Source organism: Cataglyphis hispanica, chromosome 25, assembly GCF_021464435.1.
Source record: "Cataglyphis hispanica isolate Lineage 1 chromosome 25, ULB_Chis1_1.0, whole genome shotgun sequence".
NCBI lineage: Eukaryota > Metazoa > Arthropoda > Insecta > Hymenoptera > Formicidae > Cataglyphis > Cataglyphis hispanica.
Genome location: NC_065978.1, coordinates 1,918,585 through 2,353,851, shown reverse-complemented (window position 1 = coordinate 2,353,851; position 435,267 = coordinate 1,918,585). Strand labels below are relative to the sequence as shown.

At 39.2% G+C, this 435,267-nt stretch overlaps 13 protein-coding genes and 2 long non-coding RNA genes across 29 annotated transcripts; 7 read left to right on the top strand and 8 right to left on the bottom strand.

Annotated features, from left to right (window-relative positions):
• Window positions 1-26,338: 26,338 nt before the first annotated feature.
• LOC126858450 (POU domain protein CF1A) lies at window positions 26,339-69,884 on the top strand. The gene is made up of 3 exons (XM_050608790.1): window positions 26,339-30,484; window positions 66,633-66,864; window positions 69,698-69,884. The coding sequence occupies exon 1, from the start codon at window positions 27,614-27,616 to the stop codon at window positions 28,970-28,972; it is 1,359 nt and encodes a 452-aa protein (XP_050464747.1). The 5' UTR covers window positions 26,339-27,613; the 3' UTR covers window positions 28,973-30,484; window positions 66,633-66,864; window positions 69,698-69,884.
• A 109,145-nt stretch (window positions 69,885-179,029) lies between these two features.
• Window positions 179,030-361,502, bottom strand: LOC126858483 (uncharacterized). Its single transcript, XR_007688678.1, has 5 exons — window positions 361,301-361,502; window positions 360,856-360,989; window positions 358,802-359,133; window positions 303,740-303,896; window positions 179,030-181,646 (listed from the first exon to the last, which is right to left on the bottom strand). It is a non-coding gene; the product is annotated as an uncharacterized LOC126858483 (long non-coding RNA).
• Window positions 210,141-351,989, top strand: LOC126858484 (uncharacterized). 2 transcript variants are annotated; one of them, XR_007688680.1, is made up of 5 exons: window positions 210,141-210,521; window positions 277,987-278,459; window positions 279,692-280,837; window positions 281,019-281,502; window positions 351,250-351,989. It is a non-coding gene; the product is annotated as an uncharacterized LOC126858484 (long non-coding RNA). The 2 variants fall into 2 exon arrangements; XR_007688679.1 differs by having other exon boundaries at window positions 279,692-281,502.
• Window positions 361,503-366,091: 4,589 nt separating the features above from the next.
• LOC126858425 (ubiquitin carboxyl-terminal hydrolase 10-A) lies at window positions 366,092-371,557 on the top strand. Its single transcript, XM_050608738.1, has 9 exons — window positions 366,092-366,471; window positions 367,414-367,603; window positions 367,926-369,305; window positions 369,407-369,605; window positions 369,735-369,987; window positions 370,073-370,159; window positions 370,248-370,412; window positions 370,493-370,733; window positions 370,826-371,557. Exons 1-9 carry the CDS (start codon window positions 366,454-366,456, stop codon window positions 371,107-371,109), a joined length of 2,817 nt encoding a protein of 938 aa, XP_050464695.1. The 5' UTR covers window positions 366,092-366,453; the 3' UTR covers window positions 371,110-371,557.
• A 1,100-nt stretch (window positions 371,558-372,657) lies between these two features.
• LOC126858476 (uncharacterized protein C16orf52 homolog A) lies at window positions 372,658-374,765 on the bottom strand. Its single transcript, XM_050608840.1, has 3 exons — window positions 374,350-374,765; window positions 373,630-373,842; window positions 372,658-373,359 (listed from the first exon to the last, which is right to left on the bottom strand). The coding sequence occupies exons 1-3, from the start codon at window positions 374,450-374,452 to the stop codon at window positions 373,172-373,174; spliced, it is 504 nt and encodes a 167-aa protein (XP_050464797.1). The 5' UTR covers window positions 374,453-374,765; the 3' UTR covers window positions 372,658-373,171.
• Window positions 374,766-375,112: 347 nt separating this feature from the next.
• On the bottom strand, window positions 375,113-377,732 carry LOC126858446 (lariat debranching enzyme). Its single transcript, XM_050608784.1, has 5 exons — window positions 377,298-377,732; window positions 376,912-377,203; window positions 376,651-376,751; window positions 375,651-376,501; window positions 375,113-375,554 (listed from the first exon to the last, which is right to left on the bottom strand). The coding sequence occupies exons 1-5, from the start codon at window positions 377,492-377,494 to the stop codon at window positions 375,472-375,474; spliced, it is 1,524 nt and encodes a 507-aa protein (XP_050464741.1). The 5' UTR covers window positions 377,495-377,732; the 3' UTR covers window positions 375,113-375,471.
• A 771-nt stretch (window positions 377,733-378,503) lies between these two features.
• Window positions 378,504-379,978, bottom strand: LOC126858481 (barrier-to-autointegration factor). The gene is made up of 3 exons (XM_050608847.1): window positions 379,811-379,978; window positions 379,320-379,451; window positions 378,504-379,081 (listed from the first exon to the last, which is right to left on the bottom strand). The coding sequence occupies exons 2-3, from the start codon at window positions 379,443-379,445 to the stop codon at window positions 378,935-378,937; spliced, it is 273 nt and encodes a 90-aa protein (XP_050464804.1). The 5' UTR covers window positions 379,446-379,451; window positions 379,811-379,978; the 3' UTR covers window positions 378,504-378,934.
• A 143-nt stretch (window positions 379,979-380,121) lies between these two features.
• Window positions 380,122-382,628, bottom strand: LOC126858461 (NADH dehydrogenase (ubiquinone) complex I, assembly factor 6). Of its 2 annotated transcripts, XM_050608812.1 has the most exons (5): window positions 382,182-382,628; window positions 381,530-381,752; window positions 381,048-381,443; window positions 380,718-380,912; window positions 380,122-380,410 (listed from the first exon to the last, which is right to left on the bottom strand). In XM_050608812.1, exons 1-4 carry the CDS (start codon window positions 382,295-382,297, stop codon window positions 380,733-380,735), a joined length of 915 nt encoding a protein of 304 aa, XP_050464769.1. In that variant the 5' UTR covers window positions 382,298-382,628; the 3' UTR covers window positions 380,122-380,410; window positions 380,718-380,732. The 2 variants fall into 2 exon arrangements, with proteins under 2 accessions (XP_050464769.1, XP_050464770.1); XM_050608813.1 differs by lacking the exon at window positions 380,122-380,410 and having other exon boundaries at window positions 380,724-380,908.
• Window positions 382,629-382,774: 146 nt separating this feature from the next.
• Window positions 382,775-385,894, top strand: LOC126858478 (probable NADH dehydrogenase [ubiquinone] 1 alpha subcomplex subunit 12). 2 transcript variants are annotated; one of them, XM_050608844.1, is made up of 4 exons: window positions 382,775-382,940; window positions 383,188-383,270; window positions 383,428-383,704; window positions 385,790-385,894. In XM_050608844.1, the coding sequence occupies exons 1-3, from the start codon at window positions 382,846-382,848 to the stop codon at window positions 383,667-383,669; spliced, it is 420 nt and encodes a 139-aa protein (XP_050464801.1). In that variant the 5' UTR covers window positions 382,775-382,845; the 3' UTR covers window positions 383,670-383,704; window positions 385,790-385,894. The 2 variants fall into 2 exon arrangements, with proteins under 2 accessions (XP_050464801.1, XP_050464799.1); XM_050608842.1 differs by lacking the exon at window positions 385,790-385,894 and having other exon boundaries at window positions 382,776-382,940; window positions 383,428-383,814.
• Window positions 383,882-386,786, bottom strand: LOC126858440 (FAST kinase domain-containing protein 4). Its single transcript, XM_050608777.1, has 10 exons — window positions 386,642-386,786; window positions 386,304-386,448; window positions 385,776-386,177; window positions 385,565-385,714; window positions 385,241-385,486; window positions 385,022-385,163; window positions 384,853-384,936; window positions 384,616-384,780; window positions 384,427-384,505; window positions 383,882-384,205 (listed from the first exon to the last, which is right to left on the bottom strand). The coding sequence occupies exons 2-10, from the start codon at window positions 386,442-386,444 to the stop codon at window positions 383,992-383,994; spliced, it is 1,623 nt and encodes a 540-aa protein (XP_050464734.1). The 5' UTR covers window positions 386,445-386,448; window positions 386,642-386,786; the 3' UTR covers window positions 383,882-383,991.
• Window positions 386,787-387,307: 521 nt separating this feature from the next.
• LOC126858462 (pyridoxal kinase) lies at window positions 387,308-389,020 on the top strand. Its single transcript, XM_050608814.1, has 6 exons — window positions 387,308-387,526; window positions 387,662-387,761; window positions 387,839-388,103; window positions 388,220-388,359; window positions 388,473-388,652; window positions 388,715-389,020. The coding sequence occupies exons 1-6, from the start codon at window positions 387,434-387,436 to the stop codon at window positions 388,822-388,824; spliced, it is 888 nt and encodes a 295-aa protein (XP_050464771.1). The 5' UTR covers window positions 387,308-387,433; the 3' UTR covers window positions 388,825-389,020.
• A 19-nt stretch (window positions 389,021-389,039) lies between these two features.
• Window positions 389,040-393,904, bottom strand: LOC126858421 (DNA-directed RNA polymerase III subunit RPC2). The gene is made up of 9 exons (XM_050608725.1): window positions 393,600-393,904; window positions 393,137-393,291; window positions 392,883-393,059; window positions 391,322-392,799; window positions 390,650-391,242; window positions 390,317-390,569; window positions 390,073-390,237; window positions 389,877-390,007; window positions 389,040-389,595 (listed from the first exon to the last, which is right to left on the bottom strand). The coding sequence occupies exons 1-9, from the start codon at window positions 393,621-393,623 to the stop codon at window positions 389,212-389,214; spliced, it is 3,360 nt and encodes a 1,119-aa protein (XP_050464682.1). The 5' UTR covers window positions 393,624-393,904; the 3' UTR covers window positions 389,040-389,211.
• A 794-nt stretch (window positions 393,905-394,698) lies between these two features.
• On the top strand, window positions 394,699-398,453 carry LOC126858452 (isovaleryl-CoA dehydrogenase, mitochondrial). Its single transcript, XM_050608791.1, has 8 exons — window positions 394,699-395,123; window positions 395,759-395,848; window positions 395,995-396,216; window positions 396,621-396,948; window positions 397,057-397,150; window positions 397,531-397,621; window positions 397,703-397,871; window positions 398,054-398,453. Exons 1-8 carry the CDS (start codon window positions 394,983-394,985, stop codon window positions 398,185-398,187), a joined length of 1,269 nt encoding a protein of 422 aa, XP_050464748.1. The 5' UTR covers window positions 394,699-394,982; the 3' UTR covers window positions 398,188-398,453.
• Window positions 398,454-398,606: 153 nt separating this feature from the next.
• LOC126858456 (PDZ and LIM domain protein 3) lies at window positions 398,607-416,891 on the top strand. 6 transcript variants are annotated; one of them, XM_050608800.1, is made up of 10 exons: window positions 400,336-400,771; window positions 402,189-402,436; window positions 403,117-403,288; window positions 410,917-411,072; window positions 411,246-411,296; window positions 412,428-412,516; window positions 414,885-415,023; window positions 415,207-415,239; window positions 415,968-416,044; window positions 416,315-416,891. In XM_050608800.1, exons 1-9 carry the CDS (start codon window positions 400,658-400,660, stop codon window positions 416,025-416,027), a joined length of 1,062 nt encoding a protein of 353 aa, XP_050464757.1. In that variant the 5' UTR covers window positions 400,336-400,657; the 3' UTR covers window positions 416,028-416,044; window positions 416,315-416,891. The 6 variants fall into 6 exon arrangements, with proteins under 6 accessions (XP_050464759.1, XP_050464758.1, XP_050464757.1 ...); XM_050608799.1 differs by lacking the exon at window positions 415,968-416,044 and having other exon boundaries at window positions 400,389-400,528; window positions 400,626-400,771; XM_050608802.1 differs by lacking the exons at window positions 400,336-400,771; window positions 415,968-416,044 and adding an exon at window positions 398,607-398,972.
• Window positions 416,892-417,188: 297 nt separating this feature from the next.
• Window positions 417,189-433,115, bottom strand: LOC126858422 (2-oxoglutarate dehydrogenase complex component E1). 7 transcript variants are annotated; one of them, XM_050608726.1, is made up of 16 exons: window positions 433,018-433,115; window positions 429,082-429,336; window positions 428,790-428,999; window positions 427,215-427,335; window positions 423,303-423,558; window positions 422,816-423,050; window positions 422,523-422,702; window positions 421,970-422,150; window positions 421,614-421,894; window positions 421,314-421,542; window positions 420,871-421,149; window positions 420,608-420,786; window positions 420,090-420,524; window positions 419,825-419,979; window positions 419,309-419,440; window positions 417,189-418,938 (listed from the first exon to the last, which is right to left on the bottom strand). In XM_050608726.1, the coding sequence occupies exons 2-16, from the start codon at window positions 429,328-429,330 to the stop codon at window positions 418,839-418,841; spliced, it is 3,222 nt and encodes a 1,073-aa protein (XP_050464683.1). In that variant the 5' UTR covers window positions 429,331-429,336; window positions 433,018-433,115; the 3' UTR covers window positions 417,189-418,838. The 7 variants fall into 7 exon arrangements, with proteins under 7 accessions (XP_050464683.1, XP_050464686.1, XP_050464684.1 ...); XM_050608729.1 differs by lacking the exon at window positions 427,215-427,335 and adding an exon at window positions 425,541-425,643; XM_050608727.1 differs by lacking the exon at window positions 433,018-433,115 and adding an exon at window positions 431,473-431,624.
• Between the last annotated feature and the right edge of the window lie 2,152 nt (window positions 433,116-435,267).

Below are 435,267 nucleotides of genomic sequence, written 5' to 3'. Positions count from 1 at the left end.
TAAAGAAAAAAGATAATATTTTGCATTGAAGGTGAAGAGAAGCGGAAGACTCGACTCGTGACTGTGCAGGGTCGTACCGAAATAGACTAGGTAGATAATGTCCGACAGATAACGGTCGCTAGATAAAGCCGTGACTGACGTACAATGTACGTGCGCTTAGCGAAAAATTGATAGTCGAAAAGTGAGCTTAAACATTTTCCGTCGCTCGACTGCGCCCGAGCGTAGTTATATATGCGGCTAGTTCGCGGTTAAATTTAATGCGTTTCTCCAAGTCGATACATAATAATTTATATATATGAGTATTGTCGACGTGTATCTGTTTCAATAAAAAATATTTTTTTACTGAAAAATCTCCGTAATTGATAATTATTTTCAACGTGGAGATAACATATTTGAGTGATTTATTTCATTTTAAATGATAATTGCTCTTTCAAAGGCAATCCTTTAATGCGTATTGCGCAACAGGAGGCTAATAATCTTTACGAGAGATTACATTGTTATAGGATGTTGTGCATTGTTCGAGGATGTTCCCAGACTCGTGGAAAACGTGAAATGGTAACAGATAATGCCTAGGAAATACATTGAATTTTGTAACAGACACGAAGCAGTTCGCTTTGCATAGGTGATCTCGTGGAATTCGACGAATGTCAGATTCCGTTAGGCTTCATTTCGCTCATGGATCTCATTCCCTCGTGGTCGCCACCGTCGCCATTTCTCACGATCTTTTCCCCCCGTGATCGACCTGACCCACGAAGAAGATTAGATACCTTTGTCGTGTCTCCGAATCCTGCAGCACGCAACGGACAATCCACTTTTGTCATTGCCGATTGCACCTTTAGCAACAGCGCTACTAGAGAATCTAGGTTTCCTCGATCGTATCGTATCGGTGTTGTTAGTTGATTATCGTGGCAGAATAAAACGTGCTTGCGTTGAGCAGCCTCATGGCGAAATGCACTTAATCGCCAGACATCTTCTTCTCCAGATATTTTATTTTATTTTGTTAACGAAGATATAAAAGCGCAGGACTGACATGAGTGTTTTAAGCTTTCTGACATGCGGTGTCAGATTGCTTTCTGACGCATATCGTTCAACCATTGCCCGTCTTCTTTCTTTCTGGAAATTTTTTTTGTTAAAGATTGCTATGTTTTATAAAATTTTAACACATTTTTTTAAATTTTTGTAATTTTTTTAAACTGACATCGTTGCATTCATTACGAAAAATTATAAAATAAATGCCTCTTGATGCAGTAATTTATTAAAACGTAATAATATTTTAGATGATAAATGTAAAGTTATAGAAAATTGTTAGAAAGTTATTAGAAAAGCAAATGTTATCTTTTATCAAGCAAAGTGTGTTATTTTATAAAAATTTTTACTCTTAAGATTTTTATTAATAAAATTAAAAAGTACATATTTTAAACTAGAGTAGATATAAATAAGCTAAATTATCAATTAAAAGTTTGCCGCTATTTAATCACAAAAATATGTAACGGATAATATAATTTCCCATAATTAGATCCAGTGGCAAAGATAATTTTGATTTATACTGGAACTGTGATGAAAAGACAATCTCGATCACGTACATTCTATCTCGAGTGGGTTGGATTCGCTAATGGGACGAAGAAGGGCGTTTATCATTAGCCTTATCACATCTTTGACGGGCGCGCTTGTCGTCTCTATGGTAGGTGCGATTTCCGACGCGCGGCGTCGCACCTGTACGATCGTTTTTCTCTCTGCAGGGTGCAACAGCGTGGGCTGAACTTTTCCGGTTTTACGCATCATGCCGTGACGTTGCTTTATCCGTGAAGAAAAACACGGATAACATGTGCCGGTGATGCTGATGCGCGATGTCGCACCCTCGGAGCGTTAAAATTGTCAGACAGGTATATCGTCATAGAGCGTGTTATTAAAATTAATCGAATCTCATCGCTCTCTTTTTCTTTTTCCGATAGATTATTAAAATATTAAGCGATCGCGAGATGCTTAACATAACACGCATTCAAGTGTCTCGATTATTATTCATTTTTATAACTTTGATAAATCATCTCTGTGTTTCATATACGTCGCTTTATGATATATTTATGTTCATAAATGTTTTACTGGCCGTATTAATTAGATTAAATTAATTACTCAATTTTTTGTTGAGTTTACGATAAAAAAATTAGTATGATTTATTCTTAAATAATACAACGCGCGAGATTTCTCTCTCGAATTTTCGCAATATATACAAAATATTATCGACAAGGAAAAAAAATCTTAACAATAACGGGTGTCTTTGTTTGCACCACAAGCAATTAACATGGGAGCGATTCTTGTAGAACAACGGATCGCGTGCGAGCGGAACATTCATTATATCTGTCGCTAGCTTGCAACTTGTACGTGACACGACGTACGGGGCACAATCTCGGCAAGATGGTAGCCGTGGTCCCGAGGGATGTGCAAGAGGCTCACTCTCTCCTTCCCGAGACTAACAATAAGTAAGTATCCTCGATCGGCGCGAGATAACCAGCAGCGGCGCGTAGATTATGTACCACGATCGCGATGGTGGCCGGATAGGGTCACTCGCGTTTTGTTCTTTCGGCGATGAGAGCAAGGATCAGATAATCCTGTCGGGGATGGCGAACACACAGGGAAAGCCGGGGAAAGAGGAAAAAAAAAAAGTAGAAACACATCTCGAGACTGCGCTCTGCACCCGATGATTCCGGAAAGCGAGATCGGCACATTCGCTGTCAACCTGACCGCTTTTGTCTTTCGTCTGTTCACCGTCAAAGAATCAGGTAGGACGCACACATCCTGCCACGATCTCTTGTCCTCTTGATGAAAAATGGATATTCGCCACCATCGAGACGGCCGAAACGTGCCGTAAATAGTTAGGAACAGTTTTTATCTCTCGTTGATTTATAGCTGCAAAATGTGTGGACGTAATAATTTTTAATTCCACCTTATTTATTTATTACGTGAACTACATTCTTTTCATCGAAATCAAATTTTCACGTTTCTTTAAACCTGATTCTGTCTCATGAGATTCTTTCTGTATTCTTCTTTTTAATCGATATTTCAAGTACAGAGCTTGCATTGCAAATGATGTTTGAGCGAATCTTTATCGAAGTAACTTCTTCGTGTGATTCACGGGCGGTACATTGAATTTTTCTGGAGATCAATCGCTCAAATCGATTTGTTCTCTCTTGGATATTCGTGTGACGGATACACAATGTAGATTCGTATCGATCGGTTATACAGTGCTGTAAAACGAGTGAATACATCTTGAGCGATCGATGTCGCAGTTTTTCGACATGGTTTGTAAACATGATCGTCTGACGCAATGCCAACGGAAAAAAAAGACGAGTTGCAAAATGAAGAAAGATAACAATGTGAGAGAGAGAGAGAGAGAGAGAGAGAGAGAGGAAGCAAAGATCGGTTCTCATATCCATTTATTAACATCTGCATATCAAGAATCTGAAAATTTTATAATTAATTTTTATTTTAGATAATTTTAAATAATTTTTAATTTTATGTTTAAAAAATTATGTATTTTTTAGTTTTTAATAATTAATTGTGATTAGCATTTTTTATCTATAGTTTTAATTAATTAAAAATTCTGGCTTATTTTAAAATTATATTTCTACTTTACATACGATATAAGAAGAGAAAAAAAATTCGGTTTTAATCGCGATTAATACAAACTTACGTTTGCAGAATCGATTTATAACGCCACTGCGACTGGTTGCATGTTTTATAACTTGAAGTGGTCCTAGGTGAGATGTACTCCTGCAGAGGCAGAGACGAGCATCTCGATCGTGATCGCGCGAGATACATAAATGCATTTACGACTTTTTTCCTCGTCTTCTTTTTCTCTTCTTCTTTCATACATTTTTTTCTCTCCCATCTGTTTTTCCTCCTTTACTTTTAGCCATCCGATTTTGCCGCCTCCGATTTTTTTCTATTCCGCGGCTTATCTTTGCGCTGGCCCGGGACATCAGATCCGATTCTGTCGCTTCTTATCGCTATATGTATCCCGCATCGATGGCGAACGGTCGCTACATAGATAACAACGAGCTACATACATTATTCACGCGGATACGCCGCGTTCGCGCATATTACGTATCGCAGCGACAATGCATGACCCACCTCGCCTTATCGGCGTCACCGTATCGTTGCCCGGTACCTTTACGTAAGGGTCTTGTCGACGACTGTTATCGCGACTTGTTGTTGAGCGCTTGTCGCGCTCTCGCGAACTTGGACTGGGAAAACGAGATTCGGCAGCGATCGCGATGATATGCGTACGCGCGATTTGTTTTTGCGCAGTAGTTTAACACTTGTGAGTCGGCGGTTGCTCAAAATAACAAGTCTGTCAATTTATACATGAAAGAAAATTAAAATATAATTATGGATATTTTTTTTCCAATTTTTCTAATCTGCATTATTATATTATATTATAAAGCAATCTTCTTAATAAGACATACAATATTTATATACCAATTTTCTTTCTAGAAAAATTCAGAAAGAATGTAAGGGAAGTTCTTATAATATATATGAAAGAAATTTAAATAAAATAAAATTTAAATAAAATAAAATTTAATATATAAAAAAATAAAATAAAACTTTGACAAAAGTCGATATATTGATTCGCACATATATCGACTTTTGTCAAAGTTTTATTTTATTTTTTTATATATTAAATTTTATTTTATTTAAATTTTATTTTATTTAAATTTCTTTCATATATATTATAAGAACTTCCCTTATCTTCTTTCTGAATTTTTCTAGAAAGAAAATTGGTATATAAATATTGTACGTCTTATTAAAAAGATTCGTAAAACTAACATTTATTTTTTAGATTTGACTTTGACAACATTTGTCAATTTTAAAATGTCAGTTAACTCATATTTAATGGTTGCAACAATATTAATTTCTTTTGCTTAGTAATATATACTAAATCGCAATGCGCTCGTTTGACGTGAACGGCTTTTATAATTATAATTTACTTATTATAAGTATAATTTTTATAATTAATAAAGAGTTCGCATTTAGGAAACACGGGCAAAACATTTTCTTTCGGCAAATAAAGTACTCTGCATCACATGCTTCGTTTTTCACCCAAACCATCATAATGTCATTAATCGATTAATTATCAGTGCAATGATATAAAGATATATATGATGCAGCGTCTAACGTGGCTGATCCGACATAGCTTTCATGCCACCGAGTCGACATAATCTTCGTCGCAATCTCCACAGCTTTTTGTTTTATTCTCCGACACAAAGGATCTTTGTTCGTTAGCTCTAGTCTATCTATCGACCATCTAAAGTGTCCATCTAAAGTGCATTTTTCCTTTTTCTCTTTTAGAAAAGGCAGGGGAACGAACGAGAGAAAGAAAAGATATATGTATCATGTACTTTTTACCACAGAAACAACGATCTTCCTTGCCTTGTGTTTATCGTATTGCGAGAATCGATGTGTAACTAACATCAAAAACGGAAAAACAACGTACATTGATAATTTATGAGATTTTTTTTGTGAGAGTGAATAAATGAAAAAGTTCTTTAAATTGTTTAAACTTATTAAATTAAATTGAAAGATGTAGAATAGAAACTGTTTTTTTTTTTTTCTATCGATAACTCTCGTCTGTAATCATTGTAATGTTATGTTATCAGTATTTAAGACATATGTGTTTAAGCAAGATTCGATGATACATATCAAAATGCGTAGTAGCATGTAATTGCGCAACAGACATTTGCATGTCCAAGGAAATATATTTATTCACGCTTTGTCCGCGCGCTTTGTGCCGCTCGAGAATCCATATTGTCATCGCTATCACTATAGATACCACCTTTGTAAAGACTCCATGACATGAAGAATAAACGAGAGAGAAAGAAAAAGAAAGAGAGAAAACAGGAGAGCCCCGAACCCTCGATCGCGCCGTCTGGAAAGTGTGTCCAAATGATAAAAGAATATCTGCCGTTATAAAGGGAATGTGTCAAATTTCGTTGCATTCGAGGGGGAGTCCGGGGATGTGTGCCCCTCATCGATGAAAGAGGATAGAAGGGGGTAGAAGAGGGAGAGGCAGAGAGGGCAAGAGAGAAAGTTTCACGTTCGTAGAGAGAATTCAAAGGCGTGGGATTTCACCTGCATAGACCCGCGTCGCTCTTGGCGAAAAAAAAAAGGGAGAAAGGGAGGAGTGGAGGATCCTGCCACCGTCCGGGGTGATGTCCCTCCTCCCTAGGTGGCAGACCCATAAATAGTCCGGTTTTAGGTATTTAAGCTATAGATCATGTTTTAAACAAAAGTCGCGCTGATCCGCGCTGCAGGATGCATCAGAGGGGGCTGCAGGAGGGGAGGCGCGAACGAGGAGAGTGGCATCGGGAGGAAAGAGATGGCACGAGGGAACGGGGGGACTGCGGAGGGGCACGCCCTCGCTTTTACGTCGACCCGGTACACCGGACCGATCCCATAAATCCTTCATCCAGCACCGACCGCTTGTATCCACGCGGCTGTTTTCTAATATTTTGATTTATGCCGCTTTCGCTGGGTTAATTTGGCGGCTTTTATCCTTTATTTGCGCGTTTAGGGGTGAAATTTGTCCCTGTAACATGCTGCTGCGTGGGTTACAGTACGGGAGGAGAAGCGGGAGGGAGTTGTTCCCAGAGCGCAGCTACAATGCCGAAGAAATCGAGGATCGTTTTCCGACGCGCCATTGTGTTTACGCGGCGTGCGTTTTTGTTGCCGACCACGCATCGCGAAGGAGAGAGATGGAGGAGGGAGTTGCGAAACCACTACCAACGTCAATGGGATACCAAAATATTTTCCAACCACAGGCCTCGCTCCTTCGAGATAGGCTTCTCGAGAGGCAGGGATGGACGCATCGAGCGTCTCGATCATGCTTCACGCTCCAACGCAGTCTCTGAATGCACTCTATTTCGGTTAGCACCGAGCGGGATGATCGCGCACATAGAATTTCGAATCGAGCGCGAGGATGCTGAATACGAGAATGCTGAATAGAATTAGAAGCTGCAAAGCGTGGTCATCGAAGTCAAAAAGCGCGGAGAAAAGCGAATCTTCTTCTTTAATCACAATTTACCGAGTAAAAGTAGCATTTACACATTATTATGTAGGAAATGTTAGCCGCCTATAATTTTAAGGATAGATAATGGAAATTGATCTAACTTTAGATATTTGTTTCTCAAAATTTTTTCGCCACGGAATCTATTGGAATTATGTGGTAGTTCATAGGTCTTCACTTAGTTAAAAAAGCTATATTTCTGGTTTTTTGATTTTTTTTTTTAATAAATCAATAATAATGTTTGAAAGATGTATATTTCTCCATCGGCTATGTATAAAGGCGGGAATGTATCCGGCGCGAGGGTAGAAACCGGAGTATCAGGACGGAATAACAAATCGTAAATTATTCCCGGTAACATCGTGGATCCGCTTTCGTTCCGGAGTCGCGGGTACTTAGATTTAGACATCACGTATACGCGTTGCAGGAGAAAAAAAAAAAGGAGAGCGGAGGGGAGCTGCATCTTTCTCCGTCCAGCGCGCGCTTCGCAATCTCCGCCGCGTTAAACTTCCTGGGGTCCACGTGACCGTACCATTGTGTCGCGACGGCACTAATGATTCGTTCTGATCCGGTGTGGTCCCCTTCAGGGGCCGCTTCCGCAACATCGCCAGCGGAGTCCCGCGACGTTTCGTTAGGATGGATCGCGCACTAGTGTCCTGGGGTGACTTTCCGGCGGGGTGACAAGCGATTTTTAGAGTACTGCTTGTAGAAATAATCTCTATACTTTTGATTGACAATAAAGATATATTGGGAAAATAAATTTGCGTTAAAAGTTATGCAAATTAAATTCTGCATAAATAAGTATAATCTATAATTTTTTTTTTTTTAAATAAAATATGTACATAGAATAATTTTATATATTTGTTTTTAATGGTCCTTTAAAATTTAATTTATGATTTAAAAAAATTCCAAACTCGACAAAAATATTTTTTCTTAAGAGAAAAGGTATTCTAAATTTGTTTAAACGCGAATTTATTTCTATAAAAGAATACGAAAACTATTTTGTTATTAATTACTATTTACAATTATTGATAAATGTTAGTGACATAAAATTAGCAATGAGTTGAGCACGTTCACTTTCGTGTGATTTTCTAGCTTCTTTAGCAAATCGGGGTGGATGACTGGATGCTGCGGAGTAATGGCTCGGTAATATAACGGGGGAGAGATGCGCGTCGACCGGAAACGATTCAATCCAGGAATAGGGTCTCCTTTCACTGTTACTGTTAATTTATCGTTCGATAAATGACGCAGCTTATACTGTAACGAATAGGAGTATTAAGTCGTACCAAGGATATACATATATGTATTGCTAATCTCCGACAAACTATCCGTTATTCTTATCAATAGCAATCGTGCAATGAATTTCTTCTTTCGTTATATTTATATATTTAAAAACTGAAAAGTATATGTAAAAAGCATATTTAGACTTTAATTTTAAATACTATATTAATTATAATTATGAAATTTTATTGTAACATTTACATATTATGAATCTGAAAAAAATAATAATTCTGACTAATAATTCTTAAATTTTATGTACTGCAGTAGTTGCATATTGCTTTCATAAATATATCTTTTGTCATTGTGAGAGTTCGTTCTATAAAATCTTCGTTTGCGGCTGCTTTTTACAGACTAGCGAACAGACGACATCTGTCCAAAGATCCTTTTTGTTACGTCATTTTATGTCGCATTGCTTCGAGCGATGTTCCTAAGCCGGAAGATTACGCATCGAAGATTGGCATGACAAAAATGAGGCAATACATGTCTGTCGCATCTGCCTGTCGAAATTGACGAAAGGCTTCGTGAATGATGTAAACGCAAAAGGTTAAGAACATTGGTTGAGATTCGTCATCGTTAGTTGATAATATTCTTATAAAGGCTTAATTAAATCGAGATGCCGTGAAAAATTGCGCGAAGAAAAAAGCTTTGTTTAAAAAACAAAATAACAAATATAAGAGTAATAATTTAGCGTCAATAAAGTTTCTGCTATTAAATTGACTTCTTCGCCACAGTGTACTTGATATATCTGAACAATTTTTTATGCCGGTTTTGCGGGACATATCGATTTTAGAAGTGGTTGAAGAGCGCGCGTCGTCCGAGAAGGATTGATTCCACGGGCCGATGATCTTTTATCCTTTAAACGCGATACCGGCCCGCCACGACGAGAAAATCCTATTTGGATTCGTGGAGAGCCCGATTCTGGGCCCGTCATGGCCCGTAGAAGAATGAGCCGTCGTTTATCAGTTGGGCGTGGACCGCGCGGGCGTTCGTAATAAATTATTTAATTAGTACGGTATTTAATCAACGCTCTTCTCGCGAGCCCTCCGTGAATGTCGGACAGACTTCTCGTGGATTACACAAGAGTGTGGTAAAGGTTAACGATTGCTCGATGCAGTCGGGTCCAGTTGAGAAAGGTGATAGGTTCGATATAGCGAAGTATTAGTAAATACGAAATATGTCTGCTATACAGCTTTTATCTAACGGAGTTTTCTGTGCATATGTTAATACAGTTGATTAAGATGAATTAATTTACTGCTTTAAACAGAAGAAGATAATCGCTCCGAAAAGAATTTAACTATTTCTTTGTTGTATTTTCTTGTTTTTTGCTTCTTTTTTATCGTAATATTTGAGTATATGTTTACTTTTTTTTTCACCATGATATTTGAGCAAATTTTTATTAATTAATTCGCGAATTAAAAATGCGACGAGTGAGAATGATGATCAAAACGCCGTTTATCCTGCGAACACTTTCTTCGACGAGTTCCTCGATCAAAGGCAGAAGAGAGCAGGCAGGGGAGTCGCGGAGAAAGAGGGTGTGGGCGCCGCCGCGCGAGTCCCGAATCCGGCAGGCTGAGGCAGGAATATCGGTATATAATACATTGGGGCCCAGACAGGCCTTGTTTATAATGGGTTGAACAAGGGTGCTAGAAGCCAGTGGGGGCTCCGGCCCCCCTAAGGCGCGGGTCTTATGGGCCCCCATAGGGATCGGCGGTGTTAACCGGCGGGCAGTCTCACTGCGGTCGCTGTTTGCTCATGAGCCGCGCGTGGTATTTAGGGATAACAAGAGGGCCACTTCATCATCCGCAGGAACGACGACCCCGCGATCCTTCGCTCCTTTTCTCTCTTTCTCCTTTTTCTTTCTTTTTTCCTTTTTTCTTCCCCTCGCGCTCTTATTCGTCTCGCTCACTATCGTCTCGTTTGTCTTGCTCACTATCGTCCTTGTATCCTTCGAATCGTTTCGTCTATTTCTTCACATCGCTTTTGTCTTTTGAAGCAATGGTAATCTGAATCAATAGTAATCGCTAAATTTTAGGTAAGGAGTGAAAAGCGAAATATAAAATAGAAGAATCTAATAATTTACTAAATTCTAATTAAATTAACAATTTTGTTAGATATCTTTTTAATAATCATGGAAGATAAACTCAACAAGTACCAATCATATTAATTTTTATGATAACATTCTAAACAGAATCATTCGTGTAATTTCGAGGAACAAATTACACATTGCTAATTTAACCATCTACTAAGCTTCATCATTCACATAGGCTGGAAAGTCAACTCGAGAGCACAGTTTGACCGGTCTGGCTTGGCCGAAAAAAATGGATCGCTCCGGGGATAGGGCCCTCTTATGGTAATCCCGTGTTTATGCGTTGACAGTCGTTCGAGCTTCCGAAGCGCGGGGAAAGTATGCAAATCCGGCGTAGTCAAAGATTGAATTTCATTTCGTGCCTACCGCGAGCGCGCGGCGAGGAAGAGACCGTGAGGGGAACTCGGCCGGCACAACCTCGGCGTTTGACACATCCGCGTCCGCCGCGCGGGAGATAACCTTTCGTCACCCGGCGAAATGCCGGCTGACCTTTCGGCGTCGTCCGCTTCCTGTTTCCATATGCATTAAGCACGGACGACGGACTGGACGATCGGCTTTTTGATATCGAGGCAAGTATCGCGCCGATTAAAAACGGCGACAAATCTGCTCTCCACGCATGTTGAAATATATCGTATGCTCGATGCTGAATATTTCTCCCAACAACATCCCATTTGTCCTCCTTAAAGGTGACGAATCAGGTTTTTTATCATGATTTTACTTATTTTTACTTGCCACCTTATGTTGTATTCTGTACAATAGTTGGTAGTATCTTTTTTTACACATTTAATAAGAATTATATATTGCAAACATTCTTCACAAATTTGATTTTTTACAAAAAAAAAAAAAATAAAATTCTTATAAAAGACTAGTTTACAAAAATTCGGTGCTTTATAAAAAAAAGATTAATTTTACAGAAAGCATGCAATATATATATATATATATATATATATATATATATATATATATATATATATAATACAATCATCAGAATTTGCTAATAGCGAATAATAAAAAATCTCTTGATACACAATAATGTGTGAGAATTGTACGTAATGTGCTTTTATAACTCGAATAAAACCATGATCTACTTTATCGATTGATCATCTTCGATGCATAAATGTAAGAATAGATCTATTTGACATACAGCTAGTTGTCTTATCAGCAGTGGTATCAAGGTTTCCGGTATGTATTGTCTAAAATTTGCGAAGGACCGTTTATACCCTCTGATATTTTAGAACTTTGCTCACCGAATGTTATAACATTGGACCCGTTCTTCTAATTTACGATAATTTCGATAAGATAAAATCGCATGTTTGCATATATAGTATTATTTGACAGATCACCTTTAAACATGGTACTAGATAAAAAATGTGTATATTGTCTCTTTGAAAATCTTTTGCGAGAATTCTTAAATCATGTAGATAAAATATTGCATTTGATGTATTTAACTTATAACTCGTAGATTATACAACTTATCGCGAAATTACAAATTATGAGAGTTTGACAAAGATTTAAATTGAGCATGCATTTTAAATCACATTAAAAATTATAAAAATAATAGTGTTGTAATTGACACGTTACTCTTATTAGGCACGCCGGCTATTTAATTTCGTTACATTGCGCCGAAAATAAAGTGCAGCGTGCAACCTATATTTATCCCGGATGGGATCGGGCCGAGAATTACACCGGTATTACGTAAATTTCCGTGTGCGCGGACTAATGTACGGTGCGATACGACGCGGCGACACTCGCATGCCTCGATCGAACGATCGAGATCTTCGCGGTGGTTCATGAATTTCAAGAGTTCGTGCACGGGTGAAGGGACGGTCGGGAGGAAAGGAAGGAGGAGATAAAAAGAACCATTTCCACGGGCATAATTTTTCCATTTAGCCGTTGCATGAGTTCGATCGTGAGATTCTCGATTTCTGTCCGTGCCGACATACGTATGTAAACAAACATGTACTAATGCGAACTAATGTGCCACCGGTTGTAAACTAATGACCCGCTTAAAACATCACAACTGCCTCGGGGGATACGTGCCCTCCTGGTAGCTGTCGTTTCTTCGTCGATCCTTCCATCGTCACCGATCTCGAAAGGTAGAGCGGCTCTCTCCTTTTGCATTCCTCTTGTAGATCACATCAACGATCTGTCATTCAACGTTCTTACAGCTCTAGATATCGGCGATATCGTTCACGGTGTGTTTCATCTCGATCGCGAGCCGTGTTCCATCTACAGAAGGACCGACTTGTTAATGTCTTCAAATCGATGAATCTCCCTCATGTTGCGCGCGAAGCTTGCTAGATCACTTTAAAATGCACATGATATGTTATCTGTGGGTGAAGGAATAGCCATCGTGATGCGCTTTGGGAAAGTATTTTTTCACGTTCCCCACAGTAGGATGGAATTATGAAAATTGATGGAGCCAATTCTCACACACACATACATAATATGTATCTGAAAAATGTACGCCGTTATTTCAGTTGTTTGTTTCTGTACGATTCGATAAGAACAAAAGAAAGATACATTAACTTGAAATTATATAAATTTATTTTCTCTTATTTTATTATTTAATAAATTTAAAAAATTATTATTTTTCTGCATTAATACACTTGGTGTCTCAGTTTTCGTTGTTGAAAAAAAAAAAAAAAAATCGCGCGAAGCTCTTGTATTTAAATTAAATTAGTATGAATTCATGCGAAACGCGAGAATCTCTCTTATCTTAAGTTCTCTCAAGAATCAAGAGTGCGATATCGTCGATATCGTTCTTTCCAATCGACACGTTTTGCCAACACGTGTATTGTTTGAGGAACCGAGTCGTTCGCAACGATAACATCGATATGGACGAGAGAAGATCTATCTCGCCGGCATACCTGTCGACGATTCACCGATCGTACGATTCGGTATTGGGACGTTTGACGATCCTACCAACCCTTCGAACGACATCGCGATACCTTCGATCGCTACCCGTCGGAAAAATGTCAGTGAGACCGATTTCAGATATTGCGCGGGCTATTTCTCACCGTTTTTATTAATACCCTGAACGCGTTGCCGGGCCCCCGGAAAGAACGCTACCCCGGCAAATTAGGGGCGAAGCGCCGCTCCACCCGTGAATCTCTTCGACCCTTCGTGAAAGAGGAGATGACTATCGTTTTGTCCTTGAAACACTACCGTTGCTACCGGCGTGTCTTGCCGAGGAAAACTCATGAATTTGCCGCTAATTTATCGTCGAGAGAGCACTTTTCCACTTTTCCTCCAGTCGCCTAAATAAGCACGTCCCTGCATCCGGGATGATTATTTTTCTCCATCTCAAAGTCGAGGTTTGTCTAGGCCGGATGTATTTCTAAAGCAACGTTACAATAATTTTATGAGTAATCTATCACGTGAAAGATCATGCTCGATGCGTTATTACATTTCTCAAAAATATCCGACGTTAATTCTATGATCCGTTCAAGAAACTGTCTTTCGCAGCGAATCTTAAATGGCAGATGATTCTCGCGGAGGCACCAAAGAAAGGAGAGAAGGAGAGAAAACGAAGAGATGAAAAAGAAGAAGAAGCGATGCGGCGCTCCGTGACGCGCTCGTGATTCCCTTTAGGCTCGAACTATAGAGCATCCGCGATCCGGCGCAGCATCACAGGTACACACAGACGCGCACATACACACGGAGGGGGAATAATAACCAATTATTTTCGAGTATATAATTAGAAAATTACGGAGTCAGCTCTCCGACACAACGCAAGGGACCCGGTCGAGCCTTGCTCCGTCGCTTCTCCTCTTCACCCTCGGCCACCTCTTTCCTTTCCCTTTTCTTAGCTTCCTTCTCGGCTCCTTCGTCCTGTCTCTTTGTCCTATGTCTGCCACCTTCATACGTTACGCCGTCAGAATTGAGATACAGATACCACGGCGCAAAGTATAGACCGTGTAAGCTCGAGTCGCATGTGGACGATCCCATCGTTTCTCTTTCCTTCTCTTTCTTCCTCGTTAGTTTTGTTGCCTCCTTGTCCGCTTCTTCGTCTTTGCTACTACTCGTTGCTCTTCCTTCTCCTCCTTCAACTCCTGCGCGTGTACGTGAGGGAGTAGAGGAGGGCCGACCTTATGGCCCTGGGCTACCGGGCTTCCTACCTATGCTGGTGCTCCTATATGGGGTGTCGAAAAATATCAGAGTGCATGCACAGATATTTTTTAGATCCTTAATTATCATGATAATTGCAACATCTCGTAGATACCCAATTACTGAAAAGCGTTAATAACTACATTAATTTCGCGCATGTAAAATTATTGATCCAAAATTAATTTGAGATCACAATTAAGAGTGTGTGGCATAACGTTGTATTTTATTTTTATTATAAATGCTTGTGATAATTCGTTATTTTATTCGATTTTGTATTACGAATTAAAATGATTAATGCGAGATAATTTCAATGAGATAGATCTTATTATAGCTAATTCAAACGATTATATACATTTTTAAGCGAAAGTTATTAAAATAGTGACGATTTTCTAACGTTTTGCATATCTACAATTATCTCAGTCACTCGTTACGCATTAAATTATTAATTTTAATAGCCTAATTATATTAATCTTACATTCTTAGCGTCCTAATTAACGTGATTCGAGTGATTCGTTTTAAAATCAGTTCCTATGCACTTGTAATTTAGAATCGACTTGTCGTCAGTGGTCTCAGCACGATCGTTCGTGAATGACCAAACGGGTTATTAGGCGCGTTTCGTAATGAAGAATCGCATCGCCACGATGCGATTAGGGAAGAAGAGTGGCTTGTTAGCCAGGAGGTAATCGACCGATATTCTCCAAATCGATTATCTTATCGCCTTATTCCCGATTTCTTGGGCGCAAATTGTGTCGACTCTTTGTAACTCACAATTTGTTTGAAATCGATCGCGCAATGATCGTTCATTGAAAGCCAACTTCTCCAACGCAGTCGACGATCCGTCGCGAAATCTCGCCGATAGAACTTAAGCCGATTTTACGGGATTACTTAAATCCTCGGGAAACTCGGAGAATCGAAATGAATTTGACTATACGTTTGCCAAAGAAATAAAATTTGCGTATGTTTTTTTCTCTTTTTCTTTTACGAATTATATATATATATATATATATATATATATATATATATATATATATATATTTTCGATAATTTATGATATTCAACATTTTTCAATACTTTTTAATGTGTGTTCTTTATGAATAATTTAAATTAATAATTTAAATAATTTAAATCAGTCTGAGTTTTGATGAAATTCTCGATATTTTTACATCTTACGAATATTCACGATGAGTTATATACACCCGGTACAAAACCTCCGCGACCCACCCACTCGGCCTGGCGAATCGTGATACCCCGCGGACTAATGCCGATAATTACATTTTGCAATTCGGAAATTTTTTTCTTTCCTCACCGCGTTTTTCACCGCGACCACGTTCAGATTCTTAGCATGTGCAGTAATTTTGAGAAAAGAAAACTCGCTATCGATTGCTATCAATCAGCTTTACGCTTCTGTCTAATCAACAAATGACAAAACTTTTACATACCTCCTAATTATTTAAGTATATCCATTTTGTTTGCTGAGAACTGTACTTTATTAAATTATTTAACACTCTCTTGCGAGTGAGAATTAAATTTAACTTTCACAGTTGCTCTGTCAATGCAGTTTGAAAATTATGATCAGTTTATATCCATCACGCTTCGGTTAGTCTGTTTCTTTTGATAATTCCTATGCTCGCATGCCTTTTACAATTGCATAATTTCCATATCAAAGGTAGTGATCTCGGTTAATCCCCAATGACTTACTTTATTCTACGTGAACGCGGAGGGCACATACCCACGATCATATTCCCTGCCGCCAACTAACGAGTCGTTCCAACGACATTATTAATCCCTTTCACAGAAAATACTATAAATTGTATACGAACGAGTAAGACGCTTCGAAGGAGCGGCGATTCTACGCTAACGAGCTACGTCGATGATGCGACCATCTAGATTAAAATCTCATGATTCTCGAGGTTCCGCTTCAATCATCGAGATGTACTTTAATCTGTGACTGTACGCGCTATGAGAATGTACATTGCACTCGCGTGAATAATTACTTCTTTCCTGCGTATCGCAGTTATGAAATATCGTCTTCTAAAACTAACTGTCTTCATTTTTCCCTAATCTATCCATAACATATTTAAAAAAATGCAAATGTTCTATATAAGATAATATATTGCTGTATTTCAATGACAGACTCTCCGATCTGATCTTTATTTAACAAGAATTTTCGAGGAGCATTAGTCTATAAGCTCGCTGGAAGCTACGAGACTTAAATGTATTGCTTGAGAAATGTATAACTAACTACTAGAATTTTATCAATTCTTATCAAGCGATCAACTTTGCGCTCATCAGACTATAAAACAAATTGAATCGTCGTCGTTGCCGCAAGCGCATTGAACATTAAGAAGGATCGACGTCTTTGAGTGTTGTCGAGAAATCTGACTTGTAATAACCTGCTTTCGTCCGTTTGAATTTATCGGAGGGACCCGTTCATCGATTAATTACCGCATTCGAAGGAGCATTTTATCGACGCATTACCGATAAGGAATAATCGCTAATAACGATAATAGGCGATAAGGCTGATATTTTGAATCGAAGGAATAAGATATATATATATATATATATATATAATTTGCAATTAAATTCAAGAGCGAACAGTTATCCTTGAAACCATATAATTAATAAAATGCAGGATTTTGCAAGAGAACCGACAATTGCTTTGATAATACATATGTTCTAATTAACTTATTATCTTTAAAATTATTAAAAAGATTTATTACATAGGCATTTTTTTACTTACGATAATCGTTATTACTTCTTGAGTTATTGATTTTTTTTTCCGAGTCACTTTAAAATTGAGAAGAATATTTAAACAAAATTATTATTTTTATGAGACGCTTTATCGGGAGTTTTAAGTTTCATTATTTTTTATAAACTCAATCTTGACTGACATGAGTCCGGTAGTTGTGGGAGTAGGGTAAAATAGAGGACGAATAGAAAGGAGGGGAATAGAGAGAAAGAAAGAGAGTACATTTCTTCGTGTACGTGCGTGACGTCAATATGTCGAGGGTAATAAGATGGCCGGCGATAAAGTGGTGGGTGTAGATACAAGATAACAATCAGCTGCAGTAGCTCCTGGCAATCTCGTGATTACAGGCTTAGCCTCCAATCTCTCCTTCTTCTTCGCTCTCTTTATCTCTCTCTCTCTCTCGTTTCGTCTCGAAGCTGCTACCTTCCTGACCATGCCTTCTCGAACGACGTCCCACCTTTCTTTTTCCCCATCTCCCTCACGAAGCTTTACGATATATTTCATAAGCGGTATAGATCTGCCCACGAGGGGTACACCGATCTTCTCCTCCCCCTTCAACTTGGCGATCCTCGAGTTCTAGTCGTCCTTCTTTCCTCTTATAATTTCTCTGCCTCTTCATCCTCCTTCATCTCTCTCTCCCGACTTTCCGATTTTCGCACATCGAATATTATAGGCTGATGGTGCAAAGGAGCAGAAGCCGCCAGGTTTCGGCGTCGACGATGGTGCAGGGGTACCGAGGGGCCCCAAGTACCCGGACTCCATTCCTCGGGCTCTCTCTCGGCCACAGGTACCTCTTAATAATAATTTCGATCGGTAAATTGGCGTGGTGCATATTTCAGACTTCGATCGTTATCTCTCGCGAGACTGTTGGTTGCCCGTGCTTTCGCCGTGGTTCCCCGTTTTCGTGGGGGATGCAAGAACGACGCAGCCTCGGGGCTGCACACGGACGAAGGACGAATCGTTCTCGCAACTCCTACCGCGGCTAGAACCAGGGATCGAAATCGTTGTTATGTTTTGATGAATGTAATTTTCGACGCGAATACATCTTACGTCAATTTTACATTTTCACTTTGCTTTCCACGTGAGATGTTCAATTCTGAATTTAATTCGTCTTCAACTTTTTTTATAATACATCTTGTTACAATTTTTTATTAAATTCCCAGTGTTTTTTTTCTATTTTTTTTTTCATCATCTCTCTCAATGTAGAGAAAATACAATAATATCTTTATTATATAAATATCTTTTACTAATCTTTGTACTCTCACTATTATTTTTTGAAATTGTTTGATGTAGTTTGTCAATTTAAATATGTCAAGATTTTATCACTCATATTTCATCCTCAATTTTTTTCATTAAATTCGTAAAATTAAGCATACAAGATAATCGCAACAAATTATTTCAGTATCATTGTTACATCGTTTAATGAAGAAAGCAGCAGCGGTGAGCAAATGCGCGCTAACTTTTCAGCGGTAACGTCGCGCTGCTGGCTCGCCGCATTAGGCAAGAGCTTGAGCGCGGCGCTTATCGTCTTCTTAATCAACTCTATACCCAGAGCGTCAAAGTTTCCGCCGCAGTTAGCGGGTCCTTAGAGTGCAAGGATCAAATAGTCTGTGCCTGAGAGAGCGGGTCGGGTTCGAGCGACGAAAACCCACCCTCTCATTCTCGATTTCAAACGCAAATTCGCGTAAGGTTTACCAGACCGGCGAGTCCCGTGCGAGTTTCGCTCGCTCCTGCCAAGGATACGCGGTCGACGAAGTTAGTCTCGAGACCGATTTGATCCGCCGGCGATTATAATCGAATCCAAGATGCCTAATCTATTCCAACGGCTGCTCCTCTTTGACCCCTCGTGACGCTTTAACCAACAGCTCCGCACCTTCCTGCTGCCCATCGGGAATTTCCGTACGTTTGACTGGACACTGGCGAAGTAGTTGAGCATTATAGCGGTCATCCGCGAATTACCCGAATTAATTCATAGAGTGAGCAGCTTGCTGTCGCGAATGTTTGACGCATATATATACCAAAAAATTAATTTATTATACAGAATGCTGGAGATTAATTAAGATTTATGTAACAAATCATTTATAAAAATCTGATAAATGTTTATTTAGGAATTTCTGCGCGTGAGATAAAGTTCATCGATTTTTTAATCGTCAAATTCTTTTGATAAGTGGATCTTTTTGATTTGAGTATGAGAAATGCTTCATTAAATCAAATTAAACGTTTGACATGCGAAGCACGAGATTATGTGAATTGATTTTTCCGTTGGAAATTCTGTACTGCGAATATTCACGAATATTAATAGCCGAAGCACTTTCCGCCATCTCATCCCCATCCCAAACTACTATCTACCCTATTTCGCTTTTATACAGGGTGTCATTGATCTGGAGTAAACGTGGATGCCTGTGTGTCACATTGCGTGTCAGATCCATGCGATGACGTCACCGCGGGAATGAATCGCGCTTGGATACGGCGGCCGCGATCATAAAAATTCAGATCACGGACCGGCGGCAGTAAATAAAACCATCGTCCTCCCCTTCCTCTCGTGCGCTAACATATTTCTTCACGCTCCTTACATCCTTCCACGCGCGAGCTATCGATTCTCCTTCCGAGCGGCCTAACGGTTGCGCTGTGTGGCAGATCGAACTTTTTAAAGTGGAAATTCACGAGAGACGAGGGAGGAAGCTCGTGGCTCTTCGCCATCACAAAGATCTTGACGTGCGGCTTGAAAAATCGTTTTAATCACGCAGTGATGAGCTTCTAAGAGAATAAAAGAAAAAGTAGGAACAGATGAGATACATATACAATATGAGATAGAGATGTTATTATTTTGACCTTTTTTTTTTTCAGAAAATACTGAAATTGCAAAATGATAATATTTCTTTCATCTTTCTTCGTCTTCTTCCTTTCTTTTGTCTCTTTTTTTTTTCCCCCTCTATATATAAAATTTATATCATTGACTTAATCACTGAAAAAGTGTAATAGAAATAAATAATTTTATTCTAATTCTGATTAATAATTTCTTGGATCACATTCCTTCAAATGACATAATGAATCTTCATTATTTTTTTTTTATAATCTATTTTATTACATGTTCATGTTAAAAAGGATTGATTTGTTAGATGCATTTGCGAATGCAAATCGCAATTAAAATTATCAATAAAAGCATACACATTTCGTATTATCCTCGAAGCTCTCTTCTTTCCTATTAAACTCTCGGGTCGTTCAATAGGTGTCACCGTCTTTATCACCGCGTCCCTTCTTCGAGCAACCCTTCGAAGGGGGTGTTCCACAGAGTTTCCCTCTCTTTACGATGACATAGCCGCGTGATGCTGCCATCTCGTTTTAGTTTTGCTTACTATGCCACAGATTCCCCTCACTTCCCCCGAAGAACCCACGGCACTCCCCCTCTTTTGTCCCCTTCGAGTTCTGTCCCCACTATTCGTATCGCTGCCCCCCTTCTCACTCTGAGCGTCGAATCTCGCTGTCCCCTCTCTATGTTGCCCTTTTTCCCCTCTCCTTACTTCCACGGGAGCAGATACCCACAATAGGGAAAAGCTCTATAGCGCATCATAAAATCTCTCATAGCGTATATATATTTCGTATTAAAATATTAAAATATTCATTTCGGGCATAAAGGCGACCAAATTACGTCGGTTAACGTCCTCCATTCACGTACGGGTGACGTGGCGTTCCTTTCCGGCTTTTTTTTTTTTCTTTTTTTATGACTGCCGCGACCTACGACACGTTCTAAATATTCGTTTTTATAGGCTGCTCGGCGAGCAGTATGCACTGATTCGCAGATCGTTGCGGGTTTTATTTTGGCGATTGTTAAAATGTGGATATTGTATATATATATATATATATATATATATTTATGTACTATATATGTGTATGCATGTGATCGAATTCACAACGACAGTCCACATTGTCGCGTTGCACTCTGTTTTAACAAATGATGAAATCCGTGCGAATTTCGCGTGTGCTTTCATGCAACATTTTCGCATATTTTGCAAAATGGATGCAACGAAATTTTGACAAGCTTTCGGACCATCGGTAGAAACCAAAAAAAAATTTACGCATCATGCTCTATGCTTTCGATGACCGATGAAACGTGTTTGCTAACGAATGAATATCCCGTGTATGATGAAATGCTAGCTTGTACATTTTTGTATCCGTATAGGTGGTCCGAATAGGCCCTTCTTTTATGATCACCAGAATCTACGATACGCCTCAAATATTCGGATTAAACGCTTTTGGATAAGCAGCTAGTCTTGAAAGATCGTTAAAATGTCTACATCTTTTCAAGAATTTTATTATTCGGACAATCATCGTCATCACACGACGCGAGTCCCGATGACACGTTAAGAAGATCTACGATTGTATTTTCAAATATATCTAAAAAAGATGGCCCAGCTAGATCTCGTATGTGCGTATCCTATTATCGTGACCTTCCAACGTGGGCGAGAATTGTGAGTGTGTTGTGTATCCAGGAGTGCATTCGATCCGTATTTCTTTCTTCGTGCCTACAAACGGATTTCGTATGTAAATACGTTTTCTTAGCAACCGTTGCGAGCATTGTCGCGCATCTCGTCGGTTGACTGGGTGATTATTTGGAATTCGAGTAATTTTTTTCAAAGTGTCGCGGCTAATTTCGATGTTTAGCTTGATGTGACGTTAATGAGAAATGTATTTATATTAAAATAAAGAGAAGTTATGGTTGCGTAGCATGCATAAATTTTTGTTTAGTTTACGTCTCACACACACGTTTTTGCTACTAAAATATATTTATTTTAAGTTTAATAAATTAATGGACCTACTACACATACGTGTGCTATAAAATTTCTATCAATTAGTTTAAGATAATTATTATATTAGTGAAATTAAGATGGGCTGCGTAAATGCAATTATTATTATTATAAGAGACCTTAGATTATAAAGTCGGTAAGCGAGGAAAAAGGAAAAGGCGGACAAGGAAAATTGGTCGTTTAACGTCCAAACGGAATCGATGCTTTGCATAAATGTTTTCGCACTTTTTGGTGGTTTTCTGATCTGCAAGATGCATCTGGACCGTAAATCCTTCGAGGGTTGAGTCTCGAATGCTGCGCCTAAATTATGCAAGTAGCATTCAGGTAAAGCGTTTTCGCGCAGTTAGGACTAGACCCCGTTGTTGATTGTTTCCAATGTTTTCTCGCACCTATCCTTTCTCTTTCTCCTCCTTTCTCCCCCCTCCACAAGTTTGTCTCGTGTACGCGACGTGGAAACTAGCTACCTACCTACCTGTCGGATCCTAAGCAAATATTTCACGGCAGCATTCAATCCAATTTGACACAATGAGGGTACACGAAATCGAATTAAGGGTGCATTATGACGGCGCGACCCACTCGATCGATCGATCGGCACGATTCAACGATGAAACTTCGCGAGACCTGGCTGTCTTACATGGCGAAGATAACGATCAAAGAGATGGGAGGGAACAATATCGTGATCAATTAAATAGCTAAAGCGATTATAAAAGAAAAATTGCCTTTTTTGCTTCGTGTTTCCTATTAATTTTTAACCAATTATAAAGAATTATTTTATATATGACATTATTTAGGAAAGTCATACATTTCTTTTTTCTACCAAAACAAAAAATTAAAAAGATATTAAATTTTTGTCATTTTTTCAACTTGCTCATAATCGTTGATAATTTTACTTTCGAGCGAACTAGCGCTCGCGTTCTTTCCTAGCCCTTCCTTTCTCTCTTTTCGATGTTTTTTTCTCTCCCTCTTATCCAATATTGTATATTTAGCCAAAGACGCGCGTCGCATTAAAACCATATGCGCGTCATATCACCTCGCTCGAATGAGCCCTTGACGAGATCCGTCTTCGGCATTTTAAACAGCGCCATTCATAATCTGTCAGTTCACAGCGATACATATGTAAAGACGATTCTATTATTGCCCCCTGTTCCTCTGTCTCCGTCCTGTTTACAGTGTCTCACGACAAGCAGTGGCAGTTATGGCAACGAGCCACCGTTTCGCTTCGTATAACGAACGTGAATTTATGCGCTTCGTGCGAGCATTCTATCGACCGCTCGTAGATCATGGCTAGTGTCGGCGTAGTCGCGAAAAGTTGACGTATAGCGAAAGATAAAAAGCGCGAAAAGGAATAGAAAAAACGGATGGCCGATCTTACGTTACGCCTCGCCTCGCCAGCGAAGCTGTTTAATGTGCGGCACTTGTACATAAATAATATATAAAACGGCAAAAGTAATTTTATAGGGCGCCATGAGAAAAATGACACCTTAATTAATATCTATTCAATACAATTGATAATATACGCTTTGACGCTTATTTGAATAATATAGTATATGTTATCGGGATCTCAAGCGTTCTGTCTAAGATAAACTTGAATCTTTGCTTATTCGTGTATACTTGCAGCAACGGAACGGAGAAAGGGGACGTGCGGCGAGTGAAATTCCAAAGACCGTTCGCGGGCAACGTACGCCCGCGTACACGCGGAATGCATAATTTTTCTCTCATCGCTCTCAGAGCTTTGCAACCGCGCGAGCGTGCCGCGATGGCGATAAGAAAGACGCAATAAAAATCGTCCAAGTGAAATATCGACGATTCTGCGACGACATCGATCGTCGTTGATCGAAACATCGCGATATTTTCAGCATAATTCACGGTTTTTCCGGCGCGGAAAAGAAAGTTTCATTGTCACTTTCGTCGGGCCGATTTAGAAACGTCCTAGCTAACTGTTGTAGAAAATTATTTGCAAAATGTTTCGTAGGAATTTTACCGAGAGCCTCAGTGCGCTTGTTTAGAAAATAGTGACTTTTGAATGCAAGTAATATTGATCTCTTTTACAATCAATTTGCAAAGATCTCTGCTTTTCGTAATAATATTGCTATGAATATGAAATGAAAAAAAAAAAGTACATTCTATTATACATATTGAGGTCTCAATAAATTCATACACATTTATACATTTATTATCTATTACTTTTTTAAAAATATATTAGGTCAATTCCTAATAAAAATTTCATTCTTTATATTTCATATTTTTTTTTCTTCACATAATGCATTCGAGTTCACAAGGTGAGAAAACCGAGAGACTTATAAGTCTCGTTGCTTCCCTTTATTACTTTTTATCGTAATGCTCGAAGAATTCGCATACGTCTCGTATAAGCGATAATTAGCCGCGCTTCCTCGCACGCGCGGGCAATAATAGAAAAAAAAAAAAAAAAAGAGAATAAGGAAGTTAGCGGCAACAATAACGCAAGCGAGCGGGGCCACAGGTGCGAAGGCGCGCAAAGCCAGTTGGGTAGTTGAAACAGACTACGACACAAGAGGATCCCGCGGCACACGATGATCTAACTCACCCCTTCTGAGGGGTGGCTGGCACGTACTGCATAATGCTGCTACCTGTGGCTCTCATTTAAATGTACTAAACCTCGCTCACTCGCGCATTCGTCCCCGACCCCCCTACCACCCTCCTTTCCTCTTCTCAATGCACTTATTCGCTTTTGCTCATTCGCTCATTTTTTCGTGCGTTTGATTCTTATTAATATATAATTAATCATCTTGAATTAGATGTGTGCGTTCTCGCGTAATCGGCGATCGATTAAACTTCGATTAGATTAGATCAGATTTATTCTGAAAATTCTATATCCATGAATTTTACATGGCCGATAATAGCGTTTTTTGAAAATACTTGAATAATTAAACCTTATATTTGTGTATAATGTATTTTGCAGTACGCTTGTCAAAACGTCATACGACTTTTTTTTACTTTCTTGATGACGTAATCGTCGTCAATTCTTTTGCGAAAAAATTTTGCTGTTCAAAAATTAAATCGAGGTTTTGCACTACGATGGATTAAACTTTTCGGCTTATTCCTCTTTTCCTCTTGCTACGCGAGACGGTTACGGTGCGAGGTGCGGAATATCGATAACGAAGGGGCGCGTAATCAGCGGACGAGTCGAGACCAACGATTACCCGTACACCTGTTGCATCGCAAGCTATGCGAAAAGGAAATGAAACTGTCGACGAGCAGGATTGTACCGCGACGGTGCCTGAAAAATTGATCTTTCGTTCATGTACGTGACGAGTATGCCAGCGTGGTTCTCGCAGAACAATCGTGACGCAGGAATAAAATCGCGCATACAGACGATTATTCTAAATTCGAAAATGAAAAAAGATGAAGATTTTTGCGACTGTTAATTTTACGTAGGAGGGATGGTTGCTCGTGTGAAGTTTGTAAAGAATTATTTTATATATTTTATCATTACTTTAATTAATAATGCCTTTCACGCGATTCCCGCATTATGAGTCTTATCGGATATCCTCACAAGATATATACTTCATTTCACGAGGACAGGAATATCCGAGCTATCGCGCGATGTCTACCGTGCCTCATCGCGCGTATAATTATCCGTAGAAATTAGTACCTGTTGCATGCGGGTCACGAAAGATCACGACAATGTTCACGACCGTGATCGTGATCGTGATAATTTTCTATCGTTTAAAAAACGACATATTTGGTAGAACGTAAACGTAGAGGAGATGAACTGTGCGCACATCCGAGAAGAAGTTGCGAGGAGCTGAGATCATGACAGACGTGGACCGGAGTCCTGTGGCACAAGGCGTAGAGTCGACAGCTCCGAGTCGCGCTTCCTCGAATCGCCACGAGAGTAACGGAACGTTGCGGTTGCGGCGCGGCGCGGCGCGGCGCGATGCGGTGCGGTCCGTTGCGGTGCGGTGCGGTGCGGTGCGGTGCGGCGCGACGCAGCTCGGCGCAGCACGGTAGAGCAGCAACGTCGACGGCATCAGCGAACGAGCATCGTTAGCCTGGCGAGAGCGTAGTCGAGCGACAACAAGAGGGGGTCGAGAAGGACTGGCGCCTGGGGTGCCTCGCCTGCCTTTGTAGGCAGGTCTTGTTCAGGTTCCGCCTGATGCTGACGTACATCGACGGCCACCTTGCGAGGTCGACCAATCACGAACGCAATACCCAACTTTGGTAGGGATGAAGATGACGGTGGCGCGCATGACGTACCTCCACCACAAGCGGCACCGGGAGCCTCGGGAACCTCGAGCGAGCTGCGAGGCGAGGCAGTCAGTCGCTCTCAGCTACGACATGCATAACGCATGAAAGCCCGAGCGAGATCTTTCTAACCCGTCTCTCCTCCGTCGCCATACACACATACACATACACATACACATTCACATTCACTCTCTTGCTCTCTCTCTCTCTCTCTCTCACACACATATATACATTATCTCTCTCCCCGTATTCTCTCACCCACACTCACGCATACACGTATACCGTATGTATACGCACACTCACGTACACTCACGTAAAGAGAGGGACATCCGCCGCCAGAAGGAACATACACGCACGACATCATATACTTACTCTACTCCCGCCGAGTCGAGTCTCTTCCGTTCCGCGATTACCGTCGTACGTCCCTTTACGCCGAGCCGGTCGGTCGCTTGCTCGTTGCTCGGTCCGCGGTGACAACCCCCGAGTGTAGTCGCGCCGTGCGTCGTCGTCATCGGTTCGCGTTTACCACGTCGGGGCCACGGACACAACACCAGTGTGGAGTAATCCTCGCATCGATCTAGACATCGTCGTCGTTTTCAAGAGATAGTGATTATTCGACAAGTTCGAATCCCCTCCAGGAATGTGTGATCTCGGCTAAATCGATATCCTTGGTCGCGAGTGACTTCTCGGAAGGGTCGGAACCAGAGAGCGATCTTTTGCTTGTGATTCTCGTGCTACAAGAAGAAAGGAAGAACCGGAGTGCCGCGACAAAGCGGTGCTCCGATTCACGCTTTTTTTTCCGCGGGGATCCACCCCGTCGGAGAAGACCCAAGAAGACGGTACACGAACGCCTCATCCTTCGTGGACTCGTCGATGTTTCTATATCGTCGCGTGCATGATTATTTTGAGAAACTATGGACGAAAGTTCGTCAAGAGCGATGACCAGCTTTGTCTGGTACTCAGTGTGTCATCGCGAACTGTGGATTGTGCCACGAGTGAATAGTGATTAAAAAAACTCGAGTATCGTACGATCGTACGTCATTGTAAAGTGACTAAGCGTACAACTGATAGCACGAGGTCTTGCGAGGAGACTCCATCGCGACAATCAATATTATCGTGGAGATTTCTCATCGAAATATAAAAATCTTCGTTTTTAATCTATCGAGGAAAATCAAGGGTTTGGAAATTTTGTTGTGTGAAAGGGGTGCGCTCTGCAGAATCCGCACGTACCCCGTGGACGTTCCACGCCGTGGAACTACACCGAAGGGGTTTTGCGAAACCTCTCGACGAGCGGAAAGTAGATGGCCGCTACCACGTACATGCCGATTAGTAGCGCAGTGTCTACCGACCTGGATGGTGGTTCGGGTACAACGATCGGAATGAACATCGCCGTAGGTGGCTATTCTTCGGGCTCGCCCCGCAGCGCCGCCGACGCCGGGGAGATGAAGTATATGCCGGCGCCGCAGCATCATCATCATCATCACCATCACCATCAGGTGACATCCTCGCCGTCGCCGAACGGACTTTCTCATCCGGCGGCGAGTCTCTCCTCGGCGAATCCTTGGGTGAGCCTACAACCTGGCAGTGATCCCTGGGCGGCTTCGATGGGCATGCACCATACCACTCATCATCCTCATCATCATCCCCATCAAGCTAATGCGAGTCTTGATGTGAAACCACTAACCGCGGCAGCCGCGGCAACCGCAACGGACCAAGGCATGCACCATCGGGGCCCGCATCAATCCCCAGGCATGGCCTCGCCTCACTCTTGGCATGCACCGGTCGTTCCGTCGGCGCATTACAACCCCAGCGGTGGCGCGGCCTCGCCCACTACCCTGCAACAGTACCACGCGGCGATGAATGGCATGCTGCATCAGCATCCGCACCAGCATCCGCATCAGCTGCACAATCATCAGACCGGATTACCTCACCATTTGAGGGACGCGCACAATCACAGTCCACCGTCGGGACATCCGCTGCACGCGGGGCATCCTCTCGACAGGGATCACAGCGCCGGCGAGGAAGACACGCCGACGTCGGACGATCTCGAGGCCTTCGCCAAGCAGTTTAAACAGCGACGCATCAAGCTCGGCTTCACTCAGGCGGACGTCGGTCTCGCACTCGGTACTCTCTACGGCAACGTTTTTTCTCAGACGACAATTTGCAGGTTTGAAGCTTTACAATTGAGCTTCAAGAATATGTGTAAGTTGAAACCATTGCTGCAGAAGTGGCTGGAGGAAGCGGATTCGACGACCGGCTCGCCGACGAGCATTGACAAGATCGCCGCTCAGGGTAGGAAGCGGAAGAAGAGAACGTCCATCGAAGTATCGGTTAAGGGCGCGCTCGAGCAACACTTTCACAAACAGCCTAAACCCTCGGCTCAAGAGATCACCTCGCTAGCGGACTCGCTGCAACTCGAAAAGGAAGTCGTGAGGGTGTGGTTCTGTAATCGACGACAGAAGGAGAAGAGGATGACGCCGCCGAATACGCTCGGTGACGGTATGATGGAGGGCATGCCACCGGGCCACCAGGGACAAGGCGGCCTTCATCAGGGTTATCATCCGCAGGATCACCTGCACGGCTCGCCCATGGGCCACAGCCACAGTCCGCCGATGCTCAGCCCGCAGGCCCTTACGGCTCACTCGCTTGCGGCTCACTAGCGTTCGCCGGGGCCTCCCCCATTGGGCCTCGCAGTAACCTCGCAGAACTCGACCAACGTGTCGTCGGCGGAAACGACAACTCTGCCGCCGTTTTATCATCACTACCTTCAGGCACGCACCGGCAGTTACACGACTTCGTAGCTGATGGATTCACGGCGCCCTTTCTACCTGCCGGATGGCGGCGCTCGTTATCGAAACGAGGGTACGAAATGGTGGCTCGTTCAACGAGATTCAACGGGGTTCAACGAGGCCCAAACCGGTCCACCGGGGAGGCTGACGAGCTGACGCGTTCGGCTCGCGATCTTTTGTCGACCTTGACCGCCGCGCTCTGATCCGAAAAGAGGATGAAAGCTCTGAACGAAACAGATGGAATGAGAGAAAGACGGGATAAGGAAGGACAAGTCACGGCCATTCGCGAACATTCTTCATCCGAGTTCTTCGGAATATTTTCGTCGTCGTCATCATCTCATCGTTGCTCGCACTGTTGCGGTTATTTCCTTCATCGACAATGTCCCGGTGATAAGTGATACCTTCTCATCGTGTTTTTCCCATCCCAAGAAGAGCGAGTGTGTCGTTCTCTCGAAGGGTACAGCCGTAGTGATGACGTTCCTCTTTCGTGCGGTCAGGTCGCGGCCCGTTCGTCTGTTCGCGGAGTCCGAGCTGGACCACGGACTTTGTTGCCTGTTTGCTGTTATTGTTGTTGTTCTTTCGTCGTCATTGGTGAACGGAAGTGAATTTACTCGATGGTCTCTGACAGAAACCTGAAGAGAGATTGTTAATAACAGGATGCGAGACGGACTTGGAAGCAAGGAAGCGGCTAAAAAGAACGGAGATGTGTTTTTATTCCTTTCTCTCATCCGCGAAGAAAGCGGGGATCGAATGTCGGACACGAAAATATGCGTCGCAAGGATGTCCTTTCCGTGAGCGATTTTCTCGCTTATCGTCTGTGAAGAGAGTTTGAAATTTGCGGGACAATTACGGACGGACGAACGGGCGACAAAAAGAGAACGTATGTTAGGAGCGAGTGTTGTGTTCGCGCGGGATTTGCTCGGAGCAAACTCGGCGGATGATGTAACATAAGTATAAATATGGACTGTAAATAATGTACTAGATAAAGCTAGTAAGTTAAGTGAGAGAGAACATGAGTCGTCGTCATTGTCATCGTCGTCGTCGTCATCGTTGTCGGCGAGCGAGAAAAGCAGACGCAGAAGCTGGAATAGACGGAGGAGAAAAAGATAAAGAGAGAAGGCAGGGAGAGAAACAAAGAATATGCGGCACGACAAAGTAGAAAAAAAAGAGGGACTTTTTATATATATACATACCTAAATATATATATATATATATATATATATATATATATATATGTATATATATATATATGTATATATGAAAGGGACAGGAACGTCCACATATACATCGGAGAGGGAACACGTGTCGGGAAAGCGCGTGCGAAATCCTAGCGAGATGGCAAGACAGATCCCCCTCGCGCGAAAAACCTCTTCTGTATAAAGAGTAAGTATACATAAATCTATATGTGTACATATACACACACGCGAAAAAAGATCTATATATATATATATATATATATATATATATGTATGTATGTAGATGAAGATATATTATATATAAAAATAGAGAAAAAAGGATATATATGTATATGAGAAAACGCGAAATGTGTAGCGATACATTCGAAAGCTCTATGTCTATGTATAAATCGGAAGATTTTTAGCTATGTTCTTATATCATTATTGTGTATTATTATTATTATTATTATTATTATTATTATTATTATTATGTTTATTATTACATTACTATTATATTATATATATTATCACATTATTATTATTATATTGTGACGTTCATTGTCTGGTCTCGATAAAATGTTGTAAATGTGGCAAATCCGGCGTTAACGCGATGATCTTACATTATTATTACTATTATAATATTCGCCACCATTAATATTGTCACTTATTATTATTATTATTATTGCGATTATTATAATTTAATTATTATTATTGTCATTGTCAATATTATCGATACCCGGATACTTGCTCGGGAGTTGAGCGCGGCGTCGAGAATCTCGTCGCCTTCCATCGCTGCCGGGCACGGTATCGAAGATTCTTCCTCTCGCTCTCTCAATCTGTGTTTTCCCTTGCCTCACCTCGCTTCTCGTTTCATTCGTTTTCTCTTCTGTCTGGATTGTTTTTTTTTTGTTTTTTTTTTTTAAAGAGCTTAGGCAGATGCGAAGCTGACGCACGCAGTTCACGCGCAATAGCAAATACTGAAAGTGTTTTACGTCACGAAGTGTGTAATATTAGACGATGATAAACTATGTGATTTACATGGAAATGTTATTAATTGTCCAGATTATCGTATAATGTTTGTATTGTAAAGAATAGTACAAGCCCTCGCTCATATTTATGCTCTCTTGTCAGATCTTATAATGTATTTTAAATTTTATGACAGAAGGCGATGAAAGCCAGAATATAAAATTTAAAGTGCTGTGAAAAAAGAGTATTTCTCGCATAAATGATATATGAAATTTTAGATTGTTCTTATGTAGAGCAGATGCGCTTTTACCTAATCTTTTTTTATTTGTTTGCCGATCGTCTCTTCATACGTATCATCTCGCACAAAATTTTGGTTTCTTTTATTCGTTGCTTCTGTGAATCTCGGCGCGCATAACTAATTCACGTGTGATATGAAACATACAGAGACACTGATTAAAGATACCGAAGCTGTCATTCTCGCCGTCGGTAAAATTAAGTTGTTAAATGTAGTTTTTAAATTTTAAATGATCAGAGAAAATGTAATAATAAGAATAGATACACGAGAAATTTTCTTTACATATTTTATAATATTTGATAATTTCAAATAATGATCAAAAACTACACGCATCATCATACATTGTTATAATTAAAAGAATCTTATCCTTAGTCAATATTTTAGACAATTGCAAAATTTTATTTTCCCCGCGTGACATTTACTATTTGGCATAGAAATATCTGCTTAATTCAGTTAAAATCTTCAGCGATGTTTTATTCTGTATATAGATGTGTAGAACGATAGGTTTTTCTACGAGAAACAAACATGACCTTACACGCTCTATGAAATTTAAATTACGTCTCAAAAAGCCACGCGTTCGAAATCGAGACAAGATCAAGCGTATGTTTGTTTTTTCTTTTTCTAGTGCTTCGTCAAGGTTTCACTTTTTTTGATGTTGTTTTTAAATCGTTCGGCACGGAGGTGGTCACGTGTCTCGTGCAGCACCCCCATCCTGAATATTCACGCGCTTTTTTGTGCGTCTTGCTCTCTCTCTCTCTCTCTCTCTCTCTCTCTCTCTCTCTCTCGCTTCGATAATCGCGTAGAGTACCAATGTTTTCCAATCTGCTCTATAATATTTTGCCGTATAATTCTAGGCGTTAGCAATTAACGATCTCGGGACAGTGTTTTGAATACGCACGTAAAAACGTCACGCGATGCATTCGCAAAAAGATCTCTTTCCATTATCGCGAGTCCCCTCGATCACCTTTTGGGGTTGCTTTGTTCAGCCGTTTTTTTTTTAACTATTGAACCCTTTCGATCGACTCTCCGCCTTTTTTACGGCTCTTTCTCGGCGTCGTGAAATGCGTAGGTGGTCGCAAACTTCATAGCGCCGACGCGCACCTTTGCTCTCTCTCTCTCTCTCTTTCTCTCTCCGGCGATTTATTTTCCACTTCGATCGTTGTGTGGTACCTTGGTTAGTTGCGACGATGTACCAACAATGTGCCTACGCGAAACGCGGCGTCACCTCTTTTTCTTTTTCATCGGTAGGCTCGTTACACAGCGTGTCGTGCGAATTTATCCGTCTGGCGTCATCGTTTGTCGATGTGCTGGTATGTCTGACAGTTGTTGTCCTTCGATTGTTTCAATTTGCCAGCTTTGCGACTTTCCCGTCGCATGACTATTTAATCTTTTATTAAATTTAATATTAATGTAAAGAAGATATTATTTTCTAGACATTGACTTGATTGTCAGGAAATTTTTCATACAATTTTTCTATTTTTTTTTTAAATTTTATTATTAACATTAATTGCACGATTTATATTTTTACTTTACACATTTCTTTGGTCATTGTAATTAGAATGCTTAAAACAACAGAATGATGATAATGGCATTGGCGACTCATTACCACTCGGATCATCGTAAAAAGCGCATTCCTGATGGGCACGTTCTTACTTGAATAAGGTAGTTCAACAAACCCGTTTGTCATAGTCTATTAATGCCCGAAACATCGCGTTGACATTGCATGTATTTACCGAAATACCGACGGTAATTTATATGCTTCCGCGGTGTCGTACTTGCGTCTGACAGTTGAGGCTGCGTAACGATGCGCTAGATATGTATAAACTGCTCGGTACGCGTTAATAACGGCATATACTTGGCGAGTTAAAAGAGTCGTTTAGGGGCGAAAACGCGCGGCGAAGCCGCAGCTTGTAATTCATGGTCCAATTTAGGAAGAGAGAGATATTTTTATAGGGATGCATGACGATCGTGCTATGGAGCGCGCGTCGGGGAACCTTAATAAGGAGGGCCCACCTCGTAAGGCACCTCGCCGAGGCCTACCGCACCGGAGATGACTCTCTGGACGAAGCGGCCACCGCGCGACCCGCTAATCACCGTAATTCTTGATCGTTATAATGCGCTTAACGCATCGCGGGCCATTCATTTCCGTAATTCTTCGACGTTCCGATAATGGCACAGTATCCTGAGTGCGACCCAACCTTTTGGCCCTGTCAGACCCTACTTAAGAGTATTCAGCCGTTGCGCGTCTATGATACGTGATACTATTTGATTTCGAATATTTTTATAAAATGAATCTAGTCTTTGGCGCTATTATTTATAAAGACAATACTTGTTGTCTTTCTGCCAATATAATATGTGAATATCTTTATAAAATATTTCTACATAGAATTTGAATTAATAGAAATGAAATTAACAAATATAGAGTGTTGTAAAAAATTCCTTTGAATTTAATTTCAGGAATTACACATACATTTATTCGTCTGATAATTTGTCTTCTCACGAATTTGAAAGTTCAGCTTCTTTATTACGATCGATAGTTTTTTTGCACACTATGAATTAACATCTTCTATAATCAGTTAATGCATATTCGCTCTTTGTACTATCGTCCGAGCATTAAGGTCTTATCTATGACTATCACAGTGGCTCACGCTCGCGATGGAGGTATATTTGCCTACCGGGACGAGCTTTGCAATTTTACGAGATCCGATATTAGACCGTCCATCCTCGTGCGAAGATAGAGCCATTGAGTCCTTCCTGCATTAGCGACGCTCGTTAGCCTCCTCATTCATTGGAATACAGTCGTCCTTCTTTGACATAATCGCCGCGCCATCATCGCGTCAAATCCTTGTTAGATCCATTTACTGATGCCGGCGAGATGTGTAATGGAAACGTTTCCATTTTCCCGTAAGTTTGCTCCAAGAAATTTCAGACATTATGTCGCCCGACGTCATTAAGATCGCGCTAATGTCAGTCTCATGCATTACAGTGTCTTTCCCTGATTATCCTCTTTTTATTCACATACGTAATTATTGTCTGTAATAATGACGGTGTAGAAACGTTTATATTTTGTAAATTCATAGTCGATTTGGAACCATCAGCTATGGGAGTGTTTCTGAAATATTATGCGGCTTTGCTTGTTGACTGGATCGACTTTTGACTTGCTACTGATATTTACTTCATATTAAATGATTCACAGTACAAAATCTGTTTTTACAAAGGAGGAAAATTCGAATCAATTTCACGAAATATGGCGAAAATCTCATAGCAGTTTCGTGAACATTCAAATTCTACTCGAAAAGATTACAAACTTGCGTTAAATCTCGGAAATTCGCTTAAACATGTTGTGCGAAAATATTTGCAAATGCGATGTTAATAGAACCTTCTTTTTTTATCAGGAAACAAAAAAGCTCATCTCTTATACTTATTGTTAGTGTGACGTATTATTCTCTCTGCTCAAAATATAGCGGTTTTACTGTATATTACATTACGATAATGACATCCGCGATTATGTATATTATTATCAGTCATAGCTTCTGTGATTATTTGCTCAATTGGCCGTTGTTGCTTATCACCGGGGATCTTTCCACATTTCTTCGAGATAGCGCAATATGTCGAATATATTTTCGACTCCGTTGGCTTTATTTTCGCGCCTCCCAAGGATCGTATTTGCCAAGAAATAGTGATCACTTACGAGAAATTCCACTTTTTTTTTTAAGAGATCACATTGCAAGCTTTGATAAAGATTTTGTTAATGAAATTTTCATACATTTTATTGATTAAATCCAGTGCTGGCAAAAACATAATCGGTGAAATATATGTCGATGCTTTTAATTGTAAATCCGTTTTTAATTTCAATGGCAAGTGCAATCTCAATAATTGTAATCATGTAAGTGATTACACAATGCCGCAACGTTCAATTTAAAAGTGCTGTAAATTTATTTTTAAAACGCAAATATATCGCATTCATGAATGACATAGGAATTGACGTATGACGTTCATTATTAAAATGATTTAAAAGATTTCACTTGCGCCATTTGCATATACATGTGTATATTTTTTATACACGCTGTTCCCGAATAATTCAATTGACGCTCGTGAATTATAAATTCCGCGTTGCGGAGATTGCCCTGCACATTGATTTTATGATGCGATCCTTTTTACTGCCGTATAAAAAGTTGTTAGCGAATTAAATATTGATAGGAAAATTTTCCTTCGAGAAGCGCATTGCCTACAAATATTTTGCATTAATTAATTAATCACATATTATTATAATAATAATATTTGCGTCACATTAACAAGTTGCATATGAGATATGTTAAAAGAATGTTGTATGGTGATATGGATGTTTGAATTTTCATCAACGTTTGTTATTGCATACTAGTTACTACCTTTTTTTTTTTTTTTAAAAATGTCAAAGAAGAGAAAAAGAGGATGAAAGGCAAGGAAGATAGAAAAAATTGATTCATAAAGATGCATATAGATTTGATGCACATTTTCTTATCGTATTATCATCATGTAAAATATTAATATTAATTAATTAAATATAATATTAGATGTAATATTATATTGTGTAAAAAAATAAATATATGTAATAAATGTATGTATTATATATTATATATATTAGTAAATATACATACATATACATACATATATATATATATATATATATATATATATATATATATATATATATATTAATATTAATTTATGTGAAATTATGCAATGATATGATATGATACGAGGATACGTAACAAGTCTATATTTATCTTAATGTAAAGATTTGTTGAACTAACAAAATCATCTGCCATCGCGGTTAAATTTGTTGTGAGAAACGAAACGAGAGAAAGCAATACAACTTTTCCCCATAAAATTTTGATCGTTTAGATGTATAATTTGATTGATTGAGAGAGAGAGAGAGAGAGAGAGAGAGAGAGAGAGAGAGAGAGAGAGAGAGAGAGAGGAAAGGAAAGGAAAAACGAGTACATGGCCGTGATTTTGTTATGTCGACAAACGATTTTACTCATCGGCATTGTAGCGAAGCGCACGATTATGAGAATCTTTGCAAGATTGACGAATGCTTATAATTTAGCTCTCGCGCAAAAAGAATGGGCGTCCCCGGCATCGAAATTAACAGTGATCGATCGCATTGGGTGATTTTATTGGCTGAATAATCGGAATCGTTCGTTTTTTAGAGCGAAACACGAGCAAGAGAGAAAAAGAGAGAAAGAGTGAATGAGAGAGAGCAAGAGAAAGAGAGAGAGAGAGAGAGAGAGAGAGAGAAATTAATGCAAAATTGAGAAATGAATGAGTTGTTCGCGCAAAATTCAACGTTTTTTTTGAACATATAAAAAAAGGGGGCAAAAAGAAGTGTGAAAAGCGAGTGACATAAAAGTGTACGCGTGCGATTGACGAAAGATCAATGTCGATTATTGCGATCGTAGCGAACAACATGTTCGGACGTATGAAAATCGAGGAGCTCAGTTGTTCGTTAAGGAAATTGTATTCTGGGCGCATTGCCATGAGCAAACAAATTGAAATTTGACAATTGATAATTGGATCATTCTCCGAGGCTAAACTAATTTTTTCCTTCTTTCTTATTTGACAGAATCAATAATAATGATTTCACAAAACAACCGCGCTCTTCGATTCGATCCCGTGCAGAGAATGAAATCGGTATAATTTCAATTATTTGTTATATATATGTTTGTTAAAAAAAAAAAAAATATATATATATAGCTTGATTGATATTTCAAATAAAGTTGACAGAAATATTTAAATATAAAATACCATCTTTAATATCTCACGTATGTTTTGTATTAAATTTTTATTTTAAACTTGAAACGTATTTTTCTGAGAATTTTTCTGACAATTTTACAATTTATATTTTGTATTTTATATTTAAATAATTTTTTTCATTTATAAATCACATAATTATAATATGCGTATCTGTAAAAACGTCGAAATGTAAACTCATAAAAATTACACTGATTTCGATGGATTTTAATTTCCGATCGTTTTCTTAAAATATTAACGCGTACGGCTGCTGTAAATTGCGAGCGATGTGCACATAAGAGAGAGGCGACAAAGAGACATGTAAAGATACGTAACTTAGAGATACACGTATACACGAAATCGTTAAACAATACGCATTTGTAAACAATTCTTTTCCCTGCCCTTTTTATCTCTATGCTGTATATTATTAATATAATTAAATCTTAATTATTATTAACACGTAAAAATAAAAATCTGGCGAATGATGGTGAACATACGTTTTGTTAGAATGGCGGAAGTTAAATTACTACTGAATTTCGATTAATAAATGACATGAAAGTAATACAACATACATCTGGTGTTTTGCTTTATTTGCCGAATCATCATCATCATCATTTGTGGTCGGAAAATTCTCATCTCTCTCTATCCTTTCGATATTCTATATCAATACCATGAGAATAATCTTATCTCCTATGGATTCTCTATATAAATTATTTGCTGTCTCATAATGCATGTTTGTATGTGTGCGTGAGTGTATGTGTTGATTCAATAAATACAAAAATTTCTCTAAAAGTTTCGATTTTTGCCAACAATCTACATTTCTCGTTAATAACTGATAAGCGCTTCTTGCACGAGATAAGATCATACATTCAGCAGGCATTTAAGATTAAAGAACTCTACGAATTTCCATCTGAATTTTACGGAAATGAGTATTGACGCGTCACTAATCAATCAGTTATTCAGTTCTTTCGTAGTGGTTCAAATTTTTTTGCGAATTTTTTTCTTCTTTCGTCGAATCATCGTGGGCGAGCACTTTTACTCTCGCGTCTCATTTCCATCTATGATGTATCCATGAATAATTACATATAAATCTTCATTTGCGTGACTTAACCGTGGCTTGATATTGAAGTCTTTCATTGTATTAATTAAGAGCTTAATAAGCAGCGTGAGCGACGTGAAAAAACGGGGAAAAATGTGTATTCGCGCATATATAATTGATCGAATCTGAATAACTCTTCATCTCTCCGAGACCTTTCCCTCGCAATTGTCTTTCGTATTTCCACGAACAAAGTACAGCTCTGCTTATCAATCGATAAGCGAGAGCGGTACCTCGGCCGATCTCTCGATTATTCCATCTCGTATACCACATCGTGTGTAATTATCACACGATATGATGAAATTGCCACGACAGCCAAGTGACAAGCGGAATAATCGCGTGTCGCAGAAAGAAACATGCCTGAGATAGCAAAATTGATTAAGCGTCGTTTATGATATTGTGGGAAATGAGTATGCCTCAATATGTATTATATATAATATTATTATGATTGAATTGAAAAAGTATTGTTCACAATTATTATTTGCTTTAAAATAATCGATAAAAAACTCGAACGCACGGTGGAAAATCGAAATTATATTACATCGCGTTCTAAAATTAATTAATAGTCAATTAGCGTCACATGTGATTAGACATATGCACATATTGAGCGGCGAGCGATATTTTAATAATTATTTCGAATAATTAATAGAATTTTTTTTTAACATTTTTCATTATAATACTTTAATATATTTTTTAGACGCATTATTTATGTTTCACAATTTGTTTTATCATCATTTAGTAATCCATTACGCAAAGAAGGTTGGAAAATATTACTCTAACGTTCGTGAGCTCCTAGAGATAGCCTGCTGTGTTGTTTGCTCATCATCGAACGCATCATACTGATTCCGAAGGTGCTCCTCGCTACGCCTACGGTTACGCATCGAAGGCTCGTGTCGTTATTGCTTATCGCGAAATCGAATATCTTAGCACGTTTTACCTTGAAGAAGCAAGTCGCCTCCTTCCATCGAATTTTATTACTTACGTCAAGTGACGTAATCCGAAACAAAAAAGGCTTTACAACATCGACTTTATCCGGTAACAATTAACGCATATCTTTGTTTTTTTTTTTAATTATATTGATTTAGATTTGCGCTTCATTATCGTTCACCGTTTAGAATCTGGTCGCTTCCGTTGCTCAACTATTTAAAAAATTTCTGATTGGATAATCCCAAACGATATATTTATTATGACGCTTATTTTCTGGGCATTCTTTTTTTTTATTTATCTCGTAAACATTACGTCAATAGCTGGATTACTTGATAAACCAGAATCGCGATGTAAATCATATAAAAAAATTGGATTGCAAAAAATAATAACATTAGACGGAAGGATAAAAGAAATATGTTTAGAAGAATCTATAACATAATTCAGATTTAAAAAGAGGGAAAAAGATTAAAAAAGGTAATGGTTTCTCAGTAATTAAAAATTCACGTGGAAAATATTGATTTCCATTATTTTTGTTTGTGTGTGTGTATGTGAGACGCTATTTCAAAAAATTTTTCACACATTCACGCTGCAGTTTTTTCGATCGATATTCAGATTTCTTTATTGGATTTTGCTCGATATTGCAGGACCATTTCGAAAACTTGATGAAACTAATCGAAGAGCACGTAGTAAATTATTATCGTAGCCGAAATCATTCTCGATTTGACGTAACAAGATTTCTGCTATCGCAACCAGTATGTCGATGTTCATTATATCACGCATGATTTGACGCTTTTCGCTGAAATTATTGGTTATCGTGTCACATTGAATTTGGGTCATGAAATATTTAGATTGTTGCTGGATTTTGATGGTTTGTCCACGTTTATATCTACATTACTATTCTACACATATGTGATTTAATTGGAAGCATTGTTTGATCTAATTTTTCCACGTGGGATTGAAGGAGAGAGGAGGTCTTTTCCGATGCGATAAAAATATTACAGCGTTACATAAAAATCTTTTTATACAACAAGAATATGTCATAATCTTACACGGAAATATATTACGAGAAAAAGCTCTACATATACTCTACATATTCCAATATATTGATTTAATAATTAAACGCTATGCGCAGTTGACTTGATCGCATGGAAGTATATATATCAAATTATGGAATGCGAATTTTCTTTCTTAAATAAGTGATCTTGTTTATGCGAATCCGAGTTGATTTTGTAATAATTAAAAAGTTTAAATTTGAGAAATAATATATAAAATATTGAAAGCGAGATTCTTAAGATTTTTGGATCAAAATTTAGAATGTAGATTGCTTTTTAATAAGCAATTCATATAAATGTTTTGATTTTATTAGATAGATAGATTCTTAACATTTTCCTTTCGATATATTTATTGTTTTTCTGTTTTGCTCCGTTCGATCGTCCGTCTGTCTTGCGGCGATTTCGCTGCCGTAAAATTAGCAGGTGCAAAAGGTGCTCGATAAAGGCGTTCGTCTTTATTGTATCGGGTAGGACAACGACGTAACGGCTCGTTTCTTCCACTCGAACTCCATGTCCCAATTGTGTAACGGGCTTAAAGCACTTTAAACCACCTCTCGTGCCACGCCAAACGACGCGTAGGATACGACTGACCGTTATATTCCGAACGCGTTCGTTTGTCTCGTAAATCTCGAGCGGGTAAAGCCGTGGCGTCTCGCCTCTTTTACAACCCGCCGAATCTATTCGAGAGAATAATACTCCTCTGCCGGCGTTTGTCGCGGCGATGAAAAATACTCCGCTGCTTCTCGCGCGTCTTCTCGCGTGCGTGTACGCTCGTGCGAGAGTATTTTTACAGCCGGTTTTTACACGCATTGTGTTCGCGCATTTATGTCGCGCTTATTTTTACGGCCGTTAAAGGCGAAAGGATGTGATCGCGTGGCCGGGAAACAGCCCGTTGATTTCATTGCCTGCCTTCGTTTCCTGCTGTGGCTTTCCCGTGCGCAAATTAATCCTCTGATGCATTAGTCAGCCGATTCAATTTCTTCGTCCGAGAATCGCACGCAATTTCGTTCAAAATAATAATTAAATTAAGAATCGAAATTTATTTTTTTCATAATACAATGTGATTGAGGAATTAAAATCCCGTGTTCAATTTTAACAGCTGGTTCTTCGGTTTTTTAGTTTGACAAGAGTATCTATTTAAAGTCTTGACGTAAAGTTTTATAGACCCGTCAGTAAACGCACTTATAATTTCCGAATTAATTTCGTATAACGTTTGCGGGAAGCCTGCGACAATAATACACGCGGCAAGACGACGTAAAAATCGCTGAGACATTAATATGCAAATTCCGGCACGTTGATGGCGAAGATCGCGGCTTCCTCACGCTGATCTTTGCCAATCGAGGCGAATGGGCGTCACGACCAAGATATCGCCTTACGATCTACTCCTCTTCGGAAGCGCGCAAAACGTGCTCCAGGTAATCTCGGCCGAGAAAGTAAAAGACGATGACCATAATCGTGGTTATCGATAGCGCCGCGCTAGACCACGCGACCCGTTTCGGTAAAACTTGTAAAACTCCTAGACGTGCCGATTATCATCGCATCCATCTCAACAAATTTTTTTTTTTTTTTTTTTCTTTGATGAATTTGCAATCAATTTTTTCGCAGCGACAATATCAATGTATCAATGTTTTTTTTTTTAAGTATTATAGGATAGTTACAGGAAAATATATATAATTGGATCTTCTCGAACTAAGCATTATGAGTAGACAAAATATTTATTGATATAAATAAGAGATGAATATCACAAATATCCAAGGAGAAATCTGTTCTAAATTAAAGAGCGTGCTATATTAAAGATCGATGCGGTGATATGAATGACCCTGTTTTTGTATGCCGACGCACGAGGATCGCGCGGTGCGCAACGGAGGTGACGATCAGGTGGGGCTGACACGTGCTTCCGGTTCCTCGTGCCGACGAAAGAACGGTTCCCCGGTGCGCAACGTTTAAGTGGCCGGCGTGCCATCCGGGCGTATCCACGCGAGGCAGATTATTATGTTAATGTGCGAATCGGCTTTAATTATGTGTGGAAATGTGCATCCGATTAAGATTCATCGCACGCGAAGGATCGAGAAAGCGAGATAGGCCGCGGAACTTTAAGCACTTTTCACTCACTGCATCATTGCGTTTCTGCGAAGAGTGCGCAGCGAAGCGCGGCGCATTCCGTGATTAAGCTGTTAACACGCGCGCTCTTTAGATATATTTCTCCGAGCAGAGGTTCGAGACAATCATTTTTCTAGGCATGCTAAAATCATCATTGACGTATTAATATTAACACATTTGTATTAATCGATCGCCACAAAAGTATGCATTTTTTTATTTACGTATTTATAGGATTGTTAAATATATTAAACTTGGAATTATGAGACCTGTTAATTATCTTGCAAGATATTATAATGTTGCCTTTCATGTTGATGTCGCACTTATTTAATACATATAATACTTATTTAATAAAATAAGTTGCATTGCAACTTTGATAAATTAACACTGTCAAATAATTACATAATGTACGTTTTATAAAATTATAAATAGAGAGTCTATTATTTTTTTATTCTGGTATCAATGTTATATTAATATTGTAATTACATCAAGCGTTAGAAGCTGACAATTGATTGATACTTTATAACTTGCATCAGATTGACGATGATACATCTTTGCGTGAAACTGTTAAGTCGTCTGAAACTCATTTAAATCCTATCTTAAGATATAACAGCCTTTAAACATCGTTATTATACTCTCTCTCTCCCGTTCTACCGATTTCATCCCCAGCAGCGCTACTCGCCCCCGGTTTCGAATCACAAATGTACTAATTTGACGCTACACCTGTCACACCCTCGTTAGCTCCGCTCTTCCGTCATTGACAGTGACATCGGTCACTTCGGAAGTCGTTCTCCCCTTCCGTCGTCGCGTTACGATTCACCGATCGTGTGTACCCCGGTCATCGGTAACCACGGCTTCTGCGGTGAAAGCAGACCAAGAGGAAGAGAGACAGAGAGGTAAAAAGCAGCGCGCGAAACCAGATGCCAGCCAGGAAATCGTCGGATGGTTTCACCTCGGCGATGCGTGACACGCGCGAACAATGAGCGGCGTATCGAAGAGGGATGAAACTGACCGACAAGCGAGAGAAGGAAGAAAGGAAAGCGGAGACAGAGAAAAAAAGATGCTTCATGAGGGAGATATGTAAAATCCGAGTATTCCGAGGAGGAAGAGAGGGAAAGTCATGGGAAGAGAAAGGGAAACGAGCGACGAAGAAACGAAAAGAAAGCCGAGAGACGACGGGAAAAACGAGAGATGAAGGGGAGGAAGCGACAGGGAGAGAGAGAGAGAGAAAACGGGAGACGAGAGGGGATGATAGCGGAGTGGGGTGGCTGATAAGAGAGAGGCGAGTTCCTCGAGGAGGGAGAAAACGGAGGGATGAAACGGAGGGCGCAGGCGCTACTCAACCCCTATCAACCCCTATTATGTAGCCCTCCGATTCTAGCGGGCATGCGCTCTGCGACTCGTGTATTCCTAGTTTGCTTCCCGCAGTCCTTTCTCATCCCTTCGCCTTCTCAATCCCTTCCCTCGGTGATTTCGTTCACACCTACCGAAATTATTTTTTATAGGCGTAACGCGACGGTCTGCGTGGATTCGCCGCGCGTGCACGCTGCAATTTGTGCCGCGACGTTTCGTTCTCAGGATCCTCGCCACTTTCTTCAACACGATCAATTTGACGAATATTGGTCTTCTCAAAGTTTCTAAAATTTTAACATCGACTCTTTCAATACTTTATTTGAAAATATTCTACCGTTTTTTTTTTAAATACATTGCAGCAACTTCATATTTCATCTTACCCGCGTAACATTTTCATAAAAATGTGCCATTTATTATACATAATTCATTCATATAGAATAACATACACGTATTCATAGATTTTAAAAAAGATTCTTTGCGTGTGAGAGAAAAATATTTCTTTTTGTAAGAAGGCAGAGTGAATTCGCCAACTCTCTTTAGTCTGATCTCCATTTGAATGCGAAAAGATCAGGAGATGCGAAAGGGTAGTTATTCAATGGAGTCGCCATATGGATTCCGGTTCTCTCTCTCTCTCAAGAGAGAGAGAGAGATCTCGTTATCACGGCGCCAATCCCAATCGCCTTCCCGACATTCCTCGGGGATCGCGTATTAGTGAGCCGTGCTGCGATCGGTCTGCAGTGTATTGATTTAATAGCTGATTGATAAAGGTGGCCGCACGCACAAGAGGCCAGTAGCCGTACAAAGTCGGCTCTACATGTTACCCGACCTTATCTGCAATACCATAATTATAGCTAGCGACACCTCTCGCGCGACTCTGCTGGATCTTCATCTTGGAGTGCTACCTTTGTTCATCAGCATTCCGTGCGTATGTCTGCAAGTGTAGACATTTTGCTGCTTTGTACAGGCTGTTTCAGGCAAAATAGTCAATATTTAAAAACAAAAGAATTTTCTTTTTGTTATATATTTTTAAATATTTACAATTTCTTTTTATATCTCTCTTTTTTTTAAATTAATTATAAATTAATTTAATTTATTTAAACTACATATTTTATATATTTTCTAAATTACTTGGAATTTTTTTTTTTTTTTTTATAAAAAAAACTGCGTAACGATGAGAAACGAGTGAAAGATAACGTGTACGCTTGACAAGATAACGCCGGCCTTAATTATGGGATATGCACGCGCGTAGAACCTCTCGTTCGCTTGTCGAGCGTGTCGCTCGAGCCTCGCAAATTGTCGTTACTTCTGTTAATTAGTTATTGACGAACATTTCGCCGCTCCCTTAATGCCTGCTTCTCTCGAGGGATCCGGAGCGTAACGAACGCGTAGACGCAGTCGTTCTCGCTCGCGCATACGTTTAGATGACGCGACGAGGAAATGGAAATGCGAGAATAATACGCCAAACCGCAAAGAATTCTATCTAAGTATCGGTTAAATAAGCGTTTTCCCCGAGTGCGGTCTTGCAAACTTACTCATTCTTCCTTAATCATTCCTCGTCCACAAATAACTTGAGCGATTGAGAAAATAGTTCAAAACATATCTGTGATATTTTTTTCTACATTTATCGTAATAGATAAAGTAATTAACATAGGACTTTTACTTCATGCTAAATTGTCCAATTTATGGCAGTCAAATTGGCTTTAAAATAGTTTTTTATTGGATAAATTCAATACAGATATTTATATAGAATTTAATTTTTTACAAATAAACGCACAATCAGTTTCCAACTATCATTCTCAAAATATTTCACGAGTTACTTTGACATTTCTACGCCTTATTCAGCGCGTATGTCTTAAAATTTTCGCTCGTAGAAGGAACACGAGAGGAAATATTTTATCCCTTCTGACTCTGCGGAGTTTCTTCAATACTGCAACAACAGCCTCTTCTCAAGGTAATCGTCTCGTTGACATTCCACGGGCGTATTAGCGAGGCGTGAACAGATCCTGACACCAGCGCATTGATTTAATAGCCGATGCCCACACTAGGATCTTCGGCGCATTTCTCGTCGTCTTCTATATACGAGCGGACGTAGGTACCTACATACCTACGTACGTGCATACGCGACACGCGTGTGCGGAGGAAACAATTGAACGCCATCCTTCCCTCTCCCCGTTTTTCACTCTAAACCTCTTTCTCTCCCTCTGGTCGCCGCGCTCATTCTGTCTCATTCTCTTTTTGCCTGCATCTCTCTCTCTCTCTCTCTCTCTCTCTCTGTCTTTCTCTTGCTTTTTCTCCTTCTCTCGCGCTCTGAAGCTTAATAAGCACCGCTACCTACATTCCATTTCCGGTGACGCTGACGTCACTCAACAATCCGGCTACGGACAGCGAGTGCAAGCCGCGTACGCGAGACTTCATCTATCGTTTACGTATCTCCGTTTCTTTCATTTATCGCGACTTCTTGGCTTTTCATTATGACTTGGTTTTAAGGGATAATGCAACTTCACAGTCAAAATCGACAAAATACAATAATCTTGGACGAATTTGAGCGACAACAAAGATTTTTATCTTTTTTTCCTAGCATTCATGCATTATTTCTAAAATAAATGCGAAAAAAGAGAAAACGATTAGATTCATAAACAAACAATAAGAACTGATAAGCAAGCCTAGGCCCCAGAATCTTAACCTGCATCATGCTTCGTTGTTTTCGAATTTCTCGCAAGCAGTCAATTTTGCAAATTTTCCAACAACATTCTTCACACTTGGCATGATCGAAAATACATCGGCGCATATCGACCTCATCATCTAACATTCGTTCTTGGTCCCACTCAACACCATCAAGTCGCGCGAACTCGTCGATGTTAAGTACCACGGGTCCACTTCGTGGGGAGATTCCTCACAGACACCTCGTCCTTACTTTATTCGCTTCTCGTCCGTCATTTTTTTCGCCGTTATTTTCTGGCCGTTTCTTTTTCTCGTGAAATTGCGTATGGTCTCGGCGAAAGGGATAGAGAGAGGGAGCACAGAGAGAAACGGAAAGAGGAGAGGAGAAAGAAAGAAATAGGGAGAGAGATCGAAGTGACAATGGAGACAAACGGAGATCGAGAGACGGACGTGGCGTAAGAAAGAAAAGAGAGAACCGATCTCTCATGCGCGTGTCCGACAGCAACACAACCAGGTAGGCCTTGAACAACTCGGGGACCCACGCGCGTACGGCACTCTAGGAGTGTTGGCTCGTATATAGAGGCATTCTCGGCTGGCGCTGCCGGGTAAAAGACAGATAAATAACTCAGGTATGGCATTGGCTAAGTAAACGAGCCTACGCATGCGCTCGTGAAACGTACACCTGTACGTCCACGTGTCGCGTTACATACGTGCGTATATACCCGCGTAACGTGTGTGTAACGCACGTCATATACGAACGCGGCACTCATATACGCCTCTTGTACGGTACACGCTCGCGTGGGCGGACTCGGACTTATCCATGTGAATACGCGTCGCGATTTTTTTCCATCTTTTTCTCATTTCGTGTGCACGGTATACGTATATTATGCACGTGTGTATGTACGGCGAACTTGGTCCGCCGGTGTGCGCTGCAGCACGATAAAGATTGAACGCGTTTCTCTCCCGAGAGCACCGTGCTTTTTTAGGTAGCCGAGATCCTGTCAGTATCCGCCGAGACATTCGCTTGACTTATGCACTGCCCGCGGAAACGCGCTCGGTTGCGAACGAATGACGGAACTAGCGCTTGCCTGAACCGTAAAAGCGTAGGAGATGACCTTCTCGCAATGCCAGCAACTTGATTGGAAATATTATCTCGCTAAGAATTTCCACAAGATGTTCATGTTATTTTGGAAAATTTTATCTCGCGTCACAGCAAATTTGTATATATATTTAATTTAAAATTAATTTTTAACTCTTTTCCAAGATTTGTGTGTGTGTGTGTGTGTGTTAGATGTATCATTAGACATTTTTAAAAGAGTGATCTTGCAAATTCATGACAATTAATTTTGTATGAATTAGTAGTATATATAAATAATAATAAATTTTTCTGTCATGGATAAGTTCATTCATCACAAAATATTAATTATTATATAAAATATATAAAATTTATTTTTATATATATTTTAATGTTTGACAATATGTATCTATTTCTAAATACATGTGTATTTTAATAATATCATATTACATAATAATATATATATAATATCACACCTTGGAAAGAAGTACACCTACAAACTTGCCTTCCGCAAGCATGTGATGCAAACGGAAGCCAGCCATTTCATTTAAATGCGTGCATTCTGCAAGTTCCTCTATTCTTTTGTGGTTCCATTACACGTCAATAAAAGTGCCCAACACCCGGTAGTGAGATTTGACACTTGTAGAATGGACATCCCATGCAATCGAGATACGGACGAACTGACGGATGATCGGGCGTACGCCTCCTTACTCATTTATAAAGTTAATTGAGGGCAAACGTCCACCACGATCTACTGACTAACCCGAAAACATTTGTCGGAAAAGAACCAGTGAAATTCGTTGACAGCACTGAAATTTATTTTTATCAAATTAAAAAAAAAAAAGAAAGAAAAATCCTCATTCCGTAAAATATATCTTTTCGATGAAAAAAATATCGTGGTGTAAAATGTTATCTTTATGCTCGTCGGGAATAATTTTTTTTTCATTTACTTGCGAAGCTCACGTACAATCGACCTGCCTTCGACCAGACGCGTTCGCATGTGCTGACAAAATCATTTTTTACTCGCTTAAGAGTAAAGTATCGCACTTGTGAGCGTCATGTATTACAAATGCGTCTCGACTTCGCGAAATGCACTCCGTATGCGAAACGTATAATATAATGACAAGTTGACACGCCGTGACATAAACGCGACCCATATTCGTCAGGCACGAGACAGAATTACCGGGATGTGTGTGTGACGTGTAAAAATAATAAAGAAGCTTTTATGATAAATCGCGACGCAGATTGACACGTAGACACGAGAGTTAGAAGTTATGGAGTCACAAGCGACAAACTCCAACACGAACAATCGCGCATGACGCGACAGATCTATCAATTCTTCTTATACGATACTTTATCTGTGTTTCCCGCTCATGCAAATTAGACAACGTTGAAGAAAAGAAGCCTTTATTGTTGTACTCGGTAAATTTATTAACTGTAGTCATTCTATGTTTGTGTCGAGGCTTATCTTTTAACTTGGAATACACGTCGTTCCGTCGTCATTGTTGATCTTCGCGATCAATGCCACTGTCGAGAATCCACGTTTGCGCATAAAAGTTATTACTTTCGCAAAGTTAAGATCGAAATGCAGATATGTTGTTTTGCCTACATTTTTCTCGCACACGAGTAAGATCTATTCCGAGTTATTTATGAGAAATAGTATTGTTATGAAAAAAACAATGTTAGGCAAATTTATAGTAGGTGGTTTACGCTTAAGAAAGTCAGATGTAAAAACTTGATTAAGTGATTTATTTCTTACATATTTATAATTCGAAAGACCTCTTGATATTTTTGTTAAATTTCTTAAAATTAAAATCTCTTATTTGACATATATAGTCATCACAGTTTTAAATAAATTCATTAAAGTGACGAAATGTGAATGTGTGTGTATGCGTGACTTTTTTTCGATATCGCTCAGTTAGATGATAGCGACAATTAGTCATACATCTTGCAGATCGCTTTTTGACGTTTGAGAAATTAATTTGCACGTCACGTTTTTGTGACCATTCGAAACCCATTCGTATCATGTACTCGCGCAATCGTATGACGTACAACATTCGCATATTTCAAATACAGGGACCATCTGGTTACGTCGAAAAGGTGTGTTGCATTTCGCCGGGATACACACGAAAGATGACACGTGCTAATTTCACAGCAGCCGCGGATTAAATATTAATCATGCATTTTTCAGCCGCCGAATGAGATCGGACAAATCGCCGCGATAGACGCGCGGTCGCTATGATGAATTATAGTAACGGCGTGACAAGCTACAAATATTGAATCTAATTATGATAATGTGCTCTCCAGCAATCTATTTGCATTGCTGAATAATGAAGACACACAGGTGGCACACGGAAAGATCCCACCCTGATCGTTGCGCGAATAGTCCAGAGGGAGCGGGACGAATCCGGCGGAGAGGCACAGAGACTGAAATACAGAGAGATAGAGACACATAAATAGGATGATTACCGGATCAGCCGCAAGTGAGATAGAGAGGAGGCGAGAGTCTCTCTTTACTTTGGATATACGAGCTCTCGTTGCTGCGGTACCAGCGATCGCAGAGATAATATATCTCTATATTGCATCGGTGAATTTATAAGCAAAGATCTCGCGATTCAATATATATCTCATGTATACGATCGAAATGTAAACACGGATAATCGTAACGTAGTTTTCTTCGACGATATATTTCGTGTCCGTAAATTATTTGTTATCATTTTTGGAACACTCAAGCCGATATACGGAAGCAACGGGAATAAAGAAAATATTAGAAAGAACGACTTGCGAAAAATTTGCAAATTATTATATATTATTATACATCGTGTCGTACTCTTGTTTTTCCATTTTTTTTATCACCCTGCGATCGTTGCGTGATTGATTGCGTGTACTTTTAGAACTCTTTCGCTTCTTTTCTCTCTGAAACACTATTTACAGTTGTCATGCGAATCATTAATTAAATTGTATCACACGGACTCGTGTCGTCACGCTTGAAGCTGCGGACGAAATCGCCACGGACTGACCCTTTTCCACATTTTGTGAAACACACACGAAGCGTTCCTTTAATAGTACGACACGTGCACGCACTCGCGTGCCGCAGGAACGCGAAAGTTTTGCGTGCGTTTCCGTATACGACGCGACCCGCGGGACCGATAAAGCGCATTCAGATTAAAGCTCTTTGCTAGGGAACTTTTCGTAAATCTCGCCGGACTTCTTTTCGTCTCTAATCGAAAATCTGCCGTAAAGTTTTTGCCTTCGGGAGGTGCCGTTCGCCGCCGGGGCGATGATAAAGTGTCTCCGAGTGACCAATTCCGAATACAATATCGTACAACTCCTCTATGGTCTTGTAGAGCGGATTCGCCCGTTTCGTATCTCTGGGGAGCCATCATTTTGATTTATGTATTTTTAATACGTCGAATGAGGAAAACTTAGAAAAATAAGGGTCTTACGTACATAATACATTTAATATAATTTAAAGTTAAAGGAAAAGAAGAAAGAAAATTTCACACATGATGTATGTAAATCGCATGTATACAATTTTATCGCAGCATCGCGTAGGTTATTATGGAGAAGCTTATTCGCTAAAGAGAGATAATATATGCGAAGAAAACAATTCTCATCAATCTTTCGGAGAAAGGTCCGCTCCGAAGATCGCCATCGGAGGAATCGCCCCCGGAAGGAATTCCGCTCGCTCGGACGGACATTTAAACGAGGCGAAGGAGGGGCGCGTGTCTTCTGCCGCCGTGCCGCGTGTGGAACGCGTGTCTCATGCCGGCGTTGCATTCCGCATGCCCGCGGGAGGGCGATAAAACGTATGCAGATTAAAACATTTTATTTGAATGATAATATAACACTTGTTGATGCAAGCGCGTTGGCCTAGGTTAGCATAATAAACATTATGTAGATCTCTCCGCATCGCCGCCGCCACCGCCACCGCTATACGTTCCGGCTTCGTCCCGACATTACACAACGTTAAACTCCGCCGTACGTATGAGAACGTGTACGCGTACACGTACGTATGTGCGTGCACATACACTCGTCTTTTCCCCCTCTTCGCGCCTCCCGCCGTTCTTCGCGTACCCCGCCTCACCCCGCGCCTGTCCCCTCACGGTGCCCCTTATTCCCCCCCCCCATCCCCCCTGCCGTTACTATATTCACGAGACGTTCATTCATTAAAAGCGGCAGACTGCGTGCATTCTCAATTTTATCGATGCTCCAATCGACTTTACTGCCGCGTTCCCCCCTTTCACTCCGTTCGACTCGCCAACGTGGACAGCCGTTTTTCTCGCCGATTTCTAACCGTAACTAGGTCCCGATTTTTTTTTTTCCTCGCAAAACTGCTGGTATTTTGATAGCTCTGTTCGATGACTTTATATCGAGGCTTCCTGGCACAGTCACGCGTTGCATATACAAGATCGTCCGCAAACATCCATGGCCTCTTATGTAGCGGATTTGCCTTTATGGTATTATATTTGGTGCATCAGCCACGTTTTATAACCGTCCTATTGCTCGTAGCTATATTCCTTCGGTAAGAGGAGGGGAGATGGATGAGAACGGGGATATATATGAAGTGGAAAAATATTTTACTATGACTACAGGTCTGTCAATATATTATACAATGTCTCGGATTCCATCTGCGATCGAGGCTGATTTTGCAAAGATCCGCGTCATGTATGATCCGATCTCAAACATTCGCTTACAAAGCTTATTGCCATCTTCTTATCGCTTGCAAATCTTATTCATGGTAACGAGAAATTGCAAAATTGATTAAATAAGTTCATCTCGTAAGTTGTAGAATTTCGTTCAAGTGCAAATTGCATTAAATATTATATCTTATTGAAAAAAAAAAAAAAACACTCGTGTTTCGGTGAAAAACTTAAAATTCGGATAGAGCAGCGTGATAAAATAGCGGGAAGAGAGGTTTGAAATGGATCGAGCCGTGCTCTATTGTAATCTCTTTCTCTCTCTCTCTCGTAGTACCGATTTCAGTAGCGGGCAGACTAGTATCGTCATTCCCCGGCACCAAGTGGCCGCGATAATAGGACCTATGACACGCGTATACGTGCATGCGCGCGCGCGCGCCTAAGTTAAGTGGCCGGTGCTCGCTGAAAATAATGTCCAATTCCGACGTAACTGCACCTATGACCCTGACCCCGCGGTTTTACCTTGAGTGCTCATTCGGATATCCCAGGGAATGCTTTTGTCTGTATGCGTGTTGCATTTGGATCGTGCTTAATCTTAGAAATGCACATCAGTATCTAACAGACAGTTTCCTTTCCTTCTTCTAAAAATATGTATGATACAAACTTGCCATATATATTTCCATCAATATCGCGTTATTTTTATCACGAAAAAAAATCTTTCAATTCTTTAATTATTTCAATTATTTTTGATCTCTCAAAAGATTTTTTTGATTTACTTGATATTTAATCCGAGATGAGTTAGCGTTATATATTGCGTGATTGCGCAGATTCACAAGAAGTGAATAATCTTTATTATGTGTAAAGAACGTCCTCGACAACGTCCTGCAAACCTTGTAACGTGCACGCGCGAAAAAAAAACTTGCGAAAGATGCAGACACGTGTAAAAGCCTAAATGAATTTATCGATATCGTTACGGCGACTAGAGATCTCATGGAATCTTGTGACAGAAAAATTACGGCCACCTGTCAGCACCTGTCAATTTTGCCCACGAAAAACAGCGTTCAGACGACGCGACGGCGATCTTTTTTCTTATCTTATGTAAATATCTTCTTCTTCTTCTTATGAATAATAGATACAATACATATTTACATATTTTTTTCTTAGCCTCGTGCCATCGATTACCCGTCTCAATGTCGATACACGTTGCATCCTAAAAAGGATATTTTATATCTCGCTTTTTATGAAAAATCATGATAAATAGAATTAATTCATAAAGCATACGAATTTTACATTAACTATTCGCACGCGCACACTCGACTCTTGCTTTATTTTTTTCAACATGAGGAAGATATATTTTACCGTACGCCATCGTCCAAAACGATTCGTGCATAAACATCCGTCGGATAAAAATCGAGATCGTTTACCGAGCAAACGATCCTTTTCCTAGTCGAGCAACGAGACACGGCTCTCCTCGTTCCCTCTTTAACTTCTGTTCGTCTCGTAAACAGCACTTAGCCGGGCGCGAAACGCAGCTCGTTGGACGAAAGGAAGAAGTCGCTGAAACGTTGCCGGTGCACGCGTCGGAGTTAAGTGGCAAAATAATGTCTAATTCCGACGTATAAGTGCACCTACGCGACCCTCCGTCGTGGCGAAGGGGAGAGGGGGAGATTGGTCAACCCCCTCGGTCTCCCCTTCGCCTGTCCTTTTTCCATCCCCGGGTATACCGCCACGATCACGACCGTGCTCGCCGCTTTCAGCCTGCGTTGCGCCGCAATCGGATGTAAATGCCATGCAAATTTCCAACCGGGGGAGAGATAGAGATAGAGAGGAGCCTCCGAGCACTCGGATGCAGGTACACTATCGGCATACACCGGGCTACCGAATGTACCGGGTGGCGGCGATAAACGGGCCCGACTCGCCGCGCGGGAGGTGGCCGACAGAGCCCCCTCCTATCCCGGGGGGAGATCAAGCACGAATTCCGGGCGCGCGGAACCTGCTGACAAATTTAATGGCCGTCCATTAAATCGTCTAAACCGCGATAGCGACGAAATATTTACCTGTGGAAAAAAAGACGACTTCTCCTCCTCTACTAACCCTTTTTCGATCTTCATTCCGCTTTCCTCTTTACAGACGATTTGGCTCGAGCACGATTAATCTTGCTGACTAGCAATTTAACGAGGCTGTTTTTTTTTTTCTTTCTTTTCATTAACAACTTAATATTGTATATTATTGAGACGAATGAGATGCCTAGTAAAGATCACAATATTGAAGTGCACATTTAACTTTTTTCTATAACTTTTTCTTTATGTGTGTCGCAAGATGTGTGTAACATCTTGGTCTATTTTTCAAAAATGCCTTAATCTTTTTCATACAAGGCTCTCTGTGTATAACGAGAAACGGTCGACCTTGCGTTACAGGAAAACTACAGGGAGTACTCAAGTTTCTTTTGCAGGAACTCAATTTCTTACACTTGCCAACCTCTTCCTCTCTCTCTCTCTCTCTCTCTCTCTCTCTCTCTCTCTCTTTCTTTCCCTTTCCTTGCTCTCTCGCATCTATCCTCGAGAGAGTTTGCCGTAGGATTTGCATTTCCATCGCATCGATAGGAGCTCTTGTGAATGCATCGCCCTTCCATGATCGTTCCGCAACTTTCTGGACGTCTTCTTTTCGCTGCCTTTGCACATTTATTTTTCATCAACGGTATTATTTCCCAATGATGTAAAAATCATTTCTACCTTAAAATGAACATACATTAATATCGTTCACAAAGAGATGTGATCTCTATAAATTAGAAGGCTATTTTTCAAAGTAACTTTTTTAAATTATATCTCACGAAAAAATTAAATAAATGTCGCAAACATTTGTAATATCACAGTTGCTTGACAAAAATTTTTCCTCCGTATTTTTTACATATTCAAGCCGTGCCTTGTGAAACGCGAGACTCGGAAGCGCGCCGAGCAGATGGAAAGATTTGCTCGGAAAAAAAATCTAACAGCGGCTTTTCCCGAAATCCAATTCCAGATTCGGACGTCGGAACAGTCAGACCTCGTGCGAGGTATAGGGTGAGGAAGTTGATGTATCGGAACAGGAGGGGCGAGAGAAAACGTGAGGAATTAGCGGTCGGACGCGTGCGATGCGGACGCGGTCGCATTGTTGTCCGGTGGCATTAGAGGCGGTAACGGTATATGTAGTAGGTGAGAGAAGCTCTATCTCGACTAGCGCAAAACACGGAGAGAAAGGGAGTGCATCTCCCCGCGCATCGGCTCTTTGTCACCTTTGTTTGCGTTATAAATAGGGGGAGGCAGAATGTGTGTGTGTGGGGCTCGCGCGTCCATTTACACCGCCACCGAGAATTTTTCCAAGTGCATACTTCACTATCAAAGAGATAAAAATGATGAAAGAATAAATTTTTAGATATAATAAAAGCTCTCATTTATTTATTATATTTTTAGCAATAGACATTTCTAATTTTTTTTTTTATTTAACTAGTAGAATTGTAATTTTACGATCGACGATCGCTGGCATCGATACATTCTCGTACACGAGCGAAACTTGGGATATTTTTTTTGGAAATTTCTCGCGGTTTTTCAGGCGATCTTCCGTGACCAAGGATCGTACACTCAGATTCATTGCAGATTCGTGACTCGTGCAATAGCCAGCGACGAAGATCGTCGTGAGTCACAACACCGGCGATAAAGTTGCAAGCAAGAAGGAATCGCGTCCTTAGATTAATTGACTGTGGTCTGACGCGGTAATTTCACGTCGGTGATTTTCCGCGTCGATCGTTGCTTTGCGATTTATATTATCGAGGCTGCTTCTCGCAGCTGTTGTTTCATCATTTGCGTTGCGGAAAAAAATGCACAACTTGTTAATTTTACTTTATAATACTTTATAATTAATTTTATCTTCATCTAATAATTAATGATTATGGAATACAGAAGATCTTGATTAATTTGCAGAAAATATAATGTATTTCTCATTATTAGAGCAATATGCAACTAATATAAGAAATATAACATTTGCACAAAAAATTGATTGACATATTCATATATTTACATAGGCTCACAAGAGATACAAACATAAAAATAAATTAAGGCTGCTTTATCATCGTCGTTTTCGAATTATGTATGATTATGTATTTCGTGAAATGTTATCGCGATAACATAGACACGATTTCTTTCTCTAAACATTCTAGACTTTCCTGATTACGCGCCAGCATGTTTCACGCGTTTTGTTTATTCTCGCAAATTATTTTTTTCCCACGTCTCTCTGGACATACGCATCGTTCTTGTTCCACGAAAGAACGCATTTTTATCGGCATATAAATAAATGGAAATTAATTTAGGTTCACGATAACGCTTAATATTCTAGGCATTAACCTCTATAATTTTTAGAAAGAGCTTACTCTATAGCTATATTACCGTCATCACAATTAATTTATCACGTTAACGCACTCATTATTTAACCATTAACCATTAATCCTTCTTTGTTCTCAATTGGCAATATTTTATTACTATGTGATACGAGCTTCAATCCCGATTACGCGATGCGGAATTAAAAAATGAAAACCGGCTGAACTTTTTTTTTTACATTTCCTTAATTAAAAAAAAAAAAAAACATATCTGTTATATAAATGTAATGGTTAGGAAGAGGAGAGAGCCGGTGTGTGTCATTGAGCGCGACTACCGGGTGTCCCCTTACTACGCCGCCCCGACATGAGATGATGGAGCACGCGCGTTTCGCCGGCTTTCTGAGCCGATTTTTGGCACGATGCCGCGCTGGCTGGTCCCGCTTCGATCGACGCCTTTTGTGGATACCACCCGTCACAATGTGGCCATTGTGCACGATCCATAGTTTTTGTCCGCGCGCATTGCTGCACTCTCGATGACAACACATCGTCGTAGTTTCAGCCACGCTGCGCGCACGCTGTGGGGATTGTCGTCTATGGGGGTTCATGACGCAGCTGTCCACGCCTAGTGTTCCACGGATGGAAAACCGTCTAAGCTTCGAAAGGTGCCGCTTTTCCTTAACACGACTTTGAACGACCGCGAAAGGATGTTTTAATTGAAACGTGGAAGATACAAATTATCTCTGATGTTCGATTTTTCGATGAAGACTTTACGAAGACGTAGAATATTAGTTACTGGCTGATTAGACATTTAGGGCTCTGTGTAAATTATATGCTCTCAAGATCTGATGTCAGGAAAAGAAATATTTATTTCTTATAATTTAAATTATATTTTTGTAGTAATCATGTAGTAAATCATTGAATCGAATAGTTTAGAAATATCATATATTTTAATTGTAATATCTCAACTGATACATGAATCTAATTTTAGGCCCAATTTTTATACAAACAATCATTATAAAAATTTGCGATATAAAACGCGTCATTCGATTATCGCGGTAGTCGATCACGTGGCTTCGATGATTCATTCCTTTTTCCGTATTACGCGAAAGAGCATAAATTTGCTTGTATCCGTGGGCACGATTTCAATCTCGGTCTTTCCACAAAAGAAGAACCCGCGCCCGTAAAGCGTGCAATAATTCTCTCTATTCTACATGGTGTTCATTAATTACGGATGGTACGTGCAAGAGGGAAAAGAGAAAGAGGAATTATGGATCCAGCTTTATCCATGCATCGCGCCAGTCCAAGGCAAAAGGGATGTATGCGCTCGCGATATATTCTTTTTTTTTTTTTTATCTTTTTTTGCTGGTACATGTCGTGATAAAGCTTGCACCGAAGGATATTTATTGCCAAAAAAATTCTTATGGCCGTTCATAACATGCGTCTTGGCACGCGAGAGCCAGCCGTTTGCAAAATGCTGCTCAAACGATAGCTGATATTGCTCACACACATACATTTTGAAATATTAGTAGTTATAAGATTACAAAAATATTTTTATTTATATAAAACACATCGTTATACGAGATTTGACATTTTCATTAAAAATGTATATAATATCGACAAGTTATGTTTCAATCTTTCTTCTATCTATCAAACTTTATCCGTCTACATGAGAACCTATTTTTGCGTACATTTCTAATTTAAAACTCGAAGAAATATTTTAATTATCGAGCGCACGGAAGATTTTCTTTCCCGTTGCCGTCTTCATCGGCGGCGTTGCAACTGGCGTTTCATCGGATTTGTGGAATAAAAACGAAGGTCTTGCTCGCACAGCAGGGGTCACGTTTGCGCGAGAGAAGCAGACAAAGTAGCGAGCAAAACACTAATGCCAAATAAAAAACAGTTTATAATCCGTAGAAGTTAAGATCGCACGACAATGGGGCCCGCGGAGCGTACTAAGGGGCTCTTACAGGATTACATGGCTGGAAGGTAAACGCATTTGGTGCATTTACCGACCAGGATTCCTTTATAAGAGATGGAATAAAGAAAACGCTGGGTAATCATATCGCTTTTGTGAACAAAAAATAGTTTGTCAGCTAAAATTATATCTTTTCTAAGAAAAATCGACTTTATTTTGTCAAATTCAAGAAAATTAAGAAATAATTCTTAATAATTCGTCGTATGAGCTCTAATAATTCTGCCGTAGCAAATTTGTTATAATAATAAATTAAGCATATATTATTGTGCATATCTGTATGTGTACACACAGATCTTCTATCAAACAAGCGATTGTCTTGGCAATCACAATTTCGATTAAAAACTTTAGCGCCCATAGATATAAATCTCAGTGGCTCTCGAATATTGATTTTAATATCGTCTATGTAACCGTAACAATAACCGTAACGAGAGTCGCGGATACGAGCGACCATTACGAGAAAATCCGTGGAAAATATAATAGCATTGGAAAAAGACTACATGGACACGACATAACACGAGATGCATTGAATGCGATCGATCAATTGGGCTTCTCTCGCGATTAGTGGGCGAATGGCGTTTACCCGTTAAATACGACGTTTGGATAGGATGTAATAGTGGTAATTACCGTGTCAGCAGCTATACTCGATATTGATGGTCTCTTCCTACCTTTCGCCGCTTAATTATACCTCGTTAAGTTGTCGGGAACACAAAAAAAAGAAAAAAAAAATTCATCTCGTGAACGATTATTCTTTTCGGTGGGAAAATTAAAAATTTTCTCCTGATTATAATAAAAAGTGTTTCTCTTACAATTTTTTTGACGTATAATAGAAATGTTTTTCTTACAAGTGTTTCCTTTAACACTTGATTCTTTAGTTATGCTTCTGTTTTCGTTATGTTTAAAGATTATCGTTCTTTGCACATTCTTATACATCGCTACCGGGACACGATGAGCTCTATCTAGGCTTCGGACGTTGTCCGAAACAAGGTGAATTTGAATAATAATGGACATTACAATAGCGCGTTAAAGAGCTGCTGGTCACTCTCGTTTAATTGACAGCTTCTCCTAGAACTGTCTCTGAGAACCTCTGGTTGGCGTGAGCAGGCGCACGACGGCAGAACTTCAGGAAGGTTCAAAGGAAGCGACCGCTCTCGGCCCGGGGCCTTTGCCGAGTCTCATTGCTCGCCGTTTTATTCCGAGAGAGAAAGAGAGAGAGAGAGAGAGAGAGAGAGAGAGAGAGAGAGAGAGAGAGAGAGAGAGAGAGAGAGAGAGAGAGGAAAAGAGAGAAAAGGCACGAGAGCTTCTACCGAGGAGCAAGGGGTATCTCTCGCCACGCCGGCGAGCGTTTGTGTAAAAGTTTCATGTACGTGCCGATGGCGTGGTCGTGGTCGAGGTCGAAGGAAAGAAGCGCGACCCGGTGAGACGAGGTGAAGGGATCGGGGAGCAGGAGGACGAAGGGGACGCGTAATCCTACGAGTATGCCGGTTCGGCACGATCCTTTTCGGATGCTGCGCTGCGAGAACTCGAGCGTGCCAGCGAGGTGTCTATCGTTGGGATCCGACGAATTGTCTAGAAGAGAGCTGAGGACGTAGGTTCCCCTCCCCCCGCGGCTTCCGGTGTTCCGCTCTTGGCTCCGTCGAACGGCAGTTTGACCAGGTATGGGACCCACCGTATGAAAAGTTTTGTGTTTTCGCATTTTTTAAAGAAGTACGTGCTTTTTCGTCAATTTCCACCAACCTGTCCCTGCAATTCAGTCATGGAACATAAATCTACGTCACAATACGAGTAAGGTGAGGAGAATTTCAGACTGATGTATGCTATTTGGAGAAATTTTCCTTCGATATTTTCCAAAGGAATGCAGAAAGATTTATAAAATCGGAAAGGATGCGATAACAATTGGAAATCGCGCTAATAACCAGGATCGCATATTGCACGCGTTTATTCGTGATAATAACAATGCACGATAATATCTGGCAGAGAAATCGTTACTATAAACTACACGTGTAACAACAACGTGTCGACGGTGATCAGAGAGAGTTCATTGCGCTCTTGTCTTTTCTTTTATTGTAAAACTGCTTGTACGCGTATCAGCGATTCTTGCGGAAAAGGAACAATCCGGTGTAAGGTTTCCGGATGCGAGTCTGCGAAAGTGAGATACAACGATCGGCTGATTAAAGAATAAAAAGAATCGAGAGACGCGGATAACCGGTGCGGATAACTTTGCGAACTTAACAGCTCATCGCTTCGTTTTGCGCTTCATCGTTACCTATCGATGTCTTTATTACCCTTCGCTAAGCTATTTCGATTTTCACGTTTCTCGATTCTACATACGATCATCTCTCGCTTGTTTTCGAGAACTCAGCCTCGCCAAGGAAGTTTCCGAGATATGGAGCCCACGTTTCTCGCCCGTATCCTCGTTCGCTTCTAATTTACGCGAACTTGAGTTAATATCGTACAGACTTCGTAGGAATGTATTGAGCGTGCAAATAGCCAACTACCTACGCACGAGCTTTAGAATCGCGCGCGTGCAATATTCTATACCGTGTTCGCGATACTCATCCCTGTCTTCACATCTCTGCGTATGTGATATCATTACGAAGAGATCCGGTCCAATTAGAACTTTCTAAATAAATAATTGAAGCATTGACAGCCGCTATCATATGAAAAATTGCGCGAAATCTGCTCTCTCTCTCTCTCTCCGATAGTTTCGCAGACTCTCCCACTTTGGAATCTAATGGTGACAGATTGATCGTAGGATCGATGGCGACGATGCCCTCGGAGGGTCACGCGGCTCGTCCTTACACACCGGCGGCCCTTTTGTCGTATCTTTGGTAGTACCTTGGGAAGGAAAGAGAGCGAGGCAGAACGGAGCTGTCGTCCTCTGCATAGTTCAAGGGGTGATTCGTCACGGGCGTGAGCTAACGTGGATGTCGATGACGACGTTCCATCGTAATCACGTCATCAATATCCACGACGCTTCTTTCTCTATATCGAGATATTATCTCGCGACGTTCTTACTAGCATAGCCGTTGCGTCGTCGTTCACGGGAGTCTCCGATCGGTAGTGGACTTGTTCGCTACCGGATCGATTATGCTGACGAAAGATACGTGAAATTTTTCAAAATCGGGAAATCTAAGTTTCATCGAAGGTTTTTATTTTATAAATAATGAGCGCAATATGCATGATGATATAAAAGTGATTAAAATTAACGCAGATATTTGTGCTATGGAAAGTAATTTTATTAGTTCATCGTGGAGATTTGTGAAAAAAGCGCAACTTAGACGCTACATGACGCGAGCAAAAAATATATCGTGCAAGCGACAACAGAGTGAAAAGAAGAGTCAGTTCGAGTCACATCCGTCATACCGTTGGTATTTTAAAATCCCACAGATCTACAAAGATCTTTCTTTTTCCGTAAATGTTTTTTTTTTTTCTATTAAGTAAGAATATTGCTTTATACGACAGCGAGGGGAATCCACTTTGTTCCTTCGATCGCGACGGATAGAAACGACGACAAGACGACGACGAAATTGTGGCGAAATTTGCTGCGGCGCGCCGTGCGAATAATTGCACGAAATATCGATTTTCGACAGTCGATGGGGCGTGTTCGAGTCCTTCTCCGCCTTGTCCACAACGCTTTTACAGGCGCTGAAGAGACGCGGTCGAGTGTTTGAGGGAACGAGGTGGTCGTTCGGAGAAGGCAGGAAAAAGAGAGAGAAACGAGAAGAAGGAAGATCAGGTAGAGGATAGTCGGCAGCCCGAACTGACCAGCGGGTGCTCCGGATCCGACTGGACCGGTTTTGCTTGGATTCCCTAGGAGTCCTAGCCTTCGGGACTCTGCAAGACTGGCTCTCGCTCTCTGGGATTCTCTCTGATGCTGACCGGTCAGCACCGGTTACCGGTCACTACGACGCAGAGCAGCTCGGGACGAGCTCTCGCCGCTTGTCTCAGACCTCTCTCTCTCTCTTGTCCCTCGACTTTTTTCTTCTTTCTTTCTCCCCCTCCTCTTCCATTCTGGTCCAGGGAGGAAGTTTCACGCCGCATCGTCGGCGCGCGGTTCCAGCCTTGCTACCACAGCTAGATTTCAACGTATCATTTATCATCAACCGCCTCTTGCACGCGCTTCTGCAGCTCTGATGACTTGATACCGAAGGCGTCGGTCTCGCGACACTCATACGTCCGACTTTCATCTCGCCCATGAATCCTGCTGTGATTAGAATTTATCAGCAATTCGCGCTCTGACGTTTTCCGATTGCGCGATCATTAGTTAATAGCGAACTATTCGGTCAATATCATGAATCGATAACTCTCGGGTTTCTCAGCCGAACAAAAATTACGTCGCGATCTTGCTGTCAGTTAGAGAGGGTCGCGCTTTTTATCTTCGTTTCGAGATGTTTCTTCAAGGTGTTGTTAAAATCCAGTTTAGAAATCGAGTTCAGCCTTGTGTGAAACGGTTCTGAATGACCGTTATAGATGAGGATGGCGGAGACTTTCGTTATGGAAAGGTGGACTGGCCAGCAGTCAGTTGCATCGCGATTTTGTCTACTTGGCAATATGCGTGAAAAGAGGCGGTAGTAGAGAAAAAAAAAAGGAGTTGCGCGCAAGCCTTGCTCGGCAAGAGTGGCAGCAGCTCTTCTACTTTATTGTGGGAACGTCCCGATGATGGATTCGGTCATTAATTAAGCCAGCTAAGTGGGTACCTCCTGGCTCATTTTTTAGCCGCGTTCGAGCAACGAACTACTTGATACACAAGACGTCCATCTCTCTATATCACATTCTGTCGTTTATTTATTATTCAACTGCCCGAGAGAAATTAAATTCAGAGCTTCTCTAGCTGCTTGTTTATTCTCTTAAGTATTAATATACCGGATTAATTAACGCGTTTAACACACCACATGAATTAGCGTTGATCGGCAATAATATAAGAGAATTATGCATACCTAATTTTTTCTCGCGCGCGAGCCACGCGGCAAGTCGCAAAATTTATGCGCCATTGAACGCGTTAAATTGTATAATTATTTCTACGTAATAAATCCTTCATACATGTAATATTTTATACCCGCTGCTTGATTCATATTAAGTTTGAGGGGCTATAACCCAGCTCGCTGCTTCGTGCGTTAAGAACTTTATTATGAGACCTCGTAATCTACACGAGATCTCTCGTATATGAAATCAAAGTGCAGAAAATGCGAGAAGAGAGAGACGGAGAGAAGTCAGAGATTGACTTGTTTAAAACTCGATAAAATTTAAATTTAAATTTTAGATCGGCATCTTTGTCGAAAAATTGTATTATATTTGTTAGAAGAAAAGCATAAAAAGGTAAAAACGAGAAGAAGATATATTAACATTTCATTGCTCAAGTACATTCGCGCCGTCTGCAAAATATTCTTATTCAGAAGAGCTTATCAGACACGAAGAGCTCGGCGCACGTTCCTAAAGAAAGATCGACACGTAGGTCAAACCTCACCGAGTCATCGGGAATTATGCTACCTGCATGCTAACACATTTTTTGCGCTTGCGTGCGCGACAGGTGATACACGCGTGACGCTCGTATGAGATTTCGGGAAATCATGCGCGTGGAAGGGCGGCCGTGAAGTGGAACGTCGGGATTATCGTCACTGTCCGACGCTTTTAAAGGTCCCATTAGCCACGGCACGTCATGCCGGTGGTAAAAGAGCGCAGCTGATGAATAGCGCTATGATCGTGGTGTTCGAAGGGTAAAGTCTATCCGTCCGCGCCATCATTCATTATGCCTCTCTCTCTCTCTCTCTCTCTCTCTCTTTTTTTTTTTCGAAATAAACCGGAGGCACGCACGACGCTTCCGTAATGGCATTTACGTAATCGCCGTCGCGGCTGTGTTTCGGAAAAATAGTCCGATCATGCCTCATCCTGTCCTGGCCTCTTTTTAAATCGATACACTCGAATTGTCGAGATTTCCACGATTCTAACACTTGTTCTAAGAATTTTGAAATTTTCTAATAAGAGATTCGTAGAGTATGAAATTGATATGATTTACATTGAAAATAATATACTTTGCACGCGATGAGATTAGATCACTTGAAAGTGGCCTCACGAACTTCAAATCAAATATGTGCATCCATTTTTATTAATGTGACACTAATCACAAACGATATATCGACCATGATATGTCATTAAACTTGCGGCTATTACAATATGACGAGCAAACGTATGAAAGCGCTGAATTAGAAATCAATATGAAACGATGCGCGATGCTTACAGTATACGGTGATTAATAGTAAATGCGTCGGTTTTTTTCTCATCTAATTTATTCGCCCGTGAGATGACATTTTTCCGGCGTGCACGCCTCAATAACTGTTTAATGTTGTGCTAATGACGGCAATTTGCCGAGACTAATGATTTGGATCGTCCAGCGCTAACGACAGCGTCATCGACATTCAACAGTAACAGGGCTGCAACCGCACACGTCGATTACGATGAAGATGAAGATTTATGTAAAAATATTCTACCGCTAAATCGCGTTAATAATACGAACCTACTATTTTATTACAAAAACAACAACGATTCTTTCAGGCCAATTTCTAATTCATCCATTCATCGTATGATTATACTTGATAATAATATAATTAATATAATCTTGATGAGAGATTATGTGCTACTTAAACGATTAGATAATATATATAATCTGTTACGGAGCACTGCCGGCATATTAGTAGCATCAGGCTGTCATTAAAGCAAACGTGTAGCAATAGCGCCTATTACGCAGTATTTAACATCACATTTGTACATGTCATTTTGGCGAGATAATCTCTATTTTTCTGCGTTTGCGTTCGCGATTTTTGTAAACGCGAAGGAAGAAAAAAAAATACCGCAATTTATTTGAGATTTATAATAAAGAATAAATGGTGTGGATTTTACATATTTATAATTTTTTAGTTGGATTCATGATTTTAAAATAATTTCTTTTCACGTGTGAGAACGATTATTTCAATTTTTATTCAGATTGTATTTTACCGGGCCTCTCTTAACGCACGTGAAATTTGCGTATCGATATGCATGATTTGCGTGTCAGGCAACACACGCGGCGAGGTGATCGCGGACAATGGGCCTCGTTTCCTCAAAATGCAAAAATTAGCATTGCCTATGGGCAGAGAAAGAGAGTAAAAGTTCGCGGTGAAGAAGAAAAGATACCGTTTGATGCAGGCGATGCATCCGTGTAACAATGATAATTGCAACTTGTTTCCTTCCGTGGCACCATCGCGCGATTATCCGAAAATAAGCGTTTGTAATCTTGTAATCTTTCTTCCCCTTGCCAGTCGTTCGGTCTTTTTTCGTTGCAATCGCTTCTTCCGCCTCTCGTCATTTGGGCAGACGGCTATCTTGACCGTCGTGCAAAAATCGCTGCATATTTTGATGTAGCATGATCCATGAATGCCCCATTTTTGTTTATTTATATTCTATAGGTATGACAATTGTTAAGATTATTCAATGATCGAAATATGGATTTTGGTTCTTACATTTTTAATATCGTATTTATTGTACGGCACATTTTACTCTATTTGTAATAAAATTCAAATTTAATTTATCGTAATATAGACGTAGAATAGACATAATAGAAATTTATTAAAAAAAAAAATGATCACTTTCGATAACTTAATAGACTATATTTTCTTCAATAAAGATTTCAAATCGGTTTTATATAAACTATGCAGAATTACGAAAGGGTTTTGGATCTGCCTGTATATCCGCGGATTCCATCTCGTGGGCCCTACGGTGTAACAAGCGAACGCGCATAATGATATTAATCAGGGCGGTGTGTTCGGCTTCCTTAAAATTGCCGGCAGGCTCAATTTCTCACTTAAAATCTAATTAGAGCTTGCCGGAGCTCGAGCTGCCGTAGGCCGACCAGAGAACATATGAGAAGAGAAGTGGGAGAGGTGAGGAGGGGAGGGAGGGGGGAAGAAACAAGATCGCGAGAGATAAAGAGAAAGAGAGAAAGAGATGGAGCCCCTCTCTCTCTCTCTCTCTCTCTCTCTTTTCCTTTCTCGACACAAGCGAGCCGCGAGTTTGACCTCGGAATAAAGACGGATCCCAACCTAAGGCCCTACTTTACGAAATTGCAGTTTCCTGCCCTTGGATTGCCGATCGTCCCCCGGACCCATTTTCGGACCCACCGAACTCGACGAGACCCGATCAACCCGGCCGCCGCTCCTCCGAGAGGAGGCCCTGTCACGGGAACAAGCATCCAGCCGTCAAGGATCGGTCGTCGAGGCTCTTCGGGCATCCGGGACGCGTCATCCGTCGATCGTGCGCAGTCAGGACACTCGGATGGACTCAACTATCGTCGGATTTGAGGTGAGATATTTTTTTTATCGTTGCGAGCAAATCCTATCCTTGCCATTTAAAGTTTAAGGTCTTCAAAGCTTGAAAAAAAAAAAAAATCACGATATACGAGGTTTTTAATATGGAAAATGAGAAAAGAAAATGAGAAATCTTCGATTTTTATAGCCGGAGAAATTATCTCATCATGTTGCTTTCAAATCTTCATCTCGGCTGTATATTTCTGAATTTTTGCTGAAAAAAATTATTACTTTCTGGAAATGTCCCGACAACTCACTGATACATTGCGCAAACATGACAGTTTCGCGTTTCGAGTTTAGCTCGCGGATTTCAGTATTGATAACGATAAAATACGGTTCGGTTTCTCCGCGATCGATAGGCTGCTGTCACTCGTTTTCAGAATACCTCGATGTTCGACGCATAATTACACGCATCCAAGCGTTAAATCACGAAAGTCGCGCATGTCGAGAGATGCGTAGAGAGTATGCACGGAGGACGACAAAAAAAACGAGCAAGAGAGGAGAGGGTGACAGGAGCAAAAAGGACGGCCAATCGTTAGCAAGGTACAAATTTCGCCATTTGCCGCAATAAACCTTCGAAACCGCTTGTAACTTCTTCTTATGGGAGGCATGAGTAATCACCTTGTTAGCCCTTATGGCCTATAGCCCTCGTGCTCACTCCCTCATCATTGGGAGGGACAACAACAGCAACAACAACAGCGAACGGATGCACGTATCGATATAAAAAAAGCAATAAAAAGCGAAAGAGAGAGAGAGAGAGAGAGAGAGAGAGAGAGAGAGAGAGAGAGAGAGAGAGAGAGAGAGAGAGAGAGAGAGAGAGAGATAAAGAAATAGAGGAGGAGAGGTAGAGAAACGATAGAAGTACCAAACACATGCGATATATGTATCCCATCGATACCGGGTGTAACGAGTGAAGTAAAGGAACTAAAAGTCACTAAAAGAAAGAGCAAGCTGATGGAGAGAAGGAACGAGGGAGAAGATTGTAGCAGAGAACAGGAAAAAATCAATGGGGAGGACAGATAGAGAAAGAGACTATGAGGGGCGGAAAGATACAAGCAGATAAGAGAACGACGGATCCCAGATATTCTGACGCTTTTTTTCCACGTGCTATTCGTCCATTTTCTACCTTAAAATCTAACCGTGTATATTGTCGCTCGCTTCTCCGGTATTTTGCGTGTCTCATGTCACTCGTTTTCGCGGTGCGTTCCTTAATTAACAGCACACTTTAATAAAGGAATAATTTAGATAGATAAGGACGAGAAATCGTCGACAAATGCGAGTCTGAAATGCTTGCACGCGATATAGAAGATACATGTTGTGTTTTGTAATATCGAAATCTTGATAAGAGATAAAGAATGCCTTTTTACAAAGCACTTGTTCATTCCCTTAGTGGGCCTTTTTTTATGTCTTGATTTCAGTTGCTCCTTAAAAACATAGCAAACATAATCATAGTAAAAACATAGCAGAATTAATCAATTCTGTAGCATTATACAATTTAATTTGACACTCACTAAATTAGCAGAATTAAATTTCAACTTTGTTATTCATATTTTTATATTATAAATATAATTTTTACTACTATACTTATAATATAAAAATTGGAAATAAATTATATGTAAATGTAATCTTGGCGAATGGCACGAGACATGAACCGTAGTGAGCGATTGTGTTTTGACGTAGAGAAATAAAAACAGTGGAAACGAGCGAGTAAAAAGGGACGCTGAACTTTACTTTCGGCTATGTACTTTTTATTCTTCTATTTTGTCGCTATCTGAAAACAGTATGAAGCGTTTATCGCCACAATACTGATCGTATTTGAATTACAGTTTTTACGCCGGCTCGTGTCAGCTGATTTTTATAATTAGTGGTTTAATAATGTTAATATATGTGCATGTAAATCTAAAATATTCAGATTAACTTCATAATTATCATTGATATTTCTTGCGATTGGCGGCAATCGCGTATTACGTCCATTAAGATTCGAATTTTATGACGTATTATGATGTCAAAAAATAATATTTTAATAGGAAAGATTTTTATAATATCGGTAAGAAGAAATAAACTGTATCCAATCGTATTAAATATAATCATTTAATTATCTAATTGAGTTGTAAATTTGTATATAGATACTCGATTCCCGACGTGCGATCAATATTTTTTTCTCGACAGACGTTGGAGGATCTCGAGCATCTCGTGTTTCTCGCAACGCGAAGAATTTCTCTTGAAACGGGCTTGTCGGTCCGGGCTTGCACGACGCCTTCGGAATTCCTTTTTCCTCGTAATTCTCACCGGACCTCCAACTTCGCGATACACGTACAGACGTATGCGCGCCGCACACGTGCGCGAGGAAGTCGCGTGGCCCCATATCTTAAGAGGAAACCAGGGGGGGTCCCGACCGAAGGACAGCGAATGGGGACTAACACTGTTTTATCGTGTAGCCAATTAATAACGTTTCTCCAGGGTTCCTCCAGCTCCTCTCTCGGTTCGCCGCCGTCCAGCAGCCTTCTCTCCACGAAGAAGAGATCTCGCTTTAGATATCCCCCTGCTCTCTCTCTCTCTCTCTCTCTCTCTCTCTCTCTTTTCTCTCTCGTAGACTCCCCAAAGACGACATCTCGCCGGGCCCCGTGACTGCTCGATCTCGCGCGCTTTTATTTGCAATGTCCACTCCGCGGGATCGTGCCGCGGGACAGTAATGAGTTAAAGCGTCACCGACGCAAACGAAATATTAACGATTTCGTATCGCGACAACGCGAAGAGATGCGAGAATAATCGTGCGCCGGACATTTCGAGAATCTCCAATGAGAATAAGAATTGTCTTTGTGTTTTAGCTTACAGAGTTGTGTCTCGCATCGTCCTCCTGCAAGCAATTGTTCTCCAGAATCCAGTCGCAGCCAGGCAGTGTGTCTCAGTGTGGAAATACATAATTATATAGAATTACGGTATAAGTTGTGTTAAATCAATGTTAATCGCTGTAGCGAAGTGGGGTATTATAATAAATACATTATTTTATGTATATTTGCGTGTCTGCCACTGTCATTTTCTTCGAGAAAGCCGCTCCCCTTCTTCCAAAAACTTTGAAAAATTCCAAATTAGAAATAAGTTCCGATGATCGAACGAAACCATACGTCCATTATGGGATAAAATCTGGCTGGATGCCGGTTAATTGGATCGCGTAATCAACGAAATCCACGAATAGCGTAGGAAAAATGTTCAAGTCGTGACAAGACTACCTCGCCGCTACGGAGCCGAAATCTCATTCGAGCACGCGGCTCGTCGTTTAATTACAGTCTTCCAAAGTCGTTTGGAATTTGGCGACGGACTCTACGTCCCACTGAATTTGTCGAACGCGTCTAATTTCTGTTCTTCTTTTTCGCGCGGTAAACGGATCGTGTTACGATTACGAGGCACGGTCGTAATCGCTTTTAAAGACACTTTCCGAGCTTACGGCACGAAAGAACTTTTCTCCGGGACACAAAGAAACTCAGCTTTTCTCCACCATCGTTCGCCGTGTTTGTGTGAACCGGGGGAAGGAGTGGATCGTAAAGAGCGCCTGCAACGGCCCGGCATCTGCGATGCGCAATTAACGAAAGGGTTTTCGCCTCTCCTCCCCGGACACGCCACCACCTTCCCTCGTCCTTTCCATCCGCGGCAGCTTAAAGGCCGGCCGCCACACCCGCTGACAAGGCGTTTGATTTATAACGAGCTTTTACCTTTTAATTCCGACGCAAGTGTCACCATTTTTTTTTTTTTTTTTTTTTTCTTCATCTCGAGCTACCAGGAAACACTCGTTGCGTCGCGAACACGTTACGAGGCAGCCTATAATTTATGCACAGTCTTATTTAGCTTCTCGAGTTTGCGCAATAAAGTTTGACGCCAGCGTTGAGAGATTAATCATGGATATAAGAATCTCAATTGCGCTATCTGTCGAATCGGAAAATTAATGCGTCATTATCTATAAAGGATATGTCAATATTTTGAAGGAATAATATTTTGTCATTATATATTTTATATATTTTAACAATAATATAAATTCCTATAGCAATAGATATATAGCTTAATATTAAAAATCGTACTATATCTAGTCTTTTATTAAATTCTTAACCATGTTTCAATTAAAAAAAAATTTAAATTTTGTGACATATTAATAATACGGAAATATATTTATTTACCGTTAAGATTAAGAGAGTTTATTAAGGCATCATAGCTCACCGCAAGAAATAATCGACCGCGCCGCTTCTCGCCCAACTTTTCAACGAGTATCGCTCCTGTAGCTTTAATTGTCGAAAGATAACGCCGTGGAAGGCAAGAAGCGGAACGAGGGAGAGGAAAGAGGCCAGAGATCGTGTCGTGAAAGTTTGAAGCTCTCGGTGGGTTCGTGCTTAACTCGGGATTTGGGACTCGAGGGGTACTTAACCCTCGGGATGGGTTATGAAATGACTTTATGGCAGATCAGAGGCTTGCTTTAGATTGCATAAGGGGGTCCGCAGGAGTAACGCGAGCAGGGGTACGCGCCTCGGTCTTCATACGATGTCATGTCCGAGCTGGGAGAACGATTTCTATGACGATGACAACGAGGAGTCAGGCCCGAGAGAATTGCGCAAATGGAATCCTGATTACGAGTAACGTCGTCCTTGCGAAATCTCGTCAAACTCGTCATTTATGGATCAGCAGCACATCAATATCGGTAAGTAAAATCTTTCATTTTATTAAACCTGTGTAATTTAACCTGTGTATTAGTAGGAGTAGTTTCTTATATGAATGAATAGAGGAAGATATGTCATAATTACGGTAAGCTATTATAGTTTGCGCGCAGATATAACGCACATCGTTCGCTCTAAAGCAAGAGTTATTCGGTTTGAGCACCTTTTTTATGATTTTAAGCGAGCCGAACGGAGCTGGCGTAGTCGAGTTCGTAATCGTGCTACGTAACATCAAACGCCTGACTTTGCGCGATTAAACGCGACTTGCGCAATCTAATTTCTCTCAAAAGGAGTAAAAGAATTATTATTTTAATACGCAGCTTTTTATATCCCAAGAAAGTTACATGAGTATTTTACTACATGCCTTCATTATGCCTCACATTTATGCGTAAACTGCCACGAAATAGACGGGCGTTGCTATATAATTCTGTATTTAACGAGAAGCTGACGTTAAAGCTGACGTAATGAGGCAGATGCTTCTAGCGTGCACAACAACAATATCTGATCCAGTACTTTGATCGCAGCTCTCAAATATTGTTTCTTTTAATTATAATTAATTATTAGATCGCGTGATTGCGTCTTTCTAGAAAGATTTGCAGATAGCAATTATAAAAATTGTCTCTCTTTTCTATAATAATAATTCTACACTTTTATATTAAACGCGTCACTTTAATAATTTCAGTCAATAAATATGATTCCGTACATTTTATCGTGTATTGAATCTCGATCAATTACATCGGATTACGTGGAACGTCGATCGTTTCTCCACGAAACACACGTTGCGCTCGAAATTTTCGTGACGATCCGTCGCGATCCGTCTCTATTCGCGTGACGGTAGATACGCGAGATAGCTCAGGTTTGAGCACCTCTTTGTGTAATTTTACGTTGCCGTGGGGTGGCTAAAGCTAACGCAGTGGGGTAGATGGTCGGTGGTATGCCCAGTAGCCAATTCCCGGCTTTGGGCTCGACTCGGCGGGTCCATTCATCGCCGTGCATTACGTGACCGGTTTACCAATCCAGCCCTTCCTGCACCATCACCCCCGCTGTTGCCGCCGCCGCCACCATCACCACCACCGACGTCCCATCTATATACCTCTTTTCCGCTGCCAGGGCCGCCGGCTACGTACCTGTGTGTACGTGTATCTGCCAAACAACCCCCGGAGTCATATCGACCGGCTCGAATGGCCCCAACTCCCTTCGCGATTCCGAAATTCTCTCGTAAACGATTTTCCAAGGTTTGATTCCGCTACCCGTTTTAATCCCGCTAAAAAAACTTGTCACACAGCGGTCTTTCGTTTTCTCGGGTCCATTATTTTTTTGTCGCGCGTGAAAAATCAATTATAAGGTATTTGTAACGTGAAAATTTTACAATCATGAACCATTTCAGTCAGCGATAATAATTATATCTTTAATAGAGATATGCAATATCGGACTTTGAGAGAGATCCGAGACATTACTCGCGTTTATGAAAGTTTGGAATAGACTGGCCGCAGACAAATCGACCAGTCGTCGCAAAAAGAACAGCGTGGACGAGTATACACGCACACTTATACATGCACGCACGCATGCACACAGACAAGTTTGTAAGGTAATTATTCCGTCTATAAAACGGCCCGGCACGAATTTCCGTGACGAATTGTTCGCGATATTCAGTGCAGACGAGCAAACGAAACGCCCACGAAGAAGAGGCCGTACCGGCTGTATCCTCGCGCGAGAGGAGACTTTTTGAGAGGCAAGTCTTTACAGGAAGGCGTCACGTCCTGCGTCTGATGACGACGGCACGTTTAACTTTGAGTCTTGAACGAAGCGACTTGGAAAGGAGGGGGAGGGGAAAAGGAAGGTTCACCTCGATCAGCTCGGTTTCTACACCATGATGACATGTTAATGTATGGATGCGTAGTACATAAGCGTGTCTGGAAGGAGGTACCGAAGAAGAATACGCCGATGTTAAGCACGAGCCAAAGCAGGCAGTCCTCTCCTTCTCTTATGTCCTCCGCTGGGCCTCTCCGCGACACCCCTTACGTGGCGGATGGGTTTTCTTTCGGTTCAAGACGAACGGGCCTCGACGTCGTCCCGAGTCATTGTCGCCCTGCCTTCTTCATCTGCATACAATGCTGGAGACATCCGCGCGGCACACCGAACCGTCCTCCTCCTCGCTCTTCCCCTCCCGTTAAACTATCTCTCCTCTCCCTTTTCCCTCCGCCTCGACGTATCATCGGGATATCGTTAATACGACCGTCCGTTGAAATTATCGAAGGAGAAACTAAAATGAGCACGCCGAGTATATGGGTAGAGAGGCCGGGTTTTGGATTAAAGATGACGTCTAAATTAATCGAGCGGGCTTTCAAGGCGTTGAATGTCGCAACAACTAGTCGAAGAATTCGTACTGTTAGAGGAGCGGCTTATTAAATAGGGTGTGTCTGTAAGCTTGCTCTTAGCTTCCTCTTTTATAATTCTCTAAGTAATATGAAATATAACGCTGCGATGAACGTGAACGCGTCGAACATTATCGAAAGTCAACCGTGGACGTCAATTTCAGTTAGGGGGTATGGGAGGGAAAAACTCGATTAAGAATCTGACGTCGGGATAATAACTATTAGTCGCGCTCCCTTTTGAACCAAATAGAGAGGCAACAGTTGCGGTTTATGAAATTAAATCGCCGCTGACTTCTGGAACCAAAGTCAGCCTGACGCAGACCATAATATTCTAGCACATTTTTACATTCACACAGAGAGAATCTCTATTATTTTCTTTTTTATAACTTTCATATATAATATAACATTTTTTAAAAATAATATATACGTGTTTTATTTTCGCAAAAGCATTATTCTTAAAGATAAAATCGGTTTGTTTGCGATTAAGTTGCGTTGAAAAAAAAATAGACATTGTAAAACTTTGTAGAATTTGTGTATTATTCTTTTCACTGAAACTCTCGTTTTAATAAGAATTTAAGTAACACGTAAAGATTGTTCTCGTATCTGCATCGCACCGCTCCAATGTTTTATTCTGAATAAAATAATGGTAAAAAAGTTTTTAACGGCGGCGAGAGAAGGGGAGGAAGCACTGGCCGCATTTGTCAGAAAGGCAGGATTTATTTTTGGAGGGTTCTGTAGAGCGACACTCGGCCACGGTGTATAATATCCAGCACGAGTGCAGCCACCTTTATCTCTTCTATTAACCTCCGCGAAGTAATTAAATTAAATGATCCACGGTCCCTCGATCATCCGGCTCGTAAGTGCCTATTTATTCCGGCACCCTTCGACGAAAATGAAAGCTTCTGCGGACGCGTGCTACACATCAATCCAGATTCAAAGAAATGCATTCCTTGTAGTTGCACTGTACGTAATTGTATAATTGTTTCTTTTTTTCAAATGTTTTTATTCTTTTTTATGACGATAATTAATTTTGCAAATTTTTTGTGACAATCGTGTGAGATATATAATATATATAACGTATCTCCTTAAAGAAATTAGAAAATGTTTTTTATATAAATTGCACGAGAGTCAATTCGCAAAACAATGCTTCGAGATTTAAGTCATAATCGCAAAATCCAAGCGGATAATCCAGGCAGTCGTTTCGCATGCCACTGCGTTATCTGATTCGCCACAGAAATTTCGAAGGATGAAAGAATTTCGAAACATCTGGGTCGAGCGTCGTAGTAGCTCGTTCCTTCGCTCCTTTGCTCGAGGAATACATAGAAAACGCGTTCGTAAGGTACGGAGGGCCCCTTCTGCCCCGAGATCGACCTTCCGACGAGCGCAAGCCACGAGAAAGAAAACGGGGGGGGGGGGGGCACTGAGGGGGCCCCCCGGCACGCCACGGTTGCGCACGTGTTAGATAGAGGGTCGACCGGGCTGAGAAGCTCCCGAGGGAGCTACGTACCATTTTGCATAAATCGCGAGACACCCCGTCGTACCAGAACCTCGGGGAGATTCTGGAATAGGTTGAATCCACCGGCGCCGCGCGATCAGAAGGGATGAAAGTGCCAGAGGTACCGAAGGCACTCGATATTTTACTCTCTTTTTTTTTTCTTTTTTCCCTTTTCTACCGCGCGCGACGAAAAATACGCATGAAAATGTTGAGATGGAATTCCATCTTTCCGTTTCCGTGGAGGCGGTGCTGAATCTAAATAATGATTATCGTTAGAGTTGTTAACGCTTCATCTCACTAGAGTTTATCACATATATGTTCGCGATGGTCGATAGGAAAAAAGCAAAGTGCAATGTAACAATATAATCAACTTGCAAATTATACGAAATTTTAAAAAGAAGTAAAGAAATTTTTTGCACTTTGCACAAAATAATCAAATTAAGAGAAATTTGATGAGCTATATCCAAAAAAAAAAGAGATTTTTCGATTGTACAGTGGCTGAGTTGGATGACCGGGAAAAATCATATTCATACAACGAGATTTACCCTTCCTCGTGACGCAGCTTAATTCAACAATAACGGCAATATGTTCTCTCTCTCGCTGTAACGGAGCAGTATTGTTTTATAGCCAACACGATAACTTTGAACGGACGCCTAGTATGGGGATACATGTTCCCCGCGTATGTTTGATGGGGGGTGTGGGTGCTCACGGCGGCCCGAAATGAAACGCAACAATAGCTCAGGGTGTAGTTAATGTTCGTCCTTTCGCGGGGATCGTTAGACCACAAATTATGTGTCTCTCGAAACTTCTGTTTTTCGGAGGATTGCAGTATTTTTTTTTTTTTTAGAATCTATACACGATTTTTATTTAATCCCCTTCAAGTTTATTCTGTTTAAAATACATATGTGCGATCAGCTGACAGTGAACTTGTTGGCATACAAGCAACGGCTTGTATCTCTTCTTATCTCGTGTTTGCTTCGAGAATAATGGCGTTTATTCGTCGATGTCTATTTACGGAAATTCGTCTCTTTTTGCCATTAGCATTGGTACTACTTCCAACGTGTTCTCCTTTCACAAATGTTTGTGCTGGCCATTCTCGGAGACGGAATCATTTACGAGCGCAGTCCAACGATCGACAGACTACGATCAGTGATTGAATGCCCGATAAGGTGACTCCCGTAAAACCGGTAAATCGACATCCCGAGTTGTACTTTAGGTGCTGCATCTCGTTGTTGCATCACTTTCGCGGCGGACTTGTGTTATGCTTAAACTTTGATAATTTTCTCGATCGATCAGCAGATACGAGGATGCTTGATTCAATTCCTTAACAAGAATAAATCATTCCCGAGTATCTAATCATATTAATTATTCATATATAATTAATTAGAAATTAAAAAATTATATTCTGTCTTTTTTAGAAGTTGTGTATATATATATGTGTATGTATAGTAATAGAAAGTATTTAGATTTTTTTTTTATAAATAATATTTAGTCATTTTTTATAAATAATATTTTTTTTTATAAAATAATTTTTAGTCTTATAATTATCTTTGGATCAAGTAGTTTCGTTTATTGAATAGCTAGCAAAATTTCAAGTAAAAGCCAGACCCACTAAATATTTCGTGAAAGTTGCTCGTACGCCGAGAATTAATTTGCTTATCTTGACATTGGCGGCAAGGCCATTTGTCGTGGTTATCGGTTATTGCTCGGACACTTCAGAGATTCGTGCCACTTTGCTAGGTTCAGGTGCAATACAAAATTTCAGGAAAGGTGTCGAGATATGTGGTTCCGGCAGATGAGCGGGCATCGTTGCAGGCAGGTAGTCGGTCGGTCGGGCACAGGCTTACGCAAGCCTCACACCCATAAGTTAAGATTAACCTTGCTTAGCGGCGTCCGGGGAAGCGGGCCAAGGGGGAAATCTCGAGACCGAGTAACGAATGAGGACATTTGACGGGATTAATTTATGTCCAGTTTGGTAACCGAACGCGACGATACGCCCAGCTCAGTATCGGACGAGGAGAGACGCAGCGAGATAGACGAGAGAGATAGATGCAGAGAGATGAGAAAAGGGGGAGCGGAGGGGGACGAAAGCAGAATATATACGAGTATCATCGTATGCTTGCGCGTTCGACCGGAGACTTCGGTTTTAGGGAATAACAAGTTTTGTACCCCTCACCCCGCCTCGCCCCCCTCCCTCCCTCCCTCCCTCCCTCCCTCCCTCCCCCCGTTCTCCGCCTCTTTCTTCTCCTCGCCTTGCTAGATTCCGGTGTGATGTTCGAACTCCCTAACCCGCAAACCTATGGGGTTAACGGTGAATGGACCATCGGCGTTGCCAAACCGGACACAACTCTGTGAAACTCGTTTTTACGTGGAACTCGAGAACTTCTTCTTCTTCTTCTCTTTTTTTTCTTTTCCTTCAACAGCTGCCGGAAAGAGGGGGAAAGATTGGCTTTTTTTTTCGCAGTGTCATTGATTCTAGATCTGCGCGATATGATTCGTTTCGCAGAGAATCTCAAGATGAATCCTCTCTCCGGATGTTTCTGTATAAAACGAGCGCATCGAGATAGAATCAATAGGATAGTTATTGAAAAATCTGATCTCACGAGATAACTGCATTTCTCGAGCATGATACGTCTTTTATATTAAAAGAACAACATTATCGAGTTGGTTTTGTGAAAACGTTTTACGATGATTAGAAACTTTCACATTTCCAAATTATTTCTTTCATTAAAATTGTGTTAAATATTTATAATAATATTATTCAATATTATTCTTTAATATTATTCTTTTTAGCGTAATAATTAATTAATATAAAATATTAAATTATTAAAGAAAAAGGAAGAAAGAGAGAGAGAGAGAGAGAGAGAGAGAGAGAGAGAGAGAGAGATTTTTGGATTCTTAAACGAAATGAGTTTTACTTGCTGGTTGTTTTCAACAAAGCATTTTACCTAACTTTATCGTTGCCATTTGTCAAATCTCAGGATAAATCTATGAGTGAAACGGATGCTGCGAAATTCCATAAGTCGCGAAACTCCGTTGGGAGGAGAGACGCGCCCGTTCCTGCCGTAAATTAAGCGGTTGGCACAGTTTTGCAGACCGCTCTGTCCACAGGTACGGGTCTATAGCTTTAATATACCAGCTTGTACTTTTCTGGCAACCACGTTCCGGTTCGTTTTTTATTCATTGGCAGGAGAGGGTACGGCCGATCGGGGTCTCCGTATAGGGGGAACGGACGAAGGCACCAGGCCAGATGCCTCGAGCACGTCGCGGGCACGAAGACGCGTCCTCGATAAGCGGGAGTAAGGGTTGCGAATTCCCTGGTCGCGCGAAAAAGAATAGGCGAGGGGGCTCGGAGCCCGGTGCCCCCGCATCGCATCGCGATGCAACACGGTGGTTAAAACCGCGAGTTTATGCGCATTCCGACAGCGCTCGTCGTTTCGTCGGGATATCTTCCTACCTTCGCGCGCCTCTTTTCGCTTCCTACCAGCAACGACACCTTCCCCCCCCTCCCCTCCCCTCCCCTCCGCCCCGGATATCGAGTTTTGGATATCTCTCGGATCCGATTCCAGATGCCGAAGTGGGTTACCGGCATCCGATGCCGCGTGCACGTCCACGTTTCGTACGGCGCGCCTGTAAACTCGACGATATATAATGGCCCCCATCGGAATATTCGATTCAATACTCGTTCCCCGTGGCCGATTCGGAATGCGCCCTTTATCGCGGCGAATTTTTATCTCTGGATAAAGTGTCGGAGGAGTTGCCGGGAACTGTCGTAAGGTACTCGGAAGGACACGTTTTATTTTGCTTCTTAGACATGACGCGGCTTTTTATGGGAGGGCGATACGTATCGATTTTACAGCATACAACATAAAGACAAGGTGTTCGCAGGTGTTAATGCAGTTACGCGTACGTTGAACGCTAAATTCGCGTTGAAGTTATAAATCTCCCTCAATCCTCGATATTGATAAGTAACGAAGCTTGAAACAAATAGACTGAGAGAAAGAAGAAGAAAGAGAGAGAGAGAGAGAGAGAGAGAGAGAGAGAGAGAGAGAAAAGATCAGTCCATAAGAATAATCTGTCACATTAATAATCGTATACGATCCTTTTTTTTTTATGTGTTTTCACAGGTTTTACAATAAATCAATTTTTAGATAATCTCGAGTCTGAGTTTTAAAAATGGGTTAGTGTCTTCCGGTCAGATGTTTATAACGCCACGTGGTGAAACTGTCAATTCAATCGATTTATTCAATCGATTTATCCTTCACACTTTTATGTTACCTGCCCATTCAATCTGCCGGAAATTATTAGTCTTAATAAAGATTTAATTTTTCACTGTTCACTTTTTTCTATTATAGGATCGATAAATTATTGTCACGTATTAATAAGATGTTTATTTGCGGAAAATGCTCGCACATATTGTATACGGTTTGACACCTAGCAATAAAAATCTTGTATTTAACGGTAAAAATTGTGCTACTTGCGATTGTCAATCGCGGTGTGTCACGAGTTTTTATATTTAAATATTTTATAAAATATTAATTATTATGATAGCATCAATGCATATAACAATAATAAAGATGGAACAATAATAAAGATTGAAATGATCCAAGATCATTGCGTATGACGCAATGCGTGTTCTAAGGACTGTGAAGAGCGGATTAACGATTGTCGCGAAAGATTGTGGTTGAGAGCTCTTTGCGTTCTCCAAACATTGCACACGTCTAATAGAAACCTTTACGCTCACATTTATTATAATAATCATTGAGAAGTACATCTCTCTATTATCACATAAAAAGTGTTCCGGATTTTTTTTTTTTAATTTATTATAAAATATAATTTTTTCTTTATAGAAAAAAAATTTGAGGATTTAGAGCCTTAAAGGTTAAATTAATAAATTTATTCAATTTTTATAGGGATATTTTGCAACAATATCGGACAAGCAATAGAAACTTATTTAAGAATGTAACGGAGCTCGATAAAGTTTCTTACAAAGAATATAATTAACGAAATTATAATGCGGCTCGCTGTTATGATTTCCGCATTCTCGCGTTCGGAGTGATATTAGAGGAAAACATCCTACAGGGATCTCGCTTGAATATGTAACATGTATTTTTCGCATGTTGCTCGCTCGTTAGAGCAGCATTTACGTATTACGTCGCTAATCGATACGCAGTTAATTAAACGTCGTTACGTACGCCGCGAAAAAAAAAAAATATCTTTTATGTACGAGACAAGTCTGGTCGGGAACGATCTGTGCCTGGCACTCCATCATCACCATGAAGAATCTCTTTTAAATCGTCCGTCTAATTGCGATTTGACGAGCTCGCGCTTGCTTGACCATAGCTGTTCGCAGCGGGAACGAGATGTATCTTGTCATTCATTGCCTCTACCATCGGTCATTAGAAAGCATGATCGATGATCTAAACAAGCGCAGGGCGTTACAGAAGTCCTCAGATTTTACGGTAAAGCTCGTATGCGGTGTAGGTCCAATATAAATTTTTTTTTTTTTATTTTTAACATGTTTTTATTAAATTAAATTGAATATATAAACATCTATTTTTCACTCTCTTTTATATAGCAAAAAATAAATATTTCGACGCGTCTGTCTCCGGATTCCTGCACAACGCATTTAACACTTATACATACTTTCGTTTGTTCTCGCAACAAACTATTTCGTACGTAGCATTGATCCTTAAAACCGATCGGTCGATTTATTTATCGCGAGCGAAGACCGCTTAAAAGAGATTGGTCCGAGCATCCGGTGTCCGGATCCTGAATGATTGATAGTGATTTGGCGGATAGTGATCTAGAGACGCAAGGAAATGTGCTCCTGATCGAAAGGAAGAAAGAGAAAACAGAAAGAGAGAGAGAGAGGAGAGAGAGAGAGAGAGAGAGAGAGAGAGAGAGAGAAGAGAGAAGCTCGGTGCAAAGAGGAAAGAAGGTCGAGAAGATAGCAGGGCGTTAGGTTCTCCTTGTTCGATCAGCGAGAGCATAGGCTAAGACAGTCCAAGAGGCAGAGAGGTGACTTCTGCGGGTCGTACAGGAAACCTATTATCCTATGGCGGGCAACGGCTATCGGCCAGCCTCATCTTTCCGTGTGGGTGTCCGTGTCCGGACGCCCTTAAGACCCCATAAGTCGAGAGCCACCCCGTCGAGAAAACCGCCCCCGCGGAGTAACGCACACCACTAGACACCTCCTTAGACACCCTTTCAATTTCCTATATACCCGATAATCATCTGTCCGCCCGGATCTCGCCGCGGGAAGGATATCGCCGTGTATTCGGCGTTTCTTTCTCTTCTCCTGATATATATATATATATATATATATATATATATATATATATATATATACCTTTTCGGTCCATTTGCAGCTTCCCTTCGAGGGACCTCGATTGGGCCAGATAAATCCTTTATCGGTGATGAGCTTTTGGTAGAAAATCTCTGCTGATTACTTATTATTGCCCATCAATTGCTACGAGAATGATATTGTGGAATAAATTATACAGTTATTGGAGAGCAGATAGAGTTACGATTCGAATAAAAATCCATTCTGCTGTTCGTTAATTTAAAAAAAAAAAAGAAAATTAATTTTGTTCTGTCCCTCCTCTCCCCATATAATAGTGCATTATGCCATTAATAATTATCTACTGTTGTGAAACTCGCATGCAATTCGTAATTATTGAAAAATTTCATTTGGTATGAGCGAAAAGAAAAAATGAAAAGTTATTCGGCTATCAAATGATACGGGCGCTCGCGGTGAAAAAGTGCCTGTATAATTATATATGCAAATATCAATGTCGTTCGTTCGAGTCTTCGACGGAAGAAGCCACCGGGAGTCTTCTGCCTGTATCGGCCGTAACGGCTGTCCCGTGTGCGAAAAAGATCGAAAACGAGCCACGGACATATTGTTTCCCTCGCGGGGTGTAATCTATAGCGCTTAAATTTTCTAAAGTACTCAATCACCCGGCGTATTTTCATGCAAACGCCGTCTCACGGGGATAGCCCTCCCCTTGCCTCCCTGTCGTACCTCTGCAGAGCCACGGAGAACGGACGTACAATAAAGCCGTGACGTATGAATCCAGCGGCGAAATAAACTTCGCGCGCATATTATTAGCCGTTATTCCCGGAGACTTATGCCGGCCCCTTAACCACGGCCCTTAAGGCCCCTGAGGTCGATACATCCGCGCGTATCGCAAACGTATGCTTCCTATCTGTAGGATCTATATTTCATTCGTCGTTTCGTGATTTTAATTTCGATATACGAGCGTAAAATGACATACGGGGAAAGCCTCGGTTTTGATAAAATATTGACAGATGCATAAAACTGACTATATACCTGTTTGATTATACTGTCGGTCAGATATCATCGTAAAATATACGGATTTTATATACATACTCTATATGCGACTCCAAAACATTTTCAATTTTTTTATACATGTACACATACATGTATATATTAAAATATAAAAAAAAAATAATTATTTAATTTGTTGGTAAAATGCGTCATCTTTGGAAGGAAGGCAAGATTGTTCCATAGTATTCGGCGTTAATATGTCTTCGTGCATACTGCGCGATGCTTAAAAAGGCGCAGCGTGTAAACTGTCCTAAATAAGTAAGGCCCTGAACATGGGGCCTCACTTGTAGATCTCCTCTCCTTGTACTTTGCGCATACATACTGTTACCTGCGTTTATAACGTATGGCGCGCGCGCGTACGTAGGCGCGGGAGGAAGGAGGGACGAAAGAAGAGGACGGGGAGATCCGGGCCCGGCGCTATAAAGAATATCCCAGAGACAAGAATAAAATCCGGTTGACTTATTTGAACCGCCAGCGAGGAGCGAGCAGGTAGCGGGAGGAGGAGACGCGGAGCGGAGATTTGCGAGATTGGAGAAGGGGCCCTACGTGCGGACCCCGTGTACGAGCGTTCTCGCGGGGGCCTGCAAGAAAACGGCGGGCAGGGTCCACAGAAGCGGTGGCCGAATACTGCTACATTGCGCGACCTTTGTGATCCGAGCACATGTGCCCACACACGTAGTACCGGAGGACCTCGTATGGGCATTCCGTCATATGTAGTAAAGACGTTACGCGAAATGTTTCACTCGCGGAATCTTTATGTATGTTTCTATAAATGTTCGGCTCCGCCGAATATTTCTTTTGATCGAGTATTATATACGGAGCGGGCACGCGTTAATTAATTTTCAACTCTGTCCTTTGTCGAACGAGCAAGTAACTATTTGAAGCGCGGTCTTTGTAAAAGGCTGGTATCCTTGATACATTGACCATGTCCCGATAAACGTCTAGGTTTTCCAGAGAAAGGTATTCTCGCGGTAAATCTCACGTTTGTTGCAACAAGTATGCTATTTTCGTATCGCGCTTATCAAACGTTAAACGATCTGAAAAGATTGCGAGCCATATGACACGTGTACTCCCGTTAATGAACTTTAAATTTCTTCGTATATGTGTTATTTCTGCATCTCACGATCGTAAATATTAATGATTTATAAAACACTGAGATAAAATCGAGAAATAGTAATATAATTATACAGCAAGATTTACACACACACACACACACACAATCAGGGAATATACTTTAATTTATTAATTATTTCACCGCAACTCGCGCTGTCATGTTCATCGATAATCTCGACAGCAATATAGTCATGTTTCCTGACTTTATCCCATAAGTACCATCATCGAGAATGAAAACGCGAGTCGTTTAACAACTGTTGTCCGCAGATTTGATGGGTATCTCACGTGGAGCTGATCTGTGATTGGCGACGCGTTGAGTGTGTCGGGTACACGTGGACAGATCCTAAGAGTGGATGAAAGGCGCTGCGGCACTAAGTGACGGTAATTATCGTAAAAACAGTGATTTTTCGCAGTATTTTCTAACCGGCTATTTTTAGAGACCGAGTCACGTCGAGTCCGGTCTCCTACAAGGTTCTCGCTTCTCGTGCGTGCACGCACGACCGACGCGTCTAGGCGACATTCTCGCGTGCGCGCGTGTGCACGCACCTTCACACATGCAGTGTGTCTTATATGTGTGTGTACATATGTACGACTACGCCAGACTTCCTAGTTTCGAGAAATCGGTCGTCTGCCGAGTACGCTTTCGCGCCCAATCGTTCTCTTCCTCTTGTCGCTGTCTATCCTAAACATTCCGCTCGCATCAGTTTTTCCCGGGATACGGAGATACTCGAATACGCTCCTGATTGCTGTACGAAGCATAGTACTCGGATAATTACGGTTGTGTAAGATTTGTTTTGACCAAGCCAATCGGATCAATCTAATCGACTTGATGTGACATGCGGTCAGTTTTTTTTTTTTTACGAACGAGTGAGTAAATGCATATACGTGATGTTTGCACGAATCGTTTTTATAACTGGTTAATCAATCGATGTCAGTAAGGAATGATAATGCGATATAATTTTCCCTGAAACGCAATTTTATTCGAGGAAACAGATCGATTAAATCTGCATCCAGCACGGTGAAAATAAGTCGTTATCCAGCTCGGGATCTCGGGATTCACGTGAGCGATTGCACGTGAAAGAAGGCTACGTCCGTCTTTCCTCAGCAGGCTAACGCCAAAAGCGTAAATCCACGGGTTGATACGGTGCGCGAAGCGTGAAAGGGAAGGGACGAAGGAAGGTGGACGAGGTCGAAGATGAGCAGAGAGACTGAGTAGAGAGAGAGGAGAGACAAGCGGATCCTTTCAGAGGCGGGAATGTTTATCGACGCAATATTTGCTCGTCCACACCGCCGGGTCGTCTGTACGCGATGGCGGAATTTGTTTAATTTGTTAAGTGTTAATCTTATTTAATTTTTTCCGCAAACCTCGCGCGTTCGCGGTACTCCCGGGACCGTACTCTAAATATCTGCGCAAACATCGGGAGCAGGCGACGTATTACTGGCTCCTTACCATTGCGCAATTTCATCATTCGCTTCTTGCGTCTCGAGGAAGAAAACCGAGATCTCGCATCAGGGATTTTATGCGTTTGCCCCTTGAGATACACGGACTTATTTGTCTCGCGATACGCTATTAGCGGGAATAATTACCATCTCTCGAACAATTGCATCGATAATGCAATGCAAACACCCGGTTGGTTTATGAAGAATGTCGTGTGAACATTAACCCCATTTACTTGACATTCATGCATTCCTTTTCATCCAACAATCGCAAGGCAAAAGATTTAGACACGAGTTTGTTTTGGATTTTTGTCACAAAAATATTAAAGTAACATATCAAAGTCTCTTCTCTCTATTTCTCTCTACTTATGCATGCTTATTAAAATAAAAATGTTTGTTACATCTTTATCTCAAGGCCCCTCTCTCTCTCTATTAATGTGAAATATTTCATATTTCTACTTTCTCTTTCAACATAAGTCACTCAAACGTTCAATATAAATCGGTAGACTTACGAAATACATGGCGCGCTGGATTTTTATAAAGTCTCATTTATCAATATCGATCGCACTAATTAAAATCCTTGAAGCGACGCGCTTCGCGTTGACGACGTTAAAACCGGTCGAAAGCCGTTATTAAGCGTATTCCACGCAACTCGTTCTACTCAGCATGTTCGATCTTACGCATATTGGTACAGCAGACTACCGGAATGTCATTTCCACTTTCGTTATCTAAGCACGTTTTACGGTCCGTTAGGTACGAGAACGATGATGCCCAAACGTCGTTCTGTCACCGCATGAAAACCAACTGACCGAAGATATCGAGGATGCGCGAACGCGAAGAGAACGATGACTGGTTGAGACGCGAATCATGTCTCTCCAAGTACAAGTCTCTCTGTACTTTAGTGAAAGCTGTAGATAAGCTGAAAGGCATCAGAATAATAATCTAAAAATCGCTAAGTTAATAAATTATATATTTTGAAATAAACAAATTTTACTCTTGGGATAACATAAAACTTGAAACTTTTTTCTTTTCTAATTTCTCGTATTAATTGTAAAAATAATAACCAACTAACCAGCTTAAGAGATTAAAGAGACTACTACGATCGTCTGATCGCAGGCTTAATAAAAGCCGGATGTTTTGATTACGACGCAGTTTTCGCGCACGCCGTATTTCGCTTTCATTAAATTTCCGATATGGATATTATCAGAGATCTTCCTTTTCTCGATACCTGTTTCGCTACGCGAGATAACTGTACATTGCCGTGTAGTATCACATACACTGATGTTTATTAAAGTCGCCCGTTGCCAATTAATTTTACCGATTACCTAGCCGATAGTAACCGACGACGATTCGCGTCGTGTCTCCATTCGCAGCGTGTAACAAAAACCAGTTATCATCCGATAATTTAATTAGATTCAATCAGGGGATTAAATCTCCCCGTTACTTTTATTCTTATGCTTAGATATTCTTATGTGTGTGCACGCAACAAATATAACGACGTTGCGTACAAACACTTTGCATTTTTTTTAACCGTTTGTCCATTCAGAGTTTTATTAATGTCCGCATATGCAGTAGTAGTAGTACATTAACATACATATGTAATGTGCCTTATGATTTACTTATCGATAATAAAACATTAAGATTTAATAATAATAGTCGTATGTCTCGTATTTGATTTATTCGAACACTGCTACTTTAAGTGCACCGGAAATAACTTTGTGAATATGAACGCGGTGATGCTGTCGCTCTCGAGGACAACGAATGCAATGATTGCATCGATTTAATTTTTTAATAACAAGTGTCTTTACAGAAGCGCATGAAAAACATCGGCGCAATACCGGCGCTTATTAAAACTGCAACTGCTATTGCGTTTCAATTAAAATTTCGCCACTCATGTCGAATGCTGTATTCGTGGCGAACGAAATGTATAATACGCCCGTACGTGATCGAATATTGGCGAACGTATAACGTGCGATGACATTATACATTAATAGGCTCGTGCACACACATAAAATTGTCAGCGATTGCACAATTACGTTTTATGCCTTTTATTATTACGTTGTCGTAATTGCCATTGTTCGCAGCCTATAAGTTACTAAAGAGTACCATGTGTTTATTTATACGTTAGCTCATAAACACTGCATCTGCATTATTTTACACCATATTTAGTTTGCATTTCGTCTCATCACAAATATTTCTTCTCGCTGTCGCGTCGCCTCGCTCAATCGCCGCTGCTTTTTGACGTTTCCTCGAATTAAGCGAGCTTACGAGAATATGCTAAGACAAGATCTACATCTCGCAGACAAACCGTGGCGGATGTTCTCTGTTTTTCGGTACCGAGTAGAGCCAGCATCCTCCCGGCAAAGGACGGCTGTGTCTCAGCATTTTGAGCCCCGCGGCCTTTCAAACGACGATCCACATCATCTGACCCACACATGTGAGAGTATTCTGCCTAGTTGACTGACTCGACACGCGCACGCAGACATGTAGAGGCCGGCGCGCCCACTTGTAAGTATCCGCGGGTCGTCTGGTTTCGGCGGACATAACGGGCCGCGGATAAGGCGGTGAGAACCGCCTTGGCGAGGCTGATTTCGCGCTAATTTATTGCAGATATCCCAAAGATTTTTTTATGACGATTATATATATATTCGACGTAGAAAGTTGCGAGCGCGGTTTCTACTCAGAAACGCGAGACGTTTCGCAATAAATTGTACTCGTGCGAATAATGCAACACAAAATGCACCCTATCTCAAGATGCAAAGTGCGAAATGACACGTGAAAAAATCTTCATTGATACGGTATTTTATGCGATGAATGAAACATGTGCGTTTAAAATCGGGAGTTGTTTAGAATTTCGGTTTGATCTTAACAACGAAGGCAATTAGCAATGCGGCAGATTAAATCGATTCTGGAAACTGGTTACGTTTCCAATTCCACGTGTAAGTTGTATGTATTACGAAACAAGACAACGTTCGTCCAAGAGTTTCTTATATCCATCTGCAACTTTTATATCAATGGGCACGGAATAAATTTTAATTAGTGAATTTGAAGGGCGAGTGTGTTTCGCGCCAAGAACACGATCATTCAATAACATCGCTTTCGCTCACATTTTATTACAATCATAATTTTCTTAATGCGTACATAAGCGTTTCGTTTATGCGGTTTTGCAAGTTCAGTAAGATGTCAAGTTACATTCTTCTATAAAAGCGCGCGAGCGTCCCGTTTTGTCACGCTTAATAAAGTTAACAGCCTCCTTGAATAACAGTGTGTAACGGGCTTTCATATTCAGCGGTCAGTTCGCATTAGCATTACACATTCACCGATCTGGTAGTAGCCGCGCCGCCCATAGAGCCGTCCCACATTAATCCTTACCTCGTTATCATTAATCACCGCTTTATAATTTTCGTATCATTTTAATATAATATTTCACGAGAGACGAGTGTAGATCATATCAATTCGCAGATTTATTCTACAACGATTAAAAATGCAATCACATTCCATTATCAATTTCTGCATATAATATCTCGAACCTATCGCAAGTTTTTCTTTTTTTTTTTTGCCTACAGACAACAGATCATCGCGGAAGTTGTCAGTCGCGCTGCACGTTCAAGATGAGAATGAAACGTTTACCGAAAACTGAAAAGAAGTCAGCCTCCCCTTCAAGTCTCTTGCGCGGGAATGCATCGCACGTGCATATGCACACACGAACGATGCATACGCGGCATACATTAGCATAGCTTTGCTCGGCACGGGTTGTTTCATAGGTGGTTAGGTGGCACGCGACCGTGAGAGATTCGGCATGGACGAGAGTATGCTTGAAGGCCGCAAGGGGAAAGGAAAGGAACACGCAGATGAAGAGACAAGGGTAGAGATTTTTGGAGCACGCAATGTTTTTTGTCGGCGTCTAAACAAAACCCCCGTACGCCAATTGGCGCCGTAGCCTCGTCTAACTCGCGTGCGAGAAAAGTATGTCGAAGACCCCGAAGAAAACCACGAAGCAACACACGAGGGAGGTGGAAAGGGGAGGGAAGGGAGAAGAGCGTTTCGCCCGGTCGGTCTTAAAGGTTTTAATGTTATGCGGGATTCCCTTACCCCGTGAATGAAACGGAGAGCGAGAGAGGAAAAGACAGAGAGAGAGAGAGAGAGAGAGAGAAACTCAGTGAGAGAAGAGAGAGAAGAGGTCTGGGCCCCGAGTCTCCGGCGCTCGTAGGAAGCCGTTAGCCCACTTGTTCGTCGTATACTAATGAGAATGAAAATGAGATGACTGCGTTTATTTTAATTTCATCAGGTGCAAAGGACGTCGGCCGCGCGGCGCAGGCTACACCTGCTAAATGATGCCGGTGACCAGACGCATTTGTATCCAGACGCGTTGTTGACTCGCGCACTTCCTGTCACGTTTCACTTTTCCGCCGTTATTCAGGCGGAATGACGTACCCGATCAGCTTCCGGCTTGCCGTGACACAAATGTCAACACTTATTCACCGAACAAGTAACCGTGCTTGTTTATTTAATAAATGTATATATTTGTGGAATAATTTTAAAGTCCATATTAAAGAAACATTTTTAAGATTTTTAAGATAGATAATCAAATGTAACAAGGCTAATTCGCGTAGCAAATTCGCGTTTGCTTTCGAAGGATCCATCATTTTAGGCGAATCTATTGCTTTTGATCAAAAGAGTCGTAAAGTGATTCTACAATTTTTTACACACTGTATAATAGCTATCGCGATTATCGATGATTCTCAACTTTCACTAACGGTTAACTGTCACTCGTATTATACCCACATATATTTCAAATCGCTCGAAATACACCTATCGCAGAAAGAAGTAAATCACACAACGAATTCCGTGCCAAACAAAACCGTATCCGTTAAAACTCGAGAAGATGCGCAACCGATGACGAGCGAATGACACGGAAGCGAGGAAAAAACGGTTGAGGAAAGAGCTCTCTTGACATATCGGCGTACGCACGGCGGTTACTTATTTGCCTAACAAAAGGACTCTAATGCTTTCCTGCTCTCGCCATCTCGCTCTAGTCTCGTTCTACCTCTCGTTCCGTCACGTTGATCCTGGAACGCGCGCGGGGCTAAGGCCGGTATGAGAATATTCCACGGCGTGTAGACGGACGAATGCTATTTACGTATGCACAATTGTCTCCTGGAGGGAGAGAAGGAAGGAAGGAAGGAAGCGAAAAGGTAGGAAGGACGATGGAAAGCAATGAGGAGGCTGAACGGAGGGAGGGGAGAGAAGAAAGAGCGAAAGTGCACCATGTGGCAAGTGAATGAGAGAGAGAGAGAGAGAGAGATGTTTAGGTAAAGGGTTTCGACGTTTCCTCACGGTTCGGCGATACCGCATTAGAACCATCTATCTCAGGGGTGTGATCTTCCTATTCCCCCCTCCCCCCTCCCCCTTTCATCCTTCCTCTTCCTTTTCCTACACGCGAGAACGGACGGCGGGGGTCACAATGGTTTGCATACACTTTCCCATAGGGATGACACCGTGCTCTCGCGAATCTTTATACCTGGACCTTTAAACGCGCGGCAGAGGCAACGTGAAGAAAAAAAAGAAAAAAAGAAAACAGGGAAGAGAGAAAAGGAGGATACATAACATATGGAGATCTATGCAAAATCGTGGCCTGAGAGGTACCTGAGAGAGGAAGGATATATCCCGCGCGCGGAACCTAACCGAGGGGGTCACCCTTCTTCTCCACGGTGTTTATTGTTCCAGATCGAAGGACGAGAAGAAGGGTTGAGCGCGAGCACGGGGCGCTAGCCCAACACCGCCGCTTCTACCCCCCTTAGCAGCATGCTCACCCTCTCGCTCACCCTTTTTACCACCTTCTGGCAGTCACCCTTGAATTTTAAATTATGCAACGACCGGGGCCAGTGCCACGCCAGACCAGGTATATTCAAATGGGCATATTACCTGGGCTCTTCCTATTCAAACATCCGACTACCTCGTAACCTTCTCTATCCTCTCCTCTGCCCCTCCCCTCCCCCCACCCCGCCACGGTCTTCCGATCATCGGAGATTTATAATGAAAGTGTCACGGTGCGCCACCAGCGAAGACCGCTGCCGAAAATTCTCACGGTATCTGTGGCTGCTGCTTTGCCTATCAGAACAGTGCGGAGGGAAGGAGAGCTTGATGCGACACGCATCTTGAGATCTACGTGATGTTTGCGCGATGTTGCGCCGATCCGTTTAAAGGGTTCGATTTATCGTCCCGAGCACTCTCCCACAGAAAACCGTTGCGCGGATTCGTTATTGGCTTCTAACCAATCTTTCAACGGATTCTGCCGATCAGCTGACAGATGCAAATTGCTTTTAAATGTCGACGTCATCATGATAGTTGAGTTCTGCGGACGGTTCAAAACGGTTTCCGCAGTCATTTTATAATAAGAAAAAAATATTAGTATTATAAAGTTAAAATCGTGAATTTTCGCATTTTCTCGAATAATTTTGAATATGATTTTCATACGTATGGATATATTAATCTTTATGCACATTTTAAAATGTCTAATTGTTTAGTTCGCGCTATTAGAAGGAGGAGCCACTTCCACGTGCCAATGTTTTCCTTCGGCGCGATAATGAGACACGTCTGGTCCTACGGTGGGTTAAGGTCATCTCCCTTGTCGCGAAATCGAGAATTAATGCAACACATCGCGAGGATTGGTCACCTAAAGCCCGGCGTAATATGCAAATGTCGAGGCTGGCTCGCGTCTCGACGAAACGAGAAAGAGAGAGGAGCTTTCCCCACCCTTTCTCTCTGCCTTTCTTGCTTTTTTATCTCTCTCTCTCTCTCTCTTGTTTTCTATCTTTCGCGGAGTGGACCCAGTATCCAGCTGGAAAAAGACGAAGGCACTTAACAGCCTTTATAATGCTCTCTGGTACGTGTTTCTTCTTCTTCTTCTTCTTCTTCTTCACCGACTCGAGTTCTTCCTTCTGCTTCCCTTTTTTTTTATTCTCCATCCTTCTCATATACTCGGCCGTTCCGACAAATAAATAATTCATCGAGGTTGCATGCTTTATGACGATTATGCTAATCCACGTTGAACCTGTTACCGCCGCTCGCGCTCGCACGCGCGCATGCACGGCTTGAATGGACAGCCGCAGGACGAAGGAATTGTAGGCGATCCTGGCACACGCATTGCCGACGACGTCACAAATGCACCTTGCGATTGCACCTCGGTTCTTCGCCTCCGACAGATTTTTTTTGACAGATTTGGAAAAAATGCGAAGAGGGAGAAAGGGTCGGCGGCAGGTACCGATGCCATTCAAGAGGCTTTCTCGAGAAATGTGGGAAACCAATGACCCACTCTCTCTCTCTTTCGGCATGCCACAGGCCCTTTCGCCCTTGACACAATGACCTTTCTTACTCTCTCTCTCTCTCTCTCTCTCTCTATCTCTCTTCTCCTCTCTCCCAAAGTTACTCCTCATTCCATTAAGATTGCGCCACGTGGAAGAAGCTGTCGTGGAGGATATCGGGAAACGCGTGGTAATAAATAAATGTCAGGATAAAATGCGAGCCCGGTAAGCCAGTTTCTTCTTCGTCTTGTAATTTCTTAACTTCACGCGCGACCGCTGTTGCTGGTCGAGCGGCGTCCTTCGTGTTCGATGAAACCGACTGTTTTGCTCACACGCTTACTCTCTTTCAAGGCTACAGTTATTTTACATACTTGAAATTTTAATAATCTTCTATGTATTTATAATCTTTAAGTATAAGAAATATTTTCGTACGCATTAGAAAAACGCGCATTCATTTACATTAAAAAGCGCGATTGATATTTTTTATTTACAACACCCGGCTACCAGCTCATAAACAACAAGATAACTTGCCATGAACTCGGGGTGGTGGCAACCTACCGTTCAGATCGTCCGAACGTAACACTTACGGGTATCTTATCTCGGCCGAACGGATAACTTATTAACTGTCGCCAGCATACTCTGCCCAAAGACCGCTATTCGGTGTCGCTGTAATAATATAGAAATGTTACACGTGGTATATCCAACGTCGCGGTGAAACGTAAGTATCCACGCGAATAGTGGGAAACGATGGTGTTTCGTTTTACAGACCAACGTCGTTCGATTCCCAGCTGGATTAGAGACTCATCGTCGTAAAGCAGCTACAAAGACGACGACGATGACGACGACAACATTGACAACCGCGACGTTGACGACGTTGGCGATTTCTTCTCTCTCGCTAAGAACCGAGAACCTCTTTCCGTCGCTCCCACGAAGGGCAAACGATCCCAAGCGTGGGAGGATCGTCGTCCTCGTGTGCTGCTAGCTAGAGAGAATTGTGTGTGTAGCGAGTGTACTTTTTAAGCACCTCAGCCGACGTGTGGTACGAAGACCCGGAAATTGTTGGAGATTTCGTCGTTTTCTCTTATCGCATTCCACCTTCCTCGAACGATGAGCATTATTAGCATTGACAGTTATCCGGGACTATCTAATAAATTGTTCGCGAAAGATCGTGAATGTGTGTGTATGTGTATGTGTGTACGTTTATGTTTAGAACATATCTCGTCTTGTCGGTCTCTGCGAAATGTTTACGTGTCTCCCGCGCATTTATTGTTAGTCATAATTTGTACTGATTACGAAGGGTTTTGCAATTTCATTGTTCGACTTTGTTAATAAAGTTTGAAAAAGATTTATTGCTTTTTGCAAGCAAAAGTAATATGATATATATTTAAACGATTAAAAATATAAATCTCTCTGTCTCTCTATTTGAGAATAAAAAAATATATTTTTATTTTGACGCAAACGCTGACGCAATTTGCGCCGAAATTATAAAAAAAAAACACGATGATCATATGACGCTTCTCGTTCTCTGTCAATTTTTTTCACGAAGAAATTGTGCCACTATTTCAACGACTTTTTTCTCCTTCAAGGTGGAGCTTCGTATTCGTGGTTACCTGCTTAAACGAAATATCCGTACATCAGACAACGCTCGTCTCAATAGAAGACACTCGAATCTTTAAAAGACGAAGACATCCGATCATTTTTATCCCCGATAGCGCGTAGACCAGATGCCCACACCCCTCGCTCGAATTGCGAGTTTAGCCCCCTGGAGGGCGGTGCCCCGATATAGCAGGTAGAGCAGGTAGCGCAGCAGGCTTCTATACGACGGGGGCCCTTTCCACCCCGGCTGCACCCTGCGTTTCCTGAAGACCGAGGGTCGCGTCACCGACGACGTCGAGCAACGAGGAAACGACGCCGAGGATATCAGGACACGGCGGAGGAGAGCGTCAGTCAACCAATCAGCCGCGGCTCGAGTTAATGCGTTTCTTTTATTATGCGCCCGACGCAATTCGATCCCGCCAGCGGCAGCTTATAGTGCAGGCCGCAGTTGCGGCAGGCCGAAACCGTTTAGGTAAATTTCCTGCTACTGTTATTCAAACGAGGGTCGCGCGTCGAAAAACTACCGTCCCGGTACTCCGCGGCTGCCCCTCTTTACTGCGACGAGGTAAACGTATGCATATCGATCATTCTTCGATAGGATGAATGCCGCGAACCGACGACGACGACGTTAACAGTCCGACCCTACCTCTCCTTACTCGCCTCGAAGGCGCCAACGGTTTTTTTTCCCTTGCGACGGCGTTTCGCCAGTGAAATTTGCCGTACCATGATCGCATGCGATACGGAATATTACTACAATTATGCTTATGAGAAATATATATTTTTTGTTGTTGTTAGTTATTTCATGAAATATTTCATTAAAAATAATATCTACAAGCATTTGTGTGAGAGTCTTTGGATAGAAATAAATGTGCAGGTTTCAAGGTGCCGGCTTTTGAAACACTGCTATCTAAAATGTGCACGTTTCAACGGACCGCGACTTGACGTGCGTGCGTTTTTAATCAGCCGCGCTTAGACGGAGGTTGAATGCGGGCTCTCTTGCGAGATTCTCCAGTGCAAACCACAAGTATTCCAGAGAACTCTCTCTCTCTCTCTCTCTTCCTCGGCCAACGGACGACTAGACCACGTATACGGTGAAAAGGCAGTCAGACGTGGCGAGCGACATTGTCTTCCAGCAGCCTAAACTTATTAGCCTCGGTTTCCGGTGGCGTTAAACGAGGGCTATTCATCGGGTGTTCGTTCAGGGTTTCGTCGTCGCGTGCAAACACTGGGAGATGAAACGTAGAATTGCCGACCAGAAGGGTTCCGGAGCGAGTTGTGGTCGGTTCACGAATTCTCTTCTCGATACACACCGTCGTCGCAGATGCGTGCGCGCACTCCTCCCCGTCGCGGAAGGGGAAAAGGCGGAATCCGGAGACGCGGAGGAGCTGGTGTTTGTGTTTGAGAAGTAAATTACAATAATTGAATAGACCACTAATTCCCCCTCGACTCTCTACCGTACGTTCTCTCCCGCTCTTTCCCGCCGTTTTCACCGTCTCGCTCTGTCTTATTCTCACTTTTTCTCTGCCTCTCTCTCTCTCTCTCTCGCGTGGAGCCAGCACGAGCTAGGACTTGCGAAGGTTAACCACCAGCCGCAGCCACTGTCTCTACAGCAGGCACGAGGCGCGTATCCACGCGTGTTGCACCGGTGCTGGTACACCGCTGGCAAAAGGGGCGCGTGTCGCGCGATTAATTTCATTTGCCGGTCGCTTTTTCTCTCTCTCTCTCTCTCTCCCCTTCTTTCTGGCGTGGGTGTAGAACATTAAATTTTCTCCTTCTTTTTTGTTCTCGGTCGCGCGCCGTTTGGCGTTTTTATTGTTATGCATTGTTTCTCGCTGCCGAGACGGCGGTACGAGATCTCGCTGACCTTTTTGATGCTCGACGAATCGAAACTGTCACCTGTCTGCGATTGAGACGTCACACAATATATATCAGTTTTTTTTTTCCTTCGCCAGGCAAATTTGATTCTTGACATTTCTATGCGTCATAAAATTTAACGAGAAACGTTAGCTCTTTTGTTTTTATAATCTATCTCGCTCGTCATATCCATTAAAATAGATATTACGTGAGAAGCATACTTTTTTTTTTTTTGTTAAATATATTATGACAAATAAAATTCTTAAGTCATTGCTATCATTGCTTAGTTTATTATATCAATTTATTATTGATCAATTTACGTGGCAAAATCCTGCGTCACATATAAATCACGACGCTTTTCATTTTACTCTTAATCCGCAAAAGCCGTAAATGTTATTGGGTTAAATTATATTTAGATATTCTCTGGAATCAAGGGAATTTGCTGAAGCAAGGCGATTGCTGCTGTTACAACCGGATGTAAAGGCACGAGATAGCAGATATACGAGATAACGTCGTGAAAAGAAAAAAGAAAAGAAAAAAAAAAAGAAACTAGAATCAGGAATGTCACCTGTTTGTGCAAGTGTTAACATTATCCCGCAACCGCGATTGCGGATAGAGCACACTTGGAAAGCAAAACAGGATATTACCGCTGTAGTAAAAAATTTCGTCTTGGGAAACGGCTTTTATCACTTTGATTTATGGCCACGTTCCGCAACTTTGCGCGACGGACATACGCGTGTGTAACCCCATTTTTCAACAAGCGCGCACGTAGGAAGTGATCGGAATCGATGCCTTTCCAGATAAATAGATTGCGCGATTAAACCGTCGCGTATTAGCGGCAATTATGCCGCTGCCAACGATAACGCCAAGGATTCGCGCAACGTACATATTATTGCCGAGTGTTAATAGTGTCGCGAACGGAATGTTTTCCTCCTCGCATCTTCACATAAACGCGCAACATTTCAAGCCGTTTTAAGCTATCGCTATCGCTTGCTATTCAGTTCCTGTAACGATCTTGAGATATAACTATCGGTAAAAAAATAAATCTCTCGAGCTCGAGGAGTATTTATCGAAAAAGACAATCAAATCATTTTATTAAATATTTCAGAAGGAGAGTCAATTCTTTTTCGAATACACTTTGACGTGAGAGACGTGACTAGAGACATCCACAATACAAACTCTTTTGAAAAAGTAATACAATAAGAATGCGTGCTCTTCGAGTGATGTCAGTCATCACTCACGCTCCTGCTCCACCTCGACATTCCTGCGAGAGTGCCGGCTTATATTCGCGCATAGTTTTAAAACGCTCTCGTGTATTGTACACATCTCGCAGCCTTCCACGTGGAGGCAAAGTAGAGACATATTTGTAGAGTGTAGGAGCAAAGTGAGGCCAAGATAGATACAAAAAGAGAAAGATAGAGGGAGAGAGAGGGAGAGACGAAAGACCTGTGCGGAGGTGCAGAGACAGGTGGAGAGAACGAGAAACAAAGAGGGAGAGGAGGGTCGATGAGAGGCTGGGGTTCTCCAACGCGCGATACTCGGCACACAGAACGGCCGCCATTACCTACTGCATATACGATTCGTTCCAACTTCCAAGTATTCGTTATTTGTTTGCTTGTGACCGGACAGAGGCCCGCTCGTCTATTTTAGCGGACGTTGTTACGAGTCGGCTCGCTCCACGGTCCATCCCGGTCCGAATACCAGGAATTTCGACGTTACGATAGACGATCCGTGGGCGCGGATGAAAAGGATCGCCGGTAGTCTCCGAAGAGCGGATTAGCGTCTACGTGTTTTGCAGGCGCGATCAAGGCCGACATTCGATAAATTCGATAATACCGATTTCGCGCGCGTTAGAAAGAAAGCCGTGACATTAAAAGACAGTCTAGAATATGTATTCTTATTCTGAATTCTTCTCCGTACCATTCGTTCTTTCCTTCATCCTTTTATTTCGACTCCGTGCATCGAAGTTAATAGCAATCAGTGAAGCGCGTTCCATTTTCTTTTTTGTCATCTTAGATCATCTCTTCTTTCTTAGATAAGATTGCGTCCGCGACGCGACACGTTGTCCTCGTAAAATCGGCGACACCGAGTGGAATTGTTGTCGCACGACGTGATCAGCGCGTTTAGCGCTCTTACATCGTTCTCGTATATTGATGTCGCGTGAGATCCTCGTTTATGCCCGTTTACGGCTTATCGCCGTCAACTTGGAGCTACGAGAATCGCGACGAAATATAAAAAAAGAAAACGCAAGGCTCGTGCCGTGCGACATCGCGCGCGATAATCATGCGTCCTTCTCCCACACGATTTTCAAGGAGTCAGTCGGAAACCAGTCTGAAACTACGTCGGGATCGGGTTTAGCAGGATTTTGGCGCTAACGTGCACGTTGGCCAAGCCGAAATAGCACTCGGGAATGCTCGCGGCTAGAGGCGAGCAGAAAGAGAGAGGGAGAGCGAGGAAAAAAAAGAGAGAGAGAGAGAGAGAGAGAAAAGAGGAGAGAAGAGGCGAGGAGCCGGGCTTTCGGGACCCGGTCCCCGGAGTACTGGCGACTGGCGATTATAAAGAACAGTAAAAAAGAAACGAGAGGAGACACGGAGAGAGCAGGAACAGGCGAGGCGGACACGCCGCGGAGGGAACGAGACGGATAGGAGCGGTGTATAGGCATCGTCGTTGGCTGCGTTTAAAAAACCAGTTGTGCGAGCCGAGCCGACAGCGACGGCACTCGTTGGGGCACCGAAGAAAACCGGCGAGAAGGAGCGCGTGGGCCGCACCGGATCCTACACGGGGCCCGCGCGCTTTCGGGCCCTTCGCTCTCCGCGGAGATGCTCGCTCGGTCGTCTGGACTCGGCCGACTCCGACTCGGCCCTCGCGATCGTATTACGAATCTTTATCGAAGAGAGCAGCAGTAAAATTAGAAATAGAAATAGAAACGGCAAATGGTGAATATTTGCCCAATTTTTTTAAACGTGTCACAACCTAGATTATAGATAGATTTTTTTATTTTCTTTTTGATATGGCGATATCACGATAACACTGATATCACTCGTACGTCGCTATCGATATTTTATATTCAATAAAATGTATGCAAATCGCAGAAGCTGCACTGCTCGAGGATCTCTTGCCAAGGGTGGATCAGATGGATAGCCACGTGTATAATGAATATAAATGAAAGGCGCGCATACTTTCTCTCTCTCTCACACACACACACGATCGGATGTGACTCTGCAAATTTTACGCGCGGTCAGGTGATTTCGGTGACGTCACCGTCATCGGCCGAGAGATTACGAGGCGCAAGATGCAACCAAAATTATGCAAACGCAATGCAAATCCCAGAGCGCCGTGACGTTAATCCGCGTCACAATATTGGAGGTAATTGGCCGGCAATGCTGTCGCGGTATCTCTCTAGGCTTTCTTCTCTTTCTCCGCAGCCTGTAAAACTTACGGTAATTCGAATGCCCGGAAATTCATCTTGGAGGTCACCGAAGGAAGCCGGACGCTTCGCAGCAATACCGTTCTTCAATATACGCATATTTATGTAGAAGAAACAGGTTCGCGCAATTTTTCATTAATTTCTCATAATTTTTCATAAACTTCCTGTTTCTCAAAAACAAATTTACACTTAATCTAAAAAGATCTAAAAAAAAAACAATAATAAAATTATAAATTTGACTCTCCAGCAGAATCGGGAAATATATAAATCGATAAATTTATAGACTTGTAGAATTTGCAATTTTTTTTTAAATACAAATGTAACCAAGGGAAAGTGTAATTTTTCGTTTTTAATAAAGCAGGTGACCGTTACAGCTTAAATATTAATTTTTCAAAATTTAGATTTCAAGATCATCAAAATCTTCAATGCCAATCTGTTATATTATCCAATCTCATACTCAATATATACATATAAGCTGTATGTTAACAAATTGCAAGTCACAGCTGGAGCTTCAAGAGTCCTCGTAGAACTAATCGCGACAGATCATCCCGCGTGCCTATCTAGCTCTTATCGATCCTTGTCCACCTTGTTCCACATGCACATGAAGGTACATGAAGAGGTTTACACGGTATCCGGGAGGAAAGGCGGGCGGTTTCATTCATGCCGGTACCCCGCAGAAGAAGAATTATCTCGGTCGCTCCGTTATCTGCGGCGACGTACGTGCGTGTGCATCGAGGCTAAAAGTAGTCACGAATCTCGAAGGAGATACCGCCGCGGTCTCTCCGTGAAAACCGAGCGAGAAAGAAGGAGAATGAGAGGAAGGCAAAAGGCAGAAACGAGGCACGCTCTGGAGCGGCAAAGACAGAGGAAGAGGGAGGCGATCTTCGCGTCGCGGCGTCATCGTGGGGGTTGATGAATGACGGGCGGTCAGCCACGACCACGCTAAAGTTATCTGGGTAATCTAAGGAGAAGAGAAAAGGTCCCCACTGTCTTACGGCGGCTTTTATTATGGCGCTCTCCTACTCGCGGCAAGAGCGAGGTCAGCGAGGCGACGGCGGATATGCGTTCGCTTATGCCGAGGCCTGAAAACGAGACTGGGTCAGGCTCGCGGTTGCATCAGAGATAGAGAAGGTAGTCTCGGCCACCCTACGCCGATGGACGACGGCGACGACGATAACGAGCGAATGTACAAGAGCCAAGTGGAAATTTCTACCGTCTACCAAGATCTCGAGTCCTTGACCCACTATCAGTCCTCGAGTATCGCCGTATGGAGACATTTACACGCGTGTTACACGCGTGTCTATGGCGACATCTTGCTCCTCGATGGGCCCTTAAATTATTTCGTGAGATCGGTAACCCCGTACGAGGGGGTAAAAAAATGTTACGCGACGATGAAAGGTGATCGCATCCCTGCGGATTCTTTTACCTCCCCGTCGGTAATACAAGGGGAGCATCGCTCAAAACGAATCTTACACGGGCCTTGGAAGTGATCCCCATCTTTTTTTTTTTTTTACCGACTGCCTTGATTTGCGCGAATCAATAATGTTACTATAATAATAATAATAATAATTTTAAAGTAACACTGTAAATAAGGCTACATAATTTTTTCTATTAAGAAAATCTACTTTATTAAAAAAAAAGGGAGCTGCTAAAATTATTGAAGTTTCTTTTCTCATATTTACAACAAATTATTAACATAAATTTAAAATTATACAAAAATCACACACCGAGAAAAGCGAATGGACAAGATTGCCGGCAATCTCGCGTGTTGATCGGAATTATCGAGAAGTCACGGAGTGTTGGTCGACTTTTGGAAAGGTCAGACAGGTTTTCGCTACCCGTTAGCCCGGCGCCCGAGTAGAAGGTACACGCATACTCCGACTCTAAATTTTAAGGGGATTATAAAGCCGCGTTTGACCCGCGGCCCCGACCGGTTCATTAGAAAGATCAGTTTCTCTCTCTCTCTCTCTCTCTCTCTTTCTCTTTGATATACACTTACATATACACGGATACAAGCTTGTGCCAGGAAGGAACGAAGAACAATGTCGATCTTGGCCTTTAGTTTAGAGGCACCGTTCTTCTTCACGGTGGCGCGGCGCGTGCCCGATCACGCGACGATAGAGGACGATTAACGAGGAGATCCATTCGAACAAAAAGCGGGTCCCGTCGCGGTTAACCAGGAGCATTAGTTCCCCAAAATGATGATATTTCGCCGCGGATAATTACATGTCATTAAAATTTCGTCTCACGAAACGATTCGGGCTGCGCGCCGCGCCGACGAGAATCCAACCGGTCAACCCGATTCGTCCCGTAATTGCTGTTGGAGCGAGTTTCGATTGGGGGACTCGGGGCGAGAGGGGGGCGGGGGGAGGGGAGGGGGATTTCGAGACAAGAAAATGTGAGAGCCGACAATGAAGACAAGTGTTGTAATTATAGACAATTATAAATAGAACGCTGTTTACGTAATGTTAATACGATCGCTTGCAGATGCGACAATTAAAAAGAGTGCGCTTCCACGCGATGTACCTGTCGCGAATCGTTGTGAACAGTTGACAGGTTGCGACAATTTCAAAATAAACTCAATGATAAATTGTTCAGTACTTTATATGTATATAAGCTAGTATTCTATCATTTAGATGTAACGATTCGCCGAAAACGTGCATCATATCCTATCCCGTCTAGCGGTCGCCTAAATTTTATCCGGCGAGATTTATATAAGCTTATTAAAAAAAAAAAATTGACGCGATTAAACGGATAGCCAAACACCTTCATTGTTCGATCGCAGCCGATTCACTTTTTGCACGCAGAACGACCTTGTTGGCGATGACGTCAACGAAGACACAGGTCTGTCGGGCATCCTGTGGCGGATTCGCTCGATGTTGAGCAAAAAAGGCACTGCGTAACAAGCAGCGTTACAGCGATACGTGCACCTACTTACAAGGAGGTCGCGCGCGAAGAAAAAAAAAAAATATAAGTCATGACAGAAGGAAAATCCCAGGAGACATCCGAGCAGTTTGCGTCACGCTTTTCTTCGGCTTTTCACTTCGACAATTTTTCGCGGACGATCCTGCAGGATCCTTTCTCCCAGGAGGCAATTCATTTTTTTTTTAATCGCGATATTCCGTTAGAGTCTTCCTAATTTAGAATATTATTAGATCAATTATTCTCTTATTGATTTATAATTTATCGATTTCTAAAATAAATTCAAATTATATTACTTGTGTTAATCAATGATATGTATTCGTTTATGTATTCATCGAGCTACACGAGAATAAGTGTTCAGTAAATTACAAAAAAAAAAAAAAAAATAGAAAATTATCGTTCATTTCATTCATACCTACTAATCGAAGATATAAGCTATCATAACGATCAGCATGCGCGATCGATCGACTATTAGTGGCACGCTCGAATCACGGCAATTTTCGTAGCGGCGGCAGTAAAAATATCCTTGAAGGTGCGCAGGTGAGTAAAACTGCATGTTTAACTTTAAATGCTTCGTACGCAATCGCGCGACGTTTCTTTATCCTTTTCTCGAAACACCTTCACGTACGCGCGCCGTGAGTCACATCACTCGGAGGCTGAGAATAACGCGGAAATACGCGCGCATGTATCGACGAATCAATTTTAGAATAATGATCGCGATGGCGAACAATGTTTCTATTCGCTTTTCCGATAAGCAATTATGAATTGCCCTACGCTATTATCTCCGATATCGAGAAAGGGGACAGACAAGCCCGTATCGAGATCAACAATCGGCGATGCGGAAAATCCGTGATGCATGCTTTAACAGCCTTTACAGCATGCAGTAACAGCCTTTCTTTCAAAGACCTTTGCTCACTTATACCTGACTTAAAACTACTTTGAATGCAAATAAAACGTTAATCTGTTAAATTAACATCTGATCAAGACGGGAAAGAAATTGATGACGTGAGAACTGTGTGCAATGTCACACTGTATACGCTTATACTATACGCTCCTCGACACCGCCATTCACCGGATCCCTATGAATGAACAGGGACGAACGCACGACGGCAACTTTATACGCGGCGCGTTGCAACGCAAGCAAGTAAGCGGGCCAAGAGAGCGAAAGACGAGGAGAAAGAGGAGGAGAACGCGACGGAGGAAGGTAAGCGAGAAAAGAGACAAGATAAAGAGCAGTACGGGAGGGAAGGGGGCGAGATGTGTGCAAGTAGAACGGTATGCATGCGCACACGCGAGCGTGGCCGAGCGGTTTCACATTGTGTTATTATTCAATAGCGATAGAGTAATTGATCTTGCGTTGCATCTGCATGCGATACACGGATACACACACGCACACACACATATATACATATATTCGCGGCTCCGGCTGCTGCGGCGCAAAGTTTCGCGCCGGACGGGAGCGACAGAGAGGAAAAATATCGTTTAATGACTTTGATATGGGAGGTAGGCGCGTCCCTTCGCGCGTGTAATCTTCATTATTCACGCGATGTGTCGGCGCCCGTGAAGCTCCGCCGATTGGCCGATCGCGCAGTTGGATCAATAGAAGAGATAGCCATCTCCCTGAATCGATATCTTGATCGATAAATATTACCCTTTTGCTTTAGGATAAATTTAATTTTTCTTAGCAAGGATCAGTTATTCGCATCGAATTGCTTTATTCGGTCATAGCGTCTCTCGGATGCAATAAACATGGAAATAACACGTTGATATGGACAACATATGGGTCGTCAGAAATTTATACTAAATATATTCCATCTTTCCTTAGCATATACACATACTTCCGTTCCTAATTTTACGTAGAAGAATTTGATTGATGATATGTTGATCCGTCAATTTTTATTTTAGTAAAACTAGATAATGTCAAAGCGAAATAACATTTTCGTCAAAGAAGCAAATATATATATATATATATATATATATATATATATATATATATATATAATATTATTTGATATTTGTCAGTGTGCATCTATCTAGCGTCTCTTTCGTACTGAATTTTTGATTCTCCTCTGTCTCCTTCGCTGTCTCTCCCATCGCATTAAACACAACGCATTTCCGTAAGTGCTCGCGTGCTGTTTATATGCATATGTAAATGCACAGGTATTGTGTTTGCCGATGCTACAGCGCTATAGGAGAGACTGCACAATATTCCGATTCAAGGTGCCGTGAGGCGAAGTATTAGACTTCGCATTCATCGCCTAATCGCGTTCAGTTAACATCACCAAGATCAATTATACGAAAAAATATAAAATAATAAATTGTTTCTGCGAATGTGCAAAGAGACGGGGAGAGACCAGTTCATTCAATCACTTAGAACGATCTCTTTTTAGGACAAGCTGGAGCAGGAAACTACCTAGAGAAACATACGAAGAGAGAAGAGAATTCGCTGCACGTCGCGTGCGGGACCACGAGAGAAGTGGTCCGATGGGCGCCGATGTCAAAATACATCCGGAGCGAGAAAAACCGGCGATCGCTTACCGAATATTCTGTTACCCGTGTAAACTGATGCAAATGTCCCGATAGATCGAATTCCCTCCAGCGAGACGATATCGCGCTCTCGCCGCGCCGCAAGACCGACTCATCGGCTCTTGTGAAGCGGGCTTAACACCAGCCACGTTGCCAGCTGAAACCATCCCGGGGACAGGAATGCCGTGTGTTAAAATGTCTTCGTGTCTGTGTGCTCAAATTGTGTGTGCGCGCCTCGTGAGAGACGGATGTGTGTGCGTGCGCGACGTAGGATGCGTAAAACGTGCGTCTGTGTTCTCTCTCTCTCTCTCTCTCTCTCTCTCTTTCTTTCTCGCTTCCTCTGTCTCCCTTGCTGCGTGTGTGCCTCGAGCCCAGCATCACCTGTCTTCCCTCTCCCATCTCTCCCCATCCTTCCCTCGCGCCGCTCATCCCGTCTTTCCTCTGCGCTTCTGGGAGACTTCGTTCTTTCTCTCTCCCCTACCTTCTCGTATCTTTCATTCTCGACTTCTTTTCCCGGTGTATCCCGACCACAGAAAAAAAGAAAGGAGGATCGAAAATATATCCTTGTGCGCGCCACGAATCTCCTAGAGGACTAGCCTTTAAATCCCGAGAGTCTCTCGAGAGTGAAGGGACCTCCTGATACTCGCGCGCGATGCCTATCCTCTAGCTCTTTCGAATCTCCTTTCGATCTCTTTCGATCGAGCAACTTTTGAGCGCAGACCACTCTTGCAACGATCTGTTAAGAAATGCGGATCATCGTACAGATATTACGCTCTACTTGCTGCTACATATTATTTCTTTATCGCAAACAAAATCATTCGGTTCCCCTATTTTTACGCGCAATTTGCAAAAGAATATTTAATAGCGCTGTTCTCGTCAATCGGCGATTACGCGTCGCGGGGATTTTCGCAGATGAATACAAAGCGGATTGCTACTCGCGCGAGCGGCCTCGGACGAGAGATTTCCACGTGGCAGTGGCGGTCGCGTGCTTGCGTTTACGGCCGTTGCGGTTTTGCGGTTTTGCACGCCGGGGCTGATCGTTTCTCTGGTTGCGTTCCTGCCTACCGTGCGCGTCGCGCCGCAACATACCTCTTGCGTTACGCGGGAAAGCGAGACGCACGCATGTTATAGACGGACGGCGGCGCACCTGCGAGCGAAGATCGTTAGCGGCCGGCGCGCCGTTGGAAAGCACGGAAACAATTTGGAATAAGGACGATGTTTGCGGTCGCGGCTCGTGTGTATCCACCTACTCTCGCAGATACGAATCTGCGACTCGAGATCGCTTCAAAGTAGTTCGCGAGTTAGTAATGTTATATGCTCGGAATTACGGGCTTTCAAGCTATCGTTGCAGCTCGAATAGCGGCCCAGATTCTACAATGTGTTCTCTTTATTACGTCATTTGGAAATTTTGTTTTTATATTTTATTTAAGCACACAACAAAATATCTCGTTTATATATCTGCCTCTCTAATTAGCTCGCAGCGCGCGCCTTCCATGTCCATTACCAATACACTTTATTCTTAATAAATATATGTACAATCAAGAGTAATTAAAATATCAAATTTCTCATTTCAGATTTTTTAAGATAATTATTTTTCAACTATGCTAGTCAAAAAATAAATTTAAACTAAAAAAATATACTTTAAACAATTTAAGGTAATATGTAATAATAATAATAATAATATAAATGGTAAATTCTTCTATATTAAATTCAAGAATAGAGAGAGAGAGATTTTTAAACACTTTTTATTACTTATCATTTAATTATTAAAAATGTTTTATTTAAAAAAAGTGTTAGAGCAAAAGCAAAGAAAATATTTAATCAAAAAACAAACAAAATAACCATTTATTTTTTGGATTTATCATATTCCGATACCGTATACCGGTCAATGTCGTTAAAATAAAATACTTATGCATTAAAGATTCAATTAATTTTGTTCAAATTTTCGTTATATTCCTTATTTTTTCGTATAATATTTTGCAAAAATTTGACAATATATACCTATTATCAAGATTATGTTGACAGGAAAGAATTAATTAATACTAATAATTAAAATTTTATTTTAAATTTTTTTTTTAATGTCCTAACAGTCCCTATAATCCTAACAATCTTCCTTGCTGGCTGAACCAGCAAAAATTCGAGATTTAAAAAAAGTATCTCTGATCATGTACCTAACCGAGTGCCCTAACCGCGTTCTATAATCGCGCGCCTTATTCGGGTGCCCTAACCGCGTACCTTAATCATACCCTATGTATCTCTCGCTACGCATTTTGGTCAGTATTGGCTATTTATTTTGCGTAGCTTATATGCATTCTTCAGGCCAGTTGGACTTACCTTTGCTCCTGGCCACTTCCTGGATCGATCTCTAATCAGAGATTGGAAAAGGAAATACACATTCCTTTTATCGCCGGTTATTTATTGTCGCCGGTGAACAAGCGCAAGATTTTTCTTGTTCATAAGAAAATATGAACAGATGAGCGTGAATATTTCACGCTCGATGACGATCGTGCGATATTACGATCGTTTGTTAAATGTTCATTTTAATATAACTTTATTTTAACTGAGACAAAGCCAAGTTATCAATCGAAATTTTGATTAAAAAATTGTGCTGAATTATAATATATAAATTTGATTAAAATTTATATATTAATATAATTTATTTAATAATATAATAATGGATATATATAATAATATATAATATTAATTTATATAATAAGATATAATAATATATGATTTGTAATAAAATAAGATTAATTTACAAAATATTTATGCCATTTGTTATCGTATTATAATTAATTTAATTGATTGATCATTTGGTCTCTTATATCAGTTAAAACAAAATTTAAGAACAAAGTCTACAAACAAAATTCTACAATATGGATGAGCGCATCGGATATAAATCCGTAAGAAATGAGAATAAAATCATCTTAAAAGAATGAATTACCATGACACATATAATTGATAAAATTACTTAATAATTGATGAAAATCATTCTTTATTCAATAAATCAGATAAATCTACGAATTGGAAAAAAATGTTTTCTATAATTTTTTTTCTTTAATTCAGACTAATTTATTTTTGCAATAGATGCAATGCATATTAAAAAAAAAAAAATTTATTAAAAGTTATTCAACTTAATCTGTTTAAGCTCATCCACTTAAAAGTAACGGATTTATTACAATCTATAATCTATAATCTACATCTACAATCTCTACGAATCCGTTACTTTAAAATTAAATAAAAGTTCGTCACTCACCGGCACTGATGCGCAACAGCGGAGATTTGGTCTTGAGGCTACGTTGTCTGCAACACACAAATATAAAATCCAAATTATAGCAACGCTTAAAATAATTAATATTTCAAGAAATTATTATTGTACGCACCGAATTTTATATCCGATGCGTATAATAATAAAAAGGTATATAAATATGGAATAACTTTATAAATTAAAAAAAAAATTTTTTTTTTTAAATAAAAACTTTTATAATATGAGTCTCTCTTTTTTAAACTATTCAAATAATGATCGAATCAAATTAATGCATGTACGGGATTTATAATAATTAATATACAAATAATAATGCTCACCCTTGGGTTGCTCCGCCGGTGCAGGATGCCTCTCCTAGGCCTCCTCCTCCTCTCAGGATGTCAGAGTCGCTAAGTTGATCTGTAACATATAAATAGAAGATGCAAATTGTAGTAATGTTCAAAATAATTAATATTTATTATACGCAAAATTTTATTATACATATTGAATTTTATATTCGATGCATATAATAATAAAGATTAATAAAATGATTTTATAAATTTTGAAAAAAAAAAACACTATTAAAAAACTCTAATAGTTCCATATAAAAAGTTGTAATCTAAAAGTAAAAGTTTTTACAAAATTGAAATTTTTATATAAAAATCTGTTTCTCTAAGTCTTTCTTGTTTAAATCATATAAATAAAAAAATCAAATTACGCGATTAATTGCTTAATTGAAATTGCACGTATGCAATTAATAAGTAATTAATATACAAATAACAATTTACTTACCATAAAGTTGTTCCACCGGTGCCCGATGCCTTTCCTCGGCCTCCTCCTCCTCTCAGATTGGTTCATACGCGCGATACTTTAAACGGCACTCCCGCACTTTTAATAAAAGGTACTTTCGCACTTGTACGCGACAACTTTCAATGACACTCCCGCACTTTCGAATTTTGCGACGCGAAAACGATGACGGGACCAACGCCGCGATAAGCCGTCCGCGGCACGATGACAGCAACGACGGCGTACTCAATTCGAATCATATTTAAATTGACGAAAAATCGAACGATAAAATATCGGATGAAATATAATTAAACATCAAGTATTTTTAAAGAAATAATTATTGTTTATAAAGAGAGAAAGAAAGAGAAAGATTGCGATAAAACAATAATTTATAATTTTGATTCTAATCATTTCAATTCTTGATTATAATGTCACGCAAAATACGCGCTTCGAAATTTATCCATTATGATATAATTACGTATTATTCAAAATTTAAAGTATGTGAAAGATAATTAATTATTTATTATATTAAATTACTTCCCGATACTTGTCGCAATCGCGTTAAGTAGAAAAATTTGATGGAATGTCTCGCGTTCTACTTCCTTACTATTCGAGTGTCGCCGTGAGACTAATAAAACCGTAAGCCATAACATGTTAACAAGAGCGCGCTAATGTTTACATCGTCAAGGCCGCATACCATGTTATGTTTTGATAATTCGTAGCCGAAATATTTTCCGTACTATGACGTATATACAAACGGAATATTAAATTATACATGTATTTTAAATTATAAATCAATTATTAAATTAACAATTAATATATTACGAAGTTTATCTTTAATTACTCGGACCCGCGATTCGATTATTTTATTGCGCGATCCGAATCATATTTAAATTGCCGAAAAATCGAACGATAAAATATCAGATGAAATATAATTAAACATCAAGTATTTAAAAAAAAATAATTATTGTTTATAAAGAGAGAAAGAAAGAGAAAGATTGCGATAAAACAATAATTTATAATTTTGATTCTAATCATTTCAATTCTTGATTATAATGTCACGCAAAATACGCGCTTCGAAATTTATCCATTATGATATAATTACGTATTATTCAAAATTTAAAGTATGTGAAAGATAATTAATTTATTATATTATATTAAATTATTATATTGTTATATTATTATATTATTTATTATATTAAATTACTTCCCGATACTTGTCGCAATCGCGTTAAGTAGAAAAATTTGATGGAATGTCTCGCTTTCTACTTCCTTACTATTCGAGTGTCGCCGTGAGACTAATAAAACCATAAGCCATAACATGTTAACAAGAGCGCGCTAATGTTTACATCGTCAAGGCCGCATACCATGTTATGTTTTGATAATTCGTTGCCGAAATATTTTCCATACTATGACGTATATACAAACGGAATATTAAATTATACATGTATTTTAAATTATAAATCAATTATTAAATTAACAATTAATATATCAGGAGTTTATCGTTAATTACTTGGACCCGCGATTCAATTATTTTATTGCGCGATCCGAATCATATTTAAACTGTCGAAAAGTCGAACGATAAAGCATTGGATAAAATATATTTAATTTTAAATATTTTTAAAGAAATAATTGTTACTTAGAGAAAAAGACAGAGGAGGGGAGGAGGAGGGGGAAGAAGGTAAGGAGATAGAGAGAGAGAATTAATTATATCAAATTATTTTTCGATCCTTGTCACGATCGCGTTTAATGATCTAGATAGCACGATATAAAAGAAACGTTTAACATTTTTATGCTCAAACCAATATTGCAAAAGATATCGCGATTTTTTTATTATTTTTGTCTATCATTATTTATAAAAACTAAATTTTATAACATTTTATATAACACACACATACACACGCGCGTATAATATTCTAATAATAATGTGCTGTGCCGCTCTCATTAAAATATATACTTTTAAAAAGGCATATTAATTCGATACTGGCAATATTGTTACCTCTTTTTCGCGATGCTGATTGGTTATCTTGACGATGCACTGAACATTACTTTATATTACAATAAAAGCTTGTTATAACTGAGCGACACATTTTACAGTTTAAATGTTAAGTGAGTGTAATTTTTATTTAATTTATTTTGAAAAAGTAGAAAACTAGAAAAACTTACGTAAGTAATTATATATACATACACATAAAATAAATGGCGAGCGCGTTTATTAGTGTTCTAGTACTATGTAAGAAACGTGTCGAGATTAGTAAGATTCGAGTATTATTTCATAGAAAATCAATGAGTGTACACGGTGATTATATCGGCGTATGTCTTGCAACGTTCGGTGGCAAGAAGTCGACGCGTCGTCATTATGCAATGTACTTAATTGCGCTATAATTACATTCGACACAACGTCGAGTGAATCATATTGAATTGTATCGTCGCGCGAGTTGCTTTTTAGCCTCAACGTAACATGCACTTTTCACGACGGAGCAATTATGATGCTGAAGGGGATACTTTCGGCATCGCGAATCATCGTGAAATATCGCCGAACGTTCGGCTCGCTCAATTCACCTTTATTCCGACTGCACACGTCGCGCTCATCCCCTTATCCGACGTTTCGTGCTCACCTCTTCGGGGCTCTCCAAGTGAGCTACGAGCTAAACGTGCCCCGGGGGTCTTGGACGGGCCCCAGTGGTCCCCACTTTTACCCTTCACCAATTTCTCTTCGAACGCATCTTCTTAGACAGTGTCGAAACTAGCGTTCTTCGCACCCCATGTATATATATCGACGTTAGATAAGATCCCAATGAATATCCCAATGTGTTTCATACGACAAGATGGAATATTTTGGAAACGTGCATTTTAAAATATAAAATAAAATATATAATTTACTCAAACTATAATATAAATAATGTACACATTCTTGTAAACTTAATTCAAATTCAGGATGCAAAAAATGTAGAAAAATTTGAAATGTATATAATATATTATATCATATATATTATATAATATAAAATAATTAATTATATATATTCTTCATCATCATATTTTCTATTTTGCGTATTCTAATCCGTATATTTCGGCATGTAAAAAAAAAAGAAGAGGTATTCACGCTTGTGCACTCTTTTTCGTGAGGAACACGACTTGTTCGACCGGCTCGAAAGTTTCGACTTTAGCGTCAACATCCCATAACTTTCTGTTCCGAACAGATCCACGATGCGACGGCGCGTTTCCATACTTATGCCCGTATAGCAGGGAAGTGAGAGAGAAAGAAAGAAAGAGAGAGAGAGAGAGAGGCCCTCGACCTCGGAACACTGTTACGTGTCAGGTACCATAGCTATACGCGTGAATAAGTTATGGTCGGTCTGCCATATCCACGAGGCAGCAACAGCACGCGAGCATCAGCTTCGGTGCCACGAAAGCTGTCCTTTTTCTTTTGCCCGAGATAAGTCGTGCGGTTTCTACGATCCGAGAAACTTGAGATCTGTTTTATCGTGACTTCATCGTAACGTATGATTATTATTATTATTATTTTTTTTTATTTTTACGTTAATAATTTCGTCAAGAATGAGACAATCAATCGCTAAAAAACTGAATATTTAATGAATTCGAGTGAGAAATAATAAATGGTAAGAAAATCTTTTTATCTGATAATAAGAAGATAATAGAAAATTTCTAAAAATTACATAGATGAAATTTTAATTTTTTCCTGTCGCATTTTTTCTACAAAATAAAAGAGAGAGAAAAACAGAGAGTAATACTAATATTAATGCGTATGGAATGCTAATATTCAATGAGATATATATTTTTCTTGAAAAATGCAAAACGCGCAATGATTGTTAGCGAAACGATAAAATTGTGAAGCAAGAAAGAATGGAGGAAAGTGACACGAGGGTGTTTCAAGGACTACCGACTCGCGAACGGTGGCGCGAGTCACCCTTTCGAACGTAATTCACGTTTCCTACTCGTTTGGAGGCCCCATTCTCGCTCACTCGCTCGCATTGTCCTCCAAGAGGGCCCGCTCCTCTTCCTCTTGTGGCGAGCCTTTGAGTAGCTCCCGCATTCTGCGTAGCGTCACTTTATAATATTTACAGCCCTCCGCCAAATTCTTTCCGCGCCGTTTTATTTCGCTGACTGAAAGAGAAGGCGCTCGCTTGCCTCCCTCACCCATCCCCCGGCCCGGATGGTTCCATCGGGGCCCAGCAACCGTCTTTGCTCGATTTTCTCATCTCTGGTCTGAGTCCGTGGCTCGAGGGAAAGAAGGAAATAGACGTGCCAAGCAAAAGGATTGAGAGGAAGAGGGAGAGAATGAAAGAAGAAGAGAGAGGTAGATGACGTGGGAAGGGAGGGACGAAGGGCGCGTGTGCATCTTCTATTTGTTGGGCCCCTCGGCGATCCCCTGACCACGGTCTCTCTTATAAGCGCCCGATGGGGGCCCCCAATCGGACACATGAAAGCCAAAAAGCCGAAAGTTGTCGTTGATCTAGTGCTCCAACGGCCGCTTAACTAGGGCTGATACCTTCGGATAAGGCAGGAGCCCGCGTCCAGGAGGACCCATCGATGTTTCGATGCTCGGAGAGAGAGACCGCCGTCCCCGTCATCTATTATATCCGCCATCCACTCTTTATCGAGATTCTCAGAGCGCGAGGCTATCTCTTTCCACGATTCCACCGGCTTTCGTTCGTCCGCGCGAGGGTGGATGCGTTCTTCGTCGCCGAAGATCAATGGGGATCGTCCCTCGATCGGGATCAATGATACAGAAATCTGAAATTTTTTGCTACCTCGTACGGTTTCGCAAACGGCAAAATTTCACAGCGCTTTAAATTGTTATGCAGATAGTGTAATTTATAAAATAATTTAGTCCGGCGTTACTTGAAATTAAATCAATTTTCCAATTGAATAATATTCTATTAGATTGATAAAATTGATTGTTAATTTTTTTTTTTTATAATAATAAACCATTTTGTATTAAAAAAAAATTTTATTGGCAAATTTTTTTTCCGGATGAAGAAATAATCCAGACGACATTTTTACAAACAAATACTAACGCAGGCAGATAAAAAATGTATGTATATATATATATATATATATAAAGTGTGTGCATATGTATTTTGCAGATAGATCGGTGTGCATTGAACGAGCGCATGCATACATATGCACATACATACGTGAATACGTACGTGTGTGCCGTTTAAAAGTTGGCAGTCAGCCAAGATTCAAAGGATCGTGTTGCAATGCTCTTCTCCAAGGTTTTTCGTGCCGCGTGAGCGCACCATAGAGGCGTCCCGTAGGCGTCGAGCGTTAAACGCATTCCACCTTAGAGGTTACGCGTTGCGAAACCGCAATGCGTGAGCGTTGCGTCTCGTTAGCCGCGATTCGCACGTCCTTGCCTCAAGTTTACATCGGTCACGACGCGCTGTCACTGATAAGAAAAAGAAGAAGAAGAAAAAGATTCTTCCTGAGAATTCACGCTTACGATACGGCGATACAAGATTACGATCATGGCAAACGATTGATGGAAGACTCAACTCTTTCATATATCAAAATTTATTAAGAAAATGATCGGGACGATTTATCGGTTTTTTTTGCACGCGCCGTAATTTTTTCAGCAACTACATCGATTTAAATCCATTTCTATCCATAACGTTTTTGAATTCCGACACTTCTATGAGTTATCTCTCGATAAATTTCAAAACTTTTGAACATCCTCGTGTAGTTCCTTTTTGTAGAATATTGCATATATTGTATACATGTATAAAAAAAAATATATATATATATATATTGTACGCAACGCTTCACGGCCCAGACGGGCAATAAATATTAGCAGGCAGGACATTCGCGGAATTTTAACGCTTGCATCAAGGCTGAACTTAGAGATCGTGGAACGCTCGAAATGTCATCCGCCACGCTAAAAACAAAGGTACGCTGACGATAATCGTGCTCTAGGTGCCTCGAGACACGCGTGTTGCGCTACCTCGACGCCTCTGCTTCGTCGTCCCGGGAATGAAGAGGCGCTGCCTCGACGGGGCATGGTGTTCGAACGAGGTCGGGCGAAAGTTCAATTTATGGCTGGGTTTAGGATGGAGAACGGCCTGTTTCTAAATTCAAGCGAGTCGCGATAATCGTTATTAACATGAATGAAAGGCAGAAGGAGAGAATCCACTTGTCACGATTTTATCCTATATTCCTCCCGCGACTCTCTCGTAATCAAAAATTCGCGCAATTTTCTTTCCCGTTTTCGTTTAATCAACTTGCATATAATTCCCGCCTCATCTCTCCTCTTTACATGTAAACGACCATCTAAAATTATAAATAATTTTTTATAATCTAAAAGCTTCTCGCAGAGTGTCATATTGTTAGTGTGGAAATAGCCTTTAAACTCGAGAAATATATATATATATATATATATATATATATATATATATATATATATGGAAAAAAGAATTAACGCGCCTCTACAAGTATAATATTGCATCTATTCGCAGGTTTGCTAAACTCCGCGTGGAAATGTTCGACCAGCGGCCAGAGCCAACCAAACGACTTCTACTTATTGCGTAATTCCTCGACGACGAAGGCGAGCAGGATCGCAGGTCTAGTAGACCATTTCTATATATATGTATATTCTATATGTATGTATATATTCTCTAACCTGATTTGAAACACCCTGTATATATATATATATACATTTTATATATTGATATATGTATATTTATATAATAAATTGATATTATGACGGCATTGAAGATGCAGCAAAGGAATCTGGGATATTTACCTATGACACTGAAAATGGATAATTAACGTAAGCCACTATTTATTGAAAGGCATGAAAAAGTCTCAACTCACCAAGATTATACCGGTTCTAAAGCTGGCAAAATACATAATATGATTGTAACGTATACCCACACACATCCGCGAACGCAATCGCCCTTTTCCTTTTTTCTCACTGTATACGAGTGGCTGTTTTCCTTTCGCGATTTACCTAATCGTTTCGTATCGAAGTTCTCTCGATCGACAAGTTTCTCGCGGATCGATAACGAGATATTTTATGTGTCTGAAAATTTCCTACGAGACTCGTCATGCAGGGTGTTGAAAAAATGTGTAGTATAAGTAACGGTCGAGAGCGCTTTCGTATAAAGAATGGCTTCCAGACTTTGCAGTTATAACAGGAGTGCAATTTAGAGATTTATTTATTCTGACGCAGAGGCAGGTATCATTTATACGAATTATGATGATTTTAAATGCAATAAATTATTAATTTTCTACTAAATGAGCCGGTAGATATTCAAATGCTATTTCTGTATGATCGTCTATATATTTAATAAAGGAAATAAAAATGTTTCGCAATAAGAATGAGTTCCTGATTCTGTTAAAATGAAACTTGCTTACTATCGACACGCGTTAAAAGTATTATTTTGCAAGTTTACCGCAACGACATGACAGTATCATTGCGACGATTTGAGGCGAATGCGAGTAAATTCTCGTCGATCTGAAGGCTCGCATGGATGAGAGTAGGCAGTAGCCGGGCGATCGAGGCTCGATCGAGATAACGGAGCTTTTAAACGTACCTAAGGCGTTTCGTCTAACACGACGCACTTAAAGTGGAGCTCAAGGACGGCTGTCTATATAAGGGTTCGCTCTCTACCACGTCGGATTCCGATACCAGTGTCGATTAGATGCCTTCTTTAGCGGTCAGCTCGCATGAACGTTAGCCCGTCGAGAGATTAAAGTCATTTTTTAACGGGAAAAGATGGTAATCCGATTGATCGGACAGTCGTGGAACGATACGATAATTGCACGATACATTTGCGGCCGTCCGTCTGCATTATCTCGTTAAGCCCCGCGATCTCGTTAATCCTTGATCCGTTAGGTTGACTGAGAAAATTACAACATGTGTTAGGTTGCGTGTCCAGTTTGCATTTTATAAAGCGTGTCTTTCAAATAGGCGCAAAGAATGCTTTCCGCCGCCTACGCAGAAATTGATTTCTCTTTTTTTCTCGAGTATAATGATAGTATCGGCGAAATGAATTTCGGATATAAGTCAGATCGCGATTGTTCGTTTGCTATAAACGGAAGCCAGACGTGGCCAGATCGTGGTCGACCTTTTAGTCGGAGAACTTAAGAGTTGGGAGCGGCTCTGTGATGAAACTGGTCGTAGAGACCACTTGTTCCGCCGTCTTTTGGAACCTTTCTGACGTCGTTGAATGACCTAGTATCAGTCTTATATGAGAAACTCAATCAAACAGTTGATATAATGTTTTTCTTACTGTGCAAAAAAAAATTTATATATATATAAAAGTTTTTAATTTAATTCACAGCTAGAATTTATTGTAATATTTTTGTATTCTAAAAAAAAAGAATAAAATATAAAATTATAAATTTTCTACGGAAATAATTATGTATACAAAAAATGATACATGTAAAGATTTCATTTTCGCTCTTTTGTTTTATTCGTGACTTATATCACGTTAATTATGCGGAAGAAAAATAAAAAGAAAAGGTAGATTTTAATTTCCATTCGAGAAGAGAGAAAAAAGAATTGATATTGATAGAGATTATCTCGCGATGGATATTTGGCGCGAAATTTTCAGCTCAATATACGAATGATATTTGTGGCCCCGGTCTTTAAATGAACTTGTCCGATCGGGAGGGTGGCGGAGGTATTTATGTGCGGCGGTTGCTTGCCGCACGAAAGCCGCAAGGTCGGGCCGCATTAATAAAACAAACACAATGTACGACGCAATTCTGCATACAAGTAGGTTGTCCGTCCCCGAGGCGACGGTTTCCACGTACGATCGACAGGTACTATCTCGGAGTCCAATGGACATCGAGCACAAGTCGCTTTGGTATCTCTATCTCTCTCCCCGGCTTCCTCGACTCCCCCTTCCCCCTCCCCACCCCCTGCTCTTCGGACGCGTCGTCGTTTCACAATGGATTTTCGTGCAGTCCAATCTCTCCGAGATCGTTTCGCGATAGGTTGGATAGTAGCGCGGATTTTAACGCCGTTCCAGATAGCGACACTTTCATCTCGATATGTGCTCCGAAATGGAATCGCGACGAACGATTGAGAAAAATGTTGATTGAAAAATCGCGAGGCATTGCACGTAGTATAAAGCTAATATTTTTAGTACTAATAAATAGATCAAACAGATACAAAGAATAATCCGATAAACTTACAGAATAAGTTCGAATAAAAGTATTTTTAAAAATATTAAAAAAAAAAAATATACAAATCACACATACACTTTCATTGTTCATTAGAATGACGTAGAGTTCTTGTTAGATATATTTCTTTTCTTTACAAAACTGTACAAGAAAAATGCTATGATCAGATTAAGTTTCTCAAATTTCTACTTCTTTTCGAAAAAAAATTGCTTCTGCTCTTTTGCCTAATATGTATATATTATGAAAAGTAATCTTCTTTGATTTACATTGATTTAAAATATTGTTACGACATGACGGACATACAGGAAGCAGCAGCAGCATCTTCATATCCGCGCGCGCGTGTCGTCGAGGTGGTTGCGATTAGCCCAATGTCTTCAAGATCCTCTTATGACTCGTGTGTGCCACACCGCGTTATTATCCAATGCATTCGTAATGGGCACGCTCTCGCTCTTTGCTCTCGCCAGCGAGTCTCTAATGAATGGCTCGGCGAGGGCACGAGACATTCATGAGACGCGTAGAAACGCATAAGGCCTCTCTATCTATCCCTTCCAGCCTCCTCTATCGCTATGTCTCTGTCCGCTTCGCTCACTAGCGTATTAAACATGTATTATACGCGAGCGTTAAGGATACGCAATCTTTTGTCATATTATGTGATTAACTTTATAAAAAAAAAACGATGTTGGAATGAAACGAATGCTAAATTAAGAGATTAATTGTTACGTCAATCCATGGTATAAAAGTAAGAAAATTTATTTATATATAATTATTTTAAATTTTAGTAAATTTTTTTCAATGTCCCCTTCTGGAAAAATTTTACGATAACGAGTAAATAATTTTATCATAAATTTATGATACCTTATATGATATAAAAATATAAGTTACGTATTTTAATTATAAACTTTATAACTTTATATCTACGTATGTAAATAAGATATATTAAATAGATATATTATAGATGCATTAAAATTATTAGTATTATATTAATTATTACTAATATAAATATTAAAATAATTTATTCGCTAGAAGAAATGAAACAGGCTTACAAAGGAGAGCAATGATGAAATAAAAATTAAAAAAACAAATATATTCGCGAATTATGTTTCTGATTTACCTAAATTCATTAACAATAAGATTTAGTGAAACAAAACTTTATCGAAAGATTATTATTGTAAATTGGCCTTTTTTTAAAAAGTCATAATGCGGAAAATATTTAGCCTGATAATATTCTCTTTGACATTATTCGCTTTCTCGCTTACTCTTCACTATCATCTATAATGGGCTTTCTTCTTTTCTTTTTTTCGTAATCAAGAATATTCGATATGCCAAATGTATCTACAACAAGCTTTGTATACATGTCATTACTGACAGTCTTGACTTATAGGCTCCGGCGTGAGAGCATAATAACTGACAAATAATAAAGTGGGATCTTTTAATGGATGGTAAATCCAGTGTATGTATAATATTATAAATATATTTTATTAAATATATTATATATTTTATTAAATATATATTTTATTATATAAATTTTCTCTAAATATTAATTTTTTTTTAACGCCACATTGGCGTTTAGTCTTTTGTATCAGAAGAGTTGAAATTATATGAAATTCAGGCTGCAAGAGGGATTCTTATTTTCGGAAAAAACGAGAATGAAAGAGACTTTACGAAATTGCATGGATAGAACGATGTAGCATTGATTCGCCTAATAATTTTCTCCAGTATCTACGGCGATCTGGTTCTGTCGATGATGTAACGACAGCTCGAAATGTCGTCGGCCTTCCAGGCATTCATTCCATCATCCAGTCTCTCACGGAATCCGAAGATCGAGTCTTTCCCTTCGCTTCTACGTCCCTGGCAACGTTTCCTCATCAACGTTTCGTAAGTTCGATCTGTGCCATGTCCTCTTCTTCGCGTTTCTCAAAATCTCAAAATTACCATCCTGACACGGATAGCTGGTCAATGCTTTAAGAACCACAGTTATCTTTATCGAGAATTTCTATCAAAATTATCAGAGTAATTTAATCTTCAATATATTAAATAGCTATAATTAAATCTTACATATACATATAAAAATTCATGTATTAAAGATTTTTCGGAATTAGTTCTAGTTTTAAAGAGTCGCTTCATTTTAACTCTCGAATGTCAAAGAAACAAATAATCATAATTTTGAAATTTTAGTGCAATACGACACATAGTGTCCCCAAGTGTGCACAGGCACACGAGATTTTGACTTACGCGACGATCGTTTGGCGAGTGTATCCGAGTGGACGCTCGTTAAGATTTCTCGTGGACACCGATGACGTCGTTCGATGAACATTGCGACACGTAACTGGCCGCGCTACAGCTTGCACCGCGCGGTAGACATCCTTGAGTGGCCGTTTACACTGTGGCAAAACTTGCGTCGTTTAAAACGCTGCGTATATATCTGTCCATGCCGCGGCAACCGTTTTTATTGCTTATCACCAGCTTTTATAGCGCGGCCAGAAAACCACCGGTTCGCGAGAGATCGCGACACTTTGCTTGCGCGGCGATGTCCGATCTCGAAGCTATAACTCCTCGCGCAGATGCTGTTTCTTAAATAAATATCACTTGTCTATATTTAAATCCGCCGCACATTCATACATGCAATGGCAAAATTTCCTTAATTGCGAATTAACAGAGTTAATTAATATGATCGATTCTTCGGATTTTATCTCAATTAATAATTTCATTTGACAAGAAAAGAAGATTAATTAACTTAGATGCGGCTGCAACTGGCCCTGAATACGAGACCTTTTTGAGGTTTGACGCGCGTACCGATGACGCAGTCGGATGGAAGTTGCGACACAAAACGAACAGGCTCACACGGACGGCGACCATCCTTGAATAGTGCTCGTGGCTCATTTCAACCGCGGTAAAACGGTCACCATGTACGATGAGAAACTTCCGATGCCGCGCGACACAAACGGTTCGCTTGACTTTATTGCATCGCCGCGACCGGATCGTCCGGCTGCCAACGTCGAATAAGTCATTTGTCCGATAGAAAAAAGAAGCGTAATCATCGTTTTCTCGGTTAGTATTTCAAGACTGTTAACTGTTAATCTCCATCCACTATGGCAAAATTTCGCGACGACGATTCCATTGAGCGCCATTCAAATTTGGAGCGAAAATAACTCGCGAAAGTGGAGTGCCAGACGACGATTCACATTCTAAAGAGCTGTTTTAATTCCTTTCTATGATTGGGATTCTTCACGGGGTCTCCGGAGGTCACCCCATTCAGATTCCCCGTTTCCCGGCCATCCTCGGAACGAGCTAAACTTTTCGACCAACGGGAGCGTAAAATTAGCGGAATCTTACCGGAGGCTGTAAATCTTGCACGAAAGCCGATCTTGTTGACCCTGATTGGACCAATGACAGAGACGGAGGATAGTGAGAATCCTTGCTTGCTTAATTCTCTAAAAGCGTGTAACGGCGGTAAAAATTATTGGCTGGTTATCTTTAAATATCCAAAACTCACGGATCGCGTAACGTTATCTCGTGAACGATCATTTAAGATTATCGAGCTACGAAATAAATCTCCATTTCACCTCACCATAAAAAAATATCATGTATAACGGCAAACGACCAGATAAAACATTATATCAATAAAACATTTAGAATCAGTTAGGATATTGAATGTTGCGATACCGGAATAATGTGACACTGCAATATATTTCTTTTAAAATTCATACCGTTTTTCAACCTTTTCATAATAAATTGTTAAAAATGCAGTTGTTGCGCCTAACAACTTCATAATAATCATTACATTCATATTACAATTAGATCATTGTTTTATAAGATATTCCAATGTGATGCTTATCTTCATGCCACAAACATCCCGATTGAATCTACTTAGGTGTCATAGCGATCCTCAATTTACTATTCAAATACCGATTCTCGACGCCTCGCCTCGGAAATAGCTGGCACTCGTCTCGGTGTAAACAAGAGAATAACGACGAGGTGAGTCAGACACGAGGATTCTTTGAAGAAAAAAATTTCTCGCAGGTAACTATGGTCCCGGTCGTCTTTTCTAAGCGATCCAAGCGTATCGACTGTCATGACACGTCTCAGGGCACTATCTTTCTCTTTCTCTCTCTTCTTCTCGGGACGACGTCAGTGAATTGGTTCGCGCTAAATGGACCAAACCGATGCGTCTCTCAAGAAACGACGTGCAGATTGCAACGAAGTCGAGGACAAAGACATAACTCTGTTCTTTCTCGATTAGAACCGGCGCCGCGAACACACCAAAGTCTCGCGGTGACAAAGTAAGCGTTGGGTGCGCCGCAATCCGTAAAACGCACACGCACGCATTCATATGCGGTTGGTCCACCCACGTGTTCTATCAGTGTAATTCGCGTATCAACGCACGCACACACTGCCATCACCGTCTAACCGCTCACTTTGGAACGCTTCTTCATTTCTTCTCATATCTCGGTAGCCTCATGTGGCTTTTGAGAGCAACCCGTACTCAGCGCGTGTAAACATTGCCGATAGATCGTGTCAATATCAAAGAAAACTGCAGAAGCAAAATCATTCGCGATATTAGATAATGATAATCCCAGCAAAAATTAAAAAAAAAAAAATTTATAAAATTTTTATAAAAAATTTACATTTAAATTTACCTTTTTAAATTCTTATAAAAAAGATGATTGAAGAAATTTTGAAGAATGAATACAATTATTAAAATTATAATTTTTTTCTACATTATAAATTTATCATTATTTTTATTATCTTTATTTTTATAAATAAAAATAAAAATAAAATATAAATTTATTTTAATAAAATTAATTAAACTTTCAGAAATTAAAAATATTTTTTTGTTTTCGACTTTTTAAATCGATGAGATAATTTGCTATTTTTTGTCAATTTTCCAAGTATCCATTATGATGAATACGATAGGCACGACTGTGCTTACTTTCATATTATGTCAACGATTTGGCCTTGGCATACGCAGGAAAAGGTTGAGAAATATTGCCATGCGCGACGAACATGCGTGCAGCAACATTTAACCGCAGATATCCGTAAAGTCATATCGACGTTATTATTAGTGTTATTCTAGCAATATCTATCTACGATCTCAAGGCTCAAGTGTTTAAATATAATTGATATTTTAAAAGAAATAGGGTTTAAAGAAATATCAATTACCGCGCAATAGAGCGTTTCATAAATAATTCGATTTAATCACCATCTATAATCTGCAATCATCACAAAGTATTATCACATCAGCTGTAATAAATGAGATCTGCATCTATTAATGAATTGGAGCATCACGCGATTCAGTAGCGCAAATTTTCCAGATCGGTCAGCGATCGTAATTTCATCGACATTTTATGAAATATATTATGAGAGAAAAGTATTATTATAAAAAAACTTTTTTTGGCAATTCTTCTCGTCGGCCACGATGCATTATTTACGAATCGCGGAAAGTAGTCATCGGCGAGATATGCAGATCGTATGGTAATCGTGTCGTAAGATAGGCACGTGTCGCGTTGCATCTTGAGGAGGAGGAGGAGGAAGAGGAGGCAGATCAAGCAACGGAAAGAATCAATGACGAAAAGTTTTTTTAGTCAGTCTCCGTGATCTGATGTCGAGACTTAAATACACGAAAAGGCCACAAAGACAATTATCCGATTAAAAAAATATATACATATTTTCATAAATTTCGATCGACCTTAATTTATATCTCTCGCCTCCGTAATCTTACCGTAACCGAGATATAAATCATCTCACTTGGCGTATCATAATGTGCTCATGCGTGATTCGACTAAGCCGTTCAACTTATAAAGGACAGAGAAATCTATAGTAATAATAAATACATTTTATGCGCCATTATTGTGATTGTAGCTAAAGCGAAAGTCGTCTTTGAACTTGCAAAAATGATTTGTAGCTAAAGAGTGAATCGTTGGCTTCAACAAGTTCTACACAGCACAAAATAATGATTAAATTTAATTTTCTCGAGACTTTAATGTATCTCCTTCGATTATTCTCAGAACTGTCTCACGTTATTAACATGATATATGAAAATCTATTTAATCATAATTGAAATTGGCATCAACGTTACATGACATATATTGTATAAAATTGCTCGAATTACAGATATATCTTATTTTATGTTGCATTAAAATAATGATGACTATTAGATATTTATTCAACGAAAACGTATCGTTAATAAAAAAAGTGATAAGTTAAAATACAATAATTCGAAGACGTGCCGAATAGAACGCGAGTCTTCGTCTCCTTTACGAGTCTGCGGATTTCGCTACTTAATAACATTTACTAGGCCATTATTACGCGGTCGGGACCCACGTTATACCGACGAAACACGGCACATCACCTACGTAAAGTCGACGTACATTACTCGTCGTCAAACTGGTTTATTTTTAGGTCGAGGTTTTGAGCGCGCTGCTCGTCGAAACAGAGGAAAGGAGATAACAGGAAAGGGGCATTTCGCGAAACGGGAAGGCATGTACCTACGCATACCGGATTTTCCGGTATATCTAGACGTAACTACGAGCCTCGACCGACAAGTACATGTACCAAAATATACATAGCGCTGTTGATTTTTACGCCAGTATTCTAGATTAAGCGGCTCTTGTTAGAGCGAAGCGCGCAATTTCGCGCCGTTCTAGCGAAGGGCAAGTGTCAACGGACACGAAACAACCGCGGCCTCGACTTCTACGAGTTTGATGTTTCTCAAGATACGGCCGGATAAGGCCGTGTGCAACAACACCGCGGTAATCACATCTCGAATAGCTCGCGAAACAAAGTACCAATTTCCCGTACAAAGGATGTTAGGTCGCGGGGGGAGGGAGCGACGATGCGGATGGCGATTCCCAGGGACCTAAATTTCGCGGGTCAGTTGCGGTTTCCGCTCGGACGATGCCTCATGCTTTCTTCCTTTTCAGGTCAGGCCGACTAGACCCCTCGTTCGCACAGCCCAAATCACGGGCTCACCTATTTGCTATTTCCTCGTGCAATTAGCGCACCGTTGCACCCGCGAAAATAATAACCGAGTGCGAGAGGTATCGTCCACGTTCTACTTACGGTTCGCGAGCGAGCGAACGCGGAAGAAGAAGCGATGCGAGATCATCGGAGATCCGCCTGGGCGGGCGAGATCTCGTCGATCCGTTGACAATGCTATTTCTCGGGAGCGTGACAGCACGCGGTGCTGTCAGACTTTCATTTCGCAAAATACATGCTCGATCGGCCTCTCTTTACCGCCGCTACTCATGGCCGCGTCTAATCATGGCCGGACACGGCCGTTGGTCAGAGCGGCTTAATCGGCGGATTAATTATTTATGAGGCGTGTTTCATTCATTCATTAAAGTTGCCCGTGGCCCTCGCGAGATCATTATGACGTGATAATGTCTTAATTAACGGCGGTTAATGTATCCCTATCGTAGGATCATTTTGCTTTACAATGCGGGCGCCCTACCGCGGGCCTCTAAACGGCAAATTAACCCGCGGTTAATAAACGCGAAGAAGCGCGTGCTCTCGACGTGTAGCAGCGTGTGGTGCACCGATCGTGCAATCTGTCCATTCGCCGTGGTTGGCCATTTTTGCAAACCCAGCCACGAGTCGAGGATGACGCCAATTAACCCGCGCATAGAGGAGACATTTGACGTGCGATAATCGCGAGAATTCTCGCGAGCTTAAGTAAGTCCGATAAGATAGGCGTGGTATGCGGTTAGGTCGGTCACTAACTCATTCCTAATTAATTTGAGAAAACTCGGCCGCGATCATAAATTCTCCACGCGACAAGTCGAATCTCGATAGAGGCGAAAAAGAAGACTATATATGTATAGGCTATTTTCGGCTTTAAATTCTTTTGTATTTCGCCGTAAAACTACATCTGCGTTTCTCATTTTTTTACGTATTATTTTATATCATTAATAATTTTATGTATTATTTTACATCTTAAATAATTTTAAATTTAATTTTTTAATTTTTAATTTTTAATTTAATAAATGAGATTTTTAATCATCTTTACTTATTTCTATTCTTAGTTAGTAGTTATTATAAATTATTTCTTATACGATTTTATATTCCATTATTTCATGTGATATTATATATTTTTTTTTATTATTTACTTAGTTTCGAAGACTCGTGTTTATCATAGATCGTAAACATATCAATGCGTGATATAGATAAATATAGAAATGCGTTATGCAGAACTAGTCACACCCGTTTCACTGAAACAGTATCATCGTCGTCGGGCACTTGGTCGTCTATTCGAGTTTCTTCGTATGCAACTTGTATTAATTATTTTGACACGCCGGGCTCATGTTTGTAGGTACTTCGGATTGCCAGCAAAGATAATTAATAGTAGCGTCAGACGCGAATGAAATTATCGTAACGCGCCGTGACCGATTGCGTTAAAGTTACCGTGCATCAAGTCTTCCCAGTTAAGGCGCCACGACTGTAGGAATGCAAGATTAATACTACCTGCTCACGAGTCTCGCCGTGTTACACGACATTATCGTATTCACAGCTCTAATATGCCAAACGCGCTAATTATACCGACAGAAAACTGCGTCCAGGATAAACTAATCGTTGGAAAATTGATCCTCTCCGCAGAACAAATTTAGTTTATATCTGTAGCAATAGTTATAAAAATTATATACTGAGAGATCCTAAGTGGCTTATATAGATAGATAATAAAATAGAAAACATATGTTATATGTGTTTGTGAATCATAAAGTTATTATATTTTAAAATTAGATTAATTTACTTTTCTTAATTACGTTTATTGTATTAGTTATATTTGGAATTGTCACACACACACACACACACACACACACACACACACACACACACACACACACACACACACACACACACACACACACACACACACACACACACACACAGTGGATTTTATATAGCACATCGCGCAAAATTTTTGTATTTTCTCCCAAGGAGAATTAGAATAAGAAAAGTTTAGATACTTTAAATTTTTATTTTGTTTGAACTCACGTTTACTTGTAAGATACATCGACAACCTAACGCATGCAGCTCATGAACAAAAAGTATTAGGACATTAATTTCAGTTCGATACGGGGATAAGGCAGTAAATCCGATTTTGCACGAGGGGTGGGGGTGGGGAGGACATTCTCCGAGCACGAGCCGAGGCTCTCGCTCTCTTTCTTTCTTCTTTCACCGATAATTCTATTATGTACGGTTTAATGTACAATTAACCGATCACTTAGAGGCTGACATTGCGCCGAGTCACGATGTCTTATTAAGTCTCTACCGAGCACCGGTCAGTGGAGAAACGCGGCTGTGGAAGGTGCGAGCGGCAGATGCGGTCTTAAATCGGGGCAAGTCTCTCGATTGGACCAGGCACCGCCGACGATTTAACGACCGCTGATTTGCTATTTCGTATATCCGTGACCGCGAGAATTATCGCGAGTCGTTAAATCGTTGATTTACTGTAATGAGAAAAGAGTATCGATACGTCATTCCTTTGCCCGTCGCACATCGGCGATCTCGTATTTACGGCGAGTATGGTAATTATGGGCGCATCGCGCGCGAGGTGTTCCAGCGTTAAGTACAAATCGCGATAAGGACGATGAATTCTCTCCGTGAAACCACCGCGCCGTTTTATTCTTGCATGTCAGCCGCTCACAAAGTAGCCACTGATTCAAAAAAAAAAAGGAGGAAAAAATAAAGATAAATAAATGTTGCAGCTGCGCGTCGCAGAGATGACGCGCGCCCGAGGCGCTCGTTTCGCCGAGCAATTATCTTGTAATTATTGCAAATGGTAAAGAGAGAAAAACACGTGACGCACATACGCGCACTAGCGCGCTTTTCACTCTCTTGCTTTAATCCTCGTCTTTCGCTGAAAAAAAAAATTGCGCTATTTATGCGATGGTCACTATTCACCCACACATAATCAATAGAACTTTATATGTATATCATTAAAAATAAATTACTTTTTAAATTATATAAAATAGATTTATGTTGCGGCAAAAAAAAAACTATCACATATACCGATACTTTGCTATTAAAACAACTGCTATTCCTTCGTATCCACCCTCGATTATTTATCGTTGAAAGGAAATCCGGTGATTTTATATAGGGCGGTCTGTATAAATGTATTACTTCCGCCGCGGAAATTCGAGTTTCGAATCGACTCGCGGCGATCGGCTAATTTAAGAGTTACATAAAGTTGGCCAGTCCTTTGCTCCCTTGTCTGAGAATCCGATTCTCCTCTCCCTGCAACAGCGACGGCAACGAAACCCCACCTGAGACACATCGTGTACCATCGTCCCTAACGGCCCCCACACCGATGATATTTCAGTGTTAATTGCGCCCAGTATCTACCGCTCTCGAGTCCCGGGCTGACTTCTAATCTCGAGTTCATTAGGGACTCCTCTACCCGGGACCAACCAAACTATTTTCAGATCGGGATACACGTATGGTAGCTCGCGTGCTCGTGAGAGGAATGAACAGAAGGGAAGAAGAAACAGGACGAGAGGAAAGGAGGAGGAAGAATCGAAGGATGGTACATAGAGTGCGAACGGAGACAAGAAGATGCACACTTTGTATGGTGTGTGTGTGTGTGTGTGTGTGTGTGTGTGTGTGTATGTGTAAATATATATAAATGTGTGTGAGTTGAATTCGGTATAAGGAAGAAGGACGAAGTGTACGACTAAAACGAGGGGTGAATACAGGGGAGAAGAAAGATAGAGAAAGACGCAGAGAAAGAGAGAGAGAGAGAGAGAGAGAGAGAGAGAAAGAAAAAGAGAAAGAGAGACGTGGCGAAGCAACGGCCATCCCCGATTTCCATTTTAATTGAACTCAACGCAACATCATACTTAATGCCAGAAACGCGTCAGAAACTCCAATTAAACGGCAACGCCATTTCACTTTATCTCCCTGTACATTCGTCCTGATTGCCGGACCGATCGTCGCCCAAGTAGCCATCGATTATTTCTCCCCCAGAATTTCTCGAAGAAGTGTCCCGCATGTGCAGAATCGTCGCCGCGGAGGATTTATTTATCTTTTGCCGCGCGCGAATCGCGTGTCCAGAGCCAACTCTGTCCTTCACGCATTTAACGAGTCGAATGTCGCGAAATTATCGAATGTCCGTCGATGCGACAACTCGCGCCTAGTTAAGTTACAGAGTTAAGTGGTAGAGAATATAAAGATACGAATGGAAGCTCCCTCCTCAAAAATAAGATTTGCAATTTAATCTCGATGGTTTATAGCACTTGTGATATAATTATTGCCAGGCGTATTTCGCTATTAATGAAAAGAAAATTTTAATTTTAATCCGAAAATTTATACATTTTTCAAAGAAAAATATCTTTTCAAATGGCTAAATCAATCGCATGTAAAATATAGAGTTTTGATTTCAAAATAAATTAAACCTCATCTAACTTTAACTACCATTCATGATAAAATAGTATGACTTAGAAGACACACATGCCTTATAAAAAAATATTATTCTCAACAATATAAAGAGTAGAATAATCGCTCCCGTTTGATATTTGCTTTCTACGTTCCTTACACGAGCTTTTTACGCGAGCCAACGAGCAAACAGAATCGGCGGATAGTGCAGGTAAACAGTTTTTCTGAACTATCGAACGCTCATAGCGGCGGAACGCGTTTTCACATAACATCCATGACAAGGTTTTTCTCGTCGGTCGAAATAAATAAGGAAAGAGCTTACATAGCGGCGACGATGATGAGGAAGAAGACGATGTCATCGATAGGCGCGAACGGCGACGGCGGCGATGGTGGCGGTGACAGAAATGCCGAGGCCGGTCCGTGGACCGGCTTGATTTATTGACAGGAAAATCTAGTCGTAGTCGCTCGTAGTTGTCGAAGTCGTCGCTGTCATCATCGTCTTCGTCGTTGTCGAGTCGTGCTCGGTTTAGCTTACCTCATTGCCTCCTATGCGTCCCTGACTGGTGTCCTTCAGTCGAAGCAAAAAAAAAGATACGTGCAAGGAGAGTAAGAGAGGGAACAAACACCAGTAGCTGTTTCGTGTTCGCCAAGAATCCTTGAAGAAGATTTCGCCAAGGTAGTCGCGATACCGAAGAAGATGGCTAAGCTTGGTCGATCTATTACAATAGAAAGCTAAAGCTGTTCGTTTGACTTGAAATTTGTCGGATTTGTGTGAATAATTATTCTGAAAAATTTAAGATTTTTACGCAATTTATTTTTTTCCAAAAAGTACGATAATTTTGATAACGATCAAAATAAATTCTGGATGTGTAATATATACTAGTATTATTAAAATATATCATAATCTAGAAAATAAGACGTCAAATTTTGTGGGTCAATGATATATATATATATTCGATTTCATATTCCTGCATATTTGTCTTTCAATTTATGCAAAAGGTTGAAAGTGTAAAGGAGAGCTACGCGAGTCGGAACATAAGAGACAATCATTCTAAACTTTAATCGCTTTCAGATGCAGATTTATGTTTGCGCGGCTGGTTTTTCGAGAATTTCGCATACGATCTCTAGATCGCCGTTATATGTCCTGTTACGATGTTGATTGCTATTAACGATGCATAAGAACCGCGTGCGATTTTGACAGAGATTTAATCGGCACTTTCGTCATTCACATATTCTTCAGACTCGTTGGCATTGGTGTCATCGCAAATCGCGAATGTGTGATTCTAGCATACACATTTACAAAAAAAATTTTTGAAAAAACCATCTCGAATTTGGCGAATAAGTCAGAGGTAAAATTGAGGACCATTAATATAACGATGCAAAAAATTATCGAATCTGTGAAAGAGAAGTATAACTGCCATAAACTTCATATAAACGGCGCATCGCCACACCTTCCGTTTATGGAAATGTCGAATTTATTATACGACAAGAGAGAAAGAAAGAGAAAAAGGAAAAGAGATTGAGATTGCCAGTTAACTTTACGATATATCAACTTGCTTCCCTTGCTTTCATTACAATGTCTCTCGTGCAAAGTGTTCTTTAGAAATCTCTTCGAAATGTCGGTCGAGCGTTCATTAACATCGTATACTTGTTACAACTTGCTTCTGATAAGCGAATATATATATATATATATATATATATATATATATATATATATATTATATGAATCATGTATATATATTTTGTGCCATGCTTTTGTTAGAGACCGTCTCTCGTTCGATTTATTTGTTCCTTTGAGATAGAAAGACTCCGGACAAGGTTTCAGAGATTCCGATCGGACACCACATCGTAGATTTACTCCCAAGTTGAAGACAGTCTCGTCAAATCGTCTATCATTTGAGGGGATGAAAAAGCGTCGAAAAGTACGCAAATATATATGTATAATAATTACGATAAACCGTACCTTATTAGGCGACCGTTTCGAAATTAAAAAAAAATAAAATAATCGCATTAAAATGGAGATTTGTCGTGCACATTTATAATCTAATTAGATCTTCCATAAAAGAGAAATTTCCCGTGTTGAATTTTGTAATCTGGCTCACAAAATTGCTTTGAGATTAAAAACGAGAGTAAAAGAAATTATTTGCATAAATGGCTGTCAAATCGAAAACCGTATGCGTTCTCATTTTTCCTCTTTCATAAGAATTTTAATATGATTTCTATATGGGATATTGTATCACGCTTCGTCAAGGTTTACTCGCCAATTTACTAGCAGATACTTTTTTGAGCCGCAGTAGACCGTGTTTAAAACACGGTTATTGCGACACGGCGCGTCGTGGCGCGGCCGATTAGGCGAAAATATCGCCGCGAGCTACCGGTCTTGGTGCAACGCAGGACCGGCCCTCCCGTCTCGCCACCGCGTCCTACGCTGCCGTCCATCGATATCTCCGAGGCGATGCGAGGTGGCTGCGAAGGCGCGTATATGAGGCCCGAAAATCGGCTCCTCTCGTCTCGCGCGGCTAAGGACGAGGGCATTGAGATGCAGAGAGCGTCGGTGCTACCGTGCGATGGTCCCGATACCGCCTAATGGACCGTCCCCGCCCTCTTTTCCCTTCGCCCTCGTCGTCGTCGATTCTTCTTCTCCGCCCTCCAGCACCTTTTACACTCTCTCGTTCTTCTTCACCGTCTCGCCGCCGATATTCTACCGCCACTTTCAACCTCCTCCTTCTTCTCGTTCTCTCCTTCATCTTCTTGATTTTCCCCCCCTCGTATCTTCCTTCCTTTCTATGGTACCTTTTCTTTTGCCCACCTCCTTCGTACCACCGGAACTTCCACGAAGCGCAGAAGAAGCAGAGCACGATCAGCGAATCCTTCTGTGCTCCGCGTGCTAAGCGCTTCCTTTACGGCGAACCTGCCTCACGGTCTGACATTTCTATGACATATCCATCATGGATAAATAATTATGATTATGATAATAATTTTTTTCTAGATGGAGATCTTTTCTCTGCAATGTATTCTCTTCCTCTTTATAATATTTCTTAAGATGTACAAGCTGAGTAAAACAATAGGAAAATTCTGCGAAAAGAGTAGGAAGTCGTCAAGAATTTCTTTGATCCTCGAAGCTGCTTCAGGTACGCGGTAGAAACCGCGTTATCCGCGACTCGCCACATCGTAGGCAGCGCGTATCCGTTATTGCTCACTTGAAAACAAAACCTATCGTGGCTGGATGAACCAACCGCGTGTCGGCGGCGACATAAGCAGGAAATAAGACGCGCCGAGGCCAAGCGAGAGGGCCGAGAAAGAAAAGAAGCTCTTGTCTACGCATTGTGCGTTTTATGCTCTTGCATCTGTGTACAGATGCGAGAGAAAGAGAGGGAGAAAAAGAGAGAGAGAGAGAGAGAGAGAGAGAGAGAGCTTGCACACACGGTAGCACGGCTATAACTGCGTCGCGGCATCATTTATATTTACGAGACACTGCGAAGAGCCATGTCCAGGCCGCATTGTTACTGCTCAAGGGCCTTATAGCCGCCGTCTGGGCCTTATAGGGCCGCTGCGATATCTCGCTCCTCTCTTTCATTCCTCCCGATAGACCGGACGGGACCGGACCTGAATTCCCGCCCGACCGGACGAAGGAGAGATCGCGCCGCTGGGCCTGGGGCCCTGTATCGATCCCGATTGATCGGATTTAGTGCGCGCGAACGTGCCCTTTCGTGAACGTCGATCCTCAAGAAAGTCGCGTAATTGGGTCGATATACTCGAGCAACATAAAAGAAAAGAAGCATTGTGAGACCACAAGTGTGATAAATATGATGCGTTCGTAGCATTTCAAAATAATCTAAAAAATTGGAAAAAAATAATATAGAAATATAAATTACATTATAAACTCACGCAATCGCGGCACGTACTAATTTTTACATCAGGTTTTAATTATCGGAAAGCGACGAATCATCGTTTACGTGCACCTTCTTGCTCTCCGCAGCAGATTTTCGTCCGAAGTGTACAACAATAAATTTCTTTATGATGACTTCTCTGAGAAAAAAATCACCAGAGATATTTGTAGATAGTCGGGTCATTTTAGAACGAAGACAACGCGATCGGAAGAGGGAAGAAAGATTTACCGCGATGCATCGGTTCGCGCCAATCAGACACGACGCGGCGCGTCGCCGGCGTAGATATTTCACAGTTATGGCCAGATAAACCACGACCTTAGCACCGTTTGGGGAATAGAGCGTATCAATGATGCAATATTCGGCCGTGCGGCATCGAACGCGCGTTTTTCTTCCTTAACGGGAGTTTATAGTCGCGCCTATCGCGTATACAGTTCCGCTTATATATTATCTTTCTTGTACGCCCAATGTCTTATTACCTATCTCGAAATTTAAGAGAATCTTACGAGCGTCTTGTTGTAGTATAAAAAGTAAAGAATAATTGTAGCAAGATTTGTCTCTGTTGCAAGATCACAAAATAAATAAATTACAAACACTCATAAGATGAAAGTAATAATAGCCAAAAAAATATGAGGCAATTTGGATTATCGAGTATGTTGTAATTTTATGCGTTCGATGACTAATATCAGAAATTCGGGCGACTTTCTCCCTCGTTCTACGGAAAGAGTAGCTATCGACTGTAAAGACAGTGGCTCGAGGGTGACTCTCTCGAGTGCAAGTGAAGCCAAGGGCTGCGCTTTTCTGCTGATCAGCCTGCTGAATCGTGCGTTCCTCACGGGATCGTCATCAGCGGATCGGGAAATAGAGAGAGAGAGAGAGAGAGGGGGGCAGAAAGAGAGAAAAAAAATCGTGTATGGGAGAGAGTTTTAAACCGCAACTCGATATCTGCTCGTTTCCGCTCCGTATACCAACCCCTGCTCGTACAAGTCCCTCCAGGGATTTCGATAGAAGCCGGAGGGATACCCGACAGGACGCGTACGAGCCGTACAAAAATGGGAAAACCAGAGCGGCGTTGACATTTTCAAAGTCGTTTCTGATCGCACGGGTTAGCCGTGGTAGAAAAATGGCCTCGCCACCCCCGATTCGGTTAGGGTTGCCCGAACGCGTTGTTATCACGGTGCGACGAGTGATAATTAAAACGTTCAATTTAACTGTCGTAAAATCGAATCACCCTAAAATAATAGGGAATCATTTAAAACTAATTAAAAAAAAATTGTATTTTAAGAATGACATGTATTAAAGTATATATTAAAATGTTTTGCGCGTATAATAATAACCATAATAATGACAAAACGCTTATGCTGTGATCGATAATTTCTTTTGCAATAAGGTAAGTAGGTGCGTATTTCCGTACAAAGGTACGGCTCGAGGAAGTTAGGCGGATGCCGAGAAAAGGAGAGAGAAGAAATGGCGCGGGACCCCCGCGTCCGCCGATAAGTTCAAAACCGTGTCGATGCTCGACGCTATAAATCGCTCGGCCGAGGATCGCTATTCGCGAACGAAGCGAGTCGAATCGAAAACGTGACCGAGCGCGGAAACGGGGACAAGGAATCGCACAGGCGGCAAAAGGAAATATAAAATTCCATCAATTCGCGAATCGGACGCTTGCCGATACAATTTCTCTCTCGTTGTAGCTCTCGCTCGAGGGGTACATCGAGGGGTGCATTAGCCCACCGTCGAGGTATGCCCGATGTGTAGAAAAAAAAAAAAGAACGCGCGGTATGGAATGACGAGCCGTGCCTTATGTGTTTGGGGTTTCAGGTCTTATTAATGATTGATCGAGGGATATCGACGTCACCCCTCTGATGCGACTGATATATATATGATATATATATATATATATATATATATATATATGGTAGGAGAAGGAGGGAGTTTGTATCTATGCCTTCGCACGTGACACAATAAAACGGCACGGTCGTATCGATGGCTTATTGCGAGACTCTTTATCGATCCCGATAACTCCCTGCTTGTTGTTGCGCGATGCCGATGCGGAATTTTATATAAATCGCGCTGCTGTAGGGAATCGACTTTGTTTTGCCAGCCGATTAGCCGGAAGCGTCCTCAAGTACCTATCTTGAAGAATATCGATGGATCGCTCGTATCAATTCAGCGACAGCGAAGAATAATAATATTGATTTATTTATGTAAAAATACTGCAATGAAACTATAGATTAAAATCTATTTTCAATTAAAACCAAACACAAAATCGAGATGGCCTTTGCATTTCTGTGATTGAATTTAATCTATTTTTAATTGAATTTAATCTAGTTATATTAAATTGTGGCACGCGCACGTACTTTCACACTTTTTTTCTTATTAAGAGAATTCTTTTATTTAAAAAGAGATACTGTTACGCATTTCTGCACTTTTGCATTTTTAATGTAAATTAAGCGCAACTCTTTTATCAGGTGCAATTAGTGTCAGGCAAATAAGCGATAAGTCGCACGAACCTATTTCGAACAAACGCCGACTAATCTTCGTAAAAGGTGAGCGAGGTCTTAAAAGTATAAGGCATAAAACTGCTCGTGCAAACACGAGGCTAAAGCGAGATGGATATGGCGAAGGTGGGAAAGCCACGTGGATCCCCGAGGGTGGCATTAATCCGCCCTCGCTCTCCCCGATGCTTACCCATCTAGACAACGGAGACGAAGCAATCATATTTTCCGCCCCAAAGGCACGATACGTGTCAATGCGAATCAGGCTTAGTGATCTAATGTGGATTCCGATAGTGTCTGATTTACTCTCGACGCTTCTCTTCCGGCCGAGATATAACCCCCTCTATTTCGCATCTGTGGGGATTGCATCCGTCTGTTTGAGATTTAAGAAATCAGATTGATATTTCTCCACTGATCTAGCAATACCTCTGTCAATCGCAATATTGCATTTTAATTGCACGTCGACATAAATTTTTATATCTAAATACAACATGAATAAGAAATATAAAATTCGTATAATTTATATTAAAATTTTGTCGAGGAACGTAAGTATAACGAGAATAAAAAAAGGTGCAAAGATAAAATTATATTGATTATTAAAAAGAGAGGAGGGGGGGGGGGGAGAAACTGTTATCAGTTCCACTTTTCGTAGAGAATCGCGTAAACGTTACTATCATACTTTCGAACACAGCCCTTTAGAAAGAGGAAACGACATAAGGATTTCGAAAGTTGGAAAATCCCTCGCGAGTAATCCGGCGTTTCGCCATCAGGCACGATCGTCGTCCGCGATGGACGGAAATTCGCGACCGGCTTTTTTCCCTCGCTTTCCGCCGCCCTACCTGCGTCCTTTCTCATCTCGTTTCTACTCCCGTCACGTATGTAGCGAGAAAAATTGCAGCCGAGCGCTTTGCCCGGTACTCGGTTCTGCACGCCCGGCTCCCTCGCCTCGTCTCTCTCTCTTCGCTTCCTGTGCTTGGATACGCTCCTGGAACCCGCGTGATGAATCTTATTGTTAGATAGAGGCGCCCTTTTCCTTCGGCCAAGTATACGTTTATTGTTAGTTGCGCCAATATAACTTCGTCGAATCGCTAAATTCATTTTTTCCCATCAATACATACGCCTTACAATTTACAAGATCTTTTTTTAAAGTTTTCCACTTTTATAATATTATTGAAAAATGAGATTCGTAAAATCTGTGTACCTGTCATGCTACATTAAATTCTTTCTTGACTTTACACGCAATCTTCAATACTCGACTGTGTTCGAAAACACACATTCGCGAACACGAGAAAAAATATAGTTTACATCAATATGTTTTAAATGCTTGCGAATTCATCTAAAATAGATTGCATTCATATCTTTATATTACAATAATTAATATATAATTAATCGTGACCAAAAAAAAATTATAAAAATTATGCTGTGGTAGCAGTTTATAAATTTAGGTGTATTAACAAAATGAATTGGGTGAATTGTCATAATTCTACGACGAAGACGTGATAATATGCATCTTATAGCAATATTTTTGCAACGACCAAGCGCTCTAATTCTGCTGTTTATATTTCTAAGCACCGGAACGCGTAATCGTGTCTAACGACTTCGCATAATGACATCAGAAGGGCAACGAGGATCATCAGTAGTTATGTAAAGGCGGGCAATTACCTCTCGGACGATCTGGATGCTACGCGTATAATATGCAGCGGTTTTCCTCCAAGACACACCATGCTACGCTAATTTCCCGCGATAATGCAATTATGACACTGCATCTCGACTGCAGGACAAGTTTAGATCGTATCACCGATTCGTCATTCATCATCGGTCTAATTAATGTTGAATTAATAAATTATATAACTACTGCTGACATATTACTTTTGATGGAATTTGAATATGATATCGATTACGATAAGTGATACAAAAAAAGGCAGATGATATAATTATTTCATCAATGAATGCCAAAATTATATTACACAGGTCTGCATAATTTTATATTTTTTCTAAAAAAAAAAAAAGTTTGGGAAAAAACGAATAGTTTCCTATAGTTTTTTGTGCGCTGAATCCAGATCCGCAAGGCAAAATGAGCTATTATTACATAAGGTTTTCGAGAAAAACGGGGTTAAAGTTCCTAAAAAACGCGTTTTTTATCATTTATTAAGTTTGACAAAAAATGTGTGACTTATTACAAAATACTTATTTAACAAAGAAAGATCGTAACACTTGATCAGGAAATTATTTCCGCGATTTCCTTGAAGTGATAAATAAGCGTCAGTTATAATCGCGCTGATCGCTTGTTAGAAAATACTGTAATTAACGTTAGAAGGTCGTATCCGTCCACATAAAAATTAACTTCTATCAACTTGAGTTTTCCTTACATACATCATACGCGCAAGAAGACGAGTGATTTTGAAATTCTTGGAAATATTTATAATCTTTCAGAAATACGTTAACTGAGTGAAAAAATTTGTGCGATATTATTAGTAGCCCAATAGTATTATAAAAATAAAGTAAAATATTTATATCTATAGATAACTTGTTAATAAAAAAACATGTGTATTTTTGAAATCAAAATTTTTAGTCTCAAAATTTGAACTCTCTCTCTAAACGTTTGTTCGTAATCGAGGAAACGACATTTTTTTTTTATCCGCGATTCATATCTCCGGCTGGATCCTTACAATCTCAGGCACATCCCGGCGGAAGTAGTCGCCCGCACTTTTATGTAACCGACGCTACGTGTTTTTTTCCCGAACGATTTCTATCAAGACGAACAGGCTGTTAAGGGAAGACACGCGCATCCTGGGTAAGCCGTGACGACACGCGTGTCTGCCTCGACTTCCCTCCGACTTCAAGCTCCGAAGTATCTCCGTCTCCTTCACTTTCGTCACTACGTGAGTCTGATCCTTCGTCGATATCCATAAAAGTAAGTTGCGCGTAACTCACACATGTCAAGTTGTATATAAAATCGTTTGTATTATTAGCACACGATAAATTAGACACTTTACTAAATACGAAAGCAGTCTGCAATTGTATATTTCAATTTCAAGACGCTAAAAAATCGAATAAATTTCGTACTTGAATTACAGAGGTCGAAACTAAGATTAGGAGAGATACCTCATCATATTAAATTTGTCGATCTAGCTGAGCTGATCGATCTTTGATCGCGGAATGCGATAATTCTCGCGACTGCGAAATCTCGCAATGAACGGAAATGAAAGTAAACCGCATCGATGATGCATCATCGATGCTTCATCGGTCCACCGTTGACCGAGAGGTCGTTTGCAAGAAGCAATAATTGTTTCTTATACTTCTCATGCCGGTCCAGCGTTCGCCGCTCGTTCTCATGCGATCGTCGATGGATCGGCGCATACACCATCCGTCGGTTTATCAAGTATGCAAATGACGAAGCCGCCTGTCCGTCACTTTAAGACCGGTAAGCGTTACCGGTGACGGCTCTCATACAGCCGTCTCTCGCGACCGTTAGCGCGTGTAAAACACGAACTTCTCGTCGGCGAACTCACGTTCGTGATGCGCGCCACGTGACCGCGGATCGCGGATAATGATTGACGTTGTCCGTTGTGTCGCACTCCGTGCGTGTAAAGTATTTTCTTACCGTTGAGATAACGCGTCGGAGATTCGCTGCACGGTGATTGTCCGGACGATCGGATAATATCCCAAAAGCCCTGTCTGATTTCGCAAAGCTGACGGTTATCTCCAGTCTGGAAAATCGTAAGTATAGACGAATACGAAAGTTGACTTGATGATGACATACATGTCATCAAACGAACATCGACGCCTTTCATTGATAAAAGCAGCTCGTTCAGCACGAGCAAACTTTTTATATTAATGAATCTCAGGACATATAATAATTAAGGAAAACATGTATGTAAGTAAAAACTATGAAGAAAAAACTTTTCATCTTAGGATAAGATGTAACTAATGAATATTAAATAATAAATTATATAAAAAAATTATATGATAAAAACTTAAATAAAAATTATATGATAAATATGGGCCTTTTTAATATTTTATATAATATTTTTCCAAATTTTTCGCAGCTCACTAATCTATTTATATTATCGAGAATTTGCCATTTTGTTTCTTTACTCTATTTTTCAATCACTCAGTCTATTGAGTCGAAATTATTCATCAAGCAATCTCATTAGTGTCATAGTTGATGATGTGTTGTACGCCAATGACTTCCGTGAAATATTTCTGACATAATCACACACTTATCATACATGATTATTTTCCTGCCTGAGTTACCTCTCGTTACGATCATCGCGAACGATGACACTCATCATTACTACGCAAAATAACAACGATAGCTTGTCTCGATTTTCGACCGACGCGCACTGATCAAACATACTGATTAGCATCCCCAGAGTTCCGCAGACAACCCCCCCCCCTCCCCCCTCATGAAAATGCGCACAAGGTCGGCATACCTAGGTATCAGCCGGCATGGCAAGCGCAGAGGGGGTTAGTTTCTACCGCCCCCGAGATGGGTGTTGCGTGTAGAACGCGGCATAAATATGTAAGAGCTACTCCCTCCCCTCCCCCAACTGCTCGGGCCCCCCTTGGTACCCCGTCCTCCGTGGCATTCGTTGCCCCTCTCCTTATCACCCAGACCTTGCGCAACCCCCGTGCATGTACACAAGAGAGACGGAAAAGCGTCGTGACGTCAGAGAACGTCCACGTCACCGGCTGACTGCGTGTAACGTCAGTGATCGAAATCAGCTGAACCGATCGTGGTGTGTGAATGAAAACTTTCGAACATACGTACTCGATACTCGTAAATACTCATCAATTGGCATATATTTACGAAGAACGCTTTAGTTTTTCGAAAGAGACCAAAAGAGGATCGTGAGCATCGACTCAAGAATGTTAAATTCCGTTTATTAATTCGTTAAAACGTTAAATAATCGCGATATTCGATAAGAACACCCTGAGATTAAATGGCATAGCGATTGTTTTGTCGAAGGACTGATTCTCGCAGTCGGCTTACATTTTCGCCGACGATCGAAAGGGTTTCGAGCCATCCACTTGAATGAGACGGGAGGCGGAAAGGAGCAGGACGAGCAGCAAGGCAAGGTGCTCATTGTGATGAAGCATGAGTCTGACCTAGTGGGGTAGTGGGGCAGGTCGCAGCGGATGATACATACATATTTATGTCGCGCACCGCGTACCACCACCACCACCGGCAGCCAGAGTACCACCGTGTCGGCGGCGCTTCCACCATTCTACCATCAGACCAACCCCTTCCCCGGCCGCTCTCTCTTTCTATCTTGCCGTCTCGCTCCCTTGCCACTGGTCCCTCTCTGTCTCTTTTGCACGGCACGCTACCCCTTACGCTCCTCGCGGAAGACCAGGCAGGCAGGCAGGCAGGCAGGGTGCCATTGGCCTTCGCTCGGTCTGGGTTGCTAATCAGGCCGCGAAGGTGCGCATCCCGAGCACGCGCCGTTTCCACGTTGCCGTTGAAAAGCGCCACGAGGATGCCACGTGAGACGAAAGCGTGAGGATTTTGCCCCCCGTGTGGAAAGTGGAACGCTTCCGGACGAATGCTGCTGGTGCCGCGCATCACCAACTGCCGACACGAACATTTCCCGGTTACCAAACTTTCGCCACGTGGCCAACGAAAGTCTCTTTCCCACCTCTCATACTTTCAAACAATGCGTCTCCAACTATCCGCGATTTATCGAAGATGTGATTTCCGATTTGATCTCTTCGTCATCTCTTCTCATATTACTTCGATTTTACCATCGCGATTTTTCTATTGAAAGAAAATCCATTGATCTATAAACTAAATCAATGCACTCTAATATTGTGATAAAAATTTTTTGAATATATAATTTAACATATGTTTACTTCAATATTGATTTTTTTTTTTCATAGCAATTATTGTGCTTTCGGTCAATTAATTTTCTTTTCATCGATGATATGCAAAATGGTAAAAAAATATACCGTTAACTGTTCTGGCGTTATTCATGAAATATCATACCCGTTTAATTTATCAACTCACACACATGATTCGCCAATATATGTCAGATGTTGAAAATATAGAAACCGTCGAACGATAACAAGTTTTGCTCGTTGAAGCCACGCGTGGAGTTCTTACTGCTGTCAACGTGAGTTATTAATCAGTGGATTCCTTGCGTCACGTGGACGGTCGCCGGGGACCTGTTCGTCCTATTAATCGTCCCCGCTAATGACATCCGGCTACTGGCATAACACCATCATCGTCGTTAGCGTCGCCCCGTAACGGTCACGCGATCCAGATCGCGTTTCAGGCCGCGCGACGTGCAATTATAACGAGAATGCGCCGCGAGCACGCACCGTCACGCGGGACAAGCGTGCGCTCCGTGGCCCCGACAACGATTTCATCTTCCCCCTGTCTCGTGAAAAGGAATCGATTTCGCCTACGACATCGTCCTCCACACGACATTGAAGGCGTTCGTCGTCTGCGCTGCTCGCATTTGAATGCACTTTGGCGAAGAGCTGCAACGCGATAATGACGCTGGCTCGTGCGGTCGCGCACGCACGCATTTACGCGTGTACGGTATAACGTATTGCGTTTAAGACGAATCTTTAAAATATTACATTCACATTCGATTGATATGCACTCCTTCAGGATCTCGAGATCCTTTCTCGTCCAGGTGTCGTTTTCCCCGTGTCGTTCTTCCCGCTATTACGTGTTCCGGTTACCCGGTTGTTGGATTTTACGCGTCGACTCAATTATGTTATCCTTGTGATAAATCTGATTACAATTGCGTACGCGCGAGCGTAGCAAACCCGTTTAAAAGATACTACGCGATATTTATGATTGGCATGAATATCTTTCTGGCGCAACTGATACAAATTCCTCTCGATCGTTAATGAGAAAAAGAGAGAGAAAGAAAGAGAAGAGAGACGCTCGAAATTACATATATTGCGATTCCGATTGCCGGACGATTGGCCAGCGGATTTAGAAATTAAAGACGCAGCTTATCGCTCGAGCGTGTCCTCGAGGCCGCGCCTCGCGAGCACGTAGAATAAATGATGTCCCAAGGAGCAAGGTCAACAACTTGTTTCACTTACAAATATCTCTCTCTCGAATTATTCAAATTTGTGTGTGTTATCTATCTTATAAAAATATCTTTTCCTACGGCATCTCTGCTATATATCTCTTATATATGTATATATATATATTTTTTTTTTTTCAAATCAAGATTATATCTTGGTATCTCAAATTTCTGCCTTATCTCATGTTCCTGCCGTTTACCGTTGAACTAAATCATTTGGCGGCAGTTTGTTCGCCGTTGCGCTTGAACGCGAGGCTACCGGGATACGAAGATGCTCGCGAAGAACGACGTTAGCGACGTTATCAGGAACGCAAGTCCCAAGAGAAACAAGGTGCTAATTTTGTATACGAAGAGGTTGCTGGCTATGTATAAATGTAGACAAACGTCACGTGGCTTTACCTCGCACGCACGACGTGTAATGATCGACGATCAGGTTCGACCTGCCAGATAACGCGAGATAGAAGAGAACGGTGCGCGTTGTAGAGGCTTCGATTTATCGAACGATAATATCCTTACGTAAAGTGTTTATGTCGCGGACGTACCATTAATAAAACCGTTTACCATGCCTTTTCCATGGGCCTCTGCCTCGTCCACGATAACTGCCTCGGTGAATAGCTCGCCTCTATCTCTTCTTCGATATCGCTCCTAATTTTTTTCCCTTCTTCTCTTTTTCTCCTGTATTCTATATCCTGTCCGCGAGCAACGCTGTTAGTCACTGACATTTTTTGGCTGGTCCTGATATTGGAGTAGCGTGCGAATTTGCTGAAAATTTTTACGTTATCGCCGCGATCGTAGGTGATAATCAACAGTCTATAATAATCTGTGACAGCGATTTTTATTCAACAAAACGCGTTTTATGTTTTGTTTCGATATATGTATTCCTTCGCGCGAGAGTAAAAGTGCAAGGGAAGTCAGTTTGAAGCGTGATTGCGGAGGAATCCAATATTCCAGAATCACGGAATCCTGGCTAATGATAAGTAATAAAACCGGTTTGCATAAAACCGATGAAACGCTAATCTCTCGCTTTAATCCATGACAGAACAGTCTCATTAGTCGAAACATCGAATTACTTCATAATCTATGCGGGGCATATTATTCTCCCTTTTTAATAAGAATTTAATATAGATTAGACACAAATTCTTATGAAAAAAGTTACTACCGAGGCTGTTTAATGAAACAATAAATTGTCACTTTTTCATTTTTTAAATTAATTTTTTGATTCCTATCAATTATAACGCGTCGTGATATGAAACAGGAAGTACAAGCGAAATGGAAGGCCGATTACTGGCTTATCCCTGCCTGTCTATTCAACCTCGTAGAGGAGTGTTTTTATGCTGGGAACAGACAAGTACGGCTGACGACGATCGCGGGAACGAAGGATACGAGCTGCGGGTTAACGCAAAACGGGTTTCATCGAGACGCGCGGTCTCATCTACACGTTCAAGTTAACTCCCACGCGTTCGCCTAAATGCGCACAGCGCGTCGCGATCGTTCGGCAATGCTTCGTAATCCGTGGGTTATCATCTTGACACCGCGATATCATTCCACAGGAAGTTATTGACCATCGCGGAACATTCGCCTTTGGTCGCTCGCTCGCTCGCAGCTGTTCCCGTCCAGTCAATGACACTTAGCTTCTCGCCGGGAATAATCCCGGGCTCGGTAATCCCCTCATGCCGCCAGTACCTCGCCTCCTACTCAACCTCACCCTCTTCGTGTGCAGATCTGATTTCTTAAGCTCGACTTTTCTTATATAATAGTTAAGAACCAGAGTCATACATTGTGATAACGCAAAAGTGATCGAAGAAAATAATAAAAACAAATTTTTTTTTTTTTTGGATGACAAAGTACGCTGATAATTGTGTAATTAATTATTTTTAATTTTTCAATAATGTAATATATCGATAAAAAATCGAACGCAATCTTCTTTTTGCGTTAAATTAGCCTAAGTATAGAGTCATAATCATATTACACACGAGATCTCCAGCATTTGCATATCTATACGTAAGTTTCGCTTGTTTAGATGTGGTATTTAGATAAGAGGCATCTCTCGAATCCACAAAACCTGCTTTTCAATAAAGTTCCCATGACCAAATTTTATTACGCAAAAACAAGCGTGTGCATGTGTCACCTTGACTTTCCGACGATCCGACGTTTCTCGTTTCTCTCTCCTATCCCGGCGAGTGACATCAGCGCGGAAAGTAACGAGGGATCATCGTCAGCCGATTACGAGTGCCTCCTCAACCGATGTTAGCCGAGTGGAATGTCGAAGCGACGGCGGTCACCGCCTCATCGATAATAGCAATTAATGCTATTAAATTTATTGATCTTTAACCATTAATAGTTCCGTGATAGGGAAACAATTATAATCGATGATTTATTATGAATAATAATGTATAATGAGCGCAAGGCGCGTGCGTGCGCGCCTTCCTCGTTGTTTCCGTGCGCGGTTTGGTTTTTGCGTCTCGCCTTACGTATCCGCGCTCGAGCGACGCGATTACGTGGACGAGGACACATCTTGGCACTTTGCGATCGGCACTCGGCGAAGTCAGGACTCGACGGCGCGACTAGGTGTCCTTGAGCTTTAAATAAATGCGAAAACAGTGCCTGCATCGCGCAATGCGCGTCGCCGATATCCACTGCGTTTCTCTTACGTTTACTTTGAGAGGCGAGTTTCTTACGCCTACGCCTACAAGAGCGATCAATGTCTCTCTCTCTCTCTCTCTTTTCTTTTCTCTCCCTCTGGAATCCGTTTCCCTTTCTCTGTCTCTCGATGCGATCTAGAATTTTATTGCAAGTTTCTTTGTGCAAGAACACGAGGCAATAACAATAATCATAACATTCTGTCCTACTTTTAAAATGATTGTGCAAAAACTATTTATATCAAAGCAAATAAGCAATTAAAAATGCTAATTATTAAAAAAAAAAATCTACCGCACAATTTCGATGTGTGAATATTAAATATTGTAGGAATGGCAAAACCGCTTATTCGTTATCAAGCTAATAAATTGGTCCAATCACAGCGATTGATTAACGATAAAACAGGAATAATTCGTAAATTTTCGATTGCCAGGTCTAATGGTTTTCGTTAATCGACGCATCGCATTCTTCGCGCGTTTGTTCGATTGTTATTATCCAGGCATTTTATATCATGTCAAATTCTTCGTTGCAGATTAAATTTTGATAATTGCTACCTGCGAACGTACCTCTCTGCACGCATCACAATATACGACATAGATGATGCGACGGCAAAAAAGAAACTGTAACGGAAAAGAACGAGCGAGACGAAAAAAAAAAAAAAAAAAAAAAAAAGAAATGGAAAGACGGTTTCCCGAAGCAAGGCGCGAGGCCCAGGGCTAAGCGATCGCTCCTTTCCTACCGCACCCCAATTTTAATCAGGACCCGAAGTATGCAAGTAGGATGGATGCCTGCGAGCTCTCCCGGCGGTACTGCCGAGCGTTACGATGCATGTAATTTATTTTTATTGCTACCAATTTTTTTCCACCCCTCGATCAGCTCCTACTAATTCCGAAGGAGAAGAGGCGTCGCGCGAGAGAGGACCAGCCCGGGGTTACGTCCGCGCTTGAAATATCTCGCAGCGTAAAAATCCTCATCGACCATTCGTTAATGGCGTGTAAACATGCATGAGATTTTTTTGTTTCGAGGAGTTAAGACATTATTGCAAACGCGAGGAGGATTATTGAATAATTATTCACTGCAAAAAGAGAACTTGGATAAAAAAGGTAATTGAATCGACGCACGCGAGCGACTGTTCCGGGAATCGTCGCGAACACCGTGGAATAAGAAACCTCGCCGAGGTTTACTCTGGAATTGCCTTTCGGATTCTATTTGCGCAAATCTTTTCGGAAGCGGCAGCTTCTCCCGTCGATACAGATACGCAATCCACCACCCGCGGCTTTCCACCTTTCGTCGAATCGCGCCGAACGGAAGAGCCACCACCAGGCCACCCGAGGCTCACACTCTTTCCGCGCCGAGGCCTTCCGCGCGCCGCTCTTGTCCGATTTAGAGGTACGTGAGATTTATAGCGAGTCAGGAGCGTGTAAGAGAGGTGGAACGGCAACAACCGGTGATGTAGGATCCCACAGGAGGGTTGGAAATGAAGGGCGGAATCGGCGGTGGCGGGGGCGGGGAGAGGGTAAGAGAGATACATAGAGTGAACGGCGGGTTTTGGAGTCTGAGCCGCGGGGGTTATTGCAGTAAGCCTTCTCTTGGGGGTTCAAGAATATTACTATCCGCGCGCGAGGCCTACCCTACGCTTTCCTCTAAACCACCCCCTTCTCTCCCGCTTCTTTCCCTTCGGCCCGAAGCGAGCGCCGGGACGAGGAAAGCTCGGGAACGGAGGGAAAACGAAGAACGATTCCCTCGAAACCCAAGCGATCATACGTGCCTAGGCGATCTTTTTAAACGCGCCCCACTTAAAAGAACACGGTTTACGTTTATGGCCACTCATTCAACGGGGGGGAACATAGGAGTAAGAGAGAAATAGACAGAGAGAGAGAGAGGGAGAGGATAAGAAAGCGAGCGACACAATTCCAGCAATTTCGGGCGAAGGGCGAAAAAAACGTTTGTACCGGTGGGGGGTTCGCGAGCTGATAAGCAATAACGGTTGAGTAAGAGGCGTGTAGGAATATCATACGATTTCTTCGAGAACGTTTCGTAATCGTAAATAATTTCGCGAATTTTTCTCGGTTGAACTTTTTGCATGCAAAGGCGCGCGCGAGAGTAAGAAATCGGGTTAATTATACAGCGAACGCTGTTTTAATGTGATATTAAATATGTACATGCATTATTGCGCTACAATATCGATGAAACGGGTCGCGCGTTCCCACATTTGCTATTCAGAATTTACTGGAACTGATGCTGTTTAGTCTCGCGATGGATTTGTACTGAAACGAATACACGTAGCGATAACCATTGATACTTACTGGAATATTTCACAGAGCAAAACGAACACGGTCGACGCGATAATCGTGCGAGAAAATATGATGTAATAATATAATATAACTGGAAAGAATTTTTTTTTTTTTTTTAAATCAAAAACATGATAATAATTAATTACTCGTTAATTGCAATGACTCTTTTTGATGGATATTGCGAAATCATTGTAACGATCACACTAATTGTATTTCGTTGTCGCGAAAAAAAAAAAAGTTTTTACCCTCAAACGGAAAAATTAACATAAGTCTCGCCAGGAAGACGAAAATTCATTTTTATTTTGACGAAAATGCTCCAGAGTAATGCGCAACAATTTCGCTTGTTCGGAAGTTACGAGGCTCTTTCACCCCTCGTTTCACTTTCTTCGCAGGCAGCTCCTCTCCTCTCCTCTCCCCGAGATGAATCGCCGTTCCCCGTAAGACAGGACACGGTCGAGTTAGTTAGAAAAAATGAATTAAAAGTGTAATCCGCGCGCTGATTGTGAGAGGAGGACTTCCGCGAGATGGAGAACGGTCTCGCCTCGTGATTCTTTCCGCTCTCTTGAGGACCGACACGGCGGAGGCGAGGAAGCCGTCTAATTAAAGACAGGGATCGATTCGGACGGGCATGAGAACGAGCCACTTTCTGACAGAAAAAGAATTCCTCCTCCTCCTCCTCCGTCCAAGGAGAGACGAGGGAAAAAGAAAGACTGCGTCGCGCACCTTCCCCCTCGCCCTCCCCCGCGACTCGCAGCAGTCGTTCGAATGGCGGCATTAACGTCCGTTGGAAATTCCCAACGGCGCTTTATTGACCGGTCGATATAACCCGGTTCGTAAAAATGGTTCCGCCTCGCGCTAATTCGCAATTCGGGATCGGCTCGGGGAAGGAACGATTCGCTTCGTTAAAGTGGAGAGTCGAGAGACGAACGACGATAGAGAGTGCGACGGAGCCTTTCTCCCGATCTTCTTCTCCGGAACATCGCCCGGGAGATTATTTCTAGGATCAACGGGCGCGGCTCAATTTACCGCAATTTACCGCGGACTTTCCCCGATTCCGAATGCTCCCAGGGAACTCCTTACGTCTTCGGACCAAATCTACCATTCGTACGCGGCGAAAGGGGGAGAGGGGGTGGCACGACCGAAGGAGGGTCGCCCTCGCCCTTCGGTAAGTGCCACGTGGTCGCGTTCCTTTACGAAACGTTTACGTTCGTAAACCGCGCGCGCGCGCTGATCTCGGGGCCTCTCCGGCTTAGCCCAGTTTTATTTAACGCGTGTTTAAAACTAATAAAAGCCGCTCTTTTACCTTCCCCTCCCACCCCCTCCCCCCTTTCCCTCTTCCGCCGGAACTTCTCTCATCCTGGTAGATTCGCAATCAGAGCTACGAGTCTTAACAGCGGACAACCGCATTATCCATCCCCGGGCGCTTACTAAGCTTTCTCCTGCTTTTCCTTCTTTATCTGCGGGATCCTATTCCGAGTCGGAGAAGAATAGACGAAGAAGATGGCTAATGGCTAAGCAGTCTTCTAAGTTTTGGCGCGACGTTAATTGCTCAGCCAGCCTGAACAATTATCGTTTAAACTCTTGCCGATTTACGAATCACTTCCTTCTTCGTCTAAATTTGTCTACTCTAGTTACTTGGATAGAAATAAGAAGAGAATATCGATAAGATATCTATTTTCGAACTTTTATCAGGTTAATTGTGAAATTCTTTATGTTAATTATGAAGCATAGATCTCTCCATCTTTTATCACGTGAAACATATCGTAGCGAAGGTATAGTAACGTCTTGTGCATGCAATCTTTTGCCTGCGACGCAAACAGCTGCGACGAATAAAATAGCGTAGGAAAACAACGGGATCGCTTAATCCGGGCGCGACGCGATCCATGCAGATTGATAAAAGAGCCATGATTGAATTTCGCTTCCGATGTTGGCAGCTAGAATTTTGTCAACCGGCTGCGAGCGCAAATACAGAGACTCGCCAGTTTCGAGTTACGACGAGCAAAAACAGCCGCAGTTCCGGCGACTTTTGGATTGTCCAGTTTGTTTTCCGTTTATAACCGTTTGCCGGCGTTTCGCGTTCCGGTATCGAAAAAAAAAAAAAAATTCGTCGCAGCTTCCTGCGAATTATCCGACATTGCAGGTACATCCCGAGAGTTTATCCCGCCCGCGCGGGATTTTAAACGAAACGCCTGCACCGACGAGCATTGTCCTGCGAGCCGATCTGTTCGGCTGGTCGACTTGTGTGTTGGTCATTTCGACTGACGGCCGTATTTACACGGGATCCCGGGTTAAACGTTTATATAGCGTCACCCGTTTACAACGAATTACGCGCGCAGGCGCTCGTCCGCTTCTGTCATCGTTACCGTTGCTGACGAAGCTGCTGACAATGTGCCTCTACAGCCACGCCATTATGGATATTACCGTAATCGCTTTAATTCGTGTAAATGAATCAGCCACCTTTATTTCTTCCGTCCTTTCTACCTTTTCTCTCTTTTTTTTTTTTTTTTTAATAGCTAATAACAATAAGACGTCAATATAAAGTTTAAATCTATTTAAAGATTATGTAACTAAAATCTGCTCTCGTTAAAACATTACTTTTATTTATAATTGAAACGTTCGCTATCCGCAAATTAAAGCGAAAATATCTATTTATTAAGTTTTTTCATAATTCCTGATTACAGAATGATTAGACTTTATAAAATTGATAGTATACGTAGATCTAAATATATTTCTTTCGATTTCTGCTATATTTTCTATTAAATTAAAAATATAAATCTAATTTTACTTCTTTCGTATGTACGTAATTATAGTAGCGTAAATGTTGATATTGCGTCTAAAAAATTCTTTCTATATAGATTAAAAAAAATATTGCGTTTAAGTTGGAAAACGTTCGGAAGAAAATTCCTACAGAAACCTACCTGCAGAAACTGTCGTGTCATAGTCAAGAAAACAATTTAAAGCTTCTTATAGAGGTACTACTATCTTTCTTTCACTTTTTTCCCCGAAGAATTTTAATGGTTGCTGCAAGGTACAATTTAATACGAAACATATGTTGGAAACCTTTTTGTTTTGCGATATATAAGAGCTATTATACAGCTAAAATCCTATTTTGTCTACAAATAACATTAAATAGACACTAAAACCTTTTCCTATTTTCTAACAAAACACCTGCGGAAAGGCCGCAAATCCGGATGTATACCAGATGTTGCAAATTGACAATACAAATGCTCGTAAGACAATAGATGCTTTGTACTATAGAAAATTCCGAAATTTATTATTGTTCTTTTCTATCCTCCATTTTTCTTACTTATAAAAATAACTACCTAATCTACTTCTCTTAGCAAGCTCTTGTCTTTCAGCAAGTGTACAATCAATATTACATGGCTAGTTATTTTTAATCGATATTATAGTTCAGATAAGTATTTTTATATCTAAAACTATAACTTTTTTTTATTACAGATAATAATAATCCATGACACATAAAATGTATAAGATTTTAAAATTTATAAATATAAAATAATAAACAAGTGTTTATACGACCAAACTGGCAATTTATTGTTTGATTATTATATCACGACGTTTCGACCATATGGTTTTGGTCCTTATCAAGTGAAACTAAAATTACAATACAATAAATAATGATAGTCATGTTACAAAGAAAAAAATAGGATTAAGCAACTTACGTTATAATTAAAAAGTAGAAAGAGAAAAATTGAAATGTCAAACTGACCTTGTGTCAACCACTATGTTTGGAATACTGAGATCAACTAAACACCTTTATTAATTTATCGTATATGTTGTTTAAATTCTCTGTATCTTTTTGGGAATTAATAGTGTTGTCAAATTTTTTAATAAAAAACATTTCAGCTATTTCTCTCTTTCTTACATATTTTTCGTTATGTAGAATATCAGGCGCTGACCAATCGAAGTCATGATCATGACTCAGTATTCCAAACATAGTGGTTGACACAATGTCAGTTTGACATTTCGATTTTTCTCTTTCTACTTTTTAATTATAACGTAAGTTGCTTAATCCTATTTTTTTTTCTTTGTAACATGACTATCATTATTTATTGTATTGTAATTTTAGTTTCACTTGATAAGGACCAAAACCATATGGTCGAAACGTCGTGATATAATAATCAAACAATAAATTGCCAGTTTGGTCGTATAAACACTTGTTTATTAATTTATTTACTGGCGACATTTTTAAAATTAAACATAATAAAATAATAAACTTATTAATTATTAAATTAATTCCACATTATGACAAGAGAGTTTATGATAATTTTTTATCATAAGCTTTACAAGTTGGATGCGTATATACACGAGTCTAAATGATTATAACGCGAATGAAGATCTCAGTTTAGAGCTTGCTGAGCACGAGCTTCGGACAAATAACTGTCTGAAAAAGCAATCACCTATCAATTTCAGTATTTCGCGATTTATTTGAAATTCTATGCTTACATATTATATAATCATTAATATTGTAAATAAATCAATATAAAAGCTCAAAAGAGAATTATACAGCACTTTCTTTATCTTCATAAAGAATATTAATCTGTCTCCATTACGATATCATAGTGAGAATTATGTAGAAAATACTGTTGCTGTTAAATCGTGGCCGAGTACGAATTAAACAGCACACTCCACTGTAGCTATAATTAACATTTTCTCTAATTACAACGAATAACTCGGCACGCTGGTTAATCTCTTTTGTTATTTCTTCAAAGGAGACGCAAAGGACGCGAGGAGAAATAAGAACCTTTCTCGAGGAAAAAGAAGGAAATAAATTGTGTCTCCGCTTCGCGGGGAAGACGAGAGAGACGCGGGAAGAAATCGAGACCGACTAGTACCAAGAGGTGTTCTTCCTTAAAAGCAATCGGCTGTACGACTATTTTGAACATTTCGTCGCGGGTAGCCCTTGAGATATAACCGCCTTGCGATGAAATTACTCCGCACAGGGCCTTTAACGTATGGGACGTACCAGCCGTTAAATTATGTAACACCTCGCGTAAATCTCTCATGGCTACGCTTATACAAGGTGTTCTTGTGTACAGATGCTAAATCGCGATTCAACCTTTATCCTTTTCGATTTTCTGTCTTGAATTTGCGCCATCGTACTTCTCGCTCTTTCCTATGAGCAATTTACTTGCATGATTCGCATATTCAAATAATACAAAAGAAATATTGTTTATATGATGAGGATCGAATCAAAGTAAATCGTTAAGTCATCTTTAATTTTTCGTTAGTCGCAATATTTTTCATCCAAAATATTAGGATAGAAAAAGAAACTAAAATGTTAGTAATACGACTTAAAATAAATGGGGTGACAAAAATAATTTCTATTTGTAAAAAATTTTGACACTCAATTTGTTATCACAACAAAATATTTAACGCACTACGAAATAGATTTATCACATTTCTTAATTGTTTATAAATCAATTGATATATCATCGCTGACATATGTGATGCTGACTGTTTTTTACTTTAATCGATTCAGCGATTCGTATATTAATACTAAGCGTAAATACTTAGCAATTTAAATTTAAATGAAAAAATTCAAAGTCCTAAACAAGAGCGTTATACCTGAGAGAGATATGCCTTTGCCGACACTCGCACGTATATAGGCATGACTCAACCTTCCATCTTCAATCTCAAGTCGGGCGATCCGTTTTCCAGATAGCGGAGAACCATTTTTTCGAGTACAATTGCTTTTTAAAGAGATAACCGTGGAGAGCGCGAACGGGGACACGGTGCGACAGCATCTCTGTCCCCTTCTCTCTTTTCTCGTCCCCCGGGCAGGTTCTTGTTACGCGGCGATGTAAGAGCGAGAGAAGAAAAATGAAAAGAATCTCTTGGAGAGTGAATGAAAGAAAGGATTGAGCAGTCCCGGAGCTCGCGCAGTCTGGATATAACTAACAAAGGGTGTGTCGAGAAGGGCAACGATGGCCCCCACAATGCCGTTCTGATAAACGAGGCGACATTGTCCGTCCGCATCTCTCTTTTCCCTCCTTCTAGTCTTCCCCTTGCCATTCTTCACGCGCGAGAGGACGAGAGGTCCCTGTCAGTCACGCTACGACGCGGTTCCTCCACTTTTTTACAAAGCGAAAATTGGGTCCATAAGTAGGTCGTAGAATCCGAGGACCGTTGCTCGCTAAATAAAGAGTATCGTCTTGTGTAATATAAATTATAGAATAATTCGGAAAAATATTTAACAATAATATATAATTTATTATATAAATCTTGTAATTTAAATATATATTTAAAAGTAAAATATAACAATGTATCTGATATTATAAACGCGGTCTTCAATTTTCTCAACCAATGCTTGAGTTGAACAGGAACGATGGCTAATTTACGGTAAATACTACCCAATACCTTTCTTCTTAATCAATTCATCTAATCTGGAGCGTTTGCATTTTCACTTCTAGGAACAAACATATTCTTTTTAGAGGATTTGATCGCTTTTTGATCGAGAGACACGCGTGTTAATAACCGAATCGTTTCATTTCGATGGCGGCGTCGCACATAAAAGAAACGATCGTTTCGCGGCGTTCGAAATTGCGAGACGGTCAACTAGCCGATTGCGGATTTAAGGCGAGAAAGCGAGGCTGCACGCACAAGCAAATGCCCAAAGACACGCCACAAGAGAGACGGTTCAAAGCGACAATTTATGCTTAACCGCCCTGACACTTCGTTAACGAGGCCCTGCTACGATCTTTATAAGCGTGTATCTACGATCGGTTAGCTCTCGAATTGGGTGGACACGTTCCCGCGGCTTTCTTCTCCTTTTTTTGCCTTCATATTTTCACCCGTTTAATATGCCCGCTGGCGCATAAATAAATCCCTAATTGGGCCAAAGTCCTATTTGTTTCTCTTCTACGTGGCGCAGCCGCACCGGTTTCCCGCCTCCGTTCGCGATCCATCGAAGATAAAAACCTAATTTTGGGAATTAGCGTGAATTTCCTAATTCTTTCGCTCCAGATGCCGCGGATTGGAATTCTCGATCAAAATCGTTAAATGTTGAATTAATAGAAATTAAGATTGTGTGATAGAAGAAAGAAAATAAAAAATAAACAGAAAATTATTCAAAATTATTATATAAAAGTGAGAAAAAATATACACATGAGACATGCACATTGTACAAAAATAAAAATTGAGTATTTTCAGCTATTATCAAAAAGTGCGATTAATCTGAAAGATAGAAGAATGAAAAAAAAAAGATTTAATCAAAGTTTTGATAGATACACAAATATTACCGTAAAAATGTTAATATGCTGTAGAATCTTGTAGGCCCTAGATGTTTTATTATTAGCTAAAACGAGGTTAAATGAGCTCTCCGGGTGTAGAGATTTTGAAATTTCGCATCGACACACAGGACGCATAAAACACGAATGTCACGGTCGATTAAAAAATTAGCCAGACTCGATTCTCAGACGCGACGACTTTTTTCTTCCTTCAATAAATCAGTCGCCACGGGTAATCGCATGCAGTCATAAAATTCGGGCGTTCATATATTAAAACAAATATTTTCGATTTTTCTTGACAGAGGCGAAAAATCGCGTGGACGAATCTATCGCGAACATCGGTGTGATTAATGGCATATATCGCATTTCAACTGGTCGAGACGAAAGTCGAAAATTATTAATTTTCTGAGGTACGATGACCTCGCGTGCCCAATGATGTTTATTTCTCGATGTCGCGCGGGTCAATGCATTATTCATGCGCGAATCTTCTCGTCATTCTTTTGCGTGACACGGATATGGAAGTTTATGTCGTAAAATCGTCGGCAACTTTCAGCAAAGTATCCGTGATTAGCGACATTACGGTCGCTTCCCCATTTAATCAGTCAGATCGTTGTCAATCAGCAGGAATAACGTAATAAAGTTTATTACGACGTTTATGCTAACTATGATAAAACCACGGAAAATATAAATTTCACCGCTGCTATTTTCGCGCAGACATCAATGTATCGATCGTTTTAATGACCAGGCGTGTATTATATGCGTGTAAAAATAATTTGAGCAAAATATAGAGACGTTTGCTGGCGTTGGTTACCGCAAGCTTTGCAGAAAGCATACGAAGTTTTGGCTACACCGTTTGCTCGTAATCTCTATGGCTTGCAAGTCAAGCGGTAGACAAGGTGTTACCGCTTGTTTTTGCCACTAAGCATTGTCGTCGGAATTCTCGTAAAATAATTAAGGGAGCCCGGTAGAACTACAGCGACGATGGTATTTTAAAGGATCGTAAAAAGGACGTTAAAACTGTCGCGCTGTCTTTCCACGGGAAGTGATCCACCATCTGGAGGAAGATCGCGAGTTTCATCACAAGATGTGACAAATATTCTTCTGGATCTCCGCTATTATTCTAGAACATAAATCGTGAAAGGCTGTGTAATATTAGTAGAAAGGATTGTCGCTGTAAATAATAGTAACTGATACAATATGTCGATTACCAAACAAAATGCTTCTTTTATCACGATGATACGTGATTTAAATAAAATAAATTTGAAGTCTCCCGTATATATAATTTTTGCATACTATAAATTAATAAAACAAATATATAAATATTTCGATAAATACCTCGATGAATATCTCGATAAAAATTTTGATAAATATCGAAACATTTTGTGAAATGATTTAATCATGATTACACGATGAATAATATCTTTAATATAGGAATTTTAATTATATGCATATATGTATATATATATATATATATATATATATATATATATATATATTAAATGTATATTATATTTATTAAAGATATTTTAAGATATTAAAGATTATTCATCATGTAAGAATTTTTATTTACGATATTAAGACGGATATTTAAAGAAGCAGAGATGAATTATAACAAAGTCAATAAATTTTTTTTTGTACTAGAATACTATAAACGCGCGCTACGCGTGCACCATTTATTTTGTGTATGTGTATATAATTATTTACATATTAATTCTAGTTTTCCATTTTTCCAAAATAAATTAAATAAAAATTACACACCCACTTAATATTTAAACTATCAAATGTGTCGCTCAGTTATAAGCTTTTATTGAGATAAAGTAATGTTCAGTGCATCGTTGAGATAATCAATTAGCATCGCGAAAAAGAGGTAACAATATTGCCAGTATCGATTTAATAAACTCCGTAATATATTAATTGATAATTTAATAATTGATTTATAATTTAAAATAATTATGTGTGATAGATAATTATTTATTATATTAAATTATTTCCCGATACTTGTCGCAATCGCGTTAAGTAAGAAAATTTGATGGAGTGTCTCGCGTTTTACTTCCTTACTGTTCGAGTGTCGCCGTGAGACTAATAAAACCATAAGCCATAACATGTTAACAAGAGCGCGCTAATGTTTACATCGTCAATGCCGCATATCATGTTATGTTTTGATTATTCGTTGCCGAAATATTTTCCGTACTATGACGTACATACAAATTATTAAAAAATTATCATAAATTATAAATTATAAATTATTGCAAGCTTTCTTTCTTTCTCTCTTTATAAACAATAATTATTTCTTTAAAAATACTTGATGTTTAATTATATTTCATCCGATATTTTATCGTTCGATTTTTCGACAATTTAAAAATGATTCGGATCGCGCAATAAAATAATTGAATCGCGGGTCCAAGTAATTAACAATAAACTCCGTAATATATTAATTGTTAATTTAATAATTGATTTATAATTTAAAATACATGTATAATTTAATATTCCGTTTGTATATACGTCATAGTACGGAAAATATTTCGGCAACGAATTATCAAAACATAACATGGTATGCGGCCTTGACGATGTAAACATTAGCGCGCTCTTGTTAACATGTTATGGCTTATGGTTTTATTAGTCTCACGGCGACACTCGAATAGTAAGGAAGTAGAAAGCGAGACATTCCATCAAATTTTTCTACTTAACGCGATTGCGACAAGTATCGGGAAGTAATTTAATATAATAAATAATATAATAATATAATAATTTAATATAATATAATAAATTAATTATCTTTCACATACTTTAAATTTTGAATAATACGTAATTATATCATAATGGATAAATTTCGAAGCGCGTATTTTGCGTGACATTATAATCACGAATTGAAATGATTAGAATCAAAATTATAAATTATTGTTTTATCGCAATCTTTCTCTTTCTTTCTCTCTTTATAAACAATAATTATTTTTTTAAAAATACTTGATGTTTAATTATATTTCATCTGATATTTTATCGTTCGATTTTTCGGCAATTTAAATATGATTCGGATCGCGCAATAAAATAATCGAATCGCGGGTCCGAGTAATTAAAGATAAACTCTGTAATATATTAATTGTTAATTTAATAATTGATTTATAATTTAAAATACATGTATAATTTAATATTCCGTTTGTATATACGTCATAGTACGGAAAATATTTCGGCTACGAATTATCAAAACATAACATGGTATGCGGCCTTGACGATGTAAACATTAGCGCGCTCTTGTTAACACGTTATGGCTTACGGTTTTATTAGTCTCACGGCGACACTCGAATAGTAAGGAAGTAGAACGCGAGATAATTTGATATCATAATTAATTATCTTTCACACACTTTAAATTTTGAATAATACGTAATTATATAATAATGGATCAATTTCGAAACGCGTATTTTGCGTGACGTTTTAATCAAGAATCGAAATGATTAGAAGCAAAATTGTAAATTATTGTTTTATCGCGATTTCTCTCTCTCTCTCTCTTTTTCTTTATAAACAATAATTATTTCTTTAAAAATACTTGATTTTTAATTATATTTCATATTTTATCGTTATTCAATTTTTTGATAATTTAAATATGATTCGGCTTGAGAACGCGTAATAAAATAGTCAAATCGCAGATTCGAAAAATGATTTATATAATAATAATCGTTTATTAAATAATTAATTTATATTTTAAAATACTTGTATTATTTAAGATTCGACACCGTATATACGTCATAGTACGCAACATACTTTCGGCCGCGGAAACAATAACATTGTATTTGGCCTTGGTGATGTAAACATTAGCGTGCTATTGTTAACGTCTTATAGCCTTGTAATCATTCGTACAGTAACGCTCGAGCAATAAAGTCGTACTTGTCGATTCGCAGTACGATTTTCGTGTTAAACGGGGTTCGATTATGCCGAAAGTGCGGGAGTGTCGTTCAAAGTATCGCGCGTATAAGTGCGGAAATATTTTTTCATAAAAGTGCGGGAGTGCCGTGTGTGTGAATCAACCTGAGAGGAGGAGGAGGCCTAGGAGAGGCATCCTGCACCAGCGGAGCAACCCAAGGGTGAGTATTATTATTTTTATATTAATTATTATAAATCCCACACACGCATTAATTCGATTCGATCATTATTTGAATAGTTTAAACAAGAGAGACTCATACTATAAAAGTTTTTATTTGAAATAGTTTTCTTTTTTAGAATTTATAATATTATTTCATATTTATATACCTTCTTATTATTATACGCATCGGATATAAAATTCGATGCGCACAATAATAATTTTTTAAAATATTAATAATTATTTTAAACGTTGCTATAATTTGGATTTTATATTTGTGTGTTGCAGACAACGTAGCCTCAAGACCAAATCTCCGCTGTTGCGCATCAGTGCCGGTGAGTGATAAATTTTATTTTATTTTGAGGTGACGGATCTGTAGATATTGTAGATGCAAATATAGATTGTAGAATGTAAATAAATCCGTTGCCTCAAAATGGATGGGCTAAAATAAATGCAATCAAATAACTTTTAATAGATTTTTTAAATATATATTAAAACACATTAGAAATATAATTTAAAATATAAATTGAAACAAAAAATTGAAAAAAATATAAAATATTTTTCTCAATAGAAATTTTATTTAATTTATTTAATGTTAAAGCAGATGCTAATAACTTTATTTCTTACATGAAATATTGATAATTATTGTGATGTTGCGCCAATTTTCTCATAATTTTCCATAGCCCATCCATCTTTATTAGCATAGCAATGAAAGCTTAGATAGTTTAAAATAGTTTGTCATGCATCGTTTTAATATAATTTTACTTTAGTCAATCTAATGCCATGTTATCAATCAAATTTAATCATTGATTGAAGTAATAATATTTAATCTTATAATAATATTTATAATAATATGTAATTTATATTAAAATAAAATTAATAAAACATTTATGTGTCATATAATTTGAGTAATTTGACTTTCAGTAAAATTATTCATATGTCAAATTTTACATATATAAAAATATATAAAATTATATTATATTATATTATATTATTTATTAATTTTATTTTATATATTTTTATAATTTTATTTAATTTTATTTTATTACGATTAAATATTACTACTTCGCAATCAATTATTAAATTTAATTGATAATTTGACTTTCAGTCAAATTACTCAAATTATATGACACATAAATGTTTTATTAATTTATTTTAATATAAATTACATATTATTATAAATATTATTATAAGATTAAATATTATTACTTCCATCAATGATTAAATTTTATTGATAACTTGGCATTAGATTGACTAAAGTAAAATTATATTAAAACGATGCGTGACAAACTGTCATATCATAAACGAGCAAAAATTATGCTTATGTACCGGCGACAATAATTAGCTGGCAACGAAAGGAATTTTTTTCCTTCATCGACCTCTGATAGAGAGTCGAAGCTATACATCTTTGGCTAGACGTAGCCAGAATATGGCCAAGATCAACGAAAGGTAAGTCCAATTGGCCCAACGGAAGCAGCCTACGGTGCTTATATTAGGACATTCTATTAGGGCACGCGGTTAGGGCACGCATTTATTACAAAATACATATAACTATTATAAAATTAATTATATATAATATAATAATATGTATAATTAATATGTATTAACTGTTTTTTCAAAATCAATTAAATCAAAATTATATATATATATAATTTTTATATAATATTTGAATTGTCAAATACGCAGCCATGAGAAATTTTTATTAATATGAAATAATATTGAAATAACCAATCAACATCGAGGAAAAGAAGCAACAATACTTGCGAGTATTGATTTAACATGTCTTTTTTAAGAGTGGGTGTCACTGATGATTTTCCTGAGAGAGAAACAAAAAAAGATTGTAAATACCGATCGACACGTTTCGGTTATCGCGCTAAATACTCGATGACAAAAGTGGGGAGAGCAAAAGAGAGATAAACAAGAGCAATTAATTATGTATACACGATTAAAAGGAAGACTCGCGTGTTTTCGTATCCATAAAGGAACCGGACGGATGAGAGAAGGAAGAGAGGCAGGGATAGGTAGGTGTTGCGTTTATGCATCGCACATTTGTGGATGCACTAATTATCTCGAGAATCATATTGCGTTACCACTTGTGCATTAAATATAAGTGGAATCAAAGAAGCTGAGGATCGCGCAAATGTATCTCGTAAACGCCATTAACATACGGAATCTCCGTCACAAACGTGTTTACCTACTGACTTAATCGGTCTTATATAAATGCTCCATTACTGTCGATTATAATTGACAGTTCGGTACGAAGTAACTATATCTCATTGAGACAAATATAAATCGTGATAATGATATCACCAGAAATATATATCGCGCCTTCGTGAAACACACGTGATGTTAGCGCGAAACTGAGACATCGCTCAAGGAATAACAAATATTAGCATAATTAGTCGTATAATATTGTTTACAAATTTATAAGCGTTTCAAGCTCGTTGCGAGCTCGTTCATTTTCGGTTTATACAATATATAATACAGATATTACCTCGTGTTGTCAAGCAGATTTACATAATTTGATCGGAGACCATCTAGAAGAGGGTAGTAAACGCGTCGCGTATTTTAATGAGACCCACGGAAGGCCGGGCGCGAGTGGCTTAACGATTGCATAACAACGAATAAAATTCGCATTTTATCGGTCGATATTACGTAAGAAATTTTAGAATGTCCCAGAAATCAGAGATCGTTGCCTTGTATTAGGATACTCGCGTGGTCGCCGCGACACGACGGCAAAGGCGAGTCGTAAAGTGGGCTGGGCAGATCGTATAGTCTTTGAGTCGGTGGAACGAGTTTGGTGACATCGAAGGGGCCTTGTCACAGGCCCACCTTGCCGCTTTCCGAGTTCGGCGTCCTAAGTATCGGCTTTTCGAGAAAGGCACGGCCTAGAGAAAGTGCGCGCGTATATCTCTCTAAGCGCCTACTTCTTCTTCTCATCGACCGAAAAAAAAAAATATCCGAGGCCTTCGTCCCGAATGGAGTTACCTTGCGACGTGTGCTCTCTGCCTTCGGAATGTCTCTTGCCTACCTCGTTGCGCGATGTAAGACTTTCGAAAAGAGAACGCCTCGTAACTTCGACGTTAACGAAGTAAAAGACGACCGGTGCGCGATCTTGCCGTATATCCGACGTATTTTATCGTCGATCGATAGCCAGTTGCTGACTAAATTTATAAGTGAAACGACAGCTCACACATATATATACTATCGATATATATTGCTAGCCATTAATTTGTAGAGATTCCCAGAAAATAAAATTTTGGATAAAAAAAAAATGTCGGCATCAGAGATGATATTTCATGTAGAATATAAATTTTCTTTTTTTTTATATACAATAAATAACAGTTTTTATATCATAAATAATAAAGTTTTTGCATAAAAAGATTATTTTATATGCGAAGAATCGTTAGAGGAAATTTTTCAAATTTATTTACAAAATAATGATCAACGATTCTCTGAATTCTTTCGGTATATTTTTTAAACTTTCGATCAAATCAATGTGATTATTGGTATCAAGTTCTCCAAAAGCACATCGTTTAATTTTTATAATGAGCGAGATATAGTAACGTGCACATTGTACTTGTTTGCGCACATCTTGCCATCTATCTTTTCGGGCCCCGTAAAAACAGCATTTCATGGTATTATATCGCAGAAATAAGTGTCTGTACACGAGGCGAGAACGGGTAGTATCCCGAGAAGTAGATCTTGGATCTGATCGCTTGCACTTACAATATACGTACCGCGAACGTAACTCCAGCTACGTACCTTTCCGAGGACCTCATCCGCGAGTCTCTTAAGGTTTCGCCCTTATCTAACATCGAGCATTGTCGCTGGCTGACAGCGTCGTAGGACTACCGGGGAAGGTACGAAGAAGGTATATAAGAAGCGAGAACGCAAAGCGGACTGTGTGCATTATATGTGGGAGAGAAGATCCGCCTGGAGATCGAGAGATCCGAAATAGGAAACGACGACGACGACGATGACGATGAGAGGACATCGTCGAACGTAGGACAAGATCGTCTCTCGAGCACGAACAGGGCATGTGTGCTCGAGATTGGTCCTCGATGGCGAGGGCGATCGTGGACCAGGATCGGCGTCCGTCACTTGTCTTCTCACGGACAAGTTGCGTCCGGCAGATTCTACAATTACTCGAGCGCCTTTTGCGAACTTACTCCGCGTGCTTTTAGTCTCGAGAATACGCGATTTCGTATTTCTTTCGATGTCGTAACGAGGCGATAACGATTCTAGATATATACATTTCGTATTAGCGTAGATTTCGAAAAAAAAGCTATAAAAAAGACATAAAATATTACCTTGCGATCAATGAAACTTATTTTTTTTTTTTTTCATCTAGCTGCGAGAGACGAAATATCGAAAGCGAGTCTTTAGTGCATCAAAGGACAAGACTTTTTTTTCTTTAAAACGTCAAAATAACCGGTTCGGCTGTTAGTGTTAAAATACAGCTGACATTACGGTCCGTGCCGGCTGCTCGTTTCCACGGGCGTTGATGACAAAATCGCGACGACTGCAGCTGTGCGATAAATAATTTATTCCCGATTTCGGTGAACATGTTCTCCCAGCTGTAAATAACGCCGGTAACCTCGAAGCGCTTATACACTTCGTCAGAATAGGCTCGCTTTTTTTAACCTTTGCACGAGCACACTGAAAGGAGACTGCGAGTCTGTCCAAAGGAAGGCACAGGGACTGCGGAGAACGTTCAGTCCATGATTTCCGGTTTGTCGGTCGTCGCATAAATTCTCGTGCTAAGTGAACATTGGTCCGCATGTGGATGGACGTTTGCCATTTGCGATATGATCGCGTATTCCTCAACCCCGAAGAGATCGACAACCTCTCGAGACCGTTACGAAAGGCTACGCTGTCCAATATTGAATAACACACTAACCGAGTATCTCACACCGCAAACTTGTCGAAAATGTGTTGCTAATACACACGAGGATACCAAGAATACAAGCGTGTGTAACTTGAACTACGATCGTTGATACCTGAATAATTAACGACATGTGTAGCAAATTAATAACTTCTTTCTAATGATTTCGTATCTTGTTATAGACAAAAATTTTATCAGAATTTATTATTCTTAATATTTAATTTTAATTATGCAGATTTAACGTTGCAAACAATAAATGATTTTTGTATCTTATAATTAAAGTAGATTTTCCTTTCGAATCGCAGCATCGTGCGGAGCATTAAAGTTGCGAATGTCGCGAAGATTTACAGCAAATCGATCTTCACACGATTATAGAAAAAACTCATCCAATCTCGAAGATCGATTCGCGCATAGGGAAACGGATTTATCAGAAAGTGCGAGGGAGAGGGGAAGGGGAAAGAATCCCGACGAAGAGACAGCTGAATTTCTCAAAGTCGACGGGGACCGATCGTCTCGGACTTATTTTGACAATCGTGCATACGTATACGTAGATATCTGCACACACATATATACGTATATACCACAGCAGCGCGTCTCTCGGCTCCTTTAAAACGAATGCCTCGGCCAATATCTTCCTCGTTTTCTCGGACGACGCGCGCGTCTGAGTTTCGATCGTATCGTTACCGAGGGAAAGGTACCTACCCGCGACGTTGCGAAAGCTGGTTCGTTTTGGTTTCCCTGGATCGTATATTGCGAATTTAGTGAGAAGCCGGGACCGTCGGAACGATCGCTTCGATCTTGGGGCTGGATTCCCACCGATGTTTCCCATCCCGTTCCATCACGCACGCGCGCTCACCTTTTCCTTTTTTTTTTCTATTTATATCGACGTACGTATTCCGTGCCGCTTGTTTTTATCGGCACAAATGGGACTTTATGACGTCCCGTCACACACCGTCGTGCCGAATGCTTCGCGAACTCTCTTCCTCCTATACGACCGTCCTGCCTATCCTTGGTTCTCCGATTTCTGCCCCGGTCGGATTTTATATCGGGAGGACCATGGACGAGAATGCCACCTCGAACTACTCAATCTCCCTCTAAGACTTTTTCGACCGCGAAACTACTCGCCTGAATTCTAACTTCTGCTGATTTTCGCAGATACAAATTCCCTCTGGAAATGCGTGTCCCGCTTGTGTTTTGATTTTATTCGTTCGTTCGTCTCTATATCCGAATTCTCGTCTTTTCGATAGAAAAGTCATTGAATTAAAATTACGCGATTACGATCACATTATTTAAGTTTCTTTGCGATGCACATTGATAAGTTTCTTCGATTTTATCATTGTAATTATGTAATAATGCACATACACACATTCATTAGTGTCATAATTATGTATTAAAAAATATTTTTATCAAAAAATCAAGGAAATTCTTTTTTAAAGATCTCTCTTTCCTTCTCTTTTTCTGTCTCTTTCTTTACATAAAAGCTCATTAAATTATTATTTTTTTCTTCAGAGTTAAAAATTTATTCCTACGCAATCGTATCGCAAATTTTCGTCGGGCAGAGAAATTCACGCACATCGATCGAAGATAATTGGATCAATCGCGATGATGGTCGAATTTTTCTATCAGGCACACAGTAGATATTCATGAGGCATATCGTTTATTAAATCTCGCGACTTCCACGTCACATATCGATGCGCGAAGGATTTTAATAATCGCAAAATATATATTAACAAGCAGTAAACAAAGTGCCCGATAATCATCGGGATTTATATTTTTTTGGCGCCGCGTGATCTATTTCCCTTGCACAAGCATACCTTTTAATTTTTACTACAAGAGTATAGATTTGTCAAGATTACTGAGACTGAGACAAAACTTTGATTTTTAAGACTTTATAAAATATGTACTACTTTTTATAATAAAAAAAAATAAATAAATAATAAAATTATCCCATCGCAGAATTAATCTTGTTTATTGTCATAGTCATAGTTAATGTTTAATTAAAGCTTGTGTTTAATTATTCATCAAAACGCTGGTTTAACATATATTTTTTTGTCGTCTTCGATTTCTTTGAAATCAATAACATATTGCAGTTATTTTAATATCATTAATAAAAATGCTTATTCTAGAGATATGTGCACCGGAACTAGCTATTAATGCTATAACATAGATATTATTATTGATACTATGGAAAAAAACGCGAGAGCGCATAGACCATATTATATAATTGTATCACATACACATACACACATGTTATAATTGTCCCGCTATCAAAATCAACTAGAGAAACTGCTTGAATTATAATATCTCCTGTAAAAATAGTAACGTACAATTACGGACAATTACGCTGCGTCAAAACAACGATGTCGTTAATTTCTGGTCTCTATTCTCAGAAAATGTCGAATCACTTATCCATAATCCATTCGACTTTTTGCGACGCATTTACCAGAACTTAATATTCCGTCTATAACCTGTCATGCGGCCTTAATCGCGAAAAGTTTAACTTAGATTTAGCGCTCTTGACATTTACTATTTTATTGTGGGACACATATAAACACGTTTCTGTTTCCCCCACCTACCAATCAGCATGTAACATTATGCGATGCTATTTATTCGCGCAGCAACATGAAATGATTACTAGAAAAAATACAGACATGATCGATCGATCGGTTATCTTTCATAAAATAAATTCACAGCGTGCAATTAACTTAGAGGAAAATATATACGACAAACACAAATACACAAAAATAACACATTATATATATTTTTTTCGCGAAATGAAATCATGCGAAATTCTCAACCCGATTCGATATTTAAAGTAATCGAAACTAGAAAATAATTCTAAAACGGAGGAAAGTTTCTTTGCCCAATCTCAAATCGCGATTCTGTTCGTAAACATAAATTCAATTGATCGTCATCGTCTTTTCGCGACTACTTCTCGCCTCCAGTCGCTATTCGGGATTTTCTAATCCTGTCAAGCAACAACATACGTTCAGGATTTTTTTTTTTCAGGCGAGCGTTTGCGCGCTAATCGGTAACGGAGAACACTTGGGAATTTTCCGCGGATTCCGACCGCACCTACATGAGAGAGAACGCGAGAACTATATTTTTCTCCATAATATATCGCGACGAGGAAAACGCGACGACGGTGACATCGATCAGCGATTGTCATTATTAGCCTCCACGTGATTTCGCGCACTCGTGATAATAAAATGCCCACGGGATGACCTATCGAGATCCGATATTACGATCTACGAATCGCTGCGGGCTGAGGTAAGGTGGAATTATCGCGATGTCCTTTGATGGATGCGATTGTCGTTAGACGTTGCTAGAGAACCGGTACTCAACAACGAGTAGCGATCGACGCGAGTGTGCAACGTGTTTGTTCAAATATAATTTCATTGTCATTACTATATATCTTTTTACATTATCTCATCTTTAATCATTAATTTTAATTTCTACGATAAGTGTAGAAAATTTTTCTTACTTAATTCTGAAAAAATTATAAAGCATGCAACTTTTAACATTCTTAAAAAATAACAGTTATCCCCTTCAATCGAGAGTCTCTTAAATGATATCATTATTTCTTAGAGTGCAATTGTTTCTGTTCACATGAATGAATTTCATACGCCTATAAAAGACAAATGATCAAGATTTTTCGAGCGTTCATCAGGCGGACTTTGAACTGATCGCGCGCGTTGCCGTTCATATCCTTCGCTGCTTATAATTCCAGTCGCCTCGATTGCGTAATCGATCGATCGGCTAGTAAACAGGTATAGTAGGCAGTATCGTTGATATACTCGGTTGTATACTCGCAGCTTATACTGGAATCAAAACGATTATAAACGATTCAGGTTACGCCGCGAGCGGATTTCAGCTCTGCGCGGTGCGGAAAAAACTCGGTATAGCAGCTTCTCGTTGCGCGATGAGGGTAGAGGCGAGCGGTGATCAGGAATCACGTCGCCGGGACGAAATGGCACTCGGGTGGATCTGCTCCCGCGGATAATCGATAACAGTGATTAACGGAGCAACGACGGGAACGGCGAACCAACTAGAATACTAAAAGTACGCGCGCAGAGGAAACTGATTGTACCGAAGAAAACAGTAAGGGACGCCGTAAGCGATGTAAATCGTAATAAGTACACCATAAATCAAAATTATATTAATTATCAATATATCGATTTTCCAATAGATGACATATAAGAGTTATGAAAAAGTTTCCTATTATTTTAATAATAGTATTGAATGTGTGAGTGTGTGATAGAAATTTTGTAAAAGACAATAAGAATTATTTTAATAATAGAAATAATTAAATCATTTTTTTTTATAATAAATAATATATATTAGAATTTTTTAATTAAATTTTTTTAAATTCGTTATTGTATGGTAGAATTATATGTTTCTCTGCGCTAGAAGGCAGGGAAACTAATGTACGTAGCTTGAGCGATTGGCGGTGAAAATCTAATCGGAATGATTCGATCGATCGCACGATCAGCTGGCGATCGAACATCCACGATAATCGCCATAGCGACGAATCTGCGACAAAGTGTGCGACGATTAGTTTTCGCCGCACGAATTGACCTAAAATCGAACACTGCCCCTCCGTACCTCTCGCTGTCCCTGGTCGACTTGCCGCCGTTTCTTTTACCTCTTTGATCCACCTTCTCCGCACTCTCTATCTCTCTCTCTCCTCTCCGAGCACTGCTTCTACGCGTTTGCGATCCTAGTAATGCCGGTTTCTTCGGGGCGTTGGGAAAAACGTTGATTTCACTCGGCTGGAATGGTGACACGATGCGCACGCCGGATTTACACGCGCGATTCCTTCGTCCCTGACGCGATACATTGTGGCTTTAATATAATTTGCGGCCGCATTCTAAATGTCGAGACTCTACCAAGAACTTTGTAGTTGCGCGAGATAAATTTCCTATAATTAATCTTCCCATTCGTCTTTAATTTTCGATTTCAACCTAAACGCGAACAGAATAAAATAAGTGCATCTAGCAATATCTTGATTAATTCGATTAATTCAGCAAAATTATATTTCAAAGTTTCTAATTTCAAAATGTGACAAGCCTCTGATCAGCGTAAAATTTACAATCTTGGTAATTTGCAAGATGATTCCTCCCATCTACTTATATTTTTAGACTCCTTTCCGATCCGCCGAGGAAATAAATTCTCAGCTATATCACTCTTGATAACTTATTAAAAGGACTGGTAGTCACGAACGCGCATCCGCGCAACCTTCGTTTGCACGTTATAAATACTCTTCCGGGGACATCGCCTTAAGCATTATCGACGCGGCACGTTTTGCAATTTATTATGTCGCACCACAACACGTGCGTTCATTCAGCCGGCAGATGTTGCATCCGCAGCATTCCGTTGCAACATTGAGAGCATGTGAATAATACGATGCACCAAGAGAGCAGCTTCCCGCCCACGTCCTATCCTCTTCCTAACTACTTTGTAGTAGTCCATTGTCTATAGTAAGCTCATAGTTGCATTTTCGTAAGCAAAAAGTGATATTAGAATCTCACACATTTTTTTGTCACAAACAGTTGATGCCTGCCTATTCAAAAATATTTTCAATTTAATAAAAATCTGTTTTTGCAACTCATAAGTATTAACAATATTTTATTAAATGAAATAGAGTGATAAAACATTTTGTTCGAGCAATATTTCTTGCTTTTGTTTTTGGCAAATTCTAGCAGAAATATTAAACTCTGAAAACATCAAAAAATACAAGGCATCGTAATATATATATATATATATATATATATATATATATATATATATATATATTTCCTTAATTTAACACTAACATGAAACATTATTATTGTCTACGGTATTTAATTTCACAATCTCTTGCGTTATTATATACCTTTCAATTTCACACCGGTTATATCTTTTAAAAAGCAAGCCGAGAATCGTTTAATGATTGCCTCGCAACCATGCAAATCATTGAGATTTTACTAGCTTTGCGATTCACGCGCGAGAGAAGCAAAGTGATCAGATGGGAGTAAAGCCGGCTAAGTGTGGCGGAAGAGATAAAGAAATATCGGCGCGGTTGGTACCAACGGCAGCCGCATCGCAGGTATCTATGCGGCTGTGTACGTGAAAAGGGTTGGTCTTGTCGAGGCACGAGAATGCGGTTATGATAATGCACCGGCCACCGTGCTACGCGAAGAAACTCCGAAGGTGGACGCAGCGGCGATCAGTGGGGGAGAGACTTCGCCTCGCATCGTCGCGAGATGCATCTTCTCTCCCTCCACTCTCTCTCTCTCTCTCTCTCTCTCTCTCTCTCTCTCTCTTTCTCCCTCTCTCTTTATCTACCGGCAACACTTTACTCCATAACGTACCTGCGCGCTCCATGAACATTTATCCATGCCGATAACCGATTTTGGCAAAGGGACACGCCGTGGTTTCGCTTTCTTCCTCGCGATCTCACCGTCTTCGTGCGAAACCCGTGTCGCGCAGATGCCATCGTGGCCACGCACTGTGAAAACTTGCTCGAATCTCCCATTGTTCTCTGCCGCATGGTCGCATCGAAGCTGCCGCGAATCGAGCCGCTCTCGGCTCTCGGATTTTATTGTCGCGAGACTCTTTCGCCGCGCTTGTAGGAAATTTAGCGAGCAATTGTCGGCGTTATTTTATGGCTATCGCCAGCTCCTCGTACCGTTGTTTTCTAATTAAATTTGGACAAAATATAATATGATAAAATTATTTATTGAAATAAAATAAAGCAATATTTTTACTGATGGTAAATATGTTAAAATAATTAATCAGCATCACACACACACACACACACACACACACACACACATAAACGATATGAAAATTAAAAAGGCAAAATCATTCGTATATGTCATTGAGATATATTTTCCATCATACATTACCGATAAAACAGCAAAGATAGGAGAGAGAGAGATCTTGGACGATGTGACATTACGAAAACTTTTGAGCACGACTCGATAACGACGACCCAAAATTCCGCTCACATAACATCAAATAGCGCTCTCTCGCACGACGACAAGTAGCGCACATTCAGTTTCGCGCGCGGGCGCAACCTAAACGAATAAATTGTTTCCAGACCATTAACCATTAACCGTATCGGAGATTCGGATTCGAGGTTTTCTCCGAGATACCGTGAAAAGACCCGCGACGAGAAAAAATCGAATCGAAGGGCGTTAATATATAAGACACGAAGCCGCGAAGGTGAAAAAAGAGAGCAGATGAGAGCAAGATTCTCTTTCGTCAAAAGATAAGGAAGAGAGATAGCAATGGTAGAAGGGAAAAAGAAGAGAGAGAAAGAGAGCAAACGAGTGGATATCACCGGTCCACCCGATAGCAGCTACCACCATCGGCTCTGCCCAGCCACTCGGGGTGGCGGTGCAGAGGGGATAGGGGTGGTTTTTAAATAATTCCACTATTTCCATGCATATTGCAGGAAACAATTACAACTGTAATTGCTAATAGAAGATTCCAGACGAGGCCAGGTTTATCTCGGGGTTCAAACCCGCTCCTTACCCGCCCATTTTGCTACCCATCTTATACCCTTCCTCTCTCCCCCCCCCCCCCCCGCCCTCACCCACCCCTCGTCCTCCTTGCCGTTACTTGTCCCTTTACTCGGTGTAGTTCTTCTTATACTTGCAATCTTCTCAAATGTCCGCGATTCACCACGACCGATAGCATTTCTTTTATTCTTTCTCTCTTTCTTTCTTTCTTTCTTTCACTATCGGAATTGTACACGATGCTCGTGTAACTAGGTGGACGGTTTCGCGATTGTTCGACACACCGTCTCCGGCCGATTGTTCGCAAATGTATGTTATTGCGGCGCAAACTGTTGTTTATTACGAGCAATCGTTTGTAATCTCGTATATTTGCGATCGGCGTTTTTACAACCTACTACTTTAGCGTCGGACTGCGATTTCGCTTGCGAGTTCGCTAAAATTTCACCTGCAAAGCTCCTGTAATCGTCCAGAGACCGAACTACGACGGTAAACGTCAAGCATCGCACTCTCTCTCTCTCTCTCTCTCTCTCTCTCTCTCTCTCTCTCTCTCTCTCTCTCTCTCTCTCTTTCTCCTCGCTCTCGATGTAGCAGTATTCGTACACTATTACGGAATCAAAATCCATTGAACCGATGTAATCGCGATGAATATAATTTTCTATACTACAGACAATCCGAAAATCTACAACTAAAAAAAATTATAAGGCCTTCACACAGATGTTTCGTTGAAAGAGATAGACAGGAAGTTCGAAGCAAAAAAAAAAAAAATACGAAGGAAGGGCGAATGGGCTGGCCATGGGAGATTGGTGGGTGGAAAGAAAAGAGCGCGGGGAAGGGAGCGAGGGGAAAAGGGGAGAAGGAGATAGACATAGAGAGCGAGAAGAAATGGAAGGAAAAAAAAATCAAGCAAATTGGTATGCAGCACACAACAACCGGCGGGTGGAACGAAGGGGGAGTGAAGTTAGGCCAGCTAGGGGTTCCTACGTCTGGAGAGAGGGTGGGATCAATACTCTCTCTTTCTCTTCTCGTCTTCTTTTACACGTACGTCGACGCGCACACGAGAGCGAGCGCGTAGACACGCGAGCGCGTACATGCACGCGCTCTTCCACCGCCGTTGTCCTCCTGCTTTTCTTATTTTTCTTCCTTCCTATTCTTCTTCATCGGTCCCCGGGTCCTCGCGCAGCAGCCTGTGGCAAATGCCGAAACATCCGTTTCGAAACAGAGCGAGAGACATGAAAGAAAAAGAGAGCGAGAAAGAGAAGGCAAATTCGTTGCCGATGCGACGTGCCGATAGATCGCTAGAGTTGGGATTCTCCCAGTCGCGGAGTTACTGAACTGTGGTATCAGGATAATTATATTCGATCGGAAGGATGCGAGGTACAATAACCCGGTATCCTGTTATTTATACCATTATGTGTGTAGAGGTGAAATTGTTTCGGGCGATGCACGGTTCCTGGATTCGCAGGAACACGATCATTTGCCGCGAAAGTATCGCTCATGCCACTATTATACAGAGTACACAATATAACAAATGACACATGATTGAATAATTTAACGCAACAATAGATCGATAATGTAAATTAAAATTTTTCCCAGTTCAAAATTTATCTCTGATTTTATTTTCTGAAAAAAAAAATGTATATTTTCGCAGATATTGAATTTTGAAAATAGATGGGAGAGACAAATATGAAAAATAAATAGATGTATCCAAAAAATTGTACCTTTGCAAGCATAACGCTCGCTCTTCTCCCTTATGAAAATAGCGTACGACGAAAGCAGAGCGGCAAATTAGCACGACCGGGGGAAAAAGCGAGAAATCGAGGCTGCGGACTACTCTTCCGCGCGGAATTTCGCGAGAAAATTTCGACGCGTCCGTGCTAATATAATTACGATATTCCGCTAGGGCGAATATACCGTGGGATTAACAAGGCGTATCCTCGTGGAACACTGAGCGCACACAGACAACGAAACTACCCTAATTCGAAAGCGGATTGCCATCTCGTTCAGTCTCCTTTGCATGTCCGAAATGATAAAAAATTCATATAGATGGAAAGCTGGCCTAATCATTTTATTAACGAGGTCTTCTCCTTTATAATTAGGCTCCTTGGCAATGCAAGTTTGCTTGACCTCAACTTTGACATTACAGATGCAAACATTTTTTCATCAAGGAAATTAGTTGTCAAATGTTTGAAATAATCAATTTACACGAGACGCGTGTGCTTTATAAACAATGGCTCAAATCGCACTATTTGAAGCGTGGATTTTTCTCAAGAATGTAAGTTTCTGATAACGCGGATGAATAAGCGAAATGGATAATAAGGAAAGGTAGGCGAAAAGCAGGATCGAATGGGCGGACGGTCACGTCTTGGGTTAATGCCGCATGCAGAAAATCACTAGGTTTATTAAACCGTGGAAGAGGAAGAATGGAAAGAGGAGTTGGTGACTAACTTTGAGGTCGCGTATCGAATTAATGCGTTAAAGCGATAACGCTTTCTTACCAATAATTTGTTCCAACAGCAATTAATTTCGCAAAATTTGATTAATTTACAACGGCAAAGTTTTTCCAAAAAATCAAAAATTCACATCATTATCGTGTACTTACCATTCAATGTTTATGTGACTCCGTTTATGTGACTGAGTTTTTATTTTTCGAATAATATATATATGAGCTCTTTATGTCTGCTAATCACTCACCTACTAATCATGATTTATTTATCCAAAAAATTAATAAAACACGTAAATATAAAGTGTTTCTTGGCACACAATTGTATCACGCTACTTTCCTTGTGAAATTCATGTGAATAATATTAAATTATTCCGAATACATTTGATAACGGTAATTTTAAGATTAGTTTCCTGCGTAAGAGACGGTAGCGATTTATTTTATTTTAGAAATACAGCAATCATAACATTTTGCATACAATCTAGTTATTCGCGATTAATACAAATCCACAACGATTATCTTAGTTTATAACAACTATCTCGATTTAAGACACGCGAGTTAAAGTTTCGCTGAAAGCTATATTCACTTTAATATTTGTTTTTATCATTCATCTGAGTCTATTATTTTAATATTTTTTTTTTAGTCTTATAGAATTAGCACGATAAATATACTTCAATTTCTTAATGTTAAAAAAATTAAATAATTCTCACACACATATCTGTAAATATTCTATAAATATTGCTATAAAAATTATCATGGAATATAAATTAAGCGCAAAAAAAAAAAAAAAAAATTATAAAATAATAATTAAATAAAAGTTGGAAAGATAGATTTTAATCTAATTACATTTTACAAATTTTTTTTTTAAAACCAAAATAATTTATAATTTTATGAAATAAATATATAGTTTTCTAAATTATAATATATCTATCTTATCTTTAAATAAGACTGATATTAACGAATTTAATATCTGCAAAATTATTTATAAAGATTTAAAAATCTAAACAACTTATAACAAATAATCGATATAAACAAATGTAACTTAAAAAAGTATATATGACCCTTGTAAAATTCCATTTTAAGTGCGATTAACATAACGAAGAATCATTGGTTATTGGATAACGGTTTCCTGTCGTATGACCCCGACAACGGAAATCGGCTGATGGAAAAATCGACGGTATAGAATAATTTACGCGCGAACGAACAATGCGCACGAAGACTTCGATGGCATTGCACGTTTAAAAGTTCATGGCTGTCATTTGGGTTAAGGGTTAGAATTTCCGATGCTATTTATTTGACGTCAAGGTTGATCCTTTAGCCTGACCTTATTTCGGAGTATTTAAATCAAAGAACTGCTTATCATCATGCTCCGATTCTTACAAGGAAAAATATTTTAAAACATCTTTTCGATCGCGTTTTAAAAACATTTTTTTAGTATGATTACATATATATATATATATATTAATGTAAATAACAGAATAATGTAATTATTTTATCGCATCATGCTGATATGTAAATAAAAAAGTCCTAAAATTGTATTGCACTTTTCACGCGCGTTTGTAAAAAAATATAATTTTTAATAGATTTTTTTTTTAATTGTTATCCTTTGCCGTAATGAATTTGCTTAATGATCGCATATGGTTCTTGTGTCGGCACTGATTTTATCCAACCAAAACATCTGTGAGCTTAGTGACAGGTAGTATCGCGACAGTTGGTAACCGCCCATGGCGAATGAAGGGCAGGCAGCGAGGACTTAAAGGGACGAGGAAAGTCAGTGGTTATGGTCAAATAGTGTAATAAATAAAAATAATTGCCGCTACGTGTTTGCACAATGCAGCTAGTCGCTTAGGCTGCCACATCGTTACAAAAAGACGGCTCAAAGTATAGACCGTAGCTACGACTGCAGTTACGCTCACGCGTTGGAGAAAAGAGATGATTTTTTTTCTATGGGGAGATGAAACGATCTGACTCTCCCTCTGCTGAGGTGCTTGAAAAAGAGTTCCATGTTAAAAAAAAAAAAAAATTCTACCGAAATATGATACAAAAAAAAAAAAATTTCGAAAAGTGATATTGTGTAAATATCTAAAATCAATGCAACATTAAAAATATATTATTTAATTTCATATCGCAAAATTTTCGATATAAATTGTCAAGTAAAAACATTTATAATGCGGAATATTTTTAATGCAAATGAAGCTTGACGCGAAAGCATTGCGATATACACAGTGACCGTCCCTTTTGGGAATTAATTAAAGAACCTTGCGGCGCGTTCCTGGAAGAACGGCGACTATGACGGTCGCCGCCGGCCATCACAGGATCGCATGTTTCGGTTTAAATTCTTCGTGGTCGTAAGAAAGCGTCAATTTGGCGTTCGGATGCACGAAAGTCCGACGACGTCGTTACGAAAATGCTGGAGCAGTTTTCCGGAGGGCTCGCCGGAAACTCAAGTCGGAGAGACGAAGAGAGAGGGATGAAGGGAGAATATCGGTCACAAAGGGACCGCAGGCGGATATGAATTCTTATTTCACCGATGAGGTAAAATATTAAAGAGTCACTCGCGCATCCGCCGGTCGGAGTGGGTCCACCGGCGCGTCCATAAATAAGATTTCATTGTGCAATACGTAATATCGCGTGCGCCCTATCCATTGTGTATTTTTATCTTTATTCATTTTGCATAATTTGGCCGGTGGGTCCGTGCTTTCGGTCTTAAAATGTCGAGCAATTTCTCGTCGCATACACAAGAAAAATTGATCGATAGTACCAATGTTATGTTTTCTTCGCGTGATGTTTAAGCTTGAAGTTTGTAGTTAAAACAGTGCAAAAGATCCTTATTTAAAATTAACATCTTTTCGGCCCAGGTCCTAAAAAGTGTTAATTTTCAAAACATTCGATAAATCTTTATTCGTAGTTTATAAACTACGAAAAAGTGCTGGCATTGAATGCTACGATGTATTTTTTCCCTATCTATCGCATTAAAAAAATATATAAAAATATACAAAATATACAAAAAATATACGCGCAATTGCATATAAGATTCCCTCGAGAAACGCCGGTTAAAGAAGGGAATTAAGGGTGACTGAAGGGCGCTTATGGTTTTTTTTATCATTCTTCATTTTTGATTCGAAGGAGCACGTGAGCCCTGGAACTCTCGGACAAAGGTGATGTCGCATTCTACATAAGCATACTTAAATAATCTAGGAAATTGAAATACAATGGTTGTACAAAAATAAATCTTCCAAAAAAAGAAAAAAACATGAAAAACGTAAGAAGCTAGCGAAACTTAAACGAATGCATATAGTATTAATATAATAAATATTAAAATAATTTATTAATGTGTTATAAAACTTTCTGTCGTATATATTAATTTAATTAAAAGACTTGGAGAAAAATCTGCATAGATTTCTCGGTAAAACTTTTTATCGTTTCGCAAAATATCATTCTCCTCGAAATATCATTTGCAAAAGTCGCTATTCCAAATCTCGAGACTGGGATAAGTAATCCGATCGGAAAGCGCGGCGAGCGGATCTTTTTGGCTATTTACTTGAACGAGAATCGAACTCTTATCGCTTCGATATACTCTTGCGCGAGATTGCGCGATTTCCTCGGGGAAGAGTTCAGCGCGCTAGGGATCGATTTGGCAGAGAAAAACCCCCCCGGTTCTAATGTTTACCATTTATCACGGTGCGCCCGATTGTCTTCCGGATGACAAAGAATCATACATATATATATATATATATATATATATATATATATATATATATATAAAGCATGCGTATCTTCTCTCCTTCTCGCTCTTCTCTCTTCTGACGCCCCTTTTATTTTGTGGAAACGCGTGCGTGCCGGCGCATAACTCTCAGATGTCGTGTAGGCTTTATCGCGCGGACACCTGTCCTACTTACTAGGCTCGTTATTATCGGAGCCCCTTATCTCGCGACACTGCCAATCTTTTCAAAGTGAAGGATTGCCACGCTACTTGGTCAACCTGTTTCCGTGACAAAATTAATAAGAGAAAGAAGGACAGTTTGCAGCTATACACATTAGCGCAACTCTCTTATGCAGTTCCTTTCACTTTCATACAGATCCAGATTATCATATGTTTATTGATATTTTATAAAGAATGCACATACGTACTTTACATAGCTAATTACTTTGATACAATTTACCTACCTTTTTCGTTGTAGCCTTTTTCGAAGAGTAGTCTTCGAATCGTGATAAAACGATTTTTATTTATTTATTATCTCATAGTATTATTTAAATAATCGATTTTCACATTAGAAAACGTATTAATCTCGACTAGATAGTATTGCGTCTTGCAAGCTAAACGCGTATCGAGCAGATACACGTTAAAAACATGATTAAACATATAGAATTAATTAAATGATGAGGCTGTAGAAACTCCTTGCGTAATCGAGAACCGATGCATCGCGGCATGCACGACTCGCGTACGCACGTACGAAATAGCATTTAGTTAGGCCCAGTTATGGGATTCTGCTAGATTAGGGGTTATTAGGTGTCGGTGTCCCTGTGTTTCGAGCATGGCCCCTCATAGAGTGCTGTTTAGCCCGGGTGTGTGGTGCTGTGTTTTCGGTTTCGACGTTTTTGGGCCCCGCGGTACCTGGCAGCCGTGTAACGTATTATTACGTGTCTGGCGGTCTGCGGGCGGAAAAGGGAGGAAGAGGGTACATGAAAAAAAAAAAAAAAGAAGGACCAGGAGAGAGAAAAAGGAGCGAGAGAGGGAACGATGCGTGGCTTCACCTCGATCGCAGCAACAACCCCCTGAGCCAACTAAATCGGGGGCCCGTCGTGCCTCGCGGGCGCAATGCCAGTGTCTCTCAATAAAGATTATCAAAATTGCTTAAGGACTCTCGGAAACGATCGTGGTATAGCCTGCGTCAAACACGTTGTCGATAAAAGGACGATTACATCGACGAAAGTAGGATAATTGTACATAATATTTTATTAATTCGCATACATAAATCAATTATACAAGAAAAGAAAGATATTAGATTTTATTATTATTAACTGTTTATGTAAATAAAATGACATTAATGTTTTATGCTGAATATTACATGTCAATACGACTTGACGTTTCTAATGTAGCTGTTATTTACACATATACAACGTCGAAAAAAAAAAAATATTGAACTGGTCGAAGAAAAATATTTCTGACGGATACGCGATTAAAGGAAGCTCGATCGTCCTTTCGTGGCTGTAATGAATTTCGTCATTGGGCTAAAACAAGGCGAAAGCGCAGCGATGCTCTGGGCGAATCTTTATTATGCGAGGATAGGGTTGCAGGTCGTTATATTATTCAATAGCTTCAGAAGAAGCGTTTCTTCCAAGAAGCCGATGTAGTTTCAGATAATGGACCGGCGAATTGGGATATAACGTGTCTTAAATTGTCTAATGTGTGTCCGAAGGGTACTACGGATCCAAGGTTATCCTATTTTTTTTCAAGGAAAGGACTATTATATCTTAGAAGTGCACCGAGATAAACTATTTGAGAAATTAAATTTTGATAAATCGCGCCATAAATGGTCTGTGCGATTTCGCAATTTTTATTTTTTACATATTATAAAAACATCATATTTCTGAAAAAAAAAAAAAAATGTTATATTATATTAAAGAGCGACATAAATTTCAGACAATCAGTTTATTATTCATTTTAATACAGCTTATCTCTATTTTTACTCCACAAATAAATTCTCTTTTCCTTAAAAAATTAAATTATTGATAGAAAATATTTTTCTTTTCGCGCAATGAAAATTTTTCCTAGTTATTCCTGATATTTTTTGACGATTCTTTCGCGAGAGATAAGTACCGCGCCTTGTTCGTCAAGAAGAAGGGAAGTAACGGCGCGAGGGATTCGATCGATTTTTAAAGCAACCGCAATATTTGACAGCTACAGCCCACGGCCGTGGTTTCGGCGCCACCTGTTTCACGACCCTCCGGCCTCTCCACACACACACACACACACACACACATACACATCGAAATAAACACATCCGCGTTCCACTCGCATCGACACACGTATAATATACACACGCATACGCACGGGAGAAAGAGGGAAGTAGAATCCATCGGCGCGCGTCTGCGGTCCACGGGTAACTGCACCATGCCGGCAGACATGCCGCCAATAAGTGAACATCAGTTGTGTTCAACACCCCCGCTTTGTTTCACCCTCGTCGTACGCGCGCTCACGAACCATTCTGAAATCCTTCGGCCCACGACACGCCGCAACGATCCCTTTAAAGCTGTCAAAACTACGCGATTCGATGCTTTCAGCTTGTATTTTTAAAATAAAATCATGCTCGAAGAAGCAATCTCCGATTGCGTGTCGAAAATATTTTTTTTAACAATCGATATATTTTTATTCAGTCGATATACTTCTCATCCTCGTTTTCGAATGATAGTACATATTTCTCTCGTTATAAATATTGGGAAAAAAAATCACCTCTGTGTATTTGCGAACAAATTGACTACTGAATTCATTTGATTGCGATGTATAAAGTGGATGAAAATCGAGTATGCGTGAAAAAGAAAGTTAAATATGCGAGGAAGAGAATTGAGTTGACAACGTCTGTGATGTATGCCGGAATGACCCCGAAGTCTGTGGGCGCGACCCTCCTGCGAATATATCGAGGCCTTTGGACGACATTACGGTGTTATATGCGCGGTGTGCCACGGAGAGACATTGATTTATACGAGCCAAGAGTCAACGGGCCCACCATGGAACACCTCGACCTTCCCGGAATATCCTTCGGCGGCAGATCTGCCGCGAGCTTTCCCGGTTCAGAGTTATCCTTCAGAAAAACCCCTGCTTTTTTCACAAGGATGACTCTGCGAGTTAACTCGGCTACACGATGCACGTTTCTGACAAGAAAGTCTTATTTCTCAACATTCCCAAAAAAAAAAGAAGACATTTTTTTCTCTCAGTCGTAAATACACAGTGAATTAATTTTTACTTGAATGTCAGATTTGAGGTAAAATTGATGTTTGAACGACGTTTATTCTATATCGGAAGCAATTAATTATATTTTACCTACGGCTAACATCTATTACGTCGAGAAGGCAGTATCGTATTCGCAGGATCAGAGACACAGAAAGATGTAGATAAGCGTCGGAGTGAATTTAGAGGGGAATTCACGTATCGACTCGATTTTGACGGAACGCGGACATTATTTATTTTAACCCCAGCAGCTTGGCCGATCGGGTAGGACGGTGGGTGCATTCTTCCAGGGAGTCACGTATACCGGAGGTGGTCGGAGGGTGACGATGGAAGCCGATATATTGGCATACCTAAACGAAAAAGAATTTCCAACGACGCGTACGTATCTTTGTTGTCGTGGATTCATCCTTTTCGCCCTTCTCGCCTTCTTGAGGCGCACGTCTTACCGTCTGTCTATCTTTACTCGTCGTTGGTCAGACCTCTTCGCCGATGCAACACGCTCAATTGCGAATGTCGAGGGTGTGATAGATGTCCTTCCGGCATAGGAATGTGAGACGAGACTGACGGAATGACGAGTGACACGTGGCGGAGATGCTCTCTCGATCCCGTTGATTCAGGAAATTTACAGCACGCATTTTTCTCCGAATTATTCCTGCAAAAATAACAGAATTTTCCATGCTTTTAACAAACAATATTAATTGTGTTTAAAATTTTGATCAAGTTAATACGAGTGATAATTTGAATAATAAAGTTTGAACAAGGAAACAAAATTGACATGAGAGATAGAAAAAAGATTAATCACACTTTCATCTACGCGAAGGAAATGCTGGATGTCATTTTTTTTTTGTCGCGTGGAAGTGTCGCTTATCGCGTATTCGTCACGACGAGTGTCTCGCGGATAAAACACGAGCCGGACGTAGACCCTAGTATCCAGGGTGGCATATAAAGCGACGTTCATCACGCACAATAGACAGCCATGAAGCAAAACGCCGAGCCGCGGCCGTAAACTGGAAATATGTCAAAGATAATAAAACAATTAGCCATAAAACATAACGACCCCCGTATGTACCGTATACCCGATGCCGATGCTGCGCGGCCGGTGAAGAGAAACGGCGAATGCGAACAGCGGGAATGATGGAGGAAAGGAGGGATTGGGGGGAAGGGACGCAGGCATGGAACGATGGCAATTGTAAGTGGAAAAAAGTTGCGTCCGCGAAACAATGAAGTGAAGGGAGAGGATCCGAGACATCGACGTGTATCTCGGGGAAGGGATTTACATATGTTTCCGCGGTAATAAGTGTTTCGTGCAACCCCGCCCGCGTATATATTTCGCGTAATCGTCCCCGAGATAAATATCGTCGGAACGTGCCAAGTAAATCGACCATCTCACAAGCTTTATAAATACATCGCGCGACGATATATATGTTGCGGTTTCCAATTTGATGATGCGCTTACTCGAATCGAGAGGATTTTATTGCAAAAGTTGTCAAATCATTTCTGCATAAATCGAAAGCGTACTACTATTTTCACGATGTTGAAACTAGCGGAGAATTTTTGAGAACGAGCGTGAGTGGGATTTAAAAAATCGTGTCACGAACTCAAGGTCGTCCGAATTTCAGTCGAGAGAATAGGCAGGCAACAAGAGAGAGAGAGGAGGAAGACGGGGAGCCTAAGGGAGAGACCTTGGCTGAGGTGCGACTAGCGCGGTCGGAATGATAAATCGCTCCCGACGAGAGAGTCGCGACAGAGTATTTAAACGAGACGATTCTCCTCGGGCGTAGCGAAGAGATTAAAGCCACCGAGTAATGTAGCTCTTAATAACAATCACGTTCTACAATCCGGATCGTAATCGCCAACGGACGATATCAACGAAGTGCATCAATAATTGCAATGAGTATTATCTTCTACATGGTACAATCTTTAACAGTCCTTCCTTTCTTATTTTCTTTGAGATAATTGATATTCTTGTTTACGAATCGACTTCTTGAAGAGAATGAAAGACGATAAATATTTTATTCCTCATAAGATCAATTCTTCTCATTTATATCGCAAGTAAAACTTGTAATTTGTAAAAAAAGTTAAACTATATATTTTAATGCGCAATATTTGCTAATTACGTCAATATCGCGTTGACAATTATCGGCGAGGAAAAAAGAAAAAAATGACTTTGGGTACATTTATTTGGACAGCTTGTCAGTCCCTAATACAAAGTGAATTCCTCGAGAAAAGGAAGCGCGTTCCACGGGAGCGACGAGACCATCGAACAAACCGAGGGATTCGTTCGTCCGGGATCCTTTTCCGGCATCGCATACATACACACGATGCACGGTCGCGCTGCATCAGCTAGGCAGTAATGAATTCGGAGATAAATGGCCGTAGATACCAGCCAATATGTAGAACTGTCGCTCCTTTGTTCGTTCCACGGACGCTTTATCGCGCGGGAGAGAAAAGAAAGGAGCAGAAACTGTCTCTAGCAACTATCCGTCGCCGCGACATAACATCTCCTTCCACGGATTCGTGTCTTTAACATATGAAAACACGTTGTCAGATAGCAGCCGCCGCGAGATGTACGTACGTAGCATACGGGATCATCCCGAGGAAATTTATTAGACCGAGATACGATTTAGAGTTAAGCTCATGGACACACACTCTGTGTTCTGTTTCAGCAAAACTGATTTTCCGATCGATACGCGCTATAAATACATATACCGACATATTTATTAGTGATCTAGAATCGCACGCATTTCGTAACATTTCGCGCACATTTAGCTCTTTTGCCATCAACAAATTAGCTTAAATCTATTGCCTCAGCAGTTATTTTTATTGGAATTTCAGGTAAATAAATTTTATATGTTCGAATTAGGATAAAGTATTGTGAGATGACTCCACTCCAATTTTCCTTGGTAATAAAGAAAGAAAAAGCGTATATAATAAAACAAAAAACGAGAAGACTCTCGCGATTCTTTTATAAGACGCGGTATCGACAGGCCGACGTAATAGTATCGTCCGACACAATACAATGGTACGCCGTAACGGTTTTCGAGAGAGAGAGAGAGAGAGAGAGAGAGAGAGAGAAAGAAAAAGAGAAAAAACAAGGAAGCGAACGAGAAGCCTCGCCTTTTGCCACTTGGTTCGTTTCCGGGATCGCGTCTCGAAATAGAAGTTGCAAACCACGACGCATCATTCCTGTTTTAGCGGAGTTTTACGGCCTACCTACGAGCTATCGGTTCGTTTGACGGCCATGAATCTCGCCGTCGCCATCAATGTGGGTTTTTGACCACCAGCTGACAAGCAACCTCGCGCTCGCGCTCGCGCGACTTGCCTACTTCGAAACCAGGAAAACGTCGTCGTAAAATTTATACAGCCAAACGGTATACGTTACTCGAAATGTGTATAAAGGTCAAATGCGTTTAAGGAAATATAATGCCAAGTATTCCGATGAATCTATTGAGATTCACTTATCGCGCTCATAATACCAATTACAATCAAAAGTCCAACGAAACTTTCGAGAGCGGAATAATTCTCTCTCATATAATCAGATTATTGTTTTAATTTTTCAAATAAATGCGAATATCGATACTGGACTGGATTTCTCATTTTAAGACAACGTCACTGCGCTCAACATTATCAGGGATGTAAAAGAAAGTTACGAGCGATTAATCTCAGATTTCCTTGTCAAAACTTTAAGAAACCGTAACTCGACTGTGACACACTAGCTCGTGACAAATCTTAGCCAGGATGCTTAAATGCATAAAGCTTTATTTCTCTCTTTCCCTCTCTCTCTCTTGTTCCGAAAGGCAGCAAGTAATCTTTTTCGCGAAGGGTATAACAAGGCAGCTATATTTTCTATTCCATTCCTTTTACCCATTTCCTTTCCCTCCTACATAACATAAGCGACTTCACAGTCATAATACCTGTACAATACAGAGATGATGGAAACACAAGCGCAGTTCAGTAAAATGATTCTATTTAATTTTTCCATCGGGAGCGGCACTCGTGCATGCCGCCCCTGTTTCTCATGCGTCGTCTTCCAGATCCCTTCCCGTTGTCGTTCTATTACGACATCGTGTTCCAGATCGCGCTTATGTTACGATTACAAACATGCTATGATATGTCTCGGAAGAATATCGCTAAGAAGAAAATCACCGCTTCTGTATATTATTCTGACTATCGCAAATCGAATATAGTCTCTTATAAATATGTACTTTGTTTAGTATTATATCAATTACGTTTCCATTACAGAGAGCTTAAGGATAAGAGTACTTGAAACGAATCGAAGCAGAGAGAATCTCCCGTTAGTCTGATACTTGAATTTTCTCGTACGAATTATACGATTATTGCGCGATCACTATAATAACACTTGAAACCCGCAGCCGACTACCAGTACTACCTTGATCTCGAGTTATTTGCGTTTCCCTCTGCAACGGGAGAGATACGAACCGAAGCCTATAGACTAAGATATATACCGAAGAAAAAGGCAAAGTATACGAGACGGAATGAACCTAAACTAAACACCGAGGGCCGGGCGGAGGGTGAGGGCGAGACGGAGGGGGACCGAGAGGCGCCACCGTGACCTCCTTCGACCCCGAACCATCCGTCACTCCATAGAATCAATGTGCCAGGAACGAAAAGGGCCAGGTCACGAGTCCGATCTCGCGCCGCCCGAGGAACTCTTGTCCCTTGCCTCTCTCCCAGCCGTTCTTCCCTTTTGTCCACGCGAAGATTGTGCCCCCGCTCTCATCTTCCGACACCATTAGATCCGCTGAATTATAAGGAGCAACGTCCCGCCGCTTTTATTGGAATACGAAATGGATCTCGCTCGTCATCGGCGACCATTGATAACCCGGAGCGAGACACGCGTCCGTTACGCGTAAAGTGACTCGGCTTGGAATTCGGAGTGTGATTTCGGTCGTGACATCTCGATTGCTGGAAATGATATATCTTTATATTTTTTTGCTCGATAACTACTGCGTGTTCTCTTCGCTCATCATCGGTGAGAATCTCGCGACGACGCGATCAAATATCGGGAGAAATAATTTTCTTTTAATAATTGTTTTAATCTTGGCGAAATGCGCGATTTGTTTCGTCGCTATTCATTATAATTTGTCTTCTTTAATCGAGGTATCGCGATTTCCACACATTGTGCCGCGCAACATGTGCCGGCACTACCTGCTTATACCTGCGTGTGCCACGCAGCCAAAGTTATTAGAGTTCCCCCCCTTTTCCCCCGTGCGTTTCATTGTTTAACGACAAAGAGAGGAGGGAACACAAAAGAGGTCCTGTAGCTTTTTCTGCGCGTGGGCGCGAGGAGAGCCGATGTGTCCACGTGAGGTTAGGCAAGTCTAAAGTCACCGCCCTAACACATAAGTAAATCTCGCTCGTAAGGTCGCATCTCGAGACACCGCAGAGGAGAGAAGAGAGACGATGTCAGATGGAGAAACGAAAAGGGAGACGACTCGTATACTCTCGAAAAGGGGCTACGTTTAATTCAACGCAATAAAGAAACAATGTCCGAATACATCTTTCCATCATATTTCTTTTTTTTTTTTCTTCTTATCGACATGTCTGTGATCATTTAATAATTAATCGATGACAAAACATAACAAAATATATAATGTTATTAATTTTGTAAGTCGGCATTATTAATAATTATTTATTGCTAAAATATATTTGTTCATTATAAAAATTCGAAGAAAACATATAAATAAATTATGTTGGTGAAAGTCACATCGCGACAGAGCCAGAAGAGATGCCTCACAGACGCCTGACAACAGCACATCCGGTTTATTTTCTTCACCGACCAGACTTCTTCGCGGCGGAGGTGTGGCGAAGCGCATCCTTGAATGAATGAACCGTGTCTGAGCCCACCTCTGTGTTTTCCCTGGCCCTCCGCCCCGACTACAACGACGACCTCGTCGCTCATCAGTATCGATAAGAACGAAGCGTGCGACGATGCGTCGTCCTACACGTCCGTTGCTCGCGCGACTGGCTCGATCTGACCTCCGAGACGACCCCGCATAGTCGCGTCGTGGTCCACCGCAGCTTGTCTCCTCTGTCTTCGTGTCCGCGCGCGCCTCTACCTCCTTCTCATAATCACAATCCCTCACGAATTCACGGCGTCATCGTGTTCGCAACCGGTGCGTACGAAGGAAAGGCCGACATGAATGGAAAGAGTGAATGGATGAACCAGGGTGAATGCATTCGAGTTATGACGGTGACGGGTTTCTTCATGGTCTGAGAGAAAAAGGGAGGGAGGGGAAGAGAGACGCAGAGCGAGAGGGGGAGAGAGAAAGAGAGGCACAGAGTCGAGCGACGGGTTCAGAGAGACAGGTCAACCGCGGTACACCCGGCATGGCGTGTTTACAAATTGTCTAATCTCGTCGACAAATCGGTACCGGGCGTGTTTTTCGTGCCCTCGGGGTACCCTCTCCCCCCTTCCTCTCTTTCTCTCTCTCTCTCTTCTCCTTACGCGAGAATACTGATGTATACACGTCGCTCGGATCTGTCGCGGAACGACAGCTCTCGAATACAATCGAGTGAGGTTTACGAAATCTCTGTGGCTTGCAAAGTTCTAATCTCTAAATGAACAAGACGTATGTCTCATAGCTTTGCGGAGCATAACATGAAAGTAGACAAAAAAGTGATATCGTGAATAAAAATTCGAAGGATTTATTTTTTAATATTGTATTCTAACTCTGGCTTCCTCAATTACAGTTAAATGCCATTTAATGCCATCAGAATCTATACTATGACTCTATAATGTAATGCTCGTCTTAAATGAAGGGCCGGTTATACGATTTTAAATTTAAGTATCCTTGGGCAGAATGTGCGATCGGTTGTCGGGAGGATTAGGAACGACCGGTGGCAAAGCAAACGAGCAACCTCATCACCGTTCGGCTCCTCGCGTATGGGCGGACGAACGCGACGAAACCGCAAATTAAATTAGCGAGTCGCAGAACGACTCAAGGCGGGCAAGAAAGCGTTGGCTGCCCGCTGTTTAACCCGGCTTAATTACCAATTAGCCAATAAAAAGCCGCTGTACCCGGTCGCGCATTATGGCTGCCCTTAAGAACCCGCGGCGCGTATCATACGGATGCGGTGTACCCGCATGATCGTTCACGCGAAAAACGAGCCTGTATAATTATAACTGGCAAAAGAGCAGACATGTTGCTAAGAGAGTTCCTCTCCAGACTTGAACTTTTCTTACGGCGACTCGATATACTAAAAGAGATGCAAGTGAATCTCCGAAAGTACGGAGCGATCGACGATTGCATTTGCCGTTGCGTTCATCGACGTTAATGTCCAACGGATTTATTAAATGAATAAATAATTTGTAGTAATTTAATTTAATTTTTAATTTCGCAGAATATGATTTAATTTATTTCGCAAAATAAAGCAAATTACTAGAGAATTCAAAATCAATTTTCTAAACTGTTTTCAATTGAATACGATAACGCACTCGTGCTTATACAAGAGACAACACATCTAGTGCGACATAAGAAATTCCACGCAGAGAAGGAAGAGGAGGAGACAAAAGAACTTCGGAGATTCTTTTGTCGCTCCTCAGGGGTTCTGATAATTGCCGTGCTCTCCAACTGTTATTATTAAGCCGATATTTTACCGAGGGGACACACGTTCGCGCATATAATTTGCGAAAGCCTCTAATTATGGGTTAGTGGGTACACACGCGGCCAGACGAAGCGGGGGAAGCGCGAGTTGAAAGAATGGCGTTAGACGGTGCCGAGAGAGGAAAGGGCGAGGCCACATCGTGGGCCCTGCACTCTCGATTCGCCTACGCGTTGCACCAGCCCAGGACTTTCCTTCTGTACCTTATTATTAGTCACACATCGTCACACCGGTTCCTCTTAATCGAGAGAAGAAAGAGATACCTTTCCACGAATTCCAGATGCATGTCAGATGAACACATCCATTTCTCAAATCCAACAAGATCGATTCGAAGACTATTGTCAGTTTGCTTGACTTATTATAAAGATATCTAAAGAGATATTAGAAATAAATTTCCAGGAAAAAGAGTTAGCTAAAGAAAACTTTTTTTTCAATGATATCAAGACTCTTCGATCAGCATCAATAAAAGACGATTATATAAAAACGTAGGCGAGACGAAGCACAAAGATCGAGATCGATCGCGTCGGAAAAGAAAACGAGATAAGGCTTTACATCGTTCATTCGACGCAGGAAACACTATGACGCCGCTCATTGATCACTCATTGTAGGTACGTACGATCGACCGCAAAACTGCGGGAGCATCTCTTCGTCAACCACCTTTATCGATCGCGGTTTTTGTTCAGGGACACGTTGCACGAATTATTATGCGCGATTATAAATGATTGTTCGAAGAGCGGGTGGGCAATCTAATGATGAGAGAAAGAGACAGCAAGGATGGAAGGCGAAAAAGAAGAGGAAAAAGACGAAGAAGAAAAGCCGACCAAGACGGCGGTGGTGGTGGTGGTGGCGGCGGCGGCGGCGGCGGCGGCGGTTACCTCGCGGCTCGTGTTTCTCATAACTTGGGACCCCGGCAGGGCAGAAGAAGAAGAGGAGCTTTTGAGTGACGTGAGTATAATGACGCGCCTCTGCGCCGAGGCACGTATATAGTATACCCGGCTCGAAAAACGTCGACGGGGTGCGAGGGTCGAGGGGGAGAGGGACGAGAGGAAGTCTTCGTACACGCCTCGGGGCTCTTCCCGCCCAGGGAGCAGGGTGGAAACCGTAAGGCGAGATAAGGAATCTGCGATTTAATCGCTCCTTACCGATCCCACCATCAGACAACGACGTACGAACGGCCGAGCGAGATCTAAACATTTCGCCGATCGAGATATCGATTGATGATCGAACATACGGGCAGATCGATGGAGAATGTCACGCGCAAGATTTTTCCATTCGTATCCGTACGCCATTCGTATCTCGGCTCAACTAATGCGTTTTCTCACGATCTGATGAAACGGATGGAAAGAGGCTGTCGGCTGATTGTGCCGATACCGGCTCACTTCTTGCGAATGATCCATTGAATAGAACAAAGTTGGTAATGACCGTCGCGTTAATCTCTCAGCCGTCGCTGCGAATGTGTGCCAACCGCGCTGCGAGAAGTGAGAGTAAATCATTGCCGTGCACGTCCGCCGACATCGTTGAATTTAACATTCTCGTCCTCGATGCTTATCAAATTGCCGAATACTCGTCGCATCTCTTTAACAAACCGCGCGTGTCGAGTCAACGACCGTGAAAGCCAAGTACAACCGTACTTGAAATACTTAATACATTTTAATTTATAACCACGGAAGAGTAATTTATTCGATGGCCTACGGTATACTTGATAAAATACATAGGTATAATGGTGCATAGAAACTCGACGGCTCGCCACCATCATCGACGCCAGGAAAGAAACGGCGTGACGGAGACGCGGCTGGCGATACATCGATGTTTGTTTTCTTGTGGGCGGGCCGAGGAGAGTCGAGCCAGCGAACGGCTGGCTCGTGGGTTAAGGCACGGGTTGCAAGTCACGAGCCAACAATAGTACAAATAATAACAAGCCCGTTGCGCGGAGGTCTCCACCGCAGTGAAATCGTTTCAGCTACTACGCTACCCCCGTAAGGCTCCTCTCACATCGCTAATACTTACATGAACGCGATTCTTATCGTGTCGGTGTAAACGCCGAATACTTTGTGCTATGGCTACGGGAGATTCGAAAATTTCGCGATAAACGCGTCGAGATAAACGGATTTCCGTCCGTGTCCAGACTGAAGGCGAGGAAAGAGAGAGTACGGACGGGCGTGGATCTTAAAAAAATGCGTAACCGACAGATTTTGGTGTGCGTGCGTCTTTATCGAGCCTATCGCATTCCCATAAGAGCCAACGAAGCCACCAGCTCCACGAGACCGTGAAACCGAGGAGCGATGCTGCCCCTGGCTCTTCTCGATGTTGTTGCCGCGGTTACTGCTATCGTTCCTCTCTCGGTTGAGAGAGGCCCACCCACAACGCACGATCTCAGTCTGCACTCGCTACCGGTATTGAATCCGGCGCATTGTTTTTCTTCGGTCATGAGAGGAGGAAGATTATTTGCATCGCGGAGTCATCGAGTTGAGAGAAGAGCGCTCTAGACCCTCCCCGTGCTCTCAAATATATCCGTTAACCGTCTGACTATTTTCCGAGATGAAAATTATTTAGTCCTAACGGTTAAAGTAAAAGATAAAAATTTATTTAGACAGCACACACACACACACACACACACACACACATATATATATATATATATATATATATATATATATATATATATATATATTCTTTAGTGAAAATAGTCGTGAGCGTGGAATAAGAAATCTCGATATATCGTAAACATTTTCTAAATCAACAAGAGAAAGCAAATCGAGGAGGCGTATATAAGAAAAAAAAAATTTGATAATACAGGAGGAGGAAAAGGAAGAGGGCGGGCCTCCCGCGTTGCACGTAATGGCATCTAATATGATCGCGTAGCATAGAGAGAGGGCTCTTCCCCAGAGAAAGAGAGAGAGAGAGAAAAGAAGGTATAGTTTATAGTGATTACATGGGGTCAGGTCCCGGCAATAAACCATCTCATGGTGGCAATGGTTATAAGATCGGGTCTACGGTTGCGACCGTTCTTTCTCTCGTCTCGGTCTCGATGCTCGAGCGGGTGAGTCGCGCCTACGCGCGGGCGGAGCAGGAGCAAAGCGACATGGAAAAAGCAAAACGATCGGTCGACGAGAAGCGACCGGTATACGAGAGCAAAAAGCGCGTGGCTGCTGCGCGGCCATACGACAAGATGAGAGGAAAAGGACGGGGGAGAAGAGGGGCAGCAGGCGCGAGAGGGAGGCTGGAGAGCCGCGACGAAAAGAAACGGAGCGAGGGAGAGGGGAGGAGGGGGGGGGAGAGAGGAAACGGTACGATGGGGAGTGAAATGGGGAGGGAGACGCGAAGAGGAGGGAGCCGCAACACCGGGAGCCATCCTACTGGAATTTAAATAATAATTATAGTGTTTAATATCATACGCGCGGGACCCCGGCCTCACCGGTATCCCCCCCTCGCCGCCGCCGCCGCCGCGGTCCCCCTTCGTAACTCGTCTCGCGTCTCGAGACTACTCTTCTTGCGGTACACGAGGACCAGAAGCCCGCCGGCTGCCGTTGGTTGGTCGGTGGATATATACCCGGTAAGGTTCTTCTTCTCTTTCCTCGTAACGTAGACACGTGCAGCCGTATGGCATCCACAAGCCTGACCGGCCCAGTCTGTAATAAGGCATCCGCCAGATTGGAAACCGATCATGGTTCCCTCGGGATCCTGCCGGTATAGACGTGGCCGTGCGGACGGGCCCAAAATTTAATATTTAAATGGTATCTCGTTATACGGAGATTATCGGGGCCGCGCGCTCTCTGTTCGTTATTTCTAGAAGAATATATGGCCAGCGATTATGTGTATCACGGAGAGTATTCGTAAAGGTCTGTGATTTAACCAATATAACGTATTTTCCAAATGGACTTTAGCAACATTTGCATTAATAGCCCGAATTAACGCTCATAGAGACTGATAAAATGAATATTTAAATATTACAAAATTAATGACTGTTTCTACTTTCCAATTTTAAGACATTCTATCGCATTCTTACGTGACAGCAAATAGATTTGCGTTTTTTTAAATTGTAACTCCACCCATGATAACTAAAGAAAATTTGATCAAAGTTATTCCTACTTTAAAGCGACATTAACGATAATCAGCCCTTAAACTCGACTTGAAAGCAAAAGTAGGAGCGCGACATAACTCAATTATAACGAAGACGCAAGAATAGAAATCTCGCGCGCCGGGCTTTCTTCGCGGGTACAAAGTACCGATGTGTGTCTGTGGTAGTTGCCGCTTCTGTCACTTGGGTATTGCAAATGCGTTAGTCGTGTTCCCGCTGGCCACCAGGATCCCGGAAGGCGGAGCGGTTTACCAGTCGCCGCAAAACGCTACCATTATCGCTACTTGCGGACTTTACAGTCGAGAGAGAGACGTCGCGCGAGTTCTCTGTCTCTGTCTCTCTCTCTCTCCCTCCCTCCCTCTCTTTCTCTCCCTCTCCCGGTGAGTCCGTTCGCGCACAATGCCGCCTGTCGTTATTGCCCTGCCACGAATGTATTAATAAAATTTATTGGTCGGCCTCCTGAGCGCGCAGCAAACGTTAATGGATTTCGAGCCACCGGTGGCCTCGCCGTCGGCAGCAAACGACAGCAACGACAGCAAATGAGCCACTCGAGATGGCTCCGGATGGTAACTCCTTCCACGCTTTAACGCGTTAAAACTTGACGGGAATGATATTACGGTACGGAACGATGTACGCGGCGAGCGTCGACCACCTTGTGCGCGTTCCTTTAAAGAAACGACTTTAGGAAGTCAATCGTGATGCACGAGCGATTCAACGATTTGCGCGAGATAGAAAAATATAACTTCTAATAACTTCTAATTTTCGCTTAAAATTGCTCGATTACAAAAATTGCCCGTCTAAAAAAAAAAAAATTATTATTTCGCACAAATTATTACACTGTTTAATTACATCTACGAAATTGTAAACGTTTTCGAATTAAATTTGAAGAGTAAAATCTTTGAGGCTTCTGTAATCTATAATCTAATTGCATTAGAAAGTAAATATCTTTTTATAGAAATTAATTTTTACTTCAGTACTTCGAGTGACAGCTAAGAGGAGCTGCGTTTAAAAATAATTTTCAAGTATGTTCCGCGTAGTTTTTGAGATGAGCGGAGAGAGATTTGATATGGGCGAGCGGGCGAATAGCAAAAACATCGATCGTCTTGCGAGACACGATCGTTAAAGGTTCGACTCTCGTACAAATAACTTACATGACGCGAGTTATTCGAGTGCAGGATGGAAGGGAGAGAACACAGGCGATCGCGGGCCGAGTGAGAAGGAAAGGAAAAACAAGAAGTCGACGAACGCCAGTACGTCAGTTTATCTTGTGGCATACGTCGACTATTAATCAACAGACCCTCCTAATCGCTTGACGAACCAATCGATAAATCAATAACTTTCATCCATCGTGCGGACGTTGAATAACCCAATGCTATACTCCGCGTGTCTAGAAGCTAAAAAGCTGCCCCGTCGATATTTTGCTCCGACGACATGCGCCTCAGACAAGATCTAATCTTCACTTAAGCGCTAACGTCAAAATTATACTTTTGTTTCTGCATTTGTAATGTAAGACTTATGTGTTTTAACCTAAACTCTCTCCATTCTCTTGTAACGAATTGTATCTTCTTCGAAAAAGAAAAGAAATCTTATATATTGGAGCGAGGGCGACGAAGCCTCGGAAGGGCAGCGACGAACGAAGGACTCGTTATCCTTATTGGAGGCGAGAGAGGAGGATAACGGAAGAAACACAAGAGGAGAGATAATCCGGCTATTAGAGGTGTCCCCAGGAGATTCCGGGGGTCATAGCATCTCGATAGATCGGGTCGGGGTCGCCGATGGACCCGCGAACCGAGGTCACTCGAGGATACGTTGGGTTTGTCACGGTGGCAGGTCTCAATTTGTCGTAACAGGCAACCAACACGTTTTTTTCGAGCTCCTTATCCTAAGACCCTACCTACCAACCGTCGCGTCTCTTCCGAGTGTCGTACAGTTCAGGTCTCTCCCTAACTGGACAAACTGAATCACATTGATTGACCGTCTGTTGGGCGAAAAACTGTCGCGAAGAGAATTTCTCTTGAGAATGCGCTTTTTGTCGCTCGCAAACAGAAAAACTAGGAACTCTAATGGAAAAATGTTGAATTAAAATGTTCAAATATCTCTTTAATCTCTTGTGTGCACTTTGTGTATTTATCGCGTAAAAATTTTGTCACTTTTTTATGGCTCGTAAATAGAAAAACTAGATCCTAATAGAAACATTAAATAAAAATTTGAATAGTTTTAATCTTTCGTGTGCGCAATTTATGCATTCATCGAAATTTATGTAATCATTTAAGAGATATCAAGATGAGATTGAATAAAATAAATAATATTAAAAATGCAATATGTTTGCGACACGATTGAAATCGAGGAATGACGCAATAACGAGAGAAATATTTAAAGATCGAAGGTGAGAAACGCTCGTAATATCAAAGTATGCAGCGTAATCGAACCGATAAAGGCGGATGCCGTAACGACATCGTAAGTTTCGTAACCGAGCAGGCGGATGGCGATGGGCGGTGGGCGAATGCGGTAAAGTTTTGCAAGTCGATCAACGGTACATCTTCCAACGCTTATCGATTCGCGGGATCTTGAATAAATTAATTATCCGACGGATTAATCGAATTAGTTATCGGCCAATCATAACTCGATGCTTTATTAAGCGCTTCCCGCTCGCAGTCCGGATTAAAGCCAATGCTAACCCATGAAGAGAACGATACAAAATATCTCACGGCTCGCAAACCAATCAGTCAGCATCAAATAATTAAGTAATTTCGCCATGCTTCATTGATCATCAATATGACACGTGATTGTTGAAACATTGCAAACAGACACGACACGCTACTAACAACGCATCTGATAACGTCATTGCATTGAATAGAATTGACATCGTCGCGAGGCTTTTTCGACTCTACGTTGCTAAGATTAAGAAAAATTCGAAAATCAGATAACCGTTCGGATAAAAATTTTTCATCGGAAGATCTTTGAATTTTTAACGAAAATGTTTCTAGATTCGAAGATACGCGATAAAAATCGAGATTTTCGGGCCCGATTTCAATCACGATGTATCCAATAAGGCACATCAAACTTTCTTCTTTTCCAAAGTCGTGACTGTGGGATTTTTCGCAGTCGGACATGTCTTCGAGGGGAGAATAACAGGAGGCGGCGGCGGCGGCGGCGGAGGGGGATAGAGAGAAGGGAAAAAAAGGTATCGCAAAGAGAAAAACGGGAGCACGTACACCCCGGTGAGTTCGATTCCACGAGTTTAGTTGCAGGACGGGACAGGGCTGCCGCACGGTCACCGGTGATTAATGATCCAGCCAATCAGATATAGTCGCTCGGCGAGGTGGAACCGAGACGGAACGCGATCGAACGGAGACGACGAGCGAACGGCGAGGGGGCGGCCAGGAAGGTACATGTGCAAGAGGGGCGAAAGGGAGATTGCGTCCCGTGGAAAGAGAGATGCCCGATATATAAAAGTAGGAACGAGATAGAACGGAGGAAAAGAGAGCGGAGACGCGCGCAGACCGGAGGCTGAGAGCACAACCGCGGTTGATATGTTGCGCTGTCACTGCGCTGTACCTGCGCCGGTGACATGTTGCTATTGCCCGGATTGTAATATTGTATTGTACTGTTTGTTGCCCCGGTGTGTTTCACCGACCGTCTGCGCGGTCGACAGGCTGTCCAAATAGCCGCCACCGGCTTCGAACGTAGAAACGTTGGACAGACGGGATGGACTGTTGGCGCTGCCGCGATATGTAATCCGGCCAAGTTCCACGTTCACCGGTGTTACACCCGCTGCGGGGAATCGCCTTCCACTTACATGCTGCATATGTTACGTTTCAGCGAAGAGCAGCAATGTGTTCCTCGACAATGCTCTCGTGTCGCGGAGACGCAATACTTTCGCTTTCGTTGTCTCGTTGACGCTTGAACGGTATTAGCTATTGAATTTCTCAATTTCAATTATGTTTCGATAAAAAAAAAAAAACTTGACATATGTTTTGCCAAAAAATTCCATTTCTAATACTCTCGGTCATTTTTCACGCGACAATGAAAACAAAACGATAGCAGAAAGATCAAGGCAGCCGCGTATCTCATCTTCGCGACTTAGTAAATGGCATTCCGAAGAAATTAGCGAATGGTTGGTCGGCCGTTTAGCTCGAACGAGTAAGCGATATTAAATGGAAGAGACTCTGTTGCATCGCGCACGTCTTTGCCTTTTTCTTCCTCCGCTACCTTCGTTTTCAACGTCTCTCGCAGCGACGTTGCGGTCGGCAGCAACCGACGCCGAGCCTCAGCATCAGCATCAACAGCGTATAATCTCGGTAGTTATTAATGGCGATGCTTTGGGAAACTGCTACCGGGCAGCCCGTTCACTTCCCCCTTATGGCCGCGCGCGCTATCTCTTCTCCATGCGCGGCCCAGATCTCTTCTTCTTCTTCTTCTCTGTCTCGCTTTCATTCTCCATCCATTTCGCTCCTCTTCCGACTCTTCTCTTCTCCCCCGTCACTTCGCCTTGCTACAAAACTGCATTCCGAGCATCGTTAGACCTCGCCCCGAACCTACCGAAAGTTTGCGAGACGCGAGTCTCTAAGCGTGAGTCACTTTAATTGCCTGTCTATGTCGGACGATGCCTCCCCGACGCGCGATCTCTACTGAACGTTCGCGAGAAAAAGTATCGCTTCTTTAGGAAGTGGATCCGACCTCGACTAATTACCGACTCTCATTCGCTTGTTTCAGGCTGCCCTGAAAAGCTCGTTCGTCGCGAAAACACCCTTTACAGGCGGGATTATGTTCCCGCGTGCGCTCGCTTTGTAGCTTAACGGAATATTTCTCGTGCGACTCATGTACAATAAAAAGTGAATTAATTAACGATAGGTAAAAGTCGAGTAAGAAGAACATCTCTCTCGGAATCTCTCCCTATCTCTCCCCAAGATATTCATGCTGCACGATATAATACGTGGTATTATATGCCTCGTATTTCCATATTTTTATAAAACGCACTGGGATATAAGACACTTTGCGATATTTCTCTAAGTGGATCCGCTTATATAATAACCTTATAATTACAATGAATGTTAATTGTTCCCAGAAAAAAAACGGAAGATTTTTTCTCCGCACATTTATGTTTCTAGTAAAGAAAAATTCTGACATAAATGTTTAATTTTATAAATCATGTTTGCTATATTTATAACTTTATAATATTTTATATGCATATTAGTGTAATTTTATATGTATATAAGCACACAAACTGCATGAATTAGATATATATTATATATTTCAAATTTATATTTAAAAAAATCTTACATTTAAATATTTCCATTTTTTTTCCGACATACATATCCAGTTTTGTATCTTGCAATTAGAATCACAGATAAGATTGCTTAACGCGATCGTAACGAAAATACCGCACGCGCTCGACTCACGGATCTGCTTCTACTCGGAGCGAAATCCACGAGCCGCTCGTAAATCGGCTTCGGCAAAGGAAAGAAAGAGAGCGCAAGTCGACAAGTCAACCTGAACGATATAAAAGAGCACGGGAAGTTCATTTAACAGGCCATAAAAAGGAGTGAGAAAAAGGGAATAAAGACGCGTTCTCTCCAAATCGGCCCTTTCGCCGTCGGCAGCAAACAGTTTTGCCGAGAGAGGGTGCCAGAGGATTTGGAATTGGGTGCTAGCTAGTTGCCGGAGTACGTTAGGGCCGCGGGCTATCGGTGATCAACCTCAGGGGTGGAATCCAAAGGCTTATCTAGCTGAGAGGAAGGCTTACCAAAAGGTAGGGCGAGCCGCGGCGAGAGTCGCTCGTGCATAGGTCCATTCGCGGGATCGACCGCAGGATCGTTCGATCTTAATCTGCCCGGACCTACGCCCACCTTCGAGATATCCTCTGATAGATGGAAGTTGACTGGTATTAACCGTTTCCGTTTATGGGCCACAATTCACGTGGTGATCTAGTAAAGATGGGCCGCTGATTGAGTTCTTAAGAAATAAACATGTGAGGGTTGATGCGAGAAGGTAAATCTAATAATAGTTATCTACTAACCGTGATATCATTATGAAGAAATATTCTTTGTTGCCATTAAAAGAGAAGCATATACTATGTTCTTCTTTTATTACGATATTTATAAAAAATATCAAACTTACATGAAATACATTTTACGATACATATGTGTGATATAATATAACGCAGTATCTCACGATATATTTATTTTTGCGGGACAGAGATTGCGGTCGCGTAAGAGAAGTTTCTCTTAGAAGTTATTGTCGAGTCGCGTTCGTTAGCCGAGTGTTCGGAAAGCGTGTGACGATTTTTGCGGCGTGCGTGATCTATACAGTTGTAGTACATACTCGGCGACTCGCGGCTAACGCTTTCCTCCACGCACAAGAAAAGATACGCGCGTTGCAAACCGAATGACTTTCCGCTAGGCATTGTCGGTGGTCATGCGCGACTCATAAACGCGCCACCGCCGAGGTTTCTAATATCACGAACCACTAGTAGTAGCGATCGCTAGTAGCTTTCTCTCGCTTAGCTGTACAATAGACAAATATCAAAAATATCAACACCATTGACGCACATGTTGTTTACTCTTCAATTCGACATTATTACTCTATAATAATTATAAAGAATATTACAGAATCTTAATTATATTCTTAGATATTTAATTAATTATATTTTTTAATGCATTATATAATTCTATATTTTTACCAAGCTTTGACAAGACCCTCAGAACCTTAATTAAAACAAAAAAACAGTCTTTATTTATCTTGTTTAAAAAGTCTTTAATACTAGATGTAGAAAATAAAACCGTGAGTAAGAATTGCCAAATTTGCAATAGAATGCACACGATTAAATATTGTAACACTTTAAAACATATTTCTAAAATAGCTACTACGTCTTCCGCATTGGGCTACTTCGCGGTGCGAAGTGGCTTTTGTGCTGCGAAGATCGTAAAAAGCGGCGAGCGCCTCGGCTTCGAAAGTGGCATTCCGCGTTACGCTCATAGGTCACGAGGCATCCGCGCGTCGTTTCTGGCCCAGGTGCATACACGATCGACCGAATGGATGCGGGAAACGCCCGCGTTTTGACTCGCGGCACCGATCATTTTCTGGTACGTACACGCGCTGATTGTCCGACGCCAACTGATTTTCCGGCCTGCCAGTTGCGCGGATCGTCATCGATCGAGCTGTTGCAAGGGCTTCGCGTGATTTCGCTTTGCCCGACTTTTTTTTTCGCCATCTTTCGTTGATGATGATTTTGCGCGAAATGTATTTTATAATGCAATGAAATGCCTATGGCGATCTTGAGAGCATCGAGAGATGACTGATCTCATACGATCCTAAATGCGTGACAAAAGATTTTTCAGAATTCTCAATTTATAGTAATAAATGGAAAACGCACACAAGACTTTGATGATTATCATCATTAGAAAATATTAAAACCGTATTTAAATAATTGAAATAATTTTTTATTCATTTAATATATAGATATTTAGATTTTTAAAATATGGAAACAAATTCTTTCATGATTTAATTAATTATCAATTAACGCCATATTATTGTTGTTAATATGAATTGACAGATAAGTGAACATTTCAATCTTCGTTTAATATCGCGCAATTTTTAGCGACATTACGTCTGCGCAGAATCAATTCCGCGAAGAGTGCGACACGGCAAAAGTGGTGGATGTCGACGTCAAACATGTTGGTGGAACGTCGGCGACAGTATTTTTGCGAAAAAAAAACGTCAATGTGGTGATCCAGGTGCGACGGTGTTTGCGTTAGCAAACCGTTTCCCGGACGGACGGACAGGCTTCGTTGTGGCCGGGCGACACTGATTGCCAATCAATATGCCCATCTCGCTGGAGTCTAATTCGGCAACAATGTTGATCAATCAGTGCGCACACGGGCTGACCGGCCGGCCGGGAAGCTCCCGTTCCATTTCGCTCGCGTTCCGCTCGCAATCGCGCACATCCACAACGAACGAACGAACAACGAAACGTTTCGCGGCAAAGGGCCGAAGTGGGGAAAGGGAGGAAACGCGCTACCTCCACTACTCTTCCTATCTCTCTCTCCCGCTCTGATCATTTCCGTTTCCGGTCGTATATACCGTGCAAGCACCCGAGCACGTATTTCCTTGCCGTCGTCGAAGGAAATACGAAAAATTACGCGATTGTTAAAAAGTGGAATGTCACAGATCTTTAGAATCTTTCAGAGATAAGTGCTCAAGCACACCAATTACTTGGCATCGTTCAAGGAAACGCGAAAAAATTATGCCATTGTTAAAAAAAAAGTGGAATGCCAAGGATCTTTAGAATCTTTCAAAGAACAATTTTATCCTATTTTATATTTATATATTTGCGCTCTCTTGAATATATTAATTATAAAATCTCAAAATTAAATTATTAATTTATAAATTTATCGATTTATAAATTATTAATTCATAAACTATTATTTTATTAAATTATATATAGAGAGAATTTATCAATTTATAATCTTTTTATTACAATAATTACAAAATCTCTTCATAATTTGATTAAAATCTTTCGGCTCTCCACAAACATCGAATATTTCATCAAGCTGAACAACACAGTTACAAAAATACGTTATTTTTTCTTATACGTTATTGATAAACTTGTAAATAAGCCTGTTACGTAGTTAATTCATTATTCTCGCAGCACGACGACACGGTAAGGAATCAAGGATCAATTCAAAGGCAATCGTTACAACGAATGCCAGAGTATGTTGATGCACGGTTGTTCCCTCGACAATGGACATGTCAACGACACGCAACAAAACATATTGATACGCATGGGACCGCGTTCGCGCACTTGATGCAGTCGCGCCGTTGATTGCATTTCTGTTTGTACGTTTCGCGCGTTTCCGGCGAGCAAACAGCGTTACTACGGGATATGGACACGAAAATTCCAACGATTATACTTGTGTCACATCGCTGCCAAGTCGATTAAGCTACTGAGAATAAACATATAGCGGGAATAATGCGTCGATCTCTCCTCGAATTGAAACAAGCGACGCGAAGGAGTAAGCTATTACATATTTGTTCACGCGTGTCAAAGCACTTATGCTCTTGTAATATTCGTTATTATTCGACTGTCAATTACCAGTAGAAAACGCAAGTAATTAACCGCCATACTTACATCTCTTTATCTGACGTGACACTTTAATTGCGACACGACACGCGGATTTTTTAACAGGCCGCGATAAAATCAATCAACGTTCATCGATATTATACTCGGCGCTGCCACGAGAAAGAGAGAGACGATTGATCAATTTTAATTAATTGACCTTCCGAATAGCCTGTCGATCGACTTGCTCGCTTCCTTTGCTGACACAAATCAGCTGATCGACGCGTCCCGAAACCGTCAGCTATCTTTCTCGCGATACGTTACGATCGATCGGTCGAAAGAAAGTGGCCCTTAGGACGTAGACAAATGCTGCTCTTCCGCCGTTACCGCGAAGGGTCAGCGAGCTAACCCGATATAAGCGAACGCGTATCCGCGGACCGGCCGCGGAGAAGATGTATGCGGACCGGAAGGCACCGTACCCGGAAACCATTACTGCCCCTCTAATTTCTTTACGATCACGATGCCATTGGTCACGATCCTTCTACGCTGTGGTTTACAGCTAAACCGCGCGGGGGAGATCTATCGTAAATTTTTTTTCTTCTTCAACCCCCCCGCCTGCAAATTGAGACTTCCCCCGAATATTTCAGTCATTGTAAAATCGCCTCGACGCCCATCATTTTCTTGTCGTTTTCTTTCGAAAAATAGCCGGACCGTAACCATCCAATAGCATCATTTTTGCGACAGATTCCATCGGCCGTAACGTCTATGAATTACATCGCGGGTTACGTAAAAAAAACAAAACGTTCAGAGATAACAATAGCGTAACGGAAAATCACGATGTTCAACAAAAGTCGAAACGGCAAGGCCCATCGATGAAAGAGAAGACAAAAGACCCTGAGGAGAGACGGAGACGAGGTAGGTACCCTCTATGCCATCTTTAATCGCCTGAGTCCGCTCAGTCAAATAAAAGTGTATCTAACGCAAGACACTCTGAGAAAAGTTTAAGCTCGTCAACTTCTCGATTAGCAGGAGATGATCCACTCTATCAAAAGCCTTCGCAAAAGGAGAGAAAGATAGGGAGAGAAAGAGAGAGAGATGCGACTAGAGACAACGAACTAGTGTGGAGAGATAGCTGTTGCGGTTAGTCGGTAGTGCTGGCAGATAGCACCGAGTAGCTCGGGGCACAATGAGCCTATCAGATTATATTTCTATTTTCGACACGCGGTCTATCGCGCAATCCCATCTCTCCGAGGCGGCTACCGCGACGCTGTGCCGCCATGTACATATCTACATACGTCGATACAATACGTACGAGAACGCATACGCGCGAGATCGGGGAACACGAAGAGTGTGTACGTCGCACGACACGCCGCTTCGTAAGCTCGCTCCATCTCACGTTGCCCGCGGGGCCCGCGCTGATGCTGACTCCGACACGCTGCTGCCGTACGCCGCTTCTATCGAGAGTATACTTACGTACGTGTACGCGTATCGTGTCGATTAAAAGTCGAAATTTAAAGCGATGAGTTCGTTGTTCGATATATCTGATCTCGCGCGATTGATAGACGAAGCACTTAAGTCAGCATCGATTGTTACTTCTATCGTCAAAGAAAAAAAAAAAAAAAAAATTAAAAAAGAACTTGAGATCTCTAAATCCCAGAATCTATCTCGTACCGAAGCCAGCATGCGATAATTATCTAATTCGTGATCGAGTCATTATCGATCATCCTACTCATTCCAGATGTCTGTCGGCCGAGTGGAATAAAGAAACGCGGCAGCTCGACGTTTAATGAATTGTAAGCGTAATCCCCGCTCTGTCGGATAGTTAATAAAGAGCGAGAACGTTTCGATAAAAGTAGTAATCACCGATGACGCCCGGTTTTGCGTTCATTCGTTCGTTGAGAGGGAACGCGTGCCCCGCAGCCACGCGAGATATTCCCCTTGGTATGCGGCCGGTCCTGAAACCTCTGATTCGAAGGAAGAAGGCGCTGGTCGTGCCGATCACGCCGGTTTCTCGAGCTCCGCTGGTAGCCCCTCCCGGCTACTATGACGGGCTATGCGCGGACTCTCCCCGGGTCTTCCGAAGCCGGGGATGTTCCGAGAGAGAGCCCTGCGATATACCCAGGGCCCGTGCCACGCTTTTAAAACTTAGAGACGAGAGCTCCCTTCGTTCTTCGCGCTCGTCGTCCGTGCGAATCGCTACATCCCGAATCGCGAGGATAATGACCACACGCCGTTCGTCATACACGCGTGTGTGCGTGATATAGGTATGGCGTCGAGACAGAGACGGGAAATGACGCGTAGAGTTTGGGAAGAACGAAGACGGAGAGTACTCGAACCGCTTTCTTTCCTTCGGGCGGTGCAGCTTCTCCCGCAACGTGTACTACTACGCCTCTCTCATCTCTCGTCTCCCTCTCTATATCCCCTGCAATGTTCTTACCTCTTCTTCTCTTCGTTCTTCTTCTTCTCCTGCGGCTGCGGCTTGCCGCCGTCGTTGCTGCTGTTGCTTCTGCCTCTTGCCGTGCTCTCGCGCGAGTAACGTGTTTTCGAAGAGATCGCATACTTTGCGACCGCGACATTGGCAATGACATATATCGATTATCGAATTAAATAAATCTTTCCGACTGAAGTGAATAGTTCACTTTATTGATTAAATTCACGTGAGAAGCAAAGATTGGAACGATTAATATTATCGTGATTAAGTTTTATATCTGGATATTTTACGAATTATATAAAATATTTATTTCTTTTATAAGCATACGTAAAATATATCTTATATAACAGATCCAATAAAAATATAATTGTGTATTTTTATTTAAAAAAAAAAGAAATATTTTGCTTGATTTGGTTATGCAAATGAAAAAATTTTCTGCAACATGATAAAATAAGTTTCGTGATTTCCGATACGCATATAACTTTTGCACGATTGCATTTAAAGGGCACGACGTAACGATTTTCCAGGAACGATTAATCTCGGGAATGAGGCGAATTTTGCGTTTGGCAATTTCGAAACTGCGTTGAGTCTCCCATCGAGACGCGAAGATGATTCTCGGAAGATGATCGCGGAGAGAAAATGTCAAGACAAGACGTTGGCTGGAACACCTCGAGGTGTTCCTGGTCGACGTGATGGAAAGGACGTGCGACTTGGCAGATGGCTCCTGTGCGCGGCGTAGCGGGGAAAGGGGGCTGTCGTGCACTGCGGCATGACAACCGAAAAGCAAAAGAACTCGCGCTACTCCGGACGAGAGGAAAGAGACAGAAAAGCACCGGGCAGTTATCACGATAACTTCGCGCCACGGATGCGGCCGATATGGCCGCGCGCGGCCGACGCGTGTGTGTACGCACGACACTGTAAAATTACCGCGTCAAAAACAATTACGTTACAGCCCAACAGTTCGCGTAACCCGACCACGGGACAATGAAGATAACCACAAACCATCACCAAGCCAACCAGCCAGCCGTCGTCGTCGTCGTCGTCGTCACCGGCGAAATGCGCGCGCGTGCGTTCTTCCATCAGATCCGATTTCCGCGTGACAGGTCGAGGTCGAGAAATTAACTTGCATATAATCGTGCCTCTGCGCACCTTCTTCCTTTATAATATTCCTACTTTATTTCTCTTTTTTGCGTCTCATTCGACTAATCTCGAAAATTACTAGTCCGCATACCGGCCCGAAGAAGCCCCGAAGCAACGACGACGATTCCGATTTTAACCACCGTGAACGATTCGTGGATAATGAAACGTTACCGCAAAATGATCGCTTGCTGATTACTTCCTTAGACATTAGCGTTCTGAGATCTTTGTTTTATTTTGATGAAGAGACTATCTCTATTCGATATTATAATCTCGCTTTGTTTTACCGATATATTTATGCAAGATATATATCTGACAAAATGTTAGAGCGTAAATTCTAAATGATGGAGTATGAGAAGAGATTTTTATAGCAATTTTCTTTTAAAACCTTGCTACGCCTCGTCAAATTATTGCGCAAATTATTAATTTCTATTCGTCATCGATGTTCGCGAACACCAGTCGACCGCTTGATATTATCAACGACGTCGGCTCAACTCATGGGGTGGAATTGAGGGGGCGGGGGTCGAGCCGCGGTGGCGCGGCATTGTCGAGTGGAAAGGGGTCCAATCAATCAGCCGCAAATCAGTATGCACGGCACGTTCGCCTAATGCCGCCACTCTTTCATCATATTCATTTGATCGCGACCCCCTCAGCCTGTGCACGCAATCGTTAATGGCGCTGTTTAAAGATCGCAACCGATCGATGTGGAGACTTTGTGCGCCGTGAAAAAAGGATATGTTTAAATTCGAATAAAAATTAGGCTTTTCTCTTCACATAATAAATAATCTTAGCGTCATCAATGAGTCGTTGCATCACCAAAGCATGATGAATAAACTCGCAGAACTTTTTGTAAACTCAAGCACTGATTTATTTTATTCTTGATGAATGGAGTTTCTATAAATAAATAATTATTTTACCTTAGCTATTTCTCTTATATAGTCATTCTCTTTCTCTTTATGCAATAATACAATGTGTGCTGGTAACTATAAAATATTGTAAATGTAACTTATAATCTCTTTGAAATGTCATTTTTGGAAATATTACGACGATTTCATCGAAATGTCTGGGAATAAATCACTCATCGAATTGAAGATCCGTTCGCGATTCGAGTAACAGTAAACCGTGCACGTTCGAGAGAATCTCGTAATTGACGAAGGAGGAATCGCGTTTTCCCGGGAACGTTTGTATCCGCGGTTACACATCGATAATGATATATGGGCTCTTGCTGTCCGTGTTTTCGTGGCTTCGCAAAACAACCAGCTGCCATTCGTAAAGCGTTAAACAGATTACGGACAGCGGACGGTGCGATGCCACGAGGCAAATACGTCTTTGGCTCTCCAACTGGCGTGAGATCGAGATGGCAGGAGGCAGAGAACCGGGCAAATACGTAATCCGGATTATCGTGGGATCCGCTTACCTTACCGGACACTTGCGCGCGGTAGAACGATACGGCGCCGATACCGGTGCCGAGTCTTCATCCCCCCCTTCCTACTCCCTTAGTCGCCTGTCCCTCGTGAAACACCCTCATCCCCCTCCTCGTTTCCTCTGACCGCACTTCTACGTCCCGTAACACTTTTAAGAGGATTGCCCTGTAAGCCGTAATATTTTTAACGAGGCCCGAGTTTCCTCGACGTGTCCGACCTGGCGTGTGCGTGACAAAAACGTAATCTGTCGAAAGTTGATTGACATTCGATAAGAAAACAAAAAAGTCTTTTCTAAGAAAATAGTCCTTTTATATTTGGAAATTAATTTTCTGCACTCATTGCCTTCATTTTTTTATTCGTAATTTTCATTCTAAAAATACATTCCGATCATCGATTCACGAAATATAGCAGCTTCCTGTATCATGTCGATTCATCGAGGCGTAAGTCGCAGGAAGCAGATATAAAATAAGCAAAGATAGACAGCGGATGAAAGAGAAAAGGAGAGGGAGGGAGGGAGGGAGGGAGGGAGGGAGGAGGATATCCAATTTAAGCCGAGCCCACAGCGCAAAAATGCTTCCGAAGGCTCCGGTTTGGTTCATTAAATGAAACCCAATAGCGGTTGTTTGCGTTGCCAGACAGCGAATCCGTCGCAAATTGAATGCCATATTGTATAGGATCCGCCCATGCGTTTTTCTACATAGCGTACGCGGCGTAGTTTTACGAAATTGACGCGAATGGCGGCTAACGTTTACATTGTTGTTTATCGTTCATTTACAAACTCTGGCGCAAAAACGATACCGTAATGAAATAAAATTGATAATCTATCATTCTCTATTATTTTACGCAGTGAGTTTATCAGAGGATAAAATTTTGTCAGATAAAAGAGAATACATTTTTGCGCGCTCGTTATTTACTGATGGAGCAACAACCCTGCATCATCAAAGAATATTTTGCGACGTTTTGGAACGAATGGACGACAGCTATCGCGACGATATGAAGCGTAGTTAAAACACAATTACCGCGTCGCCCCTCCACGTCGGCCCTACAACAGACCGCGGGCGTACCGCGCTGTCAAAATAGATAACGTTCGGAGTAAGTCACCCCGAAGTTAAAACCCATCGCTGCAACACGGGCGGTGTAGGACCATTCACTTTGGGTTAACATCGACAAAGGGTGGTGTGCAGGAGGATAGGAAGAGAGCGCAGGAAAACGGGGAAAGAAGGGAAGAGAGAGAGAGAGAGAGGATTGCGTTACGGCGGGACCGTGATACGCTCCGCGTGCGCGTTTTGTTGCTTGCGACGAAGTTAGGGGTTGATATTGCGCGTTGTTGGGGTTGCCAGTGTGTGACGTCACGCGGCTGATTAACATAAACGGACGGCGTTCGTTGACAGAAGCGTTATCTTTTACTGCCCGTAACTGCTTTCCTGCATAAACTGACATCAATTAAGCGATAATATATCAGCTGGCGAAGTTTGAAATTTTCTTTCGTTATTGATTTGATTGTTCAGAATAAACGACGATTGTTTAGCGAGAAGCCGCGTTCTGTGTCATCGATCCATCGATAGCTTATGAGGAATTTTGATCGAAGGGAGTTTAGTCTCCGTGCGCACGAGGGATAACGCGTACACATCAACCCTTTTATTACGGGACCGGATGACTGTAACTATCTAACGTGACATTAACGGAACCTCGCTTGGCTCCGAAATTATTGTTATTATTCCATAAATGGATATCGCAAAGGGAGATTTAGATTATGGAACGTTGCCCGCATATCTATTAGGATAGTGTACGTCTGATTTTATTCACTGGCATAGATCTTACGTATTTGTTATTATACTTGAAACTTATATATGTGCAATCAGGGTTTACAATTTTTCTACAATTATGTACTCTCGGATGAATACTTAATTTCCAAAGTTTTCATAAAAATACTTAGTAAGAATTTTTAACAATTATCCGTATTATTCGTCGCTGATGTTGGATTTCGACGTTATTACTTCCTTATGGACCTTTAACGTCACTCAAAAATAACAATCGAACTTTACAACTGCGTTTTATTATCTCATTTACGAGTGAGAGAATTCTCAATCTCGATTTACAGTTTAAGACTACGCAAAAGATGTATTATTTTAAGTCTCACCTAAAGAAATTATTTATGAAAAGCTAGAAAGAAAGAGAGAGATTATTTAAAGCAAAAAGTATATAAAATAAAGTTACAATCGATTTTCTACCTAGTCGTGATGTATATATAATCAGCTTTCAGAGATAGATAATATAGAATAGAGATGTAAGGAAAGAGAGGACGAAGGAGAGCAAGGAGTATAACCGCGCTGGTGGGAGGAAAGACGATCGTCGGGGAAACTTTATCTCATTCATACTTTTGCATTTGAAAGCGGTAATTTATGCACGCGGCGAAGTGAGACGGAATGCACCGTGGAGATGCAAGCGAGAGGGGATGGCAACGGCGAGTGCAACGGCGACGGAGCGTGCGAGCCGGCGTGCGCGAGAAAGAGGCACGAACGTCGCCATTATAATAGATATGTTAGCATGCAAACGCTGTCTTTTATACGTTTGCCAGTCTGCGGTAGTGGTGGCGATCTTACAGGACCGTGCGCCTTCTCTTGCCGTACCCTAATCCAGCTTTTTCTACTTATGAACTTTGACAACGCGCGCGCCACACGACACGTCTTATCCATTTCCTTCTTGTAAATATTGTCGAATTAAAAATGACAGGAATGCGTGCTATAAATACAATGTAAAGATCATATACTATATGCCTAACTCAAGAGCTGCGAATTGAGAGATAAAATCACGTCTTTCATTAGAGAGTGCAAAATAGTTGAGATATAATTTGACATTTGTCAAAAGTCGAAAGTAGTATGTAGTAGTTTCTGATTTGAAGCTCTCATGTATCCATGTTGACATATCATCTTCTACATTCCCTTCAAACATATGTCGACTCAATCGTTGAAGATGCAAGGTGGCTGTCGTCTCGAGGTATCGAGGTTGCCTAGTAGGCCCATATAAAAAAAAGTGGCATTCCAATAAACCGATAGTTGATACATCCCTGGGGCCTCGCGAGTAAAAGCGTAGTGGCGGCACGAGAGGGGCGGCAAAGCACAGTTCGCCGGATAAGGGGAGAGGATGGTGAGAGGACAACGCGGTAGCGACTGACAGGCGAGCAGAGGCAACAGGGCCGGACCAGCAGCAGGGACAACACGGATCCGAGGACAGGAGGAGAGACAGCAGTGGCAGAGTGTCTCCCAGAGGATCCCGAGTCGACGCGCAATAGTAGTCGCTGTCAAGGCAAGCATCTCTCACAGCAAAGAGCAAGACGAGAGAGATCCATCAAGAACGAAAGCAAATGACGAGTCAGACTAGAAAATCACGTGTTCGCATTCCCTTTTTCATGAAAAACGGAAAAAAGAAGCAGCAAAAAAGCAGAAATTCAAGGAAGAGGAGATATCGCAAATCGAACCGATGGAGATAGAATGATCGAACGTAACGAAAGTGATCGGATGCATCGCGTGTGATAGCATATCGTTGCGTGTTTCGTGCGGTTCCGGTCACATGGATCACGAGGTAATCGCTGCCCCTTCCTCTCCTGACCGCAGAGATTCCTGCGACGGGTGGGGATGTCAACCATGATTGGGAGAGATGTAGAAAAGAGGAAGTGGTAGACAATTCCTAGGAGGTGAAAGCGGACAATGAGGATGAGGAGGAAAAGCAGGAGGAAGAAAACATTATCTCAACATCGATGATAATCACGTAAGGTGAGTATATACGTAATATTATGTATGAATATTTTTTTCTGCAATAGTTCTTATCAAATAAAACTATTCTATTGCAAAAAAAAAATGATTATTAAATGCATTGCGCAATGATAAAACGTATTATATTATTGCTTCGTACTATCTATGAAAGAAAATATTATTTATGCAGAAACTTTAAAAGATTATTAATCCATTCTACAGATTTATAAATAGTCTTACTAAAAAAAAAAAATAAATAAAAAATAGAATTGTGAGAGACAATTCTTTATTACAGGATAGATTAATGATACCGTAGATTATATTCCACGACAGACAATACGCGGCGCGTCCTCTTCTTTGCCGCGAGACTTAAATCGTCGTTTGGCAATGCCTTCGAGGCTCCACCAACCCACTTTAAATCGTATACTTGGCACATGAGCTAATTGGTCGTATCTCGCGTTAGTCGGCGTGTTTTATCGCGCCATTCGTAACCGGTCGAAAAGCATTTGCCGACGTTCGCCCATTTCAACGAGCAATTTAACGAAACGCGAAATGGGTAACGCGCTCGCCGATGCTCGATTTTTCACTCGCTGTTCCCACGTGGCGGGCGACCACGTGTTGACTTAGCACGCATCTTATCGATCACGAGAATCCTCGCTCGTTTTCTCCTAGACAAACAGTCTAATCATGAATCATTGCAGAAAAAAGAATATGCCAGAAAATTATACAATTAAAAAATAAATTCATTGAAGACCTGTAATAAAAATTTAGAACTGGAAATTTAGATTTTGATAATATTTCGCAAAATTTGTATACAGAAATAATTTTATAATCTAGATTTTTGTTTCAAAATATTTTACAAGAAAAGTGTTACTTGAGTTTTGAAAATATTTTTATTTTTCGACTCTTAGTTCTTTTCATTGACGCTTATTGTCAGATGCGATGAACGCAAGTATCTCACAGACTCTCGTAAGCCTCCGCTTCTATTTCTGTCCTATAGCCGGACACGAAATTGAATTCGTACCGTGAATAACGACTAACAAACCGCAGTTATATCGTAAAAAGCAATGCAGCGAGATGTGAATTAATTCTGGCTCCGCACCCCACAGAATATCCCAGAGCCCTTTGCCGCTCTCCGTCTCTCCTCGCGCGTGCACGCGGCGTTTCTCGTTTCCTCTGTCGCGGTACTTCTCTCCTCCAACTTGAAACCCAAAATTCAATAAAGGCGAACGAGTACGAGGTCTTTCCCTTGACCCCCTCGCAACTTTCCGTATGGGGTGGTGGTGGCTATGGGGTTAGGAGTGCCGGAGTCATCGCGAGGACCCGGAGGGAGAGATGAAGGCTCGGTGCATACATTAGCGGGGGCAACGTGCGCAGATATTGTCTGAACAAAGGGATCGGCTCGTATCTATCGAAAAGGCGATTAAGCGAGGATAAAGTTAACTTCGCCTTGGGCATCCTTGTTGAAAATACTCTTGGAAAAGATCTTTCTATATTGTGATTCCTGACGATATCGCGACTTGGTGTTGCAAAATCCGGTTATTCGATTAAAAAAATTGTAACAAAATTATAATAATTTATGAAATCGGAAATTGTGATAATCGATAGTTTCGGAAGATTCTACGTGATAATCGAAATGCAAAAGATATTTGTCGGCCATACAAGTCGAATTCTTTGAAAGTTATTCACTTCTTTTAAACATGCCGTTGAAGTTTCGAAAGTATTCCAATAAAGCCAGTCATTACAGCCTATGGGTTTGCAGCTGCATTTAAAACGACAAAAAGATTACGCCGACGTTATTCGCGACGCGTAATGCGATCCCGCAAACCTGACATAGCCAAGACAATGAAGGTAGAAACGGGCCGCACGAGATAGAGAAGAATAGAACGATAGCGAGGACAGCGAGGCTGACAGGACACAATATTGCAATAACTTCAATTACGGCGACACGACGGATTGCCGTGGGGCAGATTCGACCGTCCCCCGTCCGCCCGTAGCCAGCCAGTCAGCCACCCCCGCCTGTTCCATCCATTTATATATCCGAGTGACACAAACGTCGTGGTCAAATTGGCTGTCGGATCTGAAAGGGGCTGCCTTTAAACAAGTGCTTCTTAATAAACCATTGACGCGCAAAACCACCCTCGAAAATTTGCCCCTCAGCGCCGTGTCGCCACCCTTCCTCAACTAAGTCTAACGCCATGAGACTCCAGACCGTCGAGGGACTTTTAGCTTTCGTTACTTCGTTAAATTCAGAAAGGCAAAGCGCATCCCGCGCTTCAAAGTAACGAAGCGTTCTGACATTTTCATTTCAAAAATTTTTTGGCACGTATCAAGTTTATAAATCGATCTGATTGATATGGATTCACTATCGTATCTCAGAAGTTTACGGCGCTCTATTACAAAGTTTGATATAAATATTTGTGCAGCAAATAGAATGAAAAATATTATATAAATCATACTATATATATATTCGTTATAATTTACAATTGAATTTGCAAATTAAATTTATTTATATATAAGAAAAATATTTCTTCCAATAATTTACAAAAATATATAACATACAAAATAAAAATTATGGAAGCGGATAAAAAGCTATATATCGATTTAATGAATAAGTCCAGTAACCAAGATTAGCAAGAAATTTTTTCACAGGAAGAATCAAGAAAAATAATGTTATCAAAAAATATAAAATCATATAGAATCCATTGTTTTGCAGTAACGTAAACAAAATTCGTCAAATAGTTTTCGAAACAAGGCCGAGGAGTTACATAGCGGTGACTTATCGACCGCTCGGTTGCAGGGAGAGCGAACTCTGAAAAAATTGTGCAGAGCCTTTTGCCCCGCGGGCTAAGGGTATTTCACTAGGGGTGGGCACGCACCCTTCTTCGCTCACGTCCCACTCGAAATTTCGCTCGGCTAGCGCTTTTTTTAACATTTATTTGACAGCTGTCGTCCGCAATGCGTGCGCGTTTACCTACCTACCTACCTACCGCGCAGGGTCTTGTCTTCGTGTCATTGTTCAAATTGTTCAAAAGCAGAAACGACGAGCCTGAACGATACCCTTGGAACAGATAAGGGTAGTGCAAACTTAAGATGCTGATGTGACTGACCGATATTTCCTTATACAGCAAAGAATTATAAACGTTTCGACATAATTACACGCGACTCTCTTAAAATATTAAACTTCTTATATTTCGAATTAAATTGACGAATATTAAACATCATTTTTTGTGGAAATATCTATCTATAATACTTTTAGGATTTATTCGAAATAGAAAACTAAAGAGTAAAGAATATTACATCATAATTGAAATTTATTTGGTAGTAAATTTTTCTTCTCTCATAAATAGCTTTAAACCAGCTACTACTTATCTACCAATTATCATCTTATTGAAATTCAACTATTATCTAATTGAAATATCAATTGTATATTCATATTACGTTAATTATACTTTAGCGTAGAACACTTTATAATTCAATAAAAACATGTTATATGTTAATGTTATATGTTAATTAAATATGTTAATAAAATATGTTAATAATATCTCTTCACGATTATAATGTGGTGTAATTATTTTTTTATTAATAAGATGATTGTAGCTGCAAAAATACATATCACACTTATCAATACTGGAAAAGAGCAGACGATTTCTCGAAGGAACTGAATTTTCGAAATATCAACGAATAATTTTGCATTCTTCTTTAATAGGGCACATTTGTTATGCACCAATTACTTATACCCCCATAGGTGCACGATCGCTAATTGCGGAACCACGTTTTGTAAAAAATCGCCGAGGAAATAACTAATAATCACGTAATGAGTCGCCGCGAGAGTCTGTCACGCGATGCAAACGAATCAACGATATCGTTGAGCTAGGTTAATTACCCCGTGACCCGCGCGTCAGAATGCGTGGCCGCGACACCCCACTTTCTCTACAGTTGTATTCGTGCATGGACTTTCCAAAGTGTTGGTACACGCGAAAATTGAATGCCACGCGCCACACAACACTTTAATATAGTCGTATTCGTCGCACCAACTCTAATTTCAATTAACACAGTTTTTTTTTTTTTTTTTTTTTTCATTCGCGATAGAGCATCGTATCAATTGAGAGATTATTTATGAAATAGAGATATAAGCCATTATTTTTAATAAATCATGATCCGTTTTAGTTTTTACCGAATTATTACATCATTATTCCGCTTACAAACGTCAGATTAATTTAACGCCGAAGATCAAGACAAATCGCAACTCTTGTCACCAGGGTTTCTTAAATCGATACTCGTTGCCGCGCACCAAGGAGCCTTCCTTTCCTTATCGAGCATGTCCGGGAGAATGATAAAACGATTTAACGGCAGATATTCGTAGGAACCTCGATAAATCTAACGAGGTCTCATTTCGCGTCGACCCTTTCTCCGATCGCCGATTTAAGCTCGCCGTTTCTGGATACAACCCTCAGAGCAGAATCCCGATTACGAAACGGGAACTCACGCGTTCTTTTTTCCTCGCCGCTCCACGGTAAAATAAAAAGAGCGAAAATAAACGACTGTCGCGGTATTGCAGGGATTGCAGAGTATCCGAGCCTGAGAACTTTGTCAATTAGACGGCAACAATTAGTCGTAGCCGCCAGACACAGTAGTTGCAGTGACAGCCACTGTAGTGATAGGTAATAAATAATAACGGATCATTGATCGCGGTAACTTGTCTCTCCTTGACGTGCGCTTTATGTTTCGCCATGGACTCGTATAACATCGCGTTTAACAACACGACGCCCGTTGCGTTCTCGTCGAGAAATGCGGATCGCCACACGATATTACGCAATTTTCCATTTTCCCAGATGTTTCCTTAAGTGTTATCGAGATTGTTCAAGAAATTTATCTCGCCTTGATTAAGAGGAACATAAATCTTGCGCGAAATATTTCATTTCGAAAGTTATGTAAGTATTCGATAAAAAAAAAATTGTTAATTATAAGAAAATGTTTTATTAATAAATTTTAATGACATATATTATATGTTATCAAATAATATATGGATTTTCATTATAATATACTATGCTAATTTTGTTTAATATTTTACATATATTAAATTAAAAAAAAAAAATAAGATATCTATGCAAATGATTAAAGTGTCGTTATGTAATTTTGCAAAATTTCTATTATTAATACATCATCATGTAACGTTGTAATGATACCGGTCAAATGCCAAAGCAAAAAATTGCAATATTACGATTGCATCTACCCAAGAATATAGCTCTACTTGTAGAAACGCGCAGTGACGCGATATGGCTTAATAAATCCGCAGTTAGCGTTGCTGCATTATCGCTTAAATCGCGCGAGATTTTACCATCATTTTCTGATGCGAGACAAAAAGAGATAGAGAGGTTCGCGGATAAAAATCAGTTAGAATGTCACGTTGATATGCGACGCGCCTACTTTCCCGTCATCGTGTTCACTGTTCCTCGTTTCCACGGAGAATATCATCGTCGTCGTGCTCCTAGCTCGCGCTCGCCTTTGGCGAAGGATTCCTTGGATCAATCAAGGGGCGCCGGACACCGGACTGCCAGCCGGAGAAAAACTTGGTTGGTTGGCCAAGCTTGCTCTCGTGTACGTGAGTTACGTGACGCCGGATCGGCTGTCGATTTATCACGCGAACGCGTACGACGACGTCGCGTCCAACCGGATGTGAGATCGTTTCTTAGCGATCCACGCGGATCTCGCACGAACGTGACGTCCTCCCTGGACGGATATTACTTGCCGTCGTTAACGTTTAAATAAATATCGATCTTTTCATCAGCAATAAAAAAAAATACGTTAGCATAAAAAAATTTAGATTATTTCTTTAACAAAAACATTTTTTTATATAAATAGAAATATGCTCATAATTATCGATGTTACGTCACTTTTACCGACAATGATCGCAGATGGTTGGAGAACGAGAGAAAGCTTTTTTAGAATGTTTGCGTTCTCTAAAATCGAACCGCGGAAAGGAGAGGCATGCCGGCAATTTTCGGGATGGTCGCAAAATAATGATGATCTTTATCCCTAATGAAATTAGTCCTGCTGCTCTGGAGCGCGCGGGAATAGACATCGTACCGTGAAATTACTATAATAGGCAGCGGCGGCGGCGGCGGCGGCGGCGGGGCGGTAGAAGATCCCCTCCTATTACACGCACAGGCGTTACTCACGTGTAGAGACGCATCGAGAGAAGAGACGTTTCACGTGTATATTACGTACGTGAATTCGCGGGCACAGGAGAACGCGAGATTGGATCGGTTCGACTCGGTCCTCACGAGCCGATGTGGAGCCATCTTCCCCGGCCTATTTAAAGAGAACGCCTAAATATAGTTCGCTTTATTTTTTTTCCGCCGGAATTTAAAATTACGGTCGTAAAGAAGCCGAGGGCAAATTAGCCGGGGATTCGACCCTCCTAAGGGGGCTGTCTCTAGCCTCTTCGAAAGTCGTGCACGAGTGGATCCACCACCGCGAGGAAAGAAGGTATTTCGCTCCTTTTTGCAATCAAGTAGATATATATATATATATATATATATATATATATATATATATATATATATATATCAGGTCAGATTAGAGAAACTTCAGGATCTTATAGGAAATTGAATTAGGAACAAAAAAGTTTCTATAAACATAGGTCTAGAAACGCTTCGCTTAAAAAGTTATAACTAATAAACAGCATTAGCTTATTTGTCGTGAACTAAACTGATTCTGAATGTTCGTGTTAGAAATGTAAACAAAAGTGCCTATGTGATCTGACGAACGGTACAAATGTATGTAGTGTTTACATAAAGACGTTCGAAAGTTTGTTTTCATAGTTTCTGTTCTTTTCGTTGTTTTGAGTTTATTTTCTTTCGAACGCCTTATCAGAATTACATAAATGAAAATAATATAATTTAGTTTGTTATTTAATTATATTAAAAATCATGAAATAAACATGACGTTTATTAGTTAATTAGGTATAACTTTTTAACAAAGCGTTTCCGGACCTATGTTTACAGGAACTTTTTTGTTCCAAATTCAATTTCCTATAAGATCCTAAAGATCTTATATATATTCTAAGAAAAAAAAAAAAAAAACTAAGAAAGAGTACTTCGATGTCTGAAATTCGAAAATTATCAGATAAGAATGTCTCTAAATTATGTCTCGCATAATTTTTTGCTTAATGCGCATTTATTAACGATTATGAATCAAAATGAAATCGGATTAAAGCGCGAGTCGGCGAGAGGATTTCGTCACACCTGCACGAATATTCGATTGTATTAATCGATTCGCCGCCATGCCAATAGCACACTCCTTGATGTCCCGTGGCCTTGTCCGGCTCTTCAGGACGATAGTGCCGGGGCCCGCAGCCCCATGGACTCGCTCTGGTGGAAACAATTGTTGCCGCCGGGCATCATTTACATCATAAGCAATCATAATGATCGAATTTTCGGCGAACGACGATGATCCAACGAGTGGAACGAGGGGAGCCAATCCAGAAGTGGGTACCCACTTACCGGCTGTACGAACTATGCGCTCGCGAGTGAGGGACTCTGACCCTCCTCCACCTCTTTCGACCCTATAGCTCCAGGCTACCTGCGCCCGTTTATATGAACTGGCACCCATTTCCCCTTCCCCGCTTCCCTTCCCTCAGAGATCGCGCTCTTTCTCTCTCTTTTTTTTTAAACGTCCAGAAGGGCACTTCGAAAAAAGTAATCGACCAAAAAATTCTGAACACGATGAAAGCTGGCGTCCTGTCAACCATCTACTTGCGACGTATGCGTCTGGCTGCCTTCGCGACACGCGATACGTTGAAGCAAATAATGTGGCGCGGTCAGGAAATCGTCGAAACGACCCATCAACCGTCCACCGACGACTCTTAATGCACGTCGTCGTGTACGAACGAGCGCGCATCCACCTAAAACGGCATACGAGTATTTTCACGTACCGTTAATGGGAAGTTACTGCGAACAGCGCGAGCACGAAAACGCGGGTTCAATTTCCTGGACGCGCACGAGCAGAACGACGTTCTCAGAGGACGTTTACTTCAAATCCTCAACGATAATATAAGTAGTCCGCGTATTGCCAGGCTATTTGCGCTTAAACGGCCGGGAAATTCGCGATTCGTGTATAGCCGATTAAAAAAAAATCGTTCTCGCGAACGCAAATGATTCCGTTTTATCGTATCCGGCGTGCTTCGATTTTCGAATTTCGCAAGGGTCCGTTCCTTCGATGCTCCCCTTCCCTCTCACCTGTTCATGAGGGTGTAACGGCAACGTTGCCGGTATTTTCCACAGCCCGGGTTTACCAAAGACAGCGGAGAGCTCTGTGTTTTGGGCTTTGCCCGCGCTCGCTCTCTCTCTGTATATACGACTGGACCTATCAGTATGCGGACCACGGAACGTGGTCGGGGTCTCCCTTCCCCCCTTCCCTCTTCTCGCCGTCCTAGTCCCTCTCGGCCTCCTTCGTCCCTCGGAACCACCATCTCTCCGTATCTCTCTTTGACAAACATCGTGTCCCTCCGCTCCTCTCCTTCCCTTCCGCCCGCTATTTGTCTCTCCTCTTCTTGTTGCCCTTCCACCCTCCCCCCCCCTCCCCCGCTTTCTTCCTCGCACGCCTTCTCCGTCAACGCGCGAGGCGAAACGTAGGCTGTTTCGGAGAGAGTGTTTCCGCCGTAATGCCGAAACAGTATTGATTGCAGCCCACCTAGCTTAGCTACGCCGTCTATTGCATCTAGCTCACGCTCCCACCTAAACTAGCGCGTATTTTCGCACGACTGCCTCCGAAGACAAACGAAATTAACTATGCATATTAACTAACTGTCATCGGGCAGCGGCGCAAATATCGAGCAATTTCCTCCTGTCGGCCGGATGTTATCGGCTTATCGCGTTAGCTTTTACTGCAGAGTTTTCGACGACCTATATCTTACGGAATGTTTAACTCGTCGCGTCCACGGCGCAGATAGAATCGAAAGTGCGCCCGAATCGCCAAAGAATATACGTCATCCGATGCGCGTCTATTAATATCGACAGGTTACGATAGCATGATTCATAAAGCGGTTCGCTCGCAAATCTGTTCTCGGTCAACCATGACGACCAGGCGGAAATCGCGCCCATCGTCCTGGACCGAAATTGGTCGGAGGACCGTACTAAAGGGTAGTAACGACGTAACAATGACCTCGGCAAAGGATAGTAGTCGGCATTGCTGACTCGGAGGACGATGGGAACGGCAATTCCATCTTCAGCAGGAGAATAGGGTCGCCCTATCGTGACTCGGCAGATAATTAGACGGGTAATCGAGATGATCGGAGTTTCAAAGTATTACAGTAGTCTGCAGTTTAATATAGGCTGGCAGTCTTGTAACTTCCTGACTCGTCCTTAATCGATGCCAATAATCCATCCGAGATGTTATCATCGTATCGCAGATATTATCTCATTTGAGATCGAGATTTAAAAAATTGACAATTATTAAATATAATGTTTTGTTCAAAAATACAAAGTATCGATTTATCCATAATATATTCATTAATAACTGACGACTCATAAAATTTTGAAATGTTGCATTTTAAAAGTCATCAAAACGATTAAACTAATTGCCATAGAAATATTCGATAAATTATCACCTTGGAGCTTTTGACACGACCTTTGACACTCGTTTTAGAATGATCACCACATCTGATTCGCGTTTTTCCCATAAAAATGAGGCGTACGAAGTTCAGCGGGTCTCGTGTGACTCTGCGAGGTTTTTCGAGGGTTTGGTGACATAATGAGGCAGATCGATTGCCGGGTGCATTACCATTACAATAGTAGTCACCCCCGGAGACGCCTTTGCCTAACACAATTGATAGACGGCAGGAATTTTGGAAGAAAACGGGAAAAAGCGGGGAACTATCGCTTCGATGAGAAAAGAAAGGGAGAAAAAAAGAAGGGAGAAGGAGAGAGAGAAAGATGGAAAAAGAGAGCGCGGTCACACCAACGGGCTTATTAGTCAGCAATGTGATCTATTTGCCCTGTACTCGCATAAAGAACCTACATTATTGTGCCACTATGTTACGAAGAAGGGCGTTATTGCCCAACAGGGACCTCCAGTTAGGCTCCTGTATCACCAACCCGTGTAGCGACGTATGGCGTACGGTTATAGGCACCGTTCTTTCTCTCTTGTCCCGTTCTACGTTCTCCTCCATCATCGACCACCCGCGGGGTCTCGCTAATATGCCGGTAATATTTCCTCCATTCCGGATATCGCTTTATTATTTCCTGCCGGCATGCCACGGTTATCGACAATGAATTCTACATACAAGAAAAACAGCGTGAGAAATTTCCAAAGCGAAATGTATATCACCGATATTTGCATTAAATGCTACGTCAGCTTCTTCTTCTTCTTCTTCTTATAAAACGGAAATATTACGCCGCGAATATATTGCGTGACATTTTCTTGTATTATATATTATTTTATACTTATTATATATCATATATTATATACTATATACTATATATTATATACTATATATTATATATTATATACTATATACTATATATTATATGTTATATTATATGTTATATTTATATTAAATTAAATCACATACTATAAAATTGCTATAAAATATTTGTAAAAAATTAATGTTCTGTGTATTAAAACGCGGTCTTCATTAATAAATGTTCGTTGTTTTACAAGATCAGCAGTCAAATATAATGAAAAATAATTTAGCATTATTAAAGACACACGGTAGATAAATGCCGTTAGTAACAGAATGGTCTCCATCCTCGACACTCCGTTCCATTTTCGGTCGCTTAAGCCGATAGACATTGTTTAGCATCCCGCGGATTCAGACTCGTCGTCTGACTCATGCGATTGGCTTTCTGCTCTCCATTCCTATAACCGAATCGAATCGTTCGTCCGTTCGTCGGCTCACTCGTTTTGGTTCTCGCGCCTTCGTTCTTGTACGAGTGACAATGACATCATGTCACATAAGGAACAAGGAATTTCCATTGTTCTCGACGATGACAAAGTCGCATGATCGAGACGCACGTACAAATAGTGGATGTTATAAAAAAAGAAAAAAATATAAGATTTCATCTTTTATTTGAACCGACCCAGAAATTCGTAATTTACTGGCGAGTTTTGGTCGACAGTCGGTGGTGATACTTTCGACGTTATTTTTGTGGAAGGCAAGTTTGGCTTATCGTGAAAAGTTTGGCGGAGGCATGCCTGGAAAGGGGCGAGGTTCGCGAAGCAGCGAAACGCTTTCGGAAAATCCATAGCATCAAGGAATATACAGGGTTCCACCGTGGCGGAATACAATGGCGTTGTAGAAAGGTCGGGTGATAAGAGGAGCAAGTGAGAGCGAGCAATCGGACAGGAGAAAGATAGAGAAAGAGAGATAGAGAGAGAGAGAGAGAGAGAGAGAGGGAAACGGAGACGCGGAGAGAGCTTGCGGCGTCGGTCTTTGCCCCGAGTACGTGCTTCGAGTGACAAAGCTTTCAGCATGAGACCGACCGACCGACCGACCGTACAAACGCCAGAACGATACGACGCATCAAGGTCCTCGACGATCGATAGGCAGGCTCGACTCAACCTGGAACTATCCTCGTGCGCGCCGCGCTTTTGCCTCTGTTTAATATTTCGGACGGGTATTTACACACGCGATCGTTTTATCTGTGTCGCGGCCAAATTTCTCTCGTGCATTTCACAATTCCACGCCGAAAGATAAAAAAGATATGTAACTTCGAAATTAATTTAGCATATCGCACATTTAGTATCTCTAGTAATTGACACGTTTTAATCTTAACGTTTAAGAGTCACAGATTTCTTTCTATTTTTTTTTTTTTTTTTTACACGGATTATATTTTGTCAATGCAATTTTACTCTGCAACTTACGGCAACTTTCTCTTTTAAAGTGTTATATCTCGATTAAGCGGACTTTACGATAATGGCGGATTACGTCGAGGGACCGCTAGTAGGTGTCGGCAGATCCGTATCTGGCTCCATCGAGCTGGTCGCGCCCGCTCTCAGAAGCGTGAAATGAAATTTGACAGATCAGATCGAGACTCTCTCGCTTTCGTCTCTTTCTCCCTCTGCCGCCTCTATCTCGTTCTTTTCGTCGCCCGATCGCAACCTCGAGAGCTGCAAAATGGCGTTGGCGCTCGTCCCCCGGGTTTCCGCACCTTCGGGGTGCCCCACGGGCATCGGCGGGCACCTCCCGTCCCTCGCGCACGTTGACTGCCTCCCTCCCCCTTTCTCCCCCCCTTCTCTCCCCCCGTGGCGCACCCCATTTTATACGATTCTCTTTTATCTGTTACCTCCCTGCCGCCGCCGCCGCCACCGCCGCTGCCGGTTATGCTCCCTCGGGGCATCCGCTGGAGCGGGTCTCCTTAGTTCCAACCCGACACCTTTTTACAAATACATCACACGGCCTTCTGGTCCTTTGCCGCCTCTCATCCTGGAACCCCCTTCTCCCTTCGTATCGCTGTCCCATCGTAAGCTGTGTTTCATTATACCGAAGGTGGTACGTAGTGGGCGCCCCATTTGCTTAAGCATATCAAATGCTTCAGCCATTCGATTCTCGTTCACATCGCTCGGCAGGTACTTATTTATAATTGCGTGAGCTTTATGCTACAAGATCGTACACAGGACCGAGAAAATCGTAATTGATAGTAACATGCTATTTTAATATAAATTCATATCGATATTTCTTTATGATAGTCAATCGATTGCAAAATTAATATAAAAAAACATTAAATATTTTGTAGCATAAAAATTTTTTCTCTTCTGGCTTCGATGATAAATACGCTGCGCAGCGGGGATATCGTGATGTGATTTCGCTGAAACCTAACGAACTTTTTTTTTCTCGCATCGACACCCCTGTGTCCGTCGACATAAGTAACATAATCTACGATCAAAGTGCAGGAACGAATCATCCGCGTTGACGATCACCCCGCCTCCTTTCTCGCGTCCAAACATCCGATCGTGTGACAGCTGTCCCCGCATCGGAAACGAAATTATATGCTCAAAGGATCACGCTGATCTCTATTTAGATTCTTATCTTTCGCGCTGTGACGCAACGCCCCGGAGATGTCATCGGAGATGTCTGGTGACCATGATCGTCATTGGCACCTCGTACCGGGATAACGTGGCGCTCAATAACGGAACGTGTGAACGCGAAACGGGCGTTGGATTTCCAGGACGGTTTAATTGTGTTTCTTTGAAAGCATCGATAACATTTAATGGGGACACATTGTATAATACTGACACATGTGGGTAGATCGCGTAAACGGCCGACTGCGAACTGGCTTGGGATTTCGCCCGCTGCGGTAAAAATCGCGAGAATCTTTCTAATTGAAGGAAACGGAATAATAATTTAGCAAATCCTTATTTATTTTGTGTATATACTGTCCAAATTCTTCATCATTTTATAAGATCGTATGTTTCTCATTTCTTCTTCGAGAAATCTTTTCGGTCACGACCCTAAGTGGCGAAACGAGGAAGGAACGAAATGCTGAGACATAAAATTGAAAAGTTTGACGTACGGCGGTTTATGGGACTTTTAGAACGTAGTAAACTCGCGCGTTATTCCTCCTTCCGCGGATCGTTATATTTTTCTTCTCGTGGTCCGTGTGCTTTCCGAGTGGATTTTTGTTGCCAAGATCGTTGTGTGCGCCGAGATGTTTGTCGTTCAAACGAAACCGTTCTCCTCTCTTTCTCAACCTTCTCTCCGTTTTTACTCTCTTCAACGTGAATTACCGCTTCGCCACTTGCAAGGTGATTTATTGCCAGCTACCGCCTTCGTTTCTGAATTAAAATTTACTTTATTTTCCAATTTTTTAATTTAATCTTTCATTCGTTTATTATTAAAAAAATTCGCAAAAAAAATTATATAATTACTTTTTTTCATTTACATAATTACAATATTATCATTGTGCTGCAACTTTAATAACAATTTCATAATATTGATTTAATAATTTAATAATGATATAATAATATTTTAAGTATAACAATAAATTTTTTTAATAACGATTTCAAGCACAACTTCATAAAAATAAAAATAACAGAACAAAAACGTGTAAAAATATATACAATTTTCATATTTTACATTTGTCATTTTTAATCTAGGATAAATTTTATTCGACGATAATTAGTACAGATCAGAGAAATTGCATCGACAAAGAGATCCCCCTCGAACCTTCTCGCGAATAAAGAAGTTGTTGGGCATTCCAAGCTCATTGAACGCTCGCATACCCGAGATCCCCGTGGAACGGTTAATTATCCGAGGATTTTTCGGCAAATGTCGGTCGTACCGCCCGCCCTCCCAACATCGGAGCAGGCAGTGCGCGGGTCTAAGGGGTTAGCGATGAACTTCGACTCGGTAATGAAGCGCGCTCCCTCTCTTTGCCTAAACGAGTCGTCGCCTCTGCTTCGGATATATTTTATTGCGCGGCCGGTCTGGTTTATTATCGCCACGGTTGCGCGAACTCCGTCTCGTTTCAATCCGCAACGTCTTTGTCGTCCTCACCCTCCGTGCTATAACTCTACCCGTTCGAACACAATGAGAGAGAAAGAGCATTAGACGCATTTCCGTCTAGAGCAACCCTTCCTCACGCCCGGCAACGACGATTCCAACCCTCGGAAAAACAGTGGCGCTCAACGAGCCGTGCTATCGCGCACGAGTTCGCACGAAATAAAAGGGTTATGACCGTACATCTTACTTATTGTAAGAAGCACGTTTCCAATTCGCTTGGACACCTTGTTAAAGTTCTACCCCGTTTAATTATCGTGGTACATTTTATTATGATATTTTATAAGCAAAAGATTTTATATTTTAGTTGAACACACACAGATCTTAAAAATAAGTAAGCATTTTATTTGATACGAGATTTGATGAGAGATAAGTCCTTCGTTTATACCTCTCGCGTTTGTCGTAAGTTAACGGAGCATCCGATTTCGCATCGTTAACTTTTTAAATGCGTACGCGCGGTAACTTTCCAAACGAGCTTACATCAAATGAATTATTTGTGGAATATGAGAACCGGCGGCTTTTAACGGTACGAGCTTAAAACTATAATGCGTCCTAATCCGGCAATATCTCATGCTGTCTTGTGGGATTCGTCGCTCACGCACAGCCGTCCCTATTTAGTGGATCATATATATTATACCACTCTCATCGCCGGATCAACCCCTCGTCGAATGACATTTTATCTTTTGCGATTGCACGCAAAATAATTCTCGGATAGATGGTCACGGTTCTTTATAGTAAAGAGCGCGTTGGAATATTAAGTAAATTTTCGTTAAAGATAAGACTTATTTAATACGGCTTCTTTTTTCATCTAATATCATCGTTAGCCTCGTACTTCAGGGTACTCGAAGTAATCAAAATCCGGCGTTTGTCGAGTGTGAATAGTCACAAAGAGGAGGAGGTGGTGGTGGAGAGTGAGAATGTCGTCTTAGCACCGCATCGGCATCTGTTCACGAAGGAATTACGACGTAACTTTGTCTCCCAAGATAGCACGACGGTTTCTCTGGAGCTGAGTGCTATCCAGGATAGAGTGTAGGAGGCGATGGAACCGTTGGGTTATGGGAGAGGATGGGAATCCGGGAGACGAAGGAGATGGAGTAAAACCGAGAAAGAGCGAGATAGAGACGACGTGAAAGAGAAAGAGAAGATGTGCGGGAGAGAAAGAGAGAGAGAGAGAGAGAGATCGAGAGTACGAGCGACCGGTAAGCACGGGAGTGTGCATGATGGGTGAGGCTCCTCCGAGGCTTGAGTTTCCATTGGGGTTGGTTCTTGCGATATAAGCTCTCGCAGCCACAGCACCGCCACCCATCCTCCCCCCGAAACACCGACATAGCCCCCGCCATCTCTCGCCTCCACCACCGCTCTCCGCCACGCAGTTCGCCCGCAGACCCCTGCGAGACATACAGCATACCCACTATCACCCACAGATAGTGGTGGTTCGGGTCGTCTCTCGGTGTGCTACGGGGTGTCGCGAGCCTCATACATATTCAGCGGATGCATCACCCTCCTCCCACGTTCACCCTTCGCACCCCTCCCTCTCCCTTTACCCCCGCGCTCTCGACCTCCGCCCGAACCGCACCGGTCATCTATTGCCCCGACGTCCCTGAGGGCCCGCGTCGCGCTGCACGCGGACGAAACTTTCCCCGCCCGTACGCTAAATTCGAATTATGGAGCAGTTTTCGAAACCGATTGATGTTTAGGCGTTTTATCAAAACCGAAAAGCGCCGCGGGAGCCGAGAGAGCCGTTACGCTTTGTCGTTCGACCGATAGGCTTCCGAACCTCATATCTGCTCATCCGCCTCAATCCCGATCTCGCATTCCAAACTTTTCTTTCGCAAAAGATCCGCAGATCGACTCTAAATAACAATGCTTACGTTTTATATTTTTATGTTTATAAACAATCTTGTTATATATTCCTAGTTTCTCTGTATATGTGTTGTGTTATTTTGCTCAATTATTATTATCATTCTCATCATCATTTTTATTTATTATTTTCATTTTTATCTCACATCTGCTGCTGCATATTATTATTATTAACGTCTACTGCTAGGTACTAAAAATAAAGTACACCATTTATTTCTTCCCGTGGTGGCAGGAAGAAAAAAAACACACGCATATTTTTTTTTCTTCTTTTTTTAACGTCTCGTTATCAGTATACCGATGCGAGATATCTTTTTTCCGATAAAGAAAAAAAAAGTGCTGCGTGCTTGTCCCGTCGCGAACGAAGTGTTTAACGGCGGCCGCATAAATATTTACACTCGCCGGGGTGTTTTTAGCCCGCGCGCGGAATCGAGATTACATCCGAATACATATGTAACAGTTCGCAACGATATTAGCAGTATTGCAGTATTTATGAAGCGAAGTTACGCCGAGTGATTTCCATCGCGCGGTAACAAATTCCTGGCCCGCCTCGCATTAAACGCCTGGCGCGATGACGTATTTTCGAATTTCCCACTCGCCGAATTTCCTCCGCGCTAATCTTTCAATAACTGCATGCCACAAACTCGAACGAATCATTATCCTGATACGCTCGCGGTCTGTACTTGGTACAAAATCTGTCCACGCTAAACATACATTTAAACCACTCGTGAAATTTCCACCTCGCCGTCCCTTTGACAACAATTATACGTGCCGAAATGAAGCAAACTAATCCCGATACTGCGATACCAATGCGTTCCGATTTATGTAACCAGATTATGCGAATTATCTTCGTGCGATCCTCGATCAATACGCGGACAAAATTGGACAATCGACGACGAACAAGCATCGACGGCGCTTGCTTACAACACACGTTTGACGATGCCGAGGTGCGCAAACGCGATCGCTGACATCCGCGACGCGACAGAACAGCCATTTACATAATAATCCGAGCCGCGGGAACGACACGTAATTGATATAAATACGCCGGGCGATGACGGTACCGACAGACGTACGGCAGACCGTGGCCGCTGGCCAACCTATGGTATCCATGGACTGGCTTCGCATAACTTAGCATAAATAATAAATAATATTGTGAACGCGCGTGCCCCAGTGTTAACGCATGTGCGTCATTAATAGGCACATTCTATCTCTCTCTCTCTCTCTCTCTCTCTCTCTCTCTCTCTCTCTCTCTCTTTGCCCGCACCCCGTTGCTTTCTCCTCTCGCTCTCTCTCAATTCACTCCACATATAGTATTATATTATATACTATATATACTTATGTGTGCATGTGTACCTGCCAACTCGCGTCTGTCTACCTTTGCCATCGACGCACCGTCTCGCCGAGTTCATCGCCACGAGCACATATTATACAATTCGAGACGATTTATGCACCTTCGATGTATGTCCGATGTATCAAATACAACACAATCGCCACGACGTCCGTATTAATAGAGGCTATTAAACTTTGGAAACATATTTATATTTAAATTAATGTAAGATAGGCTTGATATTGATATCTTGCAGAATAACGTTGTTCAAATAACATGTTCATCGTGTAAAAAAAGTGAGAAATTTTGCCTGCCAAATTAGAGAAATTAGTTTCAAATCCCGAAAGCGAACACCATGAATTCAAAACTGTATCATAATTAGATAATTCTCCGCAAGTATAATAACAACCGCATCGATCGATTTTCTATGCTAACCGAAAATAAATATAGCTTGAAACGAATTAATAATTAGTTTAGTTTCGAATAAAAAAAAAAAATCGTAAAATCGGCAATAATTTAATAAAGGAAAAACATACACATTATATTTGGAGAAATTTATAATTACGAATATTGTTATACAAGTGGTTTATCTATAAATAAAGTAAATTATTTTTAGATTGCATTGTGACACGTACATATATTCGTACAACGTTCCAAATGTCGGAGAACTAATCAATGTTCACCTTCTCGAAAAAATTTAAATAGCTCTTGTTTAACGAGAGAATTCGAGAACCGATCGCATCAAACATTTAATTTTTTAACGACAAATAATTGCGTAGCTATATAATTTAGTAGTCTTATCAGAGATTTCAATAAATTATGCTAAATAGAGAAAGAGAGAGAAAAATAGTGTATGCGTGTGTGTGTGTGTGTGTGTGTGTGTTCCACATATTCGGAGCGATACGCATCTTTACGGCGGCGGACCACTAATAAGATTCGCTATACTTTGTCATTAAGGCGATTACGTCTAGTTCGTCGGAGAGCTTGTACACTCGTATTTTCTCGCTACTCGAGAGAAACGAGTTCTCCGCGCCGCGAGTCTCGCCGATAGGCGATTTCGTAATACATTAGTGAGTCCCGGAGCTGTTAAATCGCCGCTGTACGCAAACCGCCACGTCGTTGCCTCGAACTCGATCGCTCGATCCCAGGTAGCCTCTTCGTGATGGCAATAATTGAGGAGAGAAGCGCACGGTAGCCGTGAGTAGCCGGGTGTCTCTTTCGCGTGTAACCGAATAGCGATACTAATCTTGTCGCGGTCCGTGGATACACGGAACGAGAGAGGCCTGCGTGTCCCCCGCCCATCGAGGCTTGAGTTGCAGTTGCAGGGCCGGCGGCGGCGACATCGCTCTCTACCCGGGTGTTCGCTTCCAGTCCTAATACCCTTTATCGCGAATTAAGATGTTGTCGGGGTGTGGTGTAGCCATCCGTTTCCCCTTTCTCCAAATCGACAAAGTTGATTCGCCCAAAGTACCCTGCAGGTACTAATACACACATGCATATAAACAGCGAATAACGAAGCCACACTTAAGCGTTACGAAGAAGAAGAAGAAGAAGAAGAAGCAATGAGAGCGCGGCGCCAGACGGATAGTTGGGTGAAGATAAGTGAAGGTACAGATACACGTAACGCTACGCATTTACTGCGCTCGTCAGAGCGGAATATCGACTTCAGAATAGAAAATGTAAGGGATTAGACAACCCAGTCAGCTTCCCATCTTTTCGAAGGATATATATATATATATATATATATATATATATATATATATATATATATACATTTACTAGTAGATATAAATATAAATATAGCGTAATATATAGATACATTATTAAGCGTCTGCTATATTTATATAATAAATAATCTACCAGCGAGATTCACTCTCGCATCTCTTACGCTCTTATAATAAGTCCGTTTCCGTGGATCGTATCGATTTATAACAAGCGATACGCGAGTGCAGCGATAGAAGGCGCATTGCATCATCGCTATCGTCCTCCCCTCGCGATGTCGTGCAATCGGGAAACTCAACGCCAACCCTCCCGCGAAAGATACGGTGCTACGTATCTCGCCCCCCTTGCCTGGCGAAGCAAGCGCCGGAGGGGGCGGTTGATGCACGGAGCCCCATTACTTCCCGTCACGCCGTAAATAACCGAAACGGCATTGCGTGCCGCGTAGTAAACATTCAATAAACGGCCGAGATCCGTTTACAGGAATGCATAATGTGTCGACGACGTGGCGAGGCAGTTTTCCGCTCGGCATCGCCGTCCGTTTCCAGAGGAAGAACCCCTTGAGTAAGAGCCGGCGCGGGTTTCAAGCCAAATATACCACGAAAAGACCGAACGGGAGGACGGAGGGACTAAATGCGGCTACTTACTCGCGAAAGAGTCTGGCGCGGAAGAACGAATAAGGAGTATCAACGGGGTCGATGCCGCCAAGTTTCTATATATATATATGTACGCGTCGGTCCGTAACTTAGGATAATGGCACTCCGGGTCGTGTCTGCATATCAGTTATCGGTCTCGCCGCGGATCAGACTCTGCCCGTCCTCCTCGCTCTTACGAAGATGGCACCCAATTTGCGAATGCCTGAAATCGCAAACATCAATAGTCGAGTTCTTAAAGTAATATTCATGGTGACGAAAGAAAAAGAAAAACTGTGTATTAGTGGAGACATTTATTTCGCTAACAAAAACTAAAAAAAAAAAATATATAAAAAAGCGTTTTAAAAAAATATTTTATTTTATTTCATAAACAAGACATTTGATTAAAATTAGAGAGTGAAATTTATCCATCTCGATAAACATTGAACGTCATTAAAAATTAATTATTGATCTTTAATTATTGATATTGCTGGAACCGCATAATTTTTACGTCGAAAAACGTAATTCCCGAAGATCGCGCGTTGATTCACGTACGTATCGATTAAAGCAGAATGCAGTTAACTCAAAGTCAGATTCTGCGATTTCTCAAGACCCGTCTGCAATCTCGACAAGTCGGTTTCTTTTCACCTCGGTCGAATGTATCTGCGATAGACGATCGTCCGCTAAGAAGATTGCAGGAGCGGAGCAATTTATCGGCGATCGCCCCGAAGGAACCGATGATCCATGAGCGGCCCGGAGATACGAGTAATCCGGTCAGTAATCAAGACCCGCGACGCGTCGCCGATCGAAGAACCGCACCGCGCGCGGACAGGTTTATCAATGCATATTGAAAACAAGCCGAGCCGTGAAAGAGGAACGGTCTGGGACAAGGCAGAAAAAGAAGACGGTAGATTCGGTCGACAACATTCGATCTTTTCCACTTTCTCCCTTTGGGAAGATCGGTTCATTCTCCGCGCTCATTCTCTTTCTCTCTCTATCTGCACGGCGTGCACAAACGCGCGCAGATACGTTGCTTGAAATATGCCGCGCGTTGTGAGTTAGTTTAATATGCAAATAGCGAGTGAGATAACGGGCCGATCTGCGAAGAGTGGAGAAGGCTAAGTCGTGATTCCGGTAGCCGTGTCTTCCCCAGCTCTGTGTGTGTCGCGCTCCTCCTTGCTCGCTCCGCGGCCTCCCCGGTCTTACCGAGCGATTGTAGAAGATGAAGAGAGGACGAGAATAGGGACGAGACGAACGAAAAGAGGAGAAAAGAATGAATCTCGTTCGCTCCCGAGTGAATTGAGTGAAGTGAGAGATAACGGGCCCACGTTTAGTCTCGCATGAACCTAACCCAGGAATCCTTCCGTAGAGTAGACTACTTAAAAATTTGAGAAGACTTGTTTTGATTAGTATCCTGTTGGAACATTTAATCTCTAGAAAACTAATCGCGATATTAAATATCTTGTTCAATTGTGAAGAGTAATAACGTTTAATATTTTTTGAATCTACAGAATGGGCAATATAATAAAATTAAATTATACTGCTTTTAATCTTTACACGCGAAATTCTAAAATTAACAAGCCTATACATATTGATTAAAAGTCGTCCTGTGCGATGACAAAAATTCTCTAAGTGTGGGTCTACATTTCTGACCTGACTTCTTTCAATTCTGTAATGGTTCATCGAAGATGTGAGAGTATCATACGGAAATGTATATATTTTTTATCCGCTCTGCGTCGTCCTGGCATACCTGAATTGACTGCAAAGCGCGAGTATTGCTCCGAAGGTAGTGAGAAACGAGAGAGAGAGAGAGTTACGATCGTTGTCGTTGATCTCGTTGTCATCGTTTTCTTCTTTTTCTTCAATGCTCGTTTCACAGCAAGAAAGAAGAAGAACCGTGACGTTGTGGCTCGGCATCGATGTTCACCGTGACCTCGGTTAGGTATTCGTCAGTGTATGTCGGCGTGTGTAGGAGGCACGAAGGAGCCGAAGGGAGTTGGTAGCTAAGGTAGATAGGTAAGCGCTTCATTAGGCCGCGAGAGCTCCCTAATTACACACGGCCTCATTAGCGGCTTCCACTCTCCCTTGCCCGCGCACCGTCCCTCTACGCGCTATCTCTGTACCACCTATATATGTGTATCCTCTGAAACCTCTTTGCCCTCTGTGTCCTCTCTGTCTCTCACTCTTTGCAGATATAGAAATGAGAGAGAGAGAGAAAGAGAGAGAAAGAGAGAGAGAAGGAGAACGTGGAATATAAGAGCAAGAGAGAGAACGAGAGAGACGAGTCGAGGGAGATACGTTGATGGAGCGGGAGGGAACCGAGAGGAGGGACCAGCGAGCTCGAGGGAGCCACAACGCCATGTTCGTCGCCGCAATGAGGTTCCCGACAACCGACCACGTCTCTCTGTATCTGCCTAAACGAGCCAGCAAACCGCCAAATGCCACCTGATCGCTCCACCGAACACGGAGAAATTACTCGTTACTCGACGCAGCTGACGAGAGTCCAAACTGAATGCAAATTTTTCAATCTTGCTGTAATAGAGATTTGTGACATATTTGTGAAATAGAAGAAAGAATAATTTAGAAAATTTGTGATCCAGGTTATATTATAAAATCGGTTTTAAAAATAGCTCTCTCTCTCTCTCTCTCTCTCTCACTGTACAGTGCGTGTTAACAAGCGGCGGCTTTTACGAGTGCCGCGCCAGCCACTTTTACACCTGCATCAAATGAAAGTTAACGTGGAATGCCATCGCGTGACCCGGGACTCGAGACAAGCGAAACGTGGGAGTGAAATCTCCACCGAGCTAGGACGTCGAGACGGTAATTCGTATTAATTAACTCGCATCCTGCCTCGCTTTCTCTACGCATCTAGGACCTTGGCGGAAAAATTAAAAGCCGTTCTGCCACCCCGCGCGCATGTGTAACTTCAGGTCCAATATTGCTGGACATTCCGGTAACAGGCTTCTCATTATTTATGCATTTAAAAGAGTCCACCCTAATCGGCGCGCGCAACCCTTTCCCTGTCGAAGGATCAAAAATAGCTTCGGGACCGCCACCCTCTCTGCGAAATCGGCTCAAAGGGGTTCGTCGCAGGCAGCTTACCACTGCGACACCCCCGCGACCCCATGTAGGCAAATTTAAATGTCACTTAACGCGTCATTAAGATCTTCGTCCAAAACGCTAATTTAAATACACGAATGCATCGGTATTTCGGTATATTTTTTTTAATGATACGACAAATAATAAATTAGCGAAGCAATGAAACCAATACAGATGAATAAAACATTGTTATGATATTTCACATACTTCTTTTTAAAATGCGCGTGTATATTAAATATTTCTCGCAAAGTTTCAAAAAACTTAATATAACTGATATAATAAATATAACAAATATAATATAATATAATATAATGTAATTGATATAATTACAATAATATAACTATATTTTCTGAATAATTAAAAAAAATATTCGAATCGATATATACGATCGAAAATAAATTAGAGAAATCACTTTCCCAAACGGCGAGGAGCGCGAGTCTCGCGGCGAAATTTTTTCGCCATTGTCGCTGACGCGCGTGCACGAGGAATCAACGACGCGAAGAGCCGAATAACACCGGGGGCAGGTACACCTGGTCGTTCCGTTTCCCGCTGATTGATGCGTGTCGTCTGCCGGTCGGTCGGTTGCGCAGCCAGTCGCTTCTCCCAGTCCCGCCGGGGTTGAATGCAGTCGCGCGGGCCTTCGCCTCGGCGCGCCGCCGCGCCGGAAACGGTCCATCACACGACCACGTGACCACGTGACGGTCTGGCCTTTGTTCCACGCGATCATTAGTCTGTCAATATGCCCAAACGACGCTCGCCCTATACGTCCTCCTCCGCCTATCTCCTCCTCTCGTCATCATTCCCTCTTGTCCTCTCCCTCTCCCTCTCTCTCTCTCTCTCTCTCTTTCTCTCTCTTTCTCGTATATACGTATATATATATATATATATATACGTTATCTACCTGCACAATGCACCCATTGTCTTCTACACGCGTGTATTATATATCCCCATTATGCACGTGGACGCGTGCGTACTGCGCTTACCTGGACACGCACCTATATACGCATGCATATATGCGAAGTGGCTCCCCGAAGCGTGCTCCGATATGAATTTTACGCGAGATGAATGATGCGATTCTTATCATGATACCGATAATAGACATTAAAATCTCAATATATATATCTTGAGAATAATAAACCGTCAGATAAACGGTAGACGATAATTTTTATCTGTTAAATGCAATTATATGTGATAATAACGCAAGACATGAAAATATATGATATATAGTTGTTTAGAAAGATCAGTCTGAAAATGCAACATGGCGCGACATATATACGATTGCTCTGTCGGCGCGCGATTTTATGCCAGCCCTCCAACCCGCTGAAAGATCCGTAAATCACATTCCGGTTCATTGGATAATCCGGCGGTGTTAATGTTCCCCGCGTATCCCGTTGACACGTATCCGCCTTCCCTTCCTTTTTCTTTTACCCCCCTCGCGTCTTCCATTTGAGCTCCCCGTTTTCTCCCTGTCTTCGCCGTACACGCTGACGTTCTCCGATGATCCCGAAGGCGTCCCTACGCGTCTCCATCCTCGACGCATCGCGCCAAAGCGGGGAGGAGAGACGGGAAGCCGGCGCTAAATCCAGATATATGATGCGCGGCCGTGACATGCAAATCTGGTCAAAGCCCGGTGCCATTACGTTTTCAAATCTTTAAAGTGTGTTTAGACAGCCGACAAGCGGTGACGCGCTCTCTCGAAGATTGTCGCTAGTGCGATCTCAAAGGATCGAACCGTTGTCTCGGTCGTCGGATGTCGATCGCGAAAGATAATGCACCGTTAATATACGCAGAAAAGTTCAATAACAACATATTTTAACAAATTTGATGAATATCACTCTTTTATATATCTATTAATCCTACTTAGCAAGAGATTACATGTATGCTATTTTCATGAAAAAAAGTAAATCGAAAATAAATTTCATAAATATATTTTACGATAGCCATAAAATATATTTCTAAAAAATACGATTTAAATTTATATTACTAAACATCCTCAAAATTTTAACGTTGTTTTTATGATTTGTGTGAGCAGTTTTTCACTTTGCAGCGTAAATACATGCGATTCAAATTCCTGACAGTTATGTATCGTGAAAAGAAGTCGTATCATAAAATATTAAAGATCAAGGATGAAAAATGACAAATGGCGTTAAAAGTCAGAGGTGAGAGTGGCGAAAATAGGAGCATCGTTTGGATCATATTGCCGCGCAGGGCAGCATGCAATCCTTCCTGGAAGCCATCAAGGACAAAAACGCGCGCGAGGCCAAACTGATGATCCTCGTCGACGGCCGTCCGCGAATGGAATCGATACAGCAGCTCGGTCGTCAGAGACAACGAGTTTTTGCCTCGAATCGGGATACAGGATCGAGACGCAGTTTATTTCGTTCGGCTGGCGATTCGTGAGCCTGCGCGAGCAGGGCGGTTCGCGGGAACGAACTTCGTGTGTACGAAGCGCGCGTTGTTTATACTTTATAGCGAGTCCAATTAATGCCGCGTAAAAACTTGTCGGATTCGAGGGTGGTCGACACTCATCGTAAATCGTCCATCGTTCTTTCCGATCGTCCTTCATGCGATGTCAGCAACGAGGCGGGCAACGCAAAATGGGGGTTAAATCCGTCAAAGATCGTCGGACGAACTTCGATCCTCGTCGACGAAAATCTTTGTTGTTTGAATCACACTCCTCCAGACATCGCTCAAAATACTCAGCCTGATAAGAAAACGCCGCGGTCTGGCCCGGTTTGTTTTTGCTTGTCCTCGAATCTCATGAATCGACCGTTCGATCCCGTTCGAATCATCGCTCCTGCCCGATGGATCCTATCGATCGAAGGCAAAGAGACAAGACGATCGTTTCGCGGTATTTCGCTTCTTGTCCTCGATTTCGTTTGGTCTCATGGACCTTCAGTCGAACGACGAGTAGAGTCTTTAAAATCGATACATCATTGTCTTTGTCAGATAAAAAAAAAAATTGGTCATTGTGAAAAGGGCACGAGTTAATTTTTTTTTTTAAACTTGAATACAAAAAATTAAATTATATATTATTCCTTATAGTAGAAAGAAAAAGGCATAAACATATATGAAATAGTGAAAAAAATAATATTATTTTTTTTAAGCTATCTAAGGAATATGCGAGTTTCTCTAATAATTCCATACACATTAAACAGAAGTTACGATAAAACATAACTCGCGGCTCGTGCACAAAGAGAAATACCTACGTCCGATCAGGGTACGACCGCGCATACGCTCTCTCTGCCTCTCTTGCCCGCTCGCGCGACCAGCATGAAATAATAATAAATACACAGCTGACCGAGAGTGGTATTGCGTCTTAAACTGATTCGTAAGCGTAGAAGCCGCGAAACAATGGGCGCGGACTCCGCGCCCGATGGCGAGTATGGCAAGGGAGGGCGAGACGGTAGGTAGAACCTGAGAACGACCGCCGACACAATGGAGACCAAGTTGGCGGTCTGACCTCCGACCTCCCGGCTGCGCACCACCGACGTCCGCATTCGCATTCGATTCCGTTGCTTCGATTGTGTGCTAATGCCTCGTGCGGTGACCACTACCGCGGCCTTAAGACACACGGTACCGGCTCCCGACCCCCTTCTGTCCGTCTTACTATCATGCCCCCCCCCCCTTTCTCCTCTTCCGATTGTCAATACCGTCGCACCTCGCCCGACACATATATGTTTCGAAACTTAATCAACGTGAATTCCTGAGATTCAATTTTTCTACAATATAAAAATATACTAATGCAATGTAAATGTATTAAAATAAAAATTATCTCTTTTATTAATGTATATTATATTTTAATTAATACCGTAATTTACAAATTACAATAACTTTAATTGTTATTCGTCTCTAATTTCGTCATGAAAAAACATGTTTTTCAATCAGTAAAGCTATGTTTTGTTACACTATATTTATATTGGCGCCATCCTCTTTTTATCTCGAGCGGCACGCAAGGGAGTGGATCGAAATCATTTACTGTCGCGATCACATAGCGATGACCGAGACGTTGGCCGGGTCGAATGGATTCGATTAGCGACGGCTCACCGCGGTACCGTCGACCATCACCGTAATCGCTCCCGGCAGGCTCGTAAGTCTTACTGCACGGCTAACGAACATCACTTCGGAATACGGATCGATACGAATCTTCGCTACACATCGCGTCGTGAATTTATCATGATCACTACTGATAAAAACGAAGATGTTAACAGTAGCATTCATTGCCAAAAGCAATTATCGAATATGTCTCCACAATTAAGCTTTAGATTACATTTATGTTAACGTAAAATTTATTTAATATAATCTTACGTAATTATTTAATATAATCTTCAAGTATGTTAATTAACTTTAATAGATGTTATATTGCCTACTTTATTTTTATCTAAATCTTCTAGAATTTTGTTATTGAATAACTATGAATGCATAACTCTTTTAATATGCTCGAAAGAACATGACAGCATTATCTGACAGCAAGTACTGTGTGCACAAATGCAAAAGATCTCGCTATCAAAACATCCCTGTCGCGCGTCAATTTCCGATAAATATGATAAGCAGCAATTGGCGGCGTTTAATGTCAAGCGTAGAGTGTGAACCGGATGCGCAGCGTGCGGTGTATGTCTGCTGTCAGAGAAAAAAAAAGGAGAGAAAGAAAATGAAAAAGGCGCGCAACAATGACGCGAATCTTTCCGCCTGTAACGTAGCAGAGGGTGAACCCGGTTTCCGGTGGCCTTGCACCCGAATTTGAAACTTTCCCCGTTACGTCGACGGCGGAGCCGCGCGCGCGATGCGCGCCAGCGGGGGCGATGAGGGGGGCGACGGGGAGGAGGACCGGGACGAAGGTCAGTGTCTGCATAAAACCACCCGAGGCTACAGACTGTCGGTTCTAGACTGCCGAGGCATTTGCTATGCGGGCTGCGCAAGCCGCGGCTACGTGCCCTGCCTGACGAGCTGCGACTCAAATTCAACTCAAACTCTGCTTTCTGCATCTGCTATTCCGCTTTCCTTCGCTGCGCACTCTGTACTGTCACTGCCTCTTTACAAGGTGTCCGGCCCCCAATCATACACTGCTTGCTTAAAACAGCAATCGCGAGTGAAACGTCACAGTATTATTGAAATTATTGCAAAATTTAATTAGCAATTAAGATCTTAGAAAAGAGAATTTTCGAGTGAAAATTTTGTATTTAAAAACTTTTATCAAAGATATCTAAAGAGAGAGAGAGAGAGAGAGAGAGAGAAAAGAGTATTCTCTGAAAATGAAGAGCCATGTTACATAAATGTTATATTGCAAAATATTATTCACTTTTGTCGTAAATATTTTCTAGCGAGAAAAAAATTACAAAAAATATAATGTAAAAATAAAAAAAACACCAGAGAATAAATAAAAACAAAATTTAAATTATATTCTTGAGAATACGAAAAGGAATTTTTATTGTTCGCGATGGACATCGCTGTCTTCTTCGACCACTACTTATCCAATTAACATTCACGTCGCGTAAGCGTGATCGCGTCGTAAATATAATACCGTAATAGTCCACGACTTGCTCGGCCGAGCTGTACGTTACATGTACACTCACGTGGGACAGGAGAGACTTCAATTGCGGGACAAATAAACGGGGGAAACAAAATGACAGGAGGCAGCCATTTACCTGGCGTTACGATAATTAAATCGAAACAAAAATCTATCCGCCGCGGTCGTCAATCCTCGCAGCCGACATTTTACGTTGCCAATCGACCCTCTCCTCGCTACAACACATTTCCACTTCCGTTCCCCTCCGTGCTCATTGTCCTCCTCACCCCTTCCCCCCCCTCCCCTCCCTCCCCGAGATCGTGTTTTTTCGTTTTCCGATGTCGACATGTTCCACGTACTAATAACCCGTGCTCGGAAATATATTCGCTTTTCAACCCTTTTTTCTCCCGCGATAATGACTTCGACATGAAAATCGAGCGTTCGCTTGGGCTTTACTACTATCGCTATATAAGCATCACGATAAAATTGCATGCCAATGTTTAAATATAAAAAGAAGTGGTAGCCTCGAGCGCCAAGTGCATAATAAATAAATTTTTTCGTATTATAAGATACAGATCTTTTCTCCAATATTGTAACTGCGATAAGATAATGTAAAGAAATATTTAAAATATATTCATATGTAGTAAAAAAATATCCATTACGCACACTTAACTTTTTATCAAAAAGAAAGAGAAATTTTTTTATTAAATTTAAATTAAAAGTTATAATTTATTAAATTTTGTAGAAAAAAATTTTTTTCCTATAAAGATTTATCAACAACCTTGAAATTTTTAATTTTCAATTTTAAATGAGAATTCCAATCGACAAGTATCGTCTTCCAATAACGTCAACGACTGCGCCACCGAAAACATTATCGCGTACAGCCCCTTAGACGCCATTTTCGACGATGCGACGCTCGCGGGGGTTAATCCCACATGCGCGTCGCGTTGCGTCGTGGAAACTACGCGACGTATAGTTACAACTCAACGAAAGTAAGACCCGCGCGCGACGTTGACGCCTAACCTCGGCCCTCCTGCACGTTAGCGGCACGGAATCAGCTGACTAGCAAAACTGACCTAATTATTATGCATTTATTCGCGCGTATTCAAATGCGCCGGCGGTGGCCGTTGTCTCGCTTGCTCGTGCTCACGTTCTATCGTTCCCCTTCGTTCTAACCGCGCACTCGGTTGTCTCACGAGCCCTTAATGCGCGATCGAAGATCCACATCGAGGATCTTCTACAGGATTATCGAACAATTATTTTCAAATCGCTCTCTTCCTTTAATTTATCGTTTATATTTCGTCACGTTTATTTATCACGAGGCATTGATCCTTCCGTCTCTAATTTCCCTCATTAATATGAAAATTATGGAAATATCAGACAAGAGTATCGTAATATCTATCTTTAAAAAAGTCAAGAATTAAATAGTATTATACAAGCGTAGGATTTTAACCATACAATTATCTCATTCTTGAAGTTAATGGTTCAATATGTGAATGTTGATAGTAATAAGTCTAATAGGCACATTCTGATATGTAATTATCTCGAATATAATTTTTAACTCGATTATCACATAGTACATAGTACAATAGATTATGCTTTTTTTCTAATGTTGATGCAAAAATTTCTACTTGTATAAACAAATAGACAAGATCTATCGTACATTAAAAAAGAATAAAGAAAAATCTAAAGAAATTATAATGTTAAGTACAGTATATACTTAAAAAAAAATGCGAGATATATACATTTTATATATATTTCCCATCACAAAATTTAAAAAGATTTATCTTGTAATGTCGCAACGCCATGAAATCAATTTCGCGTGACTTCATCAAAATTTGCCTTGACAAATGAGAACGAATTTCATCGATGCAATCGTAAAGTGAAGTGGTCGATTAGACCACCTATCGGTTCACTTTATCGGAACACTGCGGCAACCCTCCTCCCCCCACCCCCCTCTTCTTCTCAACGCTCGAATCGATCGTCCTTATCGGATGCGAGAGAACATAGAGATCTTTTTCCGAAATCGCGTTCGCATGCTAATCGTGCGTGTCGATAACTTTCGGATAGGTATGCCGAAACACAGGACGAGAAACATACCCCGGAATACCTACCCCGTGTCCCTGCGCGTCTGCTTGCCTGTCGGTCTGTCGGTCGCTCGGTCGATGCTTTGGTTTCGCCGGTGGTGAGCATACATCCGTGCTAAGTACGCACACACGCCCGTGCACACGCGTCCCCCTGTATGTACCTATGCACATATACAGGGCAAGCGCGCCGGAGAGGGTCGCGGGAGGGCGTCTCGGCGCCATGCTGATTTGCATGCGCCGCCATGACGGCCGCCACCGCTCGAGCGGGGGTTGCACGACGTCGCGGGAGGGAGGCCCGGAGGGTTAGGGGGTGAACATCGATCGCTTTCTCCCGCGCGAGCTCGCCGTCTACCCCTCCCGAGCCTCCCCTGCCCCTTTCTACTCTTGCGCTCTCCCTCTCTCTCTCTCTCTCTCTCTCACTCCCTCTCTTTTTCTGCGTTACTCCCTTCTTGTCGGCCCTTTCGTTCCTCACTCGCGACCATTCTCTACTTTACTGTCCCCTCCTCCCCTCTTCGTCATCGTCCCCTATACGTCGCGTTCTCTTGTTCCCTCTCTTTTCACCGCGCATCCTCTTTTTCACCATTTCGCTCGCACTTTCTCTTCCTCTCTGAGAGTTGCGACCGAACCCAGCCCAACACAACCACCACTGACGCCTAAAACCAGAAAACTCCACAGTTTCGTCTCTCTTTCACCTTTCTTTCGTTCTACTATCGGTCGTTTCTTTCCATATCTTCGCAAAGACTCTCTATCATATTATCCTTTCTGCACTGCAAAACTAGAATTTTGTTATCGAACGTCGGCGTAAAGTCTATTTTCAGGTATGCCAGCGTGTCTAAATAATTCATATCCCGATGCACAATGTTTCATTCTTCAGAACAGTCTCTGATCATGAATAATCACCTACGATGAATACATAATATCTCTTTGACTACAGATCAGGAAGCCATATCGTTATAAACGATCGTTTTCCGAGCAAAAGTAAAAGGAAGCGACGAGGCGAGAGATCGGTGGGCTCTCGTTTCAAGAAACCGCGTCGGCTGGAAAAGCGGGATGGAGAAAAGACGAGAGGGTGATGGGGACGGGGGGGAGGGGGAGGGGAGGGGGAATGAGAGCAGCAACGACCTGGCGAACAACGACCGCAGCCGTCTATTTACTTATGCAACGGACGACGAAGTAAGAGGATGGTGGTGGCGGTGGCTCGCGTGGTGGGTGTAAGGGGTCGGAGCCTCGGGCTCTGTTTGTTTTCGTTGGACCACATAGCGTGATACGTTTGCGTAATGCGCTACGTCCGTCGTCCTTTCCTCCGCCATATCCTCCTCCTCTTCCTTCCCTCCCCCCCCCTTCTCCACCCCTCCAGCCCTCCACTCCCCTTCGTCCCTGGCCCGTTCCCGTCCTCGCTCGCGTCATCCTCCGGGGGTAGCAACGGCTGCGGTGGAATCTGCCAGGCGGTAACTCATCCGCACGGCCGTATTCTCGGATATGTTTTTGCTCGTTCTCTCTCTCCCGTTTCATCCCTCTGCCGTTTCGTCCTCTCCCTTTCTTCCTTCCCCCGTCTTCCCGCCCCGGCCTCCATCTTTCTCATTGCGCAGACCTGCATCCGTCCGTTTGTCCGTCCCATGTGCCATCGTCGTGTTCATTTTTTATAATGGTCGCCGACGTCACCGCGAGCTGACGGAAAAAGAAGAGCCATCTCTGCCGCAACGCGAAGCGTTTGGTTGCGTGAATCGAGAAATTACGCGAATTCGAAAAAAATATGGCAATCGCGTTATTCATGGCCCTCGAATATAAGAAATTCACAAAGTTTATCGCAAATAAAACGAAGATAACTTTAAATTATAGATGCTATAAAAATATTGATACTATCATAAATTAATTTATAATTTCTCTCCATGTCCTTCTAGCATCCGAGCACACTCAAATGATTGATTAAAAATATCAGTGATATATTAATATAAGACATTTATGGTATTTAATTAATTTTAAGTAGGGAGGAGGATATTTTTCATTGAAAAAGCGGACGCATTAACGCAATACAGACAACATTGCTTGCGCGCTTGTAATAAGATAATTACGCATTTCCCTCGGCGGTACCTCGATAGAAGACCTGCGGGTGATGACAGCAATTTGCTTGATCCAGCACGCCTAGCAAAGTGTTCTCTTCCGTTCCATCGTCTAGCATTTCCCGAATCTCGCGACTGATCTCTATGTAAGACGGTTAATTTCATAGCGGATCGTCGAAAACGATGAAAAGAAAGAGCAATCTCGATGCTATTTTGTAAAACTCGTAAATGAGGTGCTTGAACCGAACGAACGATCGCGCTGCTCCTTCCTTAGCCTTCTTGCGAACGAATGATGGATATTTGGGGGTGGGGAAGGAAGAGAGGGAGAAGGAGGAAAAGAGAAGAAATCGTAAAATGACAAACCCGTAACACGATCTTCCTCTTTCAAACGACCTATCAATGACTCGGTGAGTAACGTGATTCGAATTCGGTCGCGGTACGCGCGTCTGCATTCAAGAATCCGAAAACTTCTGGCGGAAGGTCGCGAGGGGGTCAAGGGAGGGAGGCGAAGAGAAAGAGAAATTTTCTCCGCGACTGTGAGAACGAGCCGACGCGACGTGATCTCGATAGACGACGACGAAGAACGAACAAAATCGAGGAACGAAAGGGTTGGCGCAAACGCGGATTTTATAGTAATGTCTACCGGTTCTGGTGTATGCTGGTGTACGCCTATGTAAATACGCGTCAACGATCTCGTGTGTAAAACGCACACTATCGCTCCTACACCCATCCTCTCCTGTTGCCCCGCGCATTTTCCGCAATATCTACGTACGACGTAGAAGAAGAGGAATTGGATGGAAGAGGACGAGAGAAAGATGGAGAAAGTACGGGTTACGTACTACTACGGGGCGAATGGCGTGGACCCCTTGGATGGTTGCCTCATGAAAGATGCATAAGACGACTCACCGAGGGCGCGATAAAGAGTCGACAACAGACAGACCGACAGTCACCCCTGTGCACCCCCTAATACCCGGTGTGCAATACACTGCCAGACCTTGGCATATAGGAATACCGTCGATGTGGCTGCCACCCACCGCAGGGGGGAGGGAGGGAGGGACGGCTCCCGCTATCAATTAATTATAATCTAGATTGATGGATCCGATCCACGACGCTCGTAACAGAGATTAGTCTCGCTTCTGTCGTTGTCGTGCTTGTCGTCGACTCTCCCCCCCCCCTCTCCCCTTACCACGTTCCCGAAGAGCCAAAAAAGTTTGGCGACTGTCAACAATATATTAGTAATATTTCGACTCCGATATATGGATCTATCGATTTCAATCGGCGGAATAAAATTAAAAGGTAAAATGATGAAAACAAGAGAGAGAGAGAGAGAGAGAGATAAGCAAATGAATAAAGAAAGAGATAGAGAAAGAGAGAGAGAGAGAGAGAGAGAGAGAGAGAGAGAGAGAGAAACAGATACATCGTCAATGTAACACCGAGTTACGTTTGTCGAGGTCTGTGGGCTAATGGCATGCAAGTGAGCGGTGGCGATGGCGGCAGCCTCCCGACCCGTCGCGTCGCGCGCCCGGTCGGTCGATAGGAATTAGCATTTTTATGGGTCTATCTCGCTTACGTGCTACGGTGCCCCGTGGCACCTAGATTCTTTGGCATTGTTCACGCACGCTTCGTACGCACTCACCGCCTGTAAACGCCCGTCAAACGCTCGCACACACTCGTTCGCGCCACGAGTTTCTCCACCAAGCCGTTCACCTTTCGGTATCTCGCGATCGACGATCGTCTGGGGCGAGACATACCACGACTCTGCACGTCTTTATCGTTATAATTTTGGCGAATTCAAATTTCTGCGTTGCAGATAAATTTTATTTGCGACAGTAGATACATAATAATAGACGTACATTTTTCCTAGTATTGATTTCTGGAATCCTTTCTATTATTTTTTACTAAATTGCTAGCGAGAAAACTTTCGTCGCCATTAATCAATTTCTTCGATAAATCAAGAAATCATCAATTAATTAATATTCCTATATCCGAGCAATTTTCGACAACGCATAAAAAAGGTAAGGAAGGTAAAACTAGAAAAAAAAGGAATAGTTTTTGATGTTGGAACCTCTATTAACTTTGCAAAATTATATCTTTATAATATCTATTTAATTAAATATTTAATTACCCAAACAAATGTTATAAATTGACTAATCTAAAAATAATATGAAATAACTAGATCAAAAGTGAAAATTTTTATTCGAAATCATGCTTATTTCACCTAAACAAAAGATATGTGCATATATATGTAATATATTGTCAAAGAAAAAAAAAGGGGAGAGAGATCATTGCATTTATTGTTTCATGCGCGTGTTATATTATCACGCTCCAGATCAACGTTGAACGCTTTCCTGAACGGAATCCTGAACGCATGCAAGTGGCGAGATGCGAGATCCATCGATAACCTTCGGATATTTGAACGGGCAGACGCCCGATCGCAGGTCGAGCGTTATTCCGATCGACGTCATGGCGTTGTTTCTTCTCTTCAAGGCAAGGTCCAAGGCGTTATCGGCGCCGAAACGCCTGGGCGGTATTGCGCCCGAAGGGTAAACACGCGCGTGCACTCCCCGTAAAGCCTACACGCGGCCTATGGGGTGTTTAGTGCGTATTACGGAGAGCAGGCGGCCATAAGGGGGAGGCAGGAAGGGAGGGAATCGGATGAGAAATGATGAAGACGAAGACAGATAGACGGGCAGATAGATAGTGAAAGGACGAGAGGATGGAAGGAAGAGAGACAGGTAGAGCGAGGGAAAGTAAAGGTACATGATGGGGAGAGAGTGAGAGAGAAATGACAAAGAGAATATGTGTGTGTGTTGAAAGTAAGAGAGAGAGAGAGAGAGAGAGAGAGAGAGAGAGAGAGAGAGAGACGGGAACTCGTCGAAGGGCCGAGGGTCTTTGGCAAAAGGCGCCTGCGCGTTTCCATGGGCACCGTGCCTGTACGCCCCCTCTTCCGCATAACGCGGGGAGGAAAAGCACGAAGGGGTATATGTCCCATTCCAACGCATTTGCCATCCCCCCCCTCCCCCTCTCTTAGTCACTCCATCTCGTTCTGTCACTGTTCGTTCTCCGCGCGCTGATGTGCACAAGAGAAAGAGAGAGATTTCTCGATCTCTTTTTTCTCAGCGCACCCTTTCGTCTGTCGCCGCCTTTCGCCATCCCGTCCTTTTTCCCTTTTTTGTTTCGTTCCACGTCTACTATGCCGAATTTTATACGCGTGTGATCGACACGGGCAACTCGATGATCGAAACGCAACGAAACACGGTGTATTCGCTTCGAGAGCTCGAATCACGATTTTCCTCGCGAAATCTGGATATTCAAGGATCTGGCAAGATAATAGCGGATGCCATTTAATTTTATTACAATATTATAAAAACTCACAGTCTTTTTTTTCTTGAATTAAGGCCCAGATGTTTCAAACGAGATAATGTTCCATCATTAATTTTTCTTTTGATTTTATTTATGTTAATTCGTTGCGTATCAAAATAAAGCGTTTAGCTTGTAAATGTATATCAATCGTTAAATCAATCGTTCGTTAAACAGAAAAAGAAACGACTTTGTGCCATTGTATGCAAGAAATTCGATGCCCCTCCCATCCGATTTTGCCGTTATAAAAACATCAGTCGACTACCGCCGTTTCTGTTTCAACAAAATCAGCTTGTCCACCGCGACGGTTTTTCGGACTTTACATTCAGGTCCATGTTTTGTCCTCCGGGCCACTCGACGAGCGACGGACGTGAGATGGGGACAGGTAAAGGCGGAGAGGTATAAAAAGCTGCTACTCAGCGTACCGAAAGTCGAGAACACCGGATAGAGCGACGCGACCGCCTACTTCGATCGCAAGACACGCTCCGTTACTCATGTACAGGCACACGGTCGTCTTTTACATGTGTGCGTCGTTTTATGTAGGTACGAACAACACAATCGATTCGAATACTTCGATCCATCCTCTAATAAAAAGCGATATCGAGTATTTCTGTATCATGAAGATCAAAAATTCAGTTTGCGTCAATAAAAATTTGACAATTTTCTGTGTGTGTGTGTGTGTGAGTATAAGAAATATTATATTTAAATAAGATAATATTAGATAAGAATAATTTTTTTATATAATAACACATTTAATTTTTTTTTATTCTTTGACAGCCTTGTAACGATTGAAAGGGAAATTCGATAAACAATGACAGAACGATTGACAGAACGATTAGAAGCAATCGTAATTCCAAGGTTAATATCTGACATATCGTGATGCGTCGTGCGGCGATGCGCGAAGGCAAATCTGGTAATACACGCGTGTCATTTACTTATAAGCGTCATCTCTCTCGGCTCGCGCAAATGCTAGAATTTCCCTTACGCAACAACCTGTTTTACCAGACGCATTATCCCACGCAAATCGCGTCGCGCGTGAGCTACGGCATTGACTGTCAACTACATTTATGACAAAGTTGGCAAGCCGCAAAGGCGCGATAAGACAATCGCAAAGCGATCGAGATGTATTTGCACCTATCGATACGCAATGTAAATGCATTAAATATGATTCGTTTGCCGAACATCTGCAATCGTCAGTAATTACTCGCCAATCAAACGCCATCAATTATGCTCGTCCGTAAAGATGCGCGCAACACGAACGCCGATTACAACAATCTTAAGTACGCATCGTACATGCCAATCTCTTTGCGATTATTAATTACATCGTTAGTACGTAGAGTTATACATATTTATAATTATATAATTTAATAATAATTTGTAATATATAGCGAGATAGATATTTTCTAAGAGAGTTGAACATATAGTTTTCAGCCTTAAAGAAATTCTTACAATGACAAGATGTAACCGCAAAACACGCTCTTCTCTATAAAGATATAAATTTAAAAAATGTATCTCTCTAAACATCAAATGGGTGCTTGTATTTTTATCTTTGAACCATTTTACGCATTAAATATATTTGCATTAATGATTATATACCATGAAAAAGCACGTGCCAAGGACATGCCTCTAATTAACACAATTTATATTCTACATTAATCTGATTCTACACTACAAACACATAGTAATATTCTCATAAACATAATTTATATCTTGATATCTTAATCTCGCGTCTTAGAAAAAAAAAAAAAGGATTTAATTGTCGATGATTGGCGATACGAAAGAAAACAGACAGTCTCTCGGAGAAAGATGGGCGTTTTCTAAAACGCGGTCGAGTCGTACGTAGAGGGTAGGCAAATATTCGTATAAAAAGGGCTGTTTATGATTTTTCTATTGAAGCGTAACTAGATGGCACGCGAGGTGGTACGAGTAATAAAGTCCTTTACGCGGCAACTAACCGCGGCGGCGGGTTTGGGGCCGGGGATTCAGCCGAGCTGCCGCGTGCGTTTACCGTTTACTATCGGCGTTACAGCCGCTCGTACACATAAATCGCTTTACGATCTGTCGCTAAAAACGGATTTCATGCGAAAGTAGGTAGCTGCTGGTAATCGCAACCGCGCGTCGCCCATCGTTCGCGCCGTGTGACTCGTGAGAAGAAACCACTAGCATAGCCACCGCTAAGCCATCGATATATACGAGTATTACACGCGGCGATTTCGTAGCAGGCGGTATCGCCGATCGATCGAGGAAATCGCGTTTCGAATCGGTTGTTTCATGCCGATTCGCGAAATGCGCGCGAACATTTCCATAATCACCTCGCAAACATAGGCAATGATCCGTCCCTCGCGAAACGAAAACGCGCGGATGATTCCTTTTAGAAAGTAAAAGAACGCCGTTGCTCCACTTTTACGAAATATTCATTCTGGTAAACGGTTTCACTCAACAAATTTTCTTAATTTCTCCAAGTTACTGAAAATTTTCACAATAACTATTACTAGTACTTAAAATATTATATAATTTTCTATCGTCGGAGAATTGTTGAAATAATTTACAATCGTTTACTCTGGTCGAAGCGATTTTGCTATTCGTTTTTTAACAAGAACGGCGCCGTTCATCGTCGCGAGCGTTTTCAAGGATCGTCGATAGGACAAACGCGAGAGTTCGCGGCTGCGAGAGATCGGAAACGACCGAGGAGCGAAGAGTAAGAGGAGGAAGAGAGTAGGGGAGTGGAAGGTAAGCGAAACGGAGGACAAGATGATGGATGGTCCCTCTCCACCCTTAGCTGTGCCGCGCGCGCCAAGTGAGGGCGTCCCGACGCTGACGACGATGCTGACGCTAATGAGCAAAATATGAGGCGCCACCCTGCCACCCCCTCCCTCCGTCTTTCCACCCTCTCGCTTTCTCGCCCCCGTTGCCGCGCGCGCGGCTCTCTTTCTCGCCTGCCTCACCGCCTAGCCTCGCCAGGTATCGATTGTCGTTCGCTTAAAGACCAAGAAGAGGAAGAAGAAGAAGAAGGCAACGTGAAAACAAGGAAGAGGAGGAGGATAGGTATCGTTTCGAGAACGCGAAAACAAGACGATCTATCCGTCTGATTACTCGCGCCATCCTCTTCTTTCCTCGATTCCTCGCGTATATTCCATTCTCGGTTTGTCTACGTGCATTTACCGTATCTTGATCGCCGTCGCAGTTGTCCCTCCTCGAGCTGACGATAAATAATGACCCCTCGAGCGAAATCCTAGATACTGAGAGGAATCTTTGTTTCGTTCAGTTCTTCCGGATAAACATTGTTGGTATGCGGTATGCCGCTTGGTGAAATATCGCCAGCAATGCGGTTGCATTTCGCGCGATCGTAAAATATGTTAATGAGAGAGCACAAAGATGTCAGGAAAAAGGGAACGTCTGTTCGTACGATCATGTTGCGCGCCGCAGAGTAGCGATCAAAGAAATGAATTTATTATAAAGTAAAAAAATAAATATCGATAGTAAAAATATAAAAATAACGAGCGATGATATTAAACAACGAGATACGTAACGGATAGACATTGTACTGAAACTGCGCCGAGCATTAACAAAGAATTTTGGCTGCTCTTTACCCAGCAATAGCTCAGCCGACCGACTACCATCGCCACCAGCATTACCACTGTCGCCATGGAGTTAGTGCCGGATGTCCACACTCGTTTTTACCGCGAACGAGATGCTCCGACGATGAAAAAGGGACCCGTTTAATTTCATTTCGCTGGCACCGCCCCTACTCTCGACGCCCGGAGCGAAAAAGAAACTCTTCAAAGTTTTACGAGCGCCTTCTATCCTCCATCACGTTTCGCGCCAGCCTCTCAACAATGGGGATCTTGAAAATGCTTATCGTCCGCATCATCCGCGATGCGGCCCTTCGTTAAACATTTCGCGGTTCGTAACGACGTCTTTTGCAAAGTTTCATCTTGCATCGGACAATTCTTTACTGACTATCTCCTCTGTCAACAGCAGCGTTATGTACGGATGCTTGGAAGCTGTGGAATTATAATCGCGCCATGATGATAGGCAGATGATTCGTATTCGAAATATTATGCAATCACCTCAGAAAATCCAAATTTAAAAAAAAAATTCTATAAGAAAAGTACATTATTGTACAGAAATTAATGACGCATCGGATATTTGAAATACGACGAACGAGTTAGAAAGAAATTTCGCGATTATCCGTAATGCAAATTCTTTTCGTCTCGCGCGTCTCCGCTTCTTTTATTAGGTCACTTCATTTTTGCGGTAACGATCCCGTTTCGATGTCACGCTTACCACCACTACGACCGAGACGCCGAAGAAAGGTTTTTGCAGCGCGGTTCGCGGCGAGAAGCCGCTCGCAGCCTCGTTAGAAATTACCGTGCAGCCCATCCTTCTCGTCGTTAATGAAAGCCAGGTTCTATGCGGCGAAGATTATTCGCGGTTTTTACATGTCGAGGCCATTCAACGCACAAACGAAGATGCGCAGCCCTCCTGGTCCAAAGGACCGGCGGCAAAAGGAAGAGAGAAAGGGAGAAAGACAAAGCGACAAGGAAGGACTAATTAATTTGGCAAATCATCGCGTCGCAGTGTAAACAGGGTAGTTCGATCTGTCTTTCCCGCACAAAGGGGGTGTCGACCAGAATGAACAAGGGTGGCGGCGGGGCTGGCGCGGGGAAACTCGCCCGCCCGCCAGCTCGCGAGGGTGATATCAAAAGGGAAGACGAGGGATATCAATCCCCGGAGAAGCCACGGACTCAGCCTCCAACGACTGTATAGCCGACGCTTCCGCAGTTCTCAACCGCGAAATCCTCCGTTCGAAATTTATCGCCATCGTAACCGAACACTTCCTTCCCCGTAAGCTGGTTCCCATAACGCACATCAAACCATCTTCCTCGTGGTTTTCTAAAACGTCTCGTGTAATCATCTTTTTTTCTCTCTTGTCGGATAGTCGTATTTATAATATATATAGCCGTATTTATATACATCTGGTTTTTGATGGTTTTCACGCGTAGCGTTAAATCTTCCCGCAAGTGAAAAACTATCGGATTATCCGGAAGTAGTCTCGGCCTCACCTAGCCAGACGTTTCGCAGATAACCTCAACTTTTCATTCTAAAGGGCGTCTCTCCATAGTGAGAATAAATCTAAATCATCTGGATCAAATTAGATATCATAGGCAAAAATTATTTTATTTTATTTATAACAGTTTTTATACATAATATTCGAAAATTATTATGAATTTAATTTGCAACTAATTTTTGAATCTATAAGAGTAAAATAATTTTATATTTGTATTGATCGATAAGAAGCTGCATTCAAATGCAAATTGTTGTTAACTTTTATATTTTCCGATTCATGAGTTTTTTTATTCGAAGCCGAACGCGGGACCTAAGGTTTCTATCGCCAGTTGAAATTGCGTGACAATCGCGGGTTCAGGCATCAGTGACACACAAAGAACACTGGGCTTTAACACCATAGCTTCGTCTACTCGCCGTTGTATCTTATCGGAGAATCGGACTCAATGCGAGGTCAAGGCGCGCTATCGCAACCACGCGATCCGCCACGAGCCGCCGCGCGGATATACGAGGTCACCCTAGTTCTCCGATCTAGACGTCTTCCTCGACAACGGTAACGTACGAGCGCTTCACATGCCTCATCGAAATACATTCGATTGCGGCGACCCCGTCGATATAAATCTCGCGTTTTATTTCGATACTGGACGCATTAAGAGTCTTCGTGATTCTTCGCAAAAAATAATTGCCGCGATTTGACGAAAAATCTTCGATATTTCGATTGAACTGTCACGGAGACGGCAGTTTCCTCGCTTTCGTCGAAGCTGACCTGAATTCGCGCAAACTTAATAACGACGAAAAGCGTAAGCAACGATCGAAGAGTGGAACGACGACGGAAGTTGTCCGGAACAGTACGGTACGATTCACTTGTCATTCCCTGGTATTTCTAGGAAGTTGGGATAATCTCGTGCGCGCGCGATCGTCATCCGGGATCGTTGGTAGACGTCGCCGCTGCTTGGTTATCTTCGACCGCCGACGAAAGCCGACGTAGAATATGAAGGAAATCGTGAGCACCCCTACAAACTCCTTTCCTCTCCCTGTCAGTTCTCTGTTTCTCTCTTTCTCTCTCGCTTTTTCCGTGTCACTCTGTCTCTCTTTCTCTCTCTCTCTCTTACTCGTCTATACATCCGAACAGTCGTCGCTCCATCTCTATCCCATCTCCTTTCTCTATCGAGGTATAGGGAGCCGAAGGGGTGTGCCGGGCGAGCGGGGTGGTTCTTTCCCTCCTGTGACGGAGGAGTTGAGAGTGCCGTTGAATATGCATGAGAGCTCCTATCTACCATCCTAAAAACATTCAGTCGACGCTGAAGCGACCGATGCTCGGACCGACCGCGCGCCTCGTCGCTCGCCAATCAATGTCTCCGACAGGCCCGTCTTACGAAAATTTCTGCGAGACGATTCCTTGTAACCACGCGCATGGGAGATGAGCAGGAGGTATTCCTCCACAATTTCTTCCTCGACCTAACGCTACCATTGCCCGCAGACGTGCGCTGACATTTTTATTCCGTGAAAGAGTAACCGCAGGGTTCACTGTACCTCGGGGAATGTTTATTTCACTGAATTTAGATCGCCGTTTTTACTGACGTATCGATGGTTCTCAACTGAATATTTAACATTGAGGTACTAGATTTGGACGAGGTTTTAATGTTGCAAAATATTTTTTTTTTTTAATTTCTTGTTCTTTTTTTATAACCATGATGAAATTTACTTTTTTTTTTTTTTTGTTTTAGGAAAAATATGTCATCGAGTTTAATACATGAATCATAGCGTACACGATTCTATCGTGTTTTCTTCTGCAGGTATATATATATATATATATATATATATATATATATATATGACATATCGGCTATAAATTATCTCTCGATGTTAAATGAACAATTTACTAGATAATTATGCACCCCTTTCGACGGAATAAATCTGACATTGAAATTCGTTTGCGCTGCAGATCAGTTTTATCGTGGACGATCACCGGCCATAATTATGTTGTAACCGCGCGCATAAATGCCCGGCGTGTAAAGTGAAGCGTGTTAAGCGTGACTCGATTATCTTTCGAATCAGACACGGAAGACGCAGTATCTGAAATATATGGCTTTCGATGGCGAAGAACGCGAGCGCGAGCGCGCGCGATCTCGGCCGCGTGCACGCGCGCGCTACTTAACTACGCGAGAGCGCGTATATACGCAGGAATGCTTAATGCATTCAAATGATATTCACTCTCGCGCCGCTGACGCGAATGCTTTCGACAAATTAACGCCGTGTATCGAATAACTATCTGCCGCTGTGTTACACGCGAGAAATGCGCATGTGTGAGATGCACGCGCTCGCGCGCACGGTTTCTCGAGCATCTTGTAAATCAAACATACGATCGTCCCGATAACGCCTCTCCTGCCATTTCGCTCGATATAATTTCGCAGAGGAGCATTCGTGATTACGTGTAAACGCACTCTCTTTGCGGCATCTAATATTAATTCATACACCGTAGGAGTCACGCTGTAATCCTGATAACTCTGTGCAGTTACTACTGATTGTTAGTCAGTGATTGCGTAATTGTCTTCGTCCATTTCGCGGACACGTTGCTAGAGATAAGAAATTGCTGACTATATACTTGAAAGTCCACTTGCTACATTTGTTAGCTACATTTGTGCAAAGTGGATCATTTCCAAAGACCTCCCGTTGCGTAATGAAACCGAGGTTCTCCCTACAGGCTGTGCAAAATTTAACTATTACGTTACACAAAGAAGAATTTTTGTAGTCTCTGTGAAACAAAGTCCATTATTAAACCTGACCAAAGGCAGATGAACATGGTTCTATCGCCATCTCTCGGTGATGCCAGTAGGCAAGGTAGCCATTTTGTTTCTGGAGGTGGCCAGAAGGTCGCCGTGGTGTCGCGGTACACCCGCGCATGTCCATTGGTCCCTCCTACATTGTCCTCGTAACAGCGGCTTCTCTTTCGTCTCGCCTAAGCGACAACGAGAGACGTACCCCTCTCTACCCAGTTCTCCTCTTCTCATCCCCCTACGCGACGGACTTCCCCACTTCGGGTCGGCGATTTCCCCACCTTGGGCAACTCGACCACCTTCCCTTTTGTGCCCGCCGCACCCTCTGGCCGCCGTCGCTCAGGCAGAAACGTCACTCCCTCTTGACCCCTCTCGTCCGCCACCTTGCCTCCTATACGGCCACTACACCATTGTCGTCTTCTCCTCCGGTTCTTCTCTTCCACCTCCAACGGCAACGATCCCACCCGTCCCACCGACGCGCGATATTATCACTCCGTTTTACTCGCGATTTATCGGCCTTTATCAACTACATTGCCGCCGAACGGTGTGTATCGTTGCTGCCTGCCTTGGCTCGCTAAACCTCATTCCCAGCTACAATCCGCGCCAGGTTTCTCTCCGCCGCGCGACGCGCCACGGCATACCCTCGTAAATCAACGCCGGTGGTTTTGATCGTCGACGTTCCGACTGAAAACCGCAAAATCGAGCGTGCGACGCTACTGCTTTCTCGCCGAGAGACGGCTGTGACGCATCAAACACACGCTACGATGATTTTTCCTCATTTTCGCCATAACGCAAATCGGTATTGAAAACACACATGCAATGGTTTTATCCCGGCATGCCGGGGTAGAGAGGTAGATATTTGTATGGAGGCTGTTTAATCCGGAGTACTAATTTGCATACTAATAAATACCAAAGTTGGAGCATCATGCCGCGTCATGAAATATGCGTTGTAACTTTGCACAAATAGAATATTTATTGAAATATCTTTTTTTAGAATTCGTGGAAAAATAAAAAAAAGCAAAGAATAATATGCTGGAGAGCTAAATCTGAACTTAATTCAAAGTGTGACATTTCTCGTAATGATGAAGCAATTGCAATTCGAAAACGATCGAGACGATCCTCATTAATTCACTTCGTAATGAGACTTTCCACTTACATTGATCATTTTTAAAAGTTTATTCTTCAAATAAATCTCTGCTTTTCTAGAGAAGCAGGTATGTTATCGCTAAGAAATAGAAAAACGACGGCAAATAATGATTATCCCAATTAAAAACTCGTAAAGTGGCCAACTAAGTTTTCACGCCCCACGTCTTCCTTCGAAGCCGACTTCATATATGCGACCTTTACTTAACGCACGCAGCTCCCACGTTCACGGAGTGATTAGACGTTAGATTCCGACGTTTCTCAGAGTCGCGCATCCGTCCTATCTCGCATCTTATCGGCCGTCTTTGAAGACGCTTTACGCATACAACTGCGATGTTGAACTTTGCGCGAGATTATTTGCTGCTCGATCTATCCGGCTAGAGATTTAACGCTAGATCTAACATTAGTGCCGCGCATCTCCACGCTCTCGATATCATCGATCGCTTATCGGTTCGCCAAACTGATCGAACCGGAGATTGAGCGAATCTCGCGCGACTCTTTCCATCCCGACGGGCTATCCAGCAATAGATTCTTTGCATCTCGTCCTAGCTAGGGAACAAAGCGATCGCCGACTCCATTTCCCGTCGTCATAGTCGTCATCCTTTACATCCTGTTGCCGACTCCGCGATGTGCTCTCTCGCGGACTCTAACGCGAGAGGGGACACTGCTCGCTCGCGCGCACTTTCGTTTTCGCGCACGAGTGTGCGACGCGTACGTGTATACGTATGTGAATTGAATACGCGTATTGGGTGCAGTTGCTCTTATACGTACATATATATATATATATATATATATATATATATATATATATATATATATACGATGGTTAGGTATATATGTATATATGTATATACATTGGAGGCACCGATGCACGGTAGAGTGCTTTCGAGGCGAGTGCAGTACAGACTCACGCTGCTGCACGGTCTGGTGATTAGCGCCGCCCCTGGGGGATGGCAACCGCCAATCGGTGGATGGCGTCGCGGCGCCCGCCGTCGTCGCCGGGAATATCCCCTGCGGGTCTGCACAATCGCGGATATAGCGGATAGCGTCGGGCAAAGCCACGACAAAAATCAATCACTCGCTGCTTCCTCTTGTTCGCGATGCGAACTATCCCTCTCGCCGCTCCTCCTCTTTCATCCGTCCCGCGCTCCTATTTCTGTTTCCCTCCGGTTACACGCTCTCTCTTCTCGCATCCGTTCTCCTTCTCCTCCATCGCTATCGGCCCGCACTCGCTGTTTGCGCGAACCAAAACTACGTATCTACCATCCGCTTTTCCCTTGTGCGTCCGACTTTAGTTTGCCTTTTATAATATCTCGCGACAGCCATCAGACCCCTGTCTGCGAAGGCTTTCGTAATGAGCGCGAAAGAACGAACAGAGACGACTGTAGATGGCTAATTGTGATGTACGATCGCAATAAATTTCACCAAAGATATAAGAAGATACGAGGATCAATGTTCCCGAGTATCCAGAAGAAAATACGTGAGAACGGCTTTGTGTCGCGGAATTTTTATAATCGTCTGGTGCCGAGGTGTCATGTACGACGAATCCTACCGTCGCGAATCGACCGATTTTTCTCGCGCGATCTTCCCACGTTCTCTCGCATCCCGCACACGCGCGTTTCATTCTCGTTCACGTCGATCCACATCCTCGACGACGACGACACGCGAGAACGGGACAAGGACAAGCGCGAGATCCTCCAGCCGGACTGACCGACGACCCGCCTTGAATTTCATTCACACACCGCGAGGTCGAGTCTCGCTACTTACGCGGAATACAAAACTATGTTCCCATGGATCGGACGAAATAAGAGAGAGACGCCTCCCATAATCACCCTTCTCTCTTCGACATCTTCTCCAAAATTTTCAATTTACTTGTCTAGAGATAAAAAGAGCATTGAATTAAGAGCTCCAACTTTAGAATATAACATTTATATCGTACAGATGACCTCATTTTACTAACAGGTAATTTCCATTTTGCAGACTTAACTTTCAGTCACTCAGCAAAGTTCGCGTTAAATCAGAAATTCTAAAATTATCTCTATAGCTTGTGAGGTTTACTGAAAGATTATTATCAGCAAGAAGAAATAGGATATAATATTATTTTATCTTCGCAAAGGATTTATAATTATCATTCTTTTATTTAATTCTTTCGTCCTTCCGTCGAATAATTTTCCTTATCGAACTATGGAGCAACAAAGTTCTCACAGCGCAAAACTCTGCTAAATATGAAAGCGATATTTCTTACTAAAGTTACCCACAGAATATCGCTTAGCAAAGCCATCGTCACGTCACGGCAACGGTGGTTATGACATCAAATCGATCCGCGAGCTATCGAGCGGCAAACTTGCTGCGCGCACGAGCTTTTAAAAGAACTTCCGCCGCCGATACTGCAGCCATAGCCATTTCTCAAAGAGCTAGTTTCTACGACCGTGCGCGTTGTGCGATTTTCATAAATTAAGACCGGAAAGCGTGCGTATACACACAGTGCGGACGATTTGCACGAACGAGCGCGACAGAGCGACCTCGGGGAAGGGAAAGAGGCGAATGGAGGCAAGGAGGAAAAAGAACCGAAGTGACTGAAAACATCCCATGGTGATAAGAATCTCCCGGCGATTAATTGGTATGACAGCGGCACACGTTGCCGCCGCGTTAGACCGCGCAGTGCGCCAGCCGTGACAGCGCGTCCGTGTATCTCGCGCGATATCTCCTTATGACGACGCCCGGTCGACGACCGACGCGACTCCTTCCCGTCTCCTCCCTTACCGCCCTCTCTGCCTTAGGTTCTCGTCTACCTGTGCTTGGGGAGAGGAAAAAAAAGAAAAAGAAGGGTGTCGAGGAGATGCGCTTCCGAGGACGCCGATAAAGAGGAGATCGCCATTGCGGCACGTCGCGATACGAAGCAGTTCCTGCAGTTCTCACCGGAACTGTAGTTCCGGGAAAAGCCTGCAGAGAGGCCAGCTGCCGGAAGTCGCTGAGATGCGAAGCGCCGCGCTTTACCGCGCGAAAGCTCGAGCGAGGAGGGAACTTTGGTCGCGCAAGCCCATCCGTTGCAGGGATCTACTTGCCACCAGGGGTTCGTATCCTCGATGCCAAAGCCTCCCTCATTCCCCCTCCCTCTATCTTTTCGTAAGCGCGGATACCCACGTGGTAATGCAGGGATCTCGGGAAAGCTCGCAGGACCTTATCCTGAGGTCGTACTCTAGGTCTCGCGATAACACGACCAAATATGTAAGCTTTCCACCGCGAGTTTATTCAGCACTCACTGCGACGTCGTTCGATAATGAATCGAAAAGAAAGAAAAAATACTTTTTTTAAACCACAACCGCAAAGTACTTATCGTAATGTGTGGCTCATGATAAATGAAGCGATTGATTTTTTTTTGTATTGGAAGAACATTGAAATATTTAATTATAAGTAACAAATGTCTTCGTTTATACACTTATTTTCGCATCAGATATCAAGATTGTTGCATATATTTTTATCATATAATATTTAAAAGAAATTTCATTTACGATATTTAAAATGTGAGATTATAAAAAATCACTTCAATGTGAAGAAAGCTTAAAATCTCGAATTACGCAATATTGATATTATTCGAAATATTCAACACTGAATATTGCGAGGAGTAATTGATTTTTTTACAAGATTCGACTGTTAATCATCCCGTGTCGACGCTATGCCCGATTGGCCTTTATGTAAAGCCGCGCGCACACGCGGGACGGTAAAGTGCAGCTGCAAGAAGTCTCGTCTGGATCTCACCGATTGCCGCTCCGATGTCCGAGGTCAGCCTCGTGTCGGTTCGTGCTGGCCCCAAAGATCGTTGGTCCACCTGCTCCACGCGCGTATGCGGCGAACGTTCACCTGCACTGGGCCTGCGTAAGCCAAACTTACACTTTCACGCGCACACAGCCGGATGACAGTCGATATCCACCTTTCCTTTCACATAAACATCGTATAGACTCTTCAACGAAATTAAAAATCTGAACCTCATTAAGAATCGCATCATCGGAATTATTTAAACACCGACTTTACTCCTCGAAGATCGAATATTTCAAGTTCAAAGTATCGCAATGTCTGACAATGGATCCTATCTAAATTCATTGGCAATTGATGTGGGAAAAAATTATCGTTATCAGATTTTCCATAATTTAAAAATGTGGCAATTTTTTCGATCAAACTTCTTTTTTTCAATTAGACGGATTCATGGCGGTGGCCGATGATTTATCCCGAGAACAATTTTTCTCAATATCACCGATAATTATCTGTTTCTTTTTCACGGCCGGATCATCGTAACGAAGAAGGAAGAAGTTTGGTAGCACCTTGCGCGACAGGTGCTATTCTCCATAGCAGACGTAAGTAACAAGTACCTACGCGCTTGTTCGGCTTCTCTTTCTATCCCGGATTCTATCTCTCTCACATGATAAACGCGCATCCACGCTCATGTTCCGACTCGTGCGTATATCTATCTACCGGTCGTCGTCGTCGTCGTCGTAGTCATTGTTGGGCTATATCGTATCGGTGCGCGCACTACCGTGTCCGGTAGATGCTATCGTCGGTACTTAAAAAATGTTAGCGGCCAGCGTATAAGCACCGTGACCTCCATGATACGATCTAAAGAGCGCAAGGGCCTGCTGGGACAGTGCGTCAGATGCTCTTACACGCCGCGACAGGGTGGTTTGCCGAGGGTGACACGAAGAGAAAGAGAGAAAGAGACGAGAAGGACTGTGACTGTAACCGTCACATCGTCACCATCGCCAAACGACTATCACCGGGAAAAGACCGAAACGAAACAACTGACCTCTATCTGATTCAACCGAGACATCCGGCTCGGATAGAAATTAAACTAACAATAAGTATATGAAATTGAAATTGTAGATTGATCTATTGCGAGATTCTTAATTGATCTAGACAAGTCGCAATTCGCTCAAAAAATAAATTTATTAATAATATGTCTTGTCAATTTATCTGTGAGTTTTGTATGGATATCATCGTCAGAGAAAATTATTATTATATATTGATAGATATCACTGTATATTTTAAAACGAAGACATACTAGAAGCTTATTAATCTTAAAACTAATTTCTTTCTCGATATTTCCAAAATATAAATGACAAGAGAGCGAGTCGCTGCTAAAGGCGCTTCAGGCGAAGCTTCCATTAATAACGCGGAGGAGCTCTTTGTTTAACCGCGTGTCATTTGAACCTATGGCGTGTTAGCTTTTGGGAGGAAGTAAGAAATTGATAGAGCCTCTGTGTATCGGGTGAGAGATCCGGTGAGGAGGAAGTAGACGATAATCTCGTCCGCGATACGAAGAGGAGAGGCGGCAGTCAGAGTTGAGGAGAAAAGAGGTCGCGTCATTGCTGGCCATGGCCCGTGATCGATGGCGCTGGGCGTTATCTTCGCCACCCCCTCTTGTTCCCGCAGTAATTCATCATCTCGGTCTGTTTTTCACTTACTTTATATGCAACATATTCCGTAATTTTTATTCAGTCAACCAGTCGCCGTCGCCGCTGTGCCAGCCATCTCCATACAGAAAACCCGCCTCATAAAATAGCGAGCCAGGCTTCGGTGGACCATCATCTCCGCGAGTAGTGAAGGATACAGCGACTTGCTGAAGAAGCAGACGGGAGCGACTCCCTCGATTCAAAGTAACTCCGACGGACCAAGTCCGAGGGGTTACGCAAGCTTGCACTCTATATGCTAAGGAATTTCGATATGGAGATCTATCCTCGGGACCGGTCAGTTTGATTTATTGGCTCGAAATCGGTCATGCTAAATTTCGAGGAAAGTATGCTTCCCTCGGCTTCTTCATCGTTCTCTTCCCTCATCCTCGCTACCGTCTCGGCGCTACCGATCGCGCCGTGTCTTCTGACCGGGCTTTCCCGGTCGGTGATATTTCCATAAAATGAATTATTAGACTCTCAGATATATCCGGGAGAAGGCGCGGGATGCGCCAGGCTCTGTTCTCTGGTATAGTTTGACAGAAATCTCGGGGTGAATTTATGTCGCCTAAGACAATCTCGCGAAAGTGGAAAGGTACTCGTATTTTAACGTCTCCTTCGTGAAATTTATGAAGTTGAAACGTATGATAAAATTTTAATTATATCAGAACATAGTAAATGTCTCTATACGTATAATATTTAAAAATAAGAAACAATAACAAATTAATACATATAAAATATCGCTTTTAAAGCATTGATTAATTTATATTAAATAGCTTTGATGAAAAATATCAAATACTATAACGCCAATTATAAGCGAAACACGTTGAAACGTCAAGCATATTCAGAAATATCCAAGCAGTTGGTCACCGACAGATATCCCCCTTTCGGCGATACTATAGAAGCCCTAAAGTGAATCTAAGCGCTAAGTAAATCGAAGGGTCGGGCACACAGGAGACGAGTGACAGGACCACGGTAAGAGGCACGAAGACACGAGTGCCGAGAAGATGAGAAACGCTGGATGCGAAAGATCGAGGATGGGAAAAGGTGAACGGTAGTAGACGTGGTTTGGGTGAGCACGGGAGGAGACGAAGGCGTGAGAGTGCGAGTAGGGGAGGTTGAGGTGCTTTCGAGGCTCGAGAGTCGCGCGAAATCTGCATTTCAGCCTTCTATCCTTCCGTTTCCACCACCATCCTCCAGCACGGACTCGCTCGAAGCCGAGAGCTTTCGAACGGCTCGCAAACACTCGGTGCAGCGAGAAAGCTTCCATAGCTGTTCGCACAGAGGTGTGTACGTCTGTGTATACGCGCATATACAATTGTAGACGCGCTATAAAGACTCCCCGCTAAGCCTCGCGCCTCTGTCATCCTCCTACTTTTGCTTTCATTCCGGTATTTGCCTTGCGAGAGAGCGCAACGCGAGCCTTTTATTCGGCAGATCAGCATTTTTGCGAAAGATGTACACGAAGAGAGAAATCCTTAAAGAAAACTGATTGATTGTTAAAAATTGGATAAAATTAAAATAATATTTTCTTTCAATTTTCGAATTTTCAAGAAATTACAAAAAGTTTTAAAAAACGGAGAGTTTACATTTAAATGCAATTGATTAGATAATTCCTCGTACAGCATCGGAAACTTTATACAACGATCGCGATAATCGACATACGAGATTAGAGGGATGAAACGCGATACCAAACGCGAAATGAAAAATTGTTTACCGCGCTCGGCCAGCCGGAAGGGTGCAAGAGTCTCGGGGAGAAGGATGGTGAAGAGACGACCGATAGGAAGAGGCAAAGGCGACGGGTAATTAATCCGCGGTTTTTCTCGTCTAATTAGTTGGATTTATTCCGTTGGTCCCCTTATCCACAGACTCTCCTTCACTCGTCGCGTCTCGCTCGTCCGCTTCGCCGAGCGGCTGCCGTCACGCTCACACCAACTGTAGCTAGATAGGTTGATGTATGGAAATGTATGCGGGGAGAGACGGAGGCTCGCATTTTTCCAGGCACGGTGCGCCTTCATTTCCACCGCAGCTTGCTCCCGTATACCCCTCCCGCAACCCTCTCCTCCCCATCCCCGTTCGGCTTACGGCCCCGTATATCCAACACCCCCTTAATGACGCGTCTACTCGTTAAATTCGTGTCAGGCCACCGCTCTTTCTAGTCGCCGTCCTTCTCGAATCCGCGCGAGATCCCGCGTACTTAAGGACGAATCCGCTTCCACCTTAGCGGGGATTTTCACTTTCCATCCGTGAAAACCTTTTCCTCATCGCTTGATCTTTCGCGCTGATCCTCGCTAAGCTCGCCGAGATCTTGGAATTGTCTCCGAGTTGCGTTAACGCTCGCGCGAAATTACCTTTTTCGGTTTCGTAAATTGGAATTAATACGCTATTTAAAGCTTGACTCAGGCGTCGATATTTATATTTGTCCAGCAGCATTTAATTTATCATCGTTAATGTTTTTTCTATCGCAATTTATTGAATCGTATTCAGAATCGACTTAGAAAATGTAAATCTTAATATCATATTTCTATTCACAGAGAAAATTTTAAGAAAATAAAATGCTTCGATGTTATATCTAGAAAAAAAAAATTGAAAAGAAAGTTGAGCATAAGGACAGCATTTAACAAAGCGGTGAGACATAAGACTCGTATTATCATGCCTTACGGATACAATCCGATGAAGATGACAACTGGAGAACATCCGGTGTTCTATTAAAAACAAATATGAGAATGTAGCATGTACGGTACAAAAGCGGATTGTCTCAAAAATAAACATGCGCTTTAAACAATGTTGCCAAAATATCATTCGAGATATCGAGCTAACAACAACATGCAGCATTGTCTTGTCATGATAATTGAAAAGTAATAAATAAAAGAGCATGCAATATGTATGCGCATGATGAATAATGTACGAGACCGTTGTCCATAATAATTGGTACACATTATTATAAGATTTATATAAGGTCAAGATAAAAATATTCGGTATGAAGACATAAATTTTTATAGCACATTTGATTTTTTTTTTCTATTATAAAAATAGACCAAAAAATTTTATTTATAATATAATATAGTTATTATTATATATCTATATATAAAATCTAAAAATGTTGATAAATTATTCTATCAAATATATCGGCGAGTAATATTTTTAATTTAAATTAAATTACGAATAAAAAAAATATTTCTTTCATTTCGCACGTTTCCAAATAAAAAAATATTAATAAAATGAGAGACGATAAGAGATATTTTCAATCGATTCTTTTGTGATAATTTTTCGCGTCAAGATTGATCTTTTTCCAAAAGCTAGTATCCATAACAGTTTGGTAAGGCAACAGGGAAGCGCTAACGCCCGTTCTCCATCTTCAACGTCAGCCATCGAGGACGACATTGCGTCAGCGGTAGAGACGGTTGCGGCGGTTACATTTCCCGGCACAACCGAAGCGTTTCGACCAGTAAAAGCTCTCGCGTGAACGTGGAGTCGCGCGATACGGCCATATACGCGCGGAACGCACGCACACGCTCGACCGGCGAACAGAGAACTCGCGTGTTGTGTGCCATAGTTACTTACACACCGGATAGTCACAAAGAAACTAGAGGAAAAGAGAAGAGGAGATACAGAGAGAGAGAGAGAGAGAGAGAGAGAGAGAGAGAGAACCGCAATGGGTTACGAGGAAGCCAGAAACGCGCGGCGTACCCGCGGCGATGCCCAGGCACGTACCTGGTAAGTAGTAGGTACGTAATGGGTATAGCAAGCAGTAGGTGGCAAGGCTGCGTGACGAGGCGATTGCGGACCGTGACTAAAATATTTAAAAATATGTATCTTTCTGACCGGACTGCCGTCCAGTTCCAGTCCCCGGCCCCTGGCGGACCCTCCCCGTCGCCCACGCCGCTCCCAAGCCTGGCCGCGCGCTCTCTGCGTCGCGCTATATTTATTTCGCGTTTCCTTCCTGCCGCGGCGCACCGGCCGCGCTCGAGGGGTTGCCTTTCCCGTGTTTGTGCTGATATTCTCTGCCGTCTCTCCTCTTCACTTCCTCTACCCTATATTGAAGCTTGCGCAACGCGCGAGCACCTCGTTCGTTCCTCAACAAACTGTAGTCACTCGCCAAGATGATTGAAAGATAATTTGGCGCGATAGAAACCTATTATGGAGTATAATTACTGGTCTCACTAGACTGTTATTAGACCATCTGTCGCTTTAAATTATAACTTTCATTATGTTTATAATTTTTTTTTTTTTTTAATTTTAATATATAAAAACTTTCATTTTTTCGATCTGTCAAGCAAAACCTGCTAGTAATTATATTTTTCATAATTAATTAATTTTTATTTTATTTTATATCTAACAGCATTGTAATTACCACCATCATTCGAGTAATTTATGAAGATTAAACACAAGGGTAAAACATTATCAATAATCGCGCTGACTATAATATACATAGCTGTCATTTATCAAATAATTATGTCATTAATTGAACGTAGACATTTTTCTTACTGGTGTAATTTTACATCAATAATAGTTAACAGTTTTGTCGACTTATCTTTGACCGTCATTCGCGATTGCGTTCACCTAATCATTTTCATTTCACACACGCAATGTAATCATTTACGATGTCATTTTATATAAATATATTATTAGATGACAAAACAAAGTTTATATACGCAAGTTCTTTTTCTCATAAGAAAATTTTTTTCTGTTAGAAACAACACATCATAAACTAAAACTTATTATACATTATTATACATTTACATATTTTTCCTCTAAGAAAATAGATAAATGGTTAGCGTTATAAATTTTATTCAACTTCAAGGTGATTGATAGACGATTTCCTATCGCTAAATAATCGATATGCAGTGTCAATGCATTAAATCATCGAAGCAGGTGAGGGAAAAAACATTCGCAATTGTCACTACTGCATCCGTTAGTCAAATGCAACGTGAATTCCAATAATAATCTAACACATTATCTGCACATTCAAAGCGTGTCTTTGTGCCGACCATCCTCTCTCAAGGAATTATCGAATGCCGGAAGTCAAGGAGCAGGTGGATCGGTATGATGACGATATACGGCTACGATTATATTTGCCGTTGCGCGAACCGAGTACAATTCAAAAATTTATTCAACTGCTCACATCTTGCAACTGACTGCCCACATCTTCGAATGCATTATGCAAAAAACCTCTATGCTCTGTGTAAAATAACGAACTATCCGAAATCATCTTCGCGACGCAAAAATCACTTGGTGCCAATTACTCAGACATCGAATGATCATCCGATCCCCATCACATATCAATTACGAAATAGTTAGGGCAGGCCTAAGTGAGAGACGAGCGGTATACATATATACAATATGCATTAGTAATTGCAATCGCGGATCAGTCCATACGGGCTGGGAATGTCGGATGATCTCAACAATTTTTCGGGGCCCTACCGGATGGCCGGGTGCGAAATGTCAACAAACATCGTGTTCGGTTTCCGTCCGCATGCTCTTGATCCTGTCTTTTTTTCCTCCAATCGCAAGAAAGAGGAAGGGAATTTAAATGTCTCGAGCATTAAGGACAGCACGTAAGACGCATCGCGCGATACGGCAAGATACATACTAATCGGAACGATTTTTGAGACGTCCGTTCGGGGGAGCCTTTTCCGTTAACCTGCCTGCCCTTTCGAAGCACGCGGCTTTATTGCTGTGACTATACCGTGTACACGTGACGTTTTTGCATAAGTCGGAAGGTGACGTGACTCAGCAGATGTCAAAAAAACATCAATAAATTCCTTGGCATATTGCGGTGTGTAAAAATGTTTTGCTTAATGCAATAGGATTATCGAATATTTGTCGATAAAGAACATTAATCACGACGAGATTAAATCTATATATTTATAAAGATCTTATATCATCCTTACTTTAATATCCGCAATTCGATTCTTTTCTTATAATCGTAACTAAAATTATATACGTAAATTGTTCAATTGTTTAACATAACGTTTAATTGAATAGAACCGATATGATCAGGATAGCTGAATTTTTGAGACGAGAAGCGAAGAAGCCTATCGTCTTTTAATAAATGAATTGTAAAATAAATATCTCGACGTAACGCCCTGTTTCTCCGACAATTAAGCTCCATAAAACAGCAAACTGTGCGATACTCGAGCATTTCGACCAATGAATATTTTTATTTAATGTCCCATTAGTGTTCTAGCCCGCCCCTGAAATTCACCGGGAATAATTGTACAGAATGCTGCTGGTGTTTTAGAAACATCCATAAAGTCACGAGAAAGCAATCTCTTTTAACGAGCTATGGAATTCCGTGGATTTAATCATCGAGAAATAAATTCACGATAAATTTTTATAAGTTTCTATAGTCGATTTCTATAATTGAGAAATGTCTACCATTTATAAGTGCCATTATAATATAAATAATTATTTATATATATTTATAAATAATTTATAAATAATTATTTATAAATAATTTTGATATCACATATATCTTTTTTTATTTATTCCAATTTGTTTGGTAATCCATTATTCACACTTGAAGAATATTTATGACAAAAATGATTCGAGTAATCAATATCATAGCGCTTAAGATAAACAAACGCTTCAAAAAGTTTTAAGAACTTACGCTGTTTGATTTGTACCGCTTTTACAGCTATTGTGATCAATAATATAAATAAATCGCAATAATTAAGCTCCTCTTTTGCAAATTTTCCTCTCAATGCGTAATGACGAACAATTAAGTGTCAAAAAATTCAACGCGACGACCGTCTTCGGCTCTTTAGATAAAACGGTAAGCGATATCGAGTAACGATGAGAGAATTTCAAGTTGCAAGATGGCTTTGCGTACGGGACCAGGAAAAGGGGGGAGAGAGAAAGGGGAGAGAAGAAACGGGGGTCATCTCCGGTGGCGTAGCGGGTAGCGGTAGCAGTTAGCGCCAAAATAAAATAAGGATGGTACAAAAGGCAGGAAAAATAAGTCGGCCCTTATCTCGTCCTCGTCCCGTTCCGTTTGGCCCATGCATATTCAGGAGTTTCGCTGTCCCTCTCCTTCTTTCCTCTTTCTCTTTCTCTCTCTCTCTCTCTCTCTCTCTCTCTCTTCTCGCTTTCTCTCTCTTTCCTCTTTCCTAGATTCAACGAGCCATCCCTCTTGGTTCTCGTGGTTGGTGCCACTCGCTCGTACCGCAACGGACTCTATACTTACCTACGTCCGCCACCCGCTAATTTCTAGGCTTCCTTCTTTAATTGCACCGGTGCGATAATAAGACCGTATATATACTCGTATGGGTGTGTTTGTATGAGTTTATATGAGGGAACGTGCGAGCGTGACTGTGTAATGTAGGTACAACGAGGTACCGTGTAACGAGGTAACACCCATTCTTACACCCTCGATCATCGAGATAATCTTTATTGTCCCGATGCCTGACGAGACGTCATCAGTTGCTTCGATATGAGAAGAAGGTGCTTTATATCTTTGATACGAGATGAATAAGAAACATAACTCTCTCTTTGACAAAACCAGTCTTAAATTCGTTTCCGGCTTAAAAAGATCATCCTCGGAAAACATCTGCGGCAGATAGCCATTCTTGGAAAAAAAAATTATTAATACGTCTCTAGTTGTGAAACGTGTAATTCTCTTAAAAAATATCACTTGTTCGGCTTATAATAGTTATAAACTCTATTATAAAGCTTTGTCTGATATTAGTGTGCGATATCACACATTAGTTACTACATACTGATCACTTTAATGGAAAATAATTAGTAAATAACGGCTACATGAGTTCGTGCTTATGATTAAAAATATAATATTAAAAATCATTTTTTTCTATATTTAAACTAGGATTTAAAATTGTTTTTAATTGGTATTGGCGATATTTTCGACCCGCCAAAAATTGGAACGTCAAATGACAACTTGAAAGAAGAATACGATGCAATTGACACTCATTTGACATGCGTGTCGCGTATATTTTAGTGGAATAAGGTCACAAGACAGACCAGCCCGAGGCTCTTCTTCAAGTATGGTATCATCGAACATCAGGCCGACACAATGGCACGGCGATGTCTCTCAGAATGGAGCGGAACGCCGACGACGGATTTTGTATTGTCTGCAAGCGGGACGCGATGGCGTGTCACGCGTCTTATCGCATTCTTATAACGCGCGTGACACGGCGGTACCTACTTACTTTATCGACGGCCTTACGCTCGCTTTACGGCCCGCGGTGGTCGGCCACGGTCCATTATGGCTGTGGAAAACGGACCATCGATCGACAGCTGTTCGCCGGGTTACCTGCACGTCGAGGATGGATGGCTTCATTAAGAGAGAGGCATTAGCGGATCGCTTTAGCGCACGGTAAATTTGGTGCACCGCCGTAATTTTCGATTACGACGCGTGAAAAAAGTGCGAAGAAAATAACTCCATTCCTTTCAGTTACACCTTCTCATACCTTTTGTATTTAAAATAAAATAGCGTACGTAAAATAGAATAAAATACAGATAAATATAGAGTTAATAATAGATATCTGCTATTTTGAGTTTTAATATGAAAATATATTCATGTATTAATTATTAATGCGAAGAGAGAATCAGAGATGATTGCAGTTCTTATTTTGTATTTAAGAAGATAAAACGTGCAAGGGCAAACGCAGATTCTATGTGGGAAGACAGCTCTCGTTTCGTGGGAATCGAGTGGCGGAGATTAACAGCTTCATTAAGAAAAGGCTACGAGAGAGCAGCATAGCAAAGACGTACCAGTTATAAAAGTCTATGTGTATTTTACGCTTGCACGATGTAAATCGAGCATTTCGAGAACGACCGACTATCATTAGGCTTCCCGTGGAAAATCTCGATCCCGTTAGAGGCCAATGACGCCATAAAGGTGCATGATTTACAGTTTACATAGATCACATTGGCTGATTTTATTGTACCAATAATATCCGGTTAGCGTAAACAACTTTACATATTCTTTCTTTACAATATTTCTTAAAAAAGTTTTTTTTTAAATTCATATACATTTGATTAAAAACCAAAAAAAAATTAATCTTTGTTTCTTGTTTTATTATATCGCAATATAAATTTTTATCGTTTAATGTACAAATCTACTTTTCGCATAAAGCGCGATTCTTGTCAGTACTGTATGTTTGTGCAAAAAAAAAAAAAAACGTAAATAACAACAATAACGACAAGTCTTGAGTCCGCCACGAACGCTGAAAGTTCAACGCGTGGAAGTTTTTGGTCCCGTTAAGCACCGGCTTTGTCAAGATGCGAAACGGTAAAACTTTGCGAATGACTCGAAGTCGGTCTATCGATCGAGTCCGCGCCGCGGACCGAGTCGCGAGTCGTCGGCCCGATTGTCAAACGATGTTTGTCGTCGCGTCGCGCGAGGCAGCTCGTGAAAAGATGGGCGCGACGTATCGGCATTCCTCCTCGAAGAGCTCCGATGGCATTGTTCCATCGCGTCGCACCTCGATCACGCCTCTGTCACGTGGCCCACAATTCACAGGACGTGACTCCCCGGCCCTCTTAAGGTGTCTCTTCTCAACGGTCGCCGTTCGCCATAAGCGCGTACACCGTCATCCGCTCTGGCACCGGCGCGAGCGACGCCGGCCATTATTTTTCTTTTTTTTTTTGTCTGTCGTCTCCCGTAATGTCACGTTGCACCAAAGTAACTGCATAATTTCGTTAGGATATATGGCAACGAACTCGCGACCATTGAAAGAGACAGCGTGATCATGACAATCGAGAAAACGTCTCTTGCCTGACTGTTAGCACCGACGTAATTTGATGTAAACGAGAAGAGAGCATCAGTGAATGTAATTACGAGCGAGTGAAATTTAATCCAATAGAAGTTGCGATTTTTTTTCATACATCATGTTTAAATACATATCTGAACTAGAGAATATCAACTGTCATAATTCAAAGTTATTCTAAATGTTTCGATACTTCTCCACTTTAAGTATTTTTGATATATCAATGTGTTTATAATAGTCAATCCCATAACTGTATTTAGACATCGCAAAGAAAATATTATTATCGTCTTTAAAATATATGCCACAAGATATTCGGGAGATTTCAAAATTAAAGAAATAAATAAAATGGATTTATTAACTATATAAGAAAGAAAAGATAGTTGAATCCTTATATTCCTCATCGTATTATATACACTATCCTAACTCACGCATCAAACAGACTGAGCTACCGTGATACGGCTCGGCTTATTTAATCGTTCGCTCACCTGCCGCTCATTCGAAGCCTTATCACTAATTAATCCATACAACAACGGCGTTACGGCTCTCGTGTCGTTCGTTGTCTCGTTTCTCCATCCGCCTCTTGTCCCTCTCTGTTCCCTTCCCTCCACCCCTTCCTTCTCTTTCAAGCAATTATAAGCATACTTCCTGGACTCGTCACTCTACTCGTCGTACAATGTTGAAACTGTTGAGGGTGTGAGCGACAATTATGCGGTTTCTCAATACAAGATATTAATGAGTCTGCGAAAGGGGTTGCCGGAAGCTTTATCGCGGATCTTTCCAGTTCAGGTCAGAACCATCGCCAACAAAGAGATATAGGTTTCAGATCTTTCTAGATGATATTTCTAGGACAGATTCTATGACTAATTTGATATACAATATCTCGATGAAAATGTAAAGGTACCAGTGATTTTTTAGATTTAAACGATTGAATTACATAAGCCTGAATAAAGATGAAATTTTATTCGTTACTTAATTTGAGAAGTAAACTCTACTTTACCTTTAGAAAATTGTATATAGTAAAACGTTTTAAAGCACAAGTTGGTTTCTTTATTCGTATAGATGATTTGTTATGTAAATTTCTTTTCATCTTGGTTGTGCTCGATAATATTTCGACAGTATCACGTGTTTCTGCTTGAATCCAGTCAGTTCGCCGCCTTTCAATCTCTTTTCTGCGTCTATCGCGTCGATGGCGACGTTTACAGTAATGTATGCAGTCAATGTGTCAAGAGCGCGCTGCCCGGATGGCTGGTGGCGTTTCTCCGCGGCGTTGTTAAGTCATTTAAATCCACGGTTACGCGACAGCTGGCGTAGGTCAGTATCATTATCTCGCGAGAGGAACGAGAGTGAAACGGCGAATCGATAAATGGACGTACGATACGGGACATTAATAAACATGAAGAGGCAGTAAACGCGCGAGCGAGTCGGACGGATTCTCCGTCGGCTTTTTCTTCTTCCTCTTCCTCTCCCTTCGTTTTATAGACAGAATTGATCGGATTTCTGCAAAGCGATAATATTACCACAGAATCCTCTCTCCGCCGAAATATAAATACGACCGAACATATCTCTTTCATCTCTTTCGTTAATTCGCGTGAACAGAACTTTAAATCGAGTTTTCGCTATTTCAACTGCGAGTTCATTTCTTAGCACAACTCGTCATCTTTATGTACACGCAAAGTGAAGAAAGCGAGAAACTACCATCCGACATCAAAGGCGAAAGCGAGCGCTTTCATTCGGCAAATCTGATCAGCGACTTTAAATTAAACTATGCTCGAGTCGCCAACAAGTCGCAGTAAAATTTCAAGACTCGTCATTATTTAGTTGCCGGATGATAATGTACTGAATAAAAAGAATGTGCAGAAATATTTGGAATCCCTCCAAAAATATGCGTCATATCTCGAATAGACAGAATATTAAATAAAAGCGAGAAAGATAATTACTGTCAAATTGCGCGATAAATAGTTTCCGATGTTTAATATCTCGAAAGCGATTATGTGTCATCTCTAGAATGTCAAACGTAAATTTAATCGAGCACGACACTTCCATGCAGCGAGCGAAATCGCGAGAAGGATACAAGAGAGAACACTCACCGTCTATACCGGTATACGCGAGCAAAGAGCCTGGTAACTTGTTAATTATTAATCAGCATGTTTAATTCATATTGCGCGCGCCAGCTGTTTGTTTCCTTGATGCGCGGTAAGGTCTCGCTACTTACTTATGGCAACGCTTAAACGTTACCGCGGGTAAGCATTGCGCTCCGGGTGCTTAGGAATTCTCTCCCCCTACTCCTCCCCCCTCCCGCTCCCCCCTTCACGCTCCCGCACCTGCGAGTCACTTTTTCTTTTGTCTTTTCACCTTCCCGCGTCTCTCTTTCACCGAAGAAAGTCTCACAGTGTTGCATACCACGCATGCACGCTGCAACGTGCATGTATCGCGCGTTCGCAAGGTCATCTTCGTCGATATTATCGATGTACGACACGCCTGATTGGGCATCCCTCTTTTATCAGGAATGTTTTATCGCCTAAATCCATAGAATTATAATCTTACAATTTGTGCGGAACTTCAAAAAGCTCATATATTTTTATTTACCAAAAATTCACTGGATTAGAGATAATAACAGATGATTTTAGCAGATGATTTAGTTTATATATTAATCAGTAACTTTTGTGGCTACCGTTTATCATTAATTGAAGTTTTTTTTTTTCTTTTCCTTTGTATCTTGTAAAACAAGACAAAGTGAATATAATCAGAAAATGATTGCACAATTTTTTTCGCGAATAAAGACGCGATGATACATCACAAAGAGAGAGAGAGAGAGAGAGGAATCGCCGAGATAATGAACTTGACGCTCTTGAAAATTATTCCAGAGACTCTCCGACGATCGATGTGTATTGCCGCGTGTGTATCCGCACGCTAACGTTGGAAGCGTGTGCACGGCATTTTATGTATTATACCAGGAGGGGTGGACTCGTCTGTGTCTTTCGTCCCTGCTTACCACCCCGCGTTCTTTTTCTCAACGCACAACGGGGGTGTTTATGGGTTTATTATACGACCGATCCCGTCCGCTCACACGCGCACGCAAGAAATACGTGCACATCCGGCGTATGATTTGGCGCATGTGTTGAGATCGGGTCCGTTGCGGATCGGACGCGTGCGAGATCCTTCCCTCTAGGAGCTACCAGCGTCTATCTCCCGCGCGTGCGGGACCATAAAAAAATATCCGAGTGAAGTGAAAATAAATCTAACCTTGGGGCGCCGGAGTCCGGCCGGCCGGGCCTCCTTTAACGCGAGGTAATAGAAACGAATGGCCGCGCGTGCGAGAGGAGTAGAGAAAAGTACGAAAGCCACACGTGGAAAAAGCAGCTTCCCCGACAACGTCGCAACGGAATTTCTACTCTATTCACTTTATAACGCCTCGTTAGCTCGACGATATTCCGCGCATATCGCGCTTGTTTACTACGTACGTGAGATCGTGTCAAGGCGTTTAAAGCAAAGGTACTTTGAAGGTAAAAGTATGTTAGTCATGTCAAGGCGGTCGGGTATATATGAATATACAAAATGGACTATATTCTCTGTTGTTTCTTAAGCAAAACTTAAAGGCTAAGATAATATAAAAAAAAAAGACAAAAATATATTTCATATAAAATAATGTATAATTTTAAATTAAATGCGAAACACTTTCTTAAATTAATCATTTAACCTTTAGTAACAATAATGATCTACATTTAAATGTTATTTCGGAGAATACGAGGTGAATCCATTTGTCACTTGGAAGGCATTAACTCAATCGCTTTTACTCTGGAACCACGGAATACGTACAAGACCACCGAGCTGCAATGAAGCTCCCGCATGTTCTATACATAAGACGGGTACACAATTTCCGCTATCTTCCCCCAACTGGCCTGAGAAAAAGGGAAAATGTTATTGAAAGATCGCAGGTTGGAGAGTAGAAAGGCGGGTAGAGAGGGACGCGAAGAGAAATAACTACGAAGGAAGAAAGAGGAGAGTGAACGACGATGGCGAAGAAGAGATGAGAGAGAGAGATGTGGATGCCGAAGACAAGAGAAGGGAAGAACGGCGGGTTTACCGCGGAGCGGTACCACCCTTAACGCGGTCTGAGTTCATTGCGCGAGTCATCAGTATCCATAAGCGATGAGTTACCCCTCGCTCGCTTCCTCTCCCTCTTCCTAGTCGTGGCGGTGCAGCCCCGTCGATGGAAGAGGAAGGTTAGAAACGGGGCACCTGGTTCGCTTGTTCGGCGCGCCTCGGAGCTTCTCTCCTCTCGGCTGGTCGAAAGGATGGCGGGATCCCTGGCCACCATCACCGGGGAAGGACGAAGGCCGAGGATGTGCGGCTGGCGCTACTGTGCCGGTAGTAGTGGGTGGTTGATTTTCTTAGGTCAACGTATAATCAAGCCACCGAAGGGAGGTACGAGGGAGCGGAATAGAGAGAGAGAGAGAGAGAGAGAGAACAGAGCACGGACAGCCATCGTCCTAGACCAATCCGCGGGCTTCGTCGGCGAACAGTCCCCCGAAAGCGAAGGCGAGCCAACCGGCGGCTTCACCTCGAGGAGAAGGAGCTTTCTCGAAGGAATCCTCCAGACTACCTCCGATACTTCGATCCTCTTCGAGGAGGATACTCTCTCTTGATAGACAGAGTCGCGTTCGTAAACCACCAACCCTCTTGCAAAAACGCCACCCTAGAATAACCACGTCCGCGATGGCTCTTACATACTACGTGGTTACGCGGCTAAAGTTAATAACGGGTAGTCCGCCGGTGCACGCTTTCACGATTGAATTAAATGTGCAGGCCGCCTCATCCTTGAAAGTTCGCGGTATTACTCTCTTTCGACATAATTAGATTTGATGAAAAGGTTGACTCTCTGTATTCGAAAGTCATTAGGAATAGACACAATGCTTATCACTAGCACGAAATTATTCATATTTTTGTCGTTGACGTAGTTTATTTTATTTTTGCTATATTATTCCAACTGCATTCTGTTATTCTTTTTATTCCTGACTATATTTTTTATTATTATCATGCTCAATTATTAATATTGCTATATAATAGTTATAATAATTTCTTTTTTTTTCTTTTTGGAAAATACATCTTGGAATTTATTTTCTTAAGTATAGAGCTTTAAGAAGCTTATGCAATATTAAAATCATTTTTAATTTGCCCAAACATGCAGTCTCCCTTCCCAAATTCATACGAATTAAATATTTTGTATCATCAATTCTCTAGCCGTGTCCATCGACCACTCACAAGTTTTCGATGACAATCTAAACGTAGACATCGACTTAAGATGTCCCTTCGAATTTCGTGTCGCGTACGGGACGAATGATATCGACTAATGAGACGGACTGATCCGAGAAAGATGGAGAGGATATAAGAGAGACGAGAGAATCGAGCGAAAGGGGAGACGGGCAGAAATAGCCAGACGGCCGGCGGTCCCGAAATGTCGAAAGTCCGTGTTCTTGAAGGCAACGGGGCGAAATGGAAAAATTGCCTCGATGTAAAAACATGAGAATCGCTTCTCCGCCGTCCACACTCAATAAAACGACCTCGACCTAAGAGATACGCGGTCCATCGTGCCACATATATATGGAATGGAGCACTCGCGCAAACACGCGCGAAAAATACACCACTACGTATCTATACACACATACACACACATATACGTTTATGTCAACTCGAACGGTTTCCTTTCGCAACATGGTGAAGGAAACGGGAGCAAACGAGAGAAGGATACGAGGAGCTTGAACGAGAGGAGGGAAGGAAGCATCCGCATCCAGTCGAGTGGTCAGCTATCGAAAACCTCCTACTCGCCGCCATTCTGTCCCCCCCGTCGCCCCCGGGAGACCGGCTCCATCGACCAATAATAAAAAATATACGATCTCTACGGGCTCTCGCACACAGACGCAACCGACCGGCACGCCGATCTACGTAGACGTAGGCGAATTATACTTCGAGGCCGGTTCTAAGTGATCGCATTTCCACATAGACGAGCTGGCCCGATACGATATGAAAGACTACCCGGTGCCGTTATTGCCGCGTGACGAGGGGGCTGAAAAAGGCCATCGCGCTAGCAGGGGGGCACCATGAGATCCGAAACGAAACATTATCGAGTCGGATATTTTCTTTTTTTTTTCGTCGAGATCTTTATGGTCGCCGCTTGCGACGAAGAAAAGCAGAAAAATGGAGAAAACGCTACGAGAGGGGAGAATCATACATTTTATATAACAGAAAAAAGCCGATATTAGATGCGTGATGATAGTCTTACAAGAATGTGTTGAGTATGTGTGTCTTTATCGAAATATGATTTCATAGTTATTATTATATTTATCTTGAATTTTTTCCTTTTTTTTTTATTTCTTTTTAGACTTTATCAAATACGATTCCTGACGATATTTTACTGCCTCTCAGCTATCTGATTATATAAAAAAAGACTATTTATAATAAATTTTATATATAAGATAAATACATTCCTAAGGCTTATCAAAATATGCTCATCATCTGCAGCATTAATTTTTTTTAATGAAAAAGCATTGAAAAAGTTCGAGTTCGATTTTACAACAATCAACGAGGTTACACTAAGAAAAAAAAAGTATTTGCTGGAAGAGCGTAAAACAGTTGCGCGGAATCTATCAACCGCGTTCCCCTTCACAGTCTTGGCGCCCTAGCAGAGCCAAGTTAACGGAAGAAAGATGATCCATTCGTCATAATATAAAAATGGCCGTGACAGCGTTATCTGTGGCCATTTCCTGCAGTCGTAGCGCCGGTTCCCCGCACTCACTTGTCACTATGCCGGAGGTAATGATCATTACTGAGGGTTTCAACCCTACGCACGGTACAGAGATATACGAACTTCGTAAGAGAAGAGAGAGAGAATCGCGTAGACGGATAAAGAAAGAGAGAGGAGCGTCTCTATGAAAAAGAGAAGACGCTGGGGTGGAGAAAACGGGATGCGGAGAGAGCAAAAGACGATGATATAGACTGTGTTCTCGACCCTGCCTTCGCCTACTCCGCGATCCCCTGACTGCTGCCTCAACCCCTCACGAGGGTGGGACAAGATGGCCGCTGGTAGGACTTTCCCGGCCCAGGTCGGGTTTATGTGTAGTAATAAATGGTAATTTAAAACAGCGAGAACTAACAATTTCTTTCTTTATTTCTTCTCCAGTGCTCTGCGCTCAAGAGCGACCACGACGAACGCGCTCGCTCGGCCGAGCGCGCACACTAACGCGTTGTGCAAACACACGTATACACGCGCGTACACATCACGGGGGTACTGCTCGCACCTAGAAGGGTAGATCTGCCCGAAGGTGGTAAACGCGGGAGAAAGGCGCTCTGCGAGATCTGAGAGGATAGGGTGCTAACATCGAGCTGCGGGATAGAAGGAGGGGAGGATGGCTGCGGTGGAAGCACTTTTGTCAAGATATATCCAAGCCAAGAAACCGTGAACCAGCCAGTCAGCCAAGCAGCCCACGTAATATAAAGAGATATGTGCCGCGGAATAGCATTACCATTAGGAGATATAGTTTAGCGGAGGAGGCGGCACAGATGAAATGAGATACTGCGGCTGAATCATGCATGAAGCAAAGAAGGTGCGATTCGCACCGTTCTCCTTCTCGCTCGACCTGTACACCTTTATCTGTAAGTATGTATACGTTCACACGTGTACGTGTGTGTGTGTGTGTGTGTGTATATATAAACTGGGAGACATCACGATGATCTCCTCTTCGCCCTCCTAATCGCGGATCTTCTCCGTCAACTTTGCCCGCCTTTTCTTACGCTTTCCTCTTTGCCACCTTGCTTAACTTCCCGCCTCTCTCTCCCACTCTCATTTTTTCTCTCGCTCTCTTCGTCATCTCTATGTCAACTTTTCGTCTCCTCCTCGCGCAGACTCGATGAGAAAAGTGAATATGCTACAATATTCAAATGGCAGCCATGCGACACTTTATTAAACGCGCTATTTGCATCGCCGCCAACGTCCCCCCTTCTCCCTCTCCCTTTTCTATTGCCCGATCCCTCGCTACGTCGACCGACGGTCGACAGTCCTTTTTGGTCGCCGACCAGACAGAGTCGAGCACGATGCCTGATTAAAAACTCGCCAGCGTTGCTGTGATAGTGACGCGTTACGCTTCGCACGCTGAAAGTATTCGGATCGAGGACCGTTTTCTATTGCCGCGTAATCAAAATCACTAAAGTCTCGATATTGATAAAAAACAGGTTAATGAATTTCAAATAAAAAAGTAATCAATTTTCTTGTAAAAAATATTTAATACTTCAATAAATTTAATTCGATATAAGCAAGTATTTTAACACATATTTCTTATTCAAACTCCAAGTATATATATATATATATATATATATATATATATATATATATATAAAATGTAAATATATTTGTAAATGTCCGGTCTTATAACTTCAAATAAATTAAGTATATGTAGTTAATAAAAAAAAAATTTGATTCATTATTATGAGAGTCGTAGCGCATGCAGAGATACTAGGAGAGTACTCGAGCATACTATCCCCGTAATTCTTCGCAGGCTTGGGGCGCGCAGGCACACATTATGCTAATTTGTCTTTTAATCTCGTGGCACCACCGGTGCGTCTTCTCTTTTCGTTCGGAGAGGGAGGCTCGTATCCTTCGTCCAACCAAAATACAATCTGAGAGTGTGCAAGCGTACTATATACTTTGAAGAACATGAGTGGCTCGGTACTTATCATAATAATATTATTTCTATTGAGAATCTCTTTAACTTGCGCACAGCCTTGCATGCGATTACGGAGGTAGAGTGACTTGAAATAAAAATAAAGAGCGATGAATTTTCTCCGATATACAAGAATGTTAATATCTAATTTCTTCTTTTTTTCTATAGAACGTTCTATGTTCCATGTCGCGAGATGGAACATCCAGTATTTTTCTACGTCGGCGAATCCATTTTAGCGCAAGAGCTCGAAACTCAGCCGGGAGAAATTCCGACGAGCGCGGGTCAAAGGGCAAAAAGTGTCTTCGAAGAAAGAAATTCGGAATCACGACGTGAATGAAGTAGGCGGGAGGACCAGATGGTGGTGGCCGCGACGACAGTAGTGGGAGCACTTATGCATTTATGCATTCATATTTCCGCAGTCTCCGTTTTCGAGACGAACCATAAGACGACGACGACGAAGACGACGACGTCGTCGTCGTCGTAGGAGCGCTCGAACCATAGCGATATTCCACGCCGTCGAAAAAGAGGAAAGGTAGGGAAGCAAAAGAGGTGGGCGGAAAGTTGCTCCGGAATAATAATACACGCCGGCGCCCGCGCTAGCTCCGCTCTCGCAGGAAAAAATCTGAATACATGAAACGTAATGACAGAGTGTGTACGCCTCCGCTTTCGCCGGAGCGGTCGCCAGATTCAGGATAGCCGTATCAGAAAGAGCAGATGTCGTAGGAGCGCCGGTGAAGCCTTCGACTTCGTTACGATACCGGTTTATCTCGCAAATTGCAGTTGCGAAAAACTCAAGAAAAAGAAAGAGAAAAGTTATACCTTCCTACATGTCATATTTAATATGCAATAATTCAATAAGTATATTTAATAAAAACCTTCAGCGTAAAAGCAAAAACTAAGATGTTTCAAGTCAAAATAGAAACGATGAACAAGCAACAAAAAAATAAATCTTATATGGACTTAGACCTTGCAACAAAGTTCATAATAAGGAAGACACAAATAATATCACTATTGTTTTCTGATGAAGCAATCGCTGAAATTATTGTTGAACATTAGAATCCCTGACTCAATGGTAACAAAATTTGCTCGATCTGCGAATGTTAACGATGGTGATGACCATCGAAAAACGAGGTTATCGAGGACAAGCAGAAGGACGTTGGCGAGAGAAAACAGTCGGCGACGCTGATGGCGTAAGGGTAGGAAGGTAGATGGATGAAAGGAAGGAAGGAAGGAAGGAAGGAAGGAAGGGCGCCGTCGTACCCGTGGCTCCGCCTATCGGCGCGCCGGCTCGCGGTGGTGAATACATTTAGCCTGGTTAGTTTACAAATGAATACAGCGATTGAAGCAACTTATAATATCAATGTACCTCCGACCGTCTCGCTCGCACGCCGTGCGCCACCCCTTGCTAGCATCTCGCTTCCACCCACTCTCTCGCGGGGTTCCATACAGAATGGCCATATTAACTTGATAATTAGCTCGGTTATACGACTTGCAGATGAGGAAAGACTCGGGACGGACGTCGGCTACCCCTACCAGGAGTGGTGCCAGTGTTCCTTGCTCTGCTCCCTATGCTATGCTCGACTCGGCCCGGCTCCTCGTCGCTCGTCGGATGGATATAGAACCCTTAGTTCGTATTCCTCTCCCTATCTGCTAGGAACCTCGTCGTGGTTCGTCTCGCAGCCGGTAAATCCGACGACGACGACGACGTTGACGTCAACGTCGTCGTCGTCCTCGCGCTCGTGCTCTCGACGAGACGTGTTTTTTGGAGTAACGGTCTCTCAGTGAATTTCCAAAGTGCCTATCCTCACCTCCTCGCAAGTGACACAGGTTAATCTAGGTGATCACGTGCTCTAGCATGCGATCATGACCACGTGCTACACGAGGTTTCCTCATGAGGATTGAACAAATGATGAGAATCAACGTTCGCCGTTTCTTATCAGTGACGTCCTATCAGACTATATCGTGATAACGATAAAGAGGTACGTTTCGATTAGGAGAATTTAAACTAGAGAAATGCGCTATGAGATAAGTGCCGCGCGTCGCTTTGATCGTCGATCCACGACCGCGACCGCCAAGGTGACGACGACCTTCCTCCGACGACCTCCGGATCAGGTGACGGCAAACGAACCGTGCCATGTGCTAGGTGGCGCCTTGAGAAACTCAAAATGGCCGCACTGGCTGGCTAGACGAAAACAGCATCTCTCGCACGCGCGTTTCGAAGATGAACGTCGAGCCGAGTCGAGCCGAGCCGAATCGCGCAGCGGCCCCATGTCCTCTCTTCTTTGAGAACTCGCGCTCGCCGAAGGTCTTCCCATCCGTCGCGGGCGATGCGGGAATATAAACTACAGAGGTATAAAGCGTACAAGCGCATTCCGGGAGATGACTGACATTGAGAGCTCGGCTTTGGAGCCGCTTCCGCTCGCTCGTTCGTCTTGCTCGCTTTTACTCGATCTACGACCCGCATACAGAAAACGCGGCGGCCATATTAGGCTTCACTTCTCTCTTTCTTCCTCTCTCCATTCGTCTCCTCTTTTTGTCTCTCCTCTCCTCTTTCTCCCTCTGTTTCCTTCGTCCCGCCATTCCTCGTCTTCGTATTTAGCGACGTGTCTCTGTGATAAACACGATAAATGCGACATTCGTTTCTCGTGGCATTACATTATATCTTCGAATGACGAAACTTAAGCGCGATTTGACTTATGTCTATCTGGGCACTCGTGCAGACTTTTCGTGATGATAGCATTCGCGGTTTGAAGCGCTTTTCCATCATCGATTACTTTCCATGAACATGAACAATTTTTACGGTCATACGCAATGACTTGACTTTAAAGACTTTATCGCGTGCGTTTGCTTTATGCTTTCTTAATTGCGAATGCCATTGCCGGCGAATTTCCCTGAGATATGAAGATTTCTTAATTATCTCGCGTGCAGTTATTTACAAGGTTTCGTAACGCATATAGAAGAAGCGTGAAGAAAAGCGAGAAAACTACGTTATAAGTAAATCATTATTATTTTCATTATATTATCGTTAATTCAATAAAAACAATTTGAAGATATAAACACTCCTTTTGCAATATTAGATTATGCGCCATGTAGCTATTAATTTTAAATTATTTAATCGTCTACAAATACAGATTAATGTTGTCCTTCGTAAAATTATTAAACCGCGCTTCTAAGACTATCAATTTTATTTAAAAACAAGAGAAATCTGCCATAAATTTCAGATATACCGCCTTCATCTAGTCGCGTCTGCGATCAAAGGTGCTATTACTTTCTCGTATTGTAACGTGATATTTCAAGTTTAGTTCTATACTTGATGGCATCCGTTGCAAAATGATAGCCGCGAAATCGCCCTATCGTAAAGCAAAAGCAAACTAAAGAACATCGGAGGCGGGCCCGGCGATGCGATACGTACGTGCCGTCACGTACGCGACGGGGTTTTTACTGAAATCAAATCTAAATAAAGCGAGTTCGTAATACGGCGATATACGCGAACGCCGCAAATTGTTCCCATGGCGGAACCCGTGAGAGACACCGCGTTTTATCGCTATCTCAAAGTTTCAACGACAGCCGTCGGCGCGTTCGTTAGTCGCGCTCGAATCAATCAATCCATTTTCAATCCACCTCGCTTGATTCAATAAAATTAATTCAATGGAGAGATGAGGAGAAAAATGGAAAATGATAAAATCTTTAGATTCCGATAAACTTTATATTGCATGAAAAAGTACAAAAATCTTCAATGTATAAATGTACTTTGAGACTTAAATTATTCTTATTGTTAGATGAAATGCTTTGTAGTTTAGAAAATCATCCATTTAAATCTCAAAGTGTTTATTATTAAGGGACATATTTTTTAGCTTATTCTTTGCAATTTATCGAGTGACAGCTTTAAAATATCCTTGCTATCAACATACTCTACCGATTATTGATGGATGGGACACGTTCGCAAGTCCCGAATTGCGTCACCGACGGTAATCGGCGTCACGTTGCACGCGGAAAGCGAGTTTTCACGGGCGATAAATTCAAGAATAGCGCGAGCGCGACGAGAACTCGGCCGGTACCGCGGGGTGTACGGCAAACAACAACACCTGCCGCGACTCGCAGTGTGGGTGCCGCGAGGACGGTATATATAGGGAGGCCCGACAAAAGTAATGTATGCACCCTAGTACGCTGTACAATGGAAACTCCGAGAGCGAAGCCACCTGAACCTGCAGGCAGGTCCGAGCATCATTCGGGCCGGCTGTTCGCAATCGACGATGTGGCGGCCGTTGTGGCACCGTCAATTATTTCTCTCGTCGAGTTAACCGCATGAGAATGTTATTACCACGTTGCCTAAGAGATTCGGGAAAAAAATGTCGAATCGATAATCGCGATTCCGCGAATCCCGCTTAGGTCGTTGTCTTTCGATTCGAATGATTGCGACCGATGTCGCAAGGTCTCGCTAATTATTCGCTAATTATTAATATCATTAAAGGCAGTGTCATCGATCTTCACGGAGAACATTATTACAATTCCCGCGCACGAATAGTTCGTCTCTAATTACTCGCACGGCAAATAACAACGCACGCACGTCTTCGGCGCGATAACAAGGCAGCCGACGCCATTATTTTTTTTTTCCCTCGTCCTCGACGGAGGACTCACGGCGAATTCCGAACTAGCAAAAGGAAGAAGGAGGAGACGAGGGAGCGAACTGGAACGAGAAGTCAGGGCACTCAGCGTGGCTAATTGCTCAAATCATTAAGAAAAAAACATGAAATCTAAGGCTCGCTGTACAGTGGGAAGCGTAGCAGATAGCGATCGACCGCACGTATACCGTAATGAAAATAATCACGGCAGTGCGGCAACGATAACTACGTTTCGAGCCAGATCTATTCGCGGTTCGCCGCATTCTCTCATTCGTTTGTCCTTGCGATCGAAGTGTGTTGGACATTTTCCGATGCGTCGGAAAGCTTGATCGCGAGCTACGAAAATCTGTATCTTCTATAAATTTCAATTTCACATTGAGCTATTGTTTCACATTCGCAATAACAAATATTATATAAACTCTGTTCTTTTCCGCTAAATAAATCTTTTTAAAACAACAATCGTATATAATGTAAATCTGTAGTCAATGTTTCATGATCTTATAAAAAAAAAAAAAAAATCCATGCTATTCCTTCACGTAAACAGGTCATTACACACGCGAAATATTAATCTCGAATAAAAATGAGCAAAGTAAGGATAATAGTCTTTTTGATTACACGTTATTCTCGCACTCGACAACGAAAATCCGTTTAAAGTCGATTAATCACGTTGACACCGAAATTCCGTCGCAATGCGAAAGCACTGCGGCGAGGAGTAAGAAAAAAAAGAGAGAGGTAAGAAAAGACCGTAAGAGAAAGAGCCAAAAAAAAAAAAAAGACATAGGTAGGGAAAGAAGAGCGAACGCGCGGAGGAATAAGAAAATCGAGGAGTGCGACCGCGCATTTGCGTATTGTTATGTTAACGCCCGCGCGCGAAGTAACAATCGGCACCGAGTACAATGGTGAAATCCCTGTTGAAAAGGGGGCAGGGAGGTTGTAGGGGCCAAAAGCAAGGGTTGGGTTGGGAGGCGAGAGGGAGGGGAAACGTTATCGCATTATCGTATTGCGGCGCCTCGTTGCCGGCACTCGCTCTGCCCTTACGTAAATTCCTGCAAACAAAGATTTACACCGATACAACCGTGAGCACCCGATATCGTGAGTTCCTCCCCCCCTCCTCCTCCTCCTCCTCCTCACCTCGTCTCTCCCCTTGTTCCCTCTTTTCTCGCTCTCCTCAGCGAATTTGCGAAACCGCGTCGAGTAAACGGAAGACGACGCGTCTGTCGCCCACTTTAATATGCCTCGTTTCCATAAAAATATGACATTCCTTGCGAGTATCTCGAGATGACGGCCGCGACGAAGATTTGCTGTTTGTGCGAGAATGACGAGAATCAACTTTGATAAATATTTCAATGTGACTACACGTCGATACTTGTTTCTTATCAGAATAGAGAAACTAAGAATCACGTTACATCTTTTTACCGTAAAAAAAAGAACAAACTTGACCATTTAGTATTTGCACACGTGACAATCAATAATGCTGAGAATATTGTAAACATAAACACTAGAGAGACTAATAACATTTATTATAATACTTCACATATTTCTCGCCGATAATAGAAAAGCAAATGGATAAAAATGGATATATTTTTAGCTGGCTCTTTGTTATATTTTTTTTCTTAATAACACGCCGTATAATTATTTATCGGATGTTTCTCAAGTTCATGCAATCCTCCTCAATCGATCTATATATGATGAAGGCAAAATACACAGCCCCTATGTTATAAGGGGTGAACTGAGGGATTTGGCGGAGGACGGCGAAGGGTGGACAGGACGAACGGTGGCGGGTCATGGGTGGGTGGTGAATATGCAAATGTAATTGATATTACTTTTTAAATATTCCCCACTCTACCCAACAGAGAGAGGGGCCACCCGTCTGTCGCTCGCCTGCAGCAGAGGGTGCGCCTGCTTTATACACTCTTACTCTAAGTGCCTTTTACCCCCATGCCGATAACCTCCCACCACTCTGCCTTCTATTCGGCAACTGCAACAGCCTTGTAAGTAAAGGTAATTAATAGACCCCAAAGACCTATCGCGAGATTTCGGCGGATAAATGGCGAACGTAGTGCGAATTGTAGTGGCTGGTAAATCGTGGCAAATTATCGCGTCTTGATAATTTGCAAAATTTTATTTCTGCTTTATAACTCCTTCTTAACTCCCAATTACACAACATTGTAACAAAAGAGTAAATGAAAATAAAAAGAAAATTACATTAAGTAGAAAATTTATAATTCAGACTTAGCTGCATAAAATCAACGTAAAGAGAAAAATATTAGAAAAAAAAAATTATTTAGTAGTATATAATATTAGATTCTCTTAATATTCATTATTGTGAAAGCTATGGCAAAATTTTTTTAGCCATTCAAATGAAATATAGACAAATAATCGAAATGTGACTTATATATTTGAGGAAAAGCTCCTATATGATAATATAATAGTTAAATATACGATACAATATGCTGATATTCGAGTAATTATGCATAAATAGAAATATCCGTTAATCATGAAGCGATATGAAGCTTATAATAGGAATAGATTAGAATTAATAGATCAGAATATGTGAAACTCTTATATCTGCATTCATGTTAATAGTCATAAGGGATTTAGCAATTCCGATAGGAACATAGATCTCGTTCACTTTTTCAATCTATCGTTCCGTCAAACATCATCTCTCCCCTTCGTTGATTGATCTAATTCTAGCAAAATCTACTAAATTATCATACATTAATTTGCGCACACAATGGGCAATGAATTTATTAGTTAAATGCGTTGTGTTGACGTTGTGCTAATTATAATTTATCGTGCAATAATAGGACACGATGTATGATTGCCGAATAGAATGCAAGCGATACAATAATGAGATCACAATCCCCAATCACTGCATCGCTGAGAATATTAAAAATCGCTCTTTACTCTAAGTAAGGCACTTCAATTCTTATCATAAATATCGATAACGCTTTTTCATAATCCTACCCTTGTAAAGACATTTTAAAATCATGAATCAAAAGAAAGTCGATTAAATTATTAATATTAAATCATGTCGACATGCATTTAGAGATAAATATATTCTGAATCTATCTTTAAATTTTATCAATTTTAAAACAAATACTTTTCTCTGTAAGTTTAAAAGAATTATGTTTTATCATCAAATTTCTTAACATTAAAGTTGTTTTCAATTTTTCTTCAATTATCCTAACATCGCAGTATTTCCCGAAGAAATAATGCAGATATCAAACGTCTATATGAATTTCGTGAATGTTGACAGTAAGGTTCGCCTTGTTAGAACGGATGCAGGCGAGCTCTCGTGTGTACAAACATGCGGTGCAAGTCGAATCGAATTCCATGAGCGAAGAGCTCATGGAAACCCATGAGCATCTCCTCTCCACCATCGTACACGTTTGTGCACAACAGTACGCTGTCGACCAATGCTAAATACGACAATAAACAATTCAACGAGTCAAAAACAAAATTATTACATTCTGATACCGGCAAAGAAAGAACGATTGACCTCGATATCATTTTACAATGATTCTCAATTTCATCATCGATTAAAGATTTCTCCAAGTATATTTGCTCAAATCATAAGAATATACTGCCATTTATTTTGATAAAAAGTGCATAATTTGGCAAAAAATATGCATAAAAAAACAAACAGACATAATAAAGAGTTTTATTTTAATTTCTTTTATATCGTGTATATGTCTTATAGTGAATATTTTAATAAAATGCTCATGTGAGAAGATTGAAAAAATGCACTTAAAAAATATTAGACGTAGAATATTTTGTACATTTGTTTTAAGGCCCTCAATTCAAAGCCCTTATTTATTAATAGCACATTTCCCATGATATGATAAATCTTGTACACACAGCAATTAGCTATATTCCCTTCCAAATACAGATAGTCATTAGAATACAATGCGATCGTTTTTGCTCCGATGAAAGTAATCCTTTTCCTTCGACTCGCTCCAGTTTACATTACCGCGCGTGAACACGTCCGAGTAGGTGTCAATAAGATTTATGATAATTGGCCAGGCTGTCGAATAATAGCGAGAAATTTTGCAAATTGTGGCTCGCATTATTCCATCTGAGTACAATCCACGAGTCACACGATTAGCATTCGCTCAATTAAACCTTAGGTAAATATAACTCGCTTGGATAAATATAACTTATTGTTAGAGTCATTTGCAATAACACGCGCGTTTTTCCGTATCGATGAAATAACGTAACGAGATGATTCTTTGCGTGGTTAAAAATTTGTATGCTAATTTTGTAAAGAGATGACTAAATCAGACCGTTGAATAACGAATAGCGAAGGAGTAGCGTAAGGATTTACGACCAATTACGTAGCGATTTGAATTCGCGGCATTTTAGACAGCCGACGATGATTAATTAATTGGGCCGCGCTCGATACGACGGGTTAATTGTTGTTTACGTTTATTATGCGGCATAATATTATCGCGTTTGTGTGACGATCGATGAAATTTCGCGCATCGCGCCGATGCTTCTCGACGGGTTTTTCGACGGGAAGCGAAAAGCGACGAGCAAGAGCGGATTGATTAATTTTTCTTTTTTTTTTTTTCCAGCTTACCAAATAAACGCGGAATTAATTCGTAGTAAATTCGTCGACGCGATCAATGATTATTATGCAGAATTATACAAAATTACCTCACCGTTCGCGATTTATTTTGTTGCCAGTGGTGTGTAATATTTATTGAAATAACGCGCGTGTGGCAGACGCCATGGTCACCGACAACGTAGGTGCTCGCACACGAGAATGCGGTGCTCCATCGAGCGTGCACACCGTCGGTGATTATCGGGTTTCCTATCGCACCATTTCAAAATGGTGGATTATCTAATAGGCTTTGCGCCTTACGGAATAACGTTCCTTTAACTGGCTTGAATATGAAAAATTAATTTCTCTTCGACATTGTCGCCGTGCTGGAAGAAGAGCGATCGCGTTCGCCGATAGTGCTTATTACACCCGTCATACAATCTCACACGCGTATGCGTGTTTATGCGTGCGCTCATAATAGCACGTCAGCGCGAATACAGAAGCAGCGAGTAATTATCGCGTTTCCTGTCGTACGACGCGCGCAATGGCGAACGTTATTCCGAAGATGTACACCTCGCCATATTGCGAATTCGTGTTGCCTTCGTTAAAGCGTACAGATGTTACGCGAGATAATTCCTCGTATAATCGAAAATCAACTCCGCCATTTTTCTCACACACGGACTCTTTCAAACTAATTGCCGCGTTCGAGGAAAAAAAAAAAAAAAAGCAAAGAAAAGGATTCGAACGATAGGAAGACTTAAATCAATAGACGAAGTGACGTATCTCATAATTACTCCGACTATCCTTCTCGCTATCTCCCATGATCTCAATAATTATTATTGTCGGTGGTGTATCTCGGTATCGAATGATAACCGGTGTGATGTTTACCGATCCCGTGCGATAGAATTTTAATTTCCGCCGCGGTGACGTGGGAATTGAAATAACATTACGTAAATGAGAATAATGTATTTTTATCGTCATGATTCTACATACAAACGATAATTACTACGTGCGCATTCGATACGGTTGTGTTCCTAATTTCTGAAAACAAAACTCCGACGTAAACATAAAATATAATGAACTTTGATAAAATCTTAACAAAACGCTTCAGAAATACTCGAAATAACTACTTCGTATTTATTGCGTGATTAAGAACTATATGCATACCATTAATTTTTATTATTAAATTAATAAAGTTAATGGACTCATTTCATACGTCAGTCAACCCGTATATTTAAAGATGGGAATCGAATGATTTTCATCTATTATTAGTTTTAAAAAGTAGTTTTTAAATCTAAAACATTATATTCGCGTATGAAAGGAAATTAACAAAACTTTTCGCGGCTTCAACTCTTCTCTGACTCCGGATCTAATTGATATAAATCGGTGCGATGCTGCGTATCCGGTTATGCCACGCACGAATTCCACATAGCGATATGATACCTACGTACGTATGTATGTATGTAATGTTGAGAAAGTCACTCGCCATGGTGAACAAATGCGAACGGAAATCGCCGCGGGTACGTACCGCCATCGTGAACAACAACAACAACAACAACAACAACACAGCTACGTTGGATATACCCATCGACGTAACATACACACGTACGAGGTTGCGTGCCGCGGGTAATTACCGGCTTTCGCCGTGGTAACGCACCAGCGATGGCGGATCCGCCTGCGTATCGTATATAGCCGGGGCCAGGATTCAGGCATTCGGGCATTCGGGCGACGCCACCGGCACACACGGTGTGTTCCCGTCACACCGTTGGTTTCAACGCCAATTAAACACCCGCTTGTCAAGGAGAAACGGAGGGGCCCTGACGCCGCCACCGCGATTCGCTGTCGCACGCGATGCGTTGCCGAGCGTTATTATTACGTGTCATTGCCACCCACACGCGATGGCGGTTTTTTGAGAGAATGCACGAGCTCAGGCATGCCGGAGGAACCAACGTGGGAAGAGAACGAGCGAATCGAAGACGCTCGAATCTAATTAGAGTCCGATTGTGACACGTGTCATTGCGCTATGTTTGGCTTTCTTATATTCTACAAATTAACCCTCTATGGGCCCGTGTAACTTTCAGGTCACATTTCAATTTATCGATATTTTAATTTCAAATAATTATGCGAACATTATAGGCCGCGTGACTTGAGAGTCACATAGTGAATATTTAAAACAATTTAAATATTTAAAACAAATTTTTTTTAAATTTAAAACAAAATTTATTTAAATTTAATTAACATCAGGACAGGATTTAAAACAAAAATTCGGCCCATAGAGGGTTAATAAGAACAAATAAAATTTTTAATTGTGAATCATACTAATAAAATATAGAATATTAGGTATTATAATATATTAAAAAATATGTACTAATTATATTTTATTTTATGTATATCTTCGGAGATATATCCAGATTACTGAGATTTTTCATAAAATTGGATAATATATAATAAAATTCATTGTTATCTTATTCCAGCATCGACTGCTCAGAGAAACCAATCGAATGAAAAATGCAATCGTAAACGAGGGATCTCGAGAGAACAGAATTACGACGTCCGTACGGATTTCCTTCGAGCGCGCTATCGTGCGACATAATTTTCGAGCCGGAAATAGCATGTATACGTCGGAAGAGAGAATAAAATACGCGATTGTTTAGATGAAAGGAAAAGCGGTAGAGCGCTGCTGCGCGTTTCGCCATACCTGACCGTCGTAAATTCTTCGTTAAGCCTCCGGCGCGCTGAGTGCAATTAGTGCGTATAACGAAAAATATGCGGGCGAAGTAATATTCGCGATAACGGGTCGTGTCGCGCGCATAAAATAAAATCAGTCCCCTTTATACGAGCGAAAAACGTTGCCGACAAATGTCATTCGCGCTGCGTATAACAGCGCGCTCCCATTTTCAGTGCGTATCGTTCACCACCAATCTGCGCCACGCATCTGAATTTTTTTCAGCCACCCCTGACCGCGTCCAATCGCGAGACAGCAAAATTGCGAATGCATATAGGTCGCGGTTGAGTAGGCAATATTTGCGATAACAGCGGCCGCGCTACGTGCGTGTGCCTTCGCGATAAAAAATATGACGCAACGTGCGTCGCGAGTCCACCTTGGGATTTACATGTCGACAAAGAAAAGAAAAACGTTTCCTGATAGCGCGAATCGCTCGACGATTTCGCGAATCATTAAGTTTTCCTTAAGTGACATAACGGTTCGTAATATGGGCAGATAATTATTCCTCGTAATGCAGTATTTTTCTGTCACATTTTTTCATCCATTATGATATTATTCAATTTAGATTGTAAAATTTTATGCAAAATCTCTCTCTCTTTTGTACGATATAACGCGGCCCGATTACTTCTTGTGATTACATATATGTCTATGCAATTCTAGCCTCTCAATGTAATGGTCCTTTAAATAATTCATTTGTCGAGTATAAATTTCTTTCTGTGTTTATATATACGGGAAAAGAAGTTTCGCGAGAAAATTAAGTGTTATTTTTGCAAGGCTATTAATTGTTATGGAATATATGCAAGGAAAAGGAACTAGCGCATTTAACAAGAAGATTAATTATGATGGATTATTTTTTGTAGTCTATATTAAATTCTAGATTAATTAAAAAATGCAAAAGCACATTGATATTATGATGTCAAACATACCACGTAGATGACATTCGCTCCTTCTATCACATGCCCAGAAACAAGAGCATTATATAATACTGTAGTATAGTGGAAAAATGTAAATAAGTTGTCAATTTTGGAACGTCGCTACATAAATGATTATCGCTTAACTGATATGAGGTACTAAAATAAGAACGCTATTTATCGGCGATTTGTACCTGTCCGAACCAACCAATCATCTTATCCAATGCCCTTGACATATCAAAGTTCGCCGAGTATATCTTCCTGTGTATATCTTATTTTTATCGCGATCTACGACACAACACGATAACAACAATAGAGCGTATGTTGACATACCAGCGTCAGAAAAATGAGTCGTACATTTTACCGTAAGATTTTCTTTTTATCGCCCGTTAAGCTTCTTCAGAAAAGACATGCATTGAGCAACTGCGGAAGTCTGACGTATATCAGATTTTAAAACTCACTCTGCTGGATGTAAGCTAAAAAGATAGTAAATCTTTTTTATGGATGCGCAGAATAAAAATAGTAGAAAATAGCCAAGATATTTTTAGAAGTAAAGTAATTTTAAAAAGATAAATTTTTTTTTTTTTATTCACGAAATCTTTTTATCTTTCGCATTTCTGTATGTAAAAACGCAAAATTTCTAGCAAACATATTCGTTAAGACACGCCGCGAATAAAGATTCGATGGCACGATGACATCTCGATAAATTAGCCTAAGCACGAGGCGGCTCTTCTCGCCCCCGGACAATCAGCCCCCCGTGGCTTCGGCACCGTCGATTCGACGCTAGTTTTAATCACGTCGCGCAGAGTCATGGGGCGCAGCCGTTACTATCCACCCATGGGGCCGTTTCGTCCGAAATACCGATCCGCTTGCGGATTATCCGACTGCTTTATTAGCGCCATTCGTGTCTTTGCCGCCTGCTCTTTTTCCCCGATACCGAGACGAAAGTTACGAGACGCGTGCCTCGCGTGCCCCGTCGATCATGAATTGCGCGAGCGTGCAATCAACGGCGGCTTAAAGTTGAGGCTTTACCGTTACAATTGGAATTCCGGCAAATTATAGTCATAATGACAAAACCACGTTTTACCCTCGCTCGCAACAATTTGTGTTTTTATTCACCGCGTATCACGCGGTTGCTCGGTTCTTTATACAGCGTTTTGCGGCTTTTCATCACTAACCGCACTACACGTTACATTTTCTACCTTGATGAGGGATTAGAATGATAATTCCCAGTCATAATTCATGTGTTATTAATGTGACATTTTCTCGATTAAACATCTAGTTCATTAAAAATCCTATTATTCCATCTATCGCAAATTTGTTTCTAGATGAATAAAATTGCTTTTACTTTATTTTATCTGTATTTTGTCAATTAATCCGTATTATGTTAATTAATCAGATTAATCCTTAAAATGATAATGAGTAATATTCATTATTTTTTCGATTTAGAACAATAGTTGACAAAACGTAGACATCTTGATGCGATTCCTCACATATTTTACAAGAAAACCAATATTTTGATATAGATTCTATGCCGCAATTTTACTGCAAGCTTTGTTTTCAATGCAGAGCCGTTTATGACCCAATTTGCATGTTTGATAAAATCCGCATTGCCGGGATAATGACCGTTAAACCTTAAAAGCAGCGCGTGCGATGTTAAAGCGGAAATTACGCTTACGAGCACGAATAATCGTTTCCAACAATGCCTACAGACGTCATCTCTGTCGTTGCACAATTCCCGTAACATCAAAATTCGTCGTTCCCAAAGATTTGAAGCAGTTAAGCTTTTCAGGAGAGTTTATAAGTTTCGGTCATGTACATTCGATCATTAAAATAAATATATTTATGGCTTACTGTTTTTTTTTATGGAAATATACAAAAATATAATTATATAATTATTATCTAATTATACATCTAAGAATATATCTTTTGTATAGAAAATGAGATGTATCGTGAAAAAAAAAAAAAGAATTTGTAAAAATTAGCTATTTGAAGTCACGGTTTATTAACAGAAAGATTATTATTAATATTTTGCAAATAAACTCTAAATGGCGACAATTTCGTCATCGTAACCCCATTTTTCCGCGTGATAACCCGCGAAAAACGCAAATACGCCTCACGTAGCACGCGTATTTTGATAATCTGCGCCGAGTCGTTGTTCTGCGTATTACACTACTTATCGATCTATCTGCATACGCAACAACGTCGCTGATTAGGTCGCGATACAGCTGACAGATAAAGATGGGTAGTCAATAATTTTTTTGCGCACACGACGCAAATTCTTGCGTAAGAGGAAGGCCGCACGCTATCTCGATGGATCGGCGTTTCGCGCGCTAATTACCTATCATGCCTGGCAAATGACTTCCGCGGGTTACTCGAGAACGTGCTCACATATAAAGCCGATATAAAGCCCGCAAATCTGTAGAAATCGACATAAGTTAGATCGTAGTGAAACCTTCGCGCGATAAGAACTATGTTTCAAGATGTAGCGACAATTTATTGCAATATGATAATGAATGAAGATGTTGAAAAATCATAGGAATATTTGAAAAACCATGGAAAGGCCTATGTAAATCTACTCTATTAAATTTCAAAAAATATTGATCGATTTGTTTTTTAAAATAATAATAATTTATAATTCTTAATATATTTTCTAAATTATTTATATATTTATTATGTACTGAAAATCTAGGTTGGAGATTTTTTTCCAATAACATGGTGTTCGAAAATTGCTGACTGCGTGAATATGAATATCTCTGATATCAGTTTACGCATGTCAATTGCACTATAATGCGATGCATTGAACAACGTTAAATTAAAATACGATACTTGTCGAAGAGTAAAATGGAAGCGATACTTCGTAGTTATCTTCTCAAAGCACTTCAAAGACAGACATTAAAATTCACTCGTTATCGAAGTTTAGCATTTAAAATTGAGCGTTTGATGTTTTTAAAAAAGTACCTTGTTATATAAAGAGTCTATTATTGCTATCGACGTAAATAGTTACGTTGTAAACAAAAACCAAGGCTAGGACAAAAATATAACATTTCTATCTATGTCTTAAATTAATCTCTTCACGGACAATATTCATATTTGAAAAATGTATATTTGCTTTAAATAGGAAACAATTAACTGATATTTTCAATTCTGTTTTTCCAACTTTTCCCATTAAAAATCTACTTAGTCTGTAATTTTATCCAGTAAATATAAATCGGTCTTTCTTTTTTTCATAATTTGAAGAAGTTTGTTATCCAAGAAATTAAATATAATCACTGCCTATTTGTAGATTAATTTTTCATATTAACAGCGTTAATTCTAAGATTACCATATCTGAGTATGAAGTCCGCGCAAAAGTAAAACACAGGTTATCGAGTCAAATATCGTCCCTGAAACTCGTTTTACGGTCCCTTGGGAGGATTCCCGAGGATTTACGTATTTCCTCGGTACAGTTGACGCGCGCCATGCAGGCAACAGTTCCCGTCGCGAACCAGCCGCGTCGGGCTTCTTTATTAAAGCCCAACCACGGGGTTCCCCTTGGCTCCACGTGGCCGGGCTTATCCCGGAGAGACCTTCCATCATTTTAAAGCCCGTCGTGATAAAATTAGACGGACAATTTCATCCGAAGACCTCGAATGCCGCGATCGTACGCGGGACATATAGGTAGGTGACGGTTTAATTTCATGCCTAGGGGGTGATTCGGCGTCCCTTGATGGACGCGGACACAATAGGCGCAATGTTAACAGATTGGCCGTCAGAAATTCGAAATAATTATATTATCATCCCTACGCTCAGTGAAAGACAGTGAATTTCGGGAAATTTTTTCAAAGACATCAAATGTGCTGGTAATGAAGCTGACTAAAAGATTTAAAAGGGAAGTGATGTCGAAAATATAATGCTTCCGATAATTATATCATATATGAAATATTGCGTCTTGCAAATCTCGTTTTCACGAAACTATAACCGTTATTATATAATTAATCAATCTGAAAATAACACGATAAATAAGAATGACAAGATTCATTTATATTTATGGCCGCCTGTCACGTTGAGCTTTCTTGTCAGAAGTATAGTTACGAACGGAAGTGACATTTATTGCAGTAGCGTGCATTTTTAGATGAAACATGGAAGGTAAATGTGAGGGAATGCGTAATCATGATATAACTTAACATTGCGAAGTGTATCGCGATATAACGTGGATATACTACCGCGCAACAATGCGAATAATGACTAACAATAAGACATGGATTTAAAAAGAAAAAGAAAAAGGCGAGAGATTAATTTGATAAGCTATTAGAAGTTACGTATTTAAAAAAATCTCTTTAAAAAATCCTTGAAATTTCTTGAACACAATTCACAACAAAATATATATACAATGATGAATAATTGAATTGCAATGAAAAATTACTTTAATCTCGAATTAAATTGTAAACACGTGCCAACAGCTTAATCTGAATATAATCGATTTCTTCGGAAATTCATTAAGTATTATAGTTTCTATATAAAAAAAAAAATCCGTCACGAACGAAGATCGCAATGAAAGGATAAGCGTCTCTCTCGTCCGCGAAAAACGACTTACAAACGAAGGATCGAATGAAGGAACGAACGAACGGACGAACGAACGCGCATGCATTCGCGCACGTGGAATAATAATTAGCCGTCGTCGGTGCTGATACACGTTCCACGCAAATGACGTGTCAGGTGCAGCTGTTGCGCATCGTTCCGCAATGCGGGCCGATGTATGCTTCTCCCCGCGGCTCTCCCCTTTCTCATTCTCTCTCTTTCTCTTTCTCTTTCTAACCCCGCTCCTCTCAAACTGCACCGTCTACTTAACTTCGTTCCACCCTTTGTCTCATGGTTTTATAATGTCTCCCTCGGCAATCTCGGGTCCCAAAGTGCGAACCTACATGCGACGCGTGATCGCGTGCTGCTTGTCGTTAAACCTCTCGACGACCCTCTAAAACGGCTGTAACTATACCTATGTATATACTATAATGTTCTCCACGTTGTATATACGTCTCTTCCACGGATGCACTTCCTGCCGTCGCGATTAAGAACCGCGATTAAAAAGTCGCGGATATCGGTTCTTGGGTGAGGATTGATATTTTCTAATCTCGATTAAGTGAGAGAAAAATAGATATATGAATCAGTATACTTGAAATTTGACAATATCATCTGTAGAGTAACAAAAGAAAAACAATAACACAGGCCGACAAAAAAAATTGTTGTCAAGTAACTCTAATCAGAGTAGGTGTTTCTTATAGATTTTCACAGCTACAAAAAAAAACAATGCTGCGATCCAAATTGTTCCATCACGTCAGATTTTAAAATTATTTTTAATTTTAAGATGAAAAATCACTAATTTTTTATTTATATAAAATGTTGTATCTGTTACGAGAGAAAATTAAAATTGGAAACGATGTTACAGAAATTCTGTACTTTAGTATTTCAGAAAGACAAAGTAAAAGAACAAAAGAAGTTCCACGTTTTAAGAGAAACTCGAGAAACAGTAAACTGGACATAAAAAAATACGTGCAATTCGTACTCTAATTATAAAGCGGCGCTAGTTGGAGCGTGTCTCGATCGTGCCGGCCGAAACAGTTATCAGATTCGATCGAATCTCGTGAGCAACGGATCAGCAGGGATCATGGGCCGTTTTTATGACAGAATTATCAAGGAGAAGGAGGAAGAGAGGAAAAGAGCAGCAGGCAACGGCATAGATCGTTCATTATCCTATCGCTTGTAATCGAAAGGAAGACACGGAGAGCGCGCTTTCAATGAAGAAGACGAGGTATCGAGAGAAAAGAAGAAAGAAAACTATGGAATGGAAGCTACGTAGCTTCCCACGGCGATTCACGGTGGCGATCGTCACGAATCGCATGACGACGTGACGGCGACGATGGCGACTGAGGACAATCCGTCGTCTCCTTGCCTCCCTCTCGCCAGGTAACCACCTCAGCTCGTTCCTAGCCGCATCATCGATGCATCGCCGGCCGAATATCAGCAGCGAGACGGTGCACCAAGTGCTGGCGGGGAAAAAGGAATGGAGGGAAGGAGAGGGGAAAGTCTCTGTGGACGCTTCTAGCCTAGATCAAAACCCGTAATCACAACGTAATAATACCCGATCACGGAAGATATTGCACATTTCCCCGGAATCACTGCTATTCCCAGGGAAGATGCCTCCGTCGGGGTTGTTTGGGAGGTCTTACTGTTGCCCGACATGCGATCCCGAATTCGCCTTCTCTATCGCTCGCTCTCTTTCTCTCTTTCTCACCGGCCGATTCTTCCTCGACGCCGCTCCACTTTGCCCTGAGTCATATCGTTGTATACTCTCTCCTTTCTGTCCTTCATATTTGTGCCTATGATTTCCTCGTGCTTCTCTCTTTTTACCTCGAGACCAGCAGTACGACTTCGTAAAAGACAAGTGACTTTGCACAATAATTTTTGTTTTTCAGATAAAACAATTTTTGCGAGTATTAAGTTCCTAATGTGTTTCAATGAGTATTGATTAAAAATCGTTTTCCGAATTAAATATTTGTAAAATCGCATTTAAAACTGTCAAATCAGATATAGTATAAGCGAAAATGATCCAAAGTTGCGCATGAATAAACATTATAAAAAAAAAAAAAAGAAATGGATTCCATGACGGTAGTGGCAAAATTAAGTGTGAAGATTACGAAAAAGACAAAATAGAGATAAACGTGTGCATCGTTGGTGCACTAAATTATTGAAAGTTCAAACGAGCAGAGGCAGTTCCCTCGCAAGCGTATCTGCAAATGGCACTAAATATCCGCAAGCAGCAACGCCACGTCGACTAAATATACAAAAGTGATGAGCCAAGCGGCAACTCAATGAAGTTCACGGTTACGATGCACAAAGTAATCTAAATATTTAATCTAGATTAAATCGGGAAGACAGGATGAAGAGAGGAACAGGCAGACAGACGGACAGACGGACGGATGAGATACGGTCAGCGCACGGGCAACGCGCGGGTTTAACATTGTATACTTTTTTACACGGTAACCGTACACAGTTCGTCGGCCGGCTCGTGCACGACGAGTTCCGAGGCCCCGGAGCCGTGTTGGGCCCAAGGTGGGCCAGTGGCTGGTAGCACGTCGGCGGAGGCCGCAACAGACGTAGGCGGTCGGATATTCGGGAGGGAAAGGAGAAAGAAAAAGAGAGAGAAGAGCAGGAAGGCGATGAGGAGAGGGGGGGGGGGACGGGGGACGGGGTTGGAAAACAAGGTGGAAGGGTGCCCCGAGCCAGCCGTACCATTAATCATCGGGGTAATTCCATAGATGGCTCTTTGCTGCTCGAAGGAGCGAGCGATGCATGCCAAACTTACCTCGTCCGCTGAACAATCTGCGAAAGGGCTGCATTGTTTCTACTTTATTTTGTAACGCCGCGATTCTGCCGTGTTTTCCGTATTTAAGTGATTGTCATTGTAAAAGCGATAGGTTCTTCGTTGATCACAGAAAAATAAATTCGCCTAATCGTTCAACTTTGACTAACTAAATTTTTGTTTTATAAATGTGCAAGCGAGGATATATATATATATATATATATATATATATATATATATATATTATAAATAATATATAAATTAATTAAGCCTATATCGAGAATTCGCGATTCTCTTTATGAATAATTTCTATTATATCTGATTCATATATCTCTCTATAATTATACGGCATCGATTATTTTAGAGTTAGTCAATCACTCTATCGTTGCAAGCAAAACTACCTGTCAATTTAATCTTGAAGTATCCCTCGCGTTCTGTTCATATTTTTTACAAGCCGTTCATTTACGCTGTATTAGAGGAATATTAATGACACGCCAGTTATCGATTCGCACACATGTTATGATAGTATCGACAATATACTATGTAAATGCTAATCGAATATAATATAATTCTGGCAAGCCAGAAACATTAGAAACATTAGATCTTTTACGTATATGTCATCTAATCTTCTACGATCATTTAATTTATGATTAATTGACCGTATTTAAATTATATCTCTATCCTTTCTTAAATCATATCATTGGCAATTTTCTCTTATAATTGATAATGATAATGTAATCGTCGGCAAGTATGTAACTATATCAACGCAACATGACTTGATCAAATTTGTTTCGAAACATTAGTAAACGTGCAACGCTCACCTCGCTAATCGCACGAGCGCGTCGTCGAGGTACGAGTTACGATTCGAGATCCAAAGCGGCGGGACAAAAATGACAGGGAGACGGGCGGGGCAAAAAAAGGGATCCGCGAAGACGCAGCGGCCACCGGGCCGTCCGAACCATGTCAGCAGTTTAATCAATGCATTTAGCCGAATTCCCGTCTGGCCCAAATAAAAGGCGAGACGAGAGGAGATTTAAGCGCAAAAAACGCTGTGCGCGCGACGGGCCTTTGCTCGTGGCCCCTCTTGACTTCTCTTTTCCCTCTCGTCGACGTGCAGCGACTTTCGGGACCTCTACACCGGGGCCTCACGATCCCTCTCTCCCTCCCTCCCCCCCTCCCCCCACCCCTCCCACGTCCCAAAGTTCCCGAAGTCGTTAGGTATTCCGCGAGTGTACTCTTCTGTCCTTTCCTCTCCCCTTCCCCCCCCCTCCTCCCCTCTCCCTTTGCCCCTCGTGGAAGGAAGACACTTCTTCGAATAACATATACGTCAGCCATGAAGAGGCCTGCGAGACGAAAAGCAGTGGCACTACAAATCTTCGAGTTGGTCTTTTCATTCAATGTTTTACCTGCGAGATTGCCCGCCGCGTTGTCTCCGTCTACGCAACCGTCGGCGGTGTTTTGTTTTTTTTTTTACGTTAGTTTAATTTTTATTGAAATATTTTCTGAATATTAAAAGCATTGCTAAGATAAGATTTAATTCCACTATACTTTTCAATCGTAAATAAAAAATAATGTAGAGGCACATTTTATTAAAGTTAAACGTTTCGTACCCGCATCCCTAATACTCCTCACTTAAATAGCATATCTAGTAGCATAAACTTTGATGAAAATTTGTTTAATAAATATAATAATTATTTAATGTTAAAAACGTAATATATATATATATATATATATATATATATATATATATAAATACTTTATGCATTAACAGTATAACCACAATTACGTAACACTAAGTCATTGATAGTCAAGGAGTAGAGCATCCTGCATCTGAATCTACTATCTTGTTAAGCATCTTCTAACGATGGACCCCTAAAGTTGTTTCATGAAACGTGACGAAGAGACTGATGAAGATATATAAAAAAAAATATCAAAAAGGAAACAATCTTTCCTTTTCCCTCCAGTCTGATATTTTTTTTCATATTTCTATTAAAAAATATATATTAACCGTTTGAGTACGGGAGAATTTTCTTATGCTAAATTTCTTATGTTAAAAGTCCGGGATGAAATGCGTAGTATTTTTTTTTTGGGAAACAATGAAAATGGTTATAATTACCACTAATTGTTATGTAACAAGTTTTTTTGATCAAAAAATTTTTTTATTTTCACTTATAACAAAAATGTTTTGCTGCACAAATTCCATGAATTCCTTTTTTACATATAGCGCAAATTAAGTTGGATCGTTTAATTCCATTACCATTTTTATTACTGCATACATCACACTGCCGCAAATTTCGCCCAGGCAATTTTTCTAAAGAGTTTCGCATCAGGAGGAGAAGCATGCTTTGGACCAGGTACTTCAGAAAAAGTATTCGATTCGTTCGAAAAAATTGTGTCCACGGGTAAAAACTCATCAATAATATCGTCATCGGAGGTACTTGCAGTTACTTCATCATCATCACTGCTATCACTAATAACTCGTAATCTCTTAGAACGAATGATGATGTCACTTCCACTATCACTTTCAAGGTCATTACTATACTCTTCATTATCACTTCTCATAACATAGTCACTTTCAGATGAATCAGAACTTGACATGGTGTATTTCGTAATTATCAGTATAACACTTGGTAAAAAAATGAAAACAATTTCTAATTCCTATAAAACAACGAAAAGATTTTTCCTACTAATAAATAAATAACACACAGTGATAAGCAATAATGTACCAGAGCCGTGGGTTGCTACTGTATATTATTTTAATTCTTATATTGTTAAAAGCCACAACTGAGTTAAATGTATAAAAACTGCTACCGATATTACTACAACTGCTCTCAATAATGACGTAAAGTATACTACAAACAGCAGCGTCTTCGCATTCTCGATACAAAACAGGAGAAGCGCTATCGCGCTGCGCCGTCTTTTTGGCATACGACAAGTGAAGCGCGATAGCGCTTCCCCGGACTCAAGCGGTTAAAATTCATATGAATAAGAATTCATAAAAAAAAACATACACACCACGCCAAAATAGAGTCAATTATGTATTATGATTTATATGTAGCAAGAATGCTGATTTTAAATGAAGATATGATATAAAAAAAATATGAGTATACAAAAATCGTCGCTTGATCTTTATCGTTCCTCTTATTTCGCGGTGGCTAGTATTGCAACACTTTTGGGGTCTCGTCGCTTCTTCCGCTCGTTACCGGGGAGAATTGGGGCTTATGGTAATTTAAAGTAGTCGTCCCCAGTCGATTCTTTCCTAAAGCTATTAGGCGATCATCTCGGATTATCCTACGATTCCGGGTTTACTCGAAACTCGACTTTTCTAAGTTTTCGCCCTTTCACGTGCTCGTAATAATACACCTAATCTTATTGTTATATGTACTTACTTTTCGTGTCAAACGACGATAATTAACAGTATATATGCATCTATGCTTTTGAGAAAAAAAAAAAAAAGTTAATCCTGTCAAAGGAAAATGAAAACTCCGGATATCCCTCGAGTGTTTCTCCGTGAGAAGCGACGACGAAGAATTATCGGAGAAATATTATTACTACCGGTGCGCCAATTATACCGTAACAATTATCAGATATCTCGCCGCATCGGTAATTACGTATTACGCGTAGGCTGGGCTCATTACAACCGGCATACACGGCGGATCTTTTATCTTTCTTGTGATTTTATTAGCTAGGAAATCGTTTTCCCCGTTGCGGATAACTGTACTGGCGATGGAGAAGAGAAGAAGGGATCGTTACCATGTTATCATTACTTACGTCTTTGTTATCGAGAAAATGCAACTTGTTCACGCGGCAATCTTACAATTAAATTCTCAGGGTGTTATGAGGGCACCGCTATTGCCGCTCATATCTCGCTATACCTATTGAGCGTGAGTGCGTGCAACACACGGTCTGGGCAAGAGATAATGGAGAAAATTCGAACAGAATTGAATTTTATCTCAAAATCGAAACTAACGATAAACTTGACAGGGAATCGCTACGTTATTTCCGCATTACGATTTTTATAAATCGTTTACGATAGAATTACGTGAAACGTAAAGGACGTAATAAAGACTTACATATCTGCGCAAATGATATCCCGGATGAGAAGGTGGTAGCAGTTTCCAGCGAGGTGCCCTAAGGGGAGTTTCTTGACAGCACGGCGGAATAACTTTGCGGTTGATTTATACTTCCGACAGGCGTAACGAGCTTGCGGTCAAACTGCGCGTCCATTGCCTGTATAAAAAAAAAAGAAAAAATCAATAAAATATCTGTAGCTTTTTTTTTCATTGGGCAGATAAACGGAATTGAATCCGCAGCTGCGGGTATTTTCCCTACATTGATCAAAAACATTATGATAAAATATCCTAAATTATCGCTTATAATATTATCTATAAAAATAAAAAAAAAAACAAATAAATGTTATTTACTCGTACTTGTTAATTATATAATGTTTCGATTTAATTGCTTATTTTCTCTCAACTTTTACAGATTCTTTATCCGCACGAGAGAAAGCGGATGACACTTCATATATTCTGTACAAACTTTAATTAATTAAGAAAATAAAAACGCGTTGACAACAATCGTGAGATTGGCCTTATTAATTGAATACATTAATTAAATATAAGTTTAATTTCTGAATAATTTATTAATGTTTGTGTTTCTAGTCGCAATCACGACGAACGTATAATGCAGATCGATACACATCGCACAATGAATATCATAGACATAGAATATCTTTTCCATTCTACATCAGTTCAAAGACTCTCTTATGATTATATCGGCTATCCTTCCGTGTGCTAATAATTATCTCTCGATTTCTTCTAATTTAACAGCGCATACGTTACGTGCGTAACGTTCCGGCTACGCACTGCTAAAATTTAAGAGCCGCGCCTCTTTTAATTGGCCTCATACAAGAGTGATTTATGATGACGAGAAAAAAAGAAAGCATCTCGTATTTCTTTCACGCTTTTCCCATTGAGATAACAAATAATGTTGAGTGTTTAATATAATCTTAGGAGCGCAAAGGAGCGTCTTAATTACGTCTCTCTCGAGCCAATTTCTCAAGTAACCGTCGCGGAAACGCGCCAGACAAAAGTTTCATAAAACTCGCCCCTCCCAAATAAGATACTCATCACGGAATCAAACTGGCGAGAAACTCACGGTCCGTCTCGTAAAAGAGACATCGCAAAACTCGCTCTTTCCGAGTCCACTGAAAGCCATAAAACGTCCAGCACCCACGTACAACCTGATATCACGTACCGCCATACGTAAAGTTGAATCTTTTGTGTGCTCGCGTGTGTATTATCACGTGTGCATACAGTCGCTCTCACAAATAGACCCGGGACTCGTGTCTCGCGTGGCCGCATAAAACCTCAATCGCGCTTTAAATCACGGCCAATATTAGATAAAGCACCTGGTCGAAAATATAACCTGGCGCAAAACGTTTTGCGAGCTCTCTTTGTAGATTCCAATTTTCCTAAAATTGGAAGAAGGTTATTCAAACTCGTGTTGCCTAATCTTTTTATTCAAGGTGAATCGCAGCGATATTTACCGGAAATCATACCAATGATTTCGGCCTTCCTTTCTATTCTTATATAATTTATCCCATCACACATCTCCCCACATAAATTAACCATAAATTTATTAGAGATACAAAAACATAGATTTAAAATATAAATTAGATATATTTGTTTTCTTTCCTAATTTTTCAAAACGTTTACGCTACCATTTTCTCGTAAAGGAGGACGAGGACTTATTCGCGGTTCGGACTGTACCATACACGTGTACGTTCTCTAGTGTACGTGCCCATCGTTCGTCCGTCCGTCATGAGTGCGTGCGCGAACGTCCGGGACTCGTCGGAGGATGCTCGCTAGTTCGTTCGCTTTGCTCGATCATGGGACAAAAGTCGAGTCTACGTCTCGTGGGAACGTGGAAGTCACGCTCGCTCAAAAACCGTGTGCCGTGCTACACGTATGTATTAACGGAGCGCGAGCTTGTTTCTTGCACCGCAGCAGTTCAACCAAAATATCCAAAGTACGCGAAATGCCGAAATTGTGTTCTTCAAAGTTAATAAGTAATCGTAATTACAATTATATATAAGTTTTTATATATAAAATTGTTGTAGAGAGAAGGAGTGTAATTTTTTCTAAAAATATTTTTACTATTTGTGATTATATATTATTTTTTTAATAATGTTGAATAAAATACAGAAGTTAACAAGCATCACTGATAAAAATTATTATTAGAAAGGAATTGAATTTATAAGCTTATAAATTTATAATTCAAAATGATGAAGTCAATTTGTCGCAATAAATTTAAGAGATAGAAGATTCCCTTAATTCTTACGGTATAAAATCCTTATTATATCACACGATATGTATCGCATGTTAACATTCTAATAATCACATAATTAATATCATATAAAATTAATCAGAAATGCAAAGACACACGATTTCCTCGTTACCGTAAATTCGTAATATCGATTCATCAAGGAAAATAAAAGGATAATGGCAGCGACAATAATAATTAATAGTTTAATTAGCTTTACTTTTTCTATAGGCCGATAATCGTCGTAATCTCGATTTCATGCAGGTATGTACGTGATGCGCAATAACGTGCGTGCATCGTGCAGAGCCGTAATTATCTAGTGATTTACGAAAGTATTCTCGCGCTTTTACGCGAGGAAAATCGCGCAGGCTGCTGGTAATAGAGACACACACACCGCATCGGTTATAGCCGCATCGTTGGTCAGGTGCGTCGGTACCTATCTCTCTCGGTTTCTCCCGGCTGGGTGTGCATCCTGACACGATGCACCTGTCCGCCGTGGCTCGCAGGTTGCCTCGTTTTATAGAAGGCTACTTTTCTCTATCGCCGATCTATCAAATTGGCCTTGGCAGATAAGAAATTAGGGGAAACGACCATATCTTAAAAGCGTCCGTGACGGGACATCCCGACTGTTATTTGGCCAGCGTCACACACTCGTCTCGCTCTCGGAATTTTACGGCTCTTCAATTTCGATATCACCTGCTGCTTGGATAGCAGTGTGTTTAACCCTCAATGCTTAAGCTATCATCGTCTTTGAAAAGCAACGCATATTATTTCATAACATTTTATATAATTATTTTCTAACAGTTGTCTTTTGCCATACACGTTTCCACAATTTTGCTTGAAGAAAAAATGAATCAACCCAATTTTTAATGTTTCTAAACCTATTTGGGTGCGAGCTCCACCATTTCTTGCTCGAAGAAACATTTAATTTGCCCGATGGATTTTTCTCGTGAAAAGAATAAAGAATAACGATGGCTTCTCAAGAACGGATAATAATATGATTATATACGCGACATATTTTAACTTGAGCAAAGGAAAAATCATAAAGCAATTAATAACATTCATTAAAGACGACTATAGGCGCGCGTGTAATAATAATTGCGTTTGATAGGTAATTAGACGAGGGAGCGAGTAATTGCGTTAATTGAGAGCGAGACCGAGCGCAGGTTGCGCAAGGCTTGGCTAGATATATGGAACCGTTCCACACGCACACGTCCTAGTCTGTAATCGCTCTAATCGCGGTGCTTCTTGCTGGAAATACCTCGCCTCGCCTTTAGTCTTGTTCCACGGCCCTTTCGCCCGCGCTTTTCTTTCTTCCGCGAAAAAAAGTTACCTGCCAACGATCCACAGAGATCGTTAACTCCTGCGCTTAGCATCGCATGGTCGCTAACGACTTATGACGACTCATGTAACTGGACGTTGAATTATTTTCAAAATGATTTTATTTGTATTACAAAGCTTGTTTTCAGGTACAAATAAAATATTTCTCTTAATGAAAAACTTTATCTAACAATCTTGACATCTATGTGAATTGATACTTAACGCTGCCAGATGTCCAAGAATCTTTATCAAGAATTTTTCCAAATATTTTTTCATACATATACATATATATGTTCATTGATAACCGATAAAAAACTCTATACGGCAGTACGTATATATCTCTAGCAAAACATTCGTCTAGATAATCCGCGCGGGATTTTCGTTCCCCAGCTGCTCCTTATGAACGGCATCCATATTTTTGACGACACCAAAGTTCATACATGTATAGTTATACATAATGGAGAATCGTTTCCGCGCGATATGCGTAGATACTTATAACAGCGACATCCTGGACATCTGCCGACCTCGAGACCCCTGGTCTTGTATTTTTTTTTCTTTCCAAGAATGTCGCGTAATAAAGCCGTCGGCATAATACGGCAGTAAGCCCTACCGATATTTGCTATTTTATGCAACGTGTACTTACGCGACGTGTCTCATATTAAAATAAGCACGAAAGATACGTATTGCGAGAAGACACAAGAAAACTTGTTTCTCTAACTGAGAATATTCGTTTATTTGTCTTCTCATTTCATTCCGCAAGCCGCATAAAACAGAAAAGAGAGAGAGAGAGAGAGAGAGAGAGAAAGAGCATAATTTTATAATCTAATCGCTTTTACATGCAATGTAATGTTAAAAAAAAAAAGATCCATATCTAATCAAAGATGTTGTAGATAAATTTCACACCGAATACTAATTTATCGATGAAAATGGTTAAAAAAAGATCTTAGCATAATCAGAAATCCATGACTTAATCCATTCGTAAATAAATGTAACATATTTAAAACACAATTAAGAAGCAGATAAGAAGTTCGATACGATATTGTTAATGTCAATTGGTGGAATTAATTAAGAACACTGGTAATTTATAGTTCGATTCACTCTAAATCTCGGATTTTAAAGCCACTTAATCAACGTTTACGGTGAAGGCACCGATAAGAAAAGGATATTAGCATGGGAGTTTATGGGCGTCCGCTAATCACGCGCACAATTAATTAGCTTATGCAGATAATTTCTTAACGTCGAAACAAACTTATAACACGCTCTATAAATTTTCGCCATTCAAGCGCTTATTAACGTTGTTAAGCATAATTACATACGAAACATTTACACAAGAGTATCAATTACCGGAATTATTATATCCGACTATTTACGTAGATACGCTCTGTGCGCGCGTAATTCGTCTGCAATTGTATAATGTAAATTTCTATTCCGACAAACGCGCACTTGTTAATATCATTTTTTTCGACATAACGACGCGATGATGACTCTCTTCTTAGACGTAACATTTAGACGCTCATCATTCATCGGAATCATCGTTAAAAAGAGCATAAATATGCATTTGATTTGCCTTCATACACGCCGCTTTCTTGTACTATCAAAATCTACATGACAATTTAAAGTACACGTCAATTAGAAATTCTAATCTCTGTACGATTAAATAACTGATTCTCTTACTTAAATCGTAAATTATTACAATTTTTTCACATGAATATACAATATTCGAATACACGTGATGAATAATGAATTACTATCGAGTGCTAATACATCTTGCAATGTTCCAGTATACATAATTGCAATGTGATATTGACAAAGTAAATTACATGCCAAGATAACAACTTATCACAGCACGAATAATATCGTATAAATCTTTTGTTTATTTACATATCGTTGATTTATCGTACACAATCATTTATAAATAGCGACGTTTAAAGAAACGTTCGCAGACAGATTTCGCGGCGATTCATCATTAAATGTCGAGGCAAAAACGCTTATTAAAATAGAGAGAAAAAAAAAAAGAGAGAAAGAGTCTCTCGAGGAAAAACGATTTCGAAAAGGGCAGCGGTTATAGGGCGGTCCCGTTCGCGGGCGGAAAAAGTCCGCCAGCGGAACGTCGCATCCGGACTTGGCCGAGGTGCGGAGTATTCTGGCGTTCATTAATTTTGTACCGTTGTCACCGGGAGGAACATGCGTATTCATGAGACACAGCGAGGCTTATAAACGTCGGGCTATTAGTGATACGATTAAAATGTGCATTTCTCGAGCGTTGTTTTAAACGCAACCCCCGACCCGTGACTCCGCCCCGCACGCGCTCGCCTATTTCACGTACAACGATATTTTATTTTGCTGCGCCGTCGCGCTATCCGCTGCGGTTTTATCTACCAGAAGAAATAATAATACGAGACCGCATCGGATCCGCGCGCCTACCGGTGGTTTGCGCACACCGCGCGTCGCCAATTAATTTCGGTCTTTACGTTTCGCTCGGTTATCACGCGACGGAGCGACGCGTGCGACATTAATACGCAGAACGCGATTCCGTTACACGCCTGAGAGACGAGCTGCGCAGATTGAAACAGTGACATATTGAATGAGAAAACAGTGACATATTGAATCACATAAAACAGATTTGATATGCGAGCAACTGAATTGAAAGTCAAATATGCTCAAGAGAAAAGAGAATATGGTTAATCATACCTTTTTATTTTTGAAAAAAATAAAAATATAGAAAGTTATTATCAACTTTTTTATCATTATTTAGTAATAAGTTTAAACGCGGAAAATATAAAATAAAAAATGCTAGATTTTTAAAAAAACTAAAAATTGTTATTACAGTTGAACTTTCTTTTATTGAGAGAATAATGTCACAACATTCATAAAATTATACTTTTTTCAAAATTCCTGGAAATGGCGGATAACTCTGATCTTTGTAAAAATATCGGGGATGATGATATCGATTTAACGACATCAACAGCAGTCTATATCAACGAAGATTCATCCAGGGCGTACCCCAGGAAAAAAGGAGAAGAAAACAACGCGATATACCGTATAAATCTTTTCCCAATCCCTCTTCCCAGTCTTTCGCGAACAAGCCAACTCGAAAAACGAACCGAGCTGCATGGAGATCAGCGTATACACACACACACACACATATATAAACTGTACATATATATATATATATATATATATATATATATATATATATATGTATATTCCAACACGCAACTGCATCGCGAACACGGAGAAATATACCGCGGGCGGCCGATCCGTAGCCTCCCCCTCCTCCCCCCCTTCGCGCGCATCGCTGGTAAAACGGATGCATTTCGGATGCAGCTGCGAGTTCGTTAGAGCGTCTAACGCGCGGATGCACGAGTCCGAATTGTTTATGCGCTGTGACGTCGGCGGTGGCCAGTCGTCCGGGGTGGAGTCCGAGAACCCGCCCGCACCACCCGGTATAATAAATGTGTGCGTGTGTGTTTCGCAGGAAGCGCGCATACGCGTATCAGAGAGCGATGAATATGCATACCTTAATTCGCGGGGCTAATTGAATAATTTGTAAAACGCGGCGGTCCGGCCCGCGCGGGCCGCGACCTTTTCGCATTCCCCTTCCCGCGCAAACATGTTCCCGTGCTTGCCTCGCTAGCCAGAATTGCCTGCCTACTGGCCGACACAGGACGAAACTGGCGGAATGATATCCCTTACCCTTATCCTACCAGCTGAATTGGAAGCTAAGGTATGCCGCGGATAGCTCGCCGAAAATGCGGTTTGACATCCGCCCGGCTGTCGCGAGGAACGCCGTCGCCGCGATCCTACGCCTCGTGAATCACTCCGGTGAGCATACCGGAAGAAGGAGACGCTAACTTCATCTGTGCGTCCGTAAATTCTAACATGCAATGAATTATTTCAACTATGATGATATAAGATTCGATGCAAAAATATTTAATCAGTGAAATAATAATTTTTTCTTGCAACAAACAATACTACCTGCTAAAGAAATGTTTTGTGACATCTGTAAACGTTATTAACATTCCCGCAACAATCATTAATCTTGACTAATGATTAAAATGCTTTAGTGTGATAATAAGATAAAAGTACTTTCTGTAGATTATTGAAAGTGAAATAGTAAAGGTCGCATGTAAATCTTACATTATGCTAATACTCGAGCTTTAAGAGGACATTGGACTACATCGTTTCTCTCAACGCATTAAGAAAGATATTGAATAATAATCTTTGGCAAATTTTTCTTTAAAAGAATCACTTACGTTAGTCGAAATTTCTATCTTGCAGAATAGGAGAAGCGAGTAGGCATCGTGGGTCTAGTTCACCCGTTATAGCCAACGAATCGGCTCAAGGCCTTCCTTATTTATGCGATGCGTGCCCTCGTCGGCATATATCACTGCTTGCTAACTTTTTTACGGGACACGATGCGATTACGCGCGTTAACATTCTTGGAATATTATTTGCTCACTGCCCATGGATTCGTTGTCAGCGCTCACATACCTTTTTTTCTCTTCATGCCGCGAATTAATAACGGGACAGGGAATCGGAAGACTCAATTAATTCGCTAAAGATTTAATTGTATCTGCTATTTTCTATTCACCATTAATATTATCGCGCATGAAATCGCTGAGTAGTTAAAAGCGGAGAATTTTTAGAGAACCTTCTATTTCTAAACTACCATTACCTTTGGAGTGTATTTAGGCCTTAAATAAAAAAATTATCTCACGATATCCAGTATACTCTATATTTTTATAGCAAAAATTTATATAAAATTATATAAAAAACAAAGTTTATTATTAATATCCCAGTAATATATAAATCCCAGACAAGTATACAAATAATTCTTCTATATTTACTCGAACGCGCGTAATTCTTAGTTCAAAAATCCAATTCATAAAGAGTGCGGAAAATTTCACGGAAAATTTTCAAAGAACGAAATCTTCGATAAATGTGAATGACGAAGTTGATAGCGCATCTCTTCAAATCTCCGATAATACAGTTGTAACATAACTGAAATCTCGCAGTGGGGAAGGAAATCAGGCGTACGATCAATGATTTAACGACAAAGACCACGATATTCAAGATCTAAAGTTGGCTGTCGTACGACAGCTTGCCTAGAGACACGCCGAAAGCGAATCCCTTTGCTCTATTTCGGACTGTCTCTTGATTCTCATCTCTCTCTCTCTCTCTCTCTCTATCTCCTTCTCTCTCATTCTGCCTACTTTTTCTTTCTCTCTCTCTCTCTCTCTCTGTTTCTACTTCTCTCTCTGCCTCACCATCACTCATTCCCGAAGGGAACAGAGACGTAAGCCTGGCAGAGGGCCTTTGATCCTCCGCACTCGGTGTCGGCAAACAGGAGCTTCGCTGGTGAACGCAGCCACCGCGCTTTAATACCTCATGCAAATTTCAGGAAAAGGGCACCCCTCATGCCTTCCCCCTTTCGGGGGTCCCTACGCTCGTCCCGCGCGCTCATCCGCTTCCTTCGTCGCCTCGTACTCCTCCACAACGGTGATAACCCGCTATATTGCTTTTCGAACAAATCGCTATCCGCCTGCCACGAGAAACACACCGATCGAAGTGTCTGCCGAAAAAATTTCGAAATTCCTGTCGAAATGCATCGTTCACCTCGACAATGCGCTATCGTGAAAGGATATAACTGTGCGTTGTGTGTGTAATGAGATATATCTTAAACCAAATTATTTGTTGTCATCAGAAATCTAGCTAATTATTTCAAAATTATATAGAATTAATAATAATAATTCAGAGAAGATTTGCTAAATTTTGACAATATTTTATATTATATTTAATTTATTTAAATTATAAGAATATACAACAAATAAAGAGTAAATGCCAGAGTGACATCAATTTCATGCTTTAATGCTATCATCTGCAAGTTATTGGTCACATTTTTACCAAACTATAACATTTTATATATATATATATATATATATATATATATATATATATATATATATATATTTGTCTACGTATTCATATCCCAAAACCATCAATCTCGATCAACGAATCACGTAATCCTTAACGAGAGAATCTCGTCAATCACATCCCCGACGCACTAGACGAATTCACCTGCAAATACCGTGATACTCACAATTCTCATTGTCGATTCTCTCATCTCACGATTATGAGGAACTCACGAATCAAATCGATTTTTCAGCCAAGTCCTCGATCATTCGTGTAATTGTAACTTTCTCCATGAAAGAGAATTCCATAATCAAAAATCATCAATTTAATCCATAAGAAAATAGATTCAATGTATTTAGATATGTATTATTATACAAGTATATAAATAATAATTTGATAAATAATTAAATAATTAGATAAATAACTACAAAGCAAAAAAATATTTAAAAAATAATACTTTGCGGGTACTCTCTTGAATAATAACAAATCATTATCTCTAATATTTTAAAAAATATTTCTTCGTATTTTTTTCTAGTAATTAATATAATGATTCTCTCTCTCTCTCTCTCTTCTTCTCATTTTTTGTTTTTTAAGATCGGGATTTTTCGTATATTTTATTACATAGATGCAACTACTACTGTGACCTCTTAAACTTATCAAAGTCAAAGGTGAATCGCTCAGCATAATAATTTACAAACTCGCTTTTGGCTCAGGTTTCGAGGGCACAAAGTCAAACCATGATGCCGTCAGAGTTTCGTGTACAAGTCCCAGAGTTAAGCTTTGCTCGTGCAAAGGACAGACAGTAAGCGAGTCCCCCGCAAGTGCGATGGGAGAGGAATCCCCCTTGGAGGAGGCGCGTTTGCTGGACCAAGGTAGAGGTACCAAGAGGGTACCGGAGGACACCAGATGCCGGGAGGAAGTATGGAGTTCTCTTCTGGGAGCGGGTACCTTTTTTTTTTTGTCCCGTGATATGGCCGGGGGAATGTCATCCAATGAGGGTGAAGTAAAGGGAAAACAAGTAAAATAATGATAAAAGGCGGAGCCCGCGGCGTGATTTGATTGGTCGAGATATCGCCGGCGTTCGGAGTTCACAACCCGAGAAAGAAGAGGGGGTTGTCCTCTCTCTCTCTCTCTCTCTCTCTTTCTCCCTCTCCCTCTCCCACTTTCTCTCCTCTCTTCTCCTCTCTCATCTTTGTCTCGCCCTCCCGCGCGGTTTCGTTATCTCTGTCTCTTTCATCTTCCTCCGCCGTTTCCCTTTACCTTCGCCGCCGCCGCGGTTCTCTTCGTTTTCTCTCTTGCTTACACGCGGTACCCTCTTTATATCCTCCTCTTTCTCTTTCGTCTCGCATATAGAGGCACATACATGCGCGTGTACGGAGAGGTTACTTTATTCTCCTCTCTCCGTAGGTCCATGGTCCACGATTGTGTCCTGACTCTGGCAGGAGCATCGGTTTTCTCTCCCGCCTTCGTGACTCTCCTCCCTCCACTACTTCCTTTCGACGCCTTCTTCTTCTTCTTTGTGTCGTCTTCTTCCTTTTTTTCTTTCTCCTGCTTCTGCTCGTCGTCGTCGTCGTCGTCGTTTATTCAGACGAGTTCGGGTACATTGCATGTCGCGTATAAGTACGTGCGCGAACGGTCCGTCATATTTAAGTGAAATATAGATTTGCAACGATCCCGGTAACCCTTGAGAGGAATGAACGTCGGGCATGGAATAATATTGTTTTACGCGAGATGCTGTTTCGCAATACATTCTGCGAAATATAATTGATGATGATAAGATTATGATAGGAATAAATATCACATGCCAGTTAATTGCATATACAAGATAGCAGCACATCTTATCATCATAAATATAACAGATCTCTTTTATAATATAATAATACAATAATAGCTTTGGTACTAGCCTCCAAAAAGCCATTAAATAATTAAAATTAAAAATAACGATTAATCTTCTGAAACACATACTTAAACTAATTCCAAAACTTTATTATAATATAAATAATATTATAATTTTTTTCTTAATATTTAGCTCATTTCATTTCGTTTCAGCGTCTTCATCATCAAGCAAGTAAGCATATGCGACGAGCATAGAGCAGGTCAAAGATATGATTAGCGGTCATAACGAAAATTCAGAACTCGTCACGTATTCCCGCAGAGCGAGGGTTTCGTGGCGGAAAAGTATATTGACTCGTGATACACCATCTGTGCCAGGAGAGAAGGCACCCTCGCGCGGCGTTATTGGCAAAATTAATAAGCCCCGCTGTATCGCGGTCTGTCAAAACGGGAAGCGGTTAATTCGGCCCGCCGCTCATTGATCCGCTGTGTTGGCAGATTAGAAACGTTTCCGAACGAATGGAAACTGTTTGTCCGATGGCTTCGATGGTATGGCTTTGTACACTATTGCGAAGGGGAAAATATCGAAGCCCGAGCCACTAGCGGAAGCTAGAACTAGCCGAAGAAACATCCGCGATGAATGATCGCCGTCGCAGGCGACAAATCAACGTCCGGCAATCACGATACTTATTACAGCGCATTAAGCGAGACGAGTTTTCTGTATACGCGTCAGTCGTTGTTTGACTAATTGAAACCGCTGATTTGTCGCGGATTGACTGATGTGTGGCTGATTTATTATTGATATTAATCTTTTTTCAAATATTCTTTTGAATAAAGTAATAAACAGCCATTCAGTGATAATTATATTTGGTAATATATATATATGATATGCATACAAATTAATAAAAAAAAATTAATTAAAGGACGCACCGCATAATTCTTACGTTTCAACCATCTTTCGATGTTCTGCATTAAAAATAATAAAATTCAGATTTTGAATGAGATAGTGTATAAAAGTATAATTTTATAATAATGCTCGATATAGTAAAATAGATAAATAAATAAATGCTGCAAAGACATCGAAATTTAATATTTTATATGTTAAAAATCTCTTTCATACATTTTTTTGACTTTCTTATTTTAATCGGATAACTAAAGATTGTTTAAAACTTATTCTTTGATTTTTCTATCATAAATGAGTAATACTTATATGATGAATAAGAGGACTCTTTATATCCGAGCATGTTCACGCGTGGATCGTTTGAGAGCAAGAACAATTGCCGAGGCGCGCATTGCGGTGTGGCATCGAAAATTAACGCCACCGCGAATCAAGACGACAATGTGATTCATCAGTTAAATCCGCGTGCATAATCCTTTACACAACGTCCGAACCCCGGTCCAGCGTCGTGAATGGGGTGGATCGTGGGATACGAGAAGAGGGTGTGGGGAGGGAAGGGGGAAGGAAGGGAAGATGGGTAGCGGAGAACGAGGAGAGCGGGTGGCTCTGTCAGAGCTGCGAATTATAATCACAGTTGTGGTTGGCGCGACGGAGGAGACGCCGAGGGATGCGCAGGGCGAGGGGAGCGGGGAGGGAGGGGGAATACACGGTGATAGACCAGGCGGAGAGAAGGACGCTACGAGCGTCCGCTTCCAGGGGGGAGGAATGGAAAAGGGTGTATTTACCCACCGCCAATACACAGTGCCGGTACGCGCCGGCACTGAGGACGGACCTAGATGGAAATCTGCGGCATTCGGAGGCACTGGCCAAGAAAATTGCCTGACAACATTTCGCACGAGCTCTGAATTGCCGAACCGATCTCCTATCCTCCCCACCGTGTTACACCATCCCTTTCTGGATGATGCGACGACGTCGTACGCCCAAATTTGCGGTCCGGTCCGATGCGTCCACATGGATGATGTCTCTTGTGAACATCCTCTTTTCAACGATTTAAATAAATCAAAAAGATATACATATATACACACACATATATATATATATATATATATATATATATATATATATATATATATATATATAAGTCCTAAATGCATTCAATTATGGAGCAATAAAGAATCTTTCCCGCGAAACTAAATTTAATTTAATAATAAACATCTCGAGAAAAGTGAAAAAAAAAATTTAAAGGAAAATTTTATTCAAAATAGAAATAATAATAATCTCCGCAACTAAGCATCCGCTTTTTCAAAAACTCAAAATTATTGCAAAATTGTAAAAAAAAAAATGTGTAAAAAAAAAAATTATTCCGCAATACGCAATCTTAAAATTATAATTAGATTTCATATATAAAAAAATAAAATCACACGATATTTTCATTATTGTGCAAGTGACACAAGCACTACATACTCGATAGAATCGTGCGTACAAAAGCGCGGTAGTGTCAAATTAGCGCTCAGTCCGATAAAAGGCTTGGAGGCATTTCTCTCTCCACACAGTGGAAAGCTTTAATGAGTGCCTCGTGCCGCCGACAAGCGCCGAATCCCAGACAAAATAAATCCGACTTGATTGAATCATTGTTAAGCGAAACCGCGTTAAATATCCGTGAAATTAACTCGACCGATCTGTGGCCGGCACGCAATTGCCGCTGATTGGCTCGAGGGTATCGCCTTTAAAGCGTCATTAGAGCGCCTCGTGCTGTCGAGCGACGATTAATGATGCGTTCGCCAGAATATGTCCGGCTCAGGTGGCCGTTCTGGCGGTAACGTCTTCCGAAAAAAAACGAGCCACCCATTCCGCGAGAGCATCTCTGGAAAATGTTTTGCGTTCGACGTCAATGATGATGAACCTGTGCGGTAATTTACTAAAATGATTACCAACGCAATATTTAACGTGCTACTTCGTAATACAAGTTATTAAAAGTTGTTAAAAAGAGCGTGATTGCTCTGACTAAATTTTTCAAAAGCAGAAACACCCGCATTAAAGATGATTATAATTTTCTCGAATTTCAGTTCATCCGCGAGTTGTAATTTCAATAGTCAAAAAATTACGAACATCGCATTTAATTATATAATTACACACTGTTAGAGCTCTTTCCAAGATTGTTGGAATTTTATTTCTTTCTGAGCCGCATACATCGGAATCTAATCTACCGTTACTTCAGGAAACAGTCTTCTTTCGTTTACGCTAAACTAATACAATAATAGTCATTTACTAAATCGCCCATTCATCTCGATGGACCGGAATGCGATGGACCACACCCGGCATGGTGAGCTCTCAGCATCAATGAACCGGCACGAATTTGCCGTAGCTACCAATCCGCCGTGACTTAACGAGATCGACGAACCCGCAAACAAACATTTCTCCAACGGGATCATCGTGTTACTTCTCGTTCTCGAAAGGGCGCCCTTTGCCGATCTCTCTCGTAAGCCTCTTCCTCCAACCTCTCTCTCTCTCTCTCTCTCTCTCCCGATTTCATCTTCCAGACGTCCTCGCTGCACCCCGCAGACGGACAGCGAACGAAATTAGGGTGAGTACCATCGTGGTGGTGTGGACATATGGGAGCACCATGTGGTCACCACCGTATCGTTCATTCGGCCGACGAAAGCTTTAAGCTAACGCCGGCGTGTGCGAACGCAAAGACGAAGTTGGAAGGGGGAGGAATATAGGAAGCCACAGATTCGACCGGACGGTTAAACGCCCGCCGCAATTTGTAGCAATTTGTTAAGTAGCTAGCCAGAACATTACCTATATTACGTTTACTCCCCCTTGAACTGGACACCAAGATATATAGCGTGCGTACAGATTTATCGTTCTGGCGGAGAGAACGGAGGTTGCGCGTTTCGGATGAAAATTCTAGGGCACGCGGTACTTGCTTCTCGTTTTAAGTTATTGCGCTATTTAACCTTTCCGATGAACAAAGTGGTGGTGACTGGTCAATGTCAGCCGATCTGCAGTCTTGATATAATTTAGATTATCGAGAACTTTCGCGCGTAAAATGTAACGATTATTTTACTAAGAATCCCGTGTAATATCTTTATAGAATTAGACAATGCGCCATGCAAATACTTCCTTGCAAAGAATTATTACAATCGTAATAATAAATTGTAATTATTCTTTGTAAAAGAAAAATCAAAGATAAAGATACAAGAGTGCTTCAATTTCTCAATTTTCTTTTGTTGAGAAAATCAAGAGAGGCCAAGAGAGAAATCAGCGAACGACAAAACTTCTTTTCCTCCGGCTGCGCAGAGGATCGCGGGGATAATTTAAACCGAAGATAAACGTCAAGAGCACTCGCTTTATCTCCGTCCATCTCGTCTTCGTGACGAGTGGCACTCTCTCCCCCTCCCCCTCCCCCTCCCTCCCCCAAACCCCTTGCTCTTCACGAGTCAGGAGTTTCCATGACGGCGTAGATTCGAGAATAAACCGAAACGACTTGGGCCGCGGATGCTTTTAGTCGATGAGTTCGCTTCCCTATATATCCCGTTTCGTTTTCGTCTCGTTCCGCGTACTGTCCTGGCCTAACCCAGCATTCTCATCCATATGTAACAGTCGCCTGGTATTAATGACAAGGGGAGAGAACGAGTACGATACACGGTGGGTTCTTTATCCTACAAGGGACTGTCCTTCTCCCGCCGTCGACTACTCTAGATTTCCCTCGCGCTTACACGCTATTGCAATTTTATCGTTGTCCTTTCATTATCTGATAAATGTAATGGAATTGTTTATTCGTCGTTTGCTCGTCTGTTACGTCGCAACTCGCAACAGAAATCGCGATACGATACAACCTTGTAATCAATTGGTGTTAATAATAATAATAAATAAATTAAGTTAATAATAATAAATAATAATTAATTAATAAATAATAAATAAATTAAATAATAAATAATATATATACATGAAATGTATAAATATAATATAAAATGTTTATTAAATTCAAATTTTTTATGATGTTTTATAAAGATGAGTCTCGTTTTTTAATTATATGTCAATATATATCACAGTAAATTAATAAAAGAATATATAATGGCAAGAATACAATAAAAGCATGACAGAGTACACGCCGAAATATATTCAAGTTGAGCCGTCAAAAAATTGCCAACATCCGTTCGCTGATTATTTTTCGTGGAACTCGAACAACGTATCTTCCCGTATCTATCGGACAACGATTTTACGGCTGAATGCAATATCAATCAACATTTATGATCATCAATAAATAACTATAATTTCCTTTTTACAGATTAATCGATCGAAATCTGCGAGTCCCCACCATATAAAAAATATCAGAGACATTTTTTTTTTTTCAAAGATTTCATATCGGAAATTAAAATTCGCTTACAAATTCCAAAATTATGGATGGTATTAGACCGCCCACAGTGATGATGTATTCATCATATCGAGACAATTCCTCGAGATTTTCGTGCTCATATCTTTCGCGGGTTTCTCCGCACGCGGAACTCTGAAGGAATTACGAAGCAACGCGTTTGAATGCGATCGGCGCTTTTGTGAGCCGCACGCACATATGTCAGAATTAGTGACAATGAGCGGCGCGGGTTGAAAGCGAGAGAGAGACAAACAGGAACAATAAAGAAAAGGTAAAGCGACACCTCGGTCACCCAACCGCTCTCTGTCGCCGTGTTCGTAAGTACTTGATAAACGGCCGGCAATCGGTTAGTCTTTTTAAACAGTCCGCGATGACGGATCTTCACCTGCGAGCCGGTGGCACCTCAGCTGACCGACGACAATGAGATGAAAAGAACTGGAATAAGATTGGAAGGGATTCGTACGTTTGTCCGACTCAATGGCCTCCGTCCGTCGACATCAGTTACGCTATCTCGTTCGCCGGTTTCTCGGACAAGTGTTGTTTGCAATATCGCGTTAAGTGACTTCTTTTCCTTTTCTCGAGTGATATGTGACTAGAAAACGTTCGAGAATCTGCTTGCCAGATAGATAGGTTCTTCAGTAAAATTGATATCGGAAAGTTAGCAAGCATCTCTTAATAATATCTCTTAATAAAATATTGTTTTTCAATCAAAACACGTTTGACGTTAAAATATCAAATTGCTTTTTATGTATATTATTTTTAAATTCATAAGTGAAATAAAGAAAATTTATTTAATCGTAACAATGTGAGATACGAGTGAAATATTATTAATGCCCTTCGTATTTCGTCGGAATCTTGTCGATGCCAGCTGGCATAAGGTACCATTAACAGCTAAGTAGGAACAATTCGATTGGCGATCGTCGAGAATGGTCCCAGTGCGGCAGTTAGCCGCGTGCAAATTGTCGCTGTCTTTCTCCGTCTGTCGTATATTTTATCTCTGTCTCTCTTTCTCACTCTGTCTCAGTGAGCATCATCCGTACGAATTACGCGAGCGAGGGCCGCATACGTCCCCGGGCATCGAGTCGAGTGCCCCGCGGGTCCGTCGAATGTAGAGAGAGGAGAGAGACGAAAGGGAGTCAAGATTCGAACATGTGGCATCATTTGTTACGTGCGAAGTAGGGTTCTCGAGCCTACGGCTTATCTAAGCCCGTTTAAAAGCGCCTACGTATCGAAAAATCCAAAAGCGTGAAGGAGCGAGAGATCATTCGAGCATGTAAATAATGTTGTTCGATCATTCAAAAAAGGACCGATCTCGCCGAGGGAACAAATAATAATATTTATCAACAGTATTTCGGGACATACATTTTTATGCCCGATTATCCATAATTAAATAGGATATACATAGTTATCCCATGTTAAAAAAATAAAACTAGCTATTTTCTATTGTGAAATTAATTGATGCTGAAGAAAGTAGTCTTGAAGGTATTAACAATCTTAGAAAGTCTCTGGTAATCGTGAAAAAATTCGGCTTGAAAGAAACAAATTACAAGTGATATCGCGACGAGGCTTCGTTCTCCCATAAAACGTTCGTTCAGGACGTCATCGAAGCAACGTGCAACAACTATCCTCTGTACACGGGGGCCGATGGGGGCGCTCGGTTTCTGTGGACATATGGTCAGCCCGTGCCTCACCGCGACAAAAAAGCGCTACAGAAACGGCGACAGAAGTTGGGAGTGTCGGCGGGCGATATATCAGGGCTTAAACTGTCCCGTCGCAGCAAGCATGTCCTACCAGCGTGGTTCTGTGCCACCCTGTCTGACCGACTGGATGGTTGGATGGTCGGTCGGTCGGCTCGCTGACTGGTGCGCGTATGGCGTTGCGTTCAACAGGGGTGCTGGCATTAGTTAATAGCCCGAGTGCAATACCGGGAACACGATAATGCGAGAAAGCGGGAGTAAAGGAGAGAGTGAGAAAAAGAGGGAAGCAGGACGAGGGTGAACGACGTTTAACCAAATGCGGTTTCCAATCTATTGCGTTTTTACGCGGCGCGTCTAACGTATTCCGGGTATTAATATCGCTCTCGTATTATTGCCCGCTTTTGGAAAATATTTTTTATAAAAGGGCGAGAACTATCTGCTAGAGCGAGGATTCACGTAAGCTTGCCTTTTATTTAACTAAACATGTGATTTCATATTTTTGCAATCTTAAAATTAATAATAAGCATCGTCTTCGCTAATAATAATTAAAGAATTAATTAAAATTCCAATTAAATATCTCACATATTTAGCAAGTAATTGTATAACGTAGTTGCTTACAAAATATGAAATTGAGAATCGTGCTCATGTCGTCGAGAGATGAAGAAGCGCTCGAAGAAAAGGGTCGGAGCTAGGATTTGAAGGACGGTGCGCAATATAGGGTGGCAAAGATGTCCGCCGACGCGGACCAAAGTCATTATAAAAATAATCAAAGTTTCCTGGGGCGGAAGGCTCGTCAGGATGGATGATGGGTCGAGAAACGTTCCGGCGGCCGGCTACGCGCGATTCCAGCGAATGGCGTCTCATTACGTTTGACGATTATGCGTTAATTTGCACCTAGCGATACTTCAAAAGATTTTTATTCATTGCACGAGCTTTTTGCCGTCGTCCTAGGCTGGAAGTCGCGCGACGTTCCCTGGTAGTCTCTGGGCCATGCCGTTCTAGGGCACGCGGAGACGACTCCTCAAGTTTTATATTTTTCCTGTCTTTCGCATCGAGGATCGAGTGTCCTCTCGTCAAAGGATCCAGGGGATATATGATAATCTCGATGCCGCGCTGAATGCGTAACGAGTCTTTCGCCGGCGACGAGAAGCGGACTCTCTGCTCCTGATTAGCTTTGCCTTTACATTCTCCGAAGGAAACTCGGTTTTTCGCGAACGAGCCTTCTCGCGTTTACGGAATGGAACGGCAACATCATCGCTAACATCGCTATATTTTTGCGTTCAGAAAAAAAAAATTCTAATTACAGAAAAAGTAAATATATAACAATACAATTTTTAAACATACTTTTTCATGTCATTAAGGAAACATGTCGCGCTTCGTTAATATTGTTTCTAAAATTAAATTAAATTGAAAAAGATCATAATTTTCTTTTCTTATCAGTAAAAATACTACGAGTAATATTAATCGTTAATCTTGTACATAGAAAGTGGATTTGAATTCTTTTTTTTTTACGTTATCGTCGACTTTTTTCTCACCTGCCATCGCGATAACGAGTCACTACATTCGGATCATCAATTGCATTCGTTCGTTCGAACCACCAATCAAAAATCAACGAAGCGTGAGAGACATGTCGCGCGCTTAAACGTTTTGCAAGCCAAACGGAACTAGCTCTCCCTCGAGACGCCGACGTCGATACGTGGGCACGCTTTTTCCACGGTGCTTACGTAACCCTTGCTCGATGCCGGATCACGATGCCGGTATCAATTAATTAATTCCGTTCGTATATCGCGTACGGAGAGAAGCCATTGTAACAGCGACGCTGGCTGCCCATATACTCTCGCGTCTCTCTCTTTCTCTTTCCATCTTTCGATACTAAATACGGTCGACTACGTTACGGCCGACGGCCGCTCTCGTTTTGTATCGCGACGGCACGTGCCGTTCACAATGGTACCGAGTGACTCCTGTGTATTCTCTCTCTCTCTCTCTCTCTCTCTCTTCTTCGACTGCGATCAGCATCGTCATCAATCGACACGGTCTCTCGCCCTGCGACAAGCGCACGCCCACCCCTCCCTGCGAAATACCGAAGGCAAACAAGAGGAGCGATGCCAAAAAGCATTTATTCTCGATTCTTTATCTGACGCAGCCCGCGTCGTTCGTTTCTCCCTTTCTCTATCTTACGCACTGTGGTCGTTTCTCTCGGAGCAGGACGCGTGTCCTGGGCGTGCCCGTCTCACGCGTATATTAGTGGACCGACGCGACGTTCCCGCTTTTATTGCTGCCGGAAATTAATGAGATCGCGAGGCGATACGACAGATATGACCGGTTCAAGCGCATCCGTTTAGCTGCGCACGCTCGCTTTTTCATTAAGCGATGTCCTTTGAAAATATGAATCGCGATCGACGACAGCACGTTACGATCAGAAAAATCGATCAACTGTTTGAGAAATAATGTGTAATATGTTTTGCACAATTTATATCGTAATTAGTAAAGACGCTCTACATTATTGAATCTCAAACGGAACTACGAGTCAATAGTTGAACTGTCATAAATCGTTGTTTCGGCGATTTATCCTTTGTACAATGGCAAGCGAAACCGAATCATTCGATCACGAGATTAGGAGGGAACGTGAATCCAAGTGACGAGTGAACGCGATCACGCGTGAAGACATTTTCCTCGTTCGACTTGACGCTATCGCAATGACGAATCGCAATGTTACGCCGACGCGAAAACTTCTCTCGCGCGATCAGCAACCACGATCGGTACATCTGGCGTTCTGCTGCGGGAAAACCGCAGCAGTAGAATCCTCCTCGTCTGCAAAAAAAAGCCGAAGGAGCGGCTGATGGATGAAGATCGATGTCGTGTGCGCGACGCAACATGCATCCTCTTCTATACTTCGATACCGTCCTCTCTTTCTATCGCTTCCCTTTCTTCCCCGCGCGATTTTGTTATACCTCATATATCCCGCCCCTTTCGACTTAATATCCTTCAGCACGATCTGAACATCAACGGAGAAGCGCGTCAGGTGTATTTCCCGCGGCTTTAAAATTCACCGGTATTTTCCGGCAAGTTGCCATTATTCGGAAAACAATTAAAACTCTCTCTTTGACCAATTCTGGATATGCATCAAGATAATAGATGTGAAAAAAGTTTTGTAACAAAGTTTTATAAAACATTGGCCACGTAGAGAGTCAATTGATTAATAATATACTTTATACTTAAAAAAATACAGTCGGAAATTTCGTTCAAATAATGTGCAATGCGGTCGGATATAGCGTTTTATAGCGTTTCATGAAATCTCGAAGCTTCTTCGTGAGCATTCGGCATATTGATATAAAAAGATATCTACACGTTGTCTATGAAAAAATAAAAAATAAATCGCCAAACTTCTCGGCAAAGCGGGACAAATTGCCCGAGACAAATCGACGAAGGCGGACAAGTTGGCTCTTGCTCACGGAATTAAATGTGTTTTTCTTTCTTCGATATATCCCGTTTATTTTTCCGGCAAAACTACTTACTTGACCAACGAATACGTTTCTGACACATGCTCGTTGAATACGAACTTAATACCATATTTATCCCGACTATTTTATATTCTATCATCTTCTTGAAATATCCCGGGTTTTCTTTTATTCTTTTTGCTTCTCTCTACGAACGACAAAAAGATATGATGTTTAAAATATTTAAGAATTATTTAAAATACAAGTGTATTTTAAATCAAGAAAATATAGAGAAAATAAATATATTACACTTTGTAAAGATTAAATATCGAAGCGATAAAATAGAGTATTCGCGATGATTACACGTTAATTAATCGTCGCAAAGATGGTTCGCGCCCGATTAGAAATCGGCGAATAACCATTCCCAGCATGCGATGTTTACTGGACGATCCGGGTGAATCGAAATCCTCGAAAGACTCCCGCTGGCTGGAATCGGCCGAGCTGTCAGACGAGCGATTATTGATGACGCGCATTGATGGCTATCGAGAAAGAGAGAGTTGACCGCGGTCTTCGTATCGCTGGCACAACGCTCGCTAACGCAGATATAATGCCGGGCTCTCTGCCCTCTCATAAGGGCGTCCAACAATACAATTTTCATTTTCGGTCGAAGGGTAAACGTTTCCCCTGTACCATTCTTCTCGTTCTTTTCTTCGTTCTTCTTTCTCTCGGATGACCTATGTCTCCCACCCTTCCCTCCCCCCTCCTACTCTCGTCTCCGATCTCATCTAGAGCCCACGATCCCTCTGCCTCCGATCATTTTCCATACGAGTGGAATATTCACTATGACGAGCCACCATCATTGACACCGCCGCTCTTGGTAGTCGTAGTAGACGAGCTTGTCGTTCCGCAGACACGTCGGAGGTAATGGCGTGTGCCCTTTTCGAAAACCCTCCGTCACGGACGATTTTGCGCGACCATGTTATTTATCACTTTCCAGTAAGGTTCCGCTCGCGTCTTCTCTTCAAGTTCCCTTTCGAGAGATCCGCGAAGAGGGAAGAAAACTCTGTGCCTATGTGTTTATCTGCAGCCATAAAGGTCGCGACGCATTAGCATAAAAATTTTGTTACATTCCTTGTAATCCCTTCTATTTAAATCACTATCACATAAGGGGGAGAGCGCGAATCCCTCGTTAACGACGCGTAATTTTTATTAAGCCACTTTATTTTCATTTTTATTGAACGCAATTTAATTTTAATTATATGATTATATCAGTCAACTATATTTCATTGTATATTTATGCATTTGGCAAAAATTATCCTTACAAAAAAATTGTAGAGATGTACTGCATATGCGTAAAAGTTTCAATCATTAACTTATTTTTTAAAGATACTTTAAAGTTCTTTAATGATCCTATTTCCAAGAATTTTTATTATCTTCAAATCTATTTATATCCTACTTGAATCCATAAAAACAAAAAGTCGAATCATTTATTTCGATATGTATGCCATTTATGAAGATAAAAAAAAAATTTGCAATTTTGCGTCGCGAAAGCCTTTTCAATCCATTCCATCCAATCCCATCCGATCATTACTCGCACGGACGAGCGACTCGCGCAAACAAAGCTGACGCAAAGAGCACGATGCACGTGTGTTTGCTGCTACCCGCCGCGCCCTGCGAGAGGTCCAGGACAGGGAGAGATACAGCCTCTCGCCGTGAATGAAGCTCTCGGTATCCGTCGGGAAGAGACTTCGACTGGGCTACCGACACCGTAACGCGGGGAACGGAATAGTGCCGTTGCGTAAATCCCTGAAGGGGAGTCCGCGACTCGGTGCCGCGCTGCGGAAGGGCTCGGGGTGCCACGTGACAGCCGTGTTTGCTGGGTACACAGAACTCGGTGTTTGGTACACACGGCCTTGGAAGGCACAATGCTCGATGGGTTACCAAAACAGCGGCGCGACGTCGGCAAAAGCGATATTTGTGTCAGCATAAAGGACCCCCTCTAAAGCCGCGTTAAAAGAACAACCGACTCCCTCTACGCCGAGCGTTCCCTTCTCCGCATCAAGTATGATATAAGTCAGATATGGACCAGAAATAAGGTGTGGCATTTTTTGCAGCAAGGAATCCATTTATGATTCAATATAGAGATAATGTGACATGGGGAATATTTCAAAAAGAGAGAGAGAGAAAGATTGAATATCAATTTTCGAAGATAATTTTAATTTTATTATCATCTTTATTAAAAAAAATTTTGGCAATGCTTCGAATTTGATACTCTAGTCAAAAATTAATTGTGTGTCATTTACTTTTTGAACAAAGAAGAATCGAGGAAAAGATTCGGTTATATAATTAATTAAATTATATCCATATAGAGCAACTCTTAATATTTCTTTCGCTTATAATAATATTCGCTTATATTAATATTCGTTTCAAAATCGATGCACGATAGTACATCGATAGTAAACCATTATCTTTCCTCTATCTTCGCGCAATTTTCAAAAATTCCAACTACAATTTAACACGAGACAACTTTCCAAGCGCGTGATTCGCAGTCGTAAGAAGAGTCCTCGACTTTCGTGCGAAAGTACAGCTGAAAAAATCCGTTCGCAACGAGGCGGAACCCAACGTACGCGCCCTGGAAGGATTTTCGAGGTAAACGACCGTTGGCTAATGTTCGCCAGAAACGAGGTCCTGTGCCTGCACCCGGTTTCGGCAGGACGACGACAGTCGCATTAGCCACAGGACGAGCTTACAATAGACCCCTCTGTTTTTCACGCATGATCGGGATAGCGAGAGGGGGGGCTGTAACCCCCTCGATTCCTCGTCTGGAACCCCGTACTTAGCGGAGGAGATTTGTGAATCGGGGTGTCGCGCCCGAAATAAGTAAAAAATTGATCGATGATACTACAGTCCGTTTTTTTTTCTCTGACTGTCAAGAATTCTGAAAAACGTTTGGCTAATTCTCTGGTAATATAAAGACAATTTATTTTCGTTGCGCCTCCGAAATAAGCGCATTTATTAAAGTAAAACGAAAAATTTCTCGTATTTAAACGAAAATAAATTGATACACCGAGTACAGAGTATATATAAAAAAATGTTAATGTATTCTAAAAATTTTTACGATGAAGAATATATAAAATAAGTTTCGTTTTATTCTGTTTTGTTATTAATTGTTAAATGTGAAAAAATAAAAAGTTGAAACGAGAACTAAAAATTATTTCAAACTTGTCATCTACCAATCACACTGTGTGATAGTGACGAGTAATCGCGTCGATGATTTTTCTTTTCGAACCGTTTGGCCGTTCGACGAGTACACGAACTGGTTTTACACCGTCGGTGTCACGCTAAATCTTCGACGCATTGTTCGCGCCCCCTCTTACCGTCACGATTTTCCATCAGCACCCCTCCAAAAAGCCTGCCACAGTCAACTCCCACCCTTCTTTATTCCACCCTCATGGTAAACCTCTACGAAACTTAGCCCTGATCGTCATCCTCCTCATGATCGCCGCTCGATGCATGGATTTACCGAAAATCGCGTTTGACAGTTTCGATAAATCATCATTTTGCGATATCATCTGTTTATTGTACCCATCAAGTATATTTATACTATAGAAACAAAATATTAAAAAATTATTTTTAACTCTCTAATTACTTAATAACTATTTAATTACATATTTAGTTTTGTTGGCAAACTATATGTGAGCAAACAAGAGATGAACAATATAAAAAAAATAAAATATAACACTAAAAATTGGCTTAATTATAATTAATAACGTACAAAACTAATTCAGAAATGAAAAATTTAAACAATATTAATATATCGCAAATAAAAAAAAAATTTAATCTTACAAAAAAAATTAATTTTAATATATTTATATACTTTAATTTTTATGCATGATTAATTTGATATGCAATTCTAGATCTTATATAAGCAAAAAATTGTAAAAAAGTGATCTAACACATTTCCCACAAATTTAGTCCTTTCACAGTTGATTTATCCAAATTTATTAATTAAATATTGTATTATTTAATTAGATTTATGTCTCTCTTTATATCTCCGCGGAACAAATTAAATTTGAAGATCCTTAATGAGACTAATACATCTTTTTTATCGCGCGTATCATCATCCATATTGCACAACTTGGAGCATTTCCTTAAATACGCATCTCTTTCCAGCTTCATCCATTAATTTCCGCCATAAATCACCGACGAAGAAACGATCGCGAAAATAGATGAATTTCTCCGATTACCTTCTGTGCGATATTCCACGTACTCGGCGATACGCGGTATATCTGAGATATAGCCGACGGGCGGACCGTTGCCGATTGGCTTGATGAACGAGTGCGATTAATAATTAAGATCACTAAAGTGGGATGGGGCCCTAAAAAGCCGCGGGCGTTCTCTCTCTCTCTCTCTCTGTTTCTCTCTTTCCTCCAATGGGGAACAGCGGGTAATGGCAATTTACGCGTCCCGCGGGACCAGATAACTTCATATCTTCGCGGTAATCATTTATTCTCTCAATGGGCATGATATTGCCAAATTGAATTAGATAAGCGCACCGCACATGCATCTTTCGCGCGTACGTGCGTGCGCAGAAAAAAATTCACGGTTAGCAACATTATCACGCAATATTATCCTTATCTAGAAATTAACTTCCGCGCCAGTCATTAAAAAGATATCAGTTCAGTTTAATTTGTCAATCCTTAATGTATCAAAGTAATTAAAAATATAATGAGCAAATTCTAGGAAACGAGATAATTGTATTTTCATAACTGTAAAGGACTTAAAATGTAAAGGAATAATTTTGCAATACGTCTTCTTAATAATTAGTGAATGAGTAATTAAGAGATAAAAAATTTTTTAGTATAAAAAGTTTCATCAAATAATGGATTTTAAATAATATCTCTCTTTAAATAATAAATCTTTTAAAACAGCTAATATTGTGTAGAAAAATACAACTATAATAAAATTCGATTTTTTTCGCGTCTCTTTTTTATAGAGAGTCTTCGTTATCGGAATCAATTTTAATATTTCTAGTATATATTTCGATGTTTCCGTTCTTTTTAACGCGCATACGAACAGAACAGACCGCTCAGCTACAGAAAATCACACCCCGATAAATTGACCCTCCATTGCTAAATACCTTCCTTTGACATTGTCGATCGGGGTAAGAGAGCTGTATAGGGACAGAATAGGGTGGCTCATAAAGGTCCACGTGCTACAAGGGAGAGAATCGCGCTGCACCGTGAACACATCCCAATTCTCGAGCTATGGAAGATCTATTGATCCTGTCCATCAGTTTCCAGGATTCATGATTATCGCGTTGACAGATTAGCACGATTCGTCGCAGTTGCTCGAAATCTATACATGCGGCGTGATAAACATTTGCTGCGTGAAACAATCAAGATTATCATCAAAACCAACTTCTATACTTCTCCCTTTTTCTATTAATTAAAATATTTAAAAAAAAAACAGATTTCTTTCCCGAAAAATTTATGTTATTATATACTCTGCTGACTGCGATTTAACATTTTACAAATAAACTCGATGTATTTACGTAACACGCTGTACCTTCTGTATATTCAAAGAGGCAAATAGTAAATAGTATAAATAGTCGAACAATTTAGGCGTCATCGTGACTGTTGTCCCCTGAAGCGACGGATACGTCAATGCAGGCCACGCGAGGCGGGGTACACACTGTTTTGTTACCAGCGTGCGACCCGCGCCACGTGCCTGAGATTAATGTGTTTTGATTTTTAGACTTCGCATTATATCCGCCCGTGAGCCTTCGCTTTATTATACGTACTGAAGTCGCTCCGCACGGTGCCGCACAGTAAAATCGTATAGTACGCCAAGTGGCTGAGAGACCGCAAAATATTTTTTTCAGTCGCGATGTATAATCATAAAATCTCTTTGACATATATATATATATTAAAATTCTCTTTTTTTTTGCACTGCGGATAATAATAATCTTCCATTCATTTATTGCATTACAGATTAAAAAATAATATATGTCGTTTTATTTGTAAATAAATAAAAAAAAAATTAATACAATATTATTAACGTTATTCGTAGTTTTTTTCAGTTTGACGATTTATTTATCATGAACATGAGAGATTAATAATGGATTATTATTAGAATATTATTAGTTAGAAAAGTTATGAGAGAAACTGATACACTCGGATCATTTCAATTTATCTGGTTTTTAACGTTTCAATTTAATTGACGGCACTTGAGAGCGAGGGCCCGCGAGGCTCTAAAAGGAGGGAGGAGGAGGAGGAGACGGAAAAAGAGAAGGGGGAGGACGAGACAACCCGATTAATTCCTTTGTCGCCTATCCGCCGCTGAAATAACAAACCTCTTCGGCGGACGGGAGTCGAGAGGATACAAGGACGATAAAATCACGAGGGTCCATGGGATAAAAAAGCTGGAAAGTGGGGGAAGGGACGGGGGTGGTAGAAGGCTCTACTGACGAGAGGAGGGGTGGTTTGCAGTCCTCCAACTCTCCCTTCATTTTCCGGCGTCGCCCGACAACGACGACGGCGGCGGCGGCGGCGGCGGCGGCGGCGGCGGCGGCGGCGGCGGCGGAGAGAGGAATAGCAATTAAAAGTATCTGGCACAATCTTCGTTAAACTTCTTCCTCGCTCCACCCTGTCGGAGAGAAGGCATTATTAAAACGTGCCGTCGGCTGCAACCGCTGCACACCCTCTACCTCCCGTCAGCCGCATCTTCACCGCACACAGTTCCCGTCAGCCCGCGTTTTCAACTCTTTTGCATAGAAAATGCGGCCTCCTTGCCGAATCCGTACTTGTAAGTATCGCTCCAGAAATATTCCGACATTCTCTCTTTCGGGAACATCTGTACTCATTGTTGAGACCACTCGCGTCATCATCACGGTTAGACTCGAAGTGTCTCTTAACTGCTAATAATTTATGCACATAAATTTCTACTGCGTTATCTTCGAACTGATATTGTAATAATGAGAATACACAATCTAGAAATATGTCTAAATGCAATTGATTGAAAATAAAAAAAAAAAGACTCAGAAAGAAAATTCAAATATTAGCATATATTAAAGTGAGATAATTATGATTTTCAATAACAAGAGATAAATATTGAAATTATGTTTTAAATATAAAATAAAAGTAAAAAATTAAAATACTGCAAGAGTTGCCATTTATTATTTCATACTAGGCATTTTTAACGAGCAAATTTACGGAAGATAGATATCACCTAGAAGATAGATATAATAATATTCTGAGGCATCTCGATAAAAATAATTTATCGATTTATCGAAAAATTTGAGAATAGTAAATTTAGAGAATGCGAGAGGGAATGGCGTCGATAGGAGCGTGAGAGCCGCGAGGTTGGAGAAACGTAAGAAAGGGAGAAGTTCTCAGGGTCTCTCGAAGTAATCCTGCCGCTCGGAGGTCGAGGAATATAGGATGAAAATACCTGGAGTTAGAGAGGTCTTACTTGTCCCATCCCTTGCAGTCTGGCCTCTCACACCCACTACTAGAATGTGCGATGCCGCCCCAAATAAGACAGAAGTCATCATATAATTCCGCGACTAACACTGGCGCGCGTTAAGACCCGTGCTAGAGGAGCTTACCGAGTATCCTCGATTTTTTTTTTTCTCAGACCAGCCGAGGAAATTAGCACGCCGTTCTGCCTCACGACGCGTTCAATATGCAAATTGCGCACGTAATCGGCACGTAACCCTTCTCGGAAGCTTACAGCCCTTTAATACGATCGGAGAATACGTCTAACACCTCCGTGTTTGTAAAATGCTAGGCGATTCATCGTTTGAGTGCCGAAATGTAGAAATACTCTTGCAAGTTCTAAATCTAAATTGTTCGTATATATAAAGTATATGTGTATATTAAGTTGAGATAAAAAATTAAATTAAAATTAAAACGTAATATTTTCAATTCGAAGACAATCTATAAATTAATTAAAATCGTACGCCTGGTTTCTTATAATTCTAGATGAAACAGGGACTCTTTTAACAATTTTATAAACAATATGATTACTCGATACAATCGATACAATGTCACACAGTTGATTGAAAAGAATTCTATCTATATTTATGATGACAAGAACTGCTAAAAAATATCTTTCAATTATCCCGTGAAAAGTTGCGTTAAAATGCAAGAAATTTTATGAAAAAACCTTACATCAGAGTTTCCTCAAATTTGCTTTCTTAATCAATCAAATATGCCTTCTTAATAATATCCCACTTTAAGAAAATTTAATTATAAAAATCAACTTGCAAAGTCAATTAATTTTTTATTATTACCGTGATATTTCAATTATTACTGAAAATTTAACATTCAGAATATGCACGAAAGATTCGAAAAAACAGCAATTCAAATGTCAAAAACACGCAAAAACTTATTTTTTTCTTGCCGACATATCGAATGTCAGCGATATACTGTCGCGTAGATTCGCCGGTATCGGAGCGAATCGAAAAACTGAATATCAGTAGAGGACTCGGTGGCACTTGACTTCCACGAGGGATTGAAAACGAACGCGCGACGAACGAGGAAGAATTCCGTGCTCATGATTTCGTGCTTACTTTGTCCCGGCTTTGATTTCTTCTCCTCGGTGCTCTACGATCGGGGACGAGGAGGCGAAAGAGAAAGAGGAAGAGAAACAGAGGGTGCCGAGTGTAGAAACGGACAAGTGCAACGGAAACGAGAGAAAAAGACGTATCGAGAGCGCGGGGGTATAGAGCGAGATGCTTCGCTTGCTTCGGTACCGGGAGAGTGAGCGATATTTACATGCGATTTGCATACTAGTTGATCTCTATTGCTTCCATCTCCAACGACCCGGCAGGGGTGGCGGCGGATCCGCAAACCCCTCCGTCAGGATTCGGTCTCTATCTTTCTCTGTCCCTCTCTCTCTCTCTCATCATCGCGCAAACGATCGCCGACGAATCTCTCTATCGCTATCTCTTTATACCACGACGAATCGTGAACAGTAGTAACTTTCGCACGTTCAGAACGGAGGCGAATAAACGAAACTCTTAACATCGAAACAAATCCGCATGCCGAAAGAGCCTCGGCGCTCTTCGACTCCTACCGTCATCTCGTCTTATCGCTCGCCTTAATGAAGTGTCCTCCTCCCCGATGACGAGCACCGCAAAATCTTTTTGTATCCCATTCCGCGCTTGTATTTATCCCGAGAAAGATTCTCGATGACAGGCGACAAGAAATAGTGCACCTAAGATCGCTCAAATAAGCACATGTTAACTTTTAGTTATAAAAAATATTTTTTTTTAGAAATTATTAATTATTTTTCATGTATATGTAAAATAAAATTGGTCCCGGTCGAAGATTTCGTTTGATAATGAGAGACGAGATGCGTGGAAGAGAGAAAAACGAAGAGGAAATCAGGTCTTTCTCTTCCCCCCCCCCCTCACCCCTTTTTTATAAAAAATACCGGACACTCTCTGGTCCATCCAGGAACGTAAGAGGAACGATTGATATCTAAGTCTCGTGCCACATGAGCGGCCGAAGCGAAGCGTCTAATTAACTCCGTGACTGGCTGACCTCATGTGACCTGTAGGCTTGTTGCATACCTCGTGGGGCGCCTGTGTGCCCTAACACGCGAACGCGTGCATCTACGTGCACACGTGTTGCATCATTCGCGCACGGATTGCCGGTCGCTTCATCAAGGATAGAGACATCATGGTGCCATGTCCCGATCTTACATAGACCTTTATGATCCTAAATGAGCAAAGAGGACTCCTTTGACTAATACGACTCAAATTCATAGCGCAGTGAGCATCGTCAACTATTTTGGCAAAAAACGTTAGAAAATGATTTAATCATGAAGAAAGAAATATGTTCATTATTAAAGTTCATTGGCATTTTGTATAAATACATTTCTTATGATCTGATGGATCTGTTTAATCCAACACGAAAACATTGGTTGATTATAAAATTCCGAGTAAAGATTATATCATAATGCATATGAAAAATATCGTACATATTATAAACGTGAATGTTTTGGTAATCGCTGTCGATTTATGTCGCGTATCGCCCATAAGTGCGCGGATCGCGAGACACAAACACAAAACACGAACACACAAACACAAAAATGATTGACATTACAAATTCCCGGGGCCGTGCACGGCCGAACGATCGCATTTGCAACGGCGTAGAAGATGGACGTGTCGTAGCCGATGCCCTCTCTGTATGTTTCGTTAATTAAAACGAACGAACGAACGAACGAGCGAGCCGGTTAATTTTATGCGGGTGGCGCGAATCGGGCCGGCGTTGTGCATGGCTTTCCCATTACCGTCGCGCTCGCCTCCCCCTCGCGCCGATTGGTCATCGCCGATGTCACAAAACGATCATGTCCCGGTTCCGTGGCATCACGGTATTGTTAAATATCGTCACTCTCTTCTCCTCCTTCGAGCGCGCGGCGCGGATTTGATACGTGCCACGGCGTCCATTTAACGTCCCGATGTTTAATAAGCGGGCGGGCTGCTCTCTGTTTTTCTCTCTCTCTGCCGTTATTTAATAAAATTCCGGAATATAAATTATGGCGTGCGTAAAGCAGCGACCGGAATTTATCGTGCCGAATTACAACGTGCATGATGAATTATCGACATTATCGATGTAGATAAATTTGCGAGTCAAAAGAAGCATACAAATTCATGTTTTGCGCTGCTGAACGCGAAATGCAACATTTTTGGCGACTGATTAATTTTTAATATCTCTTTTTCGTCAATGATATCGATGATATTCGTGGAACGGATTTGTGCCATTTGAGTCCGATAGCCGACCGCTTAATGCGCCGGAAAAATAATGATACACCGTTTATTGCCGACAATCCCGCGAAATTTAGAGCAGGAGTGGCGATGCTAGATATACTCTGCCTCTATCATCATCTCGCCGACATTTTTATTAAGCACGCGGAAACAAAGAGTCCTTATCCCGCCGGCTAAATCTCCGCGCAATTTTAAATTCAAATTGTTTTCATATCTAAAATGGTTCATATTTTCGTTTACGCCACTGGTCCGTTATAATTAGAGCACTCTCGTAATATAATAGCAAGAGTGTATAAATTACGCGAACTGCAAGTGTTGAAAGTTAAAATATTTTGCTCTATCACTATCAACAGCTAACTTTACAGCGTGTTAAAACACGCTTTTAAAATCGGTTAAGGAAATAATAAGGCAAATATATCTTGCTGGATACTGAAGTAAAGTTTGAGTGTTACTTTCTTAGTTCATTAACTGATCCTCTTTTACTTGCTGGGGGATATATAAACTTATCCTTCCGCGAAGAAAGAGAATGTCAGAATAATATAATATCTTCATCGGAAGTCTTCCGGCAGAATATTTCGAATAAAAATATTCACCGATGGCGGTTGCTCTCGAACGGAACCACATCGAGGCTACATCCAGCCGGCGCAATTTTATTCGATACTTTTTTTTTTTCTAGAAAAATTGTTTTGCGCTAGAGAACGATTTCAAATTTCCAATCGGTCGTAGTGAGGGAGCGCGGCTGACTGGACACGGGGGTGTATGCAGGTACGGGGGATGGTTTCAATGCGGAAAACAGGGTGTGGCGCGTGAGAGCTGGCTCACCTGAAACAACACAACGTTTTCAGATCGCTGATCCCATAAGCGTTCACGTTTGATCCCTCTGTTGTTTTGTCGAGCGCGCGCTCTCCCATCCGTTTAATTCGCGAAAAACTAGCGTAGCAACGTTCCTCGACTCGAAAGAAAGCATAATGTATCTAAATCCGTTGCAGAACGTGTTCCGTGTATCGATGAAATATCTATATTTATAAATGTATCGACGAAAAAATATTTAAAATATTTTCGCGTTTCGAATTTCCTTATTTCATTCTACAAACAATTGCAATTAAATGATCAGTTAAGTGTGTGAAGTGGAAAAATTGCAGAGATTATCTAATATCAAAAAAGAATAAACGACAATCATGTAAACATTCAAATCCAATATATTTTCAGATAATTCTCAAATATTTTTGTATTGATTCAATCTGTCATTTTACTCCATCTTCTGATTTGGAAAATAATATTTTTACCTCAATGCATTCGGTCATCATTACGAAATTGTTTTTAAAAGCATTATCCCCATCGTAGATAAAAAAAATTGATCGTTAGAAAGGGAGAGAAGGTACGTGACGTTTGGGCGAGACTCGTCAACTCGGGTACAATGGTGGAGATATATCGTGTCGTAATATGCAAAGCGGATCGGATGTACCCAGCGGGGGGTGAAAGCGGGAGCGAAGGGGTGATTAGCGGGACAAAAGCCGGCGCCGTTACAAGTGGAACCAAATTGGTAGAAAATTGATAATCAACCGCCAATATCAACCTCCATTGGGAATAGCCGATTGTCGCGTTTGAGAAGAGAATAGAAGCGAAATATATTGCGAAGAAAATATACTTTTCTAAGTAATAAACAAACATATTCGTGTTAATATAAATTATCAATATCTGCTAACTGCGCGCATAACGTTCAAAATTTATTTTACTCTCTCTCTCTCTTTCTCTCTCTTTTACATAAAATTCAATAAAATTTAAAAAAAGGGTATAGAAAAAATGTAGCTAATAATAAACTAAATAAGAAATTAATATATATCTTTTTTTCTCTTTACACTTTTTGTAGATATAATTTCCAGGTAAAATTAGGAGAATTATTAGCGCATAATTAATAATGCATAATTATATCTAAGATTGATAAAAGTATGCTTCAACTCGTCTAATTATTAATTAGCGGTGCTGAGTTAAAGTCCTCGCGCACGTGTTGTGAATTTTAAACGATTCGTCGCGCGGTGAGTTATTTCAGGAAGACTTAGCCGTCACATTGGAAAAATGTTAAAACCGGCCACAGTCGAAAAGAAGGGAAAGAAATTTGAAAAGAAAAGCGAAAAGGGATCGAATACGTCGCGCGTAAGAGGCACTTCGTCGAAGTGAACTGTACGGCCATTCTGGTGTGAATGGAACACGTGTACGGTGTCACATCTATCTGAAAAGTTCATCGTTACCGGGGACCCTCTCAAAGAGTTTTCTAGAATGCGAGCCAACTCGACGGGCACACGGCGCGTCGCGAGTGTGTAATCGAAAGAATCGTAGAGCACTTTTCTCATGCAAATATCCGACAGACGCGGGAGACGTAAGGCACAGAGTAGACGGTGAACTTTTTCTTTGGTCCGCTTAAAACTCCAAACTTAGATCCTTTTAAATTTAAATGCTTTCCCCGCCGTCGCCGTTCATAGGCCCGCTGCGCGTTTTACCGTTCCGAGACGACTCTCGTAGAGGTGAAGCAGATAGTCATAAAGAATAGCATCGCGAGACAAAGACAGAGAGAGAGAGAGAGAGAGAAGGAACGCGAAAGATCGACTGACAAAAGGAAAATAAAAAAAAATAACGCGGCCTCTCTAGCATCCACGCATCTCTTCGCGAAGAATAGTAAGTTATGAAGAAAGTAAGATACTACATCATTTTCATATAAAGTAGATAAAGATAAGATATGCAAATGAAGTTATACCTTACTTAATAATAAATAGTATAAAAAAGTATTAAATAATGAATGTTAATTGTAATATAAAATATTAATATTAATAATGATGATAGGATGAAAGATATTACGTTCGACATAATTTTATCAGGGAATTGAAATAATTACGAGCGTCGAATGAAAGAAAAGCAAGAAAACGACCGGCTTCGCCCAACGTACGCGTAACACGTAGGGACGATGAGAAAGTGGAAGAGACGAGTTATTAAAATGTAAATATGAATCGACAATCTGTAACGCGCATCTCTCTAGTCGCGTTAAGCGCGTGTGCGCTGCTGTGTGAATAAACGTGTCGCGAATATTCGCGAAAGTACGATGACACCCGCAAATAGGGCTCGACAGAGGATTTAATCGAACGGATTTTTCTTGCACATAATTCCCCATCATAGCCGTCGATGTTAATGCCCTTTAGGCACCTCAAACGACCTGCACGCGTCGTATAATCTTTTTATCAGACGTTCAATTTGAAAAATACTGACATACCCAAAAAAAATTTTTTTTTTTATTGGAAATTGCACACAAGTAATAAAATGTGATTAAATGTGATTTTGAATAGTATTTCACGTATGATTTTATTGTGAAATTTTTTTAGATTATTATTTAGATTATTATTAGCGTATCTTTGGCTGCAATTTATTAGATCGCATTATATCACATAGCTGGAAATAATATAAATAGTTAATAGCAAAATTATCTCTATAAAGCACATATTTATTACTTCAATATTTCCTTATAATTATATCTCTCGACATTTCTGCGTTTCATCGTTTCTTCATAAAATTATGTAATAAATTTATCAATTGATAAATTTATCAACCGACCATCTATTTTCCGAACTTAAGATCAGGAGGATGCTGCTAATCTGACGGTCTCCTGGAATGCCTTGGCAACGGCTGGAAATAAAAATTCCACGGCGTTCTGCTTCTGTTTTTTACGGAGACCGCCATAAATTCGTGCAACCGATCCCGCGCTCGCCTTCTTTCTCTCGAGAGGAGATTTTCTCTCTCTCCCTCTGGTCCGTCTGCTCGCTAGATTTATGGGCTTATAGATTCTTCTTCCTCCGAAAACCTCCCTGGAATTTCGCGGAGGTTCCGCCCTGACCATCGGCCGTCCCGCCCCTGTTTGCCTCTTTTTATTTCCTGTGACTTTCTCCGCCGTCATTTCCGATTCGCTTCATCGTACTCGATTCTCGACATTAATCCGCGAATTAAACGCAATGATAGAATAAGGATGAGTCAATCTGTAGTCAAATTTATCTCCAAGATAGTTTTTTCAAGCAATTACTTTCTATTCACTCCAGTAGCCGTAATACACGTGCTTATGAAAATGATATATTATTTTACATTTCACATATTTCTTAACATTATATAACTTCTATTCAAACGTGATTGTTTAAGAAAATATATTAGGAGATATAGAATAGAAATACGATAACAGAATTTGTTCCATAAATTTTGTTTAGAGTATAGGATTTCCTAAATCAAATATTATAGTGTTGAAAAAATTTAGTAATATGAAATTTTTACACCTATTCGTACCAAACTCTTTAATTGTAAAAGTAATCGATCTCGCATCCCTACGTCGCGTGAATCGCACGGACTTTGATGCTCTGAACGCAATTACGTCTGCCGGAATGGCGCATCTTTGACGAAGTCGAGAGCGAAAATCGTAATTTCGCGCGGGATGACAGCAACCGCAGCCGGTTCCTTTCCACGCTCGCCGAAATCTCATTCTTCGACCCCTCGCCGGCGACATCCTCTAGTCCCTCCAAACCCCCTCTAGTAACATGGCCAAAGGATCCCTTTACCATCTCCTTCGTTCACCCTCCCTCACCATTCACTTTATCTCTCTCTCCCTCCCTTTCTCCGCGCCAGCGAACGACCGCGATGGTTCATAAATATTCAATGGCCACGCGGCCAAGATAAACTAATTAAAACTTAGATCTCGGTAGTCACTTTAGATTTTTACTTACACAAGAAGCATTTCAGCGCGACTGCTCGTCGCCCGGAAAAAAAGTCTACACGGACCCGGCCTCTCGAAGCCGCGAATCCGATTCAACTCTACGTCGCGAATGCGACCCAGAGAGGGTGGCACGACGAACGGGGAATAAGACGGGCGAGAGGCGGTTTGGCAAAAGGAGACGCAAAGAAAGCTTTACTCTGTACTTCTCATTAAGGAAACCAACGCTCTTTCTTTCCTCTCTGGTCTTTCAAGGGAGCGGGAACCGACCGCTTCTTCATGCCTCCCAAACGATTTTTTTTTTTTTCTCGCAGTCGCGACGCGAGAAACCTTTAACGGATGTCGCCGAAAGTACGCGACAAAGGAGAGAAACGAAAACCGTTGTCTCCGTTGTCGCGAATTCACGCTTTGTCTTGTAATGTGTCGATGTACCGCATGCAGATAATCTCCCTCTCCTGATCAAATGACCGTGTACTTTTCGCACAAATTATAATATAACTTTAATTTTAATTTAATTTCAATTAATTTTTTTAAACTTAAATATAGGAAGTTGACACAAAATTAAAAAATTATATTTTATTATAAGAAGTAACATTTACTGATAAATGTTTAATATTTTCATTAAATCTCTCCTCTCCCCCCCCCCAAAAAAAAAAAAAAAATATAATTTCTCTCATCGTAAAAAATAATTTTTCACTTCCGATTGCAATATTCAAACTCTAAATAATCTCCGCAATCTCTTCTCCCTGTTCGCTAGTGTTTTAATTCGTCGACCGTGTTTTCGCGTAACCCCCTCGAAGTCTTTCTACCGTTCACGACTCTCGTCTGGCGCAACTTATTTTTTCCTCCTTTATCCTGAGCCGGGTTTACTTAAGATATTAAAAGCGCCTCACCCTCTCTCGCCCAATCTCTCTTCCGCTTCTCTTTCCACTTCGTCTTCTTCTCTCTAACGGCTGGTAGTTGCCCTTCCTCGTGGCGGAAAAAGAACGACTATCAGCGACTTCCTTCTTCGGGGGGAGTTTGGATGCCTCCACGCTTAATTTGTAAGCAGATTTTTGCGCTAATCAACGGATTTAAGGAACTCGGACCGTCTCATAGATACAAGGAAGAAAGACGAGGCGGCGACGCCAAAGACAGAAGACAAGAAAGTCATTTGAATTTATTTTAATTATCCTAACGAACGAGTCTCGAGGAGGCCCTAACGAATTATTTGCTCGAATATGATTGCGCGGAATTTCTAACGAAGGACCGATCGTCGCTCGTCCTTCAGGTCTCTAATATGCGCCCTTCCATCTTTCATTCCATCAATCATCGACAATGCCTACATGATTTCGTTTTTCAAACGATCGCCTTTCTTAATGAAACAAAAATTGTCCTATAAATCAATTCCTATAACAAATATTTTAAAATATTTAATTTTTATGTTGTAATATGTAAAAATTTAATATACATAACATAAAAGCATGAGTATCGTATATATAACAAAACATAAATTTTTTCCTGCAAAATAGTACAAGATAAAACGACGAAAGTACTGTTGTAGATAGTTTTCGCTTCCCATCCCTTGAATGTAGATAGATAGAAATATATATCCCAGATAGTTGGCCGAACGCTTTTATGAGAAGACTGCGTGCGACATATAGAAAAGTGTGATGTATAATATGATAGATTGCAACGATTCTTTACGGGCCTCACCCATTGTACTCTGTCCATTGCGATCGACTAGCGTGACCAGCGTGCGACAGGGTGACTCGGCCTTTTCTATGCTACAGAAAAATCCTAGGCCATAATCCCTCTATCCAAAGAGCGCAATGCTAACGATAAAAGCAAAATGATAAAACATTTATCGCGCATTTCATCTTTAATTACAACATTTCGTTTTACATTATTTAGTTATTGCATTATGCATTGCTACATTCATGTATTTTTAAGCGCTATTTATTTAAAATCCAATTTACATTCCAATTGTTTTTGTGTAATAATATGATCTCTAATCATCTCTAAGCATCTAATGATATCTCTAGGATATAATATTATATGTAAAATAAAAAAAGTACAATCCAAAAATTAAATAAAATAGAAAATAAATAAAATTAGATTAGAAAAAAAATGTACTTAAATTTTTTTTTTTAATTTACAAATTTTCTTATTCTAAGGAACTTATATCGCAAAAAAGCTGCGTGAAAAGATTTTATGAGTAAAATTTTTGCAAAATCCTCGCGATCCCATTGCCACGTCAAGAATTAATCTTACACCTCATTAATCTTAATCTTGCATCTCATTAAATATCGAAGCAAGCTAAGACATTTCGAAAAAGTAAATCCATCCGTTCTCCGCGAGTCGCGCGTCGTTAGAACTGCCTCGCGCCGTGATTCATCCGAGACGCGGGCCTCGATATAACATCGAACTCGCACACGCGGCCGATTTTCACCGTAAAACGTTGCACGCTCCGGCAACGTTCTCCTGTGTGTCTGACTGTGGGCGGAGTGGGTTGCGCATTTGCAATGCAAACGATAACACGGCGTATCGCACGAAAACGTGCACACAGAGACGCAGCCGGACGAACGTCAGAAGAGAGAGAACGAACGGCGAGGTATCGAGGAAAGAGAAAATCGTCACCTTGTCTCGAGAGGATTCCCGCGACGCGATCTCTCTTTCCCGTTTTCTCTTCCCTTTCTTTTTCTCACAATCTCCTCTCGCTGCCGCGAACGGATCTGATTATCGGATGGACCACCTCCGATGAAGTTATTCGCGATTTCCGTAATCTGCCCGGATTTGTCTCGGTTAGGAGATTTCACGGCTCGTTTTATCGGGATTATTTCACGTAGTCGTGATGGCGCATATTGTATCGCGTCATTACCCGAAAGGGATGCCGCTGCGTTTTATCGTCGTCGATTAACATATTTTTATCGGCGCCACCTTCAAAAAATCCTCGTCCTTACTCGCCGTGATTATCGATGTGCGGATGAATATTTTTATGTAACAAATATACCCAGTTCTCCGATTTAACAAGATTCCCTTTTTTTAAATTATGTTTAATATAATATAAGAAAAAAAAACAGGTTTGAAACATATATTATATTTAATATCCTCAAATCTTTACTTGATTGTCGATTTTTTTCTTAATGAGACTTTATCAAACTCTATTAATGGAAGTGAAAACTTTTCCACACACACACACACACATATACTCTCCATTTTCTATTATACATTTAATATATAATAAATTATATGAGATTGTTATTAAGATTCTGCTTTCGTGAATTTCCTGACTCTTTGCAAGGGAACGATGCGTCTCTCTCTCGCGTTTCCTTGGCGCGCATGGAAACTTCGCGCCCCATCAATCAGCGGGAGGGGGAAACAAAGTATAAACTTTTTTTTTCTGGCACGTACCACATTTCATTTACGCCGGCCAGCGACGGTATCTCGCGATCTCTCTGCTGCGAAACGGCGCTGCCGCCAACCGTAGAGCCACGCGAGTTGATACAACCCGGGCTTGCAAGCGACCCTTACGACGGCCTTACCCCGTCATCCCTCATAGCTGCACTTACGCAACCCCCCCGTGCGCGATAGAGGCGAGCGGCGAAGTGGCAGCGCGATGTCGGGGGCACCAAATACCGTTCCGTGGCACGCGGAACACGGAATATCCGTTTTAGAAATGAGCTTACTTTAAGGCCGCCCGACAACCCTCCTTCGTGCATATATACGTGGCATCCCTTCGCGCGATGGAGATCGGTAATTAATCATTTAGAACGGTGGTCTTGCGAGAGAAAGAGGGGAAGACGATAAGGGATGAACGCTGCTACTAGGAATGGCGCGAATCTTTTCGTGTGCGATTTTCAAACTCGAGAAATTGGAATCAAATCTCTAAACTTATTGTCGAGACTATGAATATAAGTCATAAAACATTGATAATTCTTAAATTTTTCTTTATATAATTAAAAAATATATACATATTTAATTGTAGATAATTACAATATAACTATACGTAATATTTTCATTATTTTGTATTTTTTCTTGTAATTTGAATTTTAAAAAATATCTTAAAAATGTAATAAAACTGAAAAAAAAATTTTTATTTAATCACTAAATTAAATATTCAGTGTGTATTATAATATTTAAATTATATTATACTTGATCAAATGAAGGAGCTAAATGTTCGGATCGAATCCTTCTCTAGGAAGGGAATAAAAGGCCAATCTACATGAGTATGCACGAAGTAGGAAACGCCAAGTGGCTAGCGTTGGACTGAGATTAGCTCGAACCACGCACAGGTGTACACGAAATCAGGACTTCCTCGACGCTTTCGTGTCGACGTCGTAGAATCACGCATGTGTGGCAAGTTTAGGGCCGTTTACGCAGATCTTATGTACACACGATACATACAGACAAACGATCAAAGTTGTCGCATATTGTTGATGATGGAAAGCCTGCAACACGTACGTTGACAGGCCGTATCACGCCTCGCAGACAAATCAAGCCAATATTCACATATTTCCCTCATTTGATAGAAAATATTTCTTTTATAGATAGAATTTATATTTTAGAGAATTTGGTCTTTTTTCGCCCGTTTTAAATTGTAAAAATCCATTTCCTTATTGTAAAAATAAAATAGATATTTTCTAAAAAAAATTATAAAATAAAGAAACTTTGATATAGACTTTCTCTCACCGCAAAAGTCAATTCGCAAATACATAACGTGTATGTGTAAAATTTTACTTGATATGAAAATCATAATAAATAATTTTTATATTGCTAAAATTAATTGCTTCGATATCGATGATTTAAAAATCATAGGTGTGATAAAAAGATTCTGCAAAGCGGAGGTAAATAACAAAATTTTCGAGACTGGCGTAATATTGACCAACATTTCAACAGCATTGCAGTATGACCAACGACTTTGAGAGAGAGAGAGAGAAAAAAAAAAAAAAGAAACGAGTACATAAAGAAACGATAATGTGTCTCTGAGTCTGCGTAATGGAAAGGTACGTTCAAGCTAAGTACGGCGCTATATATGTACAGTACATATGTAAACCGTGTATCCGACGTATGTTCCAGTCGTTATCGCAATCTCGACCCCATTTGATATAACAGTCACTGTGACGACTATCGTCTTCCAACACGCAAGGCCGCCGCCGAGGTGGTTTGCACACCCGTGAGGGTTCTCTATAAAATTGTTACAATGCGTAGAGTAACTAATGGCGACGGCGATAACGTCCATCGGTGTAGGTAGATATATAGATAAAAGTACAGCCGGGCGATATGGCAACGAAGAGAGAAAGGGGAAATAAAGAAATAGTTATATCTCGTCCTAATGTACTCAACCCTCTGCCGTTGTGATATTTCCACATTGATGACGTTTTTCAAAAATTGTTCATTGCGCTGTTGTGCGTGTCACGAGCGGAAACATCACTTACGAGTGCAATTAATTGAAAGTCGCACGTGATGGGAATATATTATGCTCGAGTTAAGTGAAGAGATTCTTTAACAGATATCCTGGTATAATTGTGTGAATTAATCTTCCAGAAGTAAAAATATCCATTAATGTAACTTTGCGACATTTATGATCCTACAATATGTGTGGCGCATCAAATATATTTAACATTGATGATGTATATATATTAACAATATATTAATATATGTTAATTTAATCTAAAAAAGTAAAACATAAGGCAAATAAAATATATTATTAATCTTTTTCTTAAAAAAAAAAAAAAAATATTTTGCGATTGCTATTTTAATTTTCATCATTATATCTTTTCTAAATGTATTTATCCACATCTATATAGACGATTCGATAGACGATTTAATTCTCACTCTAACAAGTCGTCTCTAATTTTCTCCACGCATGACCGACCGCAGAACTCATAAATAAAGCCATCCAGCGAGCAGTCAATTAACACAAGGATATATATAATTAATTGCGAAAGAACCGGAATGGTCGGATGATATGGGACGATGGCTGTACGTCCTGACGGAATTCATAAGCGCGACCGCGATGATTCGGGACAGTTAGGAGGTCGCTAACGAGTGTTTCCTCGCAGAGACCGATCCGGATGATGTCCCTAGGGCTGCCATTATCGTTGACTTGGTCGTCTCCGCCATTATCCACGACTATAGCAACCCGCTAGCTACATCCACCTTCTGATCGTCCCATCCCTCCGAATCACAGCCCTCCTCGTTAACCTCGAAACGATCGAGGGCTCTCTCTCTCTCTCTCTCTCTGTCTAACCTTTTCTACCGAGCCCTTCTACCGGCTCTTGCGTTTTGCTCCACCCTCGTCTACCCTCCTCCGTAACGCACAAATACATTTAGTAACGTCAACGTGGGAGAACTCGCAGAAAGAGGGTGGCCTCCCGAGAGTATCCTAATGAGCGCGAGCTTGTCTGATTTGTGTAAATACATGCGACTATCTATTTTGTTAGGAAACATCCAAGAAATTACTCTATTCTAGTGCCTTTATTCTATTATATGGCTTTACGTACGTCTATACGTATGTCATAAAAATCTTTCTTTTAAATAAACTCTTATTAATAATTATATCCGTTGTACTCTATTAGATAAATAATATATTTTTTTTAAATCAATAATATAGAAATATATAGAAATACGATAAAATATGATAAAATTTGTAATTAAATGAAAATATGAATAAAAGTATAAATTAAATGAACAAATTTGTTTAGCTTTATATTTTTAACAAAGCTCAGTAATCTCTCCTTTTCAATCGCTATCGTTTGTTGCATTTTTCATTGCATATGAAAGTCGTTGGATGGACTATTTTTTTCAGATGTGTTTTCTTTTTTTTTTTAACTCGCACACGATATTCCGCGGCACGCAAACCGATCAAGTTTACCTGCCGCGAAAACAAGCCGCTCGTGTTTTCGCGCGATGATCAATCCACCGTGAATCGCATCTCTCCCTGTTTTTGCCCGCAGAGAAACAACAGTTTCGTCGTTCTTTCTCTCAACGATAACAAAGGAACGATGAACGAGTCGAGCCCCGAGTCATTTTACCGAGTCGCGAAAAAATATACTTTCGCCGACGATGAGAGCAACGTGAAATATCTGAGGCGTGTGAAACACATAGTTTACAGCCTAATACATTGGATTCGATGTTTACTTGAAAAAGACAGCCGCGAAGTCACAAAAATCGCGCGCGGTGACTTTCGAATCCTACTGACTCGCGCACAATGCGTGTTATTTTACCCCACTTTTAACTAAAGCGCGCGAATTTTTATCTCTCTTAAAATGCAGCTGACAAAATACCATCGATTATTATTTGGAGAAATTAAAGATCGACGATTTCAGCATCGTAGTCGTTATATTTCTTCTCTACAAAACAAGCATTTCGGCAAAAATTGACATTTCTGTATCTTGCGAGTCACATATTTTCCTTTGCAATGTAAGTATTATATACGGTGACTTGATGAGAAAGCATTGATTGCAGCGCGCTTCGCCGCGGCGGACGGCGATTAAACGCTCATTACGACTAATTATCGAGCGGGCGCGCACTCTCTTGCAAGATCCGCCGTTTATAATTCCCCTCGGAAGGAGAAAATGTTCCCATACGATTCGCTTCAGGATTCCACATGCGGACGCGCGCGTAGACACGCACTGGAAAGTCCGCGCGTTCGGTAAACGCACGTCGTACGTTGAACTCGTTGAACGTTATATTTGCCAATGACGAAGGGGGCAAAAACCCCGAAGAGGATATATATTATACGCGTGTCCGCGAGCCTCTCTCGGCAACCTTTTGGATCTCTGATTAAAATGGATTGCGCGGGAAAGGACCGAGACAGTATTGAGGCGAGCGGTGTATGCCATGTTATGCAACGGCGGTGGATTGCATTTTATCACTATGTTGTTACACGTTGCATCGTCTAATCGCGAGATAGATTGCATTCTTCCGAAACGTTACTCTTCCTACGATTTATCAGAAATTTCGCACGGTCGCGCACGGACGACGTGGCGCCTCTTCGTAACTACCTCCAATTACTTATCCAATTAGCTCTCAAGTAACGGTAACGTTGTTTGTCCTAACACGTAAACGCGATGCACGGCGTACGGAAAAAAAAAATTCACATTTTTACATGTAAATGCTTCTGTTAATAAACGAGTGAAAAAAGAGAGAAAAATTTCTATTATTGCAGTAATTAATTAATCTTATTCGCAATTAAAAACGTGAACTTAGTCTTGATCTAATCTTACAGAGAATAATCTTTAGTATACTTCCTGTAAGCAAGAGAGAGAGAGAAAATTTAGAGAATTTTTTTTTTCATTAAAAATTTCAAGTATTACGTAAAATATCAAAAATTATTTTTATGCACATATATTACATATCGTAAAATAAAAATTTAAGAAAAAAAATTTTTTTTATACACAATTAAATAAGAAGAAACAAATCTTGCATTTCCGCGGAAAAATAAAGATTTTGTAATCAAACTCTACTCTACAACTTTGTCAAGATGCCCTCTGAATTCGATCGAGTATATGAACGACGAGCGAAAAGAAGAGGATACGCCGCCGTCGGTTGTCGGTCGCAGCAGCAGCAGAAGAAGCGGAAGAGGAAGAAGAGACCGCGGCGAAGAAGTAGCGGGGCGGGGACGGAACTCCATCGTAAATCACCGGCAGTACGGAATAACTGGCAAAAGCGCGATAAATCAGGGATCCCCGGGCACCGAATTAGGAAATTGCCTGCTTAAAAACCGCAATGACGTTAATCCCGGCGTGCCAGCAAGCCAACCAGCCAGCCAACCAACCAACCAACCAACCAGCCAACCAACCAGTCAGCCAACCAACCAGTCAACGAGCCAGCCAGCGAGCTGCCGTTCGACGCACGTATATATCGACAATCCGGAAAATAAAACTGATTCGGCTAAGGAGCGATGCCCGGGTGGAATAATGCGGAATAAAATCAACGTAACTCAATCGCGCTTGTCTTTCGAGATCAGCCTCCCCGTCTTTGCCGCTGATAAATGTTCGATATACACCACCGACTACCTGTATACGGAAGTAGCTCGTTTTTCTAATTCGCCGTCTGCCACGAGTACATTGGGAAAAAAGCGTTGTTTCGGAAAGAACATAAGGCACGATGTTCGATTCGAGAACTACGATCTTATAAAAACAAGATCACATTGATTCTGATCAAGATTCCAAGAGAAGATAATATTTAGATGAGATTATTTATATCACACAGAAGTTTTCATTCTGTACGTCACACAGATCACGATAAATATTTAAAAAATATTATAAAATCTCCTAGGAACACGTCTTTTATCTATATATATTTTTTTAATTATTTGCTAAAATTAGGCAATTAAATGAAATCGTCAAAAATATACTTCTTCAAAACTGAAAAAATGCGCGTTTATCGGCGAGCCATCTCTCGCAATCGTTATTTCGAGAATTCGAAACGCTCGATGCACGACGGATAGACATCTATGACCGATTGCCACGTGACATTCAGTATTGCCAGATTCTCGACAGGATACCTGACAATTGACCGGAATTAATGGCTAACCGATGCGCGAGCCGGTCGCCAGTCGATCCAACTTCCCATCCGGAATATGAAATGACGCGTTAATTAGTTTTGCCCCGCGGCAACGAGCCTAAACACACATAAAGGTAAGCGAGCCGTGCGAATGCGATGAGCGGTAAGCATAAGCGATCGCCAGCGATATTATACGACGGGGCAATCGATTACGACGCAATCGACTGCTGGCGCAAACGCGAGATATCCACGACTCGGCGGTTCGCGGCGAGCCAAACCCGAGCGGGCACGAATGGACAGACGTTTCGCTTCGGCGCATTAATCAAGTTATTAATTATGTAGTCCTCATGCTAATTGAGCCTGTAATCTGCTCGCGCTGCCGTAAAATATCCATGCCGATTTACGCGGAACCGAACGCGACAACAATACGTTATCGTTGCTGCTACGTCATCGTTCCACCGTGACTCGCGCATTCCGCTTCCTCTCGAAACCGCGATGCTTTTCTCAAAAGTAAAAAAGTAGCTAAGAAAATGCGGCTTAAAATGGAAATCTAAGATATAATAAAGAAATTTAAAATGCATAGCGATTTCTTAGAAAAATAACGAAATTATATTAATATCTTTCTATTTTTCTCTTATCAAATAACATAAGCGAGTACTCAAATATATATTTCATAAAAACGCGATTGAATCATCTTAAACAGAGTATTTTCGAAATTTTTATAGAATGCTTCGCATTTAATTAATTTAAATGCGATTAAATTACTGTTTCAGGAGAGATAGCAGCCATGAAACGGGGAAAAGCCGAAAGACGATAATCAGCAGGGAACTGCAAATATTCTTAACTTCAGAAGAATATTCTTAACTTCGAGAAACGAATTTATTCTTCGCGCAACTTCTGTTCCATGATATAGTTTAGCGAAATATCTCGCGCTCGAGCAAGAAATAAATGTTTCAACTCACTGAGAGCTCTTATCTTTCAACAAAAAACCCATGATCCTTAAGCGATAACTACGGCGGACTCGACTAATCCGCCAATCAATTAATTGGACTACGTACTTCCGCGCGTTGATGAAAAATACTACCAAAAACAAGTCAGCTTCGGAACATTAATCAAGAAGAGAATAAAAAGGTAATATTAATGCCAGGTCGGCAATGGTGGTCGACATCAAAGAACATCCCCTTCCTTCCTCACTTCTACAGCGGCGTATTTAGAAAATTTGTAAACGCTTGGATAAATTCCATTTTATTCTTAGCTAATTTCAAAAATTTTTCAGATTTTTATATTATCTCTTACGTATTATTAGCACATAGTAAAAATACTAGTATGTTATGCAAAATATTAGTAGAAATATCAATATAATATATTTTGCAGATGTCACAACACAAAATTTTAGTTTTTAAATTTTTTCTAAATAAATATGTTCTTTCATTACAATTCTATATTATAATAATATATCTGTATATAGCATAAAAAATTGATATGTATGTAAATAAAATTCATGTTTTAAGGGTTTTACTCTTTTCTTATCCCTTTCTATATAAAAGGAAAATTATTTAAAATACATTGCTCTGTTTATTCTTGCTTGTCATTATTTATTTCGCGGTAGCTACGGACCTGGTCGGCTCCCCTTTCGCCGATATGATCGTTTTAGAATCCTCGGCGGCACCTGCCGTGCAACCTGGGGCAGCGTGTAAGTATATACGCGAATAAGTATACACTTAGTCCCTGTGTGCAAGCTGCGTGCGGAGAGGCCGCGGCTACGGTTATTACACGCATCACGCGGTGTTCCGTACGGTCACGCACCCTCCTCCTTCCTTAAGAAGCCCCCGACGAGGAGAAACCCTTATCGTCACCCTCTATCTTGTCAGACGAACGCAGCCCCATTAAGCCACTTACGATGAACCTTACACACGAGCCAAAAATGAAAAGGAGCCGCCGACATCGTCCATTCCAAAGAACAGAATTTATATGCGAAATATAAATAAATGAATAAATAAAATAAAATAAAATTTGCAATGCAACTGAGTTTTTATTTCTAGTTTTCTATTTTGCGCGTTTCAAGCTACAAAATAAAAATAAAAAAAATCTGTAATTACAAAACTTCAAGAAATAAAGTACTTTCGTAGAAATCCGATCCTACTAATGTCATTTTGAGATAATCTATCTCCTACATAATATATTTTCAAACAGATAATATTTATTGTTTAGATCCGAGTGAGATAATAATATAAATAATTTTTATGCGAAAAATCATGATTGTGATAATAAAAATAATTTTTATGCGAAAAAATAAGCGGAATGTTTATAGAGAAGTAAAAGGATTGGATAAAAGTAGAAAGGATTGAATAAAATATTTTCATTATATGAAATGCGTCGCTTCGTATGTTTGATAAGATAGAAATCTTTGCTTCGAGCAAGACTTTTTTTCGCGCGTATTACTCTTACGAAGTATACTTTATCCGCTGTTCATAATTTGAAAAAAAAAATGATTGTATTCGCAAAAGCTCTATATATGATATTTTTTTCTTTCAACTTTAAATTCTTTCACAAGGTACGAATTGAATATATATGATCGGGAGGAAGAATAATAATTTTATATTTTGCGTCAATTTTTCTTTATAATCTACAGATCTTGCCTTTTTTCCTACTTTGGAAAGACTTTTCCCAGAACTATACTAATCCAAGCACGCGGTATCGTTATGTCAGTAGTCACAGTAGCAACTAAAGAATATCAAAAAAACTGCAATATCCCGCGAATATATTCCATCTTAGAGCTTTCTATCTCTCTCTCTCTTCTTACCCCAGAATAAACTCGTTCAATCGAATTTTCAAGTTACCGGACGCGACGCAAATAATTCCGAGCTGTCGGTAGCCAATATCAAAAGGAAACGGACGAACGAACGATCTCTAACATTCACCGGTAGTGAACAGGCGCGAACAGGGAAATTTTCTCGACCCTGGAAAAAAGAAGATGGTCGATCCTTGTGGAGGAAAGCGACGGCGAAATGTAGACACGATATACTCGTCGATGGGTGTACATATATATATATATATATATGTACATATACATACATACATACGCCTCTTTTATATAGTGCGCGAAATCCTAGCGTCTTGAGGAGACGGAAGGCGGAGAGAAGAACCGTCGCCGTTATCAGCTCGTGGCAGGATTGGCCTAGCAGGGGGATGCAGGGCTCCGTCGACGGCCAATGGCGTTCTGGTCTCAGCTTTTCAAGGATACTGTCCCCCCCCAATCCCCCGCCACCCCGAAATCCGGCGTGTCCTGGGCACGACATACACACGCGCGCGCAAGGCGTCCTCGATGTACCCGAGACTCCGACTTTTCCACCCCTGTACACGTATATACGTCAAGGCCACTACCCACCGGTCACCAGAGTTCACCATCGTCGCTGTCGGTGGACGTCCAGCCAGCTATTTCGTATATTTTACCCTCTCTGCTCAATCCCCCCCCCGCTCGACGACCTCGTTTGCCGCTCCCTATCCGATCCGTCCTCCTTCCTCGGAAGTATCTCTCCAGGAATCATCTCCGATTCGCAGCACAATGGTCCAGCTTTTTCTTCACTTTCTGGGATTTCGAGGGAGCTCGCATAGAACTGGCAATGGTGGTAAGATATTATGGGAAGAGAGAAGACACACATGTGGGATTCCCATTTTGCCAACAACGCGAAATGAATAGAATCTACAAGTTTTTATTAACTTTTTTTTCGCGTAGAAATATTTATAACTTTATAAAAATATAAAATACTGTCGCGTCCTCTTGTAAATTTAAGATTCAATCCAAGAGAAATCAGTGTATTCTTTATTCAATAAATTAATAAAATAATTTTATCGCAGATGTATATTGCCGATTTTATATTTAATTTTTTTTTTTAATTTTCATAGTAATAATATTAATAAATAATAACTAATAACACTAATAATTTTTAATAATGCAAAATAAGAAATAAATATAGCATATCAGATGATGACGAAATAATCGTTCAAAATTCATTAATTGTTAAAGAAAATATATCAAAATATTTGATATCTTTTTTAATGATGTCAAAAAGTAATTTTTTACATAATAATAAAAAAAAATTTTAATGTAAAAAAGTTAAAATTATGTGGTCGTCTAAGGATAAGAAAATGAACGCGAAAATATAAAAAATGAACGAAAGATGAGGCCAAAATCACGGCGTCCACTTCAAGGCACTTTCCGCCAGCCGCCGCAACTGTTTCTCTACTCGGGAAAAGAATTATGAAGGCACTGCGAGTGGCATTACGATGCCAACGACAATATAAGAGCATCTTTAAAAGCATCTACTAACTTGTCTTCTAACGTGCTTTTTTCTCGACTTTTTAACTGATTGCATTTATCGGTAGTTATCAATAAATAAGAAAAAAACGAAATTCTCTTTAATGTCTTCCTTACAAAAATTGAAAACGTTAAAATAGAGCATCGCAATGAAAATATTTTTAATCATATTGCTAATGAGAATATCGCTAACAAATATAATTTCAAAATTATGTTACATAATTATTTCAGAATGATAAAATATTTTGAAAAAGATGAATTAAATTGAATAGAATTTATTTCTGTAATATTCGACAATCAATATAAAATAAAAAAAAATTTAAAAAATCTTAATTTATTACTCTGAACTTTATATAGCAAGTTTCTTGATTACAAACATTTTCGATATATTTTACAGAAGTCTTACCAATTCTTTTTAACACGCGTACTCTTCACGGAGTAAAAAAATAGTTTCATTATGAAACGCGATTTAAAAAATGAGGCAGGTCATTTGAACAGACACTGCGATTTTTGAGTCATCAACGTAACTTCCGTATTGTTTTAATATATTCACTTTTCTCTCGGAGTATTAGTTGGTTAAGTAATTCTCGCACCAGGTGTATTTTTCTACAAAGTGATCCACCTTTGCGATCCGCCAATTAACGCCCAAAGATCTCTCAGTGCCAGACGCCGGTCACAGCGCAATACAGGTGAACGATAAACGCGGGCTGTGAATAAACGGTAAGTGCCGTGATAGAAAGAGAGGGACAGGCAAAACGTACAAGAGAGAAGAAAAAGAGGATCCAGCTATTGATAACATTATCATAAAAGCGACGTTAAATGGTCAACCGCGAGATGACGTCGACGCGACGCGCTGCTGCTGGTGAACGGCTCTATAAATGCGTTTACTTTGCGTCATAAAAGCGCCGTACTTCGACCAGCACCGTTAAACGTATATACGTATATTGATGGGCAGACACATACAAACGCACGCGTATATAATGTGTGTCCCTGCGCACGTGTGTGTTTGCGCGCGATGCAGGAAGGAACGGGAACGTCGACGAAGCACCCGGCGCTTTACGGTAAAAGCCCTCTTTGAGTGATCCGTTTATTGGTTGCTAAACATCGATATATTGCTTTCGGGGTTGCGCAAAGAGCCGCGCTCTCTCTGTCCTCCCCGTATACATATATGCATATACGTATATACGCTGGATATACGTCTCTTTCTTTCCCTCTTTTGCGCGCGAACGAGTATACATAGCACGAGGTGCATATAATACCGTAGTCCCGAGCGTATCACGCTTTCTGAGCTTTTGAAAGCACCGCGATGGCATCACGGGCCGCCGCTATACCGTGAGGCGAATAAATATCTACGTAGAAAAGTGTTGCCGATTTCGAGATCAATCCCGCGAAAATGTGCGTTACACCTTAAGCCGCTATTTTTGCCCAGTGTCCATCGCCAAATGCGCTTCAAATATAATCTAATTTTGTATTCTTAACACAACTTGAATATTTGACAAATACGCTTAAAATCTTCGCAAGATATATATATATATATATATATATATATCCTCCCGTCTCATTCTACAGAATATTTTTTATAAATAAATCTAAATATAATTAAAATATACATATATATATTTACACATTTTGAAAATTGTAACAAATTTAAATAAGTTGTAGCTGACATGCATGATAGCTGGTGTCATATCTATTTTTTAATGGATTCTGAATCAATTGAAAAAGACCTCATTTTGTGGCGACGAAATACGATACGAGCTATCGCTTCTTCAGTCGAAGCGCGTTTTAAGATATTCCGATCGTGTAAACGAAACGCGCGTCGACGGCGATTCGCACAATACACATACGTGAGGATCAATGCGTAATATATCCACTGCACGTGCACGCGTGTACACCAAAGACGCGTCTTTAGGGAAGAGCGACAGATGATCGATCGACGATTTCTCGGGATAAAACGTGGAATCAACGTGGCTTCATATCGCTTCATCGAGACGTCCTTAAGCTCCCCCATTCTCGTCATCATCTCGAGAAACGTCGTTGGTCGAAAACGAAAAATAGCGTATAAAAAGCAGATAATGTCAGGAGCCGCGTTAGAATATAAAGCGTCCGTTTTATAAAATAGATATTTCCTATTATTTCTTTAAAGATATGTAGACGTAAGAAAGAGCATTTTCTATCGGAAACTATACAAATTGAATAAGAATACTTTTATTACGATTATTCATTTAAAAAAGTAAAAATTGACGACCATCATAAAATAAACATCCTGTATTTTTAATGCTAAAATCATCGCGATTCTTATCAATATTGCGTGGATCTTAAAATATCCGAAAATCTTGGCCAGCAGCAAGCCATTACCGTAACGACCTCAAAATTTACATGAAATTGCTTATTAAATTACTAAGTTTTTCGGGATGATTTAATGGTACCAAAGGCCATTTGTCTCCTCAGCTTTTATTTTCTCCCTCTCCGTTAATAAAGCGATGTGGTTAGGTTTTACGCTCGCGCGTGAAACTTTACGTTAATAATTCCCTACTTCGGTTTTTCTCTTTTTCTCTCCGCTAAAATAATTCACCTAACTTTAACGCGCGTTTTCTCGGCAAGCATTTTTTAAATGCAGAAATATACAAATTCTTTGTACAAATTGAAATCCATATCGAATTGGCTTTGAAAGCAAAAATTTAAATTTTATTTTTTTCAAGCCTTTGCTATGAATTTCAAGGATAAACTAATGTAATACAAATTTTTTTTAAATGTAGATAAATGAATATACTAATTTTGAGACATTTTTCTCGAAAAGAACAATCTGTGGAGGGATATTATATATTATAGTTTTCTATTTTATATATGTGTATAAAATTATGTAATTTTTTTTTTATATGTGACATATGCAAAAAAATTTATCATATTTTTTCGCCGAAGACGAAGAAGATCGATTGCAAATTTTGCGCGTTTGCCTTTTCCGATATTGGATGCCATCATTTCGTCGCAACGTGACATCCGCAATATTTTTGTTTGAATTCCTAAATATCGAGACTGCAGCAAAATATAAAAACGAACAACCCCCTTCTCGAGTAGCGCGGTAGCCGCGGATAGTAATAATAGTAGCGGGAATATTCGACGGTATGTTACGCGTGGGTGTGCGCGGCTTTGCGAGAAGTCAGTTGGCAACATGTGGTTCGACGAACGCAATCTGGCACTGACATTTCGAATTAAACTTGTTGAAGACCAGCCCTCTCCTGTAACTTCCACCAGATGAAAAAAATAAAAAAAAAATAAAAAAAATAAAAGAGAGAGAATTGGTCGCCGAATGTGAAATTTGTGTGAAAGCAACATGCTGAGATTGACCGATAAAATTTTCCATCAGGAGATTTAACAATCGTTATACATATTAAACAATTCTTATTTCGACGAAAATTGTCTGAATTTCGTTTAGCATGATATAAAAATTCAAAAAAAAAAAAATTGTATCGCAATGTTTCTATAATTATTAATTCTGCTATTTATTAAATTAAATTATTAAATTATTAAATTATTAAAATATTTTAATTTAAATTATTAAAATTATTAAATTATTAAATTAAGTAATTAAGAATATATTGCGATTTAAAAATTGACGAGAAATATATTAATCAATTTTTCATGGATAGCACATCTTCCTGCTCTACACGACATAATTATTAATCATATCACAAATATTGAATTTCCATTCTTTATAATAATCTCGCAAAACTATCGTTGCCGTTTTAAAAGAACTCTGCTAAATCTCAATTTATTAAAAAAAAATGCGAATTCTTTGGCACTTATTTTTTCAACGCGGAAATATCTAGCTCGCAAGCGCCAAAAAAAAAAAAAAGATTTCTCGCAGTCGTCCTTCTTCAGCCACGGCTAAGCCGATATGCATTCATTATAATAAGAAATGGAAGGCGCCGAGTGAAAAGTTCGAACGCGCGCACCCCGGCTTATCAACTTCCTCTGAATTTTATATTATTTAAGAAGGTACTTACCCCTATATATCTGCCCCGGCATCCGCCCTCTGGCCCATCTATACACTTCTCTCCCGTCATTCGCCATGATGCTGCTCCGATGTAGCCAAGAAGGTCCGCTGAAACTTTCTTCTTCCGATATGGCACGCAAAGGCCGAGATGCGCGGCATTTCAAGTTCGCCGAGTGCTTTATTATCATGTTTATTTATCGTTCGACGATGAGCTTAGACGCGGACTTATATATAACGTACACGTAAACACTCCGTTAGATAAGACGCGACACGACGCGACCGACGCGTTCTTTCTTCTCGACCTTCTTCACTATGCGCGGCAACTTCATGTTGATACGCAATCTGTTCAACATAACAATAATAAAGTCTATAGTAATTAGTCTCTATTTATCGAGCGCGCGCCCTCTATGTCTCTTAACCTTGTATTTCAAGATTGTTCTGCCAATTGCGTGAACTTAGTTATAATTACTAGTAATTACTATTACTAGTAATGCTTGCGTTCATGCGAGTGGCTGCTTGCGATTACTATAAAACCTTTATAATTCAACCGTACATATATATATATATATGTATCTATATATATATATATATATATATATGTATCTATATCTATTTTAATATATATTATATATTATCTTTCTATTTATTTTAATAATCAAAGATATGTATATATATAAAATGATATTTAATAAGCCAATAATATCTATATTATTGGCTTATAAAAAATATCATTATATATATATATATATATATATATATATATATATATATATATATGCACAATATCGATTAATTTAAACACAAAAGAATTGGCAAAAACCTAAGTAAAAAAAACAATCTAAATATCAATTCTTCACATATCAAATAATATTTTTGATTAGATATATGTTATTAATATATATAAAATTGTTTTTTGCGCGCATTAAAGCTTTGCATTGTATATAGCCTGTTATATAATTTGTTAAATATTTGTATGTATATTACATTGTATATATTACATATATATTGTATATATATAAAATATTGCATTGTATTATATATATATATATATATATATATATATATATATATATATTCTTTAATATAGAAATTATATACACTGAATAATGACATTATATGTGTGTATATGTATATGTGTGTGTGTCTGTGAGCGCGCAAAATTGTAATTATCACAATTGAGTTAGCATCAATAATATTTTATTCAAAATGGGGAAAGCAGGGGGGAGGGGGGCAAATATATAATTTCAGTAAGAGCAACGTAATTGCCAAATAAAAATTATCAATTTGACAAAATCTTATTGAATTAAAATGAATATTGTCACATTGGGCGTGCGATAATATGGATATGATTGTCGAGAAATATGCGGAAAAGAAAGTGTCATAATGAAATATTTGCAAAGCTACTCGTGTTAAATTATAATCCTTAATGTGTGCCGCAAAATTACGATACAAGATCTGACAATTAAAACATTGTTATTTTTTATTCGCTTTGCGCAGCGTCCGGCAGGTAAAGTGGCCGCGTATACGCTCACCATTGTAAATATTATAAATGACTTATAAAAGCGTTTGTATGTAGGACATAGGGGTGAAAGGCAGGTAACGAGACATGCGATCTAAGTCGCATAACACACGGGATGCTTATCGTTCACTGCGATAAATGACGCAAACTTGCAACAAAAAGAACAGGTCGTCCACGATTAACAATTCGAATTTTAACGAGCGCGAGAATTCGATGTCGAATTTGAAATTATTATTTAACATGATTTTTCGACTGATATGTATTATACTATAATATAATCATTTGTGTCATAACTACTTGTATTCAATTGAGATTCACCTGTGATTGTTATTGCATATTAAACTGTTAAATGTAAACATTCAATTAGAAATTTGTATGACCATTTAATGAAATGCTCCCTTCCTTTTTTGACAAAAAAAAAATTTTGCATTAGAAAAAAACAGAATATTATTTTAGTCTTTTTTTTTAAGAAAAAATATATTTATTCTATATATAGAGAGAATTTATGCTTTCATTTAAAATTATTAAAATGATTATCAACTTACGTCTCTTAAAATATCATATATTGCAGATTGTAAGCCAAGTTGCCAATTGACAGAGAGAAAAGATGGAAACAGAAATTCCAACATATATAGAATCTCCAACTTAATTCAACATAGAATTTCCAACTATACATGACCTAAAAAAATATTAATATTATCAATACAATATTATAATATTACAATACAATAAATTTAAATAAAAAGCATCAAATATATACATTATAATAAGATTCACAAATAATATAAGATAATGTCATTATAAATAGTAACAATCTTTTAACAGTATGGGCTCTTAATTATCAATATATATATAATCTAATATATACATATAATACATAACCTAACATAATACATATAATAATCGATAATAACATAAAAACACACGAAAGAACAAGGTTAATTATTAAAGTCAATGATGGATAAATTGAAACAAAAATGAATCTTATACCCAACAAATCGATAATCAAGAGTTCTTTCTCCTGCATTGAAAGTACATCAATGGCATTATACGTAGAACTTAATCATCGCCGCAGGCAGAGGCTCCGTCGAATTTAGTTTTTGCAATTCCGCGTGAACGAACGCAACAGGCGATACTTCCCACACATTCGCGGTTTAAGCATCGCTGGTTCCAAAGACCGGGGAATGCTTTGTGCCGGAGAGAAGCCGAGAGAGAAGCCATGTCCTTTTCGATTTCGCGCGGAAAATATTTAAAAGGTATCGCCATCTAACGATCAACTTAGAAAACACATCAATGATATCAAAAGATAAGTGCGATTTACCCGAAAAGTAAATGCGATTTATTCGAATGATAAATACAATCTATTTCAATATTATCGACTTAACTTGCTCGATGGATAATAGAAATTACTAAACGTAATTACTAAACGTAATTTGAATATATTTATGAACCGGAAATAAGTTATAATAATAAATTTTGTTTTTTGTAAATATTTAAAAAAATATTAATTTTAAAAGGGGAGCAATTATGAATTCTGACGGAGCAATTAAGGAGCAATTGTTTGAGTTGTTAATTATTAAAAAATATGAATATCCAGCGCTAACTTATTTCCGGTTAGTTATTAAATATATTTAATAATGATACTTGCAGATATGATATAGCGATAGATTGATATAATAATAGAGGCTAAAAAAAAAAAGTGAAAAAATTATATTAAAAAATTTTGCTGCAATATTAATAAAAATATTCGAAAATTACATGTCTTAAAATTTAAACGCTTTTTTATCACCTCAAAATTTAGAACTTTTTTTACATTCAATATTTATGCATTACTTTCTCATATCCCTATCTATTTACAGGATAAAAGAGAAAAGCCTCCGTCGTCGTCAAGGGAAGCCGCCCTCTTCTTTAATATAAACTGTGCTCGTAATGTAATGACTCTCACACACATTCTACTAACGTTATGTAAGAAAAACACTTTTCATCGCCTTGATACGGTCAAACGGACAACGCATTGGGTCAGCCAATGCATAATGCATGCGATGTAAGATTAGAAATGGGGCTCGCAAAACTACATGTGTGATGGAGCTGCTTTTATACTCAAGAAGAGAAGTTTACCAAAAATGCATACACAACTCTCTCTCTCTCTCTTTCTCTCCCCCTTTTCTCCCATTTCTTTTATCGTCGTAAAGGCAGAATCCGTTCTTCTGGAAGAAAAGCGAATATATATAAGCTTCTTCTCGAATATGACAACGTATTTTATTGCTCTTCCCACTCGACGTCCAAATAAGGGAAACAGCACGATATATACAGGGTGCTCTCGGATTAAATGACTAAACTTGAATTAAGAATTTAGAACTTCAAAACAAAAATAATTTTCTTTTGAAAGTATGCTAGCAAACGCTTCCTTCAAGAGATATTGATTTCTTAAGTTATAGAAACTATAGGAATGAATATACTGTCATATCACTGGATTTAGTATCAAATTTTTTTGCAAGAGATACTCTCAAACAAAAAGGGCATGAAATGCTTGTAAATCTTCAACCATTAAAACGGAAGATAATACAAGTGTTCAAGGACATTATAGACGCTTAGTCAGCCATTCGTTCTCTCATCGAGAGCAATGCTTGTTTCCAGACTAGAGACTACCACTTTGAAAAAAATATTTAATAATTAAATTTTGATTATTGCAAAGTAATAAAGGGGATAAACTTAAATTTTTTCAACATTCATTTTTATATTTATAACTTTAAGGAATCAATATCTCTTGAACAAAGCGTTTGCGAGCATATTTCCAGAAGAAAAATATTTTGGTTTTGAGCTTCTATATTTATATTTCAAGTTTGACTATTTAACTCAAAAACACCCTGTATATGATTCGATAATACGCGATCAAAACTGTTACATTATATTTTCGATCATTCTTTAAACATCGTATTTTTCTATTTTGTATAAGCTATACATTTAATTCGATATTTTGTGTCTTTTTTTTTTTTTAAAGTAATATATAAGAGAGATAGTATACATGATATATAGATTATTCAGTTATGCATATTTAGAATATTACAAATAATCATTCTTTAAGAAAAAAAGCAAGACATTTCTCATATATAACAAATATAATAAATATTTCAATATTATTATATTAATATACACATACACACATCTATATAATATAATTTATATAATATATAAATAAACAAGTGTTTATACGACCAAACTGGCAATTTATTGTTTGATTATTATATCACGATGTTTCGACCATATGGTTTTGGTCCTTATCAAGTGAAAGTTATAATTAAAAAGTAGAAAGAGAAAAATCGAAATGTCAAACTGACGTGTCCACTATCATTGTGATCACTATCAGATCAGTTGATCTCAGTATTCCAAACATAGTAGTTGACACAATGTCAGTTTGACATTTCGATTTTTCTCTTTCTACTTTTTAATTATAACTTTCACTTGATAAGAACCAAAACCATATGGTCAAAACGTCGTGATATAATAATCAAACAATAAATTGCTAGTTTGGTCGTATAAACACTTGTTTATTAATTTATTTACTGGCGACATTTTTAAAATTAAACATAATTATATAATATATATTTAAATAAATAATATATTATATATATTTATATATATAATTTATTATATTATGCATGCCTATATAAATCACATTAGAATTATGTATATGATTCAATACATACATACTGACTGAATCAAATAATTTTACTTCTACTATTTTTATTACACTTCTATTTTTTTTACAAGTATTCTTCTTTAAAAACATTTTTTTTTAATTTCTTTAAAAAAGAAAGTTAAAAATTCCTATCCACAAAATATATGACAAAATAGAACACACAATAAAAAATATCATAGGGTAAAAAAAGAAAAGCTGATGTAGGCATTGTTTCATTTGAGCGTCTTTGTTATCTGCATCTTTACTACCTGCACCTTTGTCATAGATAAAGGTCAAGATTGTAAATTTCTTATATAACTTCTAGAACCAGCTGCATACGATGTTTTTTTATTTGCTGAATAACTGGCTTTACATATATGCTTGCTATCATGTGGGCAGCACTACTGCCAAACGCGTAAAGGATATGTCCAACAGGAATTGCTGAAATTAATTAATCATTTTTAAACGTACACGAAGAGCATCTTCGTCTTAATCTGAACGTCTTCTAATCAAAGACGTTCGGCAGTTTTATTTTGATATCGATTAAAGACAATCCAAGATATTTTTATTATTTAATAAAAATAAAGAAGAATTTTTTTTATTACAAGATATTTTAGTTTCCCTGCTTTCTATATGCGTTTAAAAACAATTGATTAGTTTCAGTAACTTCCGGTGAGATGCCTATATAGCAACAGGCCTAAATCTTTGCGGCTAGACTTTGAGATTTAATAGAAAATTTAATTCTGAACAAGAAGTCTCCTATAAACATGGATCAAAAAATTCTTCTATAACTTCCTTAAAAAGTTAGCGCCCAAAAATCTTTGAAATCACGATTATTTTATACGTTTTTACAAAAAATCAGGGAAAGTATGCGTTTTTTTTTTATTTTAATTTAACAAATATCAAAATAAAAATTGTAGAAAATTAAACGAGACCAAAATAATTGTAGTACGTTTCATAAATTTTGAAATAATCAATTTTAAATGTGCAAAAAAATATTTTTTCGTCTATCGACGATAGAGCTAAAACTCTTCATTTATGCCTTTGTGGCATTAGCTAATTTTTTGTTTATCTTGTTGATTATTCCACTAAAAAAAAAATTATTTTTCTGCATTGTTTAAACAATCATCATAGGAGGATGAAAGGAAAAGCAAAAGTTTCATTTTCTTTTCATCTTCTGATGTTTCTGATATAAGAGAAGCACACACAACACACACACACATATAAATATATATATATATATATATATATATATAGATATATATATATATTGATAAATTACTGGCTTTGATACATATAATTATAGTAACATTCAATAAAATTCGTATCTAATATTTGTATAATTACGATTATTTAATAACGTATTTTACATTATTGAGTATTATTTTATATTTTCAAAGCACACTAATGCGGAAGTAACTTTTGAAATATCAGAGCACAATGTCACTGTATGCATTATTTAGTGCTATACTGTCATCTTTTCTTTGTTGAAACCTTTTGTCCATAAATTTTGTACAAAAAACTGATTTATTACAGTGTATTTTCATCTAAAAAATTTTCATTCTTTGAACTCTTTTCCTATATAACTGCATATATGGCAAATCAAAAAGCCGACTAGAACTCATTACTCTTCGTAAAAGACATTATACGTGAGAAAATTTTAATAGATCTTAAATTTTTTAATTTTAATTTTGATTTAAGTTTTAATATCATAAACAAATCAATCGATCACATTCGAGCATTCTCACAATTTATTAAAAATGCGCTTAAGATTGTATTTATGGTCTTTGACAGTTACTTTCTCTTTTTTTTTCAAAAATTTTTATGGAATTTTTATGGCATGAATAGATAAGAAAGGTTTTATTTACTTTACAGGCTAAAACTTTTACATGATTAATGGATCTTTCTTTTTTTCAGAGAAATATTCCTTCCAGAAAGAACCTTCTTAATGATTGGTGCGAGAGGAGGGGCGCAGGTAATTTTATACTAGTATTTTCCCAAAAATTGAAAGCTGATTGGTCACGACTGTGGTTAAAACGATTTTTCGAAAGTTGCACCGACTATATAAACCATGTGAATAAGCTTTTAGAGATACCAGTCGCGCCATCGCAATAACGGCAGACTTCACTCTCTTCTCTGGCGCAGAGTTCTCTTCACTGCTGTAACTGCTGTTCACTGCGTGCTTTCAACGTGCGAATGCCGGAGAGCATGATCGCTCGCACTTCGTAATCGGCGGAAATATATATTTTTTTTTTAATACCTACGACGAAACGTGTTCGATGGTGTAATTTAGTTAGTTTTGTATAATCATTATATTCGCGCAATCGAGATCGCCATCGGGAAGCGGTTAAAATATCGCCGAGCATCACATCGACGACCCTGTGATCCTGCCGATCACCGGATCACCCCCCAAACCCCACGGTCGTGCTATTTTTAATGTTTTGTACCGATTGTGGACGTGAGAATGGTCACTCGAAGCGAGGTAAGTCCCTCTCTAAAATTCGCAAACGTGTTAAAGTGCAAAAATACATTGCTTCCCGCATGATCAACTGTGCTGTCAAGGTTATGTCACTCGCGTCGCCCGGGTTGAATTCGGCGAGTATTTCTCGTTAATTTCGCGATGTGTGTCACAATTTCTCGAGATATCTTTCAAAGTGCTTGATAAACTGACTCGCGTTATCCACGGCTGAAAACAAACTACCACGTTTCTTGCTTGAAACGCTTCCTCACGTGCGTCGCTTAACGATACCTTCGCGAAATCAATTTTGAGATTGTAATTTAAAATTAATCTCAGATATAATTCCTCATTAAAAAAAACATTCCAACGTTTATATTTTATAACATATTACATTTATTAAGTATATTTTTAGCACATTGCACATTTAGAAGGTTGTATTAAAAATTGTTTATTTAGTAAAAAAATTGTATAAAACTACATTATCTCTCTCTTATAAAATACATAATGTATTTATTATACAAGATATTAATATATTATGTACAATTTAATAAGCATATTTCTCTATTTCTTAGAATATAAAATTAATAAAATAAAAATAATAGATGATTAATTTATACAATTATAAAAACAAAGATAGAATAATAACACGTGATTTTCTTACAAAATATTTAAAAATAATTTAAATAAAAATAATTTACTTTAATATTTCTTATATGCAGAGTGAGTCATTAGAAATTGCCTTATAGGATATCTTAATAAATATAATCTTAATAAACTTTTTATAACATTTTTTGGCACTTTCTTCTAAAAAAAAATTAAGATGACTAAAATGTAGCCCTTTTAAAATTATTTTTGTCTTAAACGTTTTTGTGTAAAATCAATATTTATGAAAATATTTTAGAAAGCAGTTTCTAATAATTCACTTTGAATATCTCCACATATGTATTCTTATTTTTCCTTTTTCAGATGGATCTTCAATTTTTGGACTTACATGATTTAACTGACAAAGATAAACATGAAATATTAACTATCCTCAGATCTGACACTACCGATACTTTAAAATTACCATGGAATGCTACAGAAAGTAATAACAATAATGTTAATTCTGCTACAGTAACAGAAGTTCCAGCAATTCACCAACAACATTGGTATAATGGTAAAGATGCTGTTTATATCTTTGATTGTTTTCTGATCATTTTCTTATGCAATGTCATGATGTAAAAAGAATGCAATATATAAAATAAAAAAGTATAAATAATTCTAAAAAAAATTTTCTCATATAAAATTATTTTATAAATAAGTTTTGTTCTGTTGTTTTTCTATGTATGATATTTTATAATATAGTTAAATAAAGAATATATATGTATGTATATATATATATATATATATATATATATAATTTTTTATAAAAAAAAGATATTTGCACATTTAGAAAACTTTGTGAAGTATGATAATCTTCAAAAATGTTTTATTTACAGCTGTGCCACCAACACAAACCTACTCGCAACAGATGATGACACAATTGTGTAATGACTGGCAAGCAGTGTACAATGTTTCTACAAATGGTCATATGCCATTCATGTCAGGACTGACATATCACCATCCTGGATATAATCTCGGTGTCGAGATTCAAGATGTGAATTACGGTAGGGAAAACGGACGCCGCAACAATCGGGGCAGAGGTATGAGAAGAGAGAACTATAATCGAGCAATTAACTCCACTAATGAAGTGCAGTCAGGATACATGGGCGATCAAGCGCAATTTCACCCACAAATACATCCAATCATGTACATTTACCCCGATCATCATTCCGTTTCTACACAACAGCATCAGGTAGCTGTTGGACAAATTTATTACCCACCACCAATGTATTCATCGATCCTTCATCCACATCCAAACGCACAACCAATTTCATCTAGTTCGCACACACAAGCGACTTATCCTCCGAATCCGCCACAGATGGACAGATGTGTACGACAATCACAACCTGTGTCATTGGAACAATCAAACCAAGAAATCATAAAACAATCAATCGTCAAAGTGCAAAATGAACATGTACAAAGCATGAATAAAACAGTAAATCATCAAGTAAACAAGAACAACCACGACTCTTTGCAAACTAGTATTGTTAACAATGTCATTGCCACCAATGTAAATAATTCTACATCGGAATCTGTCAAGAATATGAACGAAAACACTGCCAGTACAAAAACTATGGCTAGCAGTGAGAAAGATGTAAAAATATTACACAATACTGTATGGACTGAAAATTGCAATGGTACACAAATTGATTTACCATGCATAAGTACTAACAATCTTGTTGAAATGAATAAAAATGGTGAGGTGGATAAGATGTTTAAAAATGAAGCTACATCTAACATTACAACGATTGTTACACAAACTTTGCCTAAATCTGTCCCTACTAAGGCAGATAAAAGTGAAATGAATATTGAGGAGAATGTTGTACTAAAAGATGCCCAAGATAATACTGTTGAACATAAAATACCGAATGATTCCTCAGTCACATCAAATTACTCATCAGTCATGCCAAAAATTCCATTGTCCGAACCAATATCTACTACATCTGCGACTACAATTCCCAGATCTTATGCTAGCCTTTTGAAAAAAGATAGCACCGAAACACAGACACTCACATCTTATAAACCGACGATACATATAATTGAGCAGAATAACTCATCAAAAATACCAACTGAAAAGGAATCGACAAGCCTTAATTCCGCACCAAAGAATCAAAACGATTCATCCAGCATGCCAAACATAGTAAACGATCATAAGATCTTGCAGAATGGCATGTTACAGAATTGTTATGATGATCCAAATTCATATAGGATAGGTGGTAAGTACAAAAGCCAATCCAATGTTTTAGAATGATAAAATTTTTATGCAAATGAACATACATTAAAAGTATAATGCTAAGAGTAAATTGATTTTTTTCAGAATTTTTGTCAAGTTATCAAATGGATAAACAGACTGTAAGTTTGTTACCAAGAGGATTAATCAATCGCAGCAACTATTGTTATATTAATAGTATCTTGCAAGCTTTATTAGCCTGTCCACCATTTTATAATCTACTCAAAGCTATGCCACTTCCTAAAAATCGGGGCAAGAATTCTGCTACTCCCTTGATTGATAATATGTAAGTAATCATAATAAGTGATCATAATATCTCAATACTCTTAATATTTCTAAAACAAAAACAACATTATATATCTGCAAAATAATAATATATTACAAGCAAATTAAATTATTTCCTTTTGTTAAAAAGGGTCAAGTTTGTTCGCGAGTTTACACCTTTGACAGAGGCTGCTCGCATGCCCAGAAAAGATAGAGTTCAGAACAAACGAGGAGAAGATACAGTCATAGATATACATAGTGGTATCGCTTTTGAACCATCATATATATATACAATGTTAAAGCATACCTCTGCTGCTGGTGCCTTTTCTGTGGAAGGACGGCAAGAAGATGCAGAAGAGTTCCTATCATGTCTTCTAAATGGCATTAATGATGAAATGCTAGAGGTATGGATTTATATACATCCTATTCATTGTAAAAATATGAACTATTAAAAGATTTATAATTTTTAATGATTGTAATTTGTTCTAGTTGATGAAATTGGTTAATAATGATCAAAATGCAATCACTAACACAGAGAATAATGTCGGTTGTGGTCATGATGAAGAAGAATGGCAGGTAAAATTGCTGATATATATATATATATATATATATATGTATATATATTTATTTATTTATTTATTTATTTATTCTTATGTCAATGTAGGTAATGGGGCCAAAAAATAAAGGTGCCGTCACTCGGTGTACAGAGTTTGGAAGAACACCGTTGTCAGACATATTTCGGGGACAATTGCGATCCAGAGTATCAAGAGCAGGAGAACAGCCGACAGATAACGTTCAACCCTTTTTTACGCTACAACTTGATGTGCAAGTTAGTATATTAAGAATTTTTTAAATTAATTGAATTGACTATATGAAATTATATATAATGTCCAATATAATTTGTTATAGAAAGCTGAGTCCGTAAAAAATGCTCTTGAAATTCTCGTTGGAAAAGATCAATTAGAAGGAATGACATGTACTAAAACAAGGCAACAGATAGAAGCATGGAAACAAGTTACCTTGGAAGAATTGCCTGTTATTCTTATATTACATTTAAAATGGTTTGTTTACAAATTTGATAAATATTCCAATGGATGTTCAAAAATATTGAAAAGCATGGAATTTCCTATAGATCTAAAAATTGATGGCAGTAAGTATATGATATATAAATCTAATTTATTTTGTTCTCTTCTAATCTCCATGACCTGATCAGGCAAGCATAACATGGAAATTCTTTTGCAGAATTTTTATCACCAAATACTGTGAAAAAGCTAGGGCCGAAGCAAAAACAGTACAAATTATTTGCAATTACGTATCATGATGGAAAGGAAGCTACCAAAGGTCATTACATCACAGATGCCTTTCACATCGGATATGGATCTTGGGTGAGGTATGATGATAGTGCAGTGAAGAGCGTACCCGAAAGTAATGTGTTGAGGCCCACATCGCCTAGAGTACCTTATCTACTTTACTATCGAAGATGTGACACTATCGGTAACCAATTGAATAGTACTAAAACCCATTAAGAAATTTAATACGAAAACTTGTATAAGCAAAACATATGTTCCACTTGGAATGGAATATTCGCTCACGAAAGTTTTCGTGTAAATTTTTTGAAATGGAATGACATGCACCTGTTTTTATAACTTTGAAGTTCTTGTTGATATTTGTATTTAAATAGAAATCTACAAAAAAATACAGAGAGTTTTTATATTATCCGTAATAGCATGGAAAGAATAGACGTACATTAAACTCTTATAGTACTTCCATGAAATATTCCTATTACGATTGTTGTTACAAGTTCTATACATATATAGTTTCCTTAAAATCCTAGAATAAATATAAATAAGCGAAATTAAGACTCGTTGGGTATTTCAATCTGGGTTCACATTTTTTAGTGGATCTATATAACAGCGTTTTATATATATATATATATATATATATATATATATATATATATAATATATATATATATTATATTATATATATTATATATGTTATATTATATATTATATATTTATATATATATATATATATATATATATATATATATATATATTAAATGCTTTATACGTTGCAGTTTGTGAGATACTAGAGGAGTGTCTTGTGTGTGTGTTTATATATATACATACATATATATATATATATATATATATATATATATATATGTATATATATATTCTTTTTTCTGAAGATAACTGTAAATGTTACTGATTTCCAAATTCTTAGAGGAAATCAAAAGTGCGAGAGATTTTTGAAATTTATGATAATGTGTGTATAAAATATATAGAGATAGAGAGAGTGACGCATACATTAAATGTAGATTATTTTTTTATATGATCCTGCTGTACAATGAAAATCAATTCCAACTTGCCAGACCATTTTTCGATATGCATGTTACATATTTTTATATTTTCAAATCATGTATAACAAATCATATGTTCATCATGTATCTTATTTGACTAGATTTCTATAGATTTCATGCTCATTAAATCACTTAAATCATCTCAATAATTTAAAAAAAGCTGGCAAAAAGATGAAAAACTCGTCAGGAAAATTATATGTAAGATTATTGAACATTTTATATATTTAATCTTTCCTAAGTATGTGATACTATATCACATATTAATTCTTAAAACTGAAGTGTTCAACAATGCTTATTTATCTATTATGTTTGAATATTATCTATGATATATGACAGTTTGTAATTATAATCCAATTGTTTGCTTTGTATGCAAATAAAATACCATTTATTTGCGATGCCAATCTTGTGTTAAATAGTATTTCAAAAAAAGCAATTATATTTTCACTTTAAGTTTTAGTTCCCTGATATTAAACTTTGTAGTATATACATTCGCTGTATAACTAGTATATATATGTTTGTATAATATAAATAAGAAATACTCTAAGTTTGAATCTAATTGTAATCTATACATTAAACATAACTTTCACTTATTTCGAATTTTGTAAATAAATATAATATATATATATATATATATATATATATATATATATATATATATATATGTGTTATACAAAATTTATTTATAATTAAGAAAAAAAATATATATATATACATACTTTCAATTATATTTTCACTTTAGGTTTCCTTTAAATTTCCTTTTATCTAAAATCTCTTTGTTGTATTACTCACCATTAGAAAAAATTCTAAAATACATAGAATTCAAACATATATACATCATTTATGAAATTTTCATGCATTTACCTTTAAGTTCAGATAGATATAAATATGATGCACAGTGATAATATTTAATAGATTTTAGCCATATAATTATATTAATATGGAAGATTTATTCAATGATGGAAGGAATCTTCTTTCTAATATCAATGCAATTGATCTTTCCTATATTTTAATCTACTTAGCATATAGTATAAGATATAGCAAAATTTTATGCACGACCCATTTAAAGTATAACATTGTATATATATAACATTATTCCTTTTACAAGATAAATATTATATATCATTAATGTATATAATATTATAAGTATAAGTAGTATATACAAATAGTATAAGTGTAAATGTCAAAAGAATATAATTAATAAATACTTGTCCTACGGAACAATGCTAAAAATGTGGCAAACAAACTTTGCCAGCAAAAAGTTCAGAGATTACTGTGATCCATAGTGCTAGGACAAATAAAATATATGCGATTCCAACTTGATGTGAATTAGGCAATTGATATGGTTGCCCACCAATTTCGTCAATGTGGAACCCCATGGGAAATATAACTGCTGCATGACAGAATAGTACCACTGGAGAATTTAATTATATCAATTATTATACACAATGTAATTTTACCTGCACTGTTTTTGTTATTTAAAATTACACACACACACACACACACACACACACATATATATATATATATATATATATATATATATATATATATATATATATACATATATCATATTATAAAGCATAATATTATTATTTCATAACTTTATATATCGTATTTATATAAATATATGAATAATAATATTTATATATATTATATTAAATATCATATATTTCTTACGTACTTGCACCAAATCCTACCCAACGTGCATAAGGAATGACACTACGATCCCAATGTGAAATGACCAGTAATATTATGGTTGCTGTTATCAAAATGCAACCTACAAATATGCAGACCAGTGCCATCAACCATTCTGATTGCAGATCTGACTTGTAACAAACTTGTGGTCTGTTATACAAGGTCATACATGACCACATGAGACCCAGTCTTGTATCACCTGTTGACAAAAAAAGAGATAAAAATCATACTTGCATAATATATAGTTTCTCACATAACATATAACATTTTAATTATGAATAAATATAAAAACAGGCAAATAAAAGTCAGTATTGGGAGAAAGGCGCCAAAATTATATAATTCTTAATAAATTAAGTTACATTTATTAATTAAAAATTGCGATCCCATATTGGGTCTAAGTAATTTGAAACAATACAATCAATAACGGTACGTTTAATTAATAAATTCAACTTGATTTATGAAGAATTACATAATTTTTGCGCTTTCCTCTCAATACGTGACTCTTATTTATTTATTATTCAGAACCTTATATACTAATTATTTTGATTGTGTTATTTCGATTCACAAATTGAAACAATTATATGTATATTCTATCATAAAATAGATTCGTATCTCATTAACATAAAAATAATTAATGACTAGAAATATATTATTCATGATAAAAAATTGTTTGCTTGTTGAAAATTAAAAACAAAGTCGCAATTACCGCCGACATCGGTGATGATCCAATCTGGCATGGCAATGCTTATTATGGCAGAGATATCTGCCAGTAGGAACAGTATTCCCGAGATGATAGTCAACTTGTCCATTTTTGGATTTAAGATAATCGACAATCAGAAAGAATTGACACTTTGTTCGAAGCACGTTTACTTGCCACCATATTTACAAGCGTCGTGACATTTTGATGTCAATTACTTTGTGTAATATAACCGTCCTCCAATGTTCGAGGAAATCGAATTATCCGTTCGCGAAGATACACAAGTATCATTATTTATAAACTGTCAACCTTCCGTTATATGTAGATAAATAAAACAATCAAAACAATCAAAAGTAAACAAATCCACATGTATCGCACTGTCTCACACAGACACAGCGCGCTTACTAACTGAGGCAATTACTGAGGCAAGCTCGACTGCTCAAGTAGGGATGGGCGATACTCGATTAATCAAACAATCGTTTATCTTTCGAATGTGTTTACAAATGATTATATCTTTATATATATATATATATATATATATATATATATATATATATATTTCTTCTAATTTATTAAATTCTTTATTTATTAAGATATTTCTAAATATAATCAAAAAATAGGAACACAAAATCCGAAAGGATAAATAAAATAAACAGAAATTTATACATTAATCTAGACATATGATATTGTTTGAAATTAAAAGAAAAATCTATTGATCAGACATAATCAATAAATAAAATTAATCAGATATAATCAATAAATAAAAGAGAAATTGATCAAACATAATAAATATTTATTCATTGTAAATTATATACAATTTAATATAAGTTTTATAGTATGTGAAAGAGAAGAAATTTAATACAGGAAAGAAAATGTACAGTATCTGTAATCTAATAATTCACCACTGTAATGAATGTTGATAAAGATGATAAAAACTATGGATGAAAGATGTACAAAATTTTTTTGTTAGCCTAGTATAATCTTTCTTTCTCTTTCTTTTTTCTTTTTATAAAAAAAATCTTTATATTATTTACATACTAATTGGAAGTATAATACAGAATTCCATTATACAATAGTGAAAACAATATCAAATATTGATGCAAATATCTAATAAAGTAAACACTATTACAGTTAAAGTGTATTAGAGTATACAGAATAATTCCTACGTTTAAATTTCTTGCAATTTGGTTCGGTTTGTACACACTGTCCATTACCTGTAACAAAACATCATTTTTAATAACATCATCTCGAAATTACTCTCCTTCTACGTTCTCTAGTCTGTTGACTTTTTAATCAACAATATTACTCACCATCCTTCATCGAAGCTGAATCCACAGACATAGGAATATTAACATTATTATCATCCAAGGCGCTTTTACTCGTGTCCAAGTTGTAACTCGAATTATGATATTCATCATCGTTATCGCTTTTTGGAAACAAATTCGGTGAGTTGTCGACGAAATATTTATTTTTCGAATTTTCCTGAAAGGTAGAGTTAAGTATGCTGTCTTCCTCAAACGAAATCTCCATCGATTCCGACATGTATTCGCCAGACGTCTCCATCGACATTTCGTTTGACTTGTTATTATCTTTTGGAATAGTGCTCGCGATGATCTGCAATAAAGCGGACGGATCGTCGATGCCCAGCGTCTGGCAAAATTGAGTAGTCTGATCGTTTATCAGCAATCGTGGCTGCTCGACTCGAATGTATGTATCATGTGGATCATATGGCTTAACGGTTCGAGTGAAATTGTGAGGAATTTTTAAATTGCAGTTAAATTTCTTGTACACAGTTTGTTTCTCTTTCGTAGTAGGCGTGTATGTCCATCTACCAACGCCATACTGACCGGGCATGTAATGAATATTGTTCTTGACACTCAATAAGTGATTCGTTAAGTATAGTATCGTTAACCATTCAAGATCATAATCCAATTGTATCAGACCGTCCTCTTGTGAACGTACTTCCAATATTTGAAGGAATTTCCGTTTTGGTAGACATTTGTCTAGCGCTAGGAATTTCGTTACTCGTGCTCCTCCTTTCTCGGGAATGAGCGCCGCGAATTTACAATGCAAATGCGCGGAGAACCAATAAGACGGATAAAGGCGTTCCAACAATTCCATACCTGGAGGACTACCAAGTGTATTGCTTTCTATATCATCTCTGAAAAACATATAATCTAATATAATGATTGAATATTAAATCTCTTAACATAACGTGAATTCATAACGTTAAAATTCATCTATTTTTTCATATAATAAAATTTTGAGAGCCAACATTCATAAAGTTCTCATAAAACAGAAGTTCCTTACTTAAAAAATGGTTTTCGTTTTAACAATGCGTCTTCATCTCCATATTTTGTCACACCTGCTGGCCAGTCATGTGAAAGAAAAATATCAATTTTGCCAGAGAGCTAAAAAAAATATAGAAAAAAATCTTTTATATATAACATGTTAAAAATTTTCTTATTTTATCTAAAATTACATAATTACAGTTAATTATTTATATAATTCTATTAATTTTTTATAGTCCATGTAATTTTATCAATCTCTCGTATTATAATCAATATTTACCTGTTTTAATCTAAAGACTTCCAAATTTCTGATATGATATATACTCCGAATGGTGCTGTCAGTATATGGAGGTTTTTCATAATGCCCTTGCATCAAATGTTGGCTCTTATAGATACCCGAAAGGCCTGCAATTCTAACTCCAGCCACTTGTACTACACCTGCATATCCAAGATAATAAATATTAGGCGCGACCCATCCTCCATAGGGTAGTTCCTGAAGATGATTTGATGCTTCATGATTGCCTCCAATAAAAATGGTTAACACTGGAGCTTTTTTCTCACCCGAATAATATCTATAAGATAAAATATATAATTTATATTAAATAAATTGTAAATTTTATATTGAACATTTTTAACGAGTCTTTTTACCGAGATAGGAGTACTCACTTATAAAATGTACATATATCTTTATATTTGTCCGGTACTGCCATACATTCTAAATCGCTTAAATTTCTGGTAGCTTGAAAATCGCCGCAGCAAATAAGCAAATCTATCTTCCTGCCATCTATTTTTTCAATCTCTTGTATACTTTCATAAATAATATCCAATTCGCCATGAGCGCAACCCTCCACGGCGATCCTCATTATTAAAACTAAATTGAATTGAATTCTAAAGTCAAAATCTTTACAATTTGAGAGGTTATGTCATATACATTTTCTTTAAACGTATATATCTGGCTATCAGATCTATAATCCTCGTAACGTGTATCCTCGTAAACAGTTTAGTACACTATGAGTACATCGATAAAACGTTACAAAAATACAATACGACATAGACTGAGAAAAATAGAGATAGATAAACTATTGATCTTTGCTAGAGATCCTTAACCAGAGACCAGAGATTCGACAATATGCCGTCGTGAGGTAAAATCGGATATGACGTTTTTGATGGAAGTTTATTTTGATTGTTGAATAAATACAATAATGTGATATATATCTTTTGATTTAAATTAAGTAATGAATATTAAAGCACAATTGTACTTAAAATTAAGTTTATAATCAGAGATATTAAAGTATAGCATAGTTATAGCTAAATTGGTTAGGTTAGCTATACATATCTTTCTCTCTCACACTTCCGGTTTTACCACAGGCGACGGAGCCAATCAGAAATCGTTAACAGTTTGACCGATCTCTAGCCTTTGTAAAACACTATTGGATTGCGTTTCAAAATGTACTTACATAATAAAATAGCTTTCGATTGACCAATAAAGGACAGTAAAAAAAGTAAATATTAAAAAAGAAAAAAATATTTAAAAGAATTAAGTACTATTTTATCGCGGATAGCTGCGTCATTGGCCTAGTGTTCACCTTTAATACGTATTAAATATTATACTGGCCAATCACAGCCATTCTATTCTTTGGACAAATGGCTATAATTGGCCAGTGCTTAACTAGGCCTCTGTTTAGATTAGGTTTAACAAAAATAATATATACTTTATTATGGGAAGTGTTGAATCAAGTATAAGTTGAATCATTAAACTCTTGAAGTATACTCATATAAAAATGAACACTGATGCAATATATATTTATACTATTGGTGACACATAAATCAGAAATATCAAATATTTTCATATACAACACATACATAATCACATTTTAGTAAAGAATAGTTTTTTATTTTTTTTCTATGTTCACATAAAATTGTATTTAGACCTATCAGTGTTCTCATATCTAAAACTGCACATTTTTTTTAGTTTTTGTACTGATTAAAGTGCAACAATTTTTCTTAATGTTTATAATTATAATAGATATATAGATTCATAGATTTGATTGAAATTTATATTTTTTTTAAAAACAGAATATTCAGTTTTACAGTTTTATAAAATTAACGATGTAATGTAAATTTTATATTTATATGAACGCTGTATATAATATTACATAATTAAATATTCTGCTCTTAAAAAAATATATGTTTCAATCAAATTTAAATCTTATTTAGTTAATATTATAAAATGATACTTAATATTATTAATATTCTGTTCTTAAAAAAAAACATTTTTCAGTTAAATTTATGTCACAATTACTTTACAAAAATTCTTCACACCAATCAGTTAGACATTGATAACAATCTGTTGACTGTTTTGCATTGGCCGAACATGCGTCCTTCATCCACTCTTGAAATAATTCCTTATTTTTCTTTAGCACTAAATATTGTCCTAGTACTACATATGCCTGTACAAAGAATTCAATTATTAACTTATATCTAATCAAATAACTTATAAAACTTAGTAATTATTCTCTTAATTTCATTTCAATCTATATGCAAATAGATCAAAATAATTTTATATTTGTATATATTTTTAGACTATTGTATTTACAAAAAAGTTGGAACTATCTTCATTGCAATGTAAAATAATAATAATTAGATATTATGTTATAATTAGATATAAATAATACATATATATTTTACTTTATCAAAACCTGCAGCTTCTAATCTTTTCCCTAAGACTTCTCCAACACCAGCGAGCTCAGTCACAGGTTTGTCCCCCATTGGCTCTGCCACAAAATTCCTGTGCTTCTGTGATGTAGTTGACATTTTGATCTACAAAAAAGAAAGATTTCAATATCTGTTTTAAAATTTATTATTATAAATTTAAAAAAAATTTAATCCATATTAAATAAAAAAAATTATTTCAAAAAAGATTATTCAAAAAGAGTTTAGAATTTTATAATCTTCAGATAATGAAACATTCATTGTTCAGCAGAGATATTCATTAAAATATATTTAGAAATAATGCATTAGAAACAGACAGAACAAGTTAAAAAGAATTGCATATAAACACAAACTGAACGGAAATTTCATAACAATGCATAAGGTTAAGTAATAGTTATCTATGATAATTAACTAGATTATCCTACTGCAACTTTCTGTTAAGCTAGAATAATTATCAGATTTATTACCAAATTCTGCTAAATACAAAATCTTAAATGCACAATGTTATTTCTTTATACTTTAATCGATCAGCAATGATTCATGAATTTGATCAAATCAAAAAACGAATCACACAGACTTCGTCAAACGCGGAATATATATATCAAATAGAGTGGCAACAATATTAACATTTGTTAGCTACAGCGTCACAACTTTCTTTAGCCTAACCGTGCTGTCATGTGCAAATATTTTAATTAATAATTATAAATTCTCAATCGCTATAAAAATTTTATTTAGTATAAAAATAGAAAAAAGATTTCCTCGCCAACATGGATATCTATTCATATATACGTGTGCGTTAAACATATCACATAATTTTAGTATATTTTTTGTAAAAAATTAAATTAATATTGAGTGGTGAAAGATATATGGATGGAAAAGATTTATTTAGATGAAGTGCGATTGGACATAACCATTTAGATCGCCTAAGTTAACTTAAAATCTAATATAGGAACTAGGTAATCAGGATTAACCAATCAAAACCTCATTTTCAACTGGCCAATAAGTATTTTGTCCAATTGATATAATAATCCAACTCGGAACACTGCTCCGGTATATAGGAAAAAAATCTGCACAAGAATTATTTCTATAAAACTAAAATCTGCGCTATTTTGCGAATATAAATTGCGATTTAGATATAAATAAAAATTTATATAAATTCTTGGTTAATTTAAAAAAAAAAAATACAAATATATATTTGAACAAATTAGCCAATCTGAATGCAAAATTTTGTACAATGTAAACCAAAAGCCATTTCTTTTATTTTTTTTCTCATTATATATATAAATATTCTATAATTCTAAATTTTTAATATAATTGTTTTGAATATAGTAAAATAAATTAAAACATATTATAAATGCTCTATCTTAAACTTACATCAATCTTTAATTATTAAGACCATAACTTTCTCCAAAGTAATTGTAATGGAAGAAAACCCTTTCTTCTCTGTAAAGTCGGATGGAAAACATCAAAGTCGACTTTTCGCAGTTCCTCTAAATAATTTTCTATACAAACTACTGGTAGAAATATCGTGTTAAAATCTTTCTCCATTGTCTTTTTAAGTGACGCTACCTAAAACAAAGAAGGTTTCATATATGAAAAACTCCAAGTCTTACATGCAAAAAATATACAAGATGCAAAGATCGATACTTAATTAAATTCCATATAATTTTATTAAGTTATTATTTATCTAATAACGATAGATACCACGTTTAGATGTTGTTTGGCGCAAGACGCGACTTCGAATACTGCTTCTTTAAGTCCAGCGCTTGGCTGTCCCTGAAAGACGGATTCTGAGGAGACGCTGTTCTTCAATAAAATATCCTGTGGCAATATCATAACTCGTTTACGAGCGTTATACGGTACAGACCGTATCGAAGTAATTAAACCATGCGCTTTGCCGAAATGACTGGCCACATGATCAGCGTTGACGTTTGCCGTACCATATGCCTCCAGGAGTAGGAAATATATCGACGATGATGTATAATCGCAATACTTTTCGAGCGATTCCAAATCCACAAATATCGAATTACTTAATTTATTTAAACGAGCGTCGATCAAGCGTTTGAAATAATGTTTAGAAAGCTTGTGTCGCTGAAGAATCTGCAAGAGATGCGAAAGGTCTCTAATTCCCAGCTTTGATCCCAATATAATGTCATGGAATGATGAATGTTATTCTAGTCATCTACCCTGTGTAATTCCAGCGATACAGGGCTTCTAGGTGGTTCATTGTTATAAATATTATTTAGTGCATCTGTCCAAAATTGCAATCGCATAGCTCCTATCTTATTGTCGCTCACTTGATCCTCCACTTGAGCCACTTCGACATTAAAGGCGCGTATAGCAAATGCCGCCGATTTAATACTATGCGGAAGTAATAATGTACACAGAAAGTTCTCATAATCATTTTTCCTAGAAAGATCAGATGTGTAGATACGATTGTAAATTAAATTCTGCACATTTCAAGTATAATTATTTTATATTCTGCAAATTTTGTGAGAAACAAAAATAAGATCTTATATTTTAGAGAATATATGAATATAAAAGATATAAGAGAACTATGAAAAAATATATAAATATAAGAAAGGTATAAGATGGAATATCTAAGCATATATATCCATTTATTTTTTTCTAAAAATTAAAAATTTTGTAACCCATGAATTTTTATAGAAATATGTTTAAAATTAATATAGTCATACAATCTTGGAGATCTATTAACATTCTCTTTTTTTTTTTTATTTGTGTATAGAATATTATTACTTGAATATATCTATATGCGACAAATTATTTGTGTACAATTTTTGTTTATTGTGTACAATACAGTTTAGCAAAAGTAAATACCTAACTAATTGCAAACAATATTCGGATGGTGTTTGTTTTTCTTTTGCAACAGTCGTGTTTATACGCCGTAATTGCAATCGCCCACTTTGTTCAATAATCGATGACAATTTAGTCATAATTATAGTTTAAGAATTTTTATTAAATCTGATAAATTAAACGATTATTAAAAATTATATCGGCGACATCACATAAAAAATTTTTCGGACAAAACGCACGATAAAAATAACCTATAAATGACTATAATATATACTGTGTATATCCAAAATAATAGCAAAAGCTACGTTCTTTAAATCAAGGATTATCTGTGATAGATATGTGATTTGTTCTTTTTAGTTGACTTGGGGCTGCACTAGAACTGCACTAAAATTAGTTCAAGATAATGCAAGCAAGTGCAAGAATATATGGGTCTAAAAAAAAGGATATAGTGCAATCAAATGCAATAGCCAGTTCAGCTAAAAAGAACAAACCAATAGATAAATAAAAATTATATAATTATATAATAATTATAAAATTATATAATAATTATAAATTCCTAGATTTTAATTATGAAACAAAATGGTTGACACATGTGGGTGAGTAGGTATTGTGATCGTTTAAATATTGGCGACACTGGTGAATTGACATTTTACCGACTTCATTCGTAGAAATATATATATATATAAATATGGCAAAGTTATTAGGATTAGACAAAGTTGCCACATTCTTTCGCATTATACGCGATAATGGTGGAATTTTCGGTTCCGTGAAAACATTATTCAGGTTATTATTACCTTATAATATTTCAACAATATAATAGACATTTCATAATATTGTGTGTTGACTGTTTTCAATTACGTATAAGTATTGTGTAATCTACTCTATATTTGACTCTGATTATAACTTTGACCTGTATTATAATTTTCATTTGTAGAAAAAAAGCTTTTTTTATTATATAAAAAAATGAAAGTTAATTTAATATTCTTAGTGATTAAGTATAATTTCTTGAAACTGATTACTATATGATTAGGACGGATGACCTAAAGACTGGCACCTTAATCGGAGAAGATAAATATGGAAATCGATATTATGAGAATAACATGTATTTTGTAGGTGAGTTTTTTTAAATACATGCTGATTTACTATGGTATTATGATGAAATTTTATTTATATAGATTAATGTATGATACTATATCATTTTATGAATTTTTACATATATATAAAGATTATTTCAGTTTTGCATATTATATTTATTTAATATTCTCTATAGGCCGTAATAGATGGGTGATATATGCCGATAAAGTTGGATTAAATTATGACGCCTCGCAAGTCCCAGCAGAATGGTTTGGTTGGCTACATTATAAAACAGATTTACCACCACATAAAGATCCATTCAGACCGAAATACAAATGGATGTTAGATCATCAACAAAATATGAGTGGCACCAATCAGGCTTATATGCCCTACAGTACCACAAGACCAAAAATTGAACCTTGGCAACCACCACAATGATAAATTTTATGAAAAGAAAAATGATCAGTAAAAAGGTAGTTTATTTGTAATAATTGAAATAAAATATTATTTAATATGTAAATAAAGCATGACTAGCAACATGAAGAAAAAATGTTAAATATTTAAATAATATTTACAAGATGTATTTTTGATTTTGAACACTTTAATGCAATAGTATGATATTTAAGATAAAACATAATACAGCCACAATAGACAATGGCATTTAATATCAATTTTTAATTTTAGAAAACAAAATCATGAGAATGATATGTACATTTTTTTATATTTATTTAGATTTTATTAGACTAGGATCAATGCTGCACTATATAGATTTCATTTCCTGTACACTATCCATACATTTCTTCAAGTAATTAATCCGTTTATCGATTTTGTCCTGTATACTAAAATTTTCATAAGAAATTGTTATAAGGTTGTATCCTCTGGCTTTTAATAGTTGAGTATATAAATACGTTGATCCTATGAGATCATTCTGTCCTCGACAATAATCATGGTAATCGTGCACCATTATTGCTATCCTAAAATGGTTATATTCATTAGTGAATAATAGAAATTGTGATTGTGTCAATATATTATAAATGAAATTATTATTTCTATTCTATAATTATTAACATTTTATTTCTTTTGAAAAAAATTATACTTTAAAGTTATTAATATAATTTTCGATTATTAATATTTATATTTGAAAATGAAATTAATAATTAATTCTTTATTAGCAATTGTAACATATGAGACATACCTTTTTACATCCTTAGATTGTTCATTCCAATCTTCAACTTTTATAAACTTATGCTGATCATTTATACAATATTCTGCATCTAAAAATAATAAAAAACAATTCTCTTTTAGTTATTCTAGCTAACAAGATTAATAGAATAATGCATTGATTCATTATGAATTCTTTTTACTAATATATTAAAATGTTTACCTAGTAAAAAACCCATGTTCGTATTAAGATTTGTTTTGAAATAAGACGAGGATGGTAATAACTTTGTTAGTGTCTCTGACAATGCATCTATATACATTTGCTTTTCTTTTGATCTAACTAAAGGTATATTATTAAAAACTTCTGAATCTTTATTCAAAAGAGGTCCTGCAATTTAGAATGTTTATAATATATAGAATTAAAAGTATATCAATACATACATTTCTGAATAATATTTACCTTTATAATCTTTCAGCATGAACTGTGCAACAGCATTGATATTTAATAATTTTAGTTTCTTTGAAACATTTAACTTTGAAGAGCCTATACAAAAACCATAGTAACAAATATTATTAATATATTTAATATGGTATTAAATCAATTATATAATTCAATAATAGATACAAACCCATTAACTCTTCTATAAATGTAGAATCCAGCACGAATTCTACATGTCGCGGCCGTACTTCACCTAAAACCGCTAAGGACCAAACAATATCCAACCATTCAGCTGAAGATATTTTAGATGGATCTGATTGTGCCGCGAAATTCTAAGCCATAAAAATAATATACTTTTTTTATAGCTAAAGAGAATATATAATAGAAATAATATAAAATTCTCATGTACCTTGATAAACGAGCTTGCATTCTCTGATTTAAACTGCAAAGCTGCAAATGTTTGTAATATCGATGAATAATTGTGAAATTTATAATTGATTGATTTCTTGAACAATGTGTTACAGAACGCATTGAGTACATCCTCATTTTTATAACGCAGAAATCCCAGCGATGTTATTATGGATGTATTTGTAACAGCATTGGTACTTTTTGGTATACATTCCAATAAGTCAGATGTGATTTTCTCCAACAGGATCTGTTATACCATTTATCATGAAAAGTTAATATATATTTTTTTTCAATATATTGATATAATAGATAGATATATGAATACCTTATCTGGAAAATTTAATACAGCCATGCTATATAACAGATTTGCACTTTGCTGCATGGTTAATGTTAGATTGTATTTAACAATATTATATGACAGCATTCTTAATAGTGGTGTATGTCTCTTTCTTTGTTCTCTCAATGATTCTATCACCTTTATAAAAAGAATATATCAATGCATATATATTTAGCACTAATATAAATATCATATTTACCTTAATCATTGCAGGTGTGGATAACTGAGAGTATTGTGAGAGATCATCATTTGATGTTTTTATTTTGTTACCAAACTTGATTATCTTTCTGAGATGAATAAATCTTTCATCAGCTTCAATATCAACTGTCTGTGATTTCCCACTATTTATTTGATTAGTTATGCTTGATATAAGTTTCAATGCATTATTCATGGACAGATTTGACAACATTGCTAAATCTAGCAAGTCATTTATAGACTTAGCGGCTTGAAATTGTTTGGAAAATATTGTGTCATTTTCACTAAACCATCTTTTTTCTGATGGATAAAACTTCGTCTGGATTCCCATACTTTCAGATTTCTGCTTTTCTTCTTTATGTGGGATATTATTTTGTATATCTGAGAATTTAGTAGTATCGTTTTCCTAAACACAAATCATCGATAATATTTTCTACCAAGAAACTGACTCAAATGCTAATGGTTGTTATTGAAAAATTAAGAGATTGAATGCCATGAAAAAAGATTGAATCATGATGAGTTATGTCTTTACCTTTATAGAGACAGCAGAATGCTCGCTGGTTACTGCTGTGCTGGAATTACTAGCTATGAGTGCAGTAAAACGCCAGGACGAACGAGATGTGAGTCTGGCAGTGGCGGTATAGACCGTCGCACTAAACTGCAGCATTGTCATTACTCTGTAAGATGATTATTTATATAACTGTCAATTAGAGCATCTCAGAAAAGAATTTTCAATAATGTTAGTTTTTCCCGTTAATTCACGTGCGAAACAATCGTAGCTCACGCACATGACAAAGTTTTATTCGCCGAAAGAGATTGTTCAATAAAAATAACATGATATTCTGCATAAATAAGAAAAGATAACATTACCACTAAAGTAAAAGATGTTATTGTTAACTATTCCCGGTGCATCAAGGCATACTTAGGTTAGATGATCACCATGTAATGTATTTCGACTCTCGACCATAGACATAAGGAATATTAAAGTCGATTGTTGAGATCGAGGAGATGTTGATGCAAGGTAAAAATTGCCTATCAATGCATATCATCATTATCAATTTTATCCAAATATCTCAATTTATTTAAAAAAATATTATAATATAATTAATATAATTTAATCGATTTAATGTGCAACGAAATATAATGATAAAATACTGTAAAATATATACATACAAAATGAGTTAAATATGGTCTAAATTAATAATTCTTTAAAATAATAAAGTAAGAAAAATGTAATAGATTATAAAAAATTGCTAGATCAAAAAAATATTCCAAGCCAGTAAAATTTTTTGTTATATTTTATATATATATATATATATATATATATATATATATATATATAATTTAATAAGATTGTATACGAAATTTTTTTAAAACGCAATTTCTTTTTATTTATATTTTCTCATAAAACAAAACGAATAATAAGATATAAACTTGATTTTTCAATTGAGAAAAAGAAAAAGAGAAAGTATAAAAAATATATAAAAGAGATCAATAATTATTTTTCATAGAGCTCAGGGCACGCTGTCAACAGATTACTACACTGTGATAACAGTGAGTTATGTAAGTCGCTATAAGGCCTTAAATAATCTACAGGTGTGTCAAAGGTGTTTATTGGAGAAGTATAATACATCAGATATAATATATCAGACGAGCAAAACCATGTGTTCCGCGAAAACACCACGCATCCTTTCAATCCAGAGTCATGTAGTGTCAGGATACGTTGGCAACAAAAGCGCTACTTTCCCATTGCAGGTAAATATTGAACGTTGCGATTCTACTTCTTCCTCGACTACACTTGACACTTTGAATTCTTTTTATGCAATAAGAATCTTAATTTTTCAAACTTTGACGAAATATAAATAAATTGAGAGATTAATTTTTCATTAGCTATTAGGCTTTGAGGTTGATGCAATTAACTCTGTACAATTATCTAATCATACTGGCTATAAAGAATGTAAAGGACAGATACTCAATGATAAAGATCTAGGTAAGATCAAAAAGAGAAATATATAATAATGGTCTAGAAAAGAACAATTAACTATTTCTCAGGAATAATTATTTTAGATGATCTTATTGATGGTTTAACAAAAAATAATTTGGATAATTATACGCATTTACTGACTGGATATATTCGTTCAGCTTCTTTTTTAAAAAGAGTAGCATTATTGATCACAACATTGAAACGTAAGAATCCAAACCTTATTTATGTTTGTGATCCTGTTATGGGTGATAATGGGAAGATGTATGTCCCAGAGGCATTGAAGGAAATTTACAAGAAGGAGATAGTTCCATTAGCGGATGTGCTCACTCCAAATCAGTTTGAATTAGAGTACATATAATATTAATATACTATCTTGCTATCTTAATTCCTATCACAATATGATATATCATTAAAATTTCTTAGAAATTAATATATCTTCTTTACAATCATCTTTGTTTTATCAGATTACTAACAAATGAAAAAATTACCAATATGACTGAATTGCAAAATGTAATTAAAAAATTGCATCAAATTGGACCAAACATTATAGCTGTATCATCAACTGAGTTTAATAATAAGTTGACAACAGTAGTCAGTGAAAAAGGTATTGGATTATAAGATAATGCTTAAGTTCTCAAATTTTATTTGAATATTTATATGATATGTAAATATATATATGATTATAATGAATATTAATTTTTATGATTTTTTTCATAGATAATGTATTATTGAAAGTGGACATTCCTAAAATTCCAGTAACCTTTACGGGTTCTGGAGATCTCTTTGCTGCATTATTCCTTGCTTACTTGTATTTGGAAAATAACATGAAAACAACCATAGAGAAAACTGTAAATTCTCTATACAGTGTATTACTTAATACTTATGAATATTCTAAAGGTAAATATTATTTTCACTGAAATATATATCTCAGTATTGTTATTATTTACAATTATTTACAGAATGTACAGACACTAAAGCACAACATGCTAGAAAAATTGAATTACAACTTATACAGAGTAAGAATAATATTGAAAATCCAGATATTCATCTGTTTGCAGAATCCTTATAACATACATAAAATTATAGGAAAAATGCTTAAATGTGTTAACTACCAGAAAAAAAATCAAAATAATGTACATACATATTGTCTATGCAATGTAAAATTTCTTTAGCATTTAAGTAACTGAACACTTGTTAAATCTACTTACAATACTATTGTGAAAAAGATGTTGCATTTATAATATAAAATTTTTATTTTAATGAAACTCCAAAGACCAATATATATGTCTTCCAAAGAAAACATGTAATTTATTCAAATATTATATAAAATAATTGTATAATAAACACAAGTTTCTATATGTTAAATAAATTTAAAATTTTGGAAACTTATTATATATATCTGCACATTAAGACAAATTGTCTTGAAATTACTGGTATATAGTCTGATAGCAAACAATCAGTCACAATAATCTTTTAATGTTAAACGAGGTAATATGTTCATGCATTGTAATTCTTGGAATAATAATTTACAAGCATAAGGCATTGTGATCGTAGAAATGGAGGAACTGGAACTGCATCTTTGGCACCAACCATTATATCCTATCAGACCACACTTGTTACAAATGTCAACTTGAAATGCGTCACTCGATAACATGAGTCTCTCTACTAACAACATACTGGCTCCATAACCGATCAAGCAATCGCGTTCCATTTCACCTAAACGTAGACCACCGTCTTTGGAACGTCCTTCTGTCGGCTGGCGTGTTAGAATTACCTTCGGCCCCCTGGCACGAGCATGTATCTTGTCTTGCACCATATGTTTCAATTTCTGGTAATAAACCTATACATTACAATTGAATTAGTATTTTAGAAAAAATATTAAACAGAAATTTTGATTTCTAAATAATTAATTTCTAATAAATTTAAATTTTTAATTAATTAATTGGAATTAATTATTGGAGGTAACTCAAATATTCTGATTGAAAAGTGAAAAACAATTTTGATGTATCAAAAATCTTCAATGCAATTATATAAGGCATTACCATTTTAATTAAAATCATAAAAATAGAGAATTGTCAATTGAATTACATTGATTACTTTATTCTAGAAAGAAAAACTTACTATTCCAGAAAAAATATATCCCTCTATTGGCTGCCCAGTCATGCCACTATAAAATAAATCTTTACCTAAGTAATTATACCCATGTTTTGCTAATTCTTCACAAAGATCCTCTACTTTAGCACCCTCGAATGCTACAAAAATTAACGAGATTAAACATTATCACATATAGTTCAATCATTATCTTCTTATATTGTACCTGTTGCATCTTTGAGTGTTCCACTCACAACGCCCGTTTTGCCAGCTAATACCTCTATCAGTTTCCCAACTGTCATTCTAGATGGGAAACCATGTGGATTCATAATCACATCAGGACATATACCATGATCATTAAATGGCAGATCTTCTTGCCCCACAATTAAACCTAAATAAATATTATCAGAAATTATAATGTTGACAATGTATAATATATTTAACACGAAAATGTAACAGAATAATTTTACCTACAACACCCTTCTGTCCATGGCGACTACTAAATTTATCACCAATCTCAGGTCTCCGAGTTTGTCTCAATGACAATTTTATTAAGAAGGCATTTTCAGCATTACTAGATACCATAACTTTCTCTATATACGCCGGGACCAAACCTTTGTACGAAACTTCTGCATTGCGATATTCTGGTTGCGTTTGAAAATTGTCAGACCTTGATGGGCCAATATTTCCAGTGCGCGTCGACACTGCTTTATTTACCATCACCTGTAACATAGTATATCAATCGTAATAGAGAACAAAAAAATTACTTATAGTGTCATTCAAATACAACAAGAGATACACACTTTTTTATTTTGCACCATTTCACCAGTTGCTGCAATCCCATCATTCTCAAGAATATCATGTTTCCATATAGGTTTTTTAGTAGTGGCATCTATCGATTGTCCCAAAATTATATCGCTCGCTTGATTGGGATGGTTTTTTATTATACATTTCGAGTTTCGGTATACCAGACACCTTCCATATCCTCTATCAACAGAGGCTTTATTCAAAATAAGTGCATCCTCGATATCATACCCACTAAATGACATTACAGCCACAATAGCATTTTCACCAGCAGGTAATTTATCGAAATTGATTAACTCTATTTGTCGCGTTTTCACTATAGGTTTTTGCGGATTTACCAGATTATACATTAATGTATCGATGCGATTACGTTGATTATATCCTATAGTTCCTATAGCCTGTTTACCCATAGCACATTGATAAGTATTTCTTGGACTTTGATTGTGATTCGGATATGGTATTAAGCCGGCGCAAACTCCCAAAATTGTAAATTCTGCGATTTCTAAATGCGTTGTTTGAGGAATAATTTCAGATTCTTTACATGCAATCAAACTATCATTTTCTTCGTTTACGTCTAAGAACTCAATCAGTCCTAAACAAAATAAACATAATAATATAATATATAAAATAAAAATAAAATATATATTATATTGATTTTTAATTGTTTATACCAGCATGAACAAAGTCATTGAAGGTCCAAAGATTTATCTCGAGATATCTCATGTGTTTCTGTTCAATAAGCGGTTTGCCGTCTTGGACGATGATGAGTGGTCTGCATAATCGACCGCCATCACAACTGACTTGAACATATTTATGTCGATGTTGCACAGATATTGATACAAAACGATCTATGTACCTTTTCCTGCGTAACAATCTAAACTGGTGGGTCAGTCTTGATACACTAGATTGTTTCACAATGCCTGCCATATTACCATTCACGAAAACTATATATATATCTTTTTTGGTTAGCTCTACTCCAACGCAAGTATAAATATTTTGCACACCGAGATTATGCATCAATCTTACAAATGGTTCTTCTGGCATTTCTGTAGTAATGTGAGCCATCAATGCTAAATTCTTCACCAAGCCACACGCTTCACCTTCAGGTGTGTCATTTGGACACAACATTCCCCATTGTGAACCATGCAATGATCGTGGACCAGAGATTTTCCTAGTCTTTTCAAACTGAGATTGCACTCGCGTCATCATACCAAGCGCTGAAATATACGACAATCGCGACAACACTTGTGTTACACCATGTCTTTCCATTCTAAATCTTTTGATTGTCCAATTTCCTGATGATATGGCAAAAGCCAGTCCGTTGGTAATCATATCCTTTCTTATATATTTTGTTATATCAAATGGTGCTGCTTTGATCTTGGGAATATTCTTATCAGCAATCATCTTGAGCTCCCAATTAAATCTTTTGAATAAATCCTCAAACATTAAGGCGAGAAGAGAACCAGCTAATTCCAGGCGTTTATTACCATAATAATCTTTGTCGTCAATCAATTTGTTATCAGACTCTGTATCTATCACTCTTCTAACCATCAAAGCAAGATGTAGTGCTTTTGTTCTAAAGTTAAAATCTATAACAGGTACATGAGACAACACATTTGTTGCTAACAAATCTTTCATTTCATCAGTAACATTAGTCTTTGCAACATGAAATCTCGTCTGTTTGCGTTTATTATAGAGGTATCTTAATGCTTGTTTCTCTGAAAAGATATCTAAATCTTGACAATTCTCTATACTAGCTATAAATTCGTCCAAATATTTTTCTTTTTCTCCAACCATTTGTATGATATCTATATCGCTTACTATTCCCATAGCTTTGAAAATGACAGTAATCAGTATATCGTCTTGGAACATATTGTTTCTTATATAATATTTGCCACCTTTACCTACGACACTTGTCTTAGTCTTTTTGTCATGTGTAAAACTATTACACGATGCAATAACTTCTTTGCCATCTTTTTCCACAATAATTCTATTTCTAACCATTTGTTCTTGTATTAATATAACTTTTTCTTGACCATTTATAATAAAATAACCACCAGAATCATATGGGCATTCGTTTAATTTAGCTAATTCATAATGAGATTTATTAGTTAATACACAATTCGAACTGCGCAACATTATTGGCATTCTGCAAAAAAAATTTATGATCATATTATATTTTTTTAAATCTAATGTTTTCTAAATCTTTTATTTTTTATTCATTGCTTTTACCTTCCAATTATCATGTTTGTGTTTCTTATCCGCTGATTATTTCTTATATGTTCAATATCTACTAAGATTGGTGCAGAATAATTTAGATCTCTTAAACGGCATTCATGTGGTGTCGTTGGTCGCATAATATTTGAACCATCATCAATATCAGGTGAACCAACTTTTATACTTAAATATCTGAAAAAAAAAAACATTATTAAACCAATAATTCTACAATTGCATTTGCTATAAAAATATATATGACAATTTCTTACTTTACATAAAAATGTGGATCTTCATCAGATAAAACTTTTTCATTTGCCTTGACAATATTTTTTATTTCTTTATTAATGAAATAATTATAAGAATCTATATGCTGTTTTGCCAAACTTTTGCCTTTCAGAAGAGCTTCCACTAATTTTCCTTTGTTCTGTAATATAAAATAAATATATAATTCATTAATTAAAATTGATTTATAATTTAACAGCATATGCAAATGCGTAAAAAAATAAGAAGTTATTTCAAGTAAATATATGATACCATTTATGCTATTTTAATAAATTCACGTATATATTTTACCTTTTATAAAATAATCGGAAATTAAAAAAAATGAGATAAAAAACAAATTTCCTTTAAATAAATTCCGCTATTATTAAGCATACAACTTTCAAAAGAATGCATTAATCATACAAGTTTCAAAAAGAATTGCCAACGAAAAATACCATATTCTGTACTTACTTTTATTTCATTTGTTTGTTCCATTTTTATCAGTTACAAAAATCATGTAATGTTAAAAATCAATACTTTTCGATAAGAAAGTTTATTTTCTTTTTCAAATCATTACAATGTGTCATGCACATGGTTACAACTATTTTTTCCTTTCTGCGGAGATGTTTAATGGCAATCGCCAAGTCCAGTACTCCTTAATGTAGTGGGAGGATTTAAGTATCTAGGCGGTTACTTAGCGATTTAATCTTTTTCGAAGAACTTACATCAACTCTTTTTTCAAATAAGAAGAAGCTGAAGAAGACTAAGCGCGCCATATGCCGTGTATCAGTGTTGGGTTAAAGTTAGATCGAATTTTCGTAATAGGCGTAAAAGTCCTTACACAACACTTGCGAAGTGATAGAGATAGAAACAAGAAAATAGCGATAAATGATATCCAATGAGAGATCTGATTTTTTGAAAGTGCAGTGTTCTCATTGGATATTGCTATCGTTACTCCCTTATTCGTTATCGCCTCGCCTTGTGCAAGAACCTTCATGGTGTACAGGCCTTTATGGTAACGGTCAGCTGATTGTTAGTAACGTACACATAAATTTACCGAGATAATAGTATCAGGCTTATCGTGGAAAAAGAATAAAAATTGTTTCAGAAAATTATTCCATCAATGCTCAATCTATGAAAATTTTTAACATATCCCAGACAGCACATAATATTTATAAAATATGTACAAAATATAATAATTTGAATATTTTATAAATGTTAACAAAATATTTTATAAATAGTTTTGTGATCTTGTATTTAACAGATGATCATAAAGATTTATCATAAAAATATTTATAAAATTTTTAAATATATTTACAAAAGATTTACTATATATTTGTTTTACTTACTTTAATCTATATTTTAAATATATCGAATAAAGTTTTATGATTTCTTTTCTTAATGTATATAAAATATGTATATAAAATATTTATATAACTTTTAAAAAAATAAATAGTAAAGAATATTTATATATATTGTATGCTGTTTGCGATTCGAGCGTTATCGGAACATTATTTCATAACTAATTTATTTCAGTCCGATTATCATATTTTGTCAGTCTTATCAGCATACAGTTTCAGTATAGAATTCTTATGAGGTGTTTGTTCTAACTTTTAACTCACACATATTTGATTTTCTTATTCATTTTATTGAAATTATTTCAACGTTAATAATTAACGCTCGAATATTTGTCGTCTCTTGTTTCTCCAATTTCTACAAGTAGTGTGTAATATTTTCCAGCACATAGATTACAACAATCGAAATATTTCCAATCGATTGAAATATATATATACGTTGAAAAAGTATTAATTATTATCAATTCGAAATACTCCTAATTGATCAATAACAGATAAAATGATCTCGGCACGTGGTTTCGCCGTTTTGCGACATGCGACGGGCATTGCGAATGTTAATAAAATCGTGAATGTGAATTATGCGTCAAACTATTGCAAGATCGACGAGAGTATCTTCGGATTGAGCAATGAACAGAGAGAGGTTAGTAGAAGAGATCTTCCATATGCTATTATCACATATATGTATATGCTGTGTCATTTCATCACGCGAGTAGTCAGATGAAAATTTGTATTCTTTCATATATTTCGTATATTCTTTCGTATATTATAAATATATGTGCCTGCAAAAATAGTAGTAAAGATGATTATTCTTTTTATAATTTATCGGTATTTGTTTATATTGTGATCAATATATTTTGATACTTAGGATATTTGGATCATCATGTTATCAATCGAAAGTTGTTTGAGGTGCGTTCCGTTTGACACTTTTTTGGCTTGAAAGTTTAAGGACCAAAGTTTGATGGACCAATCAGAATAAAGAATGTTGTGCTTCGATATGAAAGTAGTGTCAAGCGGGGCATACCTGAAACATAGATTCTTGCGTTTCGAAATAGCCTCAAGCAGAACACACTTACAATTACGTCATCAGTGCACACATTCTCTTGTCGGGAATAATACTTGTTGGCGCAGCTTGTGTTTTTTCTTCATTTTAAATAAGGAAAATCGACGAAATTTGTTTTAATATTCTTATGTAAATGTGTATTCGTATGTAAATTATATTTACACAAGACATAATATGCATATAATATAATAAAATAATCGTCATTCTTTTTCCAGCTTCGCTCACTCGTTTTCAATTTCGCGCAGAAAGAATTGGCGCCTAAAGCCGCCGAAATTGACAAGAAAAATAATTTTGATGAATTAAGGGTAAGAAAAAACGCTTTTTTGCATGAGAAATTTAGAAAATTGCTAAATGCAATACGCGCAAATTAAATTTTATGTAAAGTCGAAAAAAAATTCTTCTACTATATTTATACTCTATTTTACAATTTAAAAATGATATAAATTGGTAGGAATTCTGGAGAAAGTTGGGGAAATTGGGCTTTTTGGGCATCACGGTGAAGCCGGAGTATGGCGGTACAGACGGCACGTATCTCGATCACGTAATTATCTTGGAAGAATTGAGTAGAGCATCAGCTGCTATCGCACTCAGTTATGGCGCGCATTCGAATCTTTGCGTTAACCAAATTCACAGAAACGGCACGGAGGAACAGAAGCATAAATACTTGCCTAAGGTAAAATTCATTTCAATACAAAGCGTGCATGCATCTAATATTGTATAATATCCCAAAAAAATAACTTTTACATAAAAAATATTGTAATATATATATATATATATATATATATATATATATATATATATATATATATATATATATATCCTGGTAATATAAATAAATTTTACAAAAATATAATTATATAATATATATTAATAGAAAAATTTTATAAAAATTATCACAAATGAAAGCTCCAACGCGAATCAAGAAGTATGCTATCTTTATCGGTAAAATTAAATTTGCATCGATTTAGTGAATTTGTTTACACATAATTATATAATTAATAATATAAATATATCATTGGTATATTCATATTATTTGATATATTTATATATTATTAAATATTGCATGAAACTTTTCAGCTGTGCAGCGGTGAGCATATTGGCGCGCTGGCGATGTCGGAACCAGGATCCGGATCTGATGTGACCTCAATGAAACTACGAGCTGAGAAGAAGAATGATTATTACGTGCTGAACGGCAATAAATTTTGGATCACCAATGGCCCAGACGCGGACACCTTGGTCGTTTACGCAAGAACCAACCCAAACGCGGACAAACCGCAACACGGTATCACCGCCTTCATTGTCGAAAGTGCTACAGAAGGATTTAGTACGGCGCAAAAGTTGGACAAGCTAGGAATGCGCGGTTCCAACACGTGCGAATTGATTTTCGAGGATTGTAAAATTCCGGGTAAGTAGGAATTCGAGCGAGAGACGCGAGATATGGATATAAATATTTTAGTAATTCACGATATATAATATTATATTGTGTTATTGATTATCGTTGTAAAAATTACAGCCACCAACGTTCTGGGAGAAGTTAATAAGGGCGTTTACGTGCTGCTCAGCGGACTGGATTTAGAACGATTAGTATTGGCTGCTGGACCAATAGGGTAAGTATTTAAAAAATGATGAAAAATATAATATAAAATTTCAAAATCTATTTCTTGTTTTTTTCACGAATATTTTGCATATTAAAGCATGTAGATTTTGAAATAGGTACTGGATGCATTTTTTATAATCGGTAAAATTAGAATTATATTTTTTAATATTTGATATGCAATTTGTGCATATTTATATAATGTATACATATATATATTTCACAAAATATGTACATATATATATTTCATAAAAGGGTATGACAGATCTTAGGAATTTTATTAAAAACTTAGTTTCGCGTTGTGAATCTATTAATAGATAAATGTTTAACGCTTTTACTTTGATCATAAACAAGTGTTTATTAAAAGATGTACGATAAGAATGCAACTTCTAGAATTCTACAAGCTTCTTGCGACATTGCTTTTGAATACGCTCATTCGAGAAAGCAATTCGATCAGTATCTCGCGCAATTTCAATTGATACAGGTAAGATCATTCGCTCTACCTTTGTTGAGAAAATTATAACAATCTTATAATTAATATGATCTGACATCATAATTACTTCAGGCAAAGATTGCGGATATGTATATGACTTTAACTGCGAGCAAAACTTATTTGTACTCTGTCGCGAGATCTTGCGATGCTGGTCACACGAATCGTAAGGATTGCGCCGCAGTGTTGTTATTTTGTACCGAGAATGCTGTAAAGGGAGCAATGAACGCCATGCAGATACTTGGTAAATCATTCACCAAATGCAAAAAAAAAAAAAATAGTAAAAGCTATGAAACTAGATTTCGTACTAAATATAAAATATAGAAATTTTTCAATAATTTAATAAAATTTAATAAAAGTTTAATAAAATTTAATTAGGTCGATATATTTACTTATCTTTTTATTTTTTTTTTACTCGTTTGACAGGCGGTAATGGATACATCAATGATTATGTGACGGGAAGATTATTACGAGACGCAAAGCTTTACGACATCGGTTCGGGTACCAATGAAATACGACGATTGGTCATCAGCCGTGCAATCACTCAGGAATACTTGTAAAACAAAGGAATCTGCATTCCGCAATCAATTTTTATTTTATAATTATTTATAGATATAGCGATGCCGAATTGTTTTACACAATATTCGCATTGTGACATTCATATCCGAACAATTCGAGTTATTCCAAATGATCACAACAATTCTTTTTGAGAATTTTTTTAGAATAGAGTGCTATTATTTTTGTACATTATTATTTTTTATTTACATAATATTTTATGTTTTAATGTTTTTTCTATTTTATAATAAATAAATATGTATATGCTGCATATGTCAATTGTCACGAATTCACAAAATATGAAATTATTTGAGACGATCTCTCAGATTTTTTTTTACATCCGCAGCATATAATTAGTCGGTGATTCATAATGAATTGTCGCTAATTCCCAATGTCGCGCATTTCAGCAATATATCTTAATGATCGTAAATTAAGATAAAGTGAGTCAGTAGAACGAAGACCGCGATTAACTAACCTTTTGCACTATAGGTTGCTAATTTAAGTCGTATAACGCATATACGTGCGTTCTCTTCTCTTTTCGTCTCTCATTCTTTCTTTCTTTCTTCTATCTCCGGATCTAGTCTTCGTTAATCACAGCCAAATTAATTACATCGGACTGATCCGCACAGGGGAGAAGTTTCTCACCGTCCGTGAACGTCGCACGGCGGAAGAGAAGTGCGAGTGTCTCATCAGGAATAAGCGACGAAAAAGTGACAGGATAAGACAGAAAGATTTTACCGAATTGAGGATGGCTCTTAAGTTCTTCATAGGCCACTTTTACGAGACCTATGTGAGTATGATTCGGAGAAAGCCCTTTCTAAAAGCCCGTTTCTCAATTTCCTTGTAAATTACAATTCGATTTTACATCTGTCTTTAAGGTCTTTCATCTTTATCAATTTCTAATGACAGATTTTCTTCGACAGGTTTAAGTCTTGCTTTACGAGAAATTTGATGAAACGTTTAATTAAAGCTATGTTTAATTAAGTAATATAATTATTCAATAATTTATTATAGATTTAATTAAATAATTTTGATGATAGCAATCGAAGAAATTCCGGTATTGAAAATAAAGCGATTTTAATAAAACAAACTTTTCAAAAATATAAAAAAATGTCTAATAATTATCTATTACAAATCTTTTATTAATTTTAAGTAATAAAGTACTTATTTAATACTGAAATTTAGCAAATAATAATATGTAGATATATAATGATCAAGTGTTGAATGTGTCGAAAAATCTATCAGAATTTGGTGCGATGAAATACATATATCTTTTATACTCTTTCTTTCTCTCGTAAATACAGTTTCATATATATATGTTTGTCCCATTTACGGATTGCTTATGAAACAAATATATCGTATTTCAGATTGTGATGTGTATGGTTTATCATAGAAATTTTTATCCTGTGTTCCCCGATGTTTACCGTTCATTTCATATGCGTATGAATCCTATTGTCTTATATTACATCGCATTTCAGTTTCCGCAAACTATCAAATAAAATATGATATAATTTCGTATAATAATATTTGTGTATCATTACAAAATTAAAGCTATTTTTTCTGTCCTGTGGTTCTTTTTTGAGTTTAATAAACTGGCATCACAAACTGGAAAATTACATATAAGCTGAGCAAACTAATCTCTGTTAAAAATTATATATAATTTAACAAGAAATAAATTTTTTAATCAGAATTCTTGTGAAAAAATTTTTTGATTAAAAGATTTATTTTTTGTTAAAATTTGACAAAAATTGACAAAAATTTTGTCTCTGCACTTTTATCTTTCAAATATTGTAAAAGATTGACATTTCCAGAAAACAGGAAAATAGGAATGCGATAGAAAAACAGGATTTCTTCATTAATTCAGATTCTCTTTCATCTATATTTTTAAGAATTCTTCTTACAATGTTCTTCACGGATAGTCGACATCGTGCGATATTGCGTCTCTCTTCTAAAAGCCTCGAGAATGTAATGTATTTACGCACGCACGCATGCATGCACACATACAATGAATGCCAAAGAAATGAGTGCAAGTTGGACCATCAAGAACAATACATTGGCGCAGTATGCCAATTCGAAATGGGGCCAGAATAGCAAAGAGAGAGAGACTAACGATGGTAGTCTCTGTTTTAGAGTTAGGCAACTAAGCTCTTTCTCTCTCTCTCTCTTTATCTATCTTTTCCTCTCTCACGGCTCAGAGCTCTGTCAAAGTCGGCATATAGTCGGCAAGTGCTACAGTTGCAGCTGCTATCTCAGTAGTGAAGCAGAGCGACTACGATCCGAGAGACCTACCTCGTTCCCGCCGTTTCGCGCGACGTATTTTCTTCTATAAAAATCCTTCTCCCTCTTGTGAGATTTTTTCTTCATTCTGTTTACGTAGTGCATTTGTGATTGATTGATTGATTATTTAGGTGCTTGTTGTCGTGGTGATTGTTGTTGTTATTAGTGGTGGTGAACTAACTGAACCGAGTCTAGAGCATGACGAGAAGGCACACGGTGATCGTAAAGCTCAAGAGATCCAGCACAGGCAGGCCTTGGGGCATAAGGATCGCTGGAGGCGCCGATTTGAACACGCCGATCGTCGTCACCCGCGTGAGTCTTCTTCTTGATTTAATTCCGATTTCTTCTTGTCTTTCATTAATTTTCGGATGAAATTGACACCCAGAATAGCAAGTTACTGAAGTGCACTTATTTCCAAATGTATTCCAATATTGGATTTAGACTCGTTGTGGCTCCAAGATTTAAAAGAATAATTGTGATCTTTTAAAGAAAGACAACCCAAATAATAATAAGAGGAAGAAATGTGTGTGTTGAATTTAAAGAAAATAATAAAAAATAATAGATTTTTGAACTATTTAAGTAAAAACGTAAATTATAATCGTATTATTGTCGATATTCAACAATTTATTAATATATTAACTATATATAATTGATTAATATATTAATGATAGTCAAGAAATATATAAAAATTATATAATTCAGTTTGATATTAATGATTTACTTGCGATGTTTAAAAGGTATACTTGCCACATAAACGCCACATAAATATCCTAAATCATGTTTGTCGAATTAGAGTAACGAATTCAAGATACAGTGGATGCTGTTGATAAAAAAGTATTATATATTACATATTCCTTTTTTATATCATTTTTTACATTGTGCAAAAAATTTGATAACATACCAAGGGGTGGAGTTTATTGCCGGATAATTTTTATACAGCAGAATGAGTTGTCTTCCATTTACGGTAACAGGATTCGTCGGCGTCTACTGTCTTCGATTTCGCGCTGGCATTTCCGAATCGCGACCGAATAATAGGTGAAGAGCGTAACACAATCCCGTGAACATTTGAAATAGAGAGAAGCAGTCGAGAAGACTGCCAAGGAATTCTCAAATCAACGATCCAATCTAACGATCGCTGACACTGATGCACGATACTGCGTATCGATGCATTCTGTTTGCTCGCGCAAAGCGCGGCCCAACGAGATGCAAAGCGTCTTTCTATATATTTAAATTAAAACATTGGATAAAAATGAGAAATGTACAGCTCATAATTTCCCAATTTTTATTTAATTCTTTAATTTTTCTAATTTTATTTTTTATTTGTTTTATTTTTATTTTTCTTAAATAAACTAATTAATATGAGATATTACTTATTATAAAATATAAATTTTTTTTCTTATAATTTGTTTTATTCTTAATAACATATTCAATTTCTTCTTTATATTTAGCTTTATTGTTTAACAGATTTTCTTAATGGATATTAATTTTTTTTTTTATAAGAATGCATCTATCATTGAATTTATTTCAGCGAATAAAACAATAAAATTATGATGTAAATAATTTTTTATTCGATATATTATTTTATTCTATATATTATTGTATTAAATTCATTCAGGGAATATATTAGTTTCCAAAAAATGAAAAATTATAATTGTATAATAACAATAATAATAAAATAGTAATAATAATTGTTGTGCTAATAATATCAAATTGATATTTTTGTTTTCAGTCGGAGAATGAGGCGCTCCAGAGGGGTGATGTGATCAAGAAGATCGACGATTATGACACGCGCGACATGAGGCATGTAGACGCACAGAACCTTCTCCAAAACTCCGAAACCATAAAGCTAGTCGTCGAAAGGTCTGAGTCGTCGAGAGCCACGACATCATCACGTATTACCACCGACACTACTATCACCAAGTCACCATCCACAGTTTTCAAGTCGATCTTTGGCGACGGGGCTGCGGTCACTAGTCTGTCAGAATACAATACTATCTCTATTACTACGCGTTTTTTTTTTTTTATTGAAATTGCCACCACAATGATATTCGTTGTTGCTATCGCGCGATATCGCATCCGCCACGCCGCTACGTAACACCGCCGCTAATTAATTCGCTTCCTCGATTAATTCGTTTTCTTTTGCGCGCAAAACACAATTGACATTTTCGGCTGTTGGACATTGAAATATATCACTATCTCTCACATCAACGATTGTCTTTAATCTTTTCTCGGATAAATAATGTTTTTGACATTGGTTTTTCTCAAATATAAAATTAAAAATTTATTTATCTTTGTACAATATTAATTTCATTTTACACATAACATGAGTTTTATATATGTGTTATATGTGCATACATATATTTTATCATATATTTTACTTTAGAATTCTCATCTTTACATTATAATCTCTAATTTTATTGGTTTTAAAAAATCACGGTCTGCTATTTTAATTTTGCTTTTTATTGTAAACTTATAAATTTATTTTTCTTGTATTTTATTAGAATTATATATTTAATTAGATTTTATTAAAATATATTTATTTATTTTTTTTATACTTGAAGATGATCGTCGAAAAACTGCACAGCTTTTTGTATTTTGCGACACGAATATACTTTTTATTGTACATTACTAATATCTTCTGCAATTCTTTTACGTAGGTATAAACAGCCGAAGGAGTATCCCCAGGAATTACCGAAAAGCCCGGTACCGCCGCCTTCAGTTGAGGAATACGTATCGACATCGAGTCCCGACTATACTGTTCGCAGCACGATCATTTTGCCGCATGATCATCTTGACGAGATCCGCGAAGAGAGGGTTCATTTGTCCCAGGTATTTCAAACATGCGCTTTTTACGAGTCGTTATTCTTATTGAAATAATAAAAAGGATTTTCTCGTTTATATAAAAATGCGAAATAATTATATAAACTATATAGAAATGAGAATAAAATTAAATCTAAATCGGAATTTTTAATTTAATTTTACAAATAATTTTACGAATAATTGTATAGAATAAGATAAAAATGAAATTAAATAATGAAAATTTTCTGCATTTTAAACAAAATATTTATTTTATTAAAAATCTTTTATTTTTCTGTTATTTATTACTGAATTTGTTTAAATCAAGCTATATAAACACGGTAGATCGATATTATAATGTTTCATAAGAATAGGAATGCAACTGTGTATAATGAAGAACGGAAATGCATTTAATCGCTGGAATAGACTGAAATGAAACTTCTGTGAGCATATGTTAACAGTGTAAACTCGCTAGAAAGTTCATTGATCCACGTGAAGGAACAGTCGCCTTTGTTTCATCATATAAATGAAAATCCGATCGCAGTATTTATTTCTTTATCAGATTGAAATAGTTTAGACAAGTAAAAACGCGGCATTAATATTGGCAAAAAATATTCATGCGTCTCAGACTAATCCTCCGTTCCTTAGATAATCGATTTAAGCAGATCCCGCGATATATATATATATTATAAAAAATATTCTAAAATATTCCAACGTTAGAGTTATTTAAAAGAACATAATTATTTGAAAGATTATTTAAATAAAAATCATTCATTATTATATATTATATATCAGCAAGTGCCAGTGTTCGGCTATGATTGACAGTTTCATGCGAATTTATGCAAGCGGGCAATAAAGTAGATACTAAGTATAGAAATTGTCCCGTCATAATTTCTTGTCTATCACTAAAATCATAAATGTTTTCTTTTTTCTATTTATTTTTGAAAATTTATTCGCGCGTCTGAGAATGTAAACAATTGCATAATGTAACAAAACAATTCTTGTACACTAAATATTTATGTAAGAATATATATTTGTCTTCCTTTTTTTAATAATTCGGATACGTGTAAAAAATATTCTGCAGTATGCACGTAAAATATGAGTATACACACATACACAGCTGTTTAGAGGCACAAATTGTCATAACTAAGCAATATGTATTCCGATTTCTTAAGTCTGCATCGCGGCGTCTGGCAAGCTTGAGCTTGTTTCGAAATAATCCCTTCTGCTCTTTGAAATCCAATAACTCATCGTTAGATCATGCTAATGGTATAGTATGACAGGATATTTGTCGTGTTTAACTCGCTTGCTCCGGAATAGTTTATTTAAGCCGAAATTCTGGCCTGACATACATTATTGCAGTAATCTATTTATTGCGTAATGGAGCGTATAAAAATTTAATACAAAGAAATCTTGCAAGATAATATAAAAATAAATCGTAATATAATTACGTAAAAACAAAATATAAAATTAAATAAATTCTCCAATTATTAAAATATATTATATATATAACTATAATTTTATTTAAGATAAAATTATTTGATAACAAATTTTTTCTCTATATATAATCTATATAGTATTTCTATCCTTAAAAACAAATTGTTTTAAAATCAAAGATTCTTGTCTCGATAGGACAGATAATATTGCGAAGTTTTAACATTTTGCATCACGATTAATATTTATCGAATAATTTATAAAAAGACAGACACAAGAATCCGTAGACAAATTCTTATTAGCAATTTTAACGGCGATGTCAACGATTTGTAACGCGATTTTGAAACAATTTTGAATCTAGATGTCGTTTGACGTTTGAGTATTTCTCGCTTATTTCGCAAAAAACGATACCGACGAGACTTCGAAAAGAGAAGTCCTCATCTTATGTGTTTATTACGTGACGTCGCTAATCGCGATCGCGAATTGCATTATTCGCTAGCAATGGCAACGATAACAGGATGTACTGTGTATCGCCAGCACGGCTAACACGAAACGGAGGGGCCTTTATTCGTGGGAAGTCCGAAGTGTGAATATATTTTTGTTGGCCTACCACGATGCCGGAAAGTACGTCGGTAGAGCCGGTTGCCACACGCTATAAATATCGCTTTTGCATCGAAACTACCTCTGCTTGCCCCGATCCGATATACATCCCGCGGATTCAGGACGTCTTTTATACTCTCACCTCCTATATCTGCCCAGTGGCGGATTTAATCTCGTTATGGTCTTAAATGTGATGAAAATTAATAAGAAAATCTCTTCCTCTTCCGCATCAGATAAAAAAATAATATATGTTAAAAATATTTAAATTGAAAATAGTTTATTTGAATTCTTTTCTTTTTCCAAGATAACATAAGACAAGATAACTAGATAACTCCATTTTTCATCTTCTAAAAATATTTGAATTTTTCAAAAAATATTAGTACATATTTTTGTCTTCTTTAAAAATGTCGTGAATGTCGGAAATTTTCTTTGATCGAGAAAGAATGCATGATATCTGAAATATTTTGTATGTATTTGAATGAATACATGGTAAAAGAACGAGAAAGTTTTATCAATCATAAATCTTGATAATTGAATATTTATTTTTAATTATAATATTATAATATTTAATATATAATATATAATAATTAATTATAATTATATTTAATTTATTTTTAATTTATTTATAATTAATTTTTGAATATTTCGAATGACTCTCTTGTTAATCTCATCGCGAAATTTTCCCAACAAAAGCATTTTATGCGATTATCATGGAACAATAATCAATTTGTAGGAAACCTTAGAAGCTCTATGAACTATATTATTTATACTCTATTTATAAATTTATTGTTTTCAAAAGAGAGTTCTTTCCGATTTCGATAACTTATCTAGTTTCTCAATCGGACAATTCTGAAAAGTATCCAAATCGTGACAGTCGAAAAACGATTTCTGAGTGTCAAGAGCTTTAAATATATGAAAACGAAAGCGTTTGAGGGAGAAGTCTTTATGAAAGAGAGAGAGAGAACGAGAGAGAAGAGTTGCGTGGAAAAGGCCAGAGTTAGTGCCACCCGCGGTTGCGTCGAGCCAGTAGTGCTTAAGCGCGAATAATCCCGCGAGAGTCGCGAGCGAGGGACGACGCGAGTAATATTACGAGAGCCGCGAAAGGAGTTGCCGCGCGAGAAAGGGTGACGACAGTTTCAAGGGAGAAGGGTAAGAAATTGCGAGAAAGTTCTCCCGCGGGACGACTCTCTCGACGGGACGAGAAGATGCCCGCTTACACGACCGTCTATCGTTACAACATCGAGCATCATCCGAAGGAGGAGGAGGCGGCCGTTTACTGGGTACGAAAGAGGCGAGAGAAAAATGTCGATTTTTATTATAAAGTTTATCAAGGCCAGAAATTACAGCGAAAGCAGGTGATCGTGATCGCGAGAGAGACGAATTTCCCTTGCCCTTGAACGTGCACCTTCCTAGCGCACGCGGTCAAAATGTGCTCACGGATTTTGTCACATACGAGTGATGAATATTATATCGCAAAAATATTGCTATCAGTATTCAAAGAGAATACGTTGATTTTTTCATCTACATAAAAAAAAATTTTCTCCGACAGAATATATCAGAAGTAAAATACGTCATATTGGATTTTAGGGTCAAAATTTTATTTACGTAATGTATGTGTCAAAATTCAATCTCTCTTTAATTCTTTAGAATTTTTCTTACTGAGTTATATTATAGAGAAAGCTACAATTTAGAAAATGATTTATTTGATTATTTAACCGATAATATAAATTTTTATAATGTAACATAAAAAGCTATACATTATATAATTTTATTTGTAAAATTTATATATATATATATATATATATATATATATATATATATATATAATTGCAACAATTTTTCTATTATTTATTATTAATTACTCTTTTTTGCTTTTATTTTAAATTAATTTTTTATCACACGGTTTTTAAAATATCTTCTTATTAAAATAAAAGAATTATTGTTTGTGAGTCACGCGCGCGTTTACTAGAACAATTTTATCGATCTTACAAAATTCATTGTTTTTCGTCTAAATGCGTGGGTTTGCCCACAGCAGCTTATAAAAACTATAAAATCGCTTCGTCACCCTAAAAATATTCAAAATTCAATAAACACGCAAGCTCAACTTCACCGGCGTCATATCAAGATCGAATAATAAGATCACCAGACGATCTAGATTTCGTAGCATTTAATCTTGACACAATATATGACAAGTATAATATGATAATATGTCATATATATATATATATGACAAGCAGAGTGTATCTACAGAACAATTTTGCTATCTGAGAAGAACTTAATTAATTTCGCCTAACTGTATTTGGAAATATATAAAAAAAGAGTGCGATAATTTCGTCGCGATTGGTCAGAGTTGGAATCGAGAGGAAAGAACGGAATTGCGCGAACGCTTATGTGATGTACATTAATAACGCGCGATGCAATAAAACGCACGTAAGCATCACAGATGCCGTTCATCGGTATCGCGTTCTATTTTCGTGAACGGGATTTGGGTTACTCGCAAACACGAGAGGCCGTCATATATATAAAGAATCACCCACATCTCGGGTTTTTCGAACGCGCAGTTTTTTTGTCCGAAAAATCTAAAAGGTGATTGGAAAAAAAAGGGATTCCCTGAACATGATGTTTAAGTCAATTAGCAGTTGATTAGCATATGAAATTAAAGATAACTTTTCAAATTTTATTTTACTGAACAACTACCTAGTGAGGATATGATTGAATTATATGATTATTTTTGGATATGTGAGTAAGCAGCAAAAATTCATGCAAGACGGATATCATATATTACAATAGAAAGGTTTATCATTTTGTTGTTTCTTTTAAAAGTAAATTAAACATCTGAAAATTGAGGAAGGATCATTTGTAAAATATCTTTGCATACTAAATTATGGCTAACTACGTGAATAAATTTGCTTGTCTCTAATGTGACAATGAAATAAGTTTTTTTTTTTATTAATAAAATGACATGATAGGCGACTTAATATAAACTTAATCTTTGTATGAAAAATTAAATAAATTGAAATTTACTTGGTCGCGAAATTTGTTAACTTAATTAGAATTTTTTATTTTTAATATGCAGTTAATGAAACGGGAACGTTTATTTGTTAGCGTGTCTTGTTAATCTATTCCAATCGGTTTTCAAAGAGTTCAAGTTTCATCTTGTCGTCGCCAAGCAATAAACAATAAACTCTGCGAAACAATTGTCTTGCTCCGTCTGAATATGATTCGCGGGGGACCTTTTAGAAAATGAAGCACGAACGTACGCAATACTCAAGAAATTTCAATAAAAAAGGAAGAAAAGAATCTTAAGATAAACAAGAATTTTGCCAAGAACAACGAGAGAAACCAATCAGCCAAAACCGAACTCAATAATTAATGATTATTCTATAATTTTTGAAAGGAGATTCAGTTTGATTCTTTATATTTAAAAAAGGGGAAAAAATGGAAATCTGATAATCTTACATTCTTTAACTTCATAGAGCAAAATGATAATATTTTTTCGTTGATTGACTAATATTCTTTGATCGAATCAATCTCCTCAAGATTTATTTTAAATACTTTGACGATGCAAATTAAAATATAATGCATCAAATTGTACATCTAGATAGAATGGAAATAAGATGCCTTTTAGCCTTACTCGATTTGTTGTTCCCTTTTCAGTGACCTTGTCGACACTTTAATGAGAGGTATTTCTCATCAGTTCATTCCCGAACGAGAAATGCTTCCTGGTTAAAAATCGCGGATAAAAGGAAGCGAGTAAGGGAGAGAAAGAGAGAGAAAGAGATGTTCTCTGGTGTAACGCGATTCGGGGTGTTATTTTTGCTGGCCGGGGCCTTCATCTATTTCAAGAGAGTCACTAACGGCTCACCCTCCAACATAATGACGTTCCTGACCCATTTATAATGGAATCATCGTAATCGTGTGATTTCACGCCGTGAACGTGAAACGCAAAACTTGCTCGCGAACTTGCCGCGACCGCGACCGCCAAGGTTCTAAAAACGTGCATTTTGCAACATGCATATTGTAGCGCCAACGCCAAATGGCAGTGGGCATAAAATGAGAGGTCAAACTCCTTATGAACCAAATAACCATTTTACATTTTATATTTTATGTATATATTTTTTATTTAATTTGATAGAGTTTTCCCCTAATGTGTTAAAAATTTATTTAATTTATCGTTTAATTGTCACTTTCACCTAATAATTAATTATATTTTTATAATCGTATTTTTTAAGATTTTATATTTCGAGAATGAACTAAGCGTAAAAAGTACATGTTATAGAAGAGTGACCAAATTTTAAAAATATTAAGATATTCAGATTGAATGGTGTCAGAATTGGTTTATTTTTCCATTATATTTCGCAAGTTTTTGAGACGCAATATATCTGAAGCCAACAACACGTCGTAACGAATGGATTGCTCGTAAATCATAAGCTCCCCTCAAAAATGATTATTTCTGCAAAACGGGAAATAAAATAATACCTTGTTTTTTTGCGAGCAAATTTTACGAAAGACTTTTTTTTATTTACAACTCTCTAAAAGTTGCAATAGCTGTGTCTTAATTTTCCAAACTTTCGCCACACTTCGCGATTTCGCGAAACATCAACATTTGCACAGCGACGGAAGATTATGAGATTCCGTTTCGCGTTTATTTTCACGGATGTTTCGGCAACCCAAACTTGTAAACAGACAAAACTTGTATGACGAATCGATGCAGAATCACGTAATTTCGTAATATCGCGCAAAAACGACGATATGTTGCCAAGCTAAGTTCGTTCGTTGAAAATGCTTTATGTAATTTTCTCATTGTGAGCCAGTTGGACGGAATTTTTGTTTCTTTAAAAGCAATCGGTCATTGTCGGATAATATCACTTCCGGTTTACGGCGTCGCGCCAGAAATATCGATCAATATAATACCACTGGCTAGAAATTATTCGCATTAAAGAAACGGAATAACAGAATGTTATCGTAAAATGTATTAATTATTATTTCAATTATATGACAAAGAAACTTAATAAAAAAAAAAAATACTTTTGAAAAGAAAACTAAGAATCATAAAAATTTAGAAAATAACTGGCATTATTTGTTTCTTAATTATTTTAAAGTATCTTTCAAATGTATATCTTAAAAATATAAAATCGTATTACTTTTTTTGCTGTAACCCATCAATCCTCAAGTGATACCTTGTCTTATTAGTGTTACGAAACGGGATCAATTAATTTAGGATGCGATATCATCATCATCGATTTATTCTCGTCGTTGCTTGGAATTATGGCGACATAAGAAGCGTCAGAGATTATAACGAGCCATCCTAATCGCCATGGCCTCTATTGCGGTTTATTTTAGATCTCGTTAGCTAATTGGCATCGCTTCGACAGAATATTGTCTTATAATTTATATGCCATTAACTATCCCATTACTCACATAGTAACCAGCATATTTCCATAATGTTAATTGATAATAGCGAAATATCAATTTTGTAAAAAGGAGATATTGTAGAGATAAAAAATATATTATATGTATTAATAAGATATTAATAATATGAGAAATATATTATATATATTAATAAGACTAAGATAAAATAATGAAATACTGTAGTGACAAAATTGCAATTATGATCTATCTTCCAGCCTTACCGCACGACTCCTTTGGTCTTGCCAGGTGCTAAGGTCAAGAAGGATGCCCCTCTCGGTGAATGCTACCTGCGACATCATCCGAATCCGATGATCAGGGCGGCGCCCCATCATTACGAGCCGTATCATCCTGAAGTTGCTATGAAACAAAAGGTAATGCCTTCAAAGAATCATCCTCCGTTATATTCTCCTATTTTGATTGATATAATCGGAAGTTATAAGATATAAGTTCGTTTTTTAGAGACGCGATTTTGTTGACTCGGGATTAATCGTGTGTATAATCGGTTCTTTCAAATTGTATCTTTCATTAAACGTCATCTGAGCAGGTGGCGGAAACGGTACTTCAGCGTGTCACCGGACCGAATGAAGTTCCAAAGGTTTGGATCATTTCCGTTTTGCTTTCTTCCGTAAGCCGCTTCCGCTTTGAGAAACGACGCTTACGCTCTTTGGATATTCGATATAGCCGCAAAAAACTTGAGTTTGCGGAAGTTTTACTTTACAAGAACCTTGTTACGATTTTCTATTACAACTAATAATAACTAATAATAATAATATATATATATATATATATATATATATATATATATATATATATATATATGATATTAATGCGATTATTGTAGGATTAATTAATATAAAATATCCCGAATTCTGTCGTTTGTAACTCTATAATCTGAAATAATATTGATATATCGATTTTATTACGGATCGATATAAGTTGCACTACCTCATTTATGAAATCACTAAAATAACAATCGAATTTATTTTAATGATTAAATTAAATTAAATTTAAATTAATGTAATATGTAAGACAAACTTTTAAATTATAAATTTAATTATTTTAAAGTAAACTCCTATAGCTTGAATAACGTTTATTTAGTATTGTTTTGATATTGATTACTAATATGGTTACTAATATGGTTTAAAATATAATAGATGGAATCTAAAAATACATGGACATAACAAAAGGATTACTTGGGTGCTGATTAGTTACATTATAAGATTATTACTTTGTAACAATATTACTTTATAAATTAAATAGCGTGAAGCGTTTAGTATCGCGAATTTCCGACGTAAAACGGAAACTTGGCATTAGTTAAACATTTATTGTACCCAGTGCCAACTAACATTACAGTTATTTCTTACAATGCTATATCGTAATATAATATCGCAGTCACAAGTGACACAATTAGATGACAGATCGTAATAATAATATACTTTCAGTGAATTTGGCATAATAATACATTATTAATATAGTCTGCTTATTTTGCACAAAATTTTCAAAATATTTACGTACTATTTTTTAAAAATTGTAGTTATGTTCTAAAAATAAATGTTCAGATAAAAAAAGAAAATTGAATAAAATATTATTTACGCTTTTACTTACAAAATAATAATGCGGTCGTTTTGGAATCAAATCATATTTTTTTTTGAGTTTTACGCGGTATCGTAATATGACAAATTGTATTGTGCAATTATCATAAATGCGAAAAATTTCGCTCTTTTAGATTGTCCATAAACAATTCAACTCGCCAATCGGGCTCTATTCGGAACAAAACATTGCGGACACCATCAAGTGCCAAGCGTCTGCCATACCGTAAGTAAATAACCACTATTTATGATTGCCCACTAAGATCTTCTAACTAGCATATTTTTTTTTAACTATTTAAACCGAATTAAATAAATATATATATTTAACGAATCGCTAATACACCATAAAGCTTGCAACAGTCACAGAGGTATAATACAATTAATAAAAGATTGGCTTTTCCGCTGAATGCCGCTCGCATATTTTCACAGATCATTGTCATATAATAAAAATTACAAAAAATTCGATTTCTCATCTTTTGTATTGAAATTAACAAATTTATACGATTCATGGCATCGTAAAAAATGGGTGAAAGAAATTGATATGAATTTACTCTTGGAAATATTTTCCGGAAAATCAGAGTTTAATTTGAAATTTTTAAAGGAATTGATAGAAATTTTTAAATATCAGAAGAATATATAATTTTCATCTATATATATATGAATTTTTATCAATTTCTATTCATTGATTTTTTATATAGTCGTATAATTAAATATAATGTTCACGAAAAAAAACAATCATTTTCAGATATAATGCTCTGAGATTCTACAGATTTACGAAATGCGAATGAGAAAAAAACATTATCTTTTTTGATATTTTCACAAACACTAATTCGGGAAAAATCATCAATTGGAGAATTAAATCGGACTTACTTCGTTCGAGATTGCGCGGTCGTCGTTCTTCCATCGTTCAAAAGAAAAAGGACTGGCTCCTTTCTTTTTCCTATACGGCTCTCGGATTCTCCTAATGATTGATTACTTACGTAGCGGTTTGTTTGTTTTCCAGCATTTTCATAGACTTTTCCTTCCTGAAACAGAAACAGGAAATACAGGAGCAAGCGAAAATCTTGAAGGAGCAGGCCAAGGCCGCCTCCTCGAAGAACGTCTGGCCGCAATTCAATAAGCCAAATTAAAAATTGTCGAGAGACGTTCGAGACGTTTTCCGATGCTTCTCACACGTCGGATTTACGACGGCAGAGTTTTCTGATTTTCACGTAATTCATTGGGCACGTTCCTTTATTTTACCGAGTATACAGTTTAAAATTATATTAAACTGTATAAGTTTAATTACATATACATTAGATTATTAAATAAATTATTCCTAAATTGTTTAAGAAATTTACCATAAAGGATTTTATGAGAATTTTATGAGATTTTAATGAGAAAAATTAATAATTGATTAATAGAAAATAATATATAGAAATAGGAGGAATGGAAATAGGAAATAAAATAAAAATATAGGAAAATAATTAAAGTGAAAAATTGTTAGAAAAATATTCTAGGTAATCATTAAATTTACAGTTCGATATTCATAGTACTGTCTATCTGTAAATTAAATTATTTGATCATTTTTTTTTAAACGGCATGTATTTTTTTACGGATATTAATAATATTTTGCTCGATTATGTATTAATAATTACTTTAATTAATTTTATTGCCGATTGAATTGCGACATAGTGAACGTGGCCATTGAGTTCCAATTCCTTGAAACAATGTGCGATTGTTATTTCAAATTAGCTTGTCGTTCATATTGCATAGTGAAAGTTATAGGCGCGTTATTTAGGCGAAATTGAGAATTTCGCCACTGCTTTCGCGAATCCGCGCAAAAAGCTTTTTTTTTTTAGCGATAGTGAATGAATTTTTGCATGCGGTAGAGTAGTAAATAATAAACAATATAGTAGTTAAAAAAATACGTAAGAATATTTACTAATTTACTCAATGAATGTTTGAATGCTTGTATCGTAGATACCGTGCATGAATAGCTCGAGACGACTTTCGAAAATTACGTTTTTAAAAATATATTTTTTAAACATCTTTTTAAATTTTATATTATGTGATATATTATTTTGTGGTCGTAGATTTAATATTAAAAATTAAGACAGTCTGAGAATCTTTATATCATCTTTTCTTCTTAATATGTTATTTTATTTTTTATCCTATACATAAGTGTATTAGAGAATCGAGTGTCAGAAAATAAGTTTTTCAGAAATCTGCGACTTTTTTTTTGGATTTTATCGGATCTTGACAATAAGAAAAAATATCGTCTTTTCTTAATCTATCTTTTTTTAAATATTTTTTTGACGAAAAACATAATTTTCAAAATGTCCAACGAACGCGTTCTTCCTGATTGAATATGTACGTAGAATTTGCACGATGAAGAATTACCGCTTTCTGAACTCGACTGGAGGACGCGTCTGAAAGTCGCTCTCGAACAAATTAAAGCAAAAATACGTGAACGCATAATATCAATTGGCAAATAGTAACCCTGGCCGCTGCTAACCGATCCAGATAGAGAGAAAGATAAAAGTCGCTAAAGCGAAAGAAAGAACGAAAGCAAAATTAAAAATCATCCCTGTGTACACATGCGATACGTGCAGCCTGAAGAAGCCGGTGAAATACGACCCGAGTAAGAGCGAGGCGTACAAGGCTCTACAGGAGGAGGAACACGGGGACCAGGTGCAGGAGGTCAGGCAACCGGCTCGCACCGGCGTCTTCACACCGCAGAAATCGAACAAGGTACATTCTTTTTCTTTCGTCATTTTCAAGCGACAAAATCATACACCTAATCCAAAACCGATGTTTTTTTCTTTTCAACAATGTCTTATTTTTTATAAATTCTTATTTTTGCGATGTTAAATATATTTAAACGTGTGGTGAGGGATCAGAATTGTGTTAAACGATATGACATTTGTTGAACAGATATACCAGACTCCACCGAAAAGTCCTGCATACGTGAGTATCCGCGTATTTTCGTTTTGGTTTGATTAATTTAAAATACACAATTTTAGAGAAAATTTATCAGGCTAAAATACAATAGAAATTGCATTTCTCATTTGCATGTTATTGCATGAATTCTATGCAAGAATGTTATGAAATGCTACATAAACTATATTCTCTAAACTTAAGATTCTCTCTTTGATTCTCTATTGTATTATTATCATTCATCTCATAAAAAAACGCATATTATAAAATATCTAAAAATTTTTTTTTTAAACATGCCGTTAAAATGGCTTAATCAATTTTTAATTATTTATGCGTTTATCATTATTGCCGTTTGTTTACCAAAAAAAACTTATTGACCGGTCTCGTATATTTTATGTTGTCGAACATAGTCGGACGACAAAACGGCACTACTGAATTATATAAGTGACTTGGCACGAGGCTACTTGTGCTTCTTTCTTTTTTGTCTACCAAAACTTCGTGCCAAACCATCTCCCAGTAATAATCGGTCGCTGTATTTCACCATTGGGAGATCATGATAAATTAGATATACTCATCTTTTCAAATTTGCAGAAAGATCTCATATCGAATAATCGTTCGATTATTTAAAGACACATTATTTCATATTAATATACATTATCATCATATATATATTAAATTTAATTGCCATGCGGATCTGTCATTTAATCATTAGGGTCGGAGATGTAACTAATCTAATTTTCGGCCTCTGTTTCGTTAAGGGTGGATATAGACGTCCCTTTCCCCTCCCTTTTGTTAAGGATCTCATCAACGACTATTAAAATTTTTGCAGAAACTTGTACGTGCATTTTCTATTATTTTTGCATAAAGTGCTTCTGCATAGAAAAATTAATTCATAGGATAGATGTGCTATTTCACTATGCTATACTATTGCCATGGTTTTTTCTCTTTTTCTCTTGTGTAAAGCACGTTAAGTTGCTACAATCATGCATGCCGTCTTACGAGATAAGAATCGTCTTGGGCATAGCATAAATTAAACTTTAGCTCATTTATAACGCATATTTACAGGTCGAAAACATAAAGCGGCTCTGAATAATTCAATTTTCAGATGAACGTGCTCGACGACGAAGGCGAGAAGATTCATCAAAGTAATAGCTTCAAGAGGATCATGTACAGTGTGCTGGGACAGACCGATTATTAAAAGCCGAACTGACGCTATAAATGTACTACCATTTATTTATGTTAAATAAATCCATATTTTATTTATTGTATTACGCAATAAACGAATTACGCGTGAGAACGAATGTCGAACAAAATCTCTTTTAACTGAGATTGCGCGTGTTTAGCAATTGGATTATATTTTTTAGAGAAGCGAGCTTATTAAGTGCATATACGTTAAAATCTATAAAAGCGCTAATTGATAAATTGCACTCGACATTCATGCTTGCCGGATAAAACAATGCCATGTATTTTTAAGCGTAGTTAATAATAGTTATTTTAAAACACATCGTTAGTACGCGGGGCTTACAGTCTTATTTTACTCGAGATTAATATTTTTTGCTAGCCTGCACTAAGAGCTTACTCTTTCCTCTCTGCATCTCGATGTATTTATTTTTTGACGATCTATTTACACACTGTATTATATTTTTAACGTTATGCACAATGAAAAATTAATTTTCACAAAATATTTCTTATCTCATTTTACCTTTCTTTCCCCGAGATTAATTCAAGTCAGAATCAAGAAAAATCTTTCTTCCCAAGTTTGAAAATTTTTAATTAATTTCATATATAATTAAATATAATTATTGCCTAACTTGTGGATGAAAATTTAAATATCAAACCTATTATCCAACCTCACATATCACAAAAAAAGTATGCAATAACAGAAATAATTATATATTATTTTCTAACTATTTTTCAACGAACTGTTACATATATGTGCATATTGTAAGTATTATGAAGGGAAATATATAAGCATCAGATACGTGAGACAATTTAATTCAATCAGTAATAAGATGCTACAATATCGGGAGTAATATCAACGGTTTTTGTTAAACCAAATTTTAAAGTGTCAGATACTTGAGGGAAATCTGTTTCTGTTTAATATTCAGCTCTCGTATTAACGCTAGCGTTATAAACGCATATAATGATATAACAAGTAGGAACAAGTATAACTGTAGATACTGCAGCTTTCATTGGGTTGTCTAAATAATAATATCGTGCTAGATCGTGAGATATCATATAACTATTGTTTCATATGCATCAAGCAAAATAAGACTGATTCATCTGTTGCGGATATAAAGTAAATATTGTGACATATACAATACTTTGTTTCAATTAATAAGGTGTATGATACTTCTTAAGATTTCTTCGTGTCTCATCTTTAAATAGTACAGATAGAAGAATATAAATACCGTGCATATACATATCTTCGCACAGCGGATCATACGAGCCACGGATGCATCGGCTAAATTATTATTATTAAAATTAATTCTAGATGTGTGTTAAGTATTACTAATTTGTCTTCTACTCTCAACACTCCTTATCGAGTTGAAATATTCATTGATACTGTCCATGGGGTAGCACTAAAGGCTTCGGTCATAATATTGTTTTTTTTTTTAAACTTAAACATTAATTGAAATATTTTTCAATTTAATGTCGCGTTAGTGCAACCGAAACTGCGAAATATACAATTCGTGAAATAGTGCTACGTCACACATCTGCGTTGAAAACGCGTTGCTAAACCGCCAATTATTTAACTTTTTATAAGAATACAGTAAGAATAAAAAAAGTTAAAGTAATTGGCAACCATCCTATGGCATAAATTAATAAAAGAAAAAAAAATTGCCATATATTTCAAAATCCTTTACCATGGACAGTTTTCTCTCCAAAGTGTACTTCAGAATAATTGCTATACATTAAAATGTACGCACTGCGTAACATTATATAAATTAATAATACTTTTTCTGTTATCTTATCGATTTCACAAAAGATTAATTCAAAATAAAATACAAATAAAATGAAATACAGAAAATGACTGGCGCACAAATGTTTCATGTTCATATAGATTATAAATCATTCGATTAGCAAGTGTTTCACTGAGAAATATTTTTACAAATATATCTGTAAAATTGACTAAGATATATAAAAATTCTCGATTCCAATCACGCGCATCTTCCAAACTTACATGTATAATCGAGTTCTCTATTAAGAAAAAAGTGTACAAACTTTAATATAAATATAAATAAAAAAAAGAAATGCATATATAGATGAATTGCTTATTGCAAGTCAGTAGTGATAAATAGCTAAAAGATGTAAACTAACAATCAATTAAATTGAATAGTAGTAACCGAAGGCTATCATACTTAACTAAGTTTATTTTCTTCATATGTTGTGTAAGTCGATGACAGAAAAACAAACATTGCATTTTGGACAAACACGATACATTTGTGCGCATGTGCAACTTAAATGTAAGAGACACCATTACGAAAAAATTGTTTAAATGACTATGGTATAATCTCTGTTGTATGTTATGCGACGAGCAGGACACAATGATATCGTAATAGATACAATAAGATATGAGAAAAATAAATAAATCTTCAGTTTTCTACACGTAGCGCTAAAAAGGATCATTAAAAACTGAGAGAGTCGTCAACTAATTGTTTAAGTTCCTTGAGATGTTGCATTTTGCTGCCAGTTGCGGGTGACGCTGCTGTGGGACGTCCAGCATAGCTGAAACATTAATATTTTCATATTCACAGTGTCAATTTTTACGTACAGTGTATATTTTTAAAAAGCAACTTATAACTATTAACAATAATTAGGTCAACGATCCCTACCGATGCAAAAATTGCTTCTAATCTTTGAGAAATTCAATTAAATATTACCATAATTAATTACACACTCTTGTATGATTAATATAAATACACATTGTTTTTTTAATTAATTTAATTATATATTTTTAAAATAAATATATTTTTGAGATATGAGGTAAAATCATTTTCTATATGGTTTACATTTACCAAATGCACAGAAAAACTATTCATAATTTTTTATTATATATGAAAACAATCATAATTTTTCATTATTTCATTGACGTTACCTTACTGTTCTCTGCTTTGATTCAGTAGGTTCCGTTGACTGCTCTGACACAATTGTGGATTTTGTCGATTTGTTTGAGGAAAACAAATCAGCTAACCATCCTCGATTACTTTCACTCGTTTCTGATGCACCACTGCAACACACGGCCCAAATTCTTTACTTCATCTTCGTGAAATAGATAGAAACAAAAAAAGTAGAAGTTCGCTTGTATAACTTATGACAACTTATTGCGATAAAAATTGCATATACACATAATACTTTGAATACGTATAACATAATAAAATTTGAAATTTTTGATATAAAATTTTGACATGTCGCGTCAGTATACTTTGCTTTGTCGCGATAAAATAAATAAAAAATGTGGGCCGTGTGAACAAGATACAAGAAACAAGGAAAGAAAGAAAAAAAAAGAAACGCAACATAGTATAACACACAGTGAATATGTAAGTGCATTCATACATATACATCTTACTTGTACATTCCACAATTATATCGATTTTATTATTTCGGCACTTACATTACGCAAGGCGTGCCATTGAGCGCCGTGTGGAATCTCGGTTGTACGTAGGTCCAAGCGCCTTGATTCTTATGTTCCTCTTGAGCCCAAACCAATTCTGCATTGGGATATTTTGCAGCCTCCTTCTTGACGAGATCGTATGGGAAAGGCGAAATCTATAGAATCAAAATAAATTAATTAAAATATCTTCAAAATATTGTAATTTTTATTATGATTAAAAAAGATATTCGATTTTTTTAAACTTATTCCAAAAATAGCAACTGACCTGTTCCATTCTAGCGATCGCAATCTTATCGTCTAATTGCCGTTCAGCGCGAGCTTTCTTTAGATCGTAATAAACCTTTCCAGAGCAGAACAGTAGCCTCTTAACGTTGTTAGGATTCTGTGCTGCTATACCCTCTTCCGGTATTACTCTGAGGAACTGCGTGTCTTCTAACATCAAGTCAAAATTAGATTTGGCTTCCGGATGACGAAGCAACGACTTTGGCGTCATTAGGATCAACGGTTTTCTAAATGGCAGCGCAATTTGCCGTCTCAGGATGTGAAAGTAGTTAGCCGGCGTACTGCAATTGGCGACGATCCAGTTGATGTCGTGCAACTGACGTACGGCAAATTCTTCGCTTTCTGGCGGAAAGTAATCCGGATCATCGGCGGACATCTGAAGGAAACGCTCCAGACGAGCACTGGAGTGCTCAGGACCCTATGGCAGAAAAATGAAAAGCCAAATAAAATTGACAAATTGTGAAAACAATTTTATTCACAAGCTTAATTTAGTTTATTTACCATTCCTTCGAGACCGTGAGGTTGCAACATGACCAAACCGGATTGCCTAACCCACTTGGCTTGACCGCTGCTGATAAATTGATCGATTATACATTGCGCCGTATTATTGAAATCTCCGAATTGAGCTTCCCAGCATACCAATGCATTAGGATTTGTCATAGAATAGCCCAACTCAAATCCTATGATTATGATAAGATTACTTTAATATACGAGTAAAAATTATATAGTGCAACAATAATTGCATTGTTAATTAAAAGTCTTACCAAGAACGCCGAATTCGGATAAAGAGCTGTTGCACACTGTGTAAGGTGCCTGATCGGGATACAGATAACAAAGCGGTCTGTAAGTTGCTTTGTCGACAGTTTGATGATGTAACACGTGATGCCTGTGCGAGAATGTGCCTCTCTCCACATCTTGACCTGACAAACGGACGTGAATGCCTTCTTTGAGAAGAGATCCGAAAGCCATAGCTTCGCCGAGAGCCCAATCGACAGTTCTAGCCTCGATCATTTCCATGCGAGCTTTCAAAATACGCTCGATACCTGTAAAAGTATTAAATTCAAATTAAATTAACACAATTTTTAAATTTATTTAAATATAATTTTCGCTTAAATGTATTTTTATGTGTTCATATAATTTTAATTTATTTCTTTCTTCTAATATCTCTTGTTATTCATTTCATATTTTCTAACTTCATTCTGTTTACCTTTGTGAATGACAAACTCAGCGGCATTCGGCGGTGGCAATGAGAATTTTTTGCCAATGTGTACGAGTGTATCTTCTTTGATACCAGTAGGAGAGACCTTCAACGGATCCTTTCCTTCGAAGAAACCGGACCATGGCGAATCCAACCAATCCTTGTACTTGATGTGTGTTTCCTGTCTGGCGTTGTTATATGCTTCTTCACAAATCTTTTCGTATTTATCTTTGACATCCTATAACAAATAGAAATTTTTTATATAAAAGCAGTCATATAAAATACATTTTATGCGTATAACTTGCGTACCTTAACTTCTTCGGGGGTAACAACACCATCATTGATGAGACTAGTGGAATATTTGTCGAGAACTGGCGGAGTTTTCTTGATTTTGCGGTACATCAGAGGTTGCGTGAACATCGGCTCGTCGATTTCGTTGTGACCGTTACGTCTATAGGATACCAAGTCGATCACAACGTCCTTGTGGAAAGTGGCTCTCCATTCTGCCGCTACCTTGCATACATGCATTACGGCTTCTGGATCATCAGAATTCACGTGGAAGATGGGCGCGTTCACCACTCGGGCTACGTCTGATAACATAAAAAAACATAAGTTTGTTTGTAATATCATTAAAAAATAAAACTTAAGGCTTCGTAAGTACTAACCAGTACAATACGGAGATGATCGCGAATGCCTTGGGTCCGTGGTGAATCCAATTTGATTATTCACGACAATGTGTATAGTACCGTGAGTGGTGTAATCAGGCAAGTCAGAGAGATGCATTGTCTCGAAGACAATGCCCTGACCGCAGAATGCTGCATCTCCGTGAAGAAGAATGGACATAACCTGGAACATACATAAAATATTATTATATTCGTCAAAATGATTTTTTTATTCAATAAAATTATAGAATTAGGCTATACAATTAAATATCCAATTAATGTCTTATTTGTTTTATATAATTAAATTTTTACTTTATCAGTAATTTAATTGGTTTAAATCTCATAAGATGACAAATTTTTTTAAATTTAGATCCACTTGATATCTAATTATATAAAATGTAATTTTTGTAATTGGAAAAAAAAACGTAATTTTCAACCTATTTATAAACAATCTTTATAATTAACCTTATTACCTTAATTTTTTATAAAAAATCTTTGTTATATGTAAAAACTATATGTAAAAAATTGTAAAATTTTTATAATAATAAGTATTTACTTTTTTGCCTTCGCCATCGCCACGATAGAATTGCTCTGCGCGTGTTTTGCCTTGAACTACTGGATCTACAGCCTCCAAGTGCGATGGATTCGCAACCACGGCAAGACGAATGTTCTTATTCGTTACACGATTCAGACGCTCAATGTATGTACCCAAGTGATATTTCACATCGCCGGAACCCTAAAAATTATTTTATCATTATTAGGAGTCTCAAAGGATCGCGCAAAGAAAAATGTGTTAGCGAAATACTATCTATTACACAATTAAGAAATATCACTCGTTTTACTGCTTACATCATCGGCGGCTTCAAGAGCAGCAAATTGTGTAAATATTTGGCTCAATGGCTTGCGACAGACATTAGCGAGAACATTGAGACGACCACGATGAGGCATACCCATGACAATCGACTCGACTCCCAATTCCGTGGACTTGTCGATCACTTGTTTCATAGCTGGAATTAAAATTTCACAACCCTCCAAGCCGAATCTCTTCTCCGAGGACCATTTGCGCGCCAAGAACGCTTCAAACCTATGATTCAGATGAGATGCTTACTAGTCGTATTTTTTAGATAATTAAAGAATAAAAAATAAAAACCTGAATTCCATGCTTGCGTGTTTAAATAAAAAATATATCTTGAGAAAAATGTCTTATAAAATATATAAATTACATATTATAATACATGATACGTGAAAAAATAAAATATGATAAACAGAAAACAAAAAATTTGTGACTAGCAGAATTGACATGAATCTGATACTCAATTGACATCGCTGTTATTACCCGGTCGCGCGCGTCAATCTTGCTAAAATGAGCCTTTTCTCATCGTTCGTCACTTCCATGATTCCGGGTGTTTCCATCTTCTGCCTGATCCAGTTGCATTGTTCCAAAGAGTTGATGAACATAAACTCAACGCCAATGTGACCGCAATAAGTAGCCTCGAGCCGCTTTAAGATCTCTCGTAGCGGCAATGATTTCTCCTTGCCACCGATAAAAGTGGTCGACGGCAATTTGAAAACGCGATCCATGTCTGACTCCTCTGTTTCAAGCATGTGCAAATGAAAAACACGCGCATTTTACATTATTCCAAAGCGCAGTATCCATAATTGGAAGTTATGTTTATAAATGTTGCAGTTCATAAATATATTTTACTCATTGTTAGATATTTCTGTACATTTAATACACTGTGTATTTAAGCAAGCTATAACGGTTTCAAAAAATATTTGTAACTGTAGCATTTATTTTTTTCGTATTCTTAATTATATAAAATAGGTCGCTTAGTATGAATAAATAAAAAATGTAATTATGTATGCATAGTATTGTTGGAAAGTGTCAAGTGTACTTTTTTCCTATTTGTTTTATTTAAGACTGATACTGAAAATGTGCCTTTTAAACACTCGAAGATTTTATTTTCAATCTCAATTATTTTCTTGAGTATAATCTAATCTTTACTCTAAAAAAAAATTTCAATTTAATAAATTATAGTTAATATATATGTCGATCTTAATATATATGTCATATATATAATATATAATATATATATGAAATTTCTTTCGTTAAGAACGATACAAATCTGATGTTCACATAATGTGAAATATTTGCTAACATAAAAACATGCATTATATTTTTCAGAGATAATGTAAGTGTGCTATGTGTTGAGAGGTCATAATATATATGAATATATCACAATACGCGTGAGTACAAATAAATGCTAATCTTAAAGGGAAAATAAAGTTCTCTGTTAAAAACAAAAAGTTGTATGCTCAAATAAAGCATCAATAACCATCATCAAATTAGAACAGAATAGAATAACGTAATATAGAATATACTGTAAATAAAATACATAATATAAAGTGCAGTGAGGGGGATACACAAAATAGAAGGAAAAAATACATACATTAGAATATTGTCAGAGATATACGCAACACTTCAATTTAGCAGCAGAATAAGACATTTGGAAGTAAAAGAGGAACAAAATTAGTTTTCATAGCTAAGTTTTATATAAAAAATGAATATCAAATGTCTATTGCATTAAAATACTTGTACTATCGGAGATACACATGTCCCTCCTCCAATTCCTCTACAGAAAACGCTCGAGAGCTATAATACCTCTTGTGTGCAAACATATTTACATAGTATAGATAAAGCACAAAAGAACCTAATCTTTATAGAGACTTTTCGAAAATTCTAATTAGACCCAGAGAAAATATGAAATAAACCAGCACCCAATAATATCTTAAAAGGCAAAGATAGTTTTAGGCTTTCCTTGGTTTAAGCAACGATTATTACATACTTTCCATTAGAACAGCTACTCGGTATTGCAGATTCTGCGAGAAAGTAGTACGTGGTCTCTTTCCTGTGGACATTATACTCAAATTCAACAATTGTATCGACTACTGATCGTCAAAGAACTTTTTTCTTTATATGTTGCATTCAGCTTACATTTGCTCAGTAAGACAAAGCGAAGAATAAATTACCCACAATACCTGAATCAAGAATCTTTCTGATTAACAATTAAATATGTTGCACATTTTATCTTTCACATTAATATCTCTATTTAATATTTATATAATTAAAATAATAATTCGCAGATATAAGAATAAAAAATAAGCAAATTATAAAAAAGCGCTACAATAATAAGATATTGAAATATGTTGAATTCTATCAACAAAATTAATCAATAAAATAAATAGTGAATTAAAAACATGGAGTAAACTTTTACAAACATTTTGTGTGTATAAATTATTTTAAAAAGAATAAAATGTTCATTTTTATTTATGTTTAAATTAAACGTGAAAAAAAGTTACACATACTTTTATATAATCTGTAAATTGCATAATTAATGATCGAAAATGTGCTTAAAAATAAAAAGTTATAATTGAATTATTATCAAATTGTAATATTAAAATCAAGTTATAATTAGTAATCTTCAAATATATCAAGAGACGCGTTTTCAAGAATCAATTTTTTTTATATTTTACTTTTCTATTTATGTACAGAGTCACGTGCATTTAGGCTTACCGAATGAATAATGGGTATAGAGTAATTCTTGCGGATGCCTATCATCAAGATCAGCGCTGTTGATGCCGAGTGGATCCAATTTAGCGATATGATGGCCACGAATCTGTCAATTTAATGTCACATTCATGCGAACCAAATAATTTACTTTTAATTGTGCGTGTAATTTAATATATTTAATTAAGATATAAATTACTGTGTTTAATATGTGTTCCATTTTTTCAAAAAATATTCTTAGATACATCACAGCAAAGACAGTATATATGTTCAATGCACACAAGCTGTCGTTATGCTTTCTAATAAAAACATAATGTCACAGTAATTAACATTCAACATGTATTAAGATATCACGCTATAAAATATTTTAATTTCATTTCCATTTTATAAATGTGTTATCTGCTTCTTTTAGTTTTCTTATTAATTTTATGATATTATTTTATGTTATGAGATAAAGGAATAACAATGAAAGTGTTTGCACAAAATTCCCCTTATTTAATGCAATTCACATAAGGAAAAATAATATAGTTAGTATATAAATTTTGGAAAGATACAGGCATGCTGGATGATAAATGTGTACAAAAGTGTTCAAAAGCAATACATATAATAACGCATACAAATTATACATGCACAAAGTTGATGGAAATTTATTAATTCTTACCTCTGACATTTTACTCACATACTGAGCAATGTACATATTTATCAATTTTTACTCTATTAGATATAAATGCAATAAATGCATAATGTTGAGCTATAATATATCAATATATTCAATAGTTTCACGCCTACATATGAACGAACTCTCAAATCGTGAACAAAGCTGATTCAATTATCAATTATTGTGAAGAGATAATGAATCGTTTCTATGTTTACTAAAATGAATGTAATGTTTATTAAAACATTTTCAGTATCAGTGTATATATAAATGTGTCATAGAATTTTTTAAACACCTTCCTTTTGCACAATATATCTAACATTTATTTTTATACAACTCTCTCTCAGTTACCTTGTTGAGAATAATCTAATTGAAGAGTATTCTCATTAGAAAATAATAAAAATTTAAGAATATATTATTCATAAATATATAAAAAAAATAATTGCTGTTTCTTACATTTAATCAATTTTACTTAAACGGTTTTAAAATACGTTCCATATACCATATGAATAATTGTAGTGCTTTAAAATTTAACCATTTAAAATTACATACTATAATATAAATAAGATTATAAATAATTTTTAAAATTATTATTTATAAAATTACAGAGATTATTTATAAATATTATTTATAAGAAATTATTTATAATATTATTTATAAAATTAAAGAGATTTTACGCAAATAAAAAATTTATAAGAATCTAAATAAGAATATTCTTTTCGCCAAAAATAAAATCTATTAATATGTAAAAATGCTTATATAAAATAATAATACCATTGAATGTGAAAATGGAAAAAAAGATATCTTGATGAATGAAATTGCACAGAAAACACAAATAGAATAATGTAATTCGTATCTGTAATTCATATGCATTTATACAACATAATATTTTAAATTAGTATAATGTGCGATTCTCATATAGCTTTGTGGTATATGGAGAAAAAAAAATGTATGTTTGTTTATACCATAAAAGAATTATATCATAAAAGAAAAGCCCGTGAAAAATCCTAGAAGAAAAGCCTTACCAAGCATGTATTGACGCAGCACTTGTTCTGGCGACCCCTTGCGAGCTGCATAATGTGTGTGTATCAAGTCTGTTTGCATAATGCCCAGTGGGTCCAGATCGGCAACTAAGTGACCTCGGGCCTACACGCCAACGAATAATCCCAAAAAAACCTCACATTTATATAACTGTATCTACTTTCGCAACTGCACCATATATAGTATTATAATTAATGTAATTATAATGAGAAAAAAAGCAATAGGGCGACTAGATACAATGGAAAAAATTGACATTCCATATATGTAAATTTTATGTGTTTTATAACAAATTTTTATATCATATATCAAGAAATTATATTATAACAATGTTTGTAGGAAAGGATGTTAACTTTTTACATTTTCATAAAAGATACGAAAAAAAATTGCAATCACTGTTATAACTCTTATCAAATAATTATTATAGTTTTAATTAATCAATTAGAAATAGCATGCTGCTTCTTCTTCTTTCTAAAAATATCTAATCATACCTCTATTCAGAAAAAGTGATAAGTCAAGATCATAATTTGAAAGACACCATTCCATAGTTGGGAAAAAATTATGAAAATGCAAGACATGCTTGAGATTGAAGAATAAGTGAACAATTAATAATTATAGCAAATGAAACTATTAAGTAATATGTTCTTATTTATGATATAATCATGTGTTGATGTAGAGTGTATGAGACAAACACAAATATTTAAAAATTTGGAAACATGATAGCCGCTAATAATAAGCATCAATTGTAATATATAATACCTCGTGTCCCAGATTCATATTAATGTTTATTTGGACTAAACATAAAACATATATAAAGTCTACATAAATTGTTTTTCTATCACATATTCTAATCCATATAAATGAAACTGAGACACAAACATTAAAAGATTTTGTTCAGTGGATTTCACATGCATACAGATATATGTGTATGATACATTAATGCATGCCATAGTCATCTTTGTAACATGTAGATAAATTACGAAAACTGATTTATTAATAATATATTACAGTTTTCGTTTAAATAAATTACAATGAGTTGAATTTATAAATTTCTTTATCATTTAAATATATATATATATATATATTTATATATATTTTTATTGGTTTAATTTTTATTATAATTTAGAAGCAAACTTCCAGGTTCCCTTTTATTTTATTAAACTTGTTAAAAATTAAACATTAAAAACTAAAAGAATATAATTATGTTTTTAGATGAAAATAGGAGCAAAAAATATATTAACAATTCTAAGATTGTTACAATATCCATATGATAAGTATATAAGTAAAGACAATATTTTTTTGTGCATTTAATGCATTAATTTATAAATCACTTTGTTACACAAGTGAATTATATAGTGAATTATGATAGCTGAAGCAAGTGTCACTTGCAAACAAAATAACAAAATTGGCAATGACTAAAGATTACCATTTTACTGACATATCTCTTATGGAATTGTGCAGAATAAACAGGATGTCATATATATATAGAATATTTTATTTGCAAGTGCAACACAATAAATTCAATTACTGGAAGTAAAATAAACAAAATTTTGACATCATACCTGATAAGAACGAATAATAGCTTGCACCGCTAGATGGTCATCAATAATTTTTTCGTTGACGGGTGCTTGGCCGAGTTGTGTGCCGCCACTCAAAGGTAATAAAGCTCCAAGCGGTACTTGGTTATGACTTGGAGCAAGGCATGGTGGTGCCTGATACGCTAGCCCTGGTGCAACTCCAGCGGTGCTGTTTCGAAAGAAGGAATCCCATGACTAGGAATAAGCAAAGATAAAATAAATTTGAGAAAAGTCTTCACAGAAAAATTTATGCAATAATATATTCGAATTTACGCACTACATGCACGCTGTGCGGATCTTGCAGCCACGCGTTGTACATTTCTTCCACGTAGGAGCTCGAACTACCATTTAGGAAGGGTTCCGTTGCTGCACGACTGTTATACTTGCGCGCGGACTCGGTAAAGATCACCTGGCTGGTCCTGGTCAACGGATGACTGCGGACTATCCAGGATGCATATCTTTCGGGCCCGCATATTCGCGGCGCCAACGGGGCCAGCGTACTAAATACCGTCCTTGCCTTGTACATTTTCGCCTGAAATATATAAAACATGATAAAGTTTCATTCGCTTGACATAAGGAAGAGTTACAGATAAGCTAATGAAACTGCGTAAATGTAGTCAGAGATAAGATATTTCAATATTTTACATGTCATTTAAATGACTAAAAAATAGTTAAATATAAACAGTTGGGGATCGCACCTGCCTTTAAACTAAGAACTTTCAAGAGCTTTAGTCAATCATGAGATATTAATAAGAGTACTAATGACAGACTTAAGATAAGTATAGTGTTGATGTAAGCCAATTTTCCAAGCACGATTAAACGCTGATTTATCTGAGTTTATTTGCTATATTATGTTTCCTTATCATTTTCGATGCATCACTTCAGTTTTAGACTTTGTGCATGTCATATATAATATTCATTGATTACTGAGAAATGTGGACAAGACACATTTTGCAATTGTGTAAATAACGATTGATATTGATATATATAAGTATGCTTATACATTGAACAATTATATACATATATGTATAATGTGGATCATTTTAAACAATCTACTGTAATATCTCAGAAATTTTGTTATCTTAAAAATATTATGTTTCAAATAAAAGTTATAGATTGCAAATGGCACCATCATATTAGGCATCGATTTTTGGGCTTAGAACTCTATGTAGGCTTAGTCAGACTCAAATCAATTTTTTATGAAAATCTCCATATTTTATTGCATATGCGTATAATTTATCTCAAAAGCTTTTCAAAACAATAACTTTTATTTGAAACAGTTTTTAGTGGATTCATTAAAATGATTCATCCTGTGTATTTGTGCATGAGCTAAATAAAGATCGGTCAATTTATAGCTATGTTTACAGAATGCATTGTGTACCTTTTTTTCAACATATAAAGATCACAATTGCATCATAAAATATAATCTCATAAAATGTAAATATCAAATTTAAAAAATGATGAATCAAATTAATATTCGATTAATATTTGCGTATGATTAAACAAAGATGATGCGTAATTATTGTTCGCATAAAAATAAAATATCTAAAGTTAAATGGGGACGAATTATAGTTATATTGTCGACATATGCAACAGTGGATATTTATATTTATTTGTTTATACCGGCAAAAATTTTTTATCTCTTACTACGTTTTAATACCTGTATCATAAATATTGAGACATTGAAGAGTTCTATTTTTGAAAACTGGCCAGTTACCAGATTGTGTAACATGGTTCTAGAAAGAATAAGCGATAAACATCAGGCATAGAAAGTTGCATGGAATTTAAATATCTTATTGAAAATATGTATTCTGTATATATTTTTTATGTAAATGTGAGAAATTTATATATTACATTAAAAGATTTTCATAGTAATCAATGTTTTTAGTGATTTACAAAATACTATCTAAAGTATTTCGCCAACAATAAAAAAAAACAATGCAAAGGCTAAAAAGTGTAATAAATAGATAAAGCAATTTTACATTATCACGAGCGAATCCTGATAAGCTTTGACAGATGTCATTCTATTCGCCAGACACACATACAATTCATAATCTCTAAGATGATAAAACTATTTGAAATATTACGCTAATCTCTTAGCAAAAAGAATAGTATTTTTTTAGAAAAAAATTATACTCTCTATTTTATGTCAGTAGATATCCGGACTGAAATGTAAATGGTTGCACTAAATATTTATAGACATTATGACAGTTCAAAACAATAAAGTATGCCAAAACGATAACAATACTTAATGACAGTGTCAGTCCAGATAATTGTGACACTGGAATATTTATTACTAGCTGTCAAACTTTCAATTATTAATTATTTTTATTTATTATTGCAATAAAATGATTAAAAAGTGACTCAGACACAATCTATAGAAAATGATGAACACTGTATGTCATAAAATTCTGAAGTTTAAATTACAAGATTCCAATAATATTAAGATAAATAAGTGATAAAAAAAAAACTAAAGAAAATTCTAATACAACGCTTTCATTTATATCAAAATCAAGTAACAATCTTGAATAATAAAAATGTAATTATATCGTTCTTTTTTCATAACGACAGCAAAAATCGTATCATTACAAAACATTCAACCTTGGTTGCACTGCTGCAAGAAATCTATCACCTTTTACCTTGATTAATTTCAAAATCTTTTAAATACCCAGTATGCAGAGAAGTGCAGAGAATGAACGAGTTAACACGAACGTAATCTCACTAATATACAATAAAACGATTTCTCCGAAACGTTTCGATCATTCGGTCTCCTTCACGCACATGTGACTCTACCGGAGAAAATTGCGAATTTCCCCAGTCTCCTTCGTAGGAAACCTCCGCGAGATCGTATGGAAAGGTAAGGTGGGAGATCTGATCGTTGCTCGCTGCGTCATATATCGCGAAATGCAGCGAGGTACTTACGTACGCTAAAATGCGCCGCGTCTTGCCGTTACTTGAATGTCACACCGGGATGACAGACGAGGCGGCTACAATACGTATACATATATATATATATATATATATATATATATATATATATATATATATATATATATATATCATCAAAGACTATAGCATGGATTACACAACCGCCGATTTGCAATTATTCTACGTTTTTTCTCCGTTTCTGTCAGTTGCATCGCGATATATTTTCCGCGTTTGAAATAAAAGAGTATTAAAAAAAGAATACACATAGAATTCTGTAATGCGGTTGGAAAAAAAAATAAATTTATAAACTTTTTTATTTTTAGCTGCATTTTCTGTAGTTAAACTTTCATATATCTATCTGCCTATTTTAAATCACAAATATATGTATGTATGATGTGTGTGTATGTGTGTGTAGAGAGAGAGAGAGAGAGAGAGAAAGAAAAATCGCATATTTTTTTACGCTTCGAAATTCCAAAAATATATGAGATGTCATTTGTATATCTGGTTTTTGAGAAAGGTTTGCAGAAAGGAAAGGAAATTGGAGAAAAATAGGATCGTGAAATTTAATTAAGAATCTTAATTGTAAACTCTGTAAATTACCGAGTTATAGAATCGGAATGAAATGCAAATTAGAAAATTATGTAATTAAAATAACCAGATACTTATGCATGTACATCATGCATATACTCAACATGACAATGCAACGCTATTTGACTATTTGACTCACGTGTTGGTTATAAGTCGCTAGAATCTGCCGGCAAAGAAAATTGCTAACGAACAAACTTGCTAATCAATCGTTAACAAGCCATTAACGAAGTGACATTTACGATGGAAACGGTGACAATTTTCGACTTTCATACGAGATCTACATCTGTGTATTTGCGAGAATCTTTAATTGATTTCTTGAGTGACGGTGGATTCGATTTCGTCACGAGGCAGAGAGGCACGGCAGCGCGCGCGCGCACGCGCGCGCATGAATTGCACACATTGGAATTTATCGCGTTTTATGGTTCCTTTTTCTTTTGAGATAAGAGAATATATTGAGGGACTCGTCATATATCGCGAAGTCGGCTGACTATTTTCGTCATTTGTTGGTTTTGCACGGTCGATTTTACGTAATCGAGCGTATTAACCTAATGCGACCGCGACGTACGAACATTGTATTGTACGAAGCAGCTGATCTGTCACCATCACGGTGCGATGCGTCATTAATAAGAGTTTAATGAATCGAGATGCATCGCGAAGCGAGTCCTGACAATATTGAATTCGTCACGGAAGAGCTTACCTGATGTTACCGCAACGACGATCACACACTATCCACCATTTGCAACTGGCTGCCGTTTATAAGCGCTCTTCGCATATAAGCATTGAGAAGCCCAACGCGACCTGACGACAGAAACAGGTATTATAAATTTGACATTTAATCTACCTTTGATAAAATTGAAATTTACTTACAGTCGGTAAGTTAGGACTCTACATTCGTATAAATACCAAAATGTCACTACCATGAAAAATTTTGAAGTGGAATTATATAGATGTTGAATTTGTCTGTAATTATAATTTTCTAAAACAAAAAAAAATATATATGCTGCAACAAGAGAACGATGTAATCGTCCAACGTTCAACGTGTTAATTTAACTGTAACCTATGAAACAATTTTCGAATTTTGTACGTCTATATGTTTTATTTTGAAGAATAAATTATTTTTATTCGTACAGAACGTATTTTAATTTAAATTCAAAATAACGCACACACACATTAAATTTCACTGCATCATGTGAACAAGAAATTGTGGAACTTAAAAAATCTGACATAGCCAACATGAGCATTTATAATAGCAAGAGTGGAATTTTTGGTAATTAAATTAAATAAAATTGATAATTAAATTAAATTAAATAATTAATTTAAATACAAAATCTTAATAATTATAAACATTTTTGAAAATTTAAAAATCTTATTTTTCTAATAATTGACTTTTAAGTTTTCTTTAATATTAATATTACTTTTACTAACACATATATTAATATTACTTTTGCTTTCACAGAATCATCTTTAGAGGCTCAATCTGAAATGCAATCATACAAATTAAACGAATCGAAAAGCAGACCAAATATCACATTAAAAAGTATTATCATGTTAATATAAATCAAACTTTCCTTATTTATATTAATATTATTTAATACGTTAACGTTATATATATATATATATATATATATATATATATATATATATATAATAATATATTTCAAAATCGTCAATAATTTTCTATTTCCGAAAGGAACTAAAGGAGACGAAAGGGATTAAAAATAATTTAATGTTGTTAATATTGTTATATGTTGAAGACAATTTTAATGTTGTTATTAATTAACATTATTGCCATTTAGAAATAGGACAAGAATTGGATGAAGCAGAGACAAAATGTTCTACATTAAAGTCTAAATTAAATTATGTGATAGGAGTTTGTCAGAAAGTTAAATCGGAGATAAAAGGCAATAAAGGAAAATCTGAAATTTCGCTAAAGTCAATAAGATCAACATGTGAAAACCCAAACTTAAAATTTTCAATCAAACATAACGATTGTAATAGCGAAATTATGGCAACAAATAAAATCCCAAATTATAATCTACAAAGAATGTATAACATTGAACACAAGACTGAAGGTTTTGGTATAAAATAATTTTTTCATTAAAATCATTCAAATTATTTAAATATCTGTATTCTTATAGATACCTTATGTTTAAATTCGATATCGACTCAATCGTCACCTAGAGGAATCGTCGTCGGCAATAACGATATTATCGAGGAATCTGAAAACTTGAAGCAACAAAAGCAAAATGAATTAGCCAATGTTACAATTATACCGAAAATTCAACTAGATAAGAAGTTTCCTACCGTGATGACGACGATGCCAGTCCAGAATGAAACCCTGAAAGTAAACGCATGTATTATAAATCATACACATAATATATACAAAAATATACAATACTGTATATGATTGTTATAAAAATTCTCGAAATACGAATAGGCGATTAGAGAAGATTCGCAGTTCTATTTACCGGAATATATGCAGGAAGATTTGCAATCGCTGAGCATAGAAAATTCTGTCGAAGAATTGACATCGGAAGCGAATGATTATTTCCACGAATTAATTCCATCGAATTCTGAAAAAAGAGATTTTAGAGATGCGGAATTGAACATTCCGGATACCGCGAAAATTAGACGAGTGAATAAAAGTAAACAAGCCTCGAGAATGGAGAAAAATGAATCAAATTCTATTTATAATAAAATGGGTGATACATTATCTAAAATTCGAAAGAAGAAAATAAGAATACGAAGTTCCATTTCCAAGAGCACAGTTGCTACTAAAGATACAAATCTCATCGGTAGAAAAGAAGCAAAGAAGCGCAAACATAGAGGTAGAATTGAATTTTTGTGATTTCTATACGTATATTGTGCTTTATAATCATCATATTAAGAATATAGATTCTACGTCGAATGTTGTTTAAAAAATATTTAACGCAGGCCGTGGCGTTAT

Coding starts and splice junctions, on each gene's coding strand:
- LOC126858421 (XM_050608725.1), bottom strand. CDS start 393,623: ATGGAACAAACAAATGAAATAAAA. Junction 393,060..393,136: donor GATCCACATTTTTATGTAAA/GTAAGAAATTGT, acceptor TTTTTTTTTCAG/ATATTTAAGTATAAAAGTTG. Junction 389,596..389,876: donor GATATATTTTTTCTGGAATA/GTAAGTTTTTCT, acceptor TGTAATGTATAG/GTTTATTACCAGAAATTGAA.
- LOC126858461 (XM_050608812.1), bottom strand. CDS start 382,297: ATGACTAAATTGTCATCGATTATTGAACAAAGTGGGCGATTGCAATTA. Junction 381,753..382,181: donor TATTGTTTGCAATTAGTTAG/GTATTTACTTTT, acceptor TGATCTTTCTAG/GAAAAATGATTATGAGAACT. Junction 381,444..381,529: donor TATCGCTGGAATTACACAGG/GTAGATGACTAG, acceptor CATCTCTTGCAG/ATTCTTCAGCGACACAAGCT.
- LOC126858456 (XM_050608798.1), top strand. CDS start 400,658: ATGACGAGAAGGCACACGGTGATCGTAAAGCTCAAGAGATCCAGCACA. Junction 400,772..402,188: donor CGCCGATCGTCGTCACCCGC/GTGAGTCTTCTT, acceptor TTTTGTTTTCAG/TCGGAGAATGAGGCGCTCCA. Junction 415,240..416,314: donor CACCGAAAAGTCCTGCATAC/GTGAGTATCCGC, acceptor TTCAATTTTCAG/ATGAACGTGCTCGACGACGA.
- LOC126858450 (XM_050608790.1), top strand. CDS start 27,614: ATGGCCGCTACCACGTACATGCCGATTAGTAGCGCAGTGTCTACCGAC.
- LOC126858481 (XM_050608847.1), bottom strand. CDS start 379,445: ATGTCAACTACATCACAGAAGCACAGGAATTTTGTGGCAGAGCCAATG. Junction 379,082..379,319: donor AAGCTGCAGGTTTTGATAAA/GTAAAATATATA, acceptor TTCTTTGTACAG/GCATATGTAGTACTAGGACA.
- LOC126858478 (XM_050608844.1), top strand. CDS start 382,846: ATGGCAAAGTTATTAGGATTAGACAAAGTTGCCACATTCTTTCGCATT. Junction 382,941..383,187: donor TCCGTGAAAACATTATTCAG/GTTATTATTACC, acceptor CTATATGATTAG/GACGGATGACCTAAAGACTG. Junction 383,271..383,427: donor GAATAACATGTATTTTGTAG/GTGAGTTTTTTT, acceptor TATTCTCTATAG/GCCGTAATAGATGGGTGATA.
- LOC126858446 (XM_050608784.1), bottom strand. CDS start 377,494: ATGAGGATCGCCGTGGAGGGTTGCGCTCATGGCGAATTGGATATTATT. Junction 376,502..376,650: donor AAACGAAAACCATTTTTTAA/GTAAGGAACTTC, acceptor TATGTTTTTCAG/AGATGATATAGAAAGCAATA. Junction 375,555..375,650: donor TTCAGCTTCGATGAAGGATG/GTGAGTAATATT, acceptor GTTTTGTTACAG/GTAATGGACAGTGTGTACAA.
- LOC126858476 (XM_050608840.1), bottom strand. CDS start 374,452: ATGGACAAGTTGACTATCATCTCGGGAATACTGTTCCTACTGGCAGAT. Junction 373,843..374,349: donor GATCATCACCGATGTCGGCG/GTAATTGCGACT, acceptor TTTTGTCAACAG/GTGATACAAGACTGGGTCTC. Junction 373,360..373,629: donor TTGGGTAGGATTTGGTGCAA/GTACGTAAGAAA, acceptor TAAATTCTCCAG/TGGTACTATTCTGTCATGCA.
- LOC126858462 (XM_050608814.1), top strand. CDS start 387,434: ATGTGTTCCGCGAAAACACCACGCATCCTTTCAATCCAGAGTCATGTA. Junction 387,527..387,661: donor GCGCTACTTTCCCATTGCAG/GTAAATATTGAA, acceptor ATTTTTCATTAG/CTATTAGGCTTTGAGGTTGA. Junction 387,762..387,838: donor ACTCAATGATAAAGATCTAG/GTAAGATCAAAA, acceptor TAATTATTTTAG/ATGATCTTATTGATGGTTTA.
- LOC126858422 (XM_050608726.1), bottom strand. CDS start 429,330: ATGTACAAGGCAAGGACGGTATTTAGTACGCTGGCCCCGTTGGCGCCG. Junction 421,895..421,969: donor ATCATCTCCGTATTGTACTG/GTTAGTACTTAC, acceptor TTATGTTATCAG/ACGTAGCCCGAGTGGTGAAC. Junction 421,543..421,613: donor TTACCCCCGAAGAAGTTAAG/GTACGCAAGTTA, acceptor TATTTGTTATAG/GATGTCAAAGATAAATACGA.
- LOC126858440 (XM_050608777.1), bottom strand. CDS start 386,444: ATGACAATGCTGCAGTTTAGTGCGACGGTCTATACCGCCACTGCCAGA. Junction 385,164..385,240: donor ATGCAAGCTCGTTTATCAAG/GTACATGAGAAT, acceptor TTTATGGCTTAG/AATTTCGCGGCACAATCAGA. Junction 384,206..384,426: donor CAATCTAAGGATGTAAAAAG/GTATGTCTCATA, acceptor TAACCATTTTAG/GATAGCAATAATGGTGCACG.
- LOC126858452 (XM_050608791.1), top strand. CDS start 394,983: ATGATCTCGGCACGTGGTTTCGCCGTTTTGCGACATGCGACGGGCATT. Junction 395,124..395,758: donor TGAGCAATGAACAGAGAGAG/GTTAGTAGAAGA, acceptor TTCTTTTTCCAG/CTTCGCTCACTCGTTTTCAA. Junction 396,217..396,620: donor AGCATAAATACTTGCCTAAG/GTAAAATTCATT, acceptor GAAACTTTTCAG/CTGTGCAGCGGTGAGCATAT.
- LOC126858425 (XM_050608738.1), top strand. Junction 367,604..367,925: donor CCAACAACATTGGTATAATG/GTAAAGATGCTG, acceptor TTTTATTTACAG/CTGTGCCACCAACACAAACC. Junction 369,306..369,406: donor AAATTCATATAGGATAGGTG/GTAAGTACAAAA, acceptor GATTTTTTTCAG/AATTTTTGTCAAGTTATCAA.